The 568853-nt window shown below is 42.3% G+C and overlaps 9 protein-coding genes, 1 long non-coding RNA gene, 5 other non-coding genes and 12 pseudogenes across 34 annotated transcripts; 13 read left to right on the top strand and 14 right to left on the bottom strand.

The window, feature by feature from the left end:
* The first annotated feature begins 18392 nt into the window (after nt 1-18392).
* Nucleotides 18393-18910, top strand: LOC123809128 (annotated as a pseudogene).
* Nucleotides 18911-44074: 25164 nt separating this feature from the next.
* Nucleotides 44075-90939, top strand: LRRC75A (leucine rich repeat containing 75A). Its single transcript, XM_045824028.1, has 4 exons — nt 44075-44608; nt 78043-78171; nt 86748-86863; nt 89382-90939. Exons 1-4 carry the CDS (start codon nt 44357-44359, stop codon nt 89920-89922), a joined length of 1038 nt encoding a protein of 345 aa, XP_045679984.1. The 5' UTR covers nt 44075-44356; the 3' UTR covers nt 89923-90939.
* A 258-nt stretch (nt 90940-91197) lies between these two features.
* On the bottom strand, nt 91198-113647 carry TRPV2 (transient receptor potential cation channel subfamily V member 2). Its single transcript, XM_045824027.1, has 19 exons — nt 113406-113647; nt 111747-111981; nt 108662-108795; nt 106942-107235; nt 106109-106407; nt 104093-104266; nt 103593-103748; nt 102954-103049; nt 102158-102228; nt 101499-101664; nt 99544-99610; nt 99101-99438; nt 98047-98174; nt 97705-97781; nt 93387-95750; nt 92717-92768; nt 92216-92281; nt 91834-91921; nt 91198-91611 (listed from the first exon to the last, which is right to left on the bottom strand). Exons 2-15 carry the CDS (start codon nt 111944-111946, stop codon nt 95656-95658), a joined length of 2295 nt encoding a protein of 764 aa, XP_045679983.1. The 5' UTR covers nt 111947-111981; nt 113406-113647; the 3' UTR covers nt 91198-91611; nt 91834-91921; nt 92216-92281; nt 92717-92768; nt 93387-95655.
* On the bottom strand, nt 91680-91752 carry LOC123809540. Its single transcript, XR_006784018.1, has one exon. It is a non-coding gene; the product is annotated as a small nucleolar RNA SNORD65 (small nucleolar RNA).
* LOC123809532 lies at nt 92360-92427 on the bottom strand. Its single transcript, XR_006784011.1, has one exon. It is a non-coding gene; the product is annotated as a small nucleolar RNA SNORD49 (small nucleolar RNA).
* LOC123809531 lies at nt 92850-92920 on the bottom strand. The gene has a single exon (XR_006784010.1). It is a non-coding gene; the product is annotated as a small nucleolar RNA SNORD49 (small nucleolar RNA).
* An 18876-nt stretch (nt 113648-132523) lies between the features above and the next one.
* On the top strand, nt 132524-136265 carry LOC123809279. Its single transcript, XR_006783985.1, has 2 exons — nt 132524-135850; nt 136080-136265. It is a non-coding gene; the product is annotated as an uncharacterized LOC123809279 (long non-coding RNA).
* UBB (ubiquitin B) lies at nt 135909-137961 on the bottom strand. Its single transcript, XM_045824295.1, has 2 exons — nt 137806-137961; nt 135909-136745 (listed from the first exon to the last, which is right to left on the bottom strand). Exon 2 carries the CDS (start codon nt 136737-136739, stop codon nt 135993-135995), a length of 747 nt encoding a protein of 248 aa, XP_045680251.1. The 5' UTR covers nt 136740-136745; nt 137806-137961; the 3' UTR covers nt 135909-135992.
* Nucleotides 137962-164487: 26526 nt separating this feature from the next.
* Nucleotides 164488-165298, top strand: LOC123809127 (annotated as a pseudogene).
* A 1882-nt stretch (nt 165299-167180) lies between these two features.
* Nucleotides 167181-178460, top strand: CENPV (centromere protein V). 3 transcript variants are annotated; one of them, XM_045824607.1, is made up of 6 exons: nt 167181-167733; nt 170126-170224; nt 171695-171764; nt 176859-176973; nt 177182-177251; nt 177844-178062. In XM_045824607.1, the coding sequence occupies exons 1-6, from the start codon at nt 167351-167353 to the stop codon at nt 177998-178000; spliced, it is 894 nt and encodes a 297-aa protein (XP_045680563.1). In that variant the 5' UTR covers nt 167181-167350; the 3' UTR covers nt 178001-178062. The 3 variants fall into 3 exon arrangements, with proteins under 3 accessions (XP_045680563.1, XP_045680565.1, XP_045680564.1); XM_045824609.1 differs by lacking the exon at nt 177844-178062 and adding an exon at nt 178077-178460 and having other exon boundaries at nt 167184-167733; XM_045824608.1 differs by lacking the exons at nt 177182-177251; nt 177844-178062 and adding an exon at nt 178077-178460 and having other exon boundaries at nt 167187-167733.
* Nucleotides 178461-212110: 33650 nt separating this feature from the next.
* LOC123809126 lies at nt 212111-216004 on the top strand (annotated as a pseudogene).
* Nucleotides 216005-216628: 624 nt separating this feature from the next.
* On the bottom strand, nt 216629-282110 carry PIGL (phosphatidylinositol glycan anchor biosynthesis class L). Of its 2 annotated transcripts, XM_045824349.1 has the most exons (8): nt 281748-282110; nt 266789-266888; nt 238806-238896; nt 232483-232550; nt 228234-228265; nt 226611-226744; nt 219140-219273; nt 216629-216914 (listed from the first exon to the last, which is right to left on the bottom strand). In XM_045824349.1, the coding sequence occupies exons 1-7, from the start codon at nt 281980-281982 to the stop codon at nt 219175-219177; spliced, it is 759 nt and encodes a 252-aa protein (XP_045680305.1). In that variant the 5' UTR covers nt 281983-282110; the 3' UTR covers nt 216629-216914; nt 219140-219174. The 2 variants fall into 2 exon arrangements, with proteins under 2 accessions (XP_045680305.1, XP_045680304.1); XM_045824348.1 differs by having other exon boundaries at nt 216629-219273.
* Nucleotides 282111-282674: 564 nt separating this feature from the next.
* NCOR1 (nuclear receptor corepressor 1) lies at nt 282675-478888 on the top strand. Of its 13 annotated transcripts, none has more exons than XM_045824329.1 (47): nt 282675-282798; nt 315688-315865; nt 325278-325411; nt 341491-341683; nt 345951-346133; nt 364092-364205; nt 367176-367232; nt 367764-367816; nt 368153-368179; nt 370242-370308; nt 372818-372990; nt 373839-373929; nt 375793-375971; nt 376451-376505; nt 377634-377735; nt 393101-393228; nt 398706-398923; nt 401139-401201; nt 403106-403245; nt 411418-411544; nt 414883-415435; nt 419189-419318; nt 422013-422208; nt 429396-429556; nt 431428-431548; nt 431646-431747; nt 432112-432212; nt 434376-434544; nt 436622-436762; nt 438251-438334; nt 439052-439308; nt 440440-440800; nt 443577-443804; nt 445710-445919; nt 446411-446560; nt 446919-447038; nt 449650-449815; nt 450020-450513; nt 453165-453293; nt 453744-453901; nt 454045-454259; nt 462930-463070; nt 464787-464929; nt 470922-470975; nt 471959-472180; nt 474163-474342; nt 476058-478888. In XM_045824329.1, exons 2-47 carry the CDS (start codon nt 315758-315760, stop codon nt 476243-476245), a joined length of 7386 nt encoding a protein of 2461 aa, XP_045680285.1. In that variant the 5' UTR covers nt 282675-282798; nt 315688-315757; the 3' UTR covers nt 476246-478888. The 13 variants fall into 13 exon arrangements, with proteins under 13 accessions (XP_045680285.1, XP_045680284.1, XP_045680288.1 ...); XM_045824328.1 differs by lacking the exon at nt 282675-282798 and adding an exon at nt 282821-283023; XM_045824332.1 differs by lacking the exon at nt 282675-282798 and adding an exon at nt 282821-283100 and having other exon boundaries at nt 393104-393228.
* LOC123809524 lies at nt 324169-324275 on the bottom strand. The gene has a single exon (XR_006784005.1). It is a non-coding gene; the product is annotated as a U6 spliceosomal RNA (small nuclear RNA).
* On the bottom strand, nt 347745-348430 carry LOC123809481 (annotated as a pseudogene).
* LOC123809480 lies at nt 424511-425061 on the top strand (annotated as a pseudogene).
* Nucleotides 460113-462402, bottom strand: LOC123809479 (annotated as a pseudogene).
* LOC123809298 lies at nt 467678-469537 on the top strand (annotated as a pseudogene).
* TTC19 (tetratricopeptide repeat domain 19) lies at nt 470982-497017 on the bottom strand. Of its 5 annotated transcripts, XM_045824342.1 has the most exons (13): nt 496699-497017; nt 496491-496609; nt 494583-494693; nt 494199-494237; nt 493385-493441; nt 493003-493064; nt 492509-492571; nt 491036-491130; nt 483168-483322; nt 481729-481891; nt 480194-480231; nt 472679-472737; nt 470982-471338 (listed from the first exon to the last, which is right to left on the bottom strand). In XM_045824342.1, the coding sequence occupies exons 1-13, from the start codon at nt 496880-496882 to the stop codon at nt 471218-471220; spliced, it is 1266 nt and encodes a 421-aa protein (XP_045680298.1). In that variant the 5' UTR covers nt 496883-497017; the 3' UTR covers nt 470982-471217. The 5 variants fall into 5 exon arrangements, with proteins under 5 accessions (XP_045680298.1, XP_045680299.1, XP_045680302.1 ...); XM_045824343.1 differs by lacking the exon at nt 492509-492571 and having other exon boundaries at nt 496699-497014; XM_045824346.1 differs by lacking the exon at nt 480194-480231 and having other exon boundaries at nt 471206-471338; nt 496699-497014.
* Nucleotides 497018-497021: 4 nt separating this feature from the next.
* On the top strand, nt 497022-515059 carry ZSWIM7 (zinc finger SWIM-type containing 7). Its single transcript, XM_045824351.1, has 6 exons — nt 497022-497221; nt 500302-500323; nt 502955-503057; nt 511484-511588; nt 513150-513266; nt 514929-515059. The coding sequence occupies exons 1-5, from the start codon at nt 497131-497133 to the stop codon at nt 513261-513263; spliced, it is 435 nt and encodes a 144-aa protein (XP_045680307.1). The 5' UTR covers nt 497022-497130; the 3' UTR covers nt 513264-513266; nt 514929-515059.
* Nucleotides 505027-510276, bottom strand: LOC123809478 (annotated as a pseudogene).
* Nucleotides 515060-515197: 138 nt separating the features above from the next.
* ADORA2B (adenosine A2b receptor) lies at nt 515198-549285 on the bottom strand. The gene is made up of 2 exons (XM_045824347.1): nt 548813-549285; nt 515198-516977 (listed from the first exon to the last, which is right to left on the bottom strand). The coding sequence occupies exons 1-2, from the start codon at nt 549145-549147 to the stop codon at nt 516314-516316; spliced, it is 999 nt and encodes a 332-aa protein (XP_045680303.1). The 5' UTR covers nt 549148-549285; the 3' UTR covers nt 515198-516313.
* Nucleotides 519930-521221, bottom strand: LOC123809476 (annotated as a pseudogene).
* LOC123809536 lies at nt 522453-522581 on the top strand. Its single transcript, XR_006784015.1, has one exon. It is a non-coding gene; the product is annotated as a small nucleolar RNA SNORA30/SNORA37 family (small nucleolar RNA).
* A 3885-nt stretch (nt 549286-553170) lies between the features above and the next one.
* Nucleotides 553171-554648, top strand: LOC123809458 (annotated as a pseudogene).
* A 5451-nt stretch (nt 554649-560099) lies between these two features.
* LOC123809125 lies at nt 560100-560663 on the bottom strand (annotated as a pseudogene).
* A 3280-nt stretch (nt 560664-563943) lies between these two features.
* Nucleotides 563944-564778, top strand: LOC123809442 (annotated as a pseudogene).
* The last annotated feature ends 4075 nt before the right edge of the window (nt 564779-568853 follow it).

Genomic DNA, 568853 nt, shown 5'->3' with positions numbered 1-568853 from the left:
GTCTCCCAACTTTTTTATTTTTTCCTCAGAGTTTTTTTGTTTGTTTGTCTTAAATAGAGCAGGTCAGTTGTAGAATATCTCACATTCAGGATTTAACTGATTGTTTGCAGTTTGTTTTTCAAATCAGTTAACAGATCACTGGTTTGTTTATCTTGTTCCTGTACTTTCTGTAAATTAGCAGTTAGGGCCAAAGTCTATATATTCAGATTATACATTTTAGCATTAACACTTCACAGATGTATGTCATATTGCATCATATCAAAAGTTTTACATGGTTGGCTCACTGTCAGCAGTGCAAAATCAGATCACTCTGTTGAGGTGATCACCACCCTAGCTTCCCAACACAAAGGTGTGTTTTTCTGTTGCAATTAGAGAATCTGTGACTGAAACCTTGGCAGCATACAGGGAGCCTATTTACCCACAACATTCACCTGGTGGTTTTGGTATCCACTGATAATCATTCTTGTCTGAATCAATTATCTCCTCCAGATTTGCAAAATGGTGATTTTCTAATTCTATCATTCTACATTTGTTGACTGGCATGCTTCCGTAAGGAATAGTTTCTCCATCATCTACAATACACTTGGCAGGATCAGGCTCAATTCCTTAAGTTATGAATTGTCAGAGTAAGGAATCAGCAGTGGTGACAAATTATTCAGTGTGTTATGATAAATTATGATCATTGTTTCCAATGCTCAAATCATCCCGACATTGGCAGTTGGAACCCTTCAGGTAGTTAAGTCCTTCGACATTCCCTCTGCAGTCTTTGGGCACTTAATTGCCTTCTGACAGAAGATACCTCAGGTTCACCTTGTACTTTCAATGCCTCAGACATGAGCCATTTCTCCAGGCATTCCTGGCTCTCTTTAATAAGCATCTGTTTAGAAACCAATATCTGGGCACTAGGCATGTTCATTGCTACAGGGGTATGATTAGCAAGTAACCTTTGAGACTTTCCAAGCATTCAATTTAGTTTTCATAAAGACAGCCCTACTTGTCTAATCCCTAATTATGTAGTGAGAGATAATTACATACTGGGAGAAACTTTTAGGAGCCAACAACTAAGTCTTGTTAAATATTCAACTAAATAGGAGAGAATAGAAGTGTTAAGTGTACCAGAAAGCAGCAAACTTAACGACAAAAGGTCTGTGCTGAGGCCATTACAAAATTTTACAGAGGAGGAAGATCATCAGTTGATCTGGCGAGCAGGTAAAGAGCAGCGCTAAATGTATGATGCCTACTATGCTGTGCTTTAACTGTTACATGTCTTGATAATTTACTGTTATAAGCTAATCACACTTCTTTCCCATCTGTAGGAGACAGTTCTGTGTGGCATGGGCCCAGCTCCCACTCGGAGATGCACAGGACCCACGCCCATGGATAGGTTCTCCCATGGGGAATCAGGCCTGCAATGTGCCTAGCCTGCTATGAGTCTTGCTTTTTGCTAAAACTCCCTCACCCTGAATTGAGGACATTTACTGCAAAGTAACTTCCTAAAATCCATGCTAAACCTTCCAAAGATGAGTGTAAGTGGTTCAACCACTTTTGCCTTTTCATTTGCAAATATCCCTCTTCTGTGATGTGATTAGCAGCATTGGCTCCCTTGTTTTCTGTAAAAGGTAACCACCTAAAGCAAACCTGTGCATAGTAAATGAAGACCATCATGTAATGTGCTGAGAGATAGAAATAAAGGCCTGTCATGGTGCAGGCCACAGCTTTTGCTCCACTTGAAAGAAAAGCCATGCTGTCCCTTTTCCTCCTCCAGGCTCAGTAGTTTGTGTGAATGTCTCATTTCATCCATAATGATGTGGACACTGCAGGCCAGTGTCTGCATCACCATCATACTCCTTAAGCAGGTTTCTGATCTAAATTTGAAAATCTGTTTTATGCAAATTGAAATACAAAGAGGTGTTTTGGGGGTTTTGGGGGTTTTTTTGTTCATTTGCTTGCTAAACTTCTTGTTGGTCTTTAAAACTCAAAGGCCATTAGATTTCATTCTTTGTACCTGCTGGTACGAATTCACTTGCATATGTGCCTGCAAATGTAGTCTGCTTAGTCCTCTTATTTCTGTTATTTTCCTCATGGCTCTATATTTCACTATGCTTATTATCCCCATTGCCACTACTTCACTTCTGGCTTTTAACCAGCTCTTGTTTAGATTATTTTGTAGGCAGGTAAATGTTCACCCTGCCCCTAATCTTACCTTTTCAATGTATTTTGCACATCTTTGCTGAAGTAATCTGAAAACTTCTAACTAGTACCACTACATGTAGCCATACAAGTCACAGTGTGCTTAAAACTCGTCATATCTATCTGGTCATTGTCAACAGCAGTGGATATTACTCTTAGGTATACATTAGAATGAGCTGGGAAGCTGTTAAAAGTACCAATGCCTAGGGCCCCGCCTCTAGGAATGTTGAATTACCATATTTTTCCATGTGTAATGTGCAGTTTTTTGCCCAAATTTTTGAGGGAGAAGGATGTACATTATATATGAGTAGTGCTAATTCCATATCTATATGTTTTTAATTCTTTTATTTATGCTTATGCATTAAAAGTGTAACTCTAGAAAGCAATAATGATATCTATATGCAAAATAATACCTTGGAATATGATAATCAGTTTTGTTTCTAAGTATAAATAAATAATTGAATTTACAAATTAAAATGAAAGATTTTTTTCCTGAAAGTTTGGGCTAAAAATGTGGGTGCATGTTATACACAACAAAATACAGTATTTCATTTGGGTTGGGGCCTAGATATCAGTATTTCAACTCCCCAGTGAGTCTAGTGCTCAAAATGGTACAAGGGCAGAAGCAGAGAAACCAGTTAGGAAGTGATTTCAGGGATTTACAGAAACAGTGGTGCTGAAAGTGACCCAATGCTGGATATATTGTGAAGGTGGAGTCCATAGGACTTGCTAATGAACTGGACTGGAGTGTGAGAGAGGAATTAAGGCTGACTGCCTTTCCTACTGGAGAATGTGCCCCTGCAATGTCATAGTCATTTCTGTATCACCTATACCAAGCACAGTGCCCTCAGTAAGTGTTATAGTAGTGCATGTCTTCAGGAACTTTTGCAAAATAAAAATTGTACTCTCAGAAAAAATATTTCACATATGTGTATCAAATTGTAAAGGGTTAAGAGGTTTTGGATTTCACCTGACAAAAGATAAACTGTCCTATTAGTATTTCATGGATGCTGACAGAAGACCTGAGACTCCTGGGTGTTAGCCAAAGAACTTTTATTTCTCATGACAAAAGCAGTATCCAGGCTTTACATATAAGCCGATTACCCTAGCCCACTCCACCCCTCGACCCCCAACAAGAGGGTGACAGGTGGGCCCAGACAGATCCCAGCACAGAGTGCTGCATTACAGGAAGGCAGCCCTGAGCCTGAAGGAATCACTAGTTTTGTATTGAATAGTAAGCAAGCATAGTCTACGTTCCAAGGAGACTGCCTTCCATGTTTCCTTGCTGTAAACACAAGCCTGAGAAATGGCCTAGGTAAAGAATGGTTAAGACCTTGCATTCTTGACATACCCAGAACAAACATGTAGGGATGCTCAGGGCCCATGATATATTGCCTCTCCCCAAAGAGCCCTTTCTTGTGTAGACTTTCTCCTCCGAGAATTCAGGGAACGTTCTGGCTTATAAATAGAGAATATAGGAAGCAAAACAAAGTTGTTTCAAGCATACAGTGTAGATGTTTTCCTAAAGAAAAATCTCAGGTCATCCCAAATCAGAGGTATACCCAGAGGCTGAAAACTAATTATCTCACTCCTGTACAAAAGCTATACCAGGAATACTGTATTCATTCTGAGCATTATACTTTACACCGGAGTATAATATATTAGATTGAAATTATTAAAATAATTAAAAGATTCTTTCCTGGCACATGAAATTCAAATGTCAGTATCCAAGTTTAATTGAAATACAATCACACTCATTTGTTCATTGTCTATGGCTGCTTTCCTGCTATAACGGCAAAGTTGTGGACCATAAAAAAAGACCGATAAGCCTAAAATGTTTAGTATTAACCCTTCATAGAACAAGTTGGCCGGCTCTGCATCTACACAACCGGTTAGGGGTTTAGAGTCAGAGGCTTTGATGCATGAAAGGAAAGGGTACATCACCAGAAATCCGGTTTCGGAAGGGAAGGGAGGTGAAGTTTGTTCAGGAAGCCAGCGGTCAAGGCTGCGGAAAGAAGTCTGGACGAGCAATGACGCCCTCTGTCGCCCACCCCACGCCTGTGCGCCTACCATGCTTGCCTCCCTTCAGAGTGGAAGCAGGCAGTAGGCGAGGAATGGGCTTACTTTTGAGAGCACTCTGAGCGGATTCAGAGAAGATAGTTTCCCTTTCTGGAGTCACCGGGGTTCACGTACTCGTTTTCCAGTCTTGCCCGAGGCAACGCGGACTCAAGTTAGCACTATGTTCCTAACAAGCCCTATAACACAGTCAAGTTAGCACAGTGTTCCTAACTCGCATTTCACGCCGACATCCCTCTCTGCTCCCTAACTTTAGTCGCTCACTCCAAGATTGCAGGAAAGGTAGCTGCTCGGAAGTGAGTCCTCTTTTCACTCTTAACTATGAAACTCTTTGTAGCCCCCACTTCTCATCAATGCTCAACTACCTCTGCCTCCGAGGGGCTGCCAGTCGCCCCACGTGGCAGGGTGACACCCTACCGGCTCTCCCCAGAGGCAGCGCACAGTCTGGATGGGTGAGAACAGCCAAGGGACCCAGCTCACGTCCGGCAGGAGGGGTTCGGACCTAAACCTCGTTCAAAAAGGTCTTAGGTACAAGAGCTACCCTTCACGCAACTGACTCCGGAGTCTTCAGAACTGACAGCTCTGCAGCCCTAGGCGTGAGACCACAGGCCCAGGAAGACAAGCTCCAGCACTCTAGAACTGCAAGCTGCAGCCTGGGCGCTCGGGCGCGTTTTTTGTGACTCCGCCCAGCGGGTCTCCTAGTCCCTGCAGGCGCCCTAGCGGGCCGGGAGGAAAGGCGGCCACTGCGAGCTGAGCGGAAGGCGACGCACTCGGGAACAGCAACTGAGCTACTTTCGGGAGCTTGGCTTCCAGGGATGAAGGGAACTGTTGACTGGGTTTTTTCGGGTAGCCGTGTTGGCCCCCATTATAGGAGCTCCCATCATCTCCTTCCAAGAAGGTTGCAGCAGCCTTCTTGTTGTTCTGCAAATGAATCGAGTACCTGACGACCTGCTTTAACAGTCATCCCATCTCGTTTCCACTGTACCTCCCAGCACACTTCCACCACCCACACATGTCCGTTATTGTGAAGTAAATCTCAGCGTAATGTTATTCTACCCGTAACCATTTCAGTATACATGTCTAAAGATAGAGATGTTTTTTAAACATAGTGACACATCTTTCTTGCATTTTTTTAAAACTAGTTTTTAATAGCAAAAATTGAATGTTTAAATTTTCCTGCTTGGTGTAAATTTTTGCATTTTTTACAGTCTGCTTTATTTGAGTTAGGATCCAGGAAGGTTGAATACTTTGAGGTTAATTGCCATGTCACTTATCTCTTTTGCATTCTATAAACTCCTTTGACATTTCTCTTTTATTTCTTTCAGTGTGTTTCTTGGAGAAGCTACTTTTTTTGTCCTGTAGCATTTCTCACAATCCAGACTTTGCTGGGTAACTGGGGTGATATCTTACATGCTCTTCCACCCCATGTGTTCCCTACACACTGATAGCACAAGAAACTGGGTCCCACTGAAGTTCAATTTTTTGGCAAAAATACTTCATAGGAGACTTCTGTTCTATTAGGAGGCACATGATGTTTGGATTTCTTTTTGTGATGTAAGCAATCATTGATGATCATTACATAAATCTATTCATTCTGAAGGGTTACAAAATAGTAATATTCTAAATCTGTAATTCCTTCTTCATTTATTAATATAATTATTGCCCTGGCTGGTGTGGCTCAGTGGATTGAGTGCCAGCCTGTGAACCAAGGTGTTGCTGGTTCAATTTCTGATCAGGGCACATGCCTGGGTTGTGGGCCAAGTCCCTGGTTGGGGATGTGCAAGAGGCAGCTAGTTGATGATTCACTCCCTCTCCTTCTCCCTCCTTTTCCCTCTCTCTAAAAATAAATAAGTAAAATGTTTTAAAACAAATTGTTTATAAACTCCCTGTCATCAAATATTGGGCTACCCTGGGTATATATATATATATATACCCTGGGTAATATATATTACAGTATATATAGGAAAGTGACAAATGTGTGATTTATGCCTTTACTTAGTGACTTTCAAAGTAAGTTTGTTCCCTAGGGTACTCCAAAAGTAACCAATGAGGTTTTTGCTTATTTAGTTTACTTGCTTTTATTTCCTAACAAAATGACCTTTTTTATTTCTATAATCCACAACAGACAAAAGGATACCTTTAGCAGGTACATAAATCTGCAGTTATTATGGCATAAAGTATGAGTTTAACAGGTTTTTGCAAAAAGAAGCTATTTTGTAAATAACTTAAAACTAGAAATAAGATTATTTGGCTGTGACTTAGTGCTTAATAATTTACAAAGTTAGGAAATCAGCTTTAAGTCAGGTTAAGAGACTTTGCACAGATATCATTCACATTTACAACCTTGGCTCAAACCCTGGGCTCTGGCCAACCATCTATTTACAACTAAATGTTCTAAGAATTATCCCCTTTTGTGCTTGACATTTCTCTTTAATGACAGATTTCAAAGAGTGAGCAGTGGCAGAGCAACAACTACCAATGCAAGGTCATACAACTGGGCATTTGTTCCACCAGACTCAGCTAATGCAGATATGCTCATCTCGGCACCAAACCAGTGTCCGAGAAGGACTCGAGAAAGAATGACGGCAGTGAGTGGCAGCAAAGAGTGTATTGGATACTTCAAGCTTGTTTGCCTCTTAAGTGTCATGTGGGTTCATGCATTTAAACTATGTAATGTGTTTCCAATTTATTGCAGTTATTCTTACTAATGCTCAAATTGTCCCATCTTCAACCTATGGAAGTCTTTTTAAGTTGGTTCCTGAGCCCATTACATAACTGGTTATCTCTGATATTTCTTTGTTTCTGAAATAAGTGTACCAGGCTCATTTGCACAGTTTCTTCTCCAGACCTGGGTTTGACCATTTCTTCAAGGAGCCCTTGGTCCTTTTTAGTGGAAATTGTATTTAGAGACCACAGTCTAAGTGCTAGAGGTGTTTATCACTCATGAATAGTGGTATTTCTAGGCCTTTTCCAAACAGAGCTATAGTTCAAACTGATGCTTCCAATTGAAATTCAGGACAACAAGATGTTTACTTAATGCATCAGTCTTAGATCTGTATTTCTATTGACCCATGTTGAAAACCCAAATTCTCAATGCTACCAATATAAGTACTAATTTTCTTTATCAAACAATACATAAACAAGTCTCAGAACCACCATAACTCTACCACAAACAATATATATTATTGAAAAGTTTAAGGTTTGTTAAAAAATTATTTCTGTCTGTAGGGCATACCCTGCAGTCAATTTGATATGTTTTAAAGTAACTTGGAAAAATTCCTGTGTGGATGCTTTAACACCAACTCAATCAATACACAGTGTAGTAGACTAAATAATGGCCCCAGAAATATCCTAATCTCTGGAACCTGTGAATGTTACTTTAGATGGCAGACATGGATTTTTCAAATGTGAATAATAAGGATTGTGAAATGGGGAGATTATCCTGGATTATTTGGGTGGCCTTAAATGCAATCACAAATGCCTTCTAAGAGGAAGGCAGAAAAGAAGAGAAGGTAACATGACTGTGGAGGCAGAGGGGGGAGAGACGCAGTCATAAGCCAAGCAGTGACAACAGCCACCAGCAGCTAGAAGAGACAAAGAATGGACTTTCTCTGGGGCCTCTGGAGGGAGCGTGCCCTGCCTTGACCTGGTCCCACTGAAACTAATTTTGTACTTCTGGTCTCCAAAACTGTGGGAGAATAAATTTATGTTGTTTCAAGCCACCAAGTTTGTAGTGGGTTGTCACAGTGGTCCTAAGAAACTACACACAGGTTCATTTATTTCATTTTTCTTTAAAAATTCAGGGACTGCTTTTCTTTACTGTAGATATTGACTTTACTGGACACGAAGCTAAGACTTGGGGTCGAGAGTTTGTGAGCAAGTCTTCAGGAAATGAGGGGTGGCCAGGTGACCAGCAGGCTTGCCAGTGAATGATAACACAGTAAGCATGATGCTGAATCCTAGATGCAATGAGGTTTAAAGGAAAATAAAGCAAAATATTTTCATATTGAACTTTGATTAAGCTGTCTTATCATGCTGTCCTATCCTTAATGTACTTTTCTTGTGAGGATCAGAGAAATAAAGAGTATAAGAAGTAACAACATATTTATAGTGTGCAATGAATGTAGATATTTGTAATTTTTCATATATCAGATATCTAAACTTGTAAGAAAATAAAGAGAATGTTTAAAATGCAATTTTGTATTTTTAAAATGTCTATAAGCTAGGGAACTAAAGTACATTGGAATCATTGTTTAGCCAATCGCTCATCTAAGAGAAAAACAAATGTTTAAGTCTGTAAAAATCTTTTTACCAAGTCAAGCATAGGACATTCTGGGAAAATGTCTCTGATAACTTCAAAGAGTAAAAGAAGCAAATAAAAATCAACGGTGTTCAAAGGAGCAGCTTTGTTCAAACCTTTTACGTTCACTAAGTAAAGATTTGCTCCCATCCTTGCTGCTGCTAACCAGTGAAAGAATAGGGAATACAAATAATGTGGTTATTGATTTAATTTGGCCTCATTTCCAGGCTTTGTGACTACAACTTCCAGTACAAAAATTCAGCCCAGAACTAGAGCACCTTCCTGCTCATCCCGCAGCCAGGCTGCTCCCTTCCCGCCCTCAGAGCTGCCTGCGTCCCTGGGGATGCTGCTGCTTTGCCTGGGCTGGTAGACAGAGGTCACCACATAGACTTAAATGAAACAATGTCTGTGGTATTGAGGTATAATAAGAAATACATATATTGGGTTTCATCCCTATCTCCTGGCCAGAGCCCCTGAAACCTTTGTAATTGCCTAAGTAATAAGAGGCTGGGAGCATCGATTGTTGCAATATTTGGGTATTATGAGTGATAAAGGTGAAGAGGGCACTGTTTGTGTAACAGGGTGCAGCCAAGAGGGGAGCCCCAAATAGGGATTTGTAATAGGGTCCAGAAGAGTTTGGAGATAATTGGCTCCACACCACAGGACAACACCTGCCCAGAATGTGGGCAGCTTTGGCCAATTGTGAGAGGAGCCGGAAATGAGGCTGCAGAGGAAGATTAGCACTGGGATTTAAACGGAGGCACAGCAGCCATTGGGGGTCTCTCTTTTGGGGACCTCACAGCTTTGTTGTCTTGGTTGGGGCCATGAGGCTTGGGTGAGAGTCAGGATAACGAGGTTTTGGAAGTGCTCCCTTTTGCCACGTGGAAAGTGCTGGGAGGACTGCGTGCATTTGTGGGGAACTTTAGTTTGTGTTATTTCAAATGAATAATAAATTCCTTTCCTTTTCACTGATCTCTGGTATTGAGACATCTTTTCTCAGGTGGCGGGCAAAACGAACCCAGACACGTGGGGAGGAACCCCCTATAGACTGTAACATTTGTTATAACACCTGAGTTTACCTTAATGGGATGACTTTCGGAAAGCCCCTAAAGATGGGGGGCTAGTTTCAGGGGGATCAACCATGTGATTAGAAGTGTGGAATTTTCAGCACCTCTGGAGAGTTTAGAGGGACTGGAGATGGACTTCATCACCAGTCATCAAAGGTTTAGGCAATTGTGCCTATGTAATTGTAAAGAAAAAACTCATAGTTTACCTTCTGTGTAAGGAAAACCCCAGTTCTTCCCTATTATGCCTTTCTCTCCTGTGCAACACCTTCACTACTCACAAAAAATATCTCGCTTTGGTCACCAAACGTGTGGGGGTTTCTCTCCACGCCAAGCAGTTCTCTGCAGCTCTAGCTGGATATCTTGCACTTTAACGCAATTCTGACACTATCTTCCTAGAGACTGTCAGATCCCAAAGGGTAAGGGCTCAGTCCCAGGAGACTGCTCCCTACAAACACACACACTCAGTGTTTCAGATGCCAACCGCAAGCCCACGTCATCACCTGCGCTTCTGACCAACCAGCTGTGGTTCAGAGGTTCCGAAGACCCCGCCACGTGAAATTAACTTGCTAGAGCAGCTCACAGAACTCAGGGAAACAATCACTTACATTTACCAGTTTGTTAAAGGCTATGATAAAGGACACAGATGAGCAGATAGATGAGGAGGTACATAGGGCAAGATCTGGGAGGGTCCCGAGCGCAGGAGCTCCTGTCACCGTGAAGTTGGGGTGACTCACCCTCCTAGTTTGTGGTTGTGTTTACAGACCTGGAAGCTCTCTGAACCCCCTACTATTAGGATTTCATGGAGCTTCCTCCTGCCAGTATGGTCAATCATTTCCAGCCCTATTCCCCCTGGGGAGAAGTGGAAGGCGGGCCTGAAAATCCCAAGCTTCTAATCATGGATTGTTCTTTCTAGTGACCAGCCCATCCAGGAGCCCACCCAGAGTCTCCTCATGAGAACAAAAGATGCTCCTGGCATGCTCATCACTTAGGAAGTTACAAGGGTTTAGGAGCCCTGTGTCAAGCAGAGACCATATATTTTTTTTCTATTATCTCACAGTAACAAAGCCTCCAGAAAAACCTTAAACAACAGAGATTCAGAGATCATTTGGATTAGTAAGATATTGAAGTGCTGGGAAGATGATGTGCCCAGCATGGAGCTAGGAGCTCTGCACCCCTTCCCCACACCTCACTGACCCCACACACTACCCTTTTGGCTGTTCCTGAGTTGTATTCTTTACCATAAACTGGGAAGCATAAGTAAATGTTTTCCTGAATTCTCTGAGTCATTCTAGCAAATTTTTCAAATCCTATGACTGTAATAAATGTGGAAAATACTTGTATTCATATTTTATTCAACATCAGGAAATTTACTCTGCAAAGAATCTTTTCAACACAAAATAAGCAGAATACAGACCTTTATACTACATCACAGAATTCAAACCATCAAGGGACCCTTTGAATGTGAGCAATGAAGAAATGCTTTCAGCCAAAGCTCGCCTCTCACGCATCGTCAGAGAGTTCACACTGGAATAGATGATTTCAGGATGAGTGTAGGGATCACGGGAATGCCTCAATCCCAGATCATCCCTCCCAGAGACTCAGAGAATTCCTACAGAGAGAGGCTGTCTGTGTACCAGATGCAGGTGTGTCAACAGAAGATCGTCTCATCCTTCCCATCAGAGTGTCCAAACTAGGGTAAAACTCTGAATATCATGAATTTTGGATGTGTTTCCATAATTACAAAATCTTTTTTAAACATTAGAAGATGTGTACTAAAGAAAACCACATTATGAATGTGTCATATATGAGAAAATCTTCACTCAGAGCATTAAATGTGTTCTACATTGAGTGCTTACACCAGAGAGGAACCCTATAAACATAGTAACTGTGAAGTGTTAAATCACAGCTCATCTTTTGTTGCCACCAGAGGGGGCTAATATGGGACGAAGCCCTAGTGTCCTGCAGGTGGCACCGTTGTCAAACAAAGTAGATACTTTATTACAGCGGTTCCCCCCCCCCCCAGCCCCCCTTATCCATAGTTTCGCTTTCTGTGTCTTCAGTTACCCACAGTCAACCACGACCTGAAAATATTAAATGGAAAATTCCAGAAATAAATAACTTACAAGGTTTAAATGTCGTGCTGTTATGAGTAAATCTTGATATGTCCTGCTCCACCCGACCCAGGCGGTGAATCACCCCTTTGCCCAGCATCTCCACACCATATACGTTCCCTGACCACTGGTCACTTAGGAACCATCTCAATGATCAGATGACTGTGATGGTGTCACAGTGTTTGTGTTTAGGTTGCCTTTATTTTACTTAACAGTGGCTCCAAAGCACAAAGTAGTGATGTTGGCAATTTGAATATGCCAAAAAGAAGTTATAAAGTGCTTCCTTCAAGTGAAATGGTGGAAGTTCTCAGCTTAATAAGAAAAGATTTTTTAAAATCTTTTGCTGAGGTTGCTAAGATCTACAGTAAAAATAAATCTCTTATCTGTGAAACTGTCCATTGTATAAATTAAACTTTATCATATGTGTGTATGTATAGGAGAACACGGACATATAGGGCTTGGTGCTACCCACGGTGTTGGGCTCCCACTGGGGCGTCTTCAACTGCAGTCCCCGCACATACTGGAGGACAATTGTAAAGATCAGATCAGGTAATTGCCGCAGAAAAATACTTTATCAGTATAAAAACTGTGAGGAAATCTTTTCACCAAAGTACACACCTTTGTAACTAATAGGAAATTGACAATAAAGAAAAATCTTATGATTATCAATTAATGTACAAACACTGATGTGATTACTCAGGTCCACTTTGACCTCTGAAGATTTTTACCAGAGAGAAATCTCATGGAGTCTGTGCAACAACTCTCAGCTGCGACTTGTATCTCAGTGCATCTCTGAAGATGAACTTATGGGTGTCCTCATCGCTTAGCTATCGCCATATGCACAGCAGAAGAAAGATCTAAAACGGTGTTGGTATGAGAAACCCTCTCCTGTGGTGTGTTCCCAGATGTTTGTAAAATTGAATAAGTCCAAGGAAAAGGGGGCTACTTATTAATACATAGTCATGAAAAGTCAAGCTTTCTGTAAAATCAGAAACGTATTTGCTAAAACTAAGATGATAATATTTAGTTTAATAAGTGTAAAAATAATCTTTTAGTGAAAAAAGTATACACACACATTAACCTATTACCATGTTTCTAACATTAAATTATGTTCCAAATCTAATAACTAAACCTATGTATTCTGATGAATAAATACATATCCTTTAATCTCACAGTAAGCCTTGAAGTTTTGTTTGGTCCTAAAACATAGTAGTCTAAATTTTTACCTATTTCTTCTTTGTTCTCCAACATCAAGCTAGTCATGATTTTTTTTTAATGTGGGCACAAAATCTGGGAAATTTATGAGGAATTCCTGAATCACTATTCAGAACTTTTGTGTGTGTGTAACCATTCAAATTCTATAATCACATTTTTATTTTAGTGTCTTAAACTCCTAAATGGTATAACATGATTTGTTCATGAAATTATCTTTTTGGGTACATTGAATCAAAATTTTAATTAAGATATTAATGAAAATTCTAGAATTGATTAACATTTCAAAATTTAAAATACAGCCCATTCTTCTACAATGCTTGTTTTAAAAGCATAGATTTGTGCCACGAAAATTGCTGTCTCAGAAAACAGTTTGGCCATAATGCAACTTTTAAGTTTGATTACGTGAGATTTCATCCATGAAAATCATGAGATGAATAAAAAAAGCTGCACCCGACACCACCATTCAGGAATGTGCAAGATATGCACATACATGTCCATCCATACTTGATGTTACAACTTTCCACCCAGTTTCAGATAACCTCACCCCACCACTTTAAGAAAAATCAAAACCTGCAATGCTATAGTGCTCACTCCCACAAGCAAGCTTTTTCAAGGTAAAGTACCATTTATCGCAACATTTATTAATTTCCTAAACATTTAATATAAAACTGTGCTGCCATTTTTCTTCGGCTCCTGCCTCTATTCTTATATGTCACTGACAAAATTTTTGAGCACTGTTACCCAATCCCAGTTTTCCCATAAGCCCTGTGATTCTTAGGGCACAATGTTACATGGCGGGTTTTTAGGAACACAATGTGGGCATTACAGAAAAACTCTCTGTACTGTTACAGATGGAGCTAAAGCCCACAGACTTTTAAGTAGTCATCATAGTAGCTAAGCCTTTGCTGGGTTGAAAAGCGAACAAAAATGTGAACAGAATTAGACTATAATATAATAAAGTCAAGGGCGTTATTCTATCTTACAGATTTTATTATCTTATTGCTTCAGGAAGCATTCATTTTCAGAATAGGAGCAAAAACAAAGAAGAGAAAAGTAAATTAAAGTTATTGGATACAATTTGATGAAAGTAGAAAATATAAAATTCCCAGTTACCAAACATAAACTTCCAGTCCTTAGCACACGCACATGACAGAAGAAATGACCTAAAGACGTAGTTAACGACTGCCCCACAGCTCCACACAGCCCCTGTTGTCGTCAGAAGTAGATTTCATCATGTGCAATCATGTGCTTCATGTCAGGCTAGAGGAAGAGAAATATGAGAGACAACAATATTGAACACAATGACGTATGCACAACCACTAGTTAGTGGGATGTTTAGAGAAATGGTCTTAAGACCTTTTTAAGCATATGTTTCTATTAGTAAAAATATCTTCTGAGCACCCACTTTCTATATACATTATATATTGCTTATATTACACAGTTCATCCATGCACTCAAGCCTGCTTCCACACTTCCACACCCAGGAGGAATCTAGAATATCCTAAATGCTCCTCCTCCATGCTTCTTGGTATGAGGTAGAACCCATGAGCAGGAAAGAACTAGAAGTTACCTTATTTCTGCTCATATATTTAGAGGTTTTTCTCTCATGGACAGAGAAGATTCATAGGCTACTCTAGATACACTGCTAAACCAACAAGACTTAGGAAAAGATTAAAAAGGCACCACAAATACATTGTTGTTTTTTTAATATCAGAAGTGGGGTAAGCAGTCTCCTTAGACCCACTTGATGGGAAGGTGCACCTGATCCGAGATGGCACATCTCTTGGTGGACTCACTGTTGCACGCCTGCACTTCCTGATGCCTTCTGCAGGCCCCAGTTTACCCGAGAAACTGTAGCATGAATCCAAGGGAGATGGTTCTGTGGAAAGGGAAGTGGTCCTAAGCCCTGAGAAGCTTCCACTAGGAAGTAAGCAGAAATGCTGACCCAAAGCATCTTTGGGCCCGCCCCTCCAGTGGACGAACAGTGGTCTGAGGAGGGAGTCATCCACAAGGACCACGACCATGTGGCTCAGGACAGTATGCTGATTTTTTCCAAAAGGTAGATGCAATTAGTCTCCTTATCCATTTTTCCCACTGTTTCTCTTTCAATTCATTGATTTTCTCTCTGAGCCTCTCCAACGTCAAGTTTATCCCATATGTAATTTTAAAAATTTCAATGACTACTTTCTTATTTTCAAAACTTGAAGATTTTTAAATTGTTTCTTTTAAGGATCATCTGTTCCTGTTTTGTTTCTGACTTTTCCAATAATTCAGCTTTTTCAATAATTTTTTTGCTCTTTTTAAAAGTGAAGTTACTTTTTCAGTCTTTCTGTGCATGGCACGCATACTTATTTTGAAGTCTTCCTCAGTCTGTTTTGAAGTGTGAATTTGGAGTGGATTCACATACTAATTTTTATTTTCTTGGAGAGTTTTTTAAAGATTTCATTTATTTGTTTTTAGAGAGAAAGGAGGGGAAGGAGAGGGAGAGGGGGAGAAACATCAATGTGTGGTTGCCTCTCACACGCCCCCTACTGGGGACCTGGCCCCCAACCCAGGCATGTGCCCTGACTGGGAATCCAACTGGTGACCCATTGGTTCATAGGCCACCACTCAATTCACTGAGCCACACCAACCAGGGTGGAAAGTTTTTATTTTTAATTTTTTTTCTTTTTTACACTGCTCTCACCCCTTTCTATGTAGTGGTTTTGCCACTGCTCTGTCTGACCCCTGGCTCAGCCACAATCTTACAATGACATTTTGGGACTCTCCTGCCCCTTGGTGGTTTTAGAGTTTCACAGAGTCAAGTACTATGCCAACTGGTGACTTGGCTGTGATGCTCATCTGTCTTTCTGCCTCCCTACTCTTGCAGCTTATGAAATGTCATTTCCCCGGGTGATGATCAACAGTAGTTGTTTTATTTTTCCCAACTTACTTTCATGACCTATTCTTCCCCTCACTTCGAGCAGTGAGCCTTGTGTGGAACATTTTTAGTCCTTTATCCCATAGGATTCAAACTCCCAGCCAGTTCTACCAACTTCTGGACAAGCACACAGGAAACCCAAGGCTGCAGTCCCCTGCTTTACATATCTGCTTGATCTTTTCTACTTTCAAGTATTCATCTTACCTCCAAGTCTATCTAAATATTTTGGATTTTTTATTTCAGTACTTTTTCTGTCACTGCTGTATGTTTGAAGCAGAGATGGCACATCAATGAACAAACTCTCCATCTGACCACTCACCTGTTTCATCTGCCCCAGGTTTTTATGTCTGGTGGCTACTAGTATGCAAGGGTGTTGGGGGCGGGGGTTCAGCCCACAGAGTGCCCCCCACCCCATCTGCCACAGATGAAAATAAGTCTACCAACACATGATCTGCTTGGGGAGGAAAGGTGGCCGATCTCTCAAAGGAGAAGGGTCAAGAGCCTTTTCCTCAATGGGCTTTTTTTGGGTTCAGTTTGCACAGGAATACAGGTAAAGCTCATCAGTCATTGTCAGGCAGTAAGGATCAAACAATGGATAACATTGAAAGAACTATGAGGTCTTATTCTGAGTCAGGGTCATTTAGCTAAAGGGCCATAAAACTTTGGGGAACAAACTCATTTTATGCTTGGACCCATATCAGAAAACTGAGGACATTCTTAGCAAAGCAGGTTTCACAGGATTTTATGTGTTCTTTCTTAGGCCTGATTGCCCCAGGGAACCCATCCTTTCCAGCACCGGCTATACCACCCTCCTTGTCTCAGGCTTAAGTCAGGCAGGGGAAGTAAGGCAACCAAGAGATTAGGAGACTTTTTGCAGACAGAATGAGGACTCAGGCTATGTCAAAGTCGAGGGCAAAGGTCCATTACCTCCTTTTTCTATAGTCCCCCAAGTCCTTCCCTGAGTGCCCCTTCTCACCTGTGCCTGTCGTAGGTCATCCTTCCCTTGAGGAATCTTACCCATCATTGGCTAACCTGTCATCTGCCCAGGGCCAAGCAGGGTGAAGTAAAAGGGGGCCAAGGCGGTGCCCCTTCCAGGGAGATAAGCTTTGTATCCTTAGTGGCTTATGGTCCCAAGGTCTCTTATTCAGCCTTAGCCATGGAGGGTTAAAGCTTCTGAAACCAGACAGGGCAATTCCCAACACAAGGGAAGTTTGGCGTCTACTGACACTCTGGTGTGTCTAGTTCTGTGTTTTCAAGCCACCATTTTCCAGATAGTTTCATCAGCTGCCCAATCTTTAACGTGATAGATGGTGAAGGCTCTGTTTTGGAATGACTGAAAGGATTATGAGCCAACTCCCTCCCTCATGCTTGGAAGCACTAAAAAAGATGTTGAATTTCAAAAATCAGAGGTCTTCTCCAGATTGAAAGGACCTCCCATTAAGATATTACTTAAGAGGAATGCACAGCAACCACGTTGTTTTTTAGAGTTTGAATCAGTGAATTTGTAACCAAACTTGACTATGAGCTCATAAGCCCATTGTGTCTTAGGATATGTATCCCTGGGAAGCATGTTACAGCCTCACTACAGAGCATCCCTGCCAGTGATGGGCTGGGGTGCAGCTGGACACAGCCAACAACCCTGCTGATCCTCCTATTCAGAAAGTTCCTCTTCCCCAGTCCAGTGTGGGCCTTCATCCATCAGAGCAAAGGAGCCCACCTCCCTTCTGGAAGAGAGCGGATATGGCACAGGGCTCCAAAGCATGCATTTGGGAAGCTAACTGTGAATTTACTCCTGGCTCTGCCACTGGCTGGCTCTGTGAAACTGGGCAAGTTGACTCTCGTTGCCTTTATTTCCTCATCTGTGGAGAAAGGAATAACAATTGTCCTCCCTCCTAGAACCACCACGAGCATTGAACGAAATGATGTGTATAAAATGCTGGACTGCACTAGTCCATCTATTCCTCAAAAAATTAATAAACACAGAGTTACCATATGGCCCAGCAATTTCACTTCTGGGCACAAACCCCAAATATTGACAGTGGGGGCTCTAGCAGGTGTTTTATACCCATGTTTACAGCAGCAGTATTCATAACAACCAAAAGGTGGGAGCAATCCAGGTGTCCATCAACAGATGAGTAGATAAACAAAATGTGATATATACATACTGTGAAATATCATCCAGCCTTAAAGAGGAAGGAAATTCTGGCACATGCTGCAATGTGGACAAACCTGGAGGACATTGTGCTGAGTGAAATAAGCTGGTCACAAAGAGACAAATACTGTGTGATTCCACTCATGTGAGGGATGTAGAGTATGGATCTGTCCTGAATTTGACAGAATAGAGATAGAAAGTAGAATAGTGGCCTCCTGTAGCTGGAGGGTGAGAGGAAGGGAGTGGAAAGTTAGTGTTTAACGGGTGCGGGGTTTACAAGATGAAAGAGCTCTGGAGATGAGGGACAGTGACAGCTGCACAACGATACGATTGTTCTTAGCACTACTGAATTGTGTACTTGATGACTGAGACAGTAAATTTTATGGTAGGTTTATTTTACCACAATTTTTAAAAAGGAGAGCCACATGAGAACATCTGAATTTGCTGTAAAATCACTGTTTATTTCTTTGTTCAATAAACTTTTATTGAAAAAAATATTCACCAGTTTTTTTCGGATCCTTGCTTCCAAGACGACAAAGAAAAGAAGGAACAATGGTCATGCCAGAAAAGGTTGGGGCCATGTGCAGCCTATTCATGGCACCAGTTGCACTGGATGCACCAGACCAAGAACAAGTCCATTAAGAAGTTCGTCATTTGAAACATAGTAGAGGCCGCAGCCATCTGGGACATTTCAGAAGCAATTGTCTTGGATGCTTATGTGCTTCCCAAGCTGTATGTGGAACTGCATTACTGTGGGAGTTGGGTCATTCACAGCAAAGTGGTCAGGGATCGTGCTCGTGAAGCCCTGAAGGACCGAACACTGCCCCCCAATTCAGACCTGCAGGTGCTGCCCTTAGACCTCCACCAAAGCCCACGTAAGGAGCCCTTAAGAACTGAAGAAAAGTTCTCTGGAAAAAAATAAAATGGAAGTTGTACTTTAAAAAGAACAAGAAAAAAAGAAAAATATTCCCCAGATCCTGTGTTAGGCCTGCTGCTCCTGAGAGGAAGGAGCTCCTGTCCCTGCCTTGAGAAGAGAAGTGACACAGACACCTTAAACAACCTGTGAAATAAAGTGCTATAAAGTGTTCTGGGTGACAAAGGCCTAATGATGACACAAGGGCACAGGGGAGCAAGCGGCCAGTTCTTGAAAGGCCACAGTGAAAGTCAGGAATCTTTTCTGGAAATTGTAATATGTGATCTGAATTCTGAAACCTGGGAAAGTAGTCATCATGCTTTGGGAGTTGGGGATGATAGAAATGTAAACAATGCCAGCGCCTGATGCATCCCTGGTGCATTCCTGACCTTGTACTGGGCTCTGGATGACAGAGTCACCTGGCACAGGAGCAGATGGAGCTCGAGAAGGAGGCAAAGGCCAGACCACAGAGGCTTCTGAGCCTCACAAGAGCCACAACTCAGCAACACAAGTTAGTTATCCTATTTTTCACTGTTGCTTCCAGACTAAACAGCAACTGGTGAAGAATCTAATGTTTTGGGGCATGCTGGGAGAGAATGGCATACATGGGCCTATGAGACAGCAAATGCTCACCCAGACCCATGTGGCTCATAATCAGGAGTACTTCCCTAGTTGCACTCAAGTCTATCTGACAGGAGTCTGTGGTTTCCTGCAACTCCAGCAGCACAGAAAATTTCTCTATCCTTTTTTCTCGGCAGGATTTCAAATTGAGTTTTATGGTTTCTGACCTTGTATTTCATTTCAATCAAGTAACTTTCTAATACAAATAAAAGACTTATGTAACTAATTTTACTTAATGTTAAAAAATCTTGCATATTCCCAGGGAATCAGGAAACTAATACAGTTGACCCTTGAACAGCACAGGTATGAACTATGTGGGTCCACTTATACACAGATTTTCTTCAATAAATGTGTGCAGTACTATAAATGTATTTTCTCTTCCTTATTTTTTTTTAAATTTTGCTTATTTATTTTTAGAGAGAGGGGAGGGGAGGGAAAAAGAGAGGGAGAGAAACATCAATGTGTGGTTGCCTCTCTCATGCCTCCTACTGGGGATGTAGCCCCCAACCAAGGCATGTGGCCTGACTGGGAATTGAACCAGCTACCCTTTGGTTCATAAACCTGCATTCAATCCACTGAATCACACCAGGGCCCTTATGATTTTCTTAACATTTTATTTTCCCTAGTTTACTTTGCTGTAAGAATACAGTATATAATATGTTTAAGCATATAATATATATGTTAATCGACTGTGTTATCAGCAAGACTTCCAGGTAATAGTAGGCTATTAGTGGTTAAGCTTTGGAAAAATCAAAAGTTACATTTGGATTTTTGATTGCATAGGGAGTCAGTGCCCTAAGACCTGCATTGTTCAAGAGTCAGCTGGACTTTTACCTGGCAGCTAACAGAAACCTAGAGTTTCATTGAGTTCATTGTCAGGGACAACCCCCCAAATCCTGAAGCTTATACCAAAAATGTTCATGGAATATGAAAAAATTGCCATCAGTTCTAGCCAGAAAACCACTTTCTTACAGAGTCAAAACAGCTATTGGGTTTCCACAAAATGAAGCAAACTATTAGCATCCCAATGTTTTGCTGGACGGTAATCCCCCTGGTTTTCTCCAGGCTGCAAGGATTTCTCACTGTTTGTCCCAGGACAGCCCATTTCCCTCTAGTTCATCATGTCCACGCAGAAGAATTCACCAGGTGCCCACAAATATTGCTTGTGGTAGGTAAGGGATCAAAAAATCTGATTTCTCATGAATTTCAGGAAATCGGCACCAAATCCCTTAGAAGGTTGGTCCTTTGCAAATGACCCAGTACGGGTTTGAGTTTTGCATTGAGTGAAGTGAAAAGACTTGGCAGAGCATCTCTGAGCACAAGACTCTGGCTGTGACAAACCTCTGCAGAGTCATGTACTCGGGAGGCTGAGGGCTGGAGTTTGCGTCACTCTGGTGTCTCTGAAACTGCAAGTTTCAACACCTTAGTTAAGCTGTCTCTCAACCTTGTGAGCAAAAACTAGCTGCAACACCACAAGCCTCCCAAGTGACTGGTGACCGAGAGCACACTCTGTATTCCATCCCTAACTGACAGAAGATTTCAACCATTGCCCTCGTTGTCTAGAGCAATGACTCTCAGTCAGGGGTGATTTTGCGTGCCAGGGACAGTTGTCAATGACTGGAGATATTTTTCATTTCTTCACTGGGACCAGGGAAGTAGGTTAAGGGGTACATCTGGTATCAAGTAGACAGAGGCCAGAGTTTTTATGTCTAGTGGCTACTCTGTGATGCTCATCTGTCTGAATAGATCATGAGCCAACTCTCTGAATATCCCTACAATGCACACGGCAGCTCCTTCTCACCCCCCAAAAAGTATCCACTCTAAAATGTCAGTAGTATCAAAATTAAGAAACCCTGGTCTAGAATTAGAGTCCAAGCAGCTGAGTACCTACCACTTAATCCTCTCAGAAAGTCAAACTTTTCTCCCCACTAAAATTATCCTCCTCTTTTGTAGCGATGGGAGTTATAATAAGATGCAAGCCTGGACTACATTTCCCAACATTCTTTGCAATTTAATATGGTCATAAGAATAGTTCTCAACAGTAGAATGTGATCTGAAGTGCCTTGTGCCTTGTGCCACTACTGGCCAAGGCTTCTGAGAATTATCTTTCCCTTTGTGCTAGAAAGATATAGATGAGAACTAGGCTATGGTAGAGCCACAGGTTAGATCCTGGATCTCTGAACCATCATACGGGAGATAGCCACCTACCCACTGAGAGCACATGCTGCCATCTGTTATGTGAATGAGAAATAAATGTCTGTGTTTGAGCTAGTATACATCTTTTGGGTCTCTTTGTCACAGCAGCTTAGCTCATCCTAGCTAATAAGCAGCCATTCCCCAAAGTCCATTTTGGCCCTGAGAGCCATGAGGAGCTAAGACCTCCGAATAAGGCAAACACAGCAGGGATCTTTGCCCCAGGTTAGTATGGGGTTCCCTCTCTTCTAACTGGTAGTGCTGCACATGTTAAAGCCCACTGTGAGGGGTCCTTGACCCCTCACATAACCTCAGCATAACCTCCACTTCAGGACTAAACTGTGATACGATCCAGCTCTGTGCAACTTCAGTTATATCATAATGATGAAGACACTTCAGTTGCAAATGTCAGAACCTCAATCAGAATCAGCTTAGGTGAAAGAAGAGGCTCAGATAACCAAACCGCAAGACACAGCGGGGCAGACCTGGCTACAGGGATGGCTGGAACCGCATGACTCTCTTTCTCCACGTCCTATTCCACCCTTCTGGGTATTTTGGCTTCATTTTGCTTTCTGCAGTTAGCCTCTTCACACAGAACATTAAAGGCACCTTCATCCTTGAGTTTGTATCCATGCCCCCAATTCGAAAAGCACCAGGAGGGCCTTGGATTGAGCATTCCTTCTGTGGCTGGAGCAGGAGGTGTTATCAGAAGTGAGGAAGGGGTACTGCTCCAACAGAAACAATAGCCACACGTGCATTTCAACAAAGTGAGATCTACAGACCTTCCTTCCCCTTCCAGCTTCCTAGTGACCCATTTTTGCCACCAGTTCCTGCTGCTCCAAGCCAGGGAACCAAAGTGTAGCCTCAGGAAGCATATCACAGGATTCTTGCCCCCACAACCCCTCCCCCACCACTTGCACCTTCAGCAGCCAGGGTTGTCCAAAATGTAACAGGAGAAAATTCTAACCGGGCAAGATGTGGTAAATCATACACCATGATGGCACATAAAATCTGTGTGTAAAGTTGGAAATTTTTCAGCAAGATAAACTGATACTATATATCTCAAGCAATCCTTCAGTTTCTACTGGCTCATTCTAGTTTATTTCATTTACAGAATTTACCACACTCTGCAGTCACTTGGTTTATTTGCTTGTTTGTTGCCCATATGTACTACTAGGAAAAAAGCTCCACGAGGACTGGGATTTTGTCTGTCCTGTTCCCTCCAGTGCCCCTTGGGTGCAGCACAGCACCTGGAGTGCCACTGCTTGTGATGTGTGCAAGATACTGAAAGCACAGAATATTCTGGTATTTTGCTGAGGGTCCATTCCACTTTTTCTCTGTGTGTATTGATTTAAATATCTGCAGGAACTGAATTTATTTCTGCTGGCATTGCCCCTTGCAGATGTTCCTCGAAGTCCTGAGACCTAGGCAGCTGCTTTCTCTTGTAATTTCCTACTACCTTGCGATATCCTTTTAGTCATTTAATTGATTTATTTTTAAAGAAGGGAAAGGGAAACATCAATGTGTGGCTGCCTCTCGCAGGCTCCCTGCTGGGGATCTGGCCCAGCAACCCAGGCCTGTGCCCTGATTGGGAATCGAACCAGCAACTCTTTGGTTCACAGGCCCGCACTCAATCCACTGAGCCACACCAGCCAGGATTGCACTTCTTCCTTTTTCTTTTCTTTTTTTAATATATTTTACTGATTATGCTACTACAGTTGTCCCATTTTCTTCCCTTCACTCCCCTCCACCCTGCACACCCCCTCCCACCCACATTCCCCCCTTTAGTTCTTGTCCATGTGTTATACATATAAGTTCTTTAGCTTCTGCATTTCCCATATTATTCTTACCCTCCCCCTGTCTATTTTCTATCTACAATCTATGCTACTTATTCTCTGTACCTTTTCCCTCTCTCTTCTCCCACTCCTCTGTTGCTAACCCTCCATTTCTGTGGTTCTATTCCTGTTCTAGTTGTTTGCTTAGTTTCTTTTGGTTTTGCTTTAGGTGTGGTTGTTAATAATTGTGAGTTTGCTGTCATTTTACTGTATATGTTTTTTATCTCTTTTTCTTAGATAAGTTCCTTTAACATTTCATAAAATAAGGGCTTGGGGATGATGAACTCCTTTAACTTGACCTTATCTGAGAAACACTTTATCTGCCCTTCCATTCTAAATGAAAACTTTGCTGGATAGAGCAATCTTGGATGTAGGTTCTTGTCTTTCATGACTTGGAATACTTCTTTCCAGCCCCTTCTTACCTGCAAGGTCTCTTTTGAAAAATCAGCTGCTAGTCTTACGGGAACTCCTTTGTAGGTAACTGTCTCCTTTTCTCTTGCTGCTTCTAGGATTCTCTCCTTATCTTTAATCTTGGCTAATGCAATTATGATGTGCCTTGGTGTGTTCCTCTTTGGGTCCAATTTCTTTGGGACTCTCTGAGCTTCCTGGACTTCCTGGGAGTCTATTTCCTTTGCCAGAATGGGGAAGTTCTCCTTCATTATTTTTTCAAATAACTTTTCCATTTGTTGCTCTTCCTCTTCTCCTTCTAATACCCCTATAATTCAGATGTTGGAATATTTCGAGATGTCCTGGAGGTTTCTAAGCCCCTCCTCATTTTTTTGAATTCTTGTTTCTTCATTCTTTTCTGGTTGGGTGTTTCTTTCTCCTTCTGGTCCACACCATTGATTTGAGTCTGAGTTTTCTTCCCATCACTATTGATTCCCTGTACATTTTCTTTTATTTCACTTAGCGTAACCTTCACTTTTTCATCGAATTTGTGACCAAATTCAACCAATTCTGTGAGCATCCTGATTACCAGTGTTTTTAACTGTGCATCTGATAGGTTGGCTACCTCTTCATCATTTAGTTGTATTTTTTCTGGAGCTTTGATCTGTACTTTCATTTGGGCATTTTTTTTTTTTTGGTCTCCGTGTGTCTGTTACATAGGGAGGGGCAGAGACTTAGGTGTTCGCCAGGACAGGGTAACCCACAACACTGGGTTGTGATGCTGCATGTGGGGCAGGGGTCTAAGAGGGGACAATGGCACTTGCTCCACTCTCTACCACATTTCAGTCACTTCCCCTGCTTCCCCCAAGCAAATTAGGCCCTTCTGGTGCTGATTCCTGTGTGGGTGGGTTTGTGTATGTTCTAGGACCCACACAGTACAGGGTCCTAGAGGGTTGTGCGGGTCTCCCCACATGTGTTTTCAATCAGTGGCTTGAGGCTTTATTTCCCCATGCTGGGACCCTGGGTTGTGCGGTCCGTCCCACTCCCCCTTTGTTTTGCCTGGTTTATCTGCACACAAATGTGGGACCACCCAGTCCACCAGCTGCTACCTTACCGGCCAGCTGCAGCCTTGCATGCCCCACTCCACAATCTGCCACCTTGCTGGGTTGGCCAGCCACAGCTTTGCCGCAAGTCCTCTCCGCCTGGCTGCCGAACTCTATGCCTCCTACTGGTCTGGATGAATATTTCTTCTTTAACTCCTTGGTTGTCAGACTTCCATACAGTTCGATTTTCTGTCAGTTCTGGTTGCTTTTTGTTTTAAAATTGTTGTCCTTCTTTTGGTTATGCGAGGAGGCACAATGTGTCTACCTATGTGTCCATTTTGGCCAGAAGTTTGAATGCACTTTTTTGTTTCTGGGGCTTTCTCCACCATTGGCTTCCAGGATGCTTCTTTGATGAGACATTCACACGGACTACCGAGTCCTGTATGGAGGAAAAGGGATGGCCTGGCTAACCTCTCAAAGGGAGGGTGCCTCAGAGCGGCCTGGCCACTCTCTCAAAGGAGAGCACCCCAATCCTTCCCTTCACAGGGTTTTTATTGGGTTTCAGTTTGCACAGGAATACAGGTAAAGTTCATCAATCACTGTCAGGCAGTAAGGATCAAACAACAGATAATATTCAAAGAACTAAAAAGGGCTCTCACTGAGTTGGGGTCTTATCACCTAAAAAAACTACAGAACTTGAGGAGCTAAATTCATTTCCTGCCCAGGCCTTCATAATCTAATTAAAAGCATCCTCAGCAAGCAGGTTTCACAGGAATTTACATATTTCTTTTTCAGGTGTGATCATCCCGGGAAGTCCCCAGTCCCCAGTGCGGATTGTACCGCCCCTTGTTATTGTCACAGGCTTGAGTCGGGCAGAGGAGACAAAGGCAGTAGGGATTTGGATGTCTCGCAGGCAGAATGAGGACTCAGGCTTTGTCAAAGCCAAGGGGTGAGGGCGATCACCCCCTTTTTCCCCAGCCCCCCAAGTCCTTCCCTGGGGCCTCCACGCAATCATGCCTGTCTTAGGTGATTCCCCCCTTGGGGAATCTCACCCATCATTGGCTAACTGATCAAGCACTGGGGGCCAGGCAAGGAGCAGAAGCAGCGCTTCTGCCAGGGAGATAAGCTTGTCTCCTTAGTGTCTCCTGGTCCGGAGGTCTCTTACTCAGCCTTAGGCGGTGGGGGGGGGGGGGGCGGGTTATAGCTCCTGAAACCAGGTAGAGCGGACCCCAACACTTCTTAGTTTGCCCTCTTCCTCTTTGACATTACCTCTAGGTTCTCTTCATAGCTTCCCCTTCCTCCTCCAGCATGTTAAACAGTACATGCCCCATTGATCTGTCCTCGTTCATCTTCTCATCCCTGGTGACCTCTTCTACTCACTTGGGTTCAGTTATGTCTAAATGTGTCAGTTCTCAACTGCATATGCCTAGTTGGAACACATTCCTGTGCTTTTTTTTTAATATTTTATTTATTTTTAGATAGAGGGGAAAAGAGGGAGAAAGAGAAACATCAATGTGTGGTTGCCTCTCACATGCCCACTACTGGGGAACTGGCCTGCAACCCAGGTATGTGCTCTGACTGGGAATCAAACCAGTGACCCTTTGGTGCACAGGCTGGTGCTCAATCCACTGAGCCAGCCACACCCTGTACTTTTGCAATGGGCATTTCCAACTCTGCATATGCAGCACAGCAGTCCTTTTCTCCCTACACTCTGGCTCCTTTAACTTTTTTTTCCTCTTTCCCTCAGCATTTTCCTGCCCTCAGAAAAACTTGAAACCAAGTCCTGTCAATTCAAAATCCTCAACATGTCCCTTTGACCCTGTTGCTGGTGGAAACAATGTCCTTTCACAGAGTCACAAGGAAAGCATTCCCAGGACCCACATTTGGGAGGATAGGCTGAGTGGTAAAAGTTGCAAAATTAAAGGACTGCCCCTGAGTTGCCAGTGTCTCTTCGCCATCCATCCCGCTGTGAAAAAATCCAAACTGGTCTTCAAGTCCAGTACAAAGGCCAATGTCCAAAAGTTCCATGTCATGCTGAAGCTTAGTCCAGTTTGGTCCATGTCTGTCCCCATCCAGCCAGTGTAGTCTGTTCCCAGCCAAACCCTTGCTAGCACTGTGCCCAGGCCTGCAACTGGAGTCTGCGTGGCTGCCAGAACCCACGTGACTTCTCGGGCCACATGGTTGCTATGGAGAGACAACATGTGAATGAATGAAAGAGCATGTGTTACTGTTAAGGTTGGGTTATATTAGGCTTGGGAAGGACCAGGTGCTTTTTCAAACTAACCAATCAACTTCCCAATCCTTCATGGGCTAGTATTGGATCACCCCCTAACCAATCCCATTCCTAGATTTTCCCCGGTTCTGTGTCCCTTATCCAACCCAATCCTTTCCCCAGGCTAGACAGACAGGCCTTTATAGTCATGATCTTAGCTCCTACTGCGCATGCCTCATAGCAGAAGCCAGCCCTCCCCTCCTGCTTCACCACCTTGGCTTCTACTGGACATGTGCCCAACAGAAGAATCTCCCCTTTATTGTTTTACCTCTCCCCTGGCATCTGCTGGGAACAGACCAGATGTACCCTTGGGAGACTGGAAAACTGGTCCTTTCTCCCTACACGGGGGAGGGAGGGGTGTTAATCCCCTTGGTGGGGAGATGCTGTGATTCCCTGGGGAGTGTGTGAAGCTCTAGCTTCCTAGCAGATTAGGCGTATGGTCCCTAGTTGATTATGCTTAAAAATGTCTGATTCCCTTCGCTCCTTTCCTTTATTAACTTAGCTACCTATGCTACCAACCCTACCTCTCCACCCTGACCACCCTTATTTTGATTTCAGCCTGCATTATTTTTTATGTCTACTAGTCACCTCTCTGTCTCCTTGCCTCCAGTTCTTTACTCCTATTAGTTACCTCCATGCCCCTCTGGAGTAATATGCCCACAACATAGCACTGTCATATCACTCTCTGACTTCACCTTTCCAACACTTCAATATCATGAATGCAGAACTGTCACCTAAGACCTTTTATGGCCAGGCCCCTTGCACCTTTTCAGCCTCCCCTCCATTGCTTGCACCAGCTCTATGGAACCACTTGCAGGTACCCAATGTGGCAAGCTACAGCATGCTGCTTCCTCTTTGCAGGATTCCTCCCCCTTAGTCAGCCTGGAAAATGCCACTGTCTTCAGTATCAGGTTGCTGGATGCCACTCAGGACCTTTTTCCTCCTTTGTGAGTCACTGCACTCTATCCTGTGTTTCTCTCCCACCAGCCCTGTAACACTTCACTTATTTGATTACAAGTCTACCTTCCCTGCCAGACTATAAATTTCATGCCACATGGTAGGCTTTCAATACATGTCCCAAGAGTATGTATTGTAACATAAAAACTCCATGATAGGGAGACTTTGTTGTTTTCTACACAGCTATATCCTTAGAGACTAAAACAATACCTGCTGCATAACAGATATTCAAAAATATTGATTGAATCTGTGAGCGAATACAAATAATAATACACACACCAAATGTATTTCTTATACACGTATTCTATAGATGAACATCCCAGGGATCTTCAAAGCAAGCACAGCGGGATAGCACTCCTCCTCCTTCCCCTCAGCAGCCAGATACCAGCTGCGCAGTTGTCAGCTTCCTCCCAGGCCTCCCGATGACTCAGGAGCGCTTCCTCAGGGACGCGTGGGAGTGATGGTTGACAAAAATAACCACAGACGCTTGAAGCATCATCAAGTCTCTGTCTATGGGTGAATATCAGGGATGAATCCAAGGGTTTCTCCCAGGCAGGACAAGACAGGTATCCATCCCTCCAGCGACAGTAGTTATCAAACAATCAGAGTCAGAGGGTCAGACAAGCTTAGTGTAAACCAAGTGAAGTAGCCACTGCTCCTAAGCAGTCAGCTGTTCATGTGCTGTATGAATGTTCTTTGTAGACTGTGAAGGAAACACACATGGGAGTAGTGATTGTTAAACATTATTATGTTGTAATTCCTCTGTGTGTCTTTTTTACTTTTTACAAAAGGATTTCCCATACTTTATCTCATTTGATGATAATATCAACCAGGAGAGAAGGGCAATTTACTAATGAAAAAGACTCAAAAGAGCCCTGGTTGGTGTGGCTCAGTGGATGGAGTGCTGACCTGCAAACCAAAGGGTCACCGGCTTGATTCCCAGTCAGGGCACATGCCTGGGTTGTGGGCCAGGTCCCCAGAAGGGGGTGCGTAAGAGGCAACCACACGTTGATGTTGCTCTTTCTCCCTTTCTCCCCCCTTTCCCCTCTCTCTAAATATAAATAAACTTTTAAAAAAAAAAGGGTCTCCAGCTTGATTCCCAGTCAGGGCACATGCCTGGGTTGCGGGCCAGGTCCCCAGAAGGGGGTGCATCAGTCAGGACACAATCCTGGATTGTGGGCCAGGTCCCCAGTACGGGGTGCTCGAGAGGTAACCACACACTGATATAAAAAAGAGAGAGAGAGAATAATAAAAAAAAGAAAAAGACTCAGAGAGAATATGTGACTTGCTTACAGCACAATTCTCAAAGTGGTCCAAGGACCAGCAGCATCAGCATCACCCAGGAACTTAATAGACATGCAAATTCTGGGCCCCGGCCAGATGTACTAAATCAGAAACTGGGCTGAGGCCCAGCAATGTGTTGCAACAGGCCCTCCAGGTGACTCAAATGCATGCCAAAGTTTGAGAACCACTGACTTAGAATCTCACCCAGGAACTGTAGCAAGCTACAGTCTCTGGGCGAGAACCCAAGGATGTCCTTAGGTGCTATCCTTCACTGAGTTACTTGCATGTTAATAGCTAACAGTTTCCTGCTCCTACTTTTCTATGAAGCCCTGCCCAGACCAGTTCCAGCTACCTCTCCACTCCACTCTCTCTCCCACCGGCCTAACCTATTCCTTAGACTCGCCAAGCTCTTTTCTATCCCAGCACCTTTGTACATACTGTTTCCACTGCCTGGAATGCCATCCATCCTGGCTTGATTCTTCTCATATTAGGTCTCAAGGCAAACATTCTCTCTTCAGTGAGACTTTTTCAGGGCACCTCCATGACTGTTAGATCCATCTATTTATTCCCATTGTTTGTTTACTAAGAAGTAAACTCCTTGAAAGCAGGGTCCTTTCTTATCTACTATTATGTCTCCACAGCCCACCACAGTGCTTAACACATAGTAGAAACTCAGCAAACATTTATTGAATACATAAAGCACAAACTAGAAGCAACTCAGAAGAAGGAAAAGGCAATTTCCCCTATTCCTGGCACCTGTAACAACGGCCAGTCTCAGCTTTCCTTTGGGGGAATAGAAAAAGGCAAGTAACAGTTTTTTTTTTTTGGCTAACAGGGGTACCTGATGGAAGCTCCCACAGAGGACTCAGGATAAGAATAAGAATTAGGCTGCAGTGGCCACAGATGGGAAGGGGAGGAAAGTTGATTCTAGGTGAAAGCAGTGAAGCGGTGGGACCAGGGAAAGGTGTGGCTTTCCTCACACTAGAAAGGGGACAGCTCTTTTTTTTTTCTTTTTAATTTGTAGTGGAAAAAATAACATGAAGTCTGCCCTCTTCACAAATTTTTAAGTGTGTAGGACAGTGCTGGTAGTACGCACACATAGCTGTGCTTTGTGTGCGTACACACAACTTTTTAATCTTGCAGGACTGAAACTCTAATGTTCACTAAACCAGCAGTCCCCAACCTTTTTGGCACCAGGAACCAGTTTCATGGAAGACAATTTTTCCACAGACCTGGGTGGGGGACACGGTTTCAGGATGATTCAACCACATTGCATTCATTTCATGCTGTGTGGCCTGGTTCCTAACAGACTACAGACCGGTGCTGGTCCATGGCCCAGAGGTTGGGGACTCCTGCATTAAACAACAGCTCCTCACTTCCCTCTACCCCCAGTCTCTGGCAACCACCATTCTACTTTCTGTCTCTACAAGTGCGGCTGTGTTGGATACCTCATATAAGAGCAGTCACACAGTATTTGTCATTTTGTGACTAGATGATGTCTCTTAGCTTAAAGTCCTCAAGGTTCATTCCTGCTGTAGCATGTTTACAGGATTTCTTTCTCTTTTTAAAGCTGAATAACAGACTTCCGGCAAGATGTAGGCATAGGTGGACACACTGTACCTCCACGCACAACCAACATTGGAACAACAACAATTTAGAGGCAGAATAACACCCAGAACTGACAGAAAATTTATCTGAATGGAAGTCGAACAGCCAAGAAATTGAAGTAGACCCGTTCATCCAGACCGGTAGGAGGGGCAGAGACAAACAGCCGGGCACGGAGAACAGGGAGAACTGGGTGCATAAGGCAAACGGGAGTGAGTAAGGTATCTGGGGCACGCAAGATCGCAGTGGTGGACCCTGAGTACGCAAGCAGCAGCTGGCAGACCCAGTGCAGCAGCGACTGTGGAGCAGGGCAGAGCATGCAACCAAGGATCCCAGGGAAGGGACTGAGGTCCCACGGAGAACAGAGCTACCGCCATTGTTCCCTCCTGACTCCGCCCCCACATACAACGTCACAATCTAGCGACTGGGGTGCACAACCCTGGTGAACACCTAAGGCTCTGCCCCTCACTGTAATGAGAGCGACCAGACCCCCCCACCCAAAAAAAAAAGGCTCAAACAGAAGAACAAATCAGTGCCCCAGAACTCATCCTTTTGAGTGACTAAGAGATAGCCAACCTATCAGATGCACAGTTCAAAACACTGGTGATCAGGAAGCTCACAGAATTGGTTGATTTTAGTCACAAATTAGATGAAAAAATGCACATTACCATAAAAGATAGGAAGGAAAATGCACAGGGAACCAATAGTGATGGGAAGGAAACTGGGACTCAAAACAATAGAGTGGACCAGAAGGAAGAAAGGAAAAACCAAACAGGAAAGAATGGAGAAATAAGAATTCAAAAGAACGAGGAGAAACTTAGGAACCTCCAGGACATCTCTAAATGTTCCAACATCCAAATTATAGGGTACCAGAAGGGGAAGAGGTAGAGAAACAGATTGAAAATGTATTTGAACAAATAATAAAGGAGAACTTCCCCAATCTGGCAAAGGAAATAAACTTCCAGGAAGTCCAGGAAGCTCAGAGAGTCCCAAAGAAGTTGGACCCAAGAAGAAACACACCAAGGCACATCATAATTACATTAGCCAAGGTAAAAATGAAGGAGAGAATCCTAGAAGCAGCAAGAGATAAGGGGACAGTCACCTACAAAGGAGTTCCCATCAGGCTGTCAGCTGATTTCTCAAAAGAGACCTTACAAGCAAGAAGGGGCTGGAAAGAAGTATTCCAAGTCATGAAAGACAAGGACCTATATCCCAGATTACTCTATCCAGCAAAGCTTTCATTTAGAATGGAAGGGCAGATAAAGTGCTTCTCAGATAAGGTCAAGTTAAAGGAGTTCATCATCCCCAAGCCCTTATTTTATGAAATGTTAAAGGGACTTATCTAAGAAGATTAAAAAAAAAACACGTATAGTAAAAGGACAGCAAACTCACAATTATTAACAATCACATCTAAAGCAAAACCAAAAGAAACTAAGCAAACAACTAGAACAGGAACAGAACCACAGAAATGGAGATCACATGCAGGGTTAGCAACAGGGGAGTGGGAGGAGGAGAGAGGGGGAAAAGGTACAGAGAATAAGTAGCATAGATTGTAGGTAGAAAATAGACAGGGGGAAGGCAAGAATAGTATGGGAAATGTAGAAGCTGAAGAACTTGTAAGCATGACACATGGACATGAACTAAAGTGGGGGAAGTGGGTGGGAGAGGGTGTACAGAGTGGAAGGGAGTGAAGGGGGGAAATGGGACAACTGTAATAGCATAATCAATAAAATATATTTAAAAAATAAAACATAAATAAAAAGCTGAATAACATTCCATTGTATGCACATACCACATTTGCTTCACCCACTGATGAACATTTAAGTTGTTTCCACCTCTTGGCTTTTGTGAATAATGATACTAAAATGTAAGAATGCAAATTTTTCTTCAAGACCTTAATTTCAATTATTTTTGATAAATACTCCAAAGCAGACTTGCTGGGTCATATGGTAAATCTACTTGTAATTATTTGAGGAAGTGCCAGACTGTTTTCCAGAGCAGCTGCCCCATCTTGCAGTCCCACTAACACAGCACACAAGTTTTCCAGTTTCTCCACATCCTCACCAACACTTGTTATTTTCTGTTCTTTTTTCTGGGCGGGGTGGGGGTTTGTTTTTGTTTGGCAATGATGATGATGATGGCTACCCTAACAGGTGCAGGTGAACGCTCATTATTTTTGTCTGTATTTCTCTGATGATGATTAGCGACATTTGTATGTGGTCATTTGTATGTCTTCTTTGGAGATAAGTCTCTTCAAGTCCTTTGAAGGGACAGCCCTTTTTTTTGGAGGCAAGTTTTGCAATAGGTAGAGACCTACCGGTGTCCCATTTACGTGGCATGCTCTACATGGAAGGGGCAGCTAATGGCTGCCCAAGGAAGAAAGGACCCAGGTGAATTGCCTGGGGGGCACTAGGCACAATGTGAACACTCAGGCCTGACAGAGTAAAGTGGGAATATTGATATAAATATCTGTTCAAGTCCCTGCTTTCAACGGGGCATCTACTTAGAAGTGGAATGGCGGGACTATATTGTAATTCTATTTTTAATTTTTGGCAGAACCACTACACTGTTTTCAGTAGTGGCTGCACCGTTTTACATTCCCATCAACCATGCACAAGTGTTTCAATTTTTCTACATCCCCACCAATATTTGTTATTTTCTGTTTTTTATTTATTTTTAGAGAGAGGGGAAGGGAGAGAAAAAGAGAGGAAAAGAAACATCAGTATGTGGTTGCCTGTCACATACCCCCCGTCGGGGATCTGGCCCGCAACCCAGGCATGTGCCCTGACTGGGAATCAAACTCGTGACCCTGTGGTTCACAGGCCAGCACTCAATCCACTGAACCACACCAGCCAGAGCTGTTTTTGTTTTTGTTTTTGATAGTTAGTATCCTAATGGACATGAAGAGGTATCTCATGGTGGTTTAACGATTAGTTATGCTGAGCAACTTTTCATTGGCCATTCAGATATTTTCTTTGGAGAAATGTCTATTCAAATCCTTTGCCCATTTTTTAAAATCAGGTTGTTTGTTTTTGTGTATGTCTATTAAGCTTTCCATCTGGCTTTTGATTTTGCCATTTATAAAGTAGTATATGTTAGGTGTTGTGTAAAGCCATAACACACACAATCTCACTTTATCCTCATGACAACCTTGAAATGCAGGTAAATTCAATACCTGCATTTCACAGAAGAGGCATCAAGGCCCAGAGAGGTTAAACCTCCTGCCCGAGTTCACACAGCCGGTCCAGGCCTGTATGACTCCAAGCCCTGGCTCCTAACCCCGGAGTCCTCACCCCTCTCATCACTGTGGCAGGTTGATAGGGAGGCTGGGCCATGGCCCCCCATCAGTCCCAGGGGTCTTTCTCCCATAGACCAGCATGCCTGGAAGAGTCCCAGGTTGGGGATTAGGAGCCTGGGCTCTGCTGGTCACAGCCCTGCTCTGACTGGCTGGGAATCTTCCAGAACAACCACCCCATTGTCCTAGCTGTGACAGCACTGAGAGTAAAGAGAGGTCATGAGCAGGAAAGCCCTTTGAAAAGTCATAACACACCCGGAAGAAGTGAAGCACGGAAAGGATTCACAAGGCTGGTGCCTGAGCCAGGCCTGTGCTCTCACCACCTCAGAACCTGAACTCTTTCCTGGCCAGCAGCTCACTGAGAGTCTGGGGTGGTGGCAATCCTGCTTTCTTGTGTGTCTTTCCTCAGACACCCATGGGTACCCAGCAGAGAAGGTGGGGGCAGTTGCAGCTGGTACTAGCCTCTTGGGCGGACCGGCCTCCCCTGCCCCAAGAGGTTCAGGAGGCAGAGTTGTTTTCTGCTATGTGGCTGTTCTTATACTCACCCATTGAGAAAATGCTCTGGAGAATGGCAGTTCTTTTATACATTTAGAATCAAAGGAGAAAACATAGGAGAGTCACAAGAAATCTATTGGTAGTAGATTACAGAGAAGGGAGAATCTCCTTACACTGGTGAGTTCAGGATAGTTAACATTTAACATTTAACATTTGCAGTAAACAGAGATGGAATGCTGGCAACAAGGTAACAATGAAAAGTTTCATAGTCATTATGCTCTAGTGCCTGCAGATATGGGTCTGGAAGAGGACTCTGACATTTCAAAGGTGTGTTATCCTTGATGCACAAACAATGGACAGGGCTCTCTTAAGTACAAACAGACCTTTTACTAAGGAAGCTACAGGTCTGGGACATGACTCCCCACCATGACCTGCCCAGCTAGGAATTTGTGAAAACATCCTGTGGGGTCACTCTCAGTCACTGAGCTTGTCAGGTCTGCCATGTGGCCCCTTCATTCACACATGACAAAGGGGACATTGCGGTATGATTGAGTTACAAATCTTCAAGTGGGGCGATGCAATATTGCGATTTATGTTTGGTCTCAGGTCACAGTTCCTGGCTTATAGCTCTGGGAACTCTTGGAATTTCCTAAATGATGAGAGGAGAAGAGGTGTCTTTTGTTACATGAACAGGGTGACATGTGGATCCCATGTAAGGATGGGGGCCAGTTGCCAGTGGAACCAACCATGTGATTAGAGGGTTGGAAATTTAGTCCCACACGCCCTCCCCCACCCCTCCCCATCCCTGCCTCCCAGATGAGAGAGGGCCTGGAGGTTGAATTATTCACCAATGGCCAGTGATCTAATCAATAATGTCTATGTGACAAAGCCTCCATAAAAAAACCCAAGAGTTGTGAGATGAGGGGACAGTGCCACCTGGAGTGGGCACAGAAGCTTCTCGCCTTTTCCCCGTAGCTCGCCCTGCGCATCTCTCCCATCTAGCCGTTCCTGAGTTACATCCTTTTACAGTAAACTGGTGAACTAGTAAGTAACATGTTTCTGAGTCCTGTGAGTCATTCTAGCAGTGTAATCAAACCCAGGGAGAGGTTTGTGGGGATGTCCAACTCATAGACAGTCAGTCAGAAGTACAGGTGACAACCTGGACTTGCAGCTGACATCCCGAATGGAAGGGGGTTGTTGGAACCTTTGATCTGTGGCCAGTCAGTCAGAAACAAAGGTAACCTGGGCTTGTGTCGGGTGTATGAAGGATGCATGTGGTGTGGGGGCAGTCTTATAGGACTGAACCCTTAACCTGTAGAATCTGATACTATCTCTGAGTAGATGGTGTCAGAACTAAGCTGAATTTTCAGACAACCTGAGAGGGTCCAAGATTTGTTTGTTAGTGTGGGGAGCCCCTCCCCCATGGAAAACTGTGTCTCAGAACACTAATTTAGGAAATTATCTGAAAAATCTGGGAGGGACCATTGTAATCACACAGGTTTTCATAAGAGGGAGACAGGAGGGTCAGAGAGAGGAGGTGTGACTACAGACACGGAGGTCAGGGTGCTGTGCTGGCGGGAAAGGAGGTCATGAGCCAAGGGACAGGGGCAGCCTTTAGAAGCTGGAGAAGTGAAGGAAACAGGGACTCGCCTGAAATCTTCAGACTGAACGCAGGTTTCCCAACGCCTTGCTTTTACCCAGTAAGACCCATTTTGAACTTCTGACCTCCAGAACTGTAAGTTAATAAAACTATGTTCTTTTAAGATGCTAAGTCTGTGGTAATTTGTTACAGCAACAATAGAAATGAATAGCCAATAGAAAGTGTACAAAAGAAGTGAGCAGGCCTTTACCAGAAAAGGAAGTGCATGGGTCAGTAAACACGGAGATAGTCAGCACCATCAGCCATCCTAGCCAGCTTCTGGCTGCCACTAGGCAGCTTAGTACAGACATTCCCATTCCAAAAAGGAAGTGTAGGAAAAAAGGAAGGGATGACAGGTCCCAAGCAAGCCCAAAACCTCATCTTTGTTATGGCGGTCTAAACTGACTAAGTTATCAGCTATTGAGGAAATGCAAATTAGGGCCTCCAATAAGATTCCATTTTAATTAGCAAAGTAATTGGAAAAAAATAATAAGACTACCAAGAGCAAGCACTGGAGAGAAGAGGGTACAGGTTGGGGGAGGATCTCTCATACAAAGCTGGGTGTGGACGGCCATGTGCTGGAAAACAAGTCAGCATTTATCATAAAGCTAACCCATTCCATTCCCAGGGCCACACCAGATGTGCAGCAGAAATGTGCAGGAACATTCATACGCGTGCTCTTGCCGACAGCAAAAGTCCAAAACAACTTGAATGGATGTCAGTGGGAAAGCAGAGAAATAAACCAAGTTACTTTCATACAATGAACTATTATACACAGGGAAATGAATGCACTACAGTGACACACAGCAACAAGGACAACTCCGACCAACACAATATTAAAAAGAACTAGTTATTTTTTGGAAAAAGTAGCTCCAAAAAAATTCCATAGAGCAAGATACCCTCTTATAAAGTTAAAGACGACCAGAATAAAAAACAGATAACCTTTAGAAACACATGTAAGTGGCAAAACAACTGTAAGGAATGTGGAAACAGAGGACACGGGTGGGGGTTTGGATGAAACAAGATTGAACATGACTTCAAAAGTTAAAATCTGGACCATAGGGACATGTGGATTCACTACACCAGTTTCTCCATTATAAAAAAATTATTTAAAAAAAAATTTTTAATAATATAAAAAGGAGTGACGAACACAGGATTCAGTAGGCAGAGACACTGCACCCTAGTGATGAAATGTCGGTTATCGCTCGGCTTCACTTGGTGGTGGATGTTGAGTTCATGGGCACTTATTACATAAATAACTAAACAACTGAATTCAAGCAAGCCATGCATGGAGCAATGAAGAAATAATTAAGACACAGAGGGAGAAAAGGCACTGAAGTCTTCTGGTGCTCTGCGTGCAAGGAGAGACCTTGGAAGTCAAGGCCACCTGGATGCTAGGTCCCCTGCCCACCTTAGGTTCTCCTCCCCGGGAGACGCTTTGTCTCTCATCTGTGCGCATGACCAAAGGCCTGGATGAGGCATCCCAGGGCTTCGAGGTTCCTGATAAAAAAGCTGGTTGGATATTTGGAATGTCATACTGGTACCTACGGATGGGCTTTTGGACTAAAATGTGGGGGTTGACACTCATTCCCCACATCAACATTCAGAGACACTGACCCATTTACCTGGTGGCTGAAGGAAGGCCCCAGGTATGCTGAGAGGGTGGGCTGATGGGCCTCCTAGAAAGGGGGTGGGTTGCCCTTCAATAAGGAAATGAACTGAGAGTCAGGGACCTTTCCCGTGCTCTCATGCGTGTGTGTGTGGGGGGAGGGTTGCAGTGTTCCCTCAGGGCTGGGTCTGGCTGTGCTACTCTGAGTCCCACTGAGTCCAGAAATGGTTCTGTCCCCCTGGCAGCCATGATGAGCCTTTAGGAGAGAAAAACTATTGCTCCCCTCCTCTCCTCACCCCAGCTCTTCCAGATCTGCTCAAATCATGGTCCCCAGACAAACCTGACTAGCAGCTGCAGGATCCCTGGAGACTCATTAGAGATGCAATACCCCTGACTTACTGAATCTCAAACCTTGAGGGTGGTCCTGGCACGTAAGTTTTAGCCGACCCTTCCTGGGGCTCTGATGCCTACTCCAGTCTGAGAGCCACTAACTGAAGTCCATTTTCCCCATCCCTGGACTCTGAATGGCTTCACCACCTTCCCTGAGAGTATTCCACAGGCCCTCGCTTCCAGGACTTACTACCACCTATTTGCCTTAAGAAACCCTAGCAGAGCCCTCAGCTGCTTAGAGCATTGTCCCATACACCAAAAGGTTGTGAGTTTGATCCCCAGTCAGGGTGCATGTGGGAGGCAAATGATCAATTTTTTTCTCACAGCAATGTTTCTCCCTCCCTCTCTCTATCTCTCTCTCCTCTCCCCCTTTCTCTAAAATCGATAAATACAGCATTGAGGATTAAAAAATAAATGAAAGAATGACCAAAAAGCATAAATTACATGAGTACCTCTTAATGAAATGATCTATCTCCCATGTAAAAAACAAACAACAAAAACCACCCGTCCCATTCACGACCAAGAGTTTTTAAAGAACAAGCGACAATGGATCTCTCTACTGTCTTATTTGCCTCCCATTTGCCTCTTAATTCCCTGCAAACTGATTCCCTAGCGATCATCAGAAGCTTCCATGTCCACAAACCCAACTGGCATTTTAGTGTTCCTGTTCACTTAGTCCTCTTCTCGAGCTCCGGGCATGTCCTGGGCTCCTGGCACTAGGCTAATACATAGAGTAGTCATGGGCTTCCTCATTCAGCAAGTGTTTGTGTTTTTATTTTGGCTCCTCCAGCATGCCAGGCACTGTGCTCTGTAGGCCCTGGTGCACAGCCTGCCCCGGGGGTGTTTACAGGCCATCACAGCGGCATGAAACACGGGCAGCAAAACTGAGAGAACACACCAGATGGACACCTAACTTCAGCCAGGGGAAGGCAAGTGAATCTCAGAAGCCATCGCTGAGGAAGTGACACCTGAGTTTGGTCTAGAGAATGAGGAGGGGTCCTGACTGGCATGGCTCAGTTGAGCGTCATGCCACAAAGTGAAAGGTAGCTAGTTCGATGCCCAGCCAGGGCATGTGCCTAGGTTAAGGGCTGGTACCCTGTTGGGGAGTGTGCAAGAGGCAACTGATCGATGTTTCTCTCTCTCTTTCTCTCTCCCTTTCTTCTCCTCTCTAAACAAATAAATAAAATCTTTTAAAAAATAGTAAAGGATGAGGAGGGATTGACCAGTAAGGGGATGAAGAAGAATGCTCCAGGCAGAGGAACAGCATGTGCCAACAATCAGCAGGAACATAGTGCAAGACGTTCTATCATATTCGCAGGGTATCACAAGCACATGGAGGATGGCACGGGAGGCACTGGGGTGAGGCTTCCTGAAGGAGGTGGCACAAGTGGGCATCTGTTAAGGGATGAAGGGCATCCCAGGAAGACAGTACAGTAGGAGCAAAGGCACAAAATATCACATCTTGAGGGAGGTATAAGTAACATGGGGTGACACTAAAGTGCAGAACAGAACCTGAGGGCAGTGTAGCAGCTGGGGAGAGCAGTGTCACATTACATAGTGTGAACTAAAAGCGATAGGACTCACCCTGGCTGGCCAGTGAATTGGGCAACACCCTGGAAACTGGAAGGTCGATGATTGGATTCCCAGTCAGGGCACATGCCTGGGTTGCAGGCCAGGTCCCCAGTAGGGGGTGTGTAAGAGACAACCAATCAGTGTTTCTCTCTCACATCGATGTTTCTCTCCTTCTCTTTCTCCCTCCTTTTTCCTGTCTCTAAAAATAAATAAATAAAATCGTTTAAAAAATAAAAGTGATAGGAATCACTGAAGAGGGGAGGGAAGGGGAGTGTGTGTGTGTTTGTGTTCCCTGTTTACAGTGATCACTCCAACTGCAGCATGAAAGATACATCAGAAAGGTGGGGAGAAAAGCTGGGAAGAGAGCAATTGTAATGCAATGATTGGGATGAAAGAATGACAGCTCCTCCATAAGGCAGTTGCTGTAGGGTATAACATTTAAGCAGTAGGATCAATGACATAAAGTAATATTAACAACACACAGACTGGAAAACATGAGTCACGGCTCTGCCCCTTACTATCTGTGCAATCTTGGGCAAATCACTTGGCCTCTCTAAGATCCCATTTCCTCACCTGTGAAATCAAGACAATCATAGAGCTGATCTCACTGTTGTTGAAAGAATGAGACAGTGTAATATACACAATAGACAGAGCATAAGACCGAGCAGATGGTGAATGAGCACAGATGAGAGCTCCCATTCTTAGTATCATTAACTGGACTTGGTTGACCAGCTGCAGATACTAAGAGAGACCAGAGCACACAATGATGCACTCCAGCATTTTTGTCCTGCCCTTACTAAGGACAGCAAAGGCAGGTTGGGAAGGCAGCGCTCACTAGCTGGGTACACAGTGCCCACTGTTGGAGGACACAGTCCTCCACGAGGCTCTCTCACTGCTTCACTTCTCACTGTGTGAGGCAAGAACACAAGACCCTGACCTACTGTCACCTGGGCCACTCCTCAGGGCTGTGTCACAATGAGGTACTGTCTTTCTCCAGGCTTGCTCACTGCTTCCTGAGAAGCGGCAGATTCCCAAGCTCAGTATCCCACAGCTGCAATACAAATCTGCTGCATGTGGAGCATCCATCTGGGCCCATCACACTACCCCTGTGGGACTCCAAGGCCAAGGGAACTGATGCAAATATGCCGACACTCATGCTGTGTGCCCAGAGAACAAAGTCCTGTGTCTCTGACCCAGGAGTCTCATGTCTTGCCAGCAACCATGTGTCAGTGACAGGTTAATTTATTAGCTTCTAAATTTGAAAGAGAGACTTGGAGTCATCAGTGTGTGGTAGTTGATAAAGCCCTGCATATAAACAACACCGCCTAGGAAGAGGTCTGAGGACACGCCCTGGGTAACACTAAAAAGTAAAGGATGAGGGTAGGAAAGGAAGCTCCTAGGGGACCCCAGGATGGAAACCTGGTGAATAGTAGTTCCCTACAAGCCCAGGAAGTAGAGTTTAAATTAAAACAGAGCTGGTACTCTGGCCAGGTAGCTTAGTTGGTTAGAGCATCATGGTCCTGGTACACCAAGGTTGCGGGTTCAATCCCCAGTCAGGGCACATACAAAAATGACCAATGAATGCATAAATGAGTGAAACAACAAATTAATGTTTCTCTCTCAAATCAATTTTTAACAAAGAATATACAGATTTTTAAAAAACATAGTTGGCAATGGAGTCAACTGATGCTTAAAAATCAAATAAGATGATGACTGAAAAATAGCCAATGAATTTAGCAACTAGGTCACTGGCAAGAGTCCTTCCAGTGAAGTGGTGGGGCCAGAAGCCAAATTGGTGTGGGTAAGGGATGAATGGAGGTAAAGAAGGTGTGACATAAAATATAAGGCACTTCCCAAAAGCTCAACTGGAAAGGACAAAGAGGTGGGCCATTGGTAACCGGAGGGTATCAGACAAATGAAAGTTTTCTTTCTAAATAGATGGAAGAGACTGAGGAGAACAAGCCAGAAAAGTGGGGAAAGTTGGGGAACAAAGATAAAATGAGGTGAAGAGGAGAAGGGTGACATTCAGGTCCCAGATGAGAGGCTGGCCTGAGCCCTCTTCACAGAGATGGCATTTGCCCCAGCCCCATCCCCTCGAGCAGGCCAACCTGCTAGCTCAGGCTAGCTCAGCCCACTGTCCCTAGAGAGGGGTTTGGCCAGCAGCTCTCCCTGCCCAGGCAAGTTTAGAAGGTGATACTCCAAGCCCTGTGAGGCCAGCTGGCAGGGAGACTGAGTGCCTTCTGCCAGCAGAGATGGATGGTCACTTGAAAGTGGGCATCCAGAGGAAAGAGAGAACTTGCTGAGGGAGACACACACCTCAGCCCCCTGGTATTCAGGACTGACAGAGGAAAGCCCTGTGGGAAGACCCAGTGATTAGTCCCAAAGGAGGAAAAGGAACTCTCCTTGGTGGAACACCTGTGTTCTGCTTGGGGTTTCTGCATCCCCTCACCTTACTCTTTTGATTCTTGACAGTATTCTTACCCCGACTTGACAGAGGAAGTAACTAGGACTGGCCTGGTGCTTAGCAGGCAGCACATGGTGGGTCCCAGCTCTCTCTGATTTGGGATCTGGCTCTTCTGCCCCTACAGCCCACACTGTCCTTCCCTCCCAATACAGCACCCAGGGCCTGGGCCAGAGTCAAGCACACACAACTGCTGCCCTGCAGCCCTCTGGATGAGTCCAGGACAGCCACCTCAGCCTGCTAGGGTGATCTGTGGCCTGTGACAGGGCAGGGGCTCCAGGTACTTACTTAGTGTTCTCTCTTCAGGGGCCCTGGTTGGCCTTCCAAGCAACATCAGACCCCAGGGGGTCTGATCTCTTATGGCCTGGGCCTGGCAGAGGAGGCCAGGGAGGGAGGGCCAGCAGGAGTGTGCAGCTGGGCTTACCTGTGAACATGCCTCTGCTTTTTTGCAGGGCCGGGAGGGTGGGGAGGGATTACTCCCAGGAACCCTCTCTAGGGGTGTGAGAATGAGAACAGAAGACAGCAGCTCTTTATACCTTGAGGGTCTAGACCAGCGATTTTCAACAGGTGCACCACAATAATTTTTAAAACATGCAATGTCTGACTATCTAGTCAGGATCACAGACCTCCTTTCTCTTAGATTGTCAAATTAAAAAAAAAATGACAACAGCCAACACAATGATAGCTGCCCGGTGTGAGTTCATCAACAATATACCTACTTTTTTTGGTCGGGTCAGCAAAAAATAATATTTTAGGTGTGCTAAAGAATTTTAGTAATTAATTTGTTGTGTGCCATGAGTTGAAAAAGGTTGAAAATCGTTGGTCTAGACTCTTTGAGAGACTTATAGAAGCAAAAGATGGACTCTCTGCATAGAAGGGCACACACACAAAACACAACCTTGCACAGTTTCTGGGTCCACTCGCCAACCACCACCACCAGCAGCCAAGTGTCAAAGGAGGGTATATCAAAATCAGCAGAAGAGGTGGCTAAAAACGCAGATGCCCAGATGCCACCGCAGAGATTCTCCTTTAGTGAATCTGGGACAAGGCCCGGGAGTCTACGTTTTTAACCAGCTCTTCAGAGGACTTGGGTGCTGATGCTCAGCGGAGCCCACTTTGAGAAACCCGACTCTGGGGCGGAGAGATGGCCCCGTGCTTTAAATTTTCCTCGTCCGGGATGCACGAACTGTCTCCCTTCCCGTCCCGCGGGCCTCACCCTCACGCGAGGTAGTGGAAGCATCTGGGAAACCTAGTGGGGACAAGCGATGGCTCCTAGGGCCTGCCCGCCCCGGTAGCCACCGCACCACTGCTGCCCTGCAGGCACAGTGGCTTTGTGGCCCGCAGGGGGCGCTGTGCTGGAGCCGACGCCAGAGGGGGGGTCCTGCCTGCCCCTAGCCCGGAGCGGAGGGGAGGGAAGCAGAAGGGAAGGGAGGGGAGAGGAACGGAGGGAAGAGGCTAGGAGGGAAGGAGGAGAGCGGCGCGCGGCGGCGCAGAGCCCAGGCTCAAGGGCGGGAGCTGGAGCTGGAGCTGGAGCTGGAGCTGGAGCTGGAGCTGGAGCTGGAGCCAAAGCCCAGCCGGGGGCGGGGCCCGCGGCTGGCGGCGAGCGCTAGGGGAGCGCGCTCGGGGAGCGCGGAGGGCGGAGCGAGGGGAGCGCGGGCCACCAACGCCACCGCCCCCGCCCTGGGCCGCCTGCGCGCAACAGTTCCCCCAAAGTTGCAGCCCCAAGGCGGGCCGCCGGTCGTGGGCGCCAAGGTATGGGCACCCGGCAGACCAAGGGCAGCCTGGCGGAGAAAGGCAGCCCCGGCGCGGCGCCTGGTCCCCGCCGCGAACGGCCCGACTTCTGGGCGTCGCTGCTGCTGCGCGCCGGGGACAAGGCGGGGCGCGCGGGCGCCGGCGCGGGACTACCCCCCTACCACAGGCGCGTTAGCATGGTCCAGGAGCTGCTGAGGATGGTGCGCCAGGGCCGGAGGGAGGAGGCAGGGACGCTGCTGCAGCACCTACGCCAGGTGAGTGCGGCCAGGGGGCGCGGCGAGGGGGCGCGCCGGCTGCGAGAGCGCCCCGCCCCTTCCCGGCGTGGCTTGGGAACACCGAAGGGCACCGCCCAGGGACCCCTGTCGCGGGGATGGAACCCGGTCGGGCAGCAGGTGCCACGGTGCTCCCGCAGAATTTGAGGCCTCAGGACTGAGCGGAGGAAGGATGGCAGGGCAAGGCTGGGCTGCCGGGGACCTGTTGAAATAATGTTCCCGCTTCTCTCCTCCTCAGGCAGAGGAGGCTGATCCCAGGAATGGTTGTGGAGAGGGGACGCAGGGAGGGTTGCCTGGCCTGGGCCAAGGTGCCTTTCCTCCTCTCTACCCACTGACAGTCACTCTCTGCCAAGGGTCCTTAAGGAATTCGTAGTTGTCAGCGTCCCCAGGGAATCCAAGGGCACGACCCTGGGGCTGCTGAGATGCCAGTCCCTAGGTCGTTGTCCACCTGGAGGCATTCTAGATTGCGCTTAAGGTGGGAGACGGTGTTTTATCTCCCCTGAATAACTTTGACAGGTGCTCAGCCATGAGCCCCTACTGAACACTGGAGGGGAGAGGGGAATTGGATTGGTTTCCTGTAGGACTGTCTGGCTACAGAAACTTCAGGAAGCTGCCAGCGCCCTGCCCTCTGCCTGTCCCTGTCCCACTGGTTAGCGACTGCCTGCAGATCTGGCTCTCCCCTCTGCTCCAGGGCCACCCTGGGGCCCGCCCTGTCAGCCACCTCTCCTTGGCTTGTTTTCCTTCCGTCATTTCGTTTGAGAGAAGGGTGGCCTGGACTTTGTTGAGTGGGAGAGAGGCAGGAGGTTGTACCCCCTGCATCACCAGATAGATTGTCTTCACCCAGCTTTGGGGGGATTGAGTCCAGGGCCCATATTCTTGCTAGACTGACCCCATCAGTGGTGGGGTTTATGTGGCTGGGAGAGGGGATCGAAGGTGGCATTTCTGAAGTTTAACCATCACTGATTGAAGAGGATGTAGAGGCACCCTCCTGGGAGGAGCTTCCAAAACCTTCTCAGATCCATGTCCCTCCTGATTCTGTGACATTCACCCCCCTCATATCTAGTTTGCTGGGACCCTGGAGTGTGTGGTCCCAAGGTGCACACTGCACAGGGAAAGGGAAGCAGAGACCTGGAGCAGGGATGGGTGGGGGTCAGCTCTTGCCTCAAGCTATTCCAAACAGAATGAGGCCTGAGCTGCCACTAGATTCCCAGGTGCGTTCTCTGAATTGAATCATCAAAGAAACATGGCATTATGCACCACATAACTTTAGCTGTGTGTATTTCTTTTTGTCTTTCAAAAATTGGAGACCAGTGCATGGCCTCTGTAGAAACTCTTTTGCTCTCAAACAGAATAATGGATTTTCCAGACCATCATATCTCATTTGCACACCAGACAGTAAGAAGATTCTACTTGATCACATGCTGTTCCCCCAGCACTAGGGTGGGTGCTTCTGGGGAAACAGAAGGGGGAGGGGGCTGACAGGTGGGGACAAGACAAGCCCTTCTTGAAGGGGAGAAGAACGAAGTGAAGTCAGCATTCTTTAGGACTGGTCACAGGAGACCAACGCTGTGGGTGCCTCTGGCTCATCTGGGCTGAGTGTGGTTCCACATGCTAAAGCTGACCTTCTCCCTGGTTTGTGAAGAATAGCTAAGTTCCTGTGGCCCCACAGGGTCCTTGAGACAGGGAGCATTTCCTGAGAAACACTGGTCTTCTTGGTGTCCTGATGGCCTTCTTAGTGGCAGGACTGGGGGGCAGGATGGGTGTAATCAGACTTCCCCTTTTTTGTGTAAACAGGAATAATTTGCCCCCTCCCCCATCCCTGTGTGTTGGCTTCTTCATCCCCCAGCTGTGGGCAGCACCCATAGTCCTCTCCAGAGCCAGCTACGGGCATGCCTGTGGCCCTGCAGCCTGGTGTCCATGTGTCCATGAGAGACAGACGGCTTTCTAGGACCCTGAGGCTGTTCAGGGCAATGTTGCGCTGGGCCTGTGCTGTGTGCTAAAGTGGTCCTTTCTCCCAAATTGTGGTTTTCTGTCTGGTTTCCTTCTCTAGCCTGAAGGTGGTGATGTTCAGAAGGGGGATGAGCAGGGTATGAGCAGTCACTGGGAGACAGGAAAACACCCAGGGCCTCACTGGGGGTCGGCCAGGGAGAGCATCTTCCATAACGCAACAGGCAAAGACGGGTGTGTCCAGAGCTCAGGGTGGTCAGTCCCACTGTGGTGTTGTCTCAAACCTACAGGGTGGGTATTGGGGACCAGGCAGGAGTAATGACAGCCAGGACAGTAACAGCCTCCCGCATTTGCAGGGCATTTGCTCCTGTGTTTGAGTGTCCCTTTGGCTGCAGGGTTTGTGTGTGCCCAGAGCCCCAAGGTTGGAAGTTGACTGAAATCTTTAATCCCTGCAATCTTAACCTCAAGTCCTTGAGCTTTTTGAGGTCTCAAAAGACATTCTTTCCAGACAAATATACCAACATACACATGCTTGCAAGAATTTCAGAGGATTCACAAACCCCAAGTTCAGCATATGCCTGGGTCTGGTACCGCGCCTCCACCCACTATGGAAGCAGAGACTGAGGACTGTGTGTGGCAATTCATGATGACTACTGCTGCTGCTTCTGAATGCCCCTCATTCAACTCTAAGATCAGGGGGTCCATGATTGGAGACTCTCCAGCTGTCCGTGCTTGTCACTTGCTTAACATTAGCGATCCTGAGCTGTGGCCAGTGATGCAGGCAGGATGCCCGGAAGCTGCCTTGAAGGAGCAGAGCATGGCCCCATCCCTTTAGGAGCAATGTAATCATGAAAAGAGCCTGGGCCGAGGGTCAGCTCAGAGGCTTGCCTCCTGATCCTCAGTCTGCTTTGACCTTGGACCCAGAAGATAATCTGAGTTTTGTTTCCTCATTCCCCAAAGGGTATCCAGGATACTGAGCAGAGCAAATGCTACAGATTGTATGAAACTGCATTGGCTCTGCAAATCAAGACACATTTTTACAGCAAAGATGATAAGAAACAGAAGAACCAGCGCTTCTTTGGGTTTGGCCAGGCTACAACCAAGATCTTGGTATCCTTTCTCAGACCAAGCTCACAGAGCTTTGGGATTCTGTCTGCCTGGCTGGGGCTCAGTCTGGATGCAAAGCTCACTGCAGATTTGAAGCTGTCTGGAGTGGGCGCTCGTGGGGATAAGAGAAGCCAGCTGAGGATGGAAGAGGCCGCGCCCTTCCCCTTCTCCAGCCCTAACACTGCAGGCCTCAGGCTTCCCCAGATGTCCCTCCCTGAGTCTTGGGATCAGGCTTGCCATCTCTGAGGATCCCTGGGGAAGAGGTAACCCTTAGTCCTGAAGAGGGGTGAGAGCCAGCCCAACAGTTTTTCTGAGTCCCAAAGTTTCCAGACTGGGACGTCAGCCAGCTTCATGCAGCACCAGAGTAAGGGGTCAGTTTTCCCAGCATACACTGAGCTGAAGTGGCTCACTTTTCCTGTTCACTAGTCTCCCTCCTTTCCTGTAAAGGGGGTGTGATTGGGTTGGTTTACTGCCACTCAGTATGGCACAGCCCTAGTGGGCAAAGCTGCCCAGTATTAGCCCGCCTGCCCCTCGCAGTGGTGTGGCTTGGACATGGACTCCTGGTTCAGTCTGCCATAGCCAGGGTGGGTGGACTGGCTTCCCTCTGCATGTGGGAGCAGGAGCCACATCAGCTAATACAAACAAGAACCTCTCCCTGCCCCCGGGATCCAGGGTATCTTGCTTCCCAAAGGGGGCTGGATAACAGGCAAGCACTTGAAGCTCCCTGGGGACCTGGAGATGGGGCGGGTCTTTTCTACCCCGAGACAAAAAATGAGTGGAATGGCCCTTGAGGTCATCTTTTCTGCTCTGACACCTCACCTATGAAAAGCTCTTTAGGCAAACAGGTTGACAGGCCACCAGACAGCAAGCAGGGAGCCCCCCAGCCTTGGCCTTCATCTTAGTCTTCCTTCACCCAGAATGCATTTCCTTTTTTCTGCTGAATGCCCCTTACCTTTCCAAGGCTGCCTTTCTGGGCCATGTTGGCCCCCAGCTCGGAGGCCAGTTGCCTTTTGGGTCTTTATCACACTGGGTAGCATTTTGTTATCCACAGATAGACTCCCCTGGTGCCCGTTTGGTCTGTCAGGCTAGGTCCTAGGCTTCCTGAGGGTGGAGACACCATGGCCACCATTGTCCCTGGCATTGTATTGAACACCCACAGGCCTGTAACAGTCTTTAGTAAGTCTGAGCTGTGCAGATGTGTGTCTGCCATCGTAGTCAGGGTGGGCACTCAGAAAGCATTCGGCTCCCAGACCATTGCTGTGTGCCAGGGGGTGCCCTCACCAGGCAAGTCAGTGTGGCCATGGCACCTGGCACGTTTATCCACGGTGTGGTTGGATTTCTGGGAGCAAGGTCCAAGGGGCTTGGCTGTTCCCGGCAGCCTGTCAGGTAGTGGTGTTCTTGGATAGAGAGATGGCACGGTGCCCAGCCTCCGTGGGCACCTCGGGGATCCCATCTGGCAGGTGTGGTCTGGGGCCTCTGCCGAGGCGGCGGGAGGGGCAGGAGCCTACTGGGAGGGGCTGGCCTCAATGTTCCTGATCTGCTGCTTGCGTGGAATCATGTTCATTCCATACACAGAAAGAAGCCTTTTTTAAAGTCCACCACTCTCTGACCGGGCTGGGCACAGGAGTTTCCAGTGATAAAGATGCAGAAGGAATACAGGGCCAGGACCTGCCTCACTGGTTTCTAAGGCCAGGGACACAGCAGGCTCTGTGTGGCCAGGCGTGACCGTGTGGCCTGGTGCTGGGCCAGCTCTCCTGGCTTTAGGTCTGGTGGGTGGGGCTTTCTGTTGGAACAAGTGCCCACCTCTTCAGGGATGACCAGAACCTGCTTTGCTCTTTCTTTAGAGCTCCTGAAATAAAGTGGGGTCTCTCCATGGACACCCCTGCCATGCATGCTCCTTGGTGGAGAGTTGCACACCCTCCCCTTTCACCTAATGCTGTGTCCTTTCTCTGCACACTTTTCTAGGGCAGAGGCTCTGGATTCCATGCTGGGCACAGTGGGTTTTCAGAAAATCCTTACTGGATGGTTTTAAACTTCTCAGGAACCACTGCCTCTGCCCCTCAGGAGCCAGTGGTCTCTGGCTCAGACTGACTCACGTTTTGCGCCCAGCCCCAGACCAGGTTAGCCTTCCAGAAGTCCACAGAGTGGGTGTCGTCACTCCTCCCCATGCTCAGTGTTCTAGCGGCTCCTCTCTGCACCCCACACACCTCCTGCCCGCAGAGCCACTTGGCAGAAGGGTTATGCAGGTGATTAGGGCCTTTCTCTGGCTTCTCCATCAGGACACCCAAGGGTAGGGTCAACATTTGAGATCTCCTCCCCAGAGTGAGGTTCTGGGGCAGCCACCTGCCCCTACCAGGGCAGCACTGTGGGTGACCTATGAGAAAAACGACACACACACTCTCTCTGCCCCCTCCCTTCTGTCTGGATCACACCCTCTCACTGGGGGAAGCAGGAGTGTAGGAGGGGACCCCTGTTTAAAACAGCAGACTCAGTCGCTGCATCCAGAACTCACTGTCACTGAAGAGTCGGCTGTTCCAGTGAGAATGGTGACCTTGGCACCCCCCTCTCCCTGTCACAGTGCCTGCTGTCCTCCCCACCCCACCCACTGGCCCTGAGCGGTGCCATGTGCCTCTCCGGGAGCATTTCCCAGCTTTTTATTTTTATTTTTTTAACTTTCATTAGCTCGAACTCCTGGTTGCTGCAGCCGTGTGGAGCCCTGCCAATGGCTGCTGCTCTAAGGGATGTGGCATTTTGATGTTTCCAACTTTATCTTCACCAGGAGAGGGTCAGGGTGCATTTGCCTGCAGAGCGGGCCATGCTGCCTGGGGTCTGAGGCCGGTGCCCACCTCGAGAGATGCCCCTACCCTGCCCCTTTTTGGTCCTCCACATCCACGCCTGTCGCTCTGCCTGTCTTCCCACCACTTCCTGCGGCTTCTCTTGGTGTCTGTGTGTTTCTCTCTGTGTCTCTCCCTTCCCTTGGGTGAGAATCAACTTTTCATCTCTTGTTAGTTTGCCCATCCTTGGTCAGCTTCCCTGTACACTCTGCCCACCACTCCCCTTGCCCCAGCCTCCAAAGTGGAAAGACTGGAGGAGCAGTGGGCCCTTGAGAAGTGGAAGGAGTGGGAGGTGGGAAGGGGCCCCTGCCCATCCTGGTTATTTGGTGTTGGCCCAGCGCCTTGGGGAAGAGCAGTCATTGGAGATGCCCTTCCCATCTGCAAGCTGCCTTCCGGTCTACAGAGCATTTTCTTGTGTGTATTTTGCTCCTTAAATAGTCTTGTGAGGTTGGTAGGATATTTCTTAAAGTAAAAAGTGGCAGGTTTTTGTAATATAAAAGCATTATACAACTATAGGAAAATGAGAAAATACAGATGAGTGAGACTAAGACTGCAGGAATTCAGTGAATGCATCCACAGTCCTGTGCCTGCTCTTCCAGGCACTGTTCCAGGCTCTGGGGAGGCAGCCGGCAACCAGCAGGAAGAGCATTGGTAGCCATTGTCCCTTAATACAGGGAGGGGACTGCGAGGCTCCAGCGGCCAGAGCCAGTGGCTGAGCTCCACGTGGCCGACAGTGAGGGCTTTGTGGCTGTGGCTGCCTTCACTGGGAACTAGCTCAACCCTGAACTTGCCCAGCCCTTCCCTCCTCTGGCCTCAGCTTCCCATCTAAAAATTGAAGGGGAGGGTGGCCAGGATGACCACTGAGCTCCCTGCCACCACGCAGGTCCCATTAGCTGGCCTTGTTTTCAGAAAGAGGCATTGATTCTGTGTTGGATGAGTTGGTTATTTCTTCCAGGCTCTGAGCTGGATTCACATTCGTGCTGTGAGGTCACTCCCTAGCCCCCAGCCAGTGCAGGAGCTAGGATGACAGGAGGGGCTTCACAGGGACGTGGCCCCCAGGGGTTCTGTGGCCACCCCCCACCACATACCCCACATACTGGCCACTACAGAGGCCAGCCCGTCCTGTTGACAGCAGCCCTAGCGACTTGCCCCTTGTCTGGCAGAGGAGTGTCATCACAGGACATGGGGGCAGAGGCCAGAGCAGAAGACCTGGGAGGCCTGCATGGCGCTGCAGGCCACAGTGAAAGAGCGAGAGCTGGCACTGACAGAGGTCTGCGTCGTCCCAGGAGCCATGGGTCCTTCACGTGGGTGTCTGGGGCAAACAGACCTGTCCACAGCCCTGCTGCCTGCCTGCCTCATGACCCTCCCCCACCTGCGGAGGCTGCAGCTCTCACCCCTCTTCCAGGTCCCCTGCCCTGAGGGCTCACTCAGTGTTCATGTCACCCCAGCTCCGAGCCTCTCCTGCCCACAGAGACCCAGACCTCCCGTGCAGGCAGAGCTTCAGGGCTGCAGGTGCCTGGCTGCAGGAGTACTTGGTTCTCTCACTTGGCTGGCTTTCCTGGGTGCCCGAGGGGTGGGTGGCACCAGGAAGAAGTGGAGAAAGCAGAGCCTATCATGGTGCTCTCTCTAGAATGGATCCGAGTGGCAGCTGGTGCTGTAGACGGGAGTGAGTGTAGAGCCTGCCGTGGCTGGTCAGCTCCCGGCTCTGCCATTGACGGATGCCAAGTGGCCAGGCTGGGCAGACAGCCAGGACAGTGGCAGTAGGGGACAGCGGTTGGAGGGAGCGTGCAGGCACATAGCACATGCTAGCTACTATGCACCCCCCTAAATAGGCACAGGTGCTGGGCGTGGGAGCTACAGAGAGTCACCCCCCCACCCCCATGGGGACTTTGTCTTAACTGCCTTGCATGGTCCCTCTCAACTGCTGTGATGATCAGACCTGTCTCTCTTCTCCCCATACCCTCAGCCCAGGGCTCCCCCATGCCCTGCAGGAAGCCCCAGCTCTCTCTGTGCCCCGAGCAGGCCTTTCTGCCCCTGCCTCAGCCGCTGTCCCCATGGAGCCTTCTGTAGCAACAGCCTGTCCAAGGAGGCTTGCAGGGTGCCCACCTACAACTGAGGGCCACCAGGCTAGGGGCAGGACCCTGAGGGGAGACCAAGGCCCTCCTCACTCCAGCACACCATCTACCTGCAGGGAGCAGGGACTGGCAGCCTGGGACTCCGCTGCTCTGAGCTGTGTAAAGACAGTCACTGCCTCCTGGCACACAGGACTCAGGCCCCACAGAGTAGTAACAGTGGTGCTGGGGACAGGCAGGGGCCTACACAGCCCACACCTACACCTGTGCAGTCCCACAAAGCCTCACCACAGCCAGCTAGTCCCAGCTCACCTGGCAGCCCCACCCTCACTGTACCCTTCCTCTGGCCTGGCCCCTCAGCCTCTACCTCTGCCTCACCCTGCTGGCACGGGGGGAGGGCGGCTGGAAGGGGTGCAGGAGGGCGGGGCAGGCCTTGGAAAAAGCTGTGTTATAGACCTTGGGGGCGGGGTGGGGGGTGGAGGGAGACAGAGCCTGCAGGTGCTGCCAGGAAGGGAGGGCTTTGTGGCCCCAGAGGGATCCTCGCTGGAAAATGAAACCTGTCTTCCTGATTTCCACTTCCTGTGGGGGATTAGCTGGAACTGCCTGCCCCACCGCCCAAGGGCCTGTTCCCCAAGTTCCCTGCAAGGCTGGAGTGGCCACTCCGTTCCTCTGCTGAGCACCAGGCTGCCTCGCCAAGCCCAGCCTATCTGGTCAGTGGTGCCACCCATGAGCAGTGGCTGTCCCCACCCACACTCAGACACCTGCTGAGATGGCTGCCTTGGGCTTGTCCTCCTCTGTGGCACCTGGCAGGACACAGTTGTTGAAGATTTGAGCCCTGTGTTCTGGGGAAAAGGCCTACAGCACACTCAGCGTGTCCAGGAGGTGCTGGCTGAGATGATTTATAACCTCTTACTTAAGGTACCTAATGGCCTTCCCGTAGGGACGTCACTTCCCACCAGGCGTGGGAGCTAGCAGGAGAAAGCAAGAGCTACAGAGGGATAAGCACGGGATGAGCGCTAGGCCCACCTGTACCAGGTGCTGCGCCAGCCATCCCACCTTTCAGTGGGCTACCTGACCACCTTGTACGTGGCGGTCTGACTGGCTCAGTCCTGGCAGTCTGGGTCCCAGACACCAGAAGATAGGCAGTGCTGGGGCTTCATGTCCGCAGAGGTCCGGGGGGCCTGGATCTGCCCGTCCTGCCTCCCTGGTGGAATGGGAGGGAAGGAAAAGGCCTCCTGGGTTTCTTTGCTGAGAAGGCATGCTGCAGTTGGTGCTGAGATATTCTAAAGAGAGGGACCCAGGGGAGGTCAGGAGAGGCAGGCCTGAAAAGGAGAGGGGGAATGTGGATGGAATTAGGGAAACTGATTTAGAAAACTGGCAAAAGACTGCTCAGGAACCCAAAGGTGTAAGGCCAGCTGGTGGGGCACATGAGAGCGGGTGTGGGGCAAAGTGCTCCTGGTGGACTCCACCTGCACAGCCTCTCGAGGGGAGAGGTCCACCGAGGGAGACCCTGTGGGCAGAAAGCAGGGGTGCTGGGGTGGAAAGAGAGGCCTAGGACCCCGGCCGCAAGCCCTGGGCCCTCACTGAGCCTATGGCTTTGCTCGTTGCATCTCACCCACTTCCACCCCCACCCCCTCCCTCCCAGGGTCCCTGGAATCTGTGGACAAACTCAATGACCTTCTAGGATCCAGGCAGAGGCCCCTGCCTTGCCCAAGGACACCGCTTTCAACCTCTTGTTCCTTCTTTAAGCCTCACTAGTTTCTCCTTGCTGCTGCTGGTGTGGCCCCTGTTTTTCCAACCGCAGGAGAACGAGGCCCTGAAGAACAAGGCTTGAAGATGGGGAAGATGCCACCTGCCTGGGTTGTGTCACTGTGGCTCCCTTCCTGGGCCAGCTCCTGCCTGCCCCGCTGCCTGGAGAATGGCACAATGCTCCTTAGTGACAGGCCATTGTGCTCACTGGTTCTGACTCCAAAGGTCTTGGGGAAATTAATTGGACCCAGAGGCACATGCACATGCAGGGCCTTGCCCACAGTCAGGGATCCTGGGGATCTCCTGCCCTGCCCCCCGCCACCCCCTCCCTTACGGCTTCCTGCCCAGAGTAGGGAGCAAGCTGGATCCCTTCTCCAGGGTGACTCATCTCTGCTCACCCAGACTCGTGGAGGCTTTGCCTGAGCCTGCCTCTGACCTAGAGATTTAAAGTGGCAGAGACCCTTCGTTTGTTGGGATGGTTAATCTTATGTGTCAGCTTGGCCAGGCTGTGGTACCCAGCTTCTGTTCACACATTGGTCTAGGTGCCACTGCAAAGGCATGTTTTAGATGAGATTAACATTTAAATCATTGAACTTTGAGTAAAGCAGATGACCCTCCATAATTTGGGGGGCCTCGCCCCTGAATCAACTGAAGGCCTTCAGAGAAGAGGCTGGAAGGAGTTCTGGCTCCCAGTGCCTCCAGATTTGAGACTGCACGGTGAGCTCTTCCCTGCGTCTCCACTCTGCAGGCCTCAGGCTCAGACTCGCCCTATCCCAAGTTCATGAGCCTATTCCTTACATCAGTCTCCTTCCCCCTCCCCCCGCCCTGTCTCTCTCTCTCTCTCTCTCTCTCTCTCTCTCTCTCTCTCTCTCTCTCTCTCTCTCTCGGTTCTGTTTCTCTGGAGAACCCTGACTAATAATATGCTTGTCCCCAAGGCCTGGCAGCTGGGGGAGATGGAGTTAGGAACTTCTAGGAGCTCTGGGCCCTCCTGTCCCCACCACTTGCTCACTGTACGTGATGGCCCTCAAGTCCTCAGCTTCTCACTCCAAGAAATGGCTTTTCTTCTTGGAAAGCAGGTTGCTGGGGAGCCAGAGGAGCCCCAAAGTCATTGTTCCACCTCGTAGTCATGACCCAAGAGTTCCTCTGACAGGGAAACCAAACGTCTCATCTGAAATGGACAGAATTATCACAGAGAGGGACACACAGGCCTAAGTGCATTCACTGGAAGGCGTAAACAACAGATTCCGGTTCTTTCCCAAGCAGAGCAATCAGGAGGGCTCTGGGATGGATCATAAGTGCTGAGAATCCGTGGAATGTAGGAGCGGAGGGACCTTGGGGACTTCCTGCAGGAGAGTGCCAGCCCTACGAGATGCTCTGACGAGGGGCTCCGGGTGGGCTTAAGGAGTAAGTTTGGGAAGTACTGCAGATGCCACCACCTCTTCATTGAGCCATAAAGCACAGTAGCTAAAAAGTCTGAGACAAAAAAGGAAATGGATATTGGTTGAATTTCCAGTGTTCCAAACCTCTGCGGTCCAAGATGCCCTTCTCCCTCTTTCTGCTCACTCTTCAGGAACAATGAGCTTGTACATCCTCATCTGCAGGAGTGGCTGCCCGGGACCACACAGTGACTTAAGTGGAGTTGGGGTGGAGCTGTGGTCCCAGGGGAGCAGACCAAACCCTCCTCAGGCTGCTGAGCCTCCCGGCTGACTTTATTTTCTTTTTAAGAGAAAGCATCTTTTTGGTGTTTGTTTGTTGCTGGTGCTGTTTCTTGGATTTTAATTAAATCACACTTGGCAACAGCCAGGCATCTGTTTCCAAAAGCCTGTTTCTTTCAGAGGATGTCATTTTTAAAGACTTCAAAGTTGAAACACAAACAACACACAGCCATGAAGCCCCTCACTGAGCAAAGCTGCCATGTCCTGGCAGGGAGGGCAGGTCCGGTGCAAGCGCTTGTCAAAATAAAGGCAGGCCAGCCTGCCAGGATGCCTGGCTTCAAAACGCTGCAGGGGCTCAGTGACCTTGGAGGCGCCTGAGAGTAGAGGCAGTCCCTAGGGGGACAGCAACCTTTAGATGTGACCACCAAACCCCAGTGCCCCTTACTCCAGCGGGCAGATCAGGCAGCGGGGAGTGCCTGGCCAGTCACCTCCACCAGCCAGTTCTTGACCTGAGCTCCTCAACTCCGCCCTCTCCATCCGTGTGCCCTGGGTGTCCCCATGGGCACCACCAGCTCTGTGGGCCTAGGGATGGAGGGCGCTGAGCCAGCCTGCCCTCGAAAAGCAGCATCCAAGGCTGCGGCCCAGGGCAGAGCAGTGTCCACCCTGGACTCCTCAGGCCCTGCTCTGGTGTTGCAGGGCAGGGCTGGGGTTGCTTTCTGACTTCTGCAAGTTTGCTTCACTGCCTGGTGTTGTCGTGAACTTCAGGCCACGAGCCCTTAAAGTCAGCGGCCCTGCCTGCCCTGGCACAGTGTGCTCCCCACCCACAGAATCGGAGCTGCCCCTGGGGCCTCATCTGCATCCCTGAGTCCCTGAGAGGTTTCCTGGGGGAGGCGGGGCGTGGGGGGCGGTGTCTGTGTGCACACGCACCGCACATTCACACAGACGCCTTAGGGCAGCTTGGGTTTTCTGTTACTGTTCAGCATACTGAAGTGGATTTTTTAAAATTTAATTGGTATGGAGTAGAATTTTGAAACCTAATGTTCCCCCAAGATTTTAAGTTTAACCTACAAATTTCATTATTCTGTTTTCGAATATAGTTCATTTCAATGATTACATTTAAGGGTGGGGGTGTTTATAACTTTAACTAAATTTCTTTAAATATCTTAGTGGTTTTTACAAATTTAATGTATGTTGTTTCCTTAAGCTTATAAATAACCATCATAAAATTCCAAGTTCCTAAAACAGTTCTTAAAATCTAACAAATTAAGTGTATAAGTAGGGTGAATATTAAGTTCTCTCAGACATCTCAAAACTGTCACAAACTCAGCCAGATCCTCTTTCAGCATTCTGCCTAAAATCATAAGTCTGAAGTGGATGACTCAATTACCCATTTTAAATTGGAATTGCAAGGCTAATCTGTGGGAACTCTGATATACCTAATTCCCTTAAGTGTTACACATGTATGAAATACCAGAGTTATACATTCCTAACTTTATCTGAGCTTGATTTATTTCAGTATCTCCTGGTTTAGTTTAATTCACCCCTTTCTGAATTGGACACTTTGTAACCAAGGAAGCAGTTTTGCTCTTCAGAGCCACAGAGCCCAGGAAGATGCTTGTTTGGGCCTTTGAACGCCAAGCGTCAACTGCCAGTGGATGTTCTCAGCCCACATCCTCTGGTACAAGTGACCTTTCCTCTTCTCCAGACTTCACTTTACTCCACCCCCAAACTTCTCCTCCTCTTCCTGCACCCAGGTAGCTGAGTTAGGTTCTGTTTCTTTCTTGATTCTCTCAGTTCTTTCCCTGTTCTTCCTGTCCTCAGGGCCCTACCTCCTGCATCTGTTCAGGGGCATTCTCTTGCATGGTGTACACCCCCACACCCTTGGCTCTGGGATGTGTGCCCAAGGCCATGCTAATGACAAGAATCACAGGGAGTCCAAGGAAGATGCCTTAGTGGTTACCTTCCCTCTTCATACAGAAATCCCCTGCCATAGCAGAACTGAGCGCTGGTATCTCTCCACTGCTTACATACTTCCAATGACTGTGAGCTCACCACTTGTTTTAATGGTGATAAAGTATATATAACATAAAATTTACTATTTTAACTACTTCTAGGTATGCAGTTCAGTGGCATTAAGTGAATTCATATTATTGTGCACCATCACCAACACCATCCATCTCCAGAATTCTTTTTATCTTCCCAAACTGAAACTGTGCCTGTTAAACACTAACGCCCCTTTCCCCATCCACCAGCCCGGCAGCCACCACTCTACTTTCTGCCTCTGTGAATTTGATTACTCTAGGTAGTTCATGTAAGTGGAATCATAGTTTTAGTCTTTTTGTGTCTGGTGTATTGCCCTTGGCCTAATGTCCTCAAGGTTCATCCTTGTTGTTGCATGTGTCAGAATTCCCTTTACCACGTGTTTTTAAATGTTCTTTCTTGTGTTGAGCTGGGAACCATCTTCAGGTAGGTGGCCCTACAGGAAACCTTTCTGACTAGCCCAGACCCGCCTCCAGGAGCAGCAAGAGAAGGAGAGTGTGACAGGGCTACACGCCTTTAACAAGTGCAGGGCCAATGAGACAGCACGTACATTTCTGACAATAGCGGTTCTTGGTTTTCCACAGCTGTGCTCCTGGCCGAGGTCGGCACTGCCAGAGGGCAGGGGTCCAAGCCCACTTGCCCTGACCTTTTCTCCCTGGTGTATTCCCTGGGGTAATGCCTCCTCTATTTCCATTTGGCATATAAGTTTCCTAGGGTGGCCATAACAAATGACCCCCAACTTGGTGCTATGGAACAACAGAAATTTAATCTCTCACAGTTCTGAAGCCAGAAGTCTAAAATCAAGGTGCCAGAAGGACCCCCCTCTCCCCCCAGAGGCTGTAGGGGAGATTTCTTCCTTTGCCTTTTTAGCTCCTAATGGTTATGGCTGCTGGATCCCTCCAGTCTCTGGGGGGATTTTATATCACCGCCTTCTCTGTGTCTTCTTTGTGTGCCTCTTATAAGGACACCTGGATTTAGGGCCCACCAGGACAGTCCAGGATGATCTCATTTTAAGATCTTTAACTTAATCACATCTACAAAGACCCTTTCCCAAATAAGGTGACATGCACAGGTTCCGGGGACTAGGACTCAGACATGTCTTTTTGGGGGCCACCACGTAGCCCACTGCCTCCCATACCTGTTTCTGGCACTCAGTGTGTATGCTGACTGCAGACATCCCCTCTGTTCCCTGGGGCACTTTTAAGATTCTGCCCTCCTGCCCTGACCAGTTTGGCTTAGTTGGTTGGGCACCATCCCACAAAGCAAAATGTAGCTGGTTTGATTTTCTGTCAGGACACATGCCTGGGTTGCAGGTTCCATCCCCGGTCAGGGCACATGCAAGAGGCAACCAATCACTGTTTCTCTCCCTCCCTTTTTACCTCCCTTCCCCCCTCTCTCAATATAAATAAAATCTTAAAAAAAAAAAAAACACTCTGCTCTCCTTCCTAAGAGGCCATTGTCTTCACTCAGCAAGCAGCTGCTTAGAATCTGCACCAGGCCCCTTCATTCTGAGATGTCTGGCTTCTCCGCCTGGTCACTTCCTGGGGCTGCATCGCCCTAACAGCACCTGACAGTTTTGTTCCCTCCCCTGGGAGTCCTCCCATCCCCACCCACCCCCAGGCAAGCCAAAATGTCATGGGGAAGTGGACACGGAGTTGAGTCACTCAGCTAAGGCCAGTATTCTACAGACTGTGCCTCCCTCAGGAGGAGCTGCCTGTGGTGTTCTAGAACCACCAAGAGAAAAAGCAGCCTGTTCCGCCTCCTTCTTGCCCTCTGGACTAATTAACTTCCTTCGGGTGGGCTGTGTTTGATTACAACCTCATAAGCAGCTTTGTGCGTTCTGGCTCCAGTGGTTTCAACATTGAGGCTATCCACCTTTGCTGGTTAATATTCAGAGTTTGCTGCCTCCCTCCTTGCCTCGCTGTGTTGCAGAAACTGTGGAGTTATGCCTGGAGGAGAGAAACAGATGCAAGCTAATTTCCTGAAGGGCCTTACTTCTGAGAATGGGTTTAAAACCTTAAGTTTAAAAGAGAAGGGGAGTTGTTGAGGTTTAAAATAGTATGACAGGCTCCTATGTGCCTTCCCCAAAAGTACCAAAGACACACCAAAAAAAGATGAAAATGCTGAAAACAAACACAAGCAGACAGTCTGGGAGGTACCTCCACCAGCTCTAAGACAGTTGGAGCTGGTTCTGGGTCCCCCCCGGGAATCTGAGACCTCCCAAAGGTAGGGAGTATTGCCCGTGGAAATAGAGCCTTGCTGGTAGAAATGGGATCTTTTCACAGAGTCGCAGAAAAGGTATTTCCAGGGACTCCCGAATGGGAGGTTGAGGTAAGATTTATTGGACTAGAAATAAAAGACTGCCCCCAGGTACCCAGGGTCTCATCTCTGTCCATCCACTGTTGAAGAAATCCAGTCTTGTCTTTATCAAGCCCAGAGAAGGGCCAGGGTCCAGAGATTCTGTGCTATTGGTTCGGTCCCGTTCAATCTCTGTCCCCATCCAGCTAGGTTAGCCTCTGTTCCTGCCCGTGCTCCAGCCAGGCTTGCACTTGGAGCACACATGGAGCCTGTGTGGTTGCAGGGCTCACACTTGGGGCCTGTGCTCAGGGCCTGTGTAGCTGCTAGACCCACATGGTTGCTACAGAGAGAGAGCGTGGGAATGGACAGGTGAATGAACGTGTGTTACTGGGCCGAGCCTTTATTAAACTCTGATTATATTATCTCGGTCTTGGTGCTCTTTCAAACCAACCAGTCAGTTTTCCAGTTCTTCATGGGCTTGTGCTGGGCTCTCCCCCTAACCAATCCAGTCTTCCCCCCAGATTAGAAACCTTTTTTTGATCACCATCTTGGTTCCTACTGCACATGCCTCAAAGTGGAAGGACACACCCCTGCGCCATCTTGGCTTCTGCAGTGCCCAGCTGGGGAATTTGTCCTGCTGGTTTTATTCCTTCATTGGTGACCCCAGCTAATGGCTGGCAAGGTCCTTCCTGCCCACTTTGGGAATTAGGTCCCAAGGATGGAGGGTGCAGCATCCCCCTAGGGAGCCAATGAATGCTGCAGCTTCCTAGTGAGGCAGTTTATTGTCCAACTCAGCTCCCTCATTTATTATGCTTAATGTCTGATTCCCTTTGCTCCCTTCCTTTTATTATAATGAACTAGCATTTCCTCCACAAAGATCCCTGAGACTGGTAATATTAGAAGGGTAAATGGTTGAAGTTCTCTATAGCTTCTTCCTGCTGTCAAGGGCTATAGTCCTGCCTGTCCCCAGGCCCAGAGAGTCTTGCTATCTGCCAAAGGAAGAGGAGCGCAAAAGAGAAAGGGAGCCTTCATGTGAGGGAAAGGGGTTTTGTAAAGTTTGGGTCAACCTGCTGTTCTTAGGAGGTGACATATATGATGTTCGCACTGCTGGACAAGTAGGTGTCCTTTTCTCTAGAGGTGACAGTTTGGCAAGAAGGTTGAAAAGAGCATGGTCCTGAAATGAGGAGAATTACAGCAACTAAAGATCTGATGAAAGGTAAGGACCAGGTGATAAAGGTTGAGACTAACTTCAGTGTCTCAAATTAAGTTGGAGGAGGGGCTTCCCTGGACAAAGGTGTGTCACACCTGGCTGAAGCCCTCTTGTTTACCATACTTAATTCAAACTAGGCTAAGGGGAACATTCCAAGATTTTCCTCTAAAGCAAGCCTTTTCTGTTTGAAACACTTGGGCAGAAAAAAGAAAGCAGCCTCAAGGTAGTGAGACTTTGGTCGGCCCCTTCAGCCCCACTTTTTAAATAATAAAGTTTTATGCCCTGTCTGTGTGGCTCAGTGGATTGAGTGTCAGCCTGCTAAGCAAAAGGTCGATGGTTCGATTCCCAGTCAGGGCACATGCCTGGGTTGTGGGCCAGGTACCCAGCTGGGGGCATGCAATAGGCAACCTGTCAATGTTTCTCTCCCTCTCTTTTTCCCTCCTTCCCCTCTCTATAAATTAATTAATTAATTAACTTTTACATTCTGGAAGCAAAGCTGATAGACCACTCCATTCTTTACTGACTCAGCCATCGAGTCCTGAAAACAAGTCAGTTCCACTAAACCATTGAGTCTCATTTCAGGAGGTGGTGATGCAGATGGGCTTCAGAGTGAGGCCTGTCCTGTGTGAACAAGTAATCAGGTAAATAAGGTGTATGTCTATGAAAACAAAAAACACAAAGGTCAATGAACACGGCAAATCATAAACCAGTGTTTGAGACTGTGAGACTGTCCGTTGAGAAGACGTCCAGATGTAAGGCTTTGCTGGAGTGAAGGCAAGCAGTGATGGTCTAACAGGTCCTCCTTATTTGCAGTTTGAACTTCTCTGGTGATGTGACCAGGTGCTCGAGTGAATTCTGTGCAACATATACAACCCTTGGAGAAAAAAGTTTAGTTCTCAATGATTCCTAGTCTAAGGACAGGTTAAAAAATGAAGCATTTTGGAGGGTTGAAGAAAACTAGAAGAATTCAGAAACCAGTTCAGTTTCTAGGTGACAAATAAAACTTTGAAGACAATTAACTGAACTAGAGTCTAATATTTACAATTGGGCATTATGATTTCTATTAAAACATAGTTTCCCCCCCTAAAATCACCCTCATTTTTATCAGAGAGACTACATTAAGCTTGGTCTTAATTTGGCCTGATTATTTGCATAAGTACAATAAGAATAGCAATTGATTATACAGGTTCTCATAAGGAATCTTCAGTCAGGCCCTCAGGGTGAGAAGCCAAGCCATACAGTTGCCATTAGGCTTTGTCTGCAATACCTGTAGGTTTTGGCAAATTACTCAAGTTCTTGAGGTCTCCAAAAATGTAATGAGGTTGTTTTCTTGCCATCTGTCAGGAAAGCAACCTTTGTTCCTTACCTGGAAAGACTGCTGTGAATCATGTGACTAAGCAAGGTACCAGGTTATTTCTCTAAAGGGCTTTTATCGGCTTCAAAAGTTCATTTTAATTCCTTTCCAGTGGCATCCAGAATCCAGGCCTGACTTTTTCAGACATAACATTCTAGTGAAATTCTTGGTACATGAAACCACAATTGGAACAGAGTCTTTAGGCCATTAAGAACTGCCAGATTCTAACTTCCAGCCAAGAAGGAGGAGTAGATAGATGCACTGTGCCTCCTTGCACAACCAAAAGAAGGACAACAAAAAATTTAAATACAAAAAACAACCAGAATTGCCAGAAAATCTAACTGTATGGAAGTCTGACAACCAAGGGGTTAAAGAAGAAACATTCATTCAGACTAATAGGAGGGGTGAAGAGGAGCTGGTGGGCGAGGCAATGGCTGGCGAAACAGGCAGTCCCACATTCACCTGCAGATACCAGAGGAACAACTGAAGAGTGAGAACCACACAACCCAGGGTTCCAGTGCGGGAAAATAAAGCTTCAAAACCTCTGTAAAAACCTGTGAGGGTTGTGGCAACAGGAGAAACTCCCAGCCTCACAGGAGAGTTTGTTGGAGAGACCCACAGGACCCAAGAGCATACACAAACTGAGCCACCCAGGAATCAGCACCAAAAGGACCCAATTTGCTTTTGGGAAGCAGGGGAAGTGACTGAAAGCCTGCCAAAAGCCAAGCAAGCAGCATTGTTCCCTCTCAGACCCCTCCCCAACATACAGCACCACAACTGCAGCTATGTGGGTTGCTCCACCCTGGCAAATACCTAAGGCTCTACCCCTTACTATGTAACAGGTGCATCGAGACAAAAAAAAATAAATGGCCTAAATGAAAGAACAGATCAAAGCTCCAAAAACAGAAGTAAGCGATGAAGGGATAGCTAACCTATAAGATGCAGAGTTCAAAACATTGGTAATCAGGATGGTCATAGAAATGGTTGAGTACATTCACAAAATAGAGGAAGAAGTGAAAGCTATGAAAAGTGAAATAAAGCAAAATATACAGGAAACTAACAGTGAAGGAAAGGAAACCGGGACTCAAATCAACGATTTGGAACAGAAGGGAAAAATAAACATTCAACTAGAAGAGAATGAAGAAACAAGAATTCAAAAAAATGAGGAGAGGTTTAGGAACCTCCAGGACAACTTTGAATGTTCCAACATCCAAATTATAAGAGTGCCAGAAGAAGAGAAAGAGCAAGAAATTGAAAACTTACTTGAGCAAATAATGAAGGAGAACTTGCCCAATCTAGATAAGGAAACAGACTTTCAGGAAGTCCAGAAAGCTCAGAGAGCCCCAAAGAAAGTTGGACCCAAGGAAGCACACACCAAGCCACATTATAATTATGTTACCCAAGATTAAAGATAAGGAGAGAATCTTAAAAGCAGCAAGAAGAAAGGAGAGAGTTACCTACAAAGGAGTTCCCATAAGACTAGCAGCTGATTTCTCAAAATAAACCTTGAAGGCAAGAAGGAGCTGGCAAGAAGTATTTGAAGTCATAAAAGGCAAGGACCTACATCCAAGATTACTCTATCCAGCAAAGCTTTAATTTAGAATGGAAGGGCAGAAAAAATGCTTCCCAGATAAGGTCAAGTTAAAGGAGTTCATCATCATCACACTCTTATTATATGAAATGTTAAAGCAGCTTATCTAAGAAAAAGAAGATAAAAAATATGAACAGTAAAATAACAAACACAATTATCAACAACTGAACCTAAAAAAATCAACTAGAACAGGAACAGAATCACAGAAATGGAGATCACACGGAGGGTTATCAGCGGGGAGGGAGAGGGGGAAGAATGGGGGGAAAGGGTACGGGGAATAAGAAGCATAAATAGTAGGTACAGAATAGACGGGGGAGGTTAAGAATAGTATAGGAAATGTAGAAGCCAAAGAACTTATATGTATGACCCATGGACATGAACTAAGGTGGGGGGAGGGGAATAAATGGGAGAAAAAAATGGGAAAACTGTAATAGCATAATCAATCAAATATATTTAAAAAAAAAAAGAATAGCCAGATTCTAGAGGAATCAGGTAGGGAGGATAATATAAAGCAAAAGGAAAATCTTTTCCCTCTAACAGAGTGAAAGTGACCAAACTCCAATTCTGTATTACCTAAAAAAGTAAGTAATTAGCATTCTTTAGATTGGCAAACACATTTTGGTACTTCTAGAAACACACTCACACTTTTTTTTATTCTCACCCAAGGACATGCTCCATTGACCCCAGAGAGAAGGGAAGGGAGGGAGAGAGAGAGGGAGAGAAACAGCCATCAATCATCAGATCAGTGGGCTGCCTCTTGCACTACTCCCAAGGTGGGTGGGGAGCGCGTGGTCTGAACCAGCCACCTAGGCACCTGCCCTGACCAGGAACGAAATCTGCGAGCCACAGCAGCTGGTGCCACACTCACACTTTCAAGAGATGTGCTTCTATGAGACTAGTATTATAAAGCAAAATTCACTGATTTAGAAAGGAACAGCTGAAATAAGTTAAATTGGTTTGTTCCAATGGCTATTTTTCTCTTTTGATTTCTTGATAAGATTTACCTCCCAGAAATTTGCATTTTAAAAGATGGCCTAGGTAGAGTTCTTAAAGACCAGGTATTTGCAGTACAGAAGTACAGACTTTGGTTTCATAAAGCCAATTATCTATAAGCCTTTTCCTTAAGAGACCCAGGGTTAAATTTTTTCCGGTTGACAAGTGTGCACCCCAAACCGGGGTTTCTGGAGGCACTGTGGATGGAGGTGGTATTGCCTATTGTCTTTGGGGAGCGAGACTTCCTTTCCTGCAGAAGGGGAAGAAGCTGGGTCACTAAGGGAAGAGATGGGTGTCCTCAGTTTTTTCTAGTACCACGTTGTGTGGACTTGCAACCTGGTGGCAGCTCCAATGTCCCAAAGCCTGAGCCTTGCACCTCCCCCGACAGGGGCAGAGGCCCTCCCAAAGACGGCAATACAGTATGCCCAGGTGTAGTGTCACCCCGTCCCCTGCAGGCAACTTCATTTACCAACAGTTGCAGTGGTGATCAGGCACTACCAGCTGGGCTCACTCCGCTCATTCAGGTGGCCTTAACTCCATATGGGCGATCTGGACGGTACCTCCGCTATCTCCGGTAGGAAACCTCACCCTAAAATTCTGGCCTTTAGTAGTTGGACTAGTAACTGTTTCCCTGCCTTTCCTATTCCCAGCAGCCCCATCCTTCAAGAGGCCTAGTAAGGTTGGGCAGCTCTCTGTTAAGCCTTCCTAAGGATTAGTTGGACTGGCCAGACAAGACAGCATGTCTGGCCCTCAGGGAAAATCCTGTCGGCCTTCTCCAGGAAGATCATAAAATTCGGGGTAGCCCTGGGTATGAGAGGGCACCAGAGTTGTGGGAAAAATTAACATTCAATCAGTCTTAAGATTATTTTCTCCTTGTGGAGGTTCTTCTAAAAATCATCACTTTCCAATTAGTTTAACATAAACTTTCCTATTTCCGTGAGTACTTGTATCTGAGGCCCTCTGCTTACCGAGCATCTGTAGGAGCACTAAGGACTGGGCTCTGGGAATTTTCAGCCTTGGAGGCACCATTTCCTCTGTATGCTGCACAGCTAGGGGAATGTGGCCGCCCTGCGCTGGCACGACTCCCAGGGCGCAGGCAAGCAGCTGTGATTGCAACAGGAGCTGGGTACACACCAGCAGCCTGCAGGTGGTGGCCTCCATTTCACGGGGCCACAGGGTTGCCAGTGGCCACTCCTGGGACATGAGCATGCTGCCCGGAGGGAGGCGCCTAGCCCCTCAGGCCACTAAGGACATAGGGTCCCCAGGGCAGGCAGACTGCAGTGGGCCTTGCGCTCACTGCACACCAAGCAGGCCATGGGAATGTTGTTGGTTGGTGGGTGGCAGCCGCTGAGGGGGTGCTAGGTCATTAGGCAACGCCAGTCAGCCCACGCCCATGAAGGTGGGGCCAATGGGAATTTTGGATCTGGAGCTGAAACGGTCAGGGAGGGAAAATAGAGAAGAGGAACCAAAAAACATACACAGGCAGCAGCAGAGGGGAGACAGACAGACTAGTGAAGATAAGACCTCCCAGCCTCCCAGTGCAGGGTAAATGAGGTCCCAGCTCTTACCACAAGCCGGGGTGCATCCCATTCCTCCATGGTCGTCAGATGTTGCCAGTGGAAAGGGGGTCCTTTCACGGAATTGCAAGAAAAACAGTTCCGGGAACTCCTGCATGGGAGGTTGAGGGTAGTAAGATTTATTGGACTAGAGAGAAAAGACTGCCCCCAGGTTCCCAGTGTCTCATCTCTGTCCATCCCACTGTGGAAGAACTCCAGTCTTGTCTTCATCGAGCCCAGAGTACCAGATCCAGAAATTCTGTGCCATTGGTTCACTCCAATTCAGCCTCTGTTCCTGGCTACACTTAGCTGCAGCTGTGTTGCCATATCCAGTATCCAGTCTGTGCTTGGATCCCCCCTGAAGCCCACGCAGCTGCGAGGCCCAGGTGACTACAAATGAACAGGTGAACGAATGTGTGTCACTGAGCCAGGGGCCTTTGTTAGCCTCTAGTCCTGTTATCTCAGGCTTGGGAAGGGCTAAGTGCTCTTTCAAATGAACCCAACTTTCAAATGCTTTGGCCCAGCCTCCAACCAATCCAGTCTTTTTCCCAGGTGGGACCCCTTCCTTTTATAGGCACCATCTCGACTCCTGCTGTGCATGTGCCCAGCAGAGGAGTTTCTCCTGCTTTTTTCATTCTTTCATCAGCAACAGTCCTTCTTGCCCACTTCTGGGATTGGGTCCCGAGGCCGGAGGAGGACACAGCCATCCCTTAGGAGCCTGTGAATGCTGCAGCTTCCTAGTGAGGCAGTTCACTGTCCAACTCAGCTGCCTCATTTATTATGCTTAATGTCTGATTCCCTTTGTTCCCTCTTTTTATTGATACTGACCAACTACCTACACTAAGGGAAGAACCCCTTTCTTCCTCAGTCTGAGGACCTCACCAATGGGAAAATCAGGCAACTGCCCTTTTTTGATGTAACTGGTGATTTGGGGGTAGAAACAGTGCTAATTCCACCTTCCCCGCACCACACCCTGCTGGGGCTTCTCTCTCCTCTCAGAGAAAGCACCTCTCAGGAGCCACCATGGCCAGGCAGGTGTGAGAAAGGTCACCTGAGGCATGGTGCCTGATGTCCAGCATGGCCGGTGGTCGTGGCCAGGGATGAGCAAAGTCCTGAAATGCTGCCACTATTACGGATTTTCATGAACTCCACCAGCAGTTGGTTCCCTGGCCACCAGCCCCATCTTAAGGTGATCGGGGCTTTCCAAAAGTCTCCTCTTGATGTAACAAAAGATGCTTTTGTCATTCTCCTCACTTAGGAAATTCCAGAGAGCTTAGGGTTTCTATTCTTCAAATGGGACAGAGACCAAAAATCTATTTCATACCCGGGTATTGAGCTGATGCTCCTGGGAAGGGAACAGTGTGCTGGGACTGTCCAGGAGAGGCAGTGTGAGGTTTGTGGCAAAGACAATCCTATGGGCGCCTGGGTAGAGAAGTTAAAGACACAAAAATCAGGCAGCCTCAGGGTGGCATGCGGTGCTGAATACCAAGGGCAGCCGAGTAACAAAGAACTGCCTTTTTAGCCTTGGAAAGGGACTTCCCTCAAGCCAAGTTGTCTTCAGGAGCAATTCAGTGTACAGGCTTTTCAGGTAGGTGAGAGCTCAGAAGGAGGCCCTCCGGTGTGCATCCCAAGGGGAGGACTGGTCCTGGATGTTCCGCAGCAGCACACGAACACACGGTGCAGGTATGCGCCCAGTCTCAGGAGAGGACTGAGCAGCGGCAGCCAGCATGCCAGCTCAGTCCCAGTGGCTTGCAAATCTGTCCAAACCTGAACTTAAAATGCCAAATTGTACTAGTAATAGAGTTGTTTCAACATTTTAAAAAAATGAGTGGTATCCTGGATTTAAAATCTCCAGTTATGCCAAGAAGAGAGGAGCTGGCAGGCAGGCAAATGTCGAAATAACCTGGTGACCCTCCACCCAAGCTGCTCTCTAGATGTGGAGCTATCCTCTCAGACACTGCCCGGTGCTGGGCCCCTGCAGTGCCCTCTCCAAGTCCAGGGAAGTGCCTCGGACTGCACATCGCTCCTTCTCCCAGAGACCAGCTGCGGGCACAGAGCCCACTGCCCCCTCCCGGGCCTCTCTGTACCACCACACAGAGCTGGCTCTGCATCAGTGGGGAGCCTCACTGAGGGCTGGGGGCTGGAAGGGGGAACATAGGCAGCTGGCTGTGTGTCGAGTAGTTTTTCTAGACCCCACAATACCCTGTTCTGAAACAGGGTGGAGCCAAGAGTGGGGCCCCAAATAGGGATTTGGAATGGGGTCCAGAACTCAAGGTGTCCAGGAAATATTAGAAAGGGATATAGGATGTCCTCACCCCTTCCTCCTACAGGTGTGAGTTGTGGGAAGGGACACATGGAGCGGGAACATGCAGAGCTATTTTTTTGTACAGCCACAGCTTTGCAGCTAACCTCTGGCATGGTCATTTAACATATCTATAACCCTTAACTGGTTGCATAGATATGTTAAAAAGCTGTGGCCATGCTCTGAGCCAGGAGGATGGAAGGAACTTCCCCCTAAGATGTAACTGGGGGCGGGCAGGTCCCCCTGGTTACAGCACTTGTATGAGAGCTTCGACAAGATTGGCTCCATGATATGGGGCCACACCTGCCCAGACTCACGATGGCAGCCCAGTAAACTTGGAATAATACAGGAATGCTGGCAGGTGTAACTGATTGTAGGAGGAGTTGGAAATGGGGGCACAAAGGAAGACTGGTGCGGGGATTTAAACCCAGACACAGCAGCCATGTGAGGGAGAACCATGTGGTTTTGCCAGAGTGGGGACCCCTGCAGCTTTTGTAAGAGAGGACCACACAGCTGTGGCATTGAAGAGAGAACCACATGGTTTTAGCTAGAGTGGGAACCCCTGCAGCTTTGCCAGGGAGAGGACCATGTGGCTTTGGGGTGCTCTCTTTGGCCATATGGCTTAAGAAATAAGAGATACTTTACCTGGAAAAAAAGGGATGCAAGGACTTTTGCCAGTAGGCCATGAGAAGGTGCCACATGGCTTTGGATTAATTGGAGATCCTGACAGTGACACAGCTGGTGGTGCCAAAAGCCTGAATCACAGACTTCTACTTCTTTTCTTGAGATATGGTACCCCAGACTAGGGCAGAGGGAGAAGTAAGGACCGTGTGTGTGTGTGTGTGTGTGTGTGTGTGTGTATCCTAAAAGACTTTGATATTTTAATGAAGACATTAGGTCACTTCTTTAAGTCTGTATAGCTTTAAATAAACGTTTCCTTTCCTTTTCACAAATCTCTGGCATTGAGAGACATCTTTCCTCTGACAGAGGACAATGTGAACCTAGTGGGGGCGTCCTTTTGGTAATAGTATATCATACCCCCTTGGCCCTGTTCTGTGACAGTTCTTCTGACCTGGCAGTTTTCCAACTTTGGTGTCAGGATCCCTCTTTATACTCTTTTTGCTTAATTGTTTGTTTTAGGAAAATCAATTAACATTTATCCATTTGTAATTACAATTTAACATCGTAGTAAGAATTATATATTTGAGACCATAGGTTGGCAGCTGAGTTCCAAAGTTACCACTTAAAATTCAGGATGAAAATCTACAGTCTTTTCAGAAAGCAATTCCTTTCTTTATACTGGCACAGGTGACTTACCCACTCACCATAATATCATAGTAAGTAACCACTTCTTTGTCATTATGAAGAGAAAACTCGACAATCAGACAAGGATTATGGTAATGTGGTCCTGGAAAACCGCACACTCTCACTATACACAATGTACAGCGATTATAATAAAGCAGGATATGCTTGGAACAGCAGTAAGATACAAAAATCAGACGATATTAATGTTAGTATAGGTTCTGCTACATCAGAATTCTGGGTAGATGTTCACAGTTTCGGATTTATAAGGACAAAAAGAGCAATTATTTAATGTTTACATACAAGAGGCACCTGACTGCATAACACAGTTACCATTGGGCATTAACATGGAATTTACAAAAAAAAATTTTTAAAGACTGGCTTATAAAACATGTATTTATACTATTTTTAAATTAAAATATAACTGACATCTAACACTGGTCAAGTTTAAGGTGTACCACATATTAATCGGATACATTTATTTACACTGCAGTCTGGTTGCCATCGCAGTGCCATCTAACAGCCCCGTTGTGCCACATCATCACCATCTCTTCTAGAGGCAGGAGAAACTTAGAGCGAGTCTCTTAGCAAGTGGAATGTGTAGAATACAGTTCTGTTGTCCACAGTCACTGTACTGCGGCAGGTCTCCAGGGCTTACCTTCTTATTCCAAGTGTGTGCCCTGAAGCAATGCCTCACCCATTCCCTCAGCCCCTGGTGACACTCCTTTTTTGAGTTTGGTTCTTCTGAGATTATATATACTATAAGAAACATACAGTCTTTCTCTGTCTGAATTCTCTCTTAACATAAAGTCCTCGAGGTCTGACCATGTTGCTGCAGTGGCAGGATGTTCTTTCTCATGCCTGAATAGTGTTCTATGATCTGTGTATAGGCCACTTTCCATAATGGCCTTGGCCTTGGAGGGGCTGGTCTGCTTTGCAAACACCAGGCAACAAGGAAAATGCTAGCTTCCTCATGACGGGTTTGAATGGTACTATCTCTAGGAACTTTGCATATGTATGGTTCCTCAGCAGAAAACCTGGGAATATAAGCAGGTGTGCCTGAGTCACCACTTGGCTTGGATAGTGTCACTGGCGTGGGACCGTCTCCTTTTTACATTTGTCCATTGATGGACACTTAGGTGGTTCCTGTATCTTAGCTATTACGAACAGTGCTGCAGCACACACGGGAGTACAGATGTTGCTTCAATAGCCTTTTCACTTCCTCTGGATACGTACCAGGAAGTGGAATTGCTGGACTGTGCGGCAGTTCTAGTTTTAGTTTTTCAAGGAATCTTTCTGTATGTGGGCTATAGCCAATGAATGGTATTTACTATATTAGAAAGCAACACAAAAATATTTTAAATGTTTATTTATTCAGCCCTGGCTGGTGTGGCTCAGTGAATTAAGCTCTGGCCTACAGATCAAAGGGTTGCCACTTTGATTCCCAGTCAGGGCACATGCCTGGGTTGTGGGCCAGGTCCCCAGAAGGGGGCACTCAAGAGGCAACCACACATTGATGTTTCTCTCCTCTTTCTCCCTCCCTTCCCCTTTCTAAAATTAAATAAATAAAATCTTTTTTAAAAGATTTATTTATTCATTTAAAATTAATTAGCTTGTCTGAAAGAATTTTTTACAAAAATAACTAGATAAAAACTTAGTGAAAAGAGTGGCATTGTTTCATGGTTTTGCAAATCTCTTTAATGTGTGGCTTAAAGGAGACAGCTGCAGTTTCTCACACCTACCACTTCTGCTTTGGTCTGTTGCAACAAGTTGTTTTGATTGAAGTCTACAAAGGTGTTATAGCATGACTCTGATATGTCATTGGAAAGAGGACTTCGCAGAGCCCCTGAAAGGGTCTCAAGGGACCTCTCTGCACTTTGAGAAATGTTCTAACCTTCCTGTGTGAATCTCCACTTGTCCTTGGAACGAGTCCCCAAACCTGGTTCTTCAAGCTCCACTCCTGTGAGAGGACATGTGCTGGCCATGCTGGCCATTGGCTCCTTGGTCCCACACCAGTGGCACTGTCCAAGCCAAGTGGTGACTCAGGCACACCCGCTTTATTCCCAGGTTTTCTGCTGAGGAACCATCCATATGCACAGTTCCTAGAGATAGTACCGTTGAAACCCGTCATGAAGAAGCTAGCATTTTCCTCGCTGCCTGGTGTTTGCAAAGCAGACCAGCTCCTCCAAGGCCAAGGCTGTTTGTAGGGTTGTATGGAGGGGCCACATGAGAATTTGATTGTTGCACGCCCCGTGCCTGGGCACACAGTGGGTAACCCTCGGATGGAGTGGAGCAGGGCTTTGGAAGCCCCTAATTAGGCAGCATCGGCAAGGCTATCAGTGCAAAGTTGTGACACAGTCATCCCCGTGAACTGGCCTGGGGGTGGCAGGTGGGGGCAGTGCATGGAAAGGACAAGGAGAGCCCTGGCTGGCGTAGCTCAGTGGATTGAGTGCGGGCTTCGAACCAAAGCATCGCAGGTTCGATTCCCAGTCAGGGCACGTGCCTGGGTTGCAGGATGCCTGGGTTGCAGGCCATGACCTCCAGCAACCGCACATTGATGTTTCTCTCTCTCTCTCTTTCTCCCTCCCTTCCCTCTTTAAAAATAAATAAATAAACTCTTAAAAAAAAAGAAAAAGAGAAAGGACAAGGAGAAGTCCAGAGTGGCCCAAGGTCTTCAGAACACATGGAGCACCCTAAAGCAGCAGGAGCCATCAGTGAGCCTATGTCAGGGTCAAAGTAAAGAAATAAAGCAATAAAATGTTCAGCAGGCTTTGTCCAGTCCCATCCTGTTTTCCCTGGTGCAGCTTCTTGTAATCCGGAGCCCTGGGGCCTCCAGGAGCCCCACCCCAGCTGGAGTGCACTGGGAGGGCAGTGGCAATGACTCACAGTCGCACGGTGAACAGGGCCACCTCTGCCTTCCTGGGGAGACCCTCCTCCCCACTTCCTTCCCATCTTCCCAATCCCTGCTCCTTCCCAAGCAAGGACTAAGTGAACCTACGCAGCAGCCACCTGGAGAGGTAGAGCCACTGTCAGCAGCTGGTCACTCAGTGTGGTGGGGAGACAAGGAATCAGGGGCCTCTGGGGTCAGACATTTTGCACCTTCCCAGAACCATCTTGGCCTCCTGGGTTAGCAGCTGGGGTCTCCTCGGTCCTTCTAGGGTGAGACAGCCTCCCCTGGCCTGGAAAGAAGAGCAAATGGGAAGATGGGGCAGGGCCAGTAGGAACCCAGTAGACCCAACAGTGCTCTGGTCCAGGGTTTTCGAACTTTCCTTTGGCTACAGACTGGGGTGTGTGTGTGTGTGTGTGTGTGTGTGTGTGTGTGTGTGTGTGTACAGGGAGGAGCAGCTAGTGGAGCTGCTCTGCTAAGAGTCTGGCCGCCTGCAGCCTTGCAGATTTTTCTGACCTCTTGTCGCCAGACCTTGGGACACAGTTTGGTAACTGTGCCCATTTCACAGAGGAGGACTTGAGGGTTGGGTAGAGCCTAGAACTCAGTGCTTCCTCCCAGGGACATTCAGAGACAGGGAGCAGGGATGACTGTAAAAGGAGACCTCCAGGTGTGCGTCCTGGGCAGGGGTACACCCCAAGGAGAAGAGTCGTGGGCAAAATGCAGGAGCGCAGGGGCTGGCATCAAGTCTCCCACCGGGAGCAGCATGCCCAGCCTGCACAACAGAAAAGGAAAGATACACCCATCTTCTGGCCAACTCCTGGGGCCACAAATCCAGCCTCTGACCATGAGAACAGCCACCCCTCTATTTCCACCCCAGACTCTGCCCTCCACCCCACTTGCCTGCCCCAGGGAAGGGCAGTCTGACCTTTTACACGTGGGCCTGTCCTCCACCCAAGAACACATGCCCTTGGACTTCCCCTCCCTACATTCCCAGCCTCCTCCTGCCCCAGAGAGGATGGGCCCAATGTTCTGCACATTTCTGGGTAATAGTTTGTGTCCTGAGGTTGTGAGGCTCCTTTCCGGCTGACCAGGGGGCCTGGGTGAGTTGTATGCAACAAGCCCCCTGTCCTGCCCTGACTCTCAAGTTTTTCTAGAAAGACAGGTCATGGCTTGTGACATTCTCAAGTGGGTCTGTGGTCCAAAAGAGGTTCAGAAACACTGCATGATGGGAGGAGGGACTTCACAAGGGAAAGGTGCGAGGGAAAGGGCTACGTTAGTAATTCTCTTCCCTGTGGGAGTCTGTGCATGTGTTACTTGGTTTTATTTCCCTCACATACTTGTGATGCCAGATCACTGTCCCCATTTTACCGATGAAAAAACTCAGAGGCTCCCTGCCATTAGGGGGCTGGCCCAGGATGCAGCCCGACTGAGAGATTGAACAGGACAGGGAGCCTCTGTCCTGTTCAATCAGGCAGAGGTACAAGGCAGTGCTGCACGTGGCCCTCAGCTCTTAGACCATGGCAGCGGGCAAGCCGAACCTCCCTCCGCCTGCATCCATGCAGGTGGATGAGGGTTGCCAGTAAATTATTTCAGCAGCCAGAGAACCTGGCGAAGGGCAAGGCAGCTGTCCTCTGATTATTCCTGCTGAATGTAAAACAGAGCCCCCAGACTGGCCACTGCTGCCCCATCCTTTTCTAACAAAGAGGAAGGAGGAAAGTGCCCCTGATCCTCACAGGCAGGACCTGGCTAGAGCGTGCTTGGCTCAGCAAGGCTCGAAGAGACAGATCCATCAGCCACCGACCCTTTCTTTTTCTGCTCTTAGAAATGTCCACCACCAAGCCACAGAACAGCACTTCTGCCCTCCAGCCTGTCTCCTCCTCATCGCCCCCTTCCCAGGGGTAGAAAAATCAGAGCAGTCCTTCAAAACAGGCCCGAGGCTGGGTGTGGGCCCCCCACCCCCACCATTCCTGAACTTCATTTTTCTAACATATTTATTACCTGTGATTTTTTTTCAGTGTTAATGAAATGTGAGGTACAGCATTGTAAATTTTCAGGTACATAGCATAATGACTTGTAAGTGATTACCACAATAAATTTAGTTAGCATCCATCACCTCATATAGCTGGAAAAAAAGGGGAAAAACGTGTTTTTATGCTTGTGATGAGAACTTTTTAACATGTTAAAGAACAAACTTCAACTGAATAAAATTTATTATGTGATTCATGAATGGGGCAGCATCCCATTTAGAAGATAGAAAGGTGCTTCAGTGAGTCACAGGGGAAGGTTTTTATAGGCAGAAAGAGAGGCCCTAAGAAGTTAAAAGAGTTGCTGGTTTTATTCCAGGTCAGGACACATGCCTGGGTTGCAGGTTTGGTCCCCAGTCAGGGCATGTATGAGAGGCAACCAATTGATGTTTCTCTGCCTCTCTTTCTCCATCCTTTCCCCTCTCTCTCAAAATAAATAAAATCTGGTGTGTTTTTTTGTTTTTAAGAATGAATTAGCCATAGTTGGGTAGCTAGTCAGTTGGAGTGTCATCCTGATATACCCAGGTCATGGGTTCGATCCCCAATCAGGGCACATACAAGAATCCACCAATGAATGCATCAGTAAGTGGAACAACAAATTAATTCCCCTCTCTCTCTTCCCCTCCCTCCCTCTCCCTCTCCCTCTCTCTAAAATCAATAAGTAAATTATAATTGAAAAAAAATTAAACAGTGAATTATTTCAAATAAGTTTTCCTTTCCTTAGGGAAAGGCAGAATGTCTTATCAAGCAAGTCACCTCACTAGTGCTGATGGAAAATTCCAGACTGAGTGGTTTAAAATTCTACTCCTGGGAGAAGCTGGAACTGCAGTTATGTTAGTTATTAAGGTTTTGTTTGCTATTGTACCTTAGCGAAAGTAACTCCATTCTGGCCTGTTGTTTCTCTCTCTCTCTCTCTTTTTTTTTTTTTAAATAAGGACCTACTCCCTTACTAACTTTCAAATGTACTGTACAGCAGTATCAATTGTAGTCATTCCTAGAATTTTCAGACAGCTGAAGAAGTCAGCCCCTCTGGACCTCAGGTTCTTCATCTGTAAGTTGGGAATGATGATGCCCAGCCCACTTGCCTTACAGGGATTTCTAAGAATCACACAGGGAAGGCATTTAGAAAGGTTCCGGCTATGCCACTGAGATGACAGCAAACCCCTACTGGAACTCACCCGTCACCCATACACTTCCTGTCCCCTGGTCACTGGACCCTGGCAGTCCAGGCTGGGAGCCTCCTCTGGGCTGTGCTGGGCAGCACCACATGTGGCTTTGGGGCCTAGGGGGCTTAGGGTGAGGGCAGCAAAAGTGGGTGGTCCTGCTTTCTCTGCCCCCCCTCAGTTACCCCTTGGTCCGTAGGGTGGGGTGGGGGCAGTCCCCAGGTGGAAGCCTGGTTTGTGGAAGGTACCAAGCTAGGAGCAGAGATCAGGGCTCCCTCCCAAGGACAACAGAAACTGGGGAGAGGCATTTGAGGAAAGGCAGAAGGTACACGCATGCTCTTTCACACAGGGAGAGCATCAAGCGTCTCCAACACTCTAGGGTAGAAGACCATGTTTCTTTACTTTTCTAACGCAGTCAACTCCATTTCCAGCTCCCACTGCCTTGGCTGGTGGGAAATTCAAGCTTAGTCATATTTGGAGGGTCTGCCTTTTATCTGGGGTTGTGCGAGAATGGGGGGGTCTTCCAATATCCAGAGCATTTGGAGCAGGGCCATTGAGTGCTAACCCACACTGACCACTGCTGGTGGCCAGGGGTCTCTGCAGAGGCTCCCAGATGAAGCTCTCGGTGTGGGGGACCTCCCAAATCCTTGTCTCTCCTCAGGCGTGTGGCATGTCTGTCCCTGTGGTTTCTGCCACTGCTCCCACCCCTCCGATTAGGCGGACCCACTTGATACCCTCTCTTTGGGAGCCCTGGTGGGGTTTTCTTCCTGGGGCCTGGCAGCTTCTTTCTTCAAACCCACAACTCAGGAACTGCCCCCCTCCCAAGGTAAAGGAACACTGAGGTTGGGTCTCCTGCCCAAGAAGCAGTAAAAATGACCTCAGGGGCAAGATAAAAACAAGTATCAATGCATGATTCTGTCACAAGGCTGGGGAATTTGTTACACGTGCCATTTCCAAAATTCATCCTAGATGGAGAAACAGCTGCATGCCCTCACCTGACCACCTGGCCAGCAACCCTTGGCTTCGTCCTGGGGAACCTGAGAGGTGGTAGCCGGGACTGTCTCGGGAAAGAGACTGAACTAGGCAGGCCAGCTCTGCAGGAACTTGTCTGGCTCCGGGCAGGGTGGAGCGGGGGCGGGGTAGGGGAAGGAGCTCTGTAGATGCTTCCTGAAGGTTAGGAACCCTCCTGGAGGTGGTCTCTTCCCTTCCTGCCTTGCCAGCACTCTGCTCTGGAGGCAGCTGAGCTGCCTCCAGGGGCTGCTCTGGGCATTTGGGTGAGACTGGAGGGTAGGGCAGGACCACCCTGACCTCTGGGCCCCCTCATTCTTACAGGACCTGGGCATGGAGTCTACCTCGCTGGACGACGTTCTATACCGCTATGCCAGCTTCCGGAACCTGGTGGACCCCATCACGCATGACCTCATCATCAGCCTGGCTCGCTACATCCACTGCCCCAAGCCGGTAGGGTGGCGTGGTCTAAGCTAGCCAGGTCTGGGGTGTGAGGCGGGCACCTTTCTGGGCAGAGCAGCTCAGTGTCCAGACCCAGGGAGATGGGCCCCACTGCAGGCACCAGAAGGGTAAGCCTGAGGTGCCCATCTGTCCCCTGACCCAGCATCCATGGCAGAGGCTGCACGCTGGCACCATCAGGACAGGTTTTGTTTGGCACACAAGTGCTTTAAATCTAGATTTATTGTCAACATTTAAAGATCAGAATATTTCACACAATCCCTATATTCAGTTGCCCTTGAAAAATGGGGAGCTCCAGCAACCAGAAGCCCTCGTTTCTGCAGGGCTGGAACTGAGTGGTCACCCCTGTTATGCGGCACCAGGGCCATCAGGTACAGTTGTGTAGGTTGGGCCCTGCACAAAGATGTGCAAACAGAGGCGGCAGGGGTTAGGGGAATTAGGAGACAGTTCTAATCCAGCCCTCTCTCTGCCCAGCAAGCCATGGGCACTGGTGCCAGACTGTCCACCAAGAGATAAGCTATTTCTTGTTTGCACAAAGGTGCCATATAAGTCCAGCAGTGGCCCTGCATGGTGCTCTCCAATTTGCTTCAGTCCCCACTACCCCCAGGTGCTTGTCTCTGAGGCTGTCATTTTATGCAATCCTTCCCCCCAGTCCTCCCCCCACCCTGCAGTTGACCCACATCCACTTCCTCCCTGGCTTAGGGAGTTGAGCAGGGGAAGCTCCAGGGTTCTCCAGGCTCTGCAGGCACTGCTTCTGGATGGGAGGGTTTGCCCTCCACCTGGCTGCTGGACCACAGTCCTTGCTGGGCGCCAGGCTGGCTCACCCAGACCTGCCCACTTAGATGCTGGCGGGAAAGGGGAGGGCCAGGCTGAGGCAGCTCCACACTTGGGCATTTCTTTATGTTGTTTTGGTTCCTTCTCTTCCATCCCTCAATTTCCGGCAGCTTCCAAAAAAAGTGTTTCCTCAAGAAGTCATGGCGGGCGGGAAGCCAGACCAGGTCTGAGTACCAGAGGGACACCTCCCCTTTCAGAGGAGGATCTGAGATAAGAGTGAGGTGGTGGTTCCAAAGCCACCGTCAAGTGGCCTGGGTGCAGACTTGAACATGGTCACCAGAGGCTTGGAACCTTGCCTTGGGCTGACCCTCCATCTGGGGCTTTGTCTAGGGCTCCTCTCTGGCCTCTGGGGCTGTCTGATGCCAAGACTCAGAGGCTGGTGTAACTGTGGAGGGCTGGGAACAAGTTGGGGGCCAGTGCAGGGGGTGGGTTGGTGGCAGGTTGCAGCAGAAGGCGGGAATGCTGGGCTCAAATATTCGCAGGTAAGAAAAGGCCAGCAGTGAGGTTCGGTGGAGTGGGAACCTCAAGGCCTAGGGAAGAGGAGCTGGTGCCAGGAGCCACAGGGAGCCAGCTAGGGCTAGACCACCCTCTCTGCTCCTGGGAGTTACACCTGGCTCAGCCTGGGGATGTGGAGGAGACCGGACCTGTAGGAAGCCTTGCAGGTGTCAGAACCCTGCCTTTTCTAAAGTATGGATGTAGTTACACAGTGGTAAGAAAGGGGGCAGGCTGTACTGGGGCACTCAGAGCAGCTAGTAGGAGAGAAGTGCCCTTTATGCCCATTTTAGAGTTGAGGAAGATGGAGTTCAGGGAATGAAGTGATCTGAGAAAGGCCACATGCAGGTGAGAACCCCAGTGGGGAGTTGAGTCCAAGTGTTCAGGGCTGGGTCTCTGTACTATCAGGGCTCAACTGGGGCTCCCATGGCTGCAGCCAGCCCCGGGGGGTGGGGCCCTGTGTGGGGGCAGCTGAGCTCATGCCTCCCTCCACACAGGAAGGACTACAGGCAGTTAACTCTCAAGTCAGACCCCAGGAGACAGGACTGGACTAACGACAAGGACAGAAGGCCAAGGGTCCTGCATTGCAATCTGTCCCCTCGTCTGGATGGGGACAAAAGGGGCTGTACCTGGGTTGTCTTAGCTCAGGCTGCTGTAACAGATTACCACTGACTGGGTGACTTTTAAAAAACGGAAATTTATTTCTCAGTTCTGGAAGTTGGAAGTCCAAGATCAAGGTGTCAGCATGCCAGGTTCTGAGGGGGAACCCTCCTCCTGGCTTGCAGACAGCTGCCTTCCCACTGTGTCTTTACCTGGTGGGAAGAAAGAAAGCTAATACTCTGGCTTCTTATAACCCTCATGACCTCAGCTTATCCTAATTACTCCCAAAGACCTACCTCCAAACACCATCATATTGAAATTGGGGTTCAACATATGAATTGGGGGGGACATAAACATTCAGTCCATTGCATGGATGCAGCCTTTCTCAGATCACGTAATTTGCCAAACCTTGTTTTTCTCAACTAAGGTGGGCATGAAACTTATTCCTGCAGGGCTGTTTGGAAAGTTCAGGGAGATGGTTCTTGAGAAATGTTGGCCCGTGCCTGGCAGAGCTAAGCACCCCATGCACAGAAGTTGAGGTGTGACTAATCAGTGAGCACCAACCAGGTACCAAGCAGGTTCAGTTGTGGGATGTGGTGGCAAGTAAGATATGGCCCTAGGCCCCAGCCCCTGTGGGCTCAGAGGCTTGGAAATGACCAAGCTGACCTCTGAGCCAGAGTTCCAAAGCAGCCAGAGCGGAGTGAGCCCTGCTGGAGGCCCAGGGGCCTGGCCAATCCCGGCCATGTCCTCCTCCCCAGGGCTACTGCAGTAGTCTTCCGCTGAACCTTCAGCTTCCTCTGTATGCTTTGGGAGCAGCCAGGGAGCCATCTGCAAAGGTAAATTGGATCACATACATACCTGCTTAAAAACCTTACACACAGCCTTGTGTTGTAATTCAAGTAAAACCCACACTCCTTACCTGTCCCTGCCAGAATCTCCCATCTCATCTGTCCCACTCTCCACCCTGCTGACTGCTCCAGCCACATGGGCCTCTTCTCTGTTCCTGGAGCATCCAGATGCTGCCACCCCTGGCCACACCTGCCGCCTCTGTCTGAGGTTCCTCTTCTCCAGACTCAGCCTGACAGTCATCTCTCAGAGGACTTCTTCGATCAGCCTACCTCATACCAGTCTCCCAATCAGCCTCCCTCACACTCTGTTTATTTCTTCATCTCACTGACCAGCCTCCCAAATTACCTTGCTTCTTTATTTGTTGACTAACATATCATCTGCTTTTTCCACTAGAAAATAAGCTGCACAGGGGCAAGAGGCAGCATCTATCCCATTCACAGTTACATCCTACAGCAAGCAGTGCCCTGGCAGGAAGCAGGAGACCCTTTCCATTATGAATTTTTAAGAGCATTTATTAAGGGTTGTGGCAGGATAAACAAAATGAACAGGGGACACTGAGGCCCCAGAGACTAACCACAGGAAGTCATTACCATGGAAGGAATGGCCGGTGGCAGCTGTGTTGAGGCTGAAGCCAAGCTGAGAATGTCTCCTCCAGAATTGTGTTATGTTTTCTATTGCTATACAGTCTCTGTAGGTCAGGAATTCTGCAGCAGCTCAGCCAGGTAGTTCTAGCTTAGCGTCTCTCGAGAGAATGGCCAAGCCTAAACACCTGAAAGCTTGACAGAGGTTGGCAGTCCCACCCCCCCTGGATGGCACATCCCATGGTTGTGGGCAGGAGGCCTCAGTTCCTTGCCACAGGGGCCTCTCTACAGGACTGCTTGAGTGTCCCCACATCACAGCGGCTGGCTCCACCCAGAGCAGGCGATCCCAGAGAAAGCAAGGCAGAAGCCTCATATCTTCTATGACTTAGTGTCAGAAGTGATACACCACCACTGCTGCCATAGTGTGTTGATCCACCCTGAGACAGCATGGAAGGAAGCTATCTGAGGGCACAAAGAGGAGGAGTCCAGGGTCACTAGGGCTGTCTTGGAGGCTGGCTGCCACACATGCTGGAGCAGGGAGGGAACCAAAAAAGTAAATCCCTTGACCTTTCTCTCCTCCTGCCCTCTGATCCCTCTCCCAGTTGCTCCCATTAGCTTAACCCAGCTGGGAGCCATGGGCAAGAGGGGTGGGTGATGCCATCTGTGGAGCTGGGGTGGGGGGGCGGTAAACAGAAAACCCAGCACAAAGTCTCCAGCATGGTGTTTGATGAATGAATGAATTTATGAAGGAACGAGGGAGCCTTTGGGCATACAGCAGTGCAGGGCTATGCTTGTTTGCCTGGGCGCAGCGTGCAAAGGTGCCTAGGGAAGTGAGGGTGTCAGGCAAGTGGCGCTATTGGACAGTTGAGAGATGGGGCAGGGTCCTAGCGCTTGTACCCCCTCCTGGGGGGAGTGCAGGTCTGCCTTGAGCATCATTCCTGACAGGCCCGCGAGAGCCCCTCAGATAGATTCTAATCCAGGGACTCCAGCACTGGGCGGGCCCAAGAGGCTACTGTCCCGACGTGACCCACACCCTGCCCTACCGTACCCAGTCACCCCTGATGCACCAGCCCCTCTCCTGCTTCACCTTTCTTTCCCACAGGTAACAGAATTGATTCCACAAACTGCCTTCGAGCCTCCTGTGTGAGTTAGGACTCTACTGCCAGATGTCCACTCTGGCTGCCTCAGGCTAGGGACAGAATTTATGCTGATACTGAGGGGTCTTGTCGGGCCTAAGGCAGCCAAGCTTGAAAGAGGGACTAGAACTACAGACAAACAGTGCACACCTCTCGACCCCTGCCTCCCCCAAACCCACTCTTCTCTCTCTTTCCCTCCCGATTTACAGAAGTCAAGTTTCCAGGGAAAGGGCTGATTGGCTGCGCTCTGCCAGTTCTGAACCAATCAGCTGTGGCTTGGGAGTGGCATGTGGTTGCCCAAAAGGGCTGCTGGGTAACAGCACTTTTAAGAAGAAATCTTCAGTGGAGACCAGCAGAGTGCACAGCCTTGCTAAATGTGCGGCCTATAGTGAGGAGCTCCCCACCCCACCCCCCACCCCCCACCACTGCAGGTCTCACAAAGGGCCTGAGGGGCGGCTGTTTCTCCTTGCTGAAACCTCGCAGAAACGGCACTTTGCCCTCCTCCCTCCCCTTCCACCCGCTGTTTCCCCACCTTCTCGAGCTCTCCTTACTCCCCCTCCTCTGGGCCTGCCCTGCTTTGTCCTGTTCTCCGCAGGAGGAAGGCTTGGAAGGGGCTTTCAAAAAGTGATGGAGCTGAGAAAAAATTTAGATGGGCCTGATTAAGTCTTTTCTGGGTGCAAATGATAGAACCACCTTGAACTAACCTAAGCACAAGATTATCTACAAGAGGGCAGAGCAGAGCACAGGGCGGGGTGGCTGGTTGGGAGCCTGCCAAGGTTTGGAGATTTGGATCCTGATGCCATCTTACACATTGTGTAGCGTGCCAGTCTATTCCACATCTTTATCCCCCAGTTTCCTCGTTTGTAAACAAGACAATAGTAGCTCGTTTCATAAAATTGTTGTTACAGCTTTATGATCAGTTCAGGCATGCGATACACAGAGGCAATGCCTAACATACGTACATAGCGGATGTTCAAGAAACGTCAGCAGTTGCTTATTTGGTCGAAACAAGTGGAGGGGAGCCCTCACAGCCCTCACTTCTGTGAGGACACCAGCTTACGTTTGGTCTTGGGTCAACCACCTTAGGTGGCTATGTTGTTTGTTCCGGGTTAGTCAACGCGGAAGCAGGCCCACGCAGTCTCCCAGGTCCGGAGCGGCGGCGCGAAGTCTAACCCTGTGCCTCATCCTGCACAGGGCTGCCCCCTGGTGACAGCGCCGGCACACTGCGGCGGCGGCTTTGCCTCTTTTCCCCGTTGCCCAGGCCTACAGGATGGAAGGAGAGCCCAGGGCCCCTGGTTTGGAAACCTTGGGAGTGATTGGAGGAGGAGCTGAAGCTTCAGCTTTGGAGCAGATGTAGTAGGAGACTGGCAGCATTCTGTCTCTGACTATGCCTTCTCAGTCCCTGCCTATCCAGTATGTCTGCCCCTTTGATGTTGCTGCTTCCCCTTGCCTTCCCCTCAGCTCATTTCCTGGCCAGGGGCTTTAATCAAATGCCAATGGAAGGTCCAGCCCGGACCTGTCTTGAGCTCTGGCTCCACAAATCCGTTCCCATCTCCCAGCTGGAAATGAGCTAGCATTCCCTTGTCCTGCTTTCACTTGCCTCTCACCCAGAGCCTTTTAGATCCTTCTGCCCCTGTCCTAAGCCAAAGGCCTAGACCCCTCTTCACCCCTCCCTGCCTATACCCTCTTCTCCTGTGCATGGCCCACCCAGTGTGGTAGCCTGTCACTGGCAGCCCTTTCCGTGGGCTTGGCAGGGATTCCCCAAACCACATGTAAACAGATGGGCCTGACCCTGAGTCACCCTCTCTGCCTCCAGCTCACCCCTTTCTCCATCTCCCAGCCCGAGGGACAGTCCTAAAATGCAAATGTGACTCTGCTGCTCCCTCTTTGCCATTCCCCTGCTGCCCCCATGATGGAACCCCTGCCTGCTTCACCGCCTATTGTTTCTCACCACGCACACCCTTAAGCCCAGGCTCAGCAAGAAAGGTGTGAACCCCAGGGGTTGTAAATGCATTTGTCAGGAGTGACAGGTGACATTCATTCTCTCTTGGGCAATCTTAGGCAACAGGAAGTGGTGAGGTTTGTGGAGAACTAGAGACCAGAGGTTTCCTCTAGATCATTGTCATTCAGTGTGGGCCTCCCTTTCTCTGCTGGCTCCTTCTGCATATATTCACCTCTGAACGCTCAGCTCTCCCCTGCCTACCCCCACTGTCTCTTGTCTCCCTCCTTCAGAGTCTCATGCTCTTGCCTTTTCAACAGCCTTGGCCATCGGAGCCTCAGTTTCCTCCTCTGTAAAATGGGGATGATGAAAGCAGTTACTACAGTAGGATGATGTGGGAATTCCATAAAGGGGCCCTAGCATAATGTGTGTGTTCACTAATCCAGGTGACAGACAATAGTGGCTTGGGCCAAGGTGGTACATGGAAGTGGCAAGAAGTCAGGCTCCAGACTGTCACCTGCCCCCATAGCTGTAACACCCCCAAGCCCTTGGACAAGTTGTTGTCACTAATCCATCTGCTCTTAAAAGCCCAGGTCAAATCTGAGCCTGGGCAGAAGTAATCTTTCTTCGTTAGCCTGCCAGAGTTCTGTGTGTTTGCGCTCTTACAATACAGCACGGCATTGATTCAGTGAGCATTCCTAGAGAGCTTGCTGTATGCCAAGTTATATTCAGAGCACTTTACAAGTAGTAACTCATTTAATCCTCACAAAATCCCCTGTGAGGCTGGCACAGATGAGGATCAGAGGCATACACAAGAGGAGACAAAGCAAGGATTGAAATCCACAGTTTGGTGCCAAGTTCATTCTCTTAATTACTCAATGTGCTGCTCCCCTATTAGCAGACTGATGATGATAATGGTAATAAGAATCAAGCTGTCTTTTACTGAGTGCTCACTCTGCCAGGTGCTCTGCTGAGCGCTGGAGTGGGTTAATAGTTAAACCTGACCACATCCACACTTCTGTCACAAGTGCGTTTCCAGCTAAGCCCTGGTTTCTGGCTCTTGACCCTGGCACTGGACCATCTGGTGGGAGCACACAGTCTCAGCCGCTCACTCCCTCAGGGCTGCGCAGTGACTGTTTGTTGGGCAGCTTTCCCTTGGGATGGAGTGGGAGTCTGTCTAGTGTCTCCCTGCTGCACCCTTCAACCTGGAGTGTTGGTTTGCTCAGGCTGCCATAACAAAATTCTACTTAAACAACAGAAATTATTTCACAGTTCTGGAGGCCAGAATTCCAAGATCAAGGTGTCTTCAGGTTCATTTCCTCTGAGGCCTCTCTCCTTGGCTTGAAGACGGCTGTTTTCTCATGGTGTCCTCACATGGTCCTCCCTCTGTACATGCCTGTGTCCCAGTCTCTTCTCATAAGGACACCAGTCACTGCACTAGGGCCAGCCCCAGTGACTTCATTTTACCTTAATTACTCTTTAGAGGCCCTGTTTTCTAATACAGTCACATTCTGAGTTTGTGAAGAATTGGGGGGACACAATTCAGACCCAAGGTCTCAATTCAAATACTGGTGGGCCAGACAGGTAACAGATGAATCAAACTGGGAGAGGCGTGGCTCCTTCATTCTTTTTCCCCCAACTTTTGACATGGGTATAAGACATGGTAAAAGTATTTTACTTCCCTCTTTACCATGAGAAATACAAGAGCAAGGACATTTGGTCATGGCTGTGTCCTCAGCTCCTACAAGTGCCTGGCACCTACTAGGCGCTCATAAATGTTTGTTGAACCACTGAAGGAGAAGAATGGCCCTGGATGTTGGGGGGTGGCAGGGACTATAGTGAACCCTGGCTGAGGGATCAGGAGGCAACTCGGCTCCAGTCGATTGTTGTCAGATCACCTGGAATCCAGACTTTTATATACATCTCCAGTTTTTTTTATCATAGCAACTAATTCACAAGAACTAAAAATATGCAGATCAGTTTGTAACCACTGTTCTCTGCCGAGGGCGCTCACCTTGAGCCAGCAGAGTGGGCCTCCCCCAGCTCAGCCTGGGTGCGGTGCTCTTCCTATAGGGACAGGAGGCTGGAGGTGGGGAACTGGGCTCTTACCCCTGCTGCCCACCTCTGTTGCCTCTGCAGGAAGGTGACGCTCTGGGTGCCATGGAGAAGCTGTGCCGGCAGCTGACATACCATCTCAGCCCCCACTCCCAGTGGCGGCGGCACCGGGGGCTGGTGAAGAGGAAGCCACAGGCCTGGTGAGTCACAGTCACCTGCATTGGGTCTGCCCTGCCCCTCTGCCAGTCTCCCTCTGCAGCCCAAAGACAGCCTATGTCAGGCTGGGTGTCTGATACACAGCACCCCCTCCCAGGACAGTGGGGCAAAGGCAAGAGCTGCACCAGAGGGGGTTGTCTTGGAATGCTGCCTGAAGTAGGTGAGATGGAAAGACAATTCTATGGTGGGGAAAGCAGCCAGGAGAGCACTCCAGGTGAGCATGAGCCATGTAAGGCCCTGGAGGCAGGGCCCTGCTCTGTGGGGTGGGGGCTGGGGGACATGGGCCCATTCTGAAGAATGGGCAGGGTGGGTGTGAGTTTCTGATTCCTGGTGTACTGCACTGAAAGTGAGCATGCTCACTGATTGCCCCCAGTTCTCTTGGTTTTCCCCCAGGGGTACCCAGACCCAGGCATATCCCTGGTCCATGCAGCAGTGAGAACCCTCAGGGGATTTGTGGCCCCCTGAAGACTGGGGGAGCACCTGGGACACAGAACCTGTGGGATATGATAGGAAGCAGGTGGAGAGGAAGCTGAAAGGAGGACTTTCTGGAGGAGGAAGCACCCCTGCCTCTCTTGTGAGTGCCATGGGGCATAGAGCCTTCCCTTCTGAAAGATGGGCTGGGCCTTGCTGCTGCCGTGGGCTCATCCTCCCAGGTCCTGTAGCTGGGGAGAGGCCAGGCTGACCCTCTTTCCTTATGGACAGCTCTGCCCCACAAGCCAGGGAGGAGGTGGGTTCTGGGGAGGCCTCCCCAAGTGGAGGAAGCGAGGCTCCTGCTGAGCTGAGGGCAGGGCCATATTTGGGACAGAGCAGGACAGGAGAACCCATGGGACCTAGAAGGCCACAAGGAGACTTTGAGAGCTAGTTCTTCAAGATCGAAAAGCAGAGCTCTGTTGGAGTCCAGGGGCCTCTTCTCCTGTCTCCCCATCACACACATGTGCTCAGTCCATTCTTTATTCAGAAACCTCGCTCCCCTCAATTGCTTCTGGCATGTCGAGTGAAACACAAATAGGGCCCTATGTGGTGGGTCCTCAGTCCCTCTGTTCTCTCTGCTCCCACTCTCCTATGTCCCCTGCCCCTCTTTCCATCCTGCTGGTCTCAGACACCTCAAGGTCGTTCCCACTTCAGGGCCTTTGCACCTGCACTCCCTCACTAGAACTCTCACCAAACCCTGAAGGCCTACTTTTTTCTTTGACTGTCACCTCAAAAGCTGTCTCCTTAAAGATGCCTTCCCAAGTGGCCATACCCCCAAGCTTCTCTGGCTTTACTCTCAGATTGGTCTGCTTGTTGGCCAGGCCCTCTCTGGCAGAATGAAAACAGGAGTCTTGTCCACCTGGTTTAGCACTGTGGCCTCAGTGCCTAGGGCAGCCCCTGGCTCCTAGTGGGAGCTTAACAAATACTTGTTCAAGGATTGACCAAGATCAGGGCTATTACTGTTGCCATCTGACTAGCCACAATCAGTCAACTGCTAAGTGGCAGGGCTGGAATCCAGCCCCAGGCTCAGGCTGTTAACCACCACACTACTTGTTTCCCTGGTGCGATAGGCCTGCTTTATTAATAACATAGACAAGAATTACAGCCAGCACTTAAATCACGCTAGACAAATACCAGGCAGTGTTCCAAGCCCTTAGATGCCATGCCGTGAGAGCTTTACCTTATACTCCCTGGGGCAGGGCAAGATGAGCAAACTATTGGTGGCCTTCCAGCTTCAGGAGATCCCAGGGTAGGGGTTTGCTCAGCTCAGGCTATTAACAGCCCCTTCCTGCTCCCTCTCCTTCCCAGCGTTTGGCCCTCTGGGCTTGCCTGTGATACCTGAAAGTAGAGGGCTGTGGCCCCAGAACAAAGAGCAGGGGAAGAAAGCAAGGGATGGCACAAGGCAGGGAGCAAAGAGCACCCCGCCTCCAGGAGTCAGCAGCTCCCACCTGGCTTGGAGCTCCCTGACCCTCCCCTGCCCGCCGTCCTGGGGGGATCTGCCTAAGGATCCCCGTCTGGTGGGGAACATGGCCTTGGAAAAGGATGCATCAGAAATCTTGTCCCTCTTGCAGAAGCAGGAAGCTCAGCCCAGGTGATTACTAAGGACAACAGCAATTTATCCATCACTCACCGAAACCAGGCACTGTTTTAAAGGCTTTGCATTTATTGATTTACTTCACATAACAATCCTGTTGCACTCAAATAGCTCCATTTTCCAGGAAAATAACTGAGGCACAGAGGTTAAGGACCTAACTAAAGGTCACACTGAGTAGGAAGGAGTTAAGATGCAAACCCAGGCATTATGGACCCAGAATGTACCCTTCATCACTGCAGAAACACTTGGGTGTTTCCCTTGTGGCCCCTTGCGCTCTGGCCAGCTGGGCCTGGCCAGGCTGAGATGTGGGGTAGAGCCAGGGGACCAGGGCTGTTCCCGCCCATCCCTGGAGCGGAGACCACGATGCTAGCTCTGCTGCACTGGGAGAAAAGCCCTGCCCCACCTACCTGAACCTGTTTGTCCCTTCTCCCCTCCAGTCTCAAGGCTGTCCTAGCTGGAAGCCCACTGGACAACACAGTAGACCTATCGGGCATCCCACTGACCTCCCGTGACCTGGAACGGGTGAGCAGCTACCTGCAGCGCTGTGGGGAGCAGGTGGACAGTGTGGAGCTGGGCTTCACAGGCCTCACAGATGACATGGTCTTACAGCTGCTGCCAGCACTCAGTGCACTGCCCCACCTCACCACGCTGGCCCTCAATGGCAACCGGCTGACCCGAGCCCTGCTGCGTGACCTCACTGACACCCTTAAGGACCCCAGCAAGTTCCCCAGTGTCACGTGGATTGACTTGGGCAACAACGTGGACATCTTCTCATTGCCCCAGCCCTTCCTGCTCAGCCTGCGCAAGCGCTGCCCAAAGCAGGGCCACCTACCCACCATCTTGGAGTTGGGCGAGGGCCCAGGCTGTGGAGAGGAAGTCCGGGACGGAACAGTGGGCAAAGAGGACCCTGGAGGGGAGCTTCTGGCTCCTGCCGAGGACTATGAGGGCAGGGAGACCACAGGTACAGCTCAGACGTGACACGAAGTGGGGCCTTGTGGGGTAGGGTGGCTGAAGTAGACTAACAGCTCCTACCAGGGCACTCAGGCCATTACCTAACACAGGCCTCGGCAACCCACCCATGGGAAAGCCAAATTGCAGAACCTGGAAAAGGCAGGTTGTGTAATGCTTCTCACTGGTCTTCCCTCTTCCCCCTTGTTACCTTTGTTTGGCTGCTGAGAAGCTATCCTTGGCTCAAAAGAATCAATCCTCAGCATTCCAGGATTTAGGGAGTGGGTATGCTGGTAGCCTAAGATGTGAATGGGTTGTTTAAAGCTCTCTCCCAGGAGTGTAGTTGGGACCCTACATCCAACCCTGGACTTCCCAAATTCTACATTACAGTTGTCCTGTTCAGGGTAGCAAACTCCAGGCAGGTAGATGCTAACTGTGCCCCTGCTCCAGGCATGTCGGAATCTTAGCAGCGCTTCTGAGTGAAGGAGGTTGGGGTAGGGGACTGGCCACCAGGTTCCAGGAGCTTAGACTCCCTGTAAACTATGAACTGAAAGCCATCCACCTCATGGAGCCATAGGCTCCTTTTAACTGACTTTGCAGTCAGTCTCTGCCCTCATACCCGTGATTCCAGAGGTCTGCCTGTGAAACCAGCCACCTTTCGAGTATCCCAAGGTGGCTGGGACAGACGCATCAAAGGCCACTGCAAAACCCTATGCCATAATCACTCTACACACCACCACAGATGACCAGACTGTCATTCCCAGTGTTGCCCCGTGCAAGCCAGAGCACTGCCTCTTTAAATGGGGTCTAAGGATGCTTTTCCCATAAAGTTCCATGAGTCCTAAGTATCCTTGGCACTTTGAGCACATTCCCAGAACCTACTATGGAAGGCTGTTATCAAACACCAAGGACCAAAATGGTGCTAAAAGCACTCCTATGAATTCACTGAAGACCTGCCTCCAAAGATGGCTAGGGGGAGGAAAACTAGGCCCCCAAAAGCCAAGGTTTTCACCCACTGTTACCTATGGCCTATCATTATTAAAAAAACCACCACTAACAGCAACATGGGGGCTAGGCTGAGAGGCAGGCTAGACAACACAACTTCAGGAGTTACTAGAGGAAGGCTAGGCAGAGGGGACAGAGCCCAGGGGAGCTAGGGACTGGACTGGAAATATATGGATGCCTTAAATGCTTTGGAATTTTTGCCCTCCAAGTCTAAAGAGAACTTAGACCACAGGAAAGCTGACAAGTGGAATGCTGATATTTGACAGCAGTGGTCAAACTAACTCTTCCTTCAAATACACATTTTAAGAAACAATACCAAAGGCCATCCTTTATTATGGATGTTAGTTTATGGTAACCACACATGGATATCAGGAGGAAGTTTCCAGCTTAAACAACTCAGACCCTTGCCCAATATAACAAATACAACATTAAAATGTACAGAAGCTCCTTTTGACCGGGACAATCAATACCAGAAAACTCATGAATTTAATGATGCCAAAGTGCTTGTCCTATGCAAAGGTTGCTAAATCCATTTCTTGGCCCTACTGTTGGTAAGAATGTCCTCTCTGATGCTTAACATAAGGTGAGAATGTTTCTACTGTGAATGTTGAAGCCTAGGGTTTCCGAGTCAAGGTTGTCTAGGTTGTACTGGTCCTGGCGACTTCAAATGCTGCCCCTGCTGCAGCACGGCTGACCATCCTCTGGAAACGTGGTCTGCAAAGAAACTTAAGTGTCAGTCATACTCTCTGCTCCCAACAACAGTCATTCACAGCCTAGGACATCCTCAGAAAACGGTAGATTCACCACCACACAATCTGCCGGTAATTCCAGCTATTTTGGGTGATATCATCATTTGATATCCTTTATTAAATTGCAACAGAACTAGCTGCTCATTCATTCTACTATGGGGCAATCACTATCCAGATGAATTCTTACCTCTTCCCAGGGGAGCTGCCGCTACCACCATCACCAGCTTTCAAAGTGCACTGCTGATCACCACCCTTCACACTCAAAATCTAGGGGACTGAATAAAGAACATAGTTAGCTGATGTAGTTCTGATCCTAATAGCCTCAACTATGAATTAAAGTCAGTCCATTTTAACAAGAGTCCTTAAGAACTTAGTTCTAACTGGCTTTTTGGGCATTGAATGGCCATTTAGTCAGTATTTTAAACATCACAAACCCAATTTTTAGAATGAGAGAAACCACATCTTAGAGCAGACAGTCAGTTTGCTCAGGACTATATAGCCATAAAGTAAAAAGGAACTCCTAGGTCCATGCTCAACCACTAACCTCTACCTGCCAGACCAAAGCTTACCTCAGGCCAGGCCAATGCCTCTCACTCTAACACTCAGCTCTTGCCAGTCCTTCATTCATTTGCAACCTGGGTACATAAAAACATTAAGGGTCACAGTTCAGAACTCACTCCCGGGCACCAGCAGCCTGAGGACTTGTAGACTGCAGTCAGTCAGGAGTTATCGTCATTTATCGATTCTGACGGCACTTCCTGTTAGTGATCTCATCAGAGCAGCCAAGTTCCCCACAACTCTCAGGTCTGCTCCAGGGCTCTGCAAGTTACCCGTAATTTAACAATGCCTGAACAGCCAGGAGACATTTGAATGCAGTTTGTTTATGCATATAGGCGCGATTTAAATACTTTCAGGTTGGGGGCTGCCACCTCCTAGCCATTGCAGTTATGCAGTGATGTAGTGCATAACAAACACATAAAAATACAACTGTAATATCAGGCGATTTCAGTGCATCTAAGGTAGCAATACAGCTAAGTTCCATGTTATTTCCTACCTAGACCAAGTCTTACCTCAAAGTGGGATGCTGCTCCCGTCTTCCGTACTCGTCAGTGGGTCTGTCATCTGAAATATGAAGACGGACATGCATTTAGGGTAGATTCCGGCAGTTACAAGGAACTAAACTATTGAGGTTTCAGCGACTGCAATCAGATGAATATAAAAATCGTCAGTTATCGCATCTGACGGCACTTCCTAATGTTAATATCATCAGGACAGTCAAGCAAGTCTTCCTCGTGGTCCCCAGTGCAGGAAGTCCCCCACTTACCCTGTTCTCAGACCTGATCATTCCCAAAGGCGAGCCCACGGAAAGGGGTCCTGGCTTTCAGGGACCTCAGGCTCACTGGAGGCGGGGACCCTGCGGGACAAGCACGCGCCCCTCTGCTCTCCTCGCACGCCGGCAGCGTGGCGCGGCCCTGGTGGGCTGCGGCAGCCACAACGCCCACCCCGAAGCCCACGTGCGAGCAGCCGCTCTCTGATTAGGCTTCCCGAAAACATCCTCCCAAAGTTAGAAAGGCACTAGGCCATTCGCCCTTCCCACCAGCTACGACCCGCCATATGCAATGAGTCCTCTTCATTAACAGGTTTCAGTGAAAGAGGCGGTGCCTGCGGTGGCCGAGGCCCTTAAGGAGTTGGGACATTCCACTCTTCCCAGAAGGGAGGGTGATACCGGCAAAGACTCACGGGAACTTCCACCTCGTTTTACCAGACAACCGCCGCAAGGCCTCCCCTGTCTGTACAGTCATGGTCTCCTCCTCGGCCTGGGGAATTCTGGGCCACATGCGCGGCGACGCCCAGGGCGCCTGCGCAAGCTGCAGCGCGCTGCGGCCGAGCGTGTAGTCGTCTGGGTGTGCCGTCACTCTGGTGCGTGCCCTTGAGTGTTTCGCTTGTCTTTTGTGAGGGTCCCATTGCTCTTCAGGAAAGTGGAGAAACCGCGGCCTAGAAGGTTGTTGTGAGGATCACACAAGATAAGATCTTTGAAACCCTGCAGAGCCTTGGCAGGGCATACAGCGAGCCAGTCTGCTTCCAATTCACAACTCTGAAAATACACACAGAGCCTCGCAACTGCGCGCACTCACTGCTCACATCTCTATAGAATGGCCTCTGAGGACAGGGCAGCCATCCTGCCTCCCCCTCCCCTTTGCTGATTCACCAGGGCTTCTCCACCCCATCCTCCCGTGACCCCACAAGAATCGGCCCAGAGTGGGTCTGCCGAGGGCCGACTGTAGCATGTGTGCCTTGACTTAGTATCGGAAAGACCACGCCATGAGTTCAGTGACTAACGGTGCGTTTATTAAAGCTGAGCACAGTGAAACAAGGGAATGCTCAGCATAGAAAAAGCAACCGGAGAGCCCAGGCTGGGCTGCCTGAGCTCTCTGAGAAGCCAGAGAAAAAGGGGCCTTGGGGACAGCTTCAGGGGATCAGCCTGTGACAAGCTGCCCAGCTGTCCACTGCCTTAGAGTTTAGGAGATGCGTGCCTGTGGGCAAAGACATGGGGGACTAAGGAAAAGGGAATGGCCCAGGGCATGCTGGGTCCTTTGCCTTAAGGCTTTTATCTCTCTCGCAGGCAGGACTCTTAAGGAAGGTCTCAGGGCAGGGTTTCAGTAGAACATTCATCAGTTTTCCAGGTGGGACTTTTCAGGGTCCTGGTCTCCACTGATTGGTCAGTGCCAGGGCAGGGAGTCGTTAGTTATTGCATAGGTTCTGACAGCACCCACCTCGTGTTGCTGCTTTTCTGGGTCTGGAGCTGAAATACAAATGAGGCCTAGATATTATCTCCAGGGAGGAGAGGCCTGGGGAGGAAAGGTTACCCCGGAAGTGCGGGTCCTTGTTTCCCAGTTTTGCTCCTGCCAGGCCTTCCCCTCCCCCCAGGGTCTGCTCCTGGCTGTAATTAATTGCTTTGCCATTGTGTTTAGCTGTCTGTCTCAGTTTCCCTAGTCCACTGGCCAAGGACTTCTCCTGTCCTCTTACTATCCTGTCTCACTCCTATCTCAACAGCAATGGAAACCTCTGCCTTCCGTTCAGCATAGGAACATGCTCATGTCTTTCCCACTTAAAAAAAAAAAATGCAATTGTGCATGCACATTATATGAACACATCACCCCCAAGGGGGAGCAACTCATTTTGACTGAAGTAAATTTGAAAGCCTATCATGAGACAATTCTTGAGCTGGTCTTAGAGTAATTATGGAGAGAGGGAATTTCAGAGAGCCAAGCCAAGGGATCAGACATGCTTGAGGTCTATTGGCTTATGTGGAGAATGTACTGAAAGAGCTGGCCGGGCAGGGGGCTGGAGTGGGGCAGGTAGCAGAGGTATGGGAGAAGCAGTGTCTAGAAATGCTCAGGCAAAACTGCAGAGGGCTAAGGATGCCATCCGGTGTGTCCTGTGCATACTGGGGACCCCCTCAAGCCTTCAGAGCATAGAGGTACCGTGTTTGTGTCAGAACATCCCCTCTGGCTGCTCTGCAGAGAATGGCTTGCATGTATGTAAACTGAGCAGGAAACCCAGTAGGAACAGAAAGCAATAATCCAGAGTCTAAACTAAGCTGAACTGCTCAAAGGCTTTGAAGAGACCTGTTGGAGGTGGCTTTAAGGGGGGTCTGGAGGCTGTGGGAAGGGGAGGAGAGTTGGCTATGCTTGCCCATGTCCACCACCTCCCACCTGCCATAATAGCAAGCCGGACACCTTGGCCAGGACACCGCTGATGAGGGTCCCCTGTGCCAGGTGAGCGCAGAGCAGTCCAGCCCTGGACATAAGCTTGTGCTCACAGTTATGCAAATGTCAGTCAGCCTAAGGGCCCTGAAACTGCTCAAAAATGTTTTCAGGAGAGTTAGCCATGAGAAAGCCATATTTATTGATTTGCCACCAAAGTTCCCTAGGGCCCCAGAGCCATCAGGTAGGGCTGGAAAGATGTCCTAGGTCTGTCCTGCCAGCTTCCTGCTGCATCCAGGCCATTAGCTGGACTGCAGGACGTGAAGGGGAAGATGGTCCTCCTCCAAGGTACTGTCCTCCTCGGGTTGGGAGGCCAGGGTGGGGTTCTTCATGGTGCCTGTAAATAGGAGAAAGAGCACTGTGACTTGGCCCTAGGGGTATGTCCCCAGGAGGCAGGCACTAGGAGAACAGGAGAAGGCCACAATTATGAAGCCACATCATGCCCTGTGGACATCAGGGGATCCTGAGGTCCCCAGCAACCCTTCTCCCTGCCTCCCTCCTTCCACAAGCATTCCTGAACCCCTGCCCTGTGCCAGTGGAGGGCCTCCTCCCAGGAGCTTAAAGTCTCTGGAGGTAACAGGCTTTTTCATTAGAAGTGAGAACACCTAAAACTTGCTGAAGAGCTGGAGGGAAGTGAGAGTTAAGTGCTCAGGGAGCTCATAGGAGAGAAGGGACACAAAAGGAGATAAGGGACCTAAACCATAGGGGAGGCAGCAGATTTGGACAGCCAGAGGAACAGGAAGGGCACTTGTGGCAGATACAAGAGCTAACGCAAAGAACAAGGAGCACTGTCAACGGACTAGCTGACACATGGAGAGGGGTGTGGGGAACGGGTAGGACAGTGGCCTTGCTCCTTGACCTGCATGCTGAAGAGTGTAGCCCTCCAGGGAGTAGGGGCTGAGTGTACTTTTGTCTACACAGAGGAAGAGGAAGAGGAAGGGGATAAACCTGGAGCAGGGAGACTTGTCTGGAGGTCGGGGTGCAGGCTGAGCAGCCCTACAGTGGTGCAGAATCAGGAGAAATGGGGGATGCAGAGGGTCAAGGGGCTGCCCGTGGTGTCTGGAGGACACCCAGCACAGATTGGGGGCTGGGGGAACAAGAAACCCTCAAGGCCTCCCGCCTGGGTGAGGAGGGGGTAGAGTTGTAGTTACCTGGTAGGGCAACCCCAAGGTTGCTCCTGTTTGGGGATGTCAGCTGGAGGCCCCAGCAGGTAGTGGGGTGTGGAATTGGGGTGTGGAATGAGGAGCAAGTTGACTTTCAGAATCTTGGCAGTGAATCGACAGGAAAACAGGGCTCAGAATTAAGAACAAAGCAAGGGTGTGCAGGAAACCTATGGGTTTGTGAGGGCCTGGGTCAGGGACCAGAACCTGGGAAACCAGTGGGCTTTGGAGCAGGAGGCCAGAGGAGTCCCCACCACAAGGAGTCATGGGTGGTGCAGGAGGCCATTGTGGGAGGGGGTTGGGCCAGAGGCACAAGCAAGTAGAGTGTCTTTGAAAGAGAATGAGAAAGGGGAGGAGGAGCTAGCAGAAAATGAGGTGGGAGTTATTGAAGGTTCCAGGAAGGGTATGCTGTAGACAGAACTAATTCTCAGAACAGGCCTCTGGATGGGAGGAAGGAGTCACTCACGGTGGGAAGTAGCAGGGTGAGGACAAGGCAGGATACTACCACACTGGCATGAGGAGGATACAGGCCCTGAGGGGCAGGAGGGGCACAGGCAGTGGCTTCCCCTCCCAGGTATGGGGGGCTGGAGGTAGGAAGAGGCTGGGTCCTCGGATCAGCAAGGCTGACCTGGACAGAGCCGGTCGGGGCTCCCAGAGATGCCACCTGAGCTATGAGCTGGGTAGGGCACCTTCCCTAACTTATTGCCCTGCTGGGTCCCCAGGCTCAGCGCAGGCCTGACACTTGAATGGGCACAAGGTGCAGTAGGTTGAAACCTGCTGGGAGGAGGGGTGAGGATGAAGAGGCAGGAGTGAGGAAAAGCTGAAGGCTAAACCAGCAAGAGCACTAACAGCCTCAGAGGTTTTCCCAGGCCAGCTAAGAGGTGAGGGCAGAACAGACAGTGGGGAAGCGCCACTTTAAGGGGGGCAATTTCTTTAAATGAGTGTAACTGGGGAGTGGCCAGAGCAGAGGCCCTGTCCCAGAACCTCCGTGGCTGTGTGGCCAACCAAACACACACACACACACACACACACACACACACACACACACACACACGTGAAAATGCACATGCAAACACGTGCATGTGAACATACACATGAGAACACAAACACTGTCTCACTAGGGCTACTCACCAAGGTTGGGCCCTGTAGGTTCCTCAAACACTGTAGGCAGCGTCTGCTCCCAGGCAGCCCAGTTCACTTCCTCCACCCTGAGGGCAACAAAGCAGCTCTGAGGCAGCCAGGCCCTCACAGTGCAGTCTGCTTGGCCCCAAGGAGTGCCCTGGCCCCTGAGTGGGTAGACTCAACAGACAGTCTGGGAGACACAGGGACTGCAAGGAGGATGGGGTTCTCTGCCCTTCTCCACAGGACACGGAATCCCCCACCATGCCCCTAGTCCTGCCCTTGCAGCTGTCCCCTGGCTTTCAGAGGAGAAGGCTGGTCTTCACCAGCCGCCCTTCCTGGCCGTTCACTCACCTGAAGCACCAACGTTCATCTGGGCTACCATCTGGCCTGGTGCCAACTGTCAGCTTCACACCTGCCCGCTGCTTCTTCCTTCTGCACCACCAGTAGCCATTCTCCATCTCCAGGACAGAGATGGCTTTCTGGGGACAAAGGACACATGAGACAGAGCAGCCAGGAAGCTGTGCCATGCACTTGACAGTATAACCCCAAATCCACTAAGCACGCAGGTTGGAATCAGGCTCCAGTGTTTGATTGCCTACATGGTGTTAGGCCCTCAGCGCCTCAGTTTCCTGCCTTACAGTCTGAGGATAATGTGCCTGGTGGTTTGGGGAGGTCACTGTGTAGCTCAACAATTACTTGCTATTGTATCATTACAGGTCCCAGAATTTCACACCTCTAGGTGCACAAGTTCATTTGCTCCACCCTACATGTGTGCCTGCCCACTTGTGTGAGTCAGGTGGGGGCAGAAGTTTGCAGGTGAGGACACGGAGTCTCAGAGAAGATGGGCTTACCCAAGGTGGACAGTGAAGTGGGAATACAGTCCAGCCACCTGGGCAAGGCCTTCCCTACAGAAACTGTCCAAACCCACACGTGGCCTTGCCCAGGCCAAGAAGCAGCTTTTGCTTCCTCCCCTGTAAGTGGGTGTCATATCAGCCCCCAACTTCAGGGACCTCTGGTCCCCCGACTTCCTCAAGCTGAGCCAGCCCCAAGAGTGCACAGCCTGCCTGCCTCACCCACCAAATCGACTCATTTATCATGCAGTGAACACAGAATGGGAGCTACATGAGGGCAGACTTTATCTTGTTCTCTGTTGTGTGTTTAGAATCTAAAACTGTGTCTATCCCCATAGAAGACACTCAAGAAACACTTAATGATAATAACTAACACATTGAGCACCTACTGTGTGCCAGACACTGTTCTAAGAGCTTTAGATGTATGAGTTTACTCATTCCTCACAGGAACCCAGGACCCTGGATCTGCTGTAAGGGACCAGCTCAGGAGGGTCCTACCCACTCCTCCCTGGGCCCAGAACTTGGGGACAGGGAGGGGAACCTCCCAGGGACACCTGCAGTTTCCAGATGCTCCAGCTGTCGGTGGCGACACTGTTGACAGTCTCACTCATGAGGGCGATGAGCATGTTGAGCAGCAGGATGTAGGTGAGCAGCACATAGGCCAGCAGCAGCAGCAGCACAACCCCACGGAAGCGCAGCTGCTCCTGGAAGGCCAGCTCGCCCATGCCGATGGTGAACTTGAAGAGCTCCAGGGAGGCGTCCAGGATGCCACTGTATGAGGCCGAGTTGCCCTCCTCGTCCTCCTGTCCTGCCCCGGGCCTCACTGCCTCTGTGGCATTTGAACTTGTGGGGACCCCTGGGCCCTGAGCCTCCCGGCTCAAGCTCACTAGGGCTGTAGGAGGGTAGAAGGGGGTCCTCAGCCTCAGAGACCAGTGGGCAGACTTAAGGGTTTGCAGGGCAGGCAAGGGATGTGCAGGGGCCAGAGGGGAGCCTTTACCTACAGCGAAGCCGAAGAGGAAGACTAAGTAGACGAGAAGGAAGCGAAGCAGGTCCCGCAGAATAACCTGGAACACAAGCACCAGGAGCTGGGGTGGGTGACTGGGCCACCAGACCCCTGCCTTGGCCTTGAGCCCATGCTCAGGGCCTACATGCATATGACACATACACACGTGTGTGTGCATACACAGGGCCCTGTGCAGCTATACTGAGCCAATGGATCTTTTTAAAATCTACATCAGATCACATAATTGTCCCGCTTCAAACCCTCCAGGTCAAAAAATTAAACATAGTTACCATATGATTCAGTAAGCCCATGTCTGAGTATACAACCAAAAGAATTGGAAGTAGGAACTCAAATAGACATTTGTACACTCCAAACTTCATAGCAGCATTGTTCACAACACCAAAGGGTGGAAACAACCCAGGTGTCCACTGATAGATGAAAGGATAAACAAAATGTGGTATATCCGTAAAACGGGATGTTATTCAGTCTCAGAAAGGAAGGGAATTCTGACACATGTTACAGCATGGATGAATCTTGAGAATATTATGCTGAGTGAAATAAGCCAGTGACAAAAGGACAAATACTGTGTGATCCCATTTATACGAGGTACCTAGAATAATCAAATTTACAGAGACACAAAGTAGGCTAGTTGCCAGGGGCTGGGGGGAGGGAGTGCTTCCTGGGGACAGAGTTCCGGTTTGGGGCAGTGAAGGTCCTGGGGATGAAGGATGGGGAGGGCTGCACAGCAATCTGACTGTGCCTGATGCCACTGAACTGTGTACACTTAAAAATGGTTAAAATGCCCCTGGCTGGTGTGTGACTCAGTGGATTGAGTGCTGGCCTGCAAACCAAAGGGTCATAGGTTCAATTCCCAGGCCAGGCACATACCTGGGTTGCAGGCCAGATCCCCAGTAGGGGGCGTGTGAGAGGCAACCAAACATTGATGTTTCTCTCCCTCTCTTTCTCCCTCCCTTCCCCTCTGCCTAAAAATAAATAAAATCTTTAAAAAAATGGTTGAAATGATACATTTGTTATGTATATTTTATTTTTAATTTATTTATGAAAAATATTCATAAATATTGAATAAAATATTCAAAAATATTTTTAAATATTTTAAAAAATATTTTAAAACCTCCTGGGCCTCCAGATCTGTCACTATGGCCAACAACTACCTCCCCCCTCCAAACTTCCTCTCCCTCACTCTCCCCAGCCTCCTCAATCTGTCTGAAGCACTCCAATGTGCTTTGACCTCTGGCCTTTACCTTTGCTGTTCTCTGTCTTAAATGCTTCTTCCTTGAGTCTGTGCTGAATCATTCTTTCAGGTCTCAGTTGTCACTTCTTCTGAGATGCCTTCCAGACCCCACTATCTAAAGTACCCACTGCCCAGGTCATTCTTCCTCATACAGCCTATGATGTCCTCATTTGTTTTTTTCAGTGTCTTCATTTTCCCTACTAGAATGTGAGCTTCGAAAGAGCATGGACTGCTCTATTTTGTTAATGAACAAAATAGTATATTCCCAACACTTCAAACACAGCCTGGCCCATAGTATGTACCTCCTAAACATTTGTTGAGTAAATAAATAAATACAGACACATAAATATGCCCAGATGTCCCAGGGCTCAGGCACATAGGTGAGCTTGTGTGCATAATCTCTGCTTCTTCAGTGGGCAAGGATGTGTGTGCTCCCATGTGGACACTTGCAAACACACATGGGCAGGTATTTGCACACCCAGAGCGCAGGTTGCTGAGAGCAGGTATGTGCACACTCATACTCCTGCTTATATTCATCGAGCATCTGGGTGTGTGATGCACATACTCATGTTCTCCTCTGCCCAGGTTAGCTGCCCAGGTTGGCTTCACCTACCTGCTGAAGCCAAAAGGAGTCCTGCTACAGCGTGATGTCCAGCCCACCAAGTCTGGTTGCAGTGAGGCCACCCCGACCTCTCACCTTTTGGATCATGACGCTATAGATGCCTGTGTGCTGGAAGCCACGTGTATAGTAAAGCAGGTTCAGCCAGCCCAGTACCAGCGAGGACACAAGCAGAGGCAGGTACCACTCAATGGCCAGGAAACACAGCACCTGAGACAGCACTGTGAGCAGGGCCTGGACCAGGCTGGGTGGGGACAGAGTATGGGTTAGTTTGCAGGCCATTTGGCAAGGCCCCCTTAGCCTCCACTGGCAAGTGATGACCACCACTGTCTCTCTCACTGCAGACTGAAGGGAGAAGTTCCCCACCTCTCTGGGGCTAGGCCCAGTCAGGTCCTGACCTGCACCCCAGGCAAGTTATTTAACTTCTGTGGGCCTCAGTTCCCTTCCCTGGGAAATGGGGGTAGCAGTAATCACACCTGACTCATAGAGCATTTGTGAGGATTCAGTGAGACAAGACATGTAAAGGGGTGAGGCCCCACTGGTGTACAGGGAAGGCTCAATAAACAATCTATAAGGATGGGAGCATAGAGACCCCAACTGGACAGCTGAACTACTCTCTGGTCCCAAACCCTGGAGCTCTCTGGCCCTGGGTCCTCCCCTCTAACGTCCACTTGGTGCCCTCTGCTACAACCACCTCTCCCAGGCCTGAGGTAAAGGGTGAGTGAGGCCCCACATACAAGAGCATTTCAAAGTAGCTGTCCACGAAGGAGATCCAGATGAACAGCCGGCGCCTCCAGAAGTACCACAGCTGTGGGGAGGGAGAAGGATGGCAGGGAAGGAGGGACGTGTGAAACTTGTTCTTCAGGCCACAGCCCCAAGCTGCTGCCCCTCACCGCCTGGGTCAGGGCTTCCACTTGTTCCCTGTCTTCTGGCTGTTTGGGGGCCAGCTGCAACTTGTCACAGGAGCTCATAAATTTTGCTGATAGCCAAGAAAAATTAAGACCCTATTTCTGAAAAGTACCAACTCCCACAGACACAGAGACAGTGCCAGGGGCCTCCTGACTCCCTCTGGATCCAGATGAAGAACTCACACACTGCATGTGGTTAAGGGGGAGAGCTCCTTTCCCTCCCTCTCCCTGGCCCCTCAGGGACTACTCTGTGCTCCAGCCAACCTGGATTTGGTGCCCAGGTTCTGCCCCCTCTGAGAGAGTCTCCATGCTGCGCCCCAGCCCTGGGACGTGGGGCAGGGCTTCCAGCTCAGTTCCCTGAGAGCAGAGCAGGCACTGCCAAGGAATCATCAGAGCCATGTGCCACCACACAGGCACCCAGGAAGCATAGTAAGGAGGGTACCCAACCCTGCAGGTAAGGCCTTCAGCTGCCCAGAGGCAGGGCAGGATGGGATCCACTACTGGCTTTGCCACGAGTGAAGGTGCTGTTGTTTGCCCTCTCTATGGCTCCTCCTAGCCAAGTTCCAGGTTTGCTCCTGGGCTGGCTGGGAGCCATGTGGAGTGGGGGAAGGGGAGGAGTCCTCACCTGGCCCACGAGGAGGTAGACCCCCCCCAGCAGAATCAGGATGTGGCCCAGCAGCAGCATGGAGTTTCCAGCTGTCACTTTCATGGGGAGGACAGCCTGTGAAGAGACTCTCAGGTAGGACCTAGTGTCCCCTCCCAACACCTGACCTTCTGACAGCCAGAGCTGAGGGCTGTGCGGAGCAGCAGAGGGAACATGCACTCCCTGGCAGGACCCCTTGAGTCTAGCAGTAGTGAGCATGGGAGCGGGAGCCAGACTGCCTGGGCTCAGGTCCCATCTCCACCACGTGCAGCCTCTGCAAGGCCAGACACGTGTCTGAGCCTCTCTGGGCCTCCCTCCCTCAGCTGTGGGCTGGGATGACAGTTCATCATCTCAGAGGGTTGCTGTGGAGCTGAATTCAGTAAGACATGCCAATAAATCAGAATACCTCCTCACATGCAGTGCATACTAAGTATTTTTGTTGTTGTTTGTTCTTTTTTATTTTTCCTGGCACTCAGTGTTAACTGTTACTGTTGTCGTGCCTGCAGTGCTGGCTGCCAACACCCCCCACCACCCCCCCCACCCCCCCCGTCCTTGTCACCAGCTGGGTAGAAATCTCCGAGGATACGCCCCCCCCCTGCCCTGCCCCCACCCCAACCTTGCCTTTTCCAGGGCAGGTTGGTGGTAGACAACAGCAGTGAAGATGAACATGTAGGTCAGGTAACACAGGAAGTTGAAGAAGAACCTGGAGAGAAGTAGGTCCCATTTCGCCTGCAGCAGCTTGTTCAGCGGCTCCAAAACCACCATTCGGTGTCGGTGCTGGGGTGCGAATGTGAGAGTCAGGGTACATTCAGCAGGTACACACAGGGGACCCACTCATGTGTCGGGCTCAGTGCAAGGGCTGAGGGAATGGAAGAGAGAGAAGGGGGAGCCCTGAGTGACACCTCCCCACCTGCCTCCCCCCACCTTCATGGCTAGGCAGCAAGGCCCTCAGTAGTAGCCACCAGGACCCTGGCATGATCCCTGAGTCGGTTGGGACTAGAGTGTGGAATGAGTGTGGTCCCAACGGCCAGGGGCAGGATGTGCAGTCACAACCCCACTGGACAAGAATAGGGCAGGTGAGGTCCCATCGACAGCCTGAGTTGTGGCCCCTGCAGGCTCACCGGGCTCCTGCAATGAAAGGCGATGATCTCCAGCACTGAGTTCTCCTCCCAGCTGTCCACGGAGGCCAGGTCATACAGCGACACGCGGACAGGCCCATAGCACCACTCAGTGAACTTTCGGGAAAGGGGCTGGCATGGCCCTGAGAATTCCCGCTGCAGGATGTGTCTGAAAATCTGCAGGGTGGGTCACGTGAGGTTGGCCTGCCTGGCCACCTCCCAGCACTGACTGGGAGTCTGGGAAATACTCAGCATCCTGCAGAGCTGTGGCTGACACTGGCACATGCCCTGTACACACGGGTCCTTCTGTGTATAAACTCTTCCGTATATCCACACATGCTCAGCCAGGGTAGACATTCCCTCCCATCCACTCACATACGCCCAGGCCTGCCAGCCAGCCTGGGTCTTCCTTCCTCACTCTTGCCCTTGGCCTCTTTCCTGAACTCCTCACGTGGCTGAGGGACCACAGTACAGATCAGAGGCTCTCACCTATGCACATGTGTGCCCTCAAGTGGTTGGAGTCCAGGGCTTTCAACAGAGCAGAAAGGGCCACTAACCTGAACAGGGTAAGAAGTAATTTGTATTCACAAATGAAAACTGGGGAAAAGGAAGGGCCAGACCGGGGAACAGCTGTTAGAGTGCACACAGCAGCCACACAGCCATGCCTCCAGACAACACGGGGAAGTTCCCACACCCCAGGGACCTAAGCAGGAATAAAATAGCAGAACTTCTACTTATGTTTAGACTTTAAAAACTCTTCTGTTCTAAGCTTCTCTCAGGGCTTTGTAAGCTACACAGCCCTGACAATAAGGATAAGCTGATAAGCCATTTGGGAAAAGGTAGAGCTGGATCATGTTTACTCTTTATACCAAAATGACTCAAATTTGAGGCACTAAAAATGAAGCTGCAAAAGTCTGGAAGAAAATATGGATATGGGACACACACACAAGGTTATAGATACATAACCTTGCAAAGGATTAAATAATAGCAAAACTCTAAAGGAAAGGATAACTACAACTTGCATAGATAAAAATATAACAATTCTGTGTGGCAAAAAATACTATAAATTTTTTTTAAATGTTGAACTGGGAGAAAATTTTGAACTGTTAGAGTAAACAAAATGTTAGTATGTTCAGTATAAAAGGCACTTACTAATCAAGAGGAAGAAAACCTAATAGCAAGTCTAATAGCAGAATAGACAAGGGTGTGAAAAGATTGTCTCCTGCCCTGGCCGGTATCTCTGCTGGTCAGTGTCATCCTGACCCACCCAGATTGCAGGTTCAACCCCTGGTCAGGACACATACAAGAATCAACTAATGAATGCATCAGTAAGTAGAACAACAAATTGATGTTTCTCTCGCTCTTTCCTCTCTCTCTAAAACAAATCAATAAGTGAAAAAAAAATGTTAAAAAGCTTAAAAAAGAAAAAGATTGTCTCTTAATCAAGACTTTAAAAAAAAAGAATCCTTGTGTTTTATTGAAAGTTATATATTTTATTAACCAGTGTCACCACAATAAGTTCAATTAAAAAATAAAAATAAAATAGAAAAGATCCCTGTATTTTATAATAGGATATATTAGTTCAGTAGTTCAGATACAGTTCATCAATAAACACACATATTAAGCCAAGGTTGGTGTGGCTCAATGGACTGAGTGCTGGCCTGTGAACCAAAAGGTAGTTGGTTCGATTCCCAGTCAGGGCACCTGCCTGGGTTGCCGGCCAGGTCCCTGGTTGGGGTGTGTGAGAGGCAAACAATCAACATTTCTTCCTCATATCTGTGTTTCTCTCCCTCTCTTTCTCCCTCCTTTCCCCTCTCTCTAAATAAGTGAATGAGTAAATAAAACCTTTAAAAAATAAACACACATTTTAGAAAATGTTCTTACTGATAGGAGTATTTGAGTGAAAAGTGGGGAGCCTACTGATCTAAAGCAACATGCCAGGCTCTTTCTGCAGAAAACAAAGGGTGAGCCCTGCTGCTTCCTGGACAGGTGGGGAGGGGAAGGGGGCCAGCCGCTCACCTCCATCTTGCCTTCCTTGGCAGCCAGCTTCAGGGGCGTGAGGCCCTGCAGGTTGGGGATGTCCTCCAGCTGCACGGTGGGGCAGAGGCGGACTCCAGCTTGAAGGAGCCTGTCGTACATATGGATCACCAGTGCGCTATTCTCAGCCGAGTTGTCTGCAATCATCACCAGCGCGTGCAGGACCGTGTTGCCCAGTGAGTCGGCAGCCTGCAGGTTGGCAGGCTGGTGCTGGTTCTCCAGCAGGTAGGTGACCACATCCCATTGCTTCGTGCATGCCGCCAGAGAGAGGGGCAGCTCACCTGGGGGCAAAGGGGGCAGCTTGGGCCTCAGGTCTCTGAGCTTTCACCTGCTTACTCCTCACATTCCTTGGACAGAAGGCCAGGCCTCCTCCAAGCAAGTCAGGTACCCATGGGAAAGGATGGCACCCTGCCTCGGGGTCCCCCGCCCCATTTAAGGTCACTGTGCCTTCTCCTAAGGGAGCAGAACAGGGGCCAGCCCCCAGGGTCTCCATCTCCCCTCTTTCTCCTCTTCAACAGAGCCCAGGCCCACTGCTGCCTGACACAGATGCCTTCATTCAGTCAGTCCCTGTCTGGTTGACTCTTGTCACACACCAGTTTTAGCAACCACTCCCTAACCCTGGTCAGGGCTCCTTGGCCAGACAAAGATAAACATCTCTTAAGACAAACTTCTTCTGCAGGCAACCTAGTGGTTAAAAGCATGGGCCTCAGGGTCAGACAGAACTGGTTTTAAGGGCCAGCTCTACCACCCCTTAACCATGTAACACCCCCCACCCTGCCCTCTATGCCTCAATTTAATCAAGAAAGACTCTTCACCAAAATAGAAACAAGCCCCTTGGCTTTTCTTCTGGAAGAATTGGCCACAGGCCCGGGCATGCACATTGGCACCATTCTCCACCAGCAGCTTCACACACTGCAGGCTCCTCTTCTCAATGGCAATGTGCAGGGCACTGTGGCCTCGGTAGTACTCATCTTTGCACTGGGCATTGACCAGGGGCGTGGGATTGCCAGAGTCCCGGTCGATCTGCAGCAGCGGCAGGATGCAGGCATTGGTCCCATCCCGAAGGTTCAGCACAGCCTTCATCAGGCATGTCTTCCCCGTGGAGCCCTCTGTGGGAGAGGGGGAAGGGAAGGGGCATGAGAGTGCTCAGGCCTGGAGCAGCTGGGCTGCCTGCCAGCTTGTACTTAAGCCCAGGCTCCAAAATGCTCCTTGGGAGGATAAAAAAAGATTGCGCAATCATGATGTGGGGTATTAAGGCTCCAGTGACTACCATTTCTGCCCTAGAAATTGTTCCTAAGACATAATTTGCCATGCATGCAAAGCCATCCATACAATAATATTTGGAGTGATGTTTGTTAAGTGGCTTCACCACTTAATGTCTCTGTCTCCACAGTCAAGTCACTCCCTTAGCCTCCCTTCAGCTCAGTTTCCCTCTCTGTAAAATGGGAATGCTCCAGGGTCATTGTAAGGATCAAATGAAATTATATACAAAATGCTCAGCACACAGGGGGCCTGGCACACAGTATATTGAGGCAAGAAACTACAAACAACCTAAATGGCCATTAATAAGAAATTAATTAATGAAATTATGGCAGATCTATGATATGGAAAACTCTGCAGTTGTAAAGTGACTAAGTTACAGGTAAATATACTGAAGCGGAAAGTGCTACAAGATGTAGTTAGTGGGGGGAGAGCACATTACAAATTAGGGTACATGGCGCTACCCCATTTATGTAAATATACACCTAACACATTTAAATAGTTTGAAAAGATGTATTCACAGGGATCCAGGATGACAGACTTTTTACCCTCAGCTTTATACACTTCATTGCTCTTTGAATCTTCTAAAATGCACACATTATTTTTCTAATCAGCACAAATAATAAAGATATTTATATTTGGGGAAAAGAATGCTCTGAGATGGATAAAATATTAAATATATGAGATGAATATTTGGAAGAAAGAAAGAAAGAGAGGAAAAGATAAAGAAAGGGGATGCATTGAGGAGGCCCACAAGCCCAGGCTTGGTGTGGGGGAGCAGGGGCAGGCCAGGAGCTGGTGGGCTGGTTGGAAGTGGCAGGCACAGCCCTGACAGTGAGGTAAGAAGGAGCTCTTGGCTCTGTCAGTAGGGCCCCCGTAGCTATTTCAGCAGGAATATCCACTGCTAAGAACATATCCCTTCAAAAAAAGAGAGAAAGCCCTGGCTGGTGTAGCTCAGTGGACGGAGCACAGGCTGAGAGCCAAATGGTCGCTGGTTCAATTCCCAGTCAGGGCACATGCCTGGGTTTTTGGCCAGGTCCCCAGTGAGGGGTGTTCAAGAGGCAACCCCACACTAATGCTTCTCTCACTCTCTTTCTTCTTTCCTTCCCCCTCTCTAAAAATAAATAAATTCTTAAATAAATAAATAAATAAATAAATAAATAAATAAGAGAAAACACTTGCCCCTTGTCTCCTAAGCATGGTCAAGTACCACCCAGCCTGTACAGTCTCAGCACAGTGGGCAGACACAGAGCTCTGGCCGAAGGGCAGGCCTACCTGTGTACTTTGTGTCAGTCAGGTACTTGGTGGTACGGCGCAGGTACTCTGGTAGCCCAACCAGATCCTCAGGGACACCCCGGGCAACCACACTGAAGAGACGGTCACGGTCAAAGCAGTTTGGGTCCAGCTGGCTGTAGGAATGTGGTTTGTGACTGATGCTATAAAAGAGCCACGTGCCGCCCAGAAAGCTCCCCATCCCACAGAACCCTTTCTGGAAGCCCTGTGAGCACTGTGTACCCTGAAGTTCCAGGAGTCCCACAGGAGTCTTCGTAAGGGCCTCTGCCCCCCCAGAGCAAACCAAGGAGACCCCAAGTGCTCAGAGCCCCAGAAGCAGGGTTGGGGGAACTGTCCCCGGCACTAGTCCACAGCATCTCCATGGCTCCAACATCACAGATGTTTTCCAGCATTGGAGGCTTATTATTTATTTGTTAGATGCCTTGAAGAACTCACAACAGGCTCATTATCACACAGGGCTAGGTTTCAGCACAGGAACTTGTCATGGCTCCTGAGCTGGGGACCAGGTCAAGACAGGCCTGCAGGAGGTGCCCACAGACTGTTAGGGGCTGTACATACTGCTGGTCTGTTGGGAAGCTCCCTGCCTGATTTCAGAAGCTGTAACCCCCCCATAGCTAAGGCTGAGTGAGAGACCTTCCGACCATAAGCCACTAAGGTTATCTCCCTGGAGACAAAGCTTATTTCCCTGGTAGGGGCACCACTTCTGCTCTTTTTACTTCATCCATAACTGGCCCCCAATTCTTGGTCGGTTAGTCAATGATGGGTAAGATTCCCCAAAGGGGGGAACTACCTAAGACAGGCACGATCACATGGGAGGCCCCCAAGGAAGGACTTCGGGGGCTACAGCAAAAGGGGGTGATGGACCCTCGCCCCTCAGCTTTGACAAAGCCTGAGTCCTAATTCTGTCTGCAAGAAGTCTCCTAATCTCTTGGATGCCTTACTTCCCTTGCCTGACTTCAGCCTGAAACAATGCCGGAGGTGGGTGCGGCCCTGTGCTGGAAAGGGCGGGTTCCCTGGGGCGATCAGGCCTATGAAAGAATACATAAAATCTTGTGAAACCTGCTTTGCTAATATCCTCAATTTAAATGATAAGGGTCCAAGCCTGAAATGAGTTTGTTTCCCCAAAGTTTTATGGCTCCTTAACTATCTGACCCTGACTCAGAATAAGCCCTCATACTTTTTTTAATGTTACTTATTTTTTGATCCTTACTGCCTGACAATGACTGATGAGCTTTACCTATATTCCTGAGCAAACTGAACCCAATAAAAGCCCATTGAAGAAAAGACTTCTGGCCCTTCTCCTTTGAGAGATTGGCCACCTTTTCTCCCCAAGCAGATCATGTCTTGGTAGACTTATTCTCATCCATGGTGGATGGGGGAGCCTTATGGGCAGAGCCCCCCATCCCACTGGTCTCCACAAGGAATCAAGAAAAGCCCCTCATGCTCTCAGAAGCCATTTGTGGACTGATAATGGAGTATGTTCACCTTTAACCCTCACTTTGGCCCCAGGGTCAAGAATCACTACTTTCTCTTTTAGACAAGCAAGGAAATAAAGCAACTTCCCCAAAGTCCTGGGGCGTCTCACTAACTCCAGACCCTGACTCTGACCCCAGAGAGACTCTAGGCCAGGCAAACAGAGTTTCTCAGAGACATGTGGGCCCAGCACTGAAACCTATCAGATGCTCACTGGACTTTTGCTGAGAAGGCACAGTTCCAGGAAAGGCCCAGAATGGGCCTTACAATTCTTTAGAATCTATCAGTGTCTGGTGACAGGGAAGGGGAAGAGGAAGGGCATGTCGCTATTCACAGAGACAAGCTCATCCCTGGGACCCTCACACCATGACCAGCAGATACAAAGAGACAGACAGCAAGGACTATTTGACACTTTGGGGACCCTCAGATCCTAGCTTCACAACTCCTGTAGAATGAGCCAATCTAGTAAGTGCTGGTGACTCTGATGAGTGAGGGGAGTGCTGGGATCAGTTGGTTTTTAAGCCATATGCACATGACCGGAGGCCACTCCCTGCCTCCTCCACACCAGGAAGCTGCATATCTGCCTGGCCTGCCCCGATCCACCATCATCTGCCCAGGAGACCACGTGGCCACAGCATGACCAACAAGGCTTTGCGGCTGACTAGGGAGTCCTGTGGGGAGTCCACCCAGCAGAAGTGTCTATTTGGACAAGGTATTTCCTTTCTCAGAATGACAACACAGTCTTGGGGTAGGGAAGTCCCACAAGGGCACAGATCAAGACCCTGAAGGGCATCAAAGGGCCCATTCTACCCAGCTCCTCAAAGCCTTTTACGCATCTTCTCCTGCCGTGGTTTGAACCTGCCACATAGTATGAACCTGTGCTGGTTTGTCCTCCAGCACAAACTGTATGGGGGCACTGGGCTGGGAGGCCATGGCTGGTGGCCACATCCCAGTCATAAGAAGGACAGAAGTGGCTTGCCTGGCACAGTCCCGCCTGGACCGTGAGGATTTTCCTGGTCAGACCTCACACTGGAGTGCACCACCCCCACACAGGGCTGGAAATGTCACTCCCGGCAAGAGGGGGCTCACTCAGTCTGCGGTGGTAGAGATCACAGGAAAATCAAAGTGAAAATGACTCCCAGCAGAAGCCTACCATTCACAGTCCCCAGAGTCCACACCCACTAGAAGACAGGTTCAGTCTTGGAGCAGAACCCAGGAGTTCCTGGGACATCTTCACATGTCCTTGCCTCTCTCCTTGAACTGGAGCATGGATCCTGCTACTATCTGTCACAGGAACCTTCACAGGGTGGGGGTCAGGGCATAAACTGGGGGATGCAAGCATCAATCAAGTACTTGGAGCTTATAGAGTATGTCCCTGTGAAGAAAAGCAGGACCTCAGAAGGCGGAAGGCCAAGAATAAGGAAGGTTCTGGAAGGAGCAACCCCAGAGAGCAGAGCAGAGTCCAGCCTATAGGGCCCAGGAGCTAGCAGAGCCAGACTGAGGACCACGCAGGCTGTGGGGAAGGAGCACTGAGTCAGCACCTGTGGTGGAAGTGAGGGACCACCTCTGGCTGTACCCCCACTTGCTGCCTTACCTGGTACCTGCTCCCTTTCTGTAGTTGAGGTTCACTTTGATCTGAGGGGGGAAGTTCCGGTCCTCGCCCTGGAATGGTGACTCCATGGGGGGTGGCGCATATCCACTGCCTGGCTGTCTCTTGTCCACATCAGCACCATCTTCTTGATCTCCATCGTATGTCTCCAGCCTGAAGGCAGGAGGGCTGGAGGGCGCAGTCATCCTAATGGGTGAAGGCTGCTCTACCCAGCTGGAACCTCCATGGAGACAGAAACATCAGAGGCCAGTCCTTCCTCCCAGCCCCAGGTAGGAGTAGGAGGTCTGGCTGGGGCTGAAGAGAGATTTAGAAGCTGAGTACAATTAGGCCCACCCACTGTGTGGAGCTCTGCCCAATGGGGTGGGGGGTGAAGGAAAGAGGAAGGCCAAGGGTGAGGAGAGGAACGGAGTGTCTGGCCTGAAGATGGCACAGTGTCCTGGAACAGGGTGGGGAAAGGGGCTCAATAGGCCTGCCACTTTGACATTGTCCCACAGGAAGGGGCCCTGAGTGTCCCTGACTTTCCCACAAGGACTTCCTGATATTGAGAGGCCACAGCCCCTTGTCAGGGGTAACGAATGTTTGTGTTGACAGCACACCCTTTCTCCACGTGCCATTTTGCGCAGTGACAGATCAAAGCGCAGTTGTGCGGTGGGGGCAGGGCACTCAGTCTCTTGCCACAGGAGGGGTGCTCTGGGGAAAACCGTTGGAAAACCACTGGTCTATCAAACCCCTCGTTTTGCTGCCAGGGTAACTAAAGCTCAAAAAGGGGAAGTAACTTCCTCAGGGTCACTACCTGTTGGCAGAACCTGGTCTAAATCTACCTCACCCTACCATGAGGTTCCTCTTCAGTTCTCAGATCTTCTGGGGCCCACCTATATTTTTGGTATGACTCATCTCTGAAGGCATTGGATGCCACCATTCTGTGCCTTAGGGTCTCTAGGGGCTGCAGAGTGGGGAGGGAGACCCCTCAATGGCTGCCCAACCTCCCTGTCACAGGCAGGGCCCCCTCAGAGAGGGGTATTGTGCCAGCTCTGGGAGCTCAGCTGACAACACCATCACATGCTCTCCGGAGAACTAAACCACAGCCTCCGCTGCAAGGCAAGGGGTAAGCCACAGTGGGGAGGGTTGAAAGGAAAAAAAGAGTCAGAGATGGGTGGGGAGACAGCAGGGTGGGAAAGTGGGGCAGGGAGCACACAGAGCACCGAAAGGGAACAGAAGATAGGGGAGTGGAGAGAGTGGGATGGTGGGTGGTGGGGAACCACCCAGTCCAGGCCAGGAGCCAAGGTCCTGGGGAACTTCCCCATGGGAGCAGGGGAGGCTGGGACTTGGTTGAAGGCTTCGACATGCAGCTTTGATTCACAATCTTTCTGCCCACCCTCGGCGTCCTTCCGGGGACAGACACCATTTAGCCTGGCTTATGCCCCCACCCCACCCCCTTCTGCCTCCCTGGATGCCCCACACAGACCACCACTCCCAAACCTCAGCAGCAACAGCTGTCTGTCCAGCCCTGTCCCCACCCTGTCCCCACTGGAGCCCCACCTGGCCGGGAAGGAAGGAGCAAAGAGCCCATTTGGGGAACCCGCCCCCATCAGTCAGGCTTGGGGACCCGGCGCCTCAGACGTCCCGGAATTGGCCCCGACTTACCTTGGCCGGCTGAGCTAGGGCGTGCCGCCCCGCCGGCTGCACGTTCGGGGATTGTGGAGCCTCGGCGGCGGCGGCGGGCCGGGCTGCGACAGGAAGTGCAACCGGGAGGGGCCACGAGCGCTGACAGCCGGGGAGCCGCAGCGCCTCCCCTGCAGGCTCCGAGCTGCAGCTGGGGGTCCACACCCCAGAGCTCCCACCAGCCTGCTGGTGGGAATCCTGGTTAACTCCCCTGTCAGGGCAGGCTGGCCATCAGGGACTGACGTTTGGACCACTGGCCACACCCTGCCCCCCTGGAGACACGCCCCAACTCCCCACCCCCACCCCTATCGCCTAGCTACTGAGGTCCCAGGTGGGGATGGGGACAGTCAGGGGCAACCCTGGGTGCTGGGGCCTTACCTCTGCGGAGGGCTGTCATAGGTGGGGTGTCTAGCCCTCGTGCACTGACATCTACCCCTCCCCTTCCTCTGCACATGTCTCCTAACAGCTCTACGGCTCTGTCTGGGAATGGGTTGATCCGTCGCAGGGCAGAGAAAGCTGGTGTGCATGGCCTCCAGGGACAGGAGAGGAGAGGCTCAACCCAGTACATGTCCCTGGGAATGCATCCACCGGCCCACCGAACAGTTTGAGGGGAATTTCCCACCTCCTGGAGTCTCCCCTAAGGCAACTAGCCAGGGCTCATTCGACTCCAGACTTCCCTTAATTAAAGGCACTTTCAGCACCAGCCAGCAGGGGGGGACAGGGAGGACCGCATGTACTGTCCTGGTCTGGACTCAACGTTGGGGCTATCATTTCTCCCCTGGGAGATCGCAGCCACCTCCAAACAGGTGTCCCAGCTTCACTCCTGCCCCACCCTCACCCTCATTATCCATTCTCCTTACAGTAACTGGAGTGATCTTCCAAAACTGAAAGCCAGATCAGCTCACTCCCTAGTTTAACTTCCCCACTCCCAACCAATGGTTTCCCTGGATGATCAGAATAAAATGCAAAGTCACCACCACCCTGTACAATCTGGATGCCCTTCTCCATCACTCTACCTTCATCTCTCATTGCAACCGTGTTATACTTTAGACCTTTGCTGCCAATATGATAGTCATTAGCCCTGCCCATGTGGCTCAGTTTGTTGGAACATTGTCCTGTAAACCCAAAGGTCATGGGTTCAATTCATATGAGAATCAACTAGTCAATGTTTCTTTCCCTCCCTTCCCCCCTCTCTAAAATCAATAAGCATGTCCTCCAGTGTGTCCCTGGGATGGAAAAAATATATAGTTACTAGCCACAGTGGCAATTTAAATTTAAATTAATTAGAACAAAATAAAATATTAAATTCTACAGTCACATTAGCCACTCCTCAAATGTTCAATAGTGACATGTGGTCAGTCAGTGCCTGTCACACTGCACAGCACAGATACAGAAGTCTTCATCACAGAGAACTCTGTTGGACAGCACTGTCCTAGATACTCTAAACACATTTTAGTCTCTCTTTTTTGGCCTCCAAGCCTTTGCACGAGCTGTTCCATCTTCCAGGAACACCTCCCCAACACACACACACACACACACAAATACTACCCTTGCTCCAGCGAACTCTTACTCATCTGTCACCTCTCCATTTAAAACATCACTTTCCCACCCTGATTGGTGTGGCTCAGTTGGTTGGGCATTGTCCTGCAAAATGAAAGGTCACCAGCCAGCTCGATTTCCCATCAGGGCACATGCCTAGATTGTAGACTCATATAGAAGGCAATGGGTCAATGTTTCTTTCCCCCACTTCCTCTTTCCCTTCCCCTCTATAAAAAATAAAACAAAACAAACAAACAAAAACACACATCATTTTCCCTGGGTAGCCTGTCCTAGACCCTGGACTGGGTCGGGAGTCCACACTATGTGTTCTCGTGCACTTTGTAGTTCTCTGATCATAACTTATTATCCATATTGTTAACATTTATTGTCTGGCTTCACCTTTAACAATAACAAGTGCCTATTGAGTACTACTCACTATGTGCCAGACACTATATTGAGTACTTTACGTTGAACTCTCAGAGTAGCCTCATTTCACAGGTGAGGAAACTGTGGCTGGGCAAGGTGAGGTAACTTCTGAGGCCACATGGCTGGGATTCACATCCAGAGCCATACCCTTACCCACCAAGCTTTCCAAGGGATAAGATGTTGCTTTTTTTAAATGTGTCCCAGCACCCAGAGCAGTACCCAGTTGGTACACAAGGCTTTGAATGACTGAGTGGCTAATCATAATGTGGAGGAGATTACCATACTGTTGGGAGGAAACTGGAGACTAAGTGGAGACTGTCAAGTCTTTCAGAGGCATCACCACATCAGGTGACAATGATGATTGGGCAGACAACCCAATATGCAAAAGCAGCTTATAAAAAGTTCTCTGATTGGTAGCCATAAAGGAAATCCAAAACCACTATGAGATACCACTTCACATTCACTAGGATGGCCAGAATAAAAAAAATAATAATAAAAATAGATAATTACAAGTATTGGTGAGGATGTGGAGAAATTGGAATTTCTCATAAACTGCTAGCATATTGTAAAATAGTGAAGCCATTTGGGAAGAGTCTGGCTATTTCTCAACAGATTAAACAGAGTTACAATATGATCCAGCAATTCTACTCAGGTATCACTCGAGAAATGGAAACATATATCCATACAACACTCATACACAAATATTTACAGCAGCATTATTTATAATAACTGAGTGGAAAGAAACCACCCTTACCCACCAAACTCTCCAAGGGGGAAGATTTTGCTTTTCCACTGTCCATCAACTGACAAGGGGATAAATAAAATGTGGTCTCTTCATATGATGGAATATTATTTAGTCATAAAAAGGAATGAATTATTGATACATGCTACAACATGAATGAAACTTAAAAAAATTAGGCTAAGTGCCTGGCTGATGTGGCTCAGTGGATTGAGTGCTGTCTATGAATCAAAGAGTTGCCAGTTTGATTCCCAGTCAGGGCACATGCCTGGGTTGCAGGCCAGGTTCCCAGTAGGAGGCCCTTGAGAGGCAACCACACACTGATGTTTCTCTCCCTCTCTTTCTCCTTCCCTTCCCCTCTCTCTAAAAATAAATAAATAAAATCTTTTAAAAAACAATAAAAATAAATTAAAAATTAGGCTAAGTGAAAGAAACCAGTCACAAAAGATCTCATATTGCATCATTCCATTTATACGAAATGTCCAGAAATCATAGGGAAATCCATGAAGACAAAAAGCAGATTAGTGGCTGCCTAGGACAAGGGAATTATGGGGAAATGGGGTGCTAATGGGTACAGGGCTTATTTTGGGGATGATGAAAATGTTCTAAATTTGATTGTGTTGGTGGTCGCACAACTCTGTAAATATACTAAAGACTCCACCAGCCACACATCCCAACCCAGCCAAACTGGACCTTCTGGTCATGCCTCTGGCCAAGGTTTTAACAGACTTCACTAAAAGCCATTTCAAATGGGGCACACCATGGGAACCATGGTTTTAATGGTTCACAAATTTGCTGGGGATAAAGGCTACTTAACAAAGGAAGACCTAAAAATATTCATGGAAAAAGAGGTGTTACAGGGTGTAGTTAAGAGGGGGGCCCCAAATAGGGATTTGGAATGGGGTCCAGAACTCAAGGTGTCTAGAAAATATTAGAAAGACATATAAGATGTCCTCACCCCTTCCCCCCATAGGTGTGAGTTGGGGGAAGGGACAAATGGAACAGGGCCATTGAGAACTGTTTTGCACAGCAATAGCTTTGCAGCTAACCTCTGGCATGGTCATTTAAGATATCTATAACCTTTAACTGGTTGCATAGATATGTTAAATAGCTGTGGCCATGCTCTGAGCCAGGGGGATGGAAATAACTCCCCCCCCAAGACTTATATAACTAGGGGGTAGGTCCCCCGAGTTACAGCACCTGCATGAGAGCTTGCAGAAGACTGGCTCCATGATATGGGGCCACGCCTGCCCAGACTCACAATGGCAGCCCAGTAAAGCTGGAAGGATAAGGGAATGCTGGCAAGTGTAGCCAATTGTGGGACTATAACCAGAAAAGACACCGGCATTCGGGCTACCTGTCACTACCAAATCCAATCAGCAATGACAGCGATTGAATCTTTTATGGGCGCTTTATTCAGATGGCCGGCGATCCAAGAAGATGACGGGTTCATACCCTAACAAACCATCTTCCCTTCTCTTTCCTGGCCAGATCTTTTATAAGGGGGTGAGGGAGGACAAACAAGGTGTGGTGAGGGCTTTGAAATTCAGGGAGGATAAGGTGAGCGAAGCTGCAGCATTCCTGTTCTCGGCAGTTAGCTGTTCCCAAGTGTGTGTGTGGGGGGGGGGGGTGTCCACACAAAAGGCCCAGATGCCTCCAACTTGTTCCCAGGTGGTAATCTCTAGCCAGTGCCCCAAGAGGTCGGTTGCTTTTCCCAGGAGCCAGGATGGGCCTTATCTGTAGCTTCTGAAACAAAAGCTTAGCATATACATTACTTGCTAAACTTACAGCTTTTTACCTTAAGCTAAAATTTTCCAAGTCTTGAGTCCCCTATCAGGAGGAGTCGGAAATGGGGCTGCAGAGGAAGATTGACGTGGGGATTTAAACCCAGACTCGGCAGCCATTGAAGAAAGGACCACAACCAGTGCAGGAGGAGAGAACCATTTGGTCTTTAGCAGAGTGGGGACTTCCGCAGCCTGTGAGAGAGAATCGCCATGCAGCTTTGCCAGAGTGGGGACTCCCACTGCCATTGTGCGGGGAGGACCACGCAGCTGTGTCAGTGCAGAGAGAGGACCACTCACTTATGGCACTGCAGAGAACCATGTGGCTGTGGCAATAGAAAGGAGATCCACGTGGCTTTGCCAAAGCGGGGACCCCCACAGCTTTACAAGGGGGAACCACCACCTGCCTTTAGCAGAGATCCTGGATACACAGCTGATGGTGCCGGGAACTGAGGGAGGCCTACCAGCCGAGATGGATTACTGAGAAGAAGCGGGGGCAGCCTGAGCCACAGACTTCTATTTCTTTTCCTGAGATACGGTACCCCAGACTGGGCAAAGGAGGGAGGGAAGGACTGTGGGTGTTTTAAGGGACTTTGGGATTTTGATGAAGACATTAGGTCACTACTTTAAGTCTGTATAGCATTAAACAAACATTTCCTTTTCTTTTCACAAATCTCTGGCATTGAGAGATGTCTTTCCTATAAGGCAGTGGACATAACTAACCTGGGGGGTTCCTTTCAATAGTAGTATATCGGCTCCCCCTTGGCCCCTTGTATTCTGTAACAGAGGTTCCTGAATTTTTGGAAAATCAAAAAGACCCTGTGTCTGTGGATAAAATAATGAAGTTACCTGGACCAGTGCTGAGACAGCAGAGTGGGCTTCCGTAGCTCCTGTTCACTAGCTGCTGGGCTCCCTATCACAGGCGGTGACTATTCTGTAGTGCACATGGGGCAAAGGGGAGGAAGTGGGCCGCATAGACCACTTACCCCTGCCCAGGTAAAAGTGCTCCCCAGTGGTCACTTAAGGAATTTCTGCCCCACAGCTTCGTGTGGATGAGGATTTCATGAGCAGATTGGGACTCTTAGAAAATGTGCAAATGAAATTCTACCCACATTTGACAAGAGAAAAAAAGTCAATTAATGTCAAAAAACTTTTGATTGTTTATATTGCTTGCATCCTCTTGCCCTCAGTAAACAAATTCCCTCTTTAGTTCCTAAACAAATACAAAAGACCATCAAATTATACACTTTAAGTGGATGACTTTTATGTGAATTATATATTTTTTAAAGGCCTCGGTATAAGGAAAAATTCCTGTGTTTTTAGGGGGAAACAAATCAAGTAGAGAAGTATGGCTTCCTCAATCCCAATGGAACCATATTTTGGTTCCCATTAGAACCTTATTTTGAGAAGCTTCACCCAGTCCATTCTCCCAGCCTTTATGTGGTATCTTTCCTATGTGCTTAATTTCACACTTAGTAACTTTTTGTAAAGCTGTGTTCTTTTCAATTTGAATTTATTTGCAGAATCAATTTTAATAACAAGAGAGAGGTCACAAAAATTTGTCAGAGATGCAATTTGGAGACGGGAACTATGGGTCAAGGATGGTAAGGTAACTTTCTTTTTAGTGTGTAAGCTTTGTACTATTTGAATTTTATTTTTACCCAACAAATACAGGTATCCCTGCTTTTTGAAATTTTTCATTACACCACTTTGCTTTTACAGAAGACCTACATTTGTACAAGTTTTGGCTAACCAAAAGAAATCCAAAGATTTTTGCCTTTATGAAAAAAGGCAAAAGCGAAAATAGCATTCAGCAGTTTTGCAGCAAGCTACTGTAGAGGCAGCGAGCCCACCCTCAGCAGTCACAGAGCCGCACTTGCAAAGCATCTCAGCATCAAGTGCCATAGCTTGAGCTTTGTCTGTGAGCGACTGTGCTTTATTCCATTTATTTTGTGCGTCTGTTAACAAGATGTGTCCTAAGGTATCAGAAAAGCCTAAGAGAGCTTGTAAACGTGTTTAAGTTTAAGCTTAGCATAAAACTGGACATAATTAAGCATATTTTGGTTATGATTTGGCAGGTTATTTTTTGGATCTGGGAACCCTCAAAAGATTTTCCATATGAATTTATAGGAACTGCTTCTTGGATTTACACATCTCAGGTTACAAAAGTTTTTATAGAAACTCTACATTAGAATAGTGTGGGAAACCACTATCCCAATTCAACTCAATTTTGCAGGAGGTGTCTAAAGCCTGTGCATAATTAAAGTAAATTCTAAAGAGAGGTGGGAGAGAGGGGTTCAGAGTCTGGAAGGTGGGTATTGCTCTGGCCTTGGAGGGAAGGAAGGGTGGGGCTTGGGGAGTTGGAGGTGGCCAAGCTAAACCCTTTGCTTTTCCTTGTACCAACCCCAACACTTGGTGCAGAGCGTGCACTGGCCGGTATTTCCTGGCTAGAGTTAGCCTCCGAGACTGACAGGAGCTAGAAATAGCTCGGCAGGCTTGATGGGCTTCCTGGAACAAGGGAGACAGAGACCAGAGATGAGCAGGCTCATTCCTAGTGGGGAGAAAAAAACGTGCGCTGGGGTGGCCTTGGTTCTCAGACAGGCGGGGCCTCAGGGAGCTGCCTAGGCGGAGGCCGCCTCCTGAAGGAAAAGGGGACCGAAGTCCTACTGGTGCGGGCACTGCCTGCGGTCCTGAGAGAGTTCGTGCTCTTGGAAAGTGCGCTGCCCCTTCCCACAGCGCCCCAGGGAGCACTCCGAGTCCCAGAGCCACTGCTCGGCCAGGCCCGGATGTGAGGAGACTTTGTCCCAGGACCCAGAATAGCGGCCGCCAGGCCTCAGGCCAAATCCGCGAGCCCGGGCTCCAGCCCAGAGCCCCAGGAGAATCCCCATCCTGGGCGGGGACCAGGACGGTTTGCAGCAGCCCCTGCTGTTGGTTAATGAATGTCTGGCTTAACTACCGAAAAGACCGGGAGCAAGGGACGTTCTACCGTCTGGGAACCAGAACAGAAGAAAGGCAGCGGAGGGCTGAGCTAAGGTAAAGATGGGGCAAAGAGCTGCAGCACGGGTCGCACAGACACAGTCAACGCGGACCAGACTGTGGCCTGCGGACGTGGAGACTCGGCGGGTTGAAGCCCGCGCCGGGGGGCACGGAGGAAGGCGGGCGCAGGCAGCCCCAGCCTGGGCCCGGCTGCATCGCACCAGGGAGCCCCCGCGGCTCCGCGGTCGTGGCCCAGCCCCTCAGCACCCCGGCCCCACACACGCCCCTTCCTCGTCTTCCCTCACCGGGGACTCTGCCAGCCGCCCCCCAGCCTCGCCCCCAGTTACCCACTCCCCACTTCGCCCCGTTCCCGCCTCCGCCCCCCCAGGCCCTGCCCCCCTCGAGGTGGAACCGCTGCCCCGAGCCGGACACGCCCTCCTGGGGCTGGGCCACCTGGTGTCCCAAGTCCTTGATGAGGCTGCAGGGCTGGCGGTGGTAAGACCGCAGGACCTGTGCTTCGACTGGTCACCGCGCTCTTCATGCCCCACTGTTCTCTCCACATCACAGAACAGGGCAGTGAGGGTGTCAGCCTGTGCCCTCTGCCTCCCTCCAAAGGAGCAGTGGTACCCTTCAGAGGGCTGCACCCAAGGGGTGGGAACAGGCGGCACCTCCCTAGGCCTGCTGGGCTCCAGGGCAAAGCTAGAAGACCGCGCTTGAGCTGTCAGTCAGGAGCTTTATAAGCATTTGTTTTTTTGTTTTAAATTTTAAATCCTTACCTCCACCCTGGAAGGTAGAGCCCGTTGGAATCTCCACTTCAGAAAAGAGGAGAGTCAGAGATGAAATTGTACCAACCCACCATTCTTTTGACCTTGCGTCTCTAAGTGCTGACTCTGACTAATGTGTAGCTTGAACAGCATGTTTGTATAAGAATCCTAGGAACTAGCTGCAAAAGATAAGGACTCACCCCTTCAGGCATCCCAGCTCTGGGAGATTTGCTGACCTTCAACTGTGAAGCCAGGATGACTAAACCAGGATGATGCAAACTGGACTATCACTTGCCTTATCAGAATGAGCTGAGCTGTCTGCACGTAGATAACTTTGCTGCCCCTTCCTTGATGTCTTTGTTCTGTTCCTCTCCATTATAAAAACCTCTGCCTCCACTGAGAGGTGGAGATGGGCTTTGAGACATGAGTCCCTCATCTTCCAGATTGCTGGCATCTGCAAATAAACCACTTTCCTTTACATCAGCACCTGCCTCTCAAGTATTGGCTTTCATAGTGGCAGGCAGCCAGACCCGTCTTCAGTTAGATAGCTTGCTTTGGACTACAGCACATTGCAAATGATGGCGGTGGGATTTGAACCCAGGCATTCTGACTTCCCTTTGCATTCCATCTCCTAACACCATCACATCTGGGCATTAGGATTTCCACATTAGAAGTTGGGGGTGGGGCACACAAACATTCAGGCCATAGCTGAGAGATGACAACTTGCATAAAGATCCAGGGACAGGAATTTGGAACAAGAGTTTAGGAAATATCACTCATTTAAACTTTATCATGTAAATAACAAAGAATGATTTAGATTTGAGTGTAGACCCCCTCTCAGAGCCCCATGGTTGTGGGAACCTGACTCCTTTCTACTAAGCTTTCTCTGAAGAGGAGGGTTGGTGGTGGTGGCTGCTCCAGACTTGGATGCCTCAGGCCTGAACTACCTGGAAGTAGCATGTAGGATCCAAAGTCAGAGAGAACAGGAAATGCGTGCATCACAGTTTTCTTTGTTTCTCTGTGTTCTCTTTTTCAGTCAATTCCATTTCCTCTTGGTAGAGGCTTTCCTCAGATGCCTAGTACCTGGATGGGGTTTGCTTGAGCATTCCCCTAGGGTGCTGTCATGGTTCCCAAAGTTTAGTACACAGACACCCACTTCATTTCTCCTGGTTAGCTGGGTCTCGTCTGTCTGTGGGTCCCCAAGACACTAAGATCTCACCTTCCCTCCTAAGTGACAAGTGGCCCTCCCATCTGTGGTGCAAACACTGCTGGCCATGCCTCTCTGCTTGGTCTCCTCTCCTACTCTCTTTGTCCTTGAGGGTTTACATCTTTTTTATTCTTTTATGATCTTTTAGAGGAAGTTGAGGACAAAACCATTTTTTAACTGTAAGCCCAATCATAACTGTGATAATTTATTTATATTTTTAAAGACAATCTGGATCTAGAAAAGAAAAAGTGAAGAAGCTGAAGCTGAGACAATCCTTTGGAGGTGTTTCATCATACAGGGAAGAAGGGACGTCGGGCCCTAACTGAAAGATCTGGGTGGGGGGAGATTGTTTGTTTCAAGATCAAAGATACATGAAATGAAAGATTCTATTTGTATGTGATGGCATTATCCAGTAGTAGGGAGAGACTGGTAATGCAGGAAGGAGAGTACCTGAAAGAACAAGGTCCTCAAGAAGGTGAGAGGATGGCCCAAGTGGGAGAATTCTCCGTTCCTGCAACAGAAGACAAGATGGCAAGCCAAGTGCAAGTGTGGACAGATTTCAGAACAAGTGTGGGACAATCTGATGACTTCTGTTTTCTCAAGAAAATGTGAGGTTAAAGTCAGAACTGAGAATAAGAGGCAGTAGGGAGGTTGAAGAAAGAAATAAAGCATATCACCTCTTAGACTAATGTAATTAATTGCCTGGCAGTGTCCAGAATCCCTTTGAGTTTTGCAATCATGAATTTAAAATGAAACTAGTCTCCTTAGTTGTGACTTTCCCCCACCGGCAGCTGAGTGCAAGTAGGGAGAAGGCAGGAGAAGGACTCATCCAGGCTTGGGTTTTTGCTAGAAAAACACAGCTAGTTACTCCTCACCCCACAAAAGAACCCCACTAGTTACGTTTTCACACTTGGCTCTCCAGAGAGCAGCAGCATGAGGATGACTCACCCCTAAACCGCCATTCCCTAGGCCTGGGTGTTTTGAGAGGGAATGAGTAGGCAACTGCCAAGAGTCAGTCAGTCCCCACCTGTTTTTCTTAGCATCTCCCAAACACAGGAGGCCTGAGTGGCCCTGATTTGACTCCAAGTGTGTCTGGAGCAGAGCCCTGAGTCATTGCAGATAGGGAGGCAGGCACCATGTGTTCGTTGGCAGTGAGCGGGGGGAAGAAAGAGTAGAATTCCACTCTTCTATCTTCCCCATTTCAAACAGCACACGCTAGCCACCCTATGTGGCTCAGTTGGTTGGAGCTTCTTTCTATAAATCAAAAGGTTGCAGGTTTGATTCCCAGTTACGGCACTTGCCCAGGTTACGGGTTCAGTTCCAGTGGGTCAGGGCACTCTCCATCTCTGTCTTCCTCCCTTCCTCTCTCTCTGAGAAAAAAAAAAAAACCCAAAACCAAAAACCTAGCACATCCCTCATTACCTCTTTGGGCCTTGATTCACACAGAACCGTTTGGCCCCACCTTTCCAGAATGGAAGGGATGATAATTGTCAGTTTCTGGGTATCCCCAAACCATGCTCCACAGAAAGTTTGGGTCTTTATCTTTTTCTTCCTTACATTCTGTGGTTTGGGGTTGCCAGAGAGAGCCTGCACAGATGTTCTATTTACTTTGCAACATGTCTTTAGGCACAGGTTCCTTATTTCAGTATAAATTTCCATGTTAGAAGACCCATTTCAGGCACTACTCACATGAGCCCAGTGAACAGAGCTTGGAGCCAGGATGTACTGCTCTGGTCTGAAATACAAGTGGAGAGGACAGAGCTGAAAGTGAAACAAGTGAATTATTTTAGGTGGGTGAAATCAGTCTGCAGGCAAGCAGCTATTTAGAAGAAATCATCAGCACATTACCAAAAGCCATTCTTGTGGTTTTGCAGAAGAGGAGAAACAGCAGAGATACCAGCTACTCAGGGAAGCCTGAGGCCCAGAGAAGCAGAGGAGACAGCTCTGTGCACACTCTGCAGACTCTTCCAAGTGTACCACCCCCCTGCCCCCTTCCTGCTGCCTTTGCCTCTTCAACCTCTCCCTTCTTGTCTCTAGAGGTCTCTGTTTTTTGAAGGTCATGCTTTCAGGTAGCTCAGGACCTTCTCCTTTCTCTAGATCTTGGCCACTGTGGGGGCAAGTAGCCATATTGCTCCAGGAAACTTTGCCAAGCTGCTTCCAGGAGAAGCTCAGGACAGGAGAGGAAGGAGTGGGATTGCTCAAAAGGCCATCAGGGCTTCTGCATTAAAGTACTGGCTATAAAGGGGAGTCCATTTTAGCTTCTAAAGGAGATTACACTCAGGCCTGATGCTCAGCAAAACAACTTTCACGGGGGTGGATGGGAAAGGGGGTGCTGTTTCACAGGAAGCCAAGGCAAAGCAGAAGGTGCTGGAAGCTGCCAGCTTATCGACAAAGTGGGGGGTGGAAGCCTGGTTTGTCGAAAGGTGTAACATGATCTGGAGAGTGTATTTGGCCCTAGAAGTAAAGTCTTCCTCTGATAAGTCCCAAAGGCCTTTTTCTCTCCCAAATGCTGAAGCATCCCCTTTACTGGATGCAACAACGGTCAGTATTTTCCACTCTGATCAGGGTGAGCAGAGCAGTTCTGAAAATTGGGAACATTACCTCCATTTCCCAAGGCCAGTGTTTGGGAGGCATGGGCCACATATTGAAGAAGTCAAGGTGGGGTGCCCCTGCCTGCAGAGCCACCTGGCCCCAGAACCTGGCCAGCGCCTCATACCAGCAACTTCACTTCCATCTCCACAGCTGCACTGGGACCAAGGCAGATGGATGCCTGGTTCTGCTAAGCTTCCCCTACCTTCAGGTTCCTTTGGGTGCCCACTATTAATTTACCTGGAGCCTAGACCCTTGCTCCAGTAGCAGGAAGGAAACTGCAGCTCCAGGACCACCCATGGAGCTAGTAAATGACACCTAATTGCACAAACTAGTGTGGATGGAAAATTGCGCAGAAGGATGGGCTTGTGTAATTTGGATCCTGGCAAACTGCCTTAATGCTTCCTAATTACAGGGAAATTTCTGAAACTCTAAAATTTAACCACTGAACAAAATTGCAGTGTCTGCAGCAAAGGGCAAATGTTCTTAAACGTATAATGAGCTCTTAGCAAACCCGTAAGACAACTGAACAAAATTTAAAAAAACTGAAGTTACGAAGGAAGAGTCCACAGAGAGAAGAACGTGCTAAACCTCACTCATCAAATAAATGTAAATTTTGAATTACTTAATTATTTGAATAGATAATATTAGCCCATGATGAAAATACAAGCAATTCAAATGATATTATATTTTGAAAAGGATGTATCCCTTCCCACTTCCTTTTTTGGAACCAACCATTGTTAGTCATTTCTTTTTTTGTTTGTGTCTTTTTTATTCAAATATATTTGCCAGATAACATTAATAATTTTTAGGTACTCTTCTAGAATCATCCTATGTCTATGCAAAATCATTAAAATATAAATAATCCCCTTTTCATACTAGTATTAACGCATTCTGCTGTTCACATTTAGGTTGTTTTAGTATATTGCTACTATTAAGAAGACAGCAGTTAACATCTGTGTTCATGTTTCTTTGTTCACCTGTGAAAATATCTGAAAAATTCTTAGTAGTGGAATTGCTGGGTCAAAGGGTATGTGCATTTCCAATCTTCATAGATACTTACCAACTACTCTCCAAAGAGGTTTTACCAGTTTATGCTGACCAACTATGCATAAGGATGTATTTCTCTACACCCTTGGAAATAGTGTATTAACAGTCTTATTTTATCTTTGTTAATCTGGAAGATGTTTTAAAATGTATTTCATGCATTTATTGGTCATTTTTCTTACAGTAAGTAAAGCTGCACATCTTTTCATATGTTTAAGAACTGTTTTCTTCTTTGTAAATTGTCTGCTCCTATCCCTTGACTATTTTTCTATTTGATTAACTAATCTGTATTTTATATATTTGTAGAAACTCCTTATATATTAAAGAAATTAACCCTTATATGTGTTGTAAATATTTTTTATTGAATTCATTAGGGTAACACTGGTTAATAAATTATACAGGTTTCAGGTGCACAATACCACAAGACATCTTCTGTACACTGTATTGTGTGTTTAGCACCCCAACTCAAGTCTCCATCCATCACCATTGATCCCTCTATACCCTCCCTCCTCCACCTCTCTGCACATGTGTTGTAAATATTTTTTTCTGGTTTATTTATCTTTTTAAAAAAAAGATTTTATTTATTTTCAGAGAGATAGGAAGGAAGGAAGAGGGGGAGAGAAACATTGATATGTAAGAGATACATCAACTGGTTGCCTCTGGCACATCCCTAACCGGAAACCTGGCCCACAACCCAGGCATGTGCCCTGACTGGCAACTGAACTGTTTGCCGGCCAGCACTCAGTCCACTAAGCCACACCAGCCAGGGCTGGTTTATTTATCTTTTGACAAAAACATGAGGAGATGAATTTGTAAAGGTATTGATCATGAAATTGTCTACAAATGAGCCATTAATATGGATTAAATAAATTATGATACATACAATAGAATGCTATGCAGCTATTTAAATGAAGATTTATATTTGAATAAAATATAAAATAAATGTCTATGTATAGTAAGTAGAAAAAGCAAGATATAAAACAAAACATTATGAGCTTCTATTTTAAAAAATACATGTTGTCAATAGTTGCCTCTAGTTGGTGGAAATTCAGGTCATTTTACTTTCTTCTTTTTCCCATTCTGTATTACCTGGATTTTTAAAAAATGATTAACATGTGTTGTTACTTTAATAAGAGAAAAATATGAATCAAGCTATTTCCATTTTGAAAAAAATAAAACTTGAGGACTTCCAGCCAAGATGGAAGCATAGGTAGACACACTGTACCTCCTCACACAACCAAAATAAGGACAACAAACATTTAGAAACAAAACAAAAAAAAAACAACCAGTACTGACAGAAAATTGAACTGTATGGAAGTCCAACAACCAAGGAGTTAAAGTAGACACATCATCCAGCTCGGTAGGAAGGGCTGAGTTGGGTGGCCAGGCAGAGAGGGGTTTCAGCAAAAAAAGCGGTGGCAACGGGCACTCAAGGCAGAAGTGGGCAGACCCAGGAAGGAGGCAGATTGTGGAGGGGCATGGTGCACAAGGTGTCTGGCTGACCAGGAAGTACCACATTTGCACGCAGATAAAACAGGCAAAACGGGAACGACACAGATGGTGCAACCCAGGGCTCCAGTGTGGGGAAATAAAGCCTCAAAACACGGATTAAAAACACCGGTGGGGGTTGAGGTGCCGGGAGAGACTCCCAGCCTCATAGGAGAGTTCGTTGGAGAGACTCACAGGGTCCTAGAATGTACACAAGCCTACCCACCCAGGAATCAGTACCAGGAAGGCCCAGCTTTCTTGGAGAAAGTGGCAGAAGTGACTGAAATCCGGCAGACAGCAGAGCAAGCACCATTGTTCCCTCTTGGACCCCTACCCCACATATAGCATCACAGCACAGTGACTAGGCTGTCCCACCATGGTGAACATCTAAGGCTCCGCCCTTCACTATGTAACAGGTGCATCAAGACAAAAAAGAAATGGATAAATGAAAGAACAGATCAAAGCTCCAGAAAAAATACAGCTAAGTGACGAAGAGATAAACCTATCAGATGCACAGTTTAAAGCACTGGTGATCAGTATGCTCACAGAATCGGTTGAATTTGGTTGCAAAATAGATGAAAAAATGAAGGCTACACTAAGTGAAATGAAGAAAAATGTACAGGGAACCAATAGTGATGGGAGGAAAACTGGGACTCCAATCAATGGAGTGGACCAGAAGAAAGAAACAACAAAACAGAAAAGAAGGAAGAAACAAGAATTCAAAAAAATGAAGAGGCTTAGAAACCTCCAGGACATCTCTAAACATTCCAACATCTGAATTATAGGGGTACCAGAAGGAGAAGAGGAAGAGCAACAAGTGGAAAAGTTATTGGAACAAATAATAAAGGAAAACTTCCCTGATCTGGAGAAGGAAATAGACTTCCACGAAGTCTAGGAAGCTCAGAGAGTCCCAAAGAAGTTGGACCCAAGGAGGAACACACCAAAGCACATCATGATTACATTAGCCAAGATTAAAATGAAGGAGAGAATCCTAGAAGCAACAAGAAATAAGGAGACAGTTACCTACAAAGGAGTTCCCATCAGACTGTCAGCTGATTTCTCAAAAGAGACCCTGCAGGCAAGAAGGGGCTGGAAAGAAGTATCCAGGTCATGAAAGGCAAGGACCTACATTCAAGATTGCTCTATCCAGCAAAGCTTTCATTTAGAATGGAAGGGCAGAAAAAGTGCTTCCCAGATAAGGTCAAGTTAAAGGAGTTCATCATCACCAAGCCCTTATTATATGAAATATTAAAGGGACTTATCTAAGATAAAAAACATGTACAGTAAAATGACAGCAAACTCACAATTATTAACCACACCTAAAACAAAAACAAAAGCTAAGCAAACACACAACCACAGAAATGGAGATCACATGGAGGGTTAGCAACAGGGGAGTGGGAGGGGGAGAGAGGCGGAAAAGGTACAGAGAATAAATAGCATAGATGGTAGGTAGAAGATAGACAGGGGGAGGGTAAGAATAGTATGGGAAATGCAGAAGCTAAAGAAGTTATGACACATGGACATGAACTAAAGGGGGAAATGTGGGTGGGAGAGAGTGTGCAGGGTGGAGGGGAGTGAAGGCGGAAATGGGACAACTGTAATAGCATAATCAATACATTAAAAAACAAAAGTAAAAACTTAAACCCAAAACATCAATATGAGGCAAAATTGATCAGTTTTACTAATAAAGGACTGCACTCCCCCCACCCTAAAATGTTGGTGGTAACTCCTAAATCATTATGTTGGTTAGAGCACCCTGATATGTCCTCATTGTAATACCAATGTATTTTGAGTCTGTTATTTTGAAACATATTTAACTTATGAAGAAGCATGGGGCTATCATATGAGTGACAGAAAACAAAGATAAGTGTTCAGTATGCTTGGCAAACTCTATGTGATATAAAAAGTGCTTATCAGAGCTACTACTGATACTGGAGTTAAGGTAGACTTTACATTAATCCAGTGATTTTTCAACCTTTTTCATCACGTGGTGCACATAAATTACTAAAATTCTATGGCACTCCAACAAATATATTTTTTGCTGATCTGACAAAAAAATAGGTATAATTCCTCAGGGAATTGAGCACCAGCCTGCAAACCAAAAAAGAGGTATAATTTTGATTCATTCACATCAGATGGCATTGTTGGCTGTTATTTTTTAATTTGACAAGCTAAGGGGAAAGATGGCAGTGCCCCTAACTTGTCACCTATTACATGTTTTAAAAATTCTTGCAGAACACCAGTATGTCTCTTGCAGCATACCTGTTGAAAATCAATGAATTAATCAATAGATAGTCAATGGCTCCAGAGTCTCTGTCACTAGTTTTGTTGGTTGCTGTGGGGAGAGAATGCTATTATGATCTGGGAGTTATAGCGATGGCAGGTTTCTCTTCCTGGAACACTCTTCACCCAGAGGAGTGTAGAAACATTGTATGATTCCCTTTCTTTTAAAAAAAGAAAGTGTTGTAGTTATGAACAAGTCTTACACTTGTACATATTTCTTTTGTCCAGTATCATAAAGAGAAAGATTGCCAGATTCTCTTCCAGATTCAAAACTTGTTTTGATAAAAGATACCCTAAACAAAAACTGAAATAATAGTCTGAAAGACACTATTTATCGCAATTAGAACAGATTAAATTATTGCTTTTTAGAATACATAGAGGTTCCTACAATAATAATAATGGCAAAGATGTAAAAAGGTAATCCTCAATACAGATTAATGTTAAAACATACAAAATGTGTTTAATTAGAAAAATGTAAGTTAAAACAATGTGACATTCTTGCCCTTCAAATTATTCATAATTAAAATGACTCATAATGTATGTTAATAAAGGTATGGAATGCTAGATACTATACTTATGCTGTATTGATGGGAATTTACGTTGGTGTAGTTTTTCAAAAAAATATTGTGGTATGAAGTACATAAAATTTATCATTTTAACCATTTTTAAGTGTACAGTTCAGTATCATTAGAACATTTATATTGTTGTGCAACTATCACCACTATAATGTCCAGAACTTTTTACCATTCCAAACTAAAACTCCATATGCATTAAACATCAACCTCTCATTCCCCTCCCCCTATCCCCTGGCAACCTCCATTCTACTTTCTGATTAGTCTAGGTATTTCATATAACTGGAATGATATAGTATTTGTCCTTTTGCGACTGGCTTATTTCATTTATCATCATGTCTCCAAGGTTCATCCACATTGTAGCATTTGTGTCGTAACTGCCTTTTTTTTTTTTAAAGAGAACAAGAGAAACATCGGTGTGTGGTTGCCTCTTCTGTGACCCCAGCTGCGAACCTGGCCCACAAACCAGGCATGTGCCCTGACTGGGAATTGAACCTACGAACCTTTGGTTCACAGGCCAGTGCTAAACCCACTGAACCACACCTGCCAGGGAAGAATTGCCTTCCTTTTTAAGGTTGAGTAATATTCCACTGTGTGTAGTACAATCTTTTTGAAGGGCAATTTTGTAGTAATCACAAATTTTAAAATGCCATATTCTTTGATAGAACAATGAGACATTCACAAGAATGTTCATTACAGCATTATTTTGACAGTGAAAAATTAAAAACAATCTAAATAATCATCAGTAAGATGGGTAAAGTGTGAGATACCCATACTAAAAAATAGATGGTGGGGCAAAAGTAGGTTTAGAGTTGTGAGTACGCAAAACATTTTATGCCCTGAAAGAGGCCTGTAACCATGTGCGATCCACAGTGCTAGACAGGTACACAGAAGAGGTCATGGCTTGAACATTACCTCCCAAAAGGTATGAGACATTCCCTGTGGCTGGGTGGCTCAGTTGCTTGGAGCATTGTACTGTACACCAAAAGGATGCAGGTTTGATCCCTGATCAAGGAACATACTTGGATTGAGGGAAGGGAACCAATTGATGTTTCTTTCTCTCCCCTCTGGCCCCATTCTCTTAAAAATCAATAAACATACCTTTGGGTGAGGATAAAAAATGTGAGACATTAACAGAAAAGGTTAAAAATAAGTGAAATTGGAAAACACTGAACATTAAACAAGGTCCTTTAAGGAGCAACTTCTTGGGGCCATTAATATGCTAGTGCACATTGTTAAGTCTCCAGGAGGGAGGTCACAACTTCCTGAGCCCTTGTGACCACACAGCATCCTTTTTACAGTGGTTACATCTGGAGGACAAAGTTACAGAAACAGTGATTTTAGAAATATCTAAAGGCACATTGTTCCTTTAGAGGAGTCCTGGTAGGTGCTGCATAGTTCCAGGAGTACGTGCTAGAACAAATTACAAGGGTTCACTGAGATCTACTAGCTGGAAATAAACTTCACCACTCAACTTCTTGTAACGGGAAAAAAATAAAATTAGAGAAGAATAAAAATAGTAATGGGATCAAGAAAGTATAAAAAAATGCCCTGGCTGGTGTAGCTCAGCGGATTGAGTGCGGGCTGCAAACCAAAGCATCGCAGGTTCGATTCCCAGTCAGGTCACATGCCTGGGTTGCAGGCTACGGCCCCCAGCAACCGCACATTGATGTTTCTTTCTCCCTCCCTTCTCTAAAAATAAATAAAATCTTTTAAAAAATTTAAAAAAAGGATGAAACAGTAAAATCTCAAAACTTACTTCCCTTTTTGTATTGTTGCACTAAGTGTTATATTCTTTCCCAGAATCAACACCTTAAGAGTTGGCTGGGCCTAATTACAAGGGAGGCATGGCTTGCCCCTTCAGATGAGGAATGAGCAGAGTACAATTAAAATGAAAAATCTTGTGATTCCGGAAGACTCATGAAATGTAGTTTCTAGAGTCCCTCAGAGATGCAGAGAATGAACCAGACTCTACCCATTTGGGATCAGTTTGACTTCAGGGCATAAGTACTATATAATGGCTGTTAGAATTGCTTGTGAACAATGCAGATGCTAAGTTGCAAAATGACTTCAAGCCTCCTGGAGGCCTGTAGTAACAGATATGAAAATATCTACAATGGAGTTTAAAACACTTCCCTTCAAAACCACCTTTTATCTCCCTTAAGTGACCAATGTTAAACAGGGGCCCACTCTTTTGTATGCCCAAGGTTTCAGGTCAGTTAAGTGGAACCAGATTCAAACTCAATTAGTTGTATTTAATCGCTATATTACACTGCAACATTTTTATATAGAAGGTAATCCTTTAAATTGAATGCACTTGCTTTGATGTATAATTCACTCTGAAGTTCTCACTTTTTCCCCATTTCAGTAAAAACTGGCAAAAACCATCTTGGAGTGGCATCTGCTACAGGGACTTGCTTTCAGTAGGCCAAACCAAGTATCCTGTTAACACACCTTGGCACAAGGTGCAAATATTCTTTCAGGAAAGATCACAGGATACAGATGTATTAATGAATTCCTAAGTAGAAGGTAGACAATGAAGATTACAATTGAAGATGGTTAAGTTGCAGCTTGTTCTGCAAACTTTTGGGTTCTCAAGAACTAATGATGTACAAGCAGTTGTGATAAATACATGGAATTTGCTTTTTGGAGATAATATAGGCACAAAATAAAATGGGTTCAGAATTAAGTTTGTATAAGACTGACCCACATGTACTTTGGACACCACTCTAGCAAGTCAAAAAGGTCCATCCCGTAAGTAACCATATGTGGCATTGTGTTTGTAAGGGTGGGGAGGTCCAGGGAGACATTTCCTTAAAGAAGGGTGGTGAGGGATTTGCACCAGAGGCTGTTAACAACATGTATGTCTCTTCCCTCCCATGGGCTTGGCTCTTTAGCATCTGGACCAACACTGCAATTCAGATCCCTGGCTGTTAAGATGACAAACAGCTGGAAAATGAACTTAAGTTGGATAGGTGATAGGATGCATGAAAAAATTATCAACTCTCCCATTCCTAAAACATCCCAAAATAAAGCTCCACTCCTAATCATGTTTTCCCATGGCACTGCTGGCCAAAAGTGAGCAGGAACCACGAACTATAACTGGCCTGTTATATTCAGTGTAGAAAAAGGTTTGAGGACAAGGTTAATCCACTTCCAAAAACTAATTGAGCTCAGGTTGAAAACACATGCAGACCCTTCTCCTTGCTCAAATTTCAAGGGTGTGCAGGGTGAATTTGCCAAGATTGAGAAATACCTTTGGGGATCCCTATGGAAGAGATCTTGAGAAGACTCAAACAGCTGAAACCTCTTTCCAAAAGCTTCCAGACCAGACCAACCTGTTAAGGAAGCACGGTAAAGATGTGGTAGAAATAACATAATTTGCCCAAACCACCCACTCTTCAGTCAAATGCATTTATTCTTCAGGTTTATTAACCAAGGCATTTATTGAATGTAATGAAAAATGTGGGGAAAAAAGTGACTCTTTAAAACCCAGCATTACTATCAAAAGAACTATTTTAAAATTATCCTATTGTATACTCAGCTAAAGACCTGCTTAATAAGAGCACTAGTTTGAGAACATCCTAAAGGGCAAGGAAACTAATATAACTTAATAGATTTTATGATCTAAGCTCTATGTTGATAGGACATTTGGATCCCAGTCCTTGATTTGCCCCCAACAAGCCTTGACCAAATCAACTTGAAATGGTGGGATTGGAGATGCCACCTTCCAATTCAACAATGAAACGTGTTCCCTTCAAGGAACTTTTTAAATTTTTAAAGTTTACCACCTTCAAGGAGTTGAAGCATAGTTCACTGTATGAATCTAAAGTGTTATCTCCAACATTCAACTTAAGAAACCCAGTTAAGTACTTCAATTTATGCTTAAATTTAAGAGGATTTCTAAAATAGATGTTTGAGGGACTATTAAGGCAGAATTCCTAAAATTATGCACCAAGCCATCCTGAAATATACCTGGAATATCAATGGCATATTTCTAGATGCCTGGTACTTTGTTTTCATTTTAATAATGTACACCTGGAGATACACTTGTGATTATACCACTGTTAATACCAAAAATTTACCTACAGTATAAACTGAGAAAACCAGAGCTTCCAATTTCTCCCTTATACACTCCCCACTCCTTTCACTTTTGCCCCAAGTTGAAAAATCACTGTATTACTGGTCACACCAAACTTGTTTGCAATGGGGAAAGAGACTGAGAACTTAAAACTGCACTGTAATGGTAACTCAAATCCAAATAGATTCTTAGTCCCTCAAAATTCTTCTGATATTGAATACTGCCTAGTTTTAATAACGTGACAGTGTAAGAACTCCTTGTGTTAGGTTTAAACAATGAAGAATTTCATTCCTTGTTGCAATCTTATCTTTCTCCTTAAAATAATGTAAACCTGTTAAGTCATTAAGATCCGACTGCTGTTAGAAACCACCTTCATTTGCTGCCCAATATACCAGTGTCCGCAACTTACTTAAAATCAGAATGCCCTTTTAACTGAGTTCTTTCACAATCTCTCACCAGCCAGTCTTCTTTCAAATTTGACAAGGACTCCACAATTAAATGGAGTTCACATACAGACACGATTAGGGTCCCACTTCACTACTTCAGGTTAAACACTTGCACTAGCAAGAAAAGCACAACACTAAACTGGTGATTACAAGACTTAGACAAAATTCCCATATCTTGGCATGCTCGATATTTACCAAAGTCAAAAGACTTAATGTCGGTCACCTTAACAATCTCAAAATTAAAGCCCTTCCTTGAACATCTTTCACCAGTTAGGAGTTCCCACATCAGGTAATTTCATAACAGACACCAAGTTGCTACCATGCAATGAAACCTTTATTAACACTTTGAACAGGTTCAGTTATTATTGAAACTGGTAATTCTAAACTTAAACTGGGAAAAATGGCTAGAATGCAGAGTAGTGGCCATCACTGGGCACTATGAATGCCAAAACTGAAGAATTAACAGCCACCCCTTAGACGAAGGACCAGGTGCAGGGTGGACTCTTTCTGGATGTTGTAGTCAGAAAGAGTGCGGCCATCTTCCAGCTGCTTGCCTGCAAAGATGAGCCTCTGCTGGTCAGGAGGGATGCCTTCTTTATCCTGGATCTTGGCCTTCACATTCTCAATGGTGTCACTGGGCTCCACCTCCAGGGTGATGGTCTTGCCAGTCAGGGTCTTCACGAAGATCTGCATACCACCCCCTCAGGCGCAGGACCAGGTGCAGGGTGGACTCTTTCTGGATGTTGTAGTCAGAAAGAGTGCGGCCATCTTCCAGCTGCTTGCCTGCAAAGATGAGCCTCTGCTGGTCAGGAGGGATGCCTTCTTTATCCTGGATCTTGGCCTTCACATTCTCAATGGTGTCACTGGGCTCCACCTCCAGGGTGATGGTCTTGCCAGTCAGGGTCTTCACGAAGATCTGCATACCACCCCTCAGGCGCAGGACCAGGTGCAGGGTGGACTCTTTCTGGATGTTGTAGTCAGAAAGAGTGCGGCCATCTTCCAGCTGCTTGCCTGCAAAGATGAGCCTCTGCTGGTCAGGAGGGATGCCTTCTTTATCCTGGATCTTGGCCTTCACATTCTCAATGGTGTCACTGGGCTCCACCTCCAGGGTGATGGTCTTGCCAGTCAGGGTCTTCACGAAGATCTGCATACCACCCCTCAGGCGCAGGACCAGGTGCAGGGTGGACTCTTTCTGGATGTTGTAGTCAGAAAGAGTGCGGCCATCTTCCAGCTGCTTGCCTGCAAAGATGAGCCTCTGCTGGTCAGGGGGGATGCCTTCTTTATCCTGGATCTTGGCCTTCACATTCTCAATGGTGTCACTGGGTTCCACCTCCAGGGTGATGGTCTTGCCGGTCAGGGTCTTCACGAAGATCTGCATTTTGACCTACAGCGTTTAAAAGACAAAAAAATTATTCAGGACTTTCACATTTATTGCTTTTACATCTAATTATTCTCCAAAATGCCTTTAACTATCTATATCTCTGACCACCTTTCCATTTTCACTAGACTAATGAAGAATTCCTTTAAAAAAAAAAAAAAAAAAGCCATGGCCTTGGCTGGTGTGGCTCGGGGGATTGAGTGCCGGCCTGCAAACCAAAGGGTTGCCCGTTCGATTTCTGGTCAGGCCACATGCCTGGGTTGTAGACCAGGTCGCCCGTGAGGGGCGCCTGGGAGGCGATCACACATTGATGTTTCTCTTCCTCTCTTCCCCTCTAAAAATAAATAAAATCTTAAAAAACAAAACAAGACTATGTTTATTGATTTTAAGAGAAAAAAAATAAATCCATCAGTCTCCTCCGACACGAGCCCCGGGGACAGAACCAAAACAAGAATGTGCCCTGACCAGGAATCCAACCTCCAACCCTTTAGTGTAGGGAACAACGCTCCAACCAACTGAGCCACCCCAGCCAGGGCCCAATACTAAATTCTTTAGTCAAGGCTTCAATTTAACACTGGTTGAAGGATCAAATGTGTTTTGTAAATTTACCAGTCAAAACTTTGTTCCTTCACTGTACTACTTTGCGAACCGTAACAATTTCGCCAATGCCTAGGAATAATGAAGTAAGAAAATCCTACGGGACTCGGAGGAGTAAACATTTCCGTTTAAATGGAAGTGGGAGGCGCCATTTTCTGTACGTTGCGATTCCAAATTAAAAGATTTTTACAAGACGCCCTACCTTATTCCCGCCTTGCCCCCCTGAAACAAACACGACGGGACCTCCATCTGTTAGGCGTCCGTTAATCTCGGCGCGCGCGCGAAACGCCCCCGCTCCTCACACGTAAACAAGGCCCACTCTTCTGGAAACTCCCCGCGGGGCGTCACGTCGCCTACCCCTCCCCCTTAATCCTTTCATAAAGGCCCACCCAGCCACAGGACTTAGCCAGTGTCATCTTACTTAGGCCCCCCATAACCCTCCCAAGACTCGAAGGCTGTGAACCAGTACCTGCTAAGGAACTGAAAAAAACTCCAATCACGTCGAATCACTTCAAAGAAACCACACCACACTCTAACAATGCCAGTCGCTTCTGAAAGTTCCGGCTCCGCACAACTGAAATTTATGCAACGTCTATTGCGTAACCCATCACTTCTACGTAGCCGCCAGGTCCATGCGCCGCTGAAAGTAGTTCGGCCGGCCCCCACCTCTCGCGATGAGTTAGACCTTTCCTCCAGGCCCCAAATTCCTCAGAGCCGGAAGAAAGGATCTTAAAAATTCATCTGCCCTCTATTCCAGGCTATCCTTCTCCTCCTTCAGGAAAAAGTAGGAAAGTTATCAGGCGGATGAATTCGAGTTGAGGGAACCTTCCTCGAAAGCTCTGGAAACTTCCTTGCGGCGCCGGCGCTGATTGGTGAAGCGCGTGAAGGCGAGGTCTGCGGTGATTGGTGGGGCGCGGTGGCTCGTCTGTTGCTGGGCTCCTGGCTAGGAGAGCTGACGTTGCTAAGTGACTGAATGCGCGTGCGCCGGAGAGGCTTGCTTTCTGGAGTGAAGGGTGTTTCCGGCCGGTGATGGGGAGGGGTCTTCGGTTCTTGCCTTGCAACGCGAACATTACCATCTCGTGTATTAATAAGAAAAGGAAGCAGGGGCTTGCGGGGCGACTTTCCAGGGAAGGCTGTCCCAGTCCCCGTTTGGAGGTGTTTAGGAGCGGGGCGGCGTGGCCGGCAGCTGTATTTCCTGTCTTCTGCGGAGAAGCACAAATCCACCTCTCCCAGATCTCGAAAAACGTGTGCCACTCACACACTGGCAGGTTTTTATTTTTGCTCTTGGTTATGGAGCTTTTATCACGCTTCTTTATAATCAGAGTACTTTGGTCGTACTCGATACTTGTAAGAGCCCCGGAGAGCGTCAGTTGATCTAGATTCTAGTAGTAGCACCCTTTGCGGGGCCCCAACCCCCCACCTGGCCCTTCAGGCTCAGAGCTGCGTGGCTCCGGCTGCCGATGACCAGGCGACGGGGCTTAGATCTGGCTCCGGCAAAACCTGCAAGTCCCTTTGCCTCCTTGCTGTTTCTCCAAACTGGTAAGGAGAAAGAAACTCTGGTAAGGAGAAAGATTCCTGGTAGGGATCTGAAAACGTTCTTCGAGAAACGGGGGGTTCATGTACCAGAAAGTAAATAATACTTCTACCATTAATGAGTTTGTTGTGCGACGCTGAAGGCGGGGTTATCCAGCTAGGACCAGCTCGTTTTCCTGACCCTGGGTGTGGCCACTAGTGCCTCCGAGAGATAATCCGAAGAACCTTCGTAAAGCTCGCTGTTTGGGTCTGGTTGCCAGCGGTCCCGCATCGGAGTCTTGGAGGTGGGCGTGGAAATAACATGCAAATTGCTGTCAAATAATACCTACCTTCCTAAGTGAGAAGTAGTGTAAAGATTTGCATTAATACAGTTAGATATGAGAAAAGGTCATTAGCTATTAAATTACAACATTTCTAAGCATACCATTAAGAAATGATGTCGGTAACTGTCCAATATAGACAGGTATGTGAGTTAACACCTAGACAGCTTTAAGTTAAATTTATAAAAACTTGGTAAGATCTACTTGCTTGAATAAGCAGGAGATGGAAATAAAATTTCTTTAAGACAATTTTTGGACTTCAAGGTAGTTGACAAAATATTACTTTTACAAAGTATGAATTTTCATGTTTGTAAACCCAGCAGTGAATCGGACCTTGTTTCTCCTAGCCTCTCCTGAGTCACATCTGTTGATTGGTAGAATGATCTAGAGTGGACACTCATGATTGATGATGATGATTTTGCTGGGAGTTACAGCAGTTCCCAGAAGTTAGTCTTACAGCTTCCTGGTTTAATATTTTGCCAAAGTGGGTCATTTGGTAACCTCAACAAAGCAAAATGTTTTCAGAAGGAAGGTATGTGCTGTACAAGAGGAATTTTTTGTGGTCTGTTTATAAATGAAACTTAGTACTATCATGTCTGGTGACAGAAACAAAATCCAGAGGTCAGGAATTTGGTAATCTAGCACAGTATTTGACATTGTGCTCAAATGTTCAGTGAATGAAGTGCAATTTTCCCTTTTGTTCAACTGGGAAAACCCCCCACAAGCTTATGACAGCATTAGGGCCTAAATTGCAAAGCAAAAAGTACTTAATCTCCATAGGCAAATAGTTTTTGCCTTGGTAGGTCCTTTCAAAGTAACAAAGAGGTTTTGATTCTGAGATTTTAAGTGATATTACTTGGCTAGATGTATTTTTAAAAAGACTTTATTTAATATTTTTAGGGAGAGGAGAAGGGAGGGAGAAAGAGGGAGAGAAACACAGATACGAGAAAGAAACATTGATTGGTTGCTTCTCACACACCCCAACCAGGTGGCCCACAACCCAGGCATGTGCCCTGACTGGGAATTGAACCTTCAACCTTTCGGTCTGCAGGCCAGCACATAATCCACTGAGGCACGCCAGCTAGGGCTTGACTAGATGTCTTAATAAAAATCTGTGAAGCAACTGGCAGGGTGTCTAAGTTGGTGCATTATCATATACACCAAAAGGTTGGGGTTCCATCCCAGGTCAGGATGTGAATGGAGGTTTCTCAATCCCTCACTGTCTCCCTTCCTCTCTTTCTAAAATCAACAGACAAATCCTCCAGTAAAAAACTGAGAAAACTATGGCTCCAATTCAAATTTGAAATTGTCTTAACATTATCAGTTGAATTTTAATATACGGAGTTAGTTTGTGGTTTGTCATTTCCTCATTTGTCTATTTATTTCAACAGAATTATAAGATAAATTTGTTACCAGCAAATTAGAAACTTTAATTTTGAATGCCCAAATGAACACAGAGCAAAATTCCATGTTGTTTTTATATTGGGCCTCAAAATTATAAAGTAGCTACCCATTTAAAAGTAGCTATTACATTTTTTCGGACCATAAGACGCACCCAGCTTTTAGAGGAAAATAGGAAAAAAATTTTGAAGCAAAAAATGTGGTGAAATATTTAATAACATAAATAACATAGTATTTCACCAACATAAATGTAAACATAACTCAACAGCAGCATTAACAACCATTATTCCAAATTTGGTGGAGGGGGGTGCATCTTATAGTCAGAAAAATACAGTACTTAAAAATATTTTATTATGAAATATCACAAACATATGTGAAAGTTGGAGATATAACAAATACCATAAAACCACCACCCCACTTTAATAAGGCTTAACGTTTGCTATTTTGCTTCAGCTTAAAAGTGTTTTAGTATAGTAAAAAATACAGTAAAAAACTTAACCATCTTGCCATTTTTAAGTCCAGGAGATGTTAACTGTATTCACAATGTTAATCTCTGGAACTTTTTTATCTTGCAAAACTGAAACTCCATACTCCTGAATCACAACTCCCCTTTTATCTCTCCCCTCAGAGCCTGATATCACCATTCTATTTTCTGATTTTAACCTTATATAAATGGAACTATACAGTGTTTGTCTTTTTTGTCACTGGCTTATTTCACTTAGCCTAATGTTCAACAGTCATCCATGCATTTGACAAAATTTCCTCCTTTTCAAAGGCTCACTGATACTATGGTTATATATAATACATATATATATACACACACACATATAAATTATATATACAATTTATATATATAAAATCTCACATTTCGTGTTACTCATCCATCTGTCTGGATATTTGGGTTGCTTCCACTTCTTCGCTATTGTGAATAGTGCTGCAGTGAACATGGGTATGCAAATATCTTTTTAAGATTCTGCTTTCAGTTCTTTTGGATATATACTCAGAAGTAGGATCAGCTCTATTTTTAGTCTTTTTAGGAATATCCATACTGTTTCACATAGCAGCTGCACCATTTTACATTCCCAACAGCAATACAAGTGTCCCAGTTCTCCACATCCTTACCAACATTTATTACTTTCTGTTCTTTATTTGTTTATATAGTGTCCATCCTAAGAGTGTGAGATGATATTGTGGTTTTGATTTACATTCCCATAATGATTTATTTTTTATTTTTCAATGATTATAGGTACACATGAAGTAGTAAAAATAGTAAGAGAGATTTTATTGTACCCTTCACCCAGTTTCCCCCCATGATAACATCTTTCATGACTACAGTAAAATATCAAAACCAGGAAATTAGCGATCGTATAATCCACAGACCTACTCAGATTTCAATAGTTTTACATGCACTTGTGTGTGTGTATAGTTCTATGCAGTTTTACCACATGGGTAGACTCACATAACCACCACCATGATCAAGACACAGAGCTGTTTCTTCACCACAAGGATCCCTGTACTATGTCTTTGTAGTCACAAGCTTCTTCAAGCCCAGGCAACCACTATCTATTCCAATATCTTTATACCTTTGTCATTTTGAAAATGTTATAAAAATGGTATCATACAATGTTTAAACATTGTATGATGTATACATTTAATCATACAATGTATAAACTTTTGATATTAGCTTTTTTCACTCAGCATAATTCTTTTGATATTTGTCCAAGTTGTTGCATAGATTTTTATTCCTTTTTGTTGCTGGTAGCATTCCATAGTGTGAATGGACCATAGTTGGTTTATTCATTCACCTGTACATGGATTTTTGGGATGTTTCCAATTTTTGGCTGTTGCAAGTAAAGTTGCTATGAAGATTCATGTACACATTTTCTCTGTGTGTGTGAATGTGTTTTAATTTCCATGGGATAAATACCCAGTAGTGTAATTGCTGGGTCATATGGTAAGTATATGGTTAGGTTTTTAAGAAACTGCCAAGCTGGTTTTTAGAGTGGGTGAACTATTTATATTCCCTCCTCGAGTGTATGAGAGATACAGTTTCTCTGCATCTTTATGCATTTGTATTGTTACTTTTTTTCTTTTAGCTGTTTTAACATACACAGGGAACCCCTCCCCCAAAAAACAACAACAACAACAACAACAACAACAGGAATTATCTTCTGGAGGGCAGGCCCTTCATAATACAGCTTCCCCTGCTAGGTGAGTGTTCTGAGAACCCATTTGCATCAGTGTACCAGCTGGAGTTGTGAGAGGCTGTATTTGGCTTCAGTGAGTTTTTTTTTAAGAATCTTTCAACGCAACATGTTAGCCCATTTCCTGATGGGTGATTTATGAGTGCATACACAGCGCTGAGTGTTCAGCAGTTTTTGACCAAAAACAGCATGACCATCATGCCCCACCTTCCCTATTTACCTGATTTAGCCATAGCAACTTTTTCTTGCTTCCCCATATGAAAAAAATACTCAAAGGGAAACATTTTACCAATTTGGAAGAGAAGAAACAAAAATGGAAGAAGCACTTAAAAGGCATCAAAATTGACAAGTTCAAAAACTGTTTTGACTAGTGGGAAAAAAAAGTCTTGATAGGTGTATTGCATCCAATGGCAAGTGCTTTGAAGGTGACTGAAGTTGAAACATATAAGGATAAATACACAACTTTTAATAAATACATTCTGGGGGTTTTTGGTTCCCCCCTCATATGTGGTGATATTTCTTTGTTCTTTTAATTTGCATTTCCCTAATGATAGATGGTTGAACATATATTTTATGTCCTTACTTGGCATGAGTATATCCTCTTTGCTGAAATGTCTACTCATGTCTTTTGCCCATTTTATAATTGGATTGTCTGGCTTTTTGCTGTTGAGTTTTGAGAATTCTTTATATATTTACAGATATAACTTCTTAGATATGTGTGTTTTGCAAATATTTTCTCCTATGTTCTGTGTGGTGTCTTTTCATTTCCTTGATGGCATCTTTTGAAGTACAAAAGTTTGTTATTTTGATGAAGTCTCAATTTTCTGTCCCACACTGCTATTTCCTGATCTCTTCAACCATCACCTCCATTTCACTTCAGCAATGAGTCTTGCTATCACCAGAAGGTGATTGAACTCTGCTTTCTTAAGCCCCATTATTCTATTCTCAGAGTCCAACCTCCCTTCCAGCTTCTTTCTACCTTGTTTCTACCACATCTGCTTTGTAAACCTTTTAAGACTTCCACTTCTCCAGTTCTCTGTTTTCTCCTCTTAACATCTTTCACAAAATTTAAAATTTTGATGAAGTTCAATTTGTTGGTTGTTTTCTTTAATGGATTGTGCTTTTTGGTGTCTTGTATAAGAACACTTCACCTAGCCCTAGGTCCCAAAGATTTTCTCCTGTGTTTTCTCCACACTTAAACTATGATTCACTTTGAGTTGATTTTGGTATAAGATGTGAGACTTAAGTTAAGGTTCCCTTTTTTTCCTTTGGATGATCAGTTGCTCCAGCACCATGAAAATACTATACTTTCTCCATTGGATTGCTTTTTCATCTTTGTCAAAACTCAATTGGCTGAAGGGAGGGGGGTAGTGATGGAGGACTGGGTGCAAAAAGTGAAGGGATTAAGAAATAAAAATTGGTAATTACAGAATAGTCATGGGGATGTAAATTACAGCATAGGGAATATAGTCAGTAACATTGTAATAACGGATACCAGGTAGGTACTGGAAATAAAATATGGAAGGGGTCACTTTGTAAAGTATGATTGTCTAACCAATATGCTGTACACCTGAAACTAATACAAAATAATATTGAGTGTAAACAGTAATTGAAAAATAAAGTTAAAAATGTAAATTACATGCTCTGTTAGTTTTTTTGTTGTTTTTTTTAAAGATTTTATTCATCCATTTTTAGGGAGGGAAGCGGGGGGGGGCGGGGAGAGAGAGAGACAGACATCAATGTGCGGTTTCTGGGGGTTATGGCCTGCAACCCAGGAATGTACCCTGGCTGGGAATTGAACCTGGGACACTTTAGTTCCCAGCCCGCGCTCAATCCACTGAGCTATGCCAGCCAGGAGTTTTTGTTTTTTTAAAGTATTATTTTTCTAATACCAGTCCTTTCTTTTCCTAGAGTTAACACAATGTTGAATTTGATATTTGTCAACCTAGGCACCTTTTAAAACTAATAATATGCCCTGGCTGGAGTGGCTCAGTGGATTGAGCTCTGGCCTGTGAACCAAAGGGTTGCCCGGTTGGAGTCTCAGTCAGGGCACATGCCTAGGATGCAGGCCAGGCCCCCAGTAGGGGGTGTATGAGTGGCAACCCCACATTGATGTTTCCCTCTCTTTCTCACTCCCTTCCCCCTCTCTAAAAATAAATAAATAAAATCTTTAAAAAACAAGAAAGAGAGAAAAAGGAATTAGACTTAAAAAAATAAAACCAATAATATGCATTTATGGATTCATAAATATTCCAAGTTGCTATAGACTGAATGTGTCCCCAAACTTCATATGTTGAAACCTAATCCCCAATGTGATGGTATTTGGAAAAGGGGTGTGGGAGAAGTGATCTGGTCATGAGAACAGGCCTCAAGAATGAGATTAGTTCCCTTATTAAGAAGATATCTGAGAGCCTCCTTGCCCCATGTGAGGACACAGGAAGTGGGCCCTCACGAGATGCTGAATCTGCTGGCAACTTGATCTTGGACTTCCCAGTCTCCAGAAGTGTGAGAAATAATTTTCTGTTTACAAGCCACCCAATATGTGGCATTCTGTTAAAGCAGCCTGAACAGACCAAGGCACATGTTTTTAGACTTTATATAAATGATATATTCTGCATGTCATTCTACAACTTCCTTTTTGTTTTAATATTGTTTTTGAGATTTAGCTGTGTTGGCGGTAGATCTAGTTCAACTGCATTAGCTTCTGTATGGTATTTTGCTATGTAAAGGAACCACAATTTAATGTTAAGGTGTTCCCGAGTTTTCACTTAAAAAAAAAAACTGCTTTAAAAACATTTTTATCTTATTTTTTTGAGGTCTCAGTATCTTTTTTTTTAAAAAAACTTAAACTTTTCTTCTAAATTTATTTTATTTTTTTAAATTGCAGTAAAAGACAAAATTTCCATCTTAACCATTTTTAAGTGTATAGTTCGGTGGCATTAAGTACCTTCACATTTTTGTGGAACCATCACCATTATCTAGTTTCAGAACTCTTTTCCTCTTGCAAAAATGAAATTCTGTACCCATTACACAGTAACTCCCATTCCCTCCTACCCCAGGCCCCAGCAACCATCATTCTACTTTCTGTTCCTATGAATTTGACAGCTATAGGTATCTCATATAAATGGAATCATACATTATCTGTCCTTTTGTCACTGGCTTATTTTACTTAGCACAATGTTCTCAAGGTTCATCCATCTTGTAGCATCTATCAGAATTTCCTTTTTCAAGGTGGAATAATATTCCATTGTATGTATATACTACATCTTGTTTACCCACTCATCTTCGATGGGCTCTTAGGTTGATTCTGTCTTTTGACTATGGTGAATATCGGTGCTGTGAACAGTGGTGTACAAATATATGTTAAAGGCTGTACTTTCAGATCTTTTATTTTTATTGATTTGGGAGAAAAGGGGCAGGGGGAGGAGAGAGAAAGAGAAAGGGAAAATGTCAATTTGCTGTTCTGCTTATGCATTTACTGGTTGTTGTGCGTGCCCTGACACAGAGGTCAAACCTGCATATTGGGATGATACTGTAACTAACTGACATACCTAGATATAACCAGAGTTAATTTCCCTGTCTGTAAAGAAAAAATATGGGCCAGGTGTCATCCCACTTTGTCAACTTGTCTTAAATCTAGTTAAATCACTTGGCACTTCGTAGATGTTGAACAAATGTCACTTCCATTTCTCAGTCTTTGCCTTTAAAGCCGGCCTTTGAGAGACTGATGTTTTCTTTTTTCCAGTTAATTACCTTTCTAAGAAATTCTCAAACCTGGTCAATGGATTAAGAAACTGAGGGTTACCGTGTCAACTTTTTTTCAACATACAGAAAATTATGTTGAATTTTCTGTATTCTGTATGATTCAATGTGTTAATTTGTGTCAAGAGTTAAGAAGGAATCCAGAACTGATAAGGCAATAATAGATATTATTTGCTTGGATAAATAATTTTGTACCATTCCCTTAGTCTTAAAGGAGTTATTCTTTTTCTGATTGAATTTATTCTGATATTTAAATATTTTAAACTTTTATTTATTGTGTCTAATATTTTCTGTCAAAGTGAAGGACCAGAAAAGCTAGGCAAAACATGGTTTTATACATCAATATGTTATTTTTGTTAGCTGTGTTGCATTTAAACATAGATTAGGTTTATTACAGGAGCTGTTGTGAAAGCAGTTCTTTGCTTGTATTTTGCTGTCAGAGGAGTTGGTTTGTACATCTTCTAATACATAATACAATCCCTGAATTCCCTTATCTCACATTTGAAATGCAGAGACTATGCGTGTTAAGCCAGCCTTTATATTAATGAGTTCTCAGTATGTATTTACAACAGGTTTATTATCCATTACCATAATTTTCTCCAAGCCAACTATTCTTGGTCACTGTATACTCTTGAAGTTCGAATCCTGAGCCAAGGGAAAGACACTATGTCTGCTGGCTTATTCATTCATTCACCAGACATTCATGGAACGGCTCCGGGTTTGGGAGGTGTTGGGATGGCTGACTAGGATGGGCATGGACCCCACCCGAGAAAGTCATGGTCTTAGCACCAATAAGTGGGTTGTTGTGAGGACTGAGAGGGTCGACCTCAAAGAGTTGTTGGAGGATTCAATGTGTTAATTTGTGTCAAGAGTTAAGAAGAAAGCCAGGCATGTAGGGAGTACTTGATAAATAAATGTTAGTCACTATTATCAATCTTGGAAGATAAAAAGGGGCTTAGTAGTGAAAGTACAAACTGGACAGTCTTGGTTGAAATCCTGACTCAGTTATTTACTTATTGTATAACTGTGGGCAACTTCTCTGGGCCTCAGTTTCTTCATCTATATGGTAGAGATAATAATGCTTAGCTCATAAGAGTTTTTGAGGATTAAATGAACCTGCCTCATATGATTGAGTTTAGATAGGTTAAGTGCTTAGAACTATTCTGGGCAGATAGAAAGCACTCGATAAATGTTAGCTGTATAAAAAAGAAGTACTTACAGACTTCTGTGGAGGCACAGAGATGGAAGCAGCAGTCTGGTTGCCTGGAGGAGGGTAGGAGAGGAACCCAAAAGTTGCAGTGAAGGTGTTGTTTAGAAACCCAACCACAAGCAGGAGTAGGATTGTCCAGGAGGAAGGAGCCAGTGAACAGTGTGAAGGCATGGTGTGTGAAGGAATGGTGAGTAACTATATGTGTGCAAGTTAGGGTGGCTACATGGTGGCCTGTGGTTTGCATAAGAAGGCTGGAGAAGTAGGCATAGCTCAACTCTTCTGCATGTTCACTACCTCCAGCCACACTGGCCACCCGTGCTTTTTCTGACTTCTGGATCTTTGCCCTTGATGTTTCCTTTGCCTAGACCTCTTCCCATGACCACTTCTGTCTCATCTTTTGGGCAGCATAAATGTCACCTCCTCAGAAAGGCCTTCTCTGACATCCACCCCTGCTCTAGGACTCGATCAAAGCACTCTGGTTATTTCTTTAGCAACAATTTCATGTTTATCCAATCCATAATTATATTGCTTATGTGGTGGTTTATCTCTTTGTCTCCCTCACTAGGATATAAATTCCATGAAGGTATAGACCATGTCTCTCTGATTTATCATCATACCTCCACACTTAGTCAGGATGCATAGAGGTTGATACATAATCAGCACTTAGTAAATACTTGTTGAAAGAATGAATGACTAATGAAGGATCTGCCTTGCTCTGTTAAGTACCTTCAGCTGTTCCTGTAGGTGTTCTACATGACAATGTCATGATTAGATTTCTGTTGTAGAATGATAACTTGGTGACATCACAGCAGGTGAATAGATGAGGGATGAAATTAGAGACCAAATCTCCAGAGATGGTGGCAGTTGTCCAAGAAGGTTAAGATGAACATCTGTAAGCGGCCAGGTCAACAAAATTCAACATCCCTAAAGCAAGCAGAAGGAAAGAACTAATAAAGTCAGATTAAAGCAGAGCATTGTTTACTTGTATTTGGTCCTTGTTTCAGAAAATATCCAAGGCCCTGGCTGGGTAGCTTAGTGGGTTAGAGTGTCATCCTGATATACCAAAGTTACAAGTTCAATCCCAGGTCATGGCACTGACAAGAATCAACCAATGAATGCATCAATAAATGAAACAACAAATTGATGTTTCTTGTAACAGGGAGTAAAAGCTTTATATTACTTTGACTTATCATGAAATAGAGTTAGAATAAAATGTACTGACAAATTGATAAAAAGAACTCACACACTGACAGTTTCTTTGTAACCACATTGCAGGCACCAGCAGTTCTAGTTCCTGCTTATACAAGAAACAGCTGTGACCATGACTTTGGGTGACACAGATCCCCCGCCTGTGTAGGAGCTTGGCTGGCACTGACCAGCTCCAGGAAGCTGACATTAGAAATCCATCTCAGGACCAGCAAGGACAGTGCCTGCATGTCCACAGTCTCTCCCCCTGGTCTCCTTGTTCTCCTTGTCCCTCTTGCTCCTTATAAAACCCCTGTCTGCACTAAGGTGTGGGGATGGGCTTTGAGACATGAGTCCCCCATCTTTCAGGTGTCCAGTACCTGAATAAAACCACTTTTTTTTACATCAGCACCTGCCGCCTGAGTACTGGCTTTCGAAGCAGCAAACCTGTGTTCAGTTACTCTCTCTCAAATCAATAAATAAAATTTTTAAAAAATACCTAAGATGACTGACTTAAGTGTAAATAGTATAATATAGTATAATTAATATAACAAAAATGAAAGACAAATGGATGAGGAACTTACAACAAAAGGAGAGGAAAAAGAAGACAAAGTTGGAAATGAGATTGGCTTTGAAATCTGTCCTTTTGCTAGAGGTGGGCCATAAAATCTATGTTTTGGTATTCTGTTTTTCTCAGCATGGAGAGAGTCAGAATCGGTTACATAATAAGTTCATGTAAAAATTGCAGTCTATACATACAATGGAATGCTTACTACTCAGCAATAAAAATAAGTAACCTATTAATGCACATAACAACATGGATGAATTTCAAAACAATTATGCTGATGGAAAGCCAGACAGAAAGGAACCTTACAATCTGTAGGATTTTGCTCCATATAAAGTTCTAGGAAATGCAAACTAATCTATTAAGAGACAAAGAAGATCAATGGTCATTTGGGGATGGAGGCAGAGAGAAGTAATGAGGTGCGATAGATTATAAGAGGAGAAATTTGGGGGTGTGTGTGGGAATGTTTCTTATTTTGGATTTTGGTGATGATTTCATGGGTATAAGCGTATATCCAAACATCAATTTATATACTTTAAATGTGTACAACTTATTGTGTATCATTTATATTTCAATAAAGCTATTAAAAAGTTGAAGTAGACAAACATTTGCCCTAATATAGCTCAGGTAAGTCTTTGATGAGCATGAAGGTATCTCAGAAAGTGAAAGTAAAGTTACTTCACCAAAAATTTTTTAAAAATTTTTTAAAGATAAATATCATAATCTCCTTTTATAAAATATAAAGACATGTTTTACACAATTTGAGACTTCTCAAATTGTGTACCAGACATTAGTATCACCTTAAGAGGTCCCCTTTGAATTTATTTGAAACCAGATGGAAGCCAAAGAACAGATTCCTTAATTACTTTGGAATTTAATGCTGCCCTTTGAGTCCAAACAGATATCTTGTCAGAGGGTGTATCAGAAGACTCTAATAGTAATGAACCTGTGATGACCTAGGCTAGTCACAGGGTAAATTCATTGCCTAAAGATGAATGCCTCTGGCAGGATGCACATCTCTATGCTTCCCTAATCCTGACAGGCATAGAAACTATGCTCCCTTGCTATCCTGTGTTGAGAGGGAGAATCTCTCAGATGCCAATTTAATTACCATTATGGCAAGCTTTCCAGAGGCTCTTATCTGTAGTGCAAATAAATCAGATTTTTAAAAATTTATTTTTATTTGTTGGTTTTAGAGGGGCAGAGGAAGGGGAAGAGAGAAGAGAGAAATCAATTCATTGTTCCACTTACTTATGCATTAATTGGTTGAGTATAGCAGATTCTCAAAAAAAAATTATAGCTAATCCAACAATTCTGAAGCAGAAAAGTGTGTGTGTGTGTGTGTGTGTGTATCTTAGGGACTAGAAAATAATAAAGGTCAGAGGAATTTGAACACGCAGAACCACTTATCATAAAGTGAAAATTATTATAATTGTATTGATTGTTGTGTCAGGACTTCCCTTAGCATTGAATCCTGTCATCTTCCCAACAAAGTAACTTCCCAAAGTAAATATTGTGATTGTGCCCATTTTATAAATACTTGGGGGAAAAAGCTAGGTAAGTAGTCTACAGTCACTGCCAAGAAGTGGGAAAAGTGAGATTTCAGCTCAGGTTTCCCTGACTCCAAAGCCCAGAGTCTCAATCCACATGCTGATCGTCTCCAGTGGTCCCTTTATGGCTACTAGAAATAGGCTGCAAACTTAGGGGTAAGCTACTTAAGTGGTAAAAACAGAGGAAAACATGATTAGACATATACTGTCCCTAAGATACAGAGAAGTTGATTGACTATTCAAGAGAAACAGAACTTTTTCTGAGAGAAATGGCTTGTTCTTACAAAGAGTATGTTCTATGGTGAATGGAAAAAGCCCACCACTACATCCCTCCTGTGGAGAGAATCAGGAAATTTACTACAATAAGATGAATAACAACTTGGGGTCAAATGTAGAGCATAGTAACTGTAGTTAACAATACTGTGCTGTACCCTTGAAAGTTACTAAGAGTATAGACCTTAAATGTTCCTACCACACACATAACTATGTGAGGTGATGGATGTGTTAAGTAACCTTATTGTGTTAATCATTTGTATGTGTGTGTGTATATATATGTATTTATACTATATACACATATGATTATGTTGTATACCTTACATTATGTAATTCGTCAGCTATATCTTAAAGATGGGGGAAAATTTACTACAGCTATTTCCCGTAATGACCCATGATATAGACTTGTGCCCAGCTGTTCTATGAGAATCCAACCCAGTTTGTCCAAAATCTCAGATGGCATGGCTTGGAACATGGGTAAAAATATCTAAACTAGATGGGCCACATTCACATTAGTGGTCAATCCACCATTAATACTTTGTCTCAAAAGCAGTCTTTGTCAAGGGTGGAACAGCAGTGAGTTGCTCCAGGAAAAAATCCAAATGCCTTAGGCATTCAAGTTTGTCCTCTGTTGTATCCCACACAGATATCTCACCTAGCCAGTTATCTGTGTCCTCAGCACACAGCCAAGTTGAACGACTTGGTGCCTGTCTCAAAGTAGCTTATTATTCAACTAAATAAGAAACATGTAAATAATAATTCCAATGCCATATGGGAAACATTATAAAAAGAGGAGTTTGTAAGAAACAATGGTGGTGTAAACGGTGTGCTCAGCCCTAGCTGGTATGTATGGGGGAAGTTTTCCATGGGAAGACCTATGAGCTGAATTCAACAGAATGCCAAAGTAAGGTTTAAATCTCCTAGTTTAAAGACTCAGTTTCATGTATGCTGAGATCCACACAGGTAGCCATGGCTTTGAGGTCTCCCTGTTTATTGGGAGGCCACCCCCACCTCACCATTGTTGGATGTCACAGCCATGTAGGTGATAGTTTTTCTGATGTCTCTTCTGCATTTGGGCCTCCCAGCTTCAAGCCAAACATAGTGCAATCTAAAATGGGCATGTTCCATTGCTGGGGAATCCAGGAACTCAAATTACATCACTCACCACCTGTCATTTCCCTGCTTCCTATTACATCTAGAATAAAATTCAGATTCCTTACCATGGCCTACTAGTCCAGCATGGTCAACACATGCCTCCCTCTCAACTTCAACGCCCTCCACTTCCCCTTTAGTCACTTGAATCTTGCATGACCATCTTGTTGGAGATGGTCATCAAGAGGATGTGACCTTTGGTTGATCCTTGAGCTGGACCAGAGCAATCAGAGGCTCCTCCCTCAATCCCTGTCTTTGAAATGTATGGTCCACACACTGTTCCTGCTCTAGGAGCCATTTCAAGGACACCTTGGGCTAAATACATGACTGAACCCAGTTTAAGCCTCTACATAAACTTTGAAAATTCAGGCAGGCAAGTGCAGAGATCTACTGGTCTTGCTGCACCTAACACAAGTCTCATATGTAAGTTCCCATGCTTATTAAAACTGCCATCTACCAATCTGAAATGGTCTGCCTCTTCTTTTGGTCTTTCCCTGCCCTCTGTGTATAGGGGCCATTTTTGAATTTCACCCAGGGAACCCCTAGAGCTTTGAACCAACACATCTCCCAGACATGGCAAGCTCATGCTGGTCTCAGGACTTGTGCTATCCCTTCTGCTCGACTGTTCTTCCCTTTTCCTCATCATTCAAGTTTCAACCCAGGAGTCCCTTCCACAGAGAGGTCTTCTTCGACTGTCCTGTCATACTGCGCTGAATTATTCTTTTCTTGCCTTCAGAGCACTTACCTATCTGATATTATTCAGTTTATTCATATTTTTATCCCCGGTGCTTTGGAAAGTCCATGAGGTCAGAGACTCCATGTTATTCATGGCTGCCCAGAGCAATGCCCAGCACAGGGTAGGTGCTTGGCTAACAGAACCCTCTCCCAGGCTTGCCAGCAGAAAGTGTTCCTTCAGCAAATGGGTCTGTGTTGGGCTCCAGGAGAGGGTGCTGTGGCACAGGACATTGTGACACAGGACAATGTAAGGTTTCCTGACTATGCTGGAGGAGACCTCCAATACAGAGGTGTTCTCCCTCAGACCCCAGAGGACATCAAAGGAAGACAGGGACCCTTTTGGTGCAGAGAGGCTGTCCCTTACTCCAAGGAGACAGATCTTGCCCATTATCAGTTGTAGCCCTTATCTGGCTCATTGGAAGGTCCTGCCCACCCCCCATCCCCGTGCATCCCAGAATGAAAGAAACAGTGAACAAATAAGATGGATATTTGAAGGCACGATGGTGAACAGAAGGGCTTAAAGCACACTTTCCACAGTACTAAGAGCATCGAAGGCCATGGTGTCTGAATGGATTACTGTGGGGTAGAGAAGCAGATACCCAGAGAAGGCTCTGGGGATGAAAAAGACTGGATCACCAAGGGGCAGAGTAGAGGTTTTGGCCCCAGGATGGCTCCAGAGAGACTCCGAGAGCACTAAGAAACAAGGTGTTTCCAGAGGAAAAGGAAACTTTGGCCTGTTTCGAGGTTTTCTTTTTTTTAAATAACAAAACCAAACATTCGTTATTAGACATCTATTGAGGTTAGGGCTGAAAACAGAAACAGTTATGGCCCACTAAACCATACCTATTAGGTCCTAAATAAAGTAGAATAGGAATAAGACAAATATATATATTAATCCCCAAATGGAGAAACATACCATGTTTATGGATTGAAGTGTTCAATACTATTAAGATGGCAGTTCTCCCCAAATTGATTAAATTTGATGCAGTCACTATTAAAATCTCATCAGGCTTTTTTTTAAATTGGAATTAATAAGTTGATCAAAATTTATATGAACATGGAAAGGACCTAGAATAACCAGAGCTATTCCTGGAAACAAAATGAACAAAATTGGATACTGACATGATTTCAATCTTACTGTAAAGACACAATCATCAAAATAGTGTGGTGCCGGCATGCAGGCAGACATGTAGATCAACATAAAATGAGTGCAGAAACAGACCTTTCTCATTTATTAACAACTGATTTTTTTAAAGGTACTAAGGAAATTCAATTGGGATAGTCTTAAATGAATGGTACTTGAGCAATTGTATATCTGTATGCAAAATAAATAAATAATAAACCTACACCTTTGCCTCACATTGTACACAAAAATTAACTAAAGATGGAGCATAAACTAAATATAATGAAAACTATAAATGTAAATAAAAACAAAAAATTTTGTGACCTTGAGTTAAGCAGAGACTTCTTAATTATGACACACAAATGCAATAATAAAATATTGATAGATTTGAATTAATTAAAATCAATCTGCTCAAACCCTCAGAGAAATATGAGATAACATATTTGCAAATAAGATTCTAAATTCATTAGGTGATTAAATACTATTTTCCTGGGAAATCTTTGAGGATTGTGTCCAATTTGAATGGAGTTTTTATTATAATGGTTAAGCACTAGCCAAATATTTCTAAGACTTTAGACAGCTGTGACTACATTTACCAACCCAGAGATCTTGGCTGACTTTTTTCAAGCCTCTCTACATTTGTCTGGTCTTGCTTCTTTCATTCAACCAATTCATTAAGTGCCTACTGTGTTCCAGGCATATATCAAGGCCCTGAGGACATAACAGTAAACAAGACAGAGTTTCTGGTTCATGGAGCTTATTTTTCTAAAAAGACAAAAACAGAAACAAACATTATATGTTAAATAATGATGAGTGCTATGGAGAAAAATAAAGCAAAGATTAGAGAGATGCGTTGCACCTATTTAAAAAAAGTAATTTCTTAAAGACTTTATTTACTTTTAGAGAGGGGAAGGAAAGGAGAAAGAGAGGAAGAAAAACATCAGTTTATGATTGTTTCTCATGTACCCCCTCCTGGGGACCTGATCCACAACCCAGGCATGTGCCCTGACTGGGAATTGAACTGGAGACCCTATGGTTAGCAGGCCATTGCTCAATCCACTGAGCCACACTAGCCAGGGTTGTTGCCACTATTTTAGGTAGAATGATGGCCTATCTGAAAAGGTGACTATTTGACTAAACACCTGCTTTAAGTGAGGGAGCCTGTTATACAAATTCAGAACAGGATATGGAGACAGATTCCAGCAAAAAATACAACTGGAAGAGAGCTTGGGGAGTTAGGAATGTGAAAGATGGTGTGATTGGAGCACAGAGAAAGGGGACAGTTGGAGATGAGCTGAGGGTGGGGACAAGTACAATTTATGTGTGGAATGGTTTATAAAGGCGATAGTAAATAGGTTAGATTTTATTTTAATGTTGATGGGAAGGTCCTTTGTCTGTCTTGCTCACTGTTCCCCAGAGCCATGCATAGTATTTAACATATAGATATCAGTTTATCCAAATTGATCTGTAGATTTAATGCATCACCAATCAAAAAAAATTTTTTTAATTGTTTGTGCTGTGTGTGTGTCAAGGTAGAAGCTCATTGCCAACAAAAGGGAGAAGTATATGGGCAAGCCAGCATGTTAATAAGAATCCCCTCACACTGCTGAGTAGGACTAATGAAAAAGAACAGAGCAGATGGCAGTTTCACTCAGTGGCATTTCAGTAGGTTAGAGGGCAGTAGAACAGCTCTCCCAGTCCCATTTCTTCCTCAGCAAGGACAAGAACAGACCAACTTGAGCCACTGCAGGAAGCATCGAGGTCAGTCACAGGAATGAAACGTCAAGGGCAAAGGGGTCCTAATTTGGAAGGGGTAGGACAAGGCATCTGGGGGCAGAGACCAGATAATTGGGGAGAGAATTTGAGATCCCCTAGCATCATGGTCCTTTTCCTGCCCTTCCCTAATTTCTCTGTGTTGACTCCAGAGACACTCTTGGCACTTAGAGCTGTGACCTCTGGTTGCCCAAGTGCCTCTTGACATCTAACTGATACCTGCAGAGGGCTGTGAGGGCGCTGTTGGGAAAGGCCAGTCTGTGCCCTTCCCATGGGCAGCCTGGAGAGAAGGCCCTGTTTGGGGGCATTGACTGACTGTCTAGAATCAGGGGTGTCCAACCTGCAGCCCACATGCCACATGGGCCCAGGATGGTTATGAATGTGGTCCAACACAAAATTGTAAATTTTCTTAAAACCATTTATTCACTCATCAGTTTTCGTTAGTGTTTGTATATTTCATGTGTGGTCCAAGACAGCTCTTCTTCTTCCATTGTGACCCAGAGATGCCAAAAGATTGTAAGCCCCTCACCCCTGGTAGATAGATATTAATGACCCAGGGAGGCCTGGCAGGGCAGTGAACAGGAGGGGACTGGGCTAGGGGAGGACCTGGGCATCAGCTGGAGGCCCTCTTGGTCCTCTTGATGGCAGCCCCTGTCCTTGTGGCAGAAGCAGAAACCCTGACAGCCAGCAGCTTCACCTGCCCTCTGTGCCAGTTTAGGTAAGGGCAACAGCTGCCAATCAAAATTTTAACAGGATTATATGGGGAACTTGAAAAGCAAATCTAAAATTTATATGAAAGTGCAAAGGGCCAAGAATAGACAGGACACTCCTGGAAAAAAACAAAACATCAAGAGCTTATTACATTATAAAATTATAGTAATTAAGACAATGTGGTTGGCTTGGGATTAATGAAACACAGTAGAGAGTTCAGAGAATGAGCCATGTATGTATGAAAATCTAATATCTAAGGAGTGGGGAAAGGAGAGTCTATGGTCCCAGGACAGTTTTAAAAAAGTCAAACTAGATCTCTACTCTGCACCACACCCAAAACTAAATTCTGGGTGGATTCAGGCCTGAAATTTCAAAGCCAAAACTTTGTATTTTTTAGAAGAAAATGTAGGCAATATTTTTATGACCAAAGTAAAAAGGTTTGGTAAATCTTTCATAAATTCCACTACACTAGAATTAGTGGCAAAAGTTAATGGTGCCTCTACAAATGCTCAAAAAACAGATTTAACCCCTAGCCTGTTGGTAGTAGTGATGTTGGTATTAAGATAAATGATATCAGTAGGGGAAGAAATCAGGGCTTTCACATGAGCTGAGAAATTTGGGGGCGCCTCCTGTGGACAGGGAAGCCAGCCCACCCTGACCTCTGTCAAATGCTTTCCTTACTTAGAAGTAGCTGGAGTTTCTATAGGCCTCTCAAGCTGGAGGGTACAAAATGGTGCCTTGAAGAGCTTGAACTTGTTTCTGCTCCCACAGGATCTGTATGACACCAGGGCTCCTGCCCCCTGGTGGTCAATTTGGACTCTGCACACCCCCAGGAGCTAAACACAGAATTCTGTCTGTTGGGAGCAGTACCAAGTACTATGCATTTCAAGTAGAGACAACTCATCTGAAAATCACATTTACATAGGAAGGTACCATTGTTTACTCTCTTATGCTTCCATATTTCTAGCAGTCCTGTCCCAAACCATGGTAACTTACATACAATGCTTTGTGTTGCATGCAGTTGAGTTGGCTCCAGCTTCTGGCAATTCTGTGAGTGAGTAATGTCCACAATGTTCTGTCCTTAGCAGCTCTGCTCAGCTCCTGTAGACTCATGCCTATGGCCTCTTTTATGGAGTCAGTCTGTCACATATTTGGTCTTCCTCTTTTCCTGCTGCCTTCTGCTTTCCCAGCATTATCGTCCTTTCCAAAGAGCTCTGCCTTCTCATGATGTGCCCGAAGAAGAACAGCTTCAGTTTGGTCATTACAAAAAGAAAATATTTTTTATTTACTTATTTTAGAGAGAGAGAAAGGAAGTGGAGGGGGGAGAGAAAGAGAGAGAGAGAGAAACATCAATTTGTTGTTCCACTTACTATTTTTTTAATACTTATCAGAGGACATGTTCATTGACTTTAGAGAGAAGGGAAGGGAGGGAGAAAGTGAGGAGAGAAATATCGATGGGAGAGAGAAACATCAATCAGTTGTGTCTCATACACACCCTGACCAGGGACTGAACCTTCAACCTAGGCATATGCCTTGACTGGAAATCAAAACCAAGACCCTCCACTTTACGGGATGAAGCTCCAACCAACTGAGTCACACCATGCATTAATTGGTTGATTTCTGTATGCACCCTGACTGGGCATCAAACCCACAACCTTAGCATATCAAGATGATGCTCTAACCAACTGAACTACCTGGTCAGGTCTAGTTTGGTCATTTTTGTCTCAAGCAATGTTTCAGGTTAAATTTTCTAGGATCTGAGGCAGAATAGAAAGAAATTAAGAAAAACTCCCGGCAAGGGGAATGAGGAAGGAGTGGACATCTTAGGCCAGTAAGCTAGGTAGGTCCTCTTACCAGAGCCCTCATCTTTGAGCATGATCAAAAGGAAACGGCTTATGGCAGGAAAACCCCTGCAGTGGTCCCAAAGTCAACAACAACTAGGACTGGCTAAAACCAGATCAATCCAAGATGGAGGAAAAACTGACCACAGACTGATTTGAAAGCTCATTATACAATCATTATAATGAAAACTGATACCACAAGTAGTAGAGGGCCAAGGAGGTCTATAGCCACTTCTTGAGCAAACTATATTAGGAATAAGAGCCTTTCCCCCAACCAACAGATAGAGTCAGAATTTGGCACCACAAAGGAGAGAAATGATACCCTTGGAAATGCATAAAATCCCAAGAACTGACTGACACAATGTGCAACTCATGAGTTTGCCTACATCCACTCCAACATGTATTTCTGCTTCTTTCATACTAGTGCATCCGAGCCTCTTTTTCCTCTACCTGAATAAAACTTGCTTTCACTCTTATTTGGACTTGTTCTTGGAATTTTTCCTGCATGAGTCAAGAGCATGGAGGTCCCCTCACCATGCCTGGACATGGTGCAGAATTAGTCTGGTGACAGACCCACCCAGTTCTTTACCTTTTGGGTGGTCCAGATTATCTGTAGAGCTCTTTTCGAACACCATATTTCAAATGGATCAAAAAGCAGATTGGACACACTATACTATTTTCAGATTCCATTTTCTTAAAATCCTATACAGATTTGCCAGGGTTTTTGTGTTTTCCTTTTAGAGTTGAGTATTGCATTTTTTCTCCTTCTGTGAGCACTTTGCATACTGATCTATTTATCCACATCCTGAGTCACCAGAGACCTCATCATGTTAGTTTTAGGGGTCTTAACTGGAACCAAATACCTACTTTAAAATTTTAAAAATCATGGCAAAATTTACATAACATAAAATGTATCACTGTTGTCATTTTTAATTGTTCAGTTCAGTGTCATTAAGGACATTGACATTGCTGTGCACCATCACCAACATCCATCTCCAGAACTCTTTCTCATCTTCTCAAACTGAAACTCAGTACCCATTAAACACTAACTTCACATTTCCCTTCCCCCAGGCCCTGGCAATCACCATTCTACTTTCATCTCTATGAATTTGACTCCTCTAGGTACAAAAATGCCCACCTTTGATTTTCATGAGAGGGCTTTTGTAATGTAAATTTGCTGCTATATTATATGTACACACTGCACAAATGATAAAGAATTGTTCCCTTTATAGTTCCAGCCTAGATGGAGGCATAGGCAGATGTGCTTCACTTCCTTGTACAACCAAAAGAAGGATAACAACAAATTTAAAAACAAAAAACAACCAGAACTGCCAGAAAATTGAGCTGTATGGAAGTCTGACAACCAAGGAGTTAAAGAAGAAACAATCATCCAGGCTGGTGCACTGAGACAAGGAAATATGGCCCAAATGAAAGAACAAATCAAAACTCCAGAAAAAGAACTAAGTGATGAGGAGATAACTAACCTATCAGATGCAGAGTTCAAAATACTGGTAATCAGGATGCTCACAGAAATGATTGAGTATGGTCACAAAATAAAGGAAGAAGTGAAGGCTACACAAAGTGAAATAAAAATACACAGGGAACCAACAGTGAAGAGAAAGGAGCCAGGATTCAAATCAATGATTTGAAACAGAAGGGAGAAATAAACATTCAGCTGGAACAAAAGGAAGAAACAAGAATTCAAAAAATTGAGGAGAGGCTTAGGAACATCTGGGACAACTTTAAACATTCCAACATCTGAATCATAGGGGTGCCAAAAGGAGAAGAGCAAAGGCAAGAAATTGAAAACTTACTTGAAAAAATAATGAAGGAAAACTTCCCCAGTCTGGCAAAGGAAATAGATATGGAAGTTCAGGAAGCTTAGAGAGTCCCAAAGAAGTTGGATCCAAGGAGAAATTTGTCTTGGTGTCAAGACACATCATAATTAAATAACCCAACATTAAAGATAAGTCGAGAATCCTTTTTTTTTAAGAGTTTATTTATTTATTTTTAGAGAGAGAAGGGAGGGAGGGGGAGAGACAGAGAGAGAAACATCAGAAGGGAGGGAGGGGGAGAGACAGAGAGAGAAACATCAATGTGCGGTTGCTGGGGGTTATGGCCTGCAACCCAGGAATGTACCCTGGCTGGGAATCGAACCTGGGACACTTTGGTTCCCAGCCCGCGCTCAATCCACTGAGCTACGCCAGCCAGGGCGAGAATCCTTTTTAAAAAGATTTTACTTACTTACTTTTTAGAGAGAGGGGAAAAGAGGGAAAAAGAGAGGGAGAGACACATCAGTGTGTGGTTGCCTCTCACGTACTCCCTATTTGGGACCTGGCCTGCAACCCAGGCCTGTGCCCTGACTGGGAATGGAACCTGTGACCCTTTGGTTTGCAGGCCTGCACTCAATTCACTGAGCCACGTCAGCCAGTGGAGGCTCTTTTTTTTTTTTAAACCCTCACCGGAGGGTATGTTTATTGATTTGAGAGAGAGAGAAAGCGAGAGAGAGACATCCATTGGTGGTTTCCCACTCATGCCCCGACTGGGGATTGAACTCCCAACCTGAGTATGTGCCTTGACTGGGTATCCAACCTGCAACCTTTTGGTGTATGAGACAACACTCCAACCAACTGAGTTACTGGGCCAGGACAAAGAGGAGACTATATTTAAAGAGCGAAGAAAATAAGACTAGCATTAGAGTTCCCATTTGCTACAATGAAACTGAAAAACAATGGAACAATAGCTACAAACTGAAGAGAGAAACTGCAACTAATAGCTAAGAATCCTATTGCTAGACAAAGTGTCATTCATTTTCCAGGGCAAAAGAAAAAATTATAGACACTCTAAGGCTTATATATTGCCCATGGATCCTAGCTGAGGAAAAAATTCAGACACCTTTAATCAATTGATAATTATATTAGAGAAAAAAGGCCTCAGTATTGGGTAGATGAAGAGTAAAGTGCTTTTGTGTGAATAATTTACCTTCTAATACATATAGTTATATCTTAATTCAATAAACATATTGAGCACCAGGCTCAGCAGCAACTTTTGGAGTTGACAAGTATGGTTATGACACTAATGAAGTAAGAAATACATGGTATAGCCCTGACTGGTGTGTCTCAGTGGGCTGAGCATCATTTAGCAAATCGAAAGGTCACAGGTTCAATTCCCAGTCAGGGCATATGCCTAGGTTGTGGGCATAGTCACAAGTTGGGGGTGTGCAAGAGGCAACTGATGGATTTCTCTGTCACATCAATGTTTTCTCCCTCCCTTACCCTCTCTTGAAAAAGAAATAAATAAAATCTTTTTAAAAAGAGAGAGGAGGTGTAGCTCAGTGGATTGAGCATGGGCTGCGAACCAAAGTGTCGCAGGTTTGATTCCCAGTCAGGCCACATGCCTGGGTTGCAGGCCACGGCCCCTGTGTTGCAGGCCACGGCCCCCAGCAACCGCACATTGATGTTTCTCTCTCTCTCTCTCCCCCTCACTTCCCTCTCTAAAAAGTAAATAAGTAAAATCTTAAAAAAAGAGAGAGAGAGAGAGAGAGGAATACATGGTGTAAATGTTCAGGAAGGAGACTTCATATAGAAGATATGCTTTGGAGGAGTTGGGCATAGGGGTCTATAGGAAAGTGGGGAAGTAAAGTAACAATTTCTAAAATTATATCTAGGTGAAGGGATAGGTGTGTGAGCAGGTGAAATGTTTTGGGAAACATGTTTATTGGTCAATTTTGAAATATTAGTAGAAGGATACAGGTTTCATCATAACTACTAGGTATGGGAAGAGAAATACCAGCAGTATGGAGACAGATTAGAACTTCCAAATTAACAGGAGGGCAACAAAGGAGTGAAGAGAAACTTTCCCAAGCCAATACAAAGAAAAAGAATCAACATCAAGGTAAAGTAGAAAATAAACATAAATTAATGGACAGACAAAAACAGAAAGGTTCCAGTCTAATAATTGCAAAAGAGCTAAATTCCCCTGTTTAAAAACAAAAAGATATATTGAGGTATTAAAAATCCACCTATGATCATTTGCATTTGGAAGTTAAAGAAGAAATGAGAACAAAGGGATAGAGTTAGCTATCGATTATATAAATACAAAGAGAAAGCAGGAATGGGGTATTGTCATGAGATAAAGTTGAAATCAAGGCCAGATACATTAAAAAGTGCTAAGAGACTATTCTATATAAAACACATAATATTAATGTTTATGTATAATGTAAATATATACTTTCCATACTTGTAGTTAAAATTCATAATTTTATATAATCTATGAAGACAATGTAGGAGTCATTGATGTTTTGCACCAAACATGGCTCAATAAAATTAGAAATCAACCACCAAAAGATTTTTTTAAAAATTTGCTTGGAAATGGGAAACAGTTTAACATGCCAATTTAAGAGGAAATTAAAATTATTAGGACAAAAAAGTGAATTTAGCAAGGTCAGTGGGTACAAGGTCAGTATACAAAAACCAATTGTTTTCTATGTATTAGCAACAAACAAGTGAAAAAATAAAATGTAAAAATACAATTTTAGCAACAAAATATCAAATATTTAGGGATAACAAAAGATATTACATTTATTACAAAACATTGCTGAGAAAAATTAAATAGGATTTCATAAATGGAGAGATATATTTATAGATTGGAAGACATAATACTGTTAAGTCAGTTCTCTCTGTGTTGATCTACAGATTCAATGCAACTTCAAGCCCAAATCCCAGCAGATTTTAAAATTTTTATAAGAAAAAATACCCAACAACAAAAACACAATGGCAAAATTTCCATCTTGTAGAGTAGGTCTCTCATTTTTGGCACTCTGAGCTGCCAATTATTAAAAAAAAAAGTCAATTCTCTTGAGGCTACCCAAGGAAGTCAAGCCATATGAAGAGGCTCGGGGTAGTAATCCAGTTGAGGGCCCAATGGATCTCCCAGCTATCAGCCAGTATCAACTGTTAGCCATGGAAACGAAGCCATCTTAGAGGGCCAGCCGTTTGCCACCTCATATGACCGTGGTCTCAGTGACATCGCAGTGAAATTGCATGAGAGACCCCAAGCAAGAACTGTCCAGCCAAGTTCTTCCTTGGCTGGACAGTTCTTCCTTCTTTCCTGTCACACAAGATCTTGAGGAAAATAAAATGGTTGATTGAAAAAAGTCATAGCACCCTTATTATAATAGTCCAAAACTGAAAACACTCTGTCCTTTGACAATAAAAAGAATAAATAAAATGTACTATATTCATATACTGAAATACTACACATCAATGAAAATAAATGAACCATAGGTACATGAACAACATGGATGAAACTCACAGACCTGACACTGACTAAAGTCATACGCAAGAGTACATATTGTATACGTGCATTTATATGAAGTTCAAATCATGGTGGTGAAGCAAGAGTGGGCATCCATGCGGAGGACTGACTGGGAGGAGGACGAAGGACCCATTTATGATGCTAGAAATGTTCTGTTTTGATCTGGGTGGTGGTTGTGAAGTTGTGCATATATGTAAAAACACTTCAGTCTATGTAAGGTTCAGCCTGATTTGGAAATGGAAAACATGAATTAGAATTTTATCTTAAAGGTATTATACTGTTAAATTGGCTTGAAGTGAAGAAAACAGCTGAATCAAGTTATTGCACACCCCAAACCCAAGCAGGCAACTAAAAAGGTATGTGCCTGAACAGTATGATTCTAGGAATTAAGTTGACCTGATTCCATCAAATAGTAACTAGAGTAATATGAAAAATATTAGTTGGTCTAATTCTGAGGAGGAGTGAAAGAATGAAAAAAAAATTAAAGGAATAGGCGCATGGGCAAAAGAGAGCTGGTACAGGCGGCGGGTTAGGGGGAGTGGAGAGGGGCTTGCCTCGGCCAGGCTGGCACGAGCTATTTGAGACAAAATTCAGAACTCCAGGGCAGACAGTGAGTGGAATGACATCTTATACAAAAAATAGGGCATCTTGCCCACAAAGGAAAGTTTAAATGAACTGGAAAAGGAGGCAGAAGAGGAAGAGCAACGAGCCCTTCAGCAGTCAGTTGTGAAAACGATGACACGACTTTGGAAGAACTGGAGGATAGTAAAGACAAATTTAATGAGGAAGACCAAGGAACTATTGAAATGTACAGGCAGCAGAGACTGGCTGAATGGAAAGCAACTGAAGTGAAGGACAAATCTGGAAAAGTTTTGCAGATTTCAGGAAAGGATTGTGTTCAGGAAGTTACCAAAGCTGGAGAGGGCTTGAGTGTGATCTTGAACCTTTACAAAACAAGGGATTCCCGTCTGTGCGCTGATCGATCAGAATGCCAGTGGACTTGCCAGGAAGTTTCCTGAGGTCAAATCTATCAAAGCCATTTCAACAACCAATATACCCAATTATCCTGGTAGAAATCTCCCCACAATATTTGTTTAACTTGAAGGTGATATCAGGCTCAATTTATTGGACCTCTGGTGTTTGCTGGCACGAACCTGACAATAGATAGGTTGGAATGGGAATTATCTGAGTATAGAGCAATCAAGACAGACATGCAGGAAAACCCTAAGACACCAAATGAAGACATATTTCTGTCCTTGGTGTGGTGCTCATACCATGAGGAAGGGCAGTGATTCAGAGAACAACTAAGGTGGTGGCCACAGTAACATTTTTTCCCCCTAAAGATTTATTATTTATTGATTAATTTTAGAAAGTGAGAGGAAGGGGGGAGAGGGAGGGAGAGAGAGAGAGAGACATCAATTTGTTGTTCCACTTATTTATGCATTGATTGGTTAATGCTTGTACATGCTTTGGGGGTTGGAACCTCCAACCTTCGCATTATGGGGGTCATACTCTAACGAACTCAGTTACTTGGCCAGAGCCTGAACTTTCCCTTTCTCCCTCCCTCCCTCTTCCTTCCTTCCTCCCTCCCCTCCCCTCCCCCCTCCCCTCCCCTCCCCTCCCCTCCCCTCCCCTTCCCTCTCTCTCTTCCTAGGTTTTATTTATTTATTTTTAGAGAGAGGGGAAGTGAGGGAGATGGAGAGGGAGAGCTGACAGGGAACCTTAACTCGAAACCCAGGCATGGATTACCCTGACCAGGAATCCAACCTGTGACCTTTCTCTTTGCCAGACTAGGCACAACCAATAGCCATAGGAGTCAGGGCTAAGCTTTCTTGATGTGATAAATCATCTGAATTTTTTAACAAAGGAAAATGTAGGAATGAATTCTTTGGTTTTAGCCTTTTATAATTATGTTTCAAATCTCATAGATCTCAGAAATAATCATTGCTGTGAGTCCTATTACATTTCTTGGAACTCTTTTTTTTCTCTTTTAATATTTTTTTCATTTTCATTTTATTTTTTGTTGTTTTCAGTTATTTATTTTTGTTTTTCTCTTTGCTCTTCTTTAAACCTCTCTTTTTAAATTTAAAACATTTCCTTTAGAAAAAGCTATTGGCATGGCAAAAACAAAAATTAAAGGAATGAAGTTAGGAATATTAAATTAGAGGGTCTGAGAAGTATGGTTGATATCAAGCAGGCTGCTTTGTAGAAGTTAATATCTGATTCCATACTTTACGGAAATGCACAGGACTTAGAAGGACAAAGATAATCTTGAAGAACAAATCTGGACAACTCTGATTTCATGACTGAGTAATTAAGAAAGCAATTAAGACAGCTTATCTAGAAAATTCTTAGAGAACACCATATAAAACCCTAATGGATACAGCTAAAGCTATAATTAGAGGAAAATTTATAGTTATTAATATTTTATTACTAAAACACTGAAAATAAATGAATTATGTATTTAATTCAGTAAACTATTAAACTAAAGATAAACACAATAAGGAAGAAAGTTGAAATTAAATAGAAAACAAAAAAGGAGAGTGAGTTAGAGAAAATGTTATTTCTTTGAATATATGAATAAAATATCTAGGTTTCATCACTGGTTCTTGTGATTTTTGGCTTCAAACTTTGGTGTTGTGTTCAATAAAACCATAATCATGTAATTTGGTCAGGGTTTCATTCGTTCATTAATTCTAAAAAACCTGTTGTCCATGGTAAACAGTTTTTTTTTTTAGAATTAATAAATTGTAAAACACACGCACACACAGAGTTTTCATGTAAAGTGGGAAAGGCGAAGTTTAAGAACTGTGGTTTCGGCTGCTCTTTGTCCAGCAGGTAGCCGGTGCCAGGCCATTTACACACACTAGCTCATTTCAGGCGCACGCTGGCTCTAGATTAAGTACTGTCCTCGTCTTGGAGTCGAAGTTACTGCAGGTTCCCCACTGGGATGTGGCTATGAATTCAGGGTTGACCCACGACCCCTTAGGTCAGGAAGGAAAGAAGCAGCCCTCTGGATTCAGAGGCGGAGGCACCTCTGCTGGTGCAAACAGGTTCTGGGTGTCGGGAACCGAGCCTGAAGCGCGGTCTTGTTCGGCCTGCATGTTGCAGCTGGCAGGTGCAGGCCCGGAGGCAGGCCAGCAGGCAGGCCAGCAGGCGAGCTGAGACTCCGTTTAGTACGCAGCCGGTGGGGAGGAGCCAGGTGAGGCAGGCCAGGGACAAAGACCGAAGCTGGAGGCCAGGGCCGGGGCTGGCGGGCGCAGCGCCCCCTGGGCGTGTAGGTTGGTCTGCGGGTAAGGGCGCGCGCGGGGCAGCGGGGACGCGCGGGCGGTGAGGCCTAAACGCGGGGCTGCGGGAGCCATGCGGCAGACAAGGAGGAATGCGTCCTCTGAGCCACGCGGGCAGAAGAGGCCTGGGGCCTCAAGGGCTCCCGCCGCCGCTGCCTCGACTCCCGGTGCCACCCGCGCACGGCGTCCCGCGGGCCAAGCGGAGAGCAGGAGCCTGGCGGCGACTTGGAAGTCGTCGGCGAAGCAGCGGCCGAGGCAGTCGCTGCTGGCCCAGGAGGCGGATCCGGGGGAGCCGGAGCCTGCGCTGCTGCCGCCGCCCCCGCCCCCGACCCCGGTGACTCCGACATCCTCAGGGGCCACGTTGGACCTGGGCGACCAGAGGGAGCGCTGGGAGACGTTCCAGAAGCGGCAGAAGCTCACCTTTGAGGGTGCCGCTAAGCTTCTGCTGGACACCTTGTGAGTGCTACTGGGCCGGGCGCGGGGGAGCCTGGGCCACGCTGACAACCTCAGCCGGGGAATCGGGTAGTGGGCCTGCCGTGCGCCTCTGCCTACTTGCGGGTTTGGGGCAGATTTTAGGTTCTGTGTTTTACCCGTGATGTGATCGCTTCGCTTTCCCCGGTGGCACCAGGCTCGTTCCTAATTGTAGCGGCCTTGCCTGGAGTAGGGGCTTCTCATCGGGAAAGGTTGGGGTGCCGCCTTGGATCTTGTACAGGGTCTCAGCGGCGCCCTAGGACACGAAGGGTGTTTCCCTGGACAGCCATCGCATCTCTTGCCTTGGCGGTCAAAGGGTGCTCGGGTCTTTCCTAGTGAAAAGAAGATAAATGCCACGTCTTTCCTCATACCTGAGTTGCTTTTTATATTTACACAGGTGTTTTTGGAAGGTGTGGGAGGGAAAAGGTATGGGGATGAGAAAAGCTTAATAGAAGTTTTGAATCAACTGGGATGCGAGATCCCATTTTTGTTCCAGGCGCTCGCTGGGAGGGAGCGGGGCGGCGGGGAGGGGTTGCTGCATCCCGGATTAGAACGCGCACAAAGAGGTGCTGGAATTCAGGAGCGTGGCGGGGTCTCTAAGGTGGGGGAGCCTCTCTGTTGTCCACCACAGATGCTCCTGGGCGGCGCACTCTCCCTGCGCTCCCACAGCTTTGATACTGCAGGAAAACACCTCCAGCTCCTTAGGTGGCCAAAGGAGGGTTACAGAGTGTCCATGGTGTTGGGAAGGGGCTATTAATATTATCTTTGGCAAGGTCGGCCTTGTTTTCTCCAAATGTGATAGCATATAGATCCCTGCTCTGGAGAACAGCTGTGCTACAGAGAAATATTTTAGCTCCCTAATAATATCTCTCAGTGTCGATTATTTTATGAATTGGAAAGAACAATTGAAACCCTAGAGGAAACAAGAACAACCTAGCAATTGCCTAACAACTTGAGGATTACCAATTGAATAAAAATGCTCCTTGTCTTTGTTCCAGAAGAAATTCTCTTAGTGAGAATTGCTCCTCAGAGACACACTGTTTGGGTTTTTGTGTACTTCACTTTTTATCACTTTGGACTATAGACTGAATATTTTTTACCTATAAGAAACCGAAACTCACCATCATTTTTAATGTTACCACATGCTGTGATGTTTTAAGTTTTTACAGGAAGCATTAGTTGTATGTGCAGAAAAAATTTACGTCAAATTAATTGATTCAGCTTGTAAAGAAACATGATAAAGCATTCAGTCTTTAAATTTTTAAAAAAGATTATAACTGATATACATTATCTTAGTTTCAGGTGTACAACATAGCGATTTGACGTTTGTACGCCTTATGACCCAAGTCCAGTAATTGTCACCACACAGGGTTATGGGTTCTTGTGGACTGTATTCCCCGTGCAGCAGCTTCGTAAATCCCAGTTATAAAATAACTGGAAGTTTGTACCTCTCTATCCCCCTCACCTTTTTACCCATTCCCCCATGTAGTCTTAATAACCAAATAAATGCAGATTAAAACCACGGCAAGCTGTTTTTCCTATAATTATTACTTGAAAGGTAGAGTGAAATGCTTTCTCATTGATGACTGATAAGAGTGTCTAGCTGTTTTGGAAAGCATTTTGATGATATTTATCAAATCTTAGTCATGTTCATTTAAGGGCTTGCTTATATATAGTAAGTTTTAAAAGGATTAAAGTTGTATGTCGTGTGTATGTTTACCTCTGCAAAAAATAATGTATATGTGAAATACTGGAGGGGAATATAGCAAAATTGTAAGGGCCGTTGTAACTTTCTCAGAAGGCTTTTGTCTGAACCCTCAGACTTGGTTGGGTCTCCGTGTCTTTCTTTTTTATTGCGGCCTGACCACCTTTATCACAATCATTTGAATATTATTTGGGTAATTTGTTTGATGGCTACCTAAGGCCCTCAAGGCCAGGAACCATGCCTGCTGTATGTCGGTTACTGCTCTTTTCAGTGCAGTACACTTGGTTTGTAAAAATTTTTAGTAAATATTTGACATATAAATAAAAATGTTTGAGTGGTGGGATTAGAATTCCCACTAGTGCTCCCACCCTGCCTTGTCCCAGATTTTTGGAATGCTCTCTTTTGCCATTTAACATGTAAGGCATGGAACTCATGCGAGTTCTCGTATAAGCCGAAAGCTCATGGACAAAGAAGGCACCGAAACCTTTCTTTTATGAATTCACACACAGTTCCTCCTCAAAAGCAGGGGCATCTGTTGTCATGTGGAGAAGAGTTTTGTCCATCTTGCTGCTTTCTTTCCACAACAGAAGAGAGAAGAAGCACGCACTGCGCAGTGGGGACCTGCTGGAGTCTTCAGGAATTCTTACCCTTCTGATGTTCTGTTTTATGTAGTGAGTACCAGGGCCTGGTGAAACACACAGGAGGCTGCCACTGTGGAGCAGTTCGCTTTGAAGTCTGGGCCTCGGCAGACTTACACATCTTTGATTGCAAGTGAGTGTTTTCTCTTCCCAAGCTAGTGGAAAAGAACTTCAACATCAGCTGGGGGTTGGGGTATAGATGAATCAACATACAGCTGGTAATTGTTGGGGTCAGGTGATGGGTATTTAAGGGCTCATTGTTCTATTCTTTCTCCTGTAGCATATACTAGAAGTTTTAATAGTAACATTTTTTTAAAAAGATGGAGGCTAAAAATAACTGAATCTATTTTGTGTGTGCATGAGAGACATGGGGAGAGAGCTCATTTCCAGGTGACACAGAGCAGGGTCCTATGGCTTGTGCCAGGGAGGGTCACCCCTTAGACAGCTTTGCTGGTGGGTGAGGGAGCGGTTAGCTGGAGGTCAGTCAGTCTGGGCACTGAGTGAAACGCCTTGGGCAGTCTTCAGTGTAGGGGGGATAAGGATGGTAAATGAATGGGTGTGTGCACCTGGAGCTCTCCATTCTCTAGGCCTTCTCACTCTATCCTCCAGGTGAGGCAGACAGCACTTCTAGGCTCTGGGGAGGGGGGCCTGCTTTTTAGCACCTGCCCTGGCATTGTGACAGAACCAGGACTACAGGTTCTGGCCTCTGTACCTCTTGCCCCTAGCTGGTACCTGAATTATGTATGAAAAATACACCATTGAATTACTCAAATGGGGAACTGACCAGGCTACTAAGAGTGGAGTCCAGATTGGAGAAGCACCATGGATTCTTTTTATTCTACAAAGAGAGGGAGGGAGAGAAACATTAATGTGAGAGAGAAACATTGCTCAGTTGCCTCTTGTATGTGCCTTGACCAGGGACCAAACTGGCAACCCAGGCATGTACCTTGACTTGGAATTGAACTAAAAACCTTTTAGTTTGTGGGACGATGCCCAGCAGAGCCACACTGGCCAGGACAGCACCATGGATTCTATACAAGAGGATTAGAGGATCCTCTAGATAGAAGATTCTGTACTAAATTAGAATTTTTTTGAAGGTGGACTGAAAAGAGGTGGTTTAGATTGAATTCCAAAGATGGCGATTCCCAGGACCTGTTTTCCTTGGAGCTAGGCTCTCTGTGCTGTGTGGATGAGGAGAGAGGGAGACAGAGCCTTCCTTGTCCACCTGTGGTGTGGCTGCCCTAGAGGTATCAGGCTGTGCTGTGCTGGATATAGGTGTCTTTAGAACGCAGTGGGTTCCTTCACTGCAGTGAGCCAGGGGCAGGCAGGGCGGGGTGGGGGTCAGGGTGGGTGAGGCAGAAAGGTGGCACTCTTGGCCCTGGTTTTCCAAAGTTGCATGTCTCAACTGCCTGCTGTGAGACCTGTGGCAGAGACCCCAGGTGGCCCATGCATCTGCCTGAGCTCCCCCTTCACTGGATAGTGTTGAAAGGAGCTTCACTTCTGGGGTCAGCAGGCTCTCAAAGCCGATCAGGTTGGGCCCCTCGGGCACTCAGAGGGTGCAAATGGCTGTTCACAACCTGGGACTTGCTCTGTCTTTCTGTAGCTGCAGTGTTTGCAAGAAGAAGCAAAATAGACACTTCATTGTTCCTGCTTCTCGCTTCAAGCTCCTGAAGGTTAGTGCTAAGAGCAGGGTTGAAGATGCAGAGCCCATGGGTGAGTCCCCCACCGACAGCACACCCCCTGGAGTGCAGCGGGAAAGGAGCACAGCAGGGCCGCTCTGGGGCTTTAATTTTCTTGGACACCAGGTGTCATGTTTATTTTTAAAAGGTTGTATTATTTTTTCCTTTATATTTTGGATGCCTATTTGATATTACTGAGGAAATATTTTCAAATAAGTAAGATCACCCAAACCCTATCAATCAAAGGTAACCACTGCTAACATTTTGATGTATAGCCCTGACTGGTGTGGCTCATGCCTGGGTTGTGGGTTTGGTCCCCAGTCAGGGCGTCTGGAGGAGGCAGCTGGTTGATGTATTGCTCACACATCAGTGTTTCTCTCCCTCTCTTTCTCCCTCCCTTCCCCTCTCTCTAAAACTAAATAGATAAAATCTTTAAAAAGAAAAGAAATAACATTAAAAATATTTTGTTGTATATCTTTGTGCATTATTTTCTACACAGATAAATACATCTATATATTTTTTTATCAAAGTAGGATTTTACCTTTCTTTTTGTTTTATAATTGGCTTTAGCATTTTCCAATGAAAAATATATTTTAAACTTTATTATTGTGGGAAATTTTTTGTGCTCGGTACAATGTTTGGAAGGTACAAAAGGCCATATATACAGTGAAAAGTCTTCCCTCCACTGTTCAGTCTCTTCCTCCCCCACTGTGTCCGAGTTTACCCACCCCACTGTTCCTGTGTTCCCACCATGTTTCGTTATATGGATCTACCATAAACGAATCTCAGTATTTGAACTTAGAGGTTAAGTGCTATTTTTTCCCAATCATAAACAACACTGTGGTGAATCTTCCTGTGTATAAATTTTTGATAATTTAGAAAATATTTTTTTAGGCTCAGTTCTCTTAAAAATAAAATCTGTGGTCCAGCAGTAGGCACTCTTTTAGAAGGGCTTTGGCACACCGTTGCTAACATGAGGCGGGGCTTTCATTCCATCCTTGGTTCCCCTTGGTTGCCCCCATTGTGGTCTGACATATCTGTGCTTTGGGGTAATCATCTGCTTCCACGTTTGTCTCCTTTACTAGACTGTGAGGGTCTCCAAACACCATCATTTGTCGGGTCTGCACAGCTCCTGACCTCATAGGCTTGACATTAAGGAGATACTCAGTGTCTTTCAGGAAAGACTAAGTGAATGCATGTGTGAGTAATGGTCTTTCTTAGGTAGTGAGAGACTTAATCCCAGATACTTTGGGCTGATTTGTCTTCTATTCCTTTAAAAAACTTTTAAATAAAAATGGAAAAAAATATTGCTTTTAGAGAGAAAGAGAAAGGGAGAGAGGGAGACAGGGAGAGAGAGGGAGAGATTAATTTGTTGTTTCATTTATTTATGCTCTCCTGGTGATTCTTATATGTTTCCTGACCAGGGATCAAACTTGCAACATTGGCACATTGGGACGATGCTCTAACCAACTGAGCTACCTGGCCAGGGCCTGTGTCCTATTCTTTATCAGTTCCTTGATCCTCCATATGACAGTTAGGGGAGGTGGGACAGGCAGGCAGCATGCCTGTCTCATCTTTCCCATAAGCCCAGAGGACCGCCAGTGTGCTCTCCTGAGATGCCTGCTGGAGGCTGTGGCCCCAGTTCACCTTTGCTCCCGAGCACCCAGGACAGATGGTTTCTGGACACCACCAAGTGCAGCCTTGGACTCTAGGGTCTTGGAATTGATATTTTTTTCCTTATTTTTTCTTTATGGTCCTGCTTATCAATGTATTTTTTTGTGCTTTAGAGCAATATTCTCATTTTTGGCTCCAGTCTGTTGAAGGAGCAAGTTTCAGCTGTTTATTTGTTTTTATTCATTTATTTTAATTGAGATATAGTTGACATACAACATTTATATTAGTTTCAGATATACAGTATAATGATTCATGATATATAGTTATATATTTATATATATTTTACACTTCGTTTTAAAAACAAATATATATTTATATATTGTACTTATATATTGTATATAAACAAAATATACATATTATATATACTTTGTACAAATATATATAGTACTTAGTTTTTAAAAAAACATATATATTTGTTGTTTTTTTTTAAGTAAGTATAAAACTTATTCATACAACAGGTATTTATAGGACACCTACTGTGTGCCAGGCACTGTTCCACTGAAGCTCAGCAATTAACAGGACAGACAAGGCCCTTCTTAGAGTTTACATTCTATAGCAGGGAGGCAGAAAAAAACGAATAAGAAAAAATCCAGTAGTGCTGTATAGGGAGTTAAAGGACAGCAACATGCTAGAAGATTGCCAGGTGGCTGGTGTAGACCAGTCAGGAAGGTCCTCTGGTGTTCTGATCAGAATGGTGAAGATGGGTCCATGTGCAGGAATGCCCCAGCCAAGGGGAACACAGTGTGGAAGGTGTGAGGAGCACAGACTCAGTGTCTGAGGAACTGACCCACGGCTGGTGGGGTGGAGGTGATGGAGGAGACTAGAGCAAGTTGGAGAGAGGCAGGAGCAGACAAGAAAGTAGATTTTATTTTTTCTGTAGTGTGAAGCTTGTGGAGGTATTCAGCAGGGCCATGAGGAGCCTGCATCAGTGTTTTCAAAGCTCTCTTTGGCTGCCGTGTGGAGAATGGGCTGTAAGGAGGTGAATGCAGAGATGGGGACAGCTTGGGGTGAGAAGTGATGGTAGCTTGGAACAGGATGGCGGTCGTGGAGATGGAAAGAACATAGAGGATTGGAGCTATGCTTTGAATAGGTAACTGGACAAATGTGTTACAGCTGTGGTTTTCAGACCTAATGTGTACACAGTCCCTGTTGAAAACAGACAGCTGAGCCCCACCCCTGGTCCTGTGGGTCTTGGGACAGGGTGGGGGGATAAGAATTTACATTTCTTACATGTTCAGGTGATGCTGCTGGCTGGAAGACCCCACTCTGAGAGCCACTGTTCTAGAAAAACACTGACTAGAACTCTGAAGGGTTGGGTGTGCAGATGAGGAGGACAGAGGAGTCAGTCACAGCCACAGTGTTGGGCCTAAGCGACCAGGTGAATAGAGATACCAGACCCTGTGGGAGACACAGGTGGGGGTGCTGGAATGAAGAGCTCTGTTTTGAGAAAGTTCAGTTGAAGAGGCCTATTGGACATTTATACAGAGAGGGGAAATGGGCAGCTGTGCTAAAGCCTGGGTTTGTGGAGAGAGATCAGAGCAGGAGCTTTGGTTTGGTGGCTGTTGCCTTGTTGATGGAGTATAGAGCCAGACTAGTCAGCTGGGCAGAGATGTAGCCAGAGGGCAGGAGCTGAGGACAGAGCCCTGGGGCAGGCCAGCAGTCAGAGAGAGCCCTGAGAGGAGGAAAAAACAGGAGAGTGTGGTGTCCTCGGGGAGGTGTTCCAAAATGGATGGAGTGGCATTGAGAGGTCATGTTAGGAAGAATAAGAATACAATGGTCAAGAGATGTGACTGTTACATTTGTCATCATGGTGGACAGTGGTGATTTCTGATTTGGCACAAAGACATGACCAGAGACATTGAGAACATAGCAATTGGATGATGACAGGCCAGGCATTTTAGTGAGGAGCAGGAGGCTGTGGTCAGGTTGGTGGACACACAGAATAACCAGGGAATGAGGGTCTGAACATCACTGGGTGACCTCCAGTAACAAAAGAGGTAAAGCAGGGTGTGAGGCAGCTCCCAGTTCCTCTCAGTAATTTCTTGGGGCAAAGTGCATGCTCAGAAAACTCTGGATAGTTCCAGACCAATTGGCAATTGTTCTTTGCTGCTTCTCTGTGGTGAAGTGGCTATGGGGTGAGACCAGGCCCCTTGGGGAGCTCTGTTTCTGGAAGGTACAAGGCTCCAAGGGAGTTCTGGTGGCAGGGAGGAGGAATGCAAAGGCCTGCAGCCCAACCACTCACACACACACACACACACACACACCAGCATGTGTGCCCTTTTTAATTTTATTTTTTATTTTATTTATTTTCCTCTTTTTGTGTATCTTAAAAAAATAGAAATGGTTTTATACAATACAAATGGTTTTATGCTTTGCTTTTTCACTTAACTTTGTAACCTTGTAGATTATTCCATATTAGTATTTGTAAATAGAACTACCACATTCTTTTCAAAAGTTGCAGAATATTCCATTTTATGAGTGCCCATAATTGCTTTAACTAATCTTCTATTGATGGACATTTTCAATTTTTCCAATCTTAAGCCTTTACAAACAGTACTGTAATATCTGTATACATGTGACATTGGATACATATGGAATTTTAAATGAAAGATAAATTTCTAGAAGTGGAGTTGCTGTGTTAAAGGATATGTTCATTTAAAGTTTTGGCAGATACCAGATTTCACCAGTTTATATTCCCACAGCTGATACACAAGAGTGCATGTTTCTCCTCATATGCCTCAGTGCTGGGTTAAACAACATTTTTATTTTTGTTCCCCTGGCCATGAAACTGAAAAGTATCTCATTGCAGTTTATGAGTGTAGACATCATTTCACAGGTTAAAGGCCATTTGTTTTTTCTTTTCACTATTTGGTCACATCCTTTCCCCAATTTCCCATTTGTTATTATCTATTTAGGAAATTAGCCCTCTGTCTGTGATGTCTGGCAAATATTCTTTTCTTAATTTGTCTTTTGTAGATGAATTCAAATACAGTTAACAGTTTTCTTAAGACCTTGAGCAGTGCTGTGTGTGGACAGGGAGAGCCAGCCCTTAGCGCAGCCCCTAGGGAGCAGACGTTTCTCTGCCTGCCACTAACAGGGCACTCTGTCTTCCCATGGGCCAGAGAAGGCACGAAGCTGAGTTGCTCTGTGTGCAACTGACCCAAGAAAAGGTGTGAGCTGCCACTTCTCTGGTCCGGGACCCACCTGCACTGATGCATCTCCAGGCCGTGTGGGCAGTTACCTGCCCCAGAGAAGCCTCTAGTCTCTGGGAGATTGGATATGTCCTCATTGTCCTGAGAGCCCTACAGAAGGGATTCCCAACCCACTGAGCCTTTTAAAAGATATATTTTTTAAATGACCCCCCCAAAAAAATCTCTTTGTAAAGAGTGCACCCGTCTGTCTGTTTCCCTTCAGGGAGCCGAGAGCATAACCACGTACACGTTCAATACCCACAAGGCGCAGCACACCTTCTGTAAGAGGTGTGGTGTGCAGAGTTTCTACACACCCCGCTCCAACCCTGGTGGCTTCGGTGAGTGCGGGCCTCGGCCATAGCCCAGGGGTACACAGTCGCCTGGGGTCGCCCTGGGTGGGCATGCTGCTGAGAAAGGTGGGCACTGGCACCCTTGGCTGGCCTCCTGCTTGGTGAGGCTTTTCCACATGCATGTTTTGGATGAACAGAGCTCTTTGGTGGAGCCTTTTTGAAACAATGGGATGTAAGACTGGCTCTGGTCATTCAGGTACCAGCCAGATCCTGATTCTCATTACTGGTGCTGCCAGCACTGTATGCCACCTGGCCGACATTGAGAGGTAGGAAAGAATGGCGAGAGGGTGGGCTGGTGGAAAGGGGGAGGGAATTTTAACAACAGTGGCTAAAGGGATAAAGAAAGTAAAAATGAGGAGCACTGATAATGCCATTAAAAATTTTTGGTTAGTTCACAACACAAACAGGAGAACTCCCCACCACAAGTCCCTCTTCAAGTCTGACTTGGATCTGGAGGGAGAGAACAATCTTTAAACATTTGTTCAGAATGAAGCCAACTGCAGGGCAAATTGAGTGGAAAGCAGCATTGAGAACGCTCCTGAGGCATCTTAGACCCTGTATAGAGCCCCTCCAGAGCTATGCTGGGACAGCTGTGGTCATGACCTTCCTGTGGCAGGCAGTCCCACATCACCCTTGTCTTTCTGGCCCATTTCTTTAGTAGCCCCTGTGTGTTCCTCATGTGTCACACAGAAACTCCTTTTCACCTCCCTTGAGGCACAGGAAAAGCTTTTGGAAAATGTCATGTCCTATACTGATGTGAGGTATTTAAGGCTTAGAGAGTTACCTGTTTTAGCCCTGGAAAAGGCCTGTCAGTCCAAGATCGCTGTAGGCTATCTTTCTACTCTTCTGTGCTCTCAGCTTGGTGCTGACTGAAGTCTGGCCTTGGCCACCCCTTGGCTCAGGAAGCCCACTCCCCAGCCAGGAGATGAGGATGATAAGCCCCGAGGCTGACATTGTAAACTCCAGTATATCATTCGGAAAGCCTCCTGTGCAATACAGCTATGTCTGCAGGTGAGGACTGACCCAGACCCAGTACAGCACCTGGTCTCACGCATCCTGGGGACCCCTTTCTCTGTGCCACTTCCCTCCAGGAATTGCCCCACACTGCCTGGATGAGGGCACCGTGCGGAGTGTGGTCATTGAGGAGTTCAACGGCAGTGAGTGGGAGAAGGCCATGAAGGAGCACAAGACCATCAAGAACATGTCCAAAGAGTGATCTCCTGCTTTCTCTCTGAAAAGGAGGGTGATTGGGGCCAGCAGTTTGCTGTCCCCTCTGCTCTTGGTGGTGCCGTGAACCTGGCTGACCCTGGATGCGGCTGTGCTGAGCTCTGCCCCTTGCTCCAGCTACCAGTTTCTTTAGGCAGCTCTCTGTCCTTCGTCAGCTCAGATCTTGATGCAGGCTAGTTAACATCTTTCTTTCCTTTCCCAACTTTTGTGTGATCTTTTAGAAAAATAAATATTTTAATATTAAAGCAGTTACTATGATTTATCATTTTTTTTTTTGCACTTTGATTTTGCTTCTGAGGCCAATCAATAGCAGATGTTTACTGAGTAAGGTGCTTCAGCCAAATTGGGAGGGGAAGATAAGCCAGTGGACAGTTATTGGGAGTGTGAGAACGTGGGTGACGATGAAGCCTTGTGAACTGTAAAGATATACCACAAGCTCCAGGGCTTCAGAGGAGGGAGCAGGCTGGTTACAGAAGATGTGGGGAGTGGGAATGGTGTGATTTAAGTCTTAACGTAAATCAGCTTCCAATTATTTTAAGTTGTGGTAAAATACATCTAACATAAAATGTTCCATCTTTATCATTTTTAAGTGTACTTTTTTTAGTAGTAGTAAGTACATTCACACTGTTGTGCAACCAATTTCCAGAACTCATCTTCTAAAATTAACCCCTGTGCCCATTAAACAACACATTTTGAGTGTATATTTTTAAAGGAAGCCAGATTTAGCAAGGGAGAAGGAACTGTGAATAGGTAGGGGCACATGCTAATGCCAGGCTGAACTGGGTACTTGTGAGGGGAAGACTAAAAGAGATCAGAAAATATGTTGAGGGGCTTCCAGCCAAGATGGAGGCATAGCTAGACATGCTGTGCCTCTTCCCACAACCAAGATAGGGACAACAACAATTTAGGAATAGAATAACAACCAGAACTGAAAGAAAATTGAACTGTATAGAAGTTGACAACCAAGGAGTTAAAATAGACACATTCGTCCAGACCAGTAGGAGGGGCAGAATTGGGCAGCTGGGTGCAGAGAGGTCTCGAGGCACAAAAAGCATTGGGACCAGGCCCATAAGACCGCAGTGGGCAGACCCTGGGTGTGCAAGCAGTGGCCAACAAACCCCGGCCAAGGGGTGACAACCAGCAGACCCAGTGAGGCAGCAATTGTGAAGCAAGGCACTGCGCACAACCCAGGATCCCAGTGCTGGGAAATAGAGCCTTGGGACACTTATCGAAAACACCTGTGGGGGTTTGCAGCACAGGGAGAGACTCCCAGCCTCACAGGAGAGGTCGCTGGAAAGACCCATGGGGTGCACAAGCCCACCCACACGGGATCAGCACTAGCAAGGTCCAGTTTGCTTGGGGGAAGTGGCAGAAGGGACTGAAGTCCACAGAGAACCGAGCAAGCGCCATTGTTCCCTCTCAGACCCCGCCCCTACATACAGCATCACAACCCAGCTACTGGGTTGCCCCGCCCTGGTGAACACCTAAGGCTCTGCCCCTCATACATAACAGGCATGACCAGACCAAAGGGGGAAAAAAAAAGAGAGAGAGAGAGAGGGAGATGGAGATGGTTGAAACAGAAAAAGAAATGAAAGCCCAAGAACCGATTCTTTTAAGTGACCGAGAGATAGCCAACCTATCAGATGCACAGTTCAAAGCACTGGTGATCAGGATGCTCACAGAATTGGTTGATTTTGTTTGCAAATTAGATGAAAAAAATGAAGGCTACACTAAGTGAAATGAAGAAAAATGCACAGGGAACCAAGAGTGATGGAATGAAAGCTGGGTCTCACATCAATGGAGTGGACCAGAAGGAAGAAAAAAACATACAATCAGAAAAGAATGAAGAAATAAGAATTCAAAAAAATGAGGAGAGACTTAGGAACCTCCAGGACATCTTTAAATGTTCCAACATCTGAATTATAGGGGTACCAGGAGGAGAAGAGGAAGAGCAACAAGTGGAAAACTTATTTGAACAAATAATAAAGGAGAACTTCCCAAGTCTGGCAAAGGAAACAGACTTCCAGGAAGTCCAGGAAGCTCAGACAGTCCCAAAGAAGTTGGACCCAAAGAGGAACATACCAAGGCACATCATAATTACATTACCCAAGATTAAAATGAAGGAGAGAATCCTAGAAGCAGCAAGAGATAAGGAGAGAGTCACCTACAAAGGAGTTCCCATCAGACTGTCAGCTGATTTCTCAAAAGAGACCTTGCAGGCAAGAAGGGGCTGGAAAGAAGTATTCCAGGTCATGGAAGGTAAGGACCTACATCTAAGATTGCTCTATCCAGCAAAGCTTTCATTTAGAATGGAAGGGCAGAAAAAGTGCTTCTCAGATAAGGTCAAGTTAAAGGAGTTCATCATCACCAAGCCCTTATTATATGATATGTTAAAGGGACTTATCTAAGAAAAAGAGGATAAAAAACACATACAGTAAAATGACAGCAAACTCACAATTATTAACAACCACACCTAAAACAAAAACAAAAACAAACTAAGCAAACAAGTAGAACAGGAACAGAACCACAGAAATGGAGATCACATGGGGGGTTAGCAACATGGGAGTGGGAGGAGGAGAGGGGGAAAAGTTACAGAGAATAAGTAGCATAGATGGTAGGTAGAAAATAGACAGGGGGCAGGCAAGAATAGTGTGGGAAATGTAGAAGCTAAAGAACTTAATGACACATGGACATAAACTAAAGGTGGGGAATGTGGGTGGGAGGGGGTGTGCAGGGTGGAGGGGAGTGAAGAGGGGGAAATGGGACAACGAATAGCATCGTCAATAAAATATATTAAAAAAAAAACCACTGCTAAGTTGCCCTCAGAGTGTATACCAGCTTCTAAAATACCTATTAGCCCTCCTGGTGCCCTCACCCACACGTGATGTTTTTAATCTTTTTAATTATGACCAAGCTGTTGAGCAAAACATTTCATTTTTTAAGTTTCCATTTTTCTGATTACCTGTGAGATTAAGCATCATTTTATGTTTTGGGGCCATTTTTATTTCCTGTCCTGTCAGTTGCTTGATCATGTCCTTTGCCAATTTTTCTTTGGGGCTATTTTTCATCTACGAATTTAAAAATAGTAGTAAAAAAAGTGTTTCAGCCCTGGCTGATGTGGCTCAGTGGATTGAGCCTCGGCCTGCAAACCAAAAAGTCATGGTTTGATTTCTGGTCAGGGCACATGCCTGGGTTTTGGGCCACCAATGATGTTTCTCTCTCACATTGATGTTCTCTCCATCTCTTTTCCCCTTCCTTTCCCTCTCTCTAAAAATAAATAATATAAAATAAAGTGTTTCAGATACTATTCTTTTAAATTAATTTTTGGAGTTCCTTATGTTGCTGTTAATAAATTTTACAAACATTCTTTTTCAAACTCAGTTGTTCTAATTTTATTTATTAGAGTTTTAGATTTTGATGGGTTCAAACTTAATCGGTCATCTTTACCATTATGGTGTTCTTACTTTTTTCTGGTTTTCTTGTGATTTATGTCTTATTTGAGAATACTTTCCTTTGGAAGTGTATCAGCATATATGCCTATATTTTCTTTTACTACTTTCATAGTTTTGTATTTTCTTTTTTTTTTCCATGTAGCCCTTTAATTTACCTAGATTTATTTCCAGGTAGTTTTTAATTTTTATTTTGGTCAGTGGGAGGAAGTAGGGGTTTAGATCCCCACGCACAAAATGGAAAACCATTGCATCAACTTTTCTATTGACAAATTCAGCCCTTCCTTACAGGTTTAAAATGCTGTGTGTACTAAGTGGGGTTGTTTGTGAACTCTTCATTTGTTCTTTTAATTCATTTTTCTGTAGTTCCACAAATACCACACGATTTTTAAATCCCTCAAGCTTTATGATGTGCTTTAAAATTGCTCTGGCCAGATAGCTCAGTTGGTTAGAGTGTTGTCCAGTTAAGGTGGAATGAGTGGCCAGGAGGAAAATAAAGGAAGGGCCTTCACCATTGTAATTTAGCAAAGAACTTAATACAGGGGGTGAAAAGCAAAAGCTCACCCACTGACTCAGTAATCCTGAGTTTGGTCTGATAAGGCTTCCAGACATCCCAAACAAGCAAAACTATGATAGTGTAGGAGAGGGGAGAGTCCCTGAAAGTCCGTGTGTATCATCTTCACTAGCTGGGAAAAGGGAAACCTTGAGACTGTGTTCATCAAAGGCTGGAAGGGGGAAGGGAAGAGGGTCCACAATCCCCCAAGAAAAAACCCATAAAACAACTTTGGTTAACTGCCTGCCTCCTGTTATTTATGCAAAATGAACAAATAGACTCTAGATCAAGATAAGGATTTAGGCTAACAGACTCCTACCCATAACTACGTTTAGATAGTCACATCTCCCTGGGAAAGTAGGTACCACCTTTACCTGTCAATCAATATATAACTTTTTTACCCCCACCCTCCCAACTATATATGAAAGGACTCTCTTGGAGCTTTCTTTCCACATAGGGGGCCTCTGGCTGGGGGCCCCTGGCCACCTCTGTCACCTCTGGCCACCTGGGTGCCAGTCACCTGGCCTCTGGCTACCCTTGCTCTAGCCACCCTTGCTTTTGCTTTCCTATTTGAACTTAGCATTAATAAACTTTGCTTGCATACTAGTAGGCTCACTGGCCTGTAATTCTTTACTGAGTTGGCAAGAAGAACCAAGTTTCTGGGAATTTCTCCTGTAACATCGATACTACAAGGTTGTATTTTCCAGGTTCCATCCCAGTCAGGGCATATATGAGAATCAACAAGTGAATATATAATAAGTGCAACAACAACTCAATGTTTCTCTTTCTTACTCTCTAAAAAATCAATAAATTGTTATAGATAAAAATTTATATACATTTTAATAAAATGTATAAAAAGTTATAGAGAGTAAACCCCCCTCATTTTTTATCATTCATTTTGTGTTCCAGATGACTTAGAATTAGTGTATCAAGTGGGATATATGATCATGCTTGGGTATTGATTGAGAGCATATTGACTTTATAAATTAACTTGAGGAGAATAAATTTTTATAGTACTGAGCTTTATCATCTAGGAAAGTGGCATGTCGAACCAATTTGATTTGTTCTTTTAATGCTCCTCATTTACGTTTCATGCTGTTCTCCATACGGAAGCAGTATAAATGGTACAGTTTGTGATGACTTTGGCTGGCTTTTTTTTTTCTTGCAAATGGGATCTATTTCTGCACTTTGTTATTGGTTATTGCTGGTACAGAGGACTTTTATTTTCATGGTGTGTTAAACTTTTAACCAGCCACTCATTGAATTTCCAGTGACTTCCTAAACTAGTCTATTGAAAGTATCCCTTGACAGGAGGTCACTGGCAGAAATCGGAACAGATAATGGGCTGAGTGGAAACTCCCAGGTGGAGTCTCCTCAGCCATCCTCTCAGAGGGTGGTGTTTTCACACTTGTTTCAGAGGAAGCAAGGGTCTGTACCAGCTGTGCATCTCTGACTAAGGTTGAGTGGGCATCAGATGCCATCGATGGCAGCCTAGTGCCCTTGGAGTGAGCTGGCATCTAGGTATCAGACCAGTGGGCATCCCTCCACATGGCACCACTTTCCCTGTTGGTCTGTCAAACAAGAAGCTACCTCACACGATATTCGTGTTCATTCTCTCTTAAGGGATTTGAGGGGGTATTTGCTACACCTTTGTTTTGTATCTTCTGAATTCATAAAGGAAAGAAGCAATTCTAAAGCCTGTGCAAACTTCCCAAAGTTACTCAACTAACTATAGTTAGTAGAAACCCAAGTCCTTTCAATTGTCACTTATCTAAAGCCTTGGGCCTTGGCCCAAGGATAGTGCATGCTTTTGTGGCTGATGGGAAGCTCCAGGATGATTTATTCAATGTTCCCTGTTCTTTCTCCATCATCCCTTCCAGGACTGGGAGAACAACCTGGGTGACAGGATGCTGCAGTTGCTCCAGTCCCAGGCTAATGCATGGGTAGCAGGAGAAATAAAACTTAATTCCCAGCTCACAGGCTCGTATTAACTCTTTAAAGACAACTAGGATTCTTTCCCTTATGATCTTGTCTCTTCCGAAGTGTGAAGACCTTCCCCCAAGGTCCTCTTAAATGGACCACGTGTCTTCATCTTTTAATTATCATTGGCTTCACTTCTATGTTGCTTTTCTTTTTCAGACTGTCATCATGGGACCAGATCCCTTCAAGTGGGGAGGTGGGGCAGAGAGAAGAGCGAGAGGATGCATGCAGGGTTCGGCCGTGACCAAGACCTTAACACACTGATCAAACTAGATCTATGTTTTCATTCCCCCACCTCTTGTGGTCCCAAGAACTTAAACGTTCTGTAGTTCTTCCAGCCTGGTCAGCCTGTCTCTCTGTAAGGTTTGACTGCTTCACTTTTCACTGACTTCACACATTCCCTTTGCCCCAACTAACCTCAGACACTTTTCCCACAGAGACTGCCTGTGGTCCACAGGGTAAGCAGTGTGTCCTCCCGGAAATGATCCATTGATGTATGGGAAGAAAATGTTAGAATTTCTATTTATCCTTGTAAAATATCTTTTTTAAAATATATTTTTGGGGTGTATGCTTTATACTGTATATATTAGCACTCAGAACAAATGTATTATTGAAAAATCAAAGTCCAGAGATCATTGCTCTAGCCTGTTGATTCTCTGTCTCCCCTCAGATCCATACTACCCATCAAACATCTTTCTGTGCATCTCAGAGCTAGTTTCTGTTTCCTGAGGATGAATGCACACACATAGAATTGCAGAGCCAAGGGATATGTGCATTTTCATGATTTTTAGCACATTGATTTCCAGAAGATTATACCATCTTATGTTTCATCCATCAGTATGTATATATATATATATATATATATATATGTGTGTGTGTGTGTGTGTGTGTGTGTGTTTATTCTCTCATCTAAAGAATTATTTATAGAATTCTTTACAAATTAGATGAGTGAAAATTGTATTTTAAGTTTAATTTGTGTTTCTTTTTTTTCTTAAATATTATATTTATTTATCATTTAGAGGGAGGGGATGGGAGGGAGAAAGAAAGGGAGAAAAACATGGATTGGCTGCCTCCCGCACTCAACCAACCAGGTACCTGGCCTGCAACCCAGGCGGTGACCTTTTGGTTTGAGGGATATCACCCAACTCACTGAGCTACACTAGTCAAGGTTGACTAGTTTTTCTTTATTTATCAGTGTGTTTTACTTTCCACATTTAGTGTGTGTGTGTGAAGGCAGAGGGAGAGAGATTGCCAGAGAGAGATGGAGTCCTCTTCTAGTCCTCTGCAGCCTGACTGTCCTCAAAGCCAAACTTCTCTGAAACCCTCCCCTACCCTAGTTCAGGCACCAGCTTCACTGAAAAATGGGTTTTCATTTTTGCTTTGGGGTGTTTGCATGCCCTGGCTGCTACTGAAGTTGAATAGTTTTTCATACTTATTGGCCATTTGGATTTCCTCTTTTATGAACTTTAATCCTTAATCCATTTTAGGGGTATGTTTTCTTATCAACCTATATATGCATTTTTAGGGATATTACATCTGTTATACCTGTTGCAACATTTAGAAAGCTTGTAAAATATCTGTCTCTTTCTTTACATCTAGTGGGTTTCCAGGCTGGCTTGGTTAGGTCTTCCCCACTCCAGATTTCTTAAATGATATTTTAATTGTTCTGATTTTTATATATAAATCTATAATTCATCTAGAATGTATTTTTGTATTTGGTATAAGATAGAAAGTCTGTTTTCCTTCAAATGCTGAACCAGCCCTACTGAATCCACTTCTTTCTTCCTAAATTAAAACACCACTTTATCATAAAGTTATCAGGTAATTTGGTCCTGTTCTGGATTTTCTCTTCCTTTTTATTCTTTTTTAAAAATATTTTATTTGGGGAGAGGGAAGGGAATAATGGGGGGAAAGAGTGAAGGGTTTCAGGAACAACTATAAAGGACACATGGACAATCCAAGGGCAGGTGGAATCAAGGGAGGGAAGTGGGGATGGCTGGGGTGAGGGGAAAAGGCAAAAAACTGTACTTCAACAACAATAAAATTTTTAAAAACGTATTGGGGGTAACCACAAAAAAAATGTCCCTAGACATTGCCAAATGTCTCCTTAGGAGATGGCAAAGCATAGACAAGACATCAGGCATTGTAACATTTTATATTCTGCATGATGGAGACATGATTCATTTTCATTTGTTCCAAAAATTATATGAGAGAAAAATATGTGCTCTACAATGTTCTTGTTTTCAGATAGATCCTTAAGTAAAATATAATTGTGAAAAAATATTTTATTTATTTATTTTTAGAGAGAGGGGAAGGGAGGGAGAAAGAGAGAGAGAGAAACTGCCTCTTGCATACCTCCAACTGGGGACCTGGCCCACAGCCCAGGAATGTGCCCTGATTGGGAATCAAACCAACAGCCTTTTGGTCTGCAGGCTGGCACTTCTGCCACTGAGCCACACCAGCCAGGGCTAGATTTCCTCATCTGTTCAACATCTTTTTACTTTGATGCCTGTATCTTACTGCAATGGCTTTATGTTTTAATATATAGAAAGGCAGGTTTCACATCTATGTCCTCTTTAATATTTATATTTTGGCTATTCTTGGATATTTCCTTTTCTAATATATATTTTTTATTTTCTAATATATTTTAAAAATAATTTATCCATGCCCTTGCTGGGTGGCTCAATTGGTTGGAGCAGTGTCCCATACACCAAAGTGTTGCGGGTTCCATCCCCAGTTGGGGCGCATGCAGGAGGTAACCAATCAATGTTTCTTCCTCACATTCATGTTTCTCTCTCTCTCTCCCTCCTTTCCTCTCTCTCTAAAATTGAAGGATATGTCCTTGGGTGAAAATTTTAAATAATAATAATTTATGCAGGTTCAAAGATAATAATCCATTGAGATTCTGGCTATAATTACATTAATTTGTGTTTAAATATAATATAAATATATAAATTTCTACATTAGAATTAATATACTATATATATTTGGTAGTCTATTTATTAACTTTGTAAGGATTTTTGTTTTAAATTTATGATGGAATATGTTATCCTCTCCATTTATTCAGTTCTTGTTTTAGGTCCTGCATTACATTTTTAAAATTAACTTTTAAAGACTATATTTAAAAGAAAAGCAGTAAGCACTAAAACTGGATTAAAATACAATATTTGTACTCTGTGGTATTAACTTTGTATTTATTTGGCTAGCATGTCAGATGAGTGTTCAGAAAGCTATGCTACATTTATTTATTTGGGGTAGGGTGAGTGGGGTGAAATGCTCTAAAAATAGAAATTAATCCATTCAGTTTAATGTGTTGTTTATGGCCACTGTTTCTTTGTTGAATTTCTGATTGGAGGCTCTATCCAGTGAGGTCAATGGGGTGTTAAAGTCCCCTGCTATGGCTGCATTACTCATGAACTTTTCCTTTATGTCCATCAAGATTTGCTTTATATATGTAGATGCTCCCATGTTGGGTGCATAAATGTTTACAAGGGTTGTGTCCTATTGTCAGATTGATCCTCTTATCATTATGTAATGATAACCCTTAAGGTGATTATTGATAGGTTTGTAGTGTTTCCATATTATTCACATTTCTGTTTCTTCTATCCTCACCCAAGGAGATTTTTCATTGTGTTTAGACAGAAGAAGGAAGAAAGAAACACTGATGTGAGAGAAACATCAATTGGTTGCCTCCTGCATGTGCCCAGACTGGGAGTCAAACCCACAATCTTTCGGTTACAGGACAATGTCCCAGCCAACTGAGCCACCCGAGCCAGGGCTCTTTCTTCTTCTTAAAGAAGTCCCTTTAACATTTCTTATAATATTGGTTTGGCAGTGATGAACTCCTTTAGCTTTGTGTTGTCTGGGAAACTCTTTATTTTTCCTTCAATTTTAAATGTAGTCTTCATGGGTTTAGTAGTCTTGATTGTAGGATGCCAAATTTATCACATGTATATCCTTAAGGTAAACTAGCACATTATAATGTAATCTTACTTTCAAACTATTTTTTGAATTGAGATATAATTCACATATTATAAAATTCACCCTTTTAACTTGTAGAATTCAGTGGTTTTTAGTGTAGACATACATTGGAGATAATGTGGGTTTGGTTCCAGACCACCATAATAAAGTAAATGTCACAATAAAGTGAGTTACAGAATTTTTTTGGTTTTCCAGTACATATAAAAGTTATGTTTATAGTATTCTGTAGTCTATTAAGTATGCAATAACTATGTCTAAAAAAACCCCAATATACATACTTTATTTGAATAATACGTTAGTGCTTTCCAGATAAGAAAAAGCTGAAGGAGTTTATTACCATCAAACCAGTATTATAGGAAATATTAAAGGAATTTCCTTATATAAAAAAATAAACTATGAGTAAGAAAATATCACGAAAAAATTCTTACTGACAAAGGCAAACACAATAAAAGCAGCGAATCAACTAATGTTAAAGCTAGTACAGCCCTGGCTGGCGTAGCTCAGTGGATTGAGCTCGGGCTGCGAACCAAAGTGTCGCAGGTTCGATTCCCAGTCAGGGCACATGCCTGGGTTGCAGGCCACGGCCCCCAGCAACCGCATATTGATGTTTCTCTCTCTCTCTCTTTTCTCCCTCCCTTCCCTCTCTAAAAATAAGTAAATAAAATCTTTAAAAAAAAAAAAGCTAGTACAAAGGGTGAAAGACAAAAGTAGGAAAAATCATGTGTAATTATAAAATGAAGTAAAAAATACTGACAAAAACCTGAACTTGAGGGGGTAAGTAGAAATGATGGTGGTTTTAGAGTGTGATTGAACTTAACCAAGTGATCATTAACTTAAAATAGACTCCTATAAACATAGTGTGGTATATATTGCCAACCTACAGTCATTGGTGCCAATTTAATGCTAACAGGTATCCCCAACTTGGGGTGTGGTAAAGGAAACTACTCAGTGCAAAACAGGTCAAATGCAACATAGCACAGCAATGGACCTCTATGAGGCAGCCCTGGGGCCAGGCCCCTTTATGGCTAAACACCTCTGCTCTGCTCCAGGATGGTCTGCTCTGACCTGTGTTGTTTGCTCCTCTCTGCTCTGCTCTGGTGAGACATCTTCAATGTTTGAGTTCAGCTCAGGAAACACAGCCTTAGGTCATAGGGGGAAAGTGTGTTCTCAGAGCCCCAGGGGAGCTGGTTTTTTATATAGACAGGAGTCCTCACTCCTGGTTCCTGATTGGTCTGTTCTCATGCAAATAAGGATTCTAAATCCTTGCAGTTTGATTGGTCTAGAAGACACTTTCCTGATTGGGCAGAAAGGAGCTACTCTGGTCAGGGAAGATGTTGATGGGGATATAGTTGTGCAACTTCAATTAGATGGGGAAAGCCTCGGTCCTATTGGTTGAAATAGAACTCCAGAAACTCCTTTATAAGGGCTGCTCAGATTGTTAGGGACATGGTGCAGGCAGTGCAGGCCTCTCTGTGAAGAACAGTTTGCGTGAGAGGTCCTGTGTAGAAATGGCTGCTAGCCTCTGTTTTTAAAAATTTGAGCCTAGTTAGCCACCAGGAGCCTTCTTAGTCAGTGTCTTCTTTCTCAGGGTCCACAATATGAAACACATGTAATCATATACCAAAAATCTACAAGAGATATACAGTCATACCTTGGTACTTGTCAGCTTCAGAACTTATCAAAGCCTGCACTCATTGCTTTTGATGAGAAAAAAAATCTTGGTGCTTGCTTGCCACTCAGTGCCCGTCTCTCCCGATGAAACAGATGTTGATGTGTCAGTCTCATGGTAGCTGGTGAACAGTTCGATACTCGTCAGTTTCAGCACTTGTCACAAGTTCCAGAACAAATTACAATGAGTACCAAGGTGCCACTGAAAAAAATTAAGAGAAAGGGATCCAAATATAAAACTACAGAAAGTCATCAACATAGAAGAGACCAAGAGAATAAGCAAGGAATAGAACTACAAAAACCATCAGAAAATAATAAAATGGCAATACTGACATAACCTATGAATAATTACTTTAAATGTAAATAGCTTAAATGCTCTAGTCAAAGAGGAATGAATAAAAAGGGATGTATATATGTTGTACATATATATAACAGAATATGACACAGCCATAAAAAATGAAATCTTACCATTTGCAACAGAATGGATGGACATAGACAATATTATGCTAAGTGAAATAAGACAAAGACTAATACCATATGATTTCACTTATATGTGGAACCTAAAAAAACAAATGAACAAAAAGAACAGAAACAGACTCATGTACAGAGAGCAAACTGAGGGTTGCCAGATGTAAGGGTTGTTGGGGGCTGTGTGGAAAAGGTGAAGGCATTAACAAGTAAAAATTGGTAGTTAAAAAATAGTCACAGGGATGTAAAGTACAGCATAGGGAAGGTAGTCAATAATATTGTAACAACTATGTATGGTGTCAGATGAGTACTAGAATTATCGGGGGATCACTTTGTAGGTTATATAGTTGACCACTATGCTACACACATAAAACTAATATAAAATAATATTGAAAAAAGTCAAGGGGATGTAAAGTCAGCTTAGGGAATATAGTCAATAATATGATAACAACTATAGATGGGTGCAAGACTTAACAGAGTATCACTTCATAAGGTTTTAAAAATATATTTTATTGATTATGCTATTACAGTTGTCCCATTATCCCTCTTCATTCCTCTGCCCTGTACACCCCCCCTCCACCCCTCTACTTCATGTCCATGTGTCATAAGTTCTTTAGCTTCTACATTTCCCATACTATTCTTACCTTCCCCCTATTTTCTACCTACCATCTATGCTACTTATTCTCTGTACCTTTTCCCCCTCCTCCCACTCCCATGTTGCTAACCCTCCATGTGATCTCCATTTCTGTGGTTCTGTTCCTGTTCTACTTGTTTGCTTAGTTTGTTTTTGTTTTTGTTTTAGGTGTGGTTGTTAATAATTGTGAGTTTGCTGTCATTTTACTATACATGTTTTTTTTATCTTCTTTTTTCTTAGATAAGTCCCTTTAACATTTCATATAATAAGGGCTTGGTGATGATGAACTTCTTTAACTTGACCTTATCTGAGAAGCACTTTATCTGCCCTTCCATTCTAAATGAAAGCTTTGCTGGATAGAGCAATCTTAGATGTAGGTCCTTACCTTTCATGACCTGGAATACTTCTTTCCAGCCCCTTCTTGCCTGCAAGGTCTCTTTTGAGAAATCAGCTGACAGTCTGATGGGAACTCCTTTGTAGGTGACTCTCTCCTTATCTCTTGCTGCTTCTAGGATTCTCTCCTTCATTTTAATCTTGGCTAATGTAATGATGATGTGCCTTGGTGTGTTCCTCTTTGGGTCCAACTTCTCTGGGACTGTCTGAGCTTCCTGGACTTCCTGGAAGTCTATTTCCTTTGCCAGATTGGGGAAGTTCTCCTTCATTATTTGTTCAAATAAGTTTTCCACTTGTTGCTCTTCCTCTTCTCCTCCTGGTACCTCTGTAATTCAGATGTTGGAACATTTAAAGATGTCCTGGAGGTTCCTAAAAATGAGGAGGTCCTCTTCTCATTTTTTTGAATTATTTCTTCATTCTTTTCTGATTGTATGTTTTTTTCTTCCTTCTGGTCCACTCCATTGATGTGAGACCCAGCTTTCATTCCATCACTATTGGTTCCCTGTGCATTTTTCTTCATTACACTTAGTGTAGCCTTCATTTTTTCATCTAATTTGCAACCAAGTTCAACCAATTCTGTGAGCATCCTGATCACCAGTGCTTTGAACTGTGCATCTGATAGGTTGACTATCTCTCGGTCACTTAAAAGTACTGATTGTGAGATTTCATATCTTCTGTTTGAGCCATCTTTCCCCCCCCACCTTTGGTCTGGTCATGCCTGTTATGTATGAGGGGCGGAGCCTTAGGTGTTCACCAGGGTGGGGCACCCCAGTTTGCTGGGTTGTGATGCTGTATGTAGGGGCGGGGTCTGAGAGGGAACAACGGCGCTTGCTTGGCTCTCTGTGGGACCTCAGTCCCTTCCGCTGCTTCCCCCTAGCAAACTGGACCCCTTGGTGCCAATTCCAGTGTGGGTGGGCTTGCACATGGTGTAGGACTTTCCAACAACCTCTCCTATGAGGTTGGGAGCCTCTTCCTGTGCCTCAAGCCCCACAGGTGTTTTCAATCAGTGCACCAAGGCTCTATTTCCCAGTGCTGGGATTCTGGGTTGTGCTCAGTGCCTTGCTTCACAATTGCTGCCTCGCTGGGTCTGCCGGTTGCCACCCCTCTACTGGGGTCTGCCTGCTGCGGTCTTGCGTGCCCTAGATGCCTTATGTGCCCCGTCCCAGTGCTCTCTGCTCTCTCCTCTCTGCGTCGTGACCCGAGCCAGGCTGCCTGACTCTTCCCCTTCTACTGGTCTGGATGAACATGTCTATTTAACTCCTTGGTTGTCCGATTTCCATACAGTTCAATTTTCTGTCAGTCCTGGTTGTTATTCTGTTTCTAAATTGTTGTCCCTTTCTTGGTTGTGCAAGGAGGCATAGTGTGTCTGAAGATTGCTGAAGATGGGCAGCACCACCTTTGTGTATTGGATGTACTAGCTTGATGCCAAGTCATGGCAAGATGAAAAAATACTGGTTTTCATTAATCTTGCAGTAATGCAGCCCTGCATTTTTTAGGGGGTTGAAATATTTAGACACCATTTTTACATTATGGTATGGTTTTGTGGAAGTCCAAAATTTACTAGAATGTTATCCATTTCTTTTAGATTTTCAGTTTGGTTCCTATGAATTTGCACACCATCTAATTTTTTCAGTCTTTTTTTTTTTCTCGCTGTGATATATAGCATTACTGGTAATGGCAATTTTGTTTGTTCTTTCTGAATTTGACTTGCTGGGTGTTGGCTTATTTGATTTTTTGAAACAAAACTTATCCTTTCATCTACTTTTTTTTGTTTCATTTATTTTTATCTCTCAGCTGTATTTAATCCCTTTTTCCTGCTTTTTTCTTGGCTTATAGTGTTGATTTTCTTAAATTGAATCATGCAGTGAATGTTTTTTCAGTCCTTTTACAAAAAATAAAAGTATTTAAAACTACAAATTACTTGAATACAGGTCCTATCTAAGTGTAATTTTTATTACTTACTAGATAATGCGTCATTGCTTTTTGATCTAAGGGTGAGTTAGGAGTTTTCCTGATTTCTATGGTTTGGGTTTTGGTAATTTTTATAAGTTTCTTGAAAGTTATTTGATTATTACCAAAAAACACTTTGGGGATTTATTAAGGATTTCTCAGTGGCCAGTAAATAATTGTTCTTTTTTTTTAAGATTTCATTTATTTATTTTCAGAGAGAGGGGAAGGGAGGGAGAAAGGGAGAGAAACATCGATGTGTAACAGAAATATTGATCAGTTGCCTCTAGCAGGCCACCAACTGGGGACCTGGCTCACAACTCAGGCATGTCCCTTGACCAGAAATCAAACCAGCGACCCTATGGTTTACAGGATAATGCCCAACCCACTGATCTACACCAGTCAGGGATAAATAATTTTTCTTTTGTGAATGTTCTATCACATAAGAAATGAATGTTGACTTTAAGTTCCTTGTATTATTCAAATGATCTGTCTTTACTTTTTCTCAACTTGATTTGTCAAAATTCTGAAAGAATATGAAAGCCTTACATTATTATTATTTTTTTTTAAATAAAGAACTTGTATTTCTGGGAGGTTTCATTTCATGTATCTGGCTGCTGTGATACTTGGTGCCTATTTTCTCACAGAGTGAAGCTATTGTGAATTACTTCCTGTTGTACAAGACTTAATGCTTTTTCATGTCTGGATGTATGTCATTTGTCACTTTCTTTGTCTGGTAAATATTCTTATTTGAGCCTTGGTTATTTTTAGATGTTGCTAGATTTTGTGTTGTAACTTAACTTGGTAGAAGACTCTGTTTTGTAGGGAAATGAGCCCATTCATTTTTTTTTAAAGTAATTGATACCTGATTTTATTTTTTTTATTTTTTTCTTTATATTTTATTGATTTTGTTATTACAGTTGTCCCAATTTTTCCCATTCTGTTTCCCTCCACTCAGCACCCCCACTTCCTCAGGCAATCCCCACACCATTGTTCATGTCCATGGCTCATGCATACAGGTGCTTTGGTTACTCCATTTCCTATACTGTACTTTATATCCCCATGGCTATTCTGTTACTGCCTATTTGTACTTCTTAATCCCTCACCTCTTCACCCTTTCCACCAAATCCCCTCCCATCTGGCAACCATCGAAACACTCTCTGTATGCATAATTCTGTCTCTGTTCTTCTTGTTTGCTTAGTTTGTTTTTTAGATTCAACTGTTGATAGATATGTATTAATTACCATTTTATTGTTCATAATTTTGACCTATTTATTAAATAAGTCCCTTTAACATTTCATATAATAATGGTTTGGTGATGATGAACTCCTTTAGTTTTTTTCTTGCCTGGAAAGCTCCTTATCTGTCCTTCGATTCTAAATAGTATCTTTGTTAGGTAGAGCAATCTTGGCTGTAGTTCCCTGCTTTTCATGACTTTGAATATTTCTTGCCAATCCCTAGTCTGCAAAGTTTCTTCTGAGAAATCAGCTGACAGTCTTATGGGAATTCCCCTACAGATAAATAACTTCTTTTCTCTTGCTGCTTTAAAGATTCTCTCTTTATTCATAACTTTTTGTATTTTAATTATGATGTGTCTTAGAGTGGACCTCTTTGCATACATCTTGTTTGGGACTCTCTGTGCTTCCTGGACTTGCATGTCTATTTCCTTCACTAAATTACAAAAGTTTTCTTTCATTTTTTTTTCAAGTAGATTTCCAATTTCTTGCTCTTTCTCTTCTCTTCTTTAAAGAATTTATTTTTAGTTTTAGAGATCAAGGCGGGGGACGGGGAGAGAAAGAAACCTTAATGTGTGGTTGCCTCTCATGCACCCCCAACTGGGAACCTGGTCTGCAACCCAGGCATGTGTCCTGGCTGGGAATTGAACAGGTGACCATTCGATTCAGAGGTTGGTGCTCAATCCACTGACCAACACCAGCCAGAGCCTTTCTCTTCTCTTTCTGGCATTCCTATGATGCAAATGTTAGATCACTTGAAGTTGTCCCAGAAGCTGCTTATACTATACTTGTTTTTATGGATTCTATTTTCTTCTTGTTTTTCTGATTGGTTGTTTTTGCTTTCTTATGTTCCAAATCATTGATCTGATTCTTGGCTTCATCTACTCTGCAGTTGTTTCCCTGTACATTGTTCTTTGTTTCAATTAGTGTATACTTCAGTTTTTACTGGATCTTTTTTTATCCTGTTGAAGTCCTCAGTACGTTCCTTGAGCATCCTTATAATCAGTGCTTTGAATTCTGCATCTGATAGATTGCTTATCTCCATTTTGTTTAGCTCTTTTTGGGGGAATCTGATCTATTCTTTCATTTGGGCCATGTTTCTCCACCTCCTCATTTTGACAGTCCCCCTGTATTTGTTTCTACATATTAGGTAGAGTTGCTATGATTCCCTGTCTTGGTACTGTGGCCTTGTAACAGGGTGCAGCCAAGGAGGGTACCCAACTAGGGATTTGTAATGGGGTCCAGAACTCAAGGTGTCCAGGAAATATTAGGAAAAAAATATATAGGATGTCCTCACCCCGACAAGTCTGAGCTGGAGGATGGGATGCATGGAGCAGGGCCATTGAGAGTTGTTCTGAATAGCAACAGTTTTACAAATAACCTCTAGAATGGTCATTTCACACATCTATAACCTTTAACTAGTTTCATAGATATGTTAAACAGCTGTGGCCATACTTTGAGCCAGGGGGATGGGAGTGACTTCAACCCATGATGCAACTGGGAGGCAAGTCCCTCTGGTTACAGAGCCTGCATAAGAGCTTGGAGATGACTGCCTCCACACCACAGGGCCATGCTTGCCTGGACTTACTATGGCAGCCCAGAAAAGCTGGAAAAATACGGGAATGCCGGCAGCTGTGGCCAATTGTGCGAGGAGTCAGCAATGGTGCAGGAAAGGAAGATTGGTGCTGGGATTTAATCCCAGGCATGGCAGCCATGTGGGGTCTTTGGGGGACCACGTGGCTTGGGCAGAGAAGAGCCACGGACTTCTATTTCCTTTTTTCTGAGATAATGGTACTCCATTCTGGGCAGAACGGAAAGGAAGGACTGTGCATTTGTGGGCATTCTAAAGGACTTTGGAATCTCAATGAAGACATTAAGTCATTACTCTTAAATTTGTATAACTCTTTAAATAAATAATCCCTTTCCTTTTCACCAATCTCCAGGATTCAGAGATGTCTTTCTCTGGCGGCGGGCAAGGTGAACCCAGTACAGGATGGGGGGCCTCCAGAGCACAAGGGTGGATCCATTTGGAAAGAGTATATCATTCGCATGATATACTATTGTGAATGTAAAAGCCCCCCTCGGGTCTGTTCTGTAAAAGCCTTACGTAGTAGGTGTGTCCCGTATGTTCCAGTGGCACAGCCTGCTCTATCACCCAAGCTGGGTACCTGAGGTGTGCCCTTCATGTGGACTGAGTACACTCTCCTGTTGTAGTTGAGACTTGGTTGCATTTGGCAGGTCAATGGGAGGGATTTACTGAGGCCAGTCAGTTGCAAGGATTGGCTGTGACCACTGACCACTAACCTCTGCCCTCTGTGGAGGATCAGCTGTGTGGGGACAAATTGGTGGTGCTCTGATGTGGTCTGTAGCTGTCCACTGGGTACACAGGATCTGGGGTTTCCTGGATGGTGAAGCCCTGATTATTGTTTCACCAGGGCCACCCTGACTGAGCTATAAAGCAATCTGAGATGGCCACTACTTGTGATGGGCTTAGAGGTTCCCAAGAGAAGCCAAGCTCTGAATTTAGGGTGGCTGCTGCTAGTGCAGGCCTGGGGCTACTAAGCAAAAGATACAGGGGCTAGAGGACAGGTGGCAAACACAAAGCCTGAGAGCTGAATCTGGCCCTCTACCTTGTTTTTTTTTTCTGGCTCAGCACCTTGTTTCTACTCAGCGGCAGTGCCAAGCTCCTTGCCCCTAGTTAAGGAGTAGATACATTTATACAGTCCTAAAATTACATGCAGCCCTTTGAAGGCAACCTTGAGGCTGATTTGGCCCCTGGTGAAAATGAGTTTGACACCCCTGGGCTAGAGGCTCACTGAGGCTGGCTGTTGCTTGTTTGATAGGATTTAGGAAGTTGTGAAGCATGAGCCAATACCAGCCTTTCATGTGGAAAAGCAGCTTTGGTGGGCCTGTAAATTGGGTTGAACAGAATGTCTGGGGATCTCCAGGGCAGAGAAAACAGTGTTAGTCAGTTTGATGGAGTCTCAGATATGGCACCAGCCTGCTGGCTCTGTGGCTCTATTGGGATAGGGTTCAGAAAAGGAACAATGGCCTCTGCTTGCCTTTTTGTCTGGTAGAAAGCGGTCTCTAACTCGTACCTTTATGCCAGCCACTTCAGTTCTTCCCTGTATGCTACTGATGCCTTTCAAACTGCTACTCTGGAGCTGGAGCTCAGAGGGAATGAGTCTGAGTTAGTCTGTGTGGGGGTTCTATAAGAGGAACTACTTGAGGCTGGCAGTTTCTTCCACTGACTTAATCCCTGCTGGATTTTGCAGCCAGAAGTTATGGGGACTTATCTTCCTGGCACTGGAACCCTGGGCTGGGGGACCTGGTGTGGGGCTGGGACTCTTTGCTCTTCAGATATTCCTCCCGAAATTTTATCCACCACACACGGATGTGGGACCAGCTTGTTCTGCCCCTCTGCCCTTTTTACCAGTCTAGATGGATGTGGTTTCTTTAGTTTGCAGTTGTCAGAATTCCATTCAGCTGGATTTCTGATGTTCGTGAGTAATTGTTGTTTCATATTTTAGTTGTAATTTTGATGATGTGGTTGTGTCAGGAGGCGAACCATGTTTACCTATGCTACCATCTTGACCAGAAGTCCATCTCACTCTGACTTTATTCTTTTCTTATCATTCCCATTATGTTTATTACATTTTATACTTTGTTTCCTCTTTCTTCCCCCTTACTTTTGCAGGGTTATTTTAAGATTCATTTGTTGATCGATATGTTTATTGCCATTTTATTGTACATATTTTTTGATAGCTTTGGTGGGTAGAGTAATCTTGGTTGTAGGTCCTTGCTTCTCATTATTTTGACTATTTTTTGATAATCCCTTCTGGCCTGCAAAGTTTCTGTTGAGAAATCAGCTGACAGTCTTATGGGAGCTCCCTTGTAGGTAACTAACTGCTTTTCTCTTGCTGCTTATAAGAGATTCTCTCTTTGTCCTTAACCTTTTGCATTTTAATTATGACATGTCTTCCTGTGGGCCTCTTTCGGTTCATCCTTTTTGGGACTCTCTGGGCTTCCTGAACTTTATGTATATATTTTTTACAAGTTAGGAAAATTTTCATCATTATTTTTTCAAATATGTTCTCAATTTCTTTCTCTCTCCTTTCAGCACTCTCATGATGTGAATGTTGATGCACTTGAACTTCTCCCAGAGGCGCCTTACACTCTATTCATTTTCTTGGATTCTTTTTTCTTTTTACTCTTCTGATTGGGTATTTTTGCTTCCTTATATTCCAAATGACTGATTTGATTCTCTACTTTATCTATTCTACTGTTGATGCCCTGTAAATTATTCTTGATTTCTGTTAGTTTATCCGTCATTTTTTTTTAATATTTTTTATTGATTATGCTATTACAGTTGTCCCAATACCCCCCTCCATCCCCCTCCACACCCTCCCCCACCCACATTTCCCCCTTTAGTTCACGTCCATGTGTCATGAGTTCTTTAGTTCCTACATTTCCTATACTATTCTTGCCCCCCTCGTCTATTTTCTACCTACCATCTATGCTACTTATTCTCTGTAACTTTTCCCCCTCTCTCCTCCTCCCACTCCCATGTTGCTAACCCTCCATGTGATCTCCATTTCTGTGGTTCTGTTCCTGTTCTACTTGTTTGCTTAGTTTGTTTTTGTTTTTGTTTTAGGTGTGGTTGTTAATAATTGTGAGTTTGCTGTCATTTTACTGTACGTGTTTTTTATCCTCTTTTTCTTAGATAAATCCCTTTAACATATCATATAATAAGGGCTTGGTGATGATGAACTCCTTTAACTTGACCTTATCTGAGAAGCACTTTATCTGCCCTTCCATTCTAAGTTAAAGCTTTGCTGGACAGAGCAATCTTGGATGTAGGTCCTTACCTTTCATGACCTGGAATACTTCTTTCCAGCCCCTTCTTGCCTGCAAGGTCTCTTTTGAGAAATCAGCTGACAGTCTGATGGGAACTCCTTTGTAGGTGACTCTCTCCTTATCTCTTGCTGCTTCTAGGATTCTCTCCTTCATTTTAATCTTGGCTAATGTAATGATGATGTGCCTTGGTGTGTTCCTCTTTGGGTCCAACTTCTCTGGGACTGTCTGAGCTTCCTGGACTTCCTGGAAGTCTATTTCCTTTGCCAGATTGGGGAAGTTCTCCTTCATTATTTGTTCAAATAAGTTTTCAATTTGTTGCCCTTCCTCTTCTCCTCCTGGTACCTCTATAATTCAGATGTTGGAATATTTAAAGATGTCCTGGAGGTTCCTAAGCCTCTCCTCATTTTTTTGAGTTCTTGTTTCTTCCTTTTTTTCTGATTGTATGTTTTTTTCTTCCTTCTGGTCCACTCCATTGATGTGAGACCCAGCTTTCATTCCATCACTCTTGGTTCCCTGTGCATTTTCCTTTATTTCACTTAGCGTAGCCTTCACTTTTTCATCTAATTTGCAACCAAGTTCAACCAATTCTGTGAGCATCCTGATCACCAGTGCTTTGAACTGTGCATCTAATAGGTTGGCTATCTCTTTCTTGCTTAGTTGTATTTGCTCTTGAGCTTTGATCTGTTCTTCTGTTTCTGCCCTTTTTTTTTTTTTTGGTCTTGTCTCACCTGTTACATAGTGAGGGGCGGAGTGTTCGTGTTCTCCTAGATGGGTCAACCCAGCTGCTAGGTTGTGATGCTGTATATGGGGGCAGTGTCTGAGAGGGAACAATGGCGCTTGCTCAGCTCTCTGTCGGATTTCAGTCCCTTCCGCTGCTTCATCCAAGCAAACTGGGCCTTTGTGGTGCTGATTCCCATGTGGGTGGGCTTGTGTACATTCTAGGACCCTGTGGGTCTCTCTAACGAACTCTCCTGTGAGGCTGGGAATCTCTCCTGGCACCTCAACCCCCACAGGTGTTTTCAATCAGTGTTTTGAGGCTTTATTTCCCTGTGCTGGAGCCCTGGGTTGCACAGTCATCTTGCTCCCCAGATTCACCTAGTTTATGTACTCATGAATGTAGGACTGCCCTATCAGCCAGCCACCTTGCGCACCATGCCCTGCTTCACAATCTCTGCCTTGCTGGGTCTGCCCATTGTCACCCCACGCCCAGGGCCTGCCAGCCACTGCCTGTGTGCCCAGGGTCTGCCTGCTGCAGTCTTGGGTGCCTGGTGCCACCACTTTTTTTTTTTTTTCTGTGACCCCTCTCCACCCAGAGGCCCAACTCTTCCCCTCCTACAGGATGAATGTCTCTTTTAACTCCTTGGTTGTCAGACTTCCGTACAGTTCAATTTTCTATTAGTTCTGGTTGTTATTTTGTTTTTAAATTGTTGTTGTCCTTATTTTGGTTGTGGGAGGAGGCACAGTGTGTCTACCTATGCCTCCATCTTGGCTGGAAATCTCTGTATCTGTCATTTCTGACTGGTTATTTTTTATGGTTTCCATGTCCTTTTCTATGGTGTTGAAGTTCTCACTAAGTTCATCTACTGACTTCCGAAGTTCATTAAACATCCTTATAAACAGCATTTTCAACTCTGCATCCAGTAGATTGTTTGCCTCCATTTTGTTTAGTTTGTTTGTTTGTTTCTGGAGTTCTGTTCTTTCACTTGGGACATGTTTGTCTCCTCATTTTGGCTGCTTCTATGTGTTTGTTTCTATGTATTAGGTAAAGCTGCTACTTCTCCATGGCTTGCTAGAGTGGCCTAATGTAGTAGGTGTCCTGTAGGGTCCAGTGGCATAGCCTCCCCATTCACCTAAGCTTGGTACTCGTGGGGTGCCTCTCACCTGCCTGTGGGCTCTGTACACTCTCCTGTTGTAGCTGAGGCTTTATTGCTGTTGGCATGTTAATAGGAGGGATTTGCCTCCAGGCCAGTCAGCTGCAAGGAGTGGCTGCAAACACCATGGAGTATCAGCTGTTCTGGGGTTTACCTCACAGAGCAGAACTTACTTTTCAGCAGGGCTCTGGTGTCCACTGAGTTTTCCCCTTGAGTGTGTTGCTTGTGCAGGTAGTTTGGTGATGTTTTGACATGGTATAAAGCTGTCTACTGGTTGCACTGACTCCAGAGCCTCACAGGAGGTGCAGGCCAAGGTCAGCTGCCACCTGTGTTCTGCCTGGGGCCACCCAGTATGAGTGATAATCTGCAGATGGCTGCAACTCATGCTGGGCTTGGAGGTGCTCAGGAAAGGCCAAGCTGTGATCCAAGGTTGGCTGTTGCTAGTGCCAGGTCTGGGCCTGTTTGTCAGAGGTATGGGGTACGCCAAGGCCAGATGCTGCTGTTTGAGAGATTTTAGGAAAGTCTGAAGCAATAGCCAAGACAGGCTATTTGTATGGAGAAGCCACTGGAAACAGCTTGAGTTGGCCTAAAATTTGGTTGGCACAGGGTATCAGGGTATCACCAGGGCATGGCAAAAAATACCCAATGACAATGTGAGCCAGGTCGATGAAGACACCCACCTGCTGGCTCTGTGGGGGGCAGACTCAGCAAAGGAACAATGGCCTGTGCCAGCACTTCTGTCTGGGAGAAAGTTGCCCCTTCAGTTCGCATTCTGATGTCGGACAGTTCAGTTCATCCTTGTATGTCTCTGGTGCCTTTTGAGCTGCTGCCCCAATGATGGTCCTTTGGCCTCTCAAAGCCCCCCATCTCACTTAGTCTCAATCCCTGCTGGGTTTTACCAATAAAATCTACCACACTTCGGTGCGGAACCAGCCCATTCTGCTACTCTGCCCCTCCTTGAAGTTTCCATGTGGCTTCTTCTTTAAAGACCTAGTCATAGGACTTCCACTCAGATTTTAGGCAGTTCTGAATGATGGTTATTGTGTAATTTAGTTGTAATTTTGACATGATTTTGGGAGAATGTGAGCACTGCCTGTTGCAACACTGCCCCATTATTATTTTTAATGATGTCTCTTACATTAAATGTTCCTTCAGTGAGGGCTGTCCACTCCATAGAGTAGAATTTCCCCTCCCTGTGAGCCTCCTCAGGGAGGGTTCCCCCTTTTGTACTGTGTCAGGTCATGCTTGGTCCTGAGTAGTGGTAAAACAGTGAGGGGTGGGAGACCAGCCAGTTTCTGCTCTTTTGGGCCAGGGGTGAGAACTTGCAAATACTAGCCTGCTCCAAAGCCATGGGAGAGGCTGTTGGCAGGCTTCTCTGATGTAGGAGAGTAACTCTCCCAACCTCAGGGATTTGGAGCTGTACACCAACCCTCGTCCCTAACCAGGTGGCATCCCTGGACTCTGGAACATGGATACAGCTCTTCCCCAGGGAATTCTTAGTTAACTGAGATCTTGTTTGTGTAAGGCCATTCATTTCTTTTCTTCTTCTTTTTTTCTTCTGCTGTGCTCCTTGAGGAAACCAGGAACTTTTGATCTTTGCTCCAGGCTTCAGGGCTGTTACACAATTTTGCAGGTTGTTAACTCCACAAGGGTGTGGCTAAGTGGGCTAGAGAGGATAATCTGTTTGTCTGTCCCCAGGCCATTGTGCTCTGGGCATCTGCATCTGCCCCAGCAGGGGCTCCTTCTGATAATTTGAATGAGGCTTTCTTCTTGCCTAGACAAGTGTCCCTGCGGCTGTATTCCACCAGGAAGGGACGTTTCCTACCCTGGAGTGCAGTCACACTACAGAGCCCTGAGCACACTCTTCCTGCCTGTGCTGCTGCCCCTTCCTCTCTTCGCCCAGGACAGCCTAATTCTGTTCCCAATGGGAAATGCAGCTTCAAGCAAATCTGCAAATAAAAATGTTAGTTTATTTTCACTTTCCATGCAAACTTTTACTTAATTTATTTTTAAAAATAGCATGTACAGTAAAAACAAAAGAAGCAGAAAGTAAGTCTCAAATCCCATTACCCAGTAGCAACTGCCATTGATAATTCTACACATCTAACCTCTAAGATTTAAAACTATTTTGAATCAATAATGTCTGTGCAACCAGAAAACCCATCATTCATACTGCCTGTCACCTATCAGACTCAATAAGCAGGGACAGGGATTGAATCTTTATGAGCACTTTATTCAGCTGGTTGGTGATCTGAGAAGACAGTGGATTTGGGCCCTAACAGACTGTCTTAAGTTCCATTTTAAACTGACCGTTTTTATGAGGAGAAGAAAAGCATAGGTTAAGGGGTTTGGATTCAGGGGAAAAGTGAATCAGGTAAAAGCTGCAGCAATCTTTATCTGTGTCCTTGGCAGTGGGTGTCTCACCCTGGAATACAATGGCTCAGATACTATCTTGATTGCTTGCAGTCCTCCTGAGGCACAAAGGTGGAACTGCTTATATCTTCCTGGAGTCAGGGCGGGTCACACCTTCAGTTCCTGAAACAATAGGTTTTTACATACATTGATGACTAAGCTTATTAGCCATTACCTGAATCTAAAATTTTTCCAGTATTTGAGTCCCCCATTGTCAGGATGGGCGGGGTAGGACAAAATGGCAGCTGAACTACAAACATGGCAGCTGAGCTACAACCCAGAAGAGACGGCTGATGTCAAACCAGGGCACGAGGAGAACCACCAATGATGTGTTGCCGCTTTGTTCAGAGGGGACCAATCCCCAGCTCCCACAAAGAGAGCCAACCAAAATAAAACCCCATTGTATTCCCTGTTTGCTCGTGGCTTTCTCGGCCCCACCATGCAGACTGAGAAATCTCGCCCAGGCGGGCAAACTCCAATAAAGCTCTATACTGCCTAATTTTGTGGCTGATTAGTATTTATTCCTCGGCAGAGCCTAAGAAAACCTTTCATTTGGTGCTGAAACCCAGGAGGAGTTGCTGTCTGCTGAGACCACTCCTCCTCTCCCTACTCTCTGAGGAGGCCTGGTGGCCACCCCACCAGTCCGAACACTGAACCAGGGTAAGTGCCGCTGCCCCTCAACTTCCTGGTCCTTGGACTCCGATTCTGGGTCCCCATCTGCCAGAGAGGCTGCTCTCCTACCGAAAATTGTAGCACTATGTTGGGGGTAGCCCTCCCAGGAGAAACTGTTCTCCCTCTGGGATTCAAGAACAGGTGGAGATGTCCCCTGGCCTTGAACTCCATTTCTGTCCAACTTGGTTGGTGACTTGAGTTGCGGGACGCCAATTCTCAGTCACCGATCTTCCATCCTTGGGACCAGGAATGGGGGGGCAGGGGTCCAAACCAGACCCTAAGTCACCTCTAGTGTGCCTGGCCTCAAGCAGAAATGGCTGATTTTTCTGTCCACGATAGCCTGGCCATTATATCAGCTCAATAATTGAAAAACCTGGCCTCCTGAAGGTACTTTCGATTTCGTTACCCTTACTGACCTAGATAATTTTTGCAGACGGACTGGCAAATGGTCTGAGGTCCCCTACATTCAAGGCTTTTGGGCCTCACGCTCCTGCTCTGATCTGTGTGCTCAATGCTCCACAGCTCAGGTTCTCCTAGCCCAAGGAAACTCTGAACCCGTATGGCCTCCTAAGCTTACTGCCCAGAATCTCCCTCCTCCTTTTCTGATTCCCCTGAAAATCTTGCTTCTCCCCCTTCTCCCCCTCCTTATCAGCTCCCGCCAACAACTACTCCAGCCCCGGCCCTCCCCTCTCAACTGGATTCTCCCCCTCCCTCTGAAAACCTTTCTTCCCTGGTTAGCTCAGATACTTGCTCCCACCTGAATCTAGAGCCCCTAGACTCCCGTATTTGCCCCCCTCCGGGAAGTGGCGGGAGCAGAAGGTGTCGCTCGAATCTATATCCCTTTTTCACTAACTGACCTCTCTTCCATTAAAAAATGCCTAGGCTTGTTTTCCACTAACCCTACCAATTTTATCAGGAAATTCCAGTACCTAGTCCAGGATTACAATCTCACATGGCACGACTTACATATTATTTTAACCTCTACTCTAACTCCAGATGAATGTGATTGTGTTTGAACTGCCGCTAGAGCTCATGCAGACCAAACCCATGCTACAAACTGTACTATGCCGGTAGGAGCTGAGGCTGTGCCAGAAGCCGACCTGGGTTGGGATTATCAGACGGGACAGGTAGGGAGGCAGGGAGGCAGGGAGACGGCGCTGTAACCAAATGGTTGAGTGCCTGTTAGCAGAAATGCAATGGTCAGCTCAGAAAGCAGTTAACTACGACAAACTCAGAAAGATTACCCAAGGCCCAGAAGAAAACCCAGCCCAGTTCCTTAACCGCCTCACTGAGGCTGTGTCTTTCCATCTTCACTTAGATCCTACATCCAATGCAGGGGCCACTGTGCTGGCCACCTACTTTATCTCTTAGTCAGCTCCAGACATTCGGGGGAAAAAAAAAAACTAAAAAAGGCAGAGGACAGTCCTCAAACCCCCATCTGAGATCTGGTAAACATGGCATTTAAAGTTTTTAACCACCGAGACAAAAATGCTGAGGCTGCTCGCCAAGCATGCCTGCAGCAGAAAGTAGCCCTGCAGACCCAGGCTATAGTAGCAGCCCTGAGGCCGGCTGAAGACTCAAGACATCACAGCCCAGGGGCCAAGTCAAAGGCCGGGCCACCAAAAGGAACGCCGCCAGGAGCCCACTTCAAATGTGGTAAGGAAGGACATTGGGCCTGCCAATGTCCAAACCCTCAACTGCCCACCAAACCGTGCTCTGACTGCTGGCAGCTCAGCCATTGGAGAGATGCCTGTCCCCTTAAAGGCTCATTCCTGGCGCCTGCATGCAGGGGACCAGCTGGCCAAGGTGAGGACTCCTCTGGCCTTAAAGCTCCTTGGCTTCATGGGCAACTGACACGGCCCAGACTTGAAGATCCTCTTCACCCTCACTGAGCCCAGGGTAACGCTACAGGTAGTGGGTAAGTCCATCTCATTCCTAGTGGACATGGGAGCTACCTATTCAGTCTTGCCATCACATTCTGGTCCCCTTACCCCTTCCCAGATCTCAGTCACGGCGGTTGACAGAACTCCATCATGCCTCCTTCGTACCTTTCCTTTAAACTGCAGCCTTGATAATATTCCCTTCACATACTCCTTCTTGGTCATACCCCCCTGCCCGGTTCCACTCCTAGGAAGAGACATCTTGCAGCTCCTAGGGGCCTCCTTACAGATCACAGCCAGCCTAATCCCCTCCTCTCACCTTCTTCTTCCTCTGCCCAAAAGCCCTACCCTATTAACCCAACCTCCAATCTCACCCACCCCAGTCAACCCTCCGGTATGGGACACCTCCAAGCCTGTTGCAGCCTCTCACCACACCCCAGTCACCATCACGCTGAAAAACCCCACCATCTTTCCTTCTAGACCCCAGTTCCCAATCTCTGAAACCCATCGTAGAGGTCTCAAACCTATCATCTCCCGCCTTATGGGGTAGGGACTGTTAATTCTGGCCAACTCCCCGTGTAACACCCCAATTCTTCCAGTTCGGAAACCATCAGGAGCATACTGGTTAGTCCAAGACCTAAGGCTCATTAATGAAGCAGTAGTCCCTATCCAGCCGGTGGTCCCAAACCCCTACACTCTCCTCTCCCGCATCCCACCTACCACCACCCATTTTTCTGTTCTGGACCTCAAAGACGCCTTCTTTATTATCCCCCTCCACCAGGATGCATATTTTCTTCTTGCCTTTACCTGGACTGACCCTGACACCAACCTCTCACAACAACTGACATGGACAGTCCTTCCCCAAGGCTTTAGAGACAGCCCCCATCTCTTTGGGCAGGCTCTTGCCTGGGATCTTGCCACCTGAAACTTAGGCTCAAGCACTATCCTCCAGTATGTAGATGACCTCCTCCTGTGCAGTCCCTCGTTACAAGAGTCTCAACAACACATAGCCCTCCTCCTTAACTTTTTAGCAGACAAAGGATATCGGGTTTCCCCACCAAGGCTCAGATTTCTACACAGACCGTCACCTACTTAGGCCTGTCCATAACCCCTATCACACGGAGTCTCACTGCAGACCGCACTCGCCTCCTCTGTGAGCTCCAACCCCCCACTAATGGAGATCAGATTCTCTCCTTCTTGGGATTAGTGGGGTTCTTCAGACACTGGGTTCCCGGCTTTGCCCTCATGGCCTCCTCTGTGAGCTCCAACCCCCCACTAATGGAGATCAGATTCTCTCCTTCTTGGGATTAGTGGGGCTCTTCAGACACTGGGTTCCCGGCTTTGCCCTCATGGCCAAGCCCCTGTACGATGCTGCAAAAGAAACTCCTATGGGACCCCTTACTTCTCCCAAGCTGGTAGAGACAGCCGTTACCACGTTATGGGACACACTCCTGCAAGCCCCCTCTCTAAGCCTTCCCAGTCCCACCCATCCATTTCACCTTTTCACTGATGAACGCCAAGGCATAGCAATTGGTGTCTTGGCCTAACCTGTTGGCCCCTCCTACCATTCAGTTGCTTACCTCTTCAAGCAGCTGGATCCAACCTTATGGGGGTGGCAGCCATGTCTCTGTGCCCTGAGTAGTGCCGCAGAGTTAGGCAAGGAGGCCCTCAAGCTGACTCGCTGCCAGCCGGTGGTCATTTTCTCGCCCCACTGCCTTACTGATCTGCTCTCACACTGGGCCCTCTCACTACTGAGCCCTTCACACCTCCAAGAGCTGCACCTTCTGTTTATAGAGAATACCACTTTATCCCTTTGCCTCTCCCGTCGGCTCAACCCAGTCACCCTCTTATCAGCGCCTACCATCGATCCTAAACCCATTCACTCTTGCCCCAAAGTTCTTGACTTTCTCGGGCAGCCCCTGGACAGGGTGTCTAACATTCCACTCCCCAGTGCTGACCTCACTGTGTTCGTCAATGGCAGTTCTGTGGTGGGGGCCAACGGAAGGCGGAGGGCGGCCTACACAGTGGTCACCCTTGCTTCCACCCTACAAGCACAACTGCTGCCTGAGGGCACCACCTCACAAAAAGCAGAACTCATCGCTCTCACCCGAGCTCTCTCTCTGGCAAAAAACAAGCGAATAACCATCTACACAGACTCCAAATACGCCTTTCCCATTGTTCACAGTCACTCTACTCTCTGAAAGGAACGTGGGTTTCTCACATCTAAAGGTTGTCCCATCATTAATGCATCTCTAATCTCTGAACTTCTCCAAGCTTTACAATTACCTGCAGAAGTAACTGTTGTTCACTGCAAGGGGCATCAAACCTCACAAGACCTGTCTCCCAGGTCAATGCCCGGGCTGATGCCGCAGCACAAAAACTGACCACTGGAGCTTCTCCCACCCCCATACTCTTCCTGTCCACCCCTGTACCTCCTTCCTATACTCCTCAGGAATACTCTTCCCTGTATGCCCGGGGTGGCCGCATTGGCAGCGGAGGTTGGATCTTCCTCAATGGAAAAATTGCCATTTCTCAGCAGCAGGCTGTTCCCCTCCTCTCAGAAATCCGCCAGTCACTGCACATTGGCCCCAAGGCTCTGTTCAAGTTCCTAGATCCCCTCTTCTCCTTCCCAAATCTTCTCCAGTCCACCAAGCAGGTGCATGCTGAATGCTCGGTCTGCTCTAAAACGTCAACCCAGGGAGGCCTTAAAACCCGGTTTCAAACTCATCAGATGAGAGGACATCTCCCTGGCCAGGACTGGCAAATCGACTTCACTCCCATGCCTCCACACAAAACATTCTGCTACCTTTTAACTTTTGTTGACACATTTTCAGGTTGGATTGAGGCCCATCCCATGACACAGAAAACAGCGGATACGGTAGCCGACTTCCTCATCAACCGCATTATCCCACGATTTGGACTGCCCTCCTCTATCCAGTCGGACAACGGCCCAGGCTTCATCTCCCAAATCGTCCAGCAGGTCTCCACCTCCCTCGGCATCACCTGGAAGCTGCACATTCCTTATCATCCCCAGTCTCCTGGTAAAGTAGAACGGACTAACGACATCCTGAAAACCCACCTAACCACACTTACCCTAAAAACTAGAAATTCCTGGCCCTCTCTGCTCCCTCTAGTCCTCATTCAAATACAGGCAGCCCCACAAAAACCAACAGGATTTAGCCCTTTTGAATTACTGTACAGCCGCCTTTTCCTAATTAACCATAACCTGCCAGTACACACTCCCCCCCTGGCCTCCTATCTGCCCTATCTCTCTCTCCTCCAGCATCTTCTCCGTAAACACGCTGACAGAGTTCTCCCTCCAGGAGGGGGGTGTCTCGAGATAGGCCCATCCACTCTCCTACAGCCTGGAGACCAGGTATTACTCAAGGAGCTCCGACCTGGACCGGTCCAGCCCAAGTGAACGGGACCCCATACTGTCATTCTAACCACCTCCACAGCAGCAAAATTAGTGGGTCAGCCAGTGTGGGTCCACCTCTCCCGCCTTAAGCCAGTCTCTGCCTCAGAAAAGTGGTCAACGCAGCTCATAGGAGATACCTGAGTCTGCTTTACTCGAACACCAGGTTCTCCCGATGAAGTTTCTACAGATCCTCCTTCTCGTCCTTCTTGCTCACCCATGCCTGTCAGAAACCACTCCTAAACTATAAAGCAGATACATTTGGAGATTCTCCATATGTGAAACCTATAACAAAGGTGGACAGGTGGTTTCTCACCTAGTCACTTCTGTGGATTGCCCTCCCTCTGGGTGCCCTACATACATCCTTCTCTCTGCACCAGCTAGTAGCTTTAGAGGACTAGACAGTGCTGGACACTTAGATAATTTCCCCACTATGTGTTTCCTCTACGATCAGACAAAGGAAAGGTGCAAGTGGTGGCCAGACACATATGGAGGCTGCCCTTATTACTCCTGCAGGTATCATAAATGGCCCAAAAAACAACCATGGACCTTAACTATCACAGATCCGTGGGATTACAAATGGGAAAAGGGAGTAAAAGGAAAATTATACCAAGACTTTTCATACTCAACCTCCTAGAGTTTGATTGAAATTTACCGAGCCCTTGTCCCAGGCCCATGGAATAAAACCATACTGGCAAATACTATCCTAGCACATGAACAGTCTCTATTAACAAAAATCCAGCAAGAAAAACAAGAAAATACCCCCTTCTCTTGGCTTGGCCTTGTACATCAAGATATTTCCCTCCTAAACCTTACTGATATAGGAAATATTACTGATTGTTTCTTATGTGCTTATCTCGACTGTTCCCCTATCACAGTGGTCCCCATTCCCACTCCTCTCAAGGTCATCAACTCCCCCACACCTTTCCTCTTAAAGGATGTACCTCTTCTCCAAGATCCCGAACGCCAGCCGCAGGTATGTTATGCCACTGATAGCACCTCCCGCTGCAACCAAACTATACCCATATCAGGAACCACCACCAGCCCCCCGGCACATTTTTTTGGTGCAATGGAGTGCTGCTATGGACCATCAACTCCTCCTCTGCCTTCCCCTGCTTCCTGACTGTGTTGACCCCACAGCTTATGCATTATGGAGAAGGAGAAGTCAGGGACAAACTAACCAGGCATAAAGAAAAACAAGCCATCTTCCTGCCCATACTAGTAGGTCTAACCTTCACCACAACCCTGGCAGCAGCTGGGATAGGCAGTGCTGGGTTAACACACAGTCTCTAAGCCACTCGCCAACTATGGGCTGAGTTGGAGCAGGCCCTTAATGCCTCTGCCACCTCTTTAGCATCTTTGCAGAGACAGATAACCTCGGTAGCCTAGGTTGCCCTCCAGAACCACAGAGCTCTAGACCTACTAACAGCAGAAAAAGGGGGAACATGTCTTTTCCTGCAGGAACAGTGCTGCTTCTATGTGAATGAGAACAGCATAGTAGAAGAGAATGTTAATACCTTACAGAACCTCAGGGACAAATTATGCCAAGACCCCACCTCTCTTGAAACAATAACCCCGTGGTGGCGTTCCCTACTCTTTACCACCCTGGCCCCGGTCCTAGGGCCAGTCATAATAATCTGCATACTATTAATGCTTGGCCCCTGTTTCCTGAGATTCCTCTAGGAAAAATTTCGCGAAGCCTTCCTGGTTACCTTTAACCAGATGCTGCTTCAGGCCCAAACCTACTTGCCCCTCCCTGATGAACCAGAAACAGCCAACCTCTAGCCCCTCCCCTCTGATAGCAGGAAGTAGCTGGATAGAACATGGAGCCCCTTATCCTATCAAAGAGGTCAGAATGTCAGGATGGGTGGGGTAGGACAAAACGGCGGCTGAACTACAAACGTGGTGGCTGAACTACAACCTGGAAAAGACGGCTGATGTCAAACCAGGGCACGAGGAGAACCACCAATGATATGTTGCCGCTTTGTTTGGAGGGGACCAATCCCCAGCCCTCACAAAGAGGGCCAGCCAAAATAAAACCCCGCCGAATTCCCTGTTTGCTCGTGGCTTTCTCAGCCCCACCGTGCGGACTGAGGAATCTCGCCCAGGCACGCAAACCCCAATAAAGCTCTATATTGCCTAATTTTGTGGCTAATTAGCATTTATTCCTCGGCAGAGCCTTTCACTCATCATATACACTTGGAATAAAATGCTAAAGGATGAACAATATCCATTCCCCTCCTCCCACTCAATCCCCCTTTCCAGAGACAAAGCACCATTACCAGAGACAACCTATCTGCTCACATGCGTTTGGGGATTAGATATGTTTTCCCTCACAGCTGGCTGCATCATTAACACTGTCTGCAGCTGGCTTTTTCCATTCTGTAGTGTGCCTTAGATATCAATGTAATGCCTTATTTTCTTAAAAAAAAAAAATAGTTTTGTGGTGAGGCCCAGGGTGCAGAGGAGAGGCAGGCTGCAACATGGAGATGCCAGCAGCCAGGCAGCTTGGGGCAGCATGGCACCGGCACAGTGCTGTGGCTGATGCTGGTGGCCAAGGTGTCACAGGTGGGCACAAGTAACCAGGTTCTTGGGGATCGGGACAAAGAATTGAACCTAACACAGAGTTTATAGCAGAGAACATGGGAGCAGGCCAACTCCAAGCAGAGATTGACCTCATGGGCTGGAGGGATTCTATTCTTATAGGGCAGATCCTTCCTGGCTAGTTTTGGTGGGCTTTTGTTACACATGTACAAGTAGTTGTATTGCTTAAAAGCTACTGCACATGTGGTCTCCCATGGTTTTCCCTGATTGGCCACCACAGAAGGAGTTGCACGATGTTACCAAGTGGACCCCCATTCTCCTGGGGTCCCCCTGTACTAGGTTCACCTTGCCTGCCACCAGGGAATTATAGCTCTTCATGTAAGAGATTGGTGAAAAGGAAAGGAATTATTTATTCGAGTTATACAGACTTAAGAGTAATGGCTTAATGTCTTCATTAAAATCCCAAAGTCCCTGAAAACACCCACAAACACATACAGTCCTTCCTTCCCCACTTTGCCGAGTCGGGGTACCATGTTTCAGGAAAAGAAATAGAAGTCCGTGGCTCAGGTATTCCCCGGTTGTTCGCAGTAATCTGTGCTTGGCGGGCAGGCATCCCTCAGTTCCCAGCACCATCAGCTGTGTCACCAGAATCTCCAGTTTTTAACCCAAAACCACATGGCACCTTCTCATGGCCCGCCAGCAAGTCCTTTCACCCCCTTCCTTCCCTCAGCGTCTCTCCTTCATTCTTCCAAACTGTTGAGAGAGAGCTCCACATCACTGCTACATCTTGCTTTCTGGCTTCCAGAAAGCTGCGTGGCAAAGGGAGACCCAAAGCCCCCTGTGATTCTTTTTGTCGTGGCTGCTGCACCTGGGTATAAATCCCAGCGCCAATCTTCTTCTGCAGCCCCATTTCCAACTCCTCCCACAATCGGCTACATCTGCTAGCATTCCCATATTTTTCCAGCTTTTCTGGGTTGCCATTATAAATCCGAGCAGGCATGGCCCTGTGGTGTGGAGGCAGTCATCTCCAAGCTCTCGTGCAGGCTCTGTAATCATGGGGAGTTGCCTCCCAGTTACATCATGGGTGGAAGTCACTCCCATCCCCCTGGCTCAAAGCATGGCCACAGCTGTTTAACATATCTATGAAACCAGTCAAAAGTTATAGATATGTTAAATGACCATTCTAGAGGTTATTTGTAAAACTGTTGCTATGCAAAACAATTCTCAATGGCCCTGCTCCATGTGTCCCATCTCTCAGTTCAGACTTGTGAGGGTGAGGATATCCCATATTTTTAGTATTTCCCGGACACCTTGAGTTCTGGACCCCATTACAAATCCTTCTTTGGGGGCCCCCCTGGCTGTACCCTCTTACACAGGTGCTGGCAGCAATCGAGCCCATCAGCATGTCCCTCGCCATCCTTCTACCTAGCCTACCAACACCCGGCCCTGTACTGTCTCTTTGCCGAATTCTGTGGCAAGGAGAAACCGCTCAATGTGTCCAGTACTTCGGGTTGCCTGGAGGGGCAGGAGGGACACAAGGGACAGGCCTCAGTGGACATTCACATCTGGCACACAGCTCACCCCAGGTGAGGGGAGGGAGAGAGGGCAGATGGGACCTCTGTTTGGCTGCCAGCCCTGAGAGCTGTGCCTTTTATCTAACCTTCAAGCTGCATTTGGAGGAGAAGCTGTTAGGAGAGCATCTGGCCAAAGAGGTGATCCTCAAGGCACTGACTGGCTTCAAGAGCAACAAAGACCCCAAGGAACCATGGACTCTTTCCTTATGTGGCTGGGCTGGCATAGGCAAGAATTTTGTGAGCCAAATTGTGGCTGAAAATCTCCATTCAAAAGGCCTAAGAATAACTTTGTTCACCTGTTTGTATCGACTCTGCACTTCCCTCATGAACACCAGATAAAGCTGTACCAGGACCAGTTACAGAGGTGGATCCAGGGTAACGTGAGTGCCTGTGTAAGCTCCGTGTTCATATTTGACAAGATGGATAAGTTGAACCCCAGGATCAGATGGCCATCAAGCCGCTGCTAGACTACTACGAGCAGGCTGGAGGCGTGTCTTACCGGGAGGTGATCTTCATCTTTCTCAGTATGGCAGGTGGGGACCTCATAACCAAGACAGACCTTGAGTTTTGGCGGGCAGGAAGAAAGTGGGAAGACATTCAGCTGAACAACTTGGAACACATGCAGTCTGTCGGAGTCTTCAGTAATAAGCACAGTGGCCTGTGGTGCAGCAGACTGACAGACAGAAACCTCAGGATTACTTTAGTTCCTTTCTGCCCCTGAAATACACACATGGGAAGATGTGTGTGTGGGCACAGATGAGGGCCTGCTGTTCTGCCATAGATGAAGACATTGTCACCAGAGTGGCATAGGAAATGACATTTTACCCTAAAGACAAAAAGCCTGAAGGCCTTTTGCCTGAAGACAAAAGGCTGAAAGCCTGTGCAGTTACCACTGAATTTTTACTGACTTCTCATCTGACCAGGGTAAGAGGCATCTGGGAACTCAGCAGGCTAAGGCCTTGTTGCCGTTAAGAATCACTTTTGACAGGGGAACTCAAGAGTTAAAGATTTTAGCCAGTTGGTAGGCTTCAGTGATTGATGAATGTGGAAAGCTGTTATTCCAGAGACTGGAATACATAACCCAGAGCAATTCAACCTTTGTGCCCCAGAGGGTCTGCAAGGGATAGAGATGGTACCTGAGAGGTTAATGGATAAAGTAGTAGGAAAATGGCCTCTGCACTATAGTTAACCTTTGTTCCAAACCCTTCACCTACCCTTTCTTCTCCTGATAAAAAGGTTGGCTTGCCCTGGCTGGTGTGGCTCAGTGGATTGAGCACTAGCCTGAGAACCGAAAGGTCACCCATTCAATTCCCAGTCAGAGCACATGCTTGAGTTGCAGGCCCTGTCCCCAGCTGGGGGCATGAGAAAGGCAACCAATCGATGTTTCTCTTCCTCTTTTCCTTCCTCCCTCCTCCTTTCTATAAAAATAAATAAAAGCTTAAATAAAAAATAAAAAGGTTGGCCTGAGGTGATTTGAGATGGTTTTTGAGGGTGTATAACCCACCATCTTCTCAGGTGTCGCTGACATCTTATTAAAGTGCCCGTAAAGATTCAATCCTATATCTACTAATTGGTTCTGGTAGTGACAGGCAGCAGGAACGCTTTTCTGGTTTCATTTTCTGGTGACTCTGGTGGGACACTTTCAGGACTCTCCAGTAATTCTGGCATGGAGTCCCTTTGGCTGCCTGGACTTGGCATGGGGGGTGTGGCTGGGGTGCGGATTTGGAGACTCCCTAGCAGCTGCCAAGTGGGACTTGAGGACTCTTCTCCATTCTCAGCACTCCCTGTTGCCTTCACTTGTGATTGCACCACTTTGAGTTCTGGTTTGGGATTATAGTCCTGGGGTAATCAATGTGTCTTCTGGATTGTGCGACAGCTTAGGTATTACAGAGTTCTGACTGGTAGAATTATATTACAAGTGGTAATAATGTACACTAGAAATACTAGAGTTTTCAAGGATGTGTACATTTGTATAATGTTTTTACTATGAATCTTAGAGAATACAAATATAGGACTTTCTTATTTTAAAACATGGAAAGGACACAAATGGAATAATTGCCTGTTTTATCAGAAACTCTGAAAATAAAGGGTAAAATTTGTCAACTGTATGGTAGTGTATGGTCATAATTGTAGAACAAAGTAGTTCAGTATGAAGTTGTGGCTGGTCCTGGGTGTCATCTGGTAATGACACGCTCTGTGACAGTGCTAGGGTGGACTGTCCTGGTAGCTGGAAGTCAGATTGGATTCCAGCAAGTGTAACTTGTTATCTCATAGTTTTGATGGCACTACAGATATAATGAGAATGTACAGCCTTTTTATGTAGATGTGGTAGGATGAGTACTTTTATGACACAGAAGGCCTTATAGAGGATCACAACAAATGCCTTTAAAAATGCCAAGGTGAACCATGGCTGGTGTGGCTCACTGGACTGAGGTTACCAGTTCCATTCTTGGTCCGCACGCAAGCCTGGGTTATGGGCTGGGTCCCTGGCTGTGGGCGTGAGAGAGGCAAGTGATCGATATATCTCTCGCACATTGATGTTTCTCTCCCTTTCTTTCTCCCTTCCCTTCTTCTCTCTATAAAAGTAGATAAATAAAGTCTTTGAAAATAAAAAATAAAAATAAAAATGCCAAGGTGAAGCTTACATTCTGTAGTACAAATGCTCAAATTGGAGCTAAGTTATATTTCTTTTATAACCTTTTGGGTACCTGATCAGGAGACAAGATTTTCTGTTTACAGTGATGCAATAACTCAAGACATGTTGCCACCTTTGGACCACTGTTACTGATTTGCAACTTGAAAAGGGCCATGGTTGACCACAGCCCAACCCCCACCACCCAACCCACAAGACATAGATAGGAGCTTGAATTGACCCAGTGAACATAAAATAAAGGCAAATTTTTATTTAAAAAAATTATTTTAAAAAATAGTTTTGTGGTATTTTACTGTTTTACCTACAATATACTTAGACAATCCTTAATTGATGAACACTTGGACTGGACCAGTATTTTACTATTATAAAGTGTTTCAATGTCTATCCCTTATACACCTCTTTTGGCACCTGAGTAAATCTATAGCGTAAATTACCAGAAGTGGAAATGCTGGATCAGAGGATATAGAACTTCACTAGAAATTGCCAAGTTGTCCTCTGCAGCAGTTGAGATGGTACCTGAAAGCACATAGCAAAGGGTCTGACATGCAGTAAATGCTCAAGAAAGATGAGCCACAGGTAATCTGAGAACTAAAGAGTATGTAGATACCATTTATGTCTACCAGCAGTATATAAATGGCTAGCACTTTACATAATTAAAATTATACTGACTATACATCTTTAAAAACTTCACATTTTCTCAAAAGCTATTTTCTCACATAAAAACTATTTGTACACAATGAAAGATGGTGAAGGGATTAGCCAAAGTATATTTATGCATGACCTATGGACACAAACAATGATATGGGGATTCCTTGGAGGAGGGGTGAGGTGAGGCTTGGTGGAGGTAGGCAAAGGGAGAGAAATTGGGGACAAATGTAAAAGCCTAAACAATAAAAGGCTATTCATGAACAAAAATACTTTAAAATTATAAATGTTTATTGTAGAAAGATGACCTTATGGATACATAGCCACACACACACACACACACACACACACACACACACGGATATGTATATTTGTTTGTATACTTTTATATATATGTGTGTCATTGTTGAATTTTAGCATTCCTAACCTGGTTTTCAAAATTTAATATATCATGAACATTTTTCCTTGTTACCAAATATGATTACATCGCTGGATTTTCCTCATTATGCTATTTTAAATAATACTGTGATGATCTTTATGTATACAATTTTGATGTTTTAAATATTTCCTTAGGTTCGAGTATGTGTATTTTAAACGCTCTTAACATGTATTGAGAATTGCTGTCCCAAAAGGCCGGTGGGTGTCTGTCTTCCTAGTAGCAGGTTAGGAGTCAAACAAGTCCCCAAACTCTAAGCAGGGTTAGTGCCTTATTTTTTGTCACTTTCACATGAAGGCCATTAGGAGCTAGTGACACATCTTTAGTAGACAGGTAACAGCCAGTTTTGCATTTTCAATTCCAGCCTAGGGGCCTGATAGCTCTGTCAGCCTCATTTAGCCCCTAGGAGGCATTCAAGACATTGGCAAGCCCCAGAACCAGGAAGCAAGTGTGGGTGAAGAGGCCCAAGAAGCAGCTCTCTAACCTGCTACTATGAAGACAGAAATTCAGGCAGAAATTCTCATCTGTCACGCAGAGAGAATACACAAGGACAATGCACACCAAGGTTTCTTCTGTATCAGGCCTTTGATTTATGCTACTCCCTCTGCTTAACACCTGCTTACTCTTTAGTTCTCAGAATAGCTGTGGCTCATCTTTCTGAGCATTTACTGTACATCAGGCCCTTTGCTATGTGCTTTCAGGCACCATTTCCTCTGAGGTTGGCACATTATTGTCCCCGTTTTGCAGATGAGAGAATTGAGGCAGAGAGAGGTTAAGCACCTTGCCTCTGGTTACTTTGCTGGCAATTCTGGCCTCCCACCTGGGTCACCAGTCTGTGGAGCTGCCCTGCCTTGGGCCACTTCCCTGGACTATTAGCTGGATTCTGTGAGTAGCCTCCAAGCCTGATCTTTCAGAATGCTTTTGTTTGTAATACAATTTTTTAAAACATCAGGTTCTTGAGTGTGTGTGTGTGTTTTAAAATGTCCAGATTTCTCTTCCTATTTCCTGCTTGTTCCAAAAGGTTGAGAGCTGAATCTTTGATTATAAGTGCCCTGAGGGCAGGGCCCGAATTACGCAACTCTGTGAAACTGCTCAGCACAGGGATCGGGGCTTCGATGCCCCGTCAGTGACCGTGGTGTTAGATAGAGCAGGTTTTTTCTAGATTCAAATCCAATATACAGCCCACAAAGATAAATCAATGGAAATATGGTTGAACTAATTCAATATAGGCTTTTCTTTGTGTGTGTGTGTGTGTGTGTGTGTGTGTGTGTGTGTGTATTTGGTGAGCCTGCTTTGGAAACCGTTTCAGTGGGTTGCATCACACTGTAAGTGATTTTAGCATACTTTCACAGTAAGTGCAGGCTCTGTGCTAGGTGTCTGAAGTACATTGTGCTCTCATGTATAGTGTTTTCCATAAGAACTTGAGAAGCTAGCAGGGGACCTATTATTACCCTTGGGTTTATTTGGTTTTCGGTGTTGTTTTTCTCCCCAGAGGGAAGAGTGAACTTTAGACAGCCTGTTGGCCTGCATGGCCTCCCTTTCATTAGGGGCTGTAGCTCTGACGAGCAGAATTCTGGGGGCCACCCCACCCTGGGGTTTCCTTTGGTTTTGGGAAAGGAGCCAGCTCCAGACCAGGGCCCGGGCTTCCTAGTCTTCTTACTCCTTATTCCTTGGATCTGTAAAGGCTTCCAGACTTCAGAGAAAGTGCAGAGAGTTGATTCTCATGTAGCGGGAGAAGAGCACGTAGAGCCGGCGGAACCAGAGGAGCTGGCTGCGGTGGCAGGACATGGCTCTCTGGAAGAGTCAGAGAACCAGCTGTGAAACACTTGCACTGGAGCAGTTTCTGCTGTTTGCAGTTTTGTCTTCCTCTCAGTAACACACCTCATGCAGTAGCCAACTTTATCTGGCTTCTTCCTATGACCCGCAAAACTCTCTGAACTCGCTCCCCTCCCCCACCTCTACTTACTCCCCTGTGATAATAGCAGACGATGCTACTGGCTGTTAGAATGCTCAGTCTCCAAGCATTATTTCAATTTAACAACCCAGTGAGTTAAGTACCATTATTATTGCTTAAAAAAATAGACGAGGAAACTCATCAATCTCAAATAGCTAATAGGTAGGAGAGTTGCCATTTGAACCCAGAGCCACCTTCTTTCTTGATCACTTTGCTCCAGTACTTCACATATATCACACATTCACGGATATATTATGGGAAGCAAGCTAAAATACTATCCTCTGAATTCAGTAGGTCATGAAGGTACAAATCACTATTAGAGGAAACAATGGTGCATGTAGGTATAGGCTCTCTCTACCACCTAGTGGAAGAAATGTTTATTATTCAGATGTGCTGTGGTTCAGGTTTTAAACAGAATAGATCACAGCAACTGATTTAATTACATGTACACATATACGAGTATAAATGGTCCCTGCCTGCTTTTCTCTAAGTACTAAAATGAATCTTCCTGTCTAAGTTGATATCATTACAAACCTGTGTCTGGAGAACTCATTTTATATCTACTGTCAGAACACACATGGCTTTAAAGATGTAAGTAAGTACAACTATAGTAACCATAAGCTGTACATGGTAAAGGGAATGATCATCACAGAATATATTCAGACAAAATGTTATACAGTATTGTTTCAACAGGAAGTTCAACTACATTTTTAAATAAAAGTTATTTGCAGAAACAAATGGATGAACTCACAGGATAGTGTTAAAATTTTGAAGACCATAGTAAAAATAAAATGTTCATTTTAGAAAAACCTTGAGTGAAGGGATGACCTTTGTGATTCAAATATATTGGTTTTTTGTGCCTATAATAGTTTCCAAGCTATAAGAATTTCCACATCACGCTGCTCAAGTGTTGGATCCCCCCAATCTTTCAATGACTTTTCAGCATCCATTCAATAAGATAGGTACTTACAGGAATTATATATTTATTGCCAATTTGGTTTTTACAAACTTAACTTTTCTATTACTTTTTGTTCAATTTTCCAAGGGAATACTACATAGTATCAAAGTTGTTTCTACTCCCCCTCTCCACTTTAGCATTTGTATTACATGTCTTTCAAACTATGAGTTTTACTGGTTATACAATACTTTCCCTCCCCTGTTATACAATACAATCACTCCCCTGCTGATTATTAGTTCCTTTTTTGGCTATCACAGAGAACAGTAGTGAGCATCTTGCCCATAAATCTCTGGACACACCTCTGTTCATTTCTTTAGGATAAAATTCTAAAGATAAAATTTATTAGGTCAGAGTAAGTATAAATTTATTGTATTATACAAGTAATAATGATTATTTTATAAAGTTTGAAAAATTAAAGGAAAAAATTAAACTCACCTAGAATCCCGCCACCCAGAGATAATCAACATTGATAATTTTTGCATGTTCTTTGGCTTTTTTTCACGTGTATATGTGTGTAAAATGTGTATATATACATATACATATACATACATGTATGTGTGTGTATATATATATATATATACATATATGTATGTGTGTGTGTATATATATATATCTATATATATATATATATATCTGTAACCTATTTGTTTTCACTTAGTGTATCAAGAGTATCAACAATTTCTGAGATTTCTGACATTTAGTACTATTACTTCCCAGAAAGGTTATACCAGTTTACACACCTATTTCATTTAATGCTCTGATAATAGGTTCTATAATTTGATCATTTCCATTTTGCTAGCAAAATGTTATTATTTTAAATTTATCTTTTATTTTTAATTGAAATAGAAAGCACACAATATAAAACTCACCTCACCATCTTCACCATGTTTAAGTGCACAGTGTGGTGACATTAACCACAGTCACATTGTTATGACTGATCTTCAGAACTTTTTCATCTTGCAAAAATAAAACTCTACACTCATTGAACAACTACCCATTTCCTCCCCTATCCCCTAGCAACCACCCTTCTACCTTGTTTTTCCATAATTTTGGCTAGTAAACATATTTCTGAGAAGTATAATCACATAGTATTTGTCATTTTATGACTGGCTTAGTTCACTTAGAATAATGTCCTCAAAGTTCATACATGTTGTAACACGTGACAAGATTTCCTTCTTTTTATTAAGGCTGAAATTCCATTGTAGGTATCTACCACATTTTCTTTATCCATCCACCTATTGTGGGTATTTGGGTGGCATCCACCTGACAGCTATTCTGATGAAGCAATAATTTATGCTTCCTGTTCCAAACACACAGCAATAAAAGAGAAAAGTGCAAAGAGAAGACAAAAAAAATAAGGCTGGGTCAAAACTAAGACCAACAGCACCATGAACACTAAGAACACACACAGGGGTCAAAGCAGAGGGCTGGCTGTTCGCGGGCCCGGGAGCACCATGGTGGCTGAGAATTCTGCTCCTGAAGGGCATTCACTGAAGGGACTCTGGGACAGGGAGCTCAGGCACGCTGCTTGAAGCCAGGGCTGGTGGCTCCCTCATCTGTGAAAAGGTACTGGCAAAAAACATTTGCCAGTTATATAGCTCACAGCAAGTTGAATGTCTTGAAATCAGCATTGAACCAAGTTACCTGCTAGCTCTATACCTGGAACTGCCATTAGAGGACCTGATTCTGGCCATCAAGCACCTGAGAATGCTAGACAGGGAAGGAGAGCACATAGGAAGAGGGGGGCACGATCCCCTAATTTATCAATAAAAAGACCTTCCTCCTAGTTGGCAAATCAGAATTCCTGAAGACAGGAATGATATTTATGCAAAGAAAGAAAGCTAATGAAGTCAGCACTCAGAGCATGAATATATCTAGATAAAAATAATTTTATAGGGAGTTCCGGCCAAGACGGAGGCTAGTTAGAAATCCTTTGCTTCCTTGCACAACCAAAAGGAGGAAAACAACCAATCTAGAATATCTAGAATCAATAAACAACCAAAAGTGCCAGAAAATCAAACTGCATGGAACTCTAACAACCAAGGAAATAAAGAAAAAATCAACTAGAACAACCAGACTGGTAAGGCGGACCTTGAGGGCTGACTCAAAAAAACCACCATGATGTGGAAGCCTTGTGGGCAGGACCGGCTGGAAGGGAGGGGCTGACTTAAGGGGGAAACTGAGACTCAGAGCTGACTGTGGGCTACGGCTGGGGTTGCCAGGGTTGCCTCAGTAGGAGATATTCCCAGTCTCACACTAGAGTTCTTTGAAAAGTGCTCCAGAGACAAAAGGCAAGCTGCACTGTTCCTTCTCTGGTCCCTCCCCCATAGGCAACACCACAGAGAAGCAAAGAGGGTTGACCTGCCTGGGTGAATACCTAAGGCCCTGCCCCCTGCTTCCTCTTCTCCTTATAACCTATCAGCTTCACCAAGACAAAGAAATATGGCCCAAATGAAAGAACACAGCAAAGCCTCAGAAAGAGAACTAAGCGAGGAGGAGATCGCCAACCTGTCTGATGGAGAATTTAAAGCCCTGGTAATCAAAATGCTCAAAGATCTGACTGAACTTGGTTGAAAAATGAAAAAACAAATGAAGGATATCCAAAGTGAAATAGAGCAAAATATTCAAGGAACCAACAGTGACAGGAAGGAAACCAGGACTCAAAGCAATGATTTGAAACAAAAGAAAGAAATAATAATCCATCCAGAAGAAAAGAAAGAAACAAGAATTCAAAAAATGAAGAGAGGCTTAGGAACTTCTGGGACAACCTGAAATGCTCCAATATCCAAATTACAGGGGTGCCATAAGAAGAAGAGGAAGAGCAACAAATTGAAAACTTATCTGAAAACATAATGAAGGAGAACTTCCCCAATCTGGTGAAGGAAATAGACTTCCAGGAAGCCCAGGGAGCCCAGAGAATCCCAAAGAAGCTGAACTCAAAGAGGAACACACCAAGATGCATTATCATTTAAGTTACCCAAGATTAAAGATAAAGAGAGAATCCTAGAAGAAGCAAGAGGAAAAGAGTTACCTACAAAGGAGTTCCCATAAGGCTATCAGCTGATTTCTCGAAAGAAACCTTGAAGGCAAGAAGGGGCTGGAAAGAAGTATTTAAAGTTATGAAAGGCAAGGATCTACATCTAAGAATACTCTATCCAGCAAAGCTTTCATTTAGAATGTAAGGGCAGATAAAGTACTTCCCAGATAAGGTCAAGTTAAAGGAGTTCATCATCACCAAGCCCTTATTATATGAAATGTTAAAGGGACTTATCTAAGAAAAAGAAGATAAAAAAACATGTATAGTAAAATGACAGCAAACTCACAATTATTAACAACCACACCTAAAACAAAAACAAAAACAAACTAAGCAAACAAGTAGAACAGGAACAGAACCACAGAAATGGAGATCACATGGAGAGATTTCAGTAGGGAGGGGGAAGGGAGGAATGGGGGGAAAAGGTACAGGGAAGAAGAAGCATAATTAGTAGGCATAAAATAGATGGGGAGAGATAAAAAATGGTATAGGAAACAGAGAACTCAAAGAACATATATGTACAACCCATGGACATGAACTAAAGTGGGGGGTAATGCTGGAGGATTGGGGGGTACAGGGTGGAGGGGGTATAAAGACAGAAATAATTGGGAAAACTGTAATAGCATAATCAATAAAAATACTTAAAAATAATAATTTTATATATAATTTGTTAGAGACTAAAATAACTGTATTTAGGACATTCAAGGAGCTAAACAGAAGAATAACAACTTTAAAGAATAAGGAATTTTGAAATAAAAAGCAGGAAGTGAAACAATAGGTGGGCATAAAAAATTAGAAATCTCAAAAATGAAAATGATATGTGAGATAGAGAAAAAAATTAGAACAATTAAGAGACACAATGCATAGAGAAAGAGGCCCCACTATGTATATATATTTCACAGGAGTCTATGAAGAGAATGGAGAACTTCCTGCAAGGGATATTTGAAGAGACAATAGGTGAGGATTTTTCAGAACTGCTGAAAGACAGGGGCCCTCAGTTTGTGAGTCCTGAGCTGGACAAATATAAACAAGTTCACCCAGACATATTATAAGACTGCAGAACCCAGAAATACATGGACAATCTTAAAAAGCTATAAACCATAAAAGAGACTAACTGCACATGAAAAAGATTATACTGACTATAGGCTCTTCATCAGCAATAGATGGTACCAAAACATAAGGGAGTTACATCCTAACACACACTGGGAGGAAAATAATGCAAACAAACTTTTATTTTTAGCAAACTTTCCCAAAAGATAGGACATGCAAACATTTAAAGGCTAAGTAAATTTGCCTTCTTTAGACCCTCACTAAAGAATTGCTAAAGAACATACATCAACACAAAGAAAAGTGAACCTAGAAAGTGTGGGATATAAGAAACAATGAAGGCCCTGGCCAGGTGACTCAGTTGGTTAGAGTGTCGTCTCAATACAGCAAGGGTATAGGTTCGATCCCCAGTCAGGGATCATACAAGAGGCAACCAATGAATGCATCAAAGAGTGGGAAAACAAATTGATGTTTCTCTCTCTCTGTCTCCAGTCAATTAAAAAACAACAACAATAAAGGGCCAGGAATCAATATGTATCAGCAATAATATTCTAAACTACAGTAACAGAGTGAGGCAGGGTTGACCAGTCAGTCCAAACATGCTAAATTTCAATAAATCTTTAAATATCACTATTATACAAGTCACATTTACTGACTAGAAAGCAATTAAATTATAAACCAGCAATAAAAAGATTACATATATTCTCATATATAATAATCACATATGATCATAATCATATGTATCAATATATCACTATCACATATGATATATAATATTATCTATCAGAACATATATGATTCTCGTTATTCACAGTAGTCATGTTCTGTACAGTTACTGTAAACATCCGCATTAGTCCACATTGCATTGCTGTTCCTAGGGCATATAAAGGTTTAGCCTCTGGTCATGTCATTTTCAGCAAAGATCAATACATAATCTTTTATGTATGTATTTTATGTGTGTTTCTGTGTAAAGACACCTTATTTAATACATTACTGATTCATCAACACTGAACTCATGGCCAACATCACAATACATGAATGAATACAAATACATTAAAACACATGTATGTTTTCCATAAGGCACATTTTAGATTCTTGTGTCCAGTGTTCAACACCATTGGACAGCACTCCTGCACCATAATTAGAGTCCAGTTTAAAAAGTAAACTTACCAACAAAAAGCACAGAAGTGAGAACTATGTGGCACTGAATATTCCAAGGAAAAGACTTTTTTATAGTATGAGCTAAAACAAGAAGACAGAGGTTCACCTTCAACCTCAGTTGGGAACATGTATGTGTGCATCAATGACTCAAATTTCTCACTGCTCTGCAAATATCCACGTTTATAAATGACCCTAAAAGCACTGCAAGTATTGACATGTGGTTACAAGCACATTTTAGCAAGTAGGCAAATATGAAATCTGTGGATAATAAAGATTGACTATACACACACACTTGTAAACTCTAAAATACATGCACCCCTAAAACTTCATGGATTAAAAAGAAACTCACACCTTGGTCAGGTAGTTCAGTTGATTAGAGTAATGTCCCAATACACCAAGGTTGTGGGTTTGATCCCCAGTCAGGGCACATGCAATAAACAACCAATGAATGCATCAGTAAATGCAACAACAAATCCATGTTTCTCTCTCTCTCAAATCAATAAAAAAAATAAAAAAGAACTCACAATGGAAACTCTAAATTAATTATAATGGAATGATGACAGAAGAACTATATATCAAAACTTATCAGGTGCAGCTAAAGGAATACTTCAAGGGAAATTTATAGTATTAAGATGTATTTTTAAATTGATGAGAGACAGAAATACTGATTTGTTGTTCCACTTATTTATGTGTTCATTGGTTCCTTCTTGTATGTGTCCTGACCTTGATGATTTGGGAGGATGCTCTAGCCAACCCAGCCAGGGTAGCATGTATTATTTTTATAATCCCCCCCAAAAAGGTAGAAGTTCTTGAAAATCTATGACTACCAGGGAATAGCAGCAGTATGAACACTCAGAGACAGAAGGTGAACTTCTGTGGAAGGTCTTTGGTCAGGCCTCTGCAGAGCCAGGGCTCTGAGGAGCCAGGAATCCGGGGCACATATCTGGAGTGGGGGTCCAGGAAGTCACAGTCCTCACCTTGGCCTTTGCTGCTTCTTTGCTGGTGAGCACGAAGAGGACATCACCGGTGTGAAGCAGAGAAAAGGGCAGGTCCAGAAGGGAGATGTACTTGCGCAGCATGCTCACAGACTGAAGGGTGAGTACCCTGCACCCTGGTGAGGAGGGAGAAGGAAGGGAAGAGTGTTGTTGCTTACAGATTCTCCCTTGAGCACCCTATTGTCCCCTGGGTCGCAGGGCAGGGCAGTGGGCAGGGCAGTGGGCAGGGCTTGCTCCTTGGACCCGGCACCGAAGCTGCTCTTTGTCCATAGAATGCCTGCCCTGCTGCCCTCTCCCTGCTACAGGTCCTAGCAAGGAAAGGTAGGTTGCTAGAGGTTGGGATTTGGCTACATCAGGGCCAAGGGAAAGAGGTGAGACCTGTCTCTGGACCTGGTTCCTGCTCTGTCACAAAAGAACTGACAGACTTTTTCTTATCTGTGAAATGATGTTGATAGCATGGGACCTGCCTGTCTCACAAGGTTGACATATACGAATCAAATGAACTACAGTCTTATTCCAAAGGCCTCATGGCTTGGTAAGTTCAGTAAGCCCATGCAGAAAGGGCAAACACTACTTATGTTTTCATTTTTTCATCTTCCTATCATCCCTGTAGGGGATGTATGTTATCCCCACTAACAGACCAGAGACTAGCTCAGCGAGGTTAAGCACCTGTGTCATACAATAAATGGGCAAGTGGGTCAAATACCATTCTTTGACTTAGGAAGAATTTTTAACTCGAGCAGATTAACCCATTGAGCACCTATCAGTCACTTACAATGTGGTAAATGACCAGGGGACAGGAAGTGAGTTAGGATGGACAGAAGGAAAGAACAGTAGAGGTGGGATAGACCTGCTCGGTGAGAGCTGGGCAGGTGAGTGGGAAAGGCCTGGTGTGAGTTTTTTTTGTGTCAATTTTTCTACCTGGTACCCAGATATTTGGTGACACATTTCTGGGTGCATGTGAGGCTGTTTCTGGACGAGATGCACATCTGAGTTAGTACAGCAGGCCGCCCACCCCAGACTGGGGGCCTCCTCGGACAGATGAGGGCCTGACTAGCACTGAGGAAGGGAGAACTCCTTCTCCTTGGCCGACTGAGCTGGGATATGGTCATTTCCTGCCCTCAGACTGTTACGTATCAGCTGCCCTGCTTCTCAGACCTTCGGATTCAGACTGAATTACACTACCAGCTTTCCTGGGTCTCCAGCTTGCAGGCAGCCAGATCATGGGGCTTCTCAGTCTCCATAATTGCACAAACCAAATCCTTATAATAAAGCAATAAATAAAGAATCCCCTATTGGTTCTTTTGGTTGTGTTTCTCTGGAGAACCCACATGAACATCTTCAATCTCCCCCTGCACCTGGAGGCTGCCTGGCTGGCAGGGCACATCTCAATAGATACAAACTGATTTTGGGACTTGGGGTCCTGCATTGACAGAAACACCCAGCCAAGTCTGGAAGAGGGTGGCCAGTCTTCCCCACCCCCACCCTAACTCTGCTTGGCCTAGGGTAGCTCTGCATACATATTTTCAGATTTCATACTAATTTTTCTAGCAGACCATGGCTTTACCTTATCTAGCAGCCTTTGGCACAAGGGACAGGCCTTACCTTCAGGTAACCTCCCTTCCGAGTGTAGGGTCCTGGAGAAGGAAAGGACAAGACAGAGAGGAGTAAGATCCCCTTTGCAGGTAACAGGAAGGGCCCTCAGAGCAAGGCCTGCCACACTCCATGGTCCCTCCAGGTAAATTTCTAAGTAGTTTCTTTTGCATAAATTGCCACATAGACTTATGGGATTCCCTGCCCGGGCTACAGCTGAAGGGACCGTGGAGGGCACCTTACACAAGGACAGCCAATGTGAAGGCTGGCCACAGCTTATGAAGTGCTCAGGCTAGGGCTTTGCCTGGGAGAGATGAAGGTGGCTGCAGTAGACTCCTTGAGGCTCCTCCTCTTTTGAAGTTGTAATATGATATGGTGGGAGAATATTTTAAAATACTGACATTTCTTCCCTGATAGTTCCTTTTCCCCTTTTTGACCCACCCCACTCCCACTTCTGACAGTGATGTCATCTGCCATCCTGTTCTCCTGCCATAAGAGGATGAGGGAAGTAAGTCCAATACCCAGGCACATATGTGCATACAAAAAGGGGTTCTTAGAAGCAGAGGTAGAGGAAGAGAGGTTGAAAGGGAATTGATAAACTATGGGCCTGACCTCCTAGCAGAGCTCTGAGAAGCAGAGAAATCTGAAGGAGGGTTCTGGGATCCTGTGAACAGAAGCAACTCATCCAGAAGCAGTCTAGACAGAGCTCTGGGGAAATCCTGAGTTGGAGGCAGTCAGGGTCTCTAGGGACAGGGCTGGGAAGGCAGGGCAGACCGTGCACTGGAGATGTACACCCATGCGGAGTCGCACAGTGCTGCGGAGGGAGGGACCTGCACTGGAAGGAGCTGGTGCTGGGGTGGGTAGCTCTAGAACAGTACATGGAAGAGCTTGTGGTGGGAGGAAGCCAGGAAGAGGCTGAGGAGTAGCCACAGGGGCCAGAGGGGCCAGAGGAAGGAGGATCAGCTGGCTCAACCAGGTCAAAGCAGCATTTCAGTGAGTGACAGGCAAGGTCAAATGCCATAAAAACCTTCAAGACAGCTGAGGACTGAAATAAACCTGGGGAGTTTAGCAGCCGGGGGTGATGGTGGAGGCAACAGTTTTCATAGGTTGGTGGGAGTAGAAGGCAGGGAGAGGGACAGAAGGACGAAAGTGGAGAGGACTCATTATCTGCTCAGAGGAGCATTAGTGCCTGGGGTTGGGGACCAGCCCTCACTGAGGAGGGTCCTCCAGCCACAAATGGAACCCAGCCCCAGAAATGGGAAAGAAGGGAAGTTCAGAAGACAAAGCTTATTTCCTCAGCATTTCTGCTTGGAACTGAGGGGCTCATGTAGCTGTAGGTGGCAGTGTTAGGGGATAGGTAGAGAGGCCCAAGGAGCAGAACAGCAGGTGGAATGGGGACTCGGGGCCTGCCATCAAGGTGGGCACCAGTAGCAGTGACACTATGAGACTGCTCTGGGTCTGGGCATGGACTGCCATCCTGGGGCTGCCTGTCCTAGGAAGTGTGTCCTGTAATTTGCATAGCCGCTGTGTGGTCCCCTCCCTTCCCCAGGGTCTCCCCTCCTGTGAGGCTTCTTTGGTTTTTCTGGCAGCTTCCACAAGCAACTGTGTATGGCAAGAAGAAAACAAAAGAAAGGGCAGGAAAGGCTCCTGGGAAGGAGTGGACTAGGAAGACAGTACTGATTATGTACTGGATGCTGTTCTGTTAGATGTTTTGATTCAATATCTTATTTTATTTCCTCAGAACAACCTGACAGTTAAGGTGTGAAGATTCTCATCTTTTAGTTGACAAAAGTAAGGCCCCTGAGGTCATTTACTCCAATTCACACAGGCTTACTTATTAAAGTGGCAGTGAGGTGCCCTGTACAGCACTAGAAAAGGAGACAGGAGATCCAAGTTCTAGTTTCTGTTCATCTCTGGACAAATCACTCCTCCTTTTGGACTGTGCTCATTTAGCAAGGACTGCAAGAAATGACTCTGGAGCCTTCCCTTGTGCCATGATGTTAGGTGATCGCAGATGGATGTCACAGCTGGGTAAAGTGGCCAGCCACTCTGGTTTCAGATACAGGAAGGATGCAACTGACTGAGGCTGAGATAAGGAAGGGCCCATACCTGGACGAGGTGGGGGAGAGAAGGGACAAGCCCAGGAAGAGAGGGACTGGGAGGTGAGGGCCTAGCAGCAGTCAGGGCCAAGGGTGGAAGAGTAAAAGGATCAAACTGCAGAAGCAGATCTCTGCTTCTCAGTGGGGCATCACCAGCCTCAAAGCAGCTGTGGAGCCTGCGGTCTGGAAGCTTCCTGAGAAAACTACGAATCCAAATCAAGTCTGAGGAAAAAGCATATGGAATGTGGGGAGCTTGAACACATGGGAATAAGGACTCAGAAGCTTTTTTGGAAACAATGTAAGACACTGGTATAGGGAAACTTTTTTAGGGGGATGAGGGAGAACTGACTATGAACTTCCCTAGGAGTGTCACTGTGGGGGAGAGGGACTGCAACAAGGTTATTTTCAAAGGAGCATGAAGTTAGGCATATCAGGAAATTGTTTTATCTCAAGCACAGTGACTGAGGACTCAGAAGTATTAAAAAGCTGTGGCACTCCAGCCTCTTCCAAGGAAAATGGCCCCAGACAGTCCTGTCTCCATAAAGCTGTAAAGCTGTCCCCTGGAGTACCTGGCCCAGGCTGACACCTTTCCCACTTTCCCCACTTCAGTGGGGGGCCAGAAAGGGGACCCGCGCAAATTAGCCTAAAGTGCCCTGAAACTCAGTCCAGGTGTTCTTGGTTTGTTTGCAACAGACCCAATCTAGTCTTTTCTCTGGGGCAGCTTTGTGGAAAGTGGTAAGGCTCAGTGTGTGTCCGGAATGAGGTGGAGACACTACTTCAGTTCTCCATGGGGTTAACTGTCCACTCCAGTCTTGGAAGCCCAAGGCCTCAGAGTCATCACACAGTTGGTTGGAAAGACTACTCTTGGGCTACCTCACTTTCCCTTGCATTTTCACGGAAAATTGCATCTCTGGCCCTGGCCGGGTAGCTCAGTTGATTGGAGCATCGTCCAGATACATCAAGGTTGTAGGTTCGATCTCTGGTCAGGGAATGTACCAGAATCAACCAATGAATGTATAAATAAGTGCAACAACAAGTCAATGTTTCTCTCTGTCCATTCCTTTCTCTTTCTCAAAATCAATCAATAAAAATTTTTGTGAATAGCATCTCTGACTATAATGCAATTTCAGGTCTTCTGTACAAGTGGCTGGGACAGGATGTGAACAGTCTTTATAGGAGGCAGCATTCCTGCCTTCTGTAGTTCCACAGTCAAGCCAGCAGGAGGGTAGGTGTGGAAAGACTGTGTGGGTAACAGTTTATAGGTCTTCCAGTAGGTAGCACATAGTTTAGGGACTCAGCTGGAAGGCCCTAATACTGGATGGGTCTTCACAGGGAGCAGAGAAGATAATGAAGGTACATCTAGGATTCCTGGATTCAGCGCTGCCTCTGCCATTGTTCAGCCTGACAGATTTGGTGAAATGAAGAGGTTGGACACTTCTGTCTTCACATATTTCTCTGACCCAGTCTGAGAATGTTGGGCTTGTTAGACAAAGGTGATAAGGTAAGTCCTTCACTTCAAGTCGCCCCCACTCCTTCTTTAGTCGCTGGGCCAAGTCCACCAGCTGCTGCTCCTGGTGTCCAGGAGAAGTACTTCTGAGGGTAGGGAACTGACATATGCTTGTAGGACCCTGAGTAAGTCCCTAATGTCTTTGAGGTTCAAGTCAGTAAAATAGGGTGACTGTGAAGTACAAATGAGATTTTCTATTAGGTATGTATATTCTTCTCCAAAGAAAGATTTGTGACAGTGTATAAAGTATACAACAGATGATAACAAAATAAATGAGAATCAGGGGAGGAAAAAGAAGATGGAGCCAAGAGACACATTGGTTCACAAAGCTCAATCCCTAAAGTCCCTTACACTTGCTACGAAGGGTAGCAAATTTGGCCCTATAGCTTTGTGGCCAAAGCAAAGAAAGAATTAAATCAGTTACTCCTTTGCTGTGTCCCTGGGGTAAAAAACACAAATTCTCAGCTGTTTAGGAGACTGGAGAGAGAGTTCTCATGGGGAGGATGTAGTGAGGTGCAATGAGCATCATGAGCAACACTGGCTATCTGATAATAAAGTTTCCTGGGGCTCAGATACTGAGGGGGCAGCGCATTTGAAACCACCTGCCCCTGAGCAAACGAGCAAGACCCTGCCACCTCGACCACCCCAACTGTACCTCATAGCTGTGTGCAGAGCCACGTGGTTGCTGTGCCCACTGATGCCCCCTGCATCGAAGGTCACCACCTGCAGGGAAACATGGGGCTCCACTAAGGCCTGGCTCCAGGCCAGCTGTCCCCCCATACCTTGAGGAAGGAGAGAAGAGGGCAGAGACATGAAACCTTTCACATTTTGAGTTCACATGAACTGACTTTGGCTCAGATCAATGGTGTGCAACTATCGGTTTGGCCGATTGTAGGGAGACTTTTCCGTTGCGGGATTTTCCTGTTTATTCTTGTTCCTTACTGGTGGAGTAGAGTGGAATTTGGCCTTGGTAGAACCCTGGGCTCAGAATATCTCTGTTTCTTATCTGCCTAGCCAGTGATGAGCACATTTACTTTTCCTGGCTGGCTGCCATGTGAACTTTGTTCACGGAATTGCTACCTGATTAACTGGGTCTCTTTTCCTTGTGCCTTACTGAGGGCACAAAAGCTTTAGGGGACAATTTCCACCACATCCTGAGATTAAATTTACAGAAGAAATGTGTTTATTCATAGACTGTCTCTGCTGCCATGTTCACAAATATAGATTTGCTTATCAACTAAAAGCTTAGTCTAGGTTCCAGCATTTCATTTCTACACACGTGGATTTTAAAAAAGCCCAGGGAACAATTAAAAAAATAATATTAAAAGGATAGTTTGAATAATAAAATAAATATTTTAAAGAAATCAAGGACTCAGAAAAAGGAATAGTAGTGGTTGGCTAAGGGTGATGGAAAGAGGCAAGCTATCCCCAAGGAATGAAGGTGACCACACAGCATGGACGAAGGGGCCCAGAACCAGGCTTGGAGGAGGCTGGGAAGGGATTCACTGCTGGTCTTTCTATACTAGACTGTAAAACATGTTGACTTCCTTTACAGAAAATTCTGAGCAGCTAACTTTTATTGAACATGGGCTGGAGGCTTGGGCTATAGATTAAAAGAAAATTTAATGTCCTATCAACTGATCCTGATTCAAACAAGCTGCAAGAATAAAAACAAAATAAAACACATTTATGACATCAGAGCATTGGAAATGCAAAACATTGATATTAATTAATTTTTAGGTGTGATAACAATATTATAGTTATGTTAATAAAAGATTCAATGTCTTTTAGAACAGCATACTTTCCCTGATTGGTATGGCTCAATAGATTGAGCACCAGCCTGCAAACCAAAGGGTTGCTGGTTCGACTCCCAGTCAGGGCACATGCCTGGGTTGCAGGCCAGCTCCCCAGTAGGGGGTGTGTGAGAGGCAACCACACATTGATGTTTCACTCCTTCTTTTTCTCCTTCCCTTCCCCTCTGTCTAAAAATAAATAGAATTGCATACTAATGCATACTTAAATTTGTATTTAAATATGAAATACCATGGCAAGAATTTGCTTTAAAATAACACAGCAGGCAGGGAGGTATTTAAATGAAAATAGTATTGACTGTGTGCTAATTATTGAGGCTGAGGGATAGGAACACAAAGGTTCATTAAACTATTCTCTCTACTTTAGTATGCTTAAAATTCTCCATAAGGATGTTTTAAAAATCTGAGTTAAAGGTTTATAAAAAGCAAATAATATAATGGTGAATATAGGTCTTTACACCTTTGTGAAAACCCATGTTATACGACACCAAATTTGAACCCTAAACTATGGACTTTGGATGATGGTGATGTGTCATGTATGTTCACTTATTGTAATAAATTGTGGAGGGTGGGGTTGGTTAGAGATGTACTTTCAGCTCAATATTTTCTGTGAACCTGAAACAGCAGTGTATTACTTTGTACACCTAAAAGTGATATATTGTATGTCAACTGTATTTAAAAATTTTTTAAGAAATTTTAAAAATACAGTCTACAAAAAAAGTTAACCATATAACTCAAGTACTGATACCATGCTTCCATGCAACGCAGTGGGGAGGGGCGGTGTGGGGAGAAACTGCAGCTGCTCTTCTCTCCAACATTAGCTAACCCCAGCCCGTCGGGCAAGTCACAGAACTTTACCACTGGAAGTTATTTCAACTTTCTTTTTTTTTTAAAAAAATATGTTTGCCCTCACCAGCGTGGCTCAGTTGGTTGAGTGTTGTCTTGCAAAGAAACAGTCTCTAGTTCAGTTCCTGGTCAGGGCACATGCCTGGGTTGCATGACAGTCCCCAGTTGTGGCATATGAAAGAGGCAACTGATTGATGTTTCTCTCCCGCTCTTTCTCCCTCCACAACCCTCTCTCTAAAAATAAAAAATATATAATATTAAAAACATATATATGTTTATTGATACTAGGGAGAGAGAAAGAAGGGGAGAAAAAAATCAATATGAGAGAGAAACATTGACCAGTTGCCTCCCACATGTACCCCGGAGATGGAACGTGAAACCTAGGTATATGCCCTGAACAGGAATTGAACCCCTAACCTATTGATGTACAGAATGATGCAACCAACTGAACCACACCAGCCAAGGCAGTTATTTCAACTTTCAATGTCTTGGTTTCCTCATCTAAGAGGTCAGAAATATAATACCTGCCTTGTTGGGGACTACTTCATGTGGTTTCGGAGACTGTAGCCCCGCTGAGCAAAGCCTTGGAAATTGCCAATAAGTCTCCCTGGAAAACCAGGAAAGCAATTAGCAGACACGACCCAATACTAACACTGAGGGCTCACTGAGGGTTCCCGTGGGAAATCAGACCTGAAATATACATTGTATTCTTTGAAGCCTGCACTGCCTAGTGATAGCCCTGTTGGTATAAGCCAGATGTTTGAGTTCAAAGGATAAGGAGTTCCTTCACTCCTTATCTCATGAACACGCCTTAATGACTGACCACCTGGCATCAGCATGTCTTACAGCCCCTGATAGGGTCTCTGCATTTCTTCAATTGTTATCTACAGAGAGTGTCAGTTTTTTATGACTATAGCTTTTTGGACATTGATTGATAAGCTATGCCTGTATGCTGTATTCCCCTGCACATTCTGACCCTAATAAAAGCCATTTTTGGAGAAGGGCTTGGGGTATTCTCCACTAGAGGGAATCACCATCCCCTCTCCTGCCAGAACAACAGATTGTGTCTGGGACAATTTCTTTCTTTTCACCTGCAGCTATCAAGAGAGCTCTGCTGGAGCAGCATGTCCCCCACACCCTGCCCCCTCCACCCCCTACTGCCCTACTTTGCTCACTGGTATGAGAAGATCAAATAAAGCCTGTGGAGGTGTTTAGAACCATACAGCAATAAAGGCTAGAGGGTCTCAGCTCTAAGTCTCTGCCATCAGATAAAGCAGCAGGTTGGGGCCAGGTTATTATCATAGGCATGCCCAAGGGCATGCCCTAGGTTAACGGATTTGGGAACAAGAGAATTTTGACTTAGGCATTTTTAAATTCTCCAAGGTCTGTTTCCTCTTCATTTCACACCTTTCTGTGTGTGTGTGTGTGTGTGTGTGTGTGTGCGCGCGCGCGAATTTTAGTTGTTTTCAAAGGCTCAAACAAAGCCTAGTTCTTTCCAAACTGTCAAGTTTACCCTCAACTTATAAAAATGTTTCTCTAGATTTCAACAACCAGAGAAAAGATCAAGAATAAGAAAAAGTTCCTCCTTTGCAGGCAATTTGACTTTTCTTTTAGCTATCTTTAAGATTTTCTTTCTCTTTGGAATGTTGCAGTTTCATTATGATATACCGATGTATGGATTTCCTTTTATCCTGTGTGGGATTCATTGGGCTTCTTGAAATGGTAGGTTAAGGTCTTTCTCATTCTGGAAGATTACCAGCTATAGACCTTGAAATATTTTCTCTGAAGTCACTTTCTTGTCTCCCCTTTCAATAAATGATAGGACATATAGATAAGAAAATCAGTGAAGACATAGAATTAAAAATGATTAACAAATCACAATTTGGGCTGTATCCAAAACTGCAGAATTTCTGTAAAAAAGACATAGGTCTTTTTCTAAAAATTGACCATTTTGTGATTCATAAAGCAAGCTGTCCACATCTTCTTAAAGTCCCCCTTTTCTTTCCGTTGCAAGGAGGGCTGAGCTGAGTTGTGTCCAGCTCCCTGGACATTTGCAGACTCGTGCATTGCTCCTGTAGTTCTTTATAGACTCCATCTTCTACCCCTCTTTGGGGGTAGAAGTTGCAGAAATCTTTGTTCAAACAAAATCTGACCCAGTCCCCAACAAACAAGAGACAATAGTGGGACTGCTCTGGTTTCTCAAAAACAGTGGTTCTCACCTGGGGGGAGTTTTTTTCCCAGGGACATTTGGCAATGTCTAGGGACATTTTTATTGTGATGAATGATGGGGGGTTGCTACTGAGTAGAGGGGGACATATTTAGTGGACCCAGTCTAGAGATGCTGCTAAACACCCTACAATGCCCAGGACAGCCCCTAGGGCAAAAAATTATCCCGCCCCAAAGGTCAATAATGCCACTATTGAGACATCCTGTCCTAAGGGAGCAGGAACTAGGTGTATCTGGCTTGTTGCTGCAACCCCTGTTCACAACAGATAGTGAATATCATATAGCAGGTGCTCAATAAATATTTGTTGAATGAAAGATACAGGGAGGGGTTGGATCCTGCACCCAGACTGTTTTCAGTAGAGGGCAGAGGTGTGCTTTCCAAAGCTCTGTCCTGTCAGCTGTTCTATGGGGTTCTCTCAATGCTGTCACAGGGAGTAGGACAGACAGCTCAGCACCCAACAGAGCTGGGGCCAAACAGAGCTCAGATTTCTTCCATCACACTGTTCTAATGGCTGCAGAGCCAGCTTTGGCCTGGGACAAAGGAAAGCTTTTGGCATTTTCCCAGCACAGCCCAGGTGAGAAACCACCTTCCCATGAACTTATCTCTGTGTTCCACACATCTGTCTATGCTTCCCTATTGGTGCTTCATCTTCTCTGATTGTGCAGTTGACACTTCCAGTCTGGATGTGGCACTGGGACCCTTCCAAGCTTTGTATACTCAGCCTGGTACAGGACACTGCCATGGAGTGACTTCCCGTCTGCCCAGTATTAACCCTCCTCGTGCAGGGACCATGGGTCTGTGTGAAAGAAAACCCATACTTAGCTCATTGTGGCCACTCAGGCCCACACTGGCCGCAGGGTCAGAAGGGCCCTACGCTTCTACTACTGCATGAAATGCAGCACAGGGAAGTTAGTCCCAGTGCACTGTGAGAATTTGAGTTTCCCTAATAACAGCAGTGTATGTTAAACAGCTTTTTAAACATCTGGCACAGTCAATGGGCAGGGAGTGTGACCCCTGCACTGATGGACAGAACCCTCCATTTTTCACACTCAGACTCCCTGGTAAGGTATAGGTAGGAGGTGTGGACCTGCAAGCTGTTGGTGACCATTTTTCCAGCCAGAGGAAAAAAAAATAAAGTCAATGCACAGAGTAAGAAAGAGATGAGCCCTGACAGGTCATGGGTCCACCTGCATCACCACTTGCATGTGATTTGGAGTGAGCCAGTTAGGTGCTCTTCTGTCATTAGAAAACAAAGATGGTCTAATAAGTCAATGAAAATCTGTTCTTATGAAAAGTCTAATAAATCAATTCACTCCACAAATTCATCATTGGTAAAAGCCTAACATGTTTCTCTGCCAGAAGGATTCATCTTTTAATGAGGATTTATCAATATCCAATTTTTATATGATTGGGGCTTTAAATGGTCAAATTTTAGGTATTATCTCATGAAAGATTACTGTTGTTTTAGAAGTGAACAGCAAGCCTCCTAGGCAGGCTTAAAATTGACCAGTGGCAAGGCCACTGCTGTGGGTCCTAGGAGAGCTGAGAGGGGCTTTCCTGGACTTGTCCACCTCTGCAAGTAACTTGAACCTCCACTGCTGCCCTAACTGTGACCCAGATGTTTTCCCTGTAGGGGGTATGAATTTATCCTTGTGATTTTTGGAACTGAGGTTTAAAATCCTAGTTTCACCACTTGCCGAACTCAGGCTAGCTGCTTGACCTCTGGAAACCTCAATTTCCTTGATATAAAATGAGAATTACAACATTTACCTCTAAAGTTAAAACGATATAACTGTGAAAATGCTTGGTGAAAGGTGAAGTTCTGTACAAATGAGAGTTACAGCACAGAGTCCAGGAGTTTTTAGGTGGTGGGACAGAGGTGGGGGTGGGAGAAGGAAAAGAGGACACATTGGAAAAAACCTGTGCTTCTGAGTGCTGCCACCACAGTTACTCAGCCTCACAAAAGGTGTGCTGTCATCAGGAGGCTCTGGCCTCCTTTCAGCATGGCCCTGGAGGAGGGCTGCACATGGGAGAGCAGCCACAGGAAAGGTGGGACTGGGCCCAGCTTTGCCTTCTGTAAGCGGGTCCCCTTACCAGGTTGATGTTATTCACTTCTATGTGCTGGAGCAGGACGCCGGCCACACTCTCTGTGTCCCACTGCACACCTGGGTCATCTGGGAAGTCCCTGGAAGGAAGAAGCACAACTTGAGCACCATTTCTCATTGGTGGCAACTTCTCCCTAAGCTCTGCTGGGTGTGTGCCAGTCTCCTGACAGGAATGTAGGGGGTGGCTGGGGCTACCCTTAATATGGAGGTTTCTATTGAAAGAGGTAAAATTTAGAAACATGACACCACTAGATATTGATGGACAATTCCACACAACACACTTTGGGAGCTTTGGGGTCATTGTTGAGGGGGAAAAAAGACATCAAACAGATCAGGCTTTGTCTACATGTTGGGGAGACAGATTTAACCTCAAACCTGACACAAAGGCAGAATGATATTTATGTTTATAAAATAGTAATAGTGCTTTCATTGAAAAAGTGCAAAAATCTGTTACTTCATTTAACTTCATGAACACCTTTAAGGAGCCTTGACAGATAAAGTTAAGTAGCTTGTTTGAAAGCCTGTTAAAGTTGGATTTGAATCCAGGGTTTGTGACTGCAAAGCCAAGATATTTTATCACCAGGGAGCTGGCACCTCCAATGAGGCCACAGCAAGTCACATGTCTCAGGCACAGAGGCCTCTGCCAGTTAATCTGCACGGTATCTGCATCTCCATTAATATATCACAGACCTATCTCTTCCTCTGTTGCTTTTTGGTGTATGAATCTATGACCTCACCTGATATGAGGCCAAGGCCTCAATTTGAACCCCTTTTGGAAGGTATTATAAATAGATACCCATCCTTCTTTGGCTCAGGTCCTGTGGCCACCCCCACAATGTGCCTCAAGGGCATAGGCTCCCTGCTTCCCATCTGGCAGGCTGCTATCACCTCTCTACAGACAAAGGCCATTAACTGACCCTCTTAGGACTTTGGTCAAAGGAGAGTCACTGAAGGTTTTTCAGCAGGAAAATGACATGACACTAAATAATATAGTTATTTCTATTGCTTCACTGCTATCTCTACCAAGCCCCTAGGGCGTCTTCAGCAGAGGGCAGCTTTAGACTTTTCAAAGCAATATCTTGTTAGCCGCTCTGTGTGGTTCTCATACTGCTTCTGCAGTAAGCAGGACAGACAGCTCAGCTGGTGGGGAATAGGTAGGGAAAGAGTACAGTCCAGTACAGTCCAGCTTTGTTCCCTGGAAATAGACCTAAATATGGTATGTAGCACATGACCTGCTGAGCTTGACTGTTGAAGGAAAAACAGATACAGCAATCAGGGAAAATACCTTGGTGTGAAAACAGCTACATATATCCTCCTGGTGCAGAAGTCCACAGAAATGTATCAAGGCATCATTTTGGAAATTGAAAATACCAACAATAGTCACATGGACTTGATATGTAAACCATGCAACTGGTCTTGCTTCAGCGAGGGACAGGTATTCTAAAGCAGCTACTTTGCAGCTTGTTACTTTCCCAGATCTGTACAGGCCTACTGGGAACGGCAATAAAGTTACAGAGTTTAGAGTTCCTAGAGTCTTTCTTTATTAGCAAGGTCCTTCATGGTTTTTACTGCAACTGGAATGAAAGAGTATGGCAATCTCTCAGATGCTGACATGCCTGGGTAAGTCTCTTAAGATGTAAAGCTGAGCAACCCTTTCTGGCTGAAACAGACTGATATAGTAAGCTGAAAGACATTTTGACCAGCTAAAGTAGAGATGACACCTGAAGCACTGAGGACCAGGAAAATCAGGGATTGAAGCAGGCAGTGAGTGGTATGGTGCTTACTTGATGTGCCTGTCTCGTCTCAGGACAATTCCAGTCTACAGAGCACTCTCAGCTCGGAAATGATAAAACGAAATCTCTGAATATATGGAAAGTCATACCTTGTACCTACTTTCTAATTTACAGACACAAGGTCTTTCCATAAAGCTTTCATTCACTCTACGTCTATAATCAATCAGGTGGTGTATCCTGTTAAGAAGCCAGCAATAGAGAACTAGGAACTGTTTAAAACATTAAAAAGGTCTATTAAAGATTGTTTAAAGAAACAGGTATTTTACAAAGCAAGAAATGTAAGCTGCTAGCATATATTCTTCCAATTTTCACTAAGAATCAAAGAAATGCTAAATTAAAGCAGGACATCTGTGTGGAGAAGGGCACAGGGAAAGGTGCTGTTCTATACTATTGGTGTGAGTTTTTTAAAAATTTTTATTGATTGATTTTTAAAAAGATTTATTGTATTTATTTACTTTTAGAGAGAGGGGAAGGCAGGGAGAAAGAGAGGGAGAGAAACATCAATATGTGAGAGAGGTCTGGTTGCCTCTCACATGCCCCCCACTGGGAACCTGGCCCAAACCCAGGCATGTGCCCTGACTGGGAATCAAACCAGCAACCGTTTGGTTCACAGGCCAGCACTCAGTCTACTGAGCCACACCCGCCAGGGTATTGATCGATTTTTTGGAGAGAAAGAGAGAGAGGAAAGGAGAAAGAGAGAGAGAGACATAGATTTATTGTCCCATTTACTTATGGATTCATTGGTTTTCTTGTATGTACCCTGACCAGGGAATCAAATCCACAACCTTGGCATATGTCAACAATGCTCTAACCCACTGAGCTACAGGCCAGGGATGTTGCTGTGAGTTTAAATTGCTACATCTCAATGAGATGGCAATTTGGTTATATGCAATTATTTGTGCCCTTTGACTTTCACTTTCTCGAAATTTACACTAAGGAAATAATTAGAGAAGCCTTCAAGTCTCAGTCAGCTCCAGCAGAAACATCACTTTTCTCTGTGACTAAAAGCGGAAGAAGGCCCCCAGTTTGGTTCTGCCTCCAGGGAGCAATCTCTCTAACTTCCTCTTTTGCAGCTTATGAAAATGCTAAAGATAACAACAGTATCAGGGGCATATTCAAAGCAAAATATGAGTGCCACATGTTCAAAGAAAGTATAGATATCCCCAAAGTAAGGAATGTTAATGCAAAACAAAACAGAAAACCCCCTCAAGTTACTCAAGTCTAATTTTGCTTTTGACTTCTCAGTCTAAAATAATGAGACATATAAAACGGATAGAAATGTACTCAGAGGAACTGAATTTTGAAAGTAAAATAAGTTGTGAGAGAACTTCTAAATAAAGGGCTCTGAATGAATCCAAGTCTGCAGATATCCTACTCTAGGTCCCCCCCTCCCGCCGCCCCTCCAGAGCAGAGCCTAGAACACACGTGCACTGGATTGGGGTGTATGCCCCTGGGAAGCAGGAGAGAGTGGTAGAGGGAGGGAGGCTCACACAGGATGACTTATCCACCTGACGCCTCATCTGGGACTGTCTGAAATGCTGTATGGAAGCTCGTCTGACCAGGAGGTGAAAGAGGAAAGTGTTTACCTCCGTGGGATGCTAACTCTCCAATACTTTAGGGAGAGCAGGCTTGGGCACCTGAGCCTCTGAGCCATGGCAGAGAACACCTAGGGCAGAGAGCAAGGGGTGCGCTGTGGGCCGCCCCTCCCCCCGCCCCCCACTGCACAGCCCTGCCCACGGCCGAGGAGGCATCCGGAGCGGCACACCCCCCACCCCGGGGCGGGCTCTGAGAGAACACGACATCACTCTTCCAACCCACCGGGCCCAGCACACACTGGCTCCCCGCCTGGGACTGAGGGCCTGGAATCTCGACCCACAGCCTCAGGAGGCTTCAGCCCGGGTGCGGTTTGCTTCGCTGTGGAGTGAGAGTGAGAAGGGGCTCACAGTAGGAGAGGGGCGAGGGCAGAAGGAAACAGGGCCTGGCGGTTGCGGCATCCCTTGCTCACCGCCCAGCCATCAGGCTGGAGTTGCTGAAGCTCATGAAGCACCTTAGGAAGACAATGGCACTGCGCTGGGTTCTGAAGACCTCTGAGGAGAACGAGGTGTTCTGGAAGCCATCAAACACCACAGAGGAAGCTGACTCTCGCTTGTGGTCCGATAACTGTGGTGTGCACAACCCCTCCCCTGGGGTGTATTTGGCGAACACAGCGTTAAAACACCGCTGGGCAGCGTCCTGAACCTGGCCAGCTTCAGACCTTTGCGTGCAGTAAACCGGCCAGATCTCTCAGCCCAGGGCTCATAAACACAACGTTTGTTTTCCGACCGGCTCAAGTGAGGATCTTGTCTGCATGTTCGAATGACTCGCCCCGGCGGGCTTGTTTAGGATGGAGCCAGTGCAGTTATGGAGAGGCTTGGGTGAAAGTCTGCGGGGATCAGTTCCCATGGCCACAGGCCCTGCTGGCGAGGAAAGACCCCTCCTCTATGTTCCCCATGGGGGAAAGCCCCGGTCCGGCCCGCCCTGCTCACCACAGCCGGGCAGGAAGAGGCGCTGCCGCAAGGCCGCCAGGCTTGGGCAAGCGCCACTCTCTGGAAACCGAGCTCCACTCTTGCACACGGCCCTCTGAACCTTTGCACAGACGGAGGCTGCGCGCACATCCTAATTTGGTCTCGTGGCTGGCGCAGCCCAGCTGGAAGGTGCGGCCAGTCCCTCCCCCACCACCTCAGGCACATTTCTAAACTTGATCACTTCCTTTGTTATCCCAGGCGGGCAAAGGTCATTTGAGTTCACTGAACCAAATCGGGAGGGGAACAGGAGGATGGTCTGGGACCTGGTGCCTGGGGCTTGGCAGTCCCAGAGGGCCTCCGGTGCACACTCCCTCCCGCCCGTGGGCCTGCGGCGGGTAACTCCGGGTCCCAGGAGCTGGGCTGTGAGCGCAGCTAGAGCCACAAGAGCTAGAAGGAGTTAGATGCTGAAGGAATGATGAAGCTGTTTCTAAAGCAGAGCGGGCAATTTCTGGACCTGCCTCAGGGTCATGATGACTAGCTTAAGATAAACAGTAAGGAAAAGAAATATTTGGGCAAAAGAAGTAAAGGAGAAGGGAAAAGACAGAAAAAGATGGATGAAAAAAGAAGTGCATGTATAAAAAGCAATCTTTTTTTTTTTTTTTTTTTTTTGGCATCTACTCTAAGAAGGGCCCCATCCTCAAGCAGTTTAGGAGCCCAAATACCAAATGTCTCCAGAGACCCTCGTCCCCATAAGGCTTAAAGCTTCCAACCCTAAGCATAAAATGGATTTTTCCTTTCTCGTAGGACATAAAAGGAACTTTCAAATCATGGCTGTTTGGTATTATACTGAAATCAGTTATACTACCTGTGCCCACTCTTCTTGGATAGATGCATTTCATATTACTGCAGAAATAAATTCTATAGAGTTTGCAAAGTTTATGTGAAGAATCTTTTTGCAAAAATTGCCAATTTGCTGTCTTCTGTGGCTGCTGAAAAACAGAAAAGAATCCGTTCACTAAACTCACTTCCAAAAAGTCATCCAGCTCTGCTTGTCTCCAGTAGCCTCAAAAGAGGTGGTTCATTAAGAGGCAGATGCCTGTATCCAAACCCCTCCTCCTTACCCCACTCTTGACAGAGAATGGTGGTGGGAGTAGGTTCATAAATATTTGTGGACACATGAAGACTGAGAAGGAGCCTCCTGAGCAGCATAGAGAAAGGGGCAGTAGAAAGGTGCCTGAAATTTCTGCTACATGGGCAGGCCAGCCTTCCTTCCTTCCTTCCTTCCTTCCTTAACAAACTAGGGTTAATTCAGAGAAGAGGTTCATCCCTGATTTTGGCAAGCATCTGAAACACTGCCATAAGCCAAGAAGCAAGACAAGACAGGAAGCCACATTGTTGGGGCCTTGAATTCCTGTGGGTTGGCTAGGTCTTGATGACAACAGCACCTACTGTTGAGGGGTCTGTCCTCTATGTCCCCAGCCAGGGTGATTTAAGTTGTATATTCTCTGGTCAGGGAGAAGAGGTGTAAACCATTTGCTCTCAAGTGTCCTTGGTTAGGGAAAAAAGGTCTTATAATTCACTAGCTGGCTATAGGTTGTTAAAATGGTTTGGCCTTCTTTAATTATCTTATCTCAGCTTCTCCACTCCACTTTCCCAGGAATTTTCCTAGCTTTTTACTATCCTACCTCATTCCCTCCTTAAAGACTTCCATCCCTGAAATGTTTCTGGGGTGATGAGGGTGAGGTTATGTCTTCAGTAACTGCTTCCTGCTCACCATGGCTGTAGTCTCTGCCTGAAAATGAATCTCTGAATTATAACACTATTCTCCAATTAGATTTGCTTTGCAAAAATGAAGGCAAATGGAGTAAAATACTTTATATTTAGACGTTTATGGCCCTTTACACCAAGATAGAGATTTAAGGGAATCCTGTAGGATGTGCGAAGCCACAATGTCAGATGATTTAGAGGACACCTCATAGTCCTGGCAAGATGCCTCTTCTGTCTCTAGAGGATCAAAGAAAACTGATTTGAGGGTGGAACAGCCTGCTTCCTAGCTTACTCCCCTGCCGCCCCTCAAAGGGCAGCAGCCACTCTTTAATCCCTCTTCTGCTCAGAACTGCTGGCACCTGCCCCTGCTTACAGTCCTACCACTCCAGGAACAGAACTATCACCCAAACCCTAACGTGTTACCTCTGAGGAAAGTGGCAAATTGGGAGCCTGGTGAGGAGATTATTCAGGTATGTGCTCCCTTTTCTACGTCTGACTTGGCCCTTTGCAAATAAAAACTCAGTCAGTTTTCCAAAGACCTTAGCAAATTCACAGAGAGGTTTAATCACTGAATACTGATTTATGACCTAATTTAGAATAATTTACAGATTGTTCTCTCCCACTGCTACACTGTAGATTAAAAAAAAATAATACACATTAGGAACCGCAAGGGCTTATGCTGATGAGTTAGGTGGTCATCATGCTCAACATTACATGTATATGGACCAGGGGGAGATGCATTCCTACATCAGGACCCTAATTGAGTCCATCAAACTGAGACAGATGAAGGACAAGAGGGAAGGGACTGCTGGACCCATATGGCTACTTGTTTTATAGAAGGGATAAATAAGTATATGCTATTAAGCCTATTAATTATGACAAACTAAAAGAGGTTACTCAAGAAAAGGATGAAAATACCACCCCTTTTCAGGGAGAATTAATAGAGGCTTTATGAAAGTACACAAACAGTGACACCAGTCTGTTGAACACAGTCTTCTCAAAGTACCTGAATTTTTTCTTTCAAACAGGACCCAATACTGTATGTAAGCTAAATATGAACAAAAAATTAAATTAGGAAGAAAAAAGATCCATACATTACCTGAGGTGAACAAACCCTGCCCATAGAATTGTGGGTTGAAAACCAGCCATGCTCTCTAGGTAATAAAGGTGAATCTATCTGTACCAACCCTCTCCTTCCCCAGCCTCATAAGACCCCTGCCCCTTTGTGTGTGGAGTTAACAAGGACCCAGGCAGGCAGCATGTGAGGGGACCCTCCCTAGGAACAGCCTATGACCCTTCACAGGAATTACCAATGTGAAGACCTAATTTAGACCTGGCATCCAAAGGGCCAGTGATGACTCTTAAGCATCTGCGTGGGCATCAAGCTCCAGTCTTTTCCTCAACAGCCTGTTTTTTCCAGGTCCATGTGCTGCTTCTCTACTGAAAGTAGAGCCAGCACACTTTGTCAGGACCTCATGAGGGTCTGGTGAAACCACATGATAAAAGCTGGTGACTTGTCCCAGTTTCCTGTCCTAGATGCTGGCTATGGTCTAGCTCCAAACAAGGTCAACTCACAATCACCTCAGGGCCACTTGCCTGACTTTGACCTTCTCTGGAGGTAGACACTGTTGCTGCAGTATCTTACCCACTACATTGGGCCTCCTTGGAAACAGACACAAGCCCAATTCACACCTGCATTTACCTCATCGTCAGGCTGCTCTAATCTGCTGTCTGACTCACTGGCCAGTGTTGCTGAAGTCCCTGCACTGCCAGCAGACATATCTGTCTGATATGACAAACTAGAGGGCAAAGAGATACAACAGAAACTAAATTTAGGTTTGATAGCAATAACTTTAAAAACTTATAGAAAATCCTCTCTTGGGAAATGCAGCAAAATAAAAGAGATGTAAATGAAAGTTTAAAAGTTAGAAATATACATGAATGTGTTAAAGAATAATGCTGAGCCTGAGACCATCCTATGTAGGTTTCACTGGTCTCTTAGGCAAAAGATCTTTGTATTATTATGCATCCATCTAGAAGACACAGTACTTTTGATGCCAACAAGCCTAATCTTATGCCTTACACAAAGGCTCTAAACACAGATAAAATGAGCATTGAAACCATAAAAAAATCTAGCTTGTATTAATGAATGTAAAGTGAAATGTTTTGCAGCAAGGTTTTCCAACAGAGTTGTGCAAGAGGAGTGTGGCTTTTTTTCTCTCTTGGCCTCATATCCTCACTGCGTGTCTTGACCCATGTTCCAAGCTCATCACATCTAGCCTTGCTCTTGATCTCCTATTTCTAACCTGTCTGGACTTCAGACTTGACAGTTGACACTAGCTCTCTGACAATAGCCTTGGCCCTCCATTTATGATGGGCTGCTTTGCAACACTTACAAACACCTTTCCTGACTGAGCCCAGCATAGCAGCCCTGGTGGCTGGGACTTTAAGCCATGCCCTTTGAGTGCCTAGGTGTCACCAATAGGGGCCACCACTTCGTTAGTGAGAGTATGAGCCTGTCACTAGCTGCTAAGACCTGGGGTCCTCCTTTTGCACAGATGCTCTGGTCATAGCTCTAACACCCTTGTCCCAACAGGTGTTCAATGGCTCAGTTTTGCAGTAGGGCAGAAGGGAAAATTCAGGCCTTCCAAACTAGTTCTTTTCCCCTTTTAGTAGGGTAAAATTTTTGACGTCCAGTCTGACAGGGAGGGTGAGAAGATGAGTCTTAGTGGAGGTGATGTATATACTCAGTCACTAAATCCACACAGTGGGATCCCCCTTTGGCCTCCTCTCTCTCTGATCTTTAACAGCCAATTTGTCATCAAGTCCTAGAAACACTACTTCTGTGACAGCACTAGAAACCATCTCCTCTCTCTGTCTCCTCTGCCACTGCTTTATTTCTGACTCTGACACAGTTGATCCTTGAAAAAGTAGAGGTAGGGGGACTGACTCCTCACACAGGCTAAAATTCGAGTGTAAGTTTTGACTGTTCCAAAACTAAGTCATCCCTCAGTATCAGTGGGGGATGGGTTCCAGGACCCCAGCTGATACCAACATCTGTGGATGCTCCAGTTTCATGTAAAATGGTGTAGAAGGTACAGAACAATGCATATAGTTGGCCTTCCATACCTGTGGATTCCCAGGTGCGAAATGAAAAATACTTTCTTCCATCTGTGTTTGGTTGAATCTATGGATGCAAACTTGGTGGATATGAGGGCCAACTGTATATTTATTGAAAAAAATCTGCATATATGTAGACCTGTGAACTCCAAACCCATATTGTTCAAGAGTCACTTGTATTTCTTGCCTGCTTATGCTAACTGGTTCCAGTGTACCAAGTCTAGACCCTTCCTTCCAAGCTGCTATCTAGAATGTTGTCAGAGAGAGCTTTCTAAAATGCAAATTAGATTAAGTCATTGCCTGGTTTAATATATTTTAAAGCTCCTCAGTTTAAAAAAATTGTTGAAAGTTTTTAACCTTAACCTAACACACAGTCTTCATAATCTGCACCTGCCTAGCTAGCTAAGGGCTTCTTCTATCACATTCCCTAAAGCATGTTGTTCTCCAGCTATCCAGAAGCACCACTGTGTATAGAATGCATGTAGCTACCTCCTACTTGTCCTTCAAGATTCAGATCACAGTAACCTGGCTGTGGCACCTTTCCTGACTCCTGCGTGAGAGTCCAGGGCAGTGTTTGTGGGCTGGCCTTTGGAGTAGCCCTTCTGTTCTGCCCTCATATCATTAGTTGGTTTGTTGGCCTTCTCTACTAGCATGTAAGCTCTCTGAGGTCAAGACCTCAGCATATGCTAATTTTTTAGCATATGCTAAAAAAATGAGTGTTGAATGAAGAGTAAATGAATAAACACATTTCAAAATTAATAAACAAACAAACTGAAAGCCAGGTGCCTATCATGAGTTCTCTGTTTCCTCCTGACTTCCACGTGAACTTGGCTGAGTGGCGTACAGGTGTTTTTGCAAGCAGCCTCACAAGTGCAGAATGTGCATCAAACATTGAGAACCATTGGCTTAGGGAGAGTAAAGAAAAGTCGAAATGGACTTGATATAAAACCAGTAATATTTAAGGACCAGGTATTTGAACAAGAGTGGCTGAGGATGACTGGCACTAAGTGGCCAGGGAAGTAAGGAGGTCGGAGGACAGTTAGGGCCGAGTATTGTTATGAATGCTGGAAGTAGTTTTCAGAAGTGGGGAGAATGGTCAACACTGACCAGAGCTGCTAAGAGGGCCAGTAAGGTTTGGACTGAAAACTATCTGATTTATCCTACAATTTGGAAGTTACCAGTAACCCTGAGGAAGAGGAATTTCAATGGCAGAAGGAAGAGAAAAGATGGGCAAGCTAGATTTTACTACATTGGGGAGTGAATAAAGGGGTAAGTGTGTGTAGATGGTGTGTAAAGATAATGTAAGATTATCAAAGAAGACAGAGAAGTAGGGTGGTAATGGGCCAGAGGAGAGTTAAGTGGAGGTTTTTGTGTTTGTTTGAATGTTAAGGGAATACTCAACAAACATATGGTAAGAACTCCCCAAAATAAAACAAGAACAGAGGGGTTAATGAAAATTTCCACTAAAGCATGCTATGCGTATAATAACTTACGTAGCATAGGTCAGTATTACTGATGAAATGTCAGTAATGAGGCTGTAAATAACATGTTGAGGTGTAGTCCTGGCAGCTAGTTCTAGGAAAAAGATCATTGTTTATTATTTTCTCTAATTTCTAAACTATCCTCTCTAAATTTTGGGAATTTATTTTGTAGCTAAGGCAATGGATGAAGCAACAAGTTGACATTACAACCTGTTTCAGGCTAAGGACAGAAGACAAGGTGGCTCACAATAGGGAAGTGGTGAAATCGACTTTCAAAAATAAGATGACAAGGAGTGGCATTCTGGGCCTCTTGTATTTTATCTGACAACCCTGTTTAGGGTACATTAACTTTTTGTAGGGCAATTATTTTGCTTATTGAATCACAAAATGTTAGTTGTGAAAAAGACTTTAGGGATTATCTAATTCAACACCCTTACTGTATTAAGAGAGGAAGAGGATCAGAGCACAGATATGCCTGCCAGCAGTCACCTAGTCAGACAGGAAGAGGGCCTGAGGCCATAGTCCTTGGGAAGTTCCCAATTCTATTTCTGAGTCTAGCTCCAGGAGATATAATAAACTTATAATCATATTAATTTTAATATACTTTATTTTAAAAAGAAATTCAATAAATGTCTTAGGACATTAAAAAAAATTTTTTTAAAGATTTTATTTATTTTAGAGAGAGGAGAAAGAAAGAGATAGAAACATCAATGTGTGGTTGCTTCTCATGTGCCCCCTACTGGGGACCTGGCCTACAATCCAGGCATGTGCCCTGACTGGGAATCAAACCATTGACCCTTTGGTTTGCAGGCCGGTGCTCAATTCACTGAACCATATCAGCCAGGGCTGTTCTATGACATCTTTAGGATCTATTCAAGATGGATTAAATTGAACAATCATGCATAATTTTTCCTAACCATAAAAAGGTTGAGAAATAGTTTATACTGGGCATAAATGCAAGGGAGAAGTTATTCTATCTCCTTATGTTTTGGGGGGTAACTTCTGTAGGTGATCTAGCATATCTGTAGAAAGGTGACTGATACTCATATATTGAAATACATGCCACATAAATTTATCTCAAATTCTATCTAGTAATTTGAAACTTATTGTGGGATCATAGACGGTCAGTCCAAGAAACCAACTTGGAAGTAAGAGCACGGGCAGGATGATGAGGCTAGAGGAAAGATTAAATATGTTGTAATGGGAAGATGGAGAGTAGCAGTGAGACTGGCATTTGATTATCATTTTTTATATATGTCTACTTTAATTTAATTTTTATTGAGGTATAGCTGACATATATGATTATAACCTTAAAAGTATAGATTGGTGCTGAGGAAAATTCCATTAAGGTATGGATTCAGTTCTGTAACTGTAAAGACTGATAAATGAAATTTGAGATTATGAAGACAACCTAGGTGACTACTTGAGAGATTCAGTGACTCATTCTTTAAAACAAATCCTTGACTTACTCTGTCTTACTGGACAGCTCAGGGATAGACAAGCTTTGGGAATGCTTGAACCATCCGCCCCTCTACAGCCATTCTCAGCTGATCTCAACTCCCAAGATCATATCTCCTAGCTCTGCCCCTCCAGCCCATCCTGACTCCTTGGAACACTGGGAACTTGGATTCCTGCATGCTTCTGGATCTGTGAGTGCCTCTGGCCCTGGCATCTGACAGGCCCTGGCATCTGACAGGCCCTTTTCTAACTTTGGCTACTAAAGAATGCCATTCCAGTCCCACCTGGAGGCTGAGGGATTAAAAATGGCCACATTGTCACCTAATGCTCCCTTTCTGCAGCCATGCTCTACAGCATAGGTGGCAAACACAAGGTCCACAGGCTAAATATGGCCCTCCACCTTGTTTTATTTGGCCCAGCACCTTGTTTCTACCCAGCGGCAGTGCTGAGCTCTCATTTATCTGTTAAGGAGTAGTTACATTTATGTAGTTCCAGCAGCAGTGCTGAGCTCTGACTTATCTGTTAAGGAGTAGTTACATTTATTTAACTCCTAAAATTGTATTTGGTCCTTTGAAGGCAACCAAAAGGCTGATGTGGCTCCCAATGAAAATGAGTTTGACACCCTTGCTCTACAGACACTTCTTCGGGATGGCTTTATAGGAGTAAGGACAGACATGATTTTTCTTTGGCTCAGCTAGGACCAATGAAAGATGTTTCTCTCTGCCTTACCTTATACATGAAAACCTTTCCTCTGAAAAATAGCGATTTCCAAAGTTAAGGAAGACATTGAATTGGAGGGTAAGAAGGAGGAAGAGATGACAGATAAAGATCTGTAGTACAGCTTTGTGGAAAATAAAGGAACTATATTCTCATCTGTTAGGCAGAAGGAAGCTGAGATGCAGGTGAGAGGCCCTGTCTAAGGAGCCACTCCCAATGACTCAGAATAAAAAAACTATTAATTGCTTCTGTGGTCTTGTAAGAAATAAGTGAAATCAGAGCTAAGGCTGTATTATCTTGTACACTAGGTAAGGGGATACACCTTACTTTGGACTACACACAGAGTTTTGTCCCAAGAATGCCAAGTGACTATGTTAGTATAGGTAGCTAGATGTTAATAAAAGAAGGAAGCCAAAGCTAATAGCTCATTGAGGAAATAGCCTGGTACCTTGCATGGTCATGTTGTTCATGGCAATCTTTCCAGGTAAGGAATGAAGTTTCTTAAAAGATGGCAAGAAAGGAACCTTAAGACATTTTGGGGGAACTCAAGAACTCAAGTTTACCCAAACCTATAGGTATTGCAAGCAAAGCTTAATGGCGACCGTGTAACTTAGCTTCTTTGCCCTGAGGGGCTGACTGAAATCCAACCTAAAATTCCTTTTAAGATTCCAGCAAAACAGAATTAAAAGAGCCTATGTAATCAATTGCTGTTCTTGTTGTCTTTAGGGAAATAGTCAGACCAAATTGAAACTGGACTTAATGGAGTCTCTTTGATGAAAATGAGGGTAATTTCAGGGACAGAAATTGTGTTTCAATGGAAATAACAATACCCAACTGTGGATACTGGACTCCAGTACAGTTAACTGTCTTCAAAGTTTTGCTTTTCACTTGTGAACTGAATTTGTTCCCTAATTCTGCTACTTTTTTTACATCTTTTTATTTAATTTTTTAAATATAGTTCATTGATTATGCTATTACAGTTGTCCCACTTCCCCCTTCACTCCCCTCCACCCTGCACATCCTCTCCCACCCACATTCCCCCACTTTAGTTCATGTCCATGTGTCATACTTATAAGTTCTTTAGCTTCTACATTTCCCATATTATTCTTACCCTCCCCTGTCTATTTTCTACCTACCATCTATGCTACTTATTCTCTGTACCTTTCCCCCCTCTCTCCTCCTCCCACTCCTCTGTTGCTAACCCTCCATGTGATTTCCATTCTGTGGTTCTGTTCCTGTTCTACTTGTTTGCTTAGTTTGTTTTTGTTTTTGTTTTAGGTGTGGTTGTTAATAATTGTGAGTTTGCTGTCATTTTACTGTACGTGTTTTTTGTCTTCTTTTTCTTAGATAAGTCCCCTTAACATTTCATATAATAAGGGCTTGGTGATAGTGAACTCCTTTAACTTGACCTTATCTGGGAAACACTTTATCTGCCCTTCCATTCTAAGTTAAATCTTTGCTGGACAGAGCAATCTTGGATATAGGTCCTTGCCTTTCATGAGTTGGAATACTTCTTTCTAGTCCCTTCTTGCCTGCAAGGTCTCTTTTGAGAAATCAGCTGACAGTCTGATGGGAACTCCTTTGTAGGTGACTGTCTCCTTATCTCTTGCTGCTTCTAGGATTCTCTCCTTAATTTTAATCTTGGCTAATGAAATCAAGATGTGCCTTGGTGTGTTCCTCCTTGGGTCCAACTTCTTTGGGACTCTGAGCTTCCTGGACTTCCTGGAAGTCTATTTCCTTTGCCAGATTGGGCAAAGGAAAAAGTTCTCCTTTATTATTTGTTCAAATAAGTTTTCCACTTGTTGCTCTTCCTCTTCTCCTTCTGGTACCCCTATAATTCGGATGTTGGAACATTTAAAGATGTCTTGGAGGTTCCTAGGCCTCTCCTCATTTTTTTGAGTTCTTGTTTCTTCTTTCTTTTCTGTTTGGTTGTTTCTTTCTTCCTTCTGGTTCACTCCATTGATTTGAGTCCCAGCTTTCATTCCATCACTATTGATTCCCTGTACATTTTCTGTTATTTCACTTATTGTAGCCTTCACTTTTTCATCTAATTTGCAACCAAATCCAACCAATTCTGTGAGCATACTGATCATCAGTGTTTTGAACTGTGTGCCTGATAGGTTGGCTATCTCTTTCCTGCTTAGTTGGATTTGCTCTGGAGCTTTGATCTGTTCTTCTGTTTGGGTCATTCTTTTTTTCTGTCTTGTCATGCCTGTTACATAGTGAGAGGAGGAGCCTTAGTTGTTCACCAAGGCGGGTCAACCCAGTTGCTGGGCTGTGATGCTATATGTGGAGGAGGGGTCCTAGAGGGAACAATGATGCTTGCTCAGCTCTCTGTCAGATTTCAGTCACTTCTGCTGCTTTCCCCAAGCAAAGTGGGCCTTTCTGGTACTAATTTCCATGTCAGTGGGCCTGTGTATGTTCTAAGACCCTGTGGGTCTCTCCAACAAACTCTCCTATGAGGCTGGGAGTCTCTGCCAGCACCTCAACCCTCACAGATGTTTTCAACTGGTGTTTTGAGGCTTTATTTCCCTGAGCTGGAGCCCTGGGTTGCGTGGTTTGTCTCGCACCCCAGTTTCACCTGGTCTATCAGCACAAGAATGTGGGACTGCCTGGTTTACCAGCTGCCTTGCACACTGTGCAATCCGCCACCTCGTTGGTCTGCCCGCTGCCACCTTGCACACTTGGGTCCGCCAGCTGCCGCTTTGTTGTGACTCCTCTCCAACTGGCTGCCTGACTCCGCCCCTTCTGCTGGTCTGGATGAATATTTCTTCTTTAACTCCTTGGTTGTTGGACTTCCATACAGTTCAATTTTCTGTCAGCACTGGTTGTTTTTTTGCTTCTAAATTTTTATTGTCCTTATTTTGGTTGTGCGAGGAGGCACAGTATGTCTACCTACACCTCCATCTTGGCCGAAGTCCAAATTCTTCTACTTTTGTTCAACTCTCTAAACTAGTTTTCATTTTTTTCTTCTCATCTTTGGATTAGGAATTATTGAGAACTAAACTTTTTTTTAAGGCTATGACTGTATACACCACACAGAATTTACCTCGGCACCTGATGAATCATCAGAGATGTTCAAACTGAAGACAAAGAGGACCTGTCAGACTATCACTGTTGAAGAATGAAAAAATGAGTCTTTGCTTTCATTCCAGCAAAGACTTATATTTGGAAGTCTTCTCAACCAATAACCTTGCACACTCAAAAACTGATTTATGATTTGCTATGTTCATTAACCCTTGTGTTTTGCTTTCTTCCTTCTATTTTCATAGGGTATATCTCTATGACCTTATCTACTTATGATCTTATTTACCTCTAGACATCATGTATGCAGCTTCCTACTAACAACACCAGACTGACCTAGACTTTGCAAAATCCCTCTTTGCTGCATAAAGACTCCCCTTCCCTTTTGCTCCTTTCTTCCTTTAGTAGATAGGAAGACCCTCAGGACCTGGGGATAGGCAGTACTATGCTCCTGACAGCAAGAAGCAGCTATAGAAGATGATACCTTCATCTACTTACCCTTGTAAGATTACAAGGCCTGTGGTCTTTGTGGGGGATGGTAAGAAATGTTAGCACAGGTAGCTAGATATTAATAAAGAAGAAAGCAAAGGGAATTAGACATTAAGCATAATCAACAGGGGACCATGAGCCTGGAAGTTACAGTTTCACACACTCTTCAGGTAACCACTGGTCTGTTTCCCATAGACCATTGGGGGAAGGGATAGAACATTAAAGGGAGAGGTAAGCACATAGGCAGTAGAAGCCAAGATAGTAACCACAGAGACTTGTCAGTCTAGCCCGGGGAAAAAATGAACTGACTAGAAGTTCGGCCCAGTATAAGCCCACAAAAGTTTGGGAAGTTGGCTGGTTATTCTGAATAATCACCTGGTCTTTCCCAAGCCTGAGGTAACATAATCCCATGTAATCCCAGGGAACAAAGCCCTTCTTTCCTCCCCACTCACATTCCCATCTCTTTCTCACCAGTAACACATACTTTCCCTGTCTATTCACATTCTCTCCATGGCAGCCATGTGGGTCTGACAACCAGCTGGGGCCATGGCAGACTGCACAGGCTCCAAATGACTAACCTTTAATACAAAACAGGAACTCTGAACACTGGCCTTTATTTTGGCCTTGATGAAGGCAAGAATGAATTTTTTTCCATGGTGGGATGGACAGAGATGCGACATTTGAAATCCTGGGGCAGCCTTCTATTTCTGCCAGAATAAATCTTGCCACACAACACTGTCCTGTTCATGGGCCCATAGAATGTTTTCCTTGTGATACCATGGAAGAACACAATTTCCACCAGCAGCTACCACAGAGTCCAGTAATTTCTTCATTACTCTCACAGTCCTTTCTGCCTTTGCATTTTTATCAGGAAGCTTGCTCACATGCCTGTACTCCAAGGCAAAAATCCTATAATCCCACCCTCCCAGACTACCTGATCCGAGCTTGTTGACTCTAATTCTCTCAAGACTAGGGATCAAACTCGAAACTTTGGCATATCAGAACACTGCTGTAACCAAATTAGCTACCCAACCAGGGATATTATCATTTTAATAACAGCTTTATTGAGATATAATTCATATACTACACAATTCATTCATTAAAAGTATACAATTCAATTTTTTTTTATATACTCACAGAGTTCTGCAGCCAATACCACCATCAATTTTGGAAAATTTTATTCACCTCAAAAATAAACCCCATTATGAATCACTTCCAATTTCTCAGTCCTTCTAGTCCCTGGCAGCCATTAATCTATTTTCTGTCTCTATGGATTTGCTTCTTCCAGACATTTCAGATAAATGGAATCAAAAGATGTAGGTTTTTGTGTCTGGCTTCTTTCACTTAGTAGACTGTTCTCTAGGTTTATCCATGCTGTACCATGTATTAGTACTTCATTCTTTTTTATGGTTAAATAACATTCCAGCATATGCATATACCACATTTTGTTTATCTATTCAACAGCTGATTAACATTTGGGTTGTTTCCTTTTTTTTTTTTTTTTTGGGCTATTGTGAATAGTGCTCCTATAAACATCCATACAAGTTTTGTTTGAATATCTGCTTCCAATTGTTTTAGGCCTTTATGTTGAAGAAGAATTGCTGGGTAATGGCAATTTTATGTTTAAGTTTTTTGAGGAGCCACCAAACTGTTTTCCACAGTGACTATATCATTTCACATCATTTTACATTCCTATCAGCAATGTATGAGGCTTGCAATTTCTCTGCATCCTTTCCAATTCTTGGTATTTCCCTTTTTACTTTATTTTAAAAAATATAGTCAACCTGGTTGATGTGAAGTGGTGTTTCACAGTGATTTTAATTTCCATTCCTGTATGGTTACTGATATTGAACATCTTTCCCTGTTTATTGGCCATCTGTATATCTCCTTTGGAAAAACATCTATTCAAGTTCTTTGCTCATTTCTAAATTAGTTTGTCTTTTTCTTGTTAAGTGGAGGAGTTTTTAAAATACAGTCATACCTCGGTACTCATTGGCTTCAGAACTCAGCCAACCCTGTAGTTGTTGCATTTTGATGAGAAAAAAATATTTCAGTACTCAGCACTTCCTCAGAACTCCTGGCACTTGCTAGAACTTGTATGAGTTAGGATGCCACCCTGCAAGAGAAAATACTTCATCGTTTGGTACTTGCTGGTTTTAGCACTCATCATGAGTTCCAAAACGAATTAATAATGAGTACCAAGGTACCACTGTATGTTATTTTATTATTAATGATATGTTATGTATTATGTATATTAGTTAATATAATGTTATATATTATTCTATTTGTAACATATAGCATACAATATATATCTATATGTGGAATATTAGATATATGATTTACAAATATTTTCTCCCATTCTGTGAGTTATCTTTTGACTCTATTGATACTGATTTTTAATGTATAAAAGGTTTTGATTTTTATGAAGCCTGATTAGTCTATTTTTCCTTTTGTTGCTTGTATGTGCTTTTGGTGTCATATCTAAGAAGGCTTTGTCTAACCTGCTTATGAAGATTTACTTCCCTATTTTCTTTTAAGAGTTTCATAGTTTTAGCTTTTATATCTAGGTCTTTTTGAGATAATTTTTGTGTATACTGTGAAGGGGTCTAATTTCATTATCTGGCATGGGATATCTAGTTATCCCAGCACCATTTGTTGAAAGGAGTGTCTCCCACTGAATTGTCTTGGAGTCATTATTGAAGATTAATTGACTGTATATGAGGGTAAGCATGTATGATTAAAAAAAAAAAGAAAATCCAAAAAAGAATAAAGCCTGTAAATTCTTTTGCTACAGAAACTACCTAGTTAAGCTGTGGTTCAGCCTTGAGGAAATAGGTCTATCTAACTATGACAGTTTTACCCAACTAGCAGATGTAATGCCACATCATCTTTAACTGCAACACACACAGGCAGCCACAAATTTTCTTAGTCCAAGGCTAGAGAAAACCCTACAAATAACTAAGAATTACTTCTTGGAACTTAGGGTTATGGAGAAATAATTTGAAAGATCAACCCAATAACCTTTCTTTAGGACACACACATTATTTGTCTGTAAGACTTGCATTTTAGAGAATCAGTTGCCTCCTATCCAAAGTTTTTGGTTCCTAGTACAATTTTTGTAGATGCTATAGACTGAATATTTGTGTCCCCACCAAATTTATATGTTAAGACACACTCCAATGGTAATGGTATTGTGATGGTATTGGAAGGTGGGGCTTTGGGGAGGTGAATACGTAGAGTCCTCATGAATGGAAGTAGTGTCCTTATAAATGAGACCTTTAGAGAGCTGGCTTGCTCCTTCTGCCATGTGAGGACACCTCTAGAAGATATGAACCAGAAACAGGCTCTCGCCAAACTCCAAATCTGCTGATATCTTGATCTTGGACTTCTTAGCCTCCAGAACAGTGAGAAATAAATTTCTGTTGTATATAAGCCACACAGTTTGTGGTATTTTTGTTATAGCAATCTGAGTGAACTATGACAGTAGAGGTAAAGGTGAGCTGGCTAACCTTATTTTGGTTAAAGAAGGTCTTTATATGCATATTACACTGTAGATGGCATAAAAATTGTCGAAGTGATTAATAAAATGGAAAGCCTTTTTATATCAGATATATTGCTAATATCAGATGTATTAATATGACTGATATGACTGATATGACTCTGTTCCTGAAGAAGATCTAGGTAAAATCACCATTCATCATTTTACATATAAAAGAGACAAGACCAGAGAGAGAAAATTATTTGCCAAAGAACATACAGCTTATTTGTAGCAGAGCTACAACCTGCACATACATTTCATGACTCCTGGACAAGTGCTCTTTCCATCGTCATGTACTTTCCTCACTTTCTTTTCTCTAATCTTGTTTTCCTCACATTCATCCTTCAGCTGCCAGTAGGAATCTGTCTAAAATGGAAGTATGGACTTCTAGTTATAGTGCTACTAACATTTTCACTTCACTCTCTTCCCTCAAACTCCACTGAAAACACAACAAAAGAAATAAAGGTTGTACATAATCAACTTTGATAAGGCAAACAAACTGCTATATCAGAAAACCACTACATGTGAAACATACCTGCCTAAAACTGTGAAATCTGTCCTAGAAAGAGGCAGCGTGCAGGACTGGACAAACCCTGGTAAGGCAGACTGACTGGCCTGTGGTTGAACACAGGATTAAGAATGAACAGGTACAGTAATTATGATTTTTGAAAAGAATGTGTTATAAACCTTGACAAAGCAGAAGTAATAAAAAGGAATTTGGGGAGGGTTTCTGGGGAAAAAATCTAAGTACACTTACTTCCTCTAGGCAGTTAGTAAAAAATCCTACCACCAACAATAACAACAACAACAACTCACTGACTGCAAACTCCAAACAATTCACACTCAGTTTTGGATAGATATTTCTAGAATTAATCCACTGAAATTGAATTAGATGAAAACATTTATGTGAAGTTTATCTCAAGTTAAAGTTCTTTAGTTTCACTTCCATTTCTTTTTCTTTTTAGATTTTATTTGTTTATTTTCAGAGAGGGGGAAGGGAGAGAGAAAGAGGGAGAGAAACATCGATCTGTGAGAGATACATTGATTGGTTGCCTCTCTCACACCCCCAGTTGGGGACCTGGCCTGGGTATAGGAATGTGCCCTGACTGGGAATCGAACTGGTGACCTTTTGGGTTGCAGGCCAGCACTCAATCCACTGAGCCATACCAGCCAGGGCACTTAATTTCTTTTCAAGTAACATTTAATTTTATTTGTTAAAACCATATCATCTATAGAATTACTTCCATTTTTCTAAAATTATATATTCATGGGGGGGTGCTGGGATGGGTGTAAAAGGCAGAAAACTGTACTTGAACAATTAAAATAAAAAATAAAATTATATATTCATCTATCTGTCTGCAGAAGTAAGGCTAGCACTGAGGATTGACAATGGTTATTTCCAAGTGAGAGCATCCAGAAGATTTTTACTTTCTTTTTATTTAAAAAAATTTTTTAAAAATTATTTATTTATTTTAAGAGAGAGGGGAAGGGAGGGAAAAAGAGAGGGAGAGAAACATCAATGTGTGGTTGCCTCTCGTGCGCCCCCCACTGGGGACCTGGTCCACAACCCAGGCATGTGCCCTGACTGGAAATCGAACTGGCAACCCTTTGGTTTGAGGCTGGCACTCAATCCACTGAGCCACACCAGCCAGGGCCCTTTTTACTTTTTATAACTATGTATTGTTAGAAATACATTATGTACATAATATGACCATCTTGTTTATTTGTTCAATTCTCTTCATTAATTATATATATATAGTTGAAAACTTATATCCACACAAGAATCTGCCCACAGATATTTACAGCAGCTTTATTCATAATTGCCAAAAGTTGGAAGCAACTGAGATTTCCTTCAGTAGAGATGCATAGGTAAATAAACTATGGTACATTACTAGTGCTAAAAGGAACCTTAAATGCATATTAGTAAGCGAAAGAAGTCAATTGGAAAAGGCTGCATACTGTATGATTCCAACTATATGAGGGGAAGGCAAAACTATGGAAACAGTAAAAAGATCATTGGGTGCTAGGGGTTGGGGAGAACAAATAGGCAGAGCACAGAGAACTTTTAGGGCAGTGAAAATTCTCTGTATATTATAATGACGGATACATGTCATTATGTATTTGTCCAACTGCATACCAAGAGTGAACCCTAATGTAAACTACAGACTTCAGGTGATTATAATGTAACAAATGTCCTACTCTGGTGGTGGATGTGGATAATGGGGGAGACCATGCATGTGTGGGGGTAGTAGGGGATATAGGGGAAATCTTTGTATCTTCCCCTCAATTATGCTGTAAGCCTAAAACTGCTCTAAAAAAGTCATTAAAAGTTTTTTTAAAGTACTGAAAGAGATGCACTTAGAAATAATATATTTTAAAATAAAGCTAATAAAACTTTTGTTTTACACCTAATGAATGCTCATTCTCAAAACTATGGAAAACACAGAAAAGTACAAAGAAGAAAGTGTATATAATCATTAAAACTCAATGATTATATCATGAACAACTTCTTGGATTATTAAACATGCACAGAAGAAACTATGAATTGTGGTTTAATGTTCTGGACCATGGCCATATAATTGTCTACTGTTACATTTAGTTTGCTACCATTTTTTTTCTATCATAAGTAGTATTGTAATGAATATCACAATATGGGGTCACTTTGAACCCTACTTTTGTGGTATCTGCAACCATTTTATTTTAAGGAGTAGTATTAGCCACAAATGCATGTTTTGTTAAGACCACTGCTCCCTTGTCCCACTTTACTTCTCTGCGTTGACTCCCCCAGTCATGCTTCTTAAAGGCCCAGCCTGCCTTCAGTTCCCAGAGTAATCTGCCTCTGAAGCAGTACTTGAAGCAGCCTTCAATTTTCACATATTGGCTCCACATCAGCTAGGCCCACCTCGGTCTCTTTCCCTGGTTTCTTTTCTAGGAAACATTCTTGTCCATTGCACCTTGTGGGAGGATGGAAGCCCAGCTTTGCTCTTGCCAACTAGGGCTGGAACTGTGCCCTGTAGCCTTGGCCGAATCACTCCTTTGTATTTGGAGAAGATTGCAGGAGGCTTTATTTTCATCTCTTACAGTGAGAGGACACTTGGTCAGATCCATTTCAGCAGCCAGCATACAATCTGTTTTGCTTTTTCAGAGGAGAGCTCTTCTTGGGCCTCAAAAGGAGAGGGGGTTTAATTACTAACATAACCCCAACAGACCCAGCATCTGCTTTGTGGCTTCTCTTTCACAATATGACTTGCATGGATTTATTGGAAAACAGAAAGATTTTCAGGAACCACTAGCAAGCCAGGCTCATTTATGTTTCCTAGTAGTTACTGGACTCTATTTCCTTGTTAGCTAAAATTAATCTATAAAAGCCTTGGGCTTGTTAATGTCAAACTGATGTTAAGACAAGCACTAAAAAGAATGAGATTTTTATTGTGTTGAAATCTTAGGACAGTGTCGCCAAATCTGTAGAATGGCAAAATAAATAGATGTAGAAAAATCCTTCCAAACTGAATACTCATTTAGAACTTTCCAAAGGGTTAAAAATAGCTATGCAAATCAGGAATCTAGACTGATTTATTTAAGAATGTGAAAACAATTTCACTTAAATCTTGGAAAATGGTTTGCTAATCACCATTTCTGGGTAAATGAAGAAAAAGTGATGAAAGGGGGTTGATGAGGGGAGTGGGGTATAAGAAGACTAAAGGTAATGGCAAAAAACCCAATAAAGATTAAATTTAAAAAAAAGGTTGAGATGCATAGGCACCCATTTAAGTTCTTCAAGACCACACATTTAGATGCTGGCCACAGAAAGAAAACTCACAGTGTATGTGGAGTCATTCATTTATTCAACCAATAAGTACCGAGCAACTACTATGTATCAAGGGTTATGATAGATGCTGGGGATACAGGAATAAAAAATATAGAGGGGTTTATTAGCATAGACTAAAATTAGTGTGCATGGTAGGATATAATTGAACAATGAGAATGTAAGATGTCCAAGAAAATCTGGGTCAATCAGGATGGTGCCAGAGTCTCAGGTAATCCTTGAACTGAGGTTTGAGTATGAATAGAAGCTTGCTGAAGAGACAGGTAAGGGGTGTTGAGAAGTGAGAAAGCATGAGAGAGGCAGGCACAAGCACAGGCAAAGGTGTACACATGTAAGAAAGGATGGTATGAGAGGGGCTGGGGACTGGGTAGAGGTGGGAATATAGTGGTGATAAATGGTGATGGAAATATTTAATAAATAAAATGATGGGGGAAAAAGCAAGCATGGTGTATTTGAAGCCCAGTTCAAATAGGAGACAAGAGATGCAGAGGAGACACAGTTTGGGGTACTGGGCAGTCCTACCTATTTTTGTTACAGGAATGGATGTGATGTGAGTAAAATGCGCTAGATCAGGGGTGTCGGATTCATTTTCACCGGGAGCCACATCAGTCTTGTGGTTGCCTTCAAAGAGTTGAATGTAATTTTAGGACTGTATAAATGTAACTACTCTTTAACAGTGAAACTTTAGCTTGGCACTATTGCGGGGTAAGAACAAGGTGCCAGGCCAGTAAAACAAGGTAGAAGCTGGATTAGGTCTGAGGGCCTTGTGTTTGCCACCTGTGGCCTAGATGATGAGGCTGACCAGGGAAACAGAGATCAGACCATGAACAGCTTTGAGTTTTGTCCAACAATAGGTCATTGGGCCCCAGCGTACTTTAATAGTCATGGATTACAATAGGGGAATGTGCTTTGTGTTATTTCATCATATTCAGCCTCTCTTGAGGCCTTACCATGATTAGTCAGAGTGCTTAGGAGCAGTGTATCTGAGCCTCTTCCCACCCACACTCCAGAATGAGGCCTATGAGAAGACCATAGTGTTTATAAAAAGGCTTAAAAACATTATTATTTTTTCAATGAACTCTATTCTATTCTTTGAATTTATCAAGTCAAATAGCAAAATGTACATATTTCTAATTTAGCATTCACTTGTATGGATAGAAGCTGAGTAGAGAGGGAAGAATGTTTTATTAGATATGTGGGGTAGTCTTTCTCATATATATATACACACATGCATATGTATATATATGCATATACATACACATATATGTGTGTATATACATACACACACACATATAAATTTAAAAAGTAATGAAAGCTTCCTTTAAAAAATCAAACTGCACAGAATTCTGTGAAATTAAAAAATAAAAGTGTTCTGCTCTTCCTGGCCCCAATTTAGTAACAGCTACTCTGAAGGAGTCTGGTATGTATCCTTTTAGAAATTATCTATGCATATAAAAATGTGTGGGCACTTTTCGTTTTCTTTTACTTTGAAATATAAGTGAAATAATTCTATGGATTCTTCCGGATATATTAAGAAGCACACAAGCGACAGATGAGTACTAAATCCACAGGTTGCATTTCTAGTCACATCTAATTCCCAAGAGCCCTGGGAGCCTCTAACCACTCTCCCTGGCCTACAAATGAGCATAGGCGTAATGAAGAGCTTTCCACAAGGGCAGCCTTGGTGCCTGTCCTGCCAGCTCTGATTAGTCAGCTCCTACGTCTTGAAACTGCTCTTCTCTTTCCTCAACACCTATTATAGCACCTCGCCCATTCCAGGCATTTACTGTGTATCTGTTAACAACATGTATTTTAACATCATATGACTCATTAAATTAACAGAACTTCATAGATATTAAGGAACTGGGTGGAGTTACTGAAAGTTTCCATTTAGGCATCTAATGACTGACATTATACCTTCTTTCCTTCAGAACTAATTTTTTCCCCCATCTTTAAGTGATCAGATAAGGGGTGTACTTGGGGAAGCTCTTCTGGCTAAATGTTTTCCTGAAATCTAGCAATGGAGTTCACAATAATGGAAGTAAAAACTGACCACACACAAGGTCAGTAATATGTACTTAAACATATCCTGGTCTTTCAAATACAGTAACAAAGTGGTGACCTACTTTCCTGCAGGAAGCCAGGAATCGACTCTGTCTTCCTTTCTGTTTTTGAATTCTAGCATTGCCATTTATTAAACATGTGACCTCAGAGAAGTCTCTTAATCTCTCTGAGCTTTAGTTTCTTTAAGTGAAACAAAAGGATAAGAAAACCTATCTTACACGGTTGGTAGACGGGTTAGATGAGGTGGCCTTTGTGAAAGTTTGTGTCAGGCATGGAGTAGGCATAAAACACAGTGGTTAAAGCACAGGTTCTGGAGCCGGACTGCTTCTCCTCAAATGCTACCTCCACCACTTATGCTGTATGACGTGCAGCAAATTGCCCAGCCTCTCACTAATATATATAGTTTCTTATCTATAACACCAGAAAATCAACTGGATTATTTAAAGGATTAAGTAAAATGGTTTCTTATCTATAACATCAGAAAAAAACTGGATTATTTTAATGATTAAATAAGATGGTTTTGGGTACTGACAATAATGGTTTAATATTATTTACTGTTATTATTATGAGTATAGACTCTCCATAAAATTTCTTTTCTCTTCTTACCCTTCATTCTTCTCTTTGACTCATCTGAATCACCCAAAGTAAAATTCTGAAGGTCTGCTTTTCTGGGTTGTAAAGTAAGAGATTGAAAGACTACAGGCTGCATGTTGCTAGGGGTTGAATTGCATCTTCCCTAAACCCATCTGTTGAAGAATTAACCCCCAATATGACTGTACTTGGAGGAAGATCTTTAGGAAGTAATTCAGGTTAAGTAAAGTCATAATGGTAGATCTAATCCTATAGGACTGGTGGCCACAGGACTATAGGACTGAATAAGAGAAAGACAAAACTCCAGAAAGAGAGCTAAATGATGAGGACATAGCCAACCAACTGATGGAGAATTTAAAGCCCTGGTAATTAAAATGCTCACAGATCTGACTGAGCTTGGCTGAAAAATTAAAAACAAATGAAAGATATCCAAAATGAAATAAAGCAAAATATTCAGGGAACCAACAGTGACAGGATGGAAACAAGGACTCAAAGCAATGATTTGGAACAAAAGGAAGAAATAAACATCTAACTGGAGCAGAATGAAGAAACAGGAATTCAAAAAAGTGAAGAGAGTCTTACAAACGTCTGGGACAACCTGAAACGCTCCAATATCCAAATTACAGGGGTGCCAGAAGGAAAAGAACAAAAGCAAGAAATTGAAAACTTATTTGGACAAATAATAAAGGAAAACTTCCCCAATCTGGTGAAGGAAATAAACTTCCAGGAAGCCCAGGGAGTCCCAAAGAAGTTGAACTCAAAGAGGAACACACCAAGGCACATCATCATTTAAGTTACCCAAGGTTAAAGATAAGGAGAGAACCCTAAAAGAATCAAGAGGAAAGGAGAGAGTTACCTATAAAGGAATTCCCATAAGGCTATCAGCTGATTTCTCAAAAGAAACCTTGCAGGCAAGGGGCTGGAAAGAAGTATTTAAAGTCATGAAAAGCAAGGACCTACATCCAAGAATACTCTATCCAGCAAAGCTTTCATTTAAAATGGATGGGCAGATAAAGTGCTTCCCAGATAAGGTCAAACTAAAGGAGTTCATCATCACCAAGCCATTATTATATGAAATGTTAAAGGGACTTATCTAAGAAAAAGAAGATAAAAAATATGAACAGTAAAATGACAACAAACTTACAACTATCAACAAATGAACCTAAATGAAAAGAAAAACAATGAAAACAAAAACTAAGCAAACAACTAGAACAGGAACAGAGTCAGAGAAATAGAGATCACACAGAAATGGGAAGGGCGAAGTCAGGAATAGGGGGAAAAAGGAATAGCAGGAATAGGGAAGAAGCATAATTAGTAGGCATAAAATAGATGGGGAGAGATAAAAAATGGTATAGGAAACAGAGGACTCAAAGAACTTATATGTATAACCCATGGACATGAACTAAGGGGGGTAGGAATGCTGGAGGGTGGAGGGGGGGCAGGGTGGAAGGGGTATAAAGGGAGAAAAATTGGGAAAACTGTAATAGATAATCAATAAAAATACTTTAAAAAAGAGACTATCTTACATAACCAGCAGCCAGCAGTTAACAGTGAAACACTAGATGTGTTTTCAATCAAATCACTAATACAGCTGAATTACCTGTTGTCAATAATCATTACACTGGAGGCTGGAATCCCCAAAACATCACAGCTCTGCAAAAGTTCTTTCTTACGAATCTTGCCTTGATTGTAGTAATTTCCTGAAGACAACAAATATACAATGGAAGATTTAACAGTAGAGATTTATGGGTTCACTCATTCTTACCACAACTTGTTCCCCAGAGGATTTAAGCTCCCTGAAAATTTTGTGGTTATGATAAAAAGTTTAAGAAAATACAACACTAAGATTACATCAGATTCTCCTGTGAGAAGACCACCAGCAGCACAATTTGTTTTTTAAAGATTTTATTTATTTATTTTTAGAGAGGGGAAGGAAGGGAGAGAAACATCAATGTGTGGTTACTCCTCAAGCACCCCCTACTGGGGACTGGCCTGCAACCCAGGCATGTGCCCTGACTGGGAATTGATCCAGCATCTCCTCATTTTGCAGTCTGGTGCCCAATCCACTGAGAAAAGACCAGCCAGGGCATCATCAGCAGCACAATCTTTAAATCACCACTAATTCTTTCCCATCTGTACCTCTCTGTCTGTTGGGCTGCCTAGCTGCCTGTCTGTCTGCAATGTAGTTTCATGCTACAGGGAGCCATTGTGCATCTTGGAGAGCAGTGGCTCTGGAGTTTAAGCAGAGAACCCTTCTGTAACCACTCAGAACAAGTGGGGTCCTTGAGCACAGTATTAGTTTGAGCACCTGCAGATTAACAGTCCTCAAATATCTGTTAAAGATTTACTTAAAGAAGAGGCTCCTGAGTATTACAGGAAAACATCCTCCTTTGAAGAGTATAGCAACCAGCTATGCCAGCATGCCCTACGGGACCTTGACCACGTCAGCATCCCAAATAGCTCAGGTATTCTTTATTTTTCCCAATAGATGTACTGCACTTCCTAAGAATAGTTCTCGTAAGTGCAACTCTTCTGTACCCTTACAAATAACATACAGTGAAATTTTGGGACCACTAAATTGCACTCATTATCTAGCTAATGCACCCTTTAATATGAACAGTTAATATTAAACTGCAGAAGGCAATTTGCACGGTGATTTGTGCTAGTTACTTTACTTTCTTGAGCCAGTTTCTCCATGTGTGAAAGGGGATAAGGTCATCTCAGAAGGCTTTCCTGATGATTACAGGAGATACATGTCCACCCAGCTGGGTACTCAGTGTTCATTTTCTTTTTCCTTGCCTTGTTTATCTTTACCTTCCCACTCCTCCTCTTCCTTTCTCAACTGCAGTTCATCTTCATTGTCCAAATCAAATGGCCTTCCCTCTGTGAAGCTTTGTCCTATTTTCCCTGAGAAGTAATCATTTCCAGTATTCTGCTCTTATGAATTTTTCTCCATGAAGAAATGATTCATTCCTAAATGTCATTGACTTAAGAAGTCATGGTCTCATTCAACTTTATATCATCCTGGTGTCCAGCACACTGCAGACTTCTGTGAAACTGGCCAAAGAGAGGATCTGCCCAATGTTCCAGGTAACTCAGAGAAAGACTCCATTGGCAGGATGCCTTTCAGCTCTGCAGGGATTACCTGAGTGCTAGTTTTGAGCTGTTTAAATCCAGGTAGGTAAGGCAGTCATTACATTGCATCTAACAAAGGGAATGGCCTTAAAAAAGACTCCAGATCACAGCTTACTTTTGTATTGTTTTCATCATAATTTTTTTGTTAACACTCATTTTTATAAGTCAGATAGAAACTAGTGAATTTTGTAATGGTTACTATTACTATTTTAGGTTCCTCTCAAATCCATACACATACCCTCTCCCATTGTCTCAAGGCTGCTTGATCTTTGATGATAAAGAGTCTAATGTATACTAGTGATGTGATTGCTAAGTTCAGAGGCTGTGCAAGTCAGATTCTTATTACAGTTCAGAGAAACTGCTTAGAATTGAAGCTAATGTGTTTATGGAACAAGTTTTATTGCTTTGTGTTTAAATTAAGGAGTTGAAGTCAGAGATCACTTTAAATATTTTCACTAAGTTTGGTGAACATGTACGCACTTCCATAGATTAGGTGTCTGAGATCCCTTAGCATCTCTTAGCTGAAACCCTCTCAAACACTGTCCCATTGGAGGGGGATAGTACACCCCAGGGGGCACAAGACTAATTTACTGGGGTGGAGGATAGCTTTAGAATTTGTCCTCTTAATTTGTTTACCTTGTTTTTTTGTAAATGTCAACTTTTGTTAATGTTTTATAATGTACACATTAGTTTGGTGGTCCATGTACTTACTATAATTATAAATAAATATGCAGTACATATAATGGAGGTATATGCTCAAAAGTTTTTACCAATAGGAAAATATGACCAAAAATATTTGAAGGTCATTATTTTTTAAAACAGAATACAAATGGGATTAATTATATAGAACTACATTTTGTGTATGTATAAGCTTATGAATAACTGTATGCTTAATGAAGTCTCCTGTTTTGTGATAATCATGGTAATACTTCTAACAACTAGCAAGTATAATGACATTTAAAACAAATTAAAGACACTTTGTAAAGACCCACATTTATATAGCAAATGTGTAAAGGTAGACATTTCATTTTAAAGATTTAAAATTTATTTATTCTAAATAGGTAAAAGATTTATGTGACTAATAAAAATCAAAAGGATAAGGCTACATATAGCAAATATAATAATAATAAAACCTCTCTCCCACTCCTTTAGTCATCCAGGTCCCTACTTGGAAGTTTGAGAATCAAGGCATTATGGTCCCAGTACCTGGCCTTTTACTAACTTCATGAATCTGAAGAAATTTCTAAAGTTCCTGATTTCAGAAATGACAGCAAAGTTTTTTCTTGAGCACGACCAAGTTAATTCTAAAATGTATTTAGAAGGAAAAACGGTCAACATTTTCTCAACTCTAAAAGGAGGGTGTTTAAGTTCTGTACCAGTTAGGATCTGCCTGGGAAAACAGGAACCATATCAAATATTTACATCAGGTAATGAAAAGAATTTGATATATAACTGATGGAGGATTTGAGGGTAAAACAGGGAACAGTGAAGTGACCCAAGATTAGGACAGCCAGTGTCTACCAACCTGTGGTTGGAGAGATAAAAGAAGAAGGCAGTGTTATTGGAACCCAGAGGCCTGGGCTCCCCAAAGGAAGATGAAACCAAAAGGGCGAACCCTCTTCTATTAGAATGTATCCCCAGAACCCAGCTGGAGAAATCATGATTTAAAAATGAAACTAGCATAAAAATGGGGGCTAATTACCTGAATAGACACTTCTCCAAAGATAGACAGATGGCCAATACGCATGTGAAAGATGCTCAACATCTTTCATTAGTCACTAGGGAAGTGCAAGGCAAAGCCACAATGAGATAATTGTTTCATAGCCACTAGCATAGCTAGAGTATAAAACCAAACAAACAACCCCAAATAAACAGATAGAAAATTATAAGTGTGGGTGAGGATGTAGAGAAATTAGAACCCTCATGTATTGCTGGTGGGAACATAAAATGGTATAGCTGTTGTGGAAAAGTTGGTGATTCCTCAAAAATTTAAGCATACAATAGAATTGCCATATAACTCAGCAATTCTACTCCTAGGTATACACCTAAAAGAACTGTAAACAGCGATTCAAACAGATACTTGTATATCCATGTTCACAGCAGCATTATTCAGAGTTGAAAAATGGAAACAATCCAAGTGTTCACAAATGGATGAATAAATAAGCAAAATCTGGTATATACATAAATGGGGTATTATTCAGCCTTAAAAAGAAATAAAGTTCTGATATATGCTACAACATGGATAAATGTTGAGCCCTGGCTGGTATGGCTCAGTGGATTGAGCAATGGCCTGAGAACCAAAGGGTTGCTGGTTCGATTCCCAGTCAGGGCACATGCCTGGGTTGCAGGCCAGGTCCCTAGGGGGTGGCATGTGAGAGGGAACCACACAGTGATGCTTCTGTCCCTCATTTTCTCTTTCCCTTCCTCTCTAAAAATAAAATAAATAAGATCTTTAAAAAAAAACCCCATGGATAAATATTGAAAAAATGCAAATTAAAATAAGCTGGACAAAAAGGACAATTGTTGTATGATTCCACTTCTATAAAGTATATATAATAGTCAAATTCATAGGTTAAAAGAAAAATAGAATAGTGGTTGCCAGGGGTTGGGGAGAGGAACGAATGGGAGTTATTGATTAACAGGTAGAATTCTGTTTGGGATGATGAAAAAGTTCTGGAAATAGATAGTGGTGATGATTATACAATATTGTGAATGTACTTAATGCCATCTACAGAATTGACTACTTAAAAATGTCTAAAATGGTAAATTTTGTTATGCATATTTTACCACAATAAAAATATTTAAAAAATTATATTTGCATTGCATAAAAATCTTTTAGTTAAAAGTTATTGCTGTAAAACAGAAATGATGTCTTTAAAATTGGCAAAACAATCCTTTAAAACATCATTAAAAAAATACTGAACATGTATGTATGCAGCCAAGATCAAGAAACACTACCACATGTTATTATCAACCAACATACCCATACTTGTAAGTACATGTTTTTTTTATTATTTCCAAAAGCAGTGCATTAATATTTATTTTTACTAATAGAAACACTACTTTTCATTAGTTTCTCTGATCTGTGGCTTATGGATAGTCATTAACAAGGCCAAACATATTGGAAGCAGTCTTTTTCTGAATATGGCAGGTATATTTGTATCAGATGGAATGAAAAGCATCCACTGCATGAAAACAGTGTTCAACTCATTGCAGTGAGCAGTTAAAAAAGTTTTTCCAATACTAAGCTCTTCTAGACTCACTACATTTTGCTGATTATTCCTATTCTCTACTTCTATCAGATGAGTCCTGCTGCATTTACTTTATTTTTCACACTTGTGTCTTTCTTTTTTTCCACTGTTCACAGGCAGTCTATGTCAGTGTGGAATTTTTCTTTGGTTTCTGACATGATCTCTTCCCTAATGTTTATTAGCATTTCTTTTATGGTTTCTCATAGTTTAAGCAAGTCCTTTATTTTTACACTTAAAACTCTTTACTCATTAAGTAAATAAAAGCTCTGAAAAACATTAACATTCCTCAATTAAGTAAATAAATACTTAGCAGGACATAAACATTTTTAGAAACAGACAGCTACATGCAAAAAAATGAAACTCAAGCACCAATTTACACCATACACAGAAATAAATTCAAGGTGGATAAAACATAAGTAATGACACAATTAAAGTCCTACAGGAGAACATAAGCAGGAAAATCTGATATTTCACGCAGCAATATTTTCACTGATATGTCCCCTAGAGCAAGGGACATAAAGAATAAACAAATGGGATCTCATCAAAATAAAAAGCTTCTGCACAGCTAAAGAAAACAATATTAAAATAAAAAGAGAACCAAATGTACGGGAAAACTTATTTGCCAATGATACCTCAGACAAGGGTTTAACCTCCAAAATATATAAAGAACTCACACGACTCCACTCTAAGACGACAAGCAACCCAATTAAAAATGGGCAAAGGACTTGAACAGACACTTTTCCAGGGAGGACATACAGAGGATCCAGAGACACACGAAAAGATGTTCAGAATCACTAGCTATCAGAGAGATGCAAATTAAAACCAAAATGAGATACCACTTCACTCAGGTCAGAATGGCTATCATAAAGTAACACTTCTGGCCAAGATGGAGGCATAGGTAGACACACTGTACCTCCTCACACAACCAAAATAAGGACAACAAAAGTTTAGAAACAAAAAAACAACCAGTACTGACAGAAAATTGAACTATATGGAAGTCGGACAACCAAGGAGTTAAAGAAGAAACATTCATCCGGACCCATAGGAGGGGTGGAGTCGGGCAGCCCAGTGGAGAGGACTCCTGGCAAAGCAGCAGTTGGTGGACCCTGGGCATGCAGGGCAGCAGCGGGTGGACCCAACGAAGCAGCAGATTGTGGAGGGGCACGGCACGCAAGGTGGCTGGTGGGCCCAGTGGTCCCACATTCGCCTGCAGATAAACCAGGCAAACCTGGGGAGTGAGACAGGCCGTGTTACCTAGGGTTCTAACACTGGGAAATAAAGTCTCAAAATACTGATTGAAAACACCTGTGGCGGGTTGAGGCGCAGGGAGAGACTCCCAGCCTCAAAGGAGAGTTCGTTGGAGAGACCCACAGGGTCCACCAACCCACCCATCTGGGATTCAGCACCAGAAAGGCCCAGTTTGCTTGGGGGAAGCAGTGGAAGGCACTGAAGTGTGAAAGAGTGCGAAGGAAGTGCCATTGTTCCCTCTCATACCCTGCCCCCACATACAGCATCACAACACAGCAACTGGGTTGCCCCGCCCTGGTGAACACCTAAGGCTCTGCCCCTCATACATAACAGGCGCGTCAAGACAAAAAAAAATGGCCCAAATGAAAGAACAGATCAAAGCCCCAGAAATAATACAACTAAGCGATGAAGAGATAGCCAACTTATCAGATGCACAGTTCAAGGCACTGGTAATAAGGATGCTCACAGAATTTGTTGAATTTGGTCACAAATTAGATGAACAAATGAAGGCTACACTAAGTGAAATAAAGGAAAATGTACAGGGAACCAATAGTGATGGGAAGGAAACTGGGACTCAAATCAATGGAGTGGACCAGAAGGAAGAAACAACCACACAGAAAAGAGGGAAGAAACAAGAATTCAAAAAAGTGAGGAGAGGCTTAGGAACCCCCAGGACATCTTTAAATGTTCCAACATCAAAATTATAAGGGTACCAGAAGGGGAAGAGGAAGAGCAACAAATTGAAAACTTATTTGAACAAATAATGAATGAAAACTTGCTCAATCTGGCAAGCGAAATAGATTTGCAGGAAGTCCAGGAAGCTCAGAGTCCCAAAGAAGTTGGACCCAAGGAGGAACACACCAAAGCACATCATAATTACATTAGCCAAGATTAAAATGAAGGATAGAATCCTAGAAGCAGCAAGAGATAAGGAGACAGTCACCTACAAAGGAGTACCCATCAGACTGTCAGCTGATTTCTCAAAAGAAACCTTGCAGACAAGAAGGGCCTGGAAAGTATTCCAGCTCATGAAAGGCAAGGACCTATATCCAAGATTGCTCTATTCAGCAAAGCTTTTATTTAGAATGGAAGGGCAGATAAAGTGCTTCTCAGATAAGGTCAAGTTAAAGGAGTTCACTATCACCAAGCCCTTATTATATGAAATGTTAAAGGCACTTATCTAAGAAAAAGAGGATAAAAAACATGTACAGTAAAAGGACAGCAAACTCACAATTATTAACAACCACACCTAAAACAAAAACAAAAACAAAAACAAACTAAGCAAACAAGTAGAACAGGAACAGAACCACAGAAATGGAGATCACATGGAGGGTTAGCAACAGGGGAGAGGGAGGAGGAGAGTAGGGGAAAAGGTACAGAGAATAAGTAGCATAGATGGTAGGGAGAAAATAGGGGGAGGGCAAGAAGAGTATGGGAAATGTAGAAGCTAAAGAACTTACGACACATGGACATGAACTAAAGGGGGAGATGTGGGTTGGAGAGGGTGTGCAGGGTGGAGGGGAGTGAAGGGGGAAATATGGGACAGCTGTAATAGCATAATAAATAAACTATATTAAAAAAACAAAGCAACAAACAACAAGTGTTGGAGAGGTTGTGGAGAAAAGGGAACCCTAGTGCACTGTTGGTGGGACTGCAGACTGGTACAACCACTGTGGAAAACAGTATGGAATTTTCTCAGAAAACTAAAAATAGATCTGCCTTTTGACCCAGCAATTCCACTGCTAGATTATATCCTAAGAACCCTGAAACACCAATCCAAAAGAACCTATGCTCATAGCCGCACAATTTACAATAGCCAAGTGCTGGAAGCAACCTAGGTGCACATCAGTAAATGAATTAATCAAAAAACTATGGTACATTTACACAGTGGAATTCTATGCAGCAGAAAGAAAGGAGCTCCTACCCTTTGCAACAGCTTGGATGGAACTGGAAAGCATTATGGTAAGCAAAATAAGCCAGGTGGTTAAAGACAAATAAATACCATATGATCTCACTTTTAACAAGAACCTAATCAACAAAACAAATGAGCAAAATATAATCAAAGACACTGAAATAGAGAACAGGCTGACAGTGACCAGAGAGGAGAGGGGAGGGAATTTCAGGGGAAAAGGGGAAGGGTATGCAGGAACAAGTATAAAGGACACCTGGACAATAACAATGGGGAGGGGTGGAAATGGGAGGGAGGAGGGGAGGGCTGGGGTGTTGGGCTAGGATGGGGGTAAAAGGCAGAAAACTGTACTTGAACAACAAAAAAACATTTTTATAAACACCTAATACACTACATTAGGTTCAAAATAGGGGATGTGCATGAGATTACCTAACATAAATTCTCAGCTTAATTATAAAAACCTAGTAAGTTAATATACTTAGAAATATATAATAGTCATAAGCAGTTAACCTGTCATCAGCGTCAAGATTTATGAATAGGTATTGTTTTCAGTTAATCATTGAATCCTTATGCATTGTTTAGTTGGTATATCACATCAAAATTCTATCAACCTTAGAGAAAAGTGCCTAAGTATTTATATTTATATATGTATGTATATTTATAAAATAGGACCACAGATGTATAACCAGAGTCATGTTGTGAAGTTTTATAGCTCCCTTAAAGAAAAGTAATTAATATTTTTAAGTATTAGTAATTTATTCCATTCTTAATAGTCAATATTTGATTTTTTAAAAAAGAAATTCCAAATGTTTCGGTCAAGAACAAAAGAGACAGATGAGACTAATACTTTTGAGGATGGATCTAAATATCTCTCAATCAGTAAAACTTTGAAGCTTTATTTATGACTAAAAATCATTATTAAAAATAATCTGATAAGTTCTGTTTTAGCAAAAATGATGAATTAGATGTCTGGAGAACCCTCTTAGCATAGTACACCTAATGTAAAATACAAGGGAAACATATATCAGAATGTATGTCTGAATTAGCAGGAAAGTAAGGGCTATCTTTGCCAGTCTTAAACATAGGTAAGTACAAATCCAGACAAGTAGGGTGGAGCTGAAGTTGGAGTATCTGCTTCTGCCTGGTGGCCTAAAGTTAGCGCAGAAGATAAAGGTTGGACACAAATAAGGAGACATGCACACAAAGTCAGGACCTTCCAAAGGCTATACCTACAGTGGGTGAACCAGAAAAAAAACCCATTCTAAACACAGATGGGGGGGCCACATCTTTGTCTCAGAGTTGGTGTTAGGGGAAGGGAAAGTAAGGAAATTGTCCCCCCATAAGGATTGTTAATGATACACTTGCCTTCACTTGGTGTGGCACATTATATTTTCCAAAAATAGCTACAGCAGTATTTCTAGTCCCACACATACTTAGAGAACCCTGTTGCTCTCTCTGAGGAAGTCTGGTTCTCTCCTCGAAGCTGGATGTGACTTGTGACTGCCTGCACAAACAGAATTCAGTGAAAGTGATACTGCCTGATTTCCAAGGCTAGGTCATAAAAGGTAATGTGGCTACCTCTCAGGATTCTTGCCCAGAAACACAGCCATTAGATTAAGGAAGCCCAAGCTGTGTGGATTTACTATATGTGGACTCTGTGTTGATGTTCTGGTCAATATTTCTAGCTAAGTCAGGTGATTCCAGGCCCCAACATTTGGATCCTCCAGCCAAAATACTAGACATCCTGGAGCAGAGACAACTGTGCTCTATCTGAAACCATGAGAGATGAAGTTTATTACAGTTTTAAGCCATTAGTTTTGAGACAATTTGTCTCAAATTGTCTTAGCATTAGACAACTAATGCACTTGTGTTTGGACCCTGAATTTACACTACTACTGTGGACTGAAAAAAAAAATCTCAATCTAAAATTTTAGTACTGCCCTTTGCTGCCTGGCTGAAGCAAACATAAATCATCAAAATATCATCACAAATATGGTTTCAAGACACATGTGCTTACAGTGAAAATAATCACAAAACACACATGGAAACAAGTCACTCAGAATGAGTTACTCAAACAGAATCAGACACACAGACTGAAGAACTGGAATTATTATAGCACATATAAGTTTTTAATATATTTAAGAAAGAGGATATTACACTATGAAAAGTTATGAGACAATAATATTTGCAAAAAAGAACTCCTAGATATGAGAAACAAATTAGAGAATAAAATTACTATCTCAATATTACATAGGTAGTATTAGCAGACTAAAAGAAGACAGACAGTAAAGAAGGCCAATATAAATGAAGGGACGTACTATAAAGTCATAGCTGGAAAGACTTTATATTAGAAATAAATCAATTTTCCCTATAATAATCAATAGTCAGTGAAATTATAATAAAAATGCCAGCAAGGTTTTTCCTTGAACGTGACCAAACTAATTAAAAACTATTTGGAGGAAAAAAGGTCTAAAACAGCAAATACATCCTGAAGAACGACAAATCAGAGGGCTGGCCATATCGGATAATATTGCCATAAAAGCTACAGTAATTAAGAGAGCATGATATTGGCACAGGGATGGCAAACTGATTCAAGAAACAGTATATAGACTGGAAATGCATGAAAATTTGATTTATGAGAGCCGGCAGTGCAATCTGGAGGGGAAAGGAAGAGCTAAATTTGCTTTCTTGACTCCATTCTTTTCCTCCAAACCATACTTCAATTGCCACTAGAATGAGCTTTCTCAAACACAGAACTGGTTGTGTTAATTTTCAACCAAATGTATCCAATAATGCTCTACCATCAACTGTAGTTTTCTCCCATGTGTATATTAACAGGTTACATAATTTGGGAGAAATGCTAGACTAAATAAAGTTAAATAGGAATTTTTTTACAAAACTTCTCAAAGATGTTAAAATGCTAGTAAGAAGTTTGAACCTCTAAATGTGGGAAAGCACATCTGGCTAATTTCCCCAATCTTGTCAGGCCAAAGCTTTTTTTTAAAAATAGCAACTTGATGAACTAGGGTTTCTTGGATCATGCACTGGGGATCAAAATAGTTATTTCAACTGACATAGTATACAGAGCAATGCAAGAGGTAGATTGGGTGCAGACTGGTGGCTTTTATACTGTAACGGTTTGGAACAGATAAGGGTACAGGGTCCTGGCTCCTCTACATTCTAGATGGTCACTTTGGTCAAGTTACTTACTTCTTCCTGATTTCAATTTTCATATCTGTATAGTGGGAATAACAAATTCTACATTTATAATGTTTTATGCATATATCATGATGCCTATCATACATAGGATTACTGAAATTAAATGAGCTGCTAATAACAAAATACTCCATTTTTTCCTGCTTCTCCCTACCCCTTAAAACTGGAGATGTAATTAGAATGATTTACTCATACAAGTCTAAGACTTAAGTTTTTCCTACTGCCTATCATGACTCACCACATTTACTATATACCTTGTCCTATTTTTAAAGACTATCTCAAAAGAAAACTTCTTTGGAGAAATTTCCTTAATCCAAACCCCTGAAATGAGAATCCACACTTTCCTTCACTTGGTATATATAGTATTTTATCACACCATTACAGTTTTCATTACATTGTATCACAAGTTATTAGCTTCCCATTTTTCATATTAGAATAAGTCAGCAGTGGGGGTAATGTTCAATACACACATTTCTGCATGAATTGGGAATTTTGAAAGTAACTCTAAAAACTAAAAGAGAAAACAATCTAAATAGCAAGTTGGATTCAGAGGAAGTAATGAAAGACAACAATAAGGATACTAAGTATTTAATACATGCCAAGGGAACACATTATATTTTTAAATTTGAAACAATTTTGAATTTTGGTCCCAACCTATTGAAAAAATAGGAGAAATTTATAAAAGAATCCAGTGTACCTATAATACTTTGTAAATAAAATCCAGACTTCTCTTGCAGATCTTAAAACAAATTAACTTATAATTTGACTCCTATAAGTTGTAATATAAAAATAAAATTAAAAGCAAACAAAAGTGAGGTGTTTAAGTGAATTTATTTGCAATTGATATCCTTAATAGCACAAACAGAAGAAAAGTACTTAGACCCAAATTCTCAATAAATATGAAAAATGATTTAATCTTACTGGCACCAAAGATCTTAGGGGAAATAAGTGTTAAATCAAGAAACACTATTAAAAAACATTAGTCAATGCTAAGAATGGTACTATATTAAGACAGAGTCTTACTACCAGTCAGTGAGAAAGTAAACTGGTATGTTTTTGGGAATGCAATTTACATGAAAAGCCTTAAAACAGCTAAATTAGGAGTCATTCTTAATGAATACTCTGCAATACATACAGATGTTTACTCTTACTCGTAATCGCTTAACTAGAAAAAAAGAACCCTAAATATACATAAATAAGAGATGACTAAGATTTATCTCTGTAAGACCATTTAAAAGGCTACACATGTTATTATTAATATTGGTAATTATTTAAGTTATAAGTTTCACAAGGACACAGTCCTTCTCTAGCTTGTTTTCTTCACTGTTTATTTCTAGGGCATAGTACAGAGGTGGCAAACACAAGGTCTGCAGGCTGAATCTGGCCCTCCAACTTGTTTTATCTGGCCCACCCTAGCAGAGCTCTCGCTTAACTGCTAAGGAGTAATTACATTTATACAGTCCTAAAATTACATTTGGCCCTTTGAAGGCAACCACGAGGTTGATGTGGCCCCCGGTTAAAATGAGTTTGACACCCCTGGCATAATGCCTAGTGTAAATTTTTTAAACTAAATTTTTTTTATTAAAACTTTATTTTTTTAAGAGCAATCTTAGGGTTGTGGCAAAAATTGAGGAGAAGGTAGAGATTTTCCCATTTACCCCATCCCCACATATACATAGCCTTCCCTTTATCAACATTTCTCATCAGAGTTGTACATTTGTTACAACTGATGAACGTACAATCATTATCACCCAAAGCCCATAGTTTACATTAGGGTTTACTCCTAGTGTTGTACATTGATTGTATGGGTTTGGACAAAGTATAATGACATATACCCATAATTAAAATATCATACAATATTTTCACTACCATAAAAAGTCCTCTGTGCTCCACCTATTTATCCATTCTTCCTCCATCTGAATCCCTGGAAAACAATGATCCTTTTACTGTCTGCATAGTTTTGCATTTTCTACGTAGTTGGAATCATACAGTATGTAGCCTTTTCAGTTTGGCTTTTCATTTAGTAATACGTATTTAGGGTTCCTCCATGTCTTTTCATAGCTTGACAGCTTATTTTTCTCTTTAGCACTAATATTTCATTGCCTGGATGTACTAATTGATTCATCTGTTCACCTGCTTAAGAACATCTTAATTGCTTCCAAGTTTTGGCAATGATGAGTAAGCTGCTATACATACTTGTGTGCAGGTTTTTACATGCACCTGCTTTCAACTCCTTTGGGTAAAGAAATACAGAACAGGGTAATTGTTGGATGGTTTGGTGTTTGGTTTTGTAAGACATTGCCAAACTAGCTACCTTCCGAAGTGCCTGAACCATCTTGTACTCCTATCATTAATAAATGAGAGTTGCTGTTGTTTCACATCCTCACCAGCATTTCTTGTTGTTAGTGTCCCAGATTTTGGCCATTCTAAGAGTAGTGCACATAAATCTTTAAATATTTGCTAAATCAATGAAAAAATAAGGTTCAGTGAAAAAATAAAAAGTGTAATGCTACTTCTATGAAAATCTGTATAGAAGAAAAACTGGAATGACATACCACCAAGTGGGAAAAAGAGGTCATGTACATTTGTTAAAAATGGCTTTATTGAGGTAAAATTTTCCATACCATAAAAGTCCACCCTTTTTATATGTAGAGTTCAATTACTTCATTTATACACTTGTGCAATTATCACTATAATCCAGTATCATGGCCAATTTTGTTTTCTCATTCCATCTTTTCTGTATGGTAAAGGAGGACTTACTTTTTTTAAAGTCCCCTTCACTGAAATGCAAGGACAAAAGCCCCTTTCACGCTCTCTTTACCAGAGCTGGCTCTTCTTCTCTCCCTTTGAGGCTGTCAGGCGTAATTAACTACTGTTTCTCTGAGCCTCTGTTTTCAGGACTGGAGAGGTTGATGGAAAGCATCCCTTGTGCAGGTGCTTTAAAATATATACAAACAGGGCTTACCAGACCTTAGCGCCCAGACCCTGAACCCAAAGATAACAGCAAAACAAACTGAAGTCTGCAATATCAGTCCGAAGCCTCCTATTTACAACTAATCGCCACGACTAACCTGTTACAGCCCCCTCCCCCTTTTCTGATCCAATAAAAACTCAAAGCCCCTACACTTCAGGGCCGGTGCATTTCTCTGCACCCAGCCCTTTCCTTTTTTTGGAAAAGTAAAAATAAAGCTTTGTTCTCTGCATTTTCATCTCTTTATGAATTCTTTCACATCCCGCATCACTGACCACCCTAACATGAAAGTTGGGCGGTACTGAACTATAAAATTATTTTTTAGCCTGATGATCTCAATCTATTTCTTTAACTTGACATATGCATCTTTTTAGGACAAAATGAATTTTAAAAGCAGCAGGAAAATCCTTTGCTATCGCTAGAAGTAAAACTTTCAGGCTTGAGCAGGCATGCTATGTTAAGATCATTATTCTTGGTCCTTCTGCAAATAAAAAGGTTGCACAGAATAATGAGTACAGTCCCATTTCCCAACGAAAATGTCGGTATTGAATGGAAGCAAACGTGAGCTGTTTTCTTGTGCTTAATCCTGCTAGCAGAGAGTATTGTGAGAAAGCTGAGGACGTCCTCCAACCAACCTGGGAAGCTGGCCGCTACACACCCTAGGTTGGAGCCACCGATTCTCTGTGGCGCCCAGAGAAGGGACCTTCGGAGTATTATTCACTTAGCTTTCTACAACAGAGAATCTCTGGGAAAAAGTAGACTGAGATAAGTTGGCACTTAAATATCCTTCACAGCCTCGGGTCCCAGCGCCCTGCCTGCAGTCTCCTACCTGCGGAGAAGCAGAGCAGGAACACGCGGTGCCTCAGGCGGGCCAAGCCTAGCAAAGTGGGAGCAAAGAACATTGCTTCATCGTCGGGGTGCGCGATCACCAGGAGGGTCCGACTTCCGTTTCCCAACAGGCCAGCCTGCACCTGACTCTTCATTCGTTCGGAGGAGTCCCAAACCCAGAACACGATCCTTGCCAAGGCCACCACAGCCAAGCACAGAACGCCTATCGCTTCCATGCCAGGTAAGTGGCACTGCGCATGCGCAATACGGAAAGGTGCTGCCCACCCTGACTCCGGCGGGAAAACTGCACTGTGCAGAAATTGCGTTCCGAATTAATGTTTCGCCCAGCTAGCCAGCTCTTACGGCTTGAGGCCTTAAATGTCGGGTTCCTGTGTGGTTCTACACTGACGCCTCCCAACAATTCTTTATCGATTTCTCTCTACTTTATGTAGCATTTAAGAGGACTGTGACTGCTCGGGTTGAAAGCTGAACCGAACCCCTTCCTGTCAAGTTTTCTAGCCCTGTCCTTACACAGTCCAGTCATTTCACTGGAAGTGAGACTTGAGGGCGCACTTAGTTGTCTCAAGGGCCACCGGCTCCCGAGGAGTGACTTTTAGATTAAGGACTGACATCATAGACAAATCGGCATCGGCCGCCTTTCAGTGACGTTTTAGTGCGAATTACAGCCGGAGCTCTGGGAAATATCTTGAGTAGGTCGACGTGCACCCCTTCGGCTCCCAGCACGTGAGAGCCCGCTTCCCTGCCCGAAGCCCGCGGCCGGAGGAGGCCGCCGCCGTCCCGCTGCGTCGCCCTGGGGTCGCAGAGCTAGAGGCTGGCTTGCGCCCCTCTTTCCCACGCTCCGGTGAAGGCCCCTAGCGCGGGAAGCCGGCTGGCTCGGGTGGACTCCCCAGCCGGTGCTTGATGGCAGTGCGTTGGTCCGGGTCGGGCAAGGTGCTACCCAGGCGTGTCTCCGGTTGAGAGGGCCGCCGCCGCCGCCAGGCCGATGCGCGATAAGGAACCAGGCCCTGGGCAACCCAGGAAGCTCGGTCGAGGTAGGAGACGCGCGACGCCAGCGGAGGGAGTTGGTTCTCCAACCTTCCGGAAGGAGGAGGGGCCGGCGCCAGAGCAGCCCTAGCCGGCCGCTGGGGCTGGCGTGGGGAGGGAGCGGGGTTGAGTCAAGATGGCGGCCAAGGTGGCGAAGCAGCAGCAGCAGCCGCGGTGGCGGCGGCGGTGACTGGAGTGATCGCCCAGCTCGCCGCGTTAAAGGAGGTACCGAGGTAGGGACCCGTGTCGGAGTTGCGTCCAGCTCCTCAGAACCAGGGGCGCGCCGGTTACCACACTCCTACAGCTCCGGGTGAGTAGGCCCCGGCCTCCGGGCCCCCGCTCGGTCGCGAGCTTCCGAGGACTCTCAGGGCACCGGCCGCAGGGACCGGTTCACTGCGTGGCGGTGGGGCGTCACGGGCCTGGCATGTTGGACGCACCCCAGCCGTCTGGTCTCCTCTTCTCGGCCGCCCAGGCCGAGCCGTGCGCGGCGGGGAGCTCCGGGGACGAGTGTAGGCTTAGGGAGTTTGGCGGAAGAATGGGCTGCGGCCGGGCCGGGGCCGGCGGAGAGGTGCGCTGGATGGAGGGGGCGTGCGCGGCGCGGAGGGCCCCCCCCCCCCCGAGGGAGACCGAGTGGGCCGGGGGATCCCGGGCGGGGCCAGCACAAGCTGCCCCGGGGCTCTGAGGCGGAGCTGGTGGCCGTCGAGAGTGTCGAAAGGATTAGGGAGGGTGACAGCGATGGACAAGTGACTGAAGATTGAACTAGTTCGACTTTCTAACCAAATCTCTCAGAAGTGTAATGGCGAAAGGGTGGAGATTGCAAAGATCGGAACTGTACCTTCTGCCTTTTGTTGTTGGTGTTTTAATATGCGTAGTCTGTGCATTCTCTTTTTGCGGGGGAAGAGGGATTTGAGAAACTAATAGAGAATTCGGTCTTAATGGAGAGGAAACTGAATTTGAATTCTTCGAATTAACTGGATTAGGAGCAGTCGTGTATTAACAGTGTGGATGGGAAAAAGTCATGTTTCTGAAACATCAGTGTCAGTTTTCTGTACTGATGTTGTGTGCCACAGTGCTGCTTCAGTAGGGTTAACCTTGGAGATAGTGTGGTATGGGTAATTCCAGTCTTTGGGATTAGTATATTCACCTGCATCAGATTTGCGTCACTAAACATATCCTAATAATATTGAAACTTACATTCCCTGTGTGCACACTGGTGAGGTAATGATGGGATGCAGAACATTGTGCAAAGAACAGGCCCTGGATTTTAAAATGCCAACAAATATTCATTCGTTCTTTCAACATACCTTGATCAATAGGTGTTGCTGAGGGGTCACATGTGATTGTCCCTTGGATAACTGAAGGGTTGGTGACATTTAATTTTTAATGGCTTTTTGAAAATGTTTTCATGTACCTTTTCATAAAGATATTTATTGGATGAACCAATTTGCCTGGGCTCAGGAGCAGACCAATTTTAGAAACTTATGTTTAAATAAGTAATGATTATAGAAGAAGTAACCACAAGTTCTTGGAAAAAGAAATATTGTCTTTATTTTCTTATTTTGTTAAAACCCAGTGGAAGTTTATTTGTTCATTTAATATTTACAGTTGCTTTCCCTTGCTTTTAGCATATCTGATAATGGAATCAAGGTTAAACATGCATATATAAAAATATGCACATACATATACATAAGGGTGTGATTATCTGCAAAACGAAAATATACTTTTTCTTTTTACAAAAGGCTTGCCATATGTTGAACTACTGCCCCACAGAAAATGTAAAACAGAGTCCTGATTCTTTCTTTAATGAACATTGTGGCATTTTGGAATATGATCAATCTTTCTGTGCTTCAGTTTCCTCACCTATGATAGTAAGAAAACATCTGCTGTCTTAGGGTTCCTAAGAAAGTTAATAATTATGAAATTACTTAAACAGATTAAAATGTTTGTACTCCTGTGAGGTAGTAACAGCTTCCTCTGCACTTGTAAAATACTTTATTTACACATCTCATGACATTTACACTTTCTACTTTGTGTTTAGGTTTTTACGGACATGTTTTATCTCCTCTTGAGGGCAGGATAGATCCTTCTCTAATGTTATCTTTAAGGCACTGTGTAGAATATTGACACTGCAAATATTTATTGAACAAGTAAACATTGTGCTCTAGGTAGAAAAATGTATTTCACATTACAACTTATCCAAATACACTTGTCTCTGCTGTGACATATATGTCGATGTGTAGCTGTGATAGTCTCCATGGCCTCTGAGGAATACATATTTTTAACTGAATGTCTTGTTGAATTTAATTATATATTAAAATTTAAGTCTTTGGCCTTCCCACTTAATTTTTTTAAAAAAGCACAAAATACTTGAAATTACCTTATTTTTTAAAAATTTAATTGTCCCTTTAAATTTAATTCTTTAAAAGTTTGTTCCAAGACTAGGCAAATTTAGATTAAGGTATTTAAAGCTTTTTAAAGGGTGAAATTTTCTTGCTGTTGTTATCTGCAGTTGAAAGCAAAGGCCTTTGAATAGACCAGGAATTGATATAGGTCAGTGATTTTCAATCTTTTTCATCTTATAGTACATATAAACCAATTACTAAAATTTGATGGCACACCAAAGAATACATTTTTCTCCAATCTGACAAAAATTATATATAGTTTTGATTCAGTCACAATGGACAGCTGTTGTTAGCTGTTGTTATTTTTTATTTGACAATCTAAAGGGAAAGAGGTCAGCCCTGGCTGGTGTAGCTCAGTGGATTGAGCACGGGCTGGGAACCAAAGTGTCCCAGGTTCGATTCCCAGCCAGGGTACATTCCTGGGTTGGAGGCCATAACCCCCAGCAACCGCACATTCATGTTTCTCTCTCTCTCTCTCTCTCTCTATCTCCCTCCCTTCCCTCTCTAAAAATAAAATATAAAAATAAAATCTTTAAAAAAAATAAAATAAAGGGAAAGAGGTCAGTGTCCCTGTTGTTTACACATTTTTTTGAAAAATTTTATGTATTTATCTTTAGAGGGGGGAGGGAGAGAGAAAGAGAGGGAGAGAAATATTGATGTGCGAGAGAAACATAGATCGCTTGCCTCTCACATGTCCCCAACTAGGGACCTGGCCCGTAACCCAGGTATGTGCCATGGTGGGAACCCACTGAGCCACACCAGTCAGGGCAGGTAGTGTGTGTTTTAAAAATTCTTGCAGCACACTGGTTAAAAAACCTCTGATATAGGTAAATTTCAAGCTGTTTGTTACTTGTTTTGTGTGTGTGTTTGTGTTTTGTTACTCAGTTTTAATTGTATTTTGTAATGTCTTAATTGCAGTTTCAAATCTTACTGATGCCTGGAAATGCTAGAAGTCTCCATATTTAGTTACTGCCAGCTGTTCTTTTACTTTCAGATTTGGATTTTACTAGAATATGGCACAAAGGATATTAAATGTTGATCACAATTTATTGTTTGTTGATTAGAGATTCATGTATAGTTCATTGCCTTGTGCAACCAATGTTAAGTGCCTTTTATGTTGAGTGCATGTTACTAAATGCTATAAAGGTGTTGTATAAAGTTGAACAGATTAATGTGTGTACAAATAACTGTAGATTGCCTGGTGTTTTGTACTTTTCAAGCTTGAGGATGCAAAAAAAAGTACATTTAGATATATGGTTAAGAAAACATTTTGTTTGTTTCTTTTTCTATCAGGACTTATTAGGAGTATTGGAAAGCTATGAAAAGCTTCTGGTATGTACCAGTAACTGTGTAGAGCATCTGTTTTTTATTTTGGTATTCTTGTGGTAGTGGTTTTCCTTGAATATTTTTACTGTTTTACTACCATTTTTTCTACCCCAGGAGCTAGTGTGGTCAAAATACTATATTGCTTGGATAGTCTTCAGATACAGCATAGTTTGTTTTTTTTTCTCCCGAGTCCTTTGCGTTTGAGGGTGAGACTATACAAACCTCTGTAAGAATTTCTGTGGAATTCCTCAGTTTAATTCTTCCTTGTGTGCTGCTAATATTTTTACTTAAAGGTGATCTAAAAAAATTAAATTGTTGAAACAAAATGCTAATTATGTATAGAACTGTAGAATGTAGCGTCATATAGATTATCCACAGAGGCTACAATCCTGATAAACCCACCCTAAGTTGAAAATATCGTAAGTTGAAAATGCACTGGGTAGACCTAACCTACCGAAGGACCATCATAGCCTAGCCTAGTTAAATATGCTGAGAACACATACATTAGCTTACAGTTGCGTTGATGTAGTTTCATCTCACCAGTAATTGCTTTCCTTTTCTTGCCAGAAACAAGAGATACAGATGGGCCTATTGTAGACATGCTGTGATGGGAAAACAAAACACAGTATCCAAATAACATTGGCAACACAGTATATTGCAGAGTATCCTCTGTTTACCCGAGCAGCCCTCTTTGATCTGGTGCCTGACTGGGAGTCTTGCTCACTGCTGCTGCCCATCATCTCCAGAGAGTATTATATTACATATTGCTAGCCCAGGAAAAGATCAAAATTTAAAGTATGATTTCTACTAAATGCTTATCACTTTCACAACATTGTAAAGTCAAAAAAAGTTTTAAGTAGAACATATGTAAGTTGGGGGCTGTCTGTAGTCATAACTTGTTTTCCTAGGGTCACAGAAATGAGGTGATCTGCCTAAACCATTGTATTTGGGAACTAGCAGAATCCAATCTTTTGACATCCACTGTGGTACTCCTTTCATTACACCATGTCGTCTATGGCAGCAATTTCCACCAGTGTGCTGCAAGAACTTTTAACACACACAATACCTGACTGTTTAGTCAGGTCACTGACCTCTTTTCCCTTAGCTTGTCAAATAAAAAAATGACAACAGCCAACACAACAATAGCAGCCTGGTGTAAACGAATCAAAAGTATACCATTTTTTTGTCAGATCAGTAAAAAATACTATTTTTTGGTAAGAATTTTAGTAGTTTATGTGGCCATGAGATGAAAAAGGTTGAAAATTGCTGATCTATGGGATTATTCACTGTGATGATTGACAGTTACTTAAAACAAAAATAGGGGTGGATGGAATGAGAGATAATGTATTCAGTTTAGGTATTGAATTTAAGGTATTTCTTTAAAATTTCTTCAATGAAAATATATTTTGAAAAAAATTAGTATTGCTCCACATCTGTAGTATGATCACTGGGAATTATTTACTTTGTTTAAATGTCAGTCTGCTATGATTAGACAAAAATGTCTTTAGGTTATATGGACCTAGTGATATTTCATGGAATTAAAGCATTACAAGAAAATTTATTGTGCCAATGGTTACCTCTGAGAACTAAACAGATAAAATTGTTTTATACCTTAGGTATTGCTTGCTTCACTAACTTTAAAATCTCCAGATTGTTTTTAAATTATGAGGGACTTTGTTATGTAAAGCTTAGCTAAATAGTATGAGCATGAACTGTATTCATATTGCTATATTGAAAAGCTCATATAGAATATTAATTTTCTGTAGGTACTCAGGCCATAGAATTTATTTTAAAGAAAAACTGATATCCTCACATAAATACTGAAGTATGGTACACTTCTTTATTTCCTTGAGTTGTTAAATAATATGCCTATTTTATGTTGCACTAAGAAGTATTGTTATTTCCCATATTATGTCTTTTTCTGGAATGCTATTTCCCTACTTGACTCTTCCAAACTCTACCATATCTTAATCCTGCCTTTTTTTTTAGGGGTTGATTACATATCACTTCACCCAGGAAGTCTCCCTCTTACTCCTTCTCCAAAGTTGTATATTTTTCATTCTGAAAATTCTTAATGCTTTATTTATACCTGTACTATAACATCATAGTTATTTACGTACATGTTCATTTAGTCCCCACTAGACCATAAGCCCTTTGTGGGCATGCCTCTATCTCAGTAATTTCTAATCCTTCCTCTGCCCTCACTCTTTGAATAACACTTTGCAACCCAGAAAGTATTTTGTAGAAATTTTTGAGTTCATAAAATAGAGCCTAACTGCTAGAGTTATTTGGCATGTTTATTATAGAAGCTGATTGATACGCATGTGGGAACTTGATGGTGAGTAGTTCTTGAAAATTAAAAAACAGGAATTCACCAGTGTCAGGCAAAATGTCTGTAATCAGTGAAGTATCAAAGCATTTCTTTCTGTTAAAGATTTTATTTATTTTTAGAGAAAAGTCAAGGGAGGGAGAAAGGGAGGGAGAGAAACATCATGTGTGGTTGCCTCTCCCATACTCCCAGTTGGTGACCTGGCCCACAACCCAGGCATGTACCCTGACTGGGAATCAAAGCAGTGACTCTTTGGTTCGCAGGCTGGTGCTCAATGTACTGAGCCACACCAGCCAGGGCTCAAAGCATTGCTTTAAAAAATGTTTGTCAGTTTACTGGGATTTTTGAGAAAGAGAAAGTAAACATGGGATTGGTTCATCCCAGATTATTTGTATTTTTTTTTCAAGGTAATATGAGAGCAAGAATGTTAATTTATATACCTGTGCAGGGATTTAGAGAGTAGTTTCAGTACTAGGAAAAAATTGTGAATTAGGAATGTGGAATAGTTTATAGGATTATATGGAATCCCTTTGCAAGAATAGTACTGATAAGTTTTACATCAAAAATTAAATCTTTGCCCTGACTGGGTGGCTCAGTTGTTTGGAGCATTGTCCTGGACACCAGAAGGTTGTGGATTCCATCCTGATCTGGGCACTTACCTGTGGGTTTAGTTCCCTGTTGGGGCACTACCGGAGGCAGCTGATCAGTGTCTCTGCCCCCCCCCCCAATCCTTCTCTCTCTCTCAAATTAATAAACATATCTTTGGGTGGGGATTAAAAAAATTAAATCTAGCCCTGGCTGGCGTAGCTCAGTGGATTGAGCGTGGGCTGTGAACCAAAGCGTCACAGGTTCGATTCCCAGTCAGGGCACATGCCTGGGTTGCAGGCCACGGCCCCCAGCAACCACACATTGATGTTTCTCTCTCTCTCTCTTTCTCCCTCCCTTCCCTCTCTAAAAATAAATAAGATCTTTAAAAAAATTAAATCTTTAAGTAGATTAGTTAAGCACAAAGGAAGAGAATGGTCAAAATTACCAAATTATTTTGGTTATTATCCTCCCCAGTGTCTACTTGAGGAGTAAAACCTGGGCTGTTTGTTTTTCTGTATACTTGTATAAATTGATATCAAAGCAAAATAAATTGAGGTTACATTTTTCTAGAAAATTTGACTCTAAGACTTATGAGAGTCACAGATTGCGTCTTCCCCCTTTTGTTTTGGGCCATTCATTTCCCTTGGAATAACATATAGATTTGTATAATTTTGAAATGTTTGTTTTAACTAGTAATCATCATGTCTCTATTGAAAGACATTTAACTTGGTATTGCTTTTGATTTAAGTTCTTCAGTTTGATTTATATTAACTTTATGTATTTGGAATGAAACCAAAACTTGTACTTTTTAGGAGTTAACAGCTTAAAATATATTCAGTGTAAATATACCAGATATAGGTAGTATATAGTTCATCAGCTATGTCTCTCTGTGTGTGCTCATGTGTGTATCTGTGTGTATGCATTTCTGTGTGTGTCTGTGTATCTGTATGTGTGTGTATGGGGGTAACAGAGGGGAGGGGAGGGTTGGAAGGAGAGGTTACTCTGTTCACACAAAATCATTTTAATGAATGAAGGAGGATATGTTATCTTAAAATCTTATCTTGTTTATTATAAGTAGTACATTTTTACACAAGTGCAGTGTAGTATAGTAGCATATAAAGAAATTCTTGGATGTTCCACTTCCTGGATATAATCTGCTAAGTGTTACACATTCTTTCAGAGTTTTTCTGTGTATGTAGGTAATTTTCTGTATTATGGGATTATACTATACTGTTCTTTTGTATTCTACTGTTCTTGTTGTTATATTTAGAGCTATTTCTATCAGTAATAGCTACATAGTATTCCACTTATGAAAATACTGTAATTTGTTTAATCAGTTTATGGCCACTAATGTTTTGTTTTGTCAGAAAAACAAAGCTGTAGTGAAGTATTTGTGTGTGTGTTTATTTTGTATAATTGTAGAAACAGCTTTATAGGATAGATTCCTAAAGTGGAGTTTCTGTTGTATACATGATGTAAATTTGATTTTAATACAAGTATATTTCTATGCCCTAAACCCTGGCCAACACCAGATATTACAAATTAAAACATTTTGACAATTTAAGAAGTAGAAAAAAAGTGATTCTAATTGGCTTTTTATCAATCACTTTTTTTAAAATCAATCACTTTTGATGTTTAACATTTTTAAATGCGGGGGGTGGTTGTATTTCCTTTATAAATGGCATGCTTTTGTTTGGTTATTTTTGATGAAGTTATTGGTCTTTTCAGATTAATTTGAAGAGTTCTTTACATACTAGAACATTTACTTTTTTCATATGTATGCATATTCCCCCCTACAGCTATTTTTTTGTAGTATTATTATAGCCAGAGATACCAACCCAGTCCTGTGCTGTCTGTGTGACTTCGGGCACATTACTTAACCTCTCTAAGCCTTAATTTCCTTATTTGTAGAATGGAGATGATGTAAACAACATTTAGCACAGTAGCTGTCACATAATAAGTAAATAATCAAGAAATGCTGGCTGTTTTCAGTCTATATATGGCTTCTGGTTTTCATACTCTATTTTATAAAGACCTTTCTTTACTGTAAAATTTAATACTTACCAATCTATTAAATTGAAAATACAAAGTGAAGAATATTATGTGGAGTATGCTACTGCTTATTTTAAAGAGGAAAATAATGTATACATACATTGGAATATCATAGGATGTTTTTGAAATGAAACCCAAGAAACTGTTAACATTAGTTGTTCTAGGAAGGAGAACTGAGAGACTGAGGCACATGAGTAAGAGAAAGACTTTTGAACATACACCTTTTTGTATTTTTCAAATGAAGTCCTCAGATTTCAATTTAATATTTTTATGATTTTTTTCATCTTTTCCTAGCTTTTATTGAATTTATTGGGTGACTGGTTAGCATCTTTTTTTAATTTCTATTCTTTTGATCTATCTGGAATTTATTTCTGATGTAAGAAATGAGGTAAAGATATATTTTGTGAGGGATATATGTGCATGTTTTTTTTCTATCAAATAACCAGAAGTTGTCAGTACCATTTAGTGAATAATCCATCCTTTAGATTTGCAACTTTTTATCATTTATTACAAATATGTTTGAAACTGTTATGTTCTCTTGATCTTTTGTTGTATATTATCATGTTTTAAAAATTATTTTTGTTTTATAATTGTAATACTGATAGAGTTAGTCACCTGTTCATGACTCTGTTATGTTTTGTTTTTCTTTTTCAGCTTTTGACAATTCTGGTATATGTATTCTTTTGGATAAATTTTAGAATCATTCTGTGAAATTTGAAAGGAAATCTTGCTGAGATATTTATGGGGAATACTGACTATTAATTGGGAATATTGAACTTAAAGGTTAATTTTGGGAAAATTGACACTTTTATGGACTTCCTGTCCTTTTGTTCAAATAGACTTCTCAGTAGATTTTCAAACGTTAATTAAATAAATCTTTAAATAAGTTTTTTACTTTTTTTTGTTCAACAAATATAGTAGTAATCAAATAAGGAGTTTACGTTTTGTGGGGGAAGACAGTACATATAATCAAGTAAAACAAACTGATTCATTAGATTATGATTAATCTGTAAAGGAACAAAAAAGGTGATGTGATTGAGAGTAACTGGTGGGAGCCCGCCTTATAGTGTGGTTGGGAAAGGCTTTTCTGAGATGACATTTGAACTGAGACCTAAGTTTGAGGAGTCAGCCACTTGAATAAGCTGGAAATACCTAGAGTAAAGAAGGACAAAGGCCTGAAGCTAGAAAGCCTTCTTCCTCCGACCCCTCAAGGTGAAGGAGCTGTAAGGAAGCGTCTGTTCTTGGAACCTACTGAACAATTGGGAGAGAACACAGGCCAGATCAGGTGGGGCCTTGTGGGCCATAGTGACTGCTGGGATTTTATTTGAAGTTGCATGATAACCCTGGAGAGTGACATGTTCTGACTTATGGTTTAAAAAGATCATTTTGATTTTTGAATGGAGAAAGTATTGAAGTGGGAAGTCCAGTTAGGAGTTTCTTGCATCAAGAGATGTAGAAGGGATAGTTGAGATGGAGAAGCATGGGAAGCTTGAGGGTAGGGTGGGATGTGAAAGGAAGAAGAGGACTAGTAGTTGGAATGGGTATTATTTGAATTAGGCACTGTTAGGTGTTAGGGAGGCCATATGAGCACCTCACAGGTGTCTAGTGGTTTTACTTTTTGTATATAATTCAATAAATTTTATTTTAATTGCTTTTCTCTATTTTGGTATGCACTTGGAAATAGAGGCTGTTTATTAATTTTGTTTTATTTTGCTTCATAACTTTTAGCAGTCTGTCTCTGTTAGTGGATCAAAGGGGAGGCAGCAGAACATGATCATTGATCATTGACATTGACATAATATTTTAAAAATATTACGTAGGGGAAGTTACTTAGCTTTTTTAAAGCCTTAATTAGGGAAAATAATGGAACTAATGTTTTAGGTGAGCTCATGCATGGTCGAGCTGTTAGTATTATGGTAACATTATTATTCTCCTTAGCTAATATCCTCTCTGTTAATTCTGGCCAAGCATCCAAAGTTCAAGTTTTTTTTTATTTCAATACACTGTTATTTTTTGTGTTAATGGAGGAGAGAATTAGCTATTAGTTGTCCATTTTGCCATTGGAAAAAAATATGAATATATTCTTATAGTTGAAGGGGTGAATATTGCCCAACTCAGAGAATTAGTTCAGCATAGTGCAGCTATACCCGCAAGTTCTCAGTTGTGTGTTGTCTATTGCTGTCTTGAGAAACTTGTTCTTTTTTATTTTATGTAGGGATAAAGCAGCATTTTTAAAGAAATTCATGAATTATTTATTGCATGCCTGTATTCTTAGATTAATTATATAATTGTGCCCTTAAATAATGTGCTTCTTTCAATTATGATACTTTATTGATGTAGGATAGTTTAACCTAAAAGGCCTTTTCCTTAGCTTCCATTTATCTGTCATATAAGTGGGTTATCATAATGTAAAAAGAGGCTACAGGTAAAATACCTTGTTAATGTCATTTCCCCAGAGGAGCTCTTTTTTTTTTTTTAAAGGGAAGAATGCTTTAGTTTATTTCATAGGAGAAATTTTATTCTAGTTTAGCACCACTCTGATCTCGTACAAATTACAGAATTCACTTAATGATTTCTAGTCTCTCTTCTGGGGGCTGGGCTCTGAGACAGACTAAGGAGATCAGCTTTTATTTTATTTTATTTTATTTTTAAAATATATTTTATTGATTATGCTATTACAGTTGTCCTATTTTCCCCCTTCCTTCTCCTCCACCCTGCACACCCTCTCCCACCCACATCCCCCACCTTTAGTTCATGTCCATGTGTCATAAGTTCTTTACCTTCTACATTTTCCATACTATTCTTGCCCTCCCCCTGTCTATTTTCTCCCTACCATCTATGCTACTTATTCTCTATACCTTTTCCCCTTCTCTCCTCCTCCCACTCTCCTGTTGCTAACCCCCATGTGATCTCCATTTCTGTGGTTCTGTTCCTGTTCTAGTTGTTTGCTTAGTTTGCTTTTATTTTTGTTTTAGGTGTGGTTGTTAATAATTGTGAGTTTGCTGTCATTTTACTGTACATGGTTTTTATCCTCTTTTTCTTAGATAAGTGCCTTTAACATTTCATATAATAAGGGCTTGATGATGGTGAACTCCTTTATCTTGACCTCATCTGGGAAACACTTTATCTGCCCTTCCATTGTCAATGAAAGCTTTGCTGGATAGAGCAATCTTGGATATAGGTCCTTGCCTTTCATGAGCTGGAATACTTCCTTTTAGCCCCTTCTTGTCTGCAAGGTTTCTTTTGAGAAATCAGCTGACAGTCTGATGGGAACTCCTTTGTAGGTGACTGTCTCCTTATCTCTTGCTGCTTCTAGGATTCTATCCTTCATTTTAATCTTGGCTAATGTAATTATGATGTGCTTTGGTGTGTTCCTCTTTGGGTCCAACTTCTTTGGGACTCTGAGCTTCCTGGACTTCCTGCAAATCTATTTCGCTTGCCAGATTGAGCAAGTTCTCATTCATTATTTGTTCAAATAAGTTTTCCACTTGTTGCTCTTCCTCTTCCCCTTCTGGTACCCTTATAATTTTGATGTTGGAACATTTAAAGATGTCCTGGAGGTTCCTAAGCCTCTCCTCACTTTTTTGAGTTCTTGTTTCTTCCCTCTTTTCTGTGTGGTTGTTTCTTCCTTCTGGTCCACTCTATTGATTTGAGTCCCAGTTTCCTTCCCATCACTATTGGTTCCCTGTGCATTTTTCTTCATTTCACTTAGTGTAGCCTTCATTTTTTCATCTAATTTGTGACCGAATTCAATCAATTCTGTGAGCATACTGATCACCAGTGCTTTGAGCTGTGCATCTGATAGGTTGGCTATCTCTTCATCGCGTAGTTGTATTATTTCTGGAGCTTTGATGTGTTCTTCTGTTTGGGCCTTCTTTTTTTTTTCTGTATTGTCACACCTATTACGTAGGAAGGGTGGCGCCTTAGGTGTTCACCAGGGCTGGTCTACCCGGTTGCTGGGTTGTGATGCTGTATATGGGGGTGGGGTCCGAGAGGAAACAGTGGTGCTTTCTCCTCTCTCTGTTGGATTTCAGTCCCTTCCACCACTTCCCCCAGGCAAACTGGGCCTTTCTGGTGCTGATTCCCATGTGGGTGGGCTTGTGTACGTTCTAGGGCCCTGTGGGTCTCTCCAACAAACTCTCCTGTGAGGCTGGGACATGTGTTTTCAATTGGTGTTTTGAGGCTTTATTTCCCAGTGCTGGGACCCTGGGTTGCACGGTTTGTCTCGAACTCCAGTTTTGCCTGGTTTATCTGTGTGTGAATGTGGGACTGCTCGGTTAGCCAACTACCTTGTGCACAGTGCCTCGCTTCACAATCTGCCACCTTGCTGGTTCTGCCTGTTGCCACCCTGCACCCGGGGTCTGCCAGCCACCACCTGTGCACCCAGGGTCCACCAGCTGCTGTCTTTTGCACCTGGGGTTTGTCATCAGCTGCCTTGCGCCCAGCGCCACAGCTTTTTTTGCCTCAACCCCTCTCTGCCCTGCCGCCCGACTCCGCCCCTCCTACTGGTCTGGACGAATGTGTCTATTTTAACTCCTTGGTTGTCGGACTTCCATACAGTTCAGTTTTCTGTCAGTTCTGGTTGTTATTTTGTTTCTAAATTGTTGTTGTCCTTATTTTGGTTGTACGAGGAGGCACAGTATGTCTACCTATGCCTCCATCTCGGCTGGAAATCAATTCCTATTTTTTTTTTATTAAAACTTTATTTTTTATTTTTCAATTATAGTTGATGTACAATATTAGTTTCAAGTATACAACATAGTGACTAGATACTTATATGACTTACGAGGTGATCCCCTTGGTAAGTGTAGCACCCATCTGACAGCATACAGTTATTATAATATCATTAACTATACCCCTTATGTTGTACTTTACCTCCTCATGACTTTTTAAAAAGATTTTATTTATTTTTAGAGAGGGGAAAGAAGGGAGAGAAACATCAGTGTGTGATTGCTTCTCAAGCATCCCCTACTGGGGACTGGCCTTCAACCCAGGCATGTGTCCTGCCTGGGAATTGAACCAGCAAACCTTTGGTTCACAGTCTGGTGCTCAATCCACTGAGCCACACCAGCCAGGGCTACATCCTTGTGATATTTTTGAAGTTCTTAGTTTATTAATCTTCTTACGAGAAATTTGCACAATAACCACAGATAAAGTCACTGAAGAATCTTATTCCTTCTGTTGTCCAATTGCTAGCTCACTTTTTGTCAGCACCACTGTAAGCATTTGCAGCTCTCTAATTTTCTTAATTTTCGTCTTGTATTCCTTTCTTGAGGCCGTCATCATACAGGCCACATCTTGCAAGTCTATGTGCGGGTTCATTTTTCTTTGGATAATCCAAGGAATAATAAATCATGCCAAACCTAGTTGTCTTGCTACTACCAAAATGGGTTCTGAATTCAAACACAAAAATGACATCTGCCTAGGTTGTGGGTTTGATCCTCAGTCAGGGTGCTTACAGGAGGCAACAGATTAATGTTTCTCTTTCACATTGATGTCTCTTTTTCTCTTTCTCCTTCCCTCCACTCCCTTCAATGCTTTTCTTTCACATCAATGTTTCTTTTCTTCCTTCACTCCTTTTTCTAAAATCAATAAACATATCCTTGGGTGAGGATTAAAAACAACACATCTGTTGTAGTCTTACACATTTTGGCTAGTTTTCCCTGAATTTCTGTCTTAGGTATTGTTGTCTTTTCAGGGTGAGGGATATTGATAACCATTTATTTCCAATGAAGTAGTCTGTTGGTCATGAACTTCCTGGTCTGTACAGTTACTGTGTCCTTCATAGTGGTGGATCATCTTCAAGCATCCAGAGAGAATAGGCCCCATGATTGTTTTTATAAATGGCAATTTGTACTACTCAGTCCCTTTTCATTTTTCACCCACCCTTCAAGTCCCCTTCTGTTTGACAACCATCAAAATGTTCTATGTATCTCAGTTTGTTTCTGTTTGTTTGATATATTCCACATATAGTTGAAATCATGTGGTATTTGTCTTTCTCTGTTTTATTTCACATAGCATAATACCCTCTACATCTATATTGAAAATGGCAAGATTTTGTTTTTTTTAATAGTAATAAAAAAGAGTAATATTCCATTGGCCGAGTAATATTCCATTGTCTATATGTACCACATCTTCTTTGTCTAATTATCTATCAGTGGACACTTAGGTTACTTCCATATTTTTGCTATTATAAATAATGCTGCAGTGAACATAGGGGTGCATATGATTTTTTTTAGCTTCTCCTTTCCTAATGTAACTTTGGAGTTGGACGAGAGCTGGGCTTCTCTGTGAGAATTAGTGAGACCTGATTTGCCTCAGTTTAGTAACTAATATTTTGGCATCTGTAATGTTATAGAGGCCATTCCCCTATTCCATACTTTTGTATCAAAAGGTTTTATAATTTGATCATCTAAAATAAAATTAGATTGTATATTTTGTAGGGTTCTTTTTCTGCTTTGGTGAACTGTGGGCTTCACTTTTGTGTGAACATCAGTGGGTTCATTCTTGCTCATCAAAAGAGGCATCTGCAGTCCTACCACAGTGAAGTACATTTTTAGTTTTCTTTTCCCAAGGTAGCTTAGGCCACCTTGAAAATCTATTCAAGTACATTTTAGTTATGCAAAGGTTCTAGGCCAAAAGCCAGGAATTCCTGGTGAGAAGAGATTGGATTCTTTTTTTTTTATGATTGTTTTTGAAATTTTATTGCAAGATACGTTTCCTGTTGAGTAAATTTGTGTGTGTGTCTTTATTACAGTAGTCCCTCCTTATCTGCAGGGGATGTTACCAGACTACTTCCATGCCAGGAGCTGGCCCTGTGCCTGCACAGTCTGAAAACTTTTGTGTGTCAGGTGACCTCTAGGTTCCTGACCCGGGCAGGGAAAATTTCAAGATACATTCCATGTGAAAGTGAGAGTAAATCTATTAAAGTTTGAGACAGTGAGGCAAAGGAAGGGCCCCTGGAGACAGGATCAGGGGATAAGCCTGGAATGAGCTGCCATTGCCTGTTGTTCCCCTGGGTGCAGGTCTCTTTGGGACCCTTCAAGCTTGGGATAGAAGTGATGTACACGCCTGAGAAAAGGGGGGTGAGGGTGTGCTTAACAAAGGGAGTGTGCAGGCATCCTTTGTCCTGAGGGGTTATCCATTCATGTTTTCTATAGGTGGGACTTCTAGGGGCAGTCCCAGGGGAGGATCTCAACAGAATAGTCCTATTTCTGAGTATGTTGTGTAGTATATTGACATATTAAAATGAGCTTATAGTGGGGTATGAGGTTATTTTCTGGTTAGTTTTACTTTTATCTTGGATTAGTCTAGCTTTAATTGTGGGTTTATTTTTTATTTTTTATTGTGTGTGTTATCTATCTCCCTAAGGTGATTTAAACCATCTGTTCTTAGATATCTTTGGTTAGTGGGGATAGGTTTAAACCACCTGCTCTTAGGTGTCTTTGGTTAGTGAGGGTAGTCTTGTGATTTGTCAGCTGGCTGTTAATTGCTCAGCTCTTCCATCCGTTTGTTCAGTCATTTGTCTCAGTTTCCTCCTTCCACTTGCCAGGGAATTCTTACTCACCAGCCTCAGGAATATGTTCCAAGACCCTCAATGGATGCCTAAAACCATGTATACTAGTGATCCATTTATATAGTTTTTTTTCCTATACATACATACCTTTTCACTTAAAGGAACCAGTTTACTTAATTTGGTATATCCAAATTGCCAGCATCACTGCTCTTGTGCCTTGAGCCATTATTAAGTAAAATAAAATAAGTGTTACTTGAACACAAGTACAGTGATACTGCTACAGTTCATATGATAACTGAGATAACTACTAAGTGACTAATGTGCGGGTAACATATACAGCATAGATATGTTGGACAAAGGAATGATTTACGTCAGGGCAGGATGGTGGGAGATTTAAAAATTATGAATTTTTTATTTCTGGAATTTTCCATTGAATATTTTTGTGCTGTGGTTGACCATGAGTAAGTGAAACCAATTGCTGGGGGTTGGGGGGAACTACTGTACTTCAATGTGGGAAGATGCAAAAGGAATTTAAGTACAGCAGTTTCATTTTACTATGTTTTGTTTCCTGTTTGTAAAATATAGGAGGTTAGTTCTTAGTTAATCTCTAAAATTCAGATAAAATATGCTCTTGTCACTTATAACAAAGACATTTAACTTTAGCATATTATTTCTATTCTAAAATATGATTATATATGTTTATGATATGAAGAGGTTGCACAAAAGACCTTGACCAGGTTTCTTTTAGGTACCCAAATGTGCATCGAATTTTAATAAGGTCCTTTACACATGTATTTTTTGCTACTAAAAATTGAAATAGCACATCAGAAAATTCTGTTACAATTCAAATTTTTCAAAACCAGAGATTCTAATTAATGTACCCTGTGCTAAATTAGTCTCTGGCCAAATCACCCAGTGCTTTCTTTTTTACATTCCTCTTGTACAAGTTACTTGATTATACTTATTTTTTGAAAAATATGTGTGTTGATTTTAGAGAGTGGAAGGGGAGGGAAAGAGAGGGAGAAACATCAATTAATTGCCCCTCATATGCATTCTGACTTGGGATCAAACTTGCAACCTTTTGGTTTATGGGATGATGCTCCAACCAACTTGAGCCACACTGGCCAGGGCACTTGCTCCTAAGTCTTTTTTTTTTTTTTTAAGATTTATTTATTTTCAGAAGGGAAGGGAGGGAGGAAGGGAGAGAAACATCAATGTATGAGAAAAACACCCGGGGATCTGGCCTGCAACCCAGGCATGTTCCCTGACCGGGAACCAGACCAGTCACCTTTCAGTTTGAGGGATGATGTCCAACCCACTAAGCCATGCTGGTCAGGGCTAATTCTTGATATTGGGTTTTGTTGTACTTACTTCAGGCTTCTGAAATACACCAACAACACTCAAGATCTATTAGTGCTTCTTTGGGTCAAATAAGAAAGTGGAACTGAAGTATATTGAAGTCGTTCAAATGAAAGCTACCGATTTTTTATAAGTTACTGGCATCAAGACAGACTTTCAAGAAAGAGATGCAAAAAATAAGACATCACAGAACTGCTATCATAGATTATCAAAATATTGGTATATGGTCTGTCCTAATGACCCTGAAATTACCAGCAAGGGAGCACAAAGTACAAAAGTAAAGTTTATGGGTAAATGTCTTAATTATTCTTTTTAAAAATTTTATTTATTTATTTATTTTTAGAGAGCGGGGAAGGGAGAGGAACATCGATGTGTGGTTGCTTACTTCCCTAACCAGGGACCCAGCCCGCAACCCAGGAGCATGCCCTGACTGGGAATTGAACCAGCGAACCCATGCTTCTCAGGCTGACACTCAATCCACTGAGCCACACCAGCCAGGGCATAATATCTTAAGTATTCTTTATGTTAATATTATCAGAGAAATATCCATGAAATAGGCAGTAATGATAGCTACATCTGAGTTTTCTGACTTTTGATTTAATCTCGTTTCCCGTGGATCTTTTCGAAATAGAGACAGGGTGCTGCAGTATCTAATAACCTGTAACATCCTTTCTTTCCAAGCAGTTGCCAATGTTCATACTCCCTGTCTCCTGCAGAGTGTGCCTTGACCCAGCCCCAGTCCAAGTCCCTGAAGGTTCTTTCCTCTGCCCTGCTGTTGGGGTGAACATCCTGGTAGAAGGGAGGGGAATTTGGTGCTTGGGTTGAGAGTCAAGTTACCAAGGGTCTTTTCTAGTACTTCTGAGACAGCTTGAGAACGAGCATCTGAGAAGACTTCAAAGTCAAGATTGGATTAACCTTTTTGGTGAGTCCGTTGGAAGTCTAGTCACAGCTTGAAACTCCTCCAAGATCCCTCCCCCAAAAGGTTCAAGTGGAAGATGATGCACAAAACTCTCAAAATGCTACAAAGTAGCCTGGAAAGAACTGTATGGCCCAGATATAGCTAGAACAGTTCAAATTTCAAACATGGTGAAAGAAAGAGCTAACTTTGACCAGGTTTCTTAAAAATTTCACAGAATTTTTACATTTCATGAATTAGGCATGCACCTAACCCTGAGTTAACTGGCATAAAGAACTTAAAATTTGAAAATGCCATTTGAGGTGTTCTCTTTCCCTGCAGCCTTAATTTTAAACTGGATTTTTTTTTATTTCAATTGTTTCAAAACCATAAAGTGTTCTGTGGAGGTGTCTTGGTGCACCAGAGCTGGAGGTAGGGTGGAAGGCAGAACTGGGCAGAGAGACCGAAAATGATAGAGTCTAGGTTCTCCATTCTCACTGAGTCAGAATATTTCTCCTTTTTATCAACATTAATGCAGTTGGCTTCCATGTACATGGTTGAGGGGAGAGCCCTATTTAAAAACAAAAGGTCTGAACTGTTATTATATGTATCATGCTGAAGGTTTGAGGAAGGTCATAGTGGTCTCCAAGTGTAGCTCTTGTGATCAGGGGTAGTATCTGCTTTGACTGGTAAATTTGTATACCAATAAGAGCTAATCTCTTATTTCACTGATGTTTTATTGCAACCTGTGTTGAGCTGATAGTATCTGACTTTATTTTATTTTGGAAAAAAATTCAAGTTAAGCTCACTAAAATCACAAAACTAGGACAACTTGAAGGATTACTGACAAAAGGGAAACATGGGCAAATTGTGTGAGTCATATTTGAGTGACATTGAATGCAGATGTTGAACTCAGGACTCAACATTTCTGAATAGTTAAAAAGACCCCACAAACACCACCATACTACATGGATTTCTTGTCATGTAGGCCAATGTTGGAAAAAAATGTTGATGACCTTGAGCTATTATCTTTCCTTTTGCTTCTCCATTCCTTTTATAGCTTTTATTTACTTGGCATGTGTGAATTGGGTTGAGAGTTCAGAGATAGATCACGAAAGCCTTTCTTACCAGTCCAAATCAGAATTACTTGGAAAACTTTCATAAACTATTTGTGAACATTCATACAGGGAAATACTTTACAGCAGTGGAAAGAGAAAAATGGTTTTTGTGGACTCATGAGAATGATTGTTAAGATATATTGCTAAGTAGTAAAAGCAGGATATAGAACAGTATGTATCTTCTATGCTACCATTTATGTAGGGGAAGGAGACTTTCTTTTTTTTTTGATCAATTGTTTATTATTTAAAATGTTTTTTAAAATATATTTTATTGATTATGCTATTACAGTTGTCCCATTTTCCCCCTTCTCTCCCCTCCACCCTGTACCCCCTCTCCCACCCACGTTCCCCCCCTTTAGTTCATGTCCATGTGTCATACTTATGAGTTCTTTAGCTTCTGCATTTCCCGTACTATTCTTGCCCTCCCCCTATCTATTTTCAACCTACATTCTATGCTACTTATTCTCTATACCTTTTCCCCTTCTCTCCTCCTCCCACCCCCCTGCTGCTAGCCCTCCATGTACCCTCCATTTCTGTGGTTCTGTTCCTGTTCTAGTTGTTTACTTAGTTTATTTTGGTTTTGCTTTAGGTGTGGTTGTTAATAATTGTGAGTTTGCTGTCCTTTTACTATACATGTCTTTTCTTTATCTTCTTTTCTTAGGTAAGTCCCTTTAACATTTCATAAAATAAGGGCTTGGTGATGATGAACTCCTTTAACTTGACCTTATCTGAAAAGCACTTTATCTTCCCCTCCATTCTAAATGAGAGCTTTGCTGGATAGAGCAATCTGGGATGTAGGTCCTTGTCTTTCATGACTTGGAATACTTCTTTCCAGCCCCTTCTTGCCTGTAAGGTCTCTTTTGAGAAATCAGCTGACAGTCTGATGGGAAGTCCTTTGTAGGTGACTGTCCCCTTATCTCTTGCTGCTTCTAGGATTCTCTCCTTCGTTTTTACCTTGGCTAATGTAATTATGATGTGCCTTGGTGTGTTTCTTCTTGGGTCCAACTTCTTTGGGGCTCTCTGAGCTTCTTGGATTTCTTGGAAGACTGTTCCCTTTGCCGGATTGGGGAAGTTCTCCTTTATTATTTGTTCAAATACGTGCTCAGTTTGTTGCTTTTCCCCTTTCCATTCTGGTACCCCTATAATTTGGATGTTGGAACGTTTAAAGGTGTCCTGGATGCTCTTAAGCTTTTCCTCGATTTTTTGAATTCTTATTTCATCATGCTTTCCTGCTTGGTTGATTCTATCTTCCTTCTGGTCCACTGTATTGTTTTGAGACTCAGATTCCTTCCTTTCACTATTGGCTCTCCTCCGCGTATCTTCCTGCATCTCTTTTATGGTAACCTGCACCCTTTCATCTAAATTGCGCCCAAAATCAACCAATTCTGTGAGCTTTCTGATCACCAGTGTTTTGAACTGTGCATCTGATAGATTGGCTATTTCTTGGTCACTCAAAAGGATGAGTCCTGGGGGACTGATCTGTTCTGTTGGAAACATGTCTTATGTCTTTCCCTGTCTCTCCTTTTGTTTTTTTTTCTGGTCTGATCACTCTTGTTACGGTGGGGGGCGGAGCCTTAGGTGTTCACTGGGGCTGGGCACCCCAGTCGCTAGATTGTGACGTTATATGTGGGGGCGGGAGCGGGAGCGGGGACAGGTCGGGAGGGAACAATGGTGGTAGTTCCGTTCTCCTGGGCTCAGACCCTTCTCTGGGATCCTGGGCTGTGAGCTCTGCCCTGGTCCACAATCGCTGCCTCACTGGGTCCCCCCAGCCGCAGCTTGCATACTCAGGGTTCACCGCTGTGTTCTTGCGCCCCGGATGGCTGTCACGCCAAATTTTCCCCGACCTCCGTGTACCGCCGACCGTGCCGGCCCCGCACCCACCTGGCTCGTCGTCTCCTACCAGTCTGGATGTCCGGGTCTACTTCAACTTCTTGGCTGTCCGACTTCCATTCAGATAAATCCTCTGTCAGTTCTGAGTGTTACTCTATCTGTAAATTATTATTGTTCTAATCTTGGTTGTGCGAGGAGGTACGGTGCATCCACCTATTCCTCCATCTTACTGGAGGTCAATAATCAAGTTTTCTTTTTTTTTAAATCCTCACCTGAAGACATGCTCATTGATTTCATAGGGCAAGAAAGAAAGAGAGAGGGAGAGAAACCTGGGTGTGAGAGAGAAACATTGCCTCTTGTATGCACCCGGACTAGGAATCAGACCTAGGCATGTACCCTGACTGATCATTGAACCCACAACCTTTCGGTTTATGGGATGATGCTCCAACCAGGACTAAGTTTTGTTTTAAGGTTATATTGAATTTTGGTTCTCTAGAAAATTTTATATTCTAAACCTAGTTCATAAAGAATTTGTTGATTAAAATTGGAGAAAATTGGATTAAGTTGGCACACTGAATTTTTTTTAATTTGCTCTACTCCCAAATTCCTTAAAGTAATGGAAACAAAACTAAAACTTTACTAAATTATATAAATTATTAAGTGAATGTGAATTTTCATATATATACATACATATTTATATATAGTTATATGTAATTTTTATTATTCAGGGTATGGCAAAAGTAGGTTTAAAATTTGTATGAAAAATAATAAATAATAAATAATGATACAAGAATAAGCTCTGTTTTGTGTACTTATAACTGCAAACCTACTTTTTCCTCACCCTGTATATAAATAATTTCTGTTAGGAGTATATATGCACGTGTGTGCATGTACATAATATTTCTTATGGTAACTTCACATATTTTATATATAATTAACATAAGAATTATATCTCCTACACATTTTCCATTATATATAATAGTCTTCATATTTGTAGGGGATATAAAACCGGAATTTATTTATAAAAGATTGTGTATTTATTCATACATGTTTAAACTTAAGTCATCTTCAAAGTACTCTCCATTTGATGCAATACACCTATTGAGATGCTTTTACACTGCTCAAAACAGGTTTTGAACTCGTGGATTTTGATGCCTTTTAGTGCTTTTTTGTCTCTTTAGTGACTTTTAGTCTGTTTTGTTTCACTTCTTTGACATCAGGAAAATGTTTCCCTTTTAGGACTTTTTTCATCAGAGAAATAAAAAAAAGTCACTCAGGGTAAGATTGAATGGATAGGGAGGGTGGGGCACAGGGGTCATGCGCTGTTTTTGGTCAAGAAATGCTGAACACTCAGCACAGTGTGGGCAAGTGTACTAGTAAATCACCCATCATAAAATGGGCAAATGTGTTAAAAGAGTCTTGAAAAAAAAATTCACTGAAGCCAAACAGCCTCTCACAACAACGCCAGCTGGAACACTGATACAGATGGGTTACTAGAACACTCACCTAGTGGGGGGAGGCCTGTACTACAAGGACCTTCCCTCCAGAGGATAATTCCTTTTTTTTTTTTTTGGTTCCACCTCGTGTATGTAAAATATTCCCATATTAATTGCATACACACACTTTATTTCCCATCTTAAAACATAAAGATACATAATCATGTTTTAGGATGAGAATGCTCACTAGTATAAAGTTATCTGTTCTCCCTTTAGTCAGTCTGTGCATTCAATATTTATATGCTCTCATCCATAATTTTTTTATGGGGTCTGACAAGCTGACTCTCATATTCACGTGAAAGAGTAAAAGTGCTAAAAGAGCACTCTGAAGGCCGTGAAAAGTAGCAGCAACAACTAAGCACAGTGAGGGGAAACTTGTCCTATCAGATATAAAAGTTTCATAATGTTATATAGTAACTTAAAAAGTGTGGCATTGACATAGGAAGGGGCAGTCAAATTAGTGAATTTATAATCATGGGCATATGGAAATTTACTTTTTAATAAAGATGACTTTTCTTTTTCTTTATGAACTGTTTGAAACCCATAGAAACATGCATAGAGTAACATAATAAATGTCCATGCATCTACTTTCTGTGTTTAAGAAAATAGTATTTTATTGTACTTGATTCACCCTCTGTTTCAAGAAATAAAGTATTGGTTGGCCCTGACTAGTGTGGCTCAGTGGGTTAGGTGTCCCGAAATCCCAGAGGTCATAGGTTTGATTCTTGGTCAGGGCACATGCCTGGGTTGCAGGCCAGGTTCCCAGTTGGGGGCATGTGAGAGGCAACCAGTCCATGTTTCACACATCCATGTTTCTCTCTCCCTCCCTTCCCCCCTCTCTAAAAGTAAATAAATAAAACCTTAAAAAGTAAAGAAATGAAGTGTTGGCTTTGGCTGGGTATCTCAGTTGGTGAGAATGTTTTCCCAATACACCAAGGTTGGAGTTTGATCCTCAGTCAGAACACTTAAAAGAATCAACCAATGAATACATAAATAAGCGGGACAATGAATTCATGTCTCTCTCTTTTTCCCTTCTTCCCTCTCTCTCTCTCAAATCAGTAAATAAAAATTATAAAAAGAACTTAACTAAAAAATGAAAGTATTTAAGATTGTATCCCCTTCCTAGATCTTTTTCCTTCCTTAGTTGTAATTATTATCCTAAAGTAGATATATATCTGATATGTTTATACTTTTGTTATGTGCATATATAAAAATAGTTTTATTTTCTAGTATTACATGCTAGTATCACTGTGTAAATTGTTTTTCCTCAGTTTTAGTTTTTTTGAGGTTTACATGTTTTGAAGCATAGCTCTTGTTTTTTTTTTTCATTATAATTGCTGTGTAGTATTTTGTCATATGAATATACTATATTATGGAATTTAGGTTGTGTTCAAATTTGCCTTTTGCATTGCTGCAATAAGTATCCTTTTGTATGTAAGTATGTGAGTTTCTGTAGGGTACATAGTAAAATTGCTGGGTTGTAATAGGAATGGCATTTCAGAACAGTGTGGAAAGGCAGACATGTTCAGTAAGAGTTTGTTAAGATAATTACCTATCAAAATATAGGTAGACTTCTACTTCAGTATTTAGAAAAAATATTTAGGTGTTTAAGGAGCTAATATTAAAAATACAAAACTTTAAGAAGTGTAAGAGGAGAATGTAGAAGAATATTTTTTAAATGTGGGGTGGAGAAGGTCTACAGAAAGATGAAACAAGTTATGAATTCTGGAAGAAAGTATATTGAGTCCTTACCTGAGTTCCTCAGTAGGTTCTGTGACTTTAAGTGAAATGTATAAGGAAACCAATTTTACCATAGGCTAATTGAAATAAACAAGATTATGACATCTCATCAACATTATAACAGAATGATATTAAGTGGAAATGACTTAAATTGAGGACCTGCTGTATTTGTAACATAAAGATAGAAAAGGATTATATTTAGAACACAATGAGATATTTCAATTTCTGAATATACACCAGCAAAAATCCCTTCCATCACTCTTCCCCCCCGCCCCCCCAATTATCAGGCCTTGCCCCCTGACACCCTCTCTTTAGGCTTCTTGCTTTGCCCTGGGGCTTTTGTAGACCTTCAGAAAATGTTGTTATCTTCCAGGTCAGCTGGGTCATCTTTCAAGATTGACTCAAAAGTCATCTTAGAACTGGGACAGTTTTGAGAAGGAAATGGAGCATAATTAATTGCACTGGGACAGTAGTTTTAAGTTGGGTCTGTTTGAAGAAGTCGGGGCATCAAGTCATCCGGTCATCCTCGTTGAGATTGACCTTCTACGATCACCCCATCAGAAATGTCTCTCTTCCCCCTCCTCTCTGATTCTGTTTTAGTTATAGCACTTCATACTATTTCATGAATTTTGTTTTCTATGTCCTCTCACAATAAGATGACTTGGTCACCATTCTGTGCCAGTGTTTATAAAAGTGTTACAGTGTTTATACATAGTGGTATGTACCATTCAATAAATATTTGTGGAATATATGATGTTTCTGTTTTTGGTCTTAAAATCTTGTGAAGATGTGACAGACATGTGAAAAATTGAATCCTAATGGTATATACAAATTATATATTTGTAAAACCAAATGTTCTTATATAGACTTTTTGTGGCATACTCTAAATAAAATTTCCCTTTAACTAAACTTTTTAAGAGACAATTTTCTAAGCTCATATACTGTGTGTTTAGGACAATTCCTTGAGAAACAGCCTCAGGCACTCATCTTTGGGTATCTCTGTATTGAATAATCAAATGAATTTCTAGAAGTGGAATTGCTGTTGTAGAGGATATGCATATTTTCAAGGCTTACGGTGTCTATTGCCATTATTTAGAAAGTAATTTGTACTCATTTTATACACCAGTAGTGTGTAAAAGAGTGCCTTTTTACCAAACTCTCAATAACAGTAGACATTATTAATATTTCTCAATTTGGGGAGTGATTTTATTGTACTTTTCTGTGATTATTTATAGGGTTGACTTCATTAATTTTATTTCCCTTGTTAATCCCATATTCTTGTGTGTGTTTTATGTATTTGTTGTGATAATTTTTTCTTATTTATTTGTAAGAAAAAATGTATCTACATATATGCGTATTTGCTGTATCAAAATTTTGCTATTGCACTTTTTCTGTTTTGTGGTTTGCCACTTAAAGTTGTCTTTGCTGTACAGAAAAAAAAGTATATATTTAATAAATCAAAGATACCAACCTTATATGTGTTTTTGGGTTATACGTAAAATGTTCTTCTCTGTCCCTCGTTTATATGTGTATTGGGTTGGCCAAAAAGTTCTTTCAGTTTTAAGATAAAAATAAAAGACATTTTTTCATTTTCACCAATAACTTTATTTAACAGTACAGCCACTGTTTTGTTCTGCCCTTTGCTATCTTTCAGGCAACTTCATAATTCCATCTTTCCTAAGCTTTTAAACTTTTTGAGGAAAGAACTGTTCCAGGTACCTTTTGCAGTCTTCCAGAGAATCGAAGCTTTCCATTGAGAGAATTTTGTAAATACTGAAATCAATGGAAATCTAAAGGTGCAATGTCTGGTGAACAGAGCAGAGGAATCAGAACTTCCCAGCCAAGCTGTAACAGTTTTTGCCTGGTTGTCAAAGAAACATGTGGTCTTGCATTAACCTAATGGAAGAATTTGAGTTTTCTTTTGCCTAATTCCAGACACTTTTCATTGAGTGCTGTTTTCAGTTGGTGTGTTTGGGAGGAGTACTTGTTGGAATTAATTGTTTGGTTTTCTGGAAGGAGCTCATAATAGAGGACTCCCTTCCAATCCCATCATATACACAACATCATCTTTGGATGAAGACCCTTCTTTGGTGTGGTTGGTAGTGGTTCATTTTGCTTGCCCCTTAATTTGTTCTGTTCTGCATTATAGTGAATGGCAACTTAAGTATCCACTTTTCATTGCCTGTCACAATTTGTTTTTAAAAATCACCATTTTTATTACATTTCAGTAGAGAATTGCATGCAGAAATGCCATCAAGAAGGTGTTTGTTTTGGTTTTTTTTTTTGGCTTAGCTTATGTGGAACCCAAATATCAAAGTGATTAACATAATCAAACTGGTACAAATGATTTTCAATGCTTGATTCAGGTATTTTGAGTTTATTGGCTGTCTCCCATGTGTTATAAAGTTGATTGGTCTCAGTTAATGTTTAAATTTGATGACTGTCAACTTCAGCTGATCTACCCAATTGTGGAACATCATTCAGCAAGAAATCTCCAGCACAAATCACTTTTGACACATTCGATCAATCATACACAGCACCTACTCTATACATAGCACAAATCTTTTTTGCATTTCAGTTGCATTTTTACCTTTCTTGAAATAATAAAGCATAATATGCCAAAAATGTTGCATATTTTCTTCCATTTTCAATATTAAAATGGCTATACATGTACTCACCAATTTTGATAAGTTTTTTTAAATACGTGTTGATACAATAGCTGTGACAATACAATGTAACAACTGTCACAATACAATGTAACGAAATTGTTTCAGATGAAGTGGAAGACAAGTGAGGGCTACTAGAGCCATCTTACAGAAAAAATCCAAAAGAATTTTTTGGTCAATTCAGTGGTTCTGTTAGGCCTTTTTTCAAAGTACTGCAGATGTTACCTGGTCTTTTAAAGGACTTCAGATTGGAAATCACTTTGGGGATATTAATGTCCTTAATTTTCTTGTCTTATTTTAAGGGTCAGGAAACAAAGAGAAGAAAAGCAAATGGTAATTTCTGTTCTTTGAGCTTTCCAGGGAAAGGTTTAGGACAGAACCAAAATTATTGGACATAGAAACTCTTAACACTTTAATTCAGCAAAAAGATGTCTTTGCTTATAAGACAATGTTATTTACCTCTTAAGATTAAAGAAAAAATGCTGCTAATTAAACCATAAACTGCCATTGATTGTAGGATGCATGTTGACTTCAGAGTTTTTAAGATATGAACATGGGGATATTATTATGTTATATATTCACTTAGACTGCAGCACAATAATTTTTAAGTCTTGTGGTTGCTTTGTATAGTTTTGTTTGTTTTAGCTTGCTAATTTTTAAAAAGCAGCTTTATTGAGATTAATTTGTGTACCATACAGTTCATCCAATTACAATGTTTAATACAATGGTTTTTAGTATATTCAGAGATATGTAGAAACATTACTATAGTAGATTTTAAAACATTCTCACCACTTCAGAGAGGAACCCTATTATTTAGCCTTAAAAAGCAAGGTAATTTTGATATATGGATAAACCTTGAAGACATGCCCAGTGAAATAATCTAGTCACAGAGAGACAAATACTGTATGATTCCACTTACATGAGGAATAGCCAGATTTATAGAGGCAGAGAGTAGAATGGTGGTTGCCAGTGGGAAGGAGAGCAGGGAGTTAGTTTTTAGAGTTTCCATTGGGGAAGATGGAAAAGTTCCAGAAATAGATGCTGGTGATAGTTGCACAACAATATGAATGTACATAATGCTACAGAAATGTGCACTAAAAATGGCTAAAGTGGTAAATTTTGTTGTGTGTATTTCACCACAATAAAAAAAATAAAAGAAACCCCAGACCCTTTAGCTATCACCTGCTATTCATTCCTTCATCTCCATCCTACCACTCCTAAGCAGCCACTGATCTACTTTCTATCACTATAGATTTGACTATTCTGGACTTTCATATGGAAAGCATACAAAATGAGTACATTTATGGTCAACTTTTTTTTATGTTTTCCTTTCATAGATTTTTATTTATGAAGATCCAAAAGACAGCTGTAGCAATTATCAATTATTAGTTTAAAATTAAAAATTAGTAAGTATTTTTCAAAGTTTGGTGCTTTCTTTCTTTTTAAAAAATATTTTATTGATTATGCTATTACAGCTGTCCCAATACCCCCCTCCATCCCCCTCCACCCTGCATACCCTCCCCCACCCACATTTCCCCACTCTAGTTCATGTCCATGTGTCATAAGTTCTTTACCTTCTACATTTCCCATACTATTCTTGCCCTCCCCCTGTCTATTTTCTCCCTGCCATCTATGCTACTTATTCTCCATACCTTTTCCCCCTCTCTTCTCACACCCCCCTGTTGCTAACCCTCCATGTGTTCTCCATTTCTGTGGATCTCTTTCTGTTCTACTTGTTTGCTTGATTTTTTTTTTTAAGGTGTGGTTGTTAGTAATTGTGAGTTTGCTGTCATTTTACTATACATGTTTTTTATCTTCTTTTTCTTAGATAAGTGCCTTTAACATTTCATATAATAAGGGCTTGGTGATGGTTGAACTCCTTTAACTTGACCTTATCTGAGAAGCACTTTATTTGCCCTTCCATTCTAAATGAAAGCTTTGCTGGATAGAGTAATCTTGGGTATAGGTCCTTACCTTTCATGAGCTGGAATACTTCCTTCCAGTCCCTTCTTGCCTGCAAGGTCTCTTTTGAGAAGTCAGCTGACAGTCTGATGGGAACTCTTTTGTAGGTGACTGTCTCCTTATCTCTTGCTGCTTCTAGGATTCTCTCCTTCATTTTAATCTTGGCTAATGTAATTATGATGTGCCTTGGTGTGTTCCTCCTTGGGTCCAACTTCTTTGGGACTCTGAGCTTCCTGGACTTCCTGGAAGTCTATTTCCTTTGCCAGATTGGGGAAGTTCTCCTTTGTTATTTGTTCAAATAACTTTTCCACTTGTTGCTCTTCTTCTTCCCCTTCTGGTACCCCTATAATTTTGATGTTGGAACATTCAAAGATGTCCTGGAGGTTCCTAAGCCTCTCCTCATTTTTTTGAATTCTTGTTTCTTCATTCTTTCCTGTGTGGTTGTTTTTTTCTTCCTTCTGGTTCACTCCATTGATTTGAGACCCAGCTTTCATTCCATCACTATTGGTTCCCTGTGCATTTTTCTACATTTCACTTAGTGTAGCCTTCATTTTTTCATCTAATTTGCGACCAAAATCAACCAATTCTGTGAGCATCCTGATCACCAGTGCTTTGAACTGTTCATCTGATAGGTTGGCTATCTTTCAGTCGCTTAAAAGTACTGGTTGTGAGGCTTTCATTTGTCCTTCTGTTTGAGCCATTTCTCTGTCTCTCTTTTTTTTTGGGTCTGGTCAGACCTGTTATGTAGGAGGGGTGGAGCCTTAGGTGTTCACCGGGGCTGGTCATCCCAGTTGCAGTGTTGTGATGCTGTATGTGAGGACAGGGTCCGAGAGTGAACAATGGAGCTTGCTTGGCTCTCTGTGGACTTCAGTCCCTTCCACTGCTTCCCCTAAGCAAACTGGACCTTTCTGGTGCTGATTCCCATGTGCGTGGGCTTGTGCATCCTGTCAGTGTTTCCAACAACCTCTCTTATGAGGCTGGGAGTCTTTCCCTGCGCCTCAATTCCCACCGGTGTTTTCAATCAGTACGCCAAGGCCCTATTTCCCAGTGCTGGGATTCTGGGTTGTGCGCAGTGGTTTGCTTCACAATCACTGCCTCGCTGGGTCTGCTGGTTGCCACCCCTTGGCTGGGGTTTGCCAGCCGCCACTTGCACACCCAGTGTCTGCCCTGCGGTCTTACGTGCCCGGTCCCAATGCTCTTTGTGCCGATAGACCTCTCTCCACCTGGCTTCCCGACTCCACCTCTCCTACCGGTCTGGATGAACATGTCTATTTTAATTCCTTGGTTGTTCGACTTCCATACAGTTAAATTTTCTTCAAGTTCTGGTTGTCACTCTGTTTCTAAATTGATGTTGTCCTTATCTTGGTTGTGCGAGGAGGCACAGTGTGTCTACCTATGCCTCCATCTTGGCCAGAAGTCAGCTTCTTTTTTTTTTTTTTTTAAACTTAGCATAATGTTTTCAGGATTCATCCCAGTTATAGCAGGTGATGGAAATGACACTTGGGCTGTTTGCAGGGTTATTTTGGGACTTAAGTTGAGATCTTACAATTCTAAGAAATAAAAATTCTTCTTATATTTAGTAAATGAGGACTTGCTGTAAGACTGTGTAGGCAGTTGAACACATATCCAAGGACTAGGAAAGAAGTACAGCAGCTTCTTGTGGGGGCTGACCCTGGAATGAAGAGTGAGGAGCCCTGGCAACTGCTGCAGTGTCTCGGGTTTGCAAGTTCTCTTGGCTCCACTTCTCTGTGCATGTCTACTCTAGTCTGTCTAGATTGGCATTCTTGCTTCCTCTGTAACTTCTGTGGCACATGGTTTGGTTTATTTTGATTCTTACTTTGCAACTTGGTTCTTTGTAGCCGATGTTCTTAATTTCATATTCCTGAAGAGGGAACTGATTGGTACATCCCTGATCCAGTAGAGTAGTTCACTTGTACAAACTTGGTGTCAAAATCAAATAAAATAAAAAAGTTTAGGGCAGGTTCTCTAGAAGGAGTGTGCATATATGTACTTGGGTGTCACTGGCCTGTGTAAGACCCTTATGCTACTCAACCTAAAGATTAACCTAATTCTCTAGGCTGGTGGTCATTAAACATTTTGGTCTCAAGACTCATTTATACTGTTAAAAATTTAGAACTCCAGGAGCTTTTGTTTTATGTGGGTTTTATATTTTTGATATGTAACATATTAGACATTAAAATGGGGGAAATTTTATTTTTTTTAAGATTTTATTTATTTATTTCTAGAGAGAGGAGAAGGGAGGGAGAAAGAGAGGGAGAGAAACATCAATGTGTGGTTGCCTCTCGAGCGCCCCTGCTGGGGACCTGGCCTGTAACGCAGGCATGTGCCTTGACTAGGAATTGAACCAGCGGCCCTTCAGTTTTCCATTTGGCATTCAGTCCACTGAGCCACACCATCCAGGGTGAAAATGGGGGAAATTTTAAAGATATTTATTCATTTAGAAATAATAGAAACCAACTATTTTCCAAAATTAAAAAAAAACACAAAATTTGTTGAGAAGAGTTGCATTGTTAGCACACCTCCTTAATATCTAGCTTAAGAGAAAATAGCTTGATTCTCATATCTGCTTCTGCGTTGTCTTGCAATGTGTTGTTTTGAATGAAGTTTATAAAGAAAAACTCACCTCACACAGATATATTTTTGGAAGAGGTAGGAGTATTTTCAAAGCTTTTTAAGATAATTGTGGATATTCTTTGATACCACATCTAAATCAGATAAGTACTTTTTCAAAAGTTAGTTGCTGTGTAGAATCTGAAACCATATCAATGAATCTTTCATATTCTGTCACAGTAAACATTTATTGGTTTGTCATGTACTTTATTTGTGGTAAAATATCTTATACTTTAAGTAAGTATTTGTGCACAATGTTGTAACATTTGGTATTAGCCATTTGGAAAATACTGATTTACTAAGTTATGCAGATATATCAAATATTGGAATATTTTATAAGATTATATAAAAAACTGACACTCAAGTCACTACCAGTTTTGCTAGGAAAATCTGTAAATGTGGGGAAACTGTCAAGTTCAGCGTGTCAGGTAAAAGTTTTTTCTAATTTTTGCAAATACTGACAGTTGTCTTCTTTGAAGTGATAGTCTTACTTTGTTCTTTCTTAAAAACTTTCCCATGAGTGCCTTTTTAGGCCATCATTTTTGGGGCAGAATTATTTAACAAAAAGAATATTTCCTCTGCACAAATGCCTACTTTATAAATACTCTTGAATCCTTTCAACAGTTGACTTTTTCACAAACACAAATTTACAATCAGATTTTTGTTTTTATAGTATATAATATTTGTTTCTCAAACTTTTACAGAAAGACAGACAATTACTGAGCAGTTGCTAATGTGCCAGGTCCCAGGTGTTAACAACTTCATATAGCCTCTGATATTTGTGATATATTAAAGAACCTTTTTTCAGTGTAAAGGGAAAGATCTGTTAATATTTTTTAAATGTCAATAACTCCTGTTAAGTAAACACATGAGAGAAACCTTTTACTGGTAATTGTCATTTTATTTATGTAGCTATAGTTATAATTTATTAGAAGTACACCTGGTGCTTTAGTTCTTATCAGTTCTATTTTTTCCCATTTTGTTTAGGTGGTTTCCTAGAAACATGATTGTTTGTTGGACTTGATCTCACAGCCTGGTGAGGACTTCTTTACTGATAATGTCAAGTTCAGGTTATCCTCCCAACCAAGGAGCATTCAGCACAGAACAAAGTCGTTATCCTTCCCACTCTGTTCAGTACACCTTTCCCAGCACCCGGCACCAGCAGGTAAGGAACAAATACTATGTGTATTTTGTGTTTTTCTTTACTTTTCCTATTTAATATATTTGTTGGTTAGAAACCAAATATAATTGGTCATATATATGGATATATGTTTAATGGTAAGAACCAATCCCAAAGATGGAGAACTAAAGGCTTTATGACAGATATGTGATAGGATGACCTTTTAGGATTTTGTTGTAGGATTAGTGTATTTGATTATAGCATTTGTTGGTAGAAGATTATCAGTTACCTAGAGTTTCTAGGTTAAGACCTGTATTTATGCTCCAAGTTTTGGCTGAGTATTAAGCTGGCCTCTAATAGATAACTTAGCCTCCTTTGAGTGATGGTCAGAATAAGGTCTCGCTCTTCTTGAGAGATTTAATGGTAGGAAGATGAAAGTTTGTATGATTGATATACCTCATGAGAAATAAAATATGAGATGAAGCTCTTATCTCAGTGTGGGCCAGGCATAGGGATTAAGAGATTTGAAGAAAAAATAGAACGGAAGGAATGAAATGGTCATTCAGAGGGAAAAAAAGAAAATTTATCCGCAAAATATAGTTGAGTACTGCTGAATTCTACTGGGGACTCTATTGAAGTGTGGTCATAGAGTGAGGTTGTAGAGTGAGAGTGGACATGGACATTCTTACCTTGTTTCTGTTTAGGGAAACATTTAATCTTCCACCATTAAGTATAATATTACTGGCACATTTTTGTAGAAGCCCCTTTTTGGTCGAAGAAGTTGTTTTCTAGATTGAGAATTTTTATCATGATTGTATGTTGAATTTTGGTTGCATGTCCTCCCTCCCCCATGTTGTTCATCTGATTACTAATTTCCTTGATTATTGTTGCTTCTTTATTTTTTTAAATCAACTTTGAGGTTTAGCTTATATATAATAAAACTTAAATATATGTATACATTTTGACAAAATGTATATGTATATACCCACAAAATCACCACCAAAGTGAAGATATAGAGTATTTCTGTCACCCCTGAAAATTCCCTTTTTTCCTCATCCGGATCAGGCCTCCTCCCCCACTTCCCACAAACCTTAGCTCCCAGGAAACCACTGATCCGCTGTCTTGTCATATATTTGTTTTGAGTTTCACGTGAACTCTTTTATCTATGGTTTCTTTTGCTTTCTCATGACATTTTTTTTGAGATTTATTTATGTTTTGGCATATTTCAGTAGTTAACTTTTTAAAAACAATTTTTATTTATTGATTTTTGGGGCGGAGGGGGAAGAGAGAGAAAAGCATTGTTTTGTTGTTTCACTTGTTCATGCATTCAGCGGTTGATTCTTGTATGCCCTGAGCTGAGATAGAATCCGCAACCTTGGTGTATTGGGATACTTCTCTAACCAAGTGAGCTACCCGGCTGGGGGAGTAGTTAACTTCTTTTTACCTACCTGGCTGGATATGATTATACCACAATTTGTTTATGTAGTTACCTATTCCAGTTTTTGGTTATTTCAAATAGAATTACTTAGAAAAAATGTATCTTTGTTTGTTGTATTTAGGGCATATAAACTATTCTTGTATTTTCTTATTAGTATCCTTTGTATGGTTATGTTTTTAATTTTTGTTAAGTCCAGTTTATTAATTTTGTCTTTCATATTTCTTGCTTTTTGTGTCATATTTAAGCAGTTTTTGCCAAACTTAGGTCATTAACATTTTCTCCTAATTTTTATAATTTTGCATTTTACATTTAAGTTTTTTGTTGAACTTATTTTGTATTGAAATTTTATGTGGATATTCAGTTGTTCTAGAAACCATTTGTTGAAAAGATTATTCTTTTACCAATGATTTGCTTTGGTACTTTTATTGAAAATCAGTTGACTCTATTATATGCAAGTCTGTTTCTGTTCTCCCCACTGTTTTGTTGATATATTTTCCATGTACACATTTAATCTTTTAATAAAGCACTTCACACTGTCTTGACTATTATAGCTTTAGAAGTTGAAATTAAATATATGGTTCCTTCCTGAATTGTTTTGACTATCTTATGTCTTTAGCATTTCTATATACATTTTAGAATCAGATTGTCGATTTCTGCAAAATCCTTGCTGATATTTTGACTGGGGCTGTATTGAATCTAGAGCTTAATTTGAGAGAATTGACATTTTAAGACCTTTGAATTTTCTGGCCCATGAACATGGGATATCTCTTCATTAATTTTTCTCAGTAATGTCTTATAGTTTTCAGTGTACAGATATGCATCTTCAGTCACATTTATTTCTAAATAATTCATATTTTTGATGTTATTGTAAAGGGTATTGCTTTTTGGATTTCAGTTGTTCATTGCTACAACATATAAAAACATTGATTTTATATCCTGCAATCTTACTTGTTACTTCAAGTTGCTTTTTATAGATTCCATAGGATTTTCTATGCAGATGATCATGTAATCTGAGTTAAGGACAGTTTTGCTTCTACCTTTCCAAACTGGGTGCCCTTTCTCTTTCATTCTTATTGTACTGGCTAGAATGTCTAGTACAGTGTTGAATAGAATGGGTGAGAGTGGGCATTCTTGCTTGTTTCTGATCTTAAGAAGAAAACATTCCGTCTTTCACCGTTAAGAATGATGTTAATTTGGGAAGTATTCACTACTTCTGTATCTTCTTACAGAATTTATGTAGAAGTGATACTTTTTCTTCCTTAGATGTTTGATAGGATTTGTCAGTGAAGCCATCTAGGCTCAGAATTTTCTTTGTAGGAAGTATTTATCTTATGAACTCAATTTCTTTAATAGTTATAATTTATAGTCTTTATTTTTTCACTTTGGGGTAGATTTTGTTTTTCAAGATGTTAATTTTATTTACATAAGTTATATTATTCCCTTATACAGTGTCTTTAAGATGTGTTGTGGTGTCATTTTCATATTAAGTGTTTTTCCCCCTTTCTTCTTTATTAGTCTAGCTAGAAGTTGTTTACCAATTTAATAGATTCTTTTGTTTGAAGAACAAGCTTTGATTTTATCTAGTTTCACTCCTTTTTTTCTGTATACTGATTTCTGCTCCATATTTTTTCTTTTTTTTAAAACGATCTTTTTTTAAGATTTTATTTTATTTCTTTTTAGAGAGGGAAGGGAAGGAGAAAGAGAGACAGACATCAATGTGGGGTTGCTGGGGTTCATGGCCTGCAACCCAGGCATGTACCCTGACTGGGAATCGAACCTGCGACACTTTGGTTCACAGCCTGCGCTCAATCCACTGAGCTACACCAGCCAGGGCTTCCATATTATTTTTTCTTCCTTCACCTTTCACTGCTCCATATGTGTTCAGGTTTCCTTTTGGTATCATTTTGTTTTTGCTTGAAGAATGAATGCCATTTCACTTAGTTCACGAATTTGGTAATGAACTGTCTCAGCTATAATTATCTGAAAAAGTTTATTTCAAATTCATTTTTCAGGAATATTTTTACTGGATACAGAATTCTTGGTTGATGATTATTTTCTTTCCGCACTTTTTTAATAAAAGATTTTTTATTGTTAGAGGGGAGGGAGAAAGAGAAGGAGAGAAACATCAATGTGTGGTTCCCTCTTGCATGCCCCCTACTGGGGATCTGGCCCACAACCCAGGCATGTGCCCTGACTGGGCATTGAACTGGCAACCCTTTGGTTCAAAGGCCCGCCCTCAATCCACTGAGCTGTACCAGCCAATGCAGCACTTTTTTTTAATCCTCATCTGAGAACATTTTTTTCATTGCTTTTAGAGAGAGAGGAAAGGGGTAGGGGTCAGAGAGAGAGAGAGAGAGAGAGAGAGAGAGAGAGAGAGAAGGAAACATTGATTGGTTGCTTTCTTATATGTGCCCCTGTCAGGGATTGAACCTGCAATCTGGATATGTGCCCTGACCCAGAATCAAACCCTGCGACCTTTTGGTCTGCAGGATGATGCTCCAAACAACTGAGCCACATTGGCCAGGGCAATTTTCTTTTAGCACTTTAAATAAAAGATGTCATTTGTTGTATTCTGGCTTGTATGGTTTCTGACTAGAAGTCTTTGGTTGTTCTTACCTTTGTGTATTCATATATAAGCATCTTTTTTCCTCTTGTTACTTTTAAGAGTTTTTTCTTTATCAGTGGTTTTTAGCAATTTGGTTATGATGTGCCTTTTTGGTGTTTTTTGAATATATACGTTACTGTCTTTGGCATTCAGTGTGCTTTCTGCTTTTGTGGATTTATAACTTTCATAAAATTTGGGACATTTTTGGCCATTATTTCTTTAGATATATTTTTCTGTCTACTTTCCCCCAAATATCTTTCTGAGATGACAATTACTCATATTTCATATTATTCTACAGGTCCCTGGACCTCTGTTCATGTTATTTTTTGTTTTTTATCTATTTGCTTCATTTTGCCATGGCTTCATGTTCAGTGACCTTATCTTCAGCAGTTTCCAACTTATTGTAATTTTATCCAGTGAAATTGTTATTGCAGACATTTAATTTTTTATTTTTTTTATTGGCATACGAGCACTGCATTTTACACTTTTTAGCGCTGGCTTCTGTTGTGTTTATTTAAAAAAAGTTGGGTTCCTTCTGGTAGGCAGTCAAATTACTTCTGAGATTTACTTTTTAAATGCTGTTAGGGCAAGTCTAAAGTAGACCTTCCCCCCAAGTAGTTAAGACCTTTATTAACAGGTGCTTGCAGTTCATTGACTTTTTTTTTTTTTAATCAGGTTGTAAACTTTAGTATAAGTTAAAAATGAGATTCTTAAAAATCTCAACCTGACCAAATATGAAACAATTTAAAAACCTTTAAAGGCGTAATGAGAAGCACTTTTATAATTATTAAAGAGATGTCTTTAGGTAAAAATAGTAAAAAATTCCATGCTGCACAGATGATGCAGCTACTTCTAGTTATTTGGCCAACAGGCAAAAAGCAAGTACTTAAGTTCTTCAACTGCAATCTTTTGTTTATTTCTTATTGCTGAAATTTCATATTCATTTTTTTCTTGTTGGATGACTAAAGTACATGATGGTAGAGAGCCAGTGATAAACCTGCATTTACTCCACCCTGTTCAGCTCTGAGCAGATCAGTTCTCAGCTGGTGGATCATCTGCTTTTGTCTCTGCCATCTGTGGTTTAGGGTTTACCGGGCATCTGCATTGGTAATTGAAGTTGCTGTAGTACCAACATTGAGGTGGCTCATCTTGATTTCCCTTATCTTCATTGCCATCCTCTCTAGCTGTCTTTGGCAAGGAGGGTCCCTGCCAAATTGTGGTGTATAGCCCCAATACATATATAGTCTGTGTCCTGAGTCCTTGTTTTCCTGCACCCTTGGTTGTCAGCACTCTCCATCACTTCTTTTTGCACCCAGAGGTTTGGGATACTGTGGTCGTTACCATAGAATCTCTGCATGTAGAAAGGTGGGGATTGTCACCTGTGGTAGGACTGGCACTGTTGGGCCTGGCTAGCCTGCAGGAGCATTCTTCGATTCCTCATTCTTTTCCCCACTTTCACTATCCTGATAATTCTGCTGATAATTGTGTGGAGGATCCCTACCATGTGGATAGTGTCTATAATGGTTAAAGTCTGCTGCATATTTATGGCCTTGCACTGTTACGTCCACCAGGGTCTATAACATTTGCTGCCTCTTCACCTTTTTCTCCATCAAACACCATAGTCTCTCCATTGCCTACACCGTGAAGGTATTGGGTTGGCCAAAAAGTTCGTTACTTTTTTTCTGTAAAATAAAAAGACACATTTTTCACTTTTACTAATAACTTTATTGATTTGGATATTTTGAGTATGTTGGCTATCTCCTGCAATTAGTTTCTAGGAGGTAGAGGCCAGGGATGCTGCTAAACATTTTCCAATGCATAAGACAACCCCACAGCAAAGGATTATTTGGCCAAAATGTCAGTAGTACCAAGAAACTTTGCAAACCACTTTTGAAACGTTTGATCAGTCACAGTACCTTCTCCATACACTGCACAAATCTTTTTTTGCATTTTTACCTTTCTTAAAATAATGAAGCATGATATGCTGAAAATGTTGTGTATCTTCTTGAATCTTCAATATTAAAATGGTTGCACAAAAATTCACCAATTTTGGTAAGTTTTTTAAAAATGCACACTAATATGATGTCACAGTGCAGACTAACAAAATTGTTTCAGATGAAGTTAAAGACAACTAAGTGCCACTGGAGCCATCTTATGGAAAAAGCTAAACAAAGTTATTAGCTAACCCAATACTTCCTGGCATTATTCTTCTTTACAACCATTTCACTGTTCCCAGAACCTTAGCTGTGATGACCTTTTTGTCCGTGTCAGCAGGTGATGTCATTGTGAGGCTGCCTAGGACCCCTCTTTTTGCATTGCTGCTCCATGGCCTCAGGCTTGGTGTTTGGCAGTGCTGAGAGTAGGGGCAGCGGTGGGCAGCTGCTGGGTCATGGTTGTGGTGATGAGGGTGAGTGGGGTCCGCTGCAGCAGCTGTGGCTCCTCCTGGAGTGTGATAACTAACTAGACAAGTAACAACTATGGGGCTGCTCAATACTTGCTGGGGCCTGTGCTACCTGGGGCCCGAACTCCTCTCCTGCTATCGATGTTGTAGCTCTAATTTATCCTCCACTTCCAAACTGTTTTTTGGTGGGTATTTACTGAATGTCTGGTGTATTCAGTGAAGTTTCTTCCTTCTGATTAGAGCAAATTTTAATGAGTTCTGGCCCTACCTGAGCTTTGAGAATTGCTTTTTTTATATGTCCTCCTAATTGTTCTTTCACCAGAATCTGTTCTTAGCCCAGCTTTTAAAGACTAGGCTATGCTTTTCTTATACATTTACAGATTGGAATTCAGCTAAAGATTTAAGGGAACTCAAATTCATATTTCAGAAAGTCATTCTCTATGTAACGTCTTTCTCTCTGGAAGTCTTCAGAAAATCTGTTCGTCTGGCTTACCCAAACTTCTGTGGTTGTTTCTTCACTAACCAAGATTGTGGGGCACTTTCTGGGTTCCCTTCCCAGGGATGCAGTTTGGAAATCACATTCAGGAAGAACGTTTGAAGTATGGTAGGACTCATCCATTTGCATAATTTTTTTGAGGTCAAGTCCTATGCAGTCCACTGCCCAAAATCTGAAAATAGTCACTACATTTTGTCCAATGTTTTAGCTGTTTACTATGGGAATGTAATTCTGGATAGTGGTGTCTTTTCTTCAGTTTCTTTTCTTGGTTATGTTTTCAACAATGTATCTTATTTTTGCTTACTATGTATGAACTATATTTTGTTACCTGCTTATAGTGACAGGCTTTGGATCACTTAATTTTGGAACAATTAGGAGGACTTGGATCTACCCCATATTTCAGTCTGGATAGTTCAGTTTTATCTGTTTATGATTTAAAAATATTTTTGTTGACATACAATTTATATGACATAAAATTCATTGTTTTAAAGTGTATAATATAGTGGTTTTTAGTATATTCACAATGTTGGCCAACCATTATCAGTTCCAGAACTTTTCCAACACCCAGAATAAAACCCCATACCAAATAGTGGTTAATTCCAACTCTCCTCTACCCTCCAGCCGCTGGCAACCACTGATCTATTTTCTCTCCCTGTTGGTTAACCTTTTTTAGACAGTTCATATAGTATATGGCCTTTTATGTCTCTTTTTTTTTAACTTAGCATTTTGTTTTCCAGGTTCATTTATGTTGTAACACATATTAGTAGTTCATTCCTTTTTTATGGCTGAATAATAGTCCATTGTATAGATAGATACAGGTTCCCCTCCTATCCAGTAGTAGATTGTGCCTATGAAACCTTTCATAAGCTGAAATGGTGGAAAGCAAAGAAGCACTTACCATTAACTTATATGGATAATTTTTTGAGCATTCCCAGATCTTCAAAATAACCTAATACATAAAATCTAAAGTAACACTAACATATAGTAAAAGCAGGAGTGATATGATAAATACATAGCCTTTATAAAGTAGAAATATACAGTGTAGTTTAACGTATTAAAAAGATTGATTTCTCCTTAAGTGTAAGATAATGGCATGGCTGATAGTTGGTTGGAGCGTCCTCCCAATATGTGAAAGTAGATGCTCACACACACAGTTCAAAGCTATGGTGGCTTGATGCTGAGATGCTGAAGGTAGTTCCTGGGGAAGGAGTTTGGAGGAACCAGTCTTGCTGCTTGGTGTGCACTGCTTCTACAACGGCTCACAGCAAAACAAACACTGAACACTATTTTCACTTTTTGCTTTGTAAAAGTGAAAATCCTCTTTGGATTTTTTTGGTTAGTGACAATAGTTACTAATGTAGCTCTTTTGTAAAGTGAAGTAGCATAACTTGAGCTTTTTTTTCCCAAATAAACTATGGAATGCTTCACAAATTTGCATGTCATCCTTGTTCAGGGGCCATGCTAATCTTCTCTGTATCCTTCCAATTTTAGTACATGTGCTGCCAAAGGGAGCATGCAACTCAAACTTTTGAAAAGTGGTGGGGGATACCTGTATACCACATTTTGTTTGTCCATTCATGAGTCAGTGGATCTTTGGGTTTCTTTTCCCTGCTGTGAATAATGCTGCTTTGAAAATTTGTGTGCAGATTTTTGTGTATAGACATATTCTTTTTTAAAAAGATTTTATTTATTTATTTTTAGAGAGAGGGTAAGTGTGGGAGAAAGAGGGAGAGAAACATTGATTGGCTGCCCCTTCACGCTTGCCCTGACCTGGGACCAAACCTGCAGTCCAGGCATGTCCCCTGACCAGGACTTGAACCTGTAACCTTTCACTTTTCAGGACAACATCCAGCCAACTGCCATACCAGTCAGGGTGATATATTCTTTTAATTATCACATGTATATAGTTAAGAGTGGAATTCCTGGGTTGTTTGGTAATTCTGTGTTTATGATTATTAGTGTTATTAAATTTCTTTTGACAAGGAGCCTTTGCATTTTCAGCAGAAAGTCAACTAAAGAAAAGTAGGAGAACAAACATAAAACCACTCACTCTGGAATGATGGGAAAACCCTTAACTAGCATGTTGGTTCTCTGGTCTTCTTTTTCTTCATTTGTAATATAGATGAATTTAACTAGATGGAATCTGTGACCATTCCAGCTTCCTAACTTTGAATTTAGGATTGTCATGCTTTTTTGGATTTCATTTGGAACACATGAGTTTGAGAACTTACTACATAAGTAATATAGACTGGAAATTATTATAATATGGTATTAGAAGAATGAATCAGAATTGAACACAGAATTTAATTTGAATTCTTTTGAATGATATATAGTTAAAATGTTGATTGTTTTAGGTTTAATGGAAGGAATTAGATAAGTAAAGGGTTGAAATCATCGTTGCTTTTTCTTTCCGTACATAGTAGCCCATGACTGCTTTCATGCATTTATGCATGGTTTGATTTTATGATACTTTTCACTTTTTGGTTAATAATTAATTTATGATTATTTTAATACTAGGAATTTGCAGTCCCTGATTATCGTTCTTCTCATCTTGAAGTCAGTCAAGCATCACAGCTCTTGCAGCAACAGCAGCAACAACAGCTCCGTAGACGACCTTCCTTGCTTTCAGAATTTCACCCAGGATCTGACAGGTAATGGGATTTCTTTTATGTTTCTCTCTAGGACTGAACTTGTGAAGTGTGCATACTTCACAAGTGTGTCATTGTTTTTAATTTTTTAATTTTAAAATTTTATTAACCAAGCCTTGACTGGTCATTTATAGTTTACATTTTGAACTCATTTATATTTGTTTATCTTTTGGAGTAGTTATTAATAGTTAACAGATTTTTAAAACTTATTCCCAGTGTTCAGTGTTAATGGTATGTATTGGGAAGTCAGATAGACCTACTTTTGAATCCTGGTCAGCAGTGTGGCCCTGATCACATGATAGAGGGCAGGGCAAAAGTAGGTTTATAGTTATTCATGTGGAAAATGATGCAATAATTCATAAATAATAATACAAGAATAAACTAGGTGTCACATACTCACAACTGCAAACCTGCTTTTGCCCCACCCTATATAAATTGGTGTTCTTGATTTAGTCCCATTTCAGAACACTGGTGACCCTTGAACAATGTGGGTTTGAACTTGGCAGGTCCACTTATACACAGATTTTTTCTCCGTTGACACAATTCAATTGACTGCTGTTCAGTTGACCCACACAGTTGAAGTCCCCTTTGTTTGAGGGTCAGCTGGCTGTTGGCACTCTTCGTATATGGGCTGTTGACTTAAGTTATAGTCGATTTTATACTGTCTGTGGGGTTATCACCCTTAACCTCTTCACTATTCAAAGGTGAACTGTACAATTAAATCAACCTCTAGTATTAAGCTCAGGCATTTGGTTATGTCTGAAGTTTCTCAGGTGATTCTCATTTGCAGTCAGGATTGAAAATCACTGATTTAGGCTCTTAAAACCTTAGTTTTCTAAGCTATAAAAATGAGGATAATAATGGCTTGCCCTCAAAGAATATTTAGTGTTTGATCAGATAATATTGGTCCATTTCATGTTAGGTACTCATTTTCCCTTGTGCCTTTACCATCTCTGCTATCTTTGACTCCATTCTCACTCTTGATATAAAATATTTTGAAATACAGTAATTACCTTTATTAAATTGCCTTTCTGGTTTTAGCACTTTTATAAAGAACCTGATTTCCTATTTTTAAAAATGTTTACTGTTTAGGTTTTAAGGTGATAAAAGGTTTGAAATTGTTTGGTTATGTTTAAAATATATTTCTTGGTGAAGGTTATAGAGAGAATTCAGGTCACTCTCTCCTTAATATTTAGCAAATACAAACAAATAGTTTTTTAAAAGGGGGGCTAAAATGCACCCTTTATAAAGAAGGAAAGGCATGCAGCCACTGCCATAAACCTGGAAAATTGGAATTTAAGAAAGGAGTTAGAAGAATCTTGGATCACTTGGCTTCTGCACTCAAAGATACAGTGTTCAAGAAAGAAAGAGCGTCAGTAAAATCCTAGGATTTCTCATGAATACTCTTTAATTGGAGAAAATGTAAGTGTGGGCGATAGTGGTGGTGGTGAATGGTTTGCTTGGGGATGTCCATATGCCATACTGCAGGAAGGGCTATTGTGGCGTGTTGTTTTCCAAATTGGTGAGCCAGAACTCTCAGAACTGGTTTACATGTCTGGCTGGTGGAGTGGGCCAGGATTCTTAGCAAGGCTGTGACTGCCTGAGCCAATGTTTCCCTTACTTTGTCCCATTTCCCCATCCCTCAGGCTGTAAAAAACTTACCTACAAAGCTGTACCCAGTCCATCTGTAGACAGACACATGCCAGGCAAACTGGGGATGACCAAGGAAAGCCTATGTACACTGTTTCACACCAAAGAGAAAATCTGGATGGACTGCCCATGGTGCACATAAGCAGGAGGGTAAGGGGTGCCATGAACAGGGCATACATGCTCTTAGAAAAGATCATTAATAAGCAGTACAGTATGCCCAAAACAAAGACCTCTGTGTAAGAAGATGAAAAACAAAGAACGTGCCACCTGAGTGCTGTGCACTATAGAAGAACTTAAAATTAATGATGAAGTATTTAAAAACCAAAATAGCCAACTTAGGGAAAATGAAGGATTGGACATTCCAGTGCCCCCAAACCTATCACTATAAATTTAACCTAAAAAGAGGAGAAACAAGGAATAGATGTGGCTAAAAGCCAGACCTTTATCATGGAAGAAAGTGGAGATAATCAGAATGAATGCAGAAGAAAAGGACAAAGATTAAAGCAATTAGAAAGAAGTTGATAAATGTAGAGGACAAATTAAAATCATCCAGCAGATCATGTGAACATGCATTTTTGAGATGGAGAGCTTGGTAGAGGAAAGAAAACAGTATTTGTAATTTAAACATCCTTTTTTTTTTCCTTGTAAACTTAAGGAAGTACTCTATAGATTGATAGGACATAACCATACCTGTCTCCAGGAAAAATTTACACAGAATGATCAATATCAAGACAGATCCTGTTAAGTTATTAAAGTTCAAGGATAAGTAAAATAATCGGGGCCAGGAAGCAAAATAAATCCTCGACAGGGGGAGAAAACAGTCTGGCCTCAAACTTCGATAGTGCCAGAAGATAGATCAATAGGTACAAAGTTCTCAGAAAAAGAATCCAAGAATTTTATACTAGACATGTTTAAGAACAAAAGCAACAGGCAGACTCTCTTAGACATGAAAGCACTGAATATCTGAAGCTTGTTAAAGAATTTCTAGTTGGTGATGGAATCCAGCTAAACAAAGAATGGATGCCATTAACCCATTTAAGTAAAAAGTCGAAATGAGATACCCAGATGAATTATGGTTTCATGACAGAATGTTAATAGTAAATCTGGACAAAGTAAAAATAATAAAACTTCCTACCCAGAGGTACAGTAAGTATTGGAAAAATGTTTAAAGGTATGAATTTGAAAAGTGTGGCTGGAGTGATTTGGTATTTCTAAAAATGTAAGTTAAATGAAATTCTACCTTTTTAATGGTTTTTAACATTTTTTTCCCTTACTCTTTAACAGGAATTTCTCTTAGGAATTACTTTTCTTGTGATAAAGGAGCATTTATCTAGTGTATAGTAACAATTTCTTCCATTTTAAGCTTTATGACATTTTATTTTTCTCTTATATATGTATAAAAATAAACCAAATGTTCTTTTTAAAAACATACTGTATTGATTCTTTTGTTTTATTCATCCATGTACAAAAATAAAGCAAGGTCTGAGAACAGTATTCATGTAATTTTAGCATTGTTTGTATTTGGTGAGATTTTGGGATGATTTGCTGCTTAGTTCTGTTTTGTATTCCTGGAATTTTTTTGTTAGCAAATGTTCATAAAAAGTCAGTCACTTTTGTGTGAATATTATCCATCATGTTTTTTAGATTTTATTGGAAAAATTAGCCCACATAACTACTCAGAATATTTGGATATTTCTTTTTATTCATTCATTCATTCATTTAATTGTTGTTCAAGTACAGTTGTCTCCATTTTCTTTGCCACCACTTTCCCCTGCCCCACCCACCCAGAGTATTTGGATATTTAGATAAAAAGATATCAAACAGTTGAAGTAGTTTCATATATTTTAAAAGATTCACTAAAATGGAGAAAATTGGTTTTCCCTTGAGCAATAGAAGGAGCCAAAAGACAATTGTAAATTTTTAAATTTAAGTGAAATCAATTTGTTTCAGAGAACAACCTTCCTTAGCTGGAACTAAGTGAAATCAGTTGATGTAATTCTCGATGATCTTTGTGGGCCACTATTTTGAATAGCTGTGGATTTTATGGCATTTCTAGTAAATGATGGTTATCTTTTCTTTAAAATTAAAATGATAAAGTCTAGGTATATATTGCAGTAAAAAGTCCATCTGATAATTTTAATTTGTTTTAAAGGTATTTAAAGATGGTATTAAGAGATGAAAGTCAGTATAAGGTAGGCATTTCTAAGTTTAAAAGTTTATAGCATTTTTATTATGAAAATCTTCTTTTATTCTGTTTTTGGGATGTTATCCATTCATCTCATCAAGTGATAGGTATTTGAATTGTGTTCACTGTTGGACTTATGAATAATGCTGCTATGAACATTTATGCCCAAATTTTTGTGTGGCCATATAATTTTCTTTTTCTTGGTAATTTACCTTGGGGTAGAATTGCTGGATTATACAGTAAACATTAACCTGTAAGGTTTCTTAGATTAGCATTTGAGAAACTACCAAACTTTCCAAAGTGGCTGCACCATTCTATGGGTATTAGTTTTTACCACTGAACCACCAATACCTGGCCGCTGGGTATTAATTTTTAAAAGGCAAATATGTTGCTGTATCTTTGCTGTATATAATATGCACCCACGTTTTTGTGTACATTATACATGGGATTATTATACCCATGGCATGTAATCATTATACTCATGAATAATGCACATCCTTATTTTTCCCCTCAAAAACTTAGGTCAAAATGTATGCATTCTGCATGGCAAAATAGGTAATTTAGAATGCAAATTTCATGCTTAGCTCCATCAGGACTCCCAATATATAATTGTAATTGTTTTCACAAAGATTTTTGTACCTCTTTCAAATTTTTTTAAATTTTAAATATTAAATTACATATTTACTTATTAATATATCAGTGGTTTTGTTCTAAAAAGGATTAGCAAGATGAAATGGGGAAAATGTGATTTTTTATGGAAAGAGCTTTCCATACTAAGGTTTTGTGTTTTGTTTTTTAATTGTCCTGTGTCCTAGCTGCTTTAGGTCTCCAGCACTGGGTATGCTTCACCTTCTGGCTTTGGTAAATCTCACAGGCAGAGTCACTGGAGATAAAATGTCATATTTGAAAGTTAGCTTTTGTAGGTTGTGTCAAGAGCAATGGTACCTGTTTGAGGGGCCAGCTGAGGGCTGAAATGCAGTTTGGGCTGCTAGCCAGACCGTCCCTGTACACCAGAAGGTTGCATGTACTTAGAGAAATTTCACACAAAACCTCCATGCAGGCCAGCAGTGAGTGGCCCTGGTTCTCAGTGCTGTGTAGAGGGGCTTGGCCTTTACCCTAATGCTGGATGATTGTTTTTGATATATTACCTCTGATTGTTTTGTGGAGGTGAACTTGAGGGTGTAAAGACTAGAGGCAATAGAGAACACATAAGGGATCTGTAAGAGAAGGAGAGCATATAGGCATATGATAGGGTGATGTAATTGAAATGGAGATGAGATAGATGAGTAAATTAAGAGATAAGGCTTCTAAGACCTGGCAGTTGGCAAAGTGAGGGGAGAAGCCTGGATGAATTCCAGGTTTCTAAATTGTTGTGTGTTGTTGGTTCCAACAGCTGTGATGGAGAATAAGGATAGAGCAACAGTGTAGTTAAGATACCTTGAGTTGGTGTGAATCAAGTTTGGGGTACCCATGAAACCTCCAGGTGAAGGTGTATCTAGCATGCTTGGGGAGGGGCTGGATTTAAGATACAGATTGGTATATGTGATTGAGGAACTGTGAAAACTGAGAGGAGCAATAGTTTACAGATGAATCTGTAAGATTTCTAACATCTGAAGACACTGAGACAGAAGCATCTGAAGGAGAGAGAGGAAAATCATTAAAACAGTGACCTTCAAACTTGTTACTTCCATATTCTACAAAAGAATTTTGAAAAGCGCTATTGTATTTAAAATTGGAAAGCTATTGCCTTGTATTTTAAATTGACAGAAAATTCTTTAGAGTAAATTTAAAAGATGAATATAATTTCTCATATTGAAAATATTGACATTTTGAAATAACACTGCTGCAGTATGCTTGTAAAACTATCCAATGGAATCTAAATACCATAGTAATTTGATACCATGATCTCCTTGAAACAGCATTCTATTTGAACAAACTTATCTTTAATAGAGCTTCTTTTTTATGCATTTTTTTCCTTGGAATTCATTCATTCTTCACATGAAATTTATTCCAATGTGATATGTTCTTATTATAGGAAGTCTTATATTGATCAACCTATCACATTTCTGTCCAACAATAAAAATATATAAAAGTATCTATCCATAAGGTGCTCTATTAAAAAAAAATCTGGATTTAAATACAATCATTACGTTATAATTTTTTTAACATTTTAACTTTATTTTCAGTTACAGTTTATATTCAGTATCATTTTGTATTGGTTTTAGGTATACAGCTTAGTGGTTAGATAATCGTATACTTTACAAAATGGTCCCCTTGATATTTCAAGTACATATCTGGCACTGTACATAGTTATTACAATATTATTGACTATATTCCTTATGCTGTACTATTATATCTCCAGAACTATTTTATAACTAGCAATTTGTATATTTAATCCCTTCACTGTTTTTACTCAGTTCTTTCTCACTCCTTCATTCTGGCAGCCATCAATTTGTTCTCTGTATATTTTTATATTTTGTAAGTTCATTCATTTTGCTCTTTAGATTCCATATATAAGTGAAACTATATGGTATTTGTTTTTTTCTGTTGGACTTATTTCAATTAACATAGTACCCTTTAGGTCCATCCATGCTGTCACAAAAGGTAAGATTGCCTTCTTGTTTCTGGCCGAATACAATTCTATTGTCTATATCTACCATAACCTTTTTACCAACTTATCTATTAATGGAAATTTAGGTTGCTTCCATACCTTGGCTATTATAAAATATGCTACAGTAAACATTGAAGTGTATATGTCTTTTTTTTTTAAGATTTAAAAAAATATTTTATTTATTTATTTTTAGAGAGGGAAGGGAGGGAGAAAGAGAGAGAGAGAGAAACATCAATGTGCAGTTGCTGGGGGCTGTGGCCTGCAACCCAGGCATGTGCCCTGACTGGGAATCGAACCTGCGATGCTTTGGTTCGCAGCCCGCACTCAATCCACTGAGCTGTGCCAACCAGGGCTGTATATTTCTTTTTGAATTAGTTTTGGATTTCTTTGGATAAATACCCAGAAATGGTATTTTTGGGTTATGAGGTAGTACCATTTTAAATGTTTGAGGAACTTTCATACTGTTTTCCATAGTGTCTGCTCCAATTTGCATTCTCATCAACAGTGAACAAGGGTTCCTTATCATTTTTTTCCTTGGAACTCATTCATTCTTGTCAACGCTTGTTTGTTGATTTATTGATGATAGCCATTCTGACAGGTGTGAGATGATTGCATTGCTCTGAAGATTAGTGTTCATGTTTTGCATATCTATTCAGGTTGTTCATTTTTTTTAATTGGACTGTTTGTTTTTTGGGGTTGTATGAGTTCTCTATAAATTTTGGATTTTAACTGATGTATCTGATGTCATCATTGGCAAATATCTTCTTCCATTAATAGGCTGTTTTTTCGTTTTGTTGATGGTTTTCTTTGATTTGCAAATTTCCTACTTTGTAATCACATTTGATTTTTTCCTTCTTGCTCGAGGAGATAAATCAGAAAAAATACTTCTAAGAGAAATGTCAGATTTTCCTGCTTATGTTTTCTTCTAGGAGTTTTATAGTTTGAGTGTCACATTTTGGTCTTTAATTCATTTTGAGTTTATTCTTGTATATGGTATAAGAAAGTGGTATAGGTTCACTTTTTATTGCATGTAGCTGCCCAATTTTTCCAGCACCACTTGTAGAATAGACTGTCTTTACCCCATTGTATGTTTTTGCTTCCTTGTTATAGACTGATTGACCAGATAGGTGTGAGTTCATTTCTGGGTTCTCTATTCTGTCCTGTTGATCTATGTGTCTCTCTTTTTTAAAAATACATATTTTATTGATTATTCTATTACAGTTGCCCATTCCCCCTCATTCCCCTCTGCCTTGCATACCCCCTTCCACCCACACTTTCCCACTTTAGTTCAAGTCCACAGGTCATACATATACGTTCTTCAACTTCTACATCTCCTACACTATTCTCAACCTCCCCCTGTCCATTTTCTACCTACCACCCATGCTACTCATTCTCTGTACCTTTTCCTTCCCTCTCCCATGCCTACTCCTCTGTGATCTCCATTTCTGTGGTTCTGTTCCTGTTCTAGTTGTTTACTTAGTTTGCTTTTGTTTTAGTATGGTTATTAATAACTCTGAGTTTGCTGTCACTTTACTGTTCATATTTTTTATCTTCTTTTCTTAGATAAATCCCTTTAACATTTCATATAATAAGGGCTTGGTGATGATGAACTCCTTTAACTTGACCTTATCTGAAAAGCACTTTATCTGCCCTTCCCTTCTAAATGAAAGCTTTGCTGGGTAGAGCAATCTTGGATGTAGGTCCTTGCCTTTCATGACTTGGAATACTTCTTTCCAGCCCCTTCTTGCCTGCAAGGTCTCTTTTGAGAAATCAATTGACAGTCATATGGCACTCTTTTGTAGGTAACTGTCTCCTTATCTCTTGCTGCTTCTAGGATGCTCTCCTTATTTTTAATCTTGGCTAATGTAATTATGATGTGCCTTGGTGTGTTCCTCCTTGGGTCCAATTTCTTTGGGACTCTCTGAGCTTCCTGGACTTCCTGGAAGTCTATTTCCTTTGCCAGACTGGGAAGTTCTCATTCATTATTTGTTCAAATAAATTTTCAATTTCTTGCTCTTCCTCTTCTCCTTCTGGTAGCCCTATAATTCGGATGTTGGAACGTTTAAAGATGTCCTGGAGGTTCCTAAGTCTCTCCTCATTTTTTTGAATTCTTGTTTCTTCATTCTTTTCTGGTTGAATGTTTCTTTCTTACTTCTGGTCCACACTGTTGATTTGAGTCCCAGTTTCCTTTCTGTCACTGTTGGTTCCCTGTACATTTTGCTTTATTTCATTTAGCATAGCCTTCATTTTTTCATCTAATTTGTGGCCATATTCAACCAACTCTGTGAGCACCCTGATCACCAGTGTTTTGAACTGTGCATCTGATAGGTTGGCTGTCTCTTCTTCGCTTAGTTGTATTATTTCTGGAACTTTGATCTGTTCTTTCATTTGGGCTATTTTTTTTTTTTTGTCTGTGCACACCTGTTACATAGTAAGGGGCAGAGCCTTAGGTGTTCACCAGGGCAGGGCAACCCAGTTGCTGAGTTGTGATGCTGTTTGTCGGGGAGGGGTCTGAGAAGGAACAATGGTGCTTGCTCTGCTCTCTGCTGGTTTTTAAGTCACTTCCCCGGCTACCCACAAGCAAATTGGGCCCTTCTGGTGCTGATTCCCGTGTGGGTGGGCTTGTGTATGTTCTAGGACCCTGTGGGTCTCTCCAACAAACTCTCCTGTGAAGCTGGGAGTTTCTCCTGCTGCCACCTCAACCCCCACTGGTGTTTTCAATCAGAGGTTTGAAGTTTTATTTCCCCCGAGCTGGAGCCCTGGGTTGCGTGGTCTATCTTGCTCCCTAGTTGTTCCTCCTGGTTTATCTGCATGTGAATGTAGGACTGCCCACTCCACCAACCACAGCCTTGCTGGTCCACCAGCTGCTGACTTGCCACAAATCCTCTCTGCCTGGCTACCTGTCTCCGCCCCTCCTACTGGATGGGCGAATAAATGTTTCTTCTTTAACTCCTTGGTTGTTGGATTTCCATACAGTTCTATTTTCTGTCAGATTTGGTTGTTATCTTGTTTTTAACTTGTTGCTGACCTTATTTTGGTTGTGCGAGGAAGCACAGTGTGTCTATCTACGCCTCCATCTTGGCCAGAAGTCTGTTGTAGTTGATTCTTGATTACTGTTGGTATATTTGTGGGTGTTGACACTGAGGCTGGCTGACTGTGAGGATTGACCCTACCACAGTGTACAACCTGTTGTGTGAGACTGACCCCACTAAGTGGGAATTGTCCCCAGTAGCATCTGGTGCCTGCTGAGATCTCCCTTTGGTTGTACAGCTGTTGGAACTAATCGCATAATACTTTGAAATGGTCTCATGTCAGCCACTTGGTGTGTTGTTTCTGGGGGCTATTGTGAGGGACTGTGGTGTAGGTCAATGTCAGACACTCCTTTGACCAGCCCTCTGCTACTTGTTAGGAACTGTAAAATCATCCATGGTTGTTGGCTTCCTTTGCTGGGCCTGGGTGTTAGTCAAAGGGGCCAAGCTGTGATCCAAGACTGGCTCCCACTAGTACCATGCCAGTTGCAGGTCAGCAAAAGGCCTAAGGCATCCTGTGATGTGCCTTTGCCTGCTGGTTGCTTGTTAGGCTCTGCCACTGAAATTGGCAGTCCATGACTTGCTTAGGGCAGGTTCTTAGTGAGTCATCTGGAAGGGGTGATTGTTGTTCACCAGATTGCTGCAGATTCAAACCTGTCACCAGTCCTGGGTCTGAGGCCATTCAGCAAAAGTCTCAGGGCACACCAAGGCAAGCCTCCACCTGCTTGGGGCCTGAGGACCTTTGTGGTCTGTCTGGTGGGGTCTTAGGGAGACGTTAGGATGAGGCTAGTAGAGTCATCAGGCTAAAACAGATTAAGATTTGGCCGTGTAGAGGGAGGGCTGTGTGCAGGAATGGTGTCATTGGTTGGCTCATGTGGGGAAAATGGTCCTCACCAGAAAGCCACACAGCTCTGTTTCTCCTTATGTGTCTCATACACCCTTGAGTCTGCCTGGATCTCCTTGAGAAACAATGCAGTGCAGGCGCAGATTGGTCAGCAGCTAGCAGACTCCTTTACATGGTGGGAACTCAGGCTTGGGCAGGGACTCAGCTATTTGGGAGGGTAGGGCTAGTACATCTTCCCAGGCTGATGCCATGGAGTGGCATTGCTGGTTGGGAAAATGGCCCTTCCCCTAACACCATTGTACTTAGTGTCTTCCTTGAACCTTCCTGGATCTCCTTGAGAACTTCTCAAGAAATATTGTACTGGCCCAGGCTGGCTACAGCCAACAGATTCTTTCACAGTGTGCAAGGTTGGCATGGCAGGTCCCAGGTAGACTGGATTGTGTGGCTAGTGCATTTCCTCAGGTCTTTGATATGGGGGAGGGGGTGGAGTCAGTCTGAAGCATGTGAAAAAATGGCCCTTGCCCTAAAGTCATGCCACTCAGTCTCTTTCTCTGCATTTCTTACAGCACCGGTGTCTATTGGACATCTTCAAGAGTCTTCCAAGAAAGACTGCAGTGGGCACAGGCTGGCCACAGCCAGCTGATTCCTCCACATGGCATGAACTTGGCAGAGTGGTGCCACAGGAGTTGGGAGGGTGGGGTTAGTGCCTCTTCCCAGGATGATGCTGTATGGAGGGGAGAGCTACACCCAGTAAAATTGGTTTCTGGGGGTGGTGTGGGAGAGAGACTCAGTGTGGGGACAATGGTGGCTATTTCTCTAGCCCTCCCTCTGAAGCCACACAACCCAGAGTATCCCTATATGATTCCTCTCCACTCTGAGCCACTGTCCCTTTGGTCAAGCCTAGGGTTAAGTATACATTAACAAAATTTTGTGCACTGGCCATTTAAGAGGGCACTTGGGTTTGTAGCAGTTTCTGGTCTCACTCTGGTGGTCGGAATTTCTGTGCATATTTACAGCCAGATGTTATGTGGGCTCCTCTTCCTGGTACTGGTGCTCTGGACTGGGGAACTGGACATGGGGTTTGAGACTCCTCTGACTTCAGGTGGGAACTTTGGAGCTGACATACCCTTCCACTGCATGTGGGTGCAGGGCCAACTCTTTGTGCATCCTTGACCTCCTTACCTAGTCTTCATGTGGCCTCTTCTGTAAATTCTTAGTTATAAGACTTCTATTCTGCTAGCCTTATATTGGTTATTCAGGTTGATGTTCTATAATTTAGTTGTAATTCTGATTTGCTCCTGGGAGGAGGTGAGTGTAACTTCCACTGACTCTGGTGCATGTTGTAATTACTGTAAAATTGATCAAAACAATAATCCTTTAAGAAAATGAAATACAAATTTATTAAATATGAATAAAATTTAGTGGAAATGCATCCATGGTCTAATGTGATAGATGGGGCTGTTTAAAAAATATTGCTTATTGGAAGAATAAAGGTAGCATTTAATCTATTCTTATTTTTTATTCTGATGAAAGTATCAAGAAACCTTGTTTACAAATAATTTCTTATGAGGTATATGTCCCAAATCACATGCTTATCTAAGATGAAAAGAACAGTTTAAAACTTAAGTTCTTTATTTTCTTTGAAATTAAAAATTTGGGAACCATTAAGCTTGCAGAAGGGTTTGTTTCTTTGCTGCTCTGGAGGTGTCTGCCCTTTGATGGTCAGTGCTCCATTATAGGATATAGGCAGAAGGAGATTTAAGCTTTTCTTTGTTTTTTTTTTTTTAAATTTTATTTTAACTTAAGCTTTTCTTTATGAAATAATGGAAGGGCAATTATGAAAAAGAAATAAGGAAAGGAGACCTACAATTTATTATCTGGTAGGTCAGGGGTTTTTAAAATAATAATAACAGTAATGTTATAGATGAGGAAACTGAGGTTTGGATATATTTAATGGGTGCCAAAGTCACATGAGCTTGTTTATGCCAGACCCAAGACTTGAATTGAGCACTTCAAAACCATGACATAATGCACCATGTGTTCTACCACACTCCCTCTCAAGGTAGGTCAATTTAAAGAGTGTATATATAAGGTCAGAATCTCTGGAAGTTAATTATTTTAAAATTTTCAATGCTGGTATCCCCTGTGAAAAGAAGGTGTCCTGAAAATCAACAGATGGAAGTTTCAAGGAGGAAAGGAGTAAGTGAATTATAAAATGTTGCAGAGAGGCCAGCATATGTCTAAAAATATTCTTTCATTTCCTGTTTGAGGAGGTCATTCATAGTGGTGAGCTGCTGGAATAAAATAAAATGATGGGTAATTAAGTCAGAGTTCAGTCAGTTTAGTGCATTGGGAGAGAAACTGGTAAAAAAGAGTCTAAATCATTCTTTCATGTAGTAGTAATCTTCTAATATAAAGTTTAATGCCAGAATTTTAGATCTCTATTTCCTAGGCTAGTCATTAATAATATTGATTCTGAGAATTAAGTTAGGTGTGGATTTTTCTATTGTGGTAAAATATACATAAGACAGTTTACCACTTTATTCTTAGGTGTTCTAATTTGTTGGAATTAAATAACATTCACATTGTGGTGCAGCCATCAGCACTATTTCCATAACTTTCTCTTTATCCTAAAGAGAAACTCTTCACCCATTAAGCAATCATTCCCCATTCTCCTCTCTCCCAGTCCCTGGTAACCTCTAATCTACTTTCTCTCTCTATGAATTTGCCTCTTATAGATTTTTTTACATAAATGAAATCATGGAATAGTTTTCCTTTTATGTCTGGCTTATTTTACTTAGCATGTTTTTGAGATTCACCTATATTGTAGCATGTGTCAGAACTTTATTTCTTCTTTGTTTGAGTATACAAATATTGTTTATCCATTCATCTGTCAATGGACATAGGTTGTTTACACATTTTGCATTGTGTAAATAATGCTGCTATAAACATGGCTGTACAAATACCTGTTTGAGCCTCTGTTTTCAATACTTTTGGTCGTATATACCTAGGTGAAATTGCTAGGTCATATATTAATTCTATGTTTTAACTTTTTTTTTAAGATTTTATTTATTTTTTTAGAGAGGGGGGAAGGGAGGGAGAAAGAGAGAGAGAAACATCAATGTGGGGTTGCCTCTTACGTGGCCCTTGCTTGGGACCTAGCCCCCAAAGCAGGATGTGCCCTGACTGGGAATCGAACTGGTGACCCTTTGGTTCTCAGCCCGAGAGCAATCCACTGAGCTACACCAGCCAGGGCCTGTTTTAACTTTTTGAGGAGCTGCCAAACTCTTTTCCAAAGTGACTGTACAATTTTACATTCCCACAAATAGTGCATGTAGTTCCAGTTTTTCCATATCTCATTATTATTTTTAAAAAACAATTTAAGCTACCCTACTGGGTATGGTATAATATCACACTGTGGTTTTGACTAGCATTTACATAATGATGAATGATGATGCTTTTTTCATGTGTTTGTTGGCCATTTGTATATCTTCTTTGGAGAACTGTATATTTAAATCCTTTTTCCATTTTTTGGGGGGGTTGTTTGTCTTATTGTTAGTTGTAGAAGTTCCTTATATATTCTGGATATTAAAACAACATCAAATGCATGATTTGCAAATATTTTCTTCTATTCTGTGGATTTTTCACTCTCTTGATAGTGCCCTTTGCTATACAGAAGTTTTAATTTTGATTAAATCCAACTTACCTATTTTTTCTTTGTTGTTGGGCTTTTAGTGTGATATCCAGTAATTCATTGCCAAATTCAAGGTCAGGAAATTTTTCCGTTGTTTTTTTTTTTTCTAGGTATTTTAAACAGTCTTACTGTTTAAGTCTTTACTTTGAGGTATTTTTTGCTTATGGTGTTAAGATAAGCTTCATTCTTTTGCACGAGGATACCCAGTTTCACCAGCACCATTTATTGAAGAGAAGAGATTGTTTCCCCACTGAGTTGTCTTGCCACCCTGTTGAAAGTCAACTGACTACAGATGTGAAAGTTTATTTCTCAGTTTCAAATCTATTGGTCTGTGTATCTATCCTTATGGTAGTACACACTTTCTATTACTGTAGCTTTGAAGTAAGTTTTGAAATTGCAAAATGTAAGTTCTCTGACTTTGTATGTCTTTTCCAAAATTGTTTTGGGTATTTCGGGTCCCTTGAGATTCTATGCGAATTTCTTGATGGGTTTTTCTCTTTTTCCAAAAAAAACGCCAGTGGGATTTTGGTGTAGATTACATTGACTCCGTAGATAGCTTTGTGTAGTATTGTCATCTTAACAATATTAAATCTTTCAATACATGGTGTGGGATGTCTTACTACTTATTTAAGTTTTCCTTAATATCTTCCAGCAGTGTTTTGCGTTTTTCAAAGTATGTGTTGAGCCTCTGTGGTCAAATTTATTTCTATTCTGTGCTTTTGGATGTTATTGTAAGTGGAATTATTTTTGTAATGTCATTTTCAGTTGTTCATTGCTAGGATATAGAAACAAAACTGATTTTCGCATTGTTGATTTTGTATCCTGTGTAATTTTGCTCATGTATTAGCTCTGACTTTTTGTGTGTGTGTGTGAATTCTATTGAGTTTTCTAGATATTAGATCATGTCATCTGCAAACAGAAATACTTCTTCCTTTCAAATTGGGTGCCCCCATTTTGTTCTTGTCAAGTGCTCTGTCAGCCCCCAATTCTATATTGAATACAAGTAGCAAAAGCAGACAGGCATCCTTGTCTTGTTCCTGAAGCTTCCTACTCCACTATTTTGTTGCAGCATCATTGTGAATTTTAAGAAGACAATGGGATTTTATGTCTTGAGATTTCAAATTTTTGAAGTGTAATACTTTTGTAGACCTCAGAGTTTATTTCATCATCTATCCTAAAAACTAAGTCCACTGATTATCACTTCAATGAAATGTTTTTTAAAATAATTAATTATTTTGTTTTTTAAAAGAGAGGAGGAGGGAGGGAGGGAGAGAGAGGGAGAGAAACATCAGTGTGAGAGAGAAACATTGATCAGTTTTGGCCATAAAGTAAAATATTCTATAAATATCTTGGTAGAAAATGAAAAGTCAAGTAAACAAATTACTCATATATAGTACACTGTACAGTATATCATCTAAAGGAAGCAAAGACAGATTCCTGACCTTTCTACATACTTGGGGAAACTAGACAGAATACATGTTTTGGGGGTCAGAATTATGTCTTCAAAACAATGTTGCATTTCCACTCAAGAGACTTTAAGTCTTAGTAATACCTCACAACTCATTTGTTCATGTAGCAATTGCTAGGTTTTACCTTTCTGATTGTTTTTACTATTAGTTAAAAACGGTGTTCTTCTAGTTTAGATTATACTAGAATTATATAATCTAATCTAATATATAATATAATATATAATATAATATATAATATATTATATATATTGAATTATTACTGAATTCAATAATTATATCATAGGTTTAAAAATATTATTTTATGGATATTCTTCAGCAACTTTAAATTTTCTGCAAATTGAAATCTTTTGTTACATCTTTCCCTTCTTTACCACTAGCACTCCCACCCCTCCTTAAGAAAATTTTTCTATTGGAATTCAAAATGTGATAGTACTTTATAGTGAGATATATTTTTTTCTGGAGTGGAGGAGGCAGGGGGAGGGATTGACTTTGAAAATAGGCATAATTATTTCATTTATTTCAAAGTCCAGCCAGGGATATTAGCAGGAAGTTGTACATCACTTAAAAATTGTAAGTGTTTATTTTCTTTGTATGTATTAGGCCTCAAGAAAGGAGACCTGGATATGAACAGTTTCACCCAGGCCCGTCCCCAGTGGATCATGATTCACTGGAATCCAAGCGACCACGTTTGGAGCAGGTTTCTGATTCCCATTTCCAGCGTGTCAGTGCTGCAGTCTTACCTTTAGTGCACATGCTGCCAGAAGGGTTGAGGTCTTCTGCAGATGCTAAGAAGGTAAATATTTGTTCTCTTATCCTGTGGAATTGTTGGTCTCTGTAGTTTATTTAACCATATTCAGGCACTGTGCCTAAAAGAAGTCTAGTTATACCACTCTCTAAAGGTTAGTGCTGTGGGAGAGTGAAAATCTTGTTAAAACTAGAAACTACAGACTTTTAATGTCAGCACTTTTTACTTTTTGGTAAATGAAACAACCTGAGGACTGTTATAAAGAAAAAATGCTATTGAAAAATTCTCAATAGCAATTTTGTACTAGCTTACTGGGCTATAAAATGTGGTCAGAGATACTCAAGACTACCATAATTTTATTAAATTTAAATTAAATTTTAAGTAATCCCCTGTAATTCAGTTGTAATTTACTAACTTTCTATGTGGGAGAATACACATTTTAGCTAAGGTTTAACTGTGCCTGTAATTTTTATACAGAAAAATACTTTTTTCTAATTTATGTAAAAGATATGTTCTTTAGGAAAATTGGAAATGCAAAGGAACAAAGTTACTCATAATTCTATATCTTGGAGATAACTACTTTTATTTATTTATTTTTAATATAAAAGAAGCAAAAATATTTATTAAATATTAAGTAATAAGCAATTGACATTGAAAATAACCTCATTCCTTACCACTTTTAATATGTAGTTATATTTCTTGACATTTCAAACACTGTGTATTTATGAGAAAGTTCTATTAAGGTCCAACCTCTTTTCCTGTGTTTATTATTATTTGTTTTCCTTTAATGTATGTTTGTGTATTATGCCCTTATTTTGTTGCTCATTGGGGTGACATTGGTTAATAAAATTACAGGTTTCTGGTTTACAGTTCTGTAATATATCATCTGTATATTGTATTGTATGTTCACCACCCCAAGTCAAGTCTCCTTCCATGACCATTTACCCCCCCCTTTACCCTCTTGTACCTGCCCATACTCCTCTTCCCTTCTGGTAATCATCATGCTGTTGTCTGTGTCAATGAAGTTTTTTGTTTTTGTTTTTTTACCATTTGTGACAACGTGGATGGATCTAGAGGGTATTATGCTAAATGAAATAAGCTTGTCAAAGAAAGACAAGTACCATATGATTTCACTCATGTGTAATCTAATGAACAAAATAAACTAACAAAATAGAAACAGACTTATACACATAAGTTAGTGAACAGACTGATGTCTGTCCAATGGGGAGGAGTGTTGTGGGGCTGGGTGAAAAAAGTGAAGGGGTTAAGCAAGTTTATCATTTTTAACTGTCCATTTTGCTTATTGTTAAATCTGGCACTTTGTTGGAACTGAACAAATAATTATTTTAGAGAAAATAAACTAATTATTGAAAACTCGACAATACAGTGTTAACCCCTTAACTGTCATACATTTATATCTTACTCCCCCCCTCTTTTTATTATCAAACCTCTTTCTTGTAATTTATTTACCTTTATGAATAATAGCCCTTCCCAACCTCATGTTAGATACATACCTGTGTATTTTCTTTGAGTTTTTATGCAATTGAAGTGATTTCAGAGATAGTGAATGTCTGCAGTTTATTTTCACATAGTTGAGCCAAGAAAAAAAAGTAGGTGTTTGTATGTGAGGAAAGAAAACAAAGTAAAATGTTTTAACTAGTGAGTCTAGATGATGGATGAATGACCATCAACCTTCAACTTTTATGTAAATTTGAAAATTTACAAAATAAATTGGGTGGAGAAAAGCTCTTTGTGATGAGCTAGAAATGAGCTAAGTAAGGTTCAGGGAGTTTTGATATCTTTCTCACTGTATGAAACATCTGTATTATAGTTTATGGGTATAAAAGAAGTATTTTGCAGTATTTAAAAAAGAAAGAATATGTTGAATAAAGATCTTTATCCTTGACTGAATATATTATCACAAATATATCTAGTTACAGAATTTTTAGCAAAAAGGGATCTTAAAAGCTTATTCATAGGGATATAAGGATGGCTCAACATTTATTAATCAATTTGCTACATCACATTAACAAAATAAAGGGTAAAAACCATGTAATCATCTCAATAGATGCATAAAAAGCATTTGACAAAATTTGCTATCCTTTTATGATAAAAACTCCCAATAAAGTGGGCATAGAAGGAACATAACCACATAATAAAGGCTATGTATGGCAAACCCACACCTCATGGTGAAGCTGAAAGCTTTTCCTTTAAGATCAGGAACAAGACAAGGATGCTAACCATCACCACTTCTATTCAGCATAGTACTAGAAGTCTTAGCCACAGCAATCAAACAAAAATAAATAAAAGACATCCAAATTCAAGAGGAAGAAGTAACACTCTTTGCAGATAACATATTATATTTAGAAAGACCTAAACACTCCATCAAAAACTTGTTAGAACTAATAAATTACTTCATTAAAGTTTCTGGATATAGAATTAATGTACAGAAATCTGTTTTATGTCTATACACCAGTAACAAGTGATCAGAAGGAGAAATTAGAAAAATAATCACATCAAAAAGCATAAAATATCTAGGAATAAATTAACCAAAGAGGTGAAAGATCTGCACTCTGTAAATTCTTAAGATATTGAGGAAAGAAACTGAAGAATAAATAAATGGAAATGTATACTTTACTCATGGATTGGAAGAGTTACTATTGTTAAAAAAGTCTTTAATACCTAAAGCAATATACAGATTCAATGCAGTCCCCATTAAAATACCAATGACATTCTCAGAATTAGAACAACTATAGTTCTGTGAATTATGCTTATTCTAGACGTCTTATAGCCTAAAGAAAACTAGTACCTTAATCTGTAATTCATCTGCTTTTACAGTATTACTTACATCTTGAGCCTAGACTGGTGTGTATGTGTAAGAGAGAGAGTGTGTGTGAATGTGTGTGTGTGTATGTATGTAGAGGGTGGTAGATTTGGGGTAGAGGGGCTTTTATTCTGCTTCTGCTGATTTTGAGGTGGAATGGGATATTTTTTTGACTAAAGAGATATATGCTGTCATGTGGCAGGGTTAGTTGCCCTTCATGAGCATAGGCCTAGGTGATCATAGCAACAGAAGTTCTAGGCCATTTTTCTAACTTCTGTGCCTCAGTATTAGCCCTTGGAAACCCTGAAAATGTTTTGATAGGAACTCTCCATAGTTGTTAACTTGAGTGGGCACACAAATTTTTACCTGGAGTTTATACTGTTTTTCAGCCTGCATGTTCTGATCTTTTCAAGAACCATTGTGAAGAAATGGTTAAGAAATTGGTATCTTTCTTTGTCACAATTGTATTATTTCCCCAGAAATTCTCTATAGTCTCAGTATTATTATACAGAAGGTTAGTCAGCCAGTTTGCCACCTTATTCTGTATAGCTTTTGGGATCTTCAAAATAGTGAATGATATATCTCAATTACAAAAGTGGTATAAATACCAGTGGGGGTTGTGTATATAAAAATTACTACTGTAGGACTACCATGTAGAGAAATAGTACACATGGCTTTACTATGTTTTTGTGAACCCTGAAAGGAAAGAAAGGCACCTACTAAGAAGGGCTCCTGGTGGCAAACTGGGCTCAAAAAAGTACAGTCTTGAAGCTGTTTGGGCACAGGATCCTCTCATGGAAACTGCTTTTTGTGAAGCTGCCCCTGTGCTAAACTGCCTGCCTCCTTGCTGATCTACCTGCCTCTGTGCTGGAATGCCTGCCTACATTGTGTTTCTGCTATCCAAGTGAGGCCTTATAAAGGAGTTACTGGAGTTTCAAACAATAGGACTGAGGCTTTCCCCAGCCACTTGGGGAAACCAACCAATCAGAGTGGCTCTGTTCTGACCAATCAGGACAGTGCTTTTGGAGCAATCAAACTGTGAAGATTCAGAGTCCTCATTAGCATGAGAATGGAACAGTCATAGACCAGGGTAGGGACTTCTGCCTATACTAGCCTGCTCCCTCTTGGTTTGGGTAGTGCACTTTCAACTGAAGACCCTGTTTCCCCTGCTAGAGCTGGGACTCTGAATCATGCAGGAGCAGATGTGTCCAGCTGAAGAAGGGCTTGGCCCCAGCGCAACCTCACAGCAGTACTGTTTTCATTTCATAGCCATTCTAGCACTATTGAGCTATTTGCACTGAATGTTTGACCGGATAAAGTTTTCTTCTTCACTGCACCACAAATTGGGGATTCCTGTTGGCATTGAATTGGTGCCAGTGACCACTGGTTGGCATTGGTTTCAAAATTGACCTTTTCAGTTAAAAGAATCTTGGCACTAACATTGGCTGCTAGTGAGGAATAAATTCTTGCTCTCGATTTTCTTCTCTAAAGGATCCAGCATTTGGAGGCAAACATGAAGCTCCATCCTCTCCAATCTCTGGGCAACCATGTGGAGATGATCAAAATGCTTCACCTTCAAAACTTTCAAAGGAAGAGTTAATACAGAGTATGGATCGTGTAGATCGAGAAATTGCGAAAGTAGAGCAGCAGATCCTTAAACTGAAAAAGAAGCAAGTAAGTGTTTGATTTTACTGTTTAATGTATTCTAAGAATGAATATTTTTTCCGTAAAGAAGATAATGTTGAGTTTTCCATACATTTCAATAGTTTTCTATGATTCTGTGACTTGCTTTTTTTTTTTTTGCTATTAGTTTCCTTAGTTTCATCCATTAATTTCCTCTGGTGTGTTGTTTGATTATATGATATTAAATAACAAACCTTGTTTGTCCATTCTATTTTTTATTTTATTGGATGGGTTGTTTCTAATTTGTTGCTGTTTCATACAGTGGTGCTATATTTTTTGGTTCACATGTAAACAGATTTTCTAGGACATGTGTCCAGGAATGTCATTGCTTGGCTAGAGGGTAAGCATACTAGATAATACTACATTTGCTGAAATGGCAGTACCATTTTACATTCCCACTGGTAGCATGTACAAGTTTCTTTTTGTGTATATCCTTGCCTTCATTTTGTAATTTTTTTCAGATGGATATGGAATAGTTCTTACTGTGGTTTTAATTTGCACTGCCTTCATCAGGAATGAGATAGAGCTTATTTTTTAATTGTTTTTGGTTTTATTTGTGTGTGTGTTTATAAAGATTTTGTTTATATTTTTAGAGAGAGAGTAAGGGAGGAAGAAAGAGAGGCAGAGAAACATGTGTGAGAGAAATATCTGCTCCCTCTTGCTCACCCATAACTGGGGTCCTGGTCTGCAACCTAGGCATGTGATTGGTCTGGGAACCTTTTCTTTTGATGGAGGACACCCAACCCACTGAGCTACAACAGTCAGGGCTATTTGTGTTCTTCATGGGAATTATATTTTTTGGTAATTTTCTTATTTCTAGTATTTCCTAAAGTCTCTTGTCATTTATGTGTATGGCAGATAACTTCTACTTTGTGGCTTGTCATTCTGCTTTTATGGGGGAGGGGTGTTTTTTTCATTGAGATTTAAAATTTACATACCATAATAGTCTGTATGTAAATACAGACTACATACACCTTTAAAGTATGTAGTTCAGTGGCTTTTAATGTAGTCATAAAGTTGTGCAACTTACCACCACTATATAATTCTGGAATGTTTTTATAACTTGGAAAAGTAACCACGTGTCTTTTAGCAATTACTCTCTTGTGTCGCCCCTCCCTACTGCCCCTGACAACCACTAATCTCTTCTGGTCTGTATGGATTTACGTATTCTGGACATTTCAGATAAATGGAATTGTACAATATATGATGTTTAATGTCTGGTTTATTTCATTTAAGCATGTTTTCAATATTCATCCATGCTGTATCTTGTATCAGCACTTAATTTCTCCTTATGGCTGAATAAAATTTTATTACACGGATATACTGTGTTTTGTTTATTCATTTATTAGTTGATGGACATTGGGGTTGTGTTCATGTTTTAGCTGTTGTGAATAATGCTGCTGTACTGTTCATGTACACGGTTTTTATTTGAGTGTTAAGAGTGAGGTGGTTTCCATCCTAGAAAAGGGTGTGGGTGGGTGGCAGATCAGGAAAGGGGATTCACATTTAAATAGAAGATTTCAGTTTGGATTATGGATGATAGATACTCAGCATGAGCTTTATTCGTTTCTCCTTTTCCTGTCTTCCATTTTTGGGCTCAGTTTACCAGGACTGTTCAACATGGTTTTCCTCGATTTGCTGAATTTTTTATTTAATGTTATCTAAAGAGTTAGGACCTTTTGATGTTTCTGGAGTTTTTCCTGTTTTTTGAGTCATTTTCATTCTAGTTTGATGTTTGCGATCTTTGGGCTGGAATTATCTTGTGTAGATTTCTTTACTAGGGAAGTTTTTCTTCTGCTTCCTCCTCTTCATTATGTTCAACATTATCTTCATCGTTAAGTTTTACTTTTTCCTGTGGTAACTTGCTACCACTTCTAGGGGCAGATTACTTCCCAGATATACGTGGGAGTTTCACATTCTCCTCGTTATCATCTTCCAATTCTACGTATTCCTCCACAACTACTAAGTGATGTCCACTAATATGCACAGGCCCAAAAGCACATTTAGACCACAGGTGGTGTTACTTAAAAGATCCTAAGGGAAACATTGGCTGTACAGATGGTTTCAGTTGCCAGTGTTATTTAAATTGAACAGACAAATTTATAATCCGTTGTCTTCAACAATGTGCATTACTTTGTACTAGCCCCTAAACTGACCATTCTTCAAGATAACTGGTGCTCATTTTCATTGTTATCCACTTTAAAGTGATAATCTTTGTTGGCTTTTAGTTCACAACTGAAAAGAAAGCTCTGGGACCTTCATGGGCTCATGTCCGTGTCCATTGACTCTTATATATAAATGGCTCTCACATATTTATTTTGGAGCCAGAAACTTCACTTTGCCAAAAAAAAAAAAGTTAAACAATAGAAAAACTTTAACAATTCAAAAAGTAGTGTGTGAGTGCTAAGCAGAACAGGCTCTAACAGATGTTAAAAAATGTTAAGCCTCAATAAATAAAATGGTGTGAACCCAGTGCGTGGAAAACAGAAGGAATTGCCTAGATATGCACAGAAACCCACTGAGAATTTAATGTATTTAATTAATGAATTTAGTGGCTTAATGGGGGTGGTGGGGGAGAAGGTGGATGGAGATAAATGGCCAGTGTTCCAGGTAATAACTAAGCAGTACAGAGTCACACCAGGGCCAAATGTTTTAAATTGTGATGAAGTCAAATCTTTTATTACTTGTGTCCTAGCTAAGAAACTGTTGCATAATACAGCGTTACAAATATTTATACCTTTGTGGTTTTTTTGTAGGCACAAACTTTATATTCCATGTATCATTAACATTTTCATGTCTAAAATTCTCTTCTGTTCACCCTGTTCTTTTTTTTTCCTTCCTTTTTTTCCCTCCTAATGCCTTCATTTGTTTGACCCATTTGTTTTCTCTGTGTTCAGCTTCCTTGGCTTCTTGTGGTTCTCAGAGTTTGAACAAAGCACTTAATAACCTGCTCTCTTTTGCTCCATAATGCCTTCTCCCTCTCCATCCATGAGCACTTCACTCCTCTTTATTCTTCATCTTGGAGCTTTCTGCTTTTATTACAGAACAAACAAGGGGGCACCGGGGGTGATGTACTATTACCAAAAGATAATCCCAGGTCCGTTATGTCCACCACCTATAGGATGGATGTCTCTCAATTCCAGAGATTCATGAAAAGGAAAGGAAATGTTTATTTAATGCTATACAAACTTAAAGTAGTGACCTACTCTCTTCATCAAAATCCCAAATTCCCTTAAAACACCCACAAACACACAGTCTTTCCTTCTCCCTTTGCCCAGTCTGGGGCATCGTATCTCAGGAAAGGAAATAGAAGCCCATGGCTCAGGCAGTCCCTGGTTCTTCCCAGCACTCTGTGCTAGGCTGGTAGGCCTCCCTCGGTTCCCAGCACCATCAGCTGTGTTGTCAGGATCTCTGCTAAAGCTCAGTGGTGGTTCCCCCTTATAAAGCTGCGGGGGTCCCCACTCTGGCAAAGGCATGTGGTCCTCTTTCCACCGTTCCAGCTGCGTGGTCCTCTTTCCCAGGGCCACGGGAGTCCCCACTCAGCCAAAACCGAGTGCTACTCTCCTCTCAGGGCCATGGTCAGGGGAGGGGGCGTTGCCACTCTGCCAAAGCGAGTGGAGATTCTCTGCTAAAGCTGCATGGTGATTCTCTCTCGCAGGGCTGTGGGAGTCCACACTCTGCCAAAGCTGCGTGGCCCTCTCTCTCTCAGGGCTGCTGTGTCTGGATTTAAATCCCGGCGCCAGTCTTCCTCTGCAGTCCCATTTCCGATTCCTCCCACACTCGGCCTCATATGCCAGAACTGATATTCTTCCAGCTTTACTGGACTGCCATCATGAGTCTGGGCAGGTGTGGCCCCATGTCATGGAGCCAATCATCTCCAAGCTCCCATGCAGGCGCTGTAACTCGGGGGACCTGCCCCCCAGTTACGTCTTGGAGGGGAAGTTACTTCCATTCCCCCGACTCAGAGCATGGCCACAGCTATTTAACATTAAGCGACCAACCAAAGGCTATAGATATGTTAAATGACCATGCCAGAGGTTAGCTGCAAGGCTGTTGCTATGCGAAACAGCTTTCAGTGGCCCTGCTCCATTTGTCCCTTCTACCAACCCACACCTGGGGCTGGGGTGAGGACATCTTAAAATCACCTGCACACCTTGAGTTCTGGACCCCATTCCAAATCCCTATTTGGGGCCACCCTCTTGGCTATACCCTGTTACACTTTGACATGGCATTTTCCTTGTTTGCCTGTTGTGAAGGAATTGCTCAGTTTTCAGGTCTTTTTCAGAGGAAATTGTTCCACAGGTAAACTGTAGCTTCAGTGTGTGTATGAGAGGTTGTGAGTTTAGGATCTTCCTTTGTCTCCATTTTGAACCACTTTTTTCCTGTGCCTGTATTTTCTTTTACTGGTTTTGCTACAGAACAAACAAGGGGGGCCTGGGGTGATATACTATTATTGAAGGTAGCCCCCAGGTCCATTATGTCCACCGCCAGAGGAAAGACGTCTCTCAATGCCAGAGATTTGTGAAAAGGAAAGGAAATGTTTATTTAATGCTATACAAACTTAGAGTAGTGACCTAATGTCTTTATCAAAAATCCTAAAGTCCCTTAAAACACCCACAAACAGACACAGTCCTTCCTTCCTTCCCCCTTTGCCCAGTCCAGAGTACCGTATCTCAGGAAAGGAAATAAAAGTCCATGGCTCAGGCAGTCCTCTGGTTATTCCCAGTTAGTACTCCATCTCGACTGGGAGACCTCCCTGGGTTCCCGGCACCCTCAGCTGAGTCGCTGGGATCTCTGCTAAAACCAGGTGGTGGTTCCCCCTTCTAAAGCTGTGGGGGTCCCCACTCTGGCAAAGGCACGTGGTCCTCACTCAGCCAAAACCACATGCTTCTCCCCCTGCGCAATGGCTGCAAGGAGAGGGGAGGTCGCCACTCTGCCAAAGCTGAGTGGCAGTTCTCTGCTAAAGCCTCCTGGTGATTCTTTCTTGCAGGGCTGTGGGAGTCACTCTGCTAAAGCTGCGTGGTTCTCTCTCCCTCAATGGCTGCTGCATCTTGGTTTAAATCCCCGCGCCAGTCTTCCTCTGCAGCCACATTTCTGATTCCTCCCACACTTGGCTTCACATGCCAGAACTCATATCCTTCCAGCATTACTGGACTGCCATCATGAGTCTGGGCAGGTGTGGCCCCATGTCATGGAGCCAATTACCTTCAAGCTTCCACGCAGGTGCTGTAACTCAGAGAACCTGCCCTCCCCCCCCAGTTACGTCTTGGTGGGGTAGTTACTTCCATTCCCCTGGCTCAGAGCATGGCCACAGCTATTTAACATTAAGTGACCAACCAAAGGCTATAGATATGTTAAATGACCACACCAGAACCAGAGGTTAGCTACAAGGCCGTTGCTATGCAAAACAGCTCTCAAAGGCCCTGCTCCATGTGTCCCTTCCCCCAACCCATGCCTGGGGACTAGGGGGTGAGGACATCCTAAAATTTCCTGGACACCTTGAGTTCTGAACCCCATTTCAAATGCCTACTTGGGTCCCCCCTCTTGGCTGCACCCAGTAACAGTTTTATGGTTTTACCACTTAAATTTAGGTCTTTGAGCCTGATAGTGCTTTTTGGTGAGTAGTATTTCTTTAGATTTCGTATGTGGCTACCCTGACATCATTAAAATAGTTTACTGTATTGTCTTTTTAAAACTTTTGTAGTGATGTTTCTCACATTCTTTTTTCTTTTTATTACATTTATAGGGGTGATATTGGTTAATAGCATACAAGTTTCAAGCTTGCAATTGTATATTACATTAGCTGTATATTACACTGTGTACTTACCATCCAGAGTCTAGTCTGTCTTTGTCACCATATATTTGACTCCGTTTACTCTCTTCATCCTCTCTCCAACCCCCTTCTGCTCTGGTAACTACCCTTCTATTGTTTGAGTCTATGGGTTTGTTTGTTTTGTTTGTTCATTTCTCTTTTTTTTTTAAATTCTGTCTGACTTATTTCACTTAACATGATACTCTCGATCCATTCATGTTGTCACAAATGGCAGTATTTCATCCTTTCTTATGGCTGAATAATTATCCATTGAAGGACATTTAAGTTGTTTCCATGACTTGGCTACTGTGTATAATGCTGCAATGAACATAGAGGTACATACATATTTCTGAAAAAATATTTTCAAGTTTTTCAGGAAGATACCCAGAGAAATATTGTGGGGTCATATGGTAGCTCTATTCTTAAAATTTTGAGGAACATCTATACTGTTTTTCCATAGTGGCTGTGTCAATTTATATTCCCACCAGCAATGGATGGGGTTCCTTTTGTTTCACAACCTTTCCAACACTTATTTCTTATCTTATTGATAATAGTCATTCTAACAGTTGTGTGGTGTATCTCATTGTGGTTTTGATTTGCATTCCCCTTATAGCTAGTGAACTTGAGCATCTTTTTATATATCTGTGGCCATTTGTGTATGTCTTCTTGGAAAAAGTGTCTGTTTAGGTCTTCTGCCTACCTTTTAATAGGATTGGGTGTTTTTGTTTTTTTATTTGTTTTTTTTTTGTTAGTTTTATGAGTTATTTATATATTTTGGGTATTGTTTGCAAATATCTTCTCCCCTTTTGTTGTTGCCCTTTTGTCTTGTTGATGGTTTCTTTTGTTGTTTGGAATCTTTTTAGTTTGATGTAGTTGCATTTATTTTTGCTTTTACTTGGCTTTGGTGTCAAGTTCATAAAATCTTCTCTGAGACCACAGTCCTTAAATTTAGTATGTATGTTTTTTGTCTATGTGTTTTATTGTTTCAGGTCTTACATTTTATAAGCCTTTAGTGAATTTTGAGATAATCTTTGTGTATAATGCCAAATAACAGTCTAGTTTCTTTTTTTAGTATGTGACTTTGTAATTTTCCCAACACCATTTATTGAAAAGGCTTTCTTTTCTCCAGTCTATGTTTTTGGCTCCTTTGTCAAAAATTATTTGCCCTTATATATGTGGGTTCATTTCTGGGTTCTCAGTTCTGTTCCATTGATCTTATGTTTGTTTTTCTGCCAATACAATACTGTTTTGATGATTGTAGCTTGATAGCATAATCTGAAGACAGGAAGTATAATTCCTCTGGCTTTGTTCTTTTTCTCAAGATTGCTTTATAAATTCAAGGTCTTTTGTGGTTTTATACACATCTGATTTAATTTCTTTGAAAGTGACCTTGGGACTTTGATGGGTATTTGCATTAAATCTGTGTATTGCTCTGGGTAATATGACCATTTTAATCATGTTTTTTCTTCCAATTCATGAACACAGAATATCTTCTCATTTCTTTATGTCTTCTTCAATTTCTTAGTCTTGTAGTTTTCAGTGTAAAGGTCCTCCACAACCTTTAAATTCATTCCTAACTATTTTATTATTTTTGTTACAATTGCAAATGAAGTTGTTTTCATTTCTTTTTCTGATATTTCATTGTTAGTATATAGGAATGCAATAGATATTTGTATATTGATTTCGTATCCTGCAACTTTACCCTTTTTATTTGTTTCTAATATTTTTTGGTGGATTCTTTAGGGTTTTCAATATATAGAATCATGTCATTTGCAAAAAGTGACAGTTTTACTTCTTCATTCCCAATTTGGATGCCTTTTATTTCTTTCACTTGACTGATAGTTCTTGCTAGGACTTCCAGTAGTATTGGACTGGCCAAAAAGTCCATTACAGTTTTTCCATACGTTGGCTCTAGTGGTGCTTAGTTGTCTTTAATTTCGTTTGAAACAATTTTGTTAGGTTGTATTTTGGCAGTTGTCATATCAGCATCCATTAAAAAAACTTATTAAAATCATTGTAGCTATTTTAATATTGAAGTTGGACGAAGATATGCAACATTTTTGACGTATTATTTATTATTTTAAGAAAGGTAAAAACTCAACTGAAACATAAAAAAAGATTTGTGTAGTGTATGGAGAAGGTAGTGTGACTGATCGAACATTCAAAAATGACTTGTGAAGTTTCTTGGTACTGTTGACATTTGTCCAAATAATTCTTTGCTGTGGGTTGTCTCATAGCCTCTACCCACTAGAAGTCAATAGCAGGAGATAGCCTACATACTCAAAATATACAAAGCAGTAAAGTTACTGGTGAAAATGAAAATTGTGCCTTATTTTATGGAAAAAACATGATGGACTTTTTGGCTATTATTCAACCCAATATGTTCAACAGTGGTGAGATTGGGCATCTTTGTCTAGTGCCTGATCTTAGAGGAAAATCTTTCAGTTTTTCACCATTGAGTATGTTTTTAGGTGAGGGTTTGTTATATATGACCTTTATTATGCTTGAGGTACTTTCCTTCTGAACCCATTTTATTGAGTGTTTTAGTCATAAATGGTTGTCAAATGCTTTTTCTGTATCTATTGGTATGATTATAATGTGATTTCTGTCTTTTATTTTGTTAATATAGTATACCACATTGACTGATTTATGTAATTTTAAACCATGCTTGTGTCCCTGGGATGATTCCACTTGATTGTGATGCATTATCTTTTAAATGTTTATTTGCCTTTATTTTGTTTAGGATTTTTGCATCTGTATTCAAGAGATATTGGTCTATAATTTTCCTTTTTTGTATTGTCCTTGCTAGGTTTTGATATCAGTAATGTTGGCCTCATCAAATGAGTTTGGAAGTATTGCCTCTTCTTCAGTTTTTTGGAAGAGTTTGAGAAGGATGGGTGTTGAAACTTCTTTTAGTATTTGGTAGAATTCACTAGTGAAGTCATTTGGTCCTGGACTTTTACTTTTTAGGAGGTTTTGGATGGCTATTTCAATTTCCTTACTGTTGTAGTCAGTCTATAGATTTTCCAGTTCTTCATGATTCAGTCTAGGAAGCTTATATGTATATTTCTAAGAACTTGCCTATTTCTTCTAGGTGTATAGCCTTTCTTAGTGTTATTTTATAATCTTTTGTTTGTGCTGTTCATTGTAACTTCTCTTTCATTTCGGATTTTGTTTGAGTCTTTTCTCTTTTTTCCTTAGTCTAGCCAGAGATTTGTCAGTTTTATCAATCTTTTCAAAGAACCAGCTCTTTGTTGGATTGTTTTATTCTCTTTTGTTCTTTTTTAAAAAATATATTTTATCAATTATGCTATTACAGTTGTTCCATTTCCCCCCCTTCACTCCCCTCCATCCTGCACACCCCTCCCACCCACATTCTACCCCCTTTAGTTCATGTCCACGTGTCATACTTATAAATTTGTTGGCTTCTACATTTCTCATACTATTCTTGCCCTCCCCCTGTCTATTTTATACCTGCCATCTATGCTACTTATTCTCTGTACCTTTTCCCCCTCTCTCTCCCTCCCCCTCCTCTGTTGATATCCCTCCATGTGATCTCCATTTCTGTGGTTCTGTTTCTGTTCTAGCTGTTTGCTTAGTTTGCTTTTGTTTTTGTTTTAGGTGTGGTTGTTAATAATTGTGAGTTTGCTGTCATTTTACTATACATGTTTTTTATCTTCTTTTTCTTAGTTAAGTCCCTTTAACATTTCATATAATAAGGGCTTAGTGATGATGAACTCCTTTAACTTGACCTTATCTGGGAAACACTTTATCTGCCCTTTCATTCTAAGTTAAATCTTTGCTGGATAGAGCAATCTTGGATGTTGGTCCTTGCCTTTCATGAATTGGAATACTTCTTTCCAGCCCCTCCTTGCCTGCAAGGTCTCTTTTGAGAAATCAGCCGACAGTCATATGGGCACTCTTTTGTAGGTAACTGTCTCCTTATCTCTTGCTGTTTCTAGGATTCTCTTCTCCATTTTAATCTTGGCTAATGTAATTATGATGTTCCTTGGTGTATTCCTCCTTGGGTCCAACTTCTCTGGGACTGTCTGAGCTTCCTGGACTTCCTGGAAGTCTATTTCCTTTGCCAGATTGGGGAAGTTCTCCTTTATTATTTGTTCAAATAACTTTTCTACTTGTTGCTCTTCCTCTTCTCCTTCTTTTACCCCTATAATTTGGATGTTGGAATGTTTAAAGATGTCCTGGAGGTTCCTAAGCCTCTCCTCATTGTTTTTGAATTGGATGTTTCTGTCTTCCTTCTGGTCCACACCATCGATTTGAGCCCCAGTTTCCTTCCCATCACTATTGGTTCCCTGTGCATTTTCCTTCATTTCACTTATCGTAGTCTTCATTTTTTCATCTAATTTGCAACCAGATTCAACCAATTCTCTGAGCATCCTGATTATCAGTGTTTTGAACTATGTATCTGAGAGGTTGGCTATCTCTTTGTCTCTTAGTTGTATTTTTTCTGGTGCTTTGATCTGTTCTTTCGTTTGGGCCATTTTTTTTTTTTTTTTTTTTTTGGTCTGCGCACGCCTGTTATGTAGTAAGGGGCAGAGCCTTAGGTGTTCACCAGCGCGGGGCAACCCACCTTGCTGCATTGTGATGCTGTCTGGTGGGGAAGGGGTCTGAGAAGGAACAATGGTGCTTGCTCTGCTCTCTGCCGGATTTCAGTCACTGCAGCAACTACAAGCAAATTGGGCTCTTCTGGTGCTGATTCCTGTGTAGGTGGGTTTGTGTACATTCTAAGACCCTGTGGATCTCTCCAGTGAACTCTCCTGTGAGCTTGAGGCTGGGAGTTTGTTTTCAATCAGTTTTTTGAGGCTCTATTTCCCTCTGCTGGGACCCTGGGTTGCTCAGCCTGTCTCACTCCCCAGTTTTGCCTGGTTTATCTGTATGCGAATGTGAGATGGCCAGGTCCACCAACTGTCTGGCACAAGTGTACCCCGCTCCACAATCCACCACTTTGCTGGGTCCACCAGCCGCAGCTTTGCTGCAAGCCCTCTCTGCCCCAGCTGCCCGACTCCACCCCTCCCATCAAATGTATCTTCTTCACCTCCTTGGTTGTTGGACTTCTATTTAGTTCGATTTTCTGGCAGTTTCTCCTTTGTTCTTTATTTCATATATTTCTGCTCTAAATTTTATTATTTTCTTTCTTCTGCTGATTTTAGGCTTTGTTTGTTCTTATTGTAGTTATTTAAGGTGAAACATTATGTTGATTATTTGTGATTTTTGTTTCTTATAGTAGGCCTGTAATGTGATAATCTTTCCGAGATTTTGATATGTCTGTGTGAGTCTCATTTGTTTCTGTGTATCTTTTGATCTCTTTTAATTTTTCTTTGATCTAGTAATGGTTGGTAGCATTAATTTAATTTCCACATATTTATGGTTTTTCCAGCTTTCTTTTTTGATGTTCATTTCCAGTTTTCAATCATTCTGGTCAGAGAATATGTTTGGTATGATTTTAGTATTCTTAAATTTGTTGAGGCCACTTTTGTACCCCAACATATGATCTCTCCTTGTGAGTGTTCAGTGTGCACTGGAGAAGAATGTATATTCTGATGCTTTGGAATAAAGAACTCAGTAAATACTGATTATGTCTATTTGGTTTAATGTGTCATTAGGCAGATGTTTCCTTATTGATACTGTGCTCGGGTGATCTGTCCATAGCTGCCAATGGGATATTTAGGGCCTCTACTGTAATTATATTTTTGTCATTTTCTCCCTTTAGTTCTGCTAGTAGTTACTTTATATATTTTGGTGCTCCTGGGTTGGGTAAATGTATGTAAATAAGTATTATTCTTAATGTATTGTCCACTTATTATTACAAAATGTCTATCTTTGTCTCTTTTTACATTTTTTTATCCTGAAATCATTTTTTGTCAGATATTAATATGGCTACACCAGCTTTTCTCCAGATGCTGTTTGCTTGAAATATCATTTTCCACCCTTTCACTTTGAGTTCTTTGTTTGTCTTCTGAAGGTGGCATATAATTAGGTTTTGTTTTTTAACCCATCAGGCTACTCAGTGCATTTTAATTGATGAGTTCAGTCCATTTACATTTAGGATGATTATTGATATGTGAGGATTTCCTATAGTCATTTTGTCTTTTGTTTTCTGGAAGCTGTGTATCTCCATTGTTCCTTTTCCCTTGTGTGTCTTTTATTTTATTTTGGTAGTAGCCTTTGTTGTTATTGTTGTTGTTAGTAGACTTTGTTGTGGTGGTGGTGGTGGTGGTGTTTATATTTTAGATTTCATGTATAAGTAGTATCGTATGGTATTTGTCTTTCTTTGTCTCAGTTATTTCACTTGGCATAATTCCCCGAGGGTCCATCCATGTTGTCACAAATAGTAAGTTATCCTTTTTTTTCATGGCTGAATAATATGCCTTTATATATATAACATTTCCTTTACCCATTTATCTATCAGTGAATACTTAGGTTGTTTCCATATTTTGGCTATTGTAAGTAATACTGCAGTGAGCATAGGAGTGTGTATATCTTTTTGAGTTATTGTTTTTGTTTTCTTTGCTCAAATACCCAGAAATGGAATTGTTTGTTCATATGGTAGTTCTATTTTGATTTTTTTGAGGAACCTCCATGCTGTTTTCCATAGTGATTGCACCAATTTTCATTCCCACTAACAAGGGTTCATTTTTCTTTACATCCTCACCCACACTTATTTCTTGTGTTTTTCATAATAGCCATTGTAACAGTTGTGTGGTTATATCTCATCGTAGCTTTGATTTGCATTTCCGTCTTGATTAATGTTGAGCATCATTTTATGTATCTATTGGTTATCTGTATGTCTTCTTTGGAAAAATGGCTTTTCAGAACCTCTTTTTTAAGTTGAATTGATTTTTTTTAAGTTTTAATTTTTTGTTGCTGTTTGTGAGTTCTTTATATGATTTGGATATTAACCCCTTATCAGACACATGATTTGCAAATATTCCAGTTCTTAATTTTTATTCTGTGTATTTCTAGGCTCTTATTTTAGGCATATACATGTTTATAATTGTTACTTTTCCTGTTAAGTGAAACCTTTTATTATAAGATAATGTCATATTATCTGTTGGAATGCTTTCTAACAAAAAGTCTTTTTTGCCTGATAGTGATATAATTAGATCAGCACTTTTGGTTGATACTGATTAGCTTATGTTTTTTTCTTGTCTTTCCTTTCTGTACTCTCATATTTAAGTTGTGTCTGCTATAAAGATATATAGCTAGATTTTGTTTTATATACAGTCCGACAACCTGTCTTTCCACAGGATAATTTAGTTCTTTTAAACTGATAATCATGATTGGTAATATCTGAAATTTTAAAACTATTTTATTTTATGCTTTCTAGTTGCTCTCTCTTATGCTAATGTTGGTATTTTTGTTTTATTTCAGACATTATTCTGGATTTGTTTTCTTTTTGTCATTTCAATTTTCTTCTGCCCCACTAGTTTGGATTTTATACACTATTTCTTTGTTTATAGTTTTCCCCCAGAAAAATTTAACAGCCTATTTACTTGAATCCTAAAACTAAGTAGTATATTAGCCATGTTCTTTTGTAGTAGGAAGGCATACTACTTCATTTTTTCATTCTTCCCAACATTTATGCCTTTGTTGTTATATATTTTAGTTCTTTGTTCTTTTTAAACCATCTGAGACATTATTTTATATAGTCGTGTTTATTTAGGTTTATCCACATAATTGTCATCTTATTCGCTCATTATTCCTTTTTGAAATGCAGATCTTCCATTTGGGGGTTTAAGTTGTTCTTGAAAAACATACTTAGAACTTCTGTTAGTTAGGATTTGTTGGCAAATTCAGTATTTGCTTTTTATGACTTAAATGTTAACTTTTATTTAATGCCTGTTTATTGAAAGATTTTCCTCTGGCTGCTTTTTCTTTTTCTTTGGGTATTATTGTTTTACAAGGATGTATTTGGGAGTGGGTTTATTATTATTTTTAATCCAGCTTGAGAATCATTGGGCTTCCTGTATGTGTTAGAGTTTTTCATCAGTAATGGACAATTTTAAGCCATTATCTTTGTTTTACCAAATCCTTTCCTACAGTTTCTTTTCATGTCCTTCTAAAATTCCTGTTAGATGTAATATCACTCTTGTCTTCTATGTGTAGTATTGCTTCCCCCCGCCCCCATCTTATTGCTTCTTTGGGCCTCATCATTGCCAGTTTTTAAATTTTTGTCTTTCAATATGCATTTCTGTCTTCACTTTAAATATTTAATCTGTTATACCTTAATAATTATGTTTTTATTACTGAAATTTCTATTTGGCTCATTTTAAAATCTGCTTGGTCATTTTAAAAATATTCCCTTGATTTTTAAAAATATGTTAAGACTTTTTTATTTATTGAATCATGTTAAATTTATGATAACATGCCTTACAATTATTTTAAGTTTTGTGGATCTGATTCTGCTCAAGTTGGTCTTATCTTTAGTTTCTTCACTTATAATATGGTAATACTACTAATAATACCAGTTAAATCATGTTATTGTTTATGAGTTGAGACAATGAATATTTTGAATAATATGTGGCACATGAGTACTCAGTAACAGGTAACCGCTTATAATAATTAAAAATAATGAAATATATTGTGTGATCAAGAGAGGTACAATAGCTATAAATTTTATTGAGGAATATCAAAGATAAACTTGAGTAAATAAATATACCATAGATGGATAGAAACAAGATCAATAATGTTGTGTGTTCATGTTAATTCATATGTTTATAGATTTTTCAATAAAATCCCAACTAAATTTAGTTTTCAGTTTTTACAAAATTATTGTAAAGTTAATATGAAAGAAGGTGTATTTTTTGGTTTTGTTTGTTTTAACCTATCTGTTACAATCATTTTGTCCCAGGGCTACTTAGGTGCTAAAAATAAAATGTAATTTTCTGAAGCTTGTTTATTCCATTCTCGACACCCACTTAACAGGGATCCTAAAAGAAGACCCTCTGGGCAAAGGAAAGAAAGGGCATCCTTGAAGAGGTTTTTGCCATAAATCTGATCTCACAACTCCAAATATCTATCTTTCACTTAGCTATTTAGTAGACTGCAAAAGAGTACTTTCAGTTTCAAAGTGGAAGTGGTCCTTTTGAAGCTTCTTTCTTGGAGGATTTTTTAAAACTTTTTAAAAGTATATCTTATTGATAATGCTATTACAGTTTTCCCAATTTTCCCCCTTTGCCCCCCCTCCATCCCTAGCCCTCCAGCATTCCCCCTGCCTTAGTTCATGTCCATGGGTTGTACATACAAGTTCTTTGAGTTCTCTGTTTCCTATACCATTTTTGACCTCACCCCATTAATTCCTACCAATTATACTTTTTTAAAATTTTATTTTAATTGTTCAAGTACAGTTTTCTCTTTTACTCCTACCCTAGCCCATTCACCCAGCCCTCCCTACCTGCCTCCCCTTTCCACACCTTGTTCCTGTGTCCTTTATACTTGTTCCTGTAAACCCTTCCCCCTTTCCCCTGAAATTCCCTCCCCTCTCCCCTCTAGACACTGTTCCCTCATATTTCAGTGTCTTTGGTTATATTTTGCTTGTTTGTTTTTGTTGTTTAGGTTCCTGTTAAAGGTGAGATCATATGGTATTTGTCTTTCACCACCTGGCTTATTTTGCTTAGCATAATGCTTTCCGGTTCCATCCATGCTGTCACAAAGGGTAGGAGCTCCTTCTTTCTTTCTGCTGCATAGAATTCCATTGTGTAAATGTACCATAGTTTTTGGATCCATTCATTTACTGATGGGCACCTAGGTTGCTTCCAACACTTGGCTACTGTAAATTGTGCTGCTATGAACATTGGGGTGCATAGGTTCTTTTGGATTGGTATTTCAGGGTTCTTAGGATATAATCCTAGCAGTGGAATTGCTGGGTCAAAAGGCAGAACCATTTTTAGTTTTCTTAGAAAATTCTGTACTATTTTCCATAGTGGTTGTACCAGTCTGTATTCCCACCAACAGTACACTCGGGTTCCTTTTTCTCTACAGCCTCTCCAACACTTGTTGTTTGTTGCTTTGTTTATGATGGCCATTCTGACTAGTATGAAGTGGTATCTCATTGTGTTTTTCATTTACATCTCTCTGATAGCTAACAATATTGAACATCTTTTCATGTGTCTCTGGATCCTCTGTATGTCCTCCCTGGAGAAGCGTCTGTTCAAGTCCTTTGCCCATTTTTTTAACTGGGTTGCTTGTCTTCTTAAAGTAGAGTTGTGAAAGTTCTTTATATATTTTGGAAATTAAACCCTTGTCTGAGGTGTCATTGGCAAATATGTTTTCCCATACAGTTGGTTCTCTTTTTATTTTAATACTGTTTTTTTTAGCTGTGCAGAAGCTTTTTATTTTGATGAGATCCCATTTGTTTATTCTTTCCTTTATGTCCCTTGCTCTAGGGGACATATCAGTAAAAATGTTGCTGTGTGAAATATCTGAGTTTTTCCTGCCTATGTTCTCCTCTAGGACTTTAATGGTGTCACGGCTTATATTTAAATCTTTTATCCACCTTGAATTTATTCTTGTGTGTGGTGTAAGTTGGTACTTGAGTTTCTTTTCTTTTCTTTATTTTTTTGCATGTAGCTGTCCAGTTCTCCCAACACCATTTGTTAAAGAGGCTATTGTTACTCCATTTTATGTTGCTGCCCCTTTTGTCGAATATTAATTGACCATAGAGACTTGGGTTTATTTCTGAGCTCTCTGTTCTGTTCCATTGGTCCATGTGCCTGTTTTTATGCCAGTATCAGGCTGTTTTGATTACAGTGGCCTTGTAATACAGTTTGGTATCAGGTATCGTGATCCCTCCTACTTTGCTCTTCTTTCTCAAAATTGCAGCAGCTATTTGGGGTCGTTTATGGTTCCATATAAATTTTTGAAGTGTTTGTTCTATGTCTGTTAAGTATGCCATTGGTACTTTAGTAGGTATTGCATTGAATGTGTAAATTGCTTTGGGTAGTATGGACAGTTTGATGATATTAATTCTTCCAATCCATGAACGTGGTATGTTTCCATTTATTTATGTCTTCCTTGATTTCTTTCTTCATTGTTGTGTAGTTTTCTGCATACAGGTCTTTTACCTCCTTGGTTAGGTTTCTTGTAGGATTTTTATCCTTTCATTTGGGTGTGATCTGACTTATGTTAATAGGAGCATTGGCTGTTAGTCTTATTTTAGTAGTACTGATAATTTTTTCTTCTGGGCTTTAAGTAGACTTAATATCTTTACCTAATGTCTTTTTTTATCATCTTGGGCAGTGAACTTATATTCACATGAGTATTTGTTGAGCATTTACTAGGTATCACTTGTTGAGGTGTTGGGGGGAAAAATAAACAGTGAGCCAAGCAGAACAAGGCTCTGCTTATTTCAGTAATAATTGTAGGTAATAAAATTGTATTAAATGAACACTTTTAGTTCAAATATGTTTTTGAGTCATTCAGTCCTCTGAAAAAGCTATGTGATAAGTAGGGTTAATATCCCTACTTTACATGAGTGGTTTATGTTCTTGCTCAAGATTCCCCAATCTAAGTAAGGACTTAGAAAGGGTCCTAGGAACACACCACTTGTAAAAGGGTAAGCCTAAGGCTACAACCCAGTCAGAGTAATGCAGATAGCTTTCTGTGTTTAATCACATGCACCAGCAGTCCATATTCTTGTGGTTTTGCCAGTGCCTCTTGACTTCCAAGTATACAATTTGGTAGGAAGGGTAGGGAATGGTGCTATGCTGAGCTAAGGATTATCCTTAAACACTCCCATGCACTCTCCCCACCAGACATTAACACATACTGTGTATCTATAACATATGAAGGTGTTTTTCCAGTGCCACAAAAGATCATTGTGATAGAGGTTTATAGGGATATATTTATATGTTTAGTTTCTCTTATTTTGCTTCATTTATAAGATTCAATATAAAAACGTTTATCTAATGGTGATTTATGTTGTTTAGTTATTTGTTAAAATAAATTTGATTGGATTTGTTAGACCCCTTGGGTCTATTAGACCCTAGAAGATTAAATGATTACCCTATAGAGTCAGCATAGCACTGCTTAGGAGCATGTGTTATCTCTGGTGATTAATTACTGGTGGGGGGGTGACATGCAGCAGATGCCTGACTCTTCCTTTCTGGGTCTCTTAGCAACAGCTTGAAGAAGAAGCAGCTAAACCTCCTGAGCCTGAGAAGCCTGTGTCTCCTCCTCCTGTGGAACAGAAACACCGCAGTATTGTCCAAATTATTTATGATGAGAATCGGGTAAGCTCATGCCATTCCTGATGGCACAGGCATTTAAAATTCTTCAACTGCCTTTTCTAAGTGGTCAGTGTGTTCTGTAGTGATGTTAATTGAATTAAAACCTGGTTTCTGTTTTAATTTTTAATGGTCTTAGATTTTGATTAACTGAAGCTTGGTGTTTTCTTTTTTTTTTCCTTAAGATTGAAAAAAAGCTGACAGTTGTGTCTTAAATTATTTAATATTTTATATACATGCTACACTATTTAAATATTTAATGAGAGCATAGTTTTATCAGCTGTGTCTCATGTAAATACTAGCAAGCAAGTTTGTACCAAATAATACAAAACACTTTTTCTGTAGTTTTTCATTTTATGAGGGATATTTAATGCCAAATACTGATACTATTCTAATATAGATGGGTCTTTAGATGTGAAAATGACTTACATTATCATCTCCAGAATTAATAGCCAGGCTGTGGTTTGAATCTTAGTTATTGAGTGTGAGGCCATTGATTTTTGGGTAGACTTTGCTTTTTTAGATTTATTTAAATTATTTTTTAAAAGATTTTATTTATTTATAGAGAGGAGGGGTAGGGAAGGAGAGAAAATCAGTGTGTGGTTGCCTCTCATACACCCCCTACTTGGGATATGGCCTGCAACCCAGACATGTGCTATTACTGGGAATCAAAACGGTGACCCTTTGGTTTGCAGGCTGGCACTCAACCACTGAACTACACCAGCCAGGGCTTAAAATAATTTTTATATTCATAATTAAAAGTGTCTATGGGTTTAGGAAAGGCAGGCCTCAATTCTATGAATAATTTTGTGATGTCAAAGTTAGTTTTTGGCCAGAATCCAGCCCAGGAACTAGCAGTTAAAAGGAAACATTTCATCTTAATATAAACAAAACTTTACACAGAGCTGTTTAAACAGTGGGCTTCCAGAAGTCCTCAGGCCAAAAATGAATAGCATGTTTTAAGTACTGTGGGAGAGAATAGGTTTGTTAGCTGAAGTAGGTCATAGTTAGAAGTTGGTATTGTTGTTTCAATTTGCTTCTTTGTAGTCAGTGGAGTAGTACATCTTATAGGCAACCTATAACTTTATAATAGCCCAGATCCTAAAGGAACTTAGCCTTAAGGAAAGCAGCTGTGAGTTAGTCATTAAATAAACATTTATAGGAATGACCTTGGACTCATGTACATGTATCTATCTATATGAATAACTGAAAGTCATCAGATATGTAATATTTGAGATAATTGGAAGTGTCATGGCAGGTAATATGGGAAATTAATGTTATTTTCTTGGCTGAGCTCAAAATTGTCCAGTTTATTGAATGGACAGAGCTATGTACATCAAGATCTATCCAGTGAGGGTGAAGGGTTGTAGGACTACCTCCTGGCATCCTAGAGGAGAATAGTGTTCTGTGGTCATGCAGGGATGTGGCCCAGGGTTGACAGATACTCCTTTATTTAAGAAAAGCCAGGAACATGGAGTTTTATGTGAAATTTCCTGCTTTAAAAAGATACTCTAGCCCTGGCCAGTGTGGCTCAGTGGATTGAGTGCTGGCCTGGGAATCGAAAGGTCACCAGTTTGATTCCCAACCATGGCACATACATGTCTGCATTGTGGGCCAAGTCCTCAGTTGGGGATGTGTGAGAGGAAACTGATTGATGTATTGCTCACACATCAGTGTTTCTCTAACTCTCTTTCTCCCTCCCTTCCCCTTTCTCTAAAAATAAATAAAATATTTAAAAAGAAACCTCTATAGTGGGCTAATGAGCTTCATGGTCTCTTGGTGACCTCAAAGATAAAGTAAATAGGGATTAGAGGTGATAACAATGGAAAAGAATCTTCTAAAATAAAATGTTGAATTCTTTTTTAGTATGAGTTAATTTTCAAGTAAGTCGAATTCAGTGATATTTATTAATTGATTGATTTTTTTTCTTAATTAGCTTTGTCTCACAATCCTACCCACCTTTGGCTTTGCCTATGGGTCCTTTATATATGTTCCTTGGGGTTTCTTAGAATTTGGAAAGTGCATTATACTATTTTGTGCTTCCTTAGCAGTTTAAACATATCTTTTTTCACATAATTTAAATAAATATTTGACTCATTGATTGTGATTGATAAATAAGATGAAAAGGGGAATATTTATTTTAAGGGAATGTCTTCCTTTACACTTGGGAAATACTGACTGACAATCCAGTTCCATTTATATTTCCCATCAGAAGCCCTGGAGAGCTCCCTCAGGCAAGTGCAGTGAGGTAGGGTCTGCAGCAGACCATGAGCCTAACCAGTAATGTGACCCTGTTGGGAGCAAGAGATTTGAGAACCACCGAGACATTTACTAGTTATATAATTGTAGTTTAGATATCCTCAGTATTGAATTTTGTTATATTTCATTTGCCTTTTAAAGGACAATTTCTATTAGCATTTATTTTACTTTTGAAAATAGCATGCAAAATATATACATGTATAATTCATCATTTACTACTGAGCACTTGAGTAATTCAGACTATTTGCTTCCTCTGTTATTTGGGTTTTCTTGTAACTAGAAAGTAACCTTATTATAAGTTGTTTTTCAAAGAGATTAATTTGGCTTATTACCGCAGTAAAGATCGGCAACTTTATGGTGTTATGTGTATTTAAATTTCACTAAAAACCTTATAAGTTGAAGTATTTAGAATGTTTGAGGAGTTCATTTCTAATTGTGGCTCTCTATTCCCTCATCTTAGATTTAATATATGTTTGCTTTTAAGAATTTACCAGTTCTTTATGTAGTGCTTTCAATACAGATATTAAGCTTTGACTGAATTTTGAGGGAACTGTGAAAATAAAAATAGTGTTTTAGCCTTTCATGAAAGAAGAATGTTTGGAAGTAAGGATAAATTTAAATATAGACTGGTCTTTAAGTAAATATTATTAAATTGGTAGTGATTTTGCACTTAGGTAATATAATTTTTAATTATGCAATATAATATTGTCTTTGTAGAAAAAAGCAGAAGAAGCTCACAAAATATTTGAAGGTCTTGGCCCAAAAGTTGAACTGGTAAGTAAGAAATTTCTTTTTTGTTTTTTGTTTCTAGTGCTTTATTTGTAGTGGGTTTTTTTTTTTTGGCATAAGATGGAATATAATCTATTTCTTTTTGGGCAAGAGGAATGTAGCCAGGCAGTAAGCTTGTAATAAAGTTTAAAATAATGGTGCATGGACTTGGTTACCTTTGAAGAAGCATTATCCTGAGCAGCCCTTACTCACTCCAGATAGGAAGAGGAAGAAGTAATAACCAAAATAGAAAGCTCTTTGAATCATACTGTTAGGATGATGATGGTGCTTAACCTTTCTTTGTATTTAAAATTAAAATGAATTAATGTATTCATTATGGGACACAATGAATTTATAAACTTTCTTACAGGAGTGGCATTCATTGTTTAGGGAGAGTTATTCAGGGAACCCAAAAGTCTAGATATTGTGTAGACCCATTAATACTTTATCTAGGTTTACAGCAAAATATAAATTATTTTTGTCTCTTTATAGGCATATGTACAACATTTATATATAAATATTTGATTTATTTTGTAGCCACTTTATAACCAGCCATCAGACACCAAGGTGTACCATGAGAACATCAAGACGTAAGTATTTGTTGTCTCTGGAGTTCTTCAGTTAAAGACCATGTATTCTATAAAGCATTGTTTTTATTATGTTATCTTCTGACATATTACTATAATATAGTGTTAGTATGTTTTAGATTTGTGTAATTTGCTGTCGTTTTACTATATGTTATCTTCCTCTGGCTTTTTGGGGGTTGGGGTAACAGCTTGAGTTTCCGAGGCCAAAAAATGAAATAAATTATTGCATAAAACTAGCTGGTTTTATAATCTGCTAGTAAAAAAAAGGTGGATACTTAACATTGAAATGGCTTACCTTGAGGCTTGAATTTTTTGCCTCCTGTTTTGTCTTTTTTTCAGTGGAGTACCTGCAAGGCGCATGATGAAGTAAGATAATGAAGCTTTTTCATTTAAGACTAGTGATGACACCGTCCCCCACCAAGCCACATCTGCCATTGCAAAGTAGAAGTGCCACGGATCATTTTATCATTATTCAAAATCCTATTCTAGGGAAATCCCTTCCATGACTCTTGCTATTGACGGTATTTGTAGATCCTTCTGCCATTTAATGTCCTGGTGCCTTGGAAGCGCTCAGTCACCTCACCTGGGTGAGGAGACTGCTCCAGAGTGTAGTTTGCTTAGCCTTGCTCATCCTAGATACCAGGCCTTTATGGATGTGGATTTTGGAATAAGAAAATAAGTAAAAAAGAAAACCTAATTTCTTGATCTGATTGAAGAGAGGAGGCTAGATAGGTATCTTTTAAAAAAATTATTAGACTTTAAGAGAATTTCAGGTGAATTATTCTTAGTTTGTAACAAAAATGTGGTATTTCTACTTTATATGTTCTATTAAGTACAACCAGAAATGATAATTATTTACTAGTACAGTTACTAATGAGCACATTGCTATATATACATTTATCTATATCTTTTTTTTCTTTTTAAAAAATTTCTTACTGAGAGTATGTGCAGTAGTTAACTACTTTGCAGAACTGGTGGCAGATAAAATTTGCATGGTAGTATGCATGAAAAAAAATTGAATAATTTTAACTTTTGTTAAAAAAGTAGTTCATAATAAAAGTGATATACTTAGAATTTTTCTGTGAGATGCTACTCTGGTCTTGGCAACCCTTAGGATAGGCAAAACTCGTATAAAATATAACTTGTTTTAGAGTTGTTTAGCTGTTTTAACATTTTTTAAAAGAATAGTGGATAAAATATAGTTGGCTGCTTTTAATGACTTTTTTGTTCCCCATAAAGCTTCAGTTATGTTTGTGTTCTGTTCCCCCCCACCCCCCCGCCCCCCAATATGAGCTGGAGAGCAGCTGTGTCTGACTTATTTCTTGTTATCTATAATGCTTAACACATTGTCCTGAGCTGGGTTACTGACTGGCTTCTTCGTTTAATTCTTAGGAAATACTTTAAATTGTATTTATTGATTGTCATTCGCTTTCGAGTAGCACATAATTACAATTAGAGCAAACTGAATATGTGGTAATGCTTCTACTATATGTGTGAAATTCTTTGTGAACTATCATTTATTCAGCTGCATGTACCCATTATGAATCATTTAGTATCTATTCTTTCATCAGCACCATTTGCTTTGTATGAAATAGCAAATGTACCTTTTAATAATTCTTTTCATCTCTTGGCTACTTTCCCGTATAGCCAGCTCCTGATTGTCCATGCTTATTTGAGTGGAGCCAGTGTCACTATTAGTCCTGAGTGGCAGATAATCCAAAAAATTACTTCTCCTTGCCTTGGCCTTGTATTTATATTTGAATAATCAGCTTGAAATCCTTTCTGGAAGTAGGTGGGGTATAAATATTTATATTTGAACCTGCATGTTATTGTTTTTGAAGGTCACAATGCTTCAGATTTAAGAAGTAAAACTTACATTAAGATATAAGAGAAGTTTTCCTGTCTTGTCACATAGCCCTCCATTACTTCTTAGAGTGGATAGTGTTATTTCTATGACTGAGGAAAATCTTCTGTTTAAAGCAGAAGTCACCTCTCTGTGTTGTATACATTCTCATATAAGGGAGGTCAGTGCCAGTCCTGAGGTCGGGAGGTAACCTAAAAGCATTTCCTTCTCTCCTGCTTCCCCTGCCTCCTTTCCTCCAGAGTGTATGAAGATATCCATATCACCAGGGTTCATAAGAAGAGCTGTGCAATTATAACTTGAAAATAATATTTACCTTATAATTGGATATAATGATTGAAAAGTAACTATTTATATAAAGTCTTGTAGAATGGGAGGAACTTTAGTCAGTTCTAATTATTGCAAAAGTCTTACTTTGCAGCGTGAAAAAATTAAAATTAATTTTGATTACATCATATGTTAAGTGATTTTTGCTTGTTTTCCAGTGTCTGTGAAAAATGAAAGTCAATGCATTATTAAATTGTACTTTTTTTCTTAATGTCATACAACCATATTTTTCTCTTCTAGAAACCAGGTGATGAGGAAAAAACTCATTTTATTTTTTAAAAGAAGAAATCATGCAAGAAAACAAAGGGTGAGGCCCTATCCTTGTTAACTGAAATTTATACAGCTTTTCCATTCATGCTCATGTAGGCATTCACCTTTCCATTATTAATGAGAATGATTCTTGATTATATTTAAGAGAAGATTCTGATTTAGAAAATAAAAATGATGTGATTTAAATATAAATTTAATTCTAGCAACATTTTGGTATCATAATTCACATTTAATATCATTATCAAATTAATTTCTTTGGTGGTCTATGTATAAAATTTTCATCTGGCCAAAATAAAGAAAATGGTGAGTAGTTTACAAATGTGATAGAGAAATTGGATGATCTACATTCTCTTAACCCTGAAACAAATGTGGGTAAGTTGTGGTCATGCTGATTAGATATTGTTTTTCTCTCATTAGAAACTGGGTCAGCTAAAGTTCAACTTTTTCAAATTCAAATAGTTTGTTTTTCATATTTATTATATGACTTGCAGTCCAAAAGTTTTGTAGGTATAGTCTTCGTGGAAATAAAGTTACAGAAAATAGGCCTCTATTCTTATTTTCATAACATGTCTGTCTATACTGGTTTTAGAAAAACTTTTGATTTATTTAAATTCAGTTGTTTAGTAAATAAGTGATATTCTTTAATTCACATCGTAAGTGAACTTTGTACCTTATATTTAATGACCTGACAGTTAATGAATTACAATGATCAAGAGTCAGCAGCTTTTATTTGGTGCATAACTTCCGGTGTTCTAATTGGCCAGTCCAGTCCTTCAGTCTTGAATTCTTTTGTCTGTGTGCCAAGAACATACAAATCTTAGATAAGAAATTAGCTGAAGTATTTTTTTCTATCTAGTAATTTTGTTATAATTATGGTAATTGCTGAATTTGCTATCTGGTGATGTAAACACAGAAGCACAGATTTTGTTTTCGTACTTCATAGAGTAATAAAGCTTATGTGGTCACTCCCTTTATTAATATTCATTGGCTGTTTGCTCTATCCCATGTATCATTCTACAAAGGTGAGCAAGATAGCCATATGGTTTTAGCCCATATGTAACTGGGGATAGATAATTGAGCAGGCAATGAACAGTACTGTGATCAGACTGTAGTAAAGGACATTCAAATGACTATGAGCATATAAGAGGGATAGGTAATATAGCTATGAATCATGAAAGGAAGTTTCCCAGGAAAACTAGTACTCTGTAAACTTGAACAAGCAGAGGGAGCACCTAAATGAAGATGTGAGAAATAGAGAGAGTGTGGCAGGTTCAGAGATAGCTAGGGTTTAGACCAAGCTGCGAGTGTGGTGAGAAGTGAGGCTGCTGGGGGAAGCCAGGGCCAAGTCCTACATAACCCTGGAGGTCTCCTAGGAGACTCTGGATTACATCCTGGGAGTATCTGTTAAGCGTTTGAATTGAGGACATGAAATGTTCAGGTTTGTATTTTAAGAATTTGCATCTGGCTACACTATTAAGAATGTGCCAGGTGGGTAGTAGAAATACTTGAGTGGGGGACCACTTTGTAAAGTATATGATTGTCTAATGACTATGCAATACACTGGAAACTAATACAAAATAATATTGAATGTCAACTGTAATTGAAAAATAAAATAAAAGAGTGCATGGGAACCATTGGGAGGCTCTTTAATCAAATGAGGATTGATGTTAGCCTGTACTGAGGAGGTAGCAGTAGAGATGGAGCAGAGGGGAAGGATAAAAAAGACAAATTGGAGTGGAAAAGAAGTGTTGGGAAGTTGTGGGGGGTGGTATGGAGTGTAGGGAAGATAATTTTCTCTTCTCTAATGCCACTTTTTAAGGTGACCAGTGTTAACAGTACTTCATGAGTCCTTATACTTTTCTTATCCATGTGTCATCAGACATGTACACAGTTCTGTGTGGGAGGGTTCGTCTTTCTTTTCTTTCGTATTATAAAATGAGATCACGCATTACTCATTTTTCTAAAAGTGTCTTTGATTTCATATCATTGGCTGAATTTTTATCATAAAGTATAACAAATTTCTCTTTTTCAGATTGTCAAAATGTTTATTATATAACATTATTTATAAAAACAAAAATATGAAAGTAACCAAAACCTCCATCAATAGAGGAATGATTAAAGTGTGTGTTCTGACACATTGGAAGGATAACAACAAAATGTTAATATAGTTTTCTTTGGGTGATTGGGATTATGAACTATATATATGTTTTTTAAAAAATATTTTGACAATGAAGATGTTATCAGAAAAATAATAAAAGTAGTTGATCTGCTACTATTAGTAGCTCATCAGTTCATTGATTAATTTGTGTAGTCTTCATGTTAACTAAAGAAATTCCACCAAAATATGTTCTATATGTCAAACCATTTGTAGGCGACGAAGCTTCCTTTCTCTTTCCTCTTTCAGATCGAGGACAGCTTTTCATTCACAATTGAGTTATAGGTCAAACGTACTTTTAACTTAGCCTTAAGAAGTAGCATATACTTTAAAGTATTGGGTTTGTTAGAATCACAGTTTTGTTTATTAATTTGCTACGGGTATTTAATAGGAACAAAAAATCTGCCAACGTTATGATCAGCTAATGGAGGCATGGGAGAAAAAAGTGGACAGAATAGAAAATAATCCTCGGAGGAAAGCTAAAGAAAGCAAAACAAGAGAGTACTATGAAAAGCAGTTTCCAGAAATTCGAAAACAAAGAGAACAGCAAGAAAGATTTCAGCGGTAAGTAGTTTGGTATTTAATGGCTGTACTATGTCCTTTGAATCACACTTTTGATCTTTTACAATATTTATTATTACTTGACTGATCATTAAGAGTGTTTATAAAGAATTTTTGTTTTGAATATGTGTTGGTGAATTTAATATTAATTTTTATATTTAATCATGATGCATCTAAATTTAAGTGAATATTTTGAAATTGTCAGTTCTTAAAAATACTCATTTCTTTGGAAATGACAGTTAATAAGAATAGATTTGAATATTTTGTAGTTTTTCATACCTACCAACGTAGTGAAACAGTATTAAATTGGTTGCTAATTATAAAATTCTTTGATCTTGGAAAGATATTATATTATTTGTTTTTACTTTTAGAAAACAAGTATTTTGCAAAGGTGAAAACTTTAGTGTTTGTCTCCACTGTCTCATGTAAGAGTCATGTAAGCCCTTTTAAACATGAATAAGTTTTCATGTGGGATGACGGTTGTGTTTTTTCTTCCCTTTTAAAAAACATTTGATGTATTTTTCTAAGCCTACTGTTCTGTTCTCTGGAAGGTAGGCAAAGGACTGTTAAATGGTGATGGCACCAATAATTGTGGTTTTCCAGAAGTTTCCCATAAAATAGTTCTGCCATTTAAACTTGGACACGTAACTTTTAAATCTTAATCTCAGCATTTAAATTATTAATTTTATATGATTGAAGCAAATTACTTAAAAGTAATTTAGGTTTCATCTCTGACTTCTGGTTGTGAAAAAAAATCTTATTCAGAAAAATAATCTATATAAAAGTAATTTAGTTTATATGTCTTCTTTATAAAAGGCCTTTAAATTATATTTATAATTTCTCATATTTAGAGTTGGGCAGAGGGGAGCTGGTCTTTCAGCCACTATTGCCAGAAGTGAGCATGAGATTTCTGAGATTATTGATGGGCTCTCTGAGCAGGAGGTAAGACAATTGATTTAATTTAATTCATTATTTAGGAATTTTAGCTTCACGCCTAAGGAACTAAGGGTTTATTTGTATATTAAGTGAGAGAACATTTATGGGGTTTGGACTGTTCCGAAGACTGTGGCTAACCATTGGAGATTTTAAAGAAGGCAATCACATGATCATATTGGTATTTTACAAATATGGTTTTGGCAACAGGGAGGCTGTTATAAAAATAAGAACTTGAGTTAGGACAACACTGTTAGGGATGTATAGGAAGAGACTGATAGGAAAGAGTAATAGAAGGTACAGTAGTGGACAGGACAAGAGTGGTGGGTTAAATATGGGGGTGAGAAAGAAGAGAAATGGAAAGTGACTCCCTGTTTCTAGGTTAGAGGACAGAGCTGGTAGTGCCATTTCATAAACCAGCAAAAGAGTATATATTTTGCAGATGTTTGTGTATTCACTTGTTGAGATTGGATCTTCAAAGGGTGCTCTTTAGCGAGGTGAGTCTGGCAGAGAGATAGGATATGATGTTAATAAATCAGTGCTGAATAAGAATAAATTTCAGTCCTGAACACTGAGTCTTTGTAGCTAAATGTTCAAACTATCTCTCAAAGTTCTTTCAAAGCCATTGGACCTATTGAGTTTTGCTAGTCTTGATTTTATAATATGGCTTTTTAAAGCCTCATCTGTAAATTCTGAAGGTCTTGTTCATTTGAACATGGTAGTCCCTTAATTAATGATTAAAGACAGTTATCACATCGCTTTATATTTTAAAATCTGTGGCCATAATTCCTGCAATGACTAAGTCTGCGTTAAATTTCTTAGCTTGCTTTTTGATCACTTCCATGTAAGCATCTAAAACTAGTATCAGTTCAAGTGATTTCAAACTAATGTCTGTCCCAAACAGTACTTTGGTGTCCAGACTGATTGAGAATTCCTCATACAAGTATAGACTTTGTAAGAACTTGTAATACTTACTTCTCTGAGGAAAGATTTTAGGGAAAATCCTAGCCTTGTATTGGAGTCAATTCTGTAATTTTGTTAAAAGTTTTTTCATGAAAGATTGTATTTATAAACTTAAATTAAACCTTGGGAAAATAAACTGTATAGATGTAAAAGAGTTTTAGTTGCATTTCTAAGGATAATAGTCTTAATTTTTTTTAAAGATTTTATTTATTTTTTAGAGAGGGAAGGGAGGAAGAAAAAAGAGAGAGAGAGAGAAACATCAATGTGAGGTTGCTTGGGTCATGGCCTGCAACCCAGACAGGTACCCTGACTGGGAATCGAACCTGCAACACTTTGATTCGCAGCCCGCACTCAATCCACTGAGCTATGCCAGCCAGGGTGGATAATAGTCTTAAATTTTTAATGGAAAGTTTGCCAAGTATTTAATACTTAAGTGAGTTTAGTTACTTTAAAGTCAATGATCTTAAGATTTTGGTGCCTGTTTGTTTAATTTTGTGTTTATTGTTCTCTAAAATAATGTTAAGATTTGTTCTATAAAATGGTGTTAAGACTTTTAAAAATGAAACTAAATATAATTAAAGTGTTTCAAAGGGTCATTACATTAATGAACTTGACATAACTCTGTTTCTTCTGATTTTAAAATTCCATTATCTGAAGTATCAGCTTTGTTTAAGTAATTGAAGTAATGGATTATTTTTTTAAAAATGTGTATACTCTCTGGCTATATATTCATTGAATGGATATTTATTAGATATATGACTTATTACTATGTGTTAGATGTTATGGTATGCACCAGTACTGTTAATTACCTGTGTGGGTTTTTCTTTGTTTTTAGTATACAGTAAGACAGTTGGTCTATGGCCCTCTTCAAATTTTATTTTGTATAAACCGCACTTCTTTTTGTTGCAGAATAATGAGAAGCAAATGCGGCAGCTCTCTGTGATCCCACCTATGATGTTTGATGCAGAACAAAGACGGGTCAAGTTCATTAACATGAATGGGCTTATGGAGGATCCCATGAAGGTTTATAAAGATAGGCAGTTTATGAATGTTTGGACTGACCATGAGAAGGAGATCTTTAAGGACAAGTAATTTAAATTTTAAATTATTATCCAATAGAAGTTTACATAAGTTAGTAAAAAAAATCTTGGCCCTGTTTTGGTATTTGAATGGATACTCTGGAAAGTACAAAATATAAGTTTGACATGATCTTCCTGTAAGTTTATAGATGAAAATATAGGTAACAAATAAGAACTGGGGTTACAAAGTCATGTTAAGAGTATATCCAAACTTGGGTGGTGTCTGAGTCACCTGGGGATGATTTTTAAACAAGTACTGATTTCTGTGCTCTACCATAGCCCAGTCTGGTCAGTTCTGATAGATAGTTCCCAGGAATCGGTGCCCTTTAAAAGACTCCAGTGATTTTACAGTTGTTCCTCAGGTTGGCAGCTAGGAATCACTGGGAATTAGCTGGTACATACTTCTATTCTCAAGGCTTTCTTTAACCCCTCTTTTTGAGTTGTTAAAATGTTTGTTGTGTGTGTGTATGCCCACTCCCCTCCCACAGGTTTATCCAGCATCCAAAAAACTTTGGACTAATTGCATCCTACTTGGAAAGGAAGGTAAGAAATGGTTTTCATTGAGAATGTTTATAAGTTTGTGATTATTACTACTTTGAAATGTTATGCTCTAATGCCCAAAAGCAGTTAATGAGAATTGATCTTTGCAAAGGGCTTGCTACAGAAAAGATTTTCATGTGACTGGTATAGTGATATTTGTTGTTATTATTTTTATTAAGATATTTTATTGATTATACTGTTATAGTTGTCCCATTTTTTTCCCTTTGCCCCCTTCCACCTGGTACCCCTATTCCCTCTAGGAATCCTGTCCCCCTTAGTTCATTACATGGGTCATATGTATGAGTTCTTTGGCTTCTCCATTTCCTATACCAGTCTTAACATCTCCTGTCTATTTTGTACCTACCAGTTATGCTTCTTACTCCCTGTACCTTTTCCCCCATTTTCCTTTCTCCCCCTCCCTGCTGATAACGCTTCATATGCTCTCCAATTCTGTAATTCTGTTCCATTCTAGTTGTTTGCTTAGTTCGTTTTTGTTTTTTTAGATTCAGTTGTTGATAGTTGTGAGTTTGCTGTCATTTTACTGTTTATAGTTTTGATCTTCTTTTTCTTAGATAAGTCCCTTTAACATTTCATATAATAAGGGCTTGGGTATAGTGATATTTATAATTATGATCACAACTCCTAAGCACAGAACACAGACTAATATGGTCAATGAAAAATGATCTGATATTAACCTATGTGTAATCTACATATAGATTACAGTGCTTTTTGAACCTCATTAAGTTTCTAATTAAAATATCAGGATCCTGATTTTCTCTGAATTTTTTTTTCACAGTGAGTTGAATGTAGTGTTTTGGGGCAACATATTTGAAGAGACATTTCAAATGTTTACATATATACAGGAAGAAAGGGAATTTAGTTATTGAAAGTTTCTGATATTTTTTCTGATATTGTTACTGGTAGTTTTTTACATCATTTGGATTGCCCATTAAAGTAGTAGACATAATGTGTAGAATTTTAGAGACTAGCTATGCTTTAAAATGCTACTCATGTGTGTTTCTTCTCAATTTATACTTTGAAAACCAGAGGTTTTCCTTGAAATTGTTACTTGATTTTTTAAACACTCGATTCATTGGATCCTCAAACAGATATATTTTTTTACTTATATAGAGTGTTCCCGATTGTGTTTTATATTACTACTTAACCAAGAAAAATGAGAATTATAAAGCCCTAGTAAGAAGGAATTATGGAAAACGCCGAGGAAGAAACCAGGTGTGTTTTTTAAAAGTTTTTTTTTTTTTTAAGATTTAATTTATTTATTTTTAGAGAGGGAAGGGAGGGAGAAAGAGAGAGAGAGAAACATCAATGTGTGGTTGCTGGGGGTCGTGGCCTGCAACCCAGGCATGTGCCCTGACTGGGAATCGAACCTGTGATGCTTTGGTTCACAGCCTGCACTCAATCCACTGAGCTGTGCCAGCCAGGGCTGAAACCAGGTGTGTTTTAATACTATATGGAAGATGTGTCAGGGTTGGTGTAAAAATGAAGATACATTTGATATAACAGGAGCTTTGTACTTAATCATGTGTACCTTAGGGATTGGCGCTTTTGTTAAATTAATTAGGATACTATGAACATGGTATGATCTTTCTGAAGGTAATATATGTAATTTGTCATATTTTCTATTTGGAATGTTTTTTAAGTTTCTATTAATGAGAAAAGTTTTATATTTCCATGTTATCTAAATTGTGCATGTCAATGTTAACAATAATAATGTAATTAAATACCAGACATTTAACCACCTTATTTAATATGTCATCTTTACCAGTCCTTTTGTCTGAGGAGGGGACAGGTAGGTAAGGTAAGGAAATACAGCATGGAAATGACATTATGGAATTGTGTGCTGAAATACATAGGGCCTTATTTTGTTTTAGATTAACTTCATTTTGGGAATTTATGTAGTTTAAGTCTTAAAAAACACTTGACCTAAAAAGATAGTTTTTAATACAATGTAGTATATGTTTTTACAGTTGCAGCACAGTTACTTCTTCCAAACTAGCTACTCAGCAGCTGTCATAGCTCATGTATGCTTTAGCATTGAGACTGCTGGGATAACACAATCACCTGTTACCTTCCACACCCAGATACAAGTGGCAGCATGGAATTGTATGCATGAACTTGGACAGCTGCTGACTGTTTATTAGCATTTCTGAAATTTTTTTTGTTTCAGTACACAGCTACCATTTCTTCCCTTGGTCTCTTTGGTCATGAGATGCAAGTTTTTTGACATAGTTTTAAAAATTATTTATAGTATAACTTCTTATGTTTTCTGGGTCATTGTTTCTTATCACTTCATTTCATGAGATGTGATTACATATTCTTTGAAAACAGTATTTATTGATCAAAAAAATACAGGGAGTAATTTCTGAGTCAGCTGTGTAAATTGCTGCTAGAGGCTGAGTCACTGAGATGATCTTGACATGTGTTTTCAGTGGGTTGGTGAGGGAGTGAAAAGTAAGATTATAGTGAGTTGAAGGGGATATAGAAGGTATGGAAGTGGCAATAGTATAAGTGTAGCCTTGTTTGTAAGATCTGCTTATAAAAGGCACATGGGTGGCAAGGCTGATGGGGATCAAAAGAGAGGAAAGGAGCATGATGTACATTGTTGGGACCAGTCGTGTAGAGAAAGAGATGGATGATTGTAGAGCTCTGTTAAGGTTTACAAATTCTAGGACAGCAAATTGAATGTTGATAGTGAGGCAGCAAATACTGTTCTACTAATGGAATCGGGGCTTTTCCCCTGTTTCACACAGGCTAAGTGGAACCTGGGTCCTTTACCTGAGATGCTTGAGTTCAATTATGTTTTAAACAAGTTTCTACTATAGATTTTTAAAAATAGCTTTATTCCTAATTACAAACTAGTATTTATAACTTTAATTTCATTTTTAGAAATTATCTATCTTACTGTTCAATTTTTGCCATCCCAGATAATGTAAAGGGATAATTTGATATTTATTATGCCTTACATTTGCTGAATTAGCAGTCCCATGCTTGTGATGATAGAGGAGAAAGCTCTAGTAGGAAGTTTTGTGTGATAGGGAGTGTCTCTGTTAATTCTGAAACATTTGTCTTCTAAAGTTATTTGGGTTATAAACCATTTTTCTTTTCTCTGGAACACTTGCCCATGTTAGATTTCAGCCATATTAGTGTTTTCCTGTGCACATTCTTGTTCTTTGTTACAGCACCCTTAGCACATCCCCAGTGCATTTGCCAAACTGAGATTTTTCAAATGTATCCTCACCTTGACCTGACCCTTAGGTTGTTTGCTCCCAGGTAGGTTCAGTTTTGGTTTGGTTGGCCTTCCCAATGGTCTAGTCCTGTCCACATTCACCTTTAGATTACCTTGAAGATTGTACCTTTAGTTTTATAGTTTTTTGGTTGTTTCACTGGGAGCTTGTGAAAGGAGGGGGTTAAATGATGGACTTATACCACCATTACAGACCAAAATAATCTTATTTCTGTTTTTGTTTTTCCTCTCCAAGATTTTTAAAAATATTTATTGATTATGCTATTACAGTTTTCCCAATTTTTCCTTCTCTATCCTCCTTCCGCCCTGTCCCCCCAACCCTCCAGCATTCCTCTCTTTTAGTTCATGTCCATGGGTTGTACATATAAGTTCTTTGAGTCCTCTCCCCATCCATCTTATGCCTGTTAACCATGCTTCTTCTTCCCTGTATCTTTTCCCGCCATTCCTCCCTCTCCTTCTCCCTAACCCCGCCCCCCCCACCGCCAACATACACACACACACTAAAATCCCTCTGTGTGATGTCCATTTCTCTGATTCTGTTCCTATTCTGGTGTTTTGCTTAGTTTTTGTTTTCACTGTTTTTCTTTTCTTTTAGGTTCATTTGTTGATAGTTGTGAGTTTGTTATCATTTTACTGTTCATAGTTTTGACCTTTTTCTTAGATAAGTCCCTTTAACAGTTCATATACTAAGGGCTTAGTGATGATGAACTCCTTTAACTTGACCTTATCTGGGAAGCACTATATCTGCCCTTGCATTCTAAATGAAAGCTTTGATGGGTAGAGTAATCTTGGATGTAGGGCCTTGCCTTTCATGACTTGGAACACTTCTTTCCAGCCCCTTCTTGCCTGCAAGGTTTCTTTTGAGAAATCAGCTGATAGTCTTATGGGAACTCCTTTGTAAGTAACTCACTCTTTTCCTCTTGCTTCTTTTAGGATTTTCTCTTTATGTTTCATCTTGGGTAACTTAAATGATGATGTGCCTTGGTGTGTTCCTCTTTGGGTCCAACTTCTTTGGAACGCTCTGGGCTTCCTGGACTTCCTGGAAGTCTATTTCCTTCTCCAGATTGGGGAAGTTTTCCTTCATTATTTGTCCAAATAAGTTTTCAATTTCTTGCTGTTCTTCTCCTTCTGGCACCCCTATAATTTGGATATTGGAACATTTCAGGTTGTCCCAGAGGTTTGTAAGAGTCTCTTTACTTTTTCAAATTCTTGTTTCTTCATTTTGTTCTGGATGGATGCTTATTTTTTTCTTTTGTTCCAAATTGTTGCTTTTATTCCTGGTTTCCTTCCTGTCACTGTTGGTTCCCTGAACATTCTGCTCTATTTCACTTTGGGTATCCTTCATTTGTTTTTTAATTTTTCAACTAAGCTCAGCCAGATCTGTGGTTACCATTTTGATTACCAGGGCTTTAAATTCCCCATCAGATAGGTTGGCGATCTCCTCCTTGTTTAGCTCTCTTTCTGAGGCTTTACTCTGTTCTTTTATTTGCGCCATATTTCATTGTTTTGGTGGAGCTGATAGGTTGTAAGGGGGAGGGGCCTTAGGTATTCACCTAGGCAGGGCAACTCTCTTTGCTGTGCTGTGAGCTGCCTGTGGGGGTGGGGGGCAGAGAGGGAACAGTGCTACTTGCCTGCTCATCTCTAGTGCCCTTTTCAGTGGACTCTGGTGTGAGATTGGAAGCTTCTCCTACTGCTGCAGCCACCATAGCCCACAGTCACCTCTAAGGGGGGGGTCGGTCCCCTTAAGTGAGCCCCTCCTGGGCAGCCCACCCAGCTTGGCAGCCAGCCCCACCCCCAAGGTCTGCCGCATCTCTGCAGTTTTTCTGCCTTAAGGGTCTGGTTGTTCTGGTTGATTTTTTCTTTAATTCCTGGATTGTCAGAGTTCCATGCAATTTGATTTTCTGGCGCTTTTCGTTGTTTATTGATTTCAGATTGGTTGTTATCCCCCTTTTGGTTGTGCTAAGAAGTAAAAGGTCTCTACCTACCTCCATCTTATTTCTGTTTCTTAATTGCTTGTGTATTTCATTTCATTTGTGTCAAAATAGATGGACAGTCTTTTCAGAAATTATGTGGTGTTAGTTTAATATAGACCTGAATGACATTAGCGCTGATACTGAATGGGAAGAGAAGCCATTGGACTTTTGAGCAGAGAGGAATATCAGATTTAGTTGCGACAGGGTTATTCTGGCTGCTCTATTGAGGCTAGCTTGTGAAGCAAGGGAAGAAGCAGGGAAAACAGGTAGGAGATTAGTTTAATAATCCTAGTGTCTTGGAGTAAGTTACAGTGGGGGAGGTGAGGAGAACTGATCTGTTTCTGGATATATATTTAAAGGTAAGGCCAGTAGGCTTTGCTGATGGATTGATTGTGGGAGAATGTGAGAGAAACAATTACTAAAGATAATCCAGGTTTTGGACTATGGAGGTGCCATTTACTGTGGTAGCCATGACTGAAGGAGGAGCAGATTTTGGGGGAAAATGGGACATACTAAATTTCAAATACCCATCAGATGTCCAAATGGAGATCTAGAATACACAGTTAGATATGTAAGTCTAGAGTTTAGGGAAAAGATCTGGTTTAGAAATAATAGAATTTCCTATATAGAAAGAAAAAAGTTTAGAAACACTTTTTTAAACATCTAGTTATAAGTTAAGAACTTCTGCATTCATGTTACTTGATTTTATTGTATGTTTTTTTATTTTACTCTGGTGGATATATCATAGAGATCCAACTAATTTGAAAATCACTTTACTTATTTATTATCCAGTCAAGTTTGAATCACTGGGAATTACCTCAGGTAATCCCAGAGTGATTAAAACAAATTTATTTCCAGATGGTAGAATTTTGTTGGAGTTCTGCTTGATTCTTTCAGTTTTTTATTGTTTTTCTCATCCCCCATTCCCATCCTGTTACCCATAGGAAGTAATTTTTACTTGGTCAGTGAATTTGTAATGTGCTATTAACTGAGCGATTCTAAGTTTGTGACCTTTGATTTTTAACCTATTATTGCCATAGGGTACCTTGCATATTATTTACTATAAAAACCAGTTTTAATCTTAGATCATAGGAAATTGAGACATATAATCATGTTTTTGTTAAAATTGTGTTCAGAGATCATTGTTGGCAAACATTTTGACTCTTTTTCTCAAAATGCTGTTACATACTACCCAGCCTAGTTTTGCATTCATCTAACTAGCTTGTTCCCATGATGAGAACAAGTGTGGTTCATTATAAATTTTAGTTGAAGCCATGAAGACATATCAAAGATTGGAAGCCAAAAACTACCCAGTACTATTATTTGGGATCTAGAATTATAAATAATATGCCAAGCAGTAATTTGATTCTATGTGTAACATTTTGTTAGAAGTAAGAATTTCTTCTTACTTTCCAGCATAAATTCTCATTTAATAAGCCTGCCACCCATTGCATAATCTTGCCCTTTTTTTGTCATAGAGTAGTAGACCATATAGGTGTGGGTTTATTTTTGGGTTCTCTCTTCTGTTCCATTGATCTATGTGTCTGTTTTTATGGTAATATTGTGCTGCTTTGATTACTATAGACTGGCAATTTAGTTTGATATCAGGTAGCATAGTACCTCCAGCTTTGTTCCTTCTCAAGTTTACTTGGGCTATTTTGGGGACTTTCATGGTGCTATATAAATTTTAGGATTATTTGTTCTAGTTCTGTGAATCATGCCAGTGGCATTTTGATAGGGATTTCATTGCTTTGGTAGTATGGACATTTTAACAATGTTAATTCTTTCTGTCCATGAGTATGATACATGCTTCCATTTATTTATGTCTCCTTCAGTTTTCTTAATTTCTCTTTCTGATAGTTTGTTACTGTTGTATAACAATGCAACCAATTCCTGAATATTAATTTTGTATCCTGCTACATTAATGGATTCATTTATCAGTTCTAATAGTTATTTGGTAGAATCTTTAGGATTCTCTATATACTGTATCTTGTCATGTACAAATGAAAGTTTTTCTTCTTTCCATTTTGGATGCTTTTTATTTATTTTTCTTGTCTGATTGATGTGACTAGGCTTTCAATGCTATTTTGAATAAAAGCAATGAAAGTGGACAATCTCGTTGTTGAGGAGAGCCCCCAAAGCCTAAATTCAGGATTAATTTTGAAAAACTGACACATAGCCTTATTTAAATTCTTAAGAGCTTTAATAGGAAGAACTTACATACACAGATAAAGCAGCTGCTCCCACTGGTGGCGGACTGGGAAGAATCAACACCCCTTCTAGTAGGGTCCTTTTTAAATTGGGTTCATAGTAGGGGTTAATAATAAAACCAGATGACCAGTAGTTGTGTAGACCTCCTGAGAGAACAATATATTACTAAATTAAAATAAAAGTTAAAAGATAACATCAGGCAGTTACTATACTTTATACATATATTCATTAACCTCCTTCCTGGGGTCATGACCTTTGTCTTTGGGCAGCATTCTGGCTTTCTGGGTGGTTAGCCAAGTGTGAGGTTGTAGAGAGTTCAACATTGCTCAGACTCCTTTGCTGCTGGAACCACATTGCATCTCTAAAGGGAGGTCCTCTTCACTTGTCTGATTCCTGATATTTTTTTAAAGAGATTTTATTATTTTTTTAGGCAGAGGGGAAGGGAAGGAGAAGGAGAGGAAAAGAAGCATCAATGTGTGGTTGTCTTTCATGCACCCCCTACTGGCGACCTAGCCCACAACCCAGGCATGTGCCCTGACTGGGAATTGAAATGGTGACCCTTTGGTTTGCAGGCTGACAATGAACCCACTGAGCTTACCAGCCAGGGCTGTTCCTGATCTTAAGGAAAACACTTTTAGCTTTTTCCCTGTTGAGTATGATGTTATCTGTGGGTTTGTCATATATGGCCTTTATTTGTGTTGAGGTATCTTTCCTCTTTTCTCACTTTGAGAGAGTTTTTATCATAAATGAGTGTTGGATTTTTTCAAATGCTTTTCCACATCTATTTGTGATCATTGATGTGATCATATGATTTTTATCCTTCATTTTATTTATGTGGTATATCACATTAATTGACTTGTGGATATTGAACCAGACTTTTCCCCAGTGGGATTGATCATGGTCTATGATCTGTTTAATGTGTTGCTGAATTGTTTAGTTATATTTTTGGAGGATGTTTTTATATTTGTGTTTATCTTGGATAATTACTATTACCTTTCTTGCCTTCATGATGGTGTTTCTTGGTGATTGAGAGCTTATACTCATCAGGAAAGCTCTTGGTTTAAAGGCATTAGTAATTAATATATTTTGATAAGATCAGCATATTTTCTACTTACTGCTTGAAGTACGTCTTAAGGAAAAAGTTAGTGGCTAAAGCAGTACTGTTTTCTTTCTGCTTCCTGTACACTTTTAGTTAACTATGTTATCAGTGGAAAATGAGGTCTTGCGGTATCACGAGGAGAAGAATGTCGTGAGACTTACATTGGAGGGTCACTTTATTGATGATGTAAAATTAAGGAGGTTCCTTTCCTGACTTCCCAATGTTTTATCTCAGTTAGTCCTGCCATGGGAAAAGTCCAACCTTGTATTCAGTAGGTCCAGAGGCCACCACCCAGAGTTTCTGTTCCATATTAAAGTCCAGTCCAGTCCAGCATCTGGCTAGCTTAGCATGTGTTCCCAGATGCAGTCCACTGCTCTGCTGTGGTGATGAGCCACACCTCTGGAGATTGTGTGTGGAGTTTGCATGGCCATGGGCCACATGGCTGCTAGGGCCACATGACCATGGAGAAAAACAGTAGTGTGTACTGTGTGAGTACAAGTCATCGGGCAAAGGAGAGAGAGCGCTTCTTTGTTCCTCTGGAATTATATTAACTTAGGCTTGGGAACAACCAAGTGCTTTTTTCAAGATCACCAATCAAATTCCCAAGCTTTGCAGGCTTTGGATGGGTTTACAGCCCCTAGTTAGACTGACAGACTTCTATGATCCAATACCTCCTCCTGCATCCCCCCAGTGGTATTTAACTAATTATTAGCAGGAAAGGGGAGCAGAGAATTAGACATTGAACTTAATAAGCTGGGGAACATAAGCATGCTTGCTTAGCTAGGAAGCTGAATCTTTAAACCCCAGGGGATTACAGCATTGCTCCATTAAGGGAATTACCACTCCTTCCTTCTCCCTGGATTGTTGCTGGTGTGCAGGAGGAAGGGCTGGACCAGAGGCCTGTCAGTGTAACTAAGAGCTATAAACTCATCCAAAGCCTACAAAAGCTTGGGGATTTGGTGATTTTGAAAATGCTTTTGGTTATAATGCCAGGGGAACAAAGAAGCGTGCATGCACATGCTCTCTGACCCTCTCCCCCATGACCTGCACTCTCACTGTGCCCTTGCACATCCTCCTTTCATAGTCATTGATCTTAGCAGCCATGTGGGCCATGGCTTTATGGCTCTCTGGGTAGGCTCCAGGAGGGAGCCTGAATATGGCAGCATAGCAAAGGGCTGCAGCTAGAAACACACACTAAGTAAGCTAGCAGGATGTTCAACTGGACTGTAATATAATATGGAGTAGAAACTCTGGTCAGTGGCCTTCATCCTGGCCCCACTGAAGACAAGGTTGGATCTTTTCCATGGTGAGATGGATGGAGATGGGACACTGCAGAGTCAGGAGGGTAACCTCCTTAATTTTACATCATCAGTAAAATTTACCACGGAGCCCCATTCTCCTGTGTGGGTCTCAAGAAATTCTTTTCCTCACAAGAATCCCACTTCCGTTTTCACTGATAAGAACTGTAGCTGCTTGTTCTTAAATTTAGTCTTAGCTCTTTTTTTGATAACTTCAGTGTCTGAGGAGTCGGAATTTGTTTATCTGTTTTGTAAAGGTGAACATTTTAATAAATACAAATATAATATGTATATGAGTGTTAGATATCCAGTTAAATACAATAGTAATAAATCTCAACATAAACTATTTTTAATGTTACCATAGAGGACTCTCCCAAAATTGACCTTGTTCTTCTTTTATCATTATGAAACACATATAACTTTCATGTTTTTCATTTTGTTTTATAATGTGTTCTTGTACCTATAGTGAATACCCTGTTGTTTGGCAGAAATACTTCATATTATAAGAACCTCCCTAACAGAATGAAAGTTTTTTATTCACTATCAGTTATTGGGTTTAAGGTAGAAGAAACCTAGATATGAAGCACTGGGCATGCCAGCCAGTAAAGGCTTGGGTGATGTAACCTGAAACTTCCATCCTAGACCATGGGGAATGTCTCTTTACAGATTTGCCTGAAAGAAAAGCAATTCCAGCCACTTCTTTAAACTGTTACAGGCCCAATGTTCATGTGCCAGCTGCTACTAAAGAAAGGCGAATATTCGATAGGTCAGAATTTGGGACACGGGAAGTTTTATTGATAAGACAAGGTCTAGCTGGACAAGGTGGGAGAACTAATGATCAAATCCATTTTAAGAGAGTCTGGAATCCAGGCACCCTTTATTGGTAAGGGAAGGAGGGAGGAGGCGTGAGGCAAAGGCCGGTATTGGCCATAGATTAGGTAGGCAGCAAAAGGGATCTGAGGAAGACTGCAAAATTTCTTACTCCCTTTCTTCCTGTTTGGTCCATTGATCCCCACTGATCTGAGTCCTATTATGGAGACTCCTGTATATCTTTGAAAAACACTCATTACTTTGTGCATATTTTCCCACCTCTTTGCTGACCAGTAGCTGCTCAAGCCTCAAGCAGAATTCCTGTAGTTAATTAGCATAACTTATAGCAGGAACTATTGCCCTGCTTAGCCTGCAGGCCAACAGAGAGAGGAAACATTTCATTTTTGTAAAAAAGCAGAGGTTATTCCTTACTTTAATGCCAGTGGCAGTCATTCAGTGGGTCTTAATGCTTATCACCTAAAGATAAGTGCTGGCTGCACTCTCAGGCCTCCTTAGCACTCCCTTTTTCTTCACTGCCACCTAGTCAGTGTGGTCCTGCAGGATGGAGTGTAAGAGCTTCTGCTTTGGAGGTGTCATACACTTCTGTAGGCTCTGTTCAGCAACTCCATGAGTTTCTTTGGATCATTTTTATACCCTCTGAAGAACTATGAGCTGTGTTTCAGAAGGGATCCTTTTTAATTTTCCCATTGATTGGTTGATGCAGGTGCTGCAGTTACATCTCAGTTCCCAGCACTATGGCAGGTAGAGTAAAGTCAGCTGTTTGCTGGGTGACAGCGGGGAACTGGTGGAATTGTTTCCCTTCTTCAGAACTGGTTTGCATCAGAAGGATAAAACCATTAGTGGAATAAACTTATACAGTCCAAGTGTGAGGGAACAGTGAACCTCTTTACTTACCTTCTGCTGAGTTGATACCTCCCCATTGTTTCTTAGAGCTGCAAACCATTTTCTGGGTTACACATCCTACTTGCTAGGCAAAGGGCAGTGTTTGCCATTGGGGTGCTATTTTGTTGGTTCAGAATGATGGATGCTGCACTTGTGGTGCAGGTGAAGTTATCAATATTTGAAATAGGTCTTGTGACCACTGCGGTGTGATAGGGACTCAGACATGAATAAAACATCCCAGTCTGTAAAGCAGATCTAGTCATGGTTGGAGAGTATACATTTGAAAAATCTGGTTTCTTAGTTTTTTTTTAATTTTCAATATAAGGAACATCCAAACCTGTAAGAAATCTTATGAGTTTGAGCAAAACTATCAGCAATTTCAGGGAAGCAAAACCTCAATGGATTGACAAAATGTTCCAGAGAAATAACAGTTTTGCACCTTATTTTATATGTTACAATCAAAAGATAAGACCTACTTAGGTCACATGGAATTCATTGGTGATAGATGAGGGAGGTGGGGGGAAGCAAAGCAGGGAAATTGAATAAAAGGAATTGAATAAAAAAAGTAAAATGATAGACACATACTTCTTTTACAGAGGTGGATAATGGATAGTTAACAGTCAACACTTAACAGGATAACAGCACTGAGGGGACTTGTGGTTTCAGCTCTGGTGCTGTGCTTGTGCTTTGAGGGGTTTAGGAAAGAAAATTTGACATTCCAAAGGTGTATGTTAGTGTAGATGCAAAAAGACAATAGACAGGCTCAGTTAAGGTAAAGATCGACTTTTGACAGAGAAGATTCTAGCCTAGGACATGACTGCCCATGACCTGCTTTTATGTAAAAAGTTTTAATTTCAGACCATCCTTTGTGCTTACTTTGAGTTTGTAAGGTCACCAATGCAGGCCTCCTTGAGGTGTTCAGGGTTAGTATGTGGCCCCTTTTCACCCACAAGGGTAAATTATAAATATTCAAGACGAAATGGTAATGGGCAGTTAGCCAGTGTGAAAAATTGGGAAGGTCACATAAAACAAATGAGGGAATGATGGTATTGAAACAATTTAACCGGGGCTCCAGGTGGAAAGTTGAGGCAGATTTTCCTGATGGACCATGATATTTTCATGGAATAAAGGGATCAAAGGCATTGACATACATGTTGAAATCTGAAGAATAATAGCCAGGCATAATGAACCATGTGATAAAACCATCTCTGTTCTTGGGAGTATTTGAGAACTCAATATGTAACACAAAAAGAGGAACAAAGGGATCATAGGTAAGTTTTGTAAAATCTAAAAAAGCAAGTATTTTTAAAGTACTACATTTTAGCAGTGTCCTGGGAGTGGCAGTAAGGAACACCAAAAATACAGGTTCTTCTTTCTACCGTGGTTGGAAGAAGGCATAATGTGGGACCTGTTGTGGAGTGGTCAGGAAGGCCTTTGTTATCTTAAGAAAAGAGCTAGATTTTACTTTTGGTAGTAGGTAAAAGACTTTGAGATGTTATTAAGAATTAAGGAACATTTTACTGCAAATAAGTAGGTACTTCATATCTGGTGAAAGGTACAGGTAAGTGAACACAGGCGGTTATTTTTTGAGGCAAGATTGACATTAATCTGGATCAGCATGAAATATTTAGGTGGGAGGGCAACAACTTTTCAGTTAACCAGAATAAAGGAATTTGATTTTTGCTATACCTAACACATGGTAGATGCTTCCATGGTCCCGATGTTCTGCTAGGAAATGGAGATACTTAGATGATTAGTGTTGAGTCCTCATGTTCCTGGACAGGGACCAGATTGGAGTGAGTCTGCCTAGGGCTGGCCTGTAGCATATGGGTTCTTGCCTTTGTGCAGGAAAGATTTCACAAGATGAGTCCAGGCGATTCTGAGAGTGCATTTATTAAAGTTGGGGACAGGGAAACAAATGAAAGACTTAAGACAGAAGAAGCAACGGGAGAGCCCAGGTGGTGTTCTGCTTTGGCTGCCTTAGAAACTTTATAGAAAAAAAGTGAGCCAAGGTGGGGCTGCTGTTAGCTCGCTAAAAAGTCAGTGAAAACCTGTCAGAGACAGGTTCAGGGGGTTCGTCTGGGTTGAGCTGCCACTGCTTGCTGCTCCACTGGTTGCAAGTCATGGGGACCTTTAGAGTTTAGAAGAAAAGAAAGCAAAAGTATACTAAAAAGTGAGATTTGAGCAGGAGTGTTCCAAGGGGTTTGCACACTGGCTTCCTTTGTCTTGAGGATTTTTATCTTTTCTTTTGGTGAGAATCTTAGGGGAGGTCTCAGGTGAGGATTTCAGCAGAATACTCATCAGCTTTCCAAGTATGTTCTTTAATGTGCTAATGCATCAAAATGAGTGTGTAGGGGAGTTTGGGATCATTCTCTAGTAGCTTTACTGCTTTACTTTTATCTGGGACTGTCTGGCTCTAATACATGTTTTGTTTTGTTTTGTTTTGATCTTTATTCCCCAACTTCATCCATCCTTTGGTTTTGGCTGGCATAAATGGCACTAATTTGGTGTCTATTACCTATCTCCCTGACTAGCATGATTTAAACTATTAGGGAGGAGAGGTATAAACCTCTTCTTGGTTAGGGAAGATAAGGTGTTGCGATTCATTAGCTGCCTGTAAATTCATCAAATTGCTTGATCTAGTGTAATCATCTTGTCACAGTTCCTCATTCCAGTAGCCAAGGGATTTTCCTAGTTTCTTAACATAGTGAGCCTGGTAGACCCTAATAACCCGATACTATACCACCCTGTGATTAGTGCTTCAAGCTGATGTGGACATGCAAGGGAAAGGTGGAGAGACAGGGCCTGCAGCTTCTGTGGAAATCTAGAAAAGCCTCACAGGAGATGTAGCATTTTGAACTAAATCTCACTGGATGTGTAAGGGTTTTCTAGCAAGGAAGGAATTTTCTAGGTAAGGGTGTTCCCTTGCCTAGAAAATGGTGGGTGTTTTATGTGACTCTAGAGCAGCAAACAATGTAGGAAGGTAGGAGGATTGAAAAGAAGTACACATGTTGTTACCAGACAGGAGCCTGGCTCACAGTGGGTCTGCCTAGGGCCAGCAGGTAGGGCCATGGTTCTTGACTTTGTGTAGGAAAGATTTCACAACGTGAGTCTAGGTGACTATAAGGGTACGATTTTTAAACCTGGGAACCGTAAAACAAGGAAGTGCTTAGCATAAAAGAAGCAACAGGAGAGCCTAGGCTGGGCTGACTTAGCTCACTGGGAAGCCAGAGAAAAGGGGGCCTTGGGGACAGCTTCAGGAGATTAACCAGGGACAAGCTGCAGCAGTCCATTGCCCCCGCTGATTGAAAGTCTTGAGGTCCCTGTTGAGTTTAGATGTGTACCTGTGGGGGAAGAAGTGAGGGTAGAAGAGGGGAAAGGGAATGGCATGGAGTACTCCCCAGAGGGATAAAGTGCACTGGTTCCTTTGTCTTGAGGCTTTTATCTCTCTCATAGGCAGGAATTTTAGGGGAGGTCTCAGGGGAGAGTTTCAGTAGAACATTAATCAGTTCTCCATGTGTGCCCTTTCAGGGTTCTGGTCTCCACTGATTGGTTAGTGACAGGGTATCCTTTAGTCATTGCAGCTGGTCCCGGCATTGCCCACATGGTTTTGCTGCTTTTCTGGGCCTGGAGCTGAAATATAACTGAGGCCTAGATGTTATCTCTACAGAGGTGGCCTTCTGTATCTGGCTGTAAATTGCTTGGCCAATTTATTCAGCGCTCTGTCTCAGTTTCCCTATTCTACTTGCCAAGGAATTTTCCTCAGTGGGGCATAGGCTGTGTGCTGTGATGATGAGTTGGACTTCCATTCCAATTAATTTAGACGGTCTTGATTTCTGAATTAAATACAAATAATAATGCTCAACACAAACTTAATTTTACTTTTTTCTTTGAAAGTCACAATTTTAGGAAGTGAGATGTTAATACTCTTACTCTCTTTCAATCTTTGTTCATATACATATTTTCAATTACATAGTTGGAATTACAGCTTAGAAATATTTGTGCTGTACTTTTCACCTTTATTATATCCTTAACTATTTGTCTTTATAATGACCATAGTTATCTGCTATTCCATTAAATCAATGTTCCTCCCAAAGGGTAAAAGCATAAAGATGTTTCTTTTAGTGTTATCCATATGATAAAAAAAATTGAGAACATAGTAAATATCGAATATTAGAGGGATAGTTTGATAAATTATAGGTTATCATATTTTTAAGGTAGAGTTGAAATGCTTGAATAACAGATTAAATGTAAGAGTTAACAAAGAGAGAGAACTGACATGAGATTTTTTTTTCTCCATATCTGAGGACATTTCTTCATTGCTTTTAGAGGGAGTGGAAGGGGGAGAGAAAGAAACATCAGATGTGAGAGAGAACATACATTGGTTGCACCCCATAGGCTCCCTGAACAGGGATTGAACCCACAACATAGGTATGTGCCCTGACCAGGAATCAAACCCGCAACCTTTTGATGTACGGGACAATGCTCTAACCTCCTGAGCCACACCAGCCAGGGCCCAACCTCAGATTTCTAAGTAAAATCCAACATTTTCACTTCCCTGATAAGTTCAAACACTATGGGCATTTGTGCTTGTGTATGTGTGACCTTTTAAACAAAATATTGAGAATATATTAAAGAACATTAGACTAATTTCTTTAATGATTTTTTATTTATTTTTTAGAGATGGGGCTGGGGAGGGAGGAAGACAGGGAGAGAAAAACATTGACTTGCAAGAGAAACATAGATCTGTTGCCACTTATATGCACCCATCCAGGAACCTGGTCTGCAATCCAGGCATGTGCCCTGACAGGAAATCGAACTGGCTGCCTTTTGGTTCACAGGCTGGTACTCAACCCACTGAGCCACACCAGCCAGGGCTAATTTTTAATACATCATCTCTAATTACATTGTAATTGATTAATAAGTTAATCAGATTTAATCATTTGTTATTTTTTTTGCATATTTATTAAAATTCATCATCAGAATTTGAGGAGCTGGTTCTTTTATCTTTGAATTTATAAAACGGTGGTTTATTTTAGCAGCAGATTGCCCGACCGTCACAAGAAGAAAAAGTAGAAGAAAAAGAAGAAGATAAAGCAGAAAAAACAGAAAAAAAAGAAGAGGACAAAAAAGATGAAGAAGAAAAAGATGAAAAGGAGGACTCTAAGTAAGTAAAATAATTAGTTAAATAATTAAATATTATAGTTATTTTTAAATAATGAAGGTATAAAATTTTAGATAAAAGAATCATTAGGATGTATGCTTTAATCATCATAATTATTTGATATAATTAAAGAATGGAGTATTTCAGTAAATAGAACTTTTGACTTAATGGACTTATTTCCTAGACATGATATATTACTTCAGAAGGGATAGGCTACAATAATATACTCTTATTAGTGAGATGTGCCAAAAATAATTTAATCTTTGAAGGTACCTCAGGATCCTTTTTTGTACCTCAGATAGTGTACATTAGTGTTAAAATGCTGGTAAGTGGTTTATTTATATACTACATGTATTCCAGCATTATTGATTTTATTTATTATATAAAATAGAGTTCCTGGTTCATTCGTAGTTGCTGTTTTCCAGGCTATAAAAATAATTCTTGCTCATTACTGAAAATCATTACTTGATTTTCATTACTTGAAATTAGGAAAAGAGCAAAATATAAAGAAACTTAACCTGTGATTCTGCCACTTTGAGACAGCTACTGTTGACACACTAGGCAGAGGGTCGTGAGGGCAGGGTCTCAGCAGCTGGATTGTTTGTATCTCCCCAAGCATCAGCTTTATTGAAACATTATTTACATAAAATAAAATTTGCCAATTTTAGGTTATATGTGTTGGTGCATTTTTACAAATATGTGTGCATTGGTGTGAAATAACCACGGACACAATTGTGATGTATATAGAATATTTTCATCACCCCCAAAAGTTCTGATATGCTCCTTTAAATAGTTTTCTCCCCCCTTTTCCAGCCTCTGACAAATGCTAATTTGTTTTGCCTTTTCTAGAATTTTATAGAAACTGAATCATACAGAATATAATCTGTATGTGGTTTCATTTACTTAACATGCCTTTGAGATACATGCATAATACACATATTAGTAGTTTGTTTCTTTTTAATATTTATTGTACTTTGGCAGTCTGTCCAACATAGGTTGGCCCCTCATGATCAGTGTACTTGGATTGCCTGACCATGTGCAAGGGTTGACCTTATGACCATTAACATTGGTAGCATGGCCAAAATAGTTTGGCCTCAAAATCAGAGTATGTTAGCAGCCTGACCAGTGTATATTGGCAGCCCAACCAGTGTAGGTAGTATCAAGCCCAGTGTCAGATGGCTACCTGGCAAACATAGGTTGGCCTCACTACCAGTGCACCATGGTTGCCTGGCCAACGTAGTTTGGCATAACAACCAATATATGTTGGCAACATGGTCTATGTAGTTTGGACAAATAACCAGCATATGTTGACAGCAAGGCCAGCGTAGATAGGCCTCATGACCAGTGTATGTTGGTCACTAGGCCATAGTAGGTTAAATTCATCACCAGCATATATTGGCAGCCTGGCCAATGTAATTTGGCCTCATGAGCAGCATACATTTACCACCTGGACAATGTAGGTTGGCTTAATGATCAGAATATGTTGGCATTCTGGGCAGCATAAGTTAGTCTCATGACCAATGTATGTTGGCTGCCAGACTAACCTAGTTAGGCCCCATCACCAGTGTACATTGGCCACCAGACTGATGTAGGTTGGCATCACAACCAGTCAGTGTATGTTGTCTGCCTGTCAAACGTGGTTTGGCCTCACGGTCAGCATATGTTGGCAGCAAGGCCAGTGTAAGTTGGCCTCCTGACCAGTGTATGTTGGCAGCCCTGCTAACATAGATTGTCCTCAATACCAGCCTAGGTGGGCCTCTCAGCGAACATAGATTGGCCTCACGTCTGGTGTACATTGGCAGCACCACCAGCATTGGTAGGCCTCATGACCACTGTACCTCGAAATCACAGCCAACGTAGGTGGGCCTCAAAACCAGTGTACATGGGCTGCTGGGACAATGTAGCTCAATTTCATCCCCACCCTACATTGGCAGCCTGGCCAAAGAAGGCTAGCCAAAACCAGAGTAGGTTGGCAACACTGCTGAAGTGTAGTTCGGCTTCAAAACCAGTGTACGTTGGCAGCCTAGCCCACGTAGGTGTTCTCAAGCTCAGTGTTGGGGGGCTGCCCGGCCAACATAGGTTGTCTCATGACCAGTGTATGTTGGTTGCCCAGCTGATACAGTTTGGCCTCACAACCAGCGTATGATGTTTGCCCAGCCAGTGTAGGTTGGCCTTATTAGCAGTCTACATTGGCAGCATGGCCAAAGTAGTTTGGCTTCATTACCAGCATACTTTGGTGGTGGGACCTATGTAGGCAGGCCTCATGACCAGCAGATGTTGGCATCTCGGACTAGGTAAGTTGGCCTTGTGAATAGTGGACTTTAACATCTTGCCCAACATAGGTAGGCCTCACGAACAGCATACATTGTCCGTCTGACCAACATAGGTTGGCCTCAACAACCAACATATGCTGGTAGCAAGGCCAGTGTATGTTTGCATCATGATCAGCATACCTTGGTAGCATGATCAGTGTAGGTAGGCCTCATAAACAGTATACGTTGGCTGCCTGGTTAATGTAGGTTGGCTTCACAACCAGCATATATTTGCCACTTAGCCAACATAGTTTGGTGTAATGACCAGAGTACACTGGCATCCCAGGCAGTGTAAGTTGACCTCATGACCAGCATATGTTGGTGTTCCGGGCGACATAAATTGGCCTCATGAATAGCAGACTTTGACATCTTTTCCAGTGTAGGTTGGCCTTATGACCAGTGTACCTAGCAGCCCAGTTAACATAGGTTGGCCTCATGACCTTACATCATTTGACATGGTTTTTAAAGGTTGAATACTCAATGCCATTCTAGTACTCTATGTTAAGAAGATACCTATTTAAAAATTTTTTTCTTTAGTTTTCCCAGTATCACATTTATACTCCAAGGTGGTCATTGGTTCTGCTCGCATGGAACTCCTGTATTTTGATTTTACTCTTTTATTAGAATCTTTAATGTATTTAACAAACTTTTATTTATTATTGATGTGAGCTAGGTCTTGAGGAGGCAAAAATGTGTAAGGTATCCACTATTCCCAGGTAATTTATGACCTAGTAGGAGAAAATTAGGCAAGATACTAGCACTACTTAGGAAAAGGAGAAGAGCCTGGAAGAAATGAGCAAAACCAATAAACTATGTTGAAAGATTGAGAAAAGGTTGAGGTTTACTTCTCTCTGGATAGTTTAGAGGACTGTATGTAGGAGCTAGTGGTTAAAGTAGGTAAAAGGAACAGCACATATAGATATGCTGCTTTGAGCAATGGTGCATAACGATTTCATTAAACTGGAATATAGGGTGCCTGAAAAAGAACAGTGGAAAAAGGATTGGGGTTAGATTATGTAAAGACTTAATGAAAGCTAAAATGTAGACTTCATTTAGGAGGCTGTGTAGGAATAGGCAGGGTTTGGAATGGATGGAATGGTTTATTACCAAAGGTATTCTGATAGAATATTGATCTATTAACAGTATAGAATAGATGGATTAGAGATAAAAGAGTCAGGGAGGCTATTATAAAAGTTCGTGGCTGGGGGTACTGAGGTACTGCATAAATACAGTGGTAGTACAAATAGAGATGGTGAATTAGTGGGAGAAATATTAGAGATGAAATAACCAAAATTTGGCATTAGATTACATACAGGATGTAAAGAAAAAGGGAAAGAGCAAAAGATGATGTCAAATCTGTGAACCTCAGTGATTATGAATATGGTGGTACTGTTCACAAATAAGTAGAGAGTGAGGTGGAGCAAGAAGCAGGGCAGTAAGTATGAGCATGTTTTTGGATATTGATGGTAGATTCAGGTGGTTGGTTATTCCAGCGGATCATTGGGAATACAAGTCTGGATCTTAAGAGATTTAGGAGATGGGGTAGCAGAGATGCATATGGGTAACCTCACAGAGCTTTAAGGCCAGAATGAGTCTTGGGAAATCCCAATATTAAAGGATGAGGGGGAAAAGGCAGTCCCCAGAAGGAGAGGCAGAATAGCAGTGGAGATATTAGGAAAGTGTAAAGTCCTAAAAGCAAAGTTGAGAAGGATATAAAAAGAATTGTCCACAGTGTCAGTTCCAGGAGAAAGAGTAATGTGAGAGAATTAAGAAAAGGTCATTTGATTTTGCAGTTTTTAAGTTATTGGTGACTTTTGACAAAACCATTTTAATGGGAGGATGTAGTAGCAGCCAGATTGGCGAGGGAATAAAGAAGTGAAGGGAGAGAGAACTACATGGTAATTTCAAGGGTAATTTAGAATTGAAGGGGAAAGAATTGTTCTTGAGGTCTTTTTTTTTTAACTTAGAGGAAAAAACTAACTTTGTAAGCCACAATAGGTCTTTAGTTGAAGTAGTTCAAGAAAAAAGAAAAAACAAAACCAGAAATACCTTCCATTAAGCAGGAACAGTTAGTTGATTGTTTAAATATTACCATCTACTTGTTCATTTGCAAAAACGTACATTAAGCACCTTGCTTTCTAAAAAAGTGTTTGTTTTAAAAATTGAGTTGCTATACAATATATCAGTTTCAAGTGTACAACCCAGTGATTAGACATTTATATAACCTATGAAGTGATCACTCCGAAAAATCTTAAGCACCTTACATTTAAATATAACAACCCTGGGAGATAAGTAGTGCAAAGAATGGTTTTCCACTAGTACATGTAATACTGTTGCTATTAATAGTAATGTTCACTTACTGAGTTTTTCCTAAGTGCCTGAGACTATGATAAGCACTTTATAGCCAGAAGGAGGTTTAGCTTTTACAGTGCTTACTATGTTCTGGGCCCTATTCCAAGCATTTTACAGAAATTACTTCCTTAATTCTCACAATGGCCCTATGAGATATAGTATTATTATCCTCACTTTACAGATGAGGAAAACTGAGGTTCACAGAGGTAAGGTTGCTTGTCCAAAATCATGACGGGGCTAGTCATCACACAGACCTCTGTATGAACCCAGGCAGTCTGGTTCCAGAGGCCGTTTTCCTAACTACTAGGCCAAACTGCCCCATTGAGAATATTGAGCCTTCTTTAATAAAACAATATTATAGATTATTGTTGCAGAATGGGTATCTGTCATGGAGAGAATCCATTTCAGATTCTTCATTACACAAAGCAGAAAGCTTATGTTGGAGCAGAGACCAGAGATTTAGAAGTCCTGCCTTTGGGTGTACCCCATTGCTTCTGGAGTGTAGGTGTTAAGGGTTTTCTGTAGCCATTCATTACTTCCTGGGAGAGAGTGTTCTTGTACCCAAGTGAGGTGATTTGAAATGTTTTTAAATTTTAAGTCCATTAATGAATAAAACAAGCCTTTGTGAAATATCTTAATTTGAATGAATCAACTCCTCAAAATTGGGGCATGACAGAATTTTTCATAAATTTTGTTTTAGTAACTAAGGGATTGGTTATTTTTATTCAATTTGTATTTAAAGAATTTTCAAAGCTGCCTCCTTCAGTATATTTATACTTTAAATCACACAAAATTTTTATTTGCTTTTGTATCCAGAGAAAATACCAAGGAAAAGGACAAGACAGAAGGTACAGCAGAAGAAACTGAGGAAAGAGAGCAGGCTATACCACGGGGGCGAAAGACTGCCAATAGTCAAGGCCGCCGAAAGGGCCGCATCACCAGGTCCATGACAAATGAAGCTGCTGCTGCCAGTGCTGCAGCTGCAGCAGCCACAGAGGAACCTCCTCCACCTCTGCCACCGCCACCAGAACCCAGTGAGTGGTCAGATTGGAGTGAGCAGGCTATACTGTTTGTTTGGGATTCTGTTTCAGTGCTAGGGTGGGGCAGGAGGGACCTCTGAAACTAACAACCTAGAACAGGGGTTTCAAACTCATTTTCACTGGGGGCTACATCAGCCTCATGGTTGCCTTCAATGGGCCAGATGTTATTTTAGGGCCGTACAAATGTAACTACTCCTTAACTAGGGGCAAGGAGCTCGGCGCTGCTGCCGGCTAGAAACCAAGTGCCAGGCTGGATAAAACAAGGTGGAGGGCTGTATTCATCCCAGGTGCCTTGGGTTTGCCACCTGTGACCTAGAAATAATTTTCAAGTCAGGCCTTTACATTTTCCAAACTTTTTATATGAAAGTCTTTCGTAAAAGGACAACAGTCCCAATTTTGGCTACTCTAATGGACCTATATTTCTTTTGACTCATTTATAATCCTAGTATACATGCTACTTTATTTTCTGATGTTTTCACTTGGCATATATCATGAATATTTTCTGGTTTCTAAACGATCTCCAATTTTACTTTTTTGATGGCTGTGAAATATTGACATTGTGCTGTCCCCTGAGGCACAATTTCCTGAATAGTTCTCTATTGCTGAGTGACAAGGCTATCCCCTCCCTTCCTCTTGAACTTTATATATAGCACAGTAATTTTTTAAAAGATACCATTTATTTATTTAAAGTTTTATTTACTTCCTAGAGAGAGGAAAAGGGAGGGAGAAAGGGAGGGAGAGAGACATTGATGTGGGAGAGATACATCAATCAGTTGCCTCTCGCACGCCCCCTGTTGGGGACCTGGCCCACAACCCAGGCACATGCCCCAACTGGGAATTGAACTGATGACCCTTTGGTTTGCAGGCCAGCACTCAATCCACCGAGCCACACCAGCCAGAGAGATAGTACTGTAATTAAAAAAAATTTTACGTAGCATTTTCCTTTCATTAAATTGTTTTTCATAGGAATAAATTCTTAGACAAGGGAATATTGGGTCTAAGAGTCCAAGCATTTTCCTCTCTAGGATTATGTTAATGATGAATACCACCATTTGGTCATTCAGTGTTACCACTTTCACTATAACATTAAGTATGGAAAAAAACACAAGTTCTGTTTTTTTTAAGAATGGTAAGAATGATGTGCGGAAATAACTGGACAAGCAGATGGGGGAGATTACAAATGGCTGTATTTGAACTCACTCCTGCTTTGCTAATGAAGAGGGAGCTTACAAATATTTTTAAATAGAGGAGCACTTTGATTAGGCCAGTGTTTAGACAGATAACTGATGACAGCTGTGGAGGTAGAAGAGGGACCAGCTTTCAGATTGGAATTGACACAGTTATTGGATGTGATTGGTAAATGGAAGGAAGGATTCAAAAATTACACTGAGGATCCTGTTAATAATTTCAAGTGACTAGGTGGATTGTAGTACTATTAGTTGAGAAGGGGAATATAGCAGAAGCTCATTTCAGGCCTGATTGTCCCAATTTTCTTTCTAAAGTAAAAGAGAAAGTGTTCGGGTCATGATCCATCTGTGTTTACTAGATGTCAGGCACTAGGGGTGAACATAATAGCCTCCAAGCTCTGGCCGAGTGGTCCAGTTGTTCAGAGTGTCGTCTCATACAACAAACGGTTGTAGGTACCATCCCTGGTTGGAGCACATTCAGGAGGCAACTGATCAATGTTTCTCTATCACATTGATGCCCGTCTCTATCTGTAAAAACAAAACAAAAAAAAGTAAATATATCCTCGGGTGAGGATTTTAAAAAAAGAGCTTCCAAAAGTTGGGAGAGATAGAGGAATCAGAGAGGAGGAGAGAACTATTCCTGGATCAGAAGGTGGAGTACTGTTCCTTTCTTTGACACTTCAGGAGAGGAAGGTGGACTCTAGTAAGTAGGAAGGCACTGAGTGAGATGGGACTTCTTAGAAAATAAAGTAATGGTTCACGTGTCTATGTGTTCAAACATGTAGATAAGGGCTGAACTTTAAAAAACAGTGAGAAGGATCACCAATGTGTTGAAATTTCCCCTTTAATTTGATGGGGGAAGAAGCTGATACCATCCTATTTCCATAGTTGTTTAACCGAATGCTTTAAACAGGCTTTATGTCACATAAATAGGTTATAGATTATGTTGTTGGTGCCATATAATCTATGAATGAAGGAATTAGCTTAATTTTTCTCTCTCTTACTGGGTTATTTCTCTTTAGTTTCTACAGAGCCTGTAGAAACCTCTCGATGGACAGAAGAAGAAATGGAAGTTGCTAAGAAAGGTAAGTGATAGTTCAGATTCCTTTGGGGTTTTTTTGCTTGTTTGTTTTAGGATTATTAATAATGAGTGAGATAGTGCTAATTTTTTAATAACAAAATAGTTTTTCCACAATGATAAATAGAATTTAGAGGTAAACTTACCAAGTTTTTTTTTTACCATGTTGTATCTTGTAAGGTACCCAAGGTGTGCCTTCTTGAAGAGGCCCACTTTTGAGGGATTTAAGGTTCTCATTTCCTTAGAGAACAAGTAGGCTATTTTCACTTTTCCAGAATAGTTGTGATTAAATGCTGTTACAGTTGTTTTGGAAGGTTTTCATAGAAAAAGTCTGTATTTCTGTTACTTAAAAAGTTTCATTCACTAGAGTGGTAAATATTTTTTTAGTTTCCACTTGGTAAGGCATTTGATTATAAACTACTAAGAAATTACACTGCAGTTCAGAGAAGAGAGCATGGACTTTGTGACCAGACAGACAAAAGGTTGAATCCTGTCTCTGCCACTTCATAGCTGTGTGCCCTTGATCTTATCCTGGAACATTATGTATCTTGTTGTTGCTGTTGCTTATTAATGTAATATAAAAATTTCTAATGAACTAAAATTTCTAATAGGATAAATTGGGTTATAAATAAATAATTTACTTTTTAAATAAAATAATTTTGAGAAAGATGACCTGATTTTGGGGGGGGTAAGCATTTATATTATAGTTCTAAAGAGAAGTTATTATAAATAGCTTGACTTTTAGTGACATATTTTAGACTTACTTTCTGTTAAGCGGGTAGTGAGTGATATACTTCAGAATCATATAAACCAACTTTACCAAAATTACAGCAGTTCTTTTATTTGAAACTTGTCATGATTAGAAAATTTGTGATCTCTCATGATTATATGTATAACTTTTTAAAAGATTCACATTTATTCTTGGCTGATCATCAAAATGTCATAGTGAAATAAGTAGATATTGGCTATATCATAATCTTTTTCAGGTACTTATATTTATATATGACTGTTTAGTCACCATTCTTTTTATCTCTTACTCATGTGTTGAGCAAGATTTAGGAGTGATCTTTCAATTATTAAGGAAGCTATGGGTGTTAACCTTGAAAAACTGGAAGTTTTTACTTAGGTTCATCTGTATCTAAAGTATATCTTTGGCTGTATAGCTCTTATGTATGTATGTATGCATTTATATACCCATGTTCCTTGCCCATATGTGTGTGCGTGCGCATATATGTATTATTTGATGAAAGAAGTATCATGTGCCATAGGGTTTGTGATGCATTCTCCTACAATAGGTGTTTTTAAACTGGTTTAATTTTTTGAGGGCATTCCATGATTGTGAATGAACTGAAGTCATGCTGATTATCTGTGGAGGCATACACACACACTCTCTCTCTCTCACTCATATAGTGTGGGGCAAAAGTAAGCTTACAGTTTTGAGTATGCAAAAGTTTATTCTTGCATTATTATTTAATGATTGTATTATTTTTGTATGAACAAATGTAAACCTACTTTTACTCCACCCTGTATATATCTTTGTTAATCACTTATATTTGATTACATTAGTAACTTGATACACTGTTTTCAAAGATTTAGAGTACCTTAATCAATTTACAAGTGTTTGAACCATTGCTATGGGTCCAGCATTGTCCTAGCCCTCTGGGAGATACATAAAGATAAGATTGAATCTTTTCATTAATGAACATGTTTTAATTTGGGTAGAAAAATAGAACTGTTACCGAGTTTTCTATCAATACATATTTCAGTAAGTACTGAACTATATCAATAAATAATTAAAAACACTTTTACTGTTAATGATTGTGAATACAGTGATTAGGCTGATTTTGTTATTTCTTTTGTTTGCTTTAGTGGGTTACTGTTCATTAACATTTGGTCTTTTTTAAAATACAGGTCTAGTAGAACATGGTCGTAACTGGGCAGCAATTGCCAAAATGGTGGGAACTAAAAGTGAAGCTCAGTGTAAAAACTTCTATTTTAACTATAAAAGGAGACACAATCTTGACAATCTTTTGCAGCAGCATAAACAGAAAGTGAGTATATTAGGATGGTGAATCTTTTACTTACAATTTTTTTGCCTAAAGTTTTTTTTTTTGAGCTTTAAAGTTTGGTTTTGAGAGAAACTTGTGTAGCTTATATTTTTATTTATTGTATTTACCTGTAAAAAATAGTTTCTTAGCACAAGTTGGCTGTTTATTTATGACCAAAGGAATAAAATCTTGGTTAGTAATAATGCGAATTCAGTACTCTTGAATTATTGTAAATTGGATTTCAATAATAGATGCATTTTGGAGTTTGAATTGAAAACTAGAGTTGGAATGCTTTTGACAATGTTGAATGAGTTGATTAACATATTACAAAACATTTTCCTAGAAAGGTTACATGGGATAAATGGTAAAAACCAGAAAGTATAAGATTATTGAAACTTTCTTAACAGGGAAACTTCAGTGCTCTCAGAGTCTGTAGGGCTCTTTGAGGGTTCTATGATGTCAAGACTGTTTTCATAAAATCTTAAGATGTTATTTATTTTTAACACTATATTGACATTTGCATTGATGGTTGAAACCAGGACACCATTGTACTAAGTACTCAACTTATTCTTAGCTCCAAGTATTTGCATTTTTTTTTTAAGCTAGTCTAACTTAAGAATGTTCTTGATGGACTTCCGGCCAAGATGGAAGCGTAGGTAGATAGGCATTGCTTCCTTGCACAACTAGAAGAAGGGCAACAGCACATTTAAAAACAAAACACAACCAGAATTGTCAGAAAATTGAACTGTATGGAAGTCCAGTAACCAAGGAGTTAAAGAAGAAACATTCATCCAGGCTGGTAGGCAGGGTGGAGAAGGAAGTTGGGATAGAGAGGACATGCGGCAAGGCAGTGGACCAGGTGAGGTGGCAGCTGGTGGACCTACAGATCCTACATTTGTGTGCAGATAAGCCAGGTGGAACAGCTGGGCAACAAGACAGACCACACAAGCCAGGGTTCCAGTGCAGGAAACTATAGAGCCTCAAAACCTCTTGCTATAAAATCCTGTGGGGGGTGTGGCAGTGGGATAAACTCCTAGCCTCAAAGGAGAGTTTGTTGGAGAGACCCACAGGATCCTAGAATGTACACAAACCTACCCACCTAGGAATCAGCGCCAGAAGGGCCCAATTTGCTTGTGGGTAGCAGAGGAAATGACTGAAAATGGGGTAAGAGCAGAGCAAGCAGCATTGTTTCCTCTCTGACCCCTCCCCCACATACAGCACCATGACACAGGGGAGTGGGTTGCCCCACCCTGGAGAATACCTAAGGCTCTGCCCCTTACAAGGTAACAGGTGCATTGAGACAAAGCCATAAGGCCCAAATGAAAGAACAGATCAAAACTTCAGGAAGAGAGCTAAGCAATGAGGAGATAGCCAAACTATCAGATGCAGAGTTCAAAACATTGGTAATTACAATGCACACAGAAATGATTGAGTACAAACACAAAATAGAGGAAGAAATGAAGGCTATGAAACCTGCAATAAACGAAAATGTACAGGGAACCAACAGTGCAGGGAAGGAAACCAGGACTCAAATCAATGATTTGGACTAGAAGGAAGAAATAAACATTCAACCAGAACAGAATGAAGAAACAAGAATTCAGAAAAATGAGGAGAGGCTTAGGAACCTCTGGGACAACTTTAAATGTTTCAACATCCAAATCATAGGGGTGCCAGAAGACGAGGAAGAGGAAGAAATTGAAACTTTATATGAGTGAAAGACAAATATCATATGATCTCACCTTTAACATGAACCTAAATAACAAAACAAAGAAACAAGCAAAATATAACCAAAGACACTGAAATAGAGGACAGGCTGACAGTGACCAAGGGGAGAGAAGAGGGAATTTCAGGGGAGAATGGGAAGGGTTTACAGGAACAAATTTAAAGAACACATGGGCAAAAACTAGGGGAAGGGTGGTAATGGGAGGGAAGTGGGGAGGGTTGGGTGGGTGGGCTGGAATGGGAGTGAAAGGGAGAAAACTGTACTTGAACAATGATTAAAATAAAAAAAAATAATGAACAACAACAACAAAAAAAAGTAACAAAGGGAGGTTTCCGCAATCTGGCAAAGGAAATAAGCTTCTAGGAAGTCTGGGAAGCCCAGAGAGTCCCAAAGAAATTGGACCCAAGGAGGAACACAAGACATACCATAATTAAATAACCCAGGATTAAAGATAAGGAGAAAATCTTAAAAGCAGCAAGAGGAAAGGAAAGAGGTACCTACAAAGGAGTTTCCATAAGACTGTCAGCTGATTTCTCCAAAAGAGATCTTGCAGGCAAGAAGGGGCTGGAAAGAAGTATTCCAAGTCATGAAAGGCAAGGACCTACATCCAAGATTACTGTATCCAGCAAAGCTGTCGTTTAGAATGGCAGGGCAGATAAAGTGCTTCCCAGATAAGGTCAAGTTAAAGAAGTTCACCATCACCACACCCTTACTATATGAAATGTTAAAGCTACATCTACGTAAAAGAAGATGATAAAAAATATGAAGAGTATAGTGACAACAAACTCATAACTATCAACAACTGAATGTAAAAAAACATACACTAAGCAAACAGCTAGAATAGGAACAGATTCACAGAAATAGAGATCACATGGGGGGTTATCAGCGGAGAGGGGGAAGAGGAAGAATGGAGGAAAATGTACAGGGAATAAGAAGCATAAGTGGTAGGTAGAAAGTAAGGGGAGATTAAGAATAGGATCGGAAATGGAGAAGCCACAGAACTGAATGTGTCACCCATGAACGTGTCCTAAGAGCGGGGGGTTACACTGGTGAGAGGTGGGGTGCAGGGCGAAGGGTAATAAAGGGGAGAGAAAAAAATGGGGTAACTGTAGTAGTAAAATCAATAAAGTACACTTAAAGAATGTTCTTGATGAAGCAATAAAAATTAGCTTTACTAAATACATCTTGACCATTGAGTACATATATATCTGCGTGGTGAAATGAGAAGTGCACATAAAGCCCTTCTACTCGCTACCAAAGTATGATGGCTTTCTCAAGGAAAAGCACTTCTGAAAATTGAGTTCCAAGCCTCTCATTTTTCATGGAATGTCATTTTTAGTTGAAAGAATGACAGGCAAACTATGGTTTTTCAGACTGGATATTTTGAAGATGTTGTCTTAAAAATGAATGAATTTGCCTTTTCATAGAAAACAACCAATACTATTTGTTGCCACTTTTAACTTTTGAGCTTTCAAACAAAAATTAGAATTTTGGAGACTGCGTATCTCTCACCATGAACTTAACATATTCCAAATACTCAGATTTCTCTCATGAGCTCAGTGGTAATAATTAGTAATGTGTTACTTTTAATTATAAAAATCTGCCTTACTCAGTATTTTCCAAATGAGATCAGTTCATGATGTCACAATGGATATCAGATTCATGGAATGTTTAATACACTGAAGTGCAAGATGAATGAATGGTTTTTAATAGAGTATAAAAATGTATGGACATGTTTTTGGATTTCACATTGCAGCTAAGTTTTGAGAAATGGCTGCTTGCCAAGTTTTGGTGCAATATTAAAGAATAGCATTCACACTCATCTGAAAACACTATTAAAATATGCTTTCATTTTCAAACTACATATCTCTGTGAGGTCAGAACGCTTAAAATTCCTTTAATCAAAGCAGTAATATCTCCACAGATTAGATTACATGTAGAAGCACATTTGAGAGTTGTGCTGTTTCCTAGTAAGGCAGACATTAGAGATTTCCAAAAACAATGCTACTTTTTCTCTAAGTTATTGTTTTGTTTTGGAAAGTAATTTTTTAAGTGTTATCAGCATATAAATTTATTTGAATTCAAAATAATATAGTTCTATTTAGAATACTATAATAATTATCTTAAGCAATTACCATCCAGTGGCTATGAAACAGGTATAAAGGTGTCATTCTTTTGAAGTAAAAAATATGTAAGAATAATGTACAAGGAAGGAAAAATATAAAAAAGTTTGCTGAATATCAGGAATTGTTACAAGACGGACACAAAAGATACTGTAATGGTGTCCAAATTATAAAACATACAGCAAGGATTTCTCTTGCTTTAGCAGTGCCCTGGAAAATAGCTCAGTAGCCTCAGTAATGTGAAAATACCACCACTTGGTTATAAAAGGCCAACTGGAAAGTAGTTTTTTTATTTAAAATATATTCTTTATGGTGACATGCAATGTGTTTATTGTTATTTTTAAACAAATTAATATTTTAAATGTTTCTCATTTTTTATTTCAAATGTAGTAAATATCAATATATATTTATATTGAAGAAAAACTCTTTAGGGTCTTGAATACTTTAAAAAAAATTTTTTTATCCTCATGTGGGGATATTTTTTCATTGCTTTCAGAGAGAGAGCAAGCAAGCAAGAAAGAAACATTAGTTGCTTACCTTCTCATAAATGCCTCAACCAGGGATCAAACCCCATACCCTGGGTATGTGTCCTGATCAGGAGTGGAACTTGAAACCCTTTGGTCTACGGGACGACACTACAACCATCTGAGCCACACTGGCCAGGGCAAGGGTCTTGAATACTCTCAAGGCGTGTGATGTTCTTAAACCAAAAAGTATGAGAATCATTAAGAATGGTAGAATGCCTTGGGTCTGTCCCTCAGGGCAGGTAGGTTCTTCAGAAAAGCCACAGTCCCAGAGAGAGTGGAGTACTAGGAAGCATGATAGGGTCACTGAACCAACTCAAGAGACAGCAAAGAAAAGGCTGGCACAGAGAATGGAGCACCAGTTTTTCCACAAACATTGTGTTTCTGTACAAGAAAACTATGTAAACGACTTCAATATCCTTGGAAGAGATCTTTGAAAACTATAATAATTGACAACTCAACATAAGCTTTTGCATATCAGGTAGAGAGTTGCTTAACAAACTCATATAAAAAATACAGTGAGGACAAATTCTACCAACGAGAATACAATGAGAGAAGAACAGAACTTTTACTGATGTAATTTCTCTGTTTAGTGCCATCTTTTAGAATTAGAAATACTAAATGGGTATATTCCTTGTAGGAATTTTTTTTTAGGTTTTATTTATTTATTTTTTAGAGAGGGAAGGGAGGGAGAAAGAGAGAGAGAGAAACATCAATGTGTGGTTGCTGGGAGTCATGGCCTGCAACCTAGGCATGTACCCTGACTGGGAATCGAACCTGCGACATTTTAATTTGCAGACCATGCTCAATCCACTGAGCTACGCCAGCCAGAGCTAGGAATTTTTTTAATGAAACACAAGATTAACAAAATCTGAGTAAGATGGAGGTATAAAATACACTTTGTTTAATAGCATTCTTACCAGTTGTTACTTTTGTAATTTAATCATAAACATGTTTGAGAAATACAAATAGCTTAACTATGTTCATCTGGTCTGAATGATTTGACATTCTGAAATATTTTCTAAGAAGACTGTTTGTCAGTATATTTGGTTTGTCAATACCTTTGTCAGTGTTACTTTTGAAATGCAACTACTTCTAGAGATGAGCCATTCTTGCAAGTTATATTTTACATTATTAATATGTTCATGTAATATGTCTGAGATTTGCTTAACAATAAATCAATGCAGAATGGGGATGGTGGAAAGTGGGTTGAGTGTAGATGAAACAGGATTTGCCCCTAACTTCTGGATGTGTTTTTCTATTTCCATAATAAAAACTAAGAAGAAAAATAAGAATGATATATTAGGTAACAAGAATGCATATGCTTAAACTGATTAAGATTTGAGCTATAGTAAGAGTACATGAAGTATAACATTGATTTAAAAAGTTACATACAAAAGAGGTTTTAGGTTAATAACAAATGCAAGCTCTGTTAAAAAGTGTGCTGTAGCAACTAAAACATAAACTAACAACAAAAAAATCTGAGGAGAGACTTGACTTCAAAACCATTGAAATGGTTTGGGGGAAAAAATCAAAGAATGAATCAGACATGTTTTTAAAAGATATACTTTGTATTATCAGCCAGGGCTCTTCAGAGAAGCAGAACCAACAGGGAGCGGCGTGGTGTATTGCAAAGCAGGAGAAACGAAGTGGGAGTGAGACTGATTTATTTTAATAAATTGGTTCATGATTTTGGAGGCTCAGCGTGTACAAAGTCCTATGGGATAGACTGATAGAATGAATACTCAAAAGACTTGCAGTTGGAGTACAAAAGCAGTCTGCTGGCAGATTTCCTTCTTGCTGTAGTGTGTATGTACTAGAGAGTAGGGTGAAGGGAGCTGTCAGTCTTAGTTCTGTTAAGAGTAAAGGCTCACCCGAGTTATGGAAGGTAATCTGCTTAACTCAGAAGCCTATTGATTTACATGCTAATTTCATTCAAAAAACATGTGCACAAAAACATCCAAATGTTCGACCACATATCTGGGTACTATGGCCCAACCAAGCTGATACATGAAATTACCATCACAAAGGTCTTTAAAATGTCTTGTTCTTTTTATTTATTGATTGATTGATTTTAGAGAAAGGGAGAAACATCAGTTTGTTGTTCCACTTATTTATTCAGGGTACTTGCATGTACCCTGACTGGAGATCGAAGCCACAGCCTTGGCATATTGGGATGATGATCTGACCAACTGAGCTACTAGGCCAGGGCTGTTGTAATCATTTTATACTGTTTGTTTGTTTGTTTGTTTTAATCCTCACCTGGACATGCTTACCGATTTTACAGAGTGGGGGAGGGGGTGAGAGAAACATCTGTGTTAGAGAGAAACATCAATGGATTGCTTCTCATACACTCCTGGACCAGAGGCCAAACCTGCAGCTTAAGACATGCACCCTGAACGGGAATGGAACCTGCAGCCTTTCGGTTCATGGGACTATGCTCCAACCAACAGAGCCATACCAGCCAGAGCCTGATCATTTTAATTACAGCTGAAATAGGGCAGTAGGCTTCATTTATTGGTCTAGAGTGTCTTGTCTTTTAAAAAAGATGTTGGAAAAACAACGAAATGTCTAGTGTCTGTTCAGAGTCAGTGGAAGATATATGAGTTCTGTCCAGAAAAAGTCCAGCCATTGTTAATATAATGAGAATGATTTGCACAACATCAACGTAGTCTGGCAGCCAAGGAGAATGTACTAGAATGCACATGTATGAACAATGATGACTTCATGTACTAGTCAGGGGGGTGATAGATGCTGTCAAGTGAGCATGTGTACTGTCTGGCTGTAGCATTCAAAATGACTGTGCCGATAGAGCAATGAATCTGCATCAGATTTTGCATTAAGCTTGAACATTCCTCCATGGAAACTATATGGATGATTCAGAAGGTCACAGCTATGGGCAGCTGGTAATTGGCAGCTTCTTCACGACAATGCACCTGCTCGGGCATCACTTTTCATGCAGGATTTTTTGTTGAAACATCAACTCACCCAGGTGACTCAGGCTCCCTGCAGCCCAGATTTGGAACCCTGTGACTTCTGGCTTTTCCCAAAACTAAAATCACCTTGAAAGGGAAGAGATTTCAGACTGTTGGTGAGATACAGGAAAATATGACGGGACAACTGATGGCAATTGGGAGAACTGTGTGAGGTCCCAAGATGGTTACTTTAAGGATACTGAGGTGTCATTGTCCTATGTACAGGATATCTAATATCTTCAATAAATGTCTCTAGTTTTCATAGATAAGAAAATGCTTAGAGATATAGATTATTGTTTGTGAAGATTCCACATTTTAACTTATTATTTTTATTAGAACAATACATTAATAGGGAGAGGAGTAAAGGAGTTTTGTGATTTGGGGCTATTTGCTCATGTGTAGTGGTAATTTAAAAATGGTTCAGATGTTACTTTTGATCAACTTGATGAAAGCAGTTCATTTACACAAAGGACCAGTTAGTGGTTCCCTAGAGCAGCAGTCTCCAGCCTTTTTGGCACCAAGGACTAGTTTTGTGGAAGACAGTTTTTCCATAGACTAGGGGTGAGGGGGTGGTTTCAGGGTGATTCAAGTGCATTACATTCAAGCCCACCTCCTGCTGTGTGACTGGGTTCCTAACGGCCTGGCCCACATACTAGTCTAAAGCTGGGAGGTTGGGCTTCCCTTGTCCTAGAGAACTTTAATCAGAGCAGCTGTCAAACATGCAGCATTCTCTTTTAGAGTGTGTATATTAGTGTTCTCTGTGATTTCAAATGTAATTTTATTTTGTTGTTTAAATCATAAATAACTTACTTTAATATGTTTTACTCTAGACTTCACGAAAACCTCGTGAAGAGCGAGATGTGTCTCAATGTGAAAGTGTAGCCTCCACTGTTTCTGCTCAGGAAGATGAAGATATTGAAGCCTCCAATGAAGAAGAAAATCCAGAAGACAGTGAAGGTATCTTAAAATCTTAAATATAATTGTGACTTCTGCTAGCCCAAATGTGTAATTTTTAGTTTAGTGATTTGACTAGTTAGGAATTGCTTCATGAAGAAAAATAGTACGGCAGCCCTGGCTGGTTGTAGCTCAGTGGATTGAGCGTGGGCTGTAAACCAAAGGGTCGATAGTGTAATTCCCAATCAGGGCACATGCCTGGGTTGTGGGCCAGGTCCCCAGTAGGGGGTGCACAAGAGGCAACCACATACTGATATTTCTCTCCTTCTCTTTCTCCTTCCCTTCCCCTCTTTCTAAAAATAAACAAGTAAAATCTTTAACAAAAAATAGTACATCAGTGTTTTCATGGCACAGAGACTTTAAACTTGAATGGAGTTATTTATTCAACCAACATATATTTATAGCACTTGGACCGTCTTAGGCCCAAGTGCTACAAATGGGACATCTTGAAAATGGCAGTCAAACTTCAAACACTTAAGTGCCAATGTCAGTATTTCTTATCTTTTTGATAGTAGCCATTTTAATAGGTGTGAGGTGATCACTTGCTCTTTTCTATGTTCTCTTTGCTGTTCCTGAGCAAAGCAACCTCACTTCAGGGGCTTTTGTGTGTGCTAATCCTCTGCCTGGAGTGCTCTTCCCCAAAATGTGCCCATGGCGCAGTTTTCTCATTTACTTCCAGGCTTCTGTTGAAATGTCACTTTACCTCCTTACCAACTGGTTCCCCAGTTGTTTTTTTATTTATTCACTGTACTTATTACCTCCTGAAATAAAATATATAAGAAATAAAATATATTTTCTATTTATTATTGTATTTTTATACTAGAATGTCAGCTCCATTAAAATGTAGTTTGATTTTTTCACTGCTTCTGTCCCCAATATTTCAAACAGCTATAAATTATCCTCATTTATCCTAAGTTATTTTCTAAAAGTTTTAAAAACTCTATTCCATTTAGAATTATTTTTATGTGTAGTGCAAGATAGAAACCTGTATTTTTTCTTCCAAAGAGAGAGCTAATTTGTTAAATAAGTCATTCTTTACCCAGTGATTTGAAATACCACTTTTGGTGTATACTAATTTCCCATATACTTTAGGATCTAAGCTTACACATTAGCTTCTGTACCACTGATTTATTTCGTCTATATTGTGGCAGTTTCAAACATGTTGTGATACATTGGCTTTATAATAAGATTGAACATCTGGAGAAGCAAATCTCTGTTCTGGTACTTTTCATAAATTTTTTGGATTTTCTCAGGGACTTTTTCTTTTTTTTTAAAGATTTTATTTATTTATTTTTAGAGAGGGAAAGGAGGGAGATAGAGAGAAGCATCAATGTGTGGTTGCTGACGGTTATGGCCTGCAACCCAGGCATGTACCCTGGCTGGGAATCGAATCTGCGACACTTTGGTTCACAGCCCACGCTGAATCCACTGAGCTATGCAGGGCGGGACTTTTTCATATAAGCTGTAAGTTTGTTTATCTAGCTTAAGAAAGTTTTCTTAAAACTATTGGGATTCTCATTTGAGGTACATATTAATTTTAGAGAGATTGAAATTTTTATGTTGTCTTGTAGTTTAAGAAAATAATTTTAAAATGTAATGTTCCAGTGAACATTTCTATATACTATTTACAACAGTGACAAATTGAATACAATAATGGAGGAAAGGTGAAGTAAATTTAACACATATTCATGGCCCTTTATTCACTTTATGCTTCAGCAACTATTTGAGTCTATTGTGTGCCAGGCACAGTACTTGTCACTAGGATTTAAATGATAAGCAAAATAAATTATTTCTGCCAGGAATCAAGTAATTGGGAATAAATGTAAGATTGTAACTGTAACCAGTATTATGTGTTGTAAGAGCCATAGTAGCAAAATTTAACTTTTTTGAGGAAAGTATAGAAGTTAAAGCATATGAGGTTGGCAGGGGCCCACCAGCCTGGGCCTTGTAAGAAGACTATACTCAGAATTTTTGGACTCTATCCTAAGAGCAATGACGTTTCCTTGAAATGTTTTAAGAGGTAATAAAAAAGGGTGGAAAAGGGTAGGAGAGAGTGTGAGTAAATCTGGGTAAGATTTGGCTTTTAAAAAGCATTATTTTAGAGAATGATCTGAGGTGGAAGGCAAGAAGAAAAGTCCTATTTGAACTAGAATGGCAGTTGTGAAGTTGAATAGAAATGGATAGATTCAGGGAATATTTTTAGAAAGAAAACCTGTGAGACTTGACTAGGCAAGATATGGGAACATGTGATAGGAACATTTAAAAGCATTATGGTTTGTGCCCAGTCTGGTGTGGCTCAGTTGGTTGGAGCATTGTCCCATCAACAAAGAGGTGGTGTGTTCGATTCCTGGTCAAAGCGCATACTTGAGTTGAGGCTTTGGTGTTTCTCTCTCATGTTGATGTTTCTCTCCCTCTCTCTTTCCCCAACCCTTCCTCTCTCTCCAAAGCAATTTCAAAAAATAAAAATACAAAGTTTCTGGTTTGTTTAATGACTAATAAACACTAGAAATGAACCTGATTTCAGAGCAGATACAGTCCAGTGTCAAACATTGAATTTGTGATTTGTTTGAGATATCTAGTTAGAAATATCAAAGCATTAAAAGTATACTTATAAAATTATTCAAGTGATGTGGAGAAAGATCAGTGTTGTGACCTTACATTAAAATTCTGTAATATTATTATAGAGCTTTGCTATCCAATGTGGTAGCTGTTGAGGTCTTGAAATGTTGACTAGTGCAATTTGAGATGTGTTAAAAATGTAAACTATAATCAGAGTTTGAATTTGAAGACTTAGTACCAAAAAAAGGTAAAATATCTTATTACTAGTTTTCTGTGTTGATTACATGTTTAAATGATGTTTTGAAATGATAAATAAAACATATTATTAAAGTTAATTTTATCAGTCTCTTTTTCACATTTTAATGAGGCCACCAGAAAACTTACAAATGCAGATATATCTTGCATTGTGTTTCTGTCCCAAGTTGCTGTTCTAGGGTGTAAATTTTCGTGGTAAAAAGAAAAGCACAGAAACAGGCTAGTGGAAATAAACCAGAATGATACCATTTATGGGAATGGTTTTGTTTAGTTTCATTTTTTAAATTTCATATATATTAATTTCATTTATTAAAAGCATTTTACACTTTCAATTTCAGAAGATCAAGATAATTTAATCTTTCTCTTTCATACTCTGTAAAAAACTGGCTTTCCCAGTGGCTGTTATACTTCAGTAAGTTCATTGAAGGAGTATTATTCATCCTAAACAACTATTTTCAAGCATGGTTTCTGTCACCACCTGAAATGTGTTTATTATTAGATTTTTATGCTGTATCATTATCTTTAAGGTGCTGAAAATAGTTCTGATACAGAAAGTGCTCCTTCTCCTTCACCAGTTGAAGCTGTGAAGCCCAGTGAAGAAAGCACTGAAAATTTGACTTCTCGAGGAAACAATGACCCTGTGGCTGAGCATGAGAGTACCACTGAAACTGTTCCCAGTGCATCTCCCTCCTCTTCAGTTCCAAGTACAAAACCAGCTGAAAATAGAAGTTTGGAGACCCAGGTGAATAGCAGCATCACTGTTGAGACAGCAGAACCAATGGATATCGAACATCAGGAACCAAGTGCTGAAGTTACTTCTGTTCTTGATCTCCCTACAACTACCAAAGCAGCCTCTGTAGATGTTGAAATGGGGGTGCCAGAAAACAATCCATCTCAAGGTGAAGGTGATACCAAAGAAAGAGATGTGGAGAGAGCCAGTGAGAAGATAGAGCCTCGAGATGAAGATTTGGTAGTTGCTCAGCAGATAAGTGTCCAGAGGCCTGAGCCCCAGTCAGACAATGATTCCAGTGCCACCTGCAGTGCTGATGAAGATGTGGATGGAGAGCCAGAGAGACAGAGGTGAGACTCACTCCTTTAATGTTATTCTGTCTTCACTCTGTTGACCACTGAGTATATCACAGAATGGTGCCGGCTAAGTACTCTTGTATAAATATCAACAAGTTAAAGGTAGTGTGTATGCTTTTAATATTAGTTTATGATGCTGTTTATTTTTTTTAACCAAGAAGAATTGTGTAATCATTTTTAAAAAAAGATTTATTTATAGACGGGGAGTAAGGGAGAAAGAGAGGGAGAGAAACATCAGTCTGTGGTTGCCTCTCGTGCACCTCCCACAGGGAACCTGGCCTGCAACCCAGGCATGTGCCTTGACTGGGAATCAAACCAGCAACCTTTTGGTTCTCAGGCCAGAGCTCAATCCACTGAGCCACACCAGCCAGGGCAAATTATTATTTTTTTAATGAAAAAGAGTATAGGCCCAGGTTGGGTAGCTCAGTTGGTTAGAGCATCCTCTCGACGCACCAAGGTTACTGGTGATTTTTGCCAGTTCGAACACATACAAGAATCAACATGCATCAATGAATGCATGAATAAGTGGGACAACAAATTGATGTTTCTGTCTCTCTTTCCCCCCTTCCTCTTTCGCTATAAAATCAATAAATTTATAAAGAAAAAGATTATATATTTGTTTACATTAGTTGCTGCATGCGTTCCATATGATAGCAGAAAGGGAGATTTCAGCTGCCAAAGTTGCAAACTAAACCACAGATGACTATTATGGTTTCTGTGTCTTTTTTAATGCTGTTGGAAGTTCTCACTAACTTCCTTGAACATCCTTATCACCATTATTTTGAACTCTATATCTCATAGTTGTCTTGCCTCCGTTTCATTCAGTTCTTTTTCTGGAGATTTCTCCTGTTCTTTCATTTGTTCTTTCATACTCTCAAAAAGAGTATAGGCCCAACCTGGGCCTATACTCTTTTTCATTTCATTTGTTTCTTTGTCTTTTAACTATTTTTTAGCAGCATTTTGGCTGCTACCCTGAGCTTGTTTCTATGTATTAGGTAGAGCTGCTATGTCTCTTGGACTTACCAGAGCGGTCTTGTGTAGTAGGTGTCCTGTAGGACCCAGTGACACAGTCTCCCCAGCCTCACATGCTGTGTACTCCAGGTGCACCCCTGTGTGGGCTGTGTGCACTGTCCTGTTGTAGTTGAGCCTTGATTTATGTTGGTGTTATTGGGAGGGATTGACCCCCAGCCCAATCAGCTGTGAGGACTGGCTGCGACTACAGTGGAGGGGCTGCTGTGCAGGAGTCAGCCCCATAGAGCTGGACTTGCTTCAGTGGAGTTTTGCTGCTCACTGAGTTCGTCCCTTAAGTATGTTGCTTGTGGAGGTAGTTGAGTTGTAACCCGGTGTGGTCTGAAGCTATTCACCACATGCAATACCTGTGGGGCCTCCCAGAAAGTGTGGAGTCAGTTACTGCCTGTGCCCTTTTGGGGGCCACCTGGCACAAGCTACAGAGCAGTCCGAAGCTACTTGTGTAGGGCTTGGAGGTGCCCAGGAAAGTCTAAGCTGTGAACCAAGGAGGGCTGCTGCTAGTGCTGGGCCTAGGGCCAGTTAGCAAGAGGCTGGGGGCAAGCAGAGGCGAGATGCTGCTTGTGTGAGGAATTTTAGGAAAATTTCGAAGCACGAGGGAAGAAAGGCCAGTGTGTTGTGGCCAGGTGGCTTAGTTGAAATATCATCCTTTACACCAAAAGGTTGCAGTTCACTCCCCAGTCAGGGTGCATACCTAGGTTGTGTTATCAGTTCCTAGTTGGGAAGCAATTGATCAATATTTCTCTCTCTCTCTCCCTCCCCCCCTCCCTCCCTCTTCTTTTCTAAAATGAACAAACATATCCTTGGGTGAGGATTTTAGAAAAAGAGAGAGATGCCTGCTGTATGGAAACGCCACTGGAAATGGGTGGATGAGCCTGCAAGTTGGGTGGGGTGGGGTCTCAGAGAATCACTAGGGTGGGGCAAACAGTGTGAACCAGGTTGATGGAGACGGGGATATGGTACCCACCTCTTAGCTCTGGATGAGGGGAGGTTCTCAGAAAAAGAACAGTGGCTTCTGCCAGCACTTTGGCCTGGCAAAAAGCTGCTGTACCCCGCTCCCCCTCCCTGCACCACCCTCCGGCCTGATATCTGAAAATTTAGTTCCCCCATGTGTCTCTGGTTTCTTTTACACTGCTGCTCCTGTGCTGGAGCTCAGAGGGAGTGAGTCCATGTAAGTCCACACATGGGCCCTTTAAGAGGAACTGCCTAAAACTTGGAGCAGCCTTCTACCTCACTCAGCCACCATCCCTGCTGGTTTTCACAGCCAGAAGTTATGGGTACTTCTCTTCCCAGCCCTGGAATTGTGGGCTGGGGAGTCCATTGTGAAGCCTGAACCTCATTCCTCAGGGGGGACTGGAACCTCCATAGCTAAGATATCCCTCCCGATTTTAAACTGCCACATATGTGAGTGTGGGACCAGCCTATTCCTTGTCTCATGTGGCTTCTTTTTTAAATCCCTCATTGTAGGTTTTCCATTCAGCCAGATTTCATGCAATTCTGAGTGATGGTTGTTCTGTAGTTTAGTTATACTTTTGATGTGGTTGTACGAGGATTTGAGTACCTCATTTACCTATGCCACCATCTTGACTGGAAGTTCTAGGCATTCTTTAATGAAACATCTCATCTAAAATAAAGATATCTATGTTTTGCACTGGTGGTTTTGGTAACTATATTTATAAATGAAGGAAAAATTAGGGTATAAGTTTATCTTAAATGAGGGAGCATTCTACAAGATGAACATGACAGTCCTCTTGAAATTTAGAAATTCCTTGAAAATACATGGCAGTCTCTGAATGACATTTCTAAACTTTACATTATTTTCAAATTAGCAAAATAACACTTTCCATTTTCTAAATCTTTAATATCTTTATTTTTATATAAAATATAAATTGTTTTCTTCATACATTTTAATTTTCTTATCAATTTATACCTTTTAAAATGGACCTTCCCCCAATAATTGACATTGGGAAATATAATCAAGTCTGTTAATGTATGGCACTATTGTATAATTTTCCCTCTCCATATATGGGGTGTTCCAAGCTCAGGTACACATACTGAAAATGAATGATCGCAATGGAGTATAAGATGGCAGATACTGGTGCACAGAGGAGCACGTGTCCGTCTGGAAGGTCCAGCCTGTTATTGTTATGCAGGAATGCTGGTTTCATGTTGCCATTTTGTTCCATTTTGTCATAAGAAACCAGGTGTATGGGATTCTGGGTGAAATTCTCAGTTTTAGAATGGCAGTGGTTTACTCAAATATTTTAAAAATATTCTGATGCTTGCAAACCATTTTGTAAAGGTAACTAGTTTGTAACCTATGTTGGTAAATTAGTACCTAACATGTTATGATGGCATTTGCTCAGACTGTTTTGTTGGTTAGATGCAGATGATTAAATTCAGATAAATTTCAATCTGTAAATCAACATTAGGTCTCTTTACCAGGAAATTTAGCATTATAGATTCAAATATCTTATAAGGTTAATGTGATATGTATGTGTACATATTGAGTTAGAAGGAATTATGGTGATTGTATCCATGGTGGAGCATAAGCAGGTTTACAGTTGTTTATATAGCAAATAATACAATAATAAATAATACTGCAAGAATAAACTCTGTATTTCAGGAACTCATAACTCTAAACCTACCTTTGCCCCACCCTGTATTTAAAGTCTTAGTTAAGACTATGTTAACTTATCCTTTTATAATTGCCAATCATAGAATGTTTCCTATGGACTCAAAGCCTTCAATGCTAAACCCCACTGGATCTATACTGGTGTCATCCCAAATGAAACCAAATCCACTGGATCTGCCACAGCTTCAGCATCGAGCTGCTGTTATCCCACCAATGGTAAGTTTTCAGTATGAGTAAGAACAGTAAAGTTGAAAAACAAAGACCTTTAGAGACATTGTTTCTGTTCTTTAATGAGTACTTTTTAATTTTTTTTTTATTCTCACCCATGGACTTGTTCTTTGATTTTAGAGAAAGGAAAAGGGAGGGAGAGAGAAGGGTAGAGAAACATCAATGTGAAAGAGAAACATCAATCAGTGGCCTCTCCCATGCACCCAGACTGGAACCGAACCTGCATCCTAGGCATGTGCCCTGACTGGGAACTGTACCTGCAGCCTTTCTTTTTAGGGGATGTTGCCCTAACCAACTGAGCCACACCAGTAAGGGCTAAGTAGTTCTTGATTGAAAAAGAAAATTTTTTTGGTAAAAATCACATGACATAAAATCTATCATCTTAGCTCTGACCAGTGTGGCTCAGTTGGTTAGGAGGACACAAAGCAAATGGTTGCCGAGTCAAGTCCTTGGTCAGGGCACACGCCCAGGTTGCAGGTTCCGTTCCTAGATGGGGAATGCATTATGAGAAGCAGCTGATTTATGTTTCTCTCTTGCACTGATGTTTCTCTACCTCTCTTTCTCCCCTCCTTCCTCTCTCTATAAAAATAAATTCAAAAAATGTTTTTTAAAATTTATCATCATAACTGTTTTTAAGTGTATAGTTCATTAGTGTTAAGTATATTCCTATTATTGTGAAACAGATCTCCAAAATTTTTTCGTCTTGTAAAACTGAGATTCTGTTCCCATTAAACCATTAACTACCTTTTCCCACCTGACCCAGCCCCTTGTAACCACTATTCTACAGTACTTCCTGTTTTAGGAATTTGATTACTTTACATACCATACAATATCTTTTTATGACTGGTTTATTTCACTCAGCATAATGTCCTCAGGGCTAATCTATGTTGTAACACATCAGCATCTTTTTAAGACTGATAATACCCCATTTTGTTTATTTATCTGCTGGGTAAGTAGATTCATTGTGATGATTGATTGACATGGTTATTTCCAAGGAGGGGGCGGACAAGAGAAATACAGTGCTCTAGTCATAAATATTAGTAACATTTTGCTCTTTTTTTCCCACCTGATGACAGTAGAAGAATAAACAGGTAACTAGGTTTTGAATATTTAGAATGAAGTATATAGATTGTGGCTAATTTCAATATACAATTTCCAACCTAGTTTTATTTACATTTCATCTTAATGTCTACAAGCTTGAGTATCTTTTGATAATGAATTCCAGTCTTGGGTATTTTTTTTTACTTAATTATATTTTAGCTTCTGCTTTATTTCAGAGAATAAAAATTTGTTTCTTTCCTTGGTAATTGGGAAAAGTTAACTTTGTGCTTATGATAGCCTCACAAAAAAGATAAACATTTGTTTATTCATTGATTTATTCTAGTGGATATTTATTGAATGTCCGCCCAGTTCAAGACAACATTTTTAATGTTGTTTGGAATATATACATATTACAGTCTGTGACTTCAAAAAACATAGAGATTGGTCTTGATAATAAGACATAAAAAAATCATTATAAATGTTAAAATGAGAGCTTTCATCTCAATGAGTCATTTAATGATGATTTCACTTAGGAAATAATACTTTGGTTAGACCAGAATAGTTCATTTGGCTTTTTATAGCAAAAAGAGGAAGAGCCATTTTTACATATAAACCAAAGCACAAAAGCAAGAAAATTATGTGTGTTCATGTTCAGAGAAAAAATTCTACTTGTAGTAGCAGAAAAAAACATGGAAATCTTTAGATAACAAGTTCTATAAGAGGCCAGCTCTCTGTTCTTCCCAGGATAGTTTTGTATCCATGAAATAATGGATTGTATAAGAGGCTGTTTAAATAGTTTTAGACATAGCAGCTTGGGTCTTTCATGAAGTGTGAGATACAAAATAAAGAAAACAAACATCTAATTGCAGGTTCTCATAAGGGCTATGTACTGTGAATGAAGTGAACTGGCTACAATAAGAAGGAAAATGGGGAGGGAATTATAAATAGGGTGGATATACAGTTCTTCATATGGGAAATAATATAAGAATAAGTAATAATACAAGAATAAACTATTTCACAACTGTACTCACAACTGTAAACCCACTTTTGCTCCACCCTGTATGCTATTGAATGATTAGGGATGGCCTGTCTGAAGAAGTAACATTTAATTTCCAGCTGGAGAATTGACATGTTAATGAATTAGTTTTGGGGGGTAAAGAAATAGATTAGTCAAGGATGACTGTCAGTGCTGGTTTAAGCTACTGAGGTTCTATTTTCTAAAATGGAGATCACTGAAGGAGAAGCATTGAGTCCAGAAAATGAAAAATTCAGTTTTGAATATAAGTGTTGAAGTATCTAAAGTGGAGTCATTAGGTAGGTAGTTTTTATAAGTGTGGACTTTGGAGAAAAATGTCTTAGAAATAGAAATTTATGAGTCATTAACATATAGATGACCTTTAAATCCACAGGAGTGGATATGATCACCTGGTGAGAGGACACAGGGAGGGGTAAGGACACAGGGCTGAGCCACCAGGGATTTGTCATAAGTTAGAAGTAGACATTATACTTGACGATTGCTTTGATTAAATAATGGCAAAATCAATTCAAGCAGTAATATTCCAGAAATAAGTATTAGTTGCAACAGATGGTAATTATTATTATTTTGGTTATGGCATATTTAGATTTTTTTCCTTCCTGTAGGTTTCCTGTACCCCATGTAATATACCAATTGGAACCCCAGTGAGTGGCTATGCCCTCTACCAGCGGCACATTAAAGCAATGCATGAATCGGCACTCCTTGAAGAACAGCAGCAGAGGCAAGAACAGATAGATTTGGAATGTAGAAGTTCTCCAGGTCCATGTAGCACCTCCAAAAGTCCAAACAGAGAGTGGGAAGGTAGGTGGAGCTATTACCACAAAGAACTTACCTGAAAGGAAACAAAGCTATATACTCAAAGGTAGTGTCCTTTGTGCTTTTGAATTTATCAGCATATCAGTTGCTTTATTATACTTTTTCCAAACAGATAAATTGATTGCAGTTAAATTGTTAAGTAATGTTAGTATTATTGAATATTCTGCTATTTCATCTTTATGCTGGAAGACTGTATAAAAGCCATGCTTTATGCTCTTTGTCTGAGTTTTCAAAGTATGAGTGTCTTGTCCTCCAAGCAAATCACTGTGAACAGGGTGATATTCTAATTCTCTGATGTGATGAGAGACAACTTTGTGTACTGTGTGGAACCATTCAGACCCTGACTTAACCCTCCCCCCATCTTTTACCAGTGTGCAGCCATGGCTAAGTCACTGAACCTTTCTGAGCTTTAGCTTTCTCCTTTGTAAAGTGCAACTTACCTACCTACCTACTTTGCTGAGATTACAACCTATGAGAAAGAATGAACATTCAGTATTGTTTAATAACACATGGCTCAGCCTTATTTTATAAATAATATATAATAGTGCATACTAATTAGTATATTAGTATGTGCATATATATATTATAAATAGGTACTATGAAGGTACTATTATCATTGTTTACATCACTTATTATTTCAAGTGACAGATTTGAGTTATGCATGCTTTTTTTAGTTGGTGCATGATACACTTTTTTCTTTTAAACAAAGATGAAAGGGAGTGATTTCTAAATTTTAATAAGTTCTGGTGTGGTTAGAAGATGGTGCATGTGTTCTGGTTGATGTGGTCTTCTATGATTATGGCTTAGTTTTTTTTGCAGTGGTTCAGAAGACTCTTTGCAGTACCTTTTATAGATAACAGCTATTAGCTGTAGAATGCCATGCATTTCAAGGGTAATAAAAGAACTATGGTATTTAACTGATCCTGCTGACTCCCCACCCCAGGCACGTGAATAATGAGTTAGTAGATAAATGATGCACTGAACCTTTTATGTTAGAGTTTTAAATAGAAGATTGTTAGTGTTTTACACATAAACTTTATTATAGTAAAAATGAGAACCACATTCATAATACCCGCCGAAGCTGGGTGTATAATAAATAACTAAATGAATATTTCTTGAGTAAAGGTAGAAATATTGATAACTTTCAGGTTTTTAGTATATTACATTTAGAGAATCCTAATCCCTAACTCAATAATTGACATAATGTGTACTCAGTAATTACATGTTGAAGGAACGAATTAAATGAACCACAGAATATAAATGGATTTAGCAGATGTGCTTAAGAGCACTCCAGTTACGAGAAAATGTCATTATGAGAATGATAAATTATAGGATAATTAAAGTTTGTTGATCAGTTTCTTTCTTTTTAAATCCTCATCCGAGGATATGTTTATTGATTTGAGAGAGAAACATTGATGTGAGAAAGAAACATCAATTGGTTGTCTCCTGTCTGCACCTTGACCAGGGATGGAGCCTGCTACCTTTAGGTGTATGGGACAATGCCCCAACCAGTTGAGCCACTTGGCCAGGGATTTGATTTATTTCTTTCATGAATGATTCAGAATAAATTTTGTGAGGAGGAATTAAAACAAAAAATGATATTCAAATGGTGTTTGTGGAACTTATGCTAAAGTTTAACATTATTCAGTTAGTAATATAGTTATTTTAGGGCCTCAATATTTTTTCTTGATCTACTTTACAAAATGGGTTCTATTGGGAGCTGCAAAGACCAAAACAGAGTAGAGCCCCAAATTCTGAGATTCCAAACTGTGAACTGCATTTCTCTGTGGTCAGTAACATTAATTTATTAATATGACATCAAGGTATTTATTAATATGACACCAATTTGGTTCAAGGTTACTCTACAAACTGGGACAGTTGATTACATTTTATTCCAAGGTTAAGTTTTGTTTTAAATAATCTACCTGGTATGTTCATCCAGTAATTTATTTAACAGGTCTTTCCTGAGTTTATAGCTATCCCATAGTTCATTGTAAAATATAATCTTCTAAATAACATCACAGTTAAATTGCATCTATGTAGAATGTTTGACACAAATATTGTTAATGCAACATCACAGGGTAGTTTATAGAATGTTAAAAATAGTGAAAATGTGAGGCAGTACCCTCCACAGTCCTGGGATCTGTCTCTTCAGCAGGGTTTGGACGGAACAGACCTAGGGACACCCCTTCTTTCCACCTACCCTCCAACCTCTTTTCTAGTCACCACCTTTGGAACCACCTCAGCCATCCTCAACCTCTGAGACCAGCCAACTTACCAAAGAACCATGATCTCCCACATTTGTCAGAATTATTCCCCTGAGGTGGAGGCTGCTATCAGTCACCTGGCCAACCTGCATCTACAGGCCTCCTACACTTACCTGGGCTTCTGTTTCAACTATGACAGTGTGTCTCTGCATGGCATGGCCACTCCTGAGAGTTGGCCAAGGAGAAGCACGAGGGCGTCGAGCATTTATTAAGGCTGCAAAACCAGTGCGGCGGCCACGTTCTCTTCCGGGATGTGCTGAAGCCTTCCCAAGATTAGTGGGATAAAACTCAGGTTGCCATGGAAGCCACCTTGGCCTTGGAGAAGAACCTGAACCAGGCTCTTTTGGATCTGCATGTTCTGGGCTCTGCCTGCACAGACCCTGTTCTCTGTGACTTCCTGAAGAACCATTTCCTGGATGAAGAGGTGAAACTCATCAAGAAGATGGGTAACCACCTTACTAACATCCACAGGCTGGCTGGGCTCCAGGCTGGGATGGGCAAGTGTCTCTTTGAAAGGTTCACCCTCAAGCAAAGCACGACTAGGAAGCCTTTGGAGCCCAGAGGCTTTTGAAGGGTCAGCTGCATTTCCCTGGTATCTGGCTTTTGCCTGAGCCTCTCCCTGAAACCACTAGTCACCCTTCTAACCACCCTGGAACTGTCTCCCATGCATTGGATCAAATGGAAACAATAAAGACTTTTGCAGCAAAAAAAGAAAAAGAAAGAAAGAAAGAAAGTGAGAATGTGGATTTATATATAAACCATCACTGGTTATATAAACAGGCTGGTATAATCCACCTGAATTAGGACCGTGGTTTTGATTTTTTCCTTCATGGTCTCCTATAAAAAGTAACAGGCACCACCTGTTGTCTACCTGTTTGATTGTATTCATTTTCTCTTAATGTCAGTGCTACAAATAATTACTGTAAATGTGCCCTTTTTAAGTAGCATAAAGCCTTTCTATCTATAGAAAGCTTGAAAAAATATTTTAGGGAAGCATTGTTTTCACTTTCCAGTAATATTTACACAAGTTGACTTTGCTTTAGTTTGAAACCTTTTTTCTATAGTGAAGGAATTCAAATTTCCAAATGTAGAGATAGAGTTAGAATTGCACTTCTAAAGCAGGTTAACCAAATCTAATTGAAATAAGAGTTAATTATTTCAGGCAACCGAATCTAGTTTGTTTATTTTGTTTTTGTTTATTTTTTCAGCTCTGAATACATAGTGATTTAAGTAGTTGTATTTAGAACCATATAAATTTTGATTGTTTCTTTTTCTTTAACAACTACTATGGCAAAGTGGAGTTTTCCATATAATTATAAATCTATTGGAAATGGCAAAACAATCAGACACTGATTTATAATACAATATCATGTTAAATTCTCCGGAGAGGAAGAAGTGATTTTGTAGTTGGTTTATTTCATAAATCTCAGTGGTAGAACACTTACTAATTATTTTAATACGTCAAAGAAGGAAGAGTACCATTATCCTGATGGATGTCCCAGAGGCATCTGAAATTCCACACCCAGTCCTTCAGAGAGACATTAGTGCATTGTGCTTTAGAGGTGAGCATCAGGAATTATATTGCTTTTGAAAAATCCCTGGTAATGTGACCTTAGTTAGGCAGTTAGGCTTGATTCTTTGAGCCTCAGTTCCCTCATCTGTAAAATGGTGTTAATAATCTAATTAGTCATGAGGGCTAAATGAGATAATTCATGTACTACACAGTGCTCTGCACATAGTACATACTAAATGTTAGCTGATATTTCTATAATTTTTTCTGTAGTACAGTAAAAAAAGAGAAAGAAGAGGTTTAGCTATTTGAAGAGAGAAGACTTTTTATTCACAGGCTAAGGTTACCTACATAGAAAACCTAATAAGAGTAAACTGAAAAGTTATTAGAGCTGAAGGGAACATTTGTTAAGATTTTAAGAAAAAATTAAAATACAGATATCTGCATCTTTCTGTCCTGTATATCTATAAACTCATATATGAAAAAAGTAATTTTCCTAGCAATAAAATATAAAATAAGTGTAAACAATTTTTAGCAAAGAATGTATAAGATCTATGTGAAAATATATAGGTTTCTTAATTAGAAAACTCATTATAAAATGTCAAGCCTCCTCCTATATTCATAAATTTAATGCAAGTCCAGTGAAAATTCCAGTGATGCTTTGGGGAGGAACTACTCAGAATTATTTTAAATTTAGATTTATCTGAAAGAATAAATAGATAAGACTAGGTAAGCAAAGAATAATAAGTGAACAGGAATTTGTTCTGGCAGACATTAAAATGCCACAAATCTAAGTGGTTTGGGTTATGGGTGATTTCACTTCTCTATGTTTTTTTAATTTTCTAAAATTAACTATGAGTCTCATGTATGTCCTTTAAATGTCTAAACTTTTTTTATACTTTTATGTGGAGATAAATTCCATGGAGTAATTAGTATTATTTCAGTAAAATTCATAGTATTATAAGCTTTGATAGGTTTTTTGGATTAATTAGATCTGCATCTTTTGAAAGGCTTCTTCTTCCATTTATTTTTATTTTTATTTTTTAAATATATTTTATTGATTATGCTATTACAGTTGTCCCATTACCCCTCTTCACTCCCCTCTCCCCTACACACCCCCTCCCACCCACATTCCCCCCATTTAGTTCATGTCCATATGGCATAAGTTCTTTAGCTTCTACATTTCCCATACTATTAGTGCCCTCCCTTTGTCTATTTTCTCCTTACCATCTATGCTACTTATTCTCTGTAACTTTTCCCCCTCTCTCTCCTCCCACTCCCCTGTTGGTATCCCTCCATGTGATCTCCATTTCTGTGGTTCTGTTCCTGTTCTAGTTGTTTGCTTAGTTTGCTTTTGTTTTAGGTGTGGTTGTTAATAACTGTGAGTTTGCTGTCTTTTTACTGTTCATATTTTTTATCTTCTTTTTCTTAGATAAGTCCCTTTAACATTTCATATAATATGGACTTGGTGATAATGAACTCCTTTAACTTGACCTTATCTAAGAAGCACTTTATCTGCCCTTCCATTCTAAATGAAAGCTTTGCTGGATAGAGCAAATCTGGTCAGTATACCAGATCTGCTAGCCCAGGTCTGCTAGCCACCACTTTTTCCTGCCACGACCCCTCTCCACAGGCCGCCGACTCCGCCTCTCTTACCAGTCTGGATGTTGAGACTTTCATACAGTTCAATTTTCTGTCTGTTCTGATTGTTTGTTTGTTTGTTTCTAAATTTTTGTTGTCCTTAATTTTGGTTGTGCGAGGAGGCACAGTGTACCCACCTATGCCTCCATCTTGGCCAGAAGTCCTCTTCCATTTCTTATTACATTTATTGTTCTGCATATTAAGCAGTGGGCTTCAGCAGGCTAATTATAAGATTTGGAATCCTCAGAGATGTGACTTCTAATTCAAGCCGGGCTTGAATTTATAGAATGGCTAGATAATCTGGTGTTTGCCTGCTATGGTCTTTATTGCATGTGAAAACACTTGATTTTCCTAATGAGAGGAAAGAGAAGTTCTTTTTCCTATTGAAGGGAAAAGTTATAATTGAATTTCTGAGGATTTTATTAGGCTATAGTGATGGTGTATCCACAGGAAATTTAGATTTATAGGGTTTCTTCACCTCTCTGTGGAGGAATTTTAGGCCTTGATACCAGTATACAGTTGGATCTGCCCCTGGATGGTGTGGGCTTGGTCCTTTCACACTTAACTCTTTTAATTTGGGGTTTTTCCCTTATTTTGGTAACTTTAACTTTTGTAGGAAAATCAGTCGCCTCTATGCCTCATGCTGAGGTCAGACGTGCTCTAGAACAGGAAGCACAGAGGTGCAGTACCGTAGCCAGGTCAGCATCACTGTATAGGCTTTCCCGGAGAGAAGTCAGTAAAGTCCTGCCGCAGCCCCATAGGAGCTCAGCTTGCTCTAGTGTCCCGCCAGGTAAATATTGTTCCTCTGTGCAGTGGCTGCTGGCCATCTACCTACAGATATTAGACATGGGTGGTTTAATCTCGTGAACTAAGGGCTCTTTCAGGACTTGTCCTTGTTTGTTTGTTTTTAAATAACTTTATTTCTCTGCATTACATCATTAGTTATATTCAACTGAGATTCACTGGGCCACTGGGAAGTTTATGTTGACAACATATCTATTGTGACATTGACTGGCTTTCCTCTTAAGAGTACAAGTACTCTTGAGCTCTCCATTGTCCCTCATTTACTGCAGAAATTCAAGAGTCCGAGAGAGCTAAAATCAGTAAATGTTTCTCAAATTATATGAGATACAAAGAGGACGAATAATTGGTTGTGAATCATGTCAGTAGATATCAAGTATTCCTAAGGAGTGCCCTTTTATCTCGCTTCCATGGTAAGGTCCAAAGAGTGGTGGAAAGAGAGAAAAAAATTACCATATTTTGCCTATGGTAAAAACTTGTTTGCCTAAATTTTTGAGGGGAAAAATAAGCATGTGCATTACACATGGGTATGATCATTACATGCCATGGGCATAATAATGGGTATAACAATCCTGTGTATAATGCACACAAAACGTGGGTGCACATTATACACAGGAGTATGTTATACATGGCAAAATATGGTATTAAAGCTTGCTATTTACATATGCTGAGCAAAAACAGTTTGAAATGAACATTAACTTTTTCGAAAGCTCTGGTTTGACAGGGAGTTAAATATTTTAACTTCGGAAATACCATTAGTGACCTGAATATATATATATACAGGTTTAATTCAAGTGTCAGGGAAATTTAAAATAGATATGTTCATCCTCGGCTTCATCTTGCATTTATAGTTTAATTTTTGATTTAAAAATGTAGGAATGACTAAGATAAGTAAAATGTTTCAAACTAGGAAATTGACTGTTTTAAATCTTTCTTTTTTTTCCTTTTAAAAGCCCTCCAGCCTGCTCCACATCAAGTGATAACTAACCTCCCTGAAGGGGTTCGGCTTCCGACAACTCGACCCACTAGGCCACCTCCTCCTCTCATCCCATCATCCAAAACCACAGTAGCTTCAGAAAAACCATCTTTTATACTGGGAGGCTCCATCTCACAGGTAAAATGGCTTCTGTTCCCAGTAGCTGTCCTGTTGAATATGGCTTTGGTAAAAATTATCCTTCCTTCTCATACTAATTTGTCAGAATCCTAATAAATAAAAATCTTTGAACAAGTATGAAGGAACAGTGCCCAGAAAATGCAGCAATTACTGCACTCCATGCCATGGAGAAAGTTTGTGCAAGTTACATGCCCAGATTGAGTGACCGTGGCATACCATCTGGTTTAATCGTGTACTCTGAAGTTTAGTGTAATTGAAAATGGAATATTTTCAAGTAACTAGAAAATCTGATATATTAAGAATATTTGTTATTATAAAGACTCTACATATTAAATTATAGATGATTGTCAGGCCCTAGTTTATTCTGACTTTAGCTACTATATTTCTTTTCTTTTTTAAATATCATCTGGTCTTAATGGTTTGATCAGTTTTGACTATTGTTCATAGCCAGTGACCACATTCCTGTTGGTTTATACTGAGTAGAACATTTCCGTCACATCAGAATGTTTTCTCATGCCCTTTTCTAAGCAGACCTCTTCCAGTGTCTGAAACAACCACTGTTCTGCTTTCTGATAGTGTAGATTAGTTTTGCCTTTTCTATAACTTCATATAAATTGAATTATACAGTGCATACTCTTTTGTGTCTGCCTTTAACTTAGTATAGTGGTTTTAGGAATATACCTAGGTTTTTGTGTAACCAATAGTTTCTTCCTGTTTATTGCTGAGTGCTTCTCCATTGTATGAACTTACCAGTTTGTTTATCCATTTCCTTGTTGATGGAAACCTGAACTGTTTCTAGTTTTTGGCTACTAAAACTGATAGGAATATTTTTGTACTGGGTTCTTTATAGACATATGCTTTCCTTTCTCATATGTAATTCTGACAGTGGAATTGCTGGGTATACGTATGTTTTACTTTATATTTTCCCAGAGTGGTTCTACAGTTTTATACTACCACCAGCAATGCTACTTCAGGTTGCTTCATTTCTTGGCAGTTATTTTTTTTTAATGTTAGTCAATCTGATGGGTGTGTAATATTTTTGTGGTTTTATTTTGCATTTTCCTGGCAGCAAATGAGGTTGAGCAGTTTTTCATATACTTACTGGCTATTTGTACATCTGATTGTGAAGTGACTGTTTAAGTCTTACCTGTTTTTATTGGGTCTTTTTGTTAAGTAGATTGCAGAAGTTCTTTACATATTACAGACAAAAGCCATATCTTCTTCCATTGAATAGGTTGTCTTTTTTGATGTTTTGTTGATGGTTTCCTTTGCTGTGTAAGCTTTTTGGTTTGACATAGTCCCATTTGTTCATTTTTGCTTTTGTTGCCCTTGCCTGAGGAGACATATCCAAAAAATTACTGCTAAGACTGTTATCAAAGAATTTACTACCTAGGTTTTCTTCTTTCTTTTACGGTTTCAGTTTTACATTTAAGTCTTTAATTCATTTTAAGTTTAGTTTTGAATGCAATGTAAGAAGGCAGTTCAGCTTTTTTTTTTTTTTTTTTTTTTGCATGTATCTGTCCAGTTTATGAAGAGACTGTCTTTTCTCCATTGGATATTCCTACCTCCTTTGTCATAGGTTAATTGATCGTGTAAACATAGATTAATTGACCATATAAGTGTAGAGTGATTGACATTTTTTAAATTGACCATTTTATTAATTGTATATTAGTTGACACTTTATTAATTGACCATATAAGCATAGATTACCTGACTGTATAAGGATTTCCTTGATTTACAAATACCTACTTCAAATTTTGGGCAGTGGAGATGTAAATTTTTATAAACAGAAATGTGAGCATTAAATTTATAATTTATAGTTGACCTTGTAAAAAGGCAGTGTTATTTTAGTCTTTTAAAATTATTTTTAGGGAACACCGGGCACTTATTTGACTTCTCATAATCAGGCTTCCTACAATCAAGAAGCAGCTAAGCCCTCAGTGGGCTCTATCTCTCTTGGACTACCACGGCAACAGGAGTCTGCCAAGTCAGGTCAGTGAGTAAAACTCAGAGTGTTTCTGCATTTGTAGCATCATAGTCAGTAACTCAGTGCTTGATCTCTTCATTTTTCTCTTACTTTGCTTCATAGCTACTGTGCCCTACATCAAGCAGGAAGAATTTTCTCCCCGAAGCCAAAATTCACAACCTGAGGGTTTATTGGTCAGGGCACAACATGAAGGAGTGGTCAGAGGTAAAAATATGCTGTTCGGCAGAAATATTAAACTTTTGTCCCCAATAAGTTTATTAAAGTAAGTAATTGATATGTTTTAATGGTGGGTTTTTTTAAGTTAGAGCTTTTAAATTCTAGATTAATGGTTTCTTTCCATGTCGAATTTATTTAAGAACTTTGAAATTCTGTATTTCAGCAGTCCTTTGTAGTAATTGCAGTATTATTTTAAAAGTATATCTCAGTAAATCAAAAACTGTTTCTTTGTGCTGCTGTTTCCCTCTCCTTATCCCTCTCCCAAGTAGGGGCTGATTTTTTTGTTGTTGTTTGCTTGTTTTCTGTGCAGGGGCAGGGGATGTAAATTGCAAACAATTTTCTTTTTATTCAGGTACCACAGGAACCACTCAAGAAGGAAGTATAACTCGCGGAACTCCAACCAGCAAAATTTCCATGGAAAGTATCCCATCCCTACGGGGCTCAATCACTCAGGTTCGTTGTAATGATTTCTGAGATACCGTGAACACTGGAGGTCAAATCTCGAGCTTTGGCTGTTCCAGCTATATATTATAGTTTTGTGATTAATTTGTTGATTGTTCTGAGTTATGGGACTGGATTTTAGTGGTGATAAATCCCATATCCGTAAACTGCATAAAGACATTAATGTGATTATTTTGACCTCAAGCTGTATTATCTACACTTGGTTCATTTAAAAGGTCAATTATTTGAAAATTGGCAGAAGAAACAAGTTCTAATTGATTCAGCTCTCACTGTCTTCCTGGCAAAGCTCTTACCACATGTGTAGCTTAAATAGAAATCGGAAGAAAATCATTATAGATTATTTGCTTGTTTTTGTCTCTTGTGACAAGGAAGGGCCACAATCTTAGTATGTGAACTGCCTTGCTAGAATCAATACTAAACTAGGAAGCGTGGATGGCATTGATAGATGCACTAAAAATCAAGAATCTTCTTCCAATTTTTTGGCTAAATAAATTGCTAATTTTGAGCAATGAAAGGTCTTTTCCTCAGATGTTAATTGTAGTTTGGTGTGTAAAACAGGCCTTAGCCTTTTTATTAATATAGATCTAGGAGAGGAAAATTCTGTGTTGGGAAATGATTATAAACAGAGTCCTGTGCTTTTGCACATTATGCCTGTCATAGGTTTTCTTTTCTATTCCTCTTCCTTGTTGTTTCTCTTTCCTAGGACAGTGGTTGTTAAAGTGTGGTCCCTATACCAGTAGCATCAGTGTCCCCTGAGAAATTGTTAGACATATGAGGCCCCACTGCAGATGTACCAAAATCTCACCCATGGGGATGGGACCCAGCTATGCGGATATTCAGCCCTCTAGGATTCTGCTGCATACCCATTTGAGAACCATGCTCTAAGACTTTGCTGACTGAGTATACTTTGTGCCGCAGAGTATCAGCATTACCTGGGAGCTTGTTAAAATAATGCAGAAATTTCAGTCCCCACTTTAGACCTGTTGACCCAGAATCTCTATTTTAACAAGATTCCCCGATGTTCACTCCTTAAGATACGGTTTATAGTATATAGCATACAGTGATCTAGAAAGCTACATACTAACTCTTCAGGTCTCTCCTTCCACATTTGACTAAATATGTTCCCCTGAAATTAGTTTGTAGAATCAGCCAGCACTTTAATTTAAACAGAAGAAAAATAAATGGTCTGTGTGCATTATTTTCTCTTTTTCATTTTTGCTCTGGTATCCACACTGTGCGTAGGAAGACAAAATGAACTAGATCAGCTGAGGCTAGTCTTTATCAGTTTAATTTCAAATCAGTCTAACATGGATACTTTCAGAGTAGGTAAATTGAGTAAATATATTGGTCTTCTTATTCTTCCTGCTGTAAGCATGTCATTTCACATTGTCCTGTCTAGAATTTTGGGGACTTTAAATGTGTGAATGGGGTAAGTCTGGGTTTTCCACTTTCATTTCAACCCAGGCAGCTCAGTTGTACAAAGTATTCTACATATTAGGTTTCATGAATGATTTTCTTTGAAGGAAGGGTTTACTGCTTAAAAGAAAGGTAAAAAGACCAACCCAGAAAAGGACTTAATGGTGGTGAAAATTCAGATGATATGGCCTAAATGGAATCCACATTACAAAATGGAGGCATCAGAGTTTTCTTACCCTTCTCTTATTGATGACTAGAGCTCTAATCGAGCAGACAGTTTGGTAATTGAATTGTTCTTTCTTCTTCTTATCACATTATGAGAGAAAGTTGTGGTACTCTAAAAGTTACAGCTTAATTTATTGATGTATTTTTATTAGAAATTTTGAAAAAGCTTTATTATATTTACATGATTTTAGTCCTTAAAACAATTTTTTTCATCAGCTAAGTGCCTTCATAAAAGTTTGAATTCCCAGTAGGGAAGAAAGCTGATTCAACTCATGTATTTATCAGCATTTTAAAGAGGTTTTGTGTGTCATTGTTGAAAGATGAAAATAAAATATTTCTTTATATTTAATGTCATAAAAACTTAATGTCTTATTTCCTCCCCTATGCTTGTTTTCTCTGCTTTAAAGATATGGGTTGATCTGACTCAGCGAGGTAGGTTAAATTTTCTAAGTGGCTTGCATTTCCATGGAACTCAAGTGACTTTTCTGGTACTTGTGTTTGATTTGATGTCAGGGTACCCCGGCTCTGTCCCAGGCTGGCATACCAGCTGAGGCTTTGGTGAAGGGACCCATTTCTAGAATACCCATTGAAGAGAGCAGTCCTGAGAAAGGCAGAGAAGAGACTGCATCCAAAGGCCATGTTATTTATGAAGGCAAAAGTGGACACATTTTATCTTATGATAGTAAGTATTATGTCTGTACACTGAAAACATTGCGTCTGGTTCCCCACATACTTGCTTTAGGGAAGTTAGTTTCCCTTCTCTAAGCCCAAATTCCCTCTCTGTAAAAAGGGTTCATAATAGTGCTTTCTCCTGAAATGTTTGAGAAAAACTAAGAGAGGCAGTCAATAAAAAGTGACAGTGCAAACCTCATAGTGTAGTGTGAATGGTATATAACGTGAACTACAGTCTGTCAATTTAGCCTAGGAAAAGAATCTTTGTTAACTTTAACAGAACCACTTTCATTTTAGAAAGATTCTTATTTTATGAGTTAAGCATTAGGGTGTAGGTAATAGTCTGATAATCCTAGAAAAAGTATTGAATTTAAATTCTTCATAAATATAACTCTTTTAATGTCTATATGAAAACATTTCTTTAGGTATACTCTTAATTTATATTTCTCCATTAATATTACTTTATAAGAATGACTCAGTTATGGTTTAAAAGCCAAGTGATGAACTGGATTTGAGTTCTCATTTGCAAATGTTTTTGTGATCTGAGTAGTTATTAGCTGTGTTTTATCTTTCTCCTCAAATACAAAGAAATAAAATTTGTGAGCACAGAGTGCCTGATGCAAAATATGTGGTAACTTTCTTATTTCCTTCCTCCTTTATAGTTTTAACATCCTGTCATATATTGGTTTGCATTTTGTTTCTGTTGAAAGAACTTAATGTACATTGTCTAACCCAGAAATCTCAGTGTCATCTTTGACTCCTCCTAAAGCTTTCCACATCCAGTCAGTCAGTCACTTAAACTTGTTTCTGTTCTCTTTCTTAAAGTCCTGGGAATCCTTCCATTTTTGTTTATTCTCCAGAGTTACCGCCATATTTCATCTAGAAAGCTCAGTAGCTGCCTAACTGATCTCCCTGACTTCAGTATTAACCCATAGTCAGAATTGTATGTCATGTCACTTGCTTGGTTCTCCATTGCCTTTAGGGTTATTGTAAGCTCCTTACCTTGGCTTAATCACCCCTCTATGATCTATCTGCTTCCAGTTTATCTCTTCAGATTGTTCCCTTCCCAGGTTTTTCTTTTTTTAAGATTTTGTTTATTTCTAGATGGGAAGGGAGGGAGGAAAATAAGGAGAGAAACATCAGTGTATGGTTGTCTCTCCGGTGCCCCCTACTGGGGACTTGGCCTGCAACCCAGGCATGTGCCCTGACTGACAATGAAACTGGCGATTCTGGTTCATCCGCCCGACACTTACTCTACTGAGCCACACCAGCCAGGGCCCTTTTTACTTTTCCCTTTAGCCCCCTTGCATTTACTCGCCCTACATTCTTTTTTCCTAGATTCACTGTACACATGGGCCATTAACTGAGTTTAAGGATTTTTAAAATATATTTTTAATTGTATATTTTTTCCACTGCCATTTATCCCCCTTATATCCCTTCCCCCGCCCCCCCCCGCCCCCCCGCAATCACCACACTGTTGTCCATGTCCATGAGTCCTTTTTCCTTTTTGCTCAATCCTTCTACCCCCTAACTCCCAAGTTTAAGTTATTTTAATGTGCCATACTCTGTTTTGCCTTGGGGTCTTTGTGTTCATTGCCCCTTGGTCTGTGTCACCTCTTCCTCCCTTTACTTTTGACTTAAGCAACTCTTATTTATCATTCAGTTCTAAGCTTAAATATTACTTCTAGCAGCCTCATCAGTACCTTAAAGTGTTAGGTTCCCCTTCTGGCATTCTCATAGCACATTGTACTTCTCTTTTCATAGTACTTATTACGCTCTATAGTAATTGCCTATTAATTTATCTGTGTCTGTCACTATTGGGTAAGTTTAATGAGCAAAGAGACTTAAAGTTAACCTTATGTGTAAGCCTAGCTTAAGCCTGGAACTCAGTAAATATGTTGGAATGAACAAAGACATTTTTATAAATACCATTTGCACATATTTATATTGTATGCTAAGACTAGTAGGTTAAGACTAGTTTTTATATTCTTGTTTTTATAAGATAGACTATGAAATTACAATAACTTCCTTACTGTACAATAGGCTTTGACTTCTGTCTGAGCAAGTCTTGTTTCTGTATTCTTCAGATATTAAAAATGTCCGAGAAGGGACAAGGAGTCCAAGAACAGCTCATGAAATCAGTTTAAAAAGAAGCTATGAGTCAGTGGAAGGAAGTATAAAACAAGGATTGCCAATGAGGGAGTCTCCTGTATCAGCACCATTAGAGGGTAAAATCTGGTTTCCAGAACATAATTAAATACATTTAATTTTGTATAGTAAGTTTACATTGTTGGGTTAGGTTATATTCAAACTGTTGTTTCTACCTGGAATTTATATTAATATAGAAATGAAGCATACTAATATATTGTTAATATGTATAATATAAAAATAGATAGAGTTTAAAAATGTGAAATTCATTATGAGAACTTTGTTTTTATTGTGAGGCAGAGAAGGTGATGTAATGGATGGTGCAAAGACATGTATCTGATTTAGAACTTTACTCTTTCTTGGTGAATTTGTGCTGATTATATGATATACATTCAGTAAATGATAGTGTGGCTTTTTTCTTTTTAATGACTTTCTTTAAATCTTAACCTGCCTCAATAGTTTAATTTTAATCTAGATGAAACCAGGGTAAGGATTTATCAATCTTAGAAGTCCTATCTAATTTTGGATTTTCTTTGTATTTAAAAATAATCTTACTCCCCTTTATTTAAGGGTAAATGGGTGTGGTTATTTCCAATCCTTGATTCAAAATTACCAGCAGTACAGGGTGGGGCAAAAGTTGTGAGTATGCTCATACACAGAGTTCATTCTTATATTTATTTTCCATCTGAACAATTGTAAGCCTACTTTTGCCTCACCCTGTACATATATTGTACAGCATGAAATTTTTTGAGGTTATTTATAACTCTTTAATTTTGATGTTCATGTTTGCTTTGTCTATTTTTAAGTTATTCATTTTTCATGTTTTCCTTTTCTCACAGATATATTCTAAAGCTAAACAGTGATTTTCAGTCCCTTTGTATTTTCTCTCACCATGGTAAAGAACCATTGGGATTTTAGATTTAGCTTTGAAAGTGTCTTTCTTTCCTTTTTTTAAAATCCTCACCCGAGAATATGTTTATTGATTTTAGAGAGGGAGGAAGAGAGAGAGAGAGAGAGAGAGAGAGAGACTGACTCATTGGTTGCCTCCTATACACACTTCAACCAAGGATTGAACCCACAACCTAGACATGTGTCCTGACCAGGAATTGAACCCGTAACCTTTTGGTGTACAGGATAACAGTCCAATCAACTAGCCACCTGGCCAGGGCTCGCTCTTTCTTTTTTGACCCAAAATAGATGTCTTTTGTGGTCAATTTTTTATTTAGAAAAATGTAGTGGTCATGTTTGATACTTCCAACTTTTATTTCATGGCATTCTTCTGAGTAGTTCACAGATCAAAAATCCTTCCCCCCTTTTTAAAATTATAATTGACATTCAGTACTATATTAGTTTCAGGTATATAGCATAGTGCTTAGACACTTACATAATTTAAGAAGTGACCGCTCCAACAAATCTAGTGTCCACATGGCACTGTACATAGTTTAAAATGATACCCCTTTCTCCATAGAGCTTTTATCATAAATACATATTCTAAGGATAATATAAAATATATGTGAATTGACATATCCATTGTGTTTAATGCTTGAATTGCTTTCTTGTTTTGAAAGGGCTGATATGCCGAGCATTACCCAGGGGAAGTCCTCATTCTGACCTAAAAGAAAGGACTGTGCTGTCTGGTTCCATAATGCAGGGTAACCATTTGTTTGTTTGTTTGTCTGTCTGTCTGTCATGACTGCCTTACTGGCAGAGGAGTTGGACATTAACTTGCAGTGTGTGAAACCTGCCTTTCAAGATATTTTCCCTTTTGAAATGTTAGATATTTAAGTCTTGATTATAAATCTTCTGTTTCTGAGCTGTATACTCTTATTTGTAGATGATAGTTGCCTAATAGTTGAATTAGAGACATCTTTACTATATAAGAACCAATGTGTGAGTGTAAGGAATGATGTCTTAAATTTTGAACAACTCTAAAAAAATGACTGATGAATATTTATTGAAGGATCTGTTATAAACAGAAAATTGATTAGAAACTGCAAGGTGAAAAGGCATTAGTTTTCTTAAATTGTGGTAAAAGATATGCAACAAATTTATCATTTTAACAATTAAAAATATTGATTTATTTTTAGAGAGAGGGGAAGGGAGGGAGAAAGAGAGGAAATAAAACCATCATTGTGTGGTTGCCTCTTGTGCGCCCCCAACTGGGGACCTGGCCTGAAACCCAGGCCTGTGCCCTGACCAGGAACTGAACTGGCAACCCTTTGGTTCACCCTTTGAGGCTGACACTCAATCCACTGAGCCACACCAGCCAGGGCTCTTTTTAACAATTTTTAATTGTACAGTTCAGTGCCATTGTTATGCAACTGTGGGTGTTGTTTTAATAAGCATATATCTTGAATTCTTTTTTAAAGGCACACCAAGAGCAACAACTGAAAGCTTTGAAGATGGAATTAAATATCCCAAACAGATTAAGAGGGAGAGTCCTCCCATACGAGCATTCGAAGGTGCCATTACCAAAGGAAAACCATATGATGGCATCACCACCATCAAAGAAATGGGGCGCTCCATTCATGAGATTCCACGACAAGACATTTTAACTCAGGAAAGTCGGAAAACCCCAGAAGTGGTCCAGAGCACAAGGCCCATAATTGAGGGTTCCATCTCCCAGGTAATGGGATCCTGGTTCTTTTTGATAGTCATTCTACTTTAGACGAAGCACTTTAAAAAGTGCACTTTAATAATGATAAGTAGCTCTTATGAGGTCAGATCTTTTGGAAGTAAACATGAAAGTGTTATGTATGCTGTATCATTAGTTTTTATCGTGTCCATAATGTGGAGTGTATAATGTGGGAAAGGATGCAACTCAGAATTGGTGGGCTTGTGATTGAGACATGCACATAGACGATAAAGATTACAATACCCAAAACACTAACTTGAAAGAATATATGCACTCCTATATTCATTGAAGCATTATTTACAGTAGCCAAGAAATGGAAGCACACAAGTACCCATAAATAGATGAGTTGATAAAAAAGTTATGGTACTAGCCCTGGCTGAGTACCTCATTTGGTTATAGCAGCATTTCAGTACACCAAAGCTGTGGGTCCGATCTCAGGTCACGGCATATACAAGAAGCAAACCAATCAATGCATAATAAGTGGAACTATAAATTGATGTTTCTTTCTCTCCCTGTCCTAAAAAAAACAATATATTTAAAGAAGTATGGCACATATATACAATTGAATATTACTTGACCATTTAAAAAAAAAGCTTATCATTTGTAAAAGCATAGATGGACTTAGAAGGTATTATACTAAGTGAAATAAACAAATACCATACAATTTCACTTATATGTAGTACCTAAAAAACAAAATAAATAAACAAAACAGAAACAAACATAGATACAGAGAACAAACTGAGGGTTGCCCGCTGGGAAGCGGATAGAGGGGCTGGCTATATGAAAAAAGTAAAATGATTAGGAAGTACAAATTGATAGTCAAAAAATAGTCACAGGGATATAAATCACAGCATAAGGAATACAGTTAGTAATATTTTAATCATTATGTATGGTGCCAGATGAGTACTTGAAATATTAGGGGAACACTTTGTAAAGTATATGATGGGCTATCCGCTATGCTGTACACATGAAACTAATACAAAATAATATTGAATGTAAATTGTAATTGAAAAAAAAGATTACTACAGCAAACTATAATTTCCATTAATCAAACATAGATCTTAGATAAAAAAATATTTAGGTGCTTTGGGCTACCTGTAATATTTGTTTCTTTCCCTTTAGGGTACACCAATAAAGTTTGACAGCAGCTCAGGTCAATCTGCCATCAAACACAATGTCAGATCCTTAATCACAGGACCTAGCAAACTAGCCCGTGGAATGCCTCCACTGGAAATTGTACCAGAGAACATAAAAGTGATAGAACGGGGAAAATATGAGGATGTGAAAGCAGGCGAGCCAGTGCGTTCCCGCCATACATCGGTGGTAAGCTCTGGTCCCTCAGTTCTTAGGTCAACTCTTCATGAAACTCCCAAAGCACAGGTGAGCCCTGGGATTTATGATGACACCAGTGCACGGCGGACACCTGTGAGTTATCAAAACACCATGTCCAGAGGCTCGCCCATGATGAACAGGACTTCCGATGGTATGTTACTCTTGTATCCTCATCTAATCATTTTTATTGTACTTTTTCATACCTGGCAAGTAGTAAATGTCACATTGTCACAGATTGTGCTTGATGCTAAGGCTATGGAGGACTGCCAAATTAAAAGTAGACATAATTGTAAGTAAAATACACAATGTTTTAATCAAGTGCAGAGTAGGATAGAGTCCAGAAATGCTCTAGAATAAGTATAGTCTTAGAGTGTGTGTATATGAGAAAATAAAATGAGGTAGTATGTTTAAGGAACTTTCAAAGAATAGTCCTGGGTGTGTTTAAAGGACTCAGTAAATGTGCACTGTTATTGTTTTACTGGTGTGTACCTCAGTAAGGTAAGGGACATAGATTTTTGTCAGGTGGTTCCTGAAACAATGAGACCTTTAATAATGTATCCACTTATCATTTTAAATGTTTTTGAAGTACCTATTGAAGGCTCATGTGGAAGGCTCTTGGCTAGACACTGAGAGTTTAAAGGTGAAAAGTGTTTTAGGCATAGGGAGAGGTGTAGTAGGGTGGAGGAGGAGATAAGGGAAGTGCCTGCCTATTGGTAGGGTGGTGAATCCAAAACCTTTTGTCTATAGTTTTGAAGAAGAACTGCCCTGCATAAGGAAAATGCACTCTCTGTGTGAGCAGGGTGAGCCTGGGAAGGGGATGGAATAAACTAGAGTATGTTTCTGGCTTGTGACAGGCAGATTTGTTTGATCATGGTAAAGTTAATAGTATCAAAATAGTAATAATTAGATAGTGATGACAGTTGTATAACATTGTGAGGTATTTTGCCACTGAATCATTTTAAAATAGCTAAAATAGTAGATTTAATTTTTGTGTGTTTATTTTGGGTGTTTTGAGACCCAGTTTCCAACATGGTGTGGCGGGAGGGAGGCAGGGAAGATTCTCCACACAGCGGACAATGCTCAAACTTCAGCAGGGTGTCCCAGAATTCAACTTATTTCCAACACTCCCTACCCAGAGATAGCATCAGATTTCACAGGTTACACGTCCAGCCTATAAGACTTTGCACCCTCCTGACAACAGTCAGGCTCTTACTTCTGCTTCTGACCTACTGGCTGCAGGTCGGAGGTTCTAAAGACACCCTCCAACACAAGGTGCCAGTTGCAAGTCCAGAGTGCTACCTGTGCTTTTGACCTACTGGCAATAAATCAGAGGTTCCCATGGCCCCCTCCTGGGTTCAGATACTTTCTAGAATGACTCACAGAAGTCAGAGAAACATTTTAGTTACTAGATCACCAGTTTATTTTAAAAGGATATAACACAGAAGCAGCTAGATGAGAGAGATGCCCAGGGCAAGGTATGGGGAAAGGAGTGTGGAGCTTCCATGCCCCTTTCCCCACACCTCCATTGCCCACCAACCTGGAAGCTTTCTGAACACAGTCCTTCTAGTTTCTTATGAAGGTTTTATTATGTAGGCATGATTGATTAAATCAGTGGTTATTGATAATTGAATTCAAACTCCAGCCTCCCTGGAGGGCAGGGAGTGAATGATGCTGAAAGTTCCAACTTTCTAACCACGTGGTTGGTTCTCCTCACAATCATCCCTGTTCCCTAGGTGCCTTATAAAAGTCACTTCATTAACGTACCAAAAGACAGCTTCATCCCTCTAACACTTAGGAAATTCCAGTGGTTTTGGGAGCTGTGAATTAGGAACTGTGGATGAAGACTATATATGAAGGAGGGAGAGAAACATCAGTAGGTTGCCTCTGGCATGGGGTCCTACCGGGGACTGAACCTGCAACCTAGGCATGTGCCCTGACCAGGAATTGAACTGGTAACCTATGTTGATTTTTGCATTGATGCCCAACCAACCAAGCCACATTGGTCAGGGCCATGCATGTTATGAGTTACATATTGCAGTGTTTTCCCACAGTTATTAAAACAGTTTAGGGTGATGTTTGGATATGATAGGCATTGGTGGGATCATCTCACCTCTGTGTCTTATAAAGAAGAGGCTGAGTAGGGAGGAGGTAAAATAAGAGTCTTTGTGAAAGTACAGAGCAAGGGAAAATAGTACAGCAGTTCCCACTTATTTGCAGGGGATACATTCCAAAACCCTCAGTGGATCCCTGAAACTGAGGTTAGTACCAAACCCTAAATGTCATGTTTTTCCCTATACATACCTTTTCACTTAAAGGAAGCAGACTTCATCTTCTCTTTGGCATATCTGAATTGCCAGCATCACTACTCTTGTGCTTTGGGACCATTATGAAGTAAAATAAGGCTTACTTGAATACATAAGCCCTGCAGTACTTGGATAGATGACCAAAATAGCTACTAAGTGACAAATGGGCAGACAAATGAAATCTTAGGATACAAAAGAGAAAAAAGGGGGATTGGGAACTACTGTATAACTTAGCAACTGATAGGCAGCAAGGAGGCTGGGTAACACAGGGGGAGTGGAGATTTGATATATGTGAGATCAAAAGAATTGATTATGTTCAAGTCACACAGAAAACAAAATCATTTATAATGGGATGTAAAGAAGAGTATTGAACTTCATTTTAATCAACATGAGGTCGTAATATGCTGGTGCTATACTATGAAAGGTGGTAATTTTCTGCAAACCTCAGAATCTTTTGCTGGCTCTTCACATTTGCATATTTTGCAAGAATGAATGTTAAATGGTTAGTGGACAGGGAAGATCAAAATATTATATGACTATAGGTCTGTGTTTGACTGGTTGAGAAATGGTTAAATATAATAGCAAGTGTTCTTAAGAAATTGTGGTGTTGGCTCTTTTTTCCAGTTACAATTTCTTCTAGCAAATCTATCAATCATGAAAGAAAATCAACATTGACTCCTACCCAGAGGGAAAGCATACCAGCCAAGTCTCCAGTCCCTGGGGTAGACCCTGTAGTGAGCCACAGCCCTTTTGACCCCCATCACCGAGGCAGTACCACAGGAGAGGTTTACCGGAGCCACCTTCCTGCGCACCTGGACCCGGCCATGCCATTTCACAGGGCTCTGGATCCTGGTAAGCAGCTTGTAGTGCTAACTTGTGGCAAAGAAATAATATACCTGTATGACTTTTTAAACTTTCTGTTTATTAAAGTACAGTATGCAGACAATTGTACATATTGTTAGTGTCTAGCTTGGTGAATTTTCATACACTGTACCACCCCATAGCACAAGGATCTAACTCAGGAAACAAAATATTGCCAGTACCCCTTAAAGAACTGCAAATAATAGGTATATGAAAGCCCTCTTATCTGATGGCATTTGTTTAAGGTAATTGGAAAAGTTGCTTAATGTATGTGAAGAATTATTTTAAATGGCACAGGCATAGCTTAAACATTTTAATTTATAACTTAGGCATTTATTAACCAATGTCCTGACCTAAGGTAAAGGTCCACTGATTAAACCTCACTATGTCTGTCTTACATAAACAATATTTACATTTCCAGGTTTGGTTTTTTGAGTGAAACTAGAATATAGATACTTCAAATTAATCTAAATACCGTTCTAGATTTTTTTCCCATCTTTTAAAATGGTCTAGATCATACTTGATTCAACTTCTATATTGAGTCTTTCCAAAGCAGTCAACTTAATTTCCAGAGAAACAACTCTTTTCATTTTTCTCTCATTGATTTATAGATTATTTCATTAAGTTACATAATTACAGTAGCAAGTATAGCTAGAAGGAACTTTTGAACAGACCCACTACCACTGTGGGTAAATATAATTCTGGTAGGTACAGAAGGGTGTAGGTTTCCTAGAGAGCAGTCTACACTGAACGTGGTGCTGCTTCCCACCAGGGGCGGGGTGGCATTCTGTAGGACAGAAAAGGGGTCCAGGCAGCACAGGTGGCTGGCTGGCAGAGCATCTCCGCTGGGCTGTCTGTCATGACCCTCCTGCTGTGTGGGCTCCACCCTGTCCTTCCAGGTCGCAGCCCTGCTCCTCTGGCCTGCTCCAGTGCCCTCGAATGTTTTTTTCCGCTCATGCCTCTTCTGCTTGCTTGTTACAACATTCAAGTTGAAATTGGGACAAAGAACACTTATGTTTCACCTTGGTCTTTAGGGACATGATTTTCATTACCTGTATTCCAAGATTTCTAATGGTGTGTATAAAAAATACTTTATCTGAACTGTTTGTTGATTGAGAACAGTAAGTTTCAGACAAGTCCACACCTAGTTCATTAGGCACTGTCCGGAATTGAGGCAGAAATTCCCAGAGTCAGTTGACAGATTTACCTGTCTGGAGTTCTAGATGAATGGGAAGCGAACATTCCAGAACATTTGTGATACATTGTTCTATGTAGAACACACACATACACACACACACACACACACACACACACACACACACACACACACACGATAGTTTAGTCAAGTTGTCAGACCAAATTGAATATTTAGACTTTCATTTAGTGTTTATCATAGTCCTTTATTTTATAGCAGTTCCATTTGCCTGTCAATTTTGACCTTTTGCTGGATCACAAATGTTTTGAGGATAGAGACATTATCTTTTTCTTCTTACCATGCCTACCCCTTCCTGATATCTAGTGTTGTGCTCTAACCTGGGGTTGTCAAACCGTGGCCTGGAGGCAAAGCTCTGCTGCTGCCAGTTTGCACATAGTTCAAATAGTGCTAATGCACACTGCAGTGTGGGCTTGTTATATTGTGGCTCCGATGACTGACACCACATGGTCCACTAAGCCTAAATTTTTTGCCATTTGGCCCTTTACACAAGAATCTTGATATATCAAGATTCTAAAGAATCTACCTTAATCTCTAAAGTGCTGCCCCCACACTAAATAAAAGATGAACGTGCACATTAGCTCAACAGATTGTTTTTTCCTTACTCATTTTGTGGGTGATATTTAGCAAGTGAATTTGACTAGACTATAAATGAAACGCCTTTCTCTTGTTCTCTCAATCAGCAGCTGCCGCGTACCTGTTTCAGAGACAGCTTTCACCAACACCAGGTTACCCAAGTCAATATCAGCTTTATGCAATGGAGAACACCAGACAGACAATCCTAAATGATTACATTACCTCACAGCAGATGCAAGTGAACTTGCGCCCAGATGTGGCCAGAGGACTTTCCCCACGAGAGCAACAGCTGGGTCTCCCATACCCAGCAACAAGGGGTCTGTGTCTTTGCAGTGCAGATTTCATAGAACTTACTATGTTTACCCAGGGTTTTTTAGGTACTCAGTAAATATTTGGTGAATGAGTGATGCAAAGAAAGAAAGAAGGCCCATACTTCTTTCTATAGCCTTTACCCTTTGAGAGCAAACAAAGTAATGTATTGAAACAGGGTATTTTGGTAAACATTGAAATAACTAAACCAAGTCAGTGTGCTAGGTATTTGAAATCATTGTTTTACCAGTTTTCTGTTTCTCTTAAGTCCATGCTCTTAGGTTACTGGTATGGGGCAGATTATTTCATATCCTTTTGTAGATTTAAAAGTCTTACAAAGTGATGATGATTTTAAACATTTTTATTTGTACTGTATACTAAGTATCATTGGGTCATAGAGATAACTCTTCTCCTGCCCCAGAAAAGCCATGCATAGTTCTGTATCTTTAGAGTAACACTTAAAGTTAACATAATTTTATTCTATTTGTCTTTTGAGCAGGAATCATTGATCTGACCAATATGCCTCCAGCAATTTTAGTGCCTCATCCAGGGGGAACGAGTACTCCTCCCATGGAAAGAATCACTTACATCCCTGGCACACAGATTACTTTTCCTCCCAGGCCATACAACTCTGCTTCCATGTCTCCAGGTAAGAGTCCCTACAGTCACATCCCTCTCTGATATGACCAGCGCGATCAAGTGTGTATGACATAGCCTTTGAAGGTATTTTGGGCACTTTTTTTTCCCATTTGGTCTGCGGTTTTTCATTTAATATTTAGTAATAGTTCCTATATGCCATCTGTCACTAGACACTCTAGAAATATCCTAAAAGCTTGTGTTATGCTCCATTTGTCATCTAAGACTTAATAAAATGAACTTCCTACATCTCAAATATGAAACTTTTTGAAAAATTTTCAGTCACTTAAGAATTTTTAAATAGCTTGATGTACCTATACCTGATATGTTAAGATTTTTGTCTTTAAGTGTCAGATTTCTGTGTTTTACAGGACACTCATCACACCTTGCAGCAGCTGCGAGTGCTGAAAGAGAACGGGAGCGGGAGAGAGAGCGGGAGAAGGAGCGGGAGCGGATTGCTGCAGCCTCCTCAGACCTCTACCTTCGGCCAGGTGAGCGAGATGGCTTTTGTTCACACTGTGGACATTTCTTGGTAATCTTGAATGATGGGGTATTATGTTAAATGTTGTGGGAGATGTCAAGGTGATCTTACAAATAAGAATTATAAGAGAGAAAGTAATTAAATGCCTTAAGGGACTTGTGCAGGTTAACAATACTATAGAAGTTAAAATGGAATGGAGATGAATTTTCAACAGGACAATGATTTTCATGATGAAGGTATCATTTTGATTTGGCCCCTGTAGTTGGCTACAATTGGGCCTGAAGATACTGGTTGTGGATCTCACTGGAGCTGAAAGTAGCCCAAGCAAAAAGCTCATAGATAGGAAAATGTGTGTATTATTGAGCCATAATTTAAAGAATGGGAAATACGGTTAGAAAGTTTTGTGACAGTTTGAATTATAAGTGAAGTGTTGCTGCCATTTGGTGTAGTAGGCAGGTGACATGATCAGAGTTACACAAGAGTGGCATGAGATGGGTTAGAATCCTGAAGTTGGACATGGGCTGGTGCCAGGAGGGCAGTAAGACCATGACATTGACACTGGCAGTGGCCAGAAAGGAACTGCCAGGAACTATATGGTTAAGGTGAATCAAAAGGACTTAATAACTAGATAATGGGGAATAAGGAGGAGGTGAGAAACTAGATTGTCTGCACATAAGACAGACCAGACAGGATTAATGAAAGCAAAGGCAGAGGTCTTTTATTTTGTATGTATTTAATCTGTCTTTGGAATATTTGTTTTATGCATGGTATACTTTGTTCCCTCAGTGACATCAAATCACTCACTCTGTTCATATTGTCAGATATATAGATCTCCTTTGCCCTTGTTTTTTGCTCTTATGAAGGGCAAAAAACAAGTTAGAAAGTCAGAGTGAGGGCATAGAACAAGAGGAGGCAAGAAAGAAAGGCACTTAGGAGGAAAGACAGAACGTTGGAGATTGTGACTTAGGAGTCATCTGTAAGAGTTAAAAATGGCTTGACTGAGATTTCCATGGCAAGCACATGTGGAGAGGAATAGGTCAGACCTTAGATGTTACTGGGAGGGATGTTACAGGTCAAGGCCAAAGAAGCCAGAGAGGTGGTTAGAGAGGTTGGTACAGAACCGAAGGTCTCAGTGCAAGGAGGTTGTCATATTTATAAGGTCACAGGAGATAAAGCCTTTGAAATCAAAGCGATGGCACTATAGAGGAGGAGACTGAAACCTAGCTATCATATTGACCTGGTACTATTATTTCAGAGGATTTATCTTAAACAATCCAATGACTGCAAAGCCTAAATTTAGATGTACCCTATTATCTACATATAATAAAAAAAGATCAGTATGCGTCTGACAATAAGACATGTTTAATAAATTGTAGGTAGCTCTGTAATATTGATTATATATTGACTATAAAAACATGGAAGTTGATTTAATTATAGAAAGCCATGTACAAATGATATATAACATTAGTAGTAACTGTATTTTTAAAATCTCTATGGTATTTTAAAATACTAATAAATAACATGCAGATTTAACCCAATAAAATACCATTTTTCTTTATCACGTGTGAAAGGTTGATAAATACTTGGTGCTGGCATGTCTGAAGAAATACTGGCTCGCAGACATTGTCAGTGGCAGTGTAAGTGAAGATAGCCTTTTCAGAGATACAAAAATTTAAATAGCAATTCCATTTCTAGGAATATACCATATAGAAAAAATCACCTAAGCTGATACATGGTCAGAAGGGATAAAATTGCTGAAAAGGCCCATAGGTGCTACCTGCTATGAGAATAGGGGTATATACTAAAACTGCTAGCTCTTATGAAGGGCAAAAAACAAGTTAGAAAGTCAGAGTGAGGGCGTAGAACAAGAGGAGGCAAGAAAGAAAGTGATTAGAGAAGAAATTTGAGATCTTCTGAGTGAAGTAGTTCTGACCAGGTCCAAGTTGTAGCTTTATTGTCGGAGAGCTAAAGTTAAGTGAACAAAAATGTGTCAAATATTGAAGAAGTGTAGTTAGTAGAGCCGCACTTTTGGGAAGGGCAGTGTAAGTGATTTCACGTCAAAAGAGAGCCTGTGGAGAGAAACAGTGACTTGTGGAGAGCAGGAACGAAGTGAGCAGGAAGAACTGTGGGTGGGTGAAACAGCCTCAAAACCTGGGGTAGCAGTAGTATATTACTTTTGTTATAATACTTAGAAAGTTGTACCAAATTTGATTTTTGGAAATGATAAACACACCCGAGTTTGAAGGATGTGTTTGAGGGAATCTGAAAGATGAACTGATCTGATTTGTGTTAGTACTTCATTATTGGTGTTATTTTTTTCCCCCTCTCTAGAATCAAGATAGAAACTTGTCACAATTGGCAATGACAGTAAATGATAGCTGGAGTTTTTGTTTCGAGTTACTAGTGTAGTTTTCTTGTATCTTTATTAAGAAATTTTTATAGAACATATTTGTAGAAAGGCCAGAAAGTAAGGTATCATTTTCCTTATCTCATTTCCCTTTTACCTATTTAGGAATATTAGGAAATTAATAGTCCCTAAATGTTGCTATCTCGAGCTTCTTCCTTATTACCTGTGGTTTTTTGTTTTGTTTTGTCTTGCTTTGTTTTCTTGCCCCCTGCAGGCTCAGAACAGCCTGGCCGGCCTGGCAGTCATGGATACGTTCGCTCCCCGTCCCCTTCCGTCAGAGCTCAGGAGACCATGCTGCAGCAGAGACCCAGCGTCTTCCAGGGACCCAATGGAACCAGTGTCATTACCCCTTTGGATCCTAGTGCTCAGCTACGAATCATGTAAGTCAGTTGTATACATTTTGACAAAAACAAAAACAAAGTTTCTTGTGTACACACTTTTTAGTTTGTGATTCCAGTAATCTTAGTAATGATTTACTACTCACTAAACATTTTTTGTTGTTGTTGCAGTTTGTCCTTTCATCTCCCCACCACACCCCCAGTACAGAGTCTCCCTTTACAGTTGTGGTTTGGTTTTGTTTACAGGCCACTTCCTGCTGGGGGTCCTTCAATAAGCCAAGGCCTGCCAGCCTCCCGTTACAACACAGCTGCAGATGCCCTGGCTGCTCTCGTGGATGCTGCAGCTTCTGCCCCCCAGATGGATGTTTCCAAAACAAAAGAGAGTAAGCATGAAGCTGCCAGGTTAGAAGAAAATTTGAGAAGCAGGTCAGCAGCAGTTAGTGAACAACAGCAGCTAGAGCAGAAAACCCTGGAGGTGGAGAAGAGATCTGTTCAGTGTCTGTACACTTCTTCAGCCTTTCCAAGTGGCAAGCCCCAGCCTCATTCTTCAGTAGTTTATTCTGAGGCTGGGAAAGATAAAGGGCCTCCTCCAAAATCCAGATATGAGGAAGAGCTAAGAACCCGAGGGAAGACTACCATTACTGCAGCTAACTTCATAGACGTGATCATCACCCGGCAAATTGCCTCGGACAAGGATGCAAGGGAACGTGGCTCTCAAAGTTCAGACTCTTCTAGTAGCTGTATGTATCTCAATCTGAGTTTCGCAATGTGATATCTGAGTAAAGAATGACTATATTCTTTAGGCAAAGCAGATCAATAATGGTATAAAGAAAATTCTAATCTTGATAGTAAATGTAAAGAAAGGTTTTTGGGTTAGTGCAATAATGCCTCTTCTGCAGTTTTTATGATTATTTAAATATTAGCATTTCTTACATATACCTTTCAGGTTATATTTCATGAGAAAAGTACTCTCTTTTTTTTTTTTAGAGAGGGAAGGGAGGGAGAAAGAGAGAGAGAGAGAAATATCAATGTGTGGTTGCTGGGGGTCATGGCCTGCAACCCAGGCATGTGCCCTGACTGGGAATCGAACCTGCGACACTTTGGTTCGCAGCCCACGCTCAATCCACTGAGCTACGCCAGCCAGGTTGAGAAAAGTACTCTTCATTAAAGTTGGAAAGTGGTTAGATGGAGTGCAGAGATTATTACTCTTTTCAGGTATCTGAAAGGTAATAGATGTCTCATTAAAGCTCTGTGTTACTGAGGCCTAATTTCAAGCAGTGTTTTCTGGGATATAGTTGGTTCAGTATTAGGCTGGTACCCCAAAGCTTCATATCTTTTGTGTAAGTTACAGAGTTTTTAAAAGGGAGACCACCTTATTATTGGTAATTAGTATTTACATTGCACCCTTCTTGCAACCTTTTGGGTCTATAAGAATTCATAAATCTATAGTAAAATGCTACAAAAGTTATTTTAAATTATTTTTATGTATTGCCTAAATTCTCTATAGAATTTCTGAAGGAACAAGCAGGTATTCATACAAGCATCTGTAATATGTGAAATAATTTAACCATATATAGCCATCTCTCTGTTGTTTCCATTAACAAAATTGAGTAGAGTTGGAGATAATGGGGAAAAAATGATTTCTGGTGCACCAGCATGCAATGTGCAATTTTTTTTACCTTCATACCTAATTATAATTTGGGTAAATAACACCCTCATTCCTGAGGTTTTGGGATAGGTGGGGACAGCTTAGTAGTTGTGTAAACAAAAGACTTCCTTTTAGCCAGGAATTATGACAGTCTGCAGAACAGATTTAGATATGCAGAAATTGCTAGCCAAGGGAGATCTATGGCCATGTGAATAGGGCCCTTTGGAGGGGAGTCACCAGCACACATGGTGATCCCCCGCCTGTGGCTTATTGAGTGCTATAGACACTGGGTGACACTGCTTTTCGGTTTGCATCACAAACCAAACCTCGCTTCAGGAACTTGACTTTCAGAAGGTCCGAGGATAAAAAGTCTGGCTTCTTTTCTGAGAGTTCATGTTTCTGAGTGTGGTGTTTTGTTTTGGGGTTTGTTTTTTAAATCACTAGGTAAATTACTTTCATAAAGCCCATATGCTATTTACAGTTACTCAGTGTGGTTTTCAGTTTTTATCTTCAGAGCCTCCCTTCCTCTGAAAGTGAAGCACAGAGCCTTCACCTTACTCTTAAAGCTTTGAAAGCAATGAACATGGCGTAAGCATCAGGCTTTCTATTGACTCTCTGACTTGGTAAGCAGATTAGGATGTTGGGTGCATAAACAGTAATATATACCAGTGGGTACAAAACGTGCAAAGTAGTATAAATTACTTTGATTATAGTGATTTATTTTAGTTCCCTAAAGATAATTTTCATCCCAATTATCAGGTTTCTGTTCTCTTGAGTGTACTAGAAGTTAGGTAACTATAAACTTCCATGACCTGGTAAAGGGTTGGAGGAAAGGGCTGTGCAGCTGAGCACTGGCAGAACAGGTGGTGGCCTGGTAGGAGAGTCCATTCCCATCTTCTGTACCTGTGTCCAGGATCCATTGTCTGATCACACTTGCTGATCAAGCCAGGATCATATATCCTTTAGGCTTCTGACAGTTTTCTCAGGCTCCTTGGTGCAGCATGTAGATGCAAAGAGCACTGTTAAGTCAGAAGGTCCCTGAATAGGAGGCTGCATCTGCCTTTCCCACATTCTCAGCTCTGAGGCCATGGCAGGGCTCTGACAAGCTGCCTGGACCCCTGCTGCAGAGACCCTCAGTGTCCTTGGGACCTACATGTCACAGGGAGGGGCCCTTCTCTGTTGGGGGCTTCCCTTCTGACAGTTCCTATCACTTTGGTTCACTTTCACAATGTGACATGGTGCTAAGAATTGTGTGGAGTAATTTTGTCAATGCTACAGTGATTTGAGAAACTAATTATATAATGTTACTTAATCTGAAGCTTTAAGATCATCATGGTAATGAAGTTTTTCTATGAGCTGACTGTCACACAGAATTGAAATTACATATTGAAATAAACTATAGAGTTCTACCCTCTTATTTGTTAAATTTGTTCTGATAAGTGTTTATTTCCTGGTGATTTTCTTTTCCTGCTCCCAGGAGACTGTCACAAATCTGTTTTTTATTCTGCCTCACCTAAAGGTCTTAGAGCCCAAAATTCCAGAAAACTTTGTATCCACCAAAATCAGAAGTACCAAGGAAGCATTTATGGTTTATTGAGCTCAATATTTTTATCATTAATCTAGGTGCCATTGGACATTTCTGAGAATAAAAAATAAAAATATGCAAATAGGTTTGAAGAATTTAGACTTTTGAGACTTTCCATAGGATTAGTTTTAAAATAAGATTCTTCTCTTTTCTTAAAGTATCTTCTCACCGGTATGAAACATCTAGTGATGCTATTGAGGTCATAAGCCCAGCCAGTTCACCTGCACCGCCCCAGGAGAAACTACAGCCCTATCAACCAGAGGTTGTTAAGGCAAATCAAGCAGAAAGTATGTCTTTTTTAGCCACTAGTTTACATGTTTTGATATTTGCATTTATCATTTCTTCTAATTACTTGTCCAGAGCATGGTAAGAAATAATTTGTTTTATTAGTTCTGTTTTAAAGTAATCTGCATTAATGAAAAACTATTATATTTTAAGCTCTTATTTGCTTATTCATTTGCTTATTCATTATTCATTTGCCTATTATTCATTTAATGGTAGAGAAGGTAGTTATTAGTTTTCTTTTGCTCACTTATGATTTGAATTTTTATTTTATATTAGTCCTCTAGTTTCTTTATTCTGTAAATAAATACTTTTATTCAAAACTAAGATAAGAGTTCTGTTTAAAGAGATATGCTGTATCCCTTTCATGTGTTCCTGTTAGCTGTGTTTAATCTTTGATAATGGGGGAGAGGTGGGGCATCTCTGCAGTATGACATCTATCTTTCCTCTGTTAGCTGAAGCCACCAGACAGTATGAAGGATCATCGCATCACTATCGACCACAGCAGGAGTCACCGTCTCCACAGCAGCAGCTGCCCCCTTCTTCACAGGCTGAGGGGGTGGGGCAAGTGCCCAGGACGCATCGACTGATCACACTTGCTGATCACATCTGTGTGAGCTTTTCATTATTCTTATTAATTTTTGTATCACGCCAAAGGCACATTTCACATAGAATCACAGTAAAGATATCTAGTTTTGGGGGGGCTACACTTTCTTTGCAAGTACTTAATGGGTTTAATTCTTTTCTCGTTCACAGCAAATTATCACACAAGATTTTGCTAGGAATCAAGTTTCCTCACAGCCTCCCCAGCAGCCTCCCACTTCAACATTCCAAAATTCACCATCTGCTACACCTGTGAGGACTAAAACATCAAATCACTACAGCCCAGAATCCCAGTCTCAGTCTGTCCATCATCAAAGACCAGGTTCAAGGGTCTCTCCAGAAAATCTTACGGACAAATCCAGGGGAAGGTATGGTCTTTATTTCAGATCATATGAAAATTGCCTACAGTAAAACAATTTTAATATATCTACAAGACAGAGGATTCATTTCTTAACTCTGAAGTTTACCTTCATTCCTTGGAAAGTGTGGACAATTGCTATATCCTGTTTGTAGGTTTGCAAAGGCAATTATAAAGATTGTGTAGTTTGGTGGTAGTGTAAGGACCTTTGGTCCTTCAGAATCATAAAAACATTTTTCTCTCCCCAAGGTTTCTATTGGGTTAGCAGCAATAGATGTTTAGGAAGTTGACATTTAATAATGAAAATGAGGCCAACAGATGTACCATGAGAGGCAACGCATTTTATGTGGCAGGGCTGTCAGGTAAAGGGCATATCTGCTTACCCAATGCTGTTAGTGCACCAAACCCAGAGAAAGGTCCTGGGACAGAAAATCCACCTCTGTAAGCAGAGGGCAGGAAAAGACAGAAGAAAGAGTCTGGTAATTAGTAGACTTCTTACATAAAAAACATACATTGGCCATCTGTAAGATGAAATGGATTCTTATGCTGCTTGGAAAGTGCCAGAGAATTACATAGTGTAAGGTCTGGGGCTAGTCACATGAGTGCGATTAGAAATTACTTCACATGCTTGACCAGGTCAGGACAATAGCCTGTTCCAGGACCCAGCATATAGTAGGAGGCAAAGGAGGATACTGGTTTATATCACAACAAACATCGATGATGAACAGTTTCCATTGGAGGTTTGAGAGAAGCAATTTTCCCCTCTCAGGTCCAGCTCAAAGGTCAGGCAGTGGTCATGCCTTAGAACAGTCTCTCTTCCATACTCCACTTCTCGTGGCTGGCTCTTATAATCTGACACATACCCTTTTTCTGCCATGTACCCTAAGTGGTCAGTGTGGCACTTCATTTAGTATGGAGGTAACTTGCTTGGTTGCCAATTGGACGATGGGACACATTGGAGACACAGCCCACAGCAACAACATAGTCACATACAAGAAAAAAGACAAATGAAACACTCTAAGTATTAGTAACATTTTTTCCCACCATGGCACCCGAGATCCAAGCCAGTGTGTTAGTATATCTCCTAGGCCTAGGGGTAAGTCATTTAAAGTATTCACTTGTTTTTATGTGGGTCCTAAAGAAGAGATACTGTCAGACTCATGTGTTATTAAAAGCACAGTGTTCAGTTTGGATGATGGCACTTATGCCTGCCCCCTGTAACTGGATGCCACAGGAGCAACAGAAGTATAAGGTCAGAAAGACCAATATTCAGTAGGGACTTGAATTGGGAGGTTGTCTTCTGATACAGACACCAACCCGCAGTGTCTGCGGCATTATGGATGAGATGAGATACATTCACACAGACTACGGAGTCCTGTGGAGGAAAAGTGACGGTTCGGCCACTCTCTCAAGAGGAGAGCACCCCGACCCTTGCCTTAATAAGCTTTTATTTGGTTCAGTTTGCACAGGAATAAAGCTCATCAATCATTGTCAGCAGAAATGAGTAAACAATAGATAACATTCAAAGAACTCTGAGGGCCTATTTTGAATCAGGGTCAGATAGCTAAACGGCCATGAAATTTTGGGGAAACAGACTCACTTCTTGCTCGGTTCCTTATTTAAATTGAGGGTATTAGCAAAGTAGGCTTCACAGGATTTTATGCATTCTTTCTTAGGCCTGATCACCCGGGGAACCCGCCCTTTCCAGCACAGGGCTGCACTGCCCTCTGTCATTGTTTCAGGCTTAAGTGAGGCAGGGGAAGTAAGGCAGCCAAGAGATTAGGAGACTTCTCACAGACAGAATGAGGACTTAGGCTATGTCAAAGCCGACAGGCGAGGATTCATCACCAGTTTTTGCTATAGCCCCCCAAGTCCTTCCCTGGGAGCTCCCTGTGATTGTGCCTGTCTTGGGTTGTTCCTCGAGGAATCTTACCCATCATTGGCTAACAGATCAAGCACTGGGGACCAGGCAGGGTGAAGGAAAAGGAGCAGAATTGATGCCCCTGCCAGGGAGATAAGCTTTGTCTCCTTAGTGGCTTATGGTCTGAATCGCTCACTCAGCCTTAGTGATGGGGGGGTTATAGCTTCTGAAACCAGGCAGGGTGGTTCCCAACAGCCTTCTATGAGCATTACCCCTGTAACCTGATCTTTAGATGTTAATGTAGCCCCCTCCTTAAGAACGTGGCCAGGAATCTGGCCAGGCTGTGTATACTACATGCTGGTAAGGGGAGGATAGTGCTGTCTGGTGTAAAGAGGTGAATAGGACCCCTAGGTTTTCCCCTGTTTTGATGGTGCACATCTCTGTCCATGTGTAGTGTGTCTCCACAGGTCCTAATTGCATTGGAATAGCAAGATCACACCAGAGGTTTATGAGTTCCTCCCCACCTCAGTGGTGTGGCCCATTGCAGATTCCAATAAATGGTCACCTTCTCAGGGACAGTAGGGCTCAGTGTCCACAATATCATCGCTCGATCCACTGCAGGCATCTGGACTATCACTGTGTCCTTTTTTGTCCAAATCATTATTGTATTGGGTACCTTAGCCTGAGTTCCTAATCTGGCATATGGGGCAATAGGTCCCATGGGTTGGTCATTTCAATGTATTAATGCCAGAGGAGGTGTTTATCTTTGTCCACCCAGCCAAAGTAGGTTTTCTAATTAGTAACTTTATCTGTTGTTTAATGACACTATCTTTTTCATTTCACCTGCCCGGCTGGCTGCCTTTGGGTTTTATCAGAGGTAGAATTTCCATTTAATATTGTGTTCTTGTGCCCATTCCTGAACATCACATCCTTTGAAATGTGACCCCTGATCACTCTCTATTCATTGGGGTTTCCCATATATAGCACTTAACTTTTCTGGTTCCTTTACAGTGGCAACATGATTAGTTTGCTCACATGGAGAGGCCTGAGTTAAACCAGATTCAGTGTGGACACACATCAGAGCATATTTGGAGCCTTTACTCAAGGGGATGGGCCATGTAGTCAGTTTGCCATTCACTTACCCATTGGGGGGCTTTGGTGGATAGCCCCAGAGTCTCATGGTGGTTGTCCAGGGTATTACTGGAACAGACAGGATAGGATACAACTGCATTAACCAGGTCACTGGATTGTAAAGGCAACCTGCCTCCTTATATATGTGTCAGCCTGTTGGGGCACTACAGTGCCCGGTCCTACGGTGTCCCCAGTTTGCCATGTCCACTGACCAGTCGGTTGCTAAAGCATATATTTTTGCCAAGGCATCAGCTTCCTGATTATCTCGGGGTGTGGATACCCTATGGGCAGGGACCTGGAAGACAGTGAGATCTACCTCAGGCTCTTGTAGGCGAGCCCAAATATCTTTCCACATCTCTCGCCCCATAAAGGTTTGTTCATCATCATCCACCCCTCCTTTGTCCATTGTCTGAGCCACAGATTCAATCCTTTTAAAACAGCCCAATTGTCATTGGATAGGATTAGTGGCAGGGTTCATGTGTGATTACTAACCAGGCAGCTGTTACCTTAGCCCACTGGCTAGTGAAGTTTATTCCTCTTTCCATCCAGATAGTATCAGTGGATGGTTAGATGGCAACTGCTGTCCAAGTAGGTGGACATCCTGACCAGAGCAGTTGGTACACCAGGCTTCAGCTGAGGAATGCCTCTTCCTATTTTATAGGTTACAGGAGCCAACATGGAAATAGGAGCAGGGGTATTTGAAGGATCTGTATACCCAAGGGGGCCTAATAGTTGTTGCATCTCTAAACAGAGGGCTATTTGACAGTGTGCTCTGTTGTAGGTAGTCATGCCATTTACTCAGTGTAGGAATCTGGGCGGAGGCAATGCACTAAATGGGGTATGAGTGTTCATCAATACCTCAGAATCCCTGCAAAAGCCTGTACCTCTTTCATGTCTTTTGGTATGGAGTAGGCATATATTGTATCTGTGATGGCCTCAGGGACAATCATGGATCTTACCGGACCAAACAGTTCCCAAGAGCTTTATAGCAGTGCCTGGACCTTTAATTTTCTGTGGATTCACTGCCCATCATCTCTGTGGTAGTTGATCCAGTAAAGCCCACCGGGTTTTCTGTAGCAGAGGCAAATCTTCACAGATTAACATTTATGTCATCAATGTAATGGGCCCATTTCACTGAAGTTGGGAAAGAAAACAATGACAAATTGTGGTCACCATGCCATGGCATACAGTGGGGCTATGTAGATAGCCTTGAAGAAACACTTTGGAAAGTCCATTGTTGACCCGCCCAGGTAAAGATAAATTGATTTTGGGACTCAACAGTCAGGGGTATGCTAAAAAAGACATTAGCCAGGTACAGCATAGCATATGTTTCTAAGACCATAGCCACATTATCTAATATAGTGGCAGTATTGGGCACAGCTACATGAACAGGGAATGGTACCTCATTTAGTTTTCTATAATTTATTGTCCATTCTTCGAGAGACATCTGGCTGTCTTACTGGCTGCACCGGTCTGTTAAAGGCACCGTGTGTCAGGCACGATGCCCATATGGTGGAGCTCTTGGATAGTTTTCCCATCCTTAAGTCATCCCAGTAACTCTCTGCAGTGGTGGTAAACTAACTGGCTCTCAGTTGGCTTGGTCTCTTAGTACTAACTTGATTAATTGTCCTTGAAGGTAGAATTTCTTGATAGAGGTTTGTAAAGTCTGTCTTTGCAAGATGTCAATGCCTGGTATGTTTTTGGGATTGGGGAGATGAAGACTTCATACTCCTGGCAGTGGGAACACCCAATTTGCAGAACAAAGGGGACTTTCTGACCATTATAGTCACCTCCATAGCTCTCTATGGATTAGCATGTATTGGGTACACTCAGTGTGTGTCAGCCAAAACATTTACCCTCTTTAGTTCTGAATGGTGAGTTCCACATGAGGCCTCTGAATGCCCCCTATGGCCCTCACCCAAGGACGATCTTGGCCTTCATCCTATATGGGCTTTTGGGTTATCCTCACAGGCCCTTTCTCCTCTGCTGTCCTGATTCCTACCCTGTCTTTCCTTCTGCCCAGGTTCTGAGTCTTTCCCACAACTTCATGTGCTCTCTCATGACTGGTCAGTTTTCCCTAAGTCTGCCTCCCATTTCATAACTCTGGTTTCTGCCTCTAGCTGGGTGTCAGTGGTCAGACAAGGGGCCAGCCTGAAGCTATGCCCAAGTGCTTTCTTTCCCTGCTGCAGTGTACAATGCATAGTTCTTCAAACAAATGCAAGAGACCAGCTGGCATTTTCATGTTGTCCCATACTCACATGGCAGCCCACATAGAAGTGGATGGCTGGCCTAGGAATTCTCCTGCAGATGCCTCTTTCTCAAGGCCCATTTGTTTGGTCTCTCGACTGGCTCACCAACTGTTAGTACAAGCAGACTCAGGGAAAGGTTGGGGACTGAAAATCTACCTCCATAGCAAAGGGCAGGGGAAGACTGAAGAAAGAGGCTGCTCATTTCAGTCTGGTAATTAACAGTTTATTAAGGGATACTTAGGCCGCTGCAAGATGAAGTGGGTCCTTGCACCTATGTAATTCTTTGGCACCTGCCAAGAATTATATAGGGTAGTGGGGGGCAGGGGGACTGATAGTCATAGGGTACTAGTACATGAATGTTTCCAGGTACGGGAAGTGATTTTACATGCTCGACCTAGCAAGGACAATGGCCTGTTCAAGAAACCAGCATGTAGTGGGAAGCAGAGGAGGGGTGCTGGTTTATGTAAGAGTGAATATAGATTACAATCAGTCTCTAAAGGGGGTTTTCAGGAAGCAGTCTCTCTGCTCTGGCCCTGGTCTTTCTTTCAGCTCAGGCAGCGGCCGTATCTTGGAACAGTCTTCTCCATAATGTTCTACACTTGGGGTTTTTTTTTTTTTTCCTGCACTGTGCAGTTTTATTAACCATTCAAGTACAGTAGCATCTGGTAAGACAGGGACAGAATCAGGATTTAAAAGTAAACAGATGTTCAGCATCTAACAATTTGAAAGAAGCCACTACCTACTGCTTTCACATACATGTTTTCATGGAGCCAATACAGTACTAGCCATTGACCCAGCACACCACGTGCACTGAAGTACAAAAGATGCAACAAGAAAAACAGCTACATTAGAAAGACTTCAACACTTTAGAAAAAGAGTAAAACACTTTCAGTTTCTTCCCTTTATCCCCTAAAACAACACCATACAGTCTGGTTCTACCTATGGTCCTACATCAGCTCCTAGCGTATTTGTCAGGAGGGCAAAATAAAATGACACTGGCCAGTACAGTCTTTGGATATTTAGGAAGGGGAGGGGGAGAAAGTCAGTTCTCAGAACAAATTGGTCAGCTTCAGTCTCATCAGCAGGATCTTTGGATCCTTTGTTCTTCCGCACTTCTTCAGTGTGCTTGTCCTTCTCTCGCAAACGCTCCAGCTTGGCAGCCATCTTTGTCTTGGTTCTCTTTGTTGGCTTCCATTTTGTGGGTCAGTTTCTCTTCTGCCATTTACTGAAGTTGTTCTCTTCTATTGCTTTCTGAAGCACCTCTTCCTCATGCTCTCGTTTCTTGGCAAGCTGCTTCAAAACCTCAGCTTTGTGAGACTAGTGCCTTTCTTCTGCAGCTTCTAATTTCTTCTGAATTTCCTCCAAAGAAAGATCCTTCTTCTTTGGAGGGGAAAGGGGGAATTCTGGGACAGATTCTTTTGATCAAGGGCTGAGAATCAGCTCAAAAGCCTGGCCTGAGGTATGTTTTTCCAGTTCTTTCACCTGGATATCCGAAGAAGCAATGGTGAACTGAAGACAAGAGTCTGGCAGTGTATTCTACACAATCCACTAGCAGGAAAAGCCTTCCTCGGTCTGAGCTGCCTGGCCACACTCTCTGTGTTTTTTCTTTTTAATGGAGGCAGGTTTTTGGTTCAAGGTGGTAGGTAGACTAAGCATTGGGGACATGTTAAATTACAGTAAAGTAGCATGAACATTCATAAAATTCATAGAAATACTGAGAACAAGTCTTGAGTATTAGCAGGTCAAAGATAATGGCAAATATCTGGAAGATACACAGTGGGTTGGTGAACCTAAGTAGTGGAGGCCCTTATTCAGAGGATGAAAAAGAGAAATTGGTAGCAGCAGTGCTTCTGCAGCCTGCCTACCAAACCCTCCAGTTAGCCAAGAACATGAAGAAGTAAGAAAATTTAAGAAGCAGAGTGATCTTCATTCAAAAACAAAAATACTTTGTTGTGGTATTTTTCAAACATTTACAAAAGTAGAGAGAATAGTATAATATGCCTGTATTATCTCTTGCCTAGCTTCAGTACTCATGAGTATAAGGCTAATTTTGTTTTATTTTTATTCCTACTTGCCCATATTCAAATTGGATTATTTTGAAGCATATCTCAGACATAATCAGGTTAAGAAACTGGGTGATGTTAAAGATAAGGTAAAAACACAATTTTTCTTTTAACAAAAAAAATTTCAATTATTAAAGAACAAAGCTTGTATAATAGTCATGGTTCACTCCTGATACAGAGTTTTATGTAGCAGATTTTGAGCAGTTGATGGTGTTTGTGAAAATTCCATTTGATTTTTTCACTTGTAATTTCTACATCACTACAACTGTGCATTTGAATTAGGATTGTCACATTTCTTTCATTGGATTTTAGTCAAATTCTTGGTTTTACAGTTTTAAATGTTGACACAATTTATAGTATTATAAGGCACCATTAATGGGTTTTTCAATCTATAAGCAAAACAACACACAGGAGTTTTTCTGGAGTTCTAGACAAAATATAAATGTTGTAAATCACAGAAAAAAAAATGGTTGAATATGCTATGTAAAGTTGAAATAGACAAATTAAAGATTAAAATGGGCAACAACATAGGGAAGGTAGTCAAGTTCATCTGTCATGGAAGGGAGTTGATAGTTTCAAGTTTTATAAATCAAGAAAGGTATAAGATTATTTAGTTTAAGAGGTAACCACCAAAGAACTAAAAGAAAATAAATGGTCAAAAATGGCCACCTCTGAGAATTGGGTAGAGTTGATTGGGAAAGGAAATCACAAATTGTATTTAAGTATAACAGTAATAAAAGCAGATGTTAAAGGTCATAAATATTTTTTAACATGAATAACCACTAAGCCAAAAACTTTTATTTTTTTGGTCTAAACAGTGTGTTTCTCTCATATTTTCCTTACCAACATGGTATGCAAAGGAAGAACATTAAATTGTGAAGAACTGCTTAGCCCTACAATGATATATCAGAGCCTATCTTGACTCACTGGACAAACTCCTTAGGTTTCAGTTTAGTTCTCAAGTACTTTATCTTTTAACTTAATGGGGAAAGACCTGGTAAGTCATCACTCAAAATGAGCCTTAAAACCCATGAGGGCTCACCTGAGTGGCTGGCCCAGGGTCAGGGTCTGATGCTGGAGCACAGAGGAGCCTCCTGACAGATCAGGGCCTTGGCTGGCTCTGCCCTTGCTTTGTGTGTGGTGCAACTTCCCTGTCTGGCAGGCATGCATGAGTAAACCAGGAGTGAAAGACTTTTTTTGATAACCACATATATAATGAGTACTTGAGGAAACTTTTTACTGATATAAATTGGCAACTTTTGTTCATTTTCTCCTGAATGAAGAAATGAGTTAACCAGGGTAACTTAATGGGTTTAGGGTGAACTGCAGGTGAGCCCTAGGAGTACAATCTAATATTTTGTGTGTTATATTATTAGGCCTGGAAAATCCCCAGAGAGAAGTCATGTCTCTTCAGAGCCCTACGAACCCATCTCCCCACCCCAGGTTCCAGTTGTGCATGAGAAACAGGATAGCCTGCTGCTATTGTCTCAGAGAGGAGCAGAGCCTGCAGAGCAGAGGTGAGGAGCAAGGTGCCCGCCTGCACTGACAGCTCCCGTCTGAGAGAGAGAGAGTGAGTGTGTGTGAGTTGTGTGTGTGTTGTGTGTGTGTAGTGCTTTTCCGTTTTCCTTAAAAAGTCGGTGCCTTTTCCATTTTGGGTTGTATGTCAGGATAGGACTCTCAGAGGATCATTCCGTTTGTTTTCCTAGTGATCTGATACTAGTGGATTTTAATGAAAAAATTGTAATACTTACAGGTTATAGAAAAGAATTGTTGTTCTCCTTGAAATTAAGTGATTTTAGATCTTTCTTTAAACGTTTTTTGCCATGGGGTCCCCCTCTGAATTCAGCCACCATTTGAGTGCTTACCATGTACCAAGTATTGTGGACTGTGTATGGAAGGGAAGTTAATGATGACTTACCTGTGCAGAGCCACATTACATTATTTTTCTTACCTCTTTCTATCCCTAACCCAACCCTATGAATTATTAGAATTCCCATGTGGATTAGACATAGACATCTTTGATTTGGCCCCTTTCCAGTCCTCTTCCACCAGAGTGATTTGTCTAAAACTCTGAGAATCAAGCACTAAGTCATTAGCATGGCATTTGAGTTAGGAACAGGCTTATACTGCTCATCTCATTTTCTGCCACTTTTCCCTTTTACTTTATTCTCATCCATATCAAGTTGCCTGTTGTTCCCTGAATTCCTTTCAGTCCATATTCATGCTGTTTTCTTGGTGTGGAACACCCTCTCCCGATGCTCTGAGAGGTGAACACATGATCTGCCCGTGGTCAAATAAAGTAAGAGAGCAAGCCCAGCCTTAAACCAAGGTCTGTTTCACCCCAAATTGTTAGTGTGTTTTTTTCAATGTGTTATTTATTTATTAGATATATTCCTAAGCAATCAAATAGACATTGATACCTTTCAACAAAATGAGGAAGAAAATTTTTGAAGAGTAATGATGTTAAATGTAATTACACATTTTTATGTCTCCTTATTCATCTTTCTTAAATGGTAGCTTCACACGTTCTCATGTTTGAGTGATGAATGGATCCACGTGACTGGATTATGTTACCCGCAGTCTTCTATCTGCTCCATTATCATCTCTGGCTCCAGTTAGAGCTTGGTAGTCTTGAGCTGTTAAAGGAATCTTTTTTTTTTTTTTAATGTGTTTATATAGGAAGCTGCCAATGAAATATGAAACTCTTTACATGAAACTTAGCTCATCTGGTAGGAGGCTTTGAAATGATTGTAACAATTTCTGTTATACTCTGTTCAAGTCCAATGGTTGATTACTTACATGTGAACTCTTGTTGTTTTATAGACCAGAGTGCTATTGATTATAATTATATTGTACTTCAAAGTAATTCTGCTAGTAAAATAGTTTGTGTGATAACCATAAACAGATGGTTATGCATGTAGCGCTATGAGCTGTTTCTTAGTTTTTCTGCTAATATATTTGCTGCTTATTCATTCTGCTAAGAATCTTTGTTCTAGATCATCTCCATTCCAGTCCTCATTTTATGATTTCACCTTTGAATGTTAAAGTGTTTGTGTCCTCAAATATAATATACTAACTGGCTTATGGTCACACATTGCTCCTTAAGAGTTACAACCACACACAAGATGGGTAGGTAGTAGTTTTCTCAAATACTCTATCACTGTTATTATGGATAGGAAAGTCTCTTGGGTTAGGAGTTCAGATGATAATAGACATAACTGTGTTCCTGACAGGAGTGATTCCCGCTCACCAGGGAGTATAAGCTACTTGCCTTCGTTCTTCACCAAGCTTGAAAACACGTCACCCATGGTTAAATCAAAGAAGCAGGAGATTTTTCGTAAGTTGAACTCCTCTGGTGGAGGTGACTCTGATATGGGTAAGTGGGATTTCTTTCATAAACTCCAAATAAAGCATGCATTAATAATAATATCTCCAGTGTTGCCTCTTGTGTAATCCTTGTGTTTAAAGGCTCTTATAGGCATCTAACTACACCTGATCCTAAAGTTTCTTCTCACATTTGCTGGTATACAAAGACTCTTTGTTAGGGAGTAGAAACTTGCTATTTCTGAAGCTGTCCATTTTCTCTTTGAATAAATGCTGGGTCTACAAACTTGTTTCTTATGTGGGGCTGGATTAGTTCTCCATATTTTTCCCCCACTGGTCTTGGTTTTATCCATTTAGGCCATCTCTATAGAACATCTCTTCAGCCATTTGAAGACAAGTCAGATCCTTTGAGCCTTATCTCTGTAAATATTCCCAGTTTATCATTGCAACTGGCCTGGTTCTGAGTATTCATACATCTTAATTGCTCTCCACTAAAAACATTCTATGTAGCTTAGCCTTTTCATAGGCTCTAAGATTCATCACTATTGAGGAAGTCTGATATTATATTAGGGTTTTTTAGCAACCTACCTACTGTTGTTATAGTGTGCTTAGCACCAATATAAATATCAAGATCTGTGCTGCTCTTGATCCATACCCTTCCCCCTGCTGCACTTTTGTACTTAACTTGCTCCAAGTATAGGATGACGCAATCTGTGCTTGCATTATTCTTTCTTTTTCTACTCTACTAGCGTCTTCATCTCAGTTCAGTTATTCAGCATCTGTCTGCAAATCTCATAAACCCGCCATCTGAAAATATCAATAATAGTTGGTATTGGCAGAAAACAGTTTATATATATGTGTGTGTGTCTGTGTGTATATATATGTATGTATATATATGTATATATGTGTGTGTGTGTATACACACATATATATAAAATCACTGTGCTGTCAGCACTACTCTAAGCATGTGCACATGTATAGTAATTTAATCCTCCCAACACCCCTACACATTATAAATTCAAATTATCTGTATATTGTAGTTGAGAAAACTGAGACTCAGTGATTTAATAACTGGTGCAGGTTATGAATCAGTAAGTAAGGGGCTGTGGTTCAAACTCAGGCATTCCAACTGCTGAGTCCATGCTTCCACAGTTCTGTACTTACAGCATCATCATTACCCAGATCTTTGGTAAATATGTACTAGGATAAAGCTTTGTGGCATCCCAACCTTTCCTTTGGGTTGGTAAATATGCCTTAATCAGAATCTTCTTCATACTGTTATTTAGTACATTCACTTACACTACTAGGTGGGCCAAAAAGTCCGTTACATTTTTTCCATATGATAGTTCTAATATAGTGTTTAGTTGTTTTTAACTTCATTTTGAAACAATTTTGTTAGATTGTGTGGTGACAGCTGTCAATAGCAGTATGCATTAAAAAATACTTCTTAAGACAAGTAAATTTTTGTGCAGCCATTTCAATATTGAAGATGGAAGACACCCAACATTTTCAGCATGTTATGCTTTATTATTTCAAGAAGGGTAAAAATGCAACTGAAACACACAAAAAAGATTTGTGCAGCGTATGGAGAAGGTGCTGTAACTGATTGAACGTGTCAAAAGTAGTTTGCGAAGTTTCTTGGTACTACTGACATTTTGGCCAAATAATCCTTTGCTGTGGGTTGTCTAAGGCATTGGAAAATGTTTAGCAGCATCCCTGGCCTCTACCCACTGTAAACCAATAGCAAGAGATAGCCTACATACTCAAAATACCCCAATCAGTGAAGTTATTGGTGAAAAGTGTCTTTTATTTTACAGAAAAAATGTAATGGACCTTTTGGGCAATCCAATGCTATCACCCAGTCTTAACTTACCCACCTTTTACTCGAGTATATCCAGTGTTGCAGAGGCTTTGTTGGATGCCTTGCAGAAATCTGGGTACACCACACTCTCCTCTTTTTGTGATTTAGTCTCCTGACTCTGTCCAAAGAAACTGTGGCCTGTGCACTTTTAACTGCCAGGTGGGTGTGTGGATCTGTGACACTAGGTGATTAATAAATGTTGAGTGGCAAAGGGGGAAAAGAATGAGACCAGTGTCACTTATTATTTGTGAACTTACCCCAGCTCTTAATTACCAGGTTATCTTAAGTGGCAACAAATCATGGAAAACAAGGGTGTCCAACCTTTTGGCTTCTCTGGGCCACAGTGAAAGAACAGTTGTTTTGGGCCATAGATAGATAGATAGATGGATGATAGATAGAGCAAGTAAACAAACACTAACAAAAACTGATGAGCAAAAAAAAGGTTTTAAGTATATTTATAGTTTTGTGTTGGGCCACATTCATAGCCATTGTAGGGCGTGGGTTGGTTGGGTGCCCAACCTACAGCCCGCAGGCCGCATGGAGCCCAGCATGGCTGTGAATGCTGCCCAACACAAAATAGTAACTTAAAACATGATGAGATTTTTTTTTGTGATTATGTGTCATAATGTATTTAATATGTGGTCCAAGACAACTCTTCCATTGTGGCCCAGAAATGCCACAAGGTTAGATACCTGTTGAGAATGTTGACCAGAACTGCTATCAGGCTTATATAGTATTTTTTCTTCTTCTTTTTAAAAAATGTCATTACATTTATCTGTCTTCAGTTCAATGGTTTCATCTATTTATAGCTCCTCAAATGTCACCAGCAAAAAATCTGGAGTTGTCATGTTCAGATTCTCTCAGAACCCAGAGAGGAATCTGAGCATGGAGACACAGAGGCTTCAGAGCAGCCAGTGGTTAAGCCTTGTCTCACCTTTGTATGGTTTGACCCCATCCTCTGTAGTCTTTGTGTTGCCATTTCAGTGGGGAAAAAATTAACAGGAAAATGCCACATATGAATTAAGCCTATAGTTTTCTCTTATTTTCCATTGTTCTTAGCTCTCTCATTCATTAATTTATTTATTGAGCAGGTTAGTATGTTGGATGCTTTCAGGGTGATAGATGGTCTCTAATCTCTGAAAATAATGAAACAAGTATCTAAGTTTAACAGAAAGTAAAGTGTATTAATGTTTTAAGGAAAGTACTAACAAAATTGCTTAAGTCTGGGGTTTTCTGATTGCAAGTCATTTTGATTATGGAAGGGGACAGTTAAGGAATTGGGTTAAACAGTGATTTTTAGCCTTTTTCATCTCATGGCACATATAAACTATTTACTAAAATTCTGCAGTGCACCAAGAAAAATATTTTTTGCTGATCTGACCCCCACAGGCTCCTGCCTCAGCTCAGGGCTCCCACAGAGGACCCCGGTGCCATGGCTTTGACCCATACTTTATTCGATCTCTCTGTGCCTGCTGATAATAGTGAACCACTTCCCTCTTCAGGAGTCTTTTTCTCTTGGTTTTCAGATACTACTTTATCTTGGGTTTTTTTTTCCCTACTTGTTTGGCCATTTCTCATGTCTCCTTAGAAGCTCAGTCTTGCTTTGCCTAGTCCTTGAATGTTGGTTTTCCTAGTTTTCTCCTCAGGCAACTAACCTTTCTGATTTATTTCATCAACTCTGGGAGTTTAAACTATGTTGAAAACTCCCCAACTTCTATCTGGAGTTCAACTTTTTCTACTTTGCAGACTTCACTTCTTCTTGAATAAATGTCTCCTTCAATGTTTAGACACTGAATTAACGTACCTTTCCGCATGAAAAAATCTGCTCTTCCTCCTTTCCCTACCAAGTTCACCTTTATGGTGGCTCCACTAAGTTACTTTCTTGGCAGTTCCCTCTCCTGCTTTCCGTACCTGCTGATGGTACTACCTCCTCCAGGTCTGCCCCCTAAACAGCTCAAATATCTATCTTTCCCCTTTTTTGAGTAATTACATACTCTCACAAGTTTGCCCATCTGGAGTGCCCTCAGCATACCAGGGATTTCTCTCTCACTTCAACAGATCCTATTTGGACAGAACAGACCTAGGACGCCCCTTCTTCCAGCCTTTGATCACCCTCCAACCTCTTTTCTAGTCACTGCCAGAACTACCTAGGCCATCCTCAGCTTCCGAGACCAACCAACACCATTTTTGACCTTAAACTCATTGCCGAACAACCATGAGCTCCCAAGTTCATCAGAATTACTCCACCTAGGTGGAGGATGCCATCAACCACCTCGTCAACCTGCATCTGCAGGCCTCCTACACCTACCTCTGTCTTGGCTTCTATTCCCATTGATGTGCTGTGACTCTGCAGAGTGTGGGCCACTTCCGAGAGTCAGCTGAGAAGAAGCGCAAGGGCACTGAGAATCTCTCTTAAAGGTGCAGAACCACCACTGTGGCTGCATTCTCTTCCGGGACGTGCTGAAGCCTTCCCAAGATGAGTAGGGTGATACTCAGGATGTCAGGGAAGCCATTGGCCTTAGAGAAGAACCTGACCCAGACACTTGTGGATCTGTAGGCCCTGGGTTCTGTCTGCACAGACCCTCATTTCTGTGACTTTCTGGAGAACCACTTCCTCATCCAGGAATATGGATGACCACCTGACTTACCTCCACAGGCCAGCCGGCCAGCCCCCAGGCTGGATGGGTGAGAGTCTCTTCAAAAGGCTCCCCCTCAAGCACAACTAGAGGCCTTTGAGGGGCCCTTATGTGTCCCCCTGGTGTCTGGCTTCTGCCCAAGCCTCTCCCTGAAACCACTAGGTCTCCTTGTAACCACACTGGAGCCCTCCCTCTCCCATGCATTGGACTAAATGGAAACAAGAAAGCTTTTTGCGGGGGCGGGGGGGGGGAGTTTTCCCATCTGCTTTAAACCAGAGGTGCTCAAGCTTGAATATCATATCCATCGCAGCCATCTGGATTGCTTGTTAAATATGTGAATTACAGGTCCCGAGAATCTAGGAAAGTACTTTTACTAAACTAGCCAGGTGATTCTGATTTGATGGCCCTAACACCACATTGAACCACTTAACTGTAAGCTCCATAGGTAAAAGAAGTGCCTTGTAAGTCCATTATCTTACAGTATTATCTTTGGCTGTAGGATATGAAATTGTTTTCACCTGGCCATTTTTTATCAATAAAGTGATTTTATTATGATTCAACAAAATAATAGCTCGATAAATATCTGTAAAATGAATGAATGAGTCCTATCCCACAAATTTATGTTATTTCAGGTTGAGTGTTACATAAGTAAGGAGATTGTCATCATAGTTATTGTTTTATAGTTCTTCCTGAAGATTTTTCTCCTCTTGCCAGCTTAAAGTTTCCCTAATGAAGAAAGTTCATTTCTGGGCACATGTACTCCCCATCTTCACAAGTAGGTTTCATCCCTAGGTAAGAACCCATCATTCTGTGGTCTCATCTAAAATATAGTCTTTGGAATATCATTTGTTTCAACACCCACTTCTTACATTCTTCCTTTTTCAAATCGTCTACATAAAGTTGGAAGACGTGCTGAAAAACACCATTTATGTCCCCAAATTCCTTCTATTTCTGGCACAGTGCTTTATAAGTAGTCCCCAGTTGTCCCAGCTGTTGTCATTCAAATTGTACAGATTAAGATTGTTCGGTTGGCAGGAATGAAAAGAATCAACATGCAGAATCTTTGTCTTAACTTGGTTTCGTATGAATAGTTTCCAGTTAACCATGGTAGAGAAACACAAAGTCATTTTCATACTAGTCATTAAGCTGTCTTTACCCTTGATCTAATCTCAGGTTTCCTCAAACCTGGTTTATATTTTTGTAGGGGTCATCTTCAAATACAAGCTTTGTCTTCTAAATAATCTGGATTCCTGTTCTTAGACCAACTTCTTCCTGTTTGTGTTTCTCCAGCAGTACAAAGTTTCTTTTCTTCCTCTGGATTATATTAGTCCTGTTCTGATTTTCCACCTCACCCAGTGGAAAATTTCCTGATTTCCTTTCTTTAAAAAAAATATTATTTATTTCACTTTATATTAATGGGTGAAATATAAAGTTGAGGTCATGAAGAAAAAATGGTTAATTTTATTAAAGAATTTTTTGAGATCTGATCTCTCTTTATGTCCATGATTATCACATCTCAATTAACTTGACTATTTATTTAAATACAGCAGCTGCTCAACCAGGAACTGAGATATTTAATCTGCCAGCAGTCACTACCTCAGGTAAGGTTCAAAATACATTATTTGCAATATGAAATCGGTAGGGTAGCAGTCAATCCAACAGATAGTATTGAGTACTGACTGCATAGTGGGGGGACTACTCCAGTACAGAAAAATGAATAAAAGCTCATAACTTAATCAAGGAGACAGTATCAATAAAAAGTGAATAAGCCCTGGCCTGTGTGGATCCCTTGGTTGAAGCATCATCCCATCATCAACTGAAGGGCTGTGGGTTCAATTCTCAGTCAGGGCACATGCCTGGATTTGCAGTTCAGTCCTTGGTGGGTGCACATAGGAGAGGCAACAGATTGATGTCTTTCTCTCACAATGATGTTTCTCTCCCTCTCCTCCTTTCTTTCCCTCTGTCTAAAAGCAATAAGCATGTTCTTGGGTGAGCATTTTTAAAATAGTGAATTGAGATTCAATAAATACATGTTAGAAAGATAAGTGAACAAAGAGAAGCAAAACTATTAACAGTGCAGAAACTAGGAAACTGAAAATAGAAAACTGTTTTAGTAAATTTAACAGAAGTAGGTGACTGATTCAATTAGCCAAGAAAAACAAACTTCCTTGCATTATTGGTGAATTTACATGGTATTTATGTGGGCTCTTAGTGGTGTTTTAGGTAGCTTGTCAGGTATAGTCATACCTTGGTACTCGTCAACCTCAGAACTTGTCAAACCTTGTAATCGTCATATTTTGGCAAGAAAAAAAAAATGTTTCAGCACTGGGCGCTTGCTCAGGACTCATCACACTTGCTAGAACTTGTGTGAGTCATGATGCCACCCCGCAAGAGAAAATACTTCATCATTTGGTACTCACTGGTTTTGGCACTCATCACAAGTTCTGGAATGAATTAATGACAAGTACTGAGGTACCACTGTGTTGTGTGTATCTAGTGAACCAAAGGACTGTATGTAGTCTGTTCATTTGTTTCCCAATCAACCTCTCAGAAATAAGCAGAAATGTTATGGTTATCTCTTCAGGCTCAGTTAGCACTAGAGGTCATTCTTTTGCTGATCCTGCCAGTAACCTTGGTCTAGAAGACATTATCAGGAAGGCTCTCATGGGAAGCTTTGATGACAAGGTAGAGGACCACGGCATTGTCATGTCCCAGACTGTGGGAGTAGTGCCTGGTGGTGCTAACACTTCCGTCATGACCAGTGGTGAAACTCGGAGAGAAGAGGAGGACCCGTCACCTCACTCAGGTAAGGTTTTTCTCATGCTCTTATGTTTGCTTTCCCAAGAAAAAGCCAACTACTCACTTCTGTGTTCAGAATAACCTCTGAGGATTTTAGTTACTTTAAAAAAAGTTTTTTAACCTGCTCATTTTAGTAGCATGAACAGAAATAAATATGGACAAAAATTTTCCCCCCAGAATGTCAGCCTCCCACATATTTGTTTTTACTTTTGTTTGCATCTAATCCTTATCTCTATGTATAAGGATAATTATACATTATAATTATAATACAAGTACAATTTCATATTCTGCTTTTGAATAGAAGTGGCTATTGTAATAAAAATGATAGGTTCAGAATAAAAGAATTTTATCCTTGAAGAAACAGTAAGGGGAAAAAAGTGGGGGGAGCCCTTCAGAGATCATATTATCCAGAAAGCTTCTGCTATTGTTTGAGGAATGAGCATTGTTCCAGACATGTCCACTGACAGACACACATAAAAGGATGATAAAGAATGAAATAATTTACCTGAAGGTCAGCATTACTTCAGGTTTAATTCTCCTGTTATTGTCAAGCAAAAGACTGCACTAAAGTTAAGAAAAAGGTAAAGAGATTAGAAATATTGTTTTTACCTATATACATTAATTTTAGGACAATATGGATTCATTTCCTGCTTTGAAAGATGAGCTGTGCCTTCCCCTTTCTGCTCTTACATTCCAATTTTTAATGATTTTTTAAGTGCATGTGTATTTCAAGGTTATAATATTAGTGACTGTTACACAATTATAATTATCCTGGTTGTATGATCTTTTTATTATGGCATTTCTTTTTGGTAAGGTTTTCACACTCCATTTTCTCACAAAGGATATTATATTCCAAGAAATCTAATGCTTGATAAATTTTTTTGTTGTTGCCTTTATATTTGAAAAAAACAGTTTGGCAGGTTATAATTTTCTTAGCACATACTTTTCTCAAAACATGCAGGTTATAATTTTAACACATTTTTCAAAACACGATTTACTTTTTTTATACTGGCACTCACTGTCATATAAGAAATAAGGCTAGATGTTTCTCCCCTCTCCCACCCCACCCCCTACTTTTGGTGGATGACAATTTTTCTGTCTAAAGAATCCTTTTTTCCTCAATTTAATAAATTAACTATCAGCATGTATTGGTATTCATCATTCTGTATCAGATTTTCCTGATCACAGGAGGGCATCTGCAGTTTCAGGTAGATTTTTATACTCAGGGAAATAGTGTTCCTCTTAGTCATTTTGTTTCTTTGGTTAGACTTTCTCTTTTTCAGAAATGGTTATCTTTTTGCTGGATAGTCTCCGTCCTCCTTGTCTGTTATTTTCTAATTATTTGTTATCTTCATCTCTTTCTGTTGCTTTTCCTGTATCTGTTTTTTTCCTTTATACTTATAATTCCCTTTTATTATATCTGGTCTGATCCTTGCTGTATTTTGTTTCCTAAGCCTTTTCACCTCATTCTTGGCTTATCAAGTTTTTTTATAAACTGTATTCATATATTTTGAAGTTTTTCTTCAGTGCAGTATAGGAAGCACCTTTTCTTTCTGCTGAGGCCCAGTAGTACCAAGAAGGATTCTCTGGTCTAGGTTTTTTCCTTTGACCTGTCTTCTCCAGGTCAGTGTAATAACTCCTCTGTATGCTTCTCTGTAAGTTGGTGGGGGAGGAGGTAGTGCAGATTTAAGAATTTTGTCAGCCTGTTCTAATTTCCTTAGCAGTTTTTGTGCCCCAAGGCCAGGAAAGAAATATTCTGCAAATTTTAGTTCCTTGGTTGCATGTTTTTAAATTTATAGCATGAGGACCTACCCCTTTTCTTGCTTTAGTCCCATAAGTATATTCCGGCTTATATTTTTACTTCACTGGATAGTAGGATCTAGGTTCTTCTTTCATTTAGCATTATGTAACTGTCAGTGTTTTGGTAGGTTTTTAAGTTGAGAACATAGTTACTATAGATCAACAATTAATAACTTATTTCACTTTTAGGAGGAGTGTGCAAACCAAAGCTGATCAGCAAGTCAAACAGTAGGAAATCTAAATCTCCTATCCCTGGGCAAGGCTACCTGGGAACTGAGCGACCCTCTTCAGTCTCCTCTGTGCATTCCGAAGGGGATTACCACAGGCAGACGCCAGGATGGGCCTGGGAAGACAGGCCCTCCTCAACAGGTGAGGAGCTCACTGCTAGAAAATTAGTCTTAATGTAGTTTATATGGTTAGTACTTGGTTAGTACTTCTAACCAATCAGAAACTTTGCTTGTGAAACTATTATTTCCATTACTATATCATCAATAGGTTTACTTTCCATAATAGAAATTGAATACATATAACCTTAAAAATTTTAAGAATGCAAGGTCTGATTACCATGAACAAAGGAAGAGTTATGAAAAAAATATCGTATCCACCCCCCTCTTTTCTGTATTATGCCGGTAGCCATCATCTGCTGTTTGCAAAACAAGTAAGTCTATGGGTTCAGTTCTTCTGTGAACTCTACCTAACTGTAAAGTGCCACTTCCACAGCAGCTTCACCTTTACCCTTTCATACAGGGCGTCCAACCCACAGCCCACAGGCTGCATGCGGCTCAGAATGGCTGTGAATCCGGCCCAACACAAAATCATAAGTTTACGTAAAACATTATGAGATTTTGTTATTACGTACCACAATGTATTTACTGTGTGGCCCAGAGACACCAAAAGGTTGGACATCCCAATAGGTTCTTAGGGAACACTAGAACATTAAAGTCAGAAATGGGAAGAATAGTTTAAAAAGCCACTATCTTTCTTTAGGTTCACTATGTCTATACAGACGGATGAAAATATCTAGGATATTTCCTAAATATCTAGGAAAATATCTAGGATATTTAGTAAATGCTTCCCATTTTGTACCTGTTTGTAAGCTTTTAAAACATAATAACCATAATGTAGTCTTAAAAAAGGAACAGACTTCTCATTTTTATAAAAATAAAATTAGGATGTTTGCTGTGGATTTAAGTTTTCAGAGAATTATAAGCCATACTTTTCTTAGGGGTTAAATATACGTAAATGTCAATGAAAAAATCTGAGATTTCCCCCCCTTCTTAAGACATACAAATTTCATACAGATGTTATATCAGCATAATTTAAGGCTTTCTGGTTTCTAAAGTTCTCACACCACATGTAAAGTGGTTATGTACTAGTCTGAAAACTTATAACATAGATCAGTGATTGTTCTCAAATGTCTTTTAGAAAAGGAATTATTAAACCATTCATGAAATCACTTGATAAAATGGTATGTTTCCTGTTAAGAGTTTCTTAAGCTGTAGGAGGCTTTCTGGGGACAGTAAAAAAATCTAGAAATTGACAACTGGTAGCAGTGCTGTCCTTAGGTTTATGTTTCCTCCTTCTTAATCTTGTACATTTATAAACCTGCCCAGTGAGATCCACCAGGTGACATGCATCCTGCTGCCCCTTGACCTGCTGAAATTCCTGGGTATTTTTCCCTGTCATCCTGTGAGAACTGTACCCTGAATTTATCTTTAAGAGTCAAGTTCTTAGTACAACCAGAGTCTTTTGGTTAGAGCGTAATATCCAGTAATTCTACTTGGATTCTCTATGGAAACACCTAGTTCTAGACATAACAACTAAAAATCCAGGCCTGAGCTTTTATTTCTGGGCTCAGCAACCCTCACCTCATGTGTTTGTGTTATTTGTCCTGTCTAGACTGACTGTTGCATTATCACTGGCTACTGTTTAAGTGGTGAATCCTTGGCCCTTCTATATTGTTTCATTTTGCTTAGTTTCACAAGACCATTTCAGTATAACCCTGTCCTCCTCCCTCCAGTGAAAGTTGGGTGAAATAGCAACTATGCTCATGACAATGAGAACCTAATTTTTATTTTTGCCAGGCTCAACTCAGTTTCCTTATAACCCTCTGACCATGCGGATGCTCAGCAGCACACCACCGACATCGATTGCATGCGCCTCCTCTTCTGTGAACCCAGCAGCTCCTCACCAACAGAACAGGATCTGGGAGCGAGAGCCAGCCCCACTGCTCTCGGCACAGTATGAGACACTGTCAGATAGTGATGATTGAACTGCGCAGAAAGGGGGTCTTGGTGGGGCCAGGGTATGGGGGAGGGATCTAGTTTCTGCTGGTTTTATTTTTAATTGCAGGTCAAAAACCTGCCTTCCCATGACTTATGCCCAGAGACTTTTCAGGAGAGCCTGGACCATGGATTGATGAAATGATGGAAATACAGAGAGAAATGAAGAAAAACTGCTTTTGATACAGGGAGTTCAGTGGATTGTAATAGTAGAAGGCCGAATTTTTTAAAAGTGGACAATTCTTGTTCTTACATCTGTAAAGAAAACCATAATGTCTTTAAATCACTCTTCTGTAAATAGATTATCTTTTGCAGTGGTTCCCCTTGCTGTAGTATCTGGTGTACTTATGTTCAAGTCAGCATCAACTTTGGGGGTAATTTTTAAAAATCTTTTTAACTCTTGCCTTCGAAACAACCTCAAACAGACCAGTTACATAATTTTGGCTGTCACGGGCATTGTACTTTTATTCTATTTTGTTTCCTCTAAATTCAGGTTCCCAGGTGATATGTAAAATCTTGTGGAAATGTTAAGATTTTTAGCCAGACCCTGTCATAAAAGCTGTATATTGACATGTTATGGTCAAAAGGTAGAAGAAACAAAATTCTACCATATTGTAAATTTCCAGTGCAGGCTTAAATTTTTTTTAATTAGCAGCACTTAATAACTGTTACTGCATGGGTATGTTATAGTTCAGTTTTTTAAGTTTTAAAGGCTTTTTTGAGGCATACCTCACTATTATACACACTGGTAACTTAACCATGCCCCTAAGTATTCTTTTTATCCTGCATTTGATGCAGCACAACAAAGCTTTTGCTTTGAAATGAATTTGACTACCCTGTCCATGGGTATAGTAGATTATGATTTAAGGCTCTTGCTGTCTCAGGTCTCAAAGGAAAAACTTATACTTTTATTTAGTTTTGTTTATATATTATTGGCTGAGTTAGAAGATAATGATTTGTATAGAGCCTCAGTCACTTACAGTCACTTTGTGCTGCACATCCTGAACCTTCTGGGTCCGTTCCCCTTCTCTGTGTGCCAGTGCTTCCTCTCACTTTGATTCCTTGTTGGCAAGAGTTTGTTGTTGAATGTTTTCATTTCACTGAATCTCAAGGAGCAAATAATGTAAGACTGAATTTTAAACTGATTATGGTACTAGAAGGTCAATTTTATTCATTAATTATTGCTTTTAGAATTTTTAGATTTTTTTCCCAACGTAACTTAGCATTGAAGCTTCCTGCTGTAGCATATAGATGTTAAACAGTTTTGGGAGAATGCCACTGATTTAGAAGGGGGAGAAATAGAGGTCTCTCAGGAAGGTAAAAATCAGCACTTTACAGACTTCTAAATAGACCTAAACTTTTTAACAAGAGCACTCAAGCCTCTAAAGAAAACAGATCTATGGTGACCACTGACTGCCTTCTTTGTGATGAAGTGTCTTGTGTGTGTGATCGCAACCTTCACATAGCCCAGTAGCACTGGTGTCCAGTCCCCATTTCACAGATAAGGGCACAGGTTCAACACTTTGCCCATGAAGTTAAATAAGTGACAAAGATAGGCCATAAATTTGTTTGCCTGAAGTTAAAGCCTTCGCTCCTGTTACTGTTCCACTCTCGTATACTTGAGGTCCTCAAAATAAAATTTAGATCGGATTTTAGCAAACAGATTCCTACTACTAGGAAAGCTGGAATCACTTTATTATAGATATATATCGTATACATTTTAATGAGAATGAAACAACAATAACAATGTTCTTCGTAAGTGTTCTGCTGAAATTTTTTAGGTGCTGACATCATTAATAATTTATATTATCAACTGACCTAGAAGAGATTATGATGGTATTTTTCTTATGACCCTGAGGGTCTTAACCTCTTCCAAATCAGAATCGTTTTTGGGAACATGTCAAATCAGAGCCTAACCTGATAACTTTTGCAGTTTCACTTGAAGGCCCCAAAGTGGGTAGCTTGTTAATCCCTCACCCAAACCTTATCACAATGCGTGTGTTACTTCATCTACCGGCACCTCACCTAGAGAAGAGGTTTCAGACTGGGAGGTAAAATGCAGTACTATTGCTTAGTTCAGAACAATGAAAGGACAGAATTCACACATGCCTTACCTATGGAACAAACCCAGGAGGGACAAAGGGCCACCTCAGCATGACTGAAAGCAGCAAGCACAGCACAGGGAGTGAGTGATGACCTGTTGCAGTCAGCTGTAAATCAAAGTGTAGCCTTTTGCAGGCTGAGGTTTCAGTGTTCTGAAGCTACATCTTTATGCATGATTTCTTAGCATCCAGACCTAATTTAAAGTCTTCCCAATACTGTTCATAGAAATATTCTGACAGCCCAATTTCCAGTGCATGTTTATAACTGAAAGTTTCATAATGCTTTAATTTCAGTATGCTGAATGATTCTGTTTTAAAAATATGCCCTGAACAGCTAGTCCATGATGAGTAAATGGGTCAGCCCTCCTGCTTTGCTACCTTGTTTTACATTGTGAATGAACTTGAATGAGAACACCCACATGAAGAAACTGTCTTTCTGAAAACTCCTAGTTTTTCCAGCACCAGGACCACAAGTTGAATCATTGTGGAGGATCAAAAATTCTCAAATAAAACCTGAAGTGAAAAACCTAACTTTCAGTAACCCCTGCAATTGTGAAAAGGTAAAAACATTCTCAATGCAGAAGGTGAGTAGTTGACAATAATTTTTTTAAATCACCAATAAATGAAGAATGGGCTGCACTGAAACTTAAGTCTGATTTATATTACAGTTGGTCTCTCTGAGTTAAGATGATTAAAGGAATTAGCTGAGTGGTAAATGCATATAATGAACTTAAACACTAGGAAGAAATTTGTATCTGCAAAATATGAAATTGCAGTTTTAGTCTAATCCCTGAGGATTTGGACCTCAGGGTTTCTAGTATTTTATTTTTATTAAGTCTTCAGTAAGTTACTTTTTATGAGAAACTCAGAGTATGGAATACATACAATATTGTGGTAGAGTATCTAGTTTATTATGGAATAAACTAGAGTATGGAATACATACTCTAGTAAAACAGAGTATGGAATACATACAATATTGTGGTAGAGTATCTAGTTTATTGTGAAAGGATTTTTCTGGTATGTACACAGGAACCAAAAATATCAGGTTTATCATTCCCACTCACAACACCAATAGTAACAGTGTTTCTTCACGGTACTTAGAGAAACTGCATTTCCCTTGCAAATGTCTCTCTGTGAGACTGCAAAGGTTAAAACCCTCATCTATGAGTCTTGTATTTACAGTCCCTGACTTAACAGTGGTTCGACTTAATAATGTTTCAACTTTATGATGTTGCAAAAGCAGTATGTGCTCAATAGAAACCAGCTGGACTAAGCTGATATTCAGCGGGTTAGGTGTACCTAAGCATTGACGACTTAACAGTATTTTTAATATACAATGGGTTTATCAGGACATAACCCCATAGTAAGTTGAGGAGTACCTGTACACATTTTCTAGACACTGAGAAAAAATGATAAAGCTCTTTCAGCATGACAGTCTATTCATTTAAGGTAATTTAATCAAATACAATCGCCTACGGCCACACGCGACTCTTGTTTGTTCCCTACTTTACAAATGAGGATACTGAGACCCAAATTCAGAACACCAGGACTAGGATCCAGGTCAGTGATTCTTCTGTACCTGCAGTACGTTATCAGCACTACTGGGCAGGTTTTAAACTGTATACTTGTAGGGCACTACCTTGAGGAAGAAGGGTTTTGGGTGCAGCCTAGGCACGTATTTCTTAAAAGAGCTCCTCAGATGATTGTTCCATGACCTGGGTTGCAAAGGAAGTGGAACGCTCAGATTTGACAACCGGGATGTTACTGTCCCTCCTCCTTTATGCATTCAATCTCATATTGTGCTTCATGAAATACATTTTAAGAGAAATAACTCACCATAATCCCCTTTTTCCCATGAGATAGGTAGCTCTGGTCTGCCAGATGTTGATAAAATAAGAGAAAAGAGGGCAACAAATCAATAGACTGAAAGCTTATGTCAGAGAGGCCTGCAGTTAGGGCAGCACAGCCAGCACCCAACCATACGCTACAGCTGAGGGTGCCACCTGACATCCTCAGAAGTCAGAATCAGCCAGGGTGAAAGCTGATTGGCCTTTAAAAAACCAAAGTGGCAGTGTATTAACTTGTCTTTCACTGAGTCTAAATTGAGAAACTATCAAGGACAAAGGATTTAAGGCAGTGATTTTCAACCCTTTTCCCCCTTGTGGCACACATAAACCAACCACTACAATTCTGCAGCATACCAAAAAATTTATTTTTCACCGACCTGACAGAAATGTAGGTATAGTTTTGAGTTATTCACACCAGTCAGCTATTGTTGTGTTGGCTATTGTCATTTTTTAATTTCACAGTCTAAGGGAAAGAGGTCAGTGACCCTGACTAAACAGGCAGCTAGTGCCTGTTTTAAAAATTCTCGTGGCACACTGGGTGAGAATCGCTGATTTAAGCCATTGATTTGGGTGCTACTGAGACTGGAATTATAAGCTGTTATTGAAAATTCCCAGAACAAAAAGGGATTTAGAGCTTGATAAATTTAAGTCAAAGGTCTACTTTTTCTAGACAGCTCAGCCAATTCTTCCCTAATGTGCTGTATAGAAACCTCATCCCTTTTCAGCTCTGCTTGCTTCAGTGCTTCCTGGTAGATCTCTTTTGCTTGTGCATATCGTTCTAAAATAACCCAGAGAGAAGGAAGAACATAATAAAAAAAGTGTTTCAAAGTGATTCTGAAGAGAAAGCACTAGTTTAATACAGGCCTAAGTTACTGTGTACTTAATAAGTAAAAGGCCGGTCCTGCCTCATTTCATCCCCAGGTGACAAGCTGACTGAGAGAGGTTGTAAGCTGGTGCAGGTGCTGGGAACTTACCTTGGTGAGTGCTCTAGGACTCCTGACTGCCAACACACCCCTGGGGCCCTTACTTCACTGGCCAAGAAATTTCCTATTGCTGAAAAAGGACCTGTCACTCCTGGTTTCTGGAAGTTGTAGGTTGAGGCCCTGAGTGCTGTGGCATAGTATGTCTGTCAAACTGATATTCTGTCTTGGCAGCTTCATAATTACACTGGTAAGAATATACTCAATTGTACATGTGAAAACTTTAGAAATCTGTAAAGCATTACAGAAATGAAGCACTGTCATCGCAAAGCTTTCTCTATAATGATGTGGGTTCAACAGGCTGAGGCAGGAGTACAAAAGTTATGTAAACTGAGCACAATAGCATTTCAGCCAAACACACATCCTTTTTTGTATTATTCAGGCAGCCTTTTAATTAGAGGACTCTAAGTTTTAATTGTATAGTTTCCTCACTGCCCAGCCTTGCCCTCCCAAAATACCATTTCACAATTTATAAATCCAGTAGCACCCCTCCCTATAGGTAGGTCAGTCAAGCAAGTCAATCAAGATGTCACAGCCTCCCTACCTCTGTGCATCAGAATTGCAGCCAGATTACTGAGCACCATGTGTAGCTCAGGATGTTCTGTTTGTCTTGCCAGATCTGATGCCCTCTGTACGTAAAAACTGGCCTCATCCAAGTGGCCTTGTGCATCCAGGCTGGTAGCCAAGTCACTCATCAGCACAATGGTCTACACAAGGAAGAAAACACAGGGAGCTTAAAAAAAAAACACCTACACAGATTTAATGTCAATTTGGAGTTTTATAAACTGAATATACACTTGAAATTTCATCTTTCCTAGCATTCCACAAAAGGGGAGGGATATCAGCCTGTAACAAATATGTGCCTCTAGCATTCACAGTGTATAATGGATAGCATTAGTTTTGACCCTCTGGAAAAACGGTACAAATCCAGAAACGAGGGAACAGATTAAACATTATTTATTAATATAACTAATTATCATATCAGAAACATGAAAAATAACAACACAAAGCTAGAATATTCCATTTAAGGTTCAGCAATCTTAAAAAGCTGCCCCCTGGAGCCATACTGTAGTGTAATTCATTCCAGTTGGTGACCCTGAGATGCATCAAGAAGAAATCCATTATCCACTTTAGGGTGACTCCCATTAAGAGGTTTTTAAATGTTGGTACTAAGAGAGGTAGGTCCTATCTCCTCCATTAAGTCATGCTTTAAGCCCCCAGTTATAGTACTTGGTGATTTGAATTCCATGTTTGTCTTATTCCTCAGTGATACTCCATTAACAGGACTCTAGAAAAAGTCCTACACATCCCTTTCCTGAAGATAATTCATAGCCCATTACTTACCCCACCCATCTACCCCAGCCTTAGGAAATGTTCAGTCCAGTTAAAATTTTTGTCTCTTTTGTTGCTAATACCAAGCATTCACAAAGTGATCCACCTGTTACCTCTACAAACAATTTGGAAGGAGAGACAAGATGATTTCAATTCAATTCAATGTGTTTAGTGTTCTAACAGAAAGTTTGTACACTGTACTTAAATTCTGTCAGTGGTTTCTAACTTTTTTAATGCAGTCTCTCCTCCTTTTCCCCACTTTCGTGTCATTTTACCTATGGGGCAAGGGAGGCAAGGACCTTCAGGAGTTTAGCTGTTCCTAATAAGATTCAACATTCTGAAATACAGCGCGGTGTACTCTGAAACCCCAGAAGCACACAGGTGCCTGGCTAGACCTGCCTTTTAGAAAGGTTGCTCTGATGTGTGAACTCATACTCATTCAAAATATTCTGGACAGATCCAGTAATTGATCAGCAGTCTCAAATCCTTTCTGAAACAAGTAGTTAGGGGTGGTGAGGAGTGGTGGCAGGAAAATAAATGGACTAGGGGCACAAGGAGGAGGGTATATGGGGGACCATCTGCTGACTATCTATTCCCAACGAGTGTGGCATTGCACACCTATAAATTCTGAAACCTGTTTTCCTCGCTTACCTGTGGGTGTGTTTCTCCTAGTATTTCTTCAGAAATATGCAAAGCTTTTTCATACATCTTTTGTGCCTGTGACGGATACTTGGACAATAGAAGGTAGCGAGCATAAGCATCTAAGCACATGCCAAGGAGGAGGTGGGTATTGGCTTTCTCATCCACTAAAAAGGAAATAAGAGCATTGCTGTGATATAGCAAGTAGAGTACAGAAAGTGAGTCAGAACTGGCCAACCTACCCTAAACATTTTTCTTTTTACCAAGACCCACAAATATTTAACAGTACAGGACCCCTGAACATTTCACGTCACGTAAGTACTCCTAGCCTGACAATTGAGGTCAATTAACATCTAAATCGGTTCCTGAAACCAGTTCCAACTTGTGTGTAGACAGGTACAGGGTTCCCCACACCAACTAGCAATTCTCAGCATCAGCCAGGTATCCAAGAATTCAACTCACTTCTGACACCATCTACCCAGAGCTAGCATCAGATTCCACAGGTTGATGGTTCAGTCCTACAAGACTGCCTTCCTCCCTCCCCAACTTGAGACACCAGTCACAAGTCCAGCTTGTTACCTGTTCTTCAGACAGAGTAGCTACAAATTTCCAACTACCCCCTCCAACTCAGGATGCCAATTGAAAGACCAGATTGTTGACCTGTACTTCTGACTGACTATAAATCAGAGGTTCCCAGAATTCCTTCCATGGGTTCAATTAATTTGCTAGAGCAGCTCACAGAACTTAGAGAAACATGTTACTTGATTACTGGTTTATTATAAAAGGATATAACTCAAGAACAGCCAGACAGAGAAGCACTGGGCAAGGCAGTAGAAAGGGTTGAGGAGCTTCCATGCCCTGATCAGGTGCATCCCTGTCCCAACACCTCTGTAAGTTCACCAACCCAGATGTGCTACAAACTCTGTTATTTTGGGGTTTTATGGAGACTTCATCCCACAGGCGTGGCATTAAACACTGACCACTGGCAACTGGTTCAACCTCCAGCCCCTCTCCCCTTCCTAGAGGTCACTTGGTGTGACTGAAAAGTTCCATCCCGCTAATCCAGAGATTGGCTGCACTAGCGGAACAGCCCCAATGTTTAGGTGCTTTCCAAAAGTTGCCTCATTATCATAACAAAAGGCATCCAGCTTACTCTCAACACTTAAGAAATTCCAAGGGTTTGGGAGCCAGGAACTGTGGACAAAGACCAAATGAATACCCATAAGAAATATATATTTGGTCAATACTGCAACACCCAATTAAATGACAAACTTTTCCCCACTTAATTGAGTCCACACATTGACTAAAATGTGGTATATTATTTTAGTTTGAAACTAATATTTAGCATATACATGTGAAAATAAGACCTGAAGTAGAATGAGTTAACAGCAAAGCAAGTCTAGGGCAAATGAGGAAGTTTTAAGGTGCAAAAAAAGCAATGTAGTAATAATCCACAGGCCATTTGTATCCTGAAATGGAAAGTCAGAAGCCAAATTTCAAGAACAATTTTAAAGATCCGTTTTTTGAAGAATAATAAAGGTTGCAATGATATAGCACTTCTTGACACACATTACAAAACTAATTACACAATGTCTGGTAAAAGCACCAAATGCCCTGTAGAACTGGAGAACACAGATCAAGCTCTTAAGAGGCAGCGACTCTGTTTTACTTATAGCTGTATCTCACTGCCCAGTAATGTGTGTGGCATATAACAGGCATTCAGTTGTATTTCTTGACTGACTGGTTGAATGAATTAAAAAAAAGGTACTGAACTAAATATGGAAAAGGTATACCAGTAATGAAACTAAAAATTAATAGAATTAAACAGTCACTTCATTGATCTATGAAAACTCAACAGAGCTGTCATTACAAATCAGTAAGAAGAGGATAGACCACTAGAACAGTTCTGAGCTAAAACTTGTCCATAAGGGGAAGAAAAAATTATATTGCCACCTCTTACCGCATTAAAAAATAAATACTAGGTACAATAGCTCAGTTGGGTGGAGCATTGTCCTGATATGCCCCTAGTTGGGGCACACACAGGAACCAACTATTGAGTGCATAAATAAGTGGAACAACAAATCAGTGTTCTCCAAATCATTTAAAAATTTAAAATTCTAGGTCACAGAATAAAAGACACACAGGGAAGGAGAAAGGTAAAAGAATGTTAAATTGTACTCATCTTACAGAAGAAACTGAAAACAATGTTTTTTTCTGAGTCAAGTATGTTTGGAAGAAACTTTTAGATTAGCCTTAACAGAACTGAAAACCATTCATATGCCTTCCTTTCAAAATACATAAATGGAGATTTAGTGAGGAAAACATCCCTGTAGGGACATAAGGACCTGAAAACAAAAGAAATAACAAAAATAGAAAATATTTTTTAAATGCAACAATTAGGCCAAACATCACGTTTAGTACTGATGTAAAAAGGTTTTAAGATTATCTCAGGACAATGATATTTTTTAAAAAATCTAAACAAAGCCTTCTACAAAAGACATATAACAAATGACTCAGTTAAAAATGGCAAGATATAGTCAACAATGTAAAATTAAACTTGTGACAAATAGGACAAAAAACTTTCTGATGAAGAGATGATGAAGATATTGTCAATGATGTATATACATATCTCTTCAATGAAGATATATCTAGGACTGTTTAAACAGCACAGATACATGTGTAAAGATCACAGAAACAAAAATTATGCCTAGAACAACAAAATCATCAAAACTTGGGCAAAACTAGAATCCTGCTAAACATAACAGACATATATAACACATCACCCAACAATAACGGAATACATTTTCCTCTCAAATGCACATGCAACATTCTCCAGGAAAAACCATATACTGGGCTATAAAATAAGTCTCAGTAAAAGGACTGAAATCATCAGAGCATGTTCCCTGACCACAAGAGAATGAACTTAGAAATCAGCAGATGAAAATCTGAAGAATGGACATATATATGGAAATTCATCAACATACTCCAAAATATCCTAAGAACAGAAAATACTTTGAGACATGAAAACACAAAAAAATTTGTGTATAGATGTAGCAGAGAAATTTATAGTTGTGAATACCTATATATACTAGAAAGATCTTAAATCAATATCCTAAAATCTTCCACCTAATATACTAGAAAAGAGCAAAATAAACCCAAAGCAAGCAGAAGACATAATAAGGATTAAGAGTGGAAATAAATGAAATAGTAAAATAATATAGAAAATGAAACCACCAATTGGCTCTTTTTTAAAATATTAACAAAATTGACAAGGAGAAACTGAATAAAATAATCAGGATGATCCTTCATAAACAGACTGGTAAACATAATATAGAAAAGGTAACTCATTTAATAAATTACATTAATATATCACATTCCAGCAAACTTTTACATAGTATTTAATGAACTCTAGTCACAGTCCTATAGCATTTAATTCCCATAACAACTCCATAAGGCAGGTTCTACTATTATCTTGTTGATGAGGAAACTGAGAAAAGTTAAGTAACTTTTTTAGTTAAAAACTAAAAACTGGGAAAGGAGTATGTTCTCAGGTACATAGAGAATACTGTGAATTATGCTTTCAAAATATAATCCCGTAAGAAAAGTTCTTCTAGAAAAATACAGCTCTCCAAAATCCTTTTACCCACTCATTCACTTATTCAACAGATATTTATCAACACTGTGTTCTTGACACTGTCCTAGCTACTGAAATCAAATCAAGAAAAATGGAAGTAATAGAGGAAGGAAGAAAAAAAGTTGCCGGATAATGAACTCTAAAGATCTGGCCCATATGGTTTCATAGATTCTATAACTCTGAAGGAATAGAGCATTCCTATGTAAACCCCATACCTATTCCCAGACAGAATACATAGAAAGCATCTCAATTCATCTTATCACATTAATACAGTCCTGTGGTGACAAGCACAATAAACTATGGATCTCATAAGAAAATAAATGCAAAAGTTCTACATAAAGTCTCAGCACTTAACATCCAGCAGTATACTGAACAATTAACCAATTACTAGCAAGCCTGGTTTGCTACAGATGTATGATAATAAATCTGTTCATACAGTTGTCACCAAACTAGATTATAAGACAAAGTTTTCCATCACCACTATCATTCAATGTTGTTCTGCGATTATTGCCAATGAACTAAATTTAATGGGGGAAGGGGGAGAGACACAGAAGTACATCTAAAAGGAAACAATTCTCATGATTTCCCAAATGTATAATTACATCTAGGAACCATGTGAATATCAAATGAAAAGCAAATAGTTTAGTCAAGTACCCACTTGGAATCAAAGGTACTTAAATAGATGTTAAATCTATGTGAATAAATCTGTAAGCAAGAACCACACCATGTTCCTCAATGGGAAGACTCAATATTGCACAGTGTAGTAAGGGACTTCTCTTGCTAGCATGCTGCAGTTTGTCCCAGTATTCACTCCTTTCAAGCAGAGGGCATTTCCACTCTCTATTGGGAATGGATTCGGACCAGTTTTAGCCAATCATGGTAATCCCATTTCTCTGGCCAAAGACTGGGTTAGAAATATCAAGAAACCCAATTCTCATCAATGAAAAGGAAGAATAAATCTACCTGTGGACTTCCAGAAAAGATGACCTGCATTCTATAAGAAACAAATAAGTCTCCTTTTCCCCCAGACGTTGGCATTTCTGGGTGAGACGCCTGGGACCTGGGACACTTTCCAACCACAGGAAGGGGGGTGGGAGGGTGACCAGAAGACCAACACCCAGGGTGTGCCAGTGAGGAGGGGAGGGAAGAGACAGCCTTGCAGGACCTCCGTCCTACCTTAGCAATACACACATCAACTGGCCCAGCAGCCCGGCCCCTTCTGCACACTTGCCAGTTACAAAAGATAAGTGTCATTACTATTTAACTTAATTTGACATTCTCTGCTATTTGTAATCAAACAGTAACTTATTTATTCAGATGTCAAGCTCCTCAAACTAACATAAATATAATGTAAATCTAACAACTCAGTCTTAAAGCACTTGGGGACTTGACAAAATAATTTCAAATTCATGTGAAAATAAAAATAGAAAAAAATTTTGCAAAAGTAGCATTTGTGAACTTGGGGTAATGAACACAAAATACAATGTACAGATGATGTATTACAGAATTGTGCACCTGAAACCTGTATAATTTTGTTAACCAGTATCACACCAATAAATTCAATAAAAAGGAAAAGTAGCATTTGTGAGTAGCATCTGTATTACCATATAGTTCAAACATATAATACCATATATTAATAACTCAAGCAATGTATACTGTTATAAATTTCATCAGATTAATAATCTAAATGGAAAATCCCAAGAGAAAGCCAAGCATATACTTAATATGTAAGCACATAATGGTGACTGACTATCTCTATAGAAATAAAAAGAAAAGTTAGAAGGAAAAATGAGCAAATATCTGATTTCAACACTGGAAAATGCCTTCCTAAGCACTAAGTTCTGCAAGAGCAGGGACTGTTGCCTCACTTGCCTCTCTGAAAATCCTAGAACAATAGCTGGCATAAAACAGCTACTCAATATTCATTACAAATTAACAAAAGCAAAGAAAATAAACAAAGAATTCCTATGCAATATTAAAAAGATTAAAGACTGGTACAAGTCATATTGTGTAAGTCATTTATATGAAATATATCACTAAATTTTAAAGAATCAGGTTACAAATAGTATATACAATATGATCCCTAATGAGTTTTTTTCAAATGTAAATAGCATAGGGCAAAAGCAAGCCTACAGAGATATACAACAAAAAACAGTAGGGTGATTATGGATGATCTTTATTCTTAATGGTTTCCAAATTTTCTTCAATGCACTAGTATTACTTTTGGAATCCGAAAAGATAACTTTACAGTCTTAAGAAACTGTCTTTAGTGGATGCAACAAATGAAAGACAAAAAGGGTATGGACAGCCAGATTTGTTTTTACATCTTTTGTGAACTTCCTCAAAGCACTCCACACTGCACAGAAAATTTCACTTGTTTCATTGAGTCTTTTATTCTTTCATTCAACAATTTCTGAGTCCCAATTATGTGCCAGGCACAGCTGTAGGTACTAAGAATATAGCAGTTAATAAAACAGATGAACTCTATCTCTCTTTGATAGGGAAGACAAATACTAAAAGCACTTGAACAAAAATATACTTTTAGTGGTAATACAAACACAAGCACATAACACAGACCTGCTTTTAAGTGTGAATAAGAGAAGAAATGAATGATAAGGTGTGAAGAGATGACAGTCTTCATCAGGGTAAGCTGCCTAAGGAAGTGATATCTGAGCACAGAACTAAATGAAGAGAGCCAGCCATGCGAAGGTACAAGTGAACAGGCCAGGCAGAGGGAACAGCAAGGAAAAAGGGCTGGAGACAGCACTGAGCTTGAAATGAACAACAGCAAGAAAGACTTGTGTGGTGAACATGGAATAAGTGGAGGCAGAGCAAAAGATGAAGAAGTGGCAGTTATGGGTCAGATTATGTAGGGCCTTATAGATCCACACAGAGATTCTGAATTTATTCTAAAGGTGATGCAAAAGCACTGATTTCTTAAAAGATCACTTTGCCTACTGCACAAACAGACCATGTGAGGGAATAAAGGGAGGCAGGAAAACCTATGAGACACTATTACAGGTATCCAGGCAGGAGAGGGCAATGGCCTGGACCAAAGCAGCAAGGCGAGAGGATGAGATGAGGCATGGTCTGAGAAGGGGATGATACAATATAATTTGTTGGTGAATTATATATAAGAAACAAGGAAGAAATCATAGATGATTCTTAGGTTCTTGGCCAAAGCAACTAGGTGAATGGTGGTACCACTTATTAAACTGAGGCTTGGTAGAGAAACACATTTGTGAATGGCCAAAACCATGTTTGTTTCAGACATGGTAAGTGTGAGGTGACCATTTAGAAATTCAAGATGTCAGGTAGACAATCTTACCCACGAGTCTGTAGTTCATGCGCAAGTTGGGGCTAAAGGTGTAAAACTGATATTAAAGTTACGGGGCTTAAATGTTACCTTCTAGGGTGTGAGGCAGAGTGAAACTGAGAAGAGGGCCGAAGACAGCCCTGACGTCTGTTAACTTCAGAGAGTGGCGAAGGGGAAGGCAAGGAGCCAGGGAAGCATCCACATTTCCAACAGGCAACAGTGATCATCTGGGTCAGAGCTGCTAGTAAGGACAGCAGGGAAGATAAGGAATGAGAACTGGTAACCATAAAAAGAGCTTCAGTAGAGTGATGGAAAAATGGCTTCTGCTCAAGAGAAAACTAGAAGGCAACTGAGTAGAGACAACTCTTTCAAGGCATACTCATTGCTTTAGAGACTATAGTTGACTGCTAACCCTTCAACATCTTACAAGCTCTTGGCATAGAGTGTGAAATGAATGAAAGAAGGAATGTCAAATCTGAAAACTCCCAATATTTTAAAACATATTAAAAAACCCAAATGGTTTAGAGCTGGAGAGCTTCCGGCCCATCCCTTTCTATTCCTAGTTTAACTCTTTATGCTCTTCCCTCCACACTGAGGATGAGTTGCAAAACCACATAACTTGGTGTTTATCTGGGACCAAAGGCAATTAATTAGAATTGTGACTGGTAACTGAAGCTTCCCTTTCTGCTCCTCAATTTTCCAGAGGTTATATATAATAAAAGTCAACAGATAAATGTTGAACATGTAACCAAGGGGTTAAAAAAAATACAGTGATCAAGTCATTTAACCAAAATATCTTATTCCAAATCCTCTGCTGAGACCTTAAAAATAGCACTTAATTTCCCAAATAGATGACTTTCTGTCCCCCAATTCCCTTTCCCACAGACTGATGGTGAAATCCTTTTGGGCAAAAGAGCCAGAAATCCCTACCTGACAGAATATCTTCTGCTATTTCCTTTTCTCTTTCAATTTTTTCCTCTAGAGTTGAAATGCAGAATTCATAGCCAGCAAGAGCAAATTCGTGTCTGTAAAGCAAAGATCAGCAATCTGTTATTTGTTTTTTCACAAACTCTTCTTTTATCCTCATTTTCCCAGCTGCAGTTTCGATATTATCAAGAAAGTGAGATGGGAAGAGAAATTTTGTTTCAAGTCTCTGAGCGATGTCAATCTGCCCTTTCTCAAAAGCTGTATTTTTTCCAAGTCACCCATTTAGTGTAACTTAAGACATAAGGAGCTGGGACCACAGCGGTAGTTTTGTAACCCATACAACCAGCAGCCTTTGTCCTCTCCCTCTAACAGTTCCGAGCGAGTCCACTTCTCCCCTTTGGAAGCGTGCACCTGCTCAGAGTAACACCACAAATGGAGGCTGAGGCCACCCTGCATGCCCCAGGGGCCTGATGGTCTCATACAACTTCTGGAGAGGTTTATTACCTTTATATTTCTTCCAAGCTGTTGGTCTCTGATGCAAGTTTCTCCTACAGAAATGGCACTAGAAGGCGTTTAGCCTGACTCTAGCCCTGGACCCTCTAGCCCTTGTGTCCTCGCCCAAGCAGCAGGCAGACTGACTCTGGATAGAGCAAGCGTCAACTGCTGGTTTCTGTAAAGACATGCACAGAAACATGATGGAAATTCCCTATCCATCCAGAAGTTCAATCCTGGTTCTTGCTGTTTGGCTCCAGTTTCTTACCAGAAGCAGGACTATAAAGCTCACCCCCTCCCCCCTGGTGCCTTGCCGGGGAGAAGAGATGACCCCACTGTTCTGCTCTGTTCCCAAAAGAACAGAAGCTTCCCCAGGCCCACATCTTGGCAGACATGGCTTGATACCCAGCCAGAACACAGAGCAGGGGAGGCTGGCCACAAGATGCTCCTGGTCTAAGTGTCTATAAACAACTTCTGGTCTTATGCTTGTCTTAATAAAACAGAACAAAAATCACTCTTGAGTACAGAGTAATTTATAAAATGATTAGTGGTTTCCACACAAGTTTTCACCCCACAAGACCATGACTTTGTCTCCTTCTTCAGTATTACCAGTTTTGGCGTTCTTTTCATCCTAGGAAGTCACATCTAGTCCTGTTACTCCTCCAAGGGAGACTGATCTCAGCTGGAATGCTCCCTCAGATGGGTCAACTTCACAGCTCCAAAACAGACTTAAAGTGAAAAGCCCTTGGCAGCTCTGGCCTACCACATATCCAACCAACCAAAAGTCGGGAGACTAAGCTGCTCCTGCTGAGAATGAAGGAGCTGCTGAGCAGGGCAGCGGGGACCAGGGTCAGGGCCCCTTATTTCAGTGAACACTCAATCTATAGCACCAGGCTTGAGGTCATTCCAAACCTCCAGGACCCAGCTTCTGTGGCAATTAACAACGTAAGGAAAAGCTTGTGTAAGGTCTTCCTGTAAACTCACCCCAAAATGTAACACTCTAGAGTTCTCTGCTTACATCCTAAGTGGTTCTTCTTTGATCTACACCTAGAAAGAATGAAAGGCACCAGGCTTCACTCATTCTTCCTCATTTGAACTTCCTCATTCACTGATACTGTCAAAATTATTTCTTCAAAGTTTATTATCCCTAGTAGCTTTTAGTTGCTCCCTCCCCTCTACCAAGAGCTAAACTGAAGTTCTAACTATAATGTCCCTGATTAGCCTTGTCACTGTGCAGCCAGGGTTGAGGGCTATATGCCCCACTCAGCAGGCCAACAGAAACAGCAGGGGCAAAACTAGGAAAGACTGAAGATTTTGCAAAGACAAGGGAAGGGAACACTTTGAATGTGATACCAGTTTTTTTGAGATCGGGATAATTATCAGATAAATGAAAATTATATAACATCCCAAGGTCAAAGTGTTTTCTGCCTGCAGTCTTGCTCAGTCTGCCACCACACCTAGATTCTGACTATACTCACCTATTCTGAGCAGCATAGATACTAGCCAACTTTAGAGAGATTTCAATGATTGCATTGTCTTCCTGTTGGGAAAAAGAGAAATGAAGGAAATACATGACAAGTAAAAATTCCTCATGGAATATTTCAGATCAATCTTCAGATTGACTTTGGCCTGAAAGCCATAGTCTTTATCTTTTCAGAAGAATTAGGCAACTATGAATTCCTCAGCTACCATGCTTTTGCGTGAGTGAAAGACCGGCAGTTTTTATACAAGTCCTAGGTGGGGAAAATCTACCTTTTTTTGGCCAAAGCCAATGTTGGGGCTGGGTGGAGTTTTTTTCAGGATGCAGGACTATTCTGAAACCTCCTTTAGGGAGGGCCCAATCCTAGGTAATGTCCTTACCTGTTGCATACCCCCTCCAAGCAGGTAACTCATTGTTGCTTTAAAAAGTTTTTCCGCCTAAAACCATAAGGAAAAGATTTCTCTTTTACTTTTTTGGGCCACACTCTCTATATGACCCTGGATTCTAAGTACTAGTCTGATGCATCATTCTTTATTAAACACAACACACACACTCACATTCACATACACACAGAGAAAAGTATCCTTGTGATGGGAAAACAGACTTAAAAGACCTGGACCCCACATCCTCCGTGCACCTTAAAAACTAGTCTGTTGTAAGTAGAAACTTTAGAAATTAACTTCTCATCCAAACCTACTGTGGCAGAGACTGCAAACTATTCCCTAATATTCCTTCTCCTTTCCATCTTTTCAGTTACAGAATCTCCTCAATTTTTAGTAGGTCAGCCTCCTTTGCAGTTAGGAATAGGTCGTACGATAACGTTTTGACCAAAAGATGCACACAGAAGGAATGTGAACAATTTTTAAATCATATTTTATAAGGAAGCTGCTTGCCCTCCATCCTCTCTTTCTCCCTTCCTGCGAGCTGGAGGTGAGCAAACTCATCTATGCAGATGAGGACACATCTAAGAAGGAACCTGGGCTTTTGGACCACTGCACGGGACAAAGGTACACGGGCCTCTTCAGTGTTTTAATGATATTTGGACTAATACATTAAAAAGAAACAAACCTCCTTCACATGTCACTCTATTTTGAGGTCTCTTTGTTATAGTGGCTTAGCCTGTACCCTTACTAATAGCATTCCCGTGAAACTAGTCCTTTACAAATTCAAGATATTACAAAGTGATTTACTTACATTTTCAAGCTGACCCCGTATAAATGCTAAGTTGGCCATCTGAAAGCAAATTACAAATTGTTTTTCAGTTTAGAGCACTGTGTTCTTAACCTTTAAGCTAAAGACTCTAGCAAAGTACAGCAATGGTATGACAATAAATACTTGCATATACTTTGTGGATGTCAAACCAAACATAGATCCACTCATTCTTGAAGAAACAAATGTTAGTGATATTATTTCTTTTTAGTCTGGGATTGAAACTTCTCCTAAGGGACACCCCAAGGGTAATAAAAATTGAAACAAAAAGTGAAAACAAAAACCAAGAGCTTTACATTCCTGACAGAAAGGAGAGTAAGAACTCTTCCCCCACAGATACCCTTCTCAGTGGCTCAGATTGTGAGTTACCAAGTCATAAGTGTAAGTGATGGCCTTCTTGTTATCACACTGATAGGCAAGACGAAGTGCGTCATGCAAAATTAGCTCAGCCTCTTCTGGCTCATCTTTCATGATGCTCAACTGAAAAGAGAAAAACATGGAAAATGAAAGGTAAAGAAAGCACATGCATGTCCTACCAAAGAGAAGAACATATGGCTATATATCTCAATACACAGAAGGAAGCTATTCATTCCTTTATCAAATATTTACTGAATTCCTACAGTACATTAAGCATTATGTCTGCAATGCTGACAGGGAGGTCAGCCTCTTGCAACTATGTGTGGCCATATGACAAAGTTTTGGCCAACAGATGCAGACAAAAGGAATGTGAGCAATTTTTACATTATACTTTGTAAAAAAGCTCCTTGCTCTACATCCTCTTTCTCTCTTTCTGCAGGATGGAAGTGACCCTGTACAACAAATAAGCTTAATTACAACTAATGATAAAAGCTATGAAAAAAGTAGTAAGAAGGAACAATAAGGGTCTCCTTTAAATGGGAGGGCCAGAGAAGGATGAGAAAGAGTCAACCAAATAAGGATTTGTAAGGGGAAATGACCCAAACAGAGAGTGAGGAATGAGCAAAGGCCTTACAGGCTGAAAAGTATGATTCTTTTTTTTTTTTAAGATTTTATTTACTTTTATAGAGAGGGTGAAGGAGGGAGAAACAAAGGGAGAGAACCGTTGACACAGGAGCCTCTCAGTTGCCTCTGCCCTCAACTTGGGACATAACCCCCAACCCACGCATGTGCCCTGACTGGGAATTGAACCAATGACCTTTCTGTTTGCAGGACGATGTTCAATCCACTGAGCCACACCAGTCAGGGCAAGAGTATGAGTCTTTAAAAACCATTCAAGAAATGAAAAGAAACAGATGTGAAAGGGAAAATGGTGAACCAGAGGATTATTATCAAATGGGTTGGCAAGGTAGGGTGATACCACGTAGGGTCTTGCAGGCCATGGCAAGGAGTTTGAATCTGATCATAAATGCAGTGGGAAGTCATTCAAGATGTTTAGGCAAGAAGGTGATATGATGTAATTTACTTTTAAAAACTCACTCTGGCTGCTGCACAAAGAATGGAAATGTAGAGGGTCAATAGGGCAGGTGAGACTCAAAGGCAGTAGGCTGTGACAAAATGGCTGGGTGACAGCAGGGAAGATAGAAAAAAGGGGCCTGACTTTCTGGATTTGGTGGCAAAAGGAATTGTTGCTGGACTGTAAGAGAATTGGGATGCAGTGGTAAGGCTCCAGAAGTTTTAAGAATGACTATGAGTTTTCCAGGCTGAAAAATTGGGTAGATGGTAGAAAAGAGAAGACGGTAAAGGAAATGTGTTGGGGAGAAATTTTAAATCAAGAGTTTAGTTTGGGACAAGTTAAGTCTGAGAGGTAGACAGAGCCTCAAAGGGGAGATGGCATGTCAGTAGCGCAGCGTGGGAATATAAATTTGGATGTTGTTGGCATCAAGGCGGTAGTTAACCCAATAAAAGAGCTGGGATAACCTAAGAAGGATATGAGAAAATAGAAGAATGTGGTGAAAAGGAAAAGTTTAGAAATCAGATAACGAAACAGCTCATAACCAGCACTAAAATTCATTTTCAGGACGTCACATACTGTACATAAAAATTATGCTCGTCTAGTCAGGATAGCTGGTTCACCGACAAAACTACAAAACATTTCTGCTAATTTTGTTTAAAAGAACGATGCCTGTGTTGCCACTGCCATCTGTATCTGAGACTGCTGCGTTCTACTGCACCCCGCCGAGTGTGACAAGCCTGGACGGGTTCCAACACAGCCCGGCTCACCCATAACCCATCTAGTGCCCTCGGAGCCTCGTCTTCGGCAAACTGGCAGAGCAACGCGCATCCCTAAGGCCGCCTCACCTTGGCCCGCTTCAGCAGCAGGATGATCTCCGCCTCGGCCTCATCTGCCGCACCCTCGGTGGCCGAACCCGGCCGCTCCTTCTCCTCCTCCGCTGCGGGCCTCGAGAACCACGCGAGAGCTGCGGAAAGGGGCTCTGAGGTCACCAGGCCGGCCTACGCCGTCCCCTCCCGCCCGCCCTGCCGGCCCCGCCCGGCCCGCAGCCCTCACCTGCCAGCAGCGGCAGCAGGCCGGAGCCCCTGCCCTGCGGCGCGACTCGGAATGGCCGCACCTCCACCTCAGGTGCCCAGCCCCGGGCCCGCACCGGGAGCAAGTGCGCCGGACAGACCCGGCACCGCCGCCCCGCGGCCCGCAGAAGGTCTCGGCCGACGCTATGGCTCAGAAGCCGGTACATGGCCGCGCCCGGTCCTCTGAGCACTGCAGGACCAGCCAAACCCCGAGACGTCCAGTCCCAGCGCAACGCCCGCCGCGGTGGTAGGGCCGTGACGTTCCAAGAAACGACAGCCTTGCCGGCCGTCTGCGTGATGACGCAAGTAAACGCCACGGCGCCGCGAGGCACCGCCCCCGACGGGGGCTAGCTGTCCATGGGTCGGTAGTGACGGTGCTCCCCCTGCGCTGTCGGAGGCCGCGGGTGGTAGAACCATGGCTGTCGCCTCATCGGCGGTCACGTTGCCGGCTGTCGTGGAGGAGCTCCTGAGCGAGATGGCCGCGGCAGTGCGGAACAGCGCGCGAAGTGAGGGCCGGAGGCGTGTGGCTCTTTGGCGGGTTGTGGGCGGGCCCCGTCCGGCCAGGGGCCGGGAGCCGGGAGCCAGCGGTTTGCTGGCCCGCGGGGCGCCGCGTTCGGGTCCTGGCCTCCGCGCTCCCCTCCCGTTCCTGCAGGTTGTTTTCCGTGCGGTTCTGCCTCCAAATCCCCTGGTTCGTAAAAAAATGAAAGGAATAAAAAAGGGAGGAGGATGGGGTGGGCGAGGGGAGAAAAGAGAAAAGCTAAATGTGTCCAGGGATCAGTGTAGTTGTTGGGTGCACCCCCCATCGGATAGTGAGCGGCCCAGGGGAGAACCCAGGGCCCGGAGGGTGGAAGAGGGACGGAAGCCTGCAGGGGCTCATAGAAAGGCAAATTAAGTTGTTAAATGGGACGGTACTCTTTTTCTCTTGATGTTAGGTTAACTTTAATCCCCTCATACACTTTCTTTAGCAAATAAATATTTTAGGGCCACAAAACCCAAGTGCACAGGCAGTGACTGGGGTAAGTCGGACTTTTGTGAGAGTGCCTTTTTCCCCTCCGACCGACAGACCCCGCTCTGTGACTGTGTCACCAAAACCACCGCGAGGACCTCAGGACACAGTACGAAGAGGATACTTTGCGGTCAAATGCATCGGCTAGTTAGAACTACTCAACTTATGTAAAAATGGACAGTTAATAAATAGCAAAGTAGTCCTCAATTGCCATTACTTATTCACTACAGCAGGTTTTTTAAAAAAATTTTAACTTACTGATTTTAGAGAAAGGGGAAGGGGAAGAGAGAAAAACATCAATTTGCTCCCCTTATGAATTCATCCGTTGGTTGATTCTTATATGTATGTGCTTTGACGGGGATCAAACCCACAAGCTTGAGCATTGGAAGGATACTCTAACTGGCCAGGGCCTATGGACTGCACTGTTTTTAAAGAATTAAGAGGAGTAAGCCAATCTTTTTTCTCATTTCAGTTAAAACTAAGGAGATATATATATATATACACACACACTTAGAAGATTAGGCCAGCCAGCTATTCAAACACGTTCTGATCCCCCAAAAGGCAAGGAAAAAGTCAATGTGTTGTCAGCCCAAACTGTGGTTGCCAGACAGGGCTGTGTCACACGTGTTTGTCCACCCCTGTGGAAAGTTTGAAGACCCACCCTGGTGGTGTGACAGCTCAGACAGATGGACCACTGCCACTGTTGTGTTTACTTTCAGCAGAACTGTTTTCTGCTACTTAAAGATCTTTGTGCTAGATAGTCATACATTCTTCCTGACCCCCATCCTTCAGTGATAATGTTTTTAGAACAAGATTCTGAGTACATTTGTATGATGATATAAACAACTGAGCCATGTAGGAAGCTGTGATTACTTTTCCTTTCATGTGAAACTTTCCATTTTCCCTGGAGTCACAGCTGCTGTAGTTGTGTATATGTGCTTGTTTAGTTGTCTTTGTATCCCTAGTTCAACCTCAAATTTATTATCACTGTTCTAAATCTATGTTCAAGATGCTCAGCTGAAGGAGAGGTTTGATCAATCTCATTTTCTGTGGAAGTCCCTCCCAGAGCCCTCTGACTAGCTTTGATAGGGGGACTGGCTGCTCCCCCAGCTGCCTCTTGAGATTTCCCTTCACTATTTTTATCCTGGGAATTCCCATCACCAATGTTGAACCTTGTATTTCTACAATTTTCTTTTTCTTGATTTGCTGCTTTATTTTATAGAACTCATACTGTAGTAACTTCCTGGAGAAAAATAAGAGATGTGCTTTTTGAGACTTTATATGTCTGAGAAAAGTTCTTTTTCTATCCTCACACTTAATTGATAGGCAAAGTATTAAATTTTATGTTGGAAATAATATTTCTTCAGGCTTCTGAAAGTATCAGTTTGTCAACTTCCAGCTTCTTAAACTTACTTTCAAAGAGTCTTATTTTAATCCCCCTGCTTCCTCCCCACCTCCAGAGCTATCAGGTGCTACCAGTTTCTGAGAGGTTTTCTTGGCACGGTTGAGGGGAAGATAGTGGACTCTGGAGTGTAAATCAGATTGTTTCTTGGATCTCATCTTTGCTAGCCTAGGATTCACTTTTGTCAGGTCTTATAAATTATTTTCCAACATATCTTAGGTATTGTTTCTCCCTGTCAGTATTGTTGGGGGTTTATGCTTTTTATTTTATTTTTTAAGATTTTATTTATTCACCTTAGTTTTGTTTATTTATTTATTTATTTTTAAGATTTTATTTATTTACTTTTACAGAGAGGGGAAGGGAAGAAGAGGGAGAGAAATATCAATGTGCAAGAGGTACATCCATTGGCTGCCTCTCACATGTCCCCAACTGGGTACCCAGCTGGCAACCCAGGCATGTGCTGTGAATGGGAATCCAACCAGCAACTTCTCCGTTCCAAGACTGGCGCTCAATCCACTGAGCCGTACCAGCCATAGTGGGAGTTTATGCTTTTTTAAAAAAAGTCTTATTATTTAGTGGAATATTGGGAAGGAGTACAATTAGATACATAGGCTCAATTCACTATCTTACACAAAAGTCTTTTTGGTTACAATCTTTTTAAGATTTTTTTAAAATTCATCTTATTCATTGATTTTAGAAAGGGGGGGAAGAGAGAGAGAAAGAAATTTGTTGTTCCATTTGTTTATTCATTCATTGGTGGTTTCTTGTATGCGCCCTGACTAGATATTGAACACACAACCTTGGTGTATCAGGATGATGCTCTAACCAACTGAGCTACCCAGGCAGGGCTGTTTTTAAGATTTTTATGTTTGCAGTCAATGGTTTCTGCATTTTTAGGACTATAAGACACATCAGACCATAAGACACACCTAGGTTTTAGAGGAGGAAAATAGGAAAAAAATTTTGAAGCCAAAAATGTGGTAAAATATTCAATAACCTGTGACCCTGCTCCACTGCCGCCACCCCCCACCCCACCCTCCGCAAGCTAGATAAGCTACATTCGGACTATAAGACGCACCTCCCATTTCCCTCCTAGATTTGGCAGGTGCATCTTACCGTCCAAAAATGCAGTATGTTTGCAGTTAATGAGTAACTTTCTTTCCATCCCTGTTTTACAGTTCCTGATGAGCATCTATTATCGTAAGTATATATTCTGTTGTATGTGGGGGTTTTTAGTCATTAATGTGTCTTAAAAGCCAAATCCTTTTAACATCAGTTCTTGATTTTTAAAAATATTCTTACTAAACTATATTTAGGAACAGTATTTTCTTGACATGATTATTAAAAACCTGTTTTCAAGTGAATAGCCAAAACCATGGTTGATTGTACAAGGCATTCTTACATTGTCCTGTGTGCCTCTTTTGTGTAACATTGTTCTAGAAGTGTAGCTGTTACAAGAAATTAGAAGTATACCTAACTGTAACTAAAGATAATTGTTGTTATTTATAGGTGATATAACTACTTTTTTAAACCAAGAGAATAAAGTTATTTTTTAATATAGAAATTTAAAATGTGTTTGTTTCATACAAATAGTTCAAAAATAGAATTACATTCTCAATAGCAACAAAAAAATGAAAGCTACCTAGGAACAAAGAGCATTTCATTGCATAAATACACTTATATTTAAAAGTCCACAAGAATGTACACCAGCCTATACTAGTGATTACCATAGTGGAAATGAAGGAGGTAGGATTTAGAGAAGGACTTTAACCTTTTGTCTGTTTTTTCAATCTTCTTTACAAAGATTATGTTTTAAAGAACCCATGTGTTCTCACACAGAATTATCCATAGATAATCCCCTGTTTTTTCTAATAATACATTACTAATTAAAAAATTACTACTTTTAAAACAAAGAAGACAGGTAAATAATAAAAGAATGCATATTACCAAAAACTTTGGGGAGGAAGGTAAATCTTGGTGGTCATAAAAATACAAATTAAACTGGCTACCACAAAAGAGATGTTGGTAAGAATGTTCCAGATGTTGGCTAGAGCAGGGAGAAGAGGATAACTGATACTGTGGTGATAAAAGTGTACTTTGGAAGGTAAGCTGGCATTAGGCAGTAGGAGCTTTAAAACACGCATATTCTGTCCTGGCTGGTGTGGCTCAGTGGCCTGAGTGTCGGGCTGTGAACCTAGGGGTCACCAGTTTGATTCCTGGTTAGGGTACATGCCTAGGTTGCAGGCCAGGTCCTCAGAGGGGGGCGCACGAGTGGCAACCACACACTGATGTTTCTCTCCTTCTCTTCCTCCCACTCTGTCTAAAAAGAAATAAAAATCTTTTTAAAAACACTCATATTCTTTGACCCAGAACTCTATTCATAAAAATGTGTACGAAAGAAGTAATCATAGATGTTCATAAAGATTTTGCAGTGAACATATTCTTCCATATTGTCTATGGTAGCAAAAAAACAAACAAACTTGAAAACAGTCTAATTCAGATTAGATTAAACTATCCAAAGTAGAGTTTGGGAAAAATAAAAGTAATCCATCTTTACAGTGGAATTCTTTGTAACTGTTAAAAGTGATAGAGAAAAATATTGCATTAAGAGATATTTATAGTGTATTACAAGGTGGAAAAGGCAGGTTGAAAAATTTTTGTTAGATCCATTTTTAAAGCTAATTGAAGTCTTAGTAGTACTGTTGTTGTCTGTGTCAAATCATATGGGTTCTCTAAAGCACTTTTCAGTTTTGATTTAACCCAACTATTTTATTTTCCAGTTTATAAAAATAATCCATACTTGTTAAAAAAATTGTTATAAAATAAAGAAAACATGAAAAGTTTCAACAGTCATACCAGCCAGTGATAATCACTGTTACATTTTGGTTTATTACCTTCTGGGTTTTTTGAAAGTTTTATTTTGAAGTAATCATAGTTTTTTAAAGAAAAATTAATATTAAGAGTTTCTAAATTTACAATTTTGTGTCTGACCTTACTCATCTAACCTAAGAATTTTCCCATATTTTTTTCATAGATCATTAACAGCTGAATGGCCTTTATTACTAATCAGAAAGTACAAATTTAACACTCATCAGATGGTCAAACATGAAGTCTAATACTGATGTTGGTGATGATGTGGAGAAAATAGAACTCTCTCACGTGCTGGTGGGAATGCTGTTTCCACTGTGGACAGATATTGTCAACACCTGTTGAAATTGAAAAGTGCATATATCCTAAGATCTAGCAATTCCGCTTTTACTTAAACCAGGAAAAAATTCTCATGTATGTGTACTAAGGGACAGGCACAAGGATAATTATTATTTATATTAGAGTAAAATGGAAACCATCAGAATGCCCATTGGTAGAGTTCTTAAACTGAAGAATGTGTACCTATTACTTTTATATATACAATAAAACATTATTCACAAGTTAATTAAAAAATATATATATATACACACACACACACATATATATATATCAGTATGCATCATTTTCTAAAGCATGTTGAGTAGGGAAAAAGTTACCAAAAACCCTACAATACACTTTTGTTTTAAAATTTATAAAACAATACCATACGTATAATGCCTGTGTGTATGTGTGTAAACATACATACATACGTACTAAATGTAATAAAATACAAAGACATTATTAGGAAGGAAACCAACAAATGCTTGTGGCTGTCTCAGGAATGAAGGAAGGTTCAGAAGAATAGGAAGCACTATGAGGCATAAAAGGGGCTTCTTTAAAGTGTTGCTGGTCATCCTTTGGGTCAAGTTACTAAAGTGAATTTGAGAGTCAGGCAGTCTGACCTAAAACCTTTCTATTTCCCAGGCTGAAGTTTGTCTTTGGCTCATCAGCCCTCCAGGCCTTGGACCTTGTTGACCGACAGTCCATCACTTTAATCTCATCGCCCAGTGGAAGGCATGTTTACCAGGTAGAAATCTAGAGGTGGGGGAATCACAGCAGAAACCCCTTGGTGCAGAATATTTCCAAAACTCTCTATGGAAGTTGGTGTCCAGCCTTAAGTTATTTCCTGCACTGTTGAAAAGCATTTGACCCCACATAGTAAAATTAGTGTGTTCGTAATTAAGATAAGATAGGTATGGCCTGTTAACTCTGCGCAATAGCACTGTATAGAACCACCAATGGTGTGGAGGGGCTCTTTTCGCCCATCTGACGGACTGCAGGTGACTTCCGGTTTGCCATTATTTGATAGTAGAGGTACTTCCCCAACCCCTCCCCACTGAAAATGTGCTGACATCTTCATCTTGTTCATAATTTCTTGCTTATAAGCAGAAGCCAAAATGCATTTTTGAGGTCCTTCCATACGCTCATATTCATCAGACATGATCTTTTACAATTGTTTTCAGGGTATATTTACTAAGGGTCAAACTACACTGAATGTAGTCTGCTTGGACCTGAATCTTGCCCAACCTCTAGGGCAGGGGTATCAAACTCATTTTTACGGGGGGGCCACATCAGTCTTGTGGTTGCCTTCAAAGGGCCGAATGTAATTTTAGGGCTGTATAAATGTAACTACTCCTTAACTAGAGGCAAGGAGCTCAGCGCTGCCACTGGGTAGAAACACAGTTCCAGGCCAGAAAAAAAAAAGGTGGAGGGCCAGATTCGGCCCACAGGCCTTGTGTTTGCCACCTGTGCCCTAGAGTCTAGGGTTTAACACAGGTAGATTTGTAAAGTAACAGCCTCTTATCAGGCTCTGAATTATTTTCATGTGCTTTTTTAAATTCTCCTCAAAAGCCCAACAATGCATCTTTCAGGAAACTGAGATGCAGAAAGGTAAACTAAGTCACAGCAGGCAGCTGGGATTTGTAACTGCTATCCCACACTGCTGGTCTTTATATCAACAGTAAGCCAGACATGAACCCAACCCCACGACCCCCCAGTTTAGCTACATGAGACAATGGTAAATGAAACTGGGATTGAGGGGCAGGAATGTTGTGAAGGAAATAAAAATACTTATTTTTATTTTCCAAAATTTTGTGCCTGGCTCAGAAGGGGTTAAAAAGAAGCTGTCAGCTCTTATAAATGTAATTCAGGCCTTGATGAAGACCAGGAAGGGGGAAATAATTCAGTGTTTGAATTCTGACTTATTCCCATTGAACTTGTCAGAGCTGAGACCATGTCAGTTAATGTTTTGTGAGTGATTGACTTAAGTGAAGCTTGCTTGGGCAATAGGTGCCTTTACTTAGTGAATTAACTTGCCATTCAACATTGTAGCATAATGTAGCTGACCTGGCAAAGTCTTCATGCATTTCTTCATTGAAGATAATGGGGTAATTAGTGTTGAATGCTGCAGTTATAACTTTTGCATTGTGTTTACTTAAAAGAGGCTGTATGTTAGAATTTTCTCCTGGTGAATTTATAGATTAATAATCAGAGCTATTAAATAATGTTTATAACTCAAGAGGTATTTTCATTTTTTTTAAAGGGCAGTGCTATTTTTATTCAACATTCTCTTATGAAAAAAATAACCAAAATGTGTGTGCAGGACTAGGAAGGATCCCCGCTTGCTGGGCTTATGTGTGAACCACAGCCTCCCACCCCCAGCACTGCAGAGCCCCCTCCCCACATTAAACAGCAGGCTCAGGTCAGGTCGCCTGACATTGGGCACACTCTGTACTGCTGCTAGGTCCTCAACAGGCCAGACTGCTCTGGAAACTTCTTCCACCCAGCTGCCCAGGAAGGTAGTGAACATAGGGGACTGGACAAAGAGTGGGCCTCCCTGGAAATGATTGGAGGAACTCTTTCCCTCCACACTCCTGGCTGTCCCTGGGCCAGCAAGGTTCCCAAGGAGGCCTGAATGGCTCCCCAAGTGGGGGCCAAGGCAGAGAGGAGTGAGGCTGTGGCAGCAGAAAGGGGCACCCGATTTTGTTCCTAAGATCTTAGAGGCTGGGGGAGGGTACCTGGAGAGGCTCAGGCATGCTCTGTAAGGCTGGGCTGTTAGCATGGGAGTGAGCAGGGGCAGTGGCCTGCCAGGGGCCAGCACTGGGCTCTGGGGGTCCCAGCAGAGGGGTGGAGAAGTCACTAGCAATTTTCGTGTCGAGGCCCAGCCTCCAGTAAGTTCCTCACAGAGGCAGATCATTAGCTTCACAAAGACTTGAGCTTTTCCACCGCCAGAGACCCAGGGAGAGACAGGAGCAGGGAGAGATGGGAGCCGGGGGAGAGAGTGAGACAGAAACCCAGTGAAGAAAACGGCACTCCACCCTGGCCTCTCCCCTCTGTGCAGGCGCACTGTCAGGCAGGCCTGGCTGAGCAGGGGGCACGTGGGGACGCCCTGCATTAGGCCCTTTAGCAACCTAAAGGGAGGAGCCATGCAGGACCAGCTGATGCAGGTCTGTGGCCTCCGCTGGTCCCTCCACTGACCTAGCAGGTGTCTGCCCTGCCACGTGGCTGTCCTGGCCCCCACTGCCCCCCTAAGAGGCAGGGCTGAATAGCTGTCCTGTAGTTGCTCAGGCCAGAGGCCTGGCCTTTGGGGGTGATGGGGACAAACATGGGAATGTGAAGGGATGCTAAAAACCAGTGGGACTATGATCAGTGTCCCCAGCAGGGTCTGAGAACCCCCCAGGAACCCACTCAGGATCCTTCTCTGAAGGCCTGGCATGTGAGGAGGTGATCACCACGTGGCTGCTGAGCCAGTGGGTATTAGGGACTAGAGGCATCCCCAGAATACTCTGGAAAAGTTAGAACCACTCCAGCTGGGCAGTGACATAGCATCCCCACAGAGTCCAAGATGGGCAGGGATCATGAGGGGTGGCACTGAATCCAAGCCCCAGACCACAGGCCATGCTGGCACTGGGTATCTGTGCCTCCACCCACCCCACTCCTGTGGCTCCTGGGTGGCTCCTGTGAGGCAAAAAGGAGCCTTTAAAGCCACCATAGGACGGACAGCCTCCTCTGGGTGAAAGCACCAGGGGTCATGGGCTCCGTGTCTGCTGGGCCAAGTCTGGATTTTCCAAGCTAATAGGGATGAAGGTGTACAGCCTCCCAGTCTGTAGCCTGTTTCCTACTATGTAAGTTACACTTGGACTGAGCTTTCTCAGGGCCCCTCTCACTCAAAGGCCTCAGGTTTCAGGATTCTAAGTGGCCCCATGAGGGCTGGGGTGATGGGCTGTGTCCACTGCGGTATCCCTGGGCCCAGCATGGGCCTGGCATAGAAGAGGGCTCTGGCTTTCAGGGTCATCCTCTGCTTGGGATTTTACCACCTCCTTCCCAGGACCCCCGCTCCCCACCACACACACACACACACACACACACACACACACACACACTCACTCACTGACTGGGGGTTTGGTGATGCCCGCATGGAATTGCCTCCCTGGGCAAACACTGCATCCTGGACATAGCCGGGGTGGCCAAGAGGAGCTAGCACAGCCTTGGCTGGAATGTGTGATTAGATATTGATTAAAAGATTGATTGATTTCCTGGCTGGCGTAGCTCAGTGGATTGAGCGTGGGCTGCGAACCAAAGTGTCGCAGGTTCGATTCCCAGTCAGGGCACATGCCGGGGTTGCAGGCCATAACCCCCAGCAACCACACATTGATGTTTCTCTCTCTCTCTCTCTCTCTATCTATCTATCTCCCTCCCCCTCCCTCCCTTCCCTCTCTAAAAATAAATAAATAAATTTATATTAAAAAATTTTTTTAAAAGATTGATTTTTTTAATTTTACTTATTTATTTTTAGAGAGGGAAGGGAGGGAGATAGAGAGAGAGAAAGAAACATCGATGTGCAGTTGCTGGGGGCCATGGCCTGCAATGCAGGTATGTACTCCGACTGGGAATCGAACCCGCGACACTTTGGTTCGCAGCCCATACTCAATCCACTGAGCTACGCCAGCCAGGGCCGATTTTTTTTTTTTTTTAAGCTAAAAGGAGCAGACAGTTCAAAAGGGGGCAGCCAGCACCCTGAGCAGGAACCCTGGCTCTGGACCTCCCAACCCTTGAAGTTCTGTGAGTTTGATCCCAATGCCTGGAGCCCACTGGACATATAAAGTGTCTGGATCAGATGCTCTGACTGGGAGCTCTGCCTTGAAACTGGGCACGGGGTTCTGTGGTGTACACCAGGCTTGGGTAAACAGGACTTTTGGGGCACCAGGTTGGGCTGGGCCAGGCCCCCATCTGCAGGTCCAGGTGCAGTCTTTGTACCTGGTTGAGTAATGCTTCTCCTCCAGCTCATAGAGGTTGATGACAATCTTGTTCAGCATGGTGATGAGCTTCCAGTCAGTCACACTCCTGCAGTGCTGGCAGCTGCTGGTTGTGCTGTTCAGTGGCCTGGTTCACTGCATGGAAGTCATTCAGGATGAGGAACTGCTTGAGGTCAGACTGAAGCTTCATCAGGGACTTGCCAGCTCAGACCTCAGTGGTCCAGATGATCTTGGTGAAGATGTGCACAATGGACTTGATGTCATCCTTGAGCAGCTTGTTGTAAGACTGCAGCAATATCCCTTTGTGCTGCGGCAGGGCTCTCTGCTGGGCCACGGTGGGACCTCCATCAGTGTGGAGAGCAGAGGCCTGTGGCCAGCACCTTGTCCGCAGACCCTGGGCAGGCAGGCACTTGGCCAAGGTGGGTTGGAGGACAAGCAAGCACCCCTGGGGAAGTCCCAGCTCCCTGATACCTCTCCCTGCCACAGTATTTTCATTTTCTTTCCTTGTGTTTTTATTTTTGTTTGGGTTGTTTTTTTTTACATAGCTAAAATATCCTGAACAAGAAGGACCTTTGAGTTTTTCCCATGTCTTTCAATTGCACATTTTTTTGTCCCAGTTCCAGTATCAGCATAACACTTGACCTGCCCAAGTGGACTTCCAACTGTTCTCTAGTTGTATTATCTAGTTATTAGTTAAAATCTGAAAGATTGTGTTTGAAATATTTCACTTATTGTTGACTTTTTGTTCCTCCCAGGATACCGTGACTTGTTTTTATCATTCACGTCCTGTATTATATTACATCACTTTATTCATCATGACAATGCTAACTTCCGCCCTGGTTGGTGTGGCTCAGTGGATTGAGTGCCAGCCTGCAAACCAAAGGGTCACAGTTTTGATTTCTAGGCTAGGGCACATGCCTGGGTTGCGGGCTACCCAGTAGCCCGTTAGCCCGTAGCCCGTAGACCTGGGTTGCGGTCAGGTCCCCAGTAGGGGGTTTGTGAGAGGCAAGGCAACCACCACACGTTGGTGTTTCCATCCCTCCCTCCCTTCTCTGTCTAAAAAAAAAAAAAGTAAATATAAAATCTTTTTAAAGAAATGGTTAAGATGGCAAATTGAAATAAAAATGCTGACCTCCTAAAATTATGGCTCTCAGCTTGGATTTTGAATTAAATGAGGCTGTAGAAATCTTACATGCACCCTCAAATTAACCATAATGGTTTCACTGTATTGTAATATAGTAAGAATTTGGCTTAAAGCAGAGGTCCTTCGAGATGATAAAGTTGTGGCAGACGGTGCTGCGCCACCCTGCTGGTTATCTCCCACAGGTCAGCCTTCTCACATCCTCACTGTCCCCCAGGGACAGTGGTCATTATGTGAAATGGGAAAGTCACCATTATGTTGTTGTCACCTGAGTTGCTTTCCTATAAACCTTTTTTGATTCACCTAGGAATGGAGATGTGTGTCAGGAGAGTCTACATTATGCTGTGGTAACAATGACCCCCAAATTTCAAAGGTTTACAAAAAACAACATTTTACATGTCATTCATGGTGCATGTCTGTTAAGAGTCCATTGCAGTTCTGCTCTAAAACATCTGTCCTCAGGGGTCCCCATTCGCAGAGAAACCCCTCCCTGTCTAGCTCTTTGTGGATCTCAGAACAGAGGGGAAAGAGGTTGTAGTATGCACCAGTTTTTAATGTTCTGCTTGGCTACTCACATTTCTCTGGCCAAAGTAGGTCACATAATTAGCCTGTATATAATAGGGCAGGAATGTATAATCCTTTTTCAGAGAGAGGCACCGAACATGGAGAACAATAGAGAATGCAGTTTATTACTGTGGTTGGCCCTGAGAGGCTTGAAGCAGTCATAAAACTGTACTGTGCCCTGGCACAGGGTGGTTCACTGGGTTGGAGTGTCATCCCGTACACCAAAAGGTTGTGGGCTCCATCCCCTGCCCCCCCACCCCCCACCCCATCAGGGACAATACAGGAGGCAACCAGTCAATGTCTCTTCCCCACTTTCTAAAATCAGTGAACATATCCTCGGGTGACGGTTTTAAACAATGTACTTTGAGTGGATGGCATCTAAGGTGGGTGACCCTCCTTAGAACCTCACTGCAGCCACAGCGGACTTCCTCCAAGTGACATTCCTACAGGTCCAATCATGGGCCTTGGTGGCCTCTTCCCTGCATGTTTCTTTTTTAAAAAGCTCTCTTTCCTGGGATATATTCCAGACTCTGAGTGGGAGGGCTGGGAGCAATTCCTGTAAGAGGTCATTTTTCTATTGAAGGATAAAGGAATTAAATTAGATGGTCCCTAAAGTCAATTTCCAGTTTTGAACATTTCTGACTCAGATTTTTTCCTGATTATTGGGTTCATTAGGTGTCCACTGCTAGATGAGGAAGGAGCAAATTCATAATTTGCTATCTCTTTATGGTATTTACTGCCTCAGGTAGTTAAACATTGTCTTTTTAGTCTTAGCCGACCTTTGAAAGGATCAGGCAAGGGAAACGAGAATTCCTCCCCATCTCTGAGTCGCTAGGCATTTATTTATTCAACATAATCCAGGGAGTATTCTGATAGTTTGAGGACCCATGATAAGAAGGAACCAGTGGACCAGTCAAGTCAATGTGGAATTCCAGGGGCTTATGCCTGCTTAACTCTGTATCTAGAGAGATCAGGAGATAACTAAAGTCATTTGTTGGCAATAATTTGGAAACCCAAGGATTAATGTCACTGTTGGATGTTGATGGGTTCTCTTCTAGGATTAAGTGGAAAATAGTCTAATACTCTCCCTTAAGTTTAGGTTTTCCAAGACACACTGGGGAAATTCCTTCACCGATACTCAGTGGTGTGGGTGATATTTTAAAACATCAGTGCCTTGAGAATGGAAATTATGTAAGATGCAGGGGTTTTTTGATACCTAATTTGTAACTAAGGCTGAAATTTTGAATGGGTATAATAGGCATCCTCCTTACCCAGTCACTGGCCATTTCTGGTAATCTAGCAACCCCTGAGGAATTCTACTGAGTTGGTCAAAAATCATAGTGAATGGCCACATTGTGAACCACCAGGCAACTGACAGAGGCATGCTTGTACAGTGTGATTCATTGGTTGAAGCCTCACCTGTTGCTTTATTTTTTGTGGAGGAAACAGAGGAAGGAATCCTTGGAGTGCTGGCATTGTAATATTTTTCAAAATAAAAAAAAGTCCTGCCCTTTTCATTTTAGGTTGCCATCTTGAGCCTAAAATTAATTATAAAGTGCTGTGGCAGATTCCTAAATGGCAGCTCATTGTAAAATAACCCTTGTGATGTTTCTACTTCCCTTGGATGCTCATTTTACATTCAAGTTTGGAAATTAACTTCAGGAACGAAGCACTCAACATTTTTGTTTTGGGCTGTTTTGTGATAGAGACTTAAGCAAGTTCTCCAATAAGCCTGTCACAGATACACCATGTTTTCCCTACCCGTCTTCTTTTTTTTGTTCCTTGATTGCCAACAAGGCTGTTTGTTTTGGGACTGGGCCTCTTCCCAGCCCCTCATGTATCTGTATTTTCCTTCCATCCTGCTAGATGAATAGGCAGATCTGGGCTTGCCTCTTTTTCTGAGACCTCCATCCTAAGCAGCTGAGTCATCCCTTTTGCAAAGTTCTTTATTCTCCCTGCTGCTCTCAAATGCTTTTCAAAGACTTTTCCCATTTCCTTCAGAGACCTTTCTGTCTCTCTCCATACCCTTCACCTGTTTTCATACTCTCAGGTGTGTTGGTGGAAGCGTTAGAAATCTGCACACGTGCAGTGAGAAATACCAGGTTAAGTAAGAAACACCTCAGTAAAGTGTAAATGAGGGAGGAGAGTGCCCCACCCCCAGCCTCTTTGTAGTGATCCCACAGAGTCAGCCCTTCAAGTCACTAACCAAAGAAACAAAATGCTTTGTGTGGACAGTTTGGACTGAAACTCCTCAGTTTCATTGTATGAAGTACTCAAAGGCAAAGCACTGAGACGAGGGAAGGGTCTGCATACAGGGAAGTAGTTTCCACTTTTTTGTAAAACAATACTGCAGTTCTTCCCAGTGCAATTTGCAGAGTAATGAGTCACCAGATAAATTCAAGGGAACTTGAAAAAAATGTTCACAAATCAATTCAAGGGAAGGAGGCAGTTACACCTTTGGAGGTTTGATCCCATCTGTCCTTTTCTTTCTAGGTACTTGGAAGTTCTGGTAAAATGTACACATGCTTGGCTTCCTGCCACTACTGCTCCTGTCCTGCCTTTGCCTTCTCAGTGCTGCGGAAGAGTGACAGCCTGCTGGTGAGGGGGGAGGCCCTGCCCACAGTATTCCAGGCAGGAGAGAAATTGTTGGCTCCTACTTCATTGTTTAGCAGTTGTACAAAATGGGAACTTTACTACATGTTGAAACAGATAGTTGTTTATTGTCCTTGACTTTAGTCATCTCTTTTGGGTTTACCCTCCCAAAATGCTATCATTTTTAGAAATACATGAACCCCAATTTTTTATTTCAAAGGTCATAGACAAGCCCGGCCCAGTGTGGCTCACTTGGTTGGAGAGTCATCCTCTAGACCAAGTGGTCATGGTTTCAATTCCTGGTCAGGGCATATGACTGGGTTGTGGGTTCAGTCCCTGGTTGGGGTGTGTACAAAAGGCTGCTGATCAGTGGTTCTCTCCTTCTCTTTCTCCCTTCACCTCTTTTAAGATCAATAAGCATGTCCTCGGGTGAGGATATTAAATAAATAAATAAATAAATAAATAAATGGTCATAGATGAAGCATTGGGGAGGACAAAGTAATCCCATAAGGCTGGGAACTAATAAGTTTGCACTGGAGAATTAGATAGGCCAATAAAAGTATAAACTAAATGTGATGTCGACAGCCTTGCATATCCCCAACTCCAGTCACAAGGTGTTCCCTCTCACTGCCTGTTAGACCGCCTGGCACGCCACCCTGCTTGACTTTTACATGAGACAGGAGGGCACGCTGATGCTTTTGCCAATTTCACAGTAGTCCAGAGCATCAAGCAAGGAAAAGGACATACTGCAGCTCCTGATCCTGAGGAGAAAGCACTGCCCACCTGAGAGTGGGCAGCTGTTTCCAAATCTTGCCAAAGAAGAAAATTATAGCATCCATTCCATTCTTCCCATTTTTTTTATACTGTTAACTTTGTTAAACATCTTGGGAACTGGGTGGCCAGTTGGGTATCCCATTTATGAGAGGCCACATTCATAGCTTATGTGCCATAGGTTTGTTTCACCTGTCAAATGACACGATTAAACCAGGGCCCCTTCAGTATGTACAGCTGTGTGTCCTGTGATACAAGGTCTGGCCTGGAGCCCCTCCCCAGAGTGTATATAGGTCAGTGTATGTGAAGGCTCCACCACCCTCACCCCTTCACCCCATCCCGTCCCCCAGGAGTATAATGGTGGTGAAAAGGGTCAACTGTAGGCTGTGAGCACCTGGTTAAAACAGGCAAAGAGCTGTTCTCATAGGTGACTCATCAGATTTAAAAGAAATAATCTCTGTAAAGCACCCAACCACACAGTACCTCAAGGAATGTTGCTAGTAATAGCTTTCTGAAGGCAAGGGGTAAAGAAACAACTGAGGACTAAAATGAGGAGCCTGTGTTGGTTATATACCCTGTGCCAGGCTGTTTCCCAAAACAGCCAAGTAAGACTTCTTTGTGCCCTCTGACTTCTAGAAAGGGTACATCTGTCCCTCTTTATCTGCAGTTTTTAAGCAGTGAGTTCGAGGCCCGGAATCTGTGTGCCCACTCCTTCCCTGCTCGGTGTGACGATAGTGAGGGCTTGGTTTGCCTGACTCTGCCGGTGTCCAGCAGGTCTGTGTGTTTTGTGTTCCAGTGCAAGCATCTCTTGGCAGTTTATCTCAGTCAGGTTATGGGGACCTGTCAGCAGCTTAGCGTCTCAGACAAGCAGTTGACTGACATATTGATGGAGAAGAAACAAGAAGCATAAAAGGTACAGATTGAGCATCATTATCTTATAAAATAGAAGTCCCCAAAACAGGTGTATTTAACTTACTATGGTTCACAGGGAAGAGAGGTAAAATAGATATATTGGGTTGGCCAAAAAGTTTGTTTTTTTCCATAAGATGGCTCTAGTAGTGCTTAGTTGTCTTTAACTTCACTCAAAACAATTTGGTTAAGCTGTTAGATTACTGATTTGGTTAGATTGCATTGTGACAGCTGTCATATTAGCGTGCATTTAAAGAAAAAAAATTGGTGAATTTTTGTGTAACCATTTTAATATTGAAGATGGAATACACATTTTTGACATAGTATGCGTTATTATTTCAAGAAATGTAAAAAACGCAACTGAAATGCAGAAAAAGATTTGTGCTATGTGTGGAGAAGGTGCTGTGACTGACTGAACGTGTCAAAGTGATTTGTGAAGTTTAACACGAGATTTCTCACTGCACGATGCTCCGTGGCCAGGTAGACCAGTTGAAGTTGATAGCGATGAAATCAAGACATTAACTGAGAACAATCGACATTATACCACACAGGAGATAGCCACCAACATACTCAAAATACCAAATCAATAAAGTTATCAGTGAAAATGAAAAATGCAACTTTTATTTTATGGAAAAAACTGAACAGACTTTTTGGTCTGTTTTTTCCTTCTGGACTGTAGAAGACACTGTGGGTTAGAACCCAATATGTGTGTATGGTTTGAAGCCCTTTACAGGTGTCCATGGAAAATCTGAACCAGTCTCACCTCCATGGGTAAAAAAAAATTTTTAGATGGAATCAAGCATTTTAGACTCAATGCTTAATATATGTCTTGTTCACAATTAGATTAAGTAACTGAAGTAGTAGTACTGTATTTTTCAGACTATAAGATGCACTCCCCCCCCCAAATTGGGAGGAATAATGGTTGTTAATACTTTTCTGTTGAGTTCTGTTTACATTTACATTGGTGAAATATTATTTATGTTATAAAATATTTTACCACATGTTTTGCTTCAAAATGTTTTTTTCCTATTTCCCTCTAAAATCTGGTGCGTCTTATGGTCCAAAAATACGGTAATTTTTAAGAAGTTGAAAGGGTAGACAAAACCGAGTAGGATGAAATTCAGATGAGTAAGTGTTAGTGCTTTAGCTCGGATTCAGAAAAATTATTTCACAGCAAAAATGGATCGGAGTAGAGATGTGACTAACCAGCAGCAACTATGAAAACACTTGCTGTGCTGGGGTTCTGGTTTCAGAGCTTCAGGTTATCTGTGGTGTTGGTGCCAAACTAGTTTAAGGAGGCTATTAGAGCAGTAGTGCCTAGACCAGAGGAAGTACTGGTTTTGCTCTGCGTGCATTTCTGGGCTTTATATAACAAGCCAAATGAAGGAAGGGACCAAAACACATGTCCTGGAAGCAGCTTTACTATGGATGTCTAGTCTGAAAGAGAAAAGGCGAAAGCAATACCAAGAGGAGTGTTAGAAGGTAGAAAATGGGACTTGTTTGGACCCTAAGAGAATGTACAGGAGTTATGATACATGAAAATGTCAGATTTCAGCACAGGACAAGAACTCTTTAATAGGTAAAGCTGACCATCCAGAATGAGATCATAGAAAGGCAGGAGTTTGCTATCTCTGTGAGGGTTCATAGACCTGCATTGTCTTTGCAGGGACATTGCAGAAGCAATTGAAGCCCCGTGAACAAACAGATGAAAAGGATGATTCTACAGCTCAGGAAACCCCCAACCCTGGGTCCCTGAAACAAAAGGTGCCAGTGAATGAATGCTGTGTGAAAAGGCCACAGATGGTGCAGTGTTGTGTGGTTGGCAGAACCTTTTGCTACAATGAAGTTTGACAAAAGCTATCAAGACTTACGCTACTTGGGAAACTTGGGCTGGATAAAGAATAGAAAATACATGCAGCCCTGGCTGGTGTTGCCTAGTGGGCTAAGCTCCAGCCTGAGAACCAAAGGGTTGCTGGTTCAATTCCCAGTCAGGGCACATGCCTGGATTGCAGGCCAGGTCCCCAATAGGGGGCGTGTGAGAGGCAACCACACATTGCTGTTTCTCTCCCTCTCTTGTTCCCTCCCTTCCTTCTCTGACAATAAATAAATAAAATCTTTCAAAAAAAATAGGAAGGTACTTAACAGCTCTGTATGTCAAGCCCGTGCAGTTCCCTAAGCTTGTTTTCTTTTTAACTTTTATTTCATTTATCATACACAGTTCTGTAATTTTACTTACCGGTAATAAAAATTTCATACTTTGAGATCCAGAGAATAGGTAAAACTTGAAGTTGGGAGAGAAGTAAAATTCAGAACTCACTCCAGGAGAGGGAAATGGAATCTGGTAGAAGAAGAGTCCCATTTCTCTAGTTGTTTCTCTAGGGTAGTTTGATACACATGGAAAAGAATGTTACCAAAATTATTATCTGATGTTCTACTTAAGAACTTATGAGAGTATCATTTCCATCAATTGACATAGTAGTTTCTTGATTAAATAATTTTACTTATCAAGAAACATGTATAAAGGACACATGGACAAAGCCAAGGAGGGTAGGATCAAGGGTGGAAGGTGGGAATGGGTGGGGCTGGGGGAAATGGAGACAACTGTACTTGAACGACAATAAATTTAAAAAATTAAAAAGATTTATATTTAATTTTTCTGGTCTCCTTCCTAGAAATAAGTATATGTTTTTCGTTACATCCAACTTTTATTTTTCCATTGCCTCTAAGTTTAAAAAATGTATTATAATATTTCAGTGTTTCACAGTAAAATAGTTTTGTTTTCTACCATGAGAGGCAGACTTTAAAAACAAAACAGAATGTTCTTTTACAATCCAGTCAAGCCATCAGTTTTATCCGCACAGTAAGAGTGTATTTGTCAGCCCTACAGATAACACGTATATGTTAGATATGTGGTAACTCCGGGGGGGTGCTCAAGAGGCAGCCCATGTGCTCCTGAGGCCTGCCTGTCTTTCACGATGAGAATCAGCCAGTTGTGTCCTGTCCCTTGGTTTATTGTGAATTTGTGCCTTCTTGAAGAGGACAGAGCCTAGGTCATAGGCCCATGTCAAGAGCAGACTGTGCAACCCCCTGCCCATTCCCACTCTTGAAGACATCTGTCTGGCAGAGGACATACCTGGAGATGATTTTGTGAAAAGTATAGCGGAAGTCTCGGTTCCTGTAGGCATAAACAATGGGATTAACAACTGAGTTGGCATGTGACAGGAGAATAGCCATGTTCATGGCCCACTTGGGCTTATTCTTAGCCTGAGCTGGCTGGAAAAGAGTGACACAGTTGATGGCATGTACTGGTAGCCAGCACAAAGCAAAAATCCCAACGATCATGGCCAGGGACTTGGCGGCGTGGATCTCCCGCTGCAGAATGGTCTGTGAGTGGTCCAGCTGCTCAGTGCGCTGAAGCTGCCTGCAGGCGACCATGAAGATCTTGATGTAGATCACTAGCATTATGAGCAGTGGGGGCAGGACACAGCCAAAGAAATTGAAATACACCATGTAGCTCATGGGAACCACGTTCTCAAAGAGGCACTTCATGAAGCAGCAGCTTTCATTCATGGTGCTGTTTGAGGGCTTTGTGCAGTTGATGGCACTGTCTTTACTGTTCCACCCCAGGAAAGGGGTCAGTCCAATGCAAAAGGCAAGCACCCAGAGGACAGCTATGACTCCTCTCGCTCGGGTCCCTGTGACCAAACTCTTGTATCTGTTCAAAAGAACACCATGTGTTACTGTCAGTTTATGGTCCTCTGCAACCAAAGGCCAGCGTTCCTCTGCTGCTGTTCCATGGCCTAGACTCCTAACAGCCTCTCAGGGTCACCCTCAAAGGGTGCCATGGCCTCTCACTCTCAATGCTAGAGACACATCAACAGGTATGAACAGCTTTGCTCTAAGAAGCTCAGTAAGACTGTCACTGCTGACTTAACAACTCACCTCTGTTAAGTGACAAGGTGTGGTCAATGAGACCAAGTGTAGAAGTCTCGGAGCATATTTTCTGATTGCTCAGACACTGGCCTCTGAACTTAGGCCTTCTCTAAGGCCCTGTCCTAGGTGGCTGAGATGCTCCAGGGAGCAGGACACACCAAGACCCCTACTGACATTCTCGTATGGGGAGACAGGCAATAATAAAAAACAAGCATAAGTTGGTAAATTACATGGTATGATAGAAGAATATATGTAAGTATTTAAAAAAGCAGTGTAAGGAAGATTAGAACCAGCAGGGACTGTAGTTTTAACCCTGCAGAGGTCACGGTTGAAAAAATTACAATGTATCATAGGTCGAGTATATGATAGATAGACTCATTACTCGTATGTGCTGAAATGTGAAATTTTTTTAAACTTCAAATTTGCATTTATCATATTTATATAATAAAACATTTCAGTTACAATGTAGAAATGAATAAAATATAAAAACAAACTTTTTTCAAACTGCGGAAACAGATATTGCTAAAAAATACAAGCAAAAAATGTCTTTAATGTTCATCAGGATCTTCAATAGTTGTTTCTGCACAATGTTTGTAACAGTCATCACAAACAGTATTGCTGTGCTCAAGGCATAAACACTTTTCACAACACTTGCAAAAATGTTTTGATAACTTATTTTGGATGTATTGCACCTAACACATCTTTTTCTGCTTGTCGAGGGAGCTGTATCTGTGTCACCATTAGAATTTCTTTCAATTTGTGTTAGTCATGTACAAATGTGTGGGTAGTCCTGACCTTGAACCTATGCGCCTGATACATGTAGTAATATTTAAGAAAAGAGTTTGTATTTCTCAGATCAGTCACAACTGCTGCAGGGTTAAAGAGGTCAGTTGAAGGAGGCCCAGTGAGTGATGAGGTGACACCAGAACAAAAGCCTGAAGAAGTGAGGACTGGCTCCTGGAGTCAGGCAGCACCAGCTGCTGGCTCGGGTCAGAAGATTCCCTCTGGTTTCCCACAGATACACAAGGGGTCTGCCTGGGACTGTGGGAAGAATCATCCCCAAATACTTCCGTAAACTATTGGAGAACAAGAGTTCTGGCAAAGTCCCTGTCTCTGCTTGCAGAAAAGTTGATACAAATTGGGAAATGTCTTAGCAAATATTAATTTTTTAATATTTTAAACCATTAAATCTTATTTAAAATCGCTAGAAATCAGAATATGCATTTTAGACATTTTGCTATAAACTAGGTTATATGTGGTTTACAGCAAAGCTGTAATTTAGCTATTAATAACATTCATAATATGTATTCAATGTATTGAAAAAGTGAAATCTTTCACCTCTGAGAGGAAAATTTAGAAACAATTTGATACACATGATCTTAAGACTTGTCTTTAGAAAATGTCCAACTTACTTTGCCAACAGGATAAAGTCCATACTTCTCAGCATGACCCAGAGAGCCCTCCACACTCAGCACCATACCCCCAGTGCCTGCCCTTCCTAACCAATGGCTTCTCCTGGCTCATGCAGCTCAGAACATTGAACAAAACACCTGTTCTTGTTTCTAGGCTCTCCTCCTCCCCTGATCTCTTCTCAGGCCAGGGTGGCCACGCCTACTCTTTGGCCCCATACACACACCTGTTTTAGAGCTTGTTTTATTTGTTTCATTTGTTCTCAACCAGAATGTCAATCTCATAATGGCTAGGGCCTTGTTGCTTTGTATTGGTATTCCCCAGGACCTGGCTCAGTGCTTAGCACGTAGTGTATTTTGAATAACATGGCCATTATTAATGCAGTCCTTATTTGTTATCTGATATCTTATCAAACTGCTTTGAAACAGATTCTGCATATTAAGAATAACCTGATGCTGTAGCGTGGACAGGCAGAAGTAACACCATTTGCTGAGGAAGTTAACAGGCATCTGACCTCATAATTGGAAGGGGAAGTGATCCTTAATCTCCTGTGCTCCCTGTCAGAGCAACAGCAGGCAGGTCAGTGGTGGGAACTTTGCTACAGACAATCTACTGGACTTAGTGGCTCATTGTTTCTTGGCCAATAAATCCACCCATTTCCAAACCCTCTCTGCTTCCTTCCTCATTCAGGAATGTAAAGCCATTCCTTTAAAAAAATGTTACTCTTGACTACTTCCTCAGCTGAGATGTGAAGAATGCAATGAGTCCCACAGGATAACACAGGAGCCTCATAAAGGCCAAGCACTTAGAATCAAAGGACTTCAGATCCAGGAGACAACCCATCAACAGCCCTGCATTAATTCTTGTTTACAGGACTCACCTGTGTTGAACTGAGTACAGCTGGAATACAGGCTGGCCCTGGGGAATGAATTCTGTGTGGGGCAAGCAAATTCTCTTGTCGGTAATGCTTGATGGTAGAGTTCTGAGCAACTACACCAAAGAAAGTTTGCCAGGATACTCCCAGGGAAGGTCTACTTTTTTTTAAATTTCAGATTTTTTTTATTTTTCAGATTTTTTTATTTCTTCAGAGTTGTTGTTTATCAGGAGTGACCGAAATAAAAAATATAAGAGTCCCATCATCACCATGAAAATGACTTTAAGAGAAACCTGGTCAGATGATATTATTGCTTCCCATTTTCAACCAGTAAATAGTTGCCATTGATGACTAGACAGCCAACAACAGTCTGTCAAGAATGCTCAAGACGTGTTACATAATACAACATGCCTGTTCACGGGGTTGGGGGGAGGAAGACTACGAAATAATTTATGTGAACTCCTTGATTCCATCATACAAGACAAGCACCAAAGCACCACCCATGCCTCTGAGAACACTGGACCATGCACCCTTGAAAAAGCTCTGCTTCCTTCATCACGAGCAATTTTCCTCCAGCAGTTGAGCATGCCTGTGTACATGGTATCAGTTCCTTTGTGCCCTGACTGCATCATCATGCAGTGGCAAACAGTGTCAAACAGGTAAGAAGTCAACCCAGCCACTGCTGTGACGGACTGTGCAATCATCCAGCTGATGAAGATGTGAGTATTCTTGGGATCTGGGAGCACTCCCTGTGCAGTGTCACAGACACCGAAAAAGGCAGCAGGTAGATGATGATACCCTGCACAGACACATTAACGCCTTGGTACAGGCCCTTGATCCCATCAGACTTGTAGATCTTAATCAGGCAGTCACGGAGGCCTTTGAATTCCCTTTCAGCTCCAGCTTTGCCACCGTCAGCTGCTACATGGGCATGGGCAAAATCAAGAGGATACACAAAACACAAAAAGGTGGCCCTAGCAGCACCGCCTGATGCCAGAGTTCCTGCTAAGTAGTGCCAAATCTTGGTTCTCTTGTCCACACCACCCAGGAAGCTGCTTGTATTTATCTTTGAGGGCAAAGTTGAGAGCCTGGGTGGGGAAGTATCTGATGACATCGCCCGGGTTACCACACCAGAAGGACAGGACTCCCTGCTCCTTGGGGATACGAACCACACAGTCTATAATACCCTTGTATTGCTTATCTGTGGTGATTTGCTTGCTGGCATGCTGCACCTGCAGCAGCAGCTTGACCCCCTCAAGGGTGCTACTGCTGTCTTGGAGATGGCCGTGGCCACTCCACCTGCCAGGAAGTCTTTTGCAAAGGACACAGCATCATTTGTCGTGTTGAAACAAAAGAAGGAGCAGGAGAATGCAGGACTAGGTTTGTAACCAGCTGGGACGCCGGGGCTCTAGGAGAAGGTCTACTTCTTGATAGAAGAGGAGAGCCATGAGGAGAGTTCTTGCCCATGCCCTTCCCTCTCTGCTTTTGATGCTCTTACAAGAGGCTGTGAGGCTTGGAGCAACAGCATTCATTTTGTGACCAAGAAGGATGAGACTGAAGACAAAGCGACTGGCAGAGCAGGAGGAGAGCAAGGAGAGCAATGACCCGGGTCGGTCCTTGATGATATCTTTGAACCACTGCACCAGCCCTAGAGCCACAATGGCTCCATATTCTACTTCAAGAGATAAGTAAATGTCTTGATTGCTTAAGCCACTGTCACCGGCAGCTAAAAGCATACACATACTAACTGGAAGGGACTTTTTCTCCTGGTGCCACCTCCTTTATTTTACAAATAAGGAAACAAAGGTACAGAGTCTTTGAGTAGAAAAGGCAATATGAGATCCAAAGACCCAAGCTAAGTCAGGGCGCTCAGGCCTGTGTGCCTTGGACCATGTTATGCTGCTGCTTATTTCACTTGCCCTTTTTTTTTAAAGCAGCATTAGACACGAGTGCTCTGTATACAGAGGGGTCATGGTGGGCTTCCCACCACAGTTCAAAGCAACTGGAACCCATCCACACCTGAACTTGTCAAACTTTCTGGATCCTGCGCATGTGAAAACTACAGTTTTATGCTAAATTGCCTTAGATATGGAAAATCAGCTGATCCATCAGGGGAGCAGCTGTCACAACTTTCTCTGTAAGTCCCCAGCACGGCCTTTCTCTCCTGTTGGTTCACAATTTCATTCAGAGTTCTTCCTTTGTATCATGCACCCTCTAGACAAAATAAACATGATCACAGCCCTTGTGTGTTATAAAGGTAATGGAAGAGACAGAAAAATAAACAAGTAAACACACAAATGTATAATTACAAACTAGAATGAATTTGGCCAAACCAAAGTGAACAGGAGGCACATAGAAAAACAAGAAGACCTTGGACATGGGATGTTTGGGAAGGTCTTTAGGTAGAGCTAAAGGTCAAGGAGTAAAAAATTTGAAAGGTGGAGAGAAGACAATTCCAGACAGAACAGAACATGCAAGGCTCTCAGACAGAAAAGGATTTTATTTACCTAAAGAAACAAAAGGAAATGAGGCAAGGGCCAGCCCATAAGCACAGGAAGGAATCTGGATTTTGATATTCAAAGTTCAATGAAAAGTACTGAAGGCTTTTAAGCAGGGCAATGGTACCAATTTGTTTTATAAAGCTCACAGCATGGTGATTGAATATTAGAAGAGCAAAAAGACAAACAGATCAGTTAGGAAACTATTTTCTGTGGTTAATTCAAGACAAAATGTGGACTTGGAGAGTTCAGTCAAGATGGCGTATGTAAATGCGGTGCTCACATCCTCCCACAACCACATCAAAATTACACCTAAACTACACAACCTTTGTTCAGAACCACCTGAAATCCAGCTGAACAGAAGTCCTACAACTAAGGATATACAGAAGAAGCCATGCCAGACTGGTAGGAGAGTGTGGAGATGTGGAATGGGCTGGTCCCACACCCACGCATGACAGTTAAAAACCCAGAGGGATTAGCACTTTCACAGGTCCTCCCCTAGGCAGTGGGGCCAGGATTTGGTAGCCGGTGCTGAAAGAAAACCTTTCAATGCATCCTTGCCCTGGGACTGTGCCAATGGCAGCTGTCACTCAGTGATGCAGGGGGGCAGGGGGAAGGAAATATATCTCAGTTGTGGAGGCTTCCCTTGAGGAGTGAAGGCTCCCATCCCACACCAGGCTCCCCAGCCAGGAGGAGAGGTCCCTGTAATTCTAGCTGTGACAACCAGTGGGGATTGTAGCTGAGTGAGATGGTGGTGGGATAGGGGGCGGCTGGAGTCCCAGGAATTCCTCATAAAGGGCTGGCATGTGGACTTACTTAAGACTCCCTCACTCTGAGCTCCAGCACTGGGAGAGCAGCTCAAGAGGCACCAGGGACATATGGGGATGAACTGAGTTGTCCAGCAAGGGCTAGAGGGACAGCTTTCTCCCAGACAGAAGTGCTGGCAGAGACTATTGTTCTTCTGCTAAACCCTCCCCACACAGAGCCAGCAGGCAGGCACCATGCTATAGTCTTTATCAACATGGCTCATACTGTTCAGTTGCCCTGGTGATTCCCTGAGACCCATCCCACTCAACCTACAGGACCTCCTAAGCCATTTCCAGTGGATTTGCCACACAAACTTACTGTCTTGGCTCATGCTAAAGTCTTTCCTAAAATTTGGCAGGTTCATAAACACCAAACAAGCAGCATAGGCCCCTTACATCTTACTAAGTGACCCTGTGTGTGGCACTAGTAGCAGCTGGCTTTGGTTCAAAGCTTGGCCTCTTCCGGGTACCTCCAAGTCAAGCACAAGTAGCAGATGCAGATTGCTCTGTAGCTTACACTGGGTAACCCCAGGCAGGGTATATGTGGTGGCTGACCTTGGCCTGTACCCCCCAGGAGGATCCAGAGTCAGTGCAACCAGGGGACAACAGTTTCATACCATGCCAAAGGATCACCCAGCCACCTCCATGAGCAGCACACTCAAATGGCAGACTGGTCAGGCACAAGAGCCATGCTGAAATGAGTCCTGCTCCATAGGATTAGCCCTTGCACAGCAGATCCTCCACCATAGTCAGGGCCAATCTTCACAAATAATTGGCCTGGGGTGGGGGGTGGTTAAATCTCTCCCACTGATGTTCCAACAGCAAGAAAGACTCAGTATTACAAGAGGTTGCACACAGCCCACACAGGGCTGAACTGGAGCACCCAGCTCGGGACAGGAGGCTGTGCCACTTTGCTACTACATAAGTCCACTATACAAAGACTGGGAGATTCAGCAGCTCTACCTAATACATAGATACAAATGCAGGGAGGCTACCAAAATGAGAAGACAAAGAACATGGCCCAAATGAAAGAAAAGAAATAGAAACAAATGAATTGGAGAAAGCAATCTACTAGATGCAGAGTTCAAAACACTGGTTATAAAGACATTCAATGAACTTAGAGAAAGACTAAATGAACTTAGTGAAGATTTCAACAAAGAGATAGGAAACATAAAAATAGAGACAGAAAACATAAAAAAACAGTCGGAAATAAAGAATGCAATAGCTGAAATGACGAATACATTGCAAGGAAACCAAGAGAGTAGATGAAGCAGAAGATCATATCAGCAATTTGGAAGATAAGGAAGCAGTAAACACCCCATCAGAACAGCAAAAAAGAAAAAAAATCCAAAAATGGGATAATTTAAGGGTACCCTGAGAAAACAAAAAGTATACCAACATTCACATCATGGGGGTGCCGGAAAGAGGAGAGAAAGCAAGGGATTAAAAACCTTTTTGAAAAATAATGAGGGGAAGAAAAGACACACAAGTCCAGAAAGCTCAGAGAGTCCCAAACAAGATAAACCTAAGGGGACCCACAACAAGACACACCATAATTAAAATGTAAAAGGTTGAAGACAAAGAGAGAATCTTAAAAGAAGCAACAGAAAAGCAGTTAGTCACCTACAAGGGAGCTCCCATAAGACTGTCAGCTGATTTCTCAACAGAAACTTTGTAGGCCAGAAGGGATTGACAAGAAATATTCAAAGTGATGAAATCAAGGGCCTACGATCAAGATTACTCTAGCCAGCACAGCTATAATTTAGAATTGAAGGACAGATAAAGAGCTTCCCAGACAAGAAAAAGCTAAAGGAGTTCATCACCACCAAACCAGTATTATATGAAATGTTAAACTTCTTTAAGGAGAAAGGGAAAAAAGATTTAAAAAATATGAATAATAAAATGGCAATAAATACATTACCTATCAACAATTACTTTAAATGCAAATGAATTAATTTCTTCAATCAAAAGACATAGGGTGGCTGAATGGGTAACAAAACACAACCCTTACATATGCTGCCCACAGGAGACTCACTTCAGATCAAAAGACACACACACAGACTGAAAGTAAAGAGATGGAAAAGATATTTCATGAAAATGGAAATGAAAAATAAAAAGGTGGGGGTAGCAATTCTTATACCAGCAAAAATAGACTTTAAAATGATGGCTATAGCAGAGACAAAGAAGGACCTAGCAACTCTACATTTGGGTTATTTATCCAAAGAAACCCAAAACACTCAAAAAGACATATGCATTCATGTTTATTGTAGCATTATTTACAATAGCCAAGATATGGAAGCAACCTAAGTATCATCAATAGATGAGTGGATAAAGAAGTGGTGCATATATGCAAAGGAATATGATTCAGCCATTAAAAAAGAATAAAATCGCCCTGGCTGGTGTGGCTCAGTGGATTGAGTGCTGGCCTCCGAACCAAAGGGTCACTGGATTAATTCCCAGTCAGGGCACATGCCTGGGTTTTGGGCCAGGTCCCCAGTGGGGGGCACACAAAAGGCCACCACACATTGATGTTTCTCTCCTTCTCTCTCTCTCCCTTTCCATATCTCTAGAAATAGACAAATAAAATCTTTTTTAAAAAAGGAATAAGATCTTGCTATCTGCAATAGGGAGTATGGTGCTGAATGAAATAAATTAGACAGAAAAAGACAAATGTCATATGATTTCACTTATGTGTGGAATCTAAAAAACAAAATAAATAAACAAGTAGAACAGAAACAGATTTGTAGATAGAACATTCTGACAGTTGCCAAATGGGAGGAAGCCTGGGAGTATGGGTGAGAAAGGTGAAGGGATTAAGAAGTACAAATTGGTAGTTACAGAATAGCCACGGGGATGCCAAGTATAGCATAGGATATATAGTCATTAAATTGTAATAACTATGTATGATGTCAGATGGATACTAGATTTATCAGAGATATCACTTCCTAAGTTACATAAATGTCTAATCACTGGGTTGTACACTTAAAACTAATATAATGTTGTACATCAACTGTAATTATAAAATAAAAAATATTTTTAAAAAGACAAAACACATAATACAATAGGGGAAACAAAAAAAAAGAGACAGAAAATGTTAACTTGGACCAGGGTGATAAGGAAGATGGTGCAGACAGATGTACACTTTGGAGGTACAACAACAGGTCTTGAAGGTAGATTGTATGTAGGAAGATGAAGACTTAAGGATAATTCCTAGGGCTTTTTCCTTGATGTAGTAACACTTAATTAATACTGAAACAGTATTAAAGGGAAGAGTGGGCCCCAACCCCACCTGAGGCCCAGGGTGCAATAAGGGAAGGTGTATCCCTGGTGCAGGAAGGGAGGAGGCAGGTCTCGTCAGGGACAGGGGTGGAAGGAACCTTTGGGCAAGAGGTGGGAATAACTGAGACCTGGCGATGTCTCAGAGAGCACAGTGCTTGGGAAGTGAGGCAGGACCTTGGGTCCAACCAGCCCGAGGCGAGCACCATGAGGCTGAAATTAACTGAATTATTTTCTGAGGACCTGAAGTCTCAGCTAAAGCTGATAGGCCCAACCCATGTCTCCATTTCCATCTTTAATATACTAATGGTACTTGAAACTTTAAGTAAAAAATATTCAACCATTTCTTCATCTAAAACAAGTTCTTCATTTCCTCCCAATGTGCAGACAGCCCCCCATTCTAACAGCCTCTGAGCCACATGGCCAGGTGCCAGGTTCTGGAGACACATGCCTGAAGACCCCACCCCTACCAGCTGTACAGAAACACACTCACGTGTCACACAACATGGAGCTCCCCACGCCTGAGCTCTTGCTCTGGGAGGCACTCAGCTGCTGGCTTAGACAGCGCACCCAAACCACACCTCCTGAGGTCAGAGCCAAAATTGCCATTTTATAGACATGGGAACAGGCTCACAGAGGTTAAATGATTCCCTGCTGTCCCTAAACTGTAGTCAGGGCACAAACCCAGTCCAATCTGACTCTGATTTGCCGAGAGCTGCCATTCACAGCTCTGCTCACAAACCCCAGCTCCGCCCTCTGCCTGGTCACCTGGCCACCAGCCAGCCACTTCACTTTCTTCCCCAGACCACATCTGCCCTTGCCAAAGCTTCTTGCATGTTCCATGGAGCCCCAGCTGCAGCCAGCCACATGGGAATTGAAGGCTTGAAGGAAGAAGCTTCTGCTACCCTTTAGTAGACAACAAAGAGACTCATTATCCCATTGGAGGTCACAACCAGACCCACAGGAGAAGTGTGAGCTCCAAAGACAGAGTACTTTCAACACCGGAGCTCCAGCTCTGCAGTGGCAGAACCATATCCATGAGGCCCACGCCTGGGACAGGGCACAGATAGTCGGGTGCTGCAGAAGGCCCATAGGTCTCCCTGCACTGAGCAGGATGCTGGAAGAGATGACCCCTGGGGTCTCTGGCATCCTAGGCAGGCTCTGGTAACCTCCTGCCATTTCTTCTCATGTCCCACTTCAAGCTGTGCCCTTGTCCCTTCTCTCCCTGGCCCCACCTCTTACTTGCAGATGCCACCCCTTGCTCCCTGTACACCAGCTCTTAGAACATTTGCGCATATGTGCACACATCTGTGTATGTGTCCAAAAGATTTGTGAAAGGTGGGGCCGTGACCTCTTCTACCTCTGCCCCTATACCAGTCATTGCCTTTCTGTGGAGGGCCCTGACCCCAGCGGTACGGCCAAGGAAGCCAGGCATCTGTCCCAAGTGTAGAAGAAATAAATAAAAGGCCATATGGAAATGAATAAAGGAAATGCAGGCAGCTGTATTACCCCCAACAAGCAGGAACAATGTTAGCCCACACAAAAGGGATGCTCCGCGGAAGTCCACATCAGGTAAGTGGCTGTGCCCCGCTGCTGTGCACAGCTTAGACACACCCTTTCTCTATACCAGGCCCATTAGTTCTGATGATCAACAGAATAACAGCTGCATGGAGGGAACTGGCAAAGGGGAACAGCATGAACCCTGAGGTTACATAATGAAAGAGGGACCCACTAAGTCCTGCAGAGCAACTACTGGCCTACTTCTTGGGCAGGGTCTTCTCTGGCTCAGCAGTCCTCAGCTGGGACCAGGCCACCATCTCAGCCTCCCGAGCCAGACTTCCCAGACAGAGTGTGGCCGGGCCAGCCAGGGGCTGGAGAGAGCCTGAGCTTCATCATCAGAAGAATGGGGATAAGGGTGGCTGTGGAACCCGCCTCCATGCTGGGGCTTTTAATATAGTTATAACACATATGAAGCACTTTATAAATGCAGATCACTAAGTAAATGCCCATGGAGTTCTGTCGCAGCTTCTTCAAATGCTTTATTTAGGGACTTTTTTCATTCTATTCTGCCTAGGCTCACAAGTTTTGTTCCTCTGGAATACAAACATTTCTGCTATAAAGCAATACGTACATATTTAGAAAACCTCATATTCTCTAAAACTGCACACAAGCAGTAACGGGACTTCTGTGACAACGGGGTTAGGACAGACCACTCAAACATTTGTAACTGCAGCACTAACAACACACGTTAGACCATCCCCAGGGCAGGCAGTTCTGCAGGGCCAGTGGCGGCCACAGTGACTATTAAAAATGTACCTAAAAAGCCTAAGGGAAATCCTGGCAAAACTTTAGAGCTAAGCTGATAGGTACCCAGACAATGCAGATGAGAGAAGAGTTCCAAACCAAGGGGCAGCTATTAAGTGGGCCCAACAGGCAGTGTGGCCTGCCAGGACCAAGGCTGGTGGCCTGGCATGCAGCTTTCTGAGGAACAAAGTGTCCTCTCCTCCTCCTCCCCAGAGCCCAAATGCCGGCTGGGCTGCGCCATCAAAGCAAGGGCTTCTCCTTCCCTGCTGACACTGGAGTGCTGCTCCCTCTACCCCAGCCCTTTTTGCCTGGGTGGAGCCACAGATGAACTGAAGCAGTTGTCTGTGTTGTGCCAAAGTCTTTCCCCTACCCACCTATTACACATGCACTCATTGCCATTATAAATGCACACAGAGACAGACCTGTGTGCACTGAAATCTGCCGCTGTGCCCCCACGGGGTCCCACAACTCCCACAGCACACCCCGCAGGGCCCTCCCACACTCCTACCCTCTCCGTCTCCTTCCACGAGTCATGCACTCTGTAATAGCACACTCTACCTGTTGTGAACAACACCCTGTTGTATCCAAAACACCTAACACAAATGCTGAATGAAAGCCTGAACTTCTAAGGAGGGAGAGGAGCAGAGCACTGGCTTCTGAATCACACAAGCGTGCTTAGCAAGTGAGGACTTGCTAAGTCCTCACAAGTGAGGACTTGGTGGCTCTGAACGAAACAAGGCAGGGGCAGCAAGTGTGTCTTGAGCTTCAGCGTTTAGTTCACAAGAGGCTATCTGTATGCGAGGGACATTTTTATACTGAGTAGTGCTTCTCATTTCTCAGAGTTCTCATGGCATCACCCAGAGCTCCTTAAAAACTGTCATGGGCAAAAGAAGGAACAGAGCATTTGAACAGCACTCTGTATCTATTAAAGAAATGGAATATATAACCAAACCTTTCCACACAGCAAACAAGACCCCCAGGACTTCACTAATGAATTCTATCAAACACTTAACGAACAAATGAGACCACCCTGACACAAAAAAGGTAGACATTGTTTGGTCCTATTCACATGAAGCTCAGGTCTGTGCTGTCTGCACGGTCTGAGAGGGTAACAGCACCAGCTTGTCTCAGGGTGGCCTCAGGAAGGGGCAGTCCCTGCCTGCCCACTAGATACCAACCTTCGGTGATCTGAGTTTACCTTCAGGCTCAGTTATCCTGAGGGGCTAGGACCCTTGGTGCCTGGCTCCTGAGACATTCTCATCTACTCCCCCAAGCTCAGACAAGTCTGAGCCCTAGGGGCAGATCCAGTCGGGGCCTGAGCTGAGCCTCCGGCCACACAGGAAGGGGATTGGAAGAGGTGCCATTTGTCCTTCACAGTCACCTGGGAACCAGGCCTGAGGAGTGATGTGGCACTGCCCTGCACCCTGCTACATTGGCAGGGGGCCATTAGAGCACACTGACCATGAGTCACCCCACTGAGATGGTGGGCAGGACTATGTCCCCCAGGGTTCACATCTGAGGCTGTTTCTTGGTGAGTCCCATGGTGTGGTCTCATATGTCAGGTGTGCCTCAAAGACAGCCCAAGGGAGCCGGGGCCCCGACTGGGACCGCCTTCACACGGAATGAGAGCCCTGACAGAAGGGACCACTGCCTGAAACGAGACCAGGGGAGAAAAAGGCACCTCGTCGTCTTCCCCGAGGAGCACCCTTTTGAGACCACGGCAGTGTTGAGCACCTGCCGCTTCAGACATCATGCTCACTGACAGAAGCAGCGGCCTCCACGCACACAAGGGCCAACTGGAGGAAGCCATCAGGAGGAGCAGACTCTCGTGGCGCCCCGTTGCTGGTGAGGTGGACTCTGATGGCTCGGTGATCATCGGGCCTGCCACCTTTCTCCAAGGTAACTGCTTTTCCCTTTGGAGTCAGTGGGTAGCTTGTGGCAGATATTGTGAGACTTTGTACATATCTTGCGTTTCATCGGACTTTTACTAGTGAGTTTTAGCACCTGTTGATTCTTGCCTAAACCAAGTGATGGTCTGCTTCATCGAGTCATCCCTACTTGTTAATTAGATGGCACTCTACCGAAAGCAACAGTTGTTCCAGTTCATTATTTAAAAAGAAAAAGATCTCCTAGTTCTGTTCATTGCAAGGGCCTAAAAGAATTATGCATGTCTACCCAAACTTTGGCTTCTAGGTACCATTCTCCACTGAAAGGAAACAGGGCTCCATGGAGAAACAGCTGATTCCAAAGCTGGAAAATACACTGTGAGTCTGGAAAACCTTTCTGTACCAAAAGTAAGGAAGTGATCGAAAAATTGAGGGAAACACGTAAATACAAGTGAACTTGAATGGGCTCCCACTGGCCAAATGTGGGCATCAAAAGGAGTAACAGGAATGGATAATAACACATGGGATGAAATTAAAATTCTGTAAGTCCATACTGATACTAAAAAAAATTTAGGAAGAGCAGGGAAAAGGTAAACCTCTTTTTTAATAGAAGAATGTCCATTGATAAAGGTGGAAAGAATGAGAAAAAAAAGAAAATTACTGTTTTCATGGTAATAGCGGACTCAGGCAAGAACCGTCAATGCGGACACATGCCTGTACGGTGAGCAGCCCCAGCAGACGGCTGCAACCAAGCGATCAGATCCAACGCAACAGCAATGGGGCATTTCGACACTCCATTCTCATGGGAGGCACCAGAGTGGACACGACATTATGCAGTTAGCATTCCAACATTCAACAACCAAAAATGTTCATCGTGGAACTAATCATGAGGAAACAACCAAACCCACATTAAGGGACTTCCTGTAAAACAATAACCTGGACTCTTCAAAAACATTAATGTCTTGAAAGAGGAAAAAAAAAGACTAAGGAACTATTCCAAATTAAAGGAAACTAAAGGAATTAAGGATATGTGTGATTTTTAACTGGAACATGGATTTTTAAAAAAAGTATAAAGAACATGATTGAGATAATTGGGGACATCTGACTACAGACTGGCTGTACTGTTAAAATTCCTGAGTATAATCTAAGTGTGTATATGAGACAGAAAGCAAAGATATCAAAATATGAACAATTTGTATACTTAAGTGAAGAGAATCTGAGGATTCATTATATTAGCTTTGCAACTTAGAAGCTATGGGGAAAAAAACACTAGTTCAGAATGACTCATTCTTTCTGAAACCACAGGCCACATGAGATTAGGCAGATGGATACAAGTGTGCTCATATGTATATATATATTGTAATAGCAGAAACATTTACAAAATGAATGCAATGTGTGTATACTTATGTATGAATATAAACACATGCATTACTTCATTTGTTTTGTCATTTTAAAAAATGTCCCTGTTGTTAAAAAACTAAGTTATGCCCTGACTGGTATGGCTCAATGGGTTGGGCGTCATCACAGAAACTGAAGGGTCACCGGCTTGATTCCCAGCCAGGGCACATGCCTGGGTTGCGGCCGGGTCCCTGGCTGGGGGAGAGCAAGAGGCAAATGATTGATGTTTCTCTCACACATCGATGTTTCTTTCCATCTCTTTCTCCCTTCCTTCCCCTTTCTCTAAAAATAAATAAATACAACCTTTAAAAAACAAACTAAGTTACTAAAGATTCCCGAAAATGCCAAATTTAGGAACTATTTTATTCCTCTGTAAGACTGCTAACCTCTCCCTACTGAAATCTCCCTGCTGGTTTTGGCAAAGCCAATCAATAGTTTTTCTCCTACCTCTCCTTCTCAGTCTCCTGATGGCTCTGCAGTTTCTCCTGTCTAGGCAATGATTTCATCCGTCCATGGGAGGGCCAGTCTCCTACAGTGCACACCCACCCCGCACAGACAGACACGTGTGTGCACACATATACTGCCGACTCCTACATCACAGGCTCATAACTGGACTAAGTACTGGAGATAAAGAGGGAACAACATGAGCCCTGCTTACAATGGAGAAGGGAAGGTGGCCTTAAACAAAGGACTAATAATTAAGAAAACAGCTGCAAGTTGACAGAGAGCTGCAAAGGGATCCTGGGTTCCTCCCAGACACAGTGGAGTGAAAATCAGGAAGAGTCAGCAGGTAACGGACATTCCAGGCTGCAAGAACAGCATGTGCCAAGGGTGGACCTCAGTATGACCCAAGGATTTAGAGGAGTCCTGAGAAGCCAGAGCAGAGAATCAAAGAAAGGGAGGAGCAAGGATGAAGCTGCAGGAGAAGGGACCAGAACCAGTGAGGGAGCTAAGGCCTTACCCTGAGGCACCGGACACGTTAGGTAAAGGAAGGAGGGACACTACTGCTGCCCTATAAGTGGGCTAAATGGAGTAGCGTGGTGTAGAGAGACTGCTTGTTAGGAGACTGGCATTCTGAGACAGGGCAAAAGTAGAGATGGAACCACAGAGAGGTGACTGGAGGGCGGGTTCAAGAAGCACAACTGCCAGAACCTGTTCTGTGATGTCCCCTAATACAGTTTTATAGTTGTCCACATTTTTTTAAAAAGGCAGACTCGGCAGAGGTCTTGAAGTCAGCATAGGAAATCAAGACAGCACATACAGAAAGCTGCTTTGGGAAGTTTGCGAGTGGCCAGACTGCAGCAAAACAGGCAGTAAAACCAGAGAAGGTGAGGCCGAGAGAGGCAAGAGGAGCCAAGATATGTTTAACTTGCTAAGGAAAGGGCCTGGCAGGAGGCCAGGAAGAATGAACAGAGCTGGGCTCAGGGCTGGGCTCAGGGCTGGGCTCCGGCAGAGTGGGAGGGCTTGGGGACAGAGCCAGGCAGAAGGACTGACCGGCAAACTCCCCAAACTCAAACACCCACTGCATCTCTTGACCGGCAGGTCCCTTAAATGAACCTACACAACACTTGACCAAAGCTCCCCCTTGTCTTTGAGATGGCACCACACAGCTGCCCCAAAATATGGGAGTCACCCTGGACTCTTCCCTCTCCCTCGTGCCCAACATCCAACCAAGTCAGCAAGTCCTCTAGGACCTGTGCCCTAGGATCCCATCTTCCAGCCTCAGCACACCATGCAATACGTGTAGCACAAATACAGACATACTCACCCATCACACAGGCGGACCGGCACTGCAGGCTTCACCGCTTGCGGCCCCACCCTGGACGGCCTTGACCTTGTTCACTGATCCTTGGGCCCACCTGTAGGTCTCAGGATTCTTTCCTATCCTGGTCTCTTGGCTGGTTACATGGCTTTACCTGTGGCCCCTGTGCTCCAAATCCCTTAGCTGACATCAGGTATCAACCTACCCGGATGTAGACGTTTAGATTTTACATGTCTCAAACATCCCTAGATGTGCCTCCCCCTACACCACCCCCACCCTGGTCACACTGTCTCCTTCTCACCTGAAGGAGAACCAGATCTTCCACAGAACCTCGTCCCCCTAGTCCATCCTGCCCACTATCCACCAGGATGACTGGTTAATAATGCAAACTTGACCATGTCAAACTCTTGATTAAGATCCTACATTGGCCTGCCAGGTTCCACCTAATTATCCCTTTTCATGAAATCACACTGAAATGAAAGTAGAAAAACACAAAAGTAAACAAACTCATACCATCCTAAATATGGAAGTGAAAGGTGACATCAGCAAACCAGAGATTTTGGTGAGTTTCTAGAAACCAGAAGGCACACAGGAGCATTAGGATGGGATACAAAGCCCTAAATCAGAAACAGGATGGCCAGGAAGAGAGGCTCCCGTCTCGCACACATCAGGTTCCAGAACAGGATTTAGAAGAGGAACAGAAATCAAGGGAAAGACAGCCCGTGGACCAGCTCTGTGGGCTGCCTTGCCCACCCAGCCACTGTCTCCCCACCTCCCATGGAGCTGGGCATTTACTCCCACCTCCTGCCCTCTCCCAAGGCTGAACCGTGAGTCCTAGTGATGGAGGATCAGTTGGAGGAAGAGGTGATTAGATACACCCTGTGCCACATGAAGTAATCTGAATCATGCGAATCCAAAAAAGATTTTTCAAAAATTTAAAAATGTTTAACCTTAAATCAATAAAGTAAAATGAATGCTAAATTTAAAAACAAAAAAAGAACAACTAAAGGGAAAGAGTCAAGGAATTTTTCCAGAGGAGAAGAAAAAGCTAAAGTTTTAGAAACTTACATATTAGAGGACACTTAAGAGACAAAGACAGCCAGTCATGGAGGGTAAGTATCCATCTACCTATTAAAAATCCCAGAAGGTGCTCTGGCTGGTGTGGCTCAGGGAACTGAGTGCCGACCTGTGAATCAAAGGGTCACCGGTTTGATTCCCAGTCAGGGCACATGCCTGGGTTACAGGCTGGGTCCTCAGTGATGTTTCTCTACCTCTCTTTCTCACTCCCTTCCACTCTCTCTAAAAATAAATAAATAAAATCTTTTTTTTTTTAAGTCACAGAATGAAAGAATAGAGATAATGGAGGTAAGGAAATAATCAAGAAAATATTCTTTTGTCAAGTTTCAGAGCTGAAGACAAACCAAAGTCTTCAGTTTAGAAAAGATAGCCTAGATGTACCATCCCCAGTGAAGGAGGAAAGCTGAAAGTCAACATGGAGACACAACTTCATGAAATCTCAGAACATCAAGCAAAAGAAAGGGACCCCAAAGGCCTTCAGAGGAGAAATACAAGTTAAAAACAAGAATCAGAAGATGGAGGCAAAGGTAAACACACTGTGCCTCCCCACACAACTAAAAGAAGGACAACAACAAATTTAAAAACAAAAAACAACCAGAACTGCCAGAAAATTGAACCGTATCAAAGTCTGACAACCAAGGACTTATAGAAGAAACATTCACCCAGACCAGTAGGAGGGGTAGAGGTGGGCAGCCGGGTGGAGAGGACTCGCGGCAAGGTGGTGGCTGGCGGACCTGGCAAGGCAGCGGATTGTGGACTGGGGGTCCCACATTCGTGTGCAGATAAACTGGAAGGAACAACTGGGGAGTGAGACAGACCTCGAAACCCAGAGTTCCAGCACAGGGAAATAAAGCCTCAAACCTCTTATTGAAAATACCTGTGGGGGTTGAGGTGGCAGTGGGAGAAACTCTCAGCCTCACAGGAGAGTTCACTGGAGAGACCCACAGGGTCCCAGAACTACACAAACCCACTCACACGGGAATCAGCACCAGAAGGGCCTAACTTGATTGTGGGTAGCGGGGGAGGTGACTGAAAACTGGCAGAGAGTGGAGCAAGCAGCACTGTTCCCTCCTGGACCCCTTTCCCACATACAGAGTCACAATGAATTGATGTGTATTGCCCTGCCCTGGTGAAAACCTAAGGCTCTGCCCCTTACTACAGAACAGGTGCACTCGACAAAAAAAATGTACCAAATGAAAGAACAGATCAAAGCTCCAGGAAAAATACAACTAAGCAATGAAGAGATAGACAAACTATCAGATGCACAGTTCAAAACATGGTTGTCAGGATGCTCTAGGAACTCACTGGGTACTGCAACAGCATAAAAAAGACCCAGACAGCAATAAAGGTTGCATTATGTGAAATAAAGAAAAATCTACAGGGAACCAACAGTGACGGGTAGGAAATCAAGACTCAAATCAATGGTTTAGAGCAGAAGGAAGAAAGAACAGAATGAAGAAACAAGAATTCCAAAAAATGAAGAGAGGCTTACGAACCCCCGGGACATCTTTAAATGTTCCAACATCTGAATCATAGGGGTGCCAGAAGGAGAAGAGGAAGAGCAAGAAATTGAAAACTTATTTGAAAGAATAATGGAGAACTTCTCCAAACTGGCAAAGGAAATACATTTTCAGGAAATCCAGGAAGCTCCAAAAGTCCCAAAGAAGTTGGACCCAAGGAGGAGCACACCAAGGCACATCATAATTACATTAGCCAAGATTAAAGATAAGGAGAGAATCTTAAAAGCAGCATGAGAAAAGAAGACACTTACCTACAAAGGAGTTCCTATCAGACTGTCAGCTGATTTCTCAAAAGAAACCTTTCAGGCAAGAAGGGGCTGGAAGAAAGTATTCCAAGTCGTGAAAGGCAAGGACCTACATCCAAGATTACTCTACTCAGCAAAGCTATTATTTATAATAAGAAGGACAGATAATGTGCTTCCCAGATAAGGTCAAGTTAAAGGAGTTCATTGTCACCCAGCCCTTATTATATGAAATGTTAAAGGGACTTATCTAAGAAAAAGAAGATAAAAAATATGACCAGTAAAATGACAACAAACTCACAGCTATTAACAACTGAACCTAAAAAAAAAAAAGCAAACAACTAGAGCAGGAACAGAATTACAGAAATGGAGATCACATGGAGGGTTATCAGTAGGGGAGTGGGTGGCGAGGGGGAGAGAGGGGGAAAAAGTACAGAGATTAAGTAGCATAAATGGTAAGTAGAAAATAGACAGGGGCAAGTTAAGAATAGTGTAGGAAATGTAGAAGCCAAAGAACTTATATGTATGACCCATGGACATGAACTAAGGGGGGGAATGTGGGTGGGATGGGTTGTGCAGGGTGGAGGGGAATAAAGTGGGAAATGGGACAACTGTAATAGCATAATCAGTAAAATATATTTTAAAAAATAAAAATAAAACAGTGCTACTCTTCTCACAAAAAAATAATCACATGCATATCAGACTTCTTGAGCAATGCCATAAAACTTCTGAACCACATTCAAACTATCAATCACACGTGAGAAATAAAAACATTTTGGCATTTAAGCACCCAGAAAGTTCATCTCCCATGTCCTTAAAAGGTTACCTAAGGATGTGTACAGAAACAAACATGGAATCCAGAAAGAGAAAAGAAAACATGGAATGCAAGACATGGCGGAGCAACTCCAGGAGTACAAAGAAGGCACAGCTGACCGAGTGCCCCCAGTCAGAAGGCTCATTCAGACAGTCAGCAGCAAGGATGATGAAGAAGCTGGCTCTTCATAAGCATATGGGAAGCCATGTTCTTCCTCTGGCTTTCTTTTAATTTCTTGATGAGAAAATCATGATCCAAACATGAAGCAGACAGAAAGGTGGTGTAATTTTGAGCCATGGATAGCACCTAAATATAGAACTCAGGGCTTGACCTGGGTTCTAATAGAACCCATTAGAACCATCTTCTTGAGAAGCATGTGTTTAGAGACAGAATGCATGTCCTACTTCAACCATAGTGCTCCATTCTGGGATGAGTAAGATACACACACGGAAACATCATAAATGCATTACTCAGTTTGCAATTCTCAGAAACTCTCCGAATTCAGGAAGCTTTCTTCTAGCTACAGAATAAAATGTAAATGGTGTTAACCTTGACAGCGTAAAGTAATGGTACAACATAAATGTGTGCAGTTCATAACTTGTGTAGGTAAAAAACCCACAAGGAACAGCAGTCGCCTTTGATAGGCAATTGGGAAACCAGAGGTGAGAGCTTGGTGGCTGCTTTTACATTTACCCTTTTATATGGCTTCAATTTCTGTAGAACAATACAAATTGCCTTTTTGAAAGTAAAACCTTGACTAGGTAGGCAGTGTGCTAAAATAAAAATAGAGTTGATAGCAAGAGGCGGAGAGAGGTGGAAGGGATGATGGCAGTATGCTTTCCTCATTTCTCTCAGCAGTTAATAGATACTGCCTACAAGTGACGGAGTTAGAAATGGAGGCTGAAATATGATCCACAGAATAAAATAAAAATACTGTATAACAAAAACTGGAAAGAGCAGGGTTAGGATATGGGCTTGAGTGAAACTCAATCCTCCTATTACATGGCAGAGAGTCAGTCAACAGGTCTTGTTTAAAGATGGCGGCACACCACATCAAAATTACAACTAAACTACCACACAACCATCACTCAGAACCACCTGAAATCTGGCTAAACAGAAGTCCTACAAGGACGGATTTAAAGAAGAAGCCACATTAAGACTGGTAGGAGAGGTAGAGACACAGAATGATGGGTTGGTCCCACACACTCGTGGTGGATAATAATCAGGAGGGAGCCCTGGCCGGGTGGTTCAATTTGTTGGAGTGCTGTCCCTTACACCAAAAAGCTGCAGGTTCCATTCTAGGTCAGGGCACATACCTAGGTTGCAGGTTCAATCTCTGGTTGGGGTGTGTATGGGAGGCAAATGATTGATGGTTCTCTCTTTCTCTCTCAATTCAATAAGCATATCCTTAAGTAAGGATATAAAAAAAATTAGAAGGGATATCTCAGCTACAGAGGTCCCTCACTGAGGAGCAAGGTGTCCCAGGCCCACATCAGACCCCGTAGCCCAAGGATCCAGGGCCAGGAAGAGAAGTCCCCATAAGTTCTAGCTATAAAAATCAGCAGGGAGTGTGGCTGAGTGAGACAGAGGGCTGCTGGACTCCCTGGCAGTTCTTCTTAAAGGGCCTGCAAATGGGCTTACCTGGACTCGTTGCTGAGCTCCAGTGCTGGGGCAGCTGCTTGAAAAGCACTGGAAACATATGGGGAGGAACAGAAGTGTCTGGCATCAGGGAGAAAGCTGGAGGGCAGCTTTCTGTCAGACAAAAGTGCTGGCAGGGGCCACTGTTCCTCTTCTGAGATCCCCTACTGCACCCCACAGAACCAGCAGGTGGGCACCATATCTGAGACTCTATCAACTTCACTCACAGTTTGCCCTGCCCTAGTGATTACCTGAGACCTTGCCCCACCAACTTTCAGGCACACCCAGACTGTTTCCAGCAGCTTTTCCATACAAATGGACTGTCTGGCTCATGCTTCAGATTTTCCTAAATCTCTCAAACTAGCAGCCTCTGACCTCAGTGGGTCCCATACCTCTCACCGCAGCAACCGCAGGTCCTATGCTAGCAGCAGCCAGCCTTGGTTCACAGCTCGGCCCCTCCTGGATATCTCCAAGTCCAGCACCAGTAGCAGCCATCTGCAGGTCGCTTTGTAGCTCACGCTGAGTGGCTTCAGACAAAACCCAGGCAGCAGCTGACCTTGGCCTGCACTTCCCCTGGGAGGTTCTAGAGCCAGTGCACCCAGTGAACAGCTTCAGGCCACATCAAAGCATCACTACCAAACCACCTCCACAAGCAACACAGTCAAGGGGAGGACTCAGAGGTCACCAGAGTCCTGCTGAAGTAAGTCCAGCTATGTGGGGTGGGCCCTTGCACAGCTGATCCTCAATGGTGGTCACAGCCAGTCCTTGCAGCTGATCAGTCTGAGGATAAATCTTTTCCATTGACATGCCAACAGCAATCAAGGCTCAATGACAACAGGCAGGTGTACACAGCCCATATAGTGGGCACACCCCAAGTGCAATGCTTGGGTAATTGAGGGGATTGTGTCACTGGATGCCACAAAACACCTACTACATTAGGCTACCTAGGAGACATAGCAGCTGTACTTAATGCATAGAAACAAACACAGGGAGGCTGCCAAAATGAGGAGACAAAGAAACATGTCCCAAATGAAAGAACAGAACAAAACTCCAAAAAAAAAGAACTAAGCAAGTTGAAAATAAGCAATTTACAAGATACCAAGTTCAAAACACTGGTCATAAGGATGGATGCTCAATGAACTTAGTGAGAACTTAAAGAACACCAAAAACAAAAACAAAAAAACATCAGAAGTGTATGATACACTAACTGAAATGAAGAATAATTTATAGGGAGTCAATAGTACAGTAGATGAAGCAGAGAATCAGATCAGCGATTTGGAATATAAGGAAACAAAGAATACCCAATCAGAACAGCAAAAAGAAAAGAGACCCCCCCCCAAATGAAAATAGTGTAAGGAGCCTCTGGAACAACTACAAGTGTACCAATGTTCACATCAGGGGCTGCTGGAAGGAGAAGAGAGAAATTGAAAACCCATTTACAAAATAATGATGGAAAATTTCCCTAACTTGGTGAAATTGAAATAGACATACAAGTCCAGGAAGCACAGAGTCACAAACCAGATGAATCCAAAGAGGCCTACACCAAGGCACATCATAATTAAAATGCCAAAGGTTAAAGCCAAAGAGAGAATCTGAAAAGCAGGAAGAGAAAAGCAGTTAGTTACTTACAAGGGAGCTCCCATAAGACTGTCAGCTGATTTCTCAAGAGAAACTTTGAAGGCTAGAAGGAATTGGCAAGAAACATTGAAAGTGATGAAAAGCAAGGTTGCACAACCAAGATGACTCTATCCAGCAAAGCTAGCATTTGAAGGACAGATAAAGAGCTTCCCAGACAAGAAAAGCTAAATGAGCTCATCATCACCAAACCAACATTACAAGAAATGTTAAAGGGTCTTCTTGAAGAAGAAGGAGAAGCCCTGGCTGGTGTGGATCAGTGAATTGAGTACCAACCTGCAAAGCAAGAGGTCGCTGGTTCAATTCTCAGTCAGGGCACATGCCTGGGTTGTAGGCCAGGTCCCCAGAAGGGGGTGTGAGAGAGGCAACCACACAATGATGTTTCTCTCCCTCTCTCTCCCCCTCCCCCTCTAAAAATAAATAAATAAAACCTTTTTTTAAAAAAGGAGAAAAAAGAAAGAAAATATGAATAATAAAATGTCAATAAATACATATCTATCAACAATTGAATCTAAAAAAACAAAATTGACTAACAAGCAGAACAGAAACAGACCTACAGCTACAGAGAACATTTTGATGGTTGCCAGATGGGGGTGGGTAAGGGGGGTAGGTGAAAAAGGTGAAGGAATTACGGGGCACAAATTGGTAGTTACAGAATAGTCACAGGGATGTAAAGTACAGCATAGTGAATGTAATCAGTAGTATTCTGATAGCTGTGTGTGGTGTCAGATGGGTGCGAGATTTACCAAGATGATCACTTAGTAAGTTGTGTAATGCCTAATCACTGGGGTGTACATCTGAAACTCATATAATAATGTATGTCAACTGTAATTGAAAAATAAAAATGATTAATCTGAAAAAGTAGGAAATAAATAAAGATGGCAGCACAAACCCAGGTGTTGCCAGAAAGGGTGGCATGACCCTCAGAAGACATGCCGTCAGGAACAGTCTGAGAGGGCTGCCTGGCAGAGGGGCAAAGACAGCAGAGGTTCGCTCTCCATCCTGTGCCCTTCTGTACTTTTGAATACTTACTTATGTGCAGACTGACTGATTTCTGTCAAAAAAAAAACAATAATAATTTTTAAAAACCCAAAAATAAAAAACTTCCTTCATCCTGGCCTGTGTGGCTCAGCTGGTTGGAGTATCGTCCCATAACCAAAGTGTTGTGGGTTCAACTCTCGGTCAGGGAACACACCTAGGTTGTGGGTCTGACCCCCGCATCCAGGCATGTGCTGGAGGCAACCAGTCGATGTTTCTCTCTCATATTGATGTTTTTCTCTCTTCTTTCCTTTCTCTCCAAAAGTGACGGGGAAAATGTCCTTGAGTGAGGATAAAAAAATAAAAGATCTCTTTATGGACTTACCAGTGCCTTGAGAAGAATACCCATGTTCCTCAGCAAGCATCTGAGCCCTCCTTGACCTGCCTACTCTCAAACCCTCAGCCACACCAATGGCTGGGGAGCCCAGACTGGCTCCCCTGCTTGGCTTCTGTGGACGTGTTCCACCTTAGCTCAAAATGCTCCCGCCTCCCATTTATCCCATATGCAAACTCAGCACCAGCCCCACAGAAAAAGCACTCTCCTCCCCCCAGAAAGCCATCCCAGAGCCTGTGACTGGCTGCTCTCAACTTTCATCTGGTTGAAGAAGGTATATTTGCTATTTGCCCTGAAGTTCCTGCTGCTGATGGCAGTTGTCTCCAGCCTCTCAGCCTCAGAGGTCACACCTCTTAAAGCCTGGAGGGGAGAAGAACCCCTCTGAAACCCTATTCGGAAGGTCAGCCAGGAATCTGCAGCCTTAGGACAGGCTGGGCCTGTTCCCCTCCCACCCCCCAGGAAGGAGGGGCAGGAGGAGGTCCTCCAAGGTCCCTGCAGCTCTTAGTCCAGTTCAGGGACACTTCATGCACACTGGCCAAGGGTTCGCTTTCTCCTCCTCATTTGGTCTTATTACTATTTAGCTATAGTCTTCTTTGTCCCAATTGTAATTGTCCTCCCTTATCTACTCCTACAAGGGACCACTCATTAAGGAGGTGTTTTGGGATGACCTTCAGCTGTTCACATCCTGGAAGACAGGCATACCCAATGCTGACTTCAGAGTGACCCTGAATGGATCCTCGCTCCCAGAGCCCGGAGTTCCTCGTCTGTGAAGTAGTAGGGAAACATCTGCTCCCGCAAGGCTGGTGTAAAGGTTAAACAAGATGAGGTACATGAGGTTCCAGGCACACAGAAAAGGCTTTAAAAGAGCAGTGCTCTTCCCAGGATTAAAAATTCCAATGTCCAGAGCAGCTGGGGACACAATTCCTCATATCTGTCCCCACAACTGTGATCCCAAGCTGAGAGATGAAAACGTGCCCGGCAGGGACGGCCCCATGAGGCAGGAGACCTGTGCCCGCCATTACAGAGGAAGGCAAGCAGATGGCCTGCCACGTGAAAACGTTAACTTTTGTCCCTTTACACACGCTTGTTCTCCAGGTGATCAAAGGCAGCCATCTGTGCCTTTCAGAATTCTCTGGGAACAGTGCTGAGCCTGGCCAGGTGCTTCCCAGGCGAGTGCTGCCCCAGGGCAGGCTCGACACCTTCCGGCATACCTGCAGGGGACTTCTGCTGCCCTGAGGGTGGGCTGCTGTGGGCCCCAGTCCCTGGGCTGGTGGACCCTTCTTCTTGACCTTCAGGAAGAGCCCTGTGCTCCCGCCACAGGCCTGAATGCTCACAGCCCCCACTGTCACCTCCTCCCAGCCGCAGGCTCCCAAGGCTCCTGATGACTGACCAGCTGGCTGCACTCCACCCCCTGTGACAGGACGGGACCTCCAGAAACCATCCAGATTGGATTACCCTGGTTCCCCCTCAGATGGTGCTGGAGGGCCCCACTGGCCAGACCAGACCAGACCTTAGACTCTGCCTAGGCACGTTGTGTGCCCAGCGGAGAACTAAACTGCTCTCCAGCATGCTGGGGCCACTAGAGGTTCCCATTAACACAGCCCTGGGCCCGACAGCCCCTGTGCCTGACAGTCACAGCTCCAGGCTGAGAGGTGGAGTGCAAAGAATGCTATGCTAACTGTGGGGTAAAACAACAGCATACGGGCACCCAGGCCCCTCCCTCCTCCTGAGTCCTGAGACTTCTTCTCCAGGCCTGAGGGCACGTTCCCTTCCGAAGGGGGAAGGCAGCCCCAGCTGGGAGTCAGGGCCTGTGGGCACCCCCAGCACCTGCTGCCTTGCTGAGCGCCTCTCTGCCCCACCATCCTCAAGCCTGTGAGAGACCCTTCCAGAAGAGGGTGTCCCCTCTTTTCTTCCCCTATTGGACCATCTTTTTCTGACATCATTTCACCAGAGAGTTCTACCCATTACTGGGATCTGCCGTCTTGGACCCTCCCTCCCCAAGTCTTTTTTTTTTTTTTTCAGCACAGTGTTCCCCCCCCTCCCCCCGCACTGCCTAGCTTTCCCCCAAGGCCTGACACACTGAAACACACATGCTTCACCAGTCACTCATGTATTTATTCAAAATGTGGTTCCCTACCCCAGGCCTTGCATGGTGCCAAGTACTGGGTCCTTGAATATAAGACGGAGCCCCTCTCTCAGAGTCCACACTCCAACTGAAAGGGACCATAACCTAGTAAAGATGCAACTTAACCATAGCCAGTGATAAGGAAATGCAGTGGTGGGAGAACTGAGGAAATGCTGAACAAAGACTGTGGCTGGTGAAAGAACTTGGACCAGCACGGCTGTGCTTGGTGAGCGAGGTGGGGCAGGGAGCGAGACGAGGAGGACAGCAGCCAGGCCGTTCAGAGCCCGAGGCCCAAGTGGGACACTCGGGTTCTATACAAGAGCAGGAAGCGCTCGGACTCACGTTTCACATCTTCCTCTCAGCAGCAGTGGAGAGAACGGTCACAGGGGAGTGGCAGCGGGGGGCACGGTGACCCAGCGGGAGGTGACCAAGAGCTGCTAAGAGGACATGTGCGATGACATCCAAGAAGTGACCATGAGATTCGACCAAAAAGGGGTCATGGCAGGGGTCATGGGGACCATAGAAGGGGAGGCAGTGAAACTGGACAACTTGTCAGGAAAGTTTACTGTGGAGAGAAACGAAGGACAGGCCAGTACGTGGAGAGGGTGCATAGTCGACGCAGCTGATTGAAGCATATTCATGTCGTAATGGTGGTTTCCCGGGGCTACCGCAACAGTGCCACAAACTTGGTGGCTTAAAAGATCACTTCTCTCCGAGTTCTGCGGGCCAGACTCCTGAAAGGAAGGTGTGGGTGGGGCCCAGCTCCCTGCAGAGGCTCCAGGGGAGAATCTGCCACTCTCCCAGCCGCTAGTAGCAGCCCCAGCCCCTCCAGTTTCTGCCTCCTTTCTCTCTGCCTGCCTGTGTTGTAACCATGCGATTGCATTTAGGACCACCAGTCAACCCAGGATAAGCTCCTCTACTCAAGATCCACGTAAGGAAGCAGTCATTCCTTTCCCAGATAAGGCCCTATTCACAGGTTCAGGGCCCCCCCTTCAACCCAAGACAATGGGAATGACCAGCCCAAGAACGACAATACTGGTGTGGAGAAGAGAGAACCCAAGGAGGGAGTTGTTGGAAACGCAGGGGGCAGGTAGGACCCAGAGCTGAAAAACTTCTCTGCTAGCTTTACTTCAAAACAACATTAAAGGTGAATTTTATCATATGAAAACAGTAGCTCAAAAATTTAAAAAGGTGGGAAAAACGTTTGAAAAAACACTCAAAACCCCCTGCCAACTCCCACCCCAACATACAGCTTAGTCTGATAAGTGGAGGCTGTGTTTTCACTCAAGACATCACCTCTTGCTGAGAAGTCTTCAGTACCTATCTTAGCCTGGCTACATGAGGCATGACGAAAAACAGCTAAGGGCCCTGTCCGGTGTGGCTCTGTGGACTAAGCACCAGCCTGCAAACCAAAAGGTTCGATTCCCAGTCAGGGCACATGCCTGGGTTGCAGGCCAGGTCCCCTAGCTGAGGATGTACAAGAGGCAATCGATTGATGTATCTCTCACACATCGATGTTTCTCTCCCTCTTCCTCTCTCTCTCCTCCTCTCTCTGAAAATAAATAAATAAAATCTCTTTTTTTTTTTTTTTAAGAAAGAAAAAGTGCCTAAGGGACCCAGGGGCGGGGTCAGGGTCCCTGGACAAATGCACCCCTTCCAGTCTGTTCTCGACACAGTAAAGCTCTGGAAAATACCCTCCGCAGCTCCCCAGGAGACTCAGCACTCCGAGCAGGGCCGGGAGAGCTGCTGGACAGAGGTGACTCTCACAGCCACCGCTGTGTCCCAACTCAGCTGGGAGTGTGGTGTGAAAGGGACCAGGAACTAGGATTAGTATAGGGAGGAGGAAGGGCTCCTACCGGAAACAGCCTGAGGGTGAAGCGAGCTTCGGAGCAGCCCGGACAGTCACACTCATTACAGACACACAACCCCAGCTCCCACGGGAATCCGCAAACCTGGCTCTGCTGCGTGCACCACCCGGTCCCCGCCCAGTCCCCATGGCACCACTTTGACTGGAACCTCTGCCGGGAACACCAGGTACCGTACAGACTTGAACCCAAGGCAGCAGACTCTTTTCATTTGTGGACAGCCCCCAGTCTGAAGGCCAAGGGCAGTGCCTTGGTCTGAGCAGACACTCATTTTCAAGTCCAGCCCAAGTTGTCATTTTTGTGATCAGCATCACCTCAGGGCTCCCCTTTCCTCTTGCACTGTCATCTTCCCCTTCTTGGTAAACACAAGGGCAGCTGGGTGGCAGGCAGGGAGGGGCTGCAGGGTCCGTGGCCTGGAGCCCTGGGGCACAAATGCCTCCAAGCCCACAGTGTCAGTGAACGAGTGGAGCCCAGGGCCAGTCCAAGGACTGCTTTTGCCCTCAGTGCCTGGACCTCGCCTTTGTTACTGCTTGCTTTACCAGGGAGACACCTCGGCACTCCCAACTTGACTCCCACCTGGAGGTCTATGACCCAAGAGGGGCCGTGGAGCCACTTGGGAGCTGGGCCTCACCCACCCATGTCAATAAAGTGAAGGGGAACCTCCAGGCTTCCTGACCCCAAGAGGGCTCTCAAACCCGGGTAAGACCAGAAGTTCCTAGTTAAAGACACTGACACAGGAATCACACACATACCCCACCCCACAAATGGACTCAGTAGGGCCTGGTGGGGCCCTAAATCAGCGTTTTAGCCTTCACACAGGGGCCACGGTCTTCAGAAGCAGGGAGAAACCACTGAGGGACAAGGGCCCTCAGGCCCCAGGAGAATTCGGGAGCCCTGAGTGTCCCTGGTACAACCTTGAGGGGGACAGCTCAGATGCCCAAACCTTCCTGGGGCAGGGAGCTGCTGCTGCTTGTACACACCACTTCTAGACCTTTACACTCACATGGGCGGGTCAGGAGGGCGGCAGGGACGGACCAGCCCCGAGGTAGCTCTCCAATGGGCATTCTGCCCTCTCTACTTACCATCTCCTGGCCTTGGCAATTGCAAAGAAGAAGTTACCAGCCAGTGATTCATATTTCTTTCTTCTTAACACACCCACACCCATTTTTTTCAAGTCTCCACCCAGCATAAACCAGGACAAGAACTAACAGATTTAAACTTTTATGGAATTCCTGCTCCACACAGGGGATTCTCCCAGTAACTCCCACTGAGCTGGGGCCTCTTTGGACCCCTGCCAGGGGCAAGCCCTGGGCTTCTATTATACAGGTTTCTCAGGGTGGCGCTTATGACTACCTGCTGGGTGCAAACAACCCAAAAGGTCATCAAGTAACCGCCAGGAGGACCAGGAGGCAGGAAAGGGACCCTGAGAGAGGAATGTGCCATGCCACCCCAAACCCTGGAAATCTCTGTGCCCTGTCACACCTGATGGGATGCAGAGGCCTCCTGGTTAGTTGCCAAGGGCAGCAGCACATAGAAAGGCCCAGGCACGCAGATCAGGCTCACAGCCCGACAAAGCAGGAGCTTTCCGTTGAGCTTGGTACCAGGACACAACCCACAGGGACAAGCTCAACATGTCTATCTGCTAAAAAGGCTGCTGGGAGCATCCTCCAGGACAGTTCCCTCAAACACGTTTCTCTTCCAACTGCCAATTCTCTGGATGCAGGATCTGTTTCTAGACGTCAAAGTAGGCTTTCTGCCCATGTCCCAACACTGATGCTGCATACAGCCCTGCTAGACGGCCTGAGGGCACAGCAGGACAACACTGCCAGCCCTGGATTCAAGTCCTAGCTTGGAGACTCATTCCAAATGCACCATTCTGGGCAAGATTCTAATCTCCCTCACCTACCAGCCAGGCACAGGGAACAGTGACTCCCTTCTGGAATTACTGAAAGAATTAAAGGATGTAAGTTTAATACAAACTGCCCCACAGAGTTGGCACTCAATTCCTTTCCTTCCTTCCTTCCTTGTCCTGTGACAGTTCCCTGTCTCAGCCCGGAATCCAAAGAGATCCCAAACTCACCCAACTCAGAAATGCCCAAGGGTCCCAGACACCATTGACAGGGCATAAATATTTTCAATAAGCCCCGAGGCTCCCAGGCACTCCTGCCCTCCCAGGGCAGCTCAGGCCCTGGGTCAGCTACAGCTGGGCTCCACTCCTCTTGCTAGCTGGCTCCATCCCCTGAACCCTACATTTTCTCAGTGTGGGAGAAAGCCAGAACCCTTAACTTCAGTTCTGAAATGCTGGTGGCCCTCTCGCAGCCTGCTGGGACAGGGTAGCGGGGATAAACAAGATTATACACCAGCATGAAGGGGAGAAACAGCTGACCTCTTTCTAAAAGTATATGGAGGTGATCTGAGTCACCATCAAGCATGCAGGGACACATGTTCGAGCATTCTGCAAAGTTAACTGACGCCTTCCTTCCTGCCCAGGGAGGCTTGGCTCTCATTTTGCTCCAGGAACATTCTGAAGCTGGGTTGTGTGTAGGGTCCATTCTGATAACACGAAGTCCCAGCGTCCAAAGTTGCCCTGGGAACTACCCAGACTGGCCTCCTGATCCCCAGCACTCGCAGTGCTGCTGCTCTGCCCCAAGATTTCTCCCCCACCCCACCCCACCCCGCGTTTGCCACGGGTGAGGGGTGGAAGGAAAGAAACAGTTCTCGCCGAAAAAAGGAGATACTATCAGCAAACCTCCGGCTTCTGGGCCTCCACCCGCCCGCGGGGGTGGTGCCTCCCCGGGAGTTTCCGTGACAGGCCCGGCTCCCGGGGACCGCACTGCCCGGTACCCCTAGAGTTGTCCCTATGCAGATTCTCTTATAAGGAGGCACGCATCCCGGGGAGCCCAGGTCTCCAGAACTCGGCCGGGACCCCGAGAGGGTCTGGCCAGCCCGGGTGCACGCGTCTATCGTGATCATGGCCCGTGTCTTCCAGGGTGGGAACCGAGCTTAGAGCACCCGGTGCTCGTGCCTGGCCGGTTCCCGACGCCAGGAACCTGGGCCTGGAGCGCGCGGTCATTGGCGGGGCTTCCACGGGGCTCGGGACCGCCGCGCTCCTCACCTGAGCGGGACACCGATGGCCAGGTACCTGTCGACGGCCACAGCCAAGAGGCTGAAGATGGAACTCTGGGTGAGCACCAGCACGAAGCAGGCGAGGAAGAGGCAGCTGTAGAAATCCGTTGAGATGCCCAGGCTGATGGTGATGGCAAAGGGGATGGCGAACAGCCCCACGGCCACGTCGGCCGCGGCCAGGGACACCAGGAAATAGTTGGTGGGCGTCTGCAGCGCGCTCGACGTACCCACAGCGGCGCACACCAGCACATTGCCCGCCACCGACAGCGCGGCGATGGCCAGCTCCAGCGCCACATACAGCGCGTCCTGCGCCTCCAGCCGCATGGCCGGCGGCGTCGCCTACCCGGACGGCGCCGCGCGCGGGGCAATAGCGTGGGCTCCGCGGAGCATGGCCGGAGAGCCAGGACCGCGCGTCCTCCGACTGCGTCTGACCCGCGAGGCTCGAGCTCTCGAGACCGGACCCAGAGGCGGGACCGCGGAGGGGTGGGGACGCCCATTGGCCCGTGCGCCCGCCCTTCTCGGGCTCCGCGGAGCACCGCCCCTCCCCCAGCCCCTGTCCGCCGGGTTTAGGCTGTCTCTGCTGCTAGCGGCGCAGTCGTCGGCCTCCAAGGTGTCCAGGGGTGACAATATCGAACCAAGTCAAGTTCCCCAACTTTCCCTAATGCTCCAATTCGGTAGGTATGTCCTGAGTTGTCGCGCTCTCAGTCCAGGCGGCGCGGAGCCGGGGCCTCTCTGGGGACTTAGATCGGACTCTGCGGGTGGCGCCCCGTGTTCCGGCCAGCCCACCGCCCGAGGACCGCCCCCTAAGCCACTCCACAGCTTAGAGGGGCAGGTCAAGAACCCGAAGCCTTTGGAGGCTTCCCGACCCGAATCCTGCGGACCTCGCTGGACGGGCAGGGCTCGCCTTGCTACCTGGATGAGATGCTGCAAGAGCGGACGGAGAAGCCCAAACTCGCAGGCAGCCAAGGGACAGGCGCTAGGCACTTCACGTGAGGACGACTCTGTGAGGCTGCAGCTCTGTGCCCCGACCCCGCACTGGCGCACCAGCCTCCCCGCCACAGCCCAGCGCCTCCAGCTCTGGCTTCTCCCACCTGGTGACATGCTCCGCATCCTCGCCCACCACCCTCACCCCTCAAAGTGCCAGTGCTCTTCAGGTGTTCTCTTTATCCTTCGGGCCCATCCTGCATCAGCTCAGGCCTCACACGTGGCCTTACACCCTCAATCCCAAACCTTTTCCCTGTGGTCCTAATCGCCTCCTGAGGCCCAGACGTGAGCATCCCACGGCTGCAACTTTGTGACTCCGCCACAAGACCCGGAGGCCCCCAAATCCAGCAAGTCCAAAATCAAGCTCATTTTTAACCCTTCTCCAAACCTGTGGCCCTCTCCTCCTTGTGGTACTCAGTTGTTAACCTTACTTCTCACTCCACCCCTCCCCCACCAGGGTGCGGACTCCCTTCCTCTTTCATCCTTCCCGACATTCCAGTCCGTAGTGCTGTGGATTCTGATTCCAGAGCTTTGCTTCTCTCCATCCCAAAGTCAGGTCCCTGCTCCCCGCAGTCGGCTCCTGTCACTCCCTCAGCTCTCCCTCTGGCTGCGCTCAGTCACTGCTCCTTCAGTCTTCCTGCGTTCTCCCCAACACTATCATTCTAGAACACCCTGCTGTGCCATTCCCTCCCCCAAAATCCTTTGCTAGCAGTCACCAGACAAGGTAGTTAAGAAGACTATTGGGCAACAGGAAGATGCTCGCAAAATAATGTTAAGTAAAAATAAAACATGGAGATGACCGCTAAAGGGGATAGGATTTCTTTTTGGGGTGACAAAAATATTTTAAATGTGATGGTTGCACAGCTCTGTAATATACTTAAATACTAGTCAATTATATGCTTCAAGGAAGTGGATTGTGTGGTATGTGGATTATATCTCAGTGTAGCTGTAATAACAACAAAACCCCTCAGCCTCTAACAGGCCCAGCAGTAATAATCTGTTTCTGTAACAACAAAGGCAGTAAAGTCTCCAAAAAACACTCACAGTAGAAGGTCTATCTGGTGAGCTCATTATAGGGGATTTTTTTTCTCTCTCCATTTTCTGTGTATGTGTATGTGTGTGCATTTACTTCTATAATAGAGAAACTTGATTCTATGTTAAAATATTGGCAAACCCACAAATTCCATGCTGAGTTTGATATCATCTTCTCCACCACCCATGTTTCCATAGCATGTGGTACAAACTACCATCAGCACATATGTGATAAACTGGAAACTTGGAGAGATTAAGTGCCTCGTCCATGGAATGGTGAACAGTTAAGTGAGGCTTCCCAGGGAGGTAATTTTTGCAGAGTGGGCTAGACTCGGCAGTGGGGAGGTATTGAGTAGGGAACCATGCTGGGCGAAGGTGGGTTAAGGGGCTCTCAGGGAAAGCCTTGCCAAGGAGAGCAGAGAAGGGAAGGTGGAACCGAGGTTGGTCTCTGAGCTGGGTGATGAGGGATCTGGCAGTAGTGGCTGTAGAGCCAGCAGAGGGAGAAGAGGTGGCAGGATGGAAGCCAGTGGTTGCAGCGAGTGCTTCCTGCACACTTGTAGCCAGGGACCTGGCCCCAGCTCCACACCTTCCTGAGCCTGGGATCCCCATCTCTCTTTACTAGAGCCCAACCTCCTCAGGGAAACCAAGTCACCTGAGTATAAAGGGTCCCCACTGCAAACCTGTGCCCTCCCCGCCTTGTTGCAGCCCCTGAGTTCCACATGACTGGTGCCCACCTCTGGGCACCCGCCAGCAGAGCCTCCCTCCTCTCTGTCCTCTCCCCAACCAGCCTCCACTTAGCACAGTGCTCTTGTATTCTCCAAGTTCATGTGCAACAGAGTTATCCTGACTCCACCAGTCCCTGGTCTAGAACTCACACTGGGATTTAACCAGGACTCACAGGACCCATAGGGATGGCAGTAATGGCAACAGGCAATTATTGTTGAGGAAACACAAGAAGAAGAGGTGGAGTCTGGAGGTTTAGTCAGGAAAGTCATGAGTAGAGGACCCAGATTTGATTCCTAATTCCATCTGCCATGTAACCTATTACAGTGATTGGGAGCATTTGGATGAATCAGGTCAGAGCCCTAGAAACCTGAATGGGTCTCTAAGTGATAAAGCTGGAAGAGCATCTTTCGTGAACCAATGGACCCTCTGTGGACCTCTTCCAAATGGCCGGCATCCATCCTCTCATCTCCCACTCCTGGTCCATTTTGCCTAAGCTGCCAGAGGAGAATCCAGGTGGCGTCCAGATGGCACTGCCCCAGGTGTAGTACTCAGAGATGCAGTCAAAGACCCAGCCTGGCTCTGCCTTTTGGCTCTGCCATCTTTAATCTTACACTGATCACTTCATGGTCACAAGAAAGCAGCCGCAGCTGCAAGCATCCTTTGCTCAAGCAACTACATTGCAAGCAGAAGGGGGCTGGCCTCTACCATTATTTATTGTGGGGCAAAGTCCTAGGTCACCTGCTGCTCTACACTGACTGAGCTCCGGCACAGTCCGGCAGTGGGACTGTGCCTAGCTCAGACCAAACATGGTTCAATACATAGGGAAGACAAACAGGCTCACCTGCCCCAAATATGCTGTCACCTAAATAATCCTGGGTTCTGTAAACTAAACAGGAAGGGAGAACAACGCACACTGTCCCTCACTGTCTGTGCGACAGTTGGAGGGAGAGACCAGCTTCAAGCCTGAGTGTCCCAGGTCTCACTGGCTTGTACACAAAGAGGGTGGCATATCACAGGCCTTGAATGAGGAAAGACAGTAAGTAAAAATTCACTGCTAGAAGACAGCAGTTACTACAATAAATCCTAAAGGACAGTAGTCAGTAACTCAAGTCTGCATGAAGAAATAAAACTGCCAGTAAAAGTAACTATGCAGGAAAATATAAAAGACAGTACAAAAAACCTGGCTGGTGTAGCTCAGTGGATTGAGCACGGGCTGCGAACCAAAGTATCGGAGGTTCGATTCCCAGCCAGGGCACATGCCTGGGTTGCAGGCCACAGCCCCCAGCAACAGTACATTGATGTTTCTCTCCCTCTCTCATTCTTTCTCCCTCCCTTCCCTCTCTAAAAATAAAAATAATAAAAAAAAATAAAATATAAATTTAAAAAGACAGTACAAACACAAATATTAAAGGCAGAGGAAACAAAAATTATAAATCTGTGTTGACAGGCACATAAGATATGGTTTGTGTGACAACAGGAAAAAGGGAGAATGAAGTTGTATAGGAGCAGAGCTTTTGTATATCATTGCATACTCTAAGAATCTAATAAAAGAACTGATATGACCTTTTGTCACCAGATCTTAATGGTGTGAGGACGGTGGTGGCAATGAGACAGAAGCACTACCTCGAAGAAACTGCAAGACAGCTGCCTGGGCCAGGCCTGCTGTCTCGTCTGGGCCTACAGTTAGTGATGCTAACAGCACTTTCGAAGGAACATATCCATACTGTTTCCAGTCTTGTTGCTGGATAATTCTCAAGTACACCTCAAACCCAAGCCCAAACCAACACCCAAAATACAGAAACTTCTTAATTGAAAAGCAAGAAATTATACACTCGGTTTTTAAATTTTTTTTATTTATTGATTTTAGAGACAGAGAGAGGAATGGGGAGGAGGGGTGGAGAGAGAGGGAGGGAGAAAGAGAGAAAGGAACACTGATTTATTGTCCCAGCCATTCATGCATTCATTGGCTGATTGCTGTATGTGCCCTGACTGGAGATGTAACCCACATCCCCGGTGCATCTGAAGGACTCTCTAACCAACTGAGTTATCCAGCCATGGCTACACTCAGTTTTTGTTTTTGTTTTTTGTTTTTTTTGTGAGTAGATCTTGGGGTTTTTAGTGAGAAGTCCAGTTTTTTCACCTATATATGCAAATCAGCACACACTGGTCCTTGAGAAAACACAGTGCTGCCAAAGCCAATGCTGTAAGGGGAGGAGCTTTGGGACTTTTTTGCTTTATCCCCCCCACCCCCCAAAAAACCCCTGAAAACAAAAAATCTTGGCAAAGCACTTGGTCCGCCCACTTGCCTGACGGAAAGTGGGCCCCCGGCGCCACCACCCCCTCCACCCCTGTCCTGTGTTCCTCACAGAGCCTCGAGATGGAGCAGGTGGTTCTGTTGGATTTGCTTAAACTGCTTGGGAGGGGACCCAGGCCCCCCCAGCCCCAGCAGCCTCATGGCTACACTCAGTTTTAAAGAAGCAAAAATTGTGGAAAAGTACAAAGACTCCAAAAGTGTATTGTTATTACTTTTAAAACATGCAACAAAATAGTTAAACATCATGGTAAAGGTCGAAGCTCGCTGTCAGCATTGAAGACCAACCCTGCTGCTCCTCCGAGTAAACTCAGCCTCATGACACCAGAGACAAGTTCTCCAAGTTCTGTAGACCTAACTCATAGTATGTCTGCCTCCAAAGGCAAGAGCCCAGCATTGATTTTCAGAACAGTTACATCAGACAGTCAACACCCACTTCTTCTCAACAAGTGTGAGCAGGCCCTGGCTTGTTCAATGGATTGAGCAACAGCCTGTGAACCAAAGGGTCGCCAGTTCAATTTCCAGTTAGGGCACATGCCTGGCTTGCAGGCCAGGTCCCTGGTCGGGGGTGCCCAAAAGGTAACCACACATTAAAGTGTCTCTCCCTCTCTTTCTCCTTCCCTTCCCTTCTCTCCAGAAAAAAAAAATAAATAAAATCTTTATTTAAAAAGTATGAACAAAAAAAACTTCCCTCAACTAAAAATGTTGCTGAGTCAGTGAATCCCAAAAGAACTGAAAGATGGACTTTAGAAATTTCTTATCTTCTTTGTAAAGGATGGAATATGAAAATAAAAAATGTTTAATACAATTTCTGAAACTAAAAAAATTAACTGATGTGAAATTAGAATATATCTATTTAACAAAAAAAGGCATAATGGAGGAACAAAAAAGGCATAAGAATGAGTATAGCAAACACATAGCAAAATGGTAGATAGAAATCCTACCTTATCAGAATACCATGAGCTTTAAATGGATTAAACATTCTAATTAAAAGGCAGACGTTGATAGAATGGATTGAAAAACTAGACCCAAATATATGTTGCCTATGAGAGACACGCTTTAGATGCAAAAACAGGAACAGATTGAAAGTGAAAGGATGGAAGGTGATATATCATGCAGGGTAACCGAAAGAGAACTGGAGCAGCTATGCTAACATCAGACAAATGAGAAAAGGATCAATCTCTTATATATATATACACACATACCTAGTAATGGAGCCTCAGAATACATAAAGCAAAAAATGTCAGAATTGAAGGGAGAAATAGACAATTTAACAAGAATAGTTGAAGATGTCAGTATTCCATTTTCAGTGATGGATGCAAGAACTAGACAACTAGACAGAAGACTGCGGAAACAGAAGACTTGAGTGACACCGCAAACCAGCTAACCCTAATGGCATATCCAGAGAACACTCCACCCAACAACAGCAGAACACACATGTGCTCAGTGCACATGGGGCATTCTCCAAAGCAGGTGACAGTGTAGGCCATAAAACAACATTCACTGAACTTAACATGAAGGAACTGTACAATGTGTGTAGTTTACCTAAACGAAATAAAATTAGAAATCAATACAAGTGGATAGTTGGGAAATTTACAAATATTTTGAAATTAAATAACACACATAAGTAATCAAAGAGTTAGAGATGAGATCATAAAAGCAATTAGAAAATATTTTGATACATTTTGAGAAAACAAAACTACAACATATTAAAATATATGGCATACAGTGAAAGCAGAGCTTAGAGGAAAACTTACCGTTGTAAAAGGACAAAAGAGATCAAATCAGTAACTAAAACTATCACCTCAAAAAACAAGAAAAAGAAGAGCAAACTAAACCTAATGTAGGAAGAAGGAAAGAAAGAATAAAGGCTAAAATGGAAAACAAGTGAGATAAGGAATAGAAAAATAGAACAAGTAAACAAAGCCAAAATTTGTCTTTTTGGAAAACAATAAAATCAACAAAACTTTAGCTGGATTGATCAAAAGGGCAAGGGAGAGAAGATGATTTGCTAAAATCAGCAATGAAAACGAGCCATTACTACCAAACATACAAAAACAAAAAGGAGTATTAAGAAATACTATGAACAATTGTGTGCCAACAAATAATATAATCTACATGAAATGGACAAATTCTTAGAAAAAAATGAAAACTATCAATACTAACTCAAGAAATAATAAAAATACGAACAAATCTCTAACAAGTAAGGAAGTTGAGTTAGTTATAAAAAATACTTGCCACAAAGAACAAACCAAGCCCACATGGCTTCACTGGTCAATTTTTAAAAACATTTAAGGAAGAATGAATACCAATCCTCACAAACTCTTCTTGTGGAGTTCCACACAAAAGGGGAGAAAATATGTCCCACATAACTTTATGAGGCCAATACTATCCTAATACCAAAACCAGAGGAAGGTGTAACAAGAAGCCCTGACTGGTGTGGCTCAGATGGCCGGGCGTCACCCTGCACACAGGAGGGTGGCTGGTGTGGTCCCTGGTCGGGACTCCAGGGACAGGCAACCGACTGATGCTTCTCTCTCTACCTCCTTACTACCTCTCTACTTCCTACTTCTCTACTTCCTACCTCCCTACTTCCCTTCTATCTCCCTACTGCTCTCTCTAAAAAATAAATAAATAAACTTTTTTTAAAAAGATGTAACAAGAAAACTACAGGCCAGTACTCGAATATAGATGCAAAAATTCTCAGCCCACAACCGGATCCAGTAACATATAGCAAAGATTATATACTATGATGAAATGGGATTTATCTGAGGAATGCAAGGTTGGTTTAAAATGCAAAAATCAATTTATGTAGTATACCTTATTCATAGAATAAAGAACAAAAAGCATATTATCATACAATAGACACATACAAAGCATTTAATAAAAACCTAACACTTTCATGATAAAAAAAATGGAAGAAAATTTTTTCAATCTACAAAGGCCATCTGTAAGAAACTCACTGCTAATAACATACTTAATGATGAAAGACTAAAAGCTTTCCCTTTGAGGTCAGAAACAAGACAAGGGTGTTGGCTATTGCAATTTTTATCACTGGATGAGAGGTTCTAGCCAGGACAATGACGCAAAGAGAAAAATAAAAAGAATTAAGAGGCATACAATTGAAAAGAAAGAAGTGCAGCGGCCTTTACTTGCAGATGCCATTATCTTGTATATAGAAAAGTCTAATGGATACACAAAAATAAAAATAAAACCAAACAAACAAAAACATACTTGAACTAATACATGAGTTTAGCAAGGTTGCAGGATATAAGATCAATATCAATATACAAAATATAAAATCAATTGCACTTTAAAAAATAATTTATTTTTCAATTACCATTGAGGTACAATATTATATTAGTTTAGGTATACATCCAGTGATTCAACATTTACGTAATTTACGATGTGATCACCCTGATAAGTCTAGTACCCACCTGACACCACACAGTTATTACACTGTTACTGACTGTATTCCCTATGCTGTTTTTTTAATATATTTTATTGATTATGCTAATACAGTTGTCCCATTTCCCCCCTTCATTCCCCTCCACCCTGCACACCCTCTCCCACCCATATTCCCCCCTTTAGTTCATGTCCATGTGTCATAAGTTCTTTAGCTTCTACATTTCCCATACTATTCTTGCCCTCCCCCTGTCTATTTTCTACCTACCATCTATGCTACTTATTCTCTGTACCTTTCACCCCCTCTCCTCCTCCCACTCCCCTGTTGCTAACCCTCCATGTGATCTCCATTTCTATAATTCTGTTCCTGTTCCAGTTGTTTGCTAAGTTTCTTTTTGTTTTTGTTTTTGGTGTGGTTGTTAATAATTGTGAGTTTGCTGTCATTTTAATGTACGTTTTTTTATCTTCTTTTTCTTACATAAGTCCCTTTAACATTTCATAAAATAAGGGCTTGGTGATGGTGAACTCCTTTAACTTGACCTTATCTGAGAAGCACTTTATCTGCCCTTCTATTCTAAATGAAAGCTTTGCTGGATAGAGCAATCTGGGATGTAGGTCCTTGCCTTCCATGAGTTGGAATACTTCTTTCCAGCCCCTTCTTGCCGGCAAGGTCTCTTTTGAGAAATCAGCTGACAGTCTGATGGGAAATTCCTTTGTAGGTGACTGTCTCCTTGTCTGTTGCTGCTTTTAGGATTCTCTCCTTCATTTTTACCTTGGCTAATGTAATTATGATGTGCCTTGGCGTGTTCCTCCTTGGGTCTAACCTCTTTGGGATGCTCTGAGCTTCCTGGACTTCCTGAAAGTCTATTTCCTTTGCCAGAATGGGGAAGTTCTCCTTTATCATTTGTTCAAATAACTTTTCCACTAACAAGTGGTTGCTCTTCCTCTTCTCCTTCTGGTACCCCTATAATTTGGATGTTGGATCGTTTAAAGATGTCCTGGAGGTTCCCAAGCCTGTCCTTTTTTTGAATTCTTATTTCTTCATTCTTTTCTGATTGTACATTTTTTCTTCGTTCTCATCCACTCCATTGATGTGAGACCCAGCTTTCATTCCATCACTATTCGTTCCCTGTGCATTTTTCTTCATTTCACTTAGTGTAGCCTTCATTTTTTCATCTAATTTGTGACCAAAATCACCCAATTCTGTGAGCATCCTGATCACCACTGCTTTGAACTGTGCATCTGATAGGTTGGCTATCTCTCAGTTGCTTAAAAAACTGTCTCTGGGGCTTTCAATTCTGTTTGAGCCATCTTTTTCTTCTTTCTTTCTTTTCCTTTGTTCTGGTCAGGTCTGTTACATATGAGGGGTGGAGCCTTAGGTGTTCACCAGGGTGGGGCACCCCCGTCTCTGGGTTGTGATGTTGTATGTGGGAATGGGGTCTAAGAGGGAACAATGGCGCTTGCTCCACTCTCTGTGGGATCTCAGTCCCTTCTGCTGCTTCCCTTGAGCAAATTGGACCCCTCTGGTGCCAATTCCCGTGTGGGTGGGCTTGTGCATACTGTGGGACCCTCCAAGGACCTCTCCTGAGAGGCTGGGAGTCCTTCCCTGCTCCTCAATCCCCATAGGTGTCCTCAATCAGTGCCCCAAGGCTCTATTTCCCAGCCCTGTGATCCTGGGTTGCTCACAGTGCCATGATTCACAATCGCCGCCTCGCTGGGTCTGTCGGTTGCCACCCCTCAGCCGGGTCTGCCAGCTGCCGGTTGTGCGTTCAGAGTCCACCCACTGTGGTCTTGTGCACCCTGGATGCCTCACACGCTTGGTCCCAACGCTCTCTGCTCTCCGTGCCACGCCCCGCGGCCAGCTGCCAGACTCCACCCCTCCTACCGGTCTAGATGAACACGTCTATTTTCTTGGTTGTCCGACTTCCATTCAGATCAATTTTCTGTCAGTTTTGGTTGTTATTCTGTTTCTAAATTGTTGTTGTCTTTATCCTGGTCGTGCGAGGAGGCACAGTGTGGCTACCTATGCCTCCATCTTGGCCAGCACTCCCTGTGCTGTTCTTTATATCCCCCTGACTATTTTGTAACTGCCAATCTGCACTCTTTAATCTCTTCACTTTTTTCACCCACCTCCTCAACAGCCACCCCCAATCTGGCAACTGTCAAAATTTTCTCTGTATCAATCAAACTGTATCAATTTCTGTTCTACTTGTTCATTTATTTTGGTTTTTAGATTCTACATATAAGTGAAATCATGACATTTGCCTTTTTCTTTCTGACTTATTTAACTTATCATAATAACCTCCAAGTCCATCCATATTGTTGCAGATGGCAAAATTTTATTTTTTTATGGTTGAGTCATATTCCACTGTATATATGCACCACTTCTTCTTTATCTATTTATTCATCTAGTCACAGACACTTAAGTTGCTTCCATACTTTGGTTATTATAAATAATCCTTCAATGAACATATGGATGTATATGTCTTTTTGAGTTAGTGTTTGGGTTTCTTCAGATAAATGCCCAGAAGTGGAATTGCTGGGTCCTTCTTTGTCTCTTGTTGTAGCCTTTGTTTTAAAGTCTATTTTGTCTGGTGTAAGTATTTCTGCCCCAGCTTTTTTTGTTTGTTCCCACTAAAAAAAAATATCTTCTTATCTCTTTACTTTTAGTCTATGTACATCTTTCAACCTAAAGTGAGTCTTTTGTAGGCAGCATATGCATTCTGTTGTCTTATCGGTTCAGTCACCCTATACCTTTTATTTGGAACATTTACTCCATTTATATTCCGATAAGCCTTCCACCAATTCTCAAGAAAAACTACAATAGCAAAAACAAACAAAACAAAACCTTGTAAGGCATGACTCTAATTTTCACTCTTAGGCTTAAAACTCCATGACTGTGAAATTCATCCTCAAACAGGAGAACTTCTTCCAAAAACGTAATCTGTTCTCTGACTTAAAAATTTCTTTTTATCTGTATGATCTGTTGTAGGTACAACATTTAACCTAAGAGACTCTCCAAGTAACATTCTGTTATAATCTACTGTATAGGTCCAGTCATGTGGTTTAATAACTTCATTGCAGTATTCCTGCTCCGACCTGCTCCAGGTCACTTGTGAAGACAGGTTCTCCAAACATTCCTCAGTAGCTGCTTACACATCTGCATGCACCTGTAGCATTGAACTCAAATCCAAGGCCAGAACCATGCTGCATTCTTAAGCCATGTTGTCTCCAAATATCAATCTGGAGAGAAATGGCATATGCAATTAGTCAGCTATAAATTCACATCTGCTAATTTCATGATATCAGCCTCAGCTGCTGCCTACCTCCAGGCCCAAAGGAAGAAGTCCTGGTGGCTGCTCTGGAAGCTATGGATTATCATGACCAAGGCAGGGCCCACCATTTTTTCTTTTTCTTAAAGAAGTCCCTTTAAAATTTCATATAATACTGGCTTGGTGATTGAACTCCTTTAGCTTTTTGTTGTCTGGGAAGCTCTTTATCTGCCCTGCAATTCTAAATGATAGCTTTGCTGTGTAGAGTAATTTGGGCTGTAGGTCCTTGCTTTTCATCACTTTGAATATTTCTTTCCAATCCCTTCTGGCCTGAAATGTTTCTGTTGAAAAATCAGCTCACAGTCTTATGCGAGCTCCTTTGTAGGCAACTCTGTGCTTTCTCTTGATGCTTTTATGATTCTCTCTATATCTTTACCTTTTTGCATTTTAATTATGATGTGTTTTGGAGTGGGCCTCTTTGGGTTCATCTTGTTTGGGACTGTCTGTGCTTTTTGGACTTGTATGTCTATTTTCCTCACCAGGTTAAGGAAGTTTTCCATCATTATTTTTTCAAATAGATTTTCCATTTTTTGTTCTCTCTCTTCTCCTTCTGGTAACCCCTATGATGTGAATGTTGGTACAGTTAAGGTTGTCCCAGAGGCCCATTAAACTATTCTCATTTGGGGGGATTTTTTTTTCTTTTGCTGTTTTAATTGGGTGTTTTCTGCTACTTTATTTCCCAAATTGTTGACTCGATCATCTGCTTTATCTACTCTACTGTTTATTCCCTTTAATGTATTCTTCATTTCAGTTAGTGTTTCCTTTACTTATGACTGGTCCTTTGTGTTTCCTCTCTCTCTGTTGAAGTCCTCACTCTTCCCCTAAGTTCCCTGAGCACCCTTATTACCAGTGTTTTGAATTCCGCATCTAGTAGATTGCTCGTCTCCATTTTGTTTAGCTCTTTTTCTGGAGTCTTATTCTGTTCTTTCATTTGGGCCATGCTTCTTTGTCTTCTCCCTGTGTATGTTTCTATGTATTAGGTAGAGCAGCTTCATCTCCTGGTCTTGGTAGTGTCCTTACATAGTAGCACAGTGGCATAGCTTCCTATCACCTGAGTGGGACACTTCAGGTATGCTCCCCATGTGGGCTGTGTACAATTTCTTGTAGCTGAGCCTTTATTGCTGTTGGTACATCAACAGGAAGGATTTATCTCCTCTAGGCCAATTGGTTGTGAGGCCTGGCTGTGACCACAGCAGAGGAGCTGCTGTGCAGGGGCTGACGCCCTGGAGCAAGACTCGCTTCACTGGGGCTCTGCTGCCCAACTAGTTGGCCCCTTGAATGTGTCACTCATAGAGGTGTCTGGGTGGTGCTCTGGCATGATCTGGCATGATCTGAAGCTGTCCACTGGGTGCACTAGCTCCGGGGCCTCCCAGGAGGGTCAGGTCAACATCAGCCACTGCCTGTGCCCTGCCTGGAGCCACCCATCCTGAGTTACAAAGTGATCTGCAGGTGGCTGTACTTATGCTGGGCTTGGAGGTGCCTGGGAGAGGCCAAGATGTGAATTAAGGCCAGCTGTTGCTAGTGCCAGGCCTGGGGCCACTTAGCAAGAGATATATGACACATTGATGCCAGGTGTTTCTTGTAAGATGTTTGTGGATTTTTGTTAAATTTTAGGAAATTCCAAAACAGGTCATTTGTATGGAAAAGTTCCTACAGCAGCTCTTATATTGCTACAATTTGGGTGGGGTGGGGCCTCAGGAAATCACCAGTGTGGAGTAAAGAGTGTTAGGCTGATAGAGATTCAAATGTGGCACCTGCCTGCTGGCCCTATGGGGGAGAGTTCTGCAAAGGAACAATAGCCTCTGCCAGCACTTCTGTCTGGGAGATAGCTGCCCCTCCAGCCCTTGTCCTGAAGCCAGACACTTCAATTCCTCAACAAATGTTCCTGGGGCCCTTTGAGCTGCTGCCCAGTGATGAAGCTCAGAGGAAGCGAGTCTGAGTATGTCTATGCACAGGCCCTTTAAGAAGCACATCTGGTACTCCAGCAGCCCTCTGTCTCACTTAGCCTCAATCCCTGCTGGTTTTTACAGACAGAAGTTATGGGGGCTTCTCTTCCCAGTACTGTAGTCCTGAGCTGTGGAGTCTGGTGTGGGGTTGGGACCCTTGCTAATCAGGGGGGACATCTGAAGCTGAGATATACCTCCCAATTTTTAACTGCCAAGTGTCCGTGTGTAATCGCCCCTTTTCTAAGTCTTCGTGTGGCATCTTCTGTAGATATTTAGTTATAGGACTTCTGTTCAGCTAGACTTCAAGAGTTCTGAATGATGATAGTTCTTCAGTTGAGCTGCAATTTTGATGTGGTTGTGGGAGGATGTGAGCACCACATTTACTACTCTGCCATCTTGGTCAAAAGTCAAATCAATTGTATTTTTATTCAATAACAATGAACAAGTCAAAAATGAAATTAAGAAAACAATTTCATTTATCCAAAAAAATAAAGTTCTAGGAATAAATTTAACCAAGAAGAGCAAGGCATACAATGAAAACTATGAAACATCACTGAAAGAAATCCAGAACACCTAAATAAGTGGAAAGACATTCCATGTTCTTGGATTGGAAGACTCAATATTGTTAAGATGACAATATAACCCAAATTGATCACAGATTCAATATTATCTCTTTCAAAATCCTTACTGACTTGCAAAAAAATGACAAGGTAATCCTAAAATTTATATGGAAATGCAAGGGACCCAGAAGAGACAAAACAATCTTGAAGAAGAAAAACAAAGTTGAAGAACAAATGCTTTCTGATTTCAAAACTCACTATAAATCTACAGTGATCAAGGCAATGTGGTACTGGCATAGGGCAGACATAGAGGTCACTGGAGTACAATTTGGAATCCTGCAGTAAACCATGACATTATGGCCAACAGATTTTCAACAAAGGTCCTGCAACAACTGAGTGAAGAAAAGAATAGCCTTTTCAACAAATGAGGTTGGGACTACTGGATATCCACATGCAAAAGAATGAATTTAGACCCCTACCTTCATAACATATACAAAAATTAACTCAAAATGGGTCAAAAACATAAATGTAAGAGCTAAAACTATAAAACTCTTAGAAGAAAACATAGGCATAAGTATCGTCACCTTGGATTAGGCAATAATTTCTAAGATATGACACCAAAAGCCCCAGCAACCAAATAAAAAATAGATGAATTGTACTTCATCAACTTTTAAAACTTTTGTACATTAAAACTTTTTGTACATCAAGGGAGTGAAAAGACAAAACGGCTTCTGACAGCCTTTCCCGCCCTGCTGGGCACTGGCTGGGGGAGTCCAGACACCTCGGCTCAAACGTGCAGGAGCCCAGCGCTCCCAGGGAGAGCCATGGCTCCTTCCCGCTCGGCCGTCATCCAAATTCAAGTTTCTTCCATCAAATCAATCTCACTCGAGCTTCTGGCCTTGTCTAGAAGGCAGCCCACAAGGAGCCAGAATAGGTTCTTTGCCAGGATGTTTTAATTCTCCACGTGGCACGAGCTACTTTCCTGAAAATGCAGAGAAAATGCCCAATGAATGCACACAAAAGTTTTCTGAGGTAGCAAAGGAGCGCAGCCCTCACTGGGGCACAGTATCTCACTGGAGGTTCCAGCCCTGAGGAGGACACTGGCACATCACATGAGGCCTGTGCCGGGTTTGGGCCTGATGGGACTTCCCTGGTAAAGCACAGAAAGCTCCATGTGTTTGACACTGATATTCTTGGGATAATTACATTTCAAGGATCTAAAACATTGGGTCCTGGTGATAGTCTCCATATTTGAGACTCTTTCCTGCAGCATGAGCCTGGGTGTCTGCTACGATTTCTGCTTTGCAGAACCTGCACAAATCTATGCACAGAGAGGCTGCCAGCTGGTGTATATCCTCCAGCTTTGAACTCAACCATTGGACCAGCTTGCTGTGTGATGCCTCAGTGATCCAGGCTGTCGATAGTCGGGTGTATGTGGCCATGGCCTCTCCTGCCGGGGGCGACAGAGCCTCTTATGTTGCCTGCAGACACAGCACTGATGTGAATGCTTGGGTGACAGTCCTCGTCAAAGCTGGCCCTGAAGAAACGATGGCATATTCAGACACAGTCATGAAGAAGGAGGCTGCAATACACCTGCAAATCCCCATTTTTAGCCAGAAGCAATTAGACCTCCATAAAGTGGAGGTGGGAAAGCCCTAAAGTTTATGATTCCTAGGAAGATGTGTTTCTCTACAACATCAGCTCCCTGTTGAGTTCTTTAATGGGGATCCTTTTTATTTTTTAATGCTAGCCTTTTCCCTCCCTGTCATGGAGCTTCAGCACACCGATATTCCCTACACCATATCAGACAATGAAAAAGGACTCAGGTTGCCAATGAAGAGCAGAAGGAGGGGTGGCTCTAAACTTTAGTCCATACTGGAACTGCCTCCAAGCAGTTGGTAAAAGTATCAGACTTGGCTATTTTGGTAGTTGATTCACCAGGTACAAATGTGTTTATGTCATAAACCTCTTATCTCATTGCCAGAATTGAAATCCATTATGTAGAAAACTTGGTCAGTACACTCATATTCCAGCAGTGGCTTAAAGTTACTGTTTTGGTCTGTGAGCAGCTGTAGGGAGCAAGGAGATGGATCCTTGGCGTTTGCTAGAGGAGGTGGCAGGTCCTGTGGTGCCAATGGGAAGGAGCTAGGGAGTCAGTCCCAAACTCTCTGGTCTTGGGAGAAAGACTGTCAGCAGTGAGCCTTGTGGGAGAAGGGCAGCGGCAGTGTTTGGTCAGGCAGCGAATGTATGTCTTTGCAAAACTCAGCTGCCCCTTACAGGCGCCCCCACCAGCAACTGCCCCCAGTTGAACCAGCAACCTTTTGCTTTGTGGGATGACGTCCAAACAACTGATCCACACCAGTCAGGGCAGAATTTCTTGTCTGAGAGTATCTTCCTTTTTATTTTTCTCCCTAATAATACTTTCTAGCTTGACAAAGGCAAGTTTTTAGCCTAGTGGTTCTTGTAATTCTTTTGCACACTTAAAAATTAAGTTTTGTTTATGTACGTTATAGCTGGTTGTGGGCTGGTCAATGTTTAAGAACCAGCTGTCGGAGAAAAAGCCCTGGTTTTGTAGTAGCATTTGCCAGTTTCTGTGGTGTAAAAACTTTCACCAAGACTGTGCAGAGTTCTCCTTTTGCTTGGGTGTGGCCCAGTGTGCCCTCCAGCCTCGTGCCTTTCCTCCGTGGAGGGGCCACAGGCACAGGCTGAGAGTACCATCTGAGGCCCAGGCCAGCCGTTGCCTCTCCCACTTCCACAGCGGGAAAGCAAATCCCAGGTCTTCTCTGGGAATCTTGTCCTGGTTCCCACCAAATGCTTACGCTTACAAGCCCCAGTCACTGTGCTGTCTCTGGGGATGGCTGTTATCCTTCATTTGCCATAAGGCCCTTGTTTCTATAGCTGATTTCACAGACCTCAGGTGGAAAATGTCATTTTTTTTCACCAGTGTGGTTTGTAAACACATTGGAGACGGGTGAAGGAGTCATCAGGAAATTTCAGAATCCCTCCACCAGCTCATAGCCCACACATTTGAGCTACTCACTCTACATTTATAACTGCCCCTTCACTGCTCCCATGAGGAGGCTGGGACATTACGCATAACACGTACTCAGAGTGGTCACTACTAAGACTTAGGACCTGGACTTGTTGGCTCCCCAGCAGTAACCTCTCTCTAGGCTGCTCATGGAACCTCAGTGTAGCAGGAACAGGACACCCAGAGGATGGCTCCTGACTGGTCTAGGACAGCCAGACAACCCTTTCCCCTATGCTAGTGATTGGTCTAAGCAATGGGCGTGTGACTCAGTCTAGCCAACAAGATGGAAGAATAATCATACAGGGAGCTTTGGCCCTCCTCCTTGCCTTCCTGCTCTGGCCATCGCCTGTGAGAACAGGCGTCTAGGCTGTGGCAGCCATTGTGCAACCACAAAATGACGAATCCGATGTGAATACCGATGCGTGGAGGGTGATGGGAAAAAGATGGAGGAAAGGACTTGTGTTCCCAATCCCATCTTTAAACATCCCAACCACCCAAGGACAGCTCACTCTGAACTTCTTGTTCAGTCACACTATTGATGTCTCTAAGGGAGAAACCATTGTTGGGCATCTTTTCTGGAGCATGCAGCAAAGCATCCTACAGAACTTGGCACTGCCCACATATCTAGGTCAAGCTCTCCTTGGCTCCTCCTTTTAGATAGACCCTCATGAACGAGGGCGACAGTCACCAGAGCCCAGGCAAGGGGAGAGGGACTCAGCTCTGCCCACTCTTCTCAGTACCTGGGGGCAGCTTGGATTCTGGGAAAAATGATGAAACTAGGGAAGAAGAATTGCCATCCCCTTAGGGATAAATGTTGTCTTGTGGGAAAGTTAGACTGGCTTTTCAGGACTTGGGATGAAATCTGGTGGTGCTGGCTATGCCAGATCTGACGTGCCTGGCGTTTTTTATATATTGCAGAAATGACATGTGCTCGTAGTATGAACGCAAACTCACAGGAATGTTTAAGATAGTAAAAGTGCCACTCCCAACCTCCCTGCTCCTACCCTCCACAGCTCAGTTTTGAATATTGTTCCAGATATTTTCTGTGTTTATGCAAATATAATGCCATATATTATAAAATAAGATGCTAGTGATGACATGTTCTATTAAAACATGAAAAGGTTATGGTCTGGGATTAGTGAAATGGAGCATACAGATTTACACATATACAGGTTTTTCAAAAACGAAAGTAGACTTTACCTACACTGTCAAGAAACCTGTTTTTAACAAGTATTATAACATGTAGACATCTTTCTAAGAATACCTCTGCCCCAGTCTTTCTGGCAGATGTCTAGTGTTCTATACCATTGGGAACACACTATTCATTTATTTATTTACAAATTTAAAATAATGTTTATTGATTTTAGAGAGAGGGGAAGGGAGGGAGAAAGAGAGAAAGATCGATGTGAGAGAGAAACATGGATTGGTTGCCTCCTGTATGTGCCCTGACTGGTGATTAAACTTGCAACCTGGGCATGTACCCTGACTGGGCATTGAACCCCCAACCTTTTGGTGTACGGGATGACACTATAACCAACTGAGCCACACCCCCTGGGGACACAATTGATTTGTTACAACTCTTCTATTCATGGAAATTCCTAGTCTATTGCCATTATTTTTTGCTGTTACTCCTTTTAAAAAATATATTTTATTTACTTATTTTTAGAGAGGGTGAGGGAGGGAGAAATAGAAGGAGAGAAACATCAATTGATTGCCTCTCACATGCACCTTGATTAGGGATGGAACCCACAATCCAGGCACACGCCCCCTGGTTTTCAAACCAGTGACCTTTCACTTTGTGGAACGATGTCCTACCAACTGAGCCCTGTCAGCCAGGGTTTTTGCTGTTATACTTGTCCACAGATCTCCCTGAATGTCTGTGAGTACTTCTGTGGGGTAGATTTCCAGAGATGGAAACACTGTATCAAAACTTTTTATGCTTGCCATTTAATATCAAATCACTCTCTGGAGGACTTCTGGCCAAGATGGAGGCATAGGTAGACACACTGTGCCTCCTCGCACAACCAAAAGAAGGACAACAACAATTTAAAAACAAAAAACAACCAGAACTGACAGAAAACCAAACTGTATGGAATTTCAACAACCAAGGAGTTAAAGAAGACACATTCATCCAGACCAGTAGGAGGGGCGGAGTTGGGCACTCAGGGCAGAGAGGACTCTCGGCAAGACAGTGACTGGAGGACCTGAGTGGGCAAAGTGGCTGCTGGTGGACCCAATGAGGTGACGGATTGTCGAGCGGGGCACATAAGGCTGCAGCTGGCCAGCAAGGCAGCAGCAGGCAGACCGGCAAGGTAGTGGATTGTGGACAGGGCAGTCCCACATTTATGTGCAAATAAACCTAGAGAAACAACTGGGGAGCAGGATGGACTGTGCAATCCAGGGCTCCAGCTCGGGGAAATTAAGCCTCAAGACACCTGTGGGGGTTGAGACACAGGTAGAGACTCCCAGCCTCACAGGAGAGTTCGTTGGAGAGACCCACAGGGTCCTAGAATGTACACAAGCCCACCCACATGGGAGTCAGCACCAGAAGGGCCCAATTTGCTTGTGGGTAGTGGGGGAAGTGACTGAAATCCGGCAGAGAGCTGAGCAAATGCCATTGTTCCCTCTTAGACCCCTCCCCCACATATAGCATCACAACCCAACAACTGGGTTGCCTCTCCCTGGTAAACACCTGAGGCTCTG

Source organism: Phyllostomus hastatus, unplaced genomic scaffold, assembly GCF_019186645.2.
Source record: "Phyllostomus hastatus isolate PE091 unplaced genomic scaffold, TTU_PhHast_1.1 phas_scaffold_55, whole genome shotgun sequence".
NCBI lineage: Eukaryota > Metazoa > Chordata > Mammalia > Chiroptera > Phyllostomidae > Phyllostomus > Phyllostomus hastatus.
Note: the sequence above shows the minus strand (reverse complement) of the source record. Positions and strands in the feature narration are given on the sequence as shown.

Coding starts and splice junctions, on each gene's coding strand:
- LRRC75A (XM_045824028.1), top strand. CDS start 44,357: ATGGGCACCCGGCAGACCAAGGGCAGCCTGGCGGAGAAAGGCAGCCCC. Junction 44,609..78,042: donor TGCTGCAGCACCTACGCCAG/GTGAGTGCGGCC, acceptor TCATTCTTACAG/GACCTGGGCATGGAGTCTAC. Junction 86,864..89,381: donor AAGAGGAAGCCACAGGCCTG/GTGAGTCACAGT, acceptor TCTCCCCTCCAG/TCTCAAGGCTGTCCTAGCTG.
- TRPV2 (XM_045824027.1), bottom strand. CDS start 111,946: ATGACTGCGCCCTCCAGCCCTCCTGCCTTCAGGCTGGAGACATACGAT. Junction 104,267..106,108: donor CCAAGGAAGGCAAGATGGAG/GTGAGCGGCTGG, acceptor CCCACCCTGCAG/ATTTTCAGACACATCCTGCA. Junction 98,175..99,100: donor GGAGCATCTGGAAACTGCAG/GTGTCCCTGGGA, acceptor CTTTGTCCCCAG/AAAGCCATCTCTGTCCTGGA.
- UBB (XM_045824295.1), bottom strand. CDS start 136,739: ATGCAGATCTTCGTGAAGACCCTGACCGGCAAGACCATCACCCTGGAG.
- CENPV (XM_045824607.1), top strand. CDS start 167,351: ATGCGGCAGACAAGGAGGAATGCGTCCTCTGAGCCACGCGGGCAGAAG. Junction 167,734..170,125: donor AAGCTTCTGCTGGACACCTT/GTGAGTGCTACT, acceptor TGTTTTATGTAG/TGAGTACCAGGGCCTGGTGA. Junction 176,974..177,181: donor CTCCAACCCTGGTGGCTTCG/GTGAGTGCGGGC, acceptor CTGGTCATTCAG/GTACCAGCCAGATCCTGATT.
- PIGL (XM_045824348.1), bottom strand. CDS start 281,982: ATGGAAGCGATAGGCGTTCTGTGCTTGGCTGTGGTGGCCTTGGCAAGG. Junction 238,897..266,788: donor GTAATGATTATTGACAACAG/GTAATTCAGCTG, acceptor TCTTCCTTCCAG/GGACTTCCCAGATGACCCAG. Junction 226,745..228,233: donor GGAAGGGAGGTTACCTGAAG/GTAAGGCCTGTC, acceptor CCTCCTCACCAG/GGTGCAGGGTACTCACCCTT.
- NCOR1 (XM_045824329.1), top strand. CDS start 315,758: ATGTCAAGTTCAGGTTATCCTCCCAACCAAGGAGCATTCAGCACAGAA. Junction 368,180..370,241: donor CCTGCAAGGCGCATGATGAA/GTAAGATAATGA, acceptor TTTCTCTTCTAG/AAACCAGGTGATGAGGAAAA. Junction 373,930..375,792: donor ATGGGCTCTCTGAGCAGGAG/GTAAGACAATTG, acceptor TTTTTGTTGCAG/AATAATGAGAAGCAAATGCG.
- TTC19 (XM_045824342.1), bottom strand. CDS start 496,882: ATGTACCGGCTTCTGAGCCATAGCGTCGGCCGAGACCTTCTGCGGGCC. Junction 493,065..493,384: donor TTGGAGGGGGTATGCAACAG/GTAAGGACATTA, acceptor TTTTCCCAACAG/GAAGACAATGCAATCATTGA. Junction 480,232..481,728: donor TGCAATTCTGATGCACAGAG/GTAGGGAGGCTG, acceptor AACATCTGGCAG/ACCAGAGCTACCTATCTCAT.
- ZSWIM7 (XM_045824351.1), top strand. CDS start 497,131: ATGGCTGTCGCCTCATCGGCGGTCACGTTGCCGGCTGTCGTGGAGGAG. Junction 500,324..502,954: donor CCTGATGAGCATCTATTATC/GTAAGTATATAT, acceptor TCTATTTCCCAG/GCTGAAGTTTGTCTTTGGCT. Junction 511,589..513,149: donor GGAAGAGTGACAGCCTGCTG/GTGAGGGGGGAG, acceptor TTTGTGTTCCAG/TGCAAGCATCTCTTGGCAGT.
- ADORA2B (XM_045824347.1), bottom strand. CDS start 549,147: ATGCGGCTGGAGGCGCAGGACGCGCTGTATGTGGCGCTGGAGCTGGCC. Junction 516,978..548,812: donor GCCATCGGTGTCCCGCTCAG/GTGAGGAGCGCG, acceptor TCTTTTGAACAG/ATACAAGAGTTTGGTCACAG.